Source organism: Balaenoptera musculus, chromosome 2, assembly GCF_009873245.2.
Source record: "Balaenoptera musculus isolate JJ_BM4_2016_0621 chromosome 2, mBalMus1.pri.v3, whole genome shotgun sequence".
Classification (NCBI taxonomy): Eukaryota; Metazoa; Chordata; class Mammalia; order Artiodactyla; family Balaenopteridae; genus Balaenoptera; species Balaenoptera musculus.
In genome coordinates, this window is record NC_045786.1 from 66,830,643 (window position 1) to 67,407,358 (window position 576,716).

Here is a 576,716-nt window from a genome sequence, read left to right on the forward strand (position 1 = left end):
AGTGGTAAGAGACAAACCCTTGAAAGTGTGATGGGAAAGTCTGCTCTTTTGTGTTGTGGCAGGAATGGAAAAGAACAGTGGGAGCGATTCCAGTACTCATGCAGAAGCAGAAACAATAGTTCAACAGATATTCATAGAGTGCCAAGTATGTACTATGGATTTTAGATGCTGTAACATGAATTAATTTATTAATTTATGATGTCATTGGATTTAATTTCTACGTAATACATTTTCCCTCAGGTAGAGTAGGCTGGTGTTCCTACAAATCACTTAAGCTTTATTTCCCTTTTTTGATGGTTTAAACATATCTATATTCTTTTCTTTATATTAACCAACAAACTATATCTCACATTTTTGTGGGGCTTTAGAGCTTGCAAAGCACGTCTCCCTTCGTTATCCTGTGCATCGTAGGGAAGTATAGAGTAATGGTTAAGAATTTGGACTCTGTAGACAGGTTACAGGGACTGGAATAACACTCACCATGTGTGACATTGAGCAAGACTTCTTGGTTTCCACAGCTTAAAAAATGGGAATAAAAATAGGATTAAGGGAGCTAATATGTGTAAAGTGCTTAGTCTAGGACCTGACACAAAGAAACAATATGTAAGTGTTAGATAAACTCCTTATTGTATATATGGAGACACTAAGAAGGCTCTAATTTTTCTCAATTATTTTCAACCAGTAATGGTATAGCAAGACTTAAACCATATTTTTCATCTCCAAAACAAGGTTCTTTGTATTACACACATAGTGGAACAGCAATAAACATCAAGCTAAATCAGACACAGCCATGAAAGAATGATAATAAAATTTCAGAGTTAAAGGAAACTTACAAAATCACCAATCTAATCTTCTGCCCAATTCAAGATGTGACATTCAAGACATTTACCTAAGGAATTGTCATACAGCCTCTCTGAACATCTGCAATAACAGGACTCACTTCCTCAAGAGGCACCCCATTCCATTTTTTGCCAAATCAATTAAAATATTCTTCTTGTCTCCTTGTTACCAACACACTATTTCTAGTTCTGTTTAAAAAGAGTAAGTCTAACTCATCCTAGTAGTTTCTGATTAATGTTTCATTTCACATACTTCTACACATCATTCTGTTTGACTTTAAAATAGTAAAATTCCTGTATGAGAAAATAGATGGCACCTTTTGAGATGCCTCAAAAGGATAATGCAACAAGATTCCAATATTTTATTTTTCAGAAGGCATGGAACAGTGTAAGTTTGTTCATTACACCTGAGATAGTATTTCAAAATTTGTTGCTGTTCTTGTAAAGAATCCATATGATTTCCAATTAAAGTATCCGTATCTTAAAGCTCTTAAAAATGAAGGCAAGTATTCTTTTTAATTTTGAATCATCACATGTTCATTTGACATAGAGCCTTCATTATATGACAAATACTGGAAACACAAAAATTAGTAACACATTGTTCTCTTCCAGCTGTGTACAGAAGTAGTCTTTCAGTATGGCTTGAATGGACCCTGTATATAGATTCAGAACTACTAGATTTTGTTGACAGGTAAAATTAGTATTGAATAAAATTTGCCTTCAACATGGTCAATGCAAAAGATTTGTATGATGGATGTATGTAGGATGAATGAATGACTGTTGATTTTTAATGCAATCTAAAAGTAAGTGACACTATTTAGATTTTAATTCAAACCTTGAAATTCTTGGTCCCTTCATTTTATAAAATTTGGATATTTGAAAGCATAAGAAACTAAAATTTTGACTTTATCTCACAGTCAGAGCCTTAATACTATGTGTAAAGAAAGGTTGCAAGATAATCTACTTTTTTTTTTTTTTCGTTTTTGTTTTTGGCTGTGTTGGGTCTTCCTTGCTGCACATGGGCTTTCTCTAGATGAGGCAAGCGGGGGCTACTCTTTGTTGTGGCGCGCGGGCCTCTCATTGTCGTGGCTTCTCCTGTTGCAGAGCACGGGCTCTAGAGCGCAGGCTCAGTAGTTGTGGCGCACAGGCTTAGTTGCTCCGCGGCATGTGGGATCTTCCCGGGCCAGGGATCAAACCCATGTCTCCTGCATTGGCAGGCGGATTCTTAACCACTGTGCCACCAGGGAAGCCCTAATCTCCTACTTTTATGAATTATTTTAATCCAATTCATAAACATATACATTTTTTGAAATAAAAATATCCATTTTCCTTAAATGGAGTTTTAAGTTCACATCTATTTATTAGAGTACGGATTTTTATTTTGTACATTTTTATTTTTCCTTTAGGGTTAGGGTAGACAACTTTTTAGATCTGATTTTAAGTTATGCACTTATATGAAAATAGAGTAAAATGAATCACTTTGTGGTTAATAAATTCAATATTCTGCTTACAGACAGCTTGTTATAAAATTACTGATATATTCTAGCAGAAGCAGTAAAGGTTATGTCAAATAACTACCAAAAACATCATACTATGTAGCGTTAATGATGTTACCTTAACATACCAGCTTCAGGGGCTGCATAATTGTTTCTGCCAACCCATAAATTTTTGAGTAACAACAAAATTATTGTGATTTTTCTTACTAAATAATTCATACATTACAAAGAATGTATGTAACAAGGTCCATGAATCACTAAAGCATATAATGATCATATATCTAATGACATATCTCTTTTCATAAGATGAATTCGAATAGATTTATGTATTTAGGTTAACTAAAAAATACCAAGTTTATAAGGTTCATAATTCTATCAACAACAACAAAAAACTTCAAATCTTCCTTAAGAAGTACATGATTTGCTTTTAAAAACTGAAAGCTTTTGTTTATCAAAATCCTTGTTTAAGCTACTTTTCATGAAGTTTTACAGCGTTTAAATTGATACTATAAATATTACTGAAGATAAATTTATAATATAATGGAGTAGTACAATGTTCATAAACTGTATTTAAAATGATATAAGTGCAACTAAAATAGCTATAGCAATACTATATAAAACCTCATTCTAGTAGTAGCTGATATTCTTTATCTAGCAACTAGGATCTAAAAGAGGATATTTTCATTTACTAACATTTTACATACTTTTCTTTGGTCTTATCTTTTTAAAAATTTTTAAAATTAAAAAAAATTTTTGGCCATGCCTCGCGGCATGCAGGATCTTGGTTCCCCGACCAGGGATGAGCCCATGCCCCCTGCAGTGGAAGCACGGAATCTTAACCACTGGACTGCCAGGGCAGTCCCTGGTCTTAAAGTATCTCAAACCAAGTATACCCTTTTCTTAATGCTACTAAAAGTGATCCCAAATGAGATTTCATCTATTTAATTCAAACTAGGTTTCACGAAGTTGAGTTATTAGTAGTGAGGTGGATGGACCTAGAGACTGTCATACAAAGCGAAGTAAGTCAGAAAGAGAAAAACAAATACCGTATGCTAACACATATATATGGAACCTAAAAAAAAAAAAAAAAAAAAAAAAAAAAAAGGGGGGGGCTTCCCTGGTGGCGCAGTGGTTGAGAATCTGCCTGCCAATGCAGGGGACACGGGTTCGAGCCCTGGTCTGGGAAGATCCCACATGCCGCGGAGCAACTAGGCCCGTGAACCACAACTACTGAGCCTGCGCGTCTGGAGCCTGTGCTCCGCAACAAGAGAGGCCGCGATAGTGAGAGGCCCGCGCACCATGATGAAGAGTGGCCCCCGCTTGCCGCAACTAGAGAAAGCCCTCGCACAGAAACGAAGACCCAACACAGCCAAAAATAAATAATAAATAAATAATAATAAATAAATTAAAAAAAAAAAAAAAAAGAAGAAAGGTTCTGAAGAACCTAGGGCCAGGACAGGAATAAAGACGCAGACGTAGAGAATGGACATGAGGACATGGGGGAGGGGGAAGTGTAAGCTGGGACAAAGTGAGAGAGTGGCATGGACATACATACACTACCAAATGTAAACTAGATAGCTAGTGGGAAGCAGCCTCATAGCGCAGGGAGATCAGCTCGGTGCTTTGTGACCACCTAGAGGGGTGGGATAGGGAGGATGGGAGGGAGCCACAAGAGGGAGGAGATATGGGGATATATGTATATGTATAGCTGATTCACTTCGTTACAAAGCAGAAACTAACACACCATTGTAAAGCAATTATACTCCAATAAAGTTGTTAAAAAAATAAAAACTAGGTTTCATACTAAAATTTTTAAAATTCCAAGAATACAACATATAAAATGATGTTAATGTTTTACCTCTTTTAATTTCTAACATTTTTCTAAACACAGTTATTTTCTATAGAAATTATGCAGTTATATTTTATCATAGTAATAACGAATCCTTTACTAATTTTTAAAATTTATTTTTATTTATGGTGAAATACACATCACACAGAAATTATCATGTTAACCATTTTTAAGTGTTCAGTTTAGTGTTATTAAGTACATTCACATTACTGTGCAACCATCAATACCATTTATCTCCAGAACTCTTTTTATCTTACGCAATTGAGACTCTATACCTATTAAACACTAACTGCCCATTTCCCCTCCCCCCTTTACTAGTTTTTTAACAGCTTTATTGAAAGATAATTCACATGCCATACAGTTCTTCCATTTAAAGTGTACAATTCAATGTTTTGAGTATAGTCACAGAATTGTGCAACCATCACCACAATCAATTTTGGAACAGTTTCATCACCCCCAAAAGAATCCCCGTGCTGGGCTTCCCTGGTGGCACAGTGGTTGAGAATCTGCCTGCCAATGCAGGGGACACGGGTTCGAGCCCTGGTCTGGGAAGATCCCACATGCCGCGGAGCGACTGGGCCCGTGAGCCACAATTACTGAGCCTGCGCGTCTGGAGCCTGTGCTCCGCAACAAGAGAGGCCGCGATAGTGAGAGGCCCGCGCACCGCGATGAAGAGTGGCCCCCACTTGCCGCAACTGGAGAAAGCCCTCGCACAGAAACGAAGACCCAACACAGCCAAAAATAAATAAATAAATAAATAAAATATTAAAAAAAAAAAAAAAAAAAAAAAAACTTTAAAAGAATCCCCGTGCCCATTAACAGTCACTCCCCATTTCCTACCAACCTCCCCAGTCCTAGGCAATCACTAATCCACTTTCTGTCTCTATAGATTTGCCTATTCTGGACATTTCATATAAATGGAATCACACAATGTATGGGCTTTTATGATGGGCTTTTTTCACTTAGTGTAATGTTTTCAAGAAAGCTTTGTCAATGCTGTAGCATGGATCAATAATTCTTTCCTTTTTTTGGTTGAATAATATTCTGTTGTGTGAATATGCCACATTTTATTTTTTATTTTTTTAAATTTTTTGTAAGTGAAATAGGGAGCATTTTCTTTTTTTCTTTTCCTTTTTTTTTTTAAATTTTATTTATTTTATTTATGGCTGTGTTGGGTCTTCGTTTCTGTGCGAGGGCTTTCTCTAGTTGTGGCAAGTGGGGGCCACTCTTCATCGTGGTGCGCAGGCCTCTCACCATCGCGGCCTCTCTTGTTGCAGAGCACAGGCTCCAGACGCGCAGGCTCAGTAATTGTGGCTCACGGGCCCAGTTGCTCCGCGGCATGTGGGATCTTCCCAGACCAGGGCTCGAACCCGTGTCCCCTGCATTGGCAGGCAGATTCTCAACCACTGCGCCACCAGGGAAGCCCCACATTTTATTTTTTTCCATTCATCAGTTGATATTTGAGTGGTTTCCACTTCTTTGCTAGAATGAATAATGCTATGCACACTTGTGTACAAGTTTTTGTGTGAACATATTTTCAATTCTCTAGGGTATGTATCCCAGGAACAGAATTGCTGGGTAATATGGTAACTCCATGTTTGATATTTTGTGGAACGGCCAAACTTTTCCCAAGTGGCTGCACTATTTTACATTCCCACTAGCAATGTATGAGGGTTCCAACTTCTCCATATTTCATGCGAACACTTGTTATTATGTCTTTTTGATTATAGCCATCCTATTGGGTATGAAGTGGTATCTCGTTGTGGTTTGATTTGCATTTCCCTAATAGTTAATGTTAAACGCCTTTCATGTGTTTAGTAGCTATTTGTATAATTTCTTTGGAGAAATGTCTGTCCAAATCTATTTTTCAATTGGGCTGAGTTAGAAGAGTTCTTTATATATTCTGGCTGTAAGTCCCTTTATCATACATATGATTTGCAAATATTTTCTCCCATTCTGTCAGTTGTCTTTTATTTTCTTGATAGTGTCCTTTAAAACACAAAAGTTTTTAATTTTGATGATGTCCAACTTATTATTTTTTTTGTCATTTGCCTTTTCTAACATTTATCCTTTCCCCAAATAGGAGATTTTTACAGTAGGCAGTATGTGAAATCACAGTTTCTTTACTAGAAAGCTAGCTGAACTTAGAAATACACTTACTAGGGACTTTCCTGGTGGCGCAGTGGTTAAGAATCCGCCTGCCAATGCAGGGGACATGGGTGCGATCCCTGGTCCGGGAAGATCCTACGTGCTGCGGAGCAACTAAGCCTGTGCACCACAACTACTGAGCCTGTGCGCCACACCTACTGAAGCCCGCGCACCTAGAGTTGTATTAAACGTAGTCTCAATTAGCAAAACAGGTCTGAGAAGTTGCTGGATGGCCAAGCTTGTGTCATTGGAAACTATTTTATCCACATCTTCATTTAAAGAATTTTTTTTCTCAACATCTGATCTCCAATTTATATTAGAAAAATACTCTGTGGACTGTGGTCACTACTAATAACACTTCTTATTGTTGGGAAAGCTCTTGTGAAACATTTGTTAAGCACATAAAATGGTATAAAAGTGAAATATAGTAATTAAGATGTGTGTTCTATCGATTGTGTAAGCTAAAGTAATTTTTCATTACTAACGTAAGATTTAATAAGTATAAGTAGTTAAAGATTCTGACTTGGCACTAGTCATTAGCATGTAATTGAACTAGTAAAAAAGATCAGTTAAAGCTGTGTTGATTACCACCTTATCTTTGAAAGGCAATTAAAGACCTCAATCATTGCAACAAGATTTGATTGTGCAGCCTTTATTGGACATTGATCTTTCAGCAAAGTGCAGTTACATTTTCCATTAATTTACAGTAACACAGTTTAACTCTGATACCCTAGACTGTTGACCCAGGTGAGATGTAATGCTAAGTACTTGTTTAGGTTAAGATGCCCCCAAACGTCATTACTGTCTGAATGGTAAGTGCTGAAAAAAATTAGACACCCGATCCACTAGCTTTAGGATAAGGTTTCTGTTATCTGCATTAGCTTTTAAATGAAATGAAACCCAGATCCTTGTCTTTAGGTCACTCCACTCATTCAAACAACATTCATTCTTTAATAGAATTAAGAGATATTTTGTGAAGAATTATAGATGATCTGTGATTATAATTTTGAGTGAATATAAATATAATGACACAAAATAAAATGTACATTTTAAAAGAAATACATATGGCTTTTAAAATTAAAAGTGTTTCCATTTTTACTGGTCAACAATAAGCAAAATATTAGTGACCAAATATGTATGATGAACGAACTTATAACTATTTGTACAATTTGGTATGTTAAGACATTAGCACTGAGAAACTAGGGATTTTTTTTTTTTTTAATTAGCAACCTCTTTCTTGCTCCCAACTCTGTTACTGCATCTTTATGGTGGTTCACAACTTATACAGGAACTACGAATTTTGACTAGAAACTTCTTCCAACACTTGATAATTGATTTGTATAGAAATAACAATAGAAGAGATCCAAGATTTTAAACTAAAATAAAACTTCATCTTCATTCAAAAAATAGTTTTGCCTGGATTATTTTAAAGACTAAAAATCCCATTAAAGAAGTATAGGCAGAAAAGCTGTCTGTTTCATCAACTAAGAAAACTCCTGCTATCCAGAAGGGCAGGGTCCACTAGGAACCCGGCTTGCCATCTCAGGCATAACCTGCAGGCGCACAGACACACTCGCACAAACTGCCTTCAATGTGTCTCCTCCTTCCTTCCTCTCACTTATTTAAAAAATCCTTTTATTGATGAAGTATTTTAAACTTAAATATATATGGAACACAAGAATAAGGATTACAAAACCAGCTTTTCTGAAATTAATGTAAAACTGACATTTGCTTACAAGCACATTCATGATACATTTTAAGGCAGAAAGGTTTCTTGTTTTGTCCTTCTTAGATTACAGGTGGAAAAAACTAAGATACAAAGGAGTAGTTATTAGCCTGAGGTCAAAAAGTAAGATAGCACTGTTGCTAAAAATAGAATCAATCTCCTGCCTCCAGCATTTATATTTTATCCTTTTTAGGCCACAATACTTTGATGTAGTATCCAACTTTAAAGAAAAAACTTAAACCATTGCTGTTCAATGAGAATAATTTTTTCAGACTAAACGGTTCACTACAAGACTTCATAAATCCAAGGAACGATATTTTAAATATTTGAACCATGCCCTTAGCCATTGTTGAGTTCTTCCTTTACCATGATCAACTTCATGAGAGCAAGAGGTCTATTGATTTTCATGTAATACAAGAAAATATTACATTTGCTTAATTGTTACACAGTGAGCACATCAGACAAGAAATCAAGGCTCTATTTAATGCTGCAAGCAGCAGAGAATTACAGAGATCAATAGGGTAGTTTGTCAAAGATGTTCTCCAAGGAGACTTACCTATCACCATATGGACAAGAAGTCACTCCGATTGTAGCTATTGAAAAACAGGTAAGCACAGTCAGCAGTACAAATTATCAGAAATCAAACAGGCCAGTGTGAAAAGAAGTGCAACTCTACTGAAAAGCTGTATTTATGGTCTGATAAAAGCCATTTTATCAGCCTTGTGTTGGGACCAAACCTTTACAGCAAGTATTGACAAGATCAGGAGCAATGAATGAGCAGTATTTGACTTAAAACTTATGAGCTATAGTTATTTAACTTTGCCCATTACAGAGGAAATCAGTTCTAGCCTTCCTTGCAAAATGCTAATAGTCAGTTTTATTATTAATGAAGCTTAATGTAACACTATCTCCTTTGTGTAAGCCATTCATTTAACTAGTGTCAAGTATATTCTTCTGGACTAAATATATTGGCATAAGTACTTCTTTGATTAAAAGGTTATTTAGAATTGCTGTTAGACAAGTGAACACTACAAATGTTTGAAGAACAGTTCACTCTCTGTAGCTCACTTAAAATGACTACCTTTAACGAAGCCAGTTTGTGTCACTTCATTATTCCAGTGCTTTCACCTCAATCACTTCCACTCACTTTCCCTACTGATTTGCCAGAAGTAGGCACCCAAATGTTGGTTAGATTGAATTCTATAAAATATTTTGCTACAAAACTGTGTAAACGTTGCAGAGCATCAGCAACACATTAACATAAAATGATATATAATGCATGTTTGTAATTATGGGAGAGATCATAAATCTTAAAACACCCATTGGTTTAGAAATTAAAGAGTTCTACTTAGCTCTCCCTGAATTACTCCAAATTTCTGAAATTTACCATTCGTCTGGGTATTCTGTAACTACCCCCAAGGATAAATTTTTTTTAACGACTTTGCTTTCAAAAATGCAATTAACCTAATAAAATTCTAATGCAAAACCGCCATCAGGTCTTTAAAATTTCAGCCCACTTCCCATTGCCAATAAGTCTATGGATACGTACCATTTCAGCTAGTTGCTTTTTTAAACAGTTACCAAATTTATTTTTTCTGGGTCTTTCTAGATTTTAATTGTTCTTACAGCTTTATCGGCATGCTATTTTAACTTTTAATAAGTCTTAATTGCATTCTTCTTGCTGCATTTACATTACCTGGAGTTGTTATTACATTTTTAAAAAAGTAGTATGGTATTGGATTCTTTAGGTAATAAGAAGTTTCAACATTACACCCACACCTCTCATACAGGTAAATGGCACAAGGGCTGTAATACATTTCCATTTAAAATCCTGACAGTTGAATGGTTTAAATTTCAGATTGCAGTTAGAATTCTCATCAACTTTGGATTTGCCAATGATATTATATTATTTTTATCATATATCCTAAAATTCTCTACTTCTTTTCCCAATGTTAAAGATTTTTTTCCCCTTCCTTCTTTGTGGGGTATCTATATTTTCAAAGAGTTGATTTAAATTGTTAATACATAACTACAGAATCTATAAGTTACAATCATTTTTTATCTCTTGTTTAACCTAGTTATAGGAAAAAATTGGTATAAGCATTATGCGTTTGTAGCTCCCATTGGCTAAACAGAGTATGCAATATATAACAATGTATTAATATGAAAAGCTTTGCCTCTTGAGGGCAATGATTCATCTTAAAGAACCAGACACCGTAGAAAGAAAAAGGTGTTTGCAAAGTTTTATTTTAAGGAATCAAAAATAAATATTGCACATACACATGAGAAAATCGACTGGTATTTTCGTCCTCCAATGCACACTTTCAGTACATGGCACCTTCATCTTCTTTATTTAGAAAATAAACTGTTATTGGTCCATAACTGGTGTGCACAGTCTCTGTGACTCTAGCAAAAAACCAGGAGCCAAGTCCATATAATAAAGTTGGAATACCTAGAAAACAAATGAATATGTTACTTGTGAAATCAATACCTATTAATCATGTATGTACTCATATATTTGTCATGGTATAAATCACATAGCACTCTTCAGCAACATCAAGAAATTATAAAGTTACAAAAATATGAGTAAACACTGACTCAGCCTAAGAGGTCAATTTCATCTATGTTTGTGGAACATAGTAATAATTGTGTAAGCCTAGAGATTTTAAAAACTATAGATAAGGCTGATGTAAACTGTAATTCAAAGTACCTGGGCTTCCCTGGTGGCGCAGTGGTTGAGAATCTGCCTGCCAATGCAGTGGACACGGGTTCGAGCCCTGGTCTGGGAAGATCCCACATGCCGTGGAGCGACTAGGCTTGTGAGCCACAACTACTGAGCCTGCGCATCTGGAGCCTGTGCTCCGCAACAAGAGAGGCCGCGACAGTGAGAGGCCCGTGCACCGCGATGAAGAGTGGCCCCCGCTTGCCGCAACTAGAGAAAGTCCTCGCACAGAAACGAAGACCCAACACAGCCAAAAATAAATAAATAAATAAATTTAAAAACCCAAAGTACTTTACAAACATTAATTCATTACCTCCAAATAATTATGAAGTAATTCTATATTCTTTTCACAAATAATCAAACAAAGAAGTGTCATTAATTTAGTTGTAGATGCTCCTGATTATTGGCCTTGAGCTTAAATTACTAGGTCATCTTTATTGTGCTTTAAGTTGGACAGTAATACCGATGGCTAAAATAATTTCTTGTACAACTTAAAAGAAACTGGGTCAAAAAGCTGTCTTCAAAATCTAAGGCAAAACCTAACTCTAAGGAAGATTTTAGTATAATAACAAACATGAGAAAGAAACAATCCCATTAATATTTTTACAACTGATTTGAAAATCTTGCTTCAACCTATTTGAAATAGGTATATAGTAGACTGCAATAACATATTTCTTCTTTGGAATATTTCCATTTGTGATTAGTTGCCATTTGTGATACATGAAACTAAATATATACTAGCCAGAGATATGGATTAAGCACTCATATGCACATGACACTAAGCTGGACACAAAGCAAACTTTCACAATTCCTATTTTTTGTAAGGCACTTATTTAAAATCCATGACTATTATTAACATATTAAAAACATGTATAAAACCACAGGCACATGAATCAATAACAAATATTGTATAGTGTGCACAAATATTAATTTTATTGTTCCTGGGTATGAGTTGGACAGAAAATAACAATTTAAAAGAAGAGCTGTACATTTGGAAAATCACTTTTTTTCTAGATAATAGGGAAATCAACACATGCTCAGGACTAATCATATTGTTAAATTTTTTTCTTACTTTTCTGCAAGAGTGTATTTGCTGTGTTATGTTCTTTTTGAGTGTATAAGTTCATTGGACTACTTTGTGCTTATTCCCTGAAGCTGCATTCCAGCCACTGTGATGCCAAAGATTAATCAGGAGAAGCATCACTAGTTGGCAATGAGAGAGGCAAAAATGCCCATTCAGACCGGCACCTCTCTATCTTTAGGAATATACTGGGTCACAGCTTGTTACTATCACAGGGTTCCCTGGAATCCCTATGAAACTTTTCATAGTATATTGCCTTCTTTGCCTTGGTAATACCTCCCCCAAAATCTCTAAATGCCTCAAGGGAACGTCACAGAAAATTCACAAAAACTAGCATCATAAAGCTATTTATAAATCATTCAACCAAAAAGAAAAAAAAAAGGCAAGTAGTGGTGTGGAGTGGGGGAGTGGACAAGAGAACAAGAACAGGGCAGGCAGAAGCGAGTGGAGTAGAGGGAGCAGCTGAAGTAAAAAATAAATTTAAAATATGGTATCACAACTTCAAAAGCTGAAAATGGAGTGAGAAAGAAAAACAGGCTTTAGAAATAATTATTAATTTTCCAAATATACTGATAGTAAAACACATAAAATATGACTTTTAAACCAATGCTAAGGACTTACAGTTAAGAAATGGCTGATGACACTGAAAGTTTTGTTTTACAGTACTTATCACAGTTTTCGGTTAAAATACTGATACTTTAAAAAAAAAATCACACAAATGGTCAATATTTTTTCAGCTAAAATGGAGGACTGATCAAGGATTACTAATTTAATAACTACATTATCTCTTATTAAGAAACAACTAGGAACCACTATCATTCATGCTATTTGATAGGGGGTAGAGATGTAATGTAGGAGTCAGAAATTCTCTAATTTTTTTTTTTTATCCTGCAGTCTACTTATTTAATGCAGTCAGGCTAATACACTAAATGGGAAGATTAGCCACATACATAATTTACACACTAAAGAACCCCATAATTTTCTCTACAGCACAAATGCTGTAAAGTCTGTAAGGTTTGGTGAAAAATTAAATTTTTTCCAGACTGTCTGAAACATATCATAACATCAAAATGAATGTAAAAGTCAGTTCTTTGCACAATAATTCATTTTGAGTCAGCTGAACAGTAGGTAAACCACTGTCAAATTAAGCACTTTAAAAAAATTAGAACTTTGTAGCAAGTCTCCAATTACCCATTCATTCCAATGGTAAACTGCTTTTCTTAAATCTCAATCTACTTCCCAGCAGGATACCCAGACTGGTAAACCATCAGTAAAATGTCAGCTTCCATTGAAAGGAAGGCAGAGGAGAAAGGGAACAAATGGGTAAAAGAGAAAGGGAACAAATGGGTAAAAGAGAAATCTTTATTATTTACAAAATGGAAAAATGAATGACTTTGATAATTACTATTTGAAAGGGAAGAAGAGGAATAAAATTCTAAGTATTTTTAAATAGAATATGTACTTGATGATCCAGAGGGGCAACTGCACAACACAGAATAGGAAAAAAATCCTATTATCTAATTCCCTACCCTAAGACAAAAATACAAAATTAACATTATCAAATTGGTGAATACTCTTAAAATAAAAAGTCCAGAAAAAAAAATTCCCTTTATTAGTATAAGCCAATTTGTATTCAAGCATGCTTGAGCATAAAGTTTTCCTTTTTGTTTAACTTAAAACTCTTATTCTCTTTTAAACAGAATTTTTAGAATTTTTAGAATTTTCCAAAGACCATAAACACCATTAAATCACTATTCATCTTTCTCTTCCACATTAAAAAAAAACTACAGCTGTTGTTTCTTTCTTCAAAAGGTTTTACTACTTTTCTGTGTGAGAATGTTCTGGGCATCCTATTTTTCTTTGGATTTCTTTCTACCTAAAAAGAGAAGCCCCTAATCATTAAGCTGTTCTTAAAGTGTTAGGTTTTAAATGGTGAAAACTTTTTAAAAAAAGGCGTTGGGCTCATGGTTTACCTATAACCCTCCAGTTATGCTTTTCCTAACCTATTACTACATTTGGGAAGAATGATTTTTTTTGATTCTGAAAATGCTAAAATAAACATATTCTTCTTGAATCTAGTCATCACTCCAGTCTCTCCAAATAATTTTGAATTGAATTTTCTGAGTCACTACACTCAACTTCTTTGCATCAACCTCAAAATTAGTAGGCATGCTCTATATAGTTTATCAGTCAAATAATAAGACATATTTTTAAAGGATTACACATTGTTGAATAATCTTCTCCTTAATGGACTGAACCCAAGACAGTCCCAGTGGAGCAATGGCTCCAAAATCCCATGACTGACATATGGGAGTTATTATAAGCAAAAATACACCTACCATATTTAAATTTAAGAAACTATCAGACTATATAGGAATAGTGCAGCTGCATAGGCGTTTAGCTTTAATTCTGGTTCAAAAAACTGATTGGGTAACGTGGGTCAGCTTGCACATCTAGATTCTGAATTACTGAAATATGGATTAATTTGATATCAGCTATATTAATAGGTTCCAAACATCCTGAGGCCTATTTTTCACTGACCTAGAAAATATAAAAGATGCACTCATGTCAACGTTCACGCCCCTTCCGTCATTAACCAAAAGATAATAAACATCCAGCAAGAGTTAACACTCTCAGAGTTAGAATATTCCATGAAAACATACCAATATTAAAGAGATAGTCTTTTAAATATCTTTTAGGCCTAGCATCTGAAGAAGCTAACATCACTGGTGAAAACCTTTAGTGCTTTTAGTAAAACAAACTTGCTGGGGTTTCATATAAAGAGAACAAAGAAACTTTAAAAAAGTAGTTCCAGTTTTTATAATATGAACGCACCCACAAAGTGGTGTTCATGGGAACGAATCCTGCCATGCAATTAGGCATTTTTTTAAAACTTAAGAGCCACTTTCCAGCGGCCTACACCCTCCTTCTCACTGCCCAATATAGGGGTCCTTCTAGTTAAGAGCTGCAGGGTAGTGAGGATGGAATGCTCTCTCCCCGGGGTGATGCAGCGTGGTCCCTAAGTACAGGCCTGTCGATAAGCCCCACTTTCCGGGGGACGATTCAGGAGCAACAACTTAGCCCTGACAAGCACCTGCCGGGCAGAGGAACACAGAAGCCCAGGGCCAGGGCCGGATCTGGAAGGCTGCAGAGTGGGTGGGACGCAGAGGCAGCGTCTGGGTAACGCCCCAGCACTGGGCGAAGCGTGGCGAGCGCGTGCGCCCGGGCGAACCTGCGCGGGGCCGAGGTAGGGCTCCCAGGGCTGGCGCGGTTTGACCTAGGGCCGGGGGCTCGGCCTCGGAGCCAGAGCGTTTGTCAGCGTGCTTTGCAAACAGTGGGGCCATCGTCGACGGGACGTGCTTCACCGGCCCGGGCCACTCACCGAGGTTGATGACCTTGAGCGCCGTGAAGAACTGGTCCTGCCGGGCCAGGTCGTGCCAGGGGGCCTTGGAGCAGTGGTACTTGATGAAGGGGAAGCAGCCGGTGCGCAGGACGTGGTAGTTGGCGCCCTGCACGGGCCAGTTGAAGTGCGAGAGGCCGAACTGGTCGTTGCGGACGGCGCTGTAGGGCACGCAGAAAGAGGTCCAGTGCGGCAGGCGCCGCTGCACCAGGTGGCGCGTCAGCACCTCCGAGGCGCGGGGCTTCGGGCGGGAGGCGGCGCCCGAGGCCCAGGGCCGGCACAGCAGCAACCAGAGCACGGCCTCATGGGCCCTCCGCACGGCCTCCATGACCAGCTTTGCCCGCGTCCCCCACCCACTGGCCGCCGTAGGGGCGCGCGCCGCTGGGGGCGGGGCCGAAGGAGCGCGCGCGCTCGCTCGCTCCCCGGGCGTGCGGCGGGGACGCCCAACGGGCGCCGCGCGAGTCTGCGAGACCCCCCGGGCGCGGCGGCGCGTGCGCACAGAAGTCCCGCGGCTTCCTAGGGAGAGTAGAGCGGGGCGCGGGCGGGCGGTGAGGGTCACCCTCGCTGAGGAGGTAGTGAAAACGTGACCGAGGATCTCGTGTACGCATTAATAACCCTGAGGAGGGTTGAGGGCGGGCTTCGCGAGTATTATCAGTTTAGGTATGAGGAAAATTAAGCTTTAAAACAAATAACTTAACCACCCTACTGAGTGGCAAAACTTACACCCGTATCTCCCTTCCAAGCCCCAGGCTCAAGTGCAATCCTTGGTTGGTGGTGTTGAGGAAACCCTTGAGAAGGTGTCCTCAGGGAAGCGAGTTAAAAGTCAAGTCCCCAGATTTGCAGTGGCTGGTAAAGTCGGGGAGCACTTTTGTATTCAGATCCCCGCTGTTGTGTTGTTTAGAATAAGTCCCAGATATTTCAACAGAAAAAGTTTATTTCTTAGAAAGTCCCACGTCTCTCTGTGCAGTGTGCACCACCACCTCCCTCCTAAGAGCCTGGTGAACGCCAGACCAGGAGTCTTTTAGTTTTAAACCGTAATAATCCTGTCATTCATTATCAAATCTCGTACTTTAGGAAAACCTTTTCTCAAATATTGCAGCCTCTTGAGGTAGTAACTTACATACATCTGCTTTCTAAAGAAGCATTTCCTCTTACAATTCCTAAATTCATGTTTGGAGAAACCATACATAAATAAGATGTGTCTGGAAAGTACTGTATGTAAATGAGATACTTACGTGTAAACACTGTATAACAGTTACTATTATTGTTGAAGACTCATGTAGGATATGAGTAGGATAGCGCAGGATAATGTAGGATAGTGTAGCTAGCTCTTACATTCTCTAATTTTTATTGATTCCTACAACAAGCAATGATTGAGCACCCATAACCATGTGCCAAATCTTGTAGGGTTAAGTCATTTCAGGGGCCTTGTAGTCATGTAAATAATTTAAACTTTATAGGATTCCCTATTAAATTTTGAAAGATTTTAGGGGGAAGCACGATGTAGTTAGATTTGCACAGAAATGGCTGAAGGGAGGCTAAGACAAGAGTCAGGGAGGTGATTCAATACTGTGATTTCAAATTAAATTTTAAAAAGCACTGGAGTCCTTTTTCAAACAAAATCTGTCATAGAACCCCAACCTATGAAAACTTGTGTTTTATTACTAAAATAATAAAATAAAAAAAATAATTAATTAAAAATAATAAAATGTTTATTACTAAACATTTATAAGTGCAAAATTTTAACATTAAAGGTAAGTTTAATTAACATTAAAGGTAAGTTTTTAAAATGAGGCTAATTTGTTGTTGTCTTGGGTTTTTATTTTGCTTGTTTTGTTTTTAGCAGAAAAGGAATTTATTGGAAGGAAATTGGATAGCTAAAATAATAAATAGGACGTCTGCAGAACCAAGCTTAGAAATGGGAAGGAATCAAGAGAGACTGGCCGGCGAAGACATAGGTAAGACCAACAGGAATTAGTATGGTTGGGATGCCGTGGCTGGCCCCATGCCACTGGACTTTTGACCCTGCTGGCTTTTTTTGTTTGCTTGGTTTGGTTTTTCTTTAATCTTTTTTTAAGTTGATTTTTGTTTTCTTAATTTTTTGGCTGCGTCAGGTCTTAGTTGCGGCCTGCGGGATCTTTGTTGAGGCATGCGGGATCTTGTTGTTGCGGCACGTGGGCTTCTCTCTAGTTATGACCATGTGGGTTTTCTCTCTCTAGTTGTGGCGCATGGGCTCCAGAGCACATGGGCTCTGTAGTTTGTGGCCCACGGGCTGTCTCATTGAGGCATGCGAGCTCAGTAGTTGTGGTGTGCGGTATTAGTTGCCCCTGCGGCATGTGGGATCTTAGTTCCCCGACCAGAGATCAAACCCGTGTCCCCTGCATTGGAAGACAGATTCTTTACCACTGGACCACCAGGGAAGTCCCAATCCTGCTGTTTCATGCTCAAAAATTTTTGAAGTTGGGGGCTATTGATGACAGTTGCTGCTATAGCAGCCTCAGGACAGTTTATTTCTTATTCCTTTGTTTTGGTTGCATACTATCAAGAAAATCCTGATCCCTTGGGAGAAGTGGATACAGATAAGAGTGGTTTTTTTTGTTTGTTTGTTTTGTTTTTTTTTATGGCTGTGTTGGGTCTTCGTTTCTGTGCGAGGGCTTTCTCTAGTTGTGGCAAGCGGGGGCCACTCTTCATCGCGGTGCGCGGGCCTCTCACTATCGCAGCCTCTCTTGTTGCGGAGCACAGGCTCCAGACGCGCAGGCTCAGTAATTGTGGCTCACGGGCTTAGTTGCTCCGCGGCATGTGGGATCTTCCCAGACCAGGGCTCGAACCCGTGTCCCCTGCATTGGCAGGCAGACTCTCAACCACTGCGCCACCAGGGAAGCCCCAAGGGTGGTTTTTAAATGATTCATCTTGAAATCTTGGGCATGTGCTTCAGTTAGAGATGGCAGGAGGAGATTAATTCTGAGATCTACACTGAAATGACTTAACCTCAAATTAATGCATGGGCAGTTTGCAATATGTTAAAAAAAAATGGACATTATCTCTCTTTTGGCAATATAAAAATCTATTTTTAAAAAAATGAAATTTGAATCAAACATGTGGGGAACCTCTGAATTCTGTCTGAGAAGCCCTAGGTTCTGTAGCATGTAATGTAAAAACTACTGATAAAGAGAGCCAGATATTTACATAGGTTTCACTGCGTTGTCTCCTGAAGGCTTGGGAAAAGGCTGAAGGATTTCTGTTGGAAGACGCTGTCTTGGAAAAACCTCAGCAGTGATGAGGGTTTCTCTAATCCAAGGCTCTTTGATTATCTCTCTTTTCTGCTCTAAGGTAGGAAGTTCTTCCAAAGATTTCTGATAGATGTTGGACCACACCCAGGTTTTCAAGAGTGTTTGAATGAAATATTACCCTAACCTAAAGATACAGAGCTGGAGAACATGACATCTAGATATCTCTTCTAACTTTAAGATTATATGATACTCCTTCCATAGTTGAAATAAGATAATTTCTCAAAAAACCTACAACTCAGATCAGATGCTTGATTTTCTTTTCAGTTCTAATTCTTCATGGTCATGAAACGAAGGGGCTTAGAAGTTGGCATTCAAAAGCCTGAGTCAGTGTTCAAAAATATTGTGTCCAGTAATTAAGAATTAAATGCATTAAATACACGAATACTTAGTTTTCCACAAAGCATGGAGAAATGGCATATCCCTTAGAAGGAATCCCTTAAAAATAACTATCAATAGTGCTACCGTGTACAGCTTTTAACATTTGCATGGGTGTATCATGCTGCTCCTAGAAAGAAGGGAATTTGTTTTGGTTTTGTTTAAAGGCACCTAGGACCTTGTAGATGTTCAGAACATGTTAAAGATGAGTTCTACAAAGTTGATAGTTTGGAATATATTAAAATTAAAATTTTCTGTTCATTAAAAGGCACTATTAAGAGAGTGAAAATGTAATCCAAAGAGTGGGAGAAGTATCTGTAATACATATATCTGACAAAGCATTTGGTATCTAGAACAAATCGTTAAAGAAAGACAATCCAATAGAAAGGTGGACAAAATATTTGAATGGACTCTTCACAAAGGAGAACATCCAGATGTTTAATAATGTGAAAAAGTGCTTCGTTTCACTAATCGTATGAGAAATGGGAATTAAAATATATATTACCTTATATATTACACACCCACTAGAGTGGCTAAAGTAGAAAAGAAAGTACTAAGCGTTAGCGAGGATATGCAGCAGTTAGAACTTTTATGCATGGCTGGCAACCAGTTTGGAAAATTTTTTGGCAGTTTAAATTAAAGCTGAATACATGCATACCTTATGACCCAGCCATACCACTCCTAGGAATATATTTATATTAGTGTGCTCAGGCTGCCATAACAAAATACCACAGACTGGGTTTAGCCAACCACAGAAATTTCTTACAGTCCTGGGGACTAGGGTGTCCAAGATCAGGTGCCAGCCAGTTGGGTTCCTGGTGAGAGTTCTCTTCTTGGCTTGTATTTTCTTCTTGCTGTATCCTCCCATGGTAGACAGAGCTAGCTCTGTGTCTGACTCTTTCTTTTCTAATGAGGGCACTAGCCCTATTATGAGTCCCACCTTTAGGACTTCATTTAACCCCTATCACCTCCTCCTGCATGAGGCCCTATCTCCAAATACAGTCACTTTGGGTATTAGGGCTTCAGCATATTCAGCATATTTTGAGGGGACACAAACATTCAGTCCTTAGCAATTCCCAACAGAAATTGTGTGCATATGTTTTTCAAAAGACACGCACTAGAATATTCATAGCAGCACTACTCATATTTGTAATACTTAACCAGGAAATTACTCAAATGCCTAGCAGTAGTAGAGCAGATACACAAATTGTGGCGTATTCACACAATGGAATACTACACAGCAACAAGAAAGAATGCTCTACAGTCACACACAACATGCATGGATCTCACAAACATGAGGAAGAGTGGACGAATGCAGACACTAAAGAACGTACTGTACGATTTCATTTACATAAAGTATAGAAACTGGCCTAAACTCATCTATGCTGTTAGAAGGGGGATAGTGATCACTCTTGGAGCGGAGAGGCAGTTACTAGGAGGAGTATGAGGTGACTTCTGGGGGACTGGGATTATTCTCTCTTTTTAAAAACATTCTTTTATTTCTGTAGTTCTTTTTTTTAAAGCAATTTTTTAAGAGTGGTTTTAGACTCACAGCAAAATTAAGAGGAAGGTACAGATATTTCTCATAAATCCCCTGCCCCACACATGCATAGCCTCCCCCATTATCAGCATCCCCCACCAGAGTGGTGCATTTGTTATAATTGATGAACCTATGGATTATTCTCTTTCTTGATCTAGATTCTAGTTAAATGGGTGTATTCAGTTTGTAAAGTACTGAATACATATGATATGTGCCCTTTTCTGCATGTATATTATACTTCAATAAAAAGTTTGAAAAAAACAATGAGTTCTGCAGGTAGTATTACATAATAACACATCCTATTATTCACATTTATTAAGAAATTGTATAGAGAACATATATAGTGGACATGACTGAAACATGACCTTGTACATATATAGCATCTTTTTTCTCATGTTGTTTTTACAACCTTACTGTGAGATCCTGATTTGCTCAAATATTTCTAATAGTATGATTTAAAATAAAATAGGGTAGGCATGTAGATTTTAATTCACTGCTGTTCTCAGAAGGAGAATTAAGGGCAAGATACTAGGTGCATATGTCAGCATGTTGGTAAAAGATAAAGGAATTATTTAAAAGGGATAGAAATATTTACAATTAGGATTTCATTTACAATTTCCAGTTTGAAGCTTTAGGATTTTTGGTTCAAGAAAAGGAGGACCATGGAGTTGCTGCTGCCCCAATTCATATTCCAGCATGTTTTGGAACTTAAAAACAGATACTTCGGGCTTCCCTGGTGGCGCAGTGGTTGAGAATCTGCCTGCCAATGCAGGGGACACAGGTTCGAGCCCTGGTCTGGGAGGATCCCACATGCCGCGGAGCAACTAGCTCCGTGAGCCACAATTACTGAGCCTGTGCGTCTGGAGCCTGTGCTCCGCAACAAGAGAGGCCGAGATAGTGAGAGGCCCACGCACCGCGATGAAGAGTGGCCCCCACTCGCCACAACTAAAGAAAGCCCTCGCACAGAAACGAAGACCCAACACAGCCAAAAATAAATAAATAAATAAATAATAAAATTAAAAAAAACAAAACAAAACAAACAAAAAAAACCAGATACTTCAAAGAACCACCATCCTGAGTCTCCTAGGAACCCAAATCTGCTTAATGGCTCAGTGCCCTCTAAGCCCAGCTCAGCACCAGAGGAAGTGGCATGAGTTCTCCCTGTAGCTGGGAGAATGCTCCTTCATTTTCCCTATTCCCATCAGTGGCAAACAGTGCTTGCTGCTCCATTCCTGTATCCTTGTGTGTGCCCTGGCAAGGACAATATACATTGGCTTTATGCAAAATTATCCTCATAGAAGTACTGAGTTATATGGCAGAAGTCATTAGGAAAGGAAGGAACTGCTGTATTCTTATCTAGATCTTTTTGAGTCCTTCTGTGGAACTGATTGATGTTCTGAAAGCCCCCAAGCAGTCGGCTGGCAGCTGGGGCTGCTGTTACAAAGAGTGGCAAGAAGAATTACTCTGGTAAAACATTTTATTGTGAACAAAGTGGGTGCAGAAATCTCATCCAGAAGCATCTTGTGTCTAAACTACTCTCAAGTTCTCCCTGCCACTGGAATGTAAATTTTCTAAGGCCAGAGGTTTATGTCTGTTTTATTAACCTTTGTGATCCCAGCACCTAGTAACTTGGCATATGGTAGGTACTCTATTTGTTGAGTAAGTGGGGAAAAAAGTGGGTAAAGTGAGTACAATTAGTGTGTTTGAGGGATGTTGGAGAAAGGAAATCATAATACTCAGGGTCAGTGGTTTTAATTTTAATTTCGATAGTTGGAGAAATTAAACTACAGAATAGGAAAGAAACTTATCCAAGATCATATACCAGAAACAAGAATCAAAATTCTGGCCTCCCAGCTTTCAGTGAGCTTTTCATTAGGAAACATTTCTATGCTATTCTGACATGGATGCTAGAATCCAGTAGCAAGGAGACATATTTGTGACTTTTTGAAACCAGCTAATGATTTATGCTGGTAGATAACACAATCCATTTCCTGGGCATGTTTTCAATGTTACAATCTTAATAATATGTAGTCAGTGTTTGGGGAAGCATTTGAAAACATGGCCAAGTAAATTCACCTTGTCATATGGGTCATAATTATGGTCTCAGCTTCATAAAGTGAGCCTTGTTTTACTAACAGATTCATTCATGAATAGCATACAACATTTTTGTAGCAGAAATCATATTTTCATATCAAATTCCTAAGATATTTTGGCTTTGCTGCTGATCTTCAACCGACAGTGACTCTTAGCACTTTAGCTGTGAGTCTTTATGCCCCCTCCCCAGTCTCACTGTCAAGTAGTTAATGATCTATAAACAAATACTGAGATGCCCTAAGGGGGCTCTCCATTTAAAGGGGCCTTGAATCATTTTATAATAGAAATACAGTAGTCCACCCACTGATTTATGATTTGTCAGTTTAGGTTTTTGAAGTGGCATTCCACTGGTATTTTCAGATGGGAAAAGTTTTTTAGTTTACTGTACAAAAGCATTAAATTTTATCCAGTTTTTCCCTTCAGGAGAAAACTTCAAAAATGTGTATCTACATTTGCAGTTTCCATTGTATGAAATACTTTTTTATTTGTGTATGCATACTTGTGCACATTTCAGTTTCTTAAGCTAAAAGTGGCCACAGAGGGCAATAATGTCAACGTAATAGTACTCACCAGTTACTGAGTATTAATTTCATGCTAGGTAGTTTCCACCTATTGTTTCATTGAAACAACACTCCAGAGCAGGGTTTCATTCTTCTCATCTTCAGGCTGAGGAAACTGAGTGTCAGAAGTCAGAGGTTAAAATAAGCTGCCCCCAGTTGCAGGGCAGGCAGGTGGTAGAGCTGGGATTCAAACCTATTGGGCTGGCCAAAAAGTGCCTTCGGTTTTTAAGTAAAAATAGACACATTTTTTGTTTTCACCAAGAACTTTATTGAACAACGTAATCAACCTTTTGTTCCACTACCTTCTGCATTTTTCAGGCAACTTCATAATTCCATCTTCCCCAAAATTTTTATCTTTTTGAGCAAAGAACTGTTCCAGGTGCCTTTTACAGTCTTCCAGGGAATTGAAAATTTTTCCATTAAGAGAATTTTGTAAAGACTGAAATAAATGGAAATCCGAAGGTGCAGTGTCTGGTGAATATGGCAGATGAATCAGAACTTCCCAGCCAAGCTGTAACAGTTTTTGTCTGGTCATCAAAGAAACATGCGGTCTTGCGTTATCCTGATGGCAGATTATGCATTTTCTGTTGACTATTCTGGATGCTTTTCATTGAGTGCTGATTTCAGTTGGTCTAATTGGGAGCAGTACTTGTTGGAATGAATGGTTTGGTTTTCCGGAAGGAGCTCATAATAGAGGACTCCCTTCCAATCCCACCATACATACATATAACATCACCTTCCTTGGATGAAGACCCGCGTTTGGTGTGTTTGGTGGTGGTTCATCTCGCTTGCCCCACAATCTCTTCCTTTCCACATTATTGTACAGTATCCACTTTTCATCATCCATCACAATTTGTTTTAAAAATGGAACGTTTTCATTACGTTTAAGTAGATAATCACATGCAGAAATACAGTCAAGAAGGTTTTTTTTTGCTTAACTTACGTGGAACCCAAACATCAAAGCAATGAACATAACCAAGCTGGTGCAAATGATTTTCAGCGCTTGATCTGGATATTTTGAGTATGTCCGCTATCTCCCGCATGGTATAACGTTGATTGTTCTCAATTAATGTCTCAATTTGATCGCTATCAACTTCAACTGGTCTACCGCCCGACCGTGGAGCATTGTCCAGTGAGAAATCTCCAGCACAAAACTTGGCAAACTACTTTTGACATGTTCGATCAGTCACAGCACCTTCTCCTTCTCCATACACTGCACAAATCTTTTTTTGCGTTTCAGTTGCAATTTTACCTTTCTTGAAATAGTAAAGCATAATATGCTGAAAATGTTGCTTTCTTTCTTCTATCTTCAATATTTAAATGGCTACACAAAAATTCATGAATTTTTAAAAAACTAATTAATTTATTTATTTGGTTGCACCAGGCGGGCTCCTTAGTTGTGGCTCACGGGCTCCTTAGTTGCGGCAGGCGGGCTCCTTAGTTGTGGCATGCATGTGGGATCTAGTTCCCTGACCAGGGATCAAACCCAGGCCCCCTGCATTGGGAGCATGGAGTCTTAACCACTGTGCCACCAGGGAAGTCCCCCAAATTCACCAATTTTGATAAGTTGTTTTTTTTTTTTTTTTTTTTTTTTTTTGTTTTTCTTTTTTTTTTTTTTTTTTTTTTAAATTTATTTATTTATGGCTGTGTTGGGTCTTCGTTTCTGTGCGAGGGCTTTCTCTAGTTGCGGCAAGTGGGGGCCACTCTTCATCGCGGTGCGCGGGCCTCTCACTATCGCGGCCTCTCTTGTTGCGGAGCACAGGCTCCAGACGCGCAGGCTCAGCAATTGTGGCTCACGGGCCTAGTCGCTCCGCGGCATGTGGGATCTTCCCAGACCAGGGCTCGAACCCGTGTCCCCTGCATTGGCAGGCAGATTCTCAACCACTGCGCCACCAGGGAAGCCCCTGATAAGTTGTTTTTAAATGCATGCTGATATGACAGCTGTCACAATACAGTCTAACAAAATGGCTTCAAATGAAGTTAAAGACAACAAGGTGCTACTAGAGCCATCTTATGAAAAAAACCCAAACGAACATGTTGGCCAACCCAGTGCATTGATAGGACTCAAAACCCCATGTTTGACCATAGTTAAAAAGAGCCATCTGATGCTAGACTCAAATGTAAAAGTTGCTGACACAATTTAACATCCTTTAGATGTTACACAATTAGTAAGGAAACAGGAAATAGCATTCTAGATCCAAACTGTGGCCCATCTAGCCCAGGAGTCTGTCTGGCTCAAGGGAAATTTGGGGGCATACATGATGACTCTCAAAAAAAAAAATGATTTTTCACAACGGAATCACTTGCAAAATTTGTTGTAAAACAACTGTTTCTATGCATATTGAAAGTACTTTTATCTTTAAAACGGAAAGGCATGCAATAAGGAGTAATAAGGAGTTTGGGTACCACCAACAAAGATCCCAACTCTAAGCAAGTTATCAAGCTCTAAAACTTGGATTTTATTCGGGGAACCTGAATGAAGAGTATGTAGGAATTCTTTGGACTGCTTTTATAGGTCTAAAATTTTATTCACATTAAAAAGTTTAGTTTTGAAAACTGGGTTTTTAATGGAGAGTGAATCTGGCCATAGTTTGGACAGGTATGAGAAATGCTGCTGCTGTGGGTAATAGGCACATTTAGTCCAAGCCAGCACTTCAGTGAACCACATCTGTGGTTCAGCTCTTTCTTTTTATTCCTTCTTGCTATTTCGAATAAAGCAAGATGTTAAAGCTAACTACATGCTCTATTAATTATATGAAGGTGAACTTGAGTCATATTTGTTACTGAAGATGATTAATAATTACCAGTTCTGCACATGTTTCTAGTGCATTTCAGTAAATAAACAGGGTACATTGTTGGGTAGTAATTGATTAATTAGCACATTCATCCTACACAGCTCGATGGTCTAAGGATGCTGAGTTTGAGATATTGCTCATAATTATTGCAAGAAACAAATCTGTTCCATTTCTCAGTTTATTCTTCTGTATGCTGAGATTTTTTTTTTCTAAATCGAATGTTTAATGGTTCAAAACCTTATAGGTTTTATTCAGATAAATCAAATCATGAAAAATTGCTAGTCATAATCTCAGAATCTTGTTTTTGTGTGAACTAGGGTGAAAACTTTTACAAGGCTAATTTTAACATTAGATCTTGCTGTTAAACTGGATCAAGTACTGTAAATATAGGGCACTTTCCCACCATGCAGGAAATGCTCATTGAGCACCTATGCGCAACAGGGGCACTGGAATCTCATTTGCTTCCCAACCACATCAAATAAGCTCAGGATTGCAAATGTCATCGGGTTGGCACTTCGCAGCACCAAGCAAATATACTGTGTAATCTTAAGAGAAGTGCAACAGCGTGTATTGGTCACCATTTTAACTATGCAGCAATTCAGGATTTTTTTTTTCTAATTTATTGACCCAGCATGTGGTTGAGAGAGAATGTAGTTGAGAGAGCGTTGGACAGGGAGTCAGGAGTCCTGGGTTCTACTCTATCTGTATTTTTTCTTGAAGAAGCTTTGTGACTCTGGGCATATCATTACTCCCTTCTCTAAGCATGGATCACTCATCTGTAAAATGAAGGCTTCTACTAGGGATGATGAGGTACAGTGAGGAGCCCAGACTGCAGATATAGATAGACCTACGTTTGAATCTGGGCTCCCTATTACTGTTTTTTATGATTTTAGGGAAATTATGTAACCTCTCTGAGTTTCTGCTCTGTTCGCTTGAGTTTATTGTAAGGACCAAATGATATATGAAAATAGTTTGTGAACTATAAATTACCATGGGAATATAAGGCATTGTTACTATTATTAACTGTCTTAACTGGTTGTCATTAACATGATATGTGGAAGGATGCATCGAAATGCCCATGTGCTGGTCTAACAATAGAGGATTAGTAACATCCTTACGCCGTTACTAAAATGGCATTGGGTAAGAATTTCTGATGTGTCTTCATAATTTATTGCTAAGTGAAAAACACAGTCTGCAAAACAGTATGTCTGATATAATCCTATTTAAAAAATTATGTACACAAAGATATAATAGGAACTCAATATATATGTGATAAAAGAACAAATTATATATATATATTAATTGAGTGACTCTTTCTACTGATAGGTACTGTTCTAGGAGCTGGGCTATATCTTTATACTTACAGTCCTTTGGGTGAGACAGGTAATTAAAAAATAGGCAAATCTGTTATGTAATACCACATATTGTTAAGTGCTTTGGAGAAAAATAAAGGAGGGTAAGGTGTTAGAGAATAAGGGAGTGCTAATTAGGAAGGGTGGTCAGGAAGGGCCCCTCTGGTCTACTGACAGTTGAGCAGAGACTGAATGCAGTGAGTGAGCCCCAGAAATTTCTGGGAGAAGAGTGTGCCAGGCAGAAGTTAGAAATGTAGAGGCCCTAGGCAGGAGTAATAGCAGATACACCCCAAATCCTTAACAGTAGTTAATCTCCAGGTGGTGAAATAATTTTTGATTTTTTAGTTTCTTCCCTGTGCTTTTCTGTTTTTCAAAAGGTTTTTGTTTTGTTTTGTTTTGTTTCACTTATTTGTTTTTTTGAAGAAGCTATGTGATCCTATTTGGTTTTTCTTTTATCATGAGTATGTGTTTTTGTAATTAGAAAAATTAAAATCCAGATATACTGAAAGACAAAGTCATCTTAAGAAAAATGCTCATAAGTACTTTTAAAAGCTTACATCATCTATAATTTTCTGTTTTCATGGTTTTAGTGCCAAGAATCTATGAGTTGGTAGTGAGAATGAAGGAAGCAAAGGGATTTCTGCCCTGGCAATGAAATTTAAAGAAGTGTTTTAGCTATAACAATTAGTGTGGGCTTTATGGTGGGATATAGAATCATCCTACTTTCAGCTCCCTGTTCAGGCCTTGCTGCAGGGATGTCAGAATACTTCGGAGAAAGGCAGTGCCTGCCCACTTTTAGATGTGGCCTAGGAAACAGTGCATTTTGGGAGGTGTTTAAAAATATAGGATTAAAGCTGCCCATTTATGCAGCCTGAGGGAGGACATCTGCTACATAGCAAACTGGAATGTTACAAAATACATCTTCCATCTCTTTTTGAGTCCAGGTACAAATTAAAGTTCAGAGATAGAACTCTAGCTATTCATCCTGCACTGCAAAGCAGATATGAAAAGAAGACATGCTCTGGTTTATACAGGGACATTTAAAGCTTTTATTCACATTTCAGTCCCATCTATTTGCACCACGATCTTCTAGTACAGGAGGTACTCACTATATCAGTTTAGATAAAAATGTTTTCAAAATAAAATGTTTCCATTACTTTAGGTGATTTGCAATACCTAAGAGTTCAGTGCAAGAAAGTGAAAACCCCCCAAAATGAAAGACATGATTCCAGTCTAAAGAGCATGTTTGGCTTGCTACTATTTTGTCAAAAAAATTTCCTCCAAGAGAAAACCATTGGCATTGCAAAGAACTATTTTAAATTATAAAATACTTTGTAACCATTTCAAATCACATCCCTTTTTTAAACTTCTTTTTAAAAATTTATTATTATTTATTTTCTTTTATTATTTTTTATTATTTTTTTCTTAGTTGTGGCATGCGGAATCTTCTTTGAGGCATGCGGGATCCTTCCTTGCGGCCCACAGTCTCTTTGTTGCGGTGCTCGGGCTTCTCTCTAGTTGTGGCGCGCAGGCTCCAGAGGGCGTGGGCTCTGTAGTTTGTGGCACGTGGGCTCTCTCATTGAGGCGTGAGAGCTCAGTAGTTGTGGCTTGCAGGCTTAGTTGCCCCGAGGCATGTGGGATCTTAGTTCCCCGACCAGGGATCGAACCCAAGTCCCCTGCGTTGGAAAGCGGATTCCTTACCACTGGACCACCAGGGAAGACCCAAAATCACATCCCTTTTCGATGGTAGATGGGGAAACTTAAGAGGCTGAACTAAGTTGCAAAATATTTTCATCCATTATTTCCAGTAGATGGAAGAGAAAGCTAGAAGAAAAAAAATCACCTTCTTGTGTGATACATCAAATGTTGCCCTTTTAATACTTTGATGATGGTGGCATAGAATCATAGAACATTAGAGCTAGGATTAAGCTTAAATATCAGTTCCACTTTCTTATTTTACATGCCAGAAAACCGAGAACTAGAGAGGAGAAATTATTGTCCATTAAAGAAAGAACTGGAACTGAAACTCATTAAGACATTTAAATCTAAAGCAGATGTTATATATATATTCCATACGCATTTAGAATAACTACAAATGCCACCTAATCACTATCTGTCCCTCCATTTAGAATAACTACAAATGCCACCTAATCACTATCTGTCCCTCCAAACCATTGCAGATGGCAGAAGCATTCACCCTTCTATGCATCTCTGTTTACATTAGTAGGTATCACACTAAAGTCATGGTCTGAATTCTAGAATACTAAGGGTATTAAGCTTAGAATACCCTACCATGGTGCTAGGGAACAGGCCATTACTGTCCGGTGACAACTTTGGGAACTTGGAGCAGGGAGGTGGTTATGATATTCCCAGGTCATGTCCCTAAGTTCATTATCACTTTGGATAGCAGAACTTACAATGAAGAAATTCATATTTTGCTTTCCCAACCTCCCCAAAATTAGGTTTTTGTTTCACTTGCTCCAGTAATTAAAAACAGGTTCACTACAAGACAGAAAATACAGAAAGAAAAAAATCCCACCATTAAGAAGTAAGCACTGTTAACATTTGGGGGGTTATCCTTATAGTCTTGTGTGTGTGCTTGTGTGTGTGTGTGTACATATATGTACACATTTTTAAAAAGTCATAATTTGGAGTCATAGTTTTCATGCTGTTTTAAAGATTTATTTATTTTTATTGATTAATTGATTGATTGCTACGCTGGGTCTTCGTTTCTGTGCCAGGGCCCTCTCCAGTTGCGGCAAGCGGGGGCCACTCCCCATCACGGTGCGCGGGCCTCTCACCATCGCGGCCTCTCTTGTTGCGGAGCACAGGCTCCAGACGCGCAGGCTCAGTAGTTGTGGCTCACGGGCCCAGCTGCTCCGCGGCACGTGGGATCCTCCCAGACCAGGGCCCGAACCCGTGTCCCCTGCATCAGCAGGCAGACTCTCAACCACTGCGCCAGCAGGGAAGCCCCTCATGCTGTTTTAAAATATGCTTCTTTAATTCATAATAATTAAATATCATTTCATTTACTTCTAATGTAACATATTCTCCTAATACATGATTTTTTAAAAACAGTTTTTTGCGGTATAATTGACATTCAAACACTGCCCTTACTTAAGGTGTACAACTTGATAAGTTTTGACATCCAAGAGACCATTTTCACAGTCAATATAGTGAAGCCCCAGAATTTCCTTCTGCCCCTTTGTAATCCTCCTGCTCTTCCCTTCCCTACTATTCCACTTCCCACCCCTAAGCACTGTTGATCTGCTTTTTGTCACCGTAGTTGGTATTTTCTAGAATGCTATGTAAATGGATAGGTACTTTTTTAATCTAAATATTTTCATTCAGCATAATTATATTGATTCATCCATGACTTTGAGTTTATCAACAGTTCACTCCTTCTCATTGCTAAGTAGTATTCCATTGTAGGATATCCCACAATTTGTTTATCCATCCACCTGTTGATGGATGTTTGGATTTTTTCCAGTTTTGGGCTGTTACAAATAAAGATGCTGTGAACATTCGTGTACAAGTCTTTGTATATGCTTTCTTTTCTCTTGGGTATATAAGTAGGAGTGGAGTGGCTGGATCATATATTAAGTGTAGGAATGATTTTTTTAATGGTTGTACAGAGGTCCTTTATATAGCTATTCATAATTTTTAAGCAATACTCTATTGTTGAACATTTAGACCTTTCTGATTTTTCACTATTGTTGCAAATGATATATAATTTTTTGCTTAGGAAGGTGGCTACAGATATTCAACTTGAGGAAAAAAAAAAAAAAAAACAACACCCGAGATAATGAGTAGAAAGGCATTGTGAAGGAAACCTAGATAAAGAGAATGTTGTTAGATAATTTTGAGTTTTTCAGTGATTGCAAAGTAAGTATTTTGTGTCCTTTTCTGGGAAGCAAAGTGGCATGAGTCTGTAAATGAACCAAAATTCGAATTTAAATTTGAAGTTTATTTTGCTGTTTTGTTGTCAGGTTTATGGAACCATGATTTCATCATAACATTCCTTATGAGGCAACTGCAATAAACTTAGGTGTGGCCTTTTGTTTCTGGGAGCTATAATTAGCCATCTGGTATATTTTTTAACATTTTGTTAAATAAAAAAATCTTAAAATGTTGCATTTTACTCACTTCTCTTTCTCTCCATACATACATACACTCACACATATATATAATATATATGGTGACAAATGTGGAAGTGAACCGAAATGTTTACAGAACGGAAAAGAAATGCTTGGGGGGAAACCACCGTCATAAAACCCCCCCCAAGCCAAAAAACACTTACACATAGATGCCAAAGCTGTATTTTTCTGTGCTACGTTTAGGGTCTTCTTATAACAAAACAAAAGTTGTTTTTACCAACAGATTTTTTTTTTTTTTAAATAAATTTATTTATTTATTTATTTATTTTTGGCTGTGTTGGGTCTTCGTTTCTGTGCGCAGGCTTTCTCCAGTTGCGGCAAGCGGGGGCCACTCTTCATCATGGTGCGCGGGGCTTCTCATTGTCGTGGCCTCTCTCGTTGTGGAGCACAGGCTCTAGACGCGCAGGCTCAGTAGTTGTGGCTCACGGGCTTAGTTGCTCCGCGGCATGTGGGATCCTCCCAGACCAGGGCTCGAACCCGTGTCCCCTGCATTGGCAGGCAGATTCTCAACCACTGCACCACCAGGGAAGCCCTACCAACAGATTTTTAAACAGCAGGGACATGCTTATTATCTACTGTTTTGGTATCTTTCCCTCACTTACATAAATACCCCAGAAACCAGCAGTTTAAAACTAATAGAGCCAGGCCCCTCCATCAAGTGCAATAAAGTTTCACAACCATGAGTTAGACTGTTTGTTAGAGTGAAAAATAAACCTATACATGTGGTTATGAAAGGGCTTTCTTAGAAAGTGTATAATCACATTTCAAAGTTAGAACTTCCACTTGAAGTTGCAATGTCATAATACTACTTAAACATTTATGCAGAGTGCTTCATCTTTGAAAGACTTTCCCAACATTGCCAATTAATCTCTACTGCTTCCCTAAGGAGCAGGTATTAACTATCTGCCATTTTTCTAGTTAGAAAATTGAGGAAGGTATGGCCATCTCAGAGAGAGGGAGGGCTGGGGAGACAAGTTTCTAGCCCTTACTATTCTGTGACTCTTTGGAATGTAACTCCTAATAGAATGCATCAGTTTTCTGTTCCACATTGATGAAATCATTAATAAAACAAAGATGGAAATAGCAGCTGTCTGCCTCAGGCTTTTAGATACAGTCCTTACCCTCCTGAGGCACACCTTTGGAAAGAATGGAATACAGAAAAGATACAGAAGAGCCACAGCACAGTCATTACATCCGCACTTGCAATGGATTAGACCAAACTTCTTCCAAGGAGAAAGGCAAAGTCAGATGCTTCCTCCCTCCCTGTAACCTCTACCCTCACATTATCCTGGCAACATAATTTCTAGTTTTCCAAATAAGATTTACTGTGATTAGCACATTTAAAGAGTTGAACAAATTTGCTATGCACATTAAAGCCAGAGGAACAGTAAAATAAAACTAATGAACATTTATACTTTTGGAAATATAATTAATGTGTGCTTGAGAAATTCTGAAAGATAAACATTTAAATGTTAAAATACTTATCACCTTCCCCACAGGGACAGTGTTGGGAATTAATGAGATAACAAATGTAAAGTGCTTTGAGCTCTTTAGAAGAAAGGTTCCAGATGCATACAAATGATTAATTGTTAAAGCTATCAGATGATTACTAATATATTACTTAGGATAAAATACCTATTTTTATACTTGAAAAATAGGATGCTTGCAATTCTTAGGATGATATAGCTGAAGTAATGCTCCCCAAACTCCTCCCAGGTTACTCTACATCCTGTTGGAAGTCCTTTCTTAACCTTACCCAGTTTCTTGACCTAATACCCATCTTTGGAGTGAAACTATGGGGCATGATTTCCCAGCTTTCAAACTCTTCTGCACGTTCCCATCATCAGTCCTCCACCAAAGTCTTACAGATCCGTCACCACAGGAGAATTCCACTGATGCCACTTTCTCTTCTGATTTCTTTGATCATGCAGTTGTGATGCCTCACAATGCAGTCAGCTGCCCAAGTTTATGTTATTAGCAGGAAGCATGTGTAAGTTAAACCGTCCTTCTGTACTTTAAGCAACACACTAGAATTTGTTATAAAAGAGTAGGTCCCTTGCCTGATCTGGGACAAGTGACACTGAACTGTCTACTTTATACAATATGCTAGAGTTTGTGTTAAACTAGTTTAAATCCCAAGTAGATACTGAACTGTCTACTTTATACAATATGCTAGAATTTGTGTTAAACTAGTTTAAATCCCAAATTTCATTTAGCTTGAGACATGGGGTGAGATACCCTCACTAAATCTCAGTTTTCTCGTATGTAAAGTGAGGACACTAGTAGTATTTTCCCACATGGTGTTGTTGGAAAGATGCAATTAAAAAAATGTATATAAAGCTTCTAGTACAGTACACACCTAGCCAGTAATAAGTGTTCAATAAAAGGTAAATGTAAGTAGATAGTGGAAGGTAGTTAAGTAGAAAGCACAGTTTGCCACTGAATATCATTTATTTGCTTTCTTTAAACTCAATATAAAATAGGTAATATATAAAGGAAGATAATTATCATCATCCAATAATGTGCTCCTAAATGGTTAGTAGAGTTTGCTTCTCAAACCATCACAAACATTCAATATTAAACAATGGGTCATTTCTCATACAAAGATAGCTCTACTGTTAAACGTATGCTTCTCCCCAAAACTTCCCGAAAAATGGCACATCATTTTCAAAAATCCTCTTATCAACAAAGATTTCAGTTTCCCATTTAGAATAGTAAAAGCTCAGTCATTTATATTGATTAATTTATGTTTAGGATACATTGTACACATATACATGATTTGTTTTTCAAACTTACCTTAGTTTACCAATAGCACAGTATCTTTGCTATTCATATGTGCTAAAAGATAATGGACTATGCTTCTTTTCAAATGTTCTGTAATTAAAACATTTCACTAATTTAATCTGGTCCTCTGGCTTCTTTCACTTAATTACTTGAAGTGATTGTTCTATTATACCAATTTTTCTCCTTTGATTTTGAAGCCGTAGGTTCTTAGGTAGAGAACCTGACTCCCAATCACTTTCCAGTGAGACCTGAATCTGAATATAAGGCCTGAATTTGGAAACAGGCACTCTGTGGTGCATGTTAATGATAGAGGCAAAGAAGGAAAGTGCATTGTTTGAGAAGGCAATCATGTGGGTTAAAAAAAAAAAAGTACCAGAGAGTGAACTCATTTTACTATTGCCAGCAGCTTGGGGCTCAAGAGTGCTAATCAAAATTCACATATAAAAACTTCCTTGATAGATTTAACAGTTTTGTACTATTAAGATGGGGATCTCACCATGTGAAAGATCCACTGCTGTGCTGAACAAAACAGAGACAGTTTTCTTTTAAAGTCCAGAGCAGATGAGAGCCATAAGGAGACAGAGGGTTTCATTTACTCTCAGGACACCATTGTGCCAGTGAACTAATGAGTCTCTTGGACCTTATGTTGCTCTGGCTTCAATTGAGGCGAGACTCTAATGGGCATGTAGTACTTCCTATCCGTCAAGTGTCTGGACAATGGGCCCCTCATATGGATTAGAGCGATCTGGCAAGAAAAAGAGGTCATCGTTTTACCTAGCACAGGCAGGAAACCTGGCTAATTAATGTATTTCCAACTATAGCAAAACAAAAGCTGACACATACACACACTAATGTTAATTTTATTGCAGAAACTCAGCCTATGGCTGAGGCATAGTTAACACATTATTGGAATTCCATAGGTTATAAATACCCCTCTTTTCCCCAACACACTCAAATATTTTTAAAGATATAAAGGTCATTCTTTAAAACATCTCTGTGATTTTGGTGTTGTGACTTGCATATTTCCCCCTTCAGTAAAGCTGGATGATGTAGAAATACTTTGAACAATTACAAATGCTGAGAGTTAGTGTCAACATTGCATAATTTTAGCAATTTGCCCTTTGAAAGGTACTGTTGAATTATACTTGTAAAAATCCTACTGCTGTATTAAATGGAGAACTAGAGAATGTTTATTCAAGCTAGAGGGCTGAGTTTATTCAAGCTAAAGGGCTGAGTTACACTGTATCTTAAACTAAGAGCAGATACTGCCACCTAGATACATTCTGTTGCTTTATTTAACTAGATGTTGGCTTACCTTACTTTTTGAAAAATGGCAACAACAGACAATAGTGGCTTGATACAATAAAAATACAATGAATGATAAAGGGTCACTTTAAAAATCCATATAAATGTAATTTTCTTGGGAAAAAAAGACATTTGCGTTTTGCCAAATAGTGATGATTAAACCTTTATTCAATTTTTTAAATGCAGAAGACAAATTACTATCAGAAACAGGAGGAGAAAACTTTATAAAACATTTATAATCCTGAAGTTCATAAAGAGGTAGATGCAGAAGTGATATTAGTAAGACTTGTAACTTTCCTGATTATTTCTTCCTGAGTTTGGGAAGAGGAAGAGATTGTTTAATGCTCTGAAATGATAACACAAACAGGTTTTGTTTAATAAGTAAAATAAGATCACTTAATAAACAATTTTTTAAAAAGAGCATTACATTACAATCTGTTCTGATACACCTCCTAGCAAACAAAGCAAACTAACTTTCCCTTCCTTTTATTCCTAATAGCAAAATGAATGTTGCCCCTTTTTTGGCTCTAGATTGGAATCCAAAATCAGTAATGTATTCCAGGACCATCCATTTATCAGGTTCAGAGAGGTTTTTTATCATCTTTGGACTCTAGGTTTTCTTCAAATCTCAATTTGTTTTCCTCTGTTACTCCTAGAATGGCTTCAATGTCATCAATGGCGGTCTGTAAATGAACAGTAAAAATAATACTTGTTACTTAAAGACCTCTTTCAAGTCTTGCACCCAGCCCCTCAAACATTAGCTCGTTTTTGGAGTTCAATGTGGTTTAGACCAGTTCTGCTTAAAGTGTGTTCCACTAACCAATACCCATCTACAGATTGTTGATTATCAGTCTTAATGAAAGGGTAAAAAAAATTGAGGGTAAGAACTTGGAAAGCTTTATAGAAATTTTTATGTCTATTAAATCTAATAATGAAAAAATGGACTTCTATTTTATGTCTTCAATTTTTTCATTTCATTTTTCTAGTAATTCATTTTTTATTGTATTTTACAAAAGTATTGATGCATGATAAGTCAGAAAAAACAAAACAAACAGGTCCTTCACTGCAGATAATTTGAGATGCACTGGTCTAGTCACTCTAGAATGAGGGCTAGTTGGCTGATGGGAGCATTTATTTCCATTGGTTTTTGGGAGAAAAATTGGCACCTTTCCATTTTATTCTAGTTAGTTATTTTTTATTGAGGTAGAATTCACATACCATAAAAGTTACCCTTTTAGAGTATATAATTCAGTGGTTTTTAGTATATTCATAAGCAGCCATCACTACTATGTTGTTCCAGAACATTTTCATCACTCCAAGTAGAAACTCTATACCCATTAGCTGCCACTTCCCATTTTCCACCTCTCCTAGCTCCTGGCAACCTCTAATCTATTTTCTGTGTCTATGGTTTTGCCTACTCTGGACATTTCATGTAAATGGAATCATACAATCTGTGGCCTTTGTGTTTTAGCATAATGTTTTCAAGGTTCATCCATGTTGTAGCATGGATCAGAACTTAATTTCCTTTTTATGGCTGAATAATATTTCATTGTATCTATTATCTATTTTTACTTTGGTTGCTTGCACTTTAGGTATTATATCTAAGAAACCATTGCTAACCACAAGGTCATGAAGATTTACACCTATGTATTCCAATGTATGAAATATTATTCATTTAATATAATGGAATTCACCCATTTATTAGTTGATGGGAATTTGAGCTGTTTCTACTTTTTGGCTGTTATGAGTAATGCTTCTATGAACATTAATATACAAGTTTTTATATGAACATATATTTTCAGTACTCTTGGGTATATAACTAGGTGTGGAATTGCTGAGTCTTTTTTTTTTTTTTTTTTTTTTGGTGACGCTGCGTGGTGGCTTGTGGAATCTTAGTTCCCCAACCAGGGATTGAACCAGGGCCCTCGGCAGTGAAAGCATGGAGTCCTAACCACTGGACCACCAGGGAATTCCCTATGTGGTAATTTTATGTTTAACTTAAAAAAAGTTTTATTTTATTTATTTATTTTCCTTATTTTTTTTGGCTGCATCAGGTCTTAGTTGTGGCACACAGGATCTTTGTTGAGGCATGAGGGATCTTTTCGTTAAGGTGCGTGGTCTGCTCGGGTTTCTCTCTAGTTGCGGTGTGCGGGCTTCTCTCTAGTTGTGGTGTGCAGGTTTTCTCGCTCTAGTTGTGGCGTGTGGGCTCTAGTTTGCGGCACGTGGCCTCTCTCATTGAGGCATGAGAGCTCAGTAGTTGTGGCACGCGGGCTTAGTTGCCCCACGGGCATGTGGGATCTTAGTTCCCTGACCAGGGATCGAACCCACGTACCCTGTATTGGAAGACGGATTCTTTACCATTGGACCACCAGGGAAATCCCTATTGTTTAACTTTTTGAGGAAATATGAAATTATACATGGCCGTGACACCATTTTACATTCCTGTCAGCAATATATGAGGGCTCCAGTTTCACCATATCCTTGTCAAGCTTGTTATTGTCTGCCTTTTCGATTCTAGCCATCTTAAGCGTGAAATGGTATCTTGCTGTTTTGATTTGCATTTCCCTAATAACTAATGATGTTGAGCATTTCTTCATGTGATTATTGTGTATTTGCATATCTTTGAAAACTGTCTGTTCAAGTCCTTTGTTCACTTTTTAATTGGGTTATTTGTCTTTCTATTGTTGAATTGTAAGTGTACTTTATATACCGTGGACACTAGAGACTTATCAGATTTATGATTTACAAATGTTTTCTCCCATTCTGTAAGTTGTCTTTTCACTTTCTTGAGTGTCCTTTGGTTCACACAGAAGTATTCAATTTTGATGGAATCCAACTTACTATTTTTACATTGGTTGATTACACTTAACGTATCATATCTAAGAAACCATTGCTAACCACAAGGTTATGAAGATTTATACCTGTTTTCTTCTAAGAGTTTAATAGTTTTAGCTCTTACATTTAAGTCTTTGATCCAGTTTTACTTAATTTTTGTATATGCTGTGGAGTAGAGAGGTACAACTTCATTCATTTGTATGTGGATATCCATTTGTCCCAGCACCATTTGTCAAAAAGTCTATTCTTTTCTCATTGAATGGGCTTGGCACTTGTTGAAAATCAATTGACTGTAAAAGTGAAGTTTTGTTTCTGGACTCTCAATTCTATTCCACTGATCTATATAATCTATATATCTATTCTTATGACAGTACCACACAGTCTTTTTTTTTTAATTAATTTTTATTTTTTTGGCTGCATTGGGTCTTCGTTGCTGTGCACTGGCTTTTCTGTAGTTGCGGTGAGTGGGGGCTTCTCTTGTTGCAGAGCACGGGCTCTAGGCATGTGGGCTTCAGCAGTTGTAGCACACGGGCTCAATAGTTGTGGCTCGCAGGCTCTAGAGCACAGGCTCAGTAGTTGTGGCGCACAGGCTTAGTTGCTCCGCGGCATGTGGGATCTTCCCGGACCAGGGATTGAACCCATGTCCCCTGCATTGGCAGGCGGATTCTTAACCACTGCACCACCAGGGAAGTCCCCATACAGTCTTGATTACTGTAGCTTTGTAGTAAGTTTTTAAAATTGAGAGGCCCTCTAACTTTGTTCTTCTTTTTCAAAATTATTTTGACTATTCTGGATCTCTCGCATTTCCACATGAATTCTAGGATTATCTTGTCAATTTCTGCAAGAAAGCCAGCTGGGATTTTGATAGGAATTGCAATGAATCTGTGGATCAATTTGGAGAGAACTATCATTTTAGCAATGCTAAGTCTTCTATTCCATAAATCATAGAATGTCTTTCCACTTATTTAGGTCTCCTTTTTTTTATGCTGTTTTGTAGTTTTCAGTGGACAGGTCTTGTACTTCTTCTGCTAAACTTATTTCTAAGTATTTTATTTTTTTGATTTTTAAAAAAATTGATTTAAAATTATTTTTGGATTGTTCATTGCTAAAGTATAGAGATACAATTGATTTTTGTATATTGATGTTGGTTCTTACAACCTTGCTGAATTTGTTTATTAGCTCTAATAGATTGTTTCTGGGTTCTTTAGGATTTCTATATATAAGATCATGTCATCTGTGAATAGAGATAATTTTATTTCTTTCCAGTCTGGGCACCTTTTATTTCTTTTTCTTGCCTAACTGCCCTAGCTAGAACCTCCAGTACAATGATGAATAGAAGTGGTGAGAGCAAACATCCTTGTCTTGCTCCTGATCTTAGGGGGAAAGTTTTCAGTCTTGCACCATTAACTATGATGTTAGCTGTGGGTTTTTCCTAGATGCCCTTATCAGGTTGAGGAAGTTACCTTTATTCCTAGTTTGTTTGAGTGTTTTTATCAAGAAAAGGTGTTAGATTTTGTTAAATGCTTTTTCTGCATCACCTTCCATTTTTATTTGGCCTTTACTTTGCTGGTAAATCCTTGTTTACAAACTGAAAATTCTTATTTTACTGTCGTTAGGAGGGTAGACAGAAAATACTACCCAAAATGAATCTAGTCCACTTTTCACGTTTTTAAAAAAATTATTCCTATTTTGTTGAGATTTAAAGTTTTTACCTTTAGACCTTCTAACAAGAGTAAAAAATGTCAAGATAGCAATTTTATTTATATGACATGAGAAGGCTAGAAACCATGAGATATTTAAAAGCTACTAAGAACATCTGACTTTTGATGATTTTTAAAGTCAGACAAAGGGCAGAGAAATAGCCTTTATTTTGTCAACAGTACTTGGCTCTGCCAACCTCAAGTCCAAGGTCAGAGTCTACTAAGTATGCATGGTTTGGGGGATAAACCATCTGCTTTAGTCTGCCCAGGCTGCTATAACAAAATGTCGTAGACAGAGTGGCTTAAACAACAAAAAATTATATCCCACATTTCTGGAGGCTGGGAAGTTCGAGGTCAAGGCTAGCTGATTCAGTTCCTTGTGGGAGCTGTCTTCCTGGCTTGTGGACAGCCATCTTTTTGCTGTATCCTCATATGGTCAGGAGAGAGAGACAGAGAGAGGGGGACAGAGAGAGAGAGAAACAGACAGAGAGAGAGAGAGAGACAGAGACAGAGAGAATGAGCGCAAGCTCTCTGGTCTCTTTTGAGGGCATTAATCCCATCATGAGGATTCCACCATTATGACCTCATTTAGACATATAACTTCCCAGTGTCTCCATCTTCATATATCATCACATTGGGGATGAAGGGTTCAATGTGTGAACTTTTGGGAGGACACAATTCAGTCCACAGCACCATCTGATTCTGACTATTAGCTGTATTTGGACAGATAACTGATCACGTGCATATAGGCTCAGAATTTTGCACATCACAGTAACAGATGAAATGATGCTAGCTGGCAGGAACTTAGAATATAAATGATGAGCATAGATCCTTTAGGACCAGTGAAAGTTGATGCAACACATAAAATCACATTGAAGAGCAAAGCATTATTATCATTATTACTGTTACTAGAGGGACCAGGCCCTAGCTCAAGGAAAAAAAGTATTCAAAATTTTTATTTTTATCAAGCTTTTATTGGGCTTTCCATTTAAGAGAAAAATCACATGTGGTTTTCTTTCTTTCTATCTTTCTTTCTTTCTTTCTTCCTTTCTTCCTTCCTTCCTTCCTTCCTTCCTTCCTTCCTTCCTTCCTTCCTTTCTTCCTTCCTTCCTTCCCTGCTTCTTTCCTTCTTTTTTTTTTTTTGGCCACTCGGGATAGATCCCCAACCAGGGATCAAACCCCGATCAGGGATCAAACCCTCGCCGCCTGCAGTGGAAGCGTGGGGTCATAACCACTGGACCGCCACGGAAGTCCCCGCACATGGTTTCTGATGAGTCCCTTGACTTACTTGACCCGTTCAGACACGATGAAGGCTCAGACTGGGAACCAGATGCAGACTCTGGTGAGCAATACCAAGTGTTCATCTCTGTTCAGCTGGTATTTTTAAAACTTTCAGTGTAGATCTTGCTCCTGTTTTCTAGAGTTTCGAGACTTCTGGTCAATTACACATGACTGGATTTCCTGAACCAACATCTTTAAGGGACGTTTGGAAGCTTCGAAAGGTTAGCGATGAAAAACACCTGTCCCACTTTGGCAAAATGGGGTGGAGCAGATGGCTTACGTATATGGTGAGGTTTTCCTCTTCTCTCTACACACATGGTCCTTCCTGGCATCTCAGAACTTCTCTGGCCCTAGAAATTTGGGCTTCCCAGGAATCCTTAGCCAGACATTGTATTATCTGAAATATAGGTAGATTATATTCAGGGTTTTTGGTTGTGACAGTCTCTGTTTTGGCTCCATTGTGACACTTCACCTTTAACATCAAAAAGCCCTGTTGTCTTGTAAGCTTACGTTTGGAAATTGCAGTAAGTTAAAACAAGTGTACTATATTTCAAAGAAAAAGTTTCAAACTATTAAATTTAACTAATGGGTTCAGTGGGAACCTTACAATATTGACCCTGCACGTTGTAAAATATGTACTGCTTACAATGAAAAAAAAATGGTTTAGCACTTGTTTACAATGCAGCATGAGGTATTTTCAGCCCTTGTATAGAAATTAACCAGGATCGTTAGTTAATTAACACCTCACCTTAAAATTGGTCTCGCCTTGCATATTAGGTGCTGATATTTCTTGATGGATGATGAAGAGATTGCGAGCAAAGGTCATGAGGACCCCCTGGAGATCCTCACCGATTGTTCTGTTAATGATATCCAAACAAATGAGTTTACCAATGATTCCCCTCACATGCTTAAAAACAATCACCCTCTCATTTGTGCCTGTCTGGTGATGGAATTTAATGAGTATTTTCAATCTCACAAGGTGGCAATCTTCAGGGAGATATGAAAGATGAGGCTCCATTTTAACTTGTCAACAAAAAGGATTTGTGTAATAAATATTTTTTATTAATCAACTTAGCAGAATGTAGGAATAGGTTCAGTCATTCCTAGCAAAAGGCTACCACTGAGCTAGGACACTAGTATTAGCTCATTTTAAAAGCTGTTAGTTTAAGAGAATTGTTGCTGAGTAAAATTCATGCCTAACAATTTACTTGCCTACAGAGACATTTGCACCTCAGTATTCTGGAGACTTTCATCTAGAGTTTGTTTTCTATTTCATGTATACAAGTGATTCCTGCTACTTATGAATGCACCCCATTTATGTGCAGAGGAGAATGTGCCCCATTCATGAACAGCTGTCTTTATAAAGCTGAACATACATTTAAAGAAGATTTCAGAGACAACTTGCAAACCATCCTGTAGAATTAAACTATGGTCAGTGAACATTTCCAAACAACTAGGTCACTGTTAAGTTTTAACTTGGAAACAAAACTCCAGGGTATTTTTCTAGCTATTTTTCAAACTTTTTTAAAAATCAAAGTTAAAAACAGATTAAATGAATGGATTAGTTTTTTAAAATCATTCTATCCTGAGGGGGTGAACCTAAAGAGCAAGCTGCCTCTTAAGGCAGCTGCAAAGAACTTTGGGATTACTTCTTTTCCCAGTTGTTAACTGTAAAATAAGTCACCTTAGAGTCTAAGGCTTAGACACTTGTGGAATGACTTCCTTCCAGCCTGATTGGGCTTTCCCTTGGGTCAGGGTGGGAGTAGATAGCTTCCCAGGCTCCAAGACAGAAGACCAGAGCTCTATGTCCTGCCACTGACTATGTGACTTTGGGGAAGTTACTTAAACTCTCTGGGTCTTCATTTCTTTTTCTCTGAAATGAAGGAATTGGACTAGATAAGTACTTCCAAACTTTTTGAGTTAGATTCCCAAAATCCAAGGACCACCTACCCCTACCCCTTATAGCTACTGAACATTAGTATCTCTTCTTTTAATAGAAAAAACAATAGCCAAAGGCAACTTTAGAGTCATTAATTTTTAACAGTGGTTTTTATTTTATTGCCACAGGGTCAGTATGTATTAGACCCTGGGTGCTTCTCCAAACAAATTCCTGGGCCCCGTCCAGATCAAGAAAATCAGAATCTTTGACTGTGCAGTTTCACCAAGTATAGTTTCATCAAGTTCCCCAAGGTGATTCTTACATACACTAAAGATTGAGACCCATACTTTAAAAAAATTGTGTGTGTGTGTGTGTGTGTGATGCTGGGTCCACACATGGATTTAAGCCCCTTGCGCCACCCCTCCTCAGCCTCCTCAGGTCCATGGTTCCCAGGCTGGGAATCAAGAAACTAGATGGACTCTAATTCCCGTTCCCTATTAATAATTCATTTCTAGAATTTCCTTCATTTTTCCCTTGAAATTTCTACTCAAATGCCACTATTTCCAGAAATATGCCAGTATAAATGGAGTCAGTATGAAGTTATCCCAGTAAAGCCAAACCACAAAATTCTGGTTTGTAGGGTCATCCCCTCTTGGAGCCCTCACCTGATGTGACCTGACTGCAATAAAGCCAAACAAAGCCCAGCCAACTCATGAAAAGCCTCTCCTTGATTCTCCAGAGAAAATCAAGCAACACAAAGAAAAGTTTATAGTTGCTCATCTTTTCTTCTTCAATATTCTGTAGATATTAAAAGGAAGAAAAATATAAGACAGAAACAGTTTCCCAATAAGTCAGGATGACTGAAAGGTACCAAATAACCATATTCCAAGATATGAATAAGACACAATTCAAGGTTGTGGCTCTAAAGTTCTGAGTCCTAAATGAGGAGACAACTTTGGTTGTTCTCCAGAATAACCTGGAGAGAAATCTACAGGAAACAGGGAAGCATAGAGAAGCCTCCTGAGTGGTGCAATAGGACTCTTGTCAGCATAAATGTATCTTGAGGAGACTGCATCAGGGCCGGAACTGGATCTGAAGAGGGACGACAGACCCTGCCTTTTTGGGGAGCATCTTGCCAAGTCACCAGAGCATTTTTCTAAGCATGCCAGAATGAAAACTGCCCTTCTGCAATCGGGACATCTGAGCTGGTTCCTCATCAGTCATATTTGCTGTGCCTTGTAGGTGTATGTGTTTGAGTGTAATATGTTGTTAAAACTAGCCCCTTACCCATCAATTTTGGATAATTAATCAATTATACTTATGAACTCCTGCTGACACATCTAAAGTCATTTTATGAAATACTTAAAGATCTAAATAAAACAAGATAGACAACCAATAAATCAGCATGCTGATTAAAATGCATGAGAAGCATCATTCTTGTTAGTTGTTATAGTCTATTTTCTTAGCTTATTACATCTCATAGACACACTTCATACTCACAACATTCCCAACTTGTCTCTCTTCAGGTGTTCATATAATATAAAGATAGTTCCTTGTCTGTCCTATAAAATTTGAATGGGAAGAAAAGAAATAGCATATTATGTTGGAAACAAAGTAAAGAAAACATACTACACTAAGACCAATAAGGCTGATTTGAACTGAAATCTAGAGCTAATTGCAAATACTGTGAGAAGCACATTTGGAAAGGATGTCTCCAGAATATGGAATAGATATGTTCTAGGACAGTGTTTTTTGTAAAATTGAGATTATAATTTATTTATAACATTGTGTAAGTTTAAGGTGTACATGTTATTTTATATATTTATTTATTGCGATATGATTACCACTGTAGCTTTAGCTAAGACCTCTATCTCATCACATACTTATCATTTTATTTTTGTGGTGAGAACATTTAAGATCTAGTCTCGGGGCTTCCCTGGTGGTGCAGTGGTTGAGAGTCTGCCTGCCAATGCAGGGGACACGGGTTCGAGCCCTGGTCTGGGAAGATCCCACATGCCGCGGAGCAACTGGGCCCGTGAGCCACAACTACTGAGCCTGCGCATCTGGAGCCTGTGCTCTGCAACAAGAGAGGCCGCGATAGTGAGAGATAGTGAGTGCTCTGCAACAAGAGAGGCCCGCGCACCGCGATGAAGAAGTGGCCCCCACTCGCTGCAACTGGAGAAAGCCCTCACACAGAAACAAAGACCCAACACAGCCAAAAATAAAAATAATAAATAAATAATAAATAAATAAAAATTAAAAAAAAAAAAAGATCTAGTCTCATATTAATTTTGAAGTATATAATGTAATATTGTTGATTATAGTCACTATGCTGTTCATTAGATCCCCAGAAACTATTCATCTTCTAACTGCAAGTTTGTACCCTTTGACCAACATCTTCCCACACCCACCCCGGGCCCTGGTAACCACCGTTCTACTCTCTGTTTCTATGAGTTTGACTTTTTTAGATTCCACATATAAGTGATATTGTACAATTTTTGTCTTTGTCTGGCTTATCTCACTTAGCATAATGCAGTCAAGTTCCATCTATGTTGTCACAAATGGCAGGATTTCCTTCTTTCTCATGGCTGAGTAATATTCCATTCTGCATATATACACTGCATCTTTTTTATTGATATATAGTTGATGTACAATATTATATGTTTCAGGTGTACAACATAGTGATTCACAATTTTTAAAGGTTATACTCCATTTATAGTTATTATAAAATATTGGCTATATTCCCTATACTGTACAATACATCCTTGTAGCTTATTTATTTTATATATAGTAGTTTGTACTTCTTAATCCCCGACTCCTGTCTTGTCACTCCTGCCTTCCCTCTTCCCACTGGTAACCACTAGTTTGTTCTCTGTATCTGTGAGTCTGTTTCTTTCTTCTTGTATTAACTAGTTTGTTGTATTTTTTAGATTCCACATATAAGTAATAACAAACAGTATTTGTCTTTCTCTGTCTGACTTATTTCACTAAGCATAATACCTCTACGTGCATCCATGTTGTTGTAAATGGCAAAATTTCATTCTTTTTTATGGCCGAGTTATATTCCATTATACATACATACCGCATCTTCTTTATCCATTCACCTGTTGATGAACACTTAGGTTGCTTCCATATCTTGGCAATTATAAATAATGCTGCTGTGAACATTGGGGTGCATGTATCTTTTTGAATTAGTGTTTTTGTTTTCTTTGGATATATACCCAGGAGTGGGATTGCTGGATCATATGGTAGTTCTATTTTTAGTTTTTTGAGAAACCTCCATACTGTTTTCCACAGTGGCTGCACCAATTTATATTCCTACCAACAGTGTACGAGGGTTCTCTTTTCTCCATATCCTCACCAACTTTTGTTATTTGTGCTCTTTTTGATGATAGCCATTCTGATAGTTGTGAGGTAATATCTCATTGTTGTTTTGATTTGCATTTCTCTGATGACTAATGATGTTGAACATCTTGTCATGAGCTTGTTGGCCGTCTATATGTCTTCTTTGGAAAAATGTCTCTTTGGGTCTTCTGCCCAATTTTTAATCAGGTTTCTTTTTTTTTTTTTTTTTTTAATATTTCCAAATCTTTGCCAACACTTGTCATTTTTCTTTCTTTCTTTCTTTCTTTATTTTTGGCTGTGTTGGGTCTTCGGTTCGTGCGAGGGCTTTCTCTAGTTGCGGCAAGCGGGGGCCACTCTTCATCGCGGTGCGGGGACCGCTCTTCATCGCCGTGCGCGGGCCTTTCACTATCACGGCCCCTCCCGTTGCGGGGCACAGGCTCCAGACGCGCAGGCTCAGTAGTTGTGGCTCACGGGCCCAGCTGCTCCGTGGCATGTGGGATCTTCCCAGACCAGGGCTCGAACCCGTGTCCCCTGCATTAGCAGGCAGATTCTCAACCACTGCGCCACCAGGGAAGCCCCGGGTTTCTTTTTTTTTAATGATGAATTGTATGAGCTGTTTATATATTTTGGATGTTAACCCGTTATTGGTCATATCATTTGCAAATATTTTCTCCCACTCAGTAGGTGGTCTTTTTGTTTTGTCAATGGTTTCCTTTGCTGTGTAAAAGCTTTTAAGTTTAAATAAGTCCCATTCATTTGTTTTTGCTTTTGTTTTCTTTGGGAATCTGCCTTTTAGCTCACTTCCTGGGTGATTGTCAGACACATCAAAATTTGAAAACCACTGTTCTAAGAGCAATGGGTAAAAAAATATAGGGAAGCAGTTTATTGTGTGGAAAATAATTTGTACTTCAAAGGAAAACTACGTTCTGTCTGTATCACACCTTGATTCTATGGGAGATATTTTACAACTCTGTAAGTTGTAGGTGACTGAGAGACAAGCAAATTCTGTCCGGTCTGGTAGAGGTTCAACTGATTTTCCTCTCCTGCTCTCCTTGTGGAAAAACCAGTTTTGCTTCCATTTGCATATTCATTTCAGTAGTGATGATCTATAAAGTTGTCTGGTTTTTTGGATTCTTTTTTGTCCTGGTTATAACATCTGCTTAATTCTTCTCTCTTAAATAAATCTTTATCATGTGTTTAGTTTTATATCTGTATGAGAGGCATGATTTTATCCTTTTTTGAAAACTATCTTTTAACAGTTCTTCTCCAAATAAATAAAAGTTAACACTGGAGTTGTCCAATAGTGGAAATGGTGAAGCTGTGAACTCCTCATCACTGGAAGTACAGAAAAGGAAACTACATTTTGGAGATTTGGTAAAAGATACCACATGCCAGAATTACAACTGCCCGTTGACTCCCCATTTTATCAGGAAATCTGGGCATTAGGACAGAAATTGGGCTAGAACTGTGGTCAATGCTGGCTGCACATTAGAATCATCTGAGTGCTTTAAAAATTTAATGCCTGGGCCCTACCTCCAGAAATACTGATTTAATTGGTCTGGAGTGGGTCCTGGGTACAGTGCCAGGCTAAGCCATATTGGAGCCTAAGGCAAAGGGAAAACATCAGTATATGTTTATTTAAAATATTGATATTTTGTTCATCATGGATTTCTTGCATTAATTTTTATTTTTAACATATTGAATTACAATATTATTTATCTTTATTACTGAGGTGCTTTGGGTAAGTGCCTCACTTGCCTCACACTAATCCCAGCCCTGCCTGAGCATCTGTACTTTTTAAATCTCCTCACTCACGCCATTCTAATGGGCTGCTAGGGCTGAGAGCTATTGACTAGTTGATCTTGTCTTGCATCCTTTACTGAGCTGTCCAATATGGTAGGCACTAGCTACATGGGGCTACTGAGAACTTGAAATATTAATAATCGAAACTGAGTTGTGCTGTAGCTTTTAAAGACTTAGTACATAAATGTAAAGTATCTTATTAATTTTTATACTGATTACATGTTGAAGTGATAATATTTGTTTTCTTTTTGGGGAGCATCCTTTTCTTGACACTAATTTCTGAGTCAATCAGGTTATGCTGCAGTCATTAAAAAAACAAACAATTCTTAGTTTGTGTTAACAAAAAAGTTGGTTCTTGCTCATACTCCATTTCCCACATGGGTCGGCGTGGATCTCTGGTCCCTGTAGGTACACTCAGGGCTGAAGGAGGCTCCAGCTCAGTGTTCTTCCAGGATTTCCAAGGCAGGAAAAAGGCTATGGCGACTCATAGAGTGGCTCTTAAAGGTATAAAAAGGACATATATCATTCTGTTCATATTTCACTGGCCAAAACAAGTTACATGGCCACGCCTGACTTCAGGGAGAGGGTGGAGGAAGTACAATTCTGTTATGTGCCTGGAAGGAGGAGAATCAGAACATTTTGAACAGCCTTAATGATTGCCACCACGGCAATCCCTTGGCCCGAGGAAGTGATTGCTGGTGGTTGTGGAGCTATTTAGGATCATGGCACACTGCCTATGTATGTGCGAGACCAGCCCTGCCGCACTGTCGCAGGCAGTAAACATGACACTTTTCTCCATATGGCTTTCATTACAAGTTCATTTCATTAGGAAATCAGTGGGGGTATTTTGTAGCATTACAGAAATACCAGGAATGAGACCCACCGAGTTGGTTACAAACTCAGCAATGCGTCCTTCCAATATTCAGCAAGGAAAAATAAACTCAAAGGGTGATCTCATTTCCCTCTTTTACCCCTAAGATTTTGGACAAGAAATATCATGTGACATTCTATGATGATAATGGGAAGAAAAACATAATGTTGAGAATAAGGACTTTGAGGATTCTTCTTTTGGTAGCAATGACACTGATGTATTGTTAATGTTGCTTCTTTTTCTGGAAAGAGCCACCCACATTAAATTTGACCGAGAGTGGAAGCAGGTGGCATAGGTAACACTGGAATTAGGGTAAGTGATCTTCTTTTTAGACTCAGAATAACCCAAGGAGGCAATAAAATTTTAGGGAAGTTAATTGTTAGACATAACTCTTTTTTCTTTTGTAAGGTGGAGATAGTCATGGGGGTTATGGAGAAGTTTGCGCTTCTTCAGCTGAAGAATACACAAGAATTACCTAGGTGGAATATTTTATTTGAAATGGATCCCAGAATTCTTGGACTGGATTGGTAATAATATTTTAGAAACATACATAGTTAGTGGGAAACAGTCCTTAGGGGGAAAAAAGTGCATAGGGAATATGCTGGTGTAAGAAAAAGAATCATATTTGACTTTACAGACAATTATGGATTAAGGCATTTCATAAAATGCCTGGCTGTGTGACCTGGGGAAAGTGCTTAAACTCTTTAAACATAAATTCCTCACTGCGATATGGTAGAAATAACAACTTCTTACAGGAGAGATATGAAGATGAAAGAGATAATAAAGTAATAGTGCTTAGCTCAGTGCCAGCACATAGTAGGTGCTTGGTAAATGCCTCTCCAAGAAGAGGCATCGGAGAGAACAAGTGGAGAGTTCTGACAAGGGAGGGACCCCAGTGTCTGAAAAGATGAGAATACATCTTAGGAAAAATAGAGCAAGGACATTGTTAGAGAATTTCCAAATTTTCCAAGTAGTCACATGTCTCCTCCTTCTTACCTCAGATTTTTATGATTCCATTTCTCCTCTCTTCTTGTACTTTTGTTTATTATTTGCTCTTTTTCTTTCTATTTATCCCCTCCTACCTTATTTTTATAGATTGTTCCAGTCTCTGGATTTTATCCTCTCTATTTTCTTCTGTTATCTTTTTCTTCTTCATATTGTTCTGTCACTCCGTCACCCCCAATCTATATTTCTCTTTCTCTTCCAGTTCATCTTTCATCCTTTATACGTTGTTTAGCACAGTTGACCTGGAGGCAGAGTCTACGAAATATGCCTGTCAGTTCTTCTGTGCCCCTCTGCCCTTTCTTCATTCTCCTTACCCTCAGTGGAACCCCTTCCTCTGCACCATCCACTGTTTCCCCTGGGCCTTAGTACCCTGTTTCCTGTACTAAAATTTCTTCTTAGAAATGAATCTGATCAACTCAGAGCCACAAAGGTGTAAATAACTTGTAAAGTTTGGTGCTTTACTTTTCCCAGGAGTACTAGAACTTCAATCAAGTACAAAGCCTTCAGCCAAAGAAATAAATCTCTAATAATAATCTCAGGCAATAGAAAGTTATGGAGCCCGTTTTCTTTTCAGCAGGAGACTTTCCCTGCCAAATATGCCCACTCACAGAGCTTGTTCTGCTTTGATATTTTAGAAGAAAATAAAATAAGTTGATTCAGATAAAGCTAGAGTTAGATTTAGCCACCTTCTGGCACATGTAAGTCTAATTAATTTAGGGTTAAAAACTACAGTTGACCCTTGAACAACATGGGTTTGAATTGCATGGGTCTACTTATATGCAAATTTTTTTCAACAGTAAATACTACACTACTACACATCCGTTGTTAGTTGAATCCTTGGATGCCGAACTGTGGATACAGAGGGCCAACTATAGCGTTACACTTGAATTTTCAATTATGTGGAGGGTCAGCGCCCCTAACTCCGGCATTGTTCAAGGATCAACTGTATTTAATTCCAAAGAGATTGTGTTGAGCAGATGTAATAATTAATTTCAGATAAATCAGTTCAATCTGTCCTTTTCATTCTTTCTATATTTTATCAATTTTAATGTAATTTGCAAGGGAATATGAGCTTCATTTTATGTGTTTGCAGTCAGCATGAATCAGTCTAATCAAAAGGCGTTATGCACCCTGACAGTGCCCTACAGTGTGCTGGGGATTGCCAAGTGTCAGCCAGTCATCCTATTCACTGTTGGCCCTGTGCCTAAGGTCCATATGCTTTTCAAGGGCCTATAACAATATGTGAACCCTGAAAAATTCTATTTGTTTTCAAATATGAAAAACAAAAATTAATAAATATGGAACTGAGTATCTACAAATCAAAACATTTGATCAATTGGTTATTGCTCAATTCTTTGTCATTATCTATACATTATATTTAATGTGAGAGGTGAATATATTTTAATATGTTTGATGTGATGTAGGAAGGGTGTTCCACAAGAGCACATAAGGTCACTCAGGTCTTAGAATAGCCCTCTAAGAATTTCAGATGTGAAGATCTGAATCAAAGTGCAAAATCATGAAACTATTTCTCAGAGTAGTATGAATCTCTAGGCACAAAATGGAGGTTCTAGTTTAAGTAGGAGATATTACATCCCACTTTGCCCCATCCAGCTACACTAAGGATGAAGAAGCTGGGTAGGGGCCATCAATGTCACTGGAAATAGACCAAAAATGGGGGAAAGTGTTTTTGTTTTTTTTAAAATCAGAACTCCTCCTAGAAAGAAACTATGGTATGTAGGTAGAAGGATGCTATGGATTGAATTGTGTATCACCCGCCCCCCCCCCCGCCCCATTCATATGTTTAAGCCCTAATCCCCCATGTGAATGTATTGGAAACAGGGACTTTAAGGGAATGGTTATGGTTAATGAGGTCATAAGGGTGGAGCCCTGTTCAGTTAGAACTTGTGTCCTTCTAGAAGAGGTTACAGAGACATCAGAGATTGCTCTTTTCCCGCCGTGTTAGGACACAGCAAAAAGGCAGTTATCGTGCAAGTCAGGAAGAGTCCTCACCGGGAACTGAATTGATCGGCAACTTCACCTTGGATTACCCAGCCCCCAGAACTGTGAGAAATACATTTCTGTTGTTTAAACCATCTTGTATATGGTGCTTTGTTACAGCAGCCCAAACAGACTAAGAGGATATTTATTAGTAAGCAGCTTTGGGTGGGGTCAGAAAGCTCAGGATATGCTTCAAGATGAAAAGATGGTTCCCCAAATTACTCCTAAGTCTGGTGAGCTACAGGGTTTTTGCTTTACTAAGTTGGGTGTACAAGTTTGGGGTCAGAGATCAACTTCCCAAGACCAAGTGCCACCTCCTGCCCTTCCCCAAGCAGCACTCAACCTTCCTCTAAATACATGTCAAACCAATGTTTAAAGAATATCTGTTTGAAGGTGCATCAAATTATTAGCTGCCTAGATCACCCACAGGCCTGTATTTGGTCCAGCCTTGGCCAATTGTCACCCTTCATACCTCAATATCATAGCCGATGCCATGGGCCTTACACATCTGGAGAAAAACATAGTGGAAAATCAGAGAGAGATTGTTGTGCCTGAGCTGGGTGCTCATCACCGCATAGCGACTGGTTGCCGGTGACTGGAAAAGAATCACAACTGAATGTCAGACTCTTTACTAAATATTTAAATAAACTTTTAATTTTAGAATAATTGTGGATTAAGAGAAAGGTTGCAAAGATAATACAGAGAGTTCCTGTATAGCCCACACCCAGTTCCCCTACTGTTAACATTGTACATTGATGTGGTACCTTTGTCACAACTAAGGAACCAAATTGCCACATTACTATTAAGTCCATACTTTATTTGGATTTCATTAGTTTTTCCCTAATTTTCATTTTCTGTTCCAGGATCCCCTCCAGGACAGCACATTATATTTAGTTGTCATGTCTCCTTAGGTTCTTCTGGGCTGTGACAGTTTCTCAGTCTTGCCTGACAGTTTTGAGGAATACTGATCAAGTATTTTGTAGAATGTCCCTCAATCTGTGTTTGTCCGATGTTTTTCTCATGATTAGATGGGGGTTGTTGGTTTTGGAGAGAAGGACTACATAGGTAAACTGCCGCTTTCATCACCTCATATCAAGAATACATATATCAACATGATTTATCACTGTTGATGCCGACCTTGGTCACCTGGCTAAGGTAGTCTTCATCAGGTTTCTTGCTGTAAAGATACCCTCCCCCTTTTTGCTCTTCGGCAGCAAATCACTAAGTGCACTCCACCTCCTTGAAGGGACCAATGTTAGAATTTTAATTCCAACTGCTTTCTTTGTTTGGGAAATAGCTATTCTATATCTTTCTTGCCTATCAATGAGAGCTATCCCAAAGAGACTGGTTACAGTAGGTCCAAAGTATTTCAACTATAATATCTCCTAAAATATTTAAAATTTAATATGTGCAAAAGAAAGTATTGAATCCCGATAGTTTTGTAGCATGTCCTTTGTGAAATATGATGTTTGCCTTTGACAATTATCTCTGTTTGTCCTTGGGTAAATGGAAATTTGGAGAACTGCACATAGAGCCATGGCCAACCTTAGGGCATAGAAAATGGCGATGCCTGGACCAGATTTTGAACTTTGGAGACTCTCAGGTGCTGGGCAACCAGGTGCCTGATCGCATGCAGTGACTTGAAATAGGAGAAGGAAAAGGAGGTGCAGCTGGTTCACAGCTGGCTGCAAGGATCCTAATGACCTGACACACTGTCTTTTGTGAAACCCCAGGCTCTCTCTCTGTCTCTGAGCTAATGCAAGGAAACTGGGGCCAACTGAGTGAGTGCCCAGCGGAGAATGAACATTTCCCCACCTGCATCTCTCTCTCTCTCTCTCTCACACACACACACACACACACACTCAGATTTCACGTTCACCTTTTGTGACATATGTCCCCCACATATTGTGTCTTTTCCTTCCACATTGACGTAAAGTAGTGTATCTGATGGTTGCGTTATCAATAGTAGTAATTAAGCCGATTCTTCCCACACATAAGCAGGATCCACATCTACAAAAATGTTAGGCTCCCCCAGGCTAATGCATCGAGTTGTGCACCTCCATTGGTATTGTCCCACTGGGAGCCATTGGGGATTCTATTTTTACAAAAGAAAATCTATTTGACCCTCTATGCCTCACAACTGTACTTTGTTATCACCCTGACCTATCATGAGTTGTTCCCCTGTCTGGCTCCCTTACACGACTGGGAGTTTTCTGAGGGCAGGAACTGTTTGGTTTCTGAATCCCCAGGCTGGACATGATGCTAGCATTCAGTGTTTCTTGAATGAAAGAAAGAATGAATACATGAAATAGGGTAAGTGGATTGCACTTCTCTCTGACTTAAGAGACACTTCAAAGGATGTAATTCAGGGGACTTGCAGTCACTGAGCACTTTGGGGCAGAAGAAGAGATTGATTCACAAAACAGAGGACAGTCACACCATCCCTAGAGAATGACAGCTCAGGACAGTCATCCCAGGCCTTGCCCCTAGAGGACATCCTTTGGAGGACAACTCTGGTGGACCTGACAGGGATTATTGGTGGGGTAACAAGAACTGGTTAAGTGAAATTCTGGCTCAGCTATGTAGTCAGTCTGGAGGAACGTGACCACCAGGCCTGCTTGCCCTGCCGTGTCAGGCTGTGCCATGCTCCTGCCTTCACAATGGAGGCCCAGAAGCCCGAGCTTTTGTGTATGGAAGTGAACTGTAAATACTCTGGAATTCCATTGTAGTTACTGAGCATGTAATTGCGTGGTAATTACCATGAATTCACAAGATAATTCCAAGGTTATTTTTGTCTTCTAAACTTGTCTTATGCTGCTATAGTATATAAACTAGCAAACCCAAGATCAGGACCCAGTCAGCGAGGGAGAGAGGTAGGCAGGCATCTGGTAGCAGGATCCAGCTCAGTGCTGTGTATCTTGGCTCCAAAGCAAGGCAGAAGAGCTCACTGTCCAGTATTACTGGACAGCAAGTAAGGACAGGCTGTCCTGAGGTTTCTTTTGCTCTATGGAGACAGACTGCAATTCCCCCTCCTCCCAGTCCTGGGCTTGTGATTCATAAGGAATCGGAAAGAAAAGCCAGGATATTTGGTGTATGTCTCCAAGCGACATCTTCTTTTCCATGACCATCACCGTCCTAGTCCAGACCATTATGGCCTGGAGGGCAGCTTCTTCTTTCTACTAGGGAGGTGGGGATGCAAGCAGAATTCTATAGTGGAAAGGTTATACAGAGTCAGAATCACTGAAGTTCAAAACCTGACTAGGCCACTTACTATATGTGTGATCTTGAATATGTCATTTAACTTCCCTGACTTTTGATGATTCAATAAGCACCTAGCACCTGATACACAGTAGCTACTATTGTTGTTGCTGTTTTTTTGAAAACATCTGCAGGGCCTGGAGCATTGTAGACCTACATCAAATGTAATTTTCCAGGCTATTCCTGCCCCCACTGGTACCTGGGATTCTGAGCATTACTACCAGATTGAGCATTTCCCAAACTCAGGTTGGTCAATGCTCAGAAATCTTCAGTGTCTCCTCTTTGCCTTCAAAATGAAATCCAGGCACCTGGCTTGGCTGGAAGACTCTCCCAAACTTTCTCAGTGGACTGCTCCAACCACTTCTCCCACTTCCCTCTTCCCAGATTCTCTGCCCCAGCCCAACTGGTTCATAACAGACCACGGGCTGTCTTTGGCTGCTGTCCTTTCTGCAGGGGGAGGTCTCCCTCTCGTTGCCATGGTGACTGCCTTAGTCTTTAAGGCCAGACCAAGTTCTACGTTCTTAGTAAAGCATCCTCTGTCCCCGCCTGTCCACAGTTGTTTCTCCTAAGAACTCCAGCAGCAAGTTAAGGGACTGTCACCTAAATGGCACTTAAATGAGACCTTGTGGTTTTTCCTTGTGTATGTGCTATCTATTTTGTATTTCTTTTCAACTCCTGGAGGACAGGGACTTTGTCAAATGTCTCTGTATCCTGGATGCTTGGTGAAATTCCTGGCTTATCTTAAGTGCTTAATAAATGTGTTATAATAATGCAAATAAAGATGAACATATACAATACACCTACTTTTTTTTTTTAAAGACTTAACCAACTCTGCAGTTCCTACAGGAAAAAACTGTCAATGATCTAGTGTTGTCTTTTATCCAGCCTGATAGCACAGGTGACAGTATTGTCTCGAGGATTAGATGAGTTTGTAAAGACCTTGGAACAGTGTCTGGCACAAAATAAGCACTCAAAAACAAGTTAGCTCTTATTAGCATTTGTTAAACTAAATAGTTTCACAAATAAGATAAATTATTTGAAAAACAAAACAAAACAACAACCAACCAGTAAATCTTTTCATCAGAAAGGGACTTGAATCAGAAAACCTGGACTTTGCTACTTACTTAACTTTAACTTACTTAGGCAGTTCACTTACCTTTGAATAGCCTTACTTTCCTAATCTGTAAAATGGGTATGATAATCCATGTCTTATCTACTTCTTGGGGTTATCTTGGGGATCAAATAAGCTCATGTCTGTTTAAAGTATAAAGCATTATACAAACGGAAAACATCATTTTTAAAAGGCTGACTGGTGTAATTGACTCTCTTCTGATGCTGTAAAATCCATTTAGGTTTACCAAGGAAGTCATAACCTAAAGAATTTTATAGCATCAGAAGACTCCTCCACAACCATCTGGCCCATTCAGTGCTCACTGAGTCCTGGCCTAGTTTGGAGCAGATTAGGAGCCAGTGGATAATAGTAATATGCCTGCAGATAACCTCATTGCACCGGGAGATGAAGCCTCCTTTGGAAGAAGAGCTTTTTCCATGGCCTCAACTAGAGACTTCTTCAGGGATGAGCTGAAGCTGTACTCTGGGGTTGGGTCATTGACTCTCAGCCAACACAAGGCAGGTTGGGTAGCACAATGCTCAGACACAAGCTGTAAAGTCTGACAGGCCTGGGCTTAATTCTGGCTTCCATACTTGCTTGTTGAGTGACCTTCCACAAGTTGCTGAACATTTCTTAACCTCAGTCTTCTTATCTAAAAATGAGCATAATAACAGCACCTGCCCCATATATTAGGTTGTATAAAGATTCATGTAAAGCACTTAGTTAAAGAACCTGGTGAGGAGTAAAGGCTCAGTACATTTTGGATGTTATTATCATGTTATTATATGCATTATAGTTATATGCTGGCCTATCTGGGTCCTTTGAAAAACTTGGAGCGCTTTGCTACTCATGCTTATATCCTCTGCGCTTAGTAGAGTGCCTGGCACAAAGAGGTGAACTTACTTCTAGTTGATTCTGGCTGAAAGTATTAACTGATAACTAAGGTGATGGCTGATGAGGACTTAGCATGTGACCTGTCACAACAATATTACTCCTTTCTAAAAGATTCTGCAAGAAAAAGACCATTCAATGGAAGGCTGTGGAACAGAGGGATGGGCCCTTCCTATGTCCCCTTACAGGAAAAATTCCCTGTCCCCAGTACCCCACTGTGCATGACACTGCCTGGGCCAGGCTTGATACAGAGCCCTACTCTACAGGCCCCATAAAATCAAATGCCTTAGGAGACCCCGGGGGTCATTTAGGTTTACCTTATTTTATAAACAAGGAAACTGAGGCCAGAGAGAGGATCAGAATTCATGACCCCTGACTTAGAGCAGTGTTGTCCTCTCCAAATTCCCACTGGCCACATTTGGAATGTGTGGGAATTTCAGAGGTTAGCCTTTTCTAATAAAACAAGGGGGAAGAAATAGAAGGCAAAATATTATTGGTAGAAGTCTAGTTTTATTAAACTACCTTTCTAAATCACAATCTAACAAGAATGCTTCAAGCCAAATAAAGAAAGCTCGAAATACTCCTTTTCACTGGAGAATATAATTTTGCTTCAGCCACAATTTAAATTGATTTAGTTCTGAGCACCAGCACTTGAAGTGTGGAGCATATTCTATTTTCGCCATGATACTTGTTTTGACAGTGATGCATTTCAGTTGACATAGTTGAAATCCTTATGTAATAAATCTCTGCCTGAAAATTAATCATGTTTATAATATTCTGAGAATTAATAACACCCATTGCTCAAATCATTAACTTAAAAAAGGAGCTTCCAAAATCTGTTCTCGGCAGTAAGGGACCACAAATAAATGAATGTTTGATAAAATAATCCAAGTAGCAGTTTAACAAGCGTAAACTTGAATGTGGTTGCAATAACATAGAACTATTGTTTAAGGGTTGGCAGAGGCTGATGAGTTTCTTATTTCAGTTACGAAGCAGGCATCCACATGCATAATGAACTGCTCTCTGAATTATTAATGTGTTGCTTATTTAGCCTCATCTGTCTAGAAGATAACGTATCCTAACTCTAATGAGTGAGTGGTTTTGTACATAATTACAGCAGCAGCAGTAGTGGGGAAATGCGTGCCTTCAAAGAAGGAGTTCTAAAAATAAAGTCATCACATAAACTCTGTTGTTGCATTCTATCAAAATCAAACCCGAAGCATTTGAGAATTCATAATAAATTACAGGAGACAGAATCATTATTAACATCATAATTTAACACAAAAGGTTTTACTTAATCATTCATTACAGATCATGTGCTGTTAAAATGCTTATAAATGACTGGGGTTGTTTTAAGATGTTTGCAGAGATGGTCCCTTTTGGCCACTCACCAACTGTGGTATCGAGGGTCCACCAAGAGAGAGGAAGAGTAAAACACGGACAGAAAAGGGTAGCAATTTATGTCCAGTCTGACAGAACGTTAATTAAAAGTTAAAAAGCCGTTAGGTGACTCCTTTTCATTTTCAAAACATGTACATCTGGGACTCATCTGATCTTGTTTCCACCTTCAAGGGGTTATTTGTGGAGGACACTGGATCAGAAGCCCACGCACCTGGTCTAACCGGGTCTAAATGAGAGTGGTTTGCCACCTGTTTCTAATAAGGGGACAATGGCTCTTCTTAGAGTTCAGAAAAGTTTTTGCTTTTCCCCTGCACAGCGTATTATCTAAAGGAATAGGCCCAAACTGGACTCCTTTTATAGGCATTTGTTCTGAATGTGCCCTCATTATCACTGTAGTCATATCTGTGTATTTCCTTTTTCTTGTCTTCAAAGGGGGCTGTCAACTGACTGTAAACCTGATGGCATCACAGTCTGTTTACACTTGTTCAGGAGCTTCAGTTTGGTTGTAAATTGTACTGTGTGTGCATGCGTGCGTGCGTGATTCTTTTAAAACTTACCTGTCACACGTGCACATATGCATAGGAGCACGTGTGTGCACACATGCACAGTGGCACCAGGGTTAGAACCTCCATGTATCTTTCTAAAACCAAAAGCAGTTTCAATTTATCCCTAAATCAGAAAACCTGAATAGCTCTTCTTCAGTGATTGTAGAGACATTTGAATTATCGAAGATCATAATGTGTCCCTCTTGTGTGTGGGCAATTCCTAAAAGTGTTTAAGACTCTTGATCACAGGAGAATTCCTGTACGTCACCTGTAGCTAGGATTGAAATCTATAGGCAAGATGGGGAAGATGGGAGAGTGCTTCTGATTCAAAGTACAACTTCTGCTTACAGCCTTCTGAAGCAACATACTTAAATGCAGCAAATTGTCTTTGGAAGTCTTGCATTGAATATTAACTCAGCTTCCAGCTTCCTTTTGGAAATGGCATGGAGATAGGTTCACTAAGCCAGAAGGTGTCAAGTTCTACTGCTGTCCCTCCCTCTGGCACTGAATTTAGGGTCTTGTAGGTCCCTTTGGTGAGGACAGAGGCCACAGGTGGGACCGAACCTGGGAAATTCCTAGCAAGGTCCTGGGACCTAATTAAAAGAGGCCTGTTTCTCATTCCTAGTCCAACTCTGCTTCTCTTCTTAATAAGCAAAGAGATCTAAGGGATTCTCATGAGCAATGGTACCTCATAGGACAAGTGGATTAAGCAGGAGAAGGAGGCTGTCGCCTGAGCCCCCCAAGACATCTGGCACCCTCTCCAGGCTACCCTTCCAAGTGTACACTGCGTTCCTGCCAAGAAAGGTGATGTGGGGATCCTGGGCAGAGTCAAACAAGTGTTCTTTAAATCCAGAGGTGTCTCTTGGACCCAAAGAGACTCAACAGAGAGGCAGGAGATACTGCTCTGAAAAGATATCTCTAGGGCACTGGAGTGGGGGTCCTATTAACCACTGGCATTCCTCTTTTATCTGCTTGACATATTTGGACCTCAAGTAGAGCTTCATTTGCAAAAAGGGCACGAAGCCCACTATTGTAAGAGAAGGCAGAAGAAAGCCTCTGGCATTGTCAGAGCAGCTGTGGCTTGAGCCCCAATCTGCTCTCATATCCCACCTATAGGAAGGGCCATCTGGTCCTCTTGAACTTTGCTCTCCTTCCCCAGGACCAACCTAGCCCACTGTCCCCACAGAGGTTTGCCCTTTGTTATCCAGGGTCCTGAAGTTGGTAAACCTGAAACAGTCCCAGGACTACTGCCTCTAGCCCCCTAGAGATGGCCTAGTGATGAGAATGGGGGATTGGGCTACAGATCACAAGGGGCCTCATTAACCAAGCTGAGAAGCTGGGATTTTCCTGAAGATGACAGGAGTCATTTCAAAATCATAAGTAGGGGAGCAGCATGCTCAGAGTCACTTTTCGCTTTAACCACCTTGTCAGGAGGCAGGGAGTCAATGAGAAGCTGTTGTAACACTAGAGTGAGACCATGAAAGCTGAAATGAAGGCAGTATCTTTGACGGGGGAAGGAGGGGTCAGAGTTGAGGCATTTTAGCAGCTAGCATCAACATGAGCTGGTTGCTGACTGGATGTGGTGATACAGGGTGAGTGATCAGCTTCTGGCCCAACCCACCAAGAGGAAGTATAGGGGAGGAGAGACGGTGAGTGCAGTTTTGGGTAGTTTGAGCCTTGCGGACTCTGAGACATTCTGTTGAATATTGAATCTAGGAGTCTGAGGCTCAAAAAAGAGACTGGGGCTAGAAAAATACCGGTTTTGTTGGAAGCTTCTGGTAATTGAAGCAGTGGGTATCGATGTACTTGCCCCGGGAAGCGAGCTGAGAAGAGAATGGAGGGGAACACACAAACATCCAGCCCTGGAAAGCCCCATGTTCTTTCGTCCTTCCACATAGTGCTTGCCCTTTCTGGATGCCACCTCCCCTTTCCTCCATTCATGTACCAGAAGCCCATTTTGGTAGGTTCAAAGACTTGCCTGAGATTCTTTCTTCTCTCTGGACCCATAGAGCCTGGCACACAACCAGAGCTCAGTAAATGGCAGGTGAGTATTGCTGACACTGAGGAGAATCAGGAAGCATCGGTAGCTTACCGGCATTGCTGCAGTGTTTAGGTGGCTCATTTTCTTGTCTTTCTTGGGAACAAAGTGGGGCACTTCAAGGGTGCTCAAACTGCAATCCAGGTGGCCGTTGGTCAAGTATAAGGTGAGCTGAGTCAGGGCCAACTGGTCACTGTATGAGAGGTTGAGGCCTGTTGCCCACACCTGAGTAGAACAGGAGCCAAAGAAGTGAGGGTGTGATGAACCACCAGGAGAGAAGGCCCCCACCACCTCTGACCACCCCAAACCACACCAGACCCAACTACAACAGTGAACATGTGACTTAACGGAGTAGATGTTTTTGCTTCTGTTTCTCCTTCGTTCAACTGAGGGAGAGAGTCTCCAGTCTGATTCTCGTCAGAAGATTTAAGGTTCTTGTGGGAGGTTACACAATTGGAAATACCTGTCCAAGCTAATCTGATGGAGAGGCCCGGTTCCGAAAGGCTCATGTGCACTTTTATTTTTCTGCCTGTGGTTTGTCACTTCTAAAGTAGCCAGTGCAATGCTTGCTACTGAGAAATGAAGCTGGATGGGAACTCCAGAGGATGGGGAGTTCAAGCAGAGCAGACAGAGGGGGAAAGAGTGAGTACATATTAGAAAAAGGCAGTTTGCCCTGAGTGCGTAAATAATAGAAAAGGGCAGTTTGCCCTGGCTTCAGAAAAAGCAGTGCTGGCTTCTCTGGGAAACTCAACATGATTCTTAAGGGAAACTTAGGTTTGGCCTACAAGCCTTAGCTCTACCACTATTTTTACCTTAAGGGTGCAGGAAAGTCACTTCACCCACCCTACAATGTCACAGTATCCTCAACAGGGAAAGGAAGATAGCATCCACCCTAGCTGAATCCCAGGGTCATTAGAAGGATACTATGATGCAATAGAAATTAAAATGCTTTGATAAACAGATATATATAAGCAATAAGTTACTCTAAGCTACTAGATAATTGAGTAATGTCCATTAACACCTTTGACAGATACTTAACTGAGCATCCACTATGTGCTAAACTGCTGATGGCAAAGTGGGTCATATGGTACCCTCTCTCCTCTCCTGTGGCAGACCGTCCTTAATTTCTCTTGTCACCCCTCACCCCTACACTGAATCCAGAAGCACCCCCAGAATCCTCCGGAGTTCAATGCTCAAGGCATATTATTGTGCTAGTTATCCGAGTGTAAAAGGTAAAGAGACACATCAAGAATGGGAAGACAGATAGAATCATACTCAATTGATTACAACACAATGAATACTTGATATGATAAAGGGGTGGAACAAAGTAGTACCAAAGCAGAGAAAGAACAGACAGGCTGAGTTTGTCTAGTTTGAACTCAGGGCTGCATCATGGAGAAGGTAACATCTGAGCTTTGACAAGCAACACAAACATGACCAATTCCCATGTATCAAGTACCTACAGTGTGCCAGGTGCTTCACAAACATCTCAGATCTTTATAATAACCTTAAAAATAACAGCTCCATGTCATGGATAAAGAAACAGAGGTTCAGAGAGGTACCCATGTCCACACAGCTAGGAAGTGGTGGTGCTGGGATCTGAATCCAGTTCTGCCTGGCTCCAAGTCCACCCTCTGCCCTTTCCCTGCTGGTGGAGATGGCATTAATCCTGGCCCAGCCAATCCTTACCCAGGACTAGTTTCCCACTCACACTAAAAGCTAAAGCTGCAGAGGATCAAAACATGTTCTTGTTTAATATATCCATGCCATGGAAATGTCTTGTGGAGAAAACATGAAGTATTGTGTTTCTGGAGTATGCTGTAATTAGCAGTAATGCCTTTTCACTGTAGGAAGTTGGAAACGAACACATTTTCATGAAGACTTGATTAAACAGTTTTTCCCCTTAGAAGGCCTACATGTGCCCCCCACATCAACTTGGTGTGTTAAAATACAGAATACATCTGCCCTAGAGTGGACTCCTCTCAAACAAATCTAGCAGTGAGTGACTTGAGTAAGCATGGAATGTAAATGGCATCATTATAAGGATATTAAGAGGTCAGGCTGTCAAGGCCCCTTGCTAAACTGATGCTAATTTCAGGAGTCATATTCGCACAGTAATGCCCTTTTATAATAGCAAATAAATCACATTTGCAACAATTGTTAAAAACTAACTGCCAAGGATCTGTTGCAGTTGTAAATATCCTATTTGTCAACTTAAATATTTCCTGCTGTATTGCATAAAATGCAAATCAGATGGAGACAGCTACTTTTCCTTAATACAAGAAAGTGAACTTGCTGTTCTTACATGTCTGGCATTTTTTTCCAGAGCTTCTGTTTTGATGTTTCAGTGTCCTTGATCAAAGAGAAATGCATATAACAAACATTATTAATATTATGATAATAATATTAATGTCTTGGTGATGAGGATTTTAGTGGGAAGGCAACCAAGGAGTCAGAGAGCCTGAATCTGGCCCTCACAAAGAGTGCAAACTTTAACGGTTATTTAAGCTCTCTCAATCTCAGTATCCTTAAGTGTAAAAGGCACAAATGATAATACTACCACAATGGGTTTTGAAAACAAACTAGAATAAATGCACATAAAATTCCCTTGCATGTTATAAAGTTCAATACAGATGTTATTGATGATTACTAAACATTTCCTTTAAGAGGAGTAGAATCTTAGGAGACTCATTTTCAGTTGCCTATGTAGTTATTAGATTGCTTCATTTAATAGCTGTTTTCCTCATTCATAATCATTGTGTTCAACCTAACAACTCAATCCAGTAGGTGGTTAGGTTTGAACGAAGTTGGTATTACTGTATCTCAATTTGACCGATGAGGATACTGAGATCAAAAAGTGGTTTCGTGGTTTGCCTAAAATCATAGAGCGTAGGCCAGAAATCTGGTCTTTCTGTAGACACAAAGTGTTTTTGCTACCCCCGGCTTCCCTAACTCCTTGTCACAAAGGAAATAGAACAAATTTCTTCACGCCTTTTCCTCAACAGCAGGCTTGCCTGAATTGCTCAGATAATTGTGCTGTTCTCCATCTGGTTTTTCCATTGAAGACACCGCCTGAGGCATCTTTGTTTTGCGGACAGGGGTTCCCATTTCCCCCTCTAGACTGTCAGCCCTTTAGGGGAAGCTGCTGAGTCTTTGTCTTCTGACAGCTCGCAGTGTCTGGGGCAGGCTGGCTCCCAGCAGGGCACAGCAGCGCCTCTGATGTTTCACTGTGAACTCCTTCACAACCTTTCAGGGACAGGGTTTCTTGAAGCTGGTTTCAGATTCAAATGCAGCAAATATTCATTGAACATCTCCTCTGTGCCAGCCCCAGGCTTTCACACATATCTCATTTAATCCTATTCTTGATTTTGGATTTCGCTCTTAATGTTTAGAACCTAATTTCACTCTGCATCCCAATTTAGATGAGCGATGATGTACATAGAAAGGCACTATGACTGGGGATGGAGAGAAGTGGATATATTTTTCAATGTTTAGGAGGTGGCTTTGACATGACTTGTAGGACTTGAAACGCCTAGTTTGACAGGTTAATTAGTTAGATGTGAGGTTGAGGGAAAAACATCACTGAAGGTTAGCGCTGGAAAGACCCTTAAAAATCATCAAGTACAGTTGGTTTATTTTATAAGTGGAGCAACTCTAGTGTGAGAAGCAAAGTGGTTTGCCCTGGGCTTCAGAGCCACATATCAAAGGTGTGGGACAAGAAACCAAGGTGTCTCAGCTCCCAGTCATAAAGCCCTTGTTGATAGTTGTTTGACTGATATTCAAAATCCATTTTTTAAAAAATGGCTAGAACACTAGAGGGATTTACATCAAGGCCTTAAGAAGCATGAGCAACATAAAAATCTTCATCTCAGCACTATTTGTAAAACTGAAAAATTGCAGCTGTCCAACATTTGGGCATTGGATAAGGAGATTATGACACACCCAAGTGATGGGATAGTCTATGATATTATCATTAAAGACAATGATTGTGACTCACTTTTGATGATGTAGGAAGATACACAAAACAGCAAGAGAAGGATATAGTCATATGGGCAATATGACTTCAACTCTGTAAAAATAATACTGTATCTAGAAAAGACTAGATGAGACTATAACAAAATGTTAACATGAGTAGATTTATGGTAAGCAAAATTATATATAGACTCTCATGTATATTCTAGATCTGCACTATCTAATATGGCAGCCACTGGCCACATGTACCTATTGAGCACTTGAAATGAGGTTGGTTCAAACTGAGATGTGCTATAAATGTAAAATACACACCAGATTTTGAAGAATGTGAAATATCTCATTAATAATATTTTATACAGATTACATGTCGAAATGATACTATTCTTGGTTATGCTGGGTTAAATAAAACACATTATGTATTAAAATTATTTTCATCTTTTTTTGATTACATTTTAAAATGAGGCTACTAGAAAATTAAAAATTACACATGTGGCTCACATTCTATTTCTAATTTGATTGGTTGCAAAAAAAGTCCATTGCAACTTCAGCCAGGGGCAGGGCCAGTAGGCGTGGGATGGGGTGGGGAGAGGTGCTGCAGAGGCTCAGCTCTCTACTCCCCGACCGGCGCTGGCCTGGATGCAGTCCTCACTGCCGCTGTGTTGGGAGACTTGAGGCGGGGTGGGCGGAGCACAGGGCAGAAGGCAAACCAAGAAACTGCAACGACCTCATTGCCTTTAAACAAGCATGTGAGAACTGAAGACAGGGTCAGGCAGAGGTGAGCTTGCCCAGAATTGTTCGTTCCAAGGTTCTGGGTCCTTCTTGGGCTTCAAGCTTTGGGATGAAATGGTAATAACACGCTTCTGTGTCGGGAGGTGTGGGAGAGAGGGTCCCGGTATTGAGCTCTTTTTGCCTTAGGTGCTCCAGGCAGATGGAGGCCGCCTGATCACCCCTGCTGCTTCTGCCTCTTTCCTGTGACAGGCAGGATGGATGGGTGGCAGAGGATATAGATGTGGGCAGATGTGCTAAGGCCCTACATTCTGTAACTATCTCCAAGGGCAAATGAAGTAGCAAAGAGTTTGGTCTTGCCAACCTTCTCTTATGGACATTGGTAGGTATGGGACTGAGAGACTAATTTATAGATTAAATAACATTTGTTGAAGAATCATAGAGTTTCAGAGCTGTCAGAGTCCATGGATGTTTTGCAGACCCATCTCTAGGTTTTCTTTCCTTTTTCATCTTTATTTGTAAGGAGAAGAAGCTGACGCTCCAGACAGGGTAAGTGACTTGCTAAAGGCCCTACTCTTGGTACCAGGGTCTAAGACAAATATTCATGACTCTCAGCAAAGTCACCTCTCTGGGCCACTTTCCTCGACTCATCACTGGGGATAATAGTCCTGGTGGACCCTCCCTCAGTTGCCTCTAGATGCAGCTATGAGGCTAACTGGGAAGATTCCTAAGCATGTGTAGAATTTTTTTTGATTTGAAAATTTTATTTAGAACCTTTCATTCTGATAATAAATTTGGAAAAATAATCAGTAGGTTGTTCAGGATATTCATAGTGGTTTTTTTCATTCAAATTTTTAAATTGAAGTATAATTTACAATATGTTAGTTTAAGGTGTACAACATAGTGATTCAGTATTTTTACAGATTATACTCCATTTAAAGTTATTATAAAATATTGGCTATCTTCCCTGTGCTGTACAATATATCCTTGTAGCTTATTTATTTTATACATAATAGTCTGTACCTCTTAATCCTTTACCCCTATCTTGCTCCTCTCCCTGTCCCTTTCCCCACTGGTAACCACTAGTTTGTTCTCTATATCTATGAGTCTGTTTCCTTTTTGTTATATTCACTAGTTTGTTTTATTTTTTTAGATTCTACATAGAAGTGATAACAAACAGTATTTGTCTTCTCTGACTTATTTCACTAAGCATAATAACCCCCAGGTCCATCTATGTTGTTGCTTGTGTGGAATTTTTTTAAAAGGTAGACCTCCAACTAAGGCTACTGAGAGATGCAGCACTGAGCATTCACCCACCATAGAGATGGCATCAGGCCTTTAGAACAGAGTGCAATACACAGCCCACCCTCCTCAGCAGCCTGTCGAGGCTGAGGGATGTGTATACCACCTCCCTGCCCATGTTCATGTCTTCATTCATAGTCCCAACGTTATAGGAAACCCACCATTTGATCACTTGATTCTTTCTAGAGCAAGACCAAACCCTCAGTCAGACCCACAGCTATGCCTAAGCTATGGAGACCAGGCCACCTGCCCAGCTCTCTGCTGGCTGGGTGATACAGCCATGGGTAGCCAAGGTTCCCTCTGTCCTTACTGGTTTGGCTAAATACAGAGCTGGGGGCTTATTTCCTACTTATTAACTGTGGAGCCTGGGAATCCATTGGAGGGTGCTGAGCAGAGGAGTGACATGATAGCTCATATTTTTAAAGGGTTACCCTGGTTGCGGTGGGGAGAAGAGACCATAAGGGGACAAGGATGGAAACAGGAAGGTCAGCAAGGAGGCTGTTTGCAGTAATCTGAGTGAGAGGTGATGGGGGTTGGTCCAGCACAGTAATAGTAGAGGGTGGGAGAAGCGGTCATATTATAGATACATTTCAAAACTAGAACCTAAAGGACTTATTGATGGGTTGGATGCAGGTGTGAGAGAAAGAAAGGAGCCAAGGATGTCTCCAAGACTTTTGCCCTGAAAAAATGGAAGGGTGGAATTACCGTGTACTGAGTGGGAAAGATTGCTAGAGGAATAGTTTAAAGGATAAAATTAAGATTTCAGGTTTTGGTGTGTTAAGTGTGAGATGCCTTTGTTGAATGGTGTTCTAGAGGATGGGATGAGATCTCAGGCACCTTTTCTCCTTTCTCAGCTGTAAAATCAGGAGGATGTGCTTGGCTGGGTTGGAAGGGATAAAGCAGAATCAGTCCCTGTAGGGAGGCATCTTTTTCTCTGCTGTTACTTTTGGGCCTCGGGCTCAAGGGCCTCCTTGGTTGGGGAGAGGCAAGGTCTGTAGGACATGGGGCCTTCCCTAGGGGACATGCTTCTCAGCAGGTTTAGGTCTAGATGAAATAAGGCTGAGAAGGGTAGGGGCAGCTTGGTAGGGAAAAGAAGTGATGGCAGCTTGAGGGCGATAGGGACTAGAGAGGCCAGTGCCTGGAGGGAAGCAAATGTCTTCACTGGATGGAAAGAGCACTGGACCAGAATTATAGGACCTCACTGGAAGGGAGTGTTGGCCTCGCCACTTACTGTCTGTGTGATCTTAACTTCCTTCCCCTCTCTGGGCCTCAGTTTCCTTGTCTGTTAACACAGACCAGTGGTCGCTATCTCTGAGGGTTGTTGAGAAGATCCAGTGACTACGTGAGATATTGCATGAGACTATTATTGTGGGGTCTGGCAGAAACAAACCTGTTTGGATTTGTTCCCTGTGTGACTGCCAGGAGCAGAGTCTGGGGCAGGAGTAGGAACTCACTTGCTTGGCTCTTGACTTCGGTATTCTTGCCTGATTCTCAGAGATAGTGTACACACTTAACTCTTCTCAGATGCTGTTTAAAAACAGGCTCCAGAATCCCGACTGTCACACAGAGAGCATACTTTCTTAAGCAGCTACTAAATGAGATCTCTTCCCATCACTAAATCACCAAACAGCATCAGATTCTCCATTGTGGTAAACAACACACCTGATACTTAATTTTAAGGCAGGTGGTACACTGCACTGTAAGAATTTTTACGTAGGAAAATGTTAATGTGATTATAATATTTGGTAAGAATTGTTTGTATTACATAAAAATATCTATAGATAGACAGAGGGGACTGCAGCCTCTTGGCATGTTGCCACCTAGTGGTGGCTTCTGGGATGGCCCAGTCTCTCGGAGAGGTGAAGAACTGCAGTTACTGCTGGATGGGGCAGTCACCCAGGGCCCCCAATCAACAGCTGAGACTCCTAGTATTCGTCTTGGAGGCCTTCCCCTCTGTCTCTATTAATCCTATGTATCCTTTTGGGCACGATTTAAATCACAGCTCCATAAGGCTGTCTCTGAGCAACTAGAGTATCCATTCTCTCCCACCCACCCTGGATACTACCTTATATTGGGCCTTTGGAGTTCATGGGGCCGAAGGCAGCAAAAAATCTGGGCCCTGCCACTTAGCACTCAGGGCCCAGTATTCCACCATGCCTAGGGCCTCCGTGATTTTCAAAGGCCTTAAAAATATTTGGATTCTGAAAAAAAGGTTACTGGCCCCCAAATATGAAAAGAAAACTATCACATAACAAAAATATCAACAAAGTTGACATCTCAGTTAAACACAACACAACTCTTCTACACAGTTATGTCTACGTCACATTCCATGAGAGTGTGTTTGTACATTTGATGTGATGTAGGGTAATGGAATCTCTAAAACTGAAAATATTCAGGGCCCAAAGAGGTCTATTTAAACAGCTCTGTCCTGGCAGACCTAAAATGACATTCATCATGCCCACCTCCTCATTTTATGGCCGAGGACTCTGAGAGGTGAACTGACTCACTCAGGTCCCACAGTTAGGGGAAGAGCTGGAATCAAGTTTCCTGATTCCTGCTCCAGCTCTTTCCATGACACCTAATTACCAGCATTCATAGTCCAATTTCTATATAGTGCCAGAAGCTTCTCTGTGACCTTGGAAATTCTTTCAGGATGTGTAGGAACTATATTCAAAATTAATTTTGGGATCCAAAATGGAAAATATTGAAATTTAAACCTGCACCATCAGCAGTTGTACTTATGTTTTCCACTTTTGTAAAAAAATAAAAATAAAAAATCACAAAATTTTTAACATACTCTTGCCTTCTCTGCTTCCTTTTTCCAAGCTTCTTCCACTACCTCTATAAATTTATGATTCTCTATTACTTTTGAGATTGATGGCCTAACTGATATTATTTGTATTCTTTTTTTTATAATATATTTTTAAAATTTTTATTTATTTATATTTATCTTTGGCTGTGTTGGGTCTTCGTTTCTGTGCTAGGGCTTTCTCTAGTTGTGGCAAGCGGGGGCCACTCTTCATCGCGGTGCACGGGCCTCTCACTGTTGCGGCCTCTCTTGTTGCAGAGCACAGGCTCCAGAGGCGCAGTCTCAGTAGTTGTGGCTCACAGGCCTAGTTGCTCCGCAGCATGTGGGATCTTCCCAGACCAGTGCTCGAACCCGTGTCCCCTGCATTGGCAGGCAGATTCTCAACCGCTGCGCCACCAGGGAAGCCCTATTTGCATTCTTAAGGTACAGAATTACATACTCATTTCTTTTTTCCTTTTAAGTATTTCCTCACTTTTTGTATTATGAAATTTTGGAAGGCCATTTTCTTATTTTGACATTAAGCAGTAAGCTATAATAAACATGAAAACCCAATTTTTATAACCTGTTATAGGTTTCTGGGACTAGTAATTATATATGCTTCTTCCATGCCAATTCAATATAATAATCCCATGCTGAATATAGTTATTCTTCTTCAATTTTCACACTATAAATGTCAGGACTTGTGAATGATTTGCTTAGTTGAGAAGTGCTCTTTTAAAGTTACTGCAAATGATCTCTAAAAGGCTTTTGTGTGGATTTTCAAGGCAGAAGGCTCTTGTTCTGGAGCTCCCATGGGGGAGGATTCCTGTGCCCAGTCCTTGTGGACATGGAAGGCTGTCTTGCAAAGTGAGGTGGGGATGTGCATGAAGCAATGGTCCCATCAGTGCAATGAGTTGGCAGCAGAGTTCGGCATTCCCTCCCAGTTTCCTTGACAGCTCCAGTAAACCAGAATGTTTTATAAAGAACAACCTTGGTTGCAGACTTTGTGGGCAAGAAACACAGGCTGTGGCCTTGGAGGTGATCTTGTCCAGCCTCCTCAAACCCCAGGCACAAGACTCCAAGAGGGGTAGAGACAAGATCTCAGAGCTCTTGATTTCAAGTCCAAGGCAAGTTTGTTTACATTTGGGAAATTCCTGGAGAGGAGAATCAGACCTACAGCAGGGTCCTCTGATTCATATCTGAATCCTGCATAAAACCTAGCACAGCACTCCTGATAAATATGTGCAAAAAATCTTTGTTGGATGATTCCATTAAATAACCCAAGGAAATAAATCTTCCCTTTAAAACACAGACAGGAGAGATAACACTTCAAACCTACACAGGTGGCTGAAATAAAAAAGACAATAACAAGTGTGGGCAAAGATATGAAGAAATAGGAACCTTCATGCATTGCTAGTAAGATTGTAAAATGGTGCAGCCACTTTGAAAAACAGTTTGGCGGTTCCTCAAAGAGTTGATGTAGAGTTACCATATGACCCATCAATTCTACTCCTAGGTATGCAACCAAGAGAAATGAAAATATTTTTACACAAAAACTTGTGCATGAATGTTCATAGCAACATGATTCATAACCATCAAAGAGGAGAAGCAACCCGAATGTCCATCAACTGATGAATGGATAAACGAAATGTGGTACATCCATACGATGGAATATTATTCAGCCATTAAAAGGAATGAATTACTGATAAATGCTTAAACATGGATGAACCTTGAAAATATTCTGTTAAGTGAAAGAAGCCAGTCACAAAAGACCACCTAGTGTATGATCCCATTTATATGAAATGTCAAGAATAGGGAAATCCATAGAGGCAGAAAATGGTTTTCAGTGGCTGGAAGGAAGAGGGTATGGGAAGTGATTTGTAATGGTACAGTTTCTTTTTAGAGTAAAGGAAATGGTCTAAAATTAGATAATTATGATGGCTGTATAACTCAGTGAATATACCAAAAGTCACTGAACTGTATACTTTAAAATAGTGAGTTTTATGTATATGATATCTCAATAAAGCTGCTACACACACACACACACACACACACACACATCCCAATCTCCAGGAAACCCATTCTAGGGCGGACGCCTCCACAATTTGTACGGCCACTTGTTTGAATCTAGTGGCATGTGGAAATCATGACTGAATGAGGGAGACTGTGAGAAACCACCTCCCAGACTGCCCTCTGAATTTATTCTAGGTATTCTTCAAGTCTGCACTTTAAAAAGCTTTTCCATGTGTGGGTAAAAAATACCTGCTTTATACACTAAAGCAAACTAGCACTCAGCAAGGGTTAGCACCTGGATCTCAATAAGCAGTCATGGGCTGGAAGGGATAATATATTAGCATCTGTCAGAAAGACTCAGTTAGGTCTGGGGATGCGGTGTCACTTTTCTGTAACAGGAAGTATACTTCCTCTGACTGCCCACTGCAGGCTTCCACTTTGTATCAGCTCCTGTACCGAGTGGGGCTGAGTGTGGTCAAATCCAGAAGGGAGGCAGGGCTGGTCAGGCAAGTGGGCACAAAGGAAGCTTTGCCTTAAACACATCTGCTTCCCTTCTTCCATCCTGTTGCTCATTCGAGGGCCCCCCAATGCCTCAGCCTGCCTTCTGTGGTTTGGGGTGCCCCCCAAGCCCTATGCCCTCCATAGTGACATCGAGTTAATCCAATCATACAATGAGTCATGACTAATTTGGTGATGGTAGAGGGCTGTTTACCGTAATGGAACCTTCTGGATTTGGTTATCTGAGAGATGAATCGATTGCACGACTTTGCCTTTGTTGTCTACAGACTCTGGTGGTTGAAAGATTTGGCACCCTATCAAGCCAATATGCTGTCTTTGTTGATGGCAGCAATATTTAGAAAGCTGCCTACTTGACCACATGGAGGACAGACTCTAGGAGGGAGACTTGGGGAAGGAAAGAGGAAGGGGAATTAATGTATATTAAGGGTCTATTATGTACATGGCACTCTGGTATTTTCTCATGTCATCCTCACAACAACCTTGAGAAGTAGATATTAACACCCCCATTTTATAGAAGTGGAAGTGGAGGCTCAAGGAACCCAGAAACCTGCCCCAGTTCCACAGCTAAGTGGCAGGGCTAGGATTAAGGTCCAAGTTTGCCTGGCTCTGAAGGCCAGGTTTTCTTCCCATGCTTGATCTTGGAGATTACCCTCCACCTGGCAGGGAAACAAATGCTTGGTAGAAGTGAGAGAGCACCGTGCTGCTGGCAGTCACATCCAGAATCTCCACCAATTACTCGGTGGTTCTGAAGCCAGAGAAAGGCCTGTGGTTTACCGTGGAACTTTGGGCAAGCCACTTAACACCTTTCTGCCTCGCCTTCCCCATTATTTGTCTGTAAAGCACTTTGAGAGCCTATAATGAAAGAGCTTTATAAAGACAAAGAAATAGGGGAACTTCCCTGGTGGCACAGTGGTTAATAATCTTCCTGCCAATGTAGGGGACACGGGTTCAATTCCTGGTCTGGGAACTAGACATGCCGTGGAGCAACTAAGCCCGTGCGCCACAACTACTGAAGCCTGTGTGCCTAGAGCCCGTGCTCTGCAACAAGAGAAGCCACCGCAGTGAGAAGCCTGTGCACCGCAATGAAGAGTTGCCCCCACTCGCCGCAACTAGAGAAAGCCCGCGCGCAGCAACAAAGACCCAACGCAGCCAAAAATAAATAAATAAATTTATATTTTAAAAAAAAGACAAAGAAATATTGTCCTTCAGTGTAAGCAAAAAGCCGAGGTTCCTACCTGTGATCAATAGAAGTCCTGTGGCACTTTCCAGAAACATATGGGTGGAGCTTTAGGGCTCCACAATCACAAGTGATTGTGAAATCACTTTCTTCATATCTCCTTCATCAACAAGTGAATAAAAAATACAAAATACATATATTGATATTTTCGCCCCAAATCTGAGACAGCATATTCTTTGGTATACCATAAGTCTTTAATATGAGTAGAGAAGTCTTACAGTTATTTCTTTGAAAAGTGTCTCTTTTATATTGAGCCTCGTTAGAGCTGTCCTCTTATACACACTTCTACTTATGGAGGGAAGGGCTCTTAGTAGCTGACACAAGGGGTTCAAAACCCGCTCCTTTCAGTTCAGGGAAGACCTGCAGAAAAACCCAGTTGTCCTCCTTGGTGGTAGCTGCCAATTCCATGCTCTTCTTGGAGCCACATGTGACTCTTTTCTCTATAATTCCTTTGTATTTCCTGACAATGTACTCCCCATGGGAGGGGAATTCTGTTATTTTACTTGGACTTTTATTTTGTGTTGGTTCCTGACTTATCCTGTTCAAGTTTCAGTGGGTTGGTTTGATATTATTTACATATTAAGACTTTTGTGAAGAAATTGCATAAGGTTTAAAAAACAGACATAAATAAGTAGTACTCTAGAGTGGGCTAGGAATGTGGCATGATAGGGGAAGACCGACTCCCTCAAAAAGTGAAGCCATTTCATTTATTTATTTATAAGGGCTTGGAATGCTAGGCAACACAATGAATCTTATGTTTAAGAAAGCAAAATATATGTATAAAGGAATATACATATTGTTAAAACAGTTCTATTTATGCAAAAGATTCATGTAACTTTATAAAGGTTTTCAGGGATTTTAAAGGATTTTAAGTGCTGTGTTAGACTCTACTAGTAACAGATGTTCAACAGCATGTTTAAGTTTTTGTTTTACTGAAAAAGCAACGGATTACTCGATATTTTCTTTTAAAAAAATCATACCAAAGCCACCACATTTTAAGTATAGCTCAAATTCATTATTTCTAAAAAGTATAAATGATTTAAAATAACATAAGGGCTCCTAAAAATAGATATTACTGTAGTGGAGCTCGAATAATTTGTTTGCTAAAGATTCCCTTCAGAGTCCCAGTCTTTTGTGTCACTTCTTGTTCTTTTTCTATGAAGACAGATGGTGTCAGTAATTGCCTATATATTTAATTAAGTTAAAAAGCTACAAAGTAAGGTTTTGGCAAAAAGTAGGATTTTGTGCTATGAGCAAAGGAAGCAGAAATTGATAACATAATATACTATTCCTCACCAAATACACATTTTGATATCCATATGTATTGGAATGTGAGATTGGATTTCATAAATCTAATGATTAAAAAAAAAAGGGCATTTATTCTGAAAGATAAAGCCCATAATAGAAATCTAGATGGCAGTTCTCTTATATTTCTGACCAGCTAGATGGGAATGAGTCTACCTCTATCCACATCACCTCCAACATTAGCCTGATACTCAGTGGTTATTCTAAACTCCTCTGACACTCAGGTTTTTGCCTGGGATTTTTCACCTAGCAGGTTAATCACTGTGAAATTATTATGGAGGGAAAAGCAGTAGCTACTTGTAGAAAGTGGTTTGGAGAGCTGACTTAACCATTCTTGTGGTGTCTGTTTTCAATGTTCCCATCCCGTGAATCCACCTTCTGGCTTAATGGCAATATGGCGCTCCCAGCTGTGGTGCTATGTACGGGCTTGCTCATTTAAACTCTTAAAGCTTAAAAATGGCTACCACGATACTGATTTTATTCCATTTCGCTTAGTCATTAACATTTAATGATTACCTTATGTGCTGAGCACAAGGATGGAATATATTAAAAAAAATAGGAGATGTGTTTTCTGGCTTTAAGCTGTTCGACTCAATTCAACAAGCATATTGAGGATATACAAGAGGAACATACATTTTCTTTGGTGATGGTGGTTGAGGAGGGGGGAGAGACTTACAAAGGAAGTCACCATCAATTCAGTGCAGTACCGTGGGGAATATCTGCTGTGAGAGAAGGAGCATGGGCTCAGCAGGCAGCTAAATCATGGTTTGAACCCTGGATTTGCCACTTAGTTGCCCTGTGACCTTGAACATGTCACTCTAGCCTCAGTTTCCTCATTTGTAAATTAGAGATAATAGTACTCACTTTTCAGGCGTGAGGATTAGGAACACTACATGTAAAATACATAACAGAATGTCTGGCACATGACAAAACTTCAATAAATAGTTGATATTATCATTAATAATTACTCTGGCTGTCAGTACTCTACCTCAGCTCTGAGAAGCTAGAGAATGAAGTGGCACTGAAGGGGGATTAATTAAGGGAGGTTTCCATGAGGAGTTGGATTTTGAAACATGTTTCGAAAGACGGAAGTTGTATATCGATAGAAAAGAAAGGAAAGGCCAATTGTAGGAATGAAGGTGACATGTGGCAGGCAGGATGAGAATGCCTTTATTGAATATGGGAGTCACTAAGCAGGTCAGTTTGCTTGTTCTAGAGAGTACTTTGGACATGATCAGTGAGAAAAGCAATTAGTACCACATGGTGGGAGAGGGATGGTTCAGGGTTGTTTTAAGAAATAGGTGAAGCCTAGAGCAAATTACCCTGTACTTTGTCACCTCAGCCATATGGTTCAGATAAAATTAAATTAAAATGAATGCTAAGGACAGTTTCAAAATGGAAAATTTATCACACAAAAAGTCTTGACCACAAGTGACAGTTGGAAGTAGGAAAGGGCCACTCAGCTTTGTTTTTGTGATGCTGGTGGACAAGTTGTAACCACATGTATGTGGAGAATGTTTTGGTCTGTCTTAGCATCAGCAGGGAGACTTTTCCTTTCTCCCTACCTGCGGACCTCCTGAGTCCTACAGAACCGTGGCACCTCCTGAAAAGTTCAGGATGCAGTGTGAATGCCCACATTTGCCCTTCCTTGGCAATGTTTCTGGTGATTAAATTTAGTTAAAGACCTCCAAGTCCAGAGAGAAGTGCCTGGGTTTCATTCAAAAGGAAGCAAGGATCTCCACGATGAGAGCAGTCATCTAAAGAAGTCTGGGGTGGGGCGACTAGACATAAACAGAGGAACTGGGTCTATTCTTTGTAGACCAACCAAAGTCCTACCCAAGAGCTGATGTTAAGGCTTGGGTTCAATCTTTCTGAAGGTTAAGGTTTACAATGTAAGGGGGTTAACCCAACATTTAAGGACAGTCACATACGGTAAGATTGTATATAGCAAAGCTGGTCACTAGTTTACCTGCACTATTAGTGTTAAGAAACAGAATTGTAATTTTCACTATAAAAATTATTATCATCATTGCCTTTGTGCTCATTGCAGAAGTCATCATCCTCACCATCATCATTATTATTACTTGTATATTACAGGTCTCTTTCATTGACACAAGGATGCAGACCTTTTAAAGGGACAGGTCTTTTACTTTAACACTTCAAAACCCTTGGGATCTATTTTCCCTTCACTAGGTATTAACTTGTGATTTACAATGTGTCTATTATGGCATTTAAAAAACACTGAATAACAGGCATTTCTGTTTATACTAAAGGCCTATAAATTTTAATTTAGATATACCCTGTTAACCTTCTTACATATAAATAAAATACCTTCCCTAAAGAGAAAAACTAAATCTCATTGAGGTCCCTTGGTGAATACCTTATATATCTTGAAGACAGAGATAGGGAGATTTTGCAAATGAGAGTACTAGGGGGGAGCTCAGAGAGAAGTATGCATTCATTCATTTAATAAATATTTATTGTGGATCTACTATATGCTAGACATAGTGCTAGGTGCTGGGTATATAGCAATGAATAGGAAGGAATTACGATATCCTGTAGACCTTGGTTTTTCTACTCTCTGAAATAAATATATTCACTTTTGATGCTTATATATCACTTTGAGATGATAATGTTCACTGACTTTTAAAAACAATGCTAATTCAATTCAGATTCCACTCACAGTTTGAGAACCTGCTGAGGCCTCAGGTGACAGTTTTACATGTGATTATGCTGTTTGATTTAATAAGAACAGCACCTTATATCTGCTCAGCCTCTCAGAACACCCTGTGGTAAGGAGGGGAGGGATTCACCATTTGTGAATGAAAAAACAAGGCTCAGAGATGTCCAGTGAGTTGCCTAAAGTATCACAACTGCTAAGTGTAAAGACTGGGGCCAGAACCCCCTATCCATCATAATGAAATATTTTCAGCTATCTCTCTTTTTTTCTATTCTAGGCTGATACATTTGTATTTAGAAACTCTTAGAAACAGTTTTCAGAATATATGAGACATTCTCTTATATAGATCAGGGCTTTCCATTTTTGTCTTTCTTCATAAGTTGTACTTTGTAACAAGTCTCATTTCCTTCTGTAGCTACCTTATGTATCCAGGAAGGGCCATTGCTAGGAGCCTGCAGCTGTTTTTCATCTAAACTCTTTTTTCAAAATTGGATTTCCTTTCCTTTAAAAAGTTAATAACTATCAATGCTCGTAACAGAGATAGCTATTTCAAAAGTTTACAATTATCTAACAACAAAGAAGTTTTTAACCTGGGGATTTCAACAGAAAGCATCTTTGCCCATCTATTTGTTTAGTGACTTTACATAAAAGGAACTGGAGAGTGATATATAGGGGAGTTCCTTGGTGGTCCATGGAGAGTGATACATAAATGCATATTTACATGAGGCAAGTCAGTCATGATGTTTGTAAGACTTAGATCATCATTTTTTTCCCATATGTGTTTTGTGAATTTCTACCACCACCCTTCAGAGCATCTTTCCCATTTGGAATACACTCTTTTTAACCCTCTTTCAAATCCTAATTATCTTTCAGATCAAATCCCACCTACTCTGTAAAAACCTTTCTTGATTGCTCCAAACAGAAGGCAGTTAAACTGGCATTGCCTTTTTGATGTCTCTTTCATTGTTCTATGTAGTTGTCACCAAGCTTTTCCTTGTAATTCATTTTTCAAGTGTTTCTCCCCAGCTAGATTTTGAACTCCCTAAGGGCAGGCACTTCCACTTCTTTTGCATCTTTGCAGCCTCTCTTGTAACTACCATAATGTCTTGTACATACTAGATGCTCAATAAACATTTGTTCTTTCCTTTAGAATTTCCCAAAAGGAATATAAATAAGCTCAACAGATCTGGATGTTCTAGAAGTTCCCAAAGTCCATTCATCAATTGGCTATCATGTAACTATCATTGTGTTAGACGTTAAGACGAGGTAAAAAATGCAAGGACCAGTGCATTTTCTAGAGGATTTACAAATCTCATGGAGGCAATGTTTATGCCTAAGAACCAGTAAGAGTAAAAAACAATTGTGTGCTTGTGTATCAAATGGAATTGGGTGATGGATATGAAATGAGCTTCCTCGTGATAGGGAACATGTCTTGTTTATCTCTGTTCCCTCAGCATGCAGCATAGGGACTGAGTAGACCCTGGGGAGGTATTTGTTCAATGAACATGTCAGTGTCTTTTCAATCTGAAGCCTTTGGCAGGTGCTTCACGTCCCTCCTGGAACCGAGTAGGTTTTGCCCATCAAGTGCTCTTGCTCCAGGACCCATTGGGGTATGGAAATAGCTTTTGCTGCTCTTTGTGTAAGGGTTGGATCCCTCCCCTCATCCTCATGTGGGAAGGCCAGATCTCCAAAATGACTACGTTATAGCTCCATGTATTCTGCACAGTCTCTGAAAGCTTGGCATTTCCCCATTCCTAGGGTACTGGAATCTTGGACATAAGTCCACTATCGGGAGTGGTTTTGTACTATGCTCTTACCAGCTCCATTTCCCAGGGACTGGCTCTTTTCCTTTTATTCCCAGTGACCCTGACGTTCCCAATATTTAAACCCTACATTTCCAAAACTCTTCCTCCATTCTGCTACCCTAGAACCTCACTCTCATCTCAAGTCTGGACAAGATTTTCCATATTCTTATCTGGACTGATTCACAATAGTGGGCCTGTCCTTGTTGCACCACTGTCATTTTATCCATCTTTCTTTGTCTCCCAGTCCCCTCTGCTCTTATTATGACAACATGGTAAGTTATGGGGGCCCAGTTGGGGCCAGACAGCAAGATTTTGAGATGTACTCAGTCACCTCAGCTTTCTGCCTCCCACCTCTATTGCAAGACACGTGTGGACGTAAGGTCATGTATGTGAAAGTGCTTTATAATGATCATTATTTGTGATTATCATTATTTATATATATTTTTCTGACTACAGATACATGCTTACTTTTGAGAATGCAAATGGAGAAAGCATAAACAACAAAACAGAAATAACTCTCTGTATTAGTTTCCTATTGCTGCTGTAACAAACTGCTGTACATTTAGTAGCTTAAAGGGTCAAAGATGAGAAGTCTCACTAGGCTAAAGTCATGGTGTCAGGGGGGCTTCATTCCCCCTGGAGACTCTAGAGGAGAATTTGTTTCCTTGCCCTTTTCAGCTTCTAGAGGTCACCTGCATTCCTTGGCTCATGGTCACTTCCTCCATTTTCAAAGCCAGCAGAACCCTTGTGATTACATTGTCCACCTGCGTAATCCAAGAGTATCTTCGCATCTGAAGATTACTAAGTTAATTACATACACATGTTACCATGTGTGGTAACCTTCACCAGCTTCAGAAATTAGGACATGAACATCTTTGCAGGGCCATTACTCTATCATACCCTCAATCCTTTAACCCAGAAATAATGACTTGTAACATCTTAGTGTGTTTCTTTAGGTTCTTTTTGCTCTGCATATATGTTCTTTCTTTTTATAAAATTGTTATCATATTACATATATTGTTTTAGAATATGTATTTTACCATTCCACTGTTCTATGTAGAGTTTCTTGTTAAATATTATTCGAAACTTTAGTTTTACTGTTTTCATAGCACTTGATTCTATTCATCTATCATAATTTGCTTAACAAATTCTCTATTAGAATTTAGTCTATTTGAAGTTTTTTACTTCCCTTAATAATGTGATTAATGTATGTGTACATAAATATTTATGATTATTTCCTTGTGATATTTCTTTTTTTTAAAATAAATTTTATTTATTTATTTATTTATTAATTATTATTATTATTATTTTTTGGTTGTGTTGGGTCTTCGTTTCTGTGTGAGGGCTTTCTCTAGTTGTGGCAAGCGGGGGCCACTCTTCATCGCGGTGCGCGGGCCTCTCACTGTCACGGCCTCTCTGGTTGCGGAGCACAGGCTCCAGACGCGCAGGCTCAGTAGTTGTGGCTCACGGGTCCAGTTGCTCCACGGCATGTGGGATCTTCCCAGACCAGGGCTCGAACCCGTGTCCCCTGCATTGGCAGGCAGATTCTCAACCACTGCGCCACCAGGGAAGCCCCCTCCTTGTGATATTTCTAAAAAGTGGATTCTTACTATTATTATTAAGTTTTAATACAAAAATACTATGAAAATATTATTGAAATAAATAATTTTTGAACTCAGAAGTCAAATAAGCTAACTGACTCATTTTATAGCTGATAAAACTGAAGATGATAGAAAGAAAGTGAAAAGCTCAAGGTAACATAGTAATTTAGAAAAGGAGCTAGATTTGACTATTTGAAACTTTAGTATGATGAAGAGCATTACAAATAAACTTAAAACACAAATGACAGGATTCAGTACCAACTGCAACTGTGGTAGGTGAAGAAGACAGCAAGACTGGTTGGGAGATTGGTTACATTGAAGAAATAAATAAATTGATTGAGTAAATAAGTAAATATATTGAAGATAAAGAGACTCAGGTTTCTCACTGTTGGAGAAAGTATTTATTTGTAAGTGTGGAATATGGGAAGTCTAGAAAGAATCTTGAAGTGTTAAATTAGAATTAGAGATATTGGTAGGAACGCATGGTTTTAAAATATATACACTGATAGATATAGAAATGGTTATAGGTGCATGCATGTGTATATATATGTATGTATATATGCTTGTGTGTATGTGTATCGTACATATATAAAACATATATTTTCTAGCTCTGTCCACTGAGAGAGGCCAGAAGCAATGACACTCCAGTAGCAATGAGAGCACTAAGAGCCCAGACCTTAATACCATCCTCCACTAAAAGGACCCAAAGCTCTTGGGCTGATCCTAGGTCTGTCAGAGAAAATGCAAAATGAACCTGGAACATCTCATCGTGCTAGGAAGTAAGACAACGCTCAAAGAATGATGGGGGCACAACAAAAGGACACAAGAGCCACACTGAAGGGTCTCCCACTAGCCAAATCTGGGACAACTTGAGCATCAGAATGATGAAAGTGTCAAAATACAACTGACTTAAGAGACTAGAACCTCACAGGTTTAAACTGGTATAAATACATACATGCCTACGTACATAAATGAAAGATGGAGAAGGAAAAACTCTTCCTTGCAGTAGATTTCCAACTAATCTATGTAGAAAGAATGATGGAAATAGAAAATTACCACTGTCATCATGGTGGCTGACTCAGGAGAAAGTTGGCAATGGATACTAAGTTTTGTGTGGAAATTTGATGAGGAATAAGACATTATTCCTTGGAACACCTTTCCACAAAATATTACTAATTAATTACAAAGGAAAAAGCAGTGATTTTATGGTGGAGAAACATGGCTGGAAAAAAGAAAGAAAAGCCACAAGTGACAATCTGGAGAAGATGTTTGTAACATGTATAACAGTTAAAGAATAAGAGTTTCTTATGTACAAAGAACTACAAATCAGCATTTGTATTATAGTCTAATTTAAAAGGGGCAAAAGATACGATAGGGCAATTAAGTCAAGATATATAAATAGCCAACAGATGTAGTACAGATGTTCATCCTCACTAATAATCAAAGAAATACTGAGGAAAACAAGATGCCATTTTTCCCCCTGTTAGACTGGCAAAAATGACAGGTTGATAATATGCCAATCTCTTCATTGGCACCAAAATGCATGTTAGTTAGAAGAGAAAATACAGTGTTTTCTGAAGTGATGTCACTTGCAAAATGGCAAGAATATATACCAGTGATTTTGCAAATAATCTATTACATACAGAGAGTTAATGTACTTCCCTTGCCAACGTAGAAACTCCTTTTGGTGTGCTCACTGAGAACTTCTTCTAATGTTCTACTGAAAATTGAAACACGAATGGCCATACACTCAAATATTAACAGGAAGAGACAAGGTGAAGTATTAGTATGATAAAATCAGAGAATCTTGGGTTAATATTCATTTATCCCACCCATCAACTAATCTCTGAACTCTTCTCTAAAAGCCTTAACACCACCATCCAACAGCTGCTAGAATACCTCTATTGTCCATTCATTCATTCTTTCAACAAATAATTTACTGAACACCTACTTTGTGCTGGGGCAGAGATAGTGCTGAGAATTGAATGGGGAGCAAAAAGAGACATAATATATCTCCACAGGGAGCTTATACTGTACAGGGGGAGACAGCTTTAATCAGGTAATCATGTAAATAAGTCTTAAATTGTAACAAAAGCAAGTGGTATAAAGGAGAGGTACATGATGATAGGAGGACCTAAAACAGGGGAATTTGACTTTGTCAGGAAGTTCAGGGGAGAAAGTGTGGCTGGAGCTGAAATATGATGGATGCGAAGGGGGTTAACTAGTTAAAGAGAAGAGGCAAGAGCATTTTAGGCAGAGGGGCAGCATGTGTAAAAGCCCTGTGGCAGGAGGTAATATGATGAGTAAAGGGTTGGAAAAGAGAGAAAAAAGAGGGGGAGTTAGGGTGAGCAAAGCCTGTCAAGGCACATGGGATCAGCCAAGTGAAATGTGAGACCTTTGTCCCAGAAGCTGGGAACAGTAGTAAGCTCTGGGACAGGACCAGCTCTGTGTCTGGAGAAGATACCTCTCACTGCCTCGTGCAATTCTCCCTATACCAAACTTGAATAAATAAAAACCATAAGTCAACTGTCCCCATAGTTCCATCCTCCCTACTGCCCCAGGGATCACAGATTTAATCCTTGTTTCTCATGACAAGCATTTGGAGAGGGCAGCCTCTCCTGCATCTCCTCCCCTTGCTTCCTTGCCACCCAGCCCTTTTGCCAGAGGGCATTGTTCCTGTCCTCCCTCCACCCCAGGTTGATTCCTGAATGCCCTTCAGTTTGTCCTTTTCTCTTTCCATGTGTGGGCCTGAGAAAGGAATGTAAAACCAATGGAGGGCTCAGGAATGCAAATGGAAAATGATTATTGAACAAGCTGAAAACTGCTCAAAACATAAACTCTCACTTTGAAACTATTATCTGACTGAAATGGAGAATTGCAAAACTGAGAATAAGGAATACAAAACAACTAAAGTCTATTTACAATGTTGGATGGCCAGAGGGTATCAGGAGAGGGCAGGCAGGAGGTTATTCCATCCTTTAGACAGAGTTGTGGTCACCCAACACTAATACAAGAGGAACTGAACATTTTGAAAAATAAGTCTCATGAAGTAGTAGTGAATTTAAACATTGTAATTTCTGGGGCAAAAGAGGTTAAAAATTATTTATCTATAAATATTATACATCAGAGGCACACATGTACACATGAAGAATCTCGTGGATGAAATATTGAATAAGTAGAAGCATGTTGTAGAATAATAATACATAGGATGTTATGATCTATAAAAAGTTTTAAAAGAAACACAATTAAACCACATATTAAATATATAAATCCATTACACCTGTAATCTGCCTTCACCGATCAAAGTCATTTTAATTGTTGCTATAAAAAAAGTGCATGTCCTCCAAGCTGCACTTAGCCTCAACGATAAGATGTTTGCCTGAGATGTTTCCCAGAAACTTGGAGTCAGCTGTGTCTAGTTCCAGCTGAGCTGGTTAAGACTGGATAGGACCACTGACCCTCCAACTGGGCATGTGCGAGTGTCAGCTCAGTGACATTTTGACATCAGAAGGGCGAAAACTCCACCCTCAGATCATGCCAAATGCCTCAATTTTTTAACATGCCTCCCATGAAGAAGCCCGTAGCTTAGTAGTAACTCCTGTGCAGAATGACAATTCCCTCACCTTTCTCTTATTTCCAATCACCTGTCCCGTCGCTCCCCAAGCCTACGACCACCTTGCTCCTTTATCCCATAAATCTCTCATGCCCCTTGAGGCAGATTTGAGACTTGTTCTCCTTTCTCCTTGCTTGGCTGCCTTGTGAATAAACCCTTTCTTTGCTGCAAACGTCAGCATTTCAGTGTTTTGGCTTGCTGCATGTCAGGCAAATGAACCTGGTTGAGTAACACATTCACATGCAGTAAAAGCATAAAGATATGAAAAGGAATAAAAGTTCCAATTGCAAGATGGTGGATGCCTCTGGGAGGAGAAAGGGCCATGCAAGGGGGATTGGCAAGGAGTACACAGGACTGGAGGTGGTCTTGGTTCATTACATTAGCATTTAGACCTTTTTGTATTTATGAAATATTTCCCAATACATTTTTTTTAAGAAGAAAAAATTGACCACCTAAGTTGCTGGTGAACTACTGACAAGAAAAGGAACAGAAACAGAACTCTTACCTCCTTTCTCATGATTAACTTTCTATTTAAGAACAGATTCTAGAAAGGTTCACTCCCTGGATGGCATAAAGCAGCCTCACAATAAGATACAGGCAGAGCATTAATGGGCAAACTGAGGCCCCATCGGAATGAGTTGCAGTCATTTAAACTCCAACTGTACCGAATGAGAAGACCCTGGTGTATCGGCAGAACCAGCCCAAAACTAGCCCTTTACTGTTTCTGACAAGAAACTGAGTTGTTTTTCACAGACAACAGAACAAAACCACAAGTCATACAGCCAAAGTATGCACCGAGGAGAAAATTTTGACCTCAGACAACACCCGAAAACAAAATCTCTCTTCCCGTGAAACCAAAGGACCTGGACATGACCGGAACCTGAATGCCAGAGCCCTTTCAGAGGCGAGGGGTCCGCTGTCCCCGAAGAGCCAGTGATAAAGCCCCCTTTATCACACCTCACCATAAATGGCCAAATTCCAGCGCCCTTCAGTGAAGGCCTGCCCTGCATACCAGCCATCTTCCCCTAACTCATAAAAGCTTGACCAAACCCCAGATCAGGGAGCCACAGCTTTGAGCCTTGCCTCCTGTCTCCTTGCCAGCTGACCTCGCAATAAAGCCTTTTCTTTTCTCAAAAGCTGGTGCCATAGTACTGTATTGGCTACTGCACCCATCGGGCAGCAAGCCCTTTGCTTGGTAACACTGGTCCTATATTTACAGACATAAAGCATGGCCTCACCCGAATTGGCATGGACCATGTAAATGCTGAATTTACAGTCAGCTCATCAGAAGAGCAGTGAATCTTAGAAGCTCCCTCACAGTCCCTGTTGCATAGGCATGGACGTTGTGGAGTCTTTACATATTTCAGTATTTCATATGGCATCAAGTCGACTTACCTGCTGCTCCATGGTCCTTGGATCGATAAAAGTCACCAGGTTGGTGGAAAAGTAACCAATCACATTTTTCATTTTACAAGCATTTCCAATTTGAAGGCACAAGGCACTGAGAACTTGGGGATCCAATGAGGTCTGAGGCATGGTGGTCCCAGAGGAGATGAAGGGACCTTCGGCATGAAACTGGTCCCCTGTTGACAGCATCCTGATTTCTCCATTGGGTTCTATCAGCATGTCCACTGTCAGGTTAGTGACACTCTCTGAAGGTGGGTATGCTTCGATCACGCCTCCTGGGGGGAAAAGCATGGGGTGGGTGAAAGGACGAGCTCACATGGACAGTGCCCATTAGAGCGAGGGGAAAGAGCCCAGGCTTTGGCAGAGGGACTCAGGCTCAGAGCCTGCATCTGCCATGTCTTGTGAGACTTTGAGCAAGTAGTTTCAATTCTCTGAACTTCCTTTCCCTCATTTTTAAAATGGGCATAATAAGACCTACCTCACCAGACTGTTGTGAATCTTCGTGATACTGTGTCTATAGTATTTAGCCCAATGCTTGGGGTGTAGTAGGACTCAGTGAATGGTAGTTTTGATCGTAACTAGGAAGACACTGTAAAGATCATCAGGCCTATGCCCATTCAGTACATAAACAATGAACCTGAGGACTATAGCAAATCCCTCAGGGGGAATTAACCATCCACAGTCCATAGTTTGTACCTTGATGAACACTGCACTTTCTGTTCAACTTCACTGCTTTTTGAAATTTTGACAGGTTAGGGCTTTTATCAGGCATAAGAGAACACTGACTATTATGTCAGCCAAAGGACTACTATATATAGCTGGTTGTTTTAAAATATAGAGCCAGGAGATGCTGCCATTCTTGAAGAACAGATAAGCTTGCTCCGTGCTGATAATGGGAGCTTCATAATTTATCTTATTTTACCTTTTGCTCTGAATAACAAAAATCATAGAGGCAAATTTGATGTTCATAGCAACAAATTAGCCCTGGATAAATTTGTGGCTCAGCTCATTGGTGTCCACAAAATTCACATGGCCCTATTTTCTATTTTTAGGCCAAACTTGTAAATCCTACTGTATATATCCCTTTTATAGAAAAAAATTTAAATATTATTTGTGAAGAATTAGATAACATAATTTAAAAGTAAAAACAACTAAGTGTTCCTAGACAAGGCAGCCTCTGAAGCCTGACAATATTAAGATAAACTTGCCCTGTATTTCAGGAATTTGCTGGGAGGTGACCTCTGCCCACAAGCTTTGAACAGCATATATGGTTAAATCCTGAAATTTTAACAATTCTCAAGTGCAGCCATCTGTTACTTTATACAAAAGGCACTTTCTTTAAATGTCTATAAATGTGGTTGGAGCTGGTCCTAAAGAAAACTGAGTTTCAGAAGGAAAACTGATTTATCTTTTCGGTTGGTTTGAGATGTGCTTTTCTTTAAATGAGGTTTCCTAGTGGGTGCTGTACCCAAATACCGGTTGCCGGGGATTTAGCAAGGTAAAGGTAACAAAACAACAATGACACAATGCACAAGAAAAAGCAAAAAAACCTACTGAGTCTCTCTGATTCAGAAAACTTTGTGGCTTTAGCTATCACCTACATTTTGAAAGATGGTGCTTCAGTGAAAACACATTGTCCTTTATAGTTACAAGATTATTTTACTTCAAAGTAGCTTATTTGTATTGTCTTCTCAGCAATAGAACCACGGTGTTTTCACTGTTAATTTTTTTCCTTTCGAAGCAATTAATTCCTCTTTTAAAAATGTATTGCCTTTGATATAATCCTATGACAATGTAGAAATCAAATCTATAGCACACTTTGTGACCATAAGCACACTTCAGAGAGTAGAAATGAAATGAAATAGGCAATAGGGGAAGATGGCAGGAGATGGTGGCCTAAGGGTCAGGAAACCTGGGGGAAGGCCTCTTTCAGTCAGTGAGCATTTTATGCAGGGCCTGCTGTATGCACTGGGCTCAGAGCCTGGCAGAGGTTTGAAAACACATGACTTACCAGAACTGGATTTTTGAGACATGCTAAAATTGTAGGATCTAACTGTGTTCACATTCACCACAAATTTGTTGTGTGATTTTGTAGTCATTTCCTAGCTTTAAGCCTCTTTCTTTGTCTGTAAAATTGGCTCAATAAAGCTTGTTCTGCCTCCCGTAAATAAACACTGTGATTACAACATGGCTGAGAGAGAGGAAGAAAGGATAGAGATGAAGGAGGTTGAGGCAAAGCCTAAGCTTGTGGTTATACAGCTCAGGTGAGACAGTGGCTGGGAAAACCCTTTCTAATCTACAAAGCTCACATGAAAATAATAGATTAGAGGAGGGTTTGCAGACTGACCTTAGAAGATCTGGAAACTTCCTAACATCCTGTCCTGTATGGACCTAAGATCTTCATGGTCTTCCCCTCCTAACTTAAAAAAATCCTTTATTCTTAGCCATTTTTTATTATATGTACCTTATTTTCTTCCATTTACGCACGGGGTTGACTCTTTCAGCTTTACTTTTCTGGCAGTGGGTGCATGTGGAGATTTGTAGAATCACAGAAATTTAGATTTGAGAGGACACTAGAGACCGTGAAGTATAACTGCCCCCCGCTTCTCCCTGCACCAGTGAAGAATCCTTTTTCAGCATTCTTGTTAGATGGTGGGCCATCCGACGCCTTGCTTAAATAATTCATTAACAGAGTGTTTACTATGCCCTTCCACCCCACTCTGCCTTGCAGTATATTCCAACGCCCAACAGATCTGTCCTTTCCCATGCGATCTCATACCCTGAGCTAAGAAGTATTCCTTGGTAAATATACCCATTGGCTCTGGCCAAGACTCCTGGAGCAGCACAGGGGTAGCCTTTTATTCGCTCTGCTACGTAATCACAGAGGGATTCGGGGTGAGTTACTTAATCTTTTGTACCTCAGTTTCCTCCTCTATTAAAGCAAGGGTGATAATGGTACCCACCTCATAGGCCTGTTGGGAGGATCAAAGAAATTAATATAGGTGTACTTAGAATAGAGTCTAGCACATAGTAAGCACAGACTCTGGTTGTTATGTTATCTTCACTGTGCTATTCTCACCACTGGCTTGTTGCTGCTGCTGTTGTTAGCATCTGATATAATATTATTATAATACTATTATATATTCATGTTAATATATTATCATCGTTTGACAGTGGTGAAGAGTGGAAAGATATCTTCTGTGGTCTGTATCCTAGCTTTCCCTTATAATTCACGTGGGTAAGCATATAGGAATATCTGCCTTACACTGTAACCTTCTAGAGAGTGAGGGTCAATGTGTGGCCGTGCCTCTGTGTAGCACTCCCACAGGACCTCTACAACTGGGGATAAGCAGCATTTGCTCCATTCATTCCCTCATCCACTGACCTCCTAATGTCATTGGAAAATTGAGGAGAAGTCAAGAGGAGGATGATGAAAGAAACAGAGGCTGACTTTGCTCCAGGACTGTAGAGGATCTTATTTACAAAGTCTACCTTCAGAACTGGAAGTGAGACCATTTCTGCTCTCCTAGAAAATGGAAGGAGAAACTAACATTTCTTAAAGACTTATTTTGAGTCAGGCTCCATGGTAGAAACTTTCATATCTGTATTTCATTGAATCCTCCCAACAACCCTGTGAAGTAGGTGAGGAAACTGGGCCTCTGAGGGTTTAAGAACCTACATCAGGTCAAGGATGAGATCCAAGCCCAGGTCATCTGATTCCAAAGCCTACTTCTCAGGAGAAGTCTGTGGTGCAAAAATATGGTCAGAATCTTGAGCTATGCATGGCACGCTTGGTATGCTCAGTTCCTGCTTACTTAAGAGGCTGAGTGCAAGATAAATATTTAGGCAAAGTTTAAAAGAGAAAGAAAATCTGCTTGTAGGAGCACTTTTCTAAACCAACACAAGAGTTGCAAGGTATTCAAATTGGCCCCAGGTTGACCCAAAACTAGAATTCAAGGTTGTGCAGACTAATCCTCAGTAGAAGCTTTACAGTCTTATTTACCTTGACTGAGAAATGTTTGGAGGAATTTCCTCCATGTCGGGAACCGTTTCTCATTGACTGGCTGTGCGTGCTGTGCTAAAACGCCCGCCAGCTCCTCGGAGATCTTCACCAAAGCTGGCTCCTGCAGAAACAAATTAAATAGAACCACAAGCAATTTTACTACAGAAATGAAAACTGCTTGTGGAGTGATTAAAAACCAGGCCTCCAACAGGCAAAAAAAATGTGGTTACTGTTTACCCAGAGTCAGAAAGCCATTTTGAAAATATTCTCTATTTTTCCAGCCATTTCAATTTTCATATTTCAAAGTGACTTGGCCCCTAAATATTGCTGCTAATCGTGCCTGTTGTCTCCAAAAGGCAGCCTTCTGTCTGGGCAACAGGTAACCCCAGTTTCAGACCCACAGCAGCCTGACCAATGGCACGTCCTCGGGCACCGTGCCTCCCTACTCTGGGCCTCAGTCTCCCATTGTGTAAAAGGTGGGGTTCACTACCTTCTCCCTAAGGTCCTTCAGACTGGAATTTTTTTTTTCATTAAAAAAGATTTTATTGATGTATAGTTGATTTACAATGTGTTAATTTCTTCTGTAGAGCAAAGTGACTCAGTTATACATGTATTTATATTCTTTTCCATTATGGTTTGTCACAGGATATTGAATATAGTTCCCTGTGCTCTACAGTAGGACCTTGTTGTTTATTCATCCTACATATAATAGTTTGCCTCTGCTCCTCCTAAATTCCCATTCCTTCCCTTCCCTACCCACCCTCCCCCTTGGCAACCCAGATGGGAATGTTTTTTATCTTATGACCCTAACAGAGCTGATCTTGGGAGAGATCATGGAGTTGGCAGGGTCTTTCTTGGGCACCTTCATCTCTTTAAGCCGTGCCCATTCCCCCTGGTTGGGGGGCCTCCATGTAACTCTGGTATCAAAGCCTTAAACCGCGGCTGACCCTGTAGAGGTGGGATTTTAGGAGGGGGCAGGTTGGAAGAGGGAGGTGGGGAGGGGAGCTGGCCTCAGTCACCTGATATACCCCACTAGGTCATAGCCTCATCTGCCTAGATGTGAGGCTGGCCCCACGTCATTGTACAACAACCCCAAACTACAGAGCATCCTGTCAAAATGAAAACAGTAGGAAACCCTCTGATGAATAAGAAACCTGGCTTTTTGACATGAAAAGACTCGGTTTGTCGGGACATTTTGTTTTTGTTTTTTTTTTGGAAAGTCTTAGACTATCTAAAATTTTTTAGATAGAAGCCACCTCTTCAGATATTTTTTCTCTCAGAAGAAGAGCAGGGCACTAGACACAAAACATTTGATGGGCAGGATTCATATTCAAAATATGGGACATTGACAAGAAAAACTCAGGCTTGCTTTGCGTTGCTGGGGAACTTTCTAATCTGTGAGTGAACATCAGTATTTGGAAGAATCAGAAAAGAATCAGCTTTGGCGAATGGGGCAGGAAGGAATCTTAGAAATCATCTGTACAGCCTTTTTTTTTTTTTTAATTAAGGTATGTACAGTTTTTTGTTTTTGTTTTTTAATTTATTTATTTATGGCTGTGTTAGGTCTTCGTTTCTGTGCGAGGGCTTTCTCTAGTTGTGGCAAGCGGGGGCCACTCTTCATCGCAGTGCGCGGGCCTCTCACTATCGCGGCCTCTCTTGTTGTGGAGCACAGGCTCCAGACGCGCAGGCTCAGCAGCTGTGGCTCACAGGCCCAGTTGCTCCGCGGCATGTGGGATCTTCCCAGACCAGGGCTCGAACCCGTGTCCCCTGCATTGGCAGGCAGATTCTCAACCACTGCGCCATCAGGGAAGCCCTGCACGGCCATTTATTTTCAATTTCCCTGCCTTTAAAAAGTGATTGTCCTCCCCCCTCCCCCAGCTCCTTGGAACATCTGATTCATTCTGGGTCCCGTGCCCTCTGAAAATCTACAGAAGAAGACAAATAAATATCTGAGAGTACACTCTAGGCAGGTCCCAGTAACCTGAATAATTTCTGAAATATCCAGAAAATCCTGGTGGGAGAGTCTCATTAGTTACCTTAGTAAGTGCTTGACGTACAAAACAAAAATGCCATGAGGAAGGGAGAGTGCCGGCCGCTGCCCACCCTTGTTCAGGATGGCTCTCTGCACAGTTGGGGGTCGTGAAGAAGGGCAGGGGAAGCCAGCTTACACAAGGAGCCTCTGCCTTGGGAGTTAGAGGCAGGGAAGTTGCTGTCAAAGCCCGAGCACTTCGTATGCTGCACAGTTTACATCTTCTCTGCTCTTTACTGTACATTACTTCATCTCCCCGAAGCCCTGCATCTAAACCATAAACAAGCACACAAAACACGCAGTTCCAACAACCTGGACCCCCCTCTTGGTTCCTTCTTTGAGCACTGTCCTCCACACCCATCTTTCTTTTTGTTTTACACTTGTTTCAGTTAAAACCATCCTACTCTATCGAAAAAGACCAATTGTCTGTGATTCATGCAGTGCCCCAAAGCTGGGACGATGGAGCACGTCTGTAGGTTCCCACCCTGCTTGGGAAACTAAATGTCAAGGAAGGAACCCATGCAGGGCAGGCCCTCTACCAGGACAGTGGAGACTTCCTTTTTGTTCTGCCCTGATTAAAGGGCCCTTTCTGCCCTGTGTCTGAAAGGTGTTGAACCATCTATCCAGTGATCTGCTATCTGCTATCACATCAAGTCAGTTCAAGAGAAGTAATTCATTTATTCATTCATTCATGCAAAAAATGACAGGTACTTAGAGGAGTCAGAATCACTGAGATAGACAGTGGAATGGTAGTTGTCAGGGGGAGGGGGAATGGGGAGTTAGTGTTTAATGGGTACAGAGTTTCAGTTTTATAAGATGAAAAGAGTTATGGAGATGGATGGTGGTGATGGTTGCACAACATTATGAGTGTATTTAATACCTTTGAACTGTAGACTTAAAAATGGTTAAGATGGTAAATTTTATGTTATGGGTATTTTACCACAATAAAAAAAATTGAGGAAAAAAATTACAGAATGTCAGGCCTAACTGAACTAAGGAAAAAGAGTGTTTATGTGTTGGGGTGTGGGGAGACTAGAGATGGAGGTGAGATAATGAAGGAGTATGTGAAAGCTTTGCCACCTAAGTCTTGAAACTAGATCTCTATCTGTTTAAGGATTAAGGCAAAACTCCTCAGTACGACACACAAAGGCCCTCTGTGACCTGGCCTCTGATTCCTAATGTAGCCTCACTTCTCTCCTTTCTGGCTTTCAGTCTCACCCCAAACTGCCCTGGCTCAATGTCTTTCCTCCGCCTTCCTTCCTCCCCTTCCTCACCTAGCTGACTGCTCCTCACCCTCTCTGAGTTAGTTCCAGTCATACCTCCCCCAGGAAGCCTCCTCTGCCATCCCTGTGGGGTATCCTTTCCCCATGCTCTCCAGCTCCCCGGGGGCTCCTTAATGGCGTGGTCAGTGGCTTTGAGGTCAGGCTCCCCAGCGCTCGGTACAGGGAACACTCAATATTTGTGGACTGAGTCGTGGCGGTGATAAACACAGGGACCCAGCCCCGAAGAGCTGAAGTTACAGAAAAAGGGAAAATGTGAAACCTCGCAACAGGTTCCCTCCTTGCTGCCCAGGGACCACCTGGGGGGATGACGACTTAAGAAGCACCAATTCTTCCTGGGTGGATTTTATGAGATTCCCGGCCTCTGAGGGGCACTGGAAAGACAAATGAGGTGACATTTATGAAGTGTCACCTCCGATGCAACATGCTATGTGAGGGCCAATAATTAACTTGTGAGGCTGTAGCCTGCAAGAGGCATCTGGACACTGTGTCAGGCTGCCCTCACTGCCTCTGCTTACAAAGCCAGCCATTCTGCCTTGATCTACAGCGTTTGCGCTGTGTACAAAGCCATAGCAAGGGGGTAAATTTCCTAGAGGAAAGTCTGCTGTGGAAATTGTGTCCCATCATGAGAAGTACAGGGCCGAAGGCACTGGCAGGGTGACATTCGATAGGGGATGCTGGGGCACACAGAGGCAGCTTGGGGCCACGAGGAACTCTCTAAGAAAAAGATATGCAGAGGAATAATGGGGTGGGAGGTATTAACTGTTCAATTTATTTATTTTGAAAGCATCTGATAGGAAATAGAAGGATTATACTAAGAATGGCCTTAGTTCCAATGAAGAGACATCAGATGCAAGTTCTCAGCTTGGGGGGAGTTTCTGTTCTCTAGTGTTTATCATTTTGCATAGTTCAAACACAATTACCAGAACTTGAAGGGCAGATGCTGATAAGGGAAGATCTGTAGCTATTTGGGCTTATTCTGTTCAGAGTAAACTTAAATACACACTGATGCACACAGACACAGATGTACAAAACTGTGACACACAAACCCCCAAATTCATGTGAGTCATCAGAACAGTATTCATAAAATACTTTCTCTTGTCACAGCAGGCTCACATTCATTATCTCCTTTGGTCCTGACACCAACACTCTGAGGTGGGCCAGCACAGGATTATTTCCCCTGCTCTACAAATGGGAAGTAGAGGCCCCTGGAGTGAGGAGGCTTGTGTAAGGTCACTGGCTGAGTTGTCAGATTCTGTTATTGGGTGATTTTCAACACGTGACTGAAGACAGAAAACAACAGAGTTGGGGAAACCATTGCTAGTTTGCCTTCTTCCCCACTGCTTTTCACCCTTGCAAAGTGTGTGTGTGTGTGTGTGTGTGTGTGTAGAATATCTGTTACAAGCCAGCAACTGGGGCACACATTCTCTGTCTTAAATACTTATGAAATGAGTAGTTCAATGAGGCACATCAAGGTGATAGACTACTGGTTAGTGTTTCAGAGAGTTTATCATTCACATGGAGCAGATCGTTTAGAGCTAACAACTCTGGAGGTGTGGAAAGGAAAGCTTAGACCTCATGGGTGATAAACAAATGTTAGAAAAATACCCTTCACTTCTTGAAAAAAATCAATTCCAGATCTTCATTCCATTATGATTGCACTGGCTCTGGCAATGCACATTAGCTGCTGGCCTTTGTGGAGCTAATAGCTCTGGAGCAATTCCCATCCAGGAGGAACCTGAGCCGCATCTGTGCCACTGCATAGCCTTGTCACCCTGTATCCATATTTACCCCTCAGAGTGCATCAGTGATAGTCATGACCTTGGAGTGTTCCAAGATAACTGCAGGGCCTCCATCAGCCTGACCAATGCATCCTAGAGATTCTTGTCTATCAAGCATGGACCTTGCCTCTCAGCTCTCTCTCTTTTTTCTATCAAGAAAGTATAAATTTGAAGGAAGAGGTATTTGACTGAAAGAAATTCAGGATATCTCAGGAGAAGCTGCTAGCATATCCAATTTAATATTGCCCCCAATGACTAAAGCTACTTCAAGCTCCAGAGAGTTAACTTTCCCAAGTAAATTCTAAGTGTGTGTGTGTGTGTGTGTGTGTGTGAGTATGAGTGTGTGTGTGTGTGTGTGTGTGTTGGGGAGGATGAGCAAGGAGGAAGAAAGAAGACAAATTAGAATGCTCTAAATGTCAATCTCACCAATACTCCTTTTACTTCAGAAGCTTCTTTGCTGGATTGGCAGTGGTGAATTAAGTAAAATAACTTCTCGGCTAATCACCTCCCATCTCTCACATCAGACATTGGTGTTGTTCAAAAGAGAAACCAAGGGACCTACCTAGATGATTCTGCTTTATAGAGCCTTCTGATATCCCTAAATGGAGGAATAGGGCCAAAAGGGCAAGACAATCACTTGAAAAACTAAGCAAGAATGTTAGTGTTGAAAGAGGCCATCTGGAACATCTAAGACAAATGCCTCGTGTAACAGAAGAGGGGATGGCGCTTCTACACTCATAGAGCGAGACCACAGGAGCTCTCTGGCTGCCTCTGGCTCTGGGGTGAGTGGTTTCCACCACCCCTGCTGCCTCTTTCAAAGGGAAAGTGTGGGTTCCATGAAAGGTGCTCAGGCTTTGAAAGGCTAGCGGCACAGAGGTGGAGAGAAGGGAGGGGTTCCTACTTTGAGTGTGAATTTAGGAAGGTTACTTCGCTTGCACAGGACACTTTTTACCACTATAGTTATTTTGTAGGTAAAACAATAGCTCTCTCTTATTGAAAGCTTACCATGTGGTAGGTCTGTGCCAGGGATTTTATATTTATTATCTCAAAGCCAGTCTCTGAAGTAGTCATTATCATCTCCATTTCATGTCACACACCCACGAAGTAGCAAACTGGGATTCAAATCTAGTTGCTACCAGTATGCCATAGTGTGATGAGATCTGGGTCTGTAACTGCCATCAGTGGGCATTGATGGTCCAGCTGGGTCAGATTTAGATCATCCACATGTGATGCTAAGTCTGTGCTGTCAAATTTATGACAAATGGTAGAATGGACATCTGTTGTTGGCTGCCTAGCATCTTTGTCCCCTCGTTCCAGGTAATGATATCCCCAACTTCCTTTCAGGAACTGTCCCTACCCCATTCTTAGCTATGCAAGAATTGAGAGTGACTCCACGCTCAGCTCCAGGGATGGGCCCCTGGTTAGCAAAGCCATACCCTGGCCACAGTGGTTCGTTCAGGAGGGGCACATGACCCAGTTAGGCCAATCAAGTGTTAGGAAACACTTGCTGGGGTCTTCTGAGAAAGAAGCTTTTATGCTCTTCTGAGAATGCTGCCTGGTGAGATGTTCTCTCTTCCTATTACCTTGACCGGGGACAAGCTCTAGGAGCTACTTGACTAAGGACAAGCTCCAGGAGCCACTGGCAGCCATCTAGCGACCCTGGGGACAGCCCGCCTTAGGATGGAGCAGACATTATGCACAGTACGGAGGAGTGATGGAAAGTAACTGGGTCCTTAGTGATACTGAGCCACTGGATTAAGCCTTGTCTGATGCCAGAGCCAATCTCTGGATTTTCACTTAGTTGAGATAATAAATTCTCTTTATTTTTTATTTTTATTTTTAAAAATTCTCTTTATTTTTAAAGTCATTTGGAGTTGGATTTTCTGTTATTGAATATTAAACATTTTAAACTGATACAAAGGGGTGGGCCAAACCGTGTATCCACAATCCATGCTGGATGCTTAAGCCAGCAAATGCTCTGATCACTCTATGCATTGGTTACTCTCATTCTGCAGTCAGTAGTGAGGTTTTCACTCATTCCTTTCCATTAAAATCATTAGCAATCGTCCCTCTTTAGAGTGCAAAAATAGGCTGAGAGGATGAAGAAAAAATGAAAATGTCTTCAGCAAGTCATAAACTACTTCCCACACCTACTTAAAGTTTAAGGACTACCTTAATACTCCATGTTTAATTGTTAATTGAGGGTTTAAAAATCAAAAATGCCAACTTTGCCTTCGATGAGATGGAAAATTATGCTGCTGTAGAAGGTAACGTAATGTAAAACAGCCAACATTACCAAGGCACACAAATGCTTTTGGTATGTAAAATTGCTTTGTAAAATATTTGCTCCATCTGCTGAAAGCGGCAAAGACAATTTTCCCTTGATAGCTAACGGCCCATCTTGGCTGTGTGGCAAGTGATTCGCTGCGGTGGCGGCTCTCATTAAACAGAATGGTGAAAATGTGGTATATAATTCCATACTTATGTAGCATTATCCACTCGCTGCTTCTCGAGAAGTCTGTCCCTCATTATCCAGGCCTCCACCTTGCACCAACATGCAGGCCTAGCAGTTGATTTGACTCGAGAAGCGTTTTGTCCAACTGAGGCACATATGTTGCGCCTCCATTCCAAAGCTCAGCACAACTGCTTCGCCCCGACCAGAAACGCTAGAGAGGTTCATTCCCTTTCAGCTTTCCAGCTCTTCAACTGCTGTTTCTTTTTTCCCCTCTCCACAGGGGGCCATGATTTTCTTTCTAGGCTCACCCTGTCGCACTGCATGCTGGGGGTTTCAATAGATAAAGATTAAGCATTTCTTGAAATTCTTACTTGAACTTTGCACATACACAAAAGCAGGAAAAATTTTTCCCATGGGCCAGAGTGGCCACCATAAAAGCCCGACAGGCACTGCCCTTGGTTCATGGTGTATGTGGTCGTCTGTGATCGCTCTCTTTAAAGGAGTTGTTTACACTGTACTCTGAATTACTTCAACATCTGCTAAAGGAACAATTAAAAATAAATAATCCAGGGTGGTTTAAAAAAAGAAGAATATGTTCATGTTTTGGGAATAAAAAGTAGTTACAGCAGCAAGTGGTAGATTTTTTTAAAGATATTTTTAATGTTGGACAATGGGTTTAAAGGCAATTATATTAAATATGAGTGACATCAAGTAAAAACATATGACTGTTTTAGAGATTACACAATATTTTAAAGCAGAAACCACGCAGTTTAAAAATCAACCGTAAATGGTAGTGGCCATAATTATTATTATTGACAATAGGTTTCTTTCTTTCCAGTTAGAGAAATATCGCTGGTTGAGAAAACTGCATATGCTGAAAAAGCTCTTTAGTTGAAAATTAAAAACAAAAGAAAACACATGTGCCCTTTGGACTTGATTTTTCATTCAAGTAGTGGGGAGCGGGGTGAATTTGTCGACTGAAATGGGAGACTATCAGGAGGATTTATATTTTAATTTTATACAAAATAAATGGGCAAGCATCTGCCTTTCTTAATCGGAGTCTGTACCTTCTTTGATATTTCCACGTGTACAGAGGTATATACTTGAGGTGGATGTGATAGCATTATATATTTAGTATTGTTTTTTCTACAGACCATGCTTATTAAAATACCAGGGTAATAAATCAGTGAATTCCAAAAGTGAGGATTTTTTGTTTGCTCTGGCACAATTACACGAAAGTCTGGGTCTTCTCAAGGGCATCCCTCTCTCACCGAGGGGCTTGGAGGACAGACGACCAGAAGCAAATGGCGCAGTGGCCGGCAGAGGAGAGTAAAACCCACTCTGAATCTGTTCCAAATATCCGTGCCTGCTCTGTGGCTTGAAGCAGATATTTCCAAAAGAACTCCAATGGGGACTTCCTGTATGTGAAAACATAACCAATTCTTGTTCCTCTCATCTTTTGCTTTATTCCTTCCTTCCACGCTGTTATCGCGAAAACTGGTAGTTAAATTCAATTGATTCAAAATATTCCGGATCCATATGGCCGCCAACCCTGGAGCTGAGGCGATAGCGCCTCACTGCTGTTCTCAAGCATTTGCCTCTCCCCTAGTCCCCAGATGGTGGGAGTAACATTTAAACCTCCTTTTCTCTGCCTTGTACAATAGACCTTGGCACCATTTCAACTGTTTACTCCGGTAATTAACAGCTCTGATACCACAACAATTACAACTCCTATACTCTCACCACAATAATGCTATGAATTAGTGAGAGCTAATGGCTGGAAGGTAGAGCGTTTCCAGACTGTGAGATCTGTGCATTTTTAGAATAAAATAAAAGGTACAAACAGCATGCTTGCAGTAGACAATGATTACCTAGTAATTAGTTTACACAAAGCTTCCTATTTAATGGCAAAACGCTGTAATTAACGTGTGACAGAAAATCAAAGGGTACTTTGTAAGCATATGAAAAATTAACACTGCAGGCCCATAGCTTTATGTACTGATTAGAAGCATATTAAATCAATAGGACACACAAACCAACAGCTTGTATAGCTGATTATTATAGGTCCTCAGAAGGGGGACCCAGCTTTCATTTAACTTGGGGAGGCAATTTTCCTTCTCCTGTCATCTTCCTCAGGCACAGAGAAGCACCTCACACCCAACCCTGGCAGCTTCATGAAAACAGCCATTGAACTGGAAGAAAACATTCTAAGTCATTTTCAGAGATAAGGAAAAATATGTAAATGACTAAGACTTTCCAATGATTGCGGTGACGTGCTGCTACACTAATTAGAAAAGACACCAACTGGAACCAGAAAATGAAGCAACCGGGTCTCAATCTTGTGGTCAGAAAAATCTCTACTTTATCAGGTCAATGCCTCTTTAAACGACATGTAGGAAGTTTAAATAACTGGAATTATTTTCTGTTTTCAAATTATAAGAAAGCAGGCTGCTGTCAAGGTTTATTCTTTTAAAGGCATTATCTGGGTAAATCATTGGGTAGGCAAAACTTGGTCAACATTCTGTATCCGCAACAGCCACAATCCTACGTAATGATAATTGATGCATAGAACAATGTTCTGGAAGCCTACAAGATGCTACAGGACCTTCTGAATCACCATAAAAAGATTAAATTGTATGTACTTGTTCAATATTACCTATAATTTAATTGTAATGCAATTTTATGGTAATATTAATAACAAGTAGCATTTCTTGAAGTCTTATGTGCTAAGTACATTGGTAGCTAATCCACAAAGGTTATCTCAATTAATTCTCACTACCTCCCCAGGAGACAGGTACTAATATTATTTCTCTTTACAGTTGAAGCGATAGAGACCTGGAGAGCTGAAGTGATTTGCCCATGGTTCCCCCCGAGTAACCTCCATGTGCCTAGGCTGTGGAACCCACGAAGCCAGGCCACCTCCTACTTATCCTGAATGTTCAATTATTCATACTAGCCTATTCCAAACCTCATTTTGCTTCAAAGGAAGTTTACAAGTCAATCTGGAACAGGAGACTAAAAACAAACAAACAAAATATGTGGTTGCTTATCCAAAAAACAGGGTTTTAAAAACTCACTGTATTTTTAATGCTATGTCTGATTGTGAAGATAGGCTACTTACTCTAAGCTCTGTGAGAGTTTACAGGTTCACTAAAATGATCTTGTTCGTGTACTAAGTTGAGAAAGGCATTGAAAATTTGTCACCCCCATGAACGATCAAAGGGTGATATCTAAAACTCACTCTCCTCACCCATGCATAAGTAGGTACGTGAGGCAGTTAGGTTGCAAAGCCGAATCCTACAGACCCCCCAACAGGGCCTCTTCTCTGAAACTATGAGGTGTGTGTACTGATGGCCCTCTTACATCTCAGCCTGCTGGCAGCAGGACAGCAGCTCTCCTGTCAGACAGGAAAGGGAAGAAATTTGAGAGCAATAGCTGTGGGACGTTTGTGTTTCCCACAAGTCTCTGTAGAAAGCAGACAATCTGCCACAAGGGCAGCAGGCCACAATGGCAGGGACCTGAGGGAGAACACTAAGGCTTTCAAACAACAGGTCTTTTCTAGATGGATTCAGCTCTGTGGCAAGGGCCCGGGGCCTGGAGGAGTGGATGTGTGTTCCAAACTAGGTGCGGATCATTTACTAGCTGTGTGAACTTGGGCAAGTCACTGCACTTCCCAAGCATCAATTTCTCCATCTGTAAACAGAGTGACAATACCTTCTGTATCAAAGTGGTGTGGAAGTAAATGAGTAAAAACTTCCATTTTTTTCTGAGATTGAATGAGTCAATTCACATAAAGTGCTGAAATGCCAGGACTCCCATGGATACCAAAATCCAAGAATCCTCAAGTCCCATGTATAAAATGGCATTGCACAGTTGCCCTCCGTATCTGCGGGTTCCACATCAACCAACCGTGGATCAAATATGCAATGGTACAATTCTATTATTATTATTACTAAGAAATATGGGGAAATGTCAAGACCTTATAGTGTATTCATGGGTCTACGAAATGCTAAATCTCATGTCTAGGCCAGTATTCTGGCGACTACTCTTCTAAAGCAGTGTCACCAGGCCTCACTACCGCCAAGCCAATCATCTAGGAGTGAGGGAGGGAAATTTTACCCTTTAAAAAAGAAAGAAAGAAAAAGGCACAAGAAGGACTAGTACCACAACAAATGTCTACCTGGGTCTCCCTACACTGTCTTAGGTGAGAGTATCCAGGAAGGTTTTTCCCCTACAGCTGTGTCTTTGCGTAAGCCTTTATTCCTACTAAATGAAATCCCCCCGACTGGGGAGTGGGGACTTTGGAGCATGCACACGTGTGTAGATTCATTGAACCTTAACAAGCATTGAGTACTTAAGTGAGTGAGTTTACTGGAACCTGTTGGCGGAAGTAGGTTTTGTTAGCTGGTAGGATGAAGAGAGTAAGGTTGGTACCAAGCCACCATGAAAAAAATGAGAGTTGTGCTGTTTTCATTGTGGCCATCATGTAACATTCTGCTTTTGCTAAAATCACCTACATGTCAACACTGATTTTTAAAATGTGACTTCAGTGTTTTAGCATTTGTTGATTCCATGACTTTGTTTCAAGTCTCAACTGCAACCAAATAACTCTCGTTCTCAATTAGATAGGTAGAAAAAAAGATGATCTTTATATTAGATCCTTGAGTCTATACTGAATCATGCCTACATCTAAAACCAATATTTGCATAAGATGCAAGAGCCTCTCAAAACAGTTCAAACTCCCATAAACAGCACTGTTTTTAATCTGTTGCCTACAACATACCAATGAGAAAAATCATGGTATCATGTCATAAACTGCTATGCAAATGATGCTATTTGTAAGTATTAACATAGTTTAGTGCTTACAGTCATATTCTCATTTCTAATAATTCTCCCAGAATGGAGTCTTTCTCTGGACTGTTAGCCTGCAGGATAGTCTTTCATCAAGAAGCTGAAATTTTTAATAACCTGCCAGCGTATGTTTTGTATGTGCCAGGCTAGGCTTGATGACACAACATCTTCATTATCAAAAGAAACAGGTCTACAAACTGTAATAGGACATTAAAACATGCCTGTGCTCATAAAGTCATGTTTTGATGTCTAAATGTGCACCATTATGATGGTCTTCTGGAACAAAGGATAATTCTAATCCTAAATTTTCAATAGTTACACTCAGTGGAGATTGTGTTTCACTTCTACTCTGAATGTGATTTCACTTTGAAGGCAAAAGAATGTCAAAAGTCTCCTACAAAAAAAAAAAAAAAAAAAGCTCTTCAGAACTACTTTATTTTTTATTTTTATTTTTGGCTTCTAACCACACCCTGGCCAAGCACAGGTCTCAGAGTGTAAAAAGATTTCATAATCATGATTTTTCCCTTGTTAAGTTTAAAAAAAAGATTTAGACAGATTATTAATTATTCAAAAGTGTCACATTTGACAACATTAACAATAATGCCAAATGTATTTGGTGACCATTTAAAACGGTATTGTTTAAAATAATTGAAATTAAATAATATAGATTCAGGTTTCTAAATGCAATTCAGCCAAATGCTAATATTTTAAATATTTTTAAAACTTAAAGTCAAACATTTCAAATTTATCATAGTCTAGTGTCAGGAGAATTTTATGAAAATTGGTTTGAAATATTGAGACCAGCAAGTACTTTGTACACTAACATTTCAGTCTTTTAGATTAAAAAAGTCATACTTTTCATGGTTTAATCTCAACAGTTTTGCTTAAACATTTTTTTTATATAAGATGAAACAAAATCTAGTCCAAGGAGAACACAAGAGAAACCTCTATGGGCCTCAAAATTAAATACATTTTCCCTGTTTTATTTTTTTCTAGAAGAGTAATTCACTTTGGTATCCTTTAAATAATACGTAAAAAGCTGGCCATGACAGGTACTGCATTTAGTCCATTCACTGATGGAGGGGGAAGAAAAGCCCAGAATAGATCATGAGGAGAACAGTAACATTTATCAAAGGGAACTCTCTCTTCTGACTATTCTCTAGATTTATTCATCATTTCACTTTCACAAGAATAATGGGGTTCTCTCTTGTGTGCCCCTCCCTTTCTATCACTTGTGTCTTGATTCATATACTCGTATAGTGGGATGCTCAAAGCACATGCAAATCACTGCAGAGCCCACTACTACAGACATCGGTGGGGAAGGAATCAGTTAAGGGAATTTGCGTCTGAATTTTCCTCATCAGTTATGCTTTCACCAGTAGCTCAGCCAAAACAGAGATTGGGATTAAGAGAAGCCAGGCAAGTCGAGGTCTCTGGATGCAAAATGACACAACTTTTAGAATGGTGGGGATAATTCATATATGAGGCCATATAAAATTAATTATTAAGCAAGTTTGAAACAGACTAAGAAGTTGTACAATTCATCCTTCTATCAATATGTGTGGAAAAATCTATACACGTCACTCATATGCTAAGAGTTTTTACCTATTCAGTTCTTGCCGGGAGATTTTCTTGCTGGAATGTATTATTTTCTCAACATCTCACAGGCACCAGCAGTTACATAAATTTCCTTGAATTGTCTTCAAAAACATATGACTGCTGACAGAATGCTATTATACATTAGCTTCCAGGTGACAAGCATTCACTAATAGAATTTCTCTCTCATAATAAAATACAACTAGCTTAATAACAACACTTGTTAGAAGCATATGATCAAGACCCACTTACAGCAAATGATTAGATTTGTAATGTTATTTGAATATGGTAAAAAGATTACTTCCTAATTATCATAATCAATTTGAGGACTTTTAGGGCTCCAAGAAGGAACATTTAAAATAACCTAATCAACCACATTCACTTTGTATATAAGAACTAAGGCCAAAGAAAGCAAAAAACTTGCCTAAGGTCTCACTGCTGGTAGGTAACGTAGCTGAGTCTAGAAGAAAGTGCCTTATCTTCTAGCTGAGCCTTTTGCTTTATCTCCTATCTGTTCACAGACACTTCGGGTTTAAGTCACCATCGAACACTCACTTGTGCCCATTTCTTGCTCCAGTCTTCACGGCTGTATCTCTGACTCTCCTTTAGGACCCACTTGTAGCACTTTAGGTGGGAAGGAATGTCACAAAATGCAGTCCCATTTCCTCCAAACTCATAGTCCATTTTAAAGAGCCAGCGTTGGATTTCCAGGTGATCAATGACCAGCTGACTCACCTGTTCTATGATCTGTGGGGCCAAAAACACAGCAACATTTAGTTTCCTGGATTCCTTCTTATCATGTTAACTTAGTTGTGGTACTTCTCATGTGTCTTTATTTCAAACAGTCTGTTCATTCGGTTTTCTTCTAGTAAGACAGATTAGAAGAAGTTTTACGTGATACGTGTATGTGTGTATATATACATGTATATGGTGTGAAGCAACCACTCACCAGTGGGACTAAAGACATGTTTAAAAGTATAATCTTATTTATGAGAAATTATGAAATTATCATTTGCTGGCTTTTAAAGGCAAAAGGAAAAAACCTGTGAATATCTGTAATTGAATCTTGATACTGTTTTCTTCCTTTTTCAGAGAATTATGTGTTTACTTATTCTTCAATTTTTTTTTATAGTTTCAAGATTGTAAAAAGTTATAGTTTTGAAAACTTTAACTGTTTGGAGCTTTGCTGAGCTTTTAAATGTTCTAGTCTATAAAGCATTTAATTTTCTCCTCATTAGTGTACGTGAAATACATTCATTTGGCCGGTCAGTTGACAAAGTGTATTATGTGTATTGTAGGTACAAGACTGATAAAGGAGATGAAACACTCATGAAAGCAACTTTCTTGGAATACACACCTATCCTACATCTTATTTGAAACTATTCCCTCAAGAACTGGGCTCAGTCACATGAATGTTTCAGGGATAGAAGTTTAAGCTCTAATATCACAGTAATAATAATGATGATAATATCTAACATCATTGAACTCTCAGTAGGATCTAGGCCTTTGGCTAAGCTCTTTACATGAGTTTTCTTTTCTTTCTCTCTCTCTTTTTTTTTTTTTTTTTTTTTTGGCCACACCACGTGTCTTGTAGGATGTGGGATCTTAGTTCCCTGATCAGGGATTGAACCTGGACTCTTGGCAGTGAGAGCATGGAGTCCTAACCAGTGGACCGCCAGGGAATTCCCGAGTTTTTTCACATAAAACTCATAAAAACCTATGAGGTAGGCATCATTATTAATTCCGCTTTATGTATAAATAACTGAGACTCAGCTAATTTAAATAACTTGCCCATGATCACACAGCACTGAGTGGCAGAGCAGAGACTCCACCTAGGCTGCTCTGAGTCCAATACCTAAGCCCATTTCTTCTCCCCTGTGCTGCCCATCTCAACCTGCAGAGAGGTGGAGGAGAAGGGTGAGGTGGAGAAGGAAGTGAAGAGCAAGAGAAGCAACTTTCCAAACAGTCAACAAGCCATTTGGGATAAGTTTGAATCAGACAAAAGTCTATAGCAAGATTACTTAATTATAAGTAATACTGCTCTAGTAGAGCCTTGGTGAAAAATAACTCATTAGATCACAAAATGATTTTTTTGTTTGGTCTTCTCATCCGACTTTCCAGTCTATACTTCACAGAAAAAACAATACTAAGCGTTCTCTCTCCTGAGCCTACCCCATGTTGTTCTTGGCCATGGTCTGTGCTTAAGGAGGCCTCTGGAGCACTATTCTCTTCACCTTTGATAAGTTTTTGTTCACCAAATGGATTTTTTTTAAAACTAAAGAGTGTGAAAGAACTCGAGGTTATAGTTCTGTTGAAATCTGGAGCTGGAAGATTAAAATTATTTTGATTAAAGGCACAGTCTGTTCTCTTGAGTTGTGTCTTTCCAGCAAATCTTTCTGGGAATCTTACACTATGCAGCAGTGTAGAAGTGATACCAAAACAGGCATACTTGGGATCCCTGGAAGCTCCATGCAACCATGGGGTATTCAATTAGGGTGAAAATGAAATTGTCTTAGCTCCCTAATTATCAAGTAGTGTCTGTGGATAATTTGGGTGTTTAAATGACAAGTACTCTGGTCTACACACCATATGGCTATGAGCAGAGCCTAGGAAGGTTTTTTAAATGTGCCTTCCAAGGTTACATCCCTTCCTTCTCTAATGTTGTGTTGAGAAGATAGATTCTATTTGTTGTATTATGGTCATACATTGCAGAAGTAGAAATGGTCTTTGGACTGTTAATATCCAATAAAATTCTTTTGCCAATGTAAGGAAAGTTGTTCTGGCACAGCCTTTTTCATTGTATGTTTGGATGTATTGTATATTTGGAAGTTTCAACTACTAACAGAATTATTATCTGTTTCTTCTAAATCCTATTATTTGTTGCTTCTGAGAATCCTATAAATGGGTGCCTGTTGATGAATCCCGTACAGTAATGAAAAGGATCAATAGTATTGTAAAGACTGCACCACTGGAAAGAATTATGTGCTATCTTTAAGTGAAAATTGAACAGTGCTTTAAAATAGCATCACCATTTTTGATTATTTAACCAAAAATGTCAATATTTCATATGGAACACATGCCACAAAGAGAACTTGCATGGTTACTTTATGGAACAAAACAGGAAATGCTCACTGTGCTCAAGTTGGATTTTTTAAATAAATAAATAAATTACTTAATCATAAACCAATGACTTTATGCTATTGCCAAACATTTATCATTTTCTATTTGAATCTCTCTGTTCAAAAGATGTAATATATTTTTTAATTGCCATACATTTTATACTGGTGTAGGGCAGAAGTAGAAAAATGTCTACTGCTAAAATCCAACTGATAGCCAGGAATATTTATTAACCTAAATTAAGATAATCACAGCTTTCTTTCACCAGCTTTAAGTTTATGATGGACATCGGTAAAAAGTCAGTGTTATTGATTCATTACCATCTGCAAATTCAAAACGCTGACATGTTCAGATAGGCACTATGTGGAAAAATCTCAGTGGAGTACTTCAATTCTTGTTGACCTTAGACATACATTTTCCAAACAGATAGCATGGACCTCAGTTATAACTTAGTTTATTGTGATACAATTTGCACATGCCATAGGTGAAATGACACCCTTCAAATCCAATTTGTCTATGAGGAGAGGTTTTTATCCTACTTCTGAATATCAGTATTAGGGGGAGGCTTTACTGCATTAAATGTTCCTGCATCTTTAACCACAATTAACATATAAAGTTCTAAAATATTTCATAGCAAAGACTGCCTGAGTTCTCATCAATGGGGACAAAAGCAAGACTCACTCAGTATAAAGATTGCACATACAGTTTAAGGCTTTGAAGATTGTTTAATATACATGTATGAAATTGTATCATTTAAAAATGCATTTCACTTGTATTAAGTCTATCAGCCTAGTATTCTACAGGGAAGCAGAGTTAAGCAATCCACTCTGTTACCTTCAAATTCCAGTGGCGGTTAATGACAATGCAAGGGACATGCCAGGTTAGGAGGAGCCCCTCTCTTTTAATCCTATTAAGATTGCCTGTGCCTTTTCTAGACACTGCCATCTTTAAGAGGAACTTCCTTCATGAGCCCATGTATTGCCCAAGAACACTCTATCTAGCAAGATTGAAACACTTTTGGGGCAATTTAACAAGCTAAATTTTCAAATTAGTCTCTGAAAAGTATGATTTGTTGAAAAGCTTGATTTGGGGGCTCAGCGGCTATGAGGTGCAGAGCATCAGGATCAGGCAACTGAGAGAAGAAGCGTGATCCCTAAATATTGTCCCTTACAAACATCCTCACTGTGTACAGTTCTTTAGTTTCCCTAGAAGTGGGTGCCCAGAATCACTTGTGATTGGCTCAGAGTAATGGTTAAGAGATGTATTGAAACAGAGGTTAGGAAATGTTAACAGCCCTTTGTCTTTTATTTTCTTTATTGTGAAAAAAAATAGCAGTTAAATGGGAGAACACCTGCCAGAGCTAACTCAAAGTGGCTAATTTCTAGTTCTCTAGTGGCTACTTTTGTAGTGACTAATATTATATAACAGTTCTCCAAATAGTTAGGGCCCTAACTATCTGCTGGAAGAATGCATAGCCATAGACTCGGACCAAGGCAAAACCCAGAAGCAGATAGTTTTCCTCCTAGAGCCATTTTACTTCCCCTTTCTGGGATTTCCCCCCTTCCTTCCTATATGGCCACTTCCTGAGGAGCTAGGATTTTTTTTTTTACAGAGCCACAGATAACTGCAGCCCTCTGCCACGTGCCCTTTGCAACATGACTCGGCAGAAAGGGCTCACTCCCTGGAGCTTTCCAAACCTGCTCCTTTTCGCCAGAATTGACTCTCACATTTCTTAGGGTCCTGCTAACTAATATGATGATGAACTAATCCATGTTAAGGCAATAAATATTGATAGCAGATTAATATATGAATAGGGCCTTCAGTTCCTTAATCCAAATGAATAAATACTTTGGGAATTACAACAATTTCTGTAAGGCCCCTAGGAAGCCACTTTGAAACATGAAGGCCTAAAGTAGATCCCATCAACTCAACAGGTATTCCACAATATTCTTCATTGGGTAGGGCTGACACCAGAAGACCTAAAGTTCCCACAAGGTCAAGAGAATGTGAAATATTTAAACAGAGCCTCACCTGTCCACCCTGCATACCTGCTGGTGACTATAGACGTCATATATTCCAGGAGGGACTGGCACATTGGCACTTTCAAACACCCGTTTATTTCCAGACTTGGTACTATAGAAATGAGCTAGTTCAGGCTCTGGGCCCAGGATGGGTATGTCTAACATATCCGCCACAGCTAAATCATCTCTGTGGAGGAGCCCGCTGACAATGTAGGCTTCTTTTCCTTGGATGAGATTTTTTATTCTTTTGATTGCCTTGGGACTGTACATCAGGTGAGTGGCCAGGCACATATGCTGCTTCTGGGGGGAGATCATATTATTCCTGTTAAAAGGTATTCTTTTTCTGGTCTACACACCTAATTTATAATGTTACACACAATAAATGCATTATTAATAACAGGCTGGGTTATGAACTATCCCGTTGTTCAGCAGTTTAAATTGATAAAAGCTGTTGGGGTGAGGTTCCATAATCGCTCACATCTTTAGTGTGTTGGAAATAGGCTCACTGGGAATAGAACTAATTACTATGCATCTGTATTTATTTGATCCACGTGGAATTATCCTTCTGTCAGAAGGAAAAGAGGCTGGTGGCCTTTGGATAATAGTGATTCATCTCTGCAACACTTCTGGCATGGTTTAACACTAAAGCGTCTGGAAAATCAATACAAAAAAATGAAGGAAAAAACCCCATAGTATTCTTCACTGTGCAGGACTCCTATTCTGGCAACCCTTTAAATGATTCAGTAGGAAAAAGGCACTTGACTTGATACTCTCTTCCCAAAGTTCTACCACAAATTCCATTTCAGAGACTATGTATTGTTATGATGATTATCATGGTTCTTAGCCAACACTCCAGAAAGGATTCACGAATGGAAAATATTTGAGAATTTCAGCAAGACTCAAATTTCTTTTCCAATGGAAAACTTTTTATTTTTGACTACTTAGACGCAGCTCAGCAATACATGTGACTGTCTCATTCAATTAAATAAATAATTCCAGCATGTCTAATAAGGGGCAGAGGATGGAGCCAGATGGTCAACACACACCAAAACTAATACAAGCATGTCTCTGCGCTCAAGGAGTAGGGACACAGATGAGTACCATTAATGCATAACTAATACAAGGCAGAGAAGGGCCATAAAGAGCTACAGAGGGCCTTGGAGGCAGGGAGGAGGGAGGCAGAGGCCACATGCTAGTGGGGAAAGCTGAAAAGGCAAATTACTCATTCTTCTTGGGCCTCAGTTTCTTCATCTGTAAAATGCATATAACAGTAGTACCCATCTCATAAGGATGCTATGAGTATTAGATGAGATAATGCATGTAAAGCACTTATAATAGCACCTTGGATATAAGCACTTAATGAATGTGAGCTTGTATTATTGTTATGAAAGAGGTCGGGGTTGAGGTAAGTTTTGAAGGATGGGTAGGATTTTAGCAGGTGAGGATGGCCATAGCCTAGGCTGGAATATGGGAATCCAAGATTGTGCTCATTTCCTCTAGAGAAGAGGGCATCATGGCACATGAGAAAGTGCCGGGGCTTAGGAGTCAAATGGTTCTGTCTTTGAATCCAGCTCTATCCGTTATAAACAACCTGAACTTGGGCAAATGACTTAGACTCCTTGAGACTAAGTTTCTCCATCTTCTGACAGGGAATAAAAATACCCATTTGATGGGTTCCTCTAAGGATAAAATAAGATCATAAATGTTTAACACCTATTATAATGCATGGCATTGAGTGGATATTCGATCAATGGTAGTAATTATCAATATTATTATGGAGAAAACTTTTTAAAAATAAAGTCATTAAAATGTCATGCAAATAATATAATGCAAGACGTGAGAGTCTTAATGGAGTTCAAGGGATTTTGTAGACTAGCACCTTCTCTCCTGGTTCTAGTCAAAATTATCTACTCAACATGGCATTGAAGTGTGGAGAAATTCCGAGCCACTATTTTGGGGAGTTTCTGCTGCACCAGTTTGCAGACTGTTGGAGGGTATGACTGCTGAGTATAAGAGAAAGCAACTGAGGAGAGCCCCTGGATTTTAGTCCTGTCTGAATTTGTAACTTGCAAGCTGATTTAGAAAACTCTATCTTTCTGAGCCTTGGTTCCCCACATTCAAATGAGGGGTTGAACTAGAAATCTCCAGGGTCCTTCCAGCTGTGATACAACGTTCCCTTTAAAACCAAAGCTCTTCTGGACATACTGTTTAATGAGTACAGAGTTTCTGCTTGGGATGTTGAAAAAGTTTTGAAAATGGATGATATGATGATTGCACAACAATGTGAATGTACTTAATTTCATTGAACTCTACACTTAAAATGATTTAAATGGTAAATTTTATGTTATGTATATTCTGCCTCCCCCCCACCAAAAGACAAAATAAAAACCTCCTCTGAGAAGAGGATTTTATGATTTACCCTGTTGAACCCTTCCTTCAGAGCAAGTGTTATATTCTAAGCTCTTTAGGTCTATGTAGTATGCCTTTTCTACATAATTTAAATCCATTTTCAAAAACCTGCTTCTGAGAATGCAGCTCTAGGAAATCCGGTGTTCCATTAGACAATGGCTGGTGACAGCAACTCGTCAGTTTGTGTTTCCCATCTAATTGATCACTGTTTATCCTCCTTGTTTATTTCACTCCTTTCCTTTCCCTACAAATTATTCCAATGAGGAAATGTGCAAAAATGAAGTGTCTTGTAGAACTGGTGACTTGAGTCACAAAGTATGTGGTAGGCTTTTCAGGGTACCTAGAAGAATGTTTCAAAGGGGGCAGTCCTCTCATGTTAAGTACTCTTTCATTTGATCCATACAACACTGTACCAATTAACAGTCCCTGTTTTGGAGACGAGGAAACTGAGACTCAGGTGATTTGCCCATAGTCACACAGCTGGTAAATAGCAGAGGCAGGATTCAAATTTAGTATTAGCACAGTTCTCATGCCATAGCTGCCATGATTTCTCCCATTTTGCAGATTGAGTAGTGAGGTCTGGTAGTTTTATGAAGTGTGATGAGGGGCTGGTAGATGCAGCAATAGAACCTAACGTTAAAGTTGCACATTTCCGGCCAGAATGGATTTCTGTCTGCTCTAGGGTTGTTTATCTCTCTTGGCAAGTATTCTACCCAATTCTATTATGTCATCTCTGGGCATGCCTTATTCTTCAGGCAAGATGGTACCACAGTATTGTGTTCAACGTGTGTTTAATAAAGATTTGAATGTAAGTGATGGCAGAGGACACATTACTGACCGCAGGTCTTGTGTGACCATTTAGAGAAAATCAGTATCATCAGATCCAGGCTGTGGATTAACACAGATGACAAAAATCTAAAATGTTCCTAATTCCATAACATTATAGCTACATTTAATTTATCACCACTAATTTTTTTTTCACCTGAGACAAAAGGTAGTTGCTTAGGATGTCTTCATAAACATTAAAATTTTCAAAAATAGACATGATGACTTTATAACAGCATTTTCACCATTACAAATTCAAACATTGTAGAGTAACTTGGAGAGATGTACAAACAGATTTTTGGCACACTTTAAAAAAAATCTCCTCAAAGCCATGCATCTGAATGAAAGTCAGCACTGATGCAATCTCTCAAACCCATTAAAAAGAAATAAAGCCATAACTAAACACGAGCAGGAAATGATTTGAAAGGAAGAGTTTAATTTTTGTATTTTAGAGAGGTGATTGCCTATGAGTGATTAATTACTCAAATAATTTAAACTTAAACTATGAGAAGTATTAAGTACTTAAAAATATTTCCTAATTGTTTCTATTCACAGAGATGCAAACCTACACTATGAATGTAACCCGGTGCATCTGTTAGTACCAACTGCCTATCTCCTCTTAGAAGGTGAAGAGTGGACAGTGAGGATTCATTTCTCAGGTAATAGGACTGCAGAGCTGGAAAGGACTTTGAAATGATCTAATCCATCACCTCATTTTACAGATGAATAACAGAGGACCAGAGAGGTAAAGGGGCTTGCCCAAGGCCACAAGGTCATCAGGAGCAAGGCTGTCATTCCAAATCAGGATAGGGTTCTGGGGTCAGACAGATTTGGGTTCATACTCTGGCCCCACTAGTAACTTGGGATTAGAAGATGAGTCTTGGTTTCCTTAGCCAGAGAAGGAAATTGATAATTTCCGTCTTGCTGCTGTGTTCTAAGTATCAAATGAGAAAATGTATGCTAAGCATTTGATAAATGTTGGCTGTTTACTCACTTTCCTTTTCCCAAATCTAGTGCCCCTTCCCCATTCCATGCCTCTTCAATGTATATTGGCATTTCAGATATGCAGAAACTGCTTATTAGCAGCTACCAGGCATTAGCTCCAGTTTCTGGCTGGAGAAAATCAGGAAATTAACCACACGCTAATGATAGTTCCTTGCTTCCCAATATCCACAGTAACTCTGACACTGAGGCCAGGGAATAGCTAGGAAGCACCAAAGCAAGCCTTGCATTGGTGGAGGATATTGGGGAGTTTCTAAGATTATAAGTAAGTGGTGATGATTTGTCTCCTTTCTTTTTTTTTTTAAGATTTAATTAATTAAGTAATTTATGGCTATGTTGGGTCTTCGTAGCTGCGTGCGGTCTTTCTCTAGTTGCATCTAGCGGGGGCTACTCTTCGTTGTGGTGCGCGGGCTTCTCATTGCGATGGCTTCTCTTGTTGCGGAGCATGGGCTCTAGGCGCGCGGGCTTCAGTAGTAGTGGCACGTGGGCTTCAGTAGTTGTGGCTCTCAGGCTCTAGAGTGCAGGCTCAGTAGTTGTGGCGCAGGGCTTAGTTGCTCCATGGCATGTGGATCTTCCTGGACCAGGGCTCGAACCCATGTCCCCTGCATTGGCAGGTGGATTCTTAACCACTGTGACACTAGGGAAGCCCTGTCTCCTGTCTTTTCTTTTGCTTGCCCTGATCCGGCACTTGTTTCCTCTTCCATAGCCAAGTGGTGCCAGTGAAACAGAACTAGGCGGAGAGATTTTATGGGAACATCGAGGTACCTAGTTATGAAAAAATAAAATCTTCATTTTGGTAGAAGAGAGCAAAATTCACTGAGTGTACCAGCAAAGTAGAAATGCTGTAGCATCCCTCCCCAGCCCTGGCAGGATTTTTTTTCCTTTGGTCAAATCATGGTGCATCTGAAGTGTTAATGGGTAGTAACTCAACACATAGATACTTCCTACATGAACCATGCAATCAGTTTCTTTGACAATAGATAGAGAGTTGACTTTGGTGCATCCCACTTATGAATGAAGAGAGCTATCTTCACCGGCAAAGTCAAACCTTTAGATTATATTAAAAAGTCTCCTCAAAAGTGCATAGTCCATTAGGTTATTTATTTATTTATTTATTTATTTATTTATTTATTTATTTTTGGCTGCTTCGGGTCTTCATTGTTGCATGCAGGCTTTCTCTAGCTGCATCAAGCAGGGGCTACTCTTCGTTGCGGTGCGCGGGCTTCTCATTGTGGTGGCTTCTCTTGTTGTGGAGCACGGGCTCTAGGCACATGGGCTTCAGTAGTTGTGGCACGTGGGCTCAGTAGTTGTGGCTTGCGGGCTCTAGAGTGCAGGCTCAGTAGTTGTGGTGCATGGGCTTACTTGCTCCGCGGCATGTGGGATCTTCCCAGACCAGGGATTGAACCCGTGCCCTCTGCATTGGCAGGTGGATTCTTAACCACTGCACCACCAGGGAAGTCCTCCATTAGGTATGAAAATGTTGATTGTTTACCATGGAAAGTTTAAATTCTTGTTAAAATATAGAGAAATTCATTTCAAGCCATCTCTTGCACTACCTTATTCTAGAACGTGCCCCATGGTTCTATGAATTTCCCAGAAGTTCTTCTCTAGGGATGAGATTCAACTCAGAATTCATTCCATTCATTAAAAATCAGTTCTGAAAAGTTAAAAAAAAATCTGAACCTTGTTCATTATGAACCATGTGATATGGTAAATAAGACCAAATTCCCCTGAGGGAAAAAATCCCCATGGAATAACAAGGAATACCAGTGTGGAAATCAGAAAACAGGGGCCCTGGTCTAGATTCTGTCCCTAACTAGCTTTGTGACCACAGGCAGGCCCAGCCTTTCTCTGCCTCGGTGTTCTCCACACAAAATTAAGAAAAAGCAACCGTAGATGTTATAAATTCACCTACTTGATGGTACAACCCAATAACTACAATTAGGCTTCAGCTACAGAGAAACTGGGCAGCAGTAGCTCAGCTAAGTCTGCAAGTTAAACTGGGATATTTATTTCCTATCGTCCGATCTGTAGTCTAATCAGTAAAGCTGTTAAACTTGCAATAATATTTCACTGATGTGTACCAGAGCGTTACAAGTTATAAAATTTCCAATTTAATTTTACTGCATCCCTGAAGCCGTAGTAATTAGAAGACAAACTCACAGTGAAGATGTTTATAGCTTCAGGGGTGATAATTTTGAACCTGTCCTGCAGGTCACTTCTGTCCTCAAGTTTCCCTGATTTGACAGCTGCCTGTAGACTCAGGATTTTATTGTAATACAGCAGCAACTCGTCATTCATTCGATGGGAGCAGATGTAGATGACGCTCACGTTGGCATCTAAAAATAACAGGCACAATGTTAATTACTGGTATAAAGGTAAAAGACATTACGAACTCTGGCATTAGGTTGATGTTGCACAGTTTAAAATAAAAAGCGTACCCAAAAGCCACATTCAAGTTAATTTAGATTGGTTTTGTACAGATCTTAGCAATTTAAGTGGTATTTTTGTACTTTAGCATTTCTCTAAAGAAAAGATAAATAACACCACCACCAAAAAAATGGACACAATGATTCCTTCAGAAGGAGGGCTGTGAGGTACCATGGAAGTGTACTTTCAAATAATATGTAGGGATTTAGCCCCAGAACTCCTATTAATATCAATGGGATTTGCATACTGATTTAAAAATTTATCCCATTAACTTTAGTAAATTATAAAACAGAACTGTTAACTTTCGAAAGCTGATGAAATTGCAATTTCTTATGCTGCCTGGACTTGGCAAGGCCAATTCAGGGACTGTTCTGTCCAAATAAATGGTCTGATTATGACCATAGCAATGATTATTTCAGGAAAGCAACCTTTTCCTTTCTCCATTCCCAAAGAGGAGTATATTACTTAAATAGGACATCTAGTGATTCTTGGTTTAAAGGAAACACTATCTTAATTTAACTGTTCTCCTTCTTAAGATGTGCTTCTTATTATGTGCATAGAAAGAAATCCTAATTAAATATCCCATCCGAATGGAATAGTGAGAAGAGATTACCCACTCCAGGCTGCAAAATATTTTAAGGAGTATATACAGGAAATCAGCAGCCAGTGGAGTCACCCATTCATTTGTAAAATAACTGACTGATCAGCAGGGACAAAGCACTTGGCTAGACATGAAAGGAGATACCAGAATCAAAGCAACTGAGAAGCTGCCTGTGAGGAACAACCATTTCACATGTATAAGCAGCTGTAAAACATGGTGGAGGGTGGTGGACACAAGACACATGCAGACCAGGTGCCCAGGGAAGGTTGGAGGAGGGAGCACTGTAAAATGTTTCCTTGGTCAAGTAGGGCTGAGAAGAGATTCTAAGACTCCTCTGTTCAGTTTGGTAGAGTATACAGAGCATAGGCTGATTAAATGCTTGCTCAGCTGTCTAGGAGCCTGGGCATATTATTTAACCTTTCTAAGCATTGCTTTCTTCATCTGTAAAATGGGGAATAAAGTCACCTGGGGCACAGAGTTTTGGAGAGTATGAAATGAAAGAATATATATAAAGCACCTGGTGCAGTATCTGGCACATAGTAGGTGCTCAGCAGACAGTACAGATGCACCAATCTGCTCCACAGCCCACCCTGACTAGGCCAGCTAACAGTGGTTCCACACCCCGCCCTCCACACTTGTGCTCCTTTTAACTAGTGCCTCAAGATTTTACACGATGAAGTAGTGTCCCCTGCTGTTCCATCCTGTTGTTCCAAATCTTTCAATCTTGTCTGTCCAAACTCTTTAAAGGCAAGGTGTATACTTTTCATATAATCCCCCATGCCCTGGTACAATGTCGAGTATGCAGGAGCCACTCAATAAATACTTGTGAGCTGACCAAAGGGATCTGGGAGAATGGAGAGGTTCGGGAACTGGAAAGTCTTACACAATTAGTGAGATCCAAGGCATGCAGGAGAAATCTGTTCTGGAGAAGAGCATCTTGTGGCTAGAAGCAATGTCTTCTGAACTGGCCCAGAGCTGGGCCCAGAGTAGGTGCTCCATAAATGTAAATATTTAAGTGGCTCCTATTTAATGTTGAAACCACATTGTCACATGAACCTCAAAATAAATTAACTGAGCAGAGAGTAGTTAAATAACTTGTATCCAACTGCTGAATGATCAAATTAGTTGTCTGAAATCTTGTGTTTTCAAGAAGAGACTAGTGTCTTACTAAACTAGTGGTCTTTAAAACCAAACTAGTATTTTTTTTTAAGTATAAAAAAAGGACACAAAAAGCAAACAACAAAAATAACTTAATAAAGTCTCCATAGCAGAAGAAAACTATATTTTTCTTGGGAAGAAATTTCTGGGTTATAAATGATAACAAATCATGTTGCTAATTTTACCTTTCCCGTTCATTTCTGGCAAAGGAATACTATAATCACTAACAGTAATATCCAGTATTAGGGTGGTTTGATTGTGAATCAACAAATGTTCAAAATTAATTGACAGGTGATTTTGGAAAGGAATTAAGAAGAAGATGAATATTGTTTTGACTGTTAGTCAGTAGTCAATATCAGTCACCCTCTTGCTTAACTCATCTAGGAATTGAAGATACAAGCTGTTGAGGTCTCTCCACCTGATACCCTGACTTCACAGCCAATATCCAAACAACAAGTCTTAATGTGGTCAGATTACCTCTGTTTCCCCTGAATAAGCAGAAAAATCAACACCCTTTACTAGGAATTAACAGAATTTAAAGAAAGATAATCATTTATTCTTCCATAAAATTATCACTGATTTTCCTAGTTTCTTCATATTTTTACTTCACAAGCAAGTACTTTTTCTATTTTCTCACTTACTTCTACACTTTTATTACTTCTCTTGAAGAGGTTTTAGGATTGCATTGTTATCATGAAGATAGTTACCAAGAAAAGGCATTTGGTTCATAATCTCTCAGAAATGTTCATCTTAGCAAAATTTTCCATTGCAGATAGACATAGACTGAATTATTGAATTATTTAAAATAGAAGCCTAATACTCTTAAGTCTTCTCATTATTAATAAGAATCCTTTGTAAGGAAATTCTTTGGTGATGGTTTGGACTATATATATAGAAAGGTATATAAAAAGCTAAAGAAAAAAATTAATCAAATAAATTAGAGCAAAGTCTGCCCTCTGCTGCACTTCATTGGTTTCCACCCAGTCAGGTTTTTAGTTGAAATAGCTCAGCACTAACAAATCAATCTTAAGTCATTAAATTTTTTTTTTGGTAAGGTCGAAAAACAACATTAGTGCCTAGATAATAGATTAAAGCAATTACCCTATTATTATTTTAGGACACTGTAAATTTCTAGTACTGATGTATTTTTGTTACCAAATGGCATTTATAAAATAATAATGATGCTGAAATATATATGAATCACGTAAAGTATGTCATTCCAGGGAGCCAGCTAAATTAATCATTGATCATTTAAAATTCTTCCTTGTTTTGCTTAAATAAGGGCCAAAGCAATTATATTTTAACAAAACAAAGAAGTTCTTATTTGGTAACTAAAAAATGCTAGTTTTCGTTTAACCCTGAATTTCTGGCCGGGACTTCCCACACTGATTCAATATTATTACTTAGGCGTTGAAACATTTATTCTTTAAATCTCACCTCAAACAGTGTCAACCAAAGCCTAGAGTTCTTGTATCCTTCCTTCCTGGCCCCTGGTTGGTGTCTGATTTAGAACTGACCAAACCAGTATTAGAACTTGACTTTTACAAAGATGTGTCTATCACTCAAGGTCTGAATTTCTAATAATTCCTTCCACTAGGCACTTCCTATTTTCTCATAACTAGATTATATATATTTAAATAAAACCTTCTTTTAAAAATCTACCTTCATTTCCCTCTTATTCTTATAATGAAAACACAATGCTTTTCATTTCTGATACCTTCCACTCATTCCTCAGATAATATAATAGACAATATTGACACAAATATATAATGTTGACTTCATTCACTGCCAGATTCAGTAAATGAAGAAGAGTTGGGGCTATAGGAGATAAATCCTTATTCAAACCTGCAGCAAAGAGAATTAGAAAACTACCCAAGTAAATTGGTTAAAATGTCATTTGTTTATTCAATTGACTTCACTATAAATCTGTTCTTTGAAACAAAACATTCAGTTGCCCTGCAAGAAGATTAGAAGTCCAAGCCTTTTCCTTGTACAGACAGAAAAGCAAAAAATGAACATTTAATCAACATCCACTGATAAACATTCCGAAGAGCCATTTGTGTAAAAGTATTTACTGTACCTAAGATGTCACACAGCCTCCCCAGCTGCATGTTCTGCTGCGTGTTGAAGTCGTCAATATTTTGTCGCACAGGCTGGGAATATCCTAAAAGGCAAACCAGATGTCAAAACCCAGAAAGAGCAAGTCAACATGGCAAAATGGCACACTAGGATTTCATAGTGTCATGGTCCACATTTCCAGGAAAGAATTGTCTCCGAAGCATCTCGCAGAAACAATCCAACTCCTAAGAATGAGGTCCTTGCTTTTCAGGGGATTAAGCATTAATTCTGGAAGATATGCTGAGCAGCATATTCTGCAACAGAGAGGTTCATAGTTTTCAATATCAGCAAAGCTTCTGGGAATCAGGATTATAGAAACACGGGAAAAGTTTCAGAAATTTTAACATGAATGTTCAAAAGAGCACGTAAGAAAGTTATGCTCAGGTTTAAAAACTATATTGGCTTTTTTTTTTGCCTTTTATTTTTTATTTTTTTATTTTTTTAACATCTTTATTGGAGTATAATTGCTTTACATTGTGGTGTTAGTTGCTGCTATATAACCAAGTGAATCAGCTATACGTATACATATATCCCCATATCCCCTCCCTCTTGCATCTCCCTCCCACCCTCCCTATCCCACCCCTCTAGGTGGTCACAAAGCAGAGCTGGTCTCCCTGTGCTATGTGGCTGCTTCCCACTAGCTATCTGTTTTACATTTGGTAGTGTATATATGTCCATGCCACTCTCTCACTTCGTCCCAGCTTACCCTTCCCCCTCCCTGTGTCCTCAAGTCCATTCTCTACGTCTGCGTCTTTATTCCTGTCCTGCCCCTAGGTTCTTCAGAACCTTTTTTTTTTTTTAGATTCCATATATATGTGTTAGCATACAGTATTTGTTTTTCTCTTTCTGACTTACTTCACTCTGTATGCCAGACTCTAGGTTCATCCACCTCACTACAAATAACTCAATTTTGTTTCTTTTTATGGCTGAGTAATATTCCATTGTATATATGTGCCACATCTTCTTTATCCATTCATCTGTCGATGGACACTTAGGTTGCTTCCATGTCCTGGCTATTGTAAATAGTGCTGCAATGAACACTGTGGTACATGACTCCTTTTGAATTATGGTTTTCTCAGGGTATATGCCCAGTAGTGGGATTGCTGGATCATATGGTAGTTCTATTTTTAGTTTTTTAAGGAACCTCCATACTGTTCTCCATAGTGGCTGTATCAATTTACATTCCCACCAAGAATGTGCAGGAGGGTTCCCTTTTCTCCACACCCTCTCCAGCATTTATTGTTTATAGATTTTTTGATGATGGCCATTCTGACTGGTGTGAGGTGATACCTCATTGTAGTTTTTTTTTTTTTTTTTTTTTTATAAATTTATTTATTTATTTATGGCTGTGTTGGGTCTTCGTTTCTGCACGAGGGCTTTCTCCAGTTGTGGCAAGCGGGGGGCCACTCTTCATCGCAGTGCGCGGGCCTCTCACTATCGCGGCCTCTGTTGTTGCGGAGCACAGGCTCCAGACGCGCAGGCTCAGTAGTTGTGGCTCACGGGCCCAGTTGCTCCACGGCATGTGGGATCTTCCCAGACCAGGGCTCGAACCCGTGTCTCCTGCATTAGCAGGCAGATTCTCAACCACTGCGCCACCAGGGAAGCCCCATTGTAGTTTTGATTTGCATTTTTCTAATGATTAGTGATATTGCGCATCCTTTCATGTGTTTGTTGGCAATCTGTATATGTTCTTTCAAGAAATGTCTGTTTAGGTCTTCTGCCCATTTTTGGATTGGGTTGTTTATTTTTCTGATATTGAGCTACATGAGCTGCTTGTATATTGGGATTAATCCTTTGTCAGTTGCTTCGTTTGCGAATATTTTCTCCCATTCTGAGGGTTGTCCTATGCTTCTTATGTGGCATTTTGAAGATGTGTCCTGGAATCACTCTCAACTGACACACAGATTTCAGATAAAACTCTTGCTGTTGCGAATATGTATTTAAGTAATTCTAAATACTAAAGAAATATGCTTCTGTTCACACAGTCAAAAGATCTTTTAACCTTAAAGGACAATAAAGGTTAATGCAGTTACCTTGTCAGTACTAATGAAAGCTCCACCGTTTTCCTTCATGTCCATTGGAACAGCAGAAGGAAAACACACATGGATTTACTACTGTCCCCAAATCTTCCACAATGGCAACAGCAGCGGCAACACTTTCTGCTATTGCAGGGGTTAAAATAAAAAATGAACGTGGACCAAAACATGAACTTAAAAGGCATGCATACTCACAAGCAGTATAACTGCTTATATGAAATTCAGCAACTGTAGGTGTAACTTTAAAAAAAATAAAATTGCTTTTCACATTTTGAATAGATGCTTCAATGCCTCCTTGTGGTTAGTGAGCCCAAACACATGTTTCAAGTTAAACTGCTATAGATAAAGTGATTTTAAATACTACATCTTCGAGATGTGACACAGATTTCCTTGTCAGCATAAGGAAAACTATAGCAATTCAGGCAACAGGGCTTCAGATCAAATGACCTCTGATAATTGGCTCTTTGCTTTGATGTTAGTGTTTAAACACTAGACAATGTCTGGAAATTAAATGAGTTTACAATTCATCTAAAAGTCTCCCTCTTGCTTTATGCAGATGAACTTAAGAACTAAAAAGGCAGAAGGATACGTGGGCTGTTTGAATTATTTTTGAAAAATTATTAATTTCTAAAATAATTTTGGGACCTCGTCCACATATGAAAGTTAATAGAGATAGCTATAAAGAATGCCATCTTGATGTGTGGTTGCAATATTGTAACTCTTGGGATTTCGCCTATGTATAATTCTATCTATACTCAGATAAGTGTTTAGGAAGATGTATTGTGAATAACTTATATATCAAGACTCTAAGAAGGCAGGAAAATGCCTAGAGAATAAAGTATGATTAAGAAAAGTGCATTAATCATTCTGTGAACGCATTCTATGAACGCATTTCCTTTCAGAAGTAAAGATAAAAGGCAGTGTGAGATGGCTCATTAAAATGATGTCCAATTTAAAATATAAAGGATGTCTGATCACTCTGTTGCCACATATGCAGCATGTGAGTGAGTAAGTCCGTGTTTCAATCAATTACTCGAGGTCAGTTTTCCAACAAATTACTTAGTACCTCTATTACCCTGATCAAGGATGCATATAAATCCACCTGCCAATGCAGGGGACATGGGTTTGAGCCCTGGTCCAGGAAGATCCCACATGCTGCGGAGCAACTAAGCCCGTGTGCCACAACTACTGAGCCTGCACTCTAGAGCCCATGAGCCACAACTACTGCGCCCACATGCCACACCTACTGAAGCCCGCGAGCCTAGAGCCCGTGCTCCGCAACAAGAGAAGCCACCGCGATGAAGCCCGCGCACCACAATGAAGAGGAGCCCCCACTCACCGCAACTAGAGAAAGCCCACGCGCAGCAACGAAGACCCAATTATGATTATGCAGGATTATGATAAAACTGGTTACTCAGTTAACCCTACAAGTACACCCATTTTAAAGAACTGTATGTTAATCTCAGGACATTGTTATAGAGGATCATATGAAGCAACAAATAGAAAAACATTTTGTAAACTGTAAGGTGCTGTGTAAACAGAAGATATTTTAATGTCACAAGCTATGTGCACTTCCAAAGCTTGGAACAGCAACAACAAATTCTGTCACAAGCAACAGATCATTCCACATGAGCAAGATACAATGCAAGGCACATTACTATCAGCAGAGCAGAAGTTAGGAGTCAATTTTTTTAAAAGTCAGATTCATTCTTATGTTTTGTACATCCACAAAATACATGTGTTGATTCCTGGGTGAAAGATCTCATTGATGCTGGCAGCATATATTAAATACAACAGTGACTTAACCAGGAAACTGTCAAGAAGGATGTTGTGGCCTTGGGGAGTTCAGCAGACATGCCCAGTGGAATATAATACACTTTGGAATATAATTTGGAATATAATCTACAAAGACATGGATATATCAAAGGTGAGACTAAAAACACCAGAGGAGTTTTGAGAAACCATCTACTTCAACCTTGTCCCATTATAGATAAGGAAATTCAGGGCAAGTGCCTTCTTTCTTGCCCAAGATAACATAAACCTACAAATTATTATGTAGTTCAACTACAACATCTTTAGCTCTTGTGACAAATATGGTTACGTCAAGCAAGAGAGAAGACGACTGTCCAAGAGTGAGCAGAGAACTCCAGAAGGGACAGAGGCCCTTTGCCTCTTTTCCCACTTCTATTGTTTTAAATTAATTTTTATTGGAATATAGTTGATTTCTTTTCCCACTTTCATTTTCAACTGTTGTGTCAGACATAATAGTGGCCATCCAAAGATGTCCACGTTCTAATCCCCAGAAACTGTGAATATGCTAAGTTACATGGCAAAGGGGAAATAAAGTTGCAGATGGAATTAAGGTTGCTAATCAGCTGACCTTAAAATAAGGAGGTTCTCATGGATTATTGGGCTGGACCCAGTGTCCTCACAAAAGTCCTTAAAAGTGGGAGAGGGAGGCAGAAGAGTAGAGAGTTACAGCAGATGTGACTACAGAAGACAGGCACAGAGATGCCACATTGCTGCCTTTAAAGATGGAGGAAGGGGGCCCCGGGCTTTCCCTGTTCATTCCTTTGTGGGTGGCTTCTAGAAGCTGGAAAGAGTGAGAAAACAGATTCTCCCCTAGAGCCTCCAGGAAGGAATGCAGCCCTGCGCACACCTTGATTTTAGCCCCTTTCGTACTTCTGAACTACAAAATTATTGCTGTAAGGTAACAAATGTGTATTGTTTTAAGCCACTAAGCTTGTGGTATCTGGTCAGAGGGCAATAGAAAACTATTATGACTGTCTACCTTCCCTTACTCCCAGTAAGTACCACCTCCCAGACATTCTACTCCTCTTTCACCTGTAATTGAAAGATGGGGGATGGGGGACTGAGATCCATAATCAGAGTCCAGAATAAGCACTCAATAAATATTGTTGTTTTACTATTTCTTTCCTAACCTCAGCTGAGCGTGACTTAAATTCTCAAAAGGAACCTCACTGAAATGTAGAGAAATTATTATTATTACGTGCACAAATTATTTGAGCTATCAAAGTACTGTTCTTCTAGCTTATGGAGTTGATTGGCCCTAACCACCATCAGGTGTGCCTGACCACCCTTTTCTAAGAAGGTTCTCAGTCTCCCCTCACTGTCATTCTCTGGCACCCTCTCTTCACCACACTTTTCTCATTTTGTCATTACAGGTTTCTTTGCTGGCTTGTTTACTTGTTTGTTGTACATTTCTCCTCCCTACTGCATCACTCTGGCTCCTGTAGCCAGACTGTAAGCTCCACTGGATCAGGAATGCTGTGATATCGCCAGTCAAATGAGTCAATGAAATGTTCCTGAAGAGCCTACTCAAAGAATCTATCTGTCTTTTAAATTCTTAGCCCTTTCTCTCTTGTGTTTACATCGTTCCCTCCTCTCCTTTCAACACTCATGAAATTGGGTTCTCTGATCTGGAGAACTTCTGGGGAATTCAAAGAATGGTAAGTGGGATTTGTAGCTTTTTCTAGGTCCTCATCAGCATAGAATAAAACAGCACTGGCATAAAGGGGCACTTTCTCTTATCACTATAGAGAGGAACGCAGCTTCTTTCCTTATGCCACCTTCATCACCTGCAAAATATTCATAGTTTGATAGAGTGTTCCATTTTTCCTCAAAATATTATTGCCTGGGACTTCCATGGTGGCACACTGGTTAAGAATCTGGCTGCCAATGCAGGGGACACGGGTTCCAGCCCTGGTCAGGGAAGATCCCACATGCCACAGAGCAACTAAGCCTGTGCGCCACAACTACTGAGCCTGCGCTCTAGAGCCTGCAAGCCGCAACTACTGAGCCCCCGTGCCACAACTACTGAAGCCTGTGCGCCTAGAGCCCGTGCTCCGCAACAAGAGAAGCCACCACAACGAGAAGCCCGCTCACTGCAACAAAGAGTAGCCCCCGCTCGCCACAACTAGAAAAAGCCTGTGCGCAGCAATGAAGACCCAACGCAGCCAAAAATAAATAAATAAATAAATAAATTTAAAAAATATTATTGCCTCTGCTTCACACTGAAGAAGGGTACCTGGTGCTGTCTCTCTGAAGTTATCCAACTACCATACTTTTGGTCTTCTATTGAACCAAGGATGCTCATTAATGGTTACTGGCTACCATTTCTCCATCCTCATTTCTGCCTTCATCTCCTTTCCCATCCCTATCCCCACTCCCACACAAACTCTTATCAGATGATGCTAATTGCCTCTTTGCAACCCAGTAAACTAGTCCTGCTAGGATTGGCTTTTCCTTCACAGCAACTGCAGAAACCTAAGAACATGAGCAAGGCCATGCTCAGTGACCATGCCTCCTTGGGACTGTGGGTGCTTCTGAGACAGGCCCCTGCCGTTGCAGTAAAATCAAGTGTTCTTGAACCCTGCTTGTTACTCTGTGGTTGACTCCTAGTTTATTTTGTCTCCAAGTCTTATTCCTTACAATGGTACCTAAGGCAGAGAAGGGGTTAATAACAGATTTCCAGTTACCACATAGTTGTCATTCATCCGATCACCCTGGCCTGAGATGGTAGTCATCCATGCCTCAGTCTGATGGACTGGAGCAGTGGTTCTTAACCTTTTCCCCATTTGGAAATGTGTGATGGTTAATGTTCAAACTGATCACACACTCCTAGGGGCGTACGCAGGGTTACAATAGCAGTAGCTGTAACTCCATCCCTTTCTCTTCCACTCAAGAAAGCACACTGGTTGCAAGCTGAGCAAGAGTGACATTATTATAGAAACAATCTTGAATTGCTCCAATTCATAAAAAGTTAACCATTATCTAACCTTTGGACTCTAATAGTAAAAATTTAGGGAACATGTGAACATACTTCACAAACGATTGCACATCAGCATACTGCAGTCATCTAGAGAAATGTGATCTAGACATTATGGTTTTAATTACTTGTGCAAGTGTGAAAGCACAAGATACTGAAATAGGAAGTAAGATACAGCAAGAGAGAGGCCTATCTGGGTTATTTATATAGTCCATCCAGTGCCAATTTGATGAAAATAAAACTGAGAGTTGTTTTTTGGGGGCTTCTGAGAAAAATTAGAGAAATTTGTGATGAGGACATAGAAAACACAGGACTTACTCAAATCTTTGTTGAGTTTTGAAAACATTCTCAAACTAAACTGTCCAAATGGATTCTGTGTCGTTCTGAAAGCCTTTCCTTCAGAAGAGTGAAGACTTTCTCTTGTTCAAACTTTTTGTCTGCGACTGGCACAGCATTGCATGCAACTAAAGCCAATGATTCTCAAAGAGTGGTTGGGGGATCCTCTGGGGGACTGGGGGCCTGGAAGGTCAAAACTCTTTTCAGAATAATACTAAGATGACATTTCCCCTTTTCAGTATTATCTTCCCACAAAATACAAAAAGTTTATTGATTTCAGATTCCATATTGCAACTAACTCCTAAAAATTATCCTTGTTGAGTTTTGGTATAAAATCAAAGAAGAATATACACAGTTATCTGAAAAGGCTGTAAAATATATAAAGTATACCTCCCTTTTCCAAATACTTATCTGTATGAGGCCAGGTTTTCTTCATATGCTTCAACCAAAACAACATATTGCAACAGATTGGATGCAGAAATAGATAGGAGAACCCAACTAACTTCTATTAAGAGATTTGTAAACTTGTCAACCAGTGCCAATCTTCTCACCAATTTTTTTTGTTTTGGAAAAGAAATGGTTTTTTAAAAATAAAAATATGTTTTTTAGATTAACATTGGTAATGTGCTTACTATTGTTATTTTAAAATAAATTCAATATTTTTAAAGTTTCTCAGTTTTAGTTTCTAATGTGGTAAATATAGACAGATACAACCCATGTAAACCAATGCTCTTTAGGGTCTTCAATTGTTGTTACAATTTGAGGACCACTGAACACAAATTTTAATATATTTTATGAGAATGAAGGAGATGAAAAAGATTATATTTTATCTTAGTATAAGCAATACTTTTTTGGATCATATCCTAATATTAATCATTTCATCAAAAGCCCAGGAACTGGTGTCATTTGACACCCAGTTCAGTGCTGTTTCCATATTTCATGGTACAACATCAGATAGCTCAAGCTCAACTGGGTAATTTAATATTACAGGGTCTTGGGGCCAACCCTGATCTAACCAGTGAATGAGTGTTGATTTGGATTACTTGGATGAATGCAACATGGATGAATAGAAGTATGTTTTCATTTTAATTTGAGCTATAAATAAATTTGAAAGTTTTAAATGTACTTTGTTCCTGATCCCCAAAGATCTGGATTTTCTGGAACTGCTGTCTGGGAGATCTTGGCAGTACATCTGTTTCAGAGATCTAATGTGGCAATATCATAACTAAACTGAGGATTCCATCCTACTTGCCAAAATACATGTTGAAGACTGCAAAGATTTGACTGAAAGTCCTGATTTCCCAGCCCTGAGGTGGAAGCAAGAGAATCTATCACGTCTTTGAGTTGTCAACTCAAAATGGGAAAGCAGAAAGGGGTCAATGTGCTTGGAGGGACAGTAAAAATATGATTCCAGATAGAACCCTCTGGACTCTGGTCCTCCACCCTGCCCCTGTTCACAAATGGAGGCGAGCACAGTTCTTACCCTTTGGTGAAAGGGAGTGGGGTTACGAAGGAATTGTCTCATGAGCATTTGGGGTACGGCAGTTGTGCATAAAAGTTAGTTTTTCTATCTTTTAGGCTTTTGTGACAATACAGAGCAACAGAAAAACATTTTCATGAACCTTGTAATAACAGGATCCACAATTTTATGGAATGGAGTATCTTGGAGACCACGAACTGTGTTAACCCCAAGGATGATTTGCTGAAATAATGCACAGCTGGAAAAAAAAAGAGGCTGAACTATATACATTCCTTTTTGCTATTAAATCAGTTGGCAATGAAATAAAAGATCACATAGAGAAAAGAGGAAATTCCACCTCAATACATTCTCTATTTGTATTTTAAAGGAGGAAGAGAAGTGAGAGAGGAAAGTCATCACTGGGAGTTTAATTGGCTGGCAGCAGCCCCATATACCTGCTCACGACACCAGAGCCCCATACTCGGAACATCTCATTTAATGTCAATATATTTTAAAATGCCACTGAGTTTAAGTGTAGTAGCAAATGATGCATTGAAATAGAGAAACACAGGGGTTAAATTAAAAGTGGAGGAAGTAACTTGGCCAAAGAAACTGGAAGCAGAATTAGTTTGTAGGTTTTATTTAGACCTCTGATTTTTCTAGGGGAATTGGGATTCTTTGTTGCAGTTCTTTCTTAATTTGTATGATAGATTTTGCTTAAAATAGACCCTACTATTCTATTCCTGCTATGAACCATGGTAGATTTTTTTTGGTTATAATTACATTTCATTAATAAAAATGATAAAAATATGCAATTATACAATTAAGAGATCAGCCTATATAACCTGGAAAGGATGACTTTCTTTTTATCATCTTATAAAATTACAAGGCCAATCTGTTTCTTTGGACAATTAATCAACAACATCCTACCTCTCCTGTCGGTTAAAAATAGCTAAAACTTTTTGTTACATCTGAGAATACTTCTCAAAATATGTAACAGCCAATCATGTTTCGTAATTCCTCCTTTCAAAGAGGTGGTTACTCTGCAATGTATAATTGTCTTCATGTTCGTATCATCAAGCCATAGATTTATTTATTTATTTATTTATTTATTTATTTATTTATTTATTTATTTATGGCTGTGTTGGGTCTTTGTTTCTGTGCGAGGGCTTTCTCTAGTTGTGGCAAGTGGGGGCCACTCTTCATCGCGGTGCGTGGGCCTCTCAGTATTGCGGCCTCTCTTGTTGTGGAGCACAGGCTCCAGATGCTCAGGCTCAGTAGTTGTGGCTCACGGGCCCAGTAGCTCCGCAGCATGTGGGATCTTCCCAGACCAGGGCTCGAACCCGTGTCCCCTGCATTGGCAGGCAGATTCTCAACCACTGTGCCACCAGGGAAGCCCCAAGCCATAGATTTTTAAATACATGATAAATATTTTGTGGTCAAAAACATTGCTGAAAGGCCATGTTTCCTGTGATTGTGGGTTTGGATAATGCAGTTACTCCTGTGTGTGCAACACTGCATAAACAAATAACCAAATGCCTACAACTGTAATATATTATGTAGTTATCAGCTACTAAGCTTTCATTTTTAGGGTTCGAATAACTTAGTGCAGCCCCAATTGGCTAGTGCACGGTGTCATTATTTCTGGGGCCAATTCCACACCAGATTTGATCACAAATTTCCTACGGAAATAGAAAGAGAGGACAAGGCTGCAACTTGTATTAAATGCGTACCTGAGTCTTACATTCCTACCAACTGATTTCGATTAGTGAATCCCTCTCAACTTTGGGAACAAAATTACTATATTGAATAGATTTGGGGGGGGCCATGTATTTAGAGAAAAAAATTGCTTCACTTTCATCCACTTCTATTTTCATGAATTGTGTAGGTAAGTCTCCAGTGCAGGTGACAAAGTAGCCATGTTATGGCTAGCTGAAATCTTCTTCAAGTATTCCCAGGGGAAGTGGTACATAAGAAAAAAGTGTGCCATAATCATTTTTTTTTTAAAGGTATGGTTTGACAATTATGCCTGTGGAATAGGTACCAGATGACAGTTTAATGCTAGTTAAATGCAATTTAATGTCCACAAGTCATTTCATAACCTAAAGCGTAACTTTTAGAAACAAATACAATTTGATCAAAGCCCAAGTATTATTCTCTTGTGAAAATGTGAACTTGGGCTTTTTAAATACTCAGTTGAGAAAAATATCTGAGCTTGTTCTTATCTCTTGGAAAATACATGATTAGCAATTTTTCTTGCTTACCTAAAATGGGTTATTATGTTGTTAACAAACAAAAATGACTGCAATAGGGAAGACTTTCAGATTTATTATGTATTTATTTAAACTGAGTATGAGTAATCTAGAAGAAAACTAGTTTTACTATCAGATTTAAAATAATGCTTTCTAATTCTAGTTTCTGTCCAGGTTATTTTACTACTTAATTTATATTCAGCAAGCTCTTTTGGAATTTTAAGACAGCTTCATTTAAAATTATATTTTATTAACCAATTTATATCACTAACCGTTACTTTCATTATCTGACCTCTTTGGAGGCCTGTTTCTATCAGGCTTCCCTGCAGGGCTGACTGCTTGGGGATTTAGAGTCAGAAGTGGGGGTATAGGAGGGAAGAAGTGTGTGGAAATTGGATCTATAATACCTTTGTGCTTGTCAACATTAAAAAGTGGGGGTCTTGTTTCTATTTCTGAATACAACAGAGAATGCAAAACAAAATTTCCCACACAATATCAGGTCAGGTCCACAATTAGTTGCAGAAGCAAAAGGCTTTTGCACCTTATTCTAAGGACTCAAGTCAGTTAATTGGGTTTGCAATTAGCCTCTCTGGTTGCAATCAATTACAAGTGCAATTTCTGTGTGTGAACTAATTTTGTGTGCAAAATAGTCCCACCAAAACAAAAGCCTAAGTTAGAATGAAATTCAGATCTGTCTTACCTCACTTACATACTAAGGAGGAACTAATTTCTTCTGTGAGCCTTAAAAAAGACCAAACCTAAAAGGCTCTATGTGACTGAAGTATTTTCTTAACTTTTCTATAAGTACTTAGATGTAAGTACTTTAAAATCTAAGAAAGTTTGCATTACTTTGTTACTACTAATATTTTATTTATTTAACCTATCATCTTAATTATATTTACATAATTTTTTTTCACTTTGTCTTAACTTTATTTCAATTTTCATCTGTCTTTGTATGACATATAATATACATGCCTCATGGAGAGTGCACTTTGAAAATCCATTGAGAATTCTTAAAATAAGAAATGACATTTCTTCAGTGTAAGACTAAGTGTTCATAGATTTTAGCATGATTTTGAGTCTATCTCTTTGTAGGGAATATATTTACATAATTATTAAAAAAAATTTTTTTGCTCTTCATATTACTGTTAGATGTGTTAGTTTCTATACTATGTGTAAGTACCCAAACATGTATGCACAAATAATTTGCAATCCAGAATTCTATTACAATAGATCACTTAATGAGTTGCTCTACTTAAAAGGCCTTAATATGTAATATGAAGATTCAATGAGTTTTACTGTTTGTGAAAACTCTACTAAGTCAGCTTGGGAAATTTGGCCTCACCAAGGAAATTTAACACACTAGGTAGATAAAAAGCAAAACAACACAAAACAAATATGCAAACAAATCCCAAACATTTTGACAGCAGCTCATGGTTTAAAAGAACTTCCAGTGCACATTTCTGAAATTCCCAATGTCATTTTGGCATACCTATTTTACTACTGTGTTGCAGACAACAGCTTTTAGGTTCCCCAATTCATAAATGTAATTAAATAATTACATTAGTGCTAATTAACATGAAACTGCAGATTATTTAAGCGCAAAAAACACTATTCAACTTCTTAATTATTCTTGTTCACACAGCATTTCCTTTTGCTCAGGCGCCCTAGGTGCAAATAAAGCATCCCATCTGCTCGTAATTAGAACTAAATAATTTCAGAGAATGTAGCTTATCATTTTGACTGCACATTTGATTAAAAACAGTGTACAAGCAATATCCTGGCTTATTGGTGTAACAGCAACAACACGCACAAGCCTGTGCTCTTCTGCCATTAAAGAAGATCGAAAACATTATCTGTTATTTCAGGGGAAAAAATTACAACTTTTTAGTTCATTTCATACAGATGAAAGCGAATTACAGCAAATCACCTCTCCACTGAATAGCAGCCCCCACATAATGACTTTATTTGCTTAATCCCCAAATTAAACGCCGTCTCGAGCGAGGGCCCTGTGTTATTACTCTCATCATGTCGAGAACGTTTTCCTGCCGAGACCAATTTGAATAAAACAAGGGGCCTTCCTTGAACTCAATCAAGGAGCCATAATGTGGTGGGTAATAGAGGTTGCTGAAAGATTTGCAGGCAAAAGTGTTATACCTAATGATGGGATATGGATAATAGTCCTCCTGGAGGTCCTGATGCGATTCCAGTTGGCTGCCAGATGCTAAAAATCAAGAAGAGCATTGATCAGTGACAGGAAGCTGTAGTGGATTCATCTAGTCAAACTTCAGCTGTTTTTCCACTGTACAGTTAAGCCAGGCATAAATTATATTAATTGATTTAATTACATACTTAAAACATCTTCCCCAATTAATTTAATTAGGTGGCTACATGATGCTACTGGCAGGGGAAGATTAGAGGCAGCTCACTTAATTAACAGAATATGAATGAAAAAAAGAGAAAGCAAACATAAATGAAATTGTGAGCACTAATTAAAAGGCTGTCTGCAAACTTAAATACTTTCTGACAAAGTGGTGACAGCAACGCAGACAAGAGAGGATTTTTTTTTTTCCTAACAAATTAAAGCGCCAGAAGGTATATATAGGGAGAAAAGGTAATGCAGTTAAAACATTGATTTTCTGACAGAACTACCATAGTCAAAGTGAAGGGACTTTTTTCTATAGAAAAATTGCAACAGATTTTGCAGGCACAAAAGCCAGATTCCTGATTAGGGCTAAAATATGATGTAGAGACAAGTGTAGGGTTTGTGCTTTGTACATTAAAGGGAGTGGAGGTGAGGGAGGCTGTGGGGGAGGGGAGTTGGAGAGAGAGAGGGAAGATAAAGAGACAACTTATTGCAATCGTTCAAGCAAGAAATGTTTAGAAAAAGAGGTCTGCCTTAACAGCTGGCAGCCTTGTATACCTTGGCTCGAACGCGGAAATTCTCCAGGTGTCTTTCACGTGATTCCTTCAGGAGCTTCCTCAGCCGGGTCTTATGGCAATGTAAGAGCCACGCAACGGCGATCACACCTGACGCCCACTTCTGCCGGCGATAAACAAGAAAGAATCTTCTTGCTTTGTAGCATTTCCATGTGGCTTGGATCTTCATGGCAGCCTCTGTCTTTCCATCTCGGCCCTTGTATCTTTGCCCGGGGAGATTTAACATCATTTGGATGTGAACTGGGTTCTCTAACACTGAGAGAAGGTCGTATCTGGTAAGTTTATTCTTCAGCTCAAACTCTGGAAGGAGCGCTACTAAACTGTTCCCTTTTATTTTGACTTCTGGTATCGCATAGTCCCTGAGAAACTTCTCGATGTGTTCCAAGAGAGAAAAAATACTTCCCCAAGACAAACTGAAATGTTCCTTGAACGCTAAGAAGTCTGGGGCTGTCTTGTCTACAACACCATTATAAATAAAAAAGTCATAATCCCATGGTGATTTCAGAGCCTTAGAAGGTGTTGTCACTTTCATGGCCTGTGGAAGGAAAGTGTCAGCAGAGATGAAATATAATTACAATCTACTATAAATGAACGGTCAAGACACACACTATCACATTATCATTTATTGCTTGATGGTGGGAGGATATGGATCCTAGTTCTGATTTAATACATACATGTTGTAATAGGAAAGTCAGGCTGTTATATAATCATAAAACTCATTGCCAGAAGATATTTTAGAGGTTGCTCAAAGCTATTATCATTCTTATAAAAATGTTGTAAGAAACTCATATAAAAATTATGCATTTAGTTCACTTTGATATGGTCAGCTGACCCCATAATCTCTGTGATTTACTTTTTACACATGCATGGATGGAAGCATGTCACTGCTTTCTTGTTTGTAAGTTATCCACCAATCCTGAAAAATAGGATGAAGCCTTTCTTTGCAATCTCTGTGACAACTTCAGATAAGCCCATCAAAGCTGTCCTGTCTTTTCTGACTTTCTAACAGGTAATCATTTCTAGCATTTTGGAGTTCTTCTGCCGCCTTCTTTGAATACCCAGGAGTGAGTTTTACAAAGAGCATTATGTTGTGTGTTATCACCCTTGCCACTTTTGAGGTTTCTCTTGACATATGTTCTTTTATTCTTAAATCTGGACCCTTCTTAGGGACATATCTGGAACTGTCCCCAGGCAGATAGAATCTGAAATCTCACAATTAAAACCAAGAAACATTTGCTTTTCATTTTGTTCCTATCTGTACTGATTGAGTTTTTTAAGTCATGAAAACATACTACTTTTATTTTTAAATGTCAAGAGGGGTTCTCTAAGAATGGGACGATTGGGCAGTTTTTTTCTTCTTTATACTTTTCTGTATGAAAAAAACTGAATAAATGCTACTTAAAAAATAAAATCAGAAGAGATTTGGATGACAACAGCAATATATGTCACACATACCCCTTTAAAAAAAAAAGGAAAAGGAAATTTTGTTGTGTCACTGTCCTCTGTGAAACTACTACATTTCATTATTGAAACCTGTGGCACTAGAAAAATAGACATTCTTCCCCATGGTCTAAATGATTCTAATGGCCTGAGGGGTGAGGGGCATAGATGTTTCAGGTCCTGCCTTCTCCTCAGTCAACCAGGTATCAGTGCTGATAGTTTCTTGCTTAGGGATTTAAGGAACAGATTGTCTTCAATATGTCAACATTTTCAGGTGTATAAGCCCATCTTTACCAGATTATAGGATTATATTGCTCTTTGCATTTTGAAGAGTTTTCACAGAGCTCAAAGAAAAAAAAAAGACCCAGTTAATTTATCAATGACTATCGTTCCACAGCACTGTGTTGAGTATTACTATGTTAGATTGTTCATGCTTTGTCTTTACTAAACAGATGTTAACTGATATTAATGAACAAATTCAAGGTAGAAAGCTATCTAAGAGAAAAACAAGCCAAGAGATATATTTACAATAAAAGCACAATAAGCAAACACAAGGGAAAAAAAAAAACACCTTCCTATTCTTTTTCTTTTCTTAGGTTCCAGGCAGTGGAATAATTAATTAGACTGTCATCTCAAGTAAAAATGCTGAAAAGCAAGTGTTAAGTTTGAAAAGGGTAATTTTCTTGAACTTTAGAAGCAGACTTTTATAGCAGCGAGCTCTTGTATACTTTTAAGAGTCATTATAGGCATAAGAACAATGGAGAAAGCCTTCTCTCCAAGACTCTAGCCCTTTCTAAGCTAATCAAGGCTCCAAGAGAGAATGCAAACTGTTTGGTAGATGGAAACAAATTTCTTCTTGGACAGGCAAGAGGGAGTTAGAGAAGCAATGCCTCCTTCTGCAGACATCAACCCTGGCAGGAGGAGCTGGAGCTCCTGGTAGAAGACAAGGAGCACATGTTCCAACAGCAATGGCCCTGTGGCTTCGTTTCTGCCTTCCTTCAAGAAGAAGATGGTGGGAAGGTTAGAATTCAGAGAAGAATGGCAGTGCTTCCTCAGTGAGAAACAGATGTGCAAAATAATCACAGATGGACATGTATGGAGCTGGCTGGTCCTGCCAGTCACATGATCGATCCTGACAACAAGACCCTGAGATTCCTATAAGAAGTGCAGCTATGGACAGGAGATTCGCCAGAGAATCTGCTCTCCTTGGTAACGTTAAACTAGTTTTGAAATTTCTTTTCTTTACGGAGAGTCATGTGGAATTGGAGCAATCTTGGGGAGAAGTTTAGAAAGGAGAGGACTCTTAAGTCTCTCTTGGGCAGTGCCCTTCCAGGGGCTAGGTCTAGGGCATTGACATACAACAGCAAATGCATTTAAGACCTTTTGAAAGAATAGCCGTGCAGTGGAAATGGGGTTACTGAATTGAACGGTGGCTGTCTTAGAACAAAGGGATTACACCTCCCTACCTTCTTGGATGATATTCCAGTAAAGACCTGCTCTCAAAGGAAAAATACTCTTGGACATCAAATAGACCACTCAGGCACGGGGAAACTATGGGTTTGGAGTCAGCTAAAGCATAACTGTAGTACATTTGTCACAGAGAATGCCACACTTGGGAGCACTTTAGACTTAGAGCAAGAAAAGACATGTCTCTCAAGAGAAAGCCTTCCCAAATTAAAGCAGTGCATCAGCATTGTGAGATCCATTGAGCAGGTAAAGACAAAGCTGCTTCACAGCCTGCTAGGAATAAGAGCCCTGATTAAAGGTCACGCCATGCTTCAGGTTCTGGTTCCTTCTGCTATTCTTCCTTTACTATTTATCTCCATGAACTTGTCTACAATTATTTGTTGCCTTCCTCCCTTCCCTTCCCTTCCATTCCCTTTCCTTCCTCCCTGCCTCTCTCACCTACTCCCTCCCTCCCTCCTTCCTTTCTTTCTTCATTTCCTTCTCTCTCTTTTTCTCTCCTTTCTCCCTTCCTCCCATCCTCTTTCCCCCACTTCTCTTTTAAGATGTGCTGTACTCCTAATGCAGTGTTACTGACTCAGTAGCCACACTGTTTCCTTCTAGTGGGGATGGCTGTCTGTTGTGCCATCCGCATTCTCACCTGGTCCTTTTTGGGACACCTGCCACACCTTTGTGAGATGCGTGCACTTACTAATTGGCCCACACAGAGCCCAAACCTGTGGTCATGGCCTAATTATTAGCATCCTGTTCTAACTAACTGAGTCAACTAGCTGGGAAATGCTCTTCTTCATTTGCAAAGTGTAATCACTAATTAGGTAACTTTGAGAGTTTCTGGAGCAGTTATTTAGGAAAAATTCTAAGTCTAAGACAAAAAACAGAAAGGCAGGATGATGATTACATATGTAAGTCACAGATGTGAAGCAAAAACAGACAGGCCCAGTATTAGCTTCTAAAATTCAGACATAGGGCTTCCCTGGTGGCAGAGTGGTTAAGAATCCGCCTGCCAATGCAGGGGACACGGGTTCGAGCCCTGGTCCAGGAAGATCCCACATGTCGTGGAGCAACTAAGCCCATGTGCCACAACTACTGAGCCTGCACTCTAGAGCCCGCGAGCCACAACTACTGAGCCCGTGTGCCACAGCTACTGAAGCCCATGTGCCTAGAGCCCGTGCGCCACAGCTACTGAAGCCCATGTGCCTAGAGCCCGTGCTCCGCAACAAGAGAAGCCACCACAATGAGAAGCCCGTGCACCGCAAGAAAGAGTAGCCCCCGCTCCCCGCAACTAGAGAAAGCCCGCGCGCGGCAACGAAGACCCAATGCAGCCAAACATAATAAAAATAAAATAAAATAAAATTCAGACATAACTGCTGCAAAGAAAAAATCCAGAAAAAAAGCATGTATTTAAATCTAAGCTGAATGTATTTATGAAAAATGTTATTTTCAAATACGTGGATAGCATGTGGATGTGGGATTAAATTGTAGCCGAGGATCTCTAAATTGGACATAAACGAGATCTCCTGGTGGTAAATGGTCAAGTATTTGGGATAATCCAACAAGGATATCATCTTTAGAGAATGATTTGCCTAGAAGGATAGACTAAATCGCTTCTGAATCTATAAGCTGATGTTCAGTTTCTCAAACACCCAAACATATCCACTGCTAATTAACCTAAGCAATTCCATTGTGTGAAAAAGAATGTTTCTTCCTGCCATTATGGCTCTAAGAGAGAGCTTAGTTCAGAGTATGAGTGGAGTGACTCTCAAAGATGGAGAATTCATTACTCCCTGAAGACCAGGGATGCCATTTGTTTGTCCTGTTCTTTAATATTTGCTGAGGGTCCACAATGTGTTAAGCTTTGTACAGAACAGACATCAAGACCTCAGCTTGGGGCTTCCCTGGTGGCGCAGTGGTTGAGAATCTGCCTGCTAATGCAGGGGACATGGGTTTGAGCCCTGGTCTGGGAAGATCCCACATGCCGCGGAGCAACTAGGCCCGTGAGCCACAACTACTGAGCCTGCGTGTCTGGAGCCTGTGCTCAGCAACAAGAGAGGCCGCAATAGTGAGAGGCCCGCGCACCGCGATGAAGAGTGGCCCCCGCTTGCCACAACTAGAGAAAGCCCTCGCACAGAAACGAAGATCCAGCACAGCCAAAAATAAATAAATAAATTAATTTAAAAAAAACAACAAAGTTATAAAAAAAAAAAAAAAGACCTCAGCTTGTTAGATTTGTTTGAAAGATATATACAATATTCAGGGACAATAGCTGACCTAATCAGGGTTCAGGGATTCAGCATAATCATAGTGCTGAATTTTAGGGCATGAAGGATCTTGAAGGTCACTGACCTCACTTTTAACTCAAATAGGATATTATGGGTCCAGGGAAATGAGCCTTGGCCTTGAAGTCTGACTAACCTGGGATCAAGTCCAAGCTCTGCCACGATGTGCTATGTATTCTTGGGCAGCTTACCATCTGCTATAGACTGAATGTTTGTGTCCCCACAAGATTCATATGTTGAAGCCTTAGTCCCCAGAGATGGGGCCTTTGAGAGGAAATTAGGACATGAGGGTGGAGCCTTCATGATGAGACTAGTGCCCTTATAAGAACAGACAAAAGAGGGATGATCTCTTTCTCTACCATGTGAAGATACAGCAAGAAGGCGGCCATTTGCAAACCAGAAAGAGGGCTCTACCAGGACCCAACCATACGGGCATCCTGACCTTGGACTACCAGCCTCCAGAACTGTGGGAATTAAATGTTTGTTTAAGCCACACAGTCTATAGTATTTCATTACGGCAGCCTGAGCAGACTAAGACAACATCCTTTCTGAAACTAAATGTTTCTCATCTGTAAAAATGAGAGGTCCCTATAAAGTTGTGAAGATCGGAATATGTGTAAAGAATTTTGCACTGCCTTACTTCCAGTCAATGTGGTTATTACCATAGATGAGGAAGCTGAGGCTCAGAGAGGTTAAGTGACTTACCAAAGATCAAACAGCTAGTTGCTATTCCCTGCCCCCATCCCACCAATGCCCACAGCCCTAACTGTCCAAAACATCCTATATGGCCCGTTACCAAGCTGTGCTCTCCTTCTCAGCCTTCCGTTTGCCATCTCCTTCATCAAAGTCAACCTGGCCTTGACTTGCTGTTCCTTTCTTATTTGAAAAGCAGTCTGTTAAACTAACCCCTGTGAACATGCCAGAGAACCATGGTGTGGTGGAAAAGTGATGGATTTGAAGAACACCTGGGATCTAGGTTGTCATCACCTTCCTCTGTGGCCTTGGGAAGTCACTTCTCCCATGGGGTTTCAGTTTACATCAGGGCACTTCTAATTTTGACACCCTATGTCTCTCTGACTTAAAGTGTTACCTCTGCAGTAGTATCTGTGTTTAATAAACTCCTGGAGCTAGTCAGGCCATCACATCAAAGGCAAACATCTCCAATAGCTTCACTTCATGTACCATGAAAGAGACCCAGGGATTTTTTTCCCTTTTCTATTTTTTATATAGGAAACTCTTTCTTGCAACTTACAAACTACAATAGAGGAATAGCTGCCTGCACCAACTGTGTGTAAAGATGGTCATGGGGAGAGAACCCTAAAGAGGGATAGTCCAGTATTTTAGGGTCTGCAAATCAGCAGAACAGCTCTCAGTCTGTACGACATACAAACTGCATAACCCTTAAGGGTCAGTTAAAAGTGAGAGTCAGAACCCTTAACCTTTATAAAGAGAAATAAAAACAAAAATAGAGAACTCATTGCGTTGACTGTAAAGGCAACTCATATCAGCAGCAATCTTCTAGGGATAATTTCTGCAGTTGTTTTGAAAGGTATCTTTATTTAAATGAGTTTTCCTGAACTCTGAAACACTTCCTGAGGAGAAAAAAATCCCCATCCCTGTTTGCATTCTTTTGGAACAAAAACACTCAACGGATCCAATTCTGGTTGAAGATCAAACAGAACAAAATCAGGAAGATTTTTTAAAGAGAGGGAGTATATTTTCAGTCAAATGTAAAACTTCCTTTTCTAGACACATTTCATTTCACTGCTGCATTGATTTCCTCTTTTCTGCTGCCCTTCTATTATTCTCTGTGAGAATGTGACATAGTTAAGGGCCAATTGGGACAATTATGATTGATGGGTAGCACCTGCTGGGGATATATGTACCTGATAAGGATGGGAATCAAAAGCAGCCTGGATTCCTAGTTTCCTGAGAAAAGACACATTATCATTTTCTCTACAGGTAAAGGAAAAAGAGCAAGCCTTGAGAAGGACCTCTATCATCACCAAAGTAAAGCTTGACATGACAATTTTCTTTAGGAAAAATGTGTGTACAGCAAGTTCGTTGGTCACATATCACTGAACACTTGCAGAATTCTTATAATACCCCACCTTGTCACACTCTCTATACCTACATATATAGTCTGCTTTATTTTAACTCATAGCACTTATCACTTCCTCACATAATATTAAAATAAACAACTTTCTGCCTCCCTTACTAGAATATAAATCCCAAGAAGGCAAAAACTTGATTTGTTTTGTTCACTGCTGTATCCCCAGTGCCTGGTACACTGCCTGGCCCACCGTCAGAGGTCAATAAAGATTAGTTGAATGAATGAATGAATGAGTGAATAGTAAAATTTAGGCTCATAGCCACTTGGGCTGCATTTACAGCTCAATGCTGTTCTATGATCATACAAATTATTCATAAACTCATAGCTTCAGTTTTGGAGCACTAATAGAAAGTTTGGTTACTTGGATCTGAAAATGTCCATACCCTTTGACCAAAGAGTTCTATTGCTAAGATTTAGCCTAAATACAAAGATTTATGTACAAAGTTGAAAGACATTCATGGCAGTTTTATTTATAATAGAGAAAAACTGGAAATTATTTACTTATTTACTAATAATTATAATACTTATTAATAATTTGACATTTATAATTTAATGTCAACAGGATAATGGCTAAGAAAATTGTGGTATATTGTCAAGACAGAATATTACATAGGCATTAAAAATGTTTTATAAAGAGTTTCAAACCATATATGTAAAGGCTTATGATAAGCTGTTAGGTGAAAAGAGTAAAATGACAGTTGAATATACAGTATGATATCAACAAAGGGACATGCCAAAGTTTAAATAATGCCAAAGGGTGTTATGGAAAAAATTCTTCTTGCATATCTAGGCATTTTTTTCTCCTTTCTGAAATTTTCTTCTCCTTCTGAACTTTCTAGTTCATCTATGGATGATCAGGTCATAATTTGATAAATGAAAGGGACACAGCAAAAAATAAAAATTATCTTGTGGCTTATTGATAATCTTTTTTCTGGTGTATATAAATATTGGGTTGGCCAAAAAGTGCCTTCAGTTTTTAAGTAAAAATAGACACATTTTTCGTTTTCACCAAGAACTTTATTGAGCAACATAATCACCCTTTAGTTCCACCACCTTCTGCATTTTTCAGGCATCTTCATAATTCCATCTTCCCCCAAATTTTTATCTTTTTGAGCAAAGAACTGTTCCAGGTGCCTTTTACAGTCTTCCAGGGAATTGAAAATTTTTCCATTAAGAGAATTTTGTAAAGACCGAAATAAATGGAAATCTGAAGGTGCAATGTCTGGTGAATATGGCAGATGAATCAGAACTTCCCAGCCAAGCTGTAACAGTTTTTGCCTGGTCATCAAAGAAACATGCGGTCTTGCGTTATCCTGATGTAGATTATGCATTTTCTGTTGACTATTCCAGACGCTTTTCATTGAGTGCTGCTTTCAGTTGGTCTAATTGGGAGCAGTACTTGTTGGAATGAATGGTTTGGTTTTCCGGAAGGAGCTCATAATAGAGGACTCCCTTCCAATCCTACCATATACACAACATCACCTTCCTTGGATGAAGACCGGCCTTTGGTGTGGTTGGTGATGGTTCATCTCGCTTGCCCCACAATCTCTTCCATTCCACATTATTGTACAGTATCCACTTTTCATCATCCATCACAATTTGTTTTAAAAATGGAACGTTTTCATTAAGTTTAAGTAGATAATCACATGCGGAAATATGGTCAAGGTTTTTTTTGCTTAACTTATGTGAAATCCAAGCATCAAAGTGATGAACATAACCAAGCTGATGCAAATGATTTTCAACGCTTGATTTGGATACTTTGAGTATGTCGGCTATCTCCTGCGTGGTATAACGTTGATTGTTCTCAATTAATGTCTCGATTTGATCGCTATCAACTTCAACTGGTCTACCCCCCAACCGTGGAGCATCGTCCAGCGAGAAATCTCCAGCATGAAACTTCACAAACCACTTTTGACACGTTCGATCAGTCACAGCACCTTCTCCATACACTGCACAAATCTTTTTTTGCGTTTCAGTTGCGTTTTTACCTTTCTTGAAATAATAAAGCATAATATGCTGAAAATGTTACTTTTTTTCTTCCATCTTCAATATTAAAATGGCTACACAAAAATTCACCAATTTTGATAAGTTTTCTTTTAAATGCATGCTGATATGACAGCTGCCACAATACAATCTAACAAAATTGTTTCAAATGAAGTTAAAGACAACTGAGTGCTACTAGAGCCACCTTACAGAAAAAACAAAATGAACTTTTTGATCAACCCAATAAAATTATTAATCACATGCAATGAAAATGTACAATTAGGGATTTCCTCGGTGGCGCAGTGGTTAAAAATCCGCCTGCCAATGCAGGGGACGCGGGTTCGAGCCCTGGTCTGGGAAGACGCCACATGCCATGGAGCAGTTAAGCCCGTGTGCCACAACTACTGAGCCCCCGAGCCACAACTACTGAAGTCTGCATGCCTAGAGCCTGTGCTCCGCAACAAGAGAAGCCACCACAATGAGAAGCCTGTGCACAGCAACGAAGAGTAGCCCCTGCTCACCGCAACTAGAGAAAGCCCACGCGCAGCAATGAAGACCCAACATAATCAAAAATAAATAAATAAATTTCAAAATATTTTTTAAAATGTAGTTAGATGATGCTATGAAGTAAAAATAATTTTATAAAAATTTTTCTTGTCAATGATATCTTGCAAGAAAAATTGTTTTGCAAATAAAACTGTTTAGTTTTAATTCACTTTGAAAGTTTCACGCCAAAAATGCATAGGTAAGGCTGACAATTTCTAATGAATTAGAGAAAACAGAAAATGGCTTTAAAAGATGCCACAGTTTTTTTTCTGTTTTCAGATTTTTTTTCCTCTTCTTCTTTTAAGTTGATAAATTAAATGAGGTCTCATGATGGAAAGTGAGTCTAAAAGACAAAATTAGCCTTGGACTTCCTTTTGAATCTCAGATTGTACCTCCAGGTTTTGAGTGCTGATGCTTGTCAAAGTACATACCTCACTCTCTTTAACCCTTTAGGCCAAGACAAGAAAGGAGACCAGCTTGCGATGAAAGCACAAAGCCAACCAGGAAGGCACTGTATACTCTTCAAGAAGTAGGCTTCTTCCCCCAATAGACGTGACAAGTCAAAGTCGAAACTGCTGCTAGAGATCACTTAGTGGTTTTCAAAGTATGTATTTTTAAGCCTGGAACACTTTGTTCAAAAACAACATAATTTGATGTTAAAGAGGTAAAACAGTTAACACAGCTGCTGTGGGTGAGAGGCCTAAAACCCCACCTACTGGGAGCTTCTGCTTTTCTCCTTTTCCTGGGGGCGTCAGGGTGAGTGTCATAGGGGATGTGGAAGCTCCTTAAAAACAATGACCTGGTCTAATCTCCTCTTTATACAGATAGGGGGAAAGGAGACTGGATGGGGCACTGATATGTTCACTGTCACACTTGTTACCTGATTAAAATAGTTCAGCTGACTTACCTGTAAAATAATCACAGTTTTCTAAAAGAAAATTAAGAATATATTGATATGTTGGGAAAATACTAAAGAAAGTAACAATATAACAAAATGACTAAGAGAAGCAAGACCCCACATTTGACATTAAAATGTTATCACCCAAACCTAATCTTTCTACACCAAAGGAAACTTTACAACAGAGGTATGACTTGAGAAATAGGATTTTCTTTTATTTTTTTTCTTTAATTTGGAAAAAGTCTCAGAATACAGAAAAGTATAGAGAATAATTTAAAAATCTACCATGGACACATGTTAATCTTTTGTCTTCTTTGAGATATATATGTATCTGTGGCTCATAAACTCAAGAGAGTGAACTACAAAAGTCCAGTAGCTTTAAATCAGGAGGATCTCCATGAGGATGAATTATGTTGTACTGTGAGGTCCTAATGTTAGATAACACAGAATATATATAATAGAGATATATGATATATATATATATGTATATATATATGATGCAAAGAAGACAAAAATACATATATTTAAATTTTTAATAGTTTAAAACTATAGTACATTTTATATATTTATAATTATTATTTATAACATACATTTAAAATATATTTATTCATATATTTATGTATGTGTTTAAATGAAAGAAACAAAACATTAGGTACAATTGAAGTCCTCTCTATATTTCTTTTTAGCTCATTCCTCTCCCTCCATCATTCCCAGAAGCAAACACACTCATGAATTTAACCTGGACTCTCACGTCCCATAGACATAGTTGTTAAAATAATAAGATTTATTTGTTAAGAGAGGCAGTTTTAGCAACTTCAAACCTTTGAACTAGATTCCAAAAAATAAAGGCCTAGGATTCTTTTTGGATTTCTTGAAATAACTACTACAAACTCTACTATGGTTTATTATTTTATTCCTTGGATCCTTATGCAGAACCTGATTGACTCAAACTTATTCAACAAGATGTACTTGGTTAAATGATCTAGAAGACACAGAAAAGGCTGCTAAATTCAGAGCCAATAAAAGTAGACATGAGAGCAAAGGTGACAACTACTGTCCTGATACTGAAGGAAACAAACAAAAAAAACCACCGGAAACTGGATATATGCATATATAATACTGAATAGAGAAAATGTTAAAATTATATTAGGGAGGCAGAGATACATCTTTTAGAAAGATTTCCATCAAAAATTATTGAGATTTAAAAAAAATGTCTAATGCTTTGGGGCTCTGACAGTCATGCAGTTCATTCTGGCTCTGTCACTTACTAGTTGGATGACCTTCACCTCCCTGTATGCAGGTCCTCCCAGTATAATGGGAATAATAATAGTACCTACTACATAGAGATGTTGTAAAAATGAAGTGAGATGTTCCCTGTAAAGTGTTAGGAACATGCATGTTAGCTGCTGATAGTAATAGTAGTAGTAGTAATAATATCTGGAAAACCAGCCCATGAGGAAGAGTTCATAACCTGATATGTGGAGGGGGGCACAAATTCTGGAGCCTCTGCACCTCTTTACCAGCTGTGTGGGCCTGGGGACAATGACAGTACAAAGGTTCTAGGGCTGCTGTGAGCATTCAGTGGGTGTGGAAGATGCTTAGTGCCATGTTCTAAGAACATACTCAATCAACATTAGCTGTTAGAAATATTCCAGATAGATAATGCCTTAGTATTCTTAAAGCGCATCCTAATTTTAAGGTGCAGGAGCAAGCTCACAATTATCTCACAGCAAGAAGTCAAGGAAAGCTAGGGGATCGAATTGCATTGATTTGTTTATCCAGGAGCACCCTTCTGTCTAGTTTCAGAACGACTATATGCAGTTATTGCTATAAATACAGCCCTGTCTGCTCTCAGCTCTGCAGGAGTATAAGGAGACCCAAAAGGTGGTCTCTTTTTCCTTGAAAAGGGGTGACTAAGCTCCCTATGAAATTCTTACTGAGAAGATCACCAAGAGAGGGAGGCCTAGAAGATGCTCTTAAAAATAGACTAGTGAATTATGAAACAAGTTCTTTATTGTTCCAAAGCACTTTCACACACGTTAAAGCCTCTAACCCTCACAGCCACCCTAGAGAAAGGAGGTATCATCCCCATTTCTCAGAGGAGGCAAGTGGGGCACAGAGAATTTAAGTGACTTGCTCAAAGTTCCCTTATTAGTAAGAGGAAAATCCAGCTCTTTCTTGCTCTGGTACTTACTAGTTGGATGTTCAGAACTTTTATTACACATGCATGGCCTTACGGAATGCTCCTCACTGGCATGTACTTGGCATTGTGGGAACTATTTTATTTTTCCAACTTTTTGGTCACCTTATTTCTTTTAGTCAGCTTAACTCTAAATCCCACACCCCTACCTATTACATCATGGATGTAGTATGCATGTGTGCATGTGTATAAACACACACGCACACGCCACGCACACATGTAAGTACATGCTGGAGGACAACTGAGTTTTGTTTTCATGTTTTATTCTTTCTAAGTGTACTTTTAAAAGATGAAGATCTTAGATAGAGGTTGAAGACTGATGTGATTCAGAAAAATTTTGAGTATGCTAAATCACTTTTTTGGACTGCAGTCTGAGAAATAATTCAGTCCCAACAAAGGGGGGATAAAAGGGTTTTCCACTTTAAATGAACCATGTTTTCTTTGCTGAAAACATGATTTAATTTCTTTTATAAAAGAAGAGCGAAAGAACTTTTGTTGTCGTCTCCAGCTGTCAAACCTGCCTCCCATACTTTTGCCCTGAAGCAAACAGAAGGGACATCAGGTGACAAACCCCAAATTTCAACTAGTCACACAAATTACAGACCTTCCTATCATGATATTCTCTTGACTTTCTGCCTTTCCCCTATAATGAAGAACAGACACAGTTTAAATCAAAATGACTCTCATGGGCAATTTTACAAAACAAATAGAAGGCCCAGAGTCTCCCCTCCCCCTCCCCCCACTTCCCCAGCTTCCGCCTCTGGGCCAACCTGTTCCCTCTTTCCAGGCAGGCAGGAGCTAATAATCAGAAAGACCTTTCCCACCCCAGACAGTGATGCTCTGCTTGCCAAGGGCCCTGTTTGCTTTGAAGAAAGAGTTTGACAAAGTAAACATTTTCAAAAACAACTATAATCAGATGCCAAGTCCCACTTCTAGGGGACAGGCAGAGAAGTATTTGCAGGAAAGGGTTTCTCCATGTGGCACCACACTGCCCGGTGGTGGGGACTGATCCAAGCTCTGTTCTGGGTTTATCGTGAGTCCAGGCATATCACAGTCTTTCTCTTAGCCTTTTAACTTCCATGCTAGGACACTTTCCACAGAGTCTATGAATAATTTCATTTACCGTTGAAGAGTCAATTCAGAAATGTACTAATTCGGGACCACGGGGAAGTCTTCAAATATTACTGCTTTTAGCAGTAGGGGAAAGCTTCATGAAGTCAATAGGGAGGAGGTTAAAGGCAGGGTTAATTAGCACTCAGGAAATGTCATTATTTAAAGTAAATTTTTTTTGAGATAGACCACTTACTGGCTAAAACACAGTCATATTTATATTACCTGTAGATCTGTTACCTATAAACTGTGGAACCTGAGAGCTCGAACACGGTGAGAATCAAAACAGGTGCGCCTGCCTGTTCCCATTATGCACATTAGCCCATGGCCTTCGCACAGCCTGTTAAACAGCTGAATCTGAAACAATCATGGTGCAGGCCAAACACTAGCCTGAAGGCCTGTCTGTCTTGGGATTTGGCCATTTACATTGATTTTTTTTAACCCATGTTTTTCATGAAACACAAATATTTGCCATGACAACTGGGGTGTCACATGACATACTGCTACATAAAGAGCTTGGAAATCTCTTAAGGGGAAACAGCCCACCAGTGCTGCAAACACAGTGAAAACATCTTGAGGAAGATGTGGGCATTAAAAGATGAAGGTCTGGAAAGAACAGGTAACCGTTTACTATGCAGACATAGTAGGATTAATTTCTTCTGTGCCACTCTTCAATTTCTCTTTCTTTCTTCCTTTCTTTTTTTTTAAAAAAATGGGAGCAGCTGTAAACATACCCACATAGGGTAAGCCCAGAAAAAAAAAACACTGCCAGCTGTCTCCTTCTGCGGTGAAAAGTCTCAGTTATTACTCGTCTGTCTGTGGCTCGTAAACATCAGAAAGCAAGCTACAAAAGTCCAGCACCTTTAAACCAGGAGAATCTCCGTAAGGTTGAGCATGTTGTACTGTGAGATCCTAATGTTAGAGAATACAGATTTCCTTTCCCTTCCGCATTAAGGTATCTGTACAAAATTGGGGAACTTGCTTTATTATCCTATGCTTAAAGATAAATGAAACCTCACAATAGCATACCCTATGCAACACAAATTTCAAATTTTGTAATTTGAAATACAAAACTATTCCGGACTCCTGGGCCCTTGACCAGCTAGCAGTAGAGATTGACTCAGTCATTTAGTTAATCTCGAAATAATGCAACATGATGGAATTTTTTAGATCCTACTGATATTGTCATGGTAGAGTTTACCTGCATAACAATCTTCCCTTTTAAAATCAAATGCATTCCAGCAGCAGCTGAAATAGTATTTATTTCTATGTGAAAGGTACAACTCGATAACGTGTGCGTATTACCAAAAATCTCACTGAGAATATTGTAAATCAGAACAATTTTCTTTCGTTAGTTAGGAATATGAATACCTTTGATCTTTGTTTCCTGAGAGAGGGATTCTTCACTTCCGCTGGAATCGATTGTGTTCTCTGGGGTGTAGCGAAAGGGGCTGTGGATGGAAGTGGTGCAATGTTACCTCTTCCAGAAAGAGAGACTGATTCATTGGGTTGATGCTACTGGGTTTGCACCTTGAAAGTCAGATGGCTCTGTCACCCATTCACTGTTCACTACCAGTCGTTCTTGTATCAATTCAATGAAACATTTGTGATAATTGACTTCAAAAGGAAAGCAAAGAGCTTGGAAGGGCAACAGTTCCATCAGAACATAAGGTCAGCTCCCCTTATGCAAATTTCCTAGAGGAAAAGGCAGATTTTAAAAGCAAGCAATTTAGAGAGTTATCTTTGTCTTATAAAATGTTTCGCTATAAGATTTCTTTAAATAGCCGTATTCCCAAGTTCCCTTAAAAGGTAAATAAATATAACTATATAAGATGGACTATTCTAATGTATAGTCATTTAAAAAGAAAATTCTAAAGAATTAAAATGGCTTTGGGTAAATAAAACAAGTGAAAAACACAAGTAAATATTATTTTTGAAATTAATTAAATCTATAAGCAACAACTTTTGGAGAACACATCTAGTCCGTGGGGGGTAAGCCTACGTGCTAGACAATGCTTGGAAGAGAAATGGAATCTCTCCTGTTGCCTGGCAGCAAACCCAACTGCCCTTTACAGAAAAGCTCAAATCTGACATTCTCAGGAGAGAAAAATCCTTACCCTACTCTTTCTAAGAAAGAGAACAAATAATTTATTTAAATAGTTAATTCAGTCAAAGAAGTGAGGCTTCTTTCAACTCACTTCCTTAGTCCACCCCTTTTCTGTCAGTTTTCTAACAACAATGTTAGAAAGAACTGACAGATATTCATTAAATACAACACATCAGTTTATGATTTAGAATTCCACTTTGAGGACTCAGTTCTCTCACATTGCCTCAAGTGGGCTGCAAGGAGTATCTTCAGCCATCTCTTTAAAGGTAGCGGGAAGTCCAGAGTCTTAGCACAAAAAAATCACCTCCACAAAAGACCTTTGTTGCATTGAACCAACCCCGTTTTACCACCTTCCTGGTTTCCCTGTCTTCCAGCGATCCTCCAGGACTGCGAGACTGCCCACCAACTTCCCTAAGGCTGGGCAATTGGCTATACAGTCGGTCCTCTGTATCCATGGATTCTGCACCCGCAGATTCAACCAATTTCCATCCGTGGTTGGTTGAATCCACAGATGCAGAACCCGGGAATACAGAGGGCCAACTGTGCAATGCCATACTATAGGAGGGACTCGAGCATCCGCAGATATGAGTATCCACTGGGGGTCCTGGAACCAATCCACTGAGGATACCGAGGGACAGCTGTAGTGTGTGAAGACTCCATTTTCATCCTACAAGTTTTTGCCTTGACTTCTGTGATGTCCTACCCCACTGTCCACTTGAACCTGGCTCTCCTACTTTGGAGGTCAGTTCACACTGTATACCCAGGCTACTGTGAGTCCACAAATTCACCCATAAAACCTGTTATTCCTATTATCTGCAAGCTCAGTATCCTTTTGGTTAACTTTCAGGTTCCTGCAGACAAATGAGATTTATGGTTAAATTCCCATGATGAAACAAAATAGCAGCTGAGAAGTGGGCATGATTTTTAAAGGAATTTATTAAAATTTCAGTGAAATTTGGTAGAATGAAGATCTAAAAGATTTGTAATTTCACATGGATAATCCAGTTAATGGTATCTCTAAAAAAATTTCTTTGAGGTTTTTCTTAGTTACCTGCAGAAATTCTATCATTAAATTTATAACTTCATGTAGCCTAGGATTTTATGGGACACATGCATTTGAAGAATGTGTCTACATCCTAAGGCACTGCCTGTTTTGCTACTCAGTTAACCTTCTGGAAAAATCTATTGGATAAATTTTGCCAGTGTCAATGTCAGGGAAAAAAATCTTGTCTTTCTAGAGAAATTTGTATGTTTCTGTGGTAGTTATTGGCATGTGCCTCCCAAGAAGCCATCCCCCCTTCTTCCTTGCTGATTTTAGAACCTCAATTTTTTCAGGGTAATAACATCCCCAGCTTCTAGGGTTTCCAGATTTAGCAAAAAAAAAAATTTTTTTAAAGGGCACACAGTGAAATTTAAACTTTAGACAAACAACAAGTAACGGTGTAGTATAAGTATGCCCCAGATATTAAATATATTTAATATCCATGAATGGATTAGACCAGAATTTCATGAATGGATTAAACCAAGCATAATTTATCATCCTAAGTATTTAGTATAAGTGTGTCCCAAATCCTAATCCTAATCCTACTCTTATCCCTGGACATTCACTTTCTCAGCCTTTCTTGTACCTAACAGTGGCCATGTGATCAGTGAGAAGTGAAGTCCATCCCGGGGCTTCTAGGAAGAGATTGGTGCCGCTATTTTTCCCTCTTTCTGCCTGGAGTGTGTATGTTAAGGCCCACATCTGCAGGAGTCATCTTAGAGCTGTGAGTTAGCAAGCATGAGGATGAAATGAAACATGCTAAAGAAGGTAAAAGCAGAGACTCGTTCTAACCCAGTGTATCAGCATCATCAGCACTAGACTTCCTACTTCCTGATTCCTTATGAGATAAATGAACTCCTCATTGTTTAAGCCATGAGGTAGTTAGGGTTTCTGATATTTGCAGTCACATACACTCCTGACTTGTACCCCTCTCTCCCCCTCCTTATTCTCTCTATACTGTGCTCTGTCTTACTGCATGTGCAAGGGCCTCAGGAACAATGTTCAATAGTGATGGCAGTAGTAATGATGGCAGTAGTGGTCATCCCTCAACTGTCTCTGCTTTTAATGAGGAAATAGAATATTTCTAAAGTTGCCCTACTAAGAACATTGTTTGCTGTGGGGTTTTGGTTGAAGACAATAATCAGGTTCAGAAAATTCTCTTCTACTTCTACTCTGCCCAGAAGTTTTTTCTTATTATTAATGTTGAATTGCATTGTATGATTTTTAAATTTTAGTATGTATTGAGATGATCACAGGGTTTTTTCTTTTTTAATCTGTTAATGTGGCGAATTATATTGTTAGATGGTTCTAATGTTGAATCTTCCTCACATTCTTCCTTGATCATGATAAATGTAAAAAACATACTGCTAACTTTTATTTAGAATGTTTACCTTTATGTTCCTGAGATTGATTTATGTATTTTTTTTCTTGCACTCTCCTCATCCAGTTTTGGTACCCCAGTAGCATCATAAAATCAGTTGGTAAGCGTTCCTTCTTTTCTTTTACTATGGAACAGTTTAATAGAAGAATTACCTGATCCTTTAAAGTTGGTAAAAGTTCCCTATAAAAGACCTGAGGCCCTTTTTGTTTGGTATATTTGTGTGTGTGTGCATGTGTGCACATGTCCCTGTGTAAGACAGATATTTTTGACTACCAAATCAAATTATCTAATGGTATTGTTTTCTTTAAGTTTTCTATTTTTTCTTTAGTTAACTTTGGTAATTTAGATTTTTCTAGGAAATTTTTCATTTTGTTTTTAAAAATGTATTGACATTAAGTTACCACATTATGTTTTCTAAAAATTCTACCTGTCTGTAGTTTCTGCCTTTTTGCATTTTCATATTATTTATTTGTTCCTTCCCTTTTTTAAAATTACAGCTTTATTGAAGTATAATTGACAAATGAAATTGTAAGATATTTAAAGTGTACATTGTGATGATATATTTGATATATACATATATTTGAAAGGATTCCCCCATCTAGTTAATTAACACATCCGTCATCTCATGGTTTTATTTTTTTTATTAGTGAGAACATTTTTCTACTCTCTTAGCAAATTTCAATTATACAATACAGTGTTATCAACTATAGTCATCATGTTATGCATTAGCTCCTCAGACATTATTCATCCTGTAGCTGAAAGTTTGTACCCTTTTACCAACCTCTCCCTATTTCCCCCACCCCTCAAACCCTGGCAACCATTTTTCTACTCAGTGTTTCTATGAGTTTGACTTTTTTTTTTTTTTTTTTTAGATTCCACATATAAGCTATACCATGTGGTATTTGTCTTTCTCTGTCGGGCTTATTTCAGTTAACATTAATACCCTCCAGATTCACCCATGTTGTCCAAATGGCAGAATTTCCTTCTTTTTTAAGACTGAATAATATCCCACTATAAATATATGACACTTAATTTGTGTCTATACCTTGGCTACTGTGAATAATGCTGCAGTGAACATGGGCGTACAGATATCTCTGGAGATAATGACTTCGTTTCCTTTGGATATATACCCAGAAGCGAAATTGCTGAATCATGTGGTGGTTCTATTCTTAAGTTATTGAGAAACCTCCATATTGTTTTCCATAGTGGCTTTACCAGTTTATATTCCTACCAACAGTGTACACTGATTCCCTTTTCTCCATATCCTCATTGGCATTTGTTATCTCTTGTCTTTCTGATAAAAACCATTCAAACAGGTGTGAGGTGATATTTCATTGTTGTTTTCATTTGCATTTCCCTGATGATTATGACATTGATCACCTTTTCATGTCCCTGTTGGATTTGTTTGTCTTTTTTGAAAAATGTCTATTCAGGTCCTTTGCCCATTGAAAACTTTGGGTTATTTGTTTTTTTGCTATTGAGTTGTATGAGTTTCTTGTATATTTTGTGTATTAGCCCTTTATTGGATATGTGGTTTGCATATATTTTATCCCATTCCACAGGTTGCTTTTTCATTTTGTTGATGATTTCCTTTGCTGTGCAAAAGCTTTTTAATTTGATGTAGCCTAACTTGTTTATTTTTGCATTGGTTGCCTTTGCTTTTGGTGTCAAATCCACAGGGAAAAAAAAAATCATTTCCAAGAGCTTATCCTCTATGCTTTTTCCTTAGGAGTTTTATGGTTTCAGGTCTAATGTTCAAGTCTTTAATCCATTTTGAGTCGATTTTTGTGTATGGTATGACATAAGGGCCCACTTTTATTCTTTTTAACGTAGCTGTCTAGTTTTCCCAACACTATTTATTGAAGAGATTAACCTTTCCCCATTGTATATTATTGAATTCTTTGCAAAAATTAATTGGCCATAAAAGCATGAGTTTATTTCTGGGCTCTCTGTTTGGTTCCATAGATCTATGTGTCTGTTTTTATGCCAATACCATGCTGTTTTGGTTACTATAGCTTTGTAATATCGTTTGGAATCAGGAAATGTGATGCCTCCAGTTTTGTTCTTCTTTCTTAAGATTATTTTCACTATTTGGTGTCTCTTATGGTTCTATATGAATATTAGGATTATTTTTTCTATTTCTGTGAAAAATGCTATTGGGTTTTTAATAGGGATTGCATTGAATCTGCAGATTGCTTTGGGCAGTATGACCATTTTAACAATACTAATTCTTCCAGTCCATGAACACAGAATAGCTTTCCATTTATTTGTGTCTTCAACTTCTTTCATCAGTGTTTTACAGTTTTCAGTGCACAGATCTTTCACCTCCTTGGTTAAACTTATTCTTAAGTACATTATTGTTTTTGGTGCTATTGTTAATGGGCCTGTTTTCTTAATTTCTCTTTCTGATAGTTGTTAGTGTATAAAAATGCAACTGATTTTTGTATAGTGATTTTTGTATACTGCAACTTTACTGAATTCATTGATTAGTTTTAACCATTTTTTGGTAGTGACTTTAGGGTTTTCTGTATATATTATGTTATCTGCAGAGACAGTTTTACTTCTTCCTTTCTGATTTCGATGCCTTTTACTTCTTTTTCTTGCCTAATTTCTCTGGCTAGGACTTCCACAACTATGTTGAATAAAAGTGGCAAGACTGGGCATCCTTGTCTTATTCCTGATCTTAGAAGAAAAGCTTTTAGCTTTTAACTTTTGAGTATAAAAAAGTGGTCTGTGGTCTGTCATATATGGCGTTTATTATGTTGAAGTATGTTTCTTCTATACCAGTTTTTTGAGAGTTTTTATCATGAAAGGATGTTGAATTTTGTCAGATACTTTTTCTGCAGCTACTGAGATGATCATATGATTTTTATCCTTTGTTTTGTTAATGTGGTGTATTACATTTATTGATTTGCGTATGTTGAACCATCCTTGCATCTCAGGGATAAATCCTACTTGATTATGGTGTGTGATCCTTTTAATGTGCTGTTGAATTCAGTTTGCTCATATTTTCTTGAGGATTTTTGCATCTGTGTTCACCAGGAATATTGGCCTGTTATGTTCTTTTCTTGTAGTGTCATGGTCTGGCTTTGGTATGAGGGTAAATGAGTTTGGAAGTTTTCCCTCTTACTTTACTTTTTGGAATAATTTGAGAAGAATTGCTATTAATTTTTCTTTCAATGCTTGGTGGAATTCACCAGTAAACTCATCTGGTCCTGGACTTTTCTTTGTTGAGAGGTTTTTGATTACTGGTTCAATCTCCTTGCTAGTAATTGGTCTGTTCAGATTTTCTGTTTTTTCATGATTCAGACTTGGTAGATTTATGTTTCCAGGAATTTATCCATTTCTTCTAGGTTGTCTAATTTTTTGGCATATAATTATTCATAGTTGTTTCTTATGATCCGTAGTATTTCTGTGTTGTAACGTCTCCTTTCATTTCTGCTTTTATTTATTTGAGTCTTCTCTCTTTTTTCAGTCTAGCTAGAGGTTTGTATATTTGTTTATCTTTCCAAAAACAACTCTTATTTTTCATTGTTAGTCTCCCTTGTCTTTCTAGTCTCTATTTCATTTCTTTCCACTCTGGTCTTTGTTATTTCCTTCCTGTATCTTTTGGCTTAGTTTGTTCTTAGTGTAAAGTTGGGTTGTTTATTTCAGATTTTTCTTTTTTCTTAATGTTGATATTTATTGCTATAAACTTCTGTCTTAGAACTCCTTTTTTTGCATCCCATAAGATTTGGTATGGTGTATTTCCATTTGTCTCATGATCATTTTAAATTTCCCTTTTGATTTCTTCTTTCACCCATTGGTTGTTCTGGAGCCTGTTGTTTAATCTGCACATATTTATGAATTTTCCAGTTTTTCTCTTGTAATTGATTTCTACTTTCATACCATTGTGTTTGGAAAAGAACCTTGGTGTGATTTCAGTTCTCTTAAATTTATTAAGACCTGCTTTAATTTCTATTTCCCTAGTGATTAATGATGTTAAGCATACTTTCATGTAACTATTTACCATTCATTTATGTTCTTTGGTAAAATGTCTGTTCAAATCTTTTGTCCATTATGTTATTGGGTTGCTTGTTTTTTGTTTTCTTTTTTCTCTTTTTAAAAAAATTTTATTGAAGTATAGTTGATTTACAATGTTGTGTTTAATTTCGGCTGTACAACAAAGTGACTCAGTTATACATATATATATTCTTTTTCATGTTCTTTTCCATCATGGTTTATCATAGGTATTTCATGTTTTCTTAATAGCTTTTACAATCTACTTTTTTTCCCCCAGTGGATAGAGAAGGTATTTGGCTTTTATTTTATTTATTTTTTTATACAGCAACTTATTAGTTATCCATTTTATACATATTAGTGTATATATGTCAATCCCAATCTCCCAATTCATCCCACCACTTTCCCCCCTTGGTGTCCATACATTTGTTCTCTACATCTGTGTCTCAATTTCTGCCCTGCAAACCAGTTCATCTGTATCATTTTTCTAGGTTCCACATATATGCATTAATATACAATATTTGTTTTTCTCTTTCTTTTTTTATTGAACTCAAATATTTTTCTTTGAATTTTATTTTATTTATTTTTTTATACAGCAGGTTCTTATTAGTCATTTATTTTATACACATCAGTGTATACATGTCAATCCCAATCTCCCAATTCATCACACCACCACCCCCACCCACCACTGCTTTCCCCCCTTGGTGTCCATACGTTTGTTCTCTACATCTGTGTCTCAATTTCTGCCCTGTAAACTGGTTCATCTATACCATTTTTCTAGGTTCCACATATATGCGTTAATATGTGATATTTGTTTTTCTCTTTCTGACTTACTTCACTCCGTATGACAGTCTCTAGGTCCATCCACATGTCTACAAATGACCCAATTTCGTTCCTTTTTATGGCTGAGTAACGTTCCATTGTATATATGTACCACATCTTCTTTGTCCATTCGTCTGTCGATGGGCATTTAGGTTGCTTCCATGACCTGGCTATTGTAAGTAGTGCTGCAATGAACATTGGGGTGCATGTGTCTTTTTGAATTATGGTTTTCTCTGGGTATATGCCCAGTAGTGGGATTGCTGGGTCATATGGTAATTCTATTTTTAGTTTTTTAAGGAAACTCCATACTGTTCTCCATAGTGGTTGTATTACTTTACATCCCACCAACAATGCAAGAGGGTTCCCTTTTCTCCACACCCTCTCCAGTATTTGTTGTTTGTAGATTTTCGGATGATGTCCATTCTAACTGGTGTGAGGTGATACCTCATTATAGTTTTGATTTGCATTTCTCTAATAATTAGTGATGAGCAACTTTTCATGTGCTTCTTGGCCATCTGTATATCTTCTTTGGAGAAATGTCTATTTAAGTCTTCTGCCCATTTTTGGATTGGGTTGTTTGTTTTTTTAATATTGAGCTGCAGGGGCTTCCCTGGTGGCGCAGTGGTTGAGAGTCTGCCTGCTAATGCAGGGGACACGGGTTCGAGCCCTGGTCTGGGAAGATCCCACATGCCACGGAGCAGCTGGGCCCGTGAGCCACAACTACTGAGCATGCGCATCTGGAGCCTGTGCCCCGCAACGGGAGGGGCCGCGATGGTGAGAGGCCAGCGCACCGCGATGAAGAGCGGTCCCCGCACCGCGATGAACAGTGGTCCCCACTTGCCGCAACTAGAGAAAGCCCTCGCACGAACCGAAGACCCAACACAGCCAAAAATAAATAAATAAATAAATAAAGTAGCTATAAAAATAAAAAAAAAAAAAAAAAGAAGGGCAACAAAAAATTTACGTTGCTATCCTCAATATTGAGCTGCATGAGCTGTTTATATATTTTGGAGATTACTCCTTTGTCCGTTGATTTGTTTGCAAATATTTTCTCCCATTCTGAGGATTGTCTTTTTGTCTTGTTTGTAGTTTCCTTTGCTTTACAAAAGTTATTAAGTTTCATTAGGTCCCATTTGTTTATTTTTGTTTTTATTTCTATTACTCTAGGAGGTGGATCAAAAAAGATCTTGCTGTGATTTATGTCAAAGAGTGTTCTTCCTGTGTTTTCCTCTAAGAGTTTTATAGTGTCTGACCTTACATTTAGGTCTTTAATCCATTTTGAGTTTATTTTTGTGTATGGTGTTAGGGAATGTTCTAATTTCATTTTTTTACATGTAGCTGTCCAGTTTTCCCAGCACCACTTATTGAAGAGATGGTCTTTTCTCCATTGTATATGCTTGCCTCCTTTGTCATAGATTAGTTGACCATAGGTGCGTGGGTTTATCTCTGGGCTTTCTATCCTGTTCCATTGATCTATATTTCTGTTTTTGTGCCAGTACCATACTGTCTTTTTTAAAAATTTATTTATATTTATTTTTGGCTGTGTTGGGTCTTTGTTTCTGTGCAAGGGCTTTCTCCAGTTGTGGCGAGCGGGGGCCACTCTTCATCGCGGTGCGTGGGCCTCTCCCAGTCGCGGCCTCTCCCGTTGCGGAGCACAGGCTCCAGATGCGCAGGCTCAGTATTTGTGGCTCATGGGCCCATGCTCTGCGGCATGTGGGATCTTCCCAGACCAGGGCTCAAACCCGTGTCCCCTGCATTGGCGGGCAGATTCTTAACCACTGCGCCACCAGGGAAGCCCCCATACTGTCTTGATTACTGTAGCTTTGTAGTATAGTCTGAAGTCAGGGAGTCTGATTCCTCCAGCTCCCTTTTTTTCCCTCAAGACTGCTTTGGCTATTTTGGGTCTTTTGTGTCTCCATACAAATTTTAAGATTTTTTGTTCTAGTTCTGTGAAAAATGCCATTGGTAATTTGATAGGGATTGCACTGAATCTGTAGATTGCTTTGGGTAGTATAGTCATTTTCACAATATTGATTCTTCTGATCCAAGAACATGGTATATCTCTCCATCTGTTGGTATCATCTTTAATTTCTTTCATCAGTGTCTTATAGTTTTCTGCATACAGGTCTTTTGTCTCCCTAGGTAGGTTTATTCCTAGGTATTTTATTCTTTTTGTTTTGTTTTTGTTTTGTTTCATTTGGTAAATGGGAGTGTTTCCTTAATTTCTCTTTCAGATTTTTCATCATTGGTGTATAGGAATGCAAGAGATTTCTGTGCATGAATTTTGTATCCTGCAACTTTACCAAATTCATTGATTAGCGCTAGTAGTTTTCTGGTGGCATCTTTAGGATTCTCTATGTATAGTATCATGTCATCTGCAAACAGTGACAGTTTTACTTCTTTTCCAATTTGTATTCCTTTTATTTCTTTTTCTTCTCTGATTGCCGTGGCTAGGACTTCCAAAACTATGTTGAATAATAGTGGTGAGAGTGGACATCGTTGTCTTGTTCCTGATCTTAGAGGAAATGCTTTCAGTTTTTCACCATTGAGAATGATGTTTGCTGTGGGTTTGTCGTATATGGCCTTTATTATGTTGAAGTAGGTTCCCTCTATGCCCCCTTTCTGGAGAGTTTTTATCATAAATGGGTGTTGAATTTTGTGAAAAGCTTTTTCTGCATCTCTTGAGATGATCATATGGTTTTTATTCTTTAGCTTGTTAATATGGTGTATCACATTGATTGATTTGCACATATTGAAGAATCCTTGCATCGCTGGGATAAATCCCACTTGATCATGGTGTATGATCCTTTTAATGTGCTGTTGGATTCTGTTTCCTAGTATTTTACTGAGGATTTTTGGATCTATATTCATCAGTGATATTCGTCTGTAATTTTCTTTTTTTGTAGTATCTTTGTCTGGTTTTGGTATCTGGGTGATGGTGGCCTCATAGAATGAGTTTCGCAGTGTTCCTCTGCATTTTTTTGGAAGAGTTTGAGAAGGATGGGTGTTAGTTCTTCTCTAAATGTTTGATAGAATTCACCTGTGAAGCCATCTGGTCCTGGACTTCTGTTTGTTGGAAGATTTTTAATCACAGTTTCAATTTCATTACTTGTGATTGATTTGTTCATATTTTCTATTTCTTCCTGGTTCAGTCTTGAACGGTTATACCTTTCTAAGAAATTGTCCATTTCTCCAGGTTGTCCATTTTATTGGCATAGAGTTGCTTGTAGTAGTCTCTTAGGATGCTTTGTATTTCTGTGGTGTCTGTTGTAACTTCTCCTTTTTCATTTCTAATTTTATTGATTTGAGTCCTCTCCCTCTTTTTCTTGATGAGTCTGGCTAAAGGTTTATAAATTTTGTTTATCTTCTCAAAGAACCAACTTTTAGTTTTATTGATCTTTGCTATTGTTTTCTTTCATTCTATTTCATTTATTTCTGCTCTGATCTTTATGATTTCTTTCCTTCTGCTAACTTTGGGTTTTGTTTGTTCTTCTTTCTCTAGTTCCTTTAGGTGTAAGGTTAGATTGTTTATTTGAGATTTTTCTTGTTTCTTGAGGTAGGCTTCTATTGCTATAAACTTCCCTCTTAGAGCTGCTTTTGCTGCATTCCATAGGTTTTGGATCATCGTGTTTTCATTGTCATTTGTCTCTAGGTAGTTTTTGATTTCCTCTTTGATTTCTTCAGTGATCTCTTGGTTATTTAGTAATGTATTGTTTAGCCTCCATGTGTTTGTGTTTTTTACAGCTTTTTCCCTGTAATTCATTTCTAATCTCATAGCATTGTGGTCAGGAAAGATGCTTGATATGATTTCAGTTTTCTTAAATTTAATGAGGCTTGATTTGTAACCCAAGATGTGATCTATCCTGGAGAATGTTCCATGTGCACTTGAGAAGAAAGTGTAATCTGCTGTTTTTGGATGGAATGTCCTATAAATATCAACTAAATCTATCTGGTCTATTGTGTCATTTAAAGCTTGTGTTTCCTTATTAATTTTCTGTTTGGATGATCTGTCCATTGGTGTGAATGAGGTGTTAAAGTCCCCCACTATTATTGTGTTACTGTCGATTTCCTCTTTTATAGCTGTTAGCAGTTGCCTTATGTATTGAGGTGCTTCTATGTTGGGTGTATATATATTTATAATTGTTATATCTTCTTCTTGGATTGATCCCTTGATCATTATGTAGTGTCCTTCCTTGTCTCTTGTAACATTCTTTATTTTAAAGTCTATTTTATCTGATATGAGTATTGCGACTCCAGCTTTCTTTTGATTTCCATTTGCATGGAATATCTTTTTCCATCCCCTCACTTTCAGTCTGTATGTGTCCTTAGGTCTGAAGTGGGTCTCTTGTAGACAGCATATATATGGGTCTTGTTTTTGTATCCATTCAGCGAACCTGTGTCTTTTGGTTGGAGCATTTAATCCATTCACGTTTAAGGTAATTATCGATATGTATGTTCCTATTACCATTTTCTTAATTGTTATGGTTTGTTTTTGTAGGTCCTTTTCTTCTCTTGTGTTTCCCACTTAGAGAAGTTCCTTTAGCATTTGTTGTAGAGCTGGTTTGGTGGTGCCGAATTCTGTTAGCTTTTGCCTGTCTGTAAAGCTTTCCATTTCTCTGTCAAATCTGAATGAGATCCTTGCCGGGTAGAGTAATCTTGGTTGTAGGTTCTTCCCTTTCATCACTTTAAATATGTCATACCACTCCCTTCTGGCTTGTAGAGTTTCTGCTGAGAAATCAGCTGTTAACCTTATGGGAGTTCCCTTGTATGTTATTTGTCATTTTTCCCTTGCTGCTTTCAATAATTTTTCTTTGTCTTTAATTTTTGTCAATTTGATTACTATGTGTCTCGGCATATTTCTCCTTGGGTTTATCCTGTATGGGCCTCTCTGTGCTTCCTGGACTTGGGTGACTATTTCCTTTCCCATGTTAGGGAAATTTTCTACTATAATCGCTTCAAATATTTTCTCAGGTCCTTTCTCTCTCTCTTCTCCTTCTGTGACCCCTCTGATGCAAATGTTGTTGTGTTTAATGTTTTCCCAGAGGTCTCTTAGGCTGTCTTCATTTCTTTTCCTTCTTTTTTCTTTATTCTCTTCTGCGGCAGTGAATTCCACCATTCTGTCTTCCAGGTCACTTATCCGTTCTTCTGCCTCAGTTATTCTGCTATTGATTCCATCTAGTGTAGTTTTCATTTCAGTTATTGTACTGTTCATCTCTGTTTGTTTGTTCTTTAATTCTTCTGGGTGTTTGTTCTTTAATTCTTCTAGGTCTTTGTTAAACATTTCTTGCATATTCTCGATCTTTGCCTCCATTCGTTTTCCGAGGTCCTGGATCATCTTCAGTATCATTATTCTGAATTCTTTTTCTGGAAGGCTGCCTATCTCCACTTCATTTAGTTGTTTTTATGTAGTTTTATATTGTTCTTTCATCTGGTACATAGCCCTCTGTCTTTTCATCTTGTCTATCTTTCTGTGAATGTGGTTTTTGTTCCACAGGCTGCAGGATTGTAGTTCTTCTTGCTTCTGTTGTCTGGTATTCGGCTTTTGGGAAGTCTGAGGTCTTCTGCCAGCGTTCAGTAGGTGTTCTGTAGGAGTTGTTCCACATGTAGATGTATTTTTGATGTATTTGTGGGGAGGAAGGTGATCTCCACATCTTACTCCTCCGCCATTTTGAAGCTCTGTCGGGTTGCTTGTTTTCTTATTATTGAATTATGAGAGTTCTTTATGTATTTTGGAGAAAAAATTCTTTATCAAGGATGTGTTTTGAAATATTAGCTCCCAATTTGTAGTTTTTCTTTTCACTATCTTAACACTGCCTTTCAAAGAATAGAAGTTTTAAGTTTTGATTAAGGCTAAGATATTAGTTTTTTTACTCTTGTGGATTATGCTTTTGGTGTGGCATCTAAGAAATCTGCTTAACCCAAGAAAACAAAGATTTCCCTCCTTTGTTTTCTTCTAAAAGTTTTATAGTTTTAGGCTTTACACTGACTTCTATGACACATTTTGAATAAATCTTTGTATATGGTGCAAGGTATGGGTCAAGGTTCTATATATAGCTGTCTTCAATTATTCAAGCATCATTTATTGAAAAGACTGTCCTTTCTCCTTGAATTGCCTTTGCACTTTTGTCAAAAATCAGTGTATATGTGTGAACTCTCTATCCTGTTCCACTGACCTCTGTCTTTATCCTTTTCCGATACCACATTGTCCTGATAATCTAGCTTTATACTAACTCAGGTAACATGAATCCTCTGATGTTCTTCTTTTTCAGAATTGTTTTGGTATTGTACCATCTTTACCTTTCCATACAAATTTTAAAGTTGACTTGTTAATTTCTACCAAGAAAAGTCTACTGATCTTGATTTGGATTTCTTTGAATTTGTAGACAATTTTGGGAGAATTAACATCATAACAATATCAAGTCTTCTAACCGGTAAACATGGCTTACCTTTCCATTTATTTAGGTGTTCTTTGAATTTTTTTCGTTAGCATTTTGGAGTTTTCAGCATACAGATCTTGTACATATTTTTTAGTTTCATACCTAAGTATTTCATTTTTTGGTGTTATTTTAATGGCATTGTTTTTAAAATTCAATTTCCAATTGTTCCTTTCTAGTATATAGAAATTCAACTAATTTTGCATGTTAACCTTGTATCCTGAAACCATGCTAACCTCCCTTATTCAGTTTAGTGGCTTTGTGTGTGTGTGTGTGTGTGTGTGTGTGTGTGTGTGTGTGTATTAGATTCTTTCAGATTTTCCATGTAGTAATCATGATGTTTACAAAGAGATTATTTTATTTCTTCTCTTTCCATCTGCATGCCTTTGTTTTTCTTACCTCATTGCATTGGCTAGGACATTCAGTACAATGTTGAATAGATGTGGTGAGAGTGGTTAGTCTTATATTTTTCCTGATCTTAGGGAGAAAGCAGTTGGTCTTTCACCATTAAGTAAGATTTTAGCTGTAGATATCCTATATCAGGCTGAGGAAGTTACTTACATTCCTAATTTGCTTAAGGCTTTGAATTCAAATGGATGTTGAATTTTATTTTATTTTTATTTATTGTGGTGGTCATATGATTTTTCTTCTTCAGTCTATTGATATGATGACTTACATTGACTTTTTAAAATTATATACCATCTGTTTTGTTTATTTCTTTTTTTTCTTTTATTTAAACATCTTTATTGGAGTCTAATTGCTTTATAGTGTTATGTTAGTTTCTGCTGTATAATAAAGTGAATCAGCTATATGTATACATATATCCCTATATCCCCTCCCTCTTTTGTCTCCCTCCCACCCTCCCTATTTCACCCCTCTAGGTGGTCACAAAGCACAGAGCTGATCTCCCTGTGCTATGCAGCTGCTTCCCACTAACTATCTATTTTACATTTGTTAGTGTATATATGTCCATGTCACTCTCTCACTTCGTCCCACCTTACCCTTCCCCCTCCCTGTGTCCTCAAGTCCATTCTCTATGTCTGTGTCTTTATTCCTGTCCTGCCCCTATGTTCTTCAGAACCTTTTTTTTTCTTTAGATTCCATATATATGTGTTAGCATACAGTATTTGTTTTTCTCTTTCTGAGTTACTTACATTGACTTTTAAGTGTTGAGAAAGTCCTGCATTCCTGGGATAAACCCTACATGGTCATGATGTATTATCCTTGGTTAAGGTAGGGTTTGCCAGTCTTCTCCTCTGTAAATTTTTTATTTTTCCCCTTTCCATACCCTATTATTTGGATATGAGTCATTAAGTCCAGCCCACATTCAAAGGAGGGAGAATTAAACTCCACCTCCTGGAGGGAGGAATAACTACTTATATTATTTGGAATTCTTCTGTAGGTAAGATTTATCACTTCTCCCCTCCCCTCCCTTCTATTTTTTTTTTTTTTTTATTCACACACACACACACTGTATTTTATTTTTACAAGACATAAATAGACTGACACCAAGCATTGTACATGGATGACCACAACAAAAGCAACAATGATTGCAATTACCAAACATGAAACACACTCATACTATGTCATAATATTGACATTCAGTCCAGTAATCCTCCACTGTAACAGCTCCTTTACTTTGCAGTGAAAATTGATTTGTATATTCTTTGCCTCTGAGTCCTTGTGGGATTTTTTTTTTTTTTTAAATTCAGACAGAAAGTCACAAAAATTATACTCATCCTCATCAGTTCACTCAGTCCCATGTAATTAATTTTTTTTTCATCTTGATCTTTTGTTAGCACTTTTATGAGTTCATCAGTTTTTCATTAGAGTTCTGAAAATGCTTATTCATTCAGTTCAGCAGTACAGTCAGTTACCAGAAACCTGTACTTGTCAGAGTCTTTTCCATGAATTTCTTGAAGATGAAACCCTTTTATAGGAACATATTTGCAAAATCATCAGAGTACACCCAGAACTGTCTGTAAATGACAAAAGACTTAAAAATGACCACGGTTAAAGATTTGATGAAAGTTCATAATAATGCAGTTGACAAGAAAATTAGTTATTTCTGAGATATACATTTTAAAGTAATAACTAGGATTATTACTTATAACATTATACCAGAACATATAAGATTTTTAGAAATTTCATGTAATGTCTGAAACATTTATATTAACATATTTCCATACATATTTCCATACAAATACAAATATAAGATTTTTAAAAATTTCATGTAATGTCTGAAACATTTATATTAACATATTTCCATACAAATAACCCAATGAAAGTTTAGTATTAGTTGTTTTGTTTGTTTTTTTATACTGCAGGTTCTTATTAGGCATCAGTTTCATACACATCAGTGTATACATGTCAATCCCAATTGCCCAATCCAGCACACCACCATCCCCACCTCACCGCAGTTTTCCCCCCTTGGTGTCCATATGACCATTCTCTACATTTGTGTCTCAACTTCTGCCCTGCAAACTGGCTCATCTGTACCATTTTTCTAGGTTCTGCATACATGCATTAATATACGATATTTGTTTTTCTCTTTCTGACTTACTTCACTCTGTATGACAGTCTCTAGATCCATCCATGTCTCAACAAATGACTCAATTTCGTTCCTTTTTATGGCTGAGTAATATTCCATTGTATATATGTACCACAACTTCTTTATCCATTCGTCTGTTGATGGGCATTTAGGTTGCTTCCATGACCTGGCTATTGTAAATAGTGCTGCAATGAACATTCGGGTGCATGTGTCTTTTTGAATTACGGTTTTCTCTGGGTATATGCCCAGTAGTGGGATTGCTGGGTCATATGGTAATTCTATTTTTAGTTTTTTAAGGAACCTCCATACTGTTCTCCATAGTGGCTGTATCAATTTACATTCCCACCAACAGTGCAAGAGGGTTCCCTTTTCTCCACACCCTCTCCAGCATTTGTTGTTTGTAGATTTTCTGATGATGCCAATTCTAACAGGAGTGAGGTGATACCTCATTGTAGTTTTGATTTGCATTTCTCTAATAATTAGTGATGTTGAGCATCTTTTCATGTGCTTCGTGGCCATCTGTATGTCTTCTTTGGAGAAATGTCTATTTAGGTCTTCTGCCCATTTTTGGATTGGGGTGTTTGTTTCTTTGATATTGAGCTGAATGAGCTGTTTATATATTTTGGAGATTAATCCTTTGTCCGTTGATTCATTTGCAAATATTTTCTCCCATTCTGAGGGTTGTCTTTTCGTCTTGTTTATGGTTTCCTTTGCTGTGCAAAAGCTTTGAAGTTTCATTAGGTCCCATTTGTTTATTTTTGTTTTTATTTCCATTACTCTAGGAGGTGGATCAAAAAAGATCTTGCTGTGATTTATGTCAAAGAGTGTTCTTCCTATGTTTTCCTCTAAGAGTTTTATAGTGTCCAGTCTTATATTTAGGTCTCTAATCCATTTTGAGTTTATTTTTGTGTATGGTGTTAGGGAGTATTCTAATTTCATTCTTTTACATGTAGCTGTCCAGTTTTCCCAGCACCACTTATTGAAGAGACTGTCTTTTCTCCATTGTATATCTTTGCCTCCTTTGTCATAGATTAGTTGACCATAGGTGCGTGGGTTAATCTCTGGGCTTTCTATCTTGTTCCATTGATCTATGTTTCTGTTTTTGTGCCAGTACCATACTGTCTTGATTACTGTAGCTTTGTAGTATAGTCTGAAGTCTGGGAGTCTGATTCCTCCAGCTCCATTTTTTTCCCTCAAGACTGCTTTGGCTATTCGGGGTCTTTTGTGTCTCCATACAAATTTTAAGATGATTTGTTCTAGCTCCGTAAAAAATGCCATTGGTAATTTGATAGGGATTGCATTGAATCTGTAGATTGCTTTGGGTAGTATACTCATTTTCACAATGTTGATTCTTCCAATCCAAGAACATGGTATATCTCTCCATCTGTTGGTATCATCTTTAATTTCTTTCATCAGTGTCTTATAGTTTTCTGCATACAGGTCTTTCGTCTCCCTAGGTAGGTTTATTCCTAGGTATTTTATTCTTTTTGTTGCAATGGTAAATGGGAGTGTTTCCATAATTTCTCTTTCAGATTTTTCATCATTAGTGTATAGGAATGCAAGAGATTTCTGTGCATTAATTTTGTATCCTGCAACTTTACCATATTCATTAATCAGCTCTAGCAGTTTTCTGGTGGAAGTTTTAGGATTCTCTATGTATAGTATCATGTCATCCGCAAACAGTGACAGTTTTACTTCTTCTTTTCCAATTTGTATTCCTTTTATTTCTTTTTCTTCTCTGATTGCCGTGGCTAGGACTTCCAGAACTATGTTGAATAATAGTGGTGAGAGTGGACATCCTTGTCTCGTTCCTGATCTTAGAGGAAATGCTTTCAGTTTTTCACCATTGAGAATGATGTTTGCTGTGGGTTTGTCATATATGGCCTTTATTATGTTGAGGTAGGTTCCCTCTATGCCCACTTTCTGGAGAGTTTTTATCAGAAATGGGTGTTGAATTTTGTCAAAAGCTTTTTCTGCATCTATTGAGATGATCATATGGTTTTTATTCTTCAATTTGTTAATATGGTGTATCACATTGATTGATTTGCGTATATTGAAGAATCCTTGCATCCCTGGGATAAATCCCACTTGATCGTGGTGTATGATCCTTTTAATGTGTTGCTGGATTCTGTTTGCTAGTATTTTGTTGAGGATTTTTGCATCTATATTCATCAGTGATATTGGTCTGTAATTTTCTTTTTTTGTAGTGTCTTTGTCTGGTTTTGGTATCAGGGTGATGGTGGCCTCATAGAATGAGTTTGGGAGTGTTCCTTCCTCTGCAATTTTTTGGAAGAGTTTGAGAAGGATGGGTGTTAGCTCTTCTCTAAATGTTTGATAGAATTCACCTGTGAAGCCATCTGGTCCTGGACTTTTGTTTGTTGGAAGATTTTTAATCACAGTTTCAATTTCATTACTTGTGATTGGTCTGTTCATATTTTCTGTTTCTTCCTGATTCAGTCTGGGAAGGTTATACCTTTCTAAGAATTTGTCCATTTCTTCCAGGTTGTCCATTTTATTGGCATAGAGTTGCTTGTAGTAGTCTCTTAGGATGCTTTGTATTTCTGTGGTGTCTGTTGTAACTTCTCCTTTTTCATTTCTAATTTTATTGATTTGAGTCCTCTCCCTCTTTTTCTTGATGAGTCTGGCTAAAGGTTTATAAATTTTGTTTATCTTCTCAAAGAACCAACTTTTAGTTTTATTGATCTTTGCTATTGTTTTCTTTCATTCTATTTCATTTATTTCTGCTCTGATCTTTATGATTTCTTTCCTTCTGCTAACTTTGGGTTTTGTTTGTTCTTCTTTCTCTAGTTTCTTTAGGTGTAAGGTTAGATTGTTTACTTGAGATTTTTCTTGTTTCTTTAGGTAGGCTTGTATAGCTATAAACTTCCCTCTTAGAACCGCTTTTGCTGCATCCCATAGGTTTTGGGTCGTCGTGTTTTCATTGTCATTTGTCTCTAGGTATTTTTTGATTTCCTCTTTGATTTCTTCAGTGATCTCTTGGTTATTTAGTAACGTATTGTTTAGCCTCCATGTGTTTGTCCTTTTTACGTTTTTTTCCCTGTAATTCATTTCTAATCTCATAGCGTTGTGGTCAGAAAAGATGCTTGATATGATTTCAATTTTCTTAAATTTACTGAGGCTTGATTTGTGACCCAAGATGTGATCTATCCTGGAGAATGTTCCGTGCGCACTTGAGAAGAACGTGTAATCTGCTGTTTTTGGATGGAATGTCCTATATATATCAATTAAATCTATCTGGTCTATTGTGTCATTTAAAGCTTCTGTTTCCTTATTTATTTTCATTTTGGATGATCTGTCCATTGGTGTAAGTGAGGTGTTAAAGTCCCCCACTATTATTGTGTTACTGTCGATTTCCTCTTTTATAGCTGTTAGCAGTTGCCTTATGTATTGAGGTGCTCCTATGTTGGGTGCATATATATTTATAATTGTTATATCTTCTTCTTGGATTGATCCCTGGATCATTATGTAGTGTCCTTCCTTGTCTCTTGTAACATTCTTTATTTTAAAGTCTATTTTATCTGATATGAGTATAGCTACTCCAGCTTTCTTTTGATTTCCATTTGCATGGAATATCTTTTTCCATCCCCTCACTTTCAGTCTGTATGTGTCCCTAGGTCTAAAGTGGGTCTCTTGTAGACAGCATATATATGGGTCTTGTTTTTGTATCCATTCAGCCAGTCTATGTCTTTTGGTTGGGGCATTTAATCCATTCACGTTTAAGGTAATTACCGATATGTATGTTCCTATGACCATTTTCTTAATTGTTTTGGGTTTGTCTTTGTAGGTCCTTTTCTTCTCTTGTGTTTCCCACTTAGAGAAGTTCCTTTAGCATTTGTTGTAGAGCTGGTTTGGTGGTGCTGAATTCTCTTAGCTTTTGCTTGTCTGCAAAGCTTTTGATTTCTCCATCAAATCTAAATGAGATCCTTGCCGGGTAGAGTAATCTTGGTTGTAGGTTCTTCCCTTTCATCACTTTAAGTATATCATGCCACTCCCTTCTGGCTTGCAGAGTTTCTGCTGAGAAATCAGCTGTTAACCTTATGGGAGTTCCCTTGTATGTTATTTGTCGTTTTTCCCTTGCTGCTTTCAATAATTTTTCTTTGTCTTTAATTTTTGCCACTTTGATTACTATGTGTCTCGGCGTGTTTCTCCTTGGGTTTATTCTGTATGGAACTCTCTGCGCTTCCTGGACTTGGGTGGCTATTTCCTTTCCCATGTTAGGGAAGTTTTCGACTATAATCTCTTCAAATATTTTCTCTGGTCCTTTCTCTCTCTCTTCTCCTTCTGGGACCCCTATAATGCGAATGTTGTTGCGTTTAATGTTGTCCCAGAGGTCTCTTAGGCTGTCTTCATTTCTTTTCATTCTTTTTTCTTTAGTCTGTTCTGCAGCAGTGAATTCCACCATTCTGTCTTCCAGGTCACTTATCCGTTCTTCTGCCTCAGTTATTCTGCTATTGATTCCTTCTAGTGTAGTTTTCATTTCAGTTATTGTATTGGTGATCTCTGTTTGTTTGTTCTTTAATTCTTCTAGGTCTTTGTTAATCATTTCTTGCATCTTCTCAATCTTTGCCTCCATTCTTATTCCGAGGTCCTGGATCATCTTCACTATCATTATTCTGAATTCTTTTTCTGGAAGGTTGCCTATCTCCACTTCATTTAGTTGTTTTTCTGGGGTTTTTCTTGTTCCTTCATCTGGTGCATAGCCCTCTGCCTTTTCATCTTCTCTATCTTTCTGTAACTGTGGTTTTTGGTCCACAGGCTGCAGGATCGTAGTTTTTCTTGCTTCTGTTGTCTGCCCTCTGGTGGTTGAGGCTATCTAAGAGGCTTGATGGGAGGCTCTGGTGGTGGGTAGAGCTGACTGTTGCTGTGGCGGTCAGAGCTCAGTAAAACCTTAATCCACTTGACTGTTGATGGGTGGGGCTGGGTTCCCTCCCTGTTGCTGTGGCGGTCAGAGCTCAGTAAAACCTTAATCCACTTGACTGTTGATGGGTGGGGCTGGGTTCCCTCCCTGTTGGTTGTTTTGCCTGAGGCAACCCAACACTGGAGCCTACCGGTGCTCTTTGGTGGGGTCAATGGCAGACTCTGGGAGGGCTCACGCCAAGGAGAACTTCCCAGAGCCTCTGCTGCCAGTGTCCTTATCCCCACGGTGAAACAGAGCCACCACTCGCCTGTGCAGGAGACCCCCCAACACCAGCAGGTAGGTCCGGTTCAGTCTCCCCCAGGGTCACTGCTCCTTCCCCTGGGTCCCGATGCACACATTACTTTGTGTGTGCCCTCCAAGAGTGGGGTCTCTGTTTCCCCCAGTCCTGTCAAAGTCCTGCAATCAATTCCCTCTAGGCTTCAAAGTCTGATTCTCTAGGAATTCCTCCTCCCGTTGCCGGACCCCCAGGTTGGGAAGCCTGACGTGGGGCTCAGAACCTTCACTCCAGTGGGTGGAATTCTGTGGTATAAGTGTTCGCCAGTCTGTGAGTCACCCACCCAGCAGTTATGGGATTTGATTTTACTCTGATTGCGCCCCTCCTACCGTCTCACTGTGGCTTCTCCTCTGTCCTTGGACGTGGGGTATCCTCCTTGGTGAAGTCCAGGGTCTTCCTGTCAATGATTGTCCAGCAGCCAGTGGTGATTCTGGTGCTCTCGCAAGAGGGAGTGAGAGCACGTCCTTCTACTCCGCCATCTTGGTTAATCCCCCCCCCCCTTCTATTTTAACTTCTCTATGTCTCTGTATTTAAAGTGAGTTTCTTGTAGACCACATATAGTTGAGTCTTGCTTATTTATCCAATCTGACAATCTGTGTCTTTCAACTGGTGTGTTTAGAGCATTCACATTTAATATACAAAGAGTCTTCACTTTGTACCATTCCAATAGGCACAAATTTGGTACCACAGTTTCGTTAAATAATACCAGTCCCCCAACAGCAGGGTTCAAATTTCAGTTACCATGGTATAGTAACTGTCAGTAATGGCATAAAGCACAAAGTTTGCTGCTAGATCTTTGTTCCACAAATCATTATGTAAGTGAAAGGTGCATATCATGATCAGTGATTGGCCACTGTGTATCTGCTTTTGGGTTCACACACAGACTGCAAAGAATGTAGTGGTATTGCCTTCTTTTCTCTCAGTGACAAATCCACATGATTTTTTACAAAAATTGATAATTGAAAGATAGAATCGGTTAACCTAGCTGAAAGTGCAGCAGAAAAACTGAAAACTGATAGTGCTGAAAGTGAAATAAAACTTGATTATAAGTAGAATTCTAGAAGAAATAGCTGACTATTGGAATGTTGGTATTGCCACCATTCACAAGACTCTGGTAATGCAGCTAGAGGAACTTCAAGGTTAACTTACTGACAAAAATGAGAAAAGTGGTTGTGATGAAAGGGTGAACATGTTCCAGAGGATGTGATGCCAGAAAAAAAAATTCACATTAAAGAAACCCAGAAGTATTTCATAATATTGAAAGTACAAAGGATAAAATGTTGGAAACTGGGCATATAGTCAGTGTACAAATATACCTATTGATTTAAATTTTATTTGGCTCTCAACATAATTACTGGAATACATTAAACTTTAATACTTAAAGTCAAGTATTCCATAGTCCAAATCTGGCCTGTAGCCTGTTTTTCTATGGTCCTCAAGCTAAGAAAGGATTTTACAATTTTTAAGGGTTGCAAAAACAAAACAAAACAAAATAAAAAGAATATGTACAGAGATTATATGTGGCATGCAGTGCTTATAATATTTTCTATCTGACCCATTACATAAAAAGTTTGTTCACCCCTGCTTAAAACTGATTCTTACTTTTTAGTGCACTTCTTACTTTTGGTGAAAAATACATTTCCTTCTGTAAAGAGTAAATTAAAAATATGTGTGATATTAAGAAAAAACTGACAAAAAATAAAAGGAAATAGACAAATTTACAATCATAGTTTGAGACTTTAACATACCTCTCTTAGCAATGGATGGAATAAATGGGCAAAAAAAATTAATAGAGACATAAATTTGAATAACATGATTAAGTTGACTTAATTGAATATATTCAAAACACTGCACTTAATAAATGCAGAATATGTGCTCATCTAAGTTGATCATATGCAAAGACCAAGAAGCAAGTCAGATTTCAAATAATTGAAAGCATACATAGTGTGTCCTCTAAACAGTGGAGTTAGGCTGGAAATCAATAACAAAAAGAATACGTAGAAAATACTCAAATTTATATACTTCTAAATATCCCATGGGTTGAAGAAGAAATCGCAATGGAAAATAGAAAATGTTTTCAATTAAATGATAATGAAAATATGACATAACAAACTTAGGGAATTTGGCTGAAGTAGTGCTTTGTGTGAAATTTATAACCTTCTGTTTATATATCAGAAAAAAAACAGTTGAAATTAATGAGCTAAGGGTGTGTACCAATAAGTTAAGAAAATAGGAAAATTAAACCTCAAAAAAGTAAAAAGAAGGAAGAAATAATAAAGGTAAGAGCAGATACCAATAAAATAGAAAACAAATATCTAGTAGAAAGAATCAGTAAGGTCAAAATTTGGTCTTTGAAAATAATAATAAAATGGATAAACTCCTAGAGAGACTGATCAAGGAAAAAACAGAAAGGTGTAAATAACCAACATCAGGAATGAAAATGTACATCACCACAGATTTTACAGATGTTACAAAAATAATTAGAGGATATTGTAAACAACCTTATTCCAATAAATCTGAAGGTTTAAATAAAATGGACAAATTTCTTAGACAAAGTTAATTTACTGAACTGTAACAGACAAAAGAGATAATCAAAATAGTCCTATAACTGTTAAAGAAATTAAACCTACAATTATAAACCTACTCCCAAAGAAAACTACAAATTCAAATGGCTTCACTGTCAAATTCTTCCAAACTTATTTCTTTAAGAAAGAAATATTACCAATTTTATCCAGACTCTTCCAGAGAATATAAAAAGAGATAGTACTCACTCACTGAAGGCAAAACTAACCTGGATACTAAAACCTAAGGAAAACATAGGAAAGGGAAAATTTAGGACTGCCTCACACATGAACAACAATGGTAAATAAAATATTAGCAAATGAAATCTAGCAATACATAAACAAGATGATATATCATAGCTAATTTGGCTTATTCCTCAGATGCATAGGGAATTAATAGGGGTGTCAGAGGAACCAGATAAAACAGATTAAATAAGAACCAGAGTCTTACAACATAATACCCACAATGTCAAAGTTTCTATTGAAAATCACTCACCATACCAAGAACCAGGAAGATCTTAAACTGAGTAAAAAAACAAGGAATAGATACCAGCACTGAGATGACAGAGATCTTAGAATTTACCTGACCAAAGTTTTAAAGCAGCCATCATAAAAATGTTCCACAAGCAATTGCAGAAGCACTTGAAACAAATGAAAAAATATAAAAACTCAGCAAAGAAATAGAAAGATTCCACAAAGAAATAGAATATATAAAGAGGAACCAAGTTGAATTTTTTAATTGTATTAAAATACACATAACAGGGACTTCCCTAGTGGTGCAGTGGTTAAATTCATGCTCCCAATGCAGGGGGCCTGGGTTCCACCCCTGATCAGGGAACCAGATCCCACATGCATGCCGCAACTAAGAGTTTGCATGCCACAACTAAGGAGCCCACCTGCCGCAACTGAGCCCATGTGCCACAACTAAGGAGCCAGCAAGCTGCAACTAAGGAGCATGCCTGCTGCAACTAAGACCCGGCACAACTAAATAAATAAATAAATAAATAAATAAATAAATAAATAAATAAAATATTTAAAAAAATACACGTAACAGGGAATTCTCTGGTGGTGCAGTGGTTAGGACTCAGCACTTTCATTGCTGTGGCCTGGGTTCAATCCCTGGTTGGGGAACTAAGATCCCACAAGCTGCGTGGTGTGGCAAAAAACAAACAAAGAAACAACAAAAAAAACCCCCACAATACATTTACCATCTTAACCATTTTTAAGTGTATATTTTTTAACAAATTGAAATTTTGGAACAGAAAACTGTGGTCATCTAAATACAAATTCAGTGGATGGCTCAAAAACAGAATGTAGGGGGCAGGGGAATCAGTGAGCTAGAACAGTGGACCCCAACATTTCTGGCACCAGGGACCAGTTTTGTGGAAGACAATTTTTCCACAGATGGGGTGGGGGGATGCTTCAGGTGGTAATGCGAGTGATGGGGAGCAGCAGACGGAGCTTTGCTTGCTCACTCGCCCGCCGCTCTCCTCCTGCTGTGCGGCCTGGTTCCTAACTGGCCACGGACCGGAAATGGACTCGTACCGGTCCACGGTCCAGGGGTTGGGGACCCCTGAACTAGAAGACAGAAAAATAGAAATTACCAGTCTGATCAATGGAGAGAAAATAGACTGGGGGAAAAAGAGTAACAGAGCCTCAAGGACCTGTGGGATTGTAGCAAGAGATCTAACATTTGTATCATTGTAGCCCAGAAGGAGAAACAATAGAGGGCAAAGCTGAAAAAAGTACTCAAAGAAATACTGGGTGAAAACTCCCAAAATTTGGCAAAATATATAAACCTACAGCTTCAAGATGAGCCAAACCCAAACAGGATCAAACCAAAGAAATCCACACTAAGACACAGTCAGACTTCTAAAAACTAAAGACAGAGAAAAATCTTGAAAGCAGGAAGAGAAAAACAACACCTTACCTACATGAGGAAAAAATTCAAAAGACAGTGGATTTCTCATCAGAAACCATGGAGAAGAAAAGAAAGTGGCACAGTTTTTTTAAGTGCTGAAAGAAAAGCACTGTCAACCCAGAATCTTATATCTAGTGAAGATATCCTTTAGGAATAAAGGAGAAATCAAGACATTGTAAGATGAAGAAAAATGAAGATAATTTAGGGTCACTAGTATAATGGCTAAGCAATGGCTAAAGAAAATTCTCTAAATTGAAGGGAAATGATAAAAGAAGGAATCTTGGCAGCTCGGAAAAGAAGAAAGAACATGGTAAAACAAAAATATGGGTAAAAACAATAGACTTCCTTTTTCCTCTTCAGTTTTCTAAATTATATATGATGTTTGAAACAAAAATTATAACACTGTCTGATGTGGCTCTAAGTGTATGTAGAGGAAATAAGCATGCAACTACCATGAGATCCAGCAATTATGCTCCGGGCATTTATCTTAAAGAAATGAAAACATATGTTCATAAAAAAACCTGTACACAAATGTTTATAGCAACTTTATTCATAGTAGCCCAAAACTGGAAACAACACATACATCCTTCAGCTGGTGAATGGTTTAACAACTGTGGTACACTCATACTGTGGATTATTAGTCAGCAGTAAAAAGGTATAAACTACTGATATAAGCAACAACCTGGATAAAATCTCCAGAGAATTATGCTGAGTGAAAAAAAACAATCCCAAAATGTTACACATCATATAAGTCCATTTATTTAACATATTTGAAATGATAAAATTATAGAAATGGAGAACAGATTAGTGGTTGCCAGGGTTTAAAGGTGTGTGGGGTGAGAGGGGAGCAGCTGTGGCTATAAAAAGACAACATGAGGAATCCTTGTGGTGAAAATGTTCAGTATCTTGGCTGAATCAATATTTCAGTGGTCATATTGTACTATAGTTTGGCAATATATTATTATTGGGAAAAATTGAGTTAAGAGTACAAAGGAGCTCGTTGTATTATTTCTTACAACTGCATGTGAATCTACAATTATCTCAAAATCAGAAGTTTAGTTAAAAACAAAGTCACCAGTAGGAGAATGAAATACCAAGCCATAGAATAAAAAAATTATTTGTAATACATATAACTGATAAAAAATTAGTACCCAGAATACATACATAATTCCTATAAATAACTAAGAAAAAGAAAGACAACCCATTAAAAAAAAATGTTAAAGTTCTAAATCACTTTACAAAAGAAGATATTCAAATGACCAATACACATATCAAAACAACTGCTCAACTTTATGGGTGATCAGGGAAATAGAAATTAAACCCACAAAAAACTACCACAACAGAGTCTTCAGGATGGCAAAACAAACAAAAGGAAATATCAAGTGTTGACAAAGATATATATGATCTGGAATGCTCATATATTGCTAGTAGGAAAATAAATCAGTATAAACACCTTGGAAAACTGTTTGGCATTATCTACTAAAACTGAGCATATATTTACCCTGTGACTCAGCAATTCTTCTTTTTGATATGTATCCAACAGCGATGCATATATATTTACATTAAAAGACATGTACAAGAATGTTCATAATGGTATTACTCATAATAGCTCTATGGTATAAACCACTGAAATTCCCATCAGCAGTAGAATGGATACAAAATTGGGGTATGTTCATACATACATTCATATATATTTATCCCTGATGCCTCTCTTTCCCTCATTCCTATCCATCAGCGAGTCCTCATGGCTCCACCTCCAAAACATAACCTGAATTTGTTCACTTCTCCTCATATCCATTGATACCATCCTCCTCAAATCCACCGTCATTTCTCACCTGGTTTACCAATATAGCCTTTTAACTAGTCTTCTTGGTTCTACTCATGCTCCCCTATGATTCATTATCTGTAAAGCAGTCAGAATGGTCTTATTAAAATATAAATCAGATCACCTCATCCTCCTGTTTAAACTTTTCAGTGAGTTCTCATTGTAATTAGGATTAAATCCACTCCTCATCATGGTTTGAAAGGCTGCCATACTGGTTCTGCTATAGTCTAAGGCATTTAAAAAGAAAGATCCTAAGATATACTGAGTGGCTTAAACAAATTAAGAGTTTATTTCTCTCTCACACAAGGGTTGAAAGGAAGATAGTCCCAGGTTGTCAGGGCATCTCTGCCAGACTCAACCTGGAGTTCCATCTTTGGCTCCAAAGTGCTTGCTCATCACATCTGCATCCCAGCTAGCCAGAGATGAAAAATGAAAAGGGGAAGCCATGCCCAGAAGTTTCCCTTTCCACTTCTGCTTACATCCTCATTGTCTAGAACCTGGGTACATGGCACACCTAACTGAAAGGAAGACTAGAAAATGTTGTCTTTGGCCAAGCTGACATGTGCCCACCCATGACTCTATTACTGTGGAAGTAGGGGAGAATGAACATTGAGGACAACTCATAGTCCTGCTCTACCCTACATCATTTCAGTCTTCTCTACCTCTCCAGCCTTATCTCTTCCCTCTCTCTTGGCCCTCTAGCCACACTAGCCTTCTTGCTCATTCCCTCCTTAGTCCCCCAGGCCATTGTGCCTGTGCTGTCCTACATCTGAAATACTGTTCCCTAGATCTTTACATGACTGGCTCCTTCTCATCATCTGGATCTCAACGTCTTCCAAGACACATTCCCTGACCCCTCCCTCCCAAGCAAAGCAATCACTTCCTTTTATCACTCTGTAGTCCATGTTGTTTTATTTTATTTCTAGCACTTATCCCTAGCTTAAATTCTCATTTACTTACCTGCTAGACTATAAGCACCATGAGAGTAGAAATGTTGTCTGACTTATTCTCTGTCAGCTACCTTGGATAGCTTCTCCCCAGCTACCTTGGATAAAGCAAGCTACCTTCTCCCCAACTACCTTGGATAAAGCAAGCATTCAACAAATATTTGTTGAACAGAAGGATTAATTTAGCCAAAACCCCTCATTTTATAACTGGTAAAGCTGAGGCCCAGAGAAAGTAAATGGCTTGCGTGAGGTTCTGCAACTAGTTAATAGAGTCCCAGGTCAGTGCTTTTCTCCTATTTCATCCAGCCTCCTCTTTGAAGTTTTCTATTATCTCAACTCTCAGCAATCATTCCTCTGAACACCTATAGTACTAGACTTTAACATCCATTTGGTTTTCAGTCTATAATAGTTTGTATTGTTTTTTGTTTTTATTATATTTGTCTTATTTTCCCAACCAAGCTGCAAATCCCTTGAAAATACCAACTTTCTAACACATAGAGAACATAGGCCCTGAGTAGGTATTTCACAAAGAGACTAAAGTTACTTTATTCAGTAAAGTGAAACTCAGATTCATTACAAGTTTCCTCCTGTCCTATTATTGAAGATAAAAGATTTTGGTAATTTCTGTGTATCACCAACTAACATACAGGCAAGACTGTCTTACCGGTAGTCAAAATCTTACGTGCTTCATCAAAACTATGCAGAGGAGCCGCTCTGGGTGTAATGGGTGGATTCTGAAAGGTAATTCTTGCTGTTGGTGGAATCAATCCTTGTTCTATCATACTTAAAATACCTAAAAAGGAAGGTTAGAAGAATATGAGTTTAACTTCAAGCATTTCCACAAAGTCTGAACTCTATAAATTTCACAAGTGTAACTTACTCTATTCATTAGTTTATTTGTGAGACTACATTTAGTGCCTTAATCTTTTGCAAGAAAAAATAGCCATAGTACTGTTTATTTAAGCCTAATCTAACCCAAGAAAAAATGGCATTTCTAATAATGGTATTATGAAATAAACTTGTACTATGATAATTTCATTTTAAGGTAGAAATATAATTCCAATGCAAACAGAAACTTCTTTACACTTAATGGCATTTTCAATTATTGATAATATTGGTATTCTTTTTAAATTTCAGAGAAATCAGGTACACAGTCAATAACTAAGGAGATCTTTGGTTCTGAAAGAAAGAAAATCTGTGTGCTTGAAATCATGCTCCTGTTGTTACAATGAGTCATATTTTATTTTTAAAAAAGAGTTATTTTTAGACATTTCTCATATTACTAGATGATGTGAATGCCCAAGTAGGTTGTTTTAGTGTTACTGGGCAACATGGTTAGTATTAATGTGACTAATTTACAATTCCTAGAACTCATACTGTGTCAATATGACTGGTGCCAAGGTTTTTTAAGGACAGGAGATATTGTTTTAAAAAAATGAATAAATCAATGAGTAAATGAATAATTGAGCAAAACCTGCTGTGAGGGGCAAAACTCACATTAAGGTGGATCTATGGTATTGAAGCCAGAAACCCAGAAACTCAGGGAGTACTTGACATAGACCTGTGATAGGGCTTCAGCTTCTTGTTGTTCTCAGCTAATAGGAAGAAAAATAAAGAACCCTGGCTCTCAATGAAATCCAAGTAAAAAACTGTGTCCTAAGCTGGACTAGGTTGAAGAAGTTGGCACACATCCTACGAGGGATAAATATTGTTTTCATTTGCTTTATTATTTCTAAGGAGTATATTATGTCACATTCAGGAAATTAAAGTCTAGGGTTATAGGAATTCAGAAGAATGATCGCTGAGGGATGGGAGAGCTGAAGAAGACTTCACTAAGAACAATGATTCCAAAACAATGATGGTAAATGATTCTAAAACAATGATTCCAAAGAGAAGTCTTCAGTTTACTTACTGCAGGATTATCTGGGGCAAGAATTCATTATTAAAAATGGAGATTCCCAGGCCCCATCCCAGACCTGTCCAAATTTCTGAGGCCTCTGGGAATCTGCATTATGGAAGCCTCCAGGAGATATTTATGTGCATTGAAGTTTGAGAATCACTAGAATTGGGGCCAGTAATCTACATTTTAAATAAGCACTCCAGGTCGATCTTTGGACTGTTAAAACTTAAGAACTACTGATCCCAAGTACAACTCTTCAAGCCCTTTTCAAAATTAGTACTCCAGGTTTTAACTGTTATAACACCAGAATTTAACTACTTTAAAATATAAAGACTAATTCTTTGTCCTCACAAATATTTTCCATCTATAAATATCATATCCCATGTCCAAGAACTGTGCCTACTTTGCAGATGTGAAAAACAGAGCTGCTTCTAATTCAGTGTATTTTCATTACTAGAATGAGTTTCATTCTCTGAGAATCCCAAAGAATATGAGCATGATTTTAACCCTTGCTTTAGTACTAGTTGAAGCAATTCACTTAATTTTAGACAAACACACGTGTGCATTTACCATTAAAAGGAAAAAGTTATGATTTTGGAATAAGCAAAAGAGATTACTGGTTATCTTTTCATCGAAATGCTGGAAACTGGAGATTATCTGACCCTATAATCACCTTTGTTTTTGATTAATCTCTTTTACAATTCTGTAGAGATTAAGGTTAGTTTATAGAAAACCGAAAGCAGTGCAAATAATTCTTGTTTATACATATGCAAATAAATTTTGTCACATGGAGGGACAGTACTTTTCCTACCCCCCAAAATTCAGTTCTGCATGCATTTGAAACTTTATTTCCAAATTTTTGATTTGTAAATTTGTCTGCTGTTTGAATTCTTCTTTGAATCAATTGTAACATTTTACTGGTTCCCTCATTTAATTAATGAGTTAAACAGAATCTTTGATGTGTTCATCTTATAGTTGTATAAGAGTCATGGTTTTACTTTAAAAAATATATATCCTTTAACAATTTTGGAGATCCCACCAAGATGAGCAAAAGATTCACCTGAAATTGCCAGAAATGGTACATATCAAAGGGAACCAAGCCAGGCACTTATTTTCTTGGCACCCATAGGTGAATTCAAAGTGACAACAGAACTTTGCTGACTCTTGTTTTTCTAACTTTGATATTACTCCATATTAATGGCTGATAAGTTAGTCCTTGTTGGTGGCTATGACTGAGAATTTGGTGAGTTTTGTAAATGGGTCTCACAGAGATCTATTCCCTATCGAGTGAGAGACAGTAGAGAATATGGTTTGTAGAATTCTGTTTGTCTATGTGTGTATTTTGAGCTCAATTCAACCAGGAATTTCATACCCACAAGGAAGGAGACTAACTTTTTGCTATCTGGACCATTACATTTTTGTGTTTCTGTGTTTATTTTTCGTTTGTGGCTGAAATTGTAGGATTGAAGCTATAAACTCTCTCTGTATCTGTATGTCTATGTATCTGTAATTCAGAAAGGCCTTTATTTCTCATTGTGAATGTAGAATGTTTTCCTGTCTCCAGATGGTATTAATAAATTAGGTTGTAAAATCTCAAATTAAAGGAGCTGTGTTCTGATTGACTTATAGAGAGAAATGAGCACTTACAGGAATTGAATATTCCTAAAATTCCCAGAAAATAAGGAAATTGAACTTCTACTACTTTAGATGAGCTCCCTCTCACCTCCCGAATTCAGAAACTCTGACTGAGCCCCGTTACTTTTCATGGCAATATGGGTTATTTGCATAGTTTCAATAAGAATCTTTTCTTCTTTTATTAGGATATAATTGAAAAAACTGCTTATGCAACCAAGAACTTGCCTGGAATTTCATATTTAAGAATGATGTTATTAGTCAGGTATAATAAGTTACATTTAAAGAACTAAGCTTGACTTATGGAACCAAATGCTTACAAAGCCCTCCCAGAAAAACTGGCCTGATACATGGCTTACAGGATTTCCATCCTTACAGGTGGAAAGAAATGTCATTTCCCAACAGGTCCAAGAACCTTAGGATATTTGGAGCATCTCTAGAGGAGAGGAATGTACCCAAATTTATAGGTTCTGTAGTTGAAATATGGTGGACAGAGTTTCTTGGGCTTGATTTTCTAGCCTCAGTTTAGCAAGTAATAGGGGGTTTAAAAACTTCAATCTGAGATTCCTTATGAAAACTTCCAACAGAGCAAACTTAAGATGGCCTATGTGGTGATTAACATTCTTGCTGCATCTATGTAAATTATCAGGCCAAACCTAATGAGACCAGCCTTATTTTGTGAATAATTTTTTTAGATCATTTTGTATCAAAAATGGGGGAAGATTATAGGAAATTTTTTTTTAATGTTTTAGAATAAGCAAAAGAGATTACTGGATACCTTTTCAATGGAATGCATTCAGGAATTATCTGAACCTAGTCTTTGACTAGGCTATTTTACAACTCTGTAGAGATTAAGGTTAACTTGTGGGGAAAAAACTGATAATAATGCAAATAATTCATATCTATAGACATGAAAAAAAATTCTGTCTGGTGAAGGGACATTCCTTCTTTCCATAGAAATGTCAATTTTCCATCTATTTGCAAATTTATTTCAATATTCCTGATCTACAAAGATATGTTCTTTGGACTCTCCTTTGGACCAGTTGTGACAGCTTACAAATTCTCTCCTTTAACTGATGAATTAAGTAAATAAAATCTTTGACATGTGTTCATTTGTAAGAGAGTCAGGATTTTACCTGTTTTTGAAAATCATCCCTTAACACCTTTGTCTCATTTAAATTTCAAAACTCTCACTTTCCTGTTGACTAGATTAGGAATTAGAAATTCATTCATTGTGTCAGTCATTCAACCAATATTTAAGTGCCTGTTATAATATCCCCACTGAGGAACTATTCTGGAGAGTGGGGATTCAATGGTGAACCAGACAGACCTCATGGAGCATTTAGTGGTGGAGAAGACATTAAATAAATCCACAAATAAATATATAATTACAAATTGTGATCATCTATAAAGGAAAAAGACAGATGCTTGAGGAAATGACTTTTACAGGCAGAGGTAAAAGCACTTGTGAAGGCCTGATGTGAAAAAGTGCTTGGCCTGATAAGGAAGAGAGAGAAGTCCCATGTGACTGGAGCACAGAGAAAGCGGAATGAGATGAGAATGGAAGGGAGGCCACGTCAGGCATGCCTTGTTTACAGAGTTTAGAGTTTATTCTAAGATCAGAGAGCAACTTGCCCACTGTCACACAGAGCCTAAACGGAAAATTTTTATTATGAGACTTATATTCTTAACCATTGTGGAGGGGTTGGGGGAGCTTTCTTCTTTGGATTTAGCAAGATAATTCAAGAAGAAGTAGAGAAGTTTGCCCTGCATTTTCCAAAACTATTCTCTCTTCTGGATGTTGTTCATCTTTCACCACATGCTGGACTTGTGTAGATCTGGGGTGACTTAAATGACAGTTCAGAGCATCAGGACATGTTAAAATCTGGACACTCTATCTACATTTGTGTGGCTTGTGCTTTCCTGGCGCTCATATTACCTTGCACAGTACCAGACATATGGCAAGTACTCAGTAAATATGTGTTGATTAATTGGTTAATTAATTACAAATATTATGGTAGGCCATGTGTTCTCTGACAGATAATTGAGGGATGAAAATATGATGTTTTTCTGGACCAAGCTGCCATGGCTCTAGATTTACCTTTGTTTTGCAGCAATTTTTTATTGTGTCTATCCCTAAAACAAGTATAGATAGATTGATTGATTGATTGATTGATTCATTCATTATTTTATTCATCTTAATTTGACCCAGGAAGAATGTGTTTCTAAAGCAAGAAGTAGAAACTCTGCTGAAGTTTTCCCAGGGAGTAAATATTATGTAAACCAACTAAAAGCATGTGTCACAAAGATTTCTAAACAGCAATGATTTGTAACTAGGAAAGTAATTGTTACAGTTGCAGGAAGTTTAATCAATTAAGAGACTTATAATGATGCGGGGCTGTCTTGAGTTTTGCTGTACCCCACCACTGACTGGGTCAGCAGACAGAGGATACAGGAGCTACAAGATGGGGGACTTTAAATCTTCAGGTATCAGAAGAACCCTGGGGAACCAACTTTAGATCCAAAATACTCCAGACAACAGTTAGAAAGTGAGATAGAAATAATTAAAGATCATCTCACTTGCTCATATTTGAGATACAAAAGGTGATCCACTTAATTCTTTAGGGGGACTTCCCTGGTGGTGCAGTGGATAAGACTCCACCCTCCCAATGCAGGGGGCCTGGGTTCGATCCCTGGTCAGGGAACTAGATCCATGTGCATGCTGCAACGAAGAGTTCACATGCCACAACTAAGGAGCCCTGGAGCCGCAACTAAGGAGCCCACCTGCCATAACTAAGACCTGGTGCAACCAAAAAAAAAAAAAAAAAAGAATTCTTTAACATGTCAGCCAATTAAGTAGCAGGGAGAAGTAAAGAGGGTTACACTTGAGACACTCAGTCCTTAGTCATTTGCTTACTCTTTCATTTGCTTATTCATTCAACCAACAATTTAGTATCTACAAAATGCTAGATATGGTTCTAAGCACTGGGGATACTGAGATAAAGATGACATGACCTTTTGCTTAAAAAACAAGAAATCCACTGGTTTCACAAACTCTGGTATTTCGACTAAGACATGTATAGTTTAAATGCTAATTGCATTAATTCTGGCTTCATATTTTTGCATAATAGTATATTGAAATAAGTTTTCAAATGCTATCAGAAAAGTATCAGAAACTATCTGCTCAGAAGCTTGAAAAATTATAATAATATCACTTAAACACAATAATAATTTTAATGTGTAATAACATCAACATCTAAATCAATAGTAAATCTATAGAATCATGGATTTTAGGGGTGGGAAGGGACTCTAGTCCAACCGTCTGATTTACAGAGAAGGAAACTCAGGCCACAGTGAGGACTTGACTTGTCTGAAGTCATCTTGGAGAATTAGTGGCTGAATCCAAATTCAAACTCAGGCCCCCAGTCCCACCTCAGTGCTCTTTCCCTATGTTCCTAAACATATAAAATGGTTATTGAATCACTAACCTTTATTGGCATCCACTTGTAAGACTGGCACAGGGGTGAAATAGGGATTCGTGCGATGAGGAGCTGGCAGAACCGTGAGGTTGGATATGGTGGACCCTTTTATTAACTTCTGAGCCTTCACCTAAATGATCAAAAATTTGTTTTCAGCAGACATTTTTGCCTTCAAAATGAACACAGTTTTCTTCTTGTAAACAATAAATAAGATTATGAATAGTTTCATTAAGTTTTAATAAAGTAGCAGTATCAGCTCCAATTTTATTGCTAATGAGTACCCTGTGCTATTGTCTACTGTAAGGAGTTTGTGTAATTTAAAATAGTTAATTAAATCCAATTAACATGTTGTGATTTCCACTATGCAAAGTCAGTATAGTAGTTAATAAAGGAACTATTAAGATTTTGTTCAGTTTTAATGACTACAATATAAAAGTGCTAAATCTTGACAGGAGGCTTTGAATACAGCAAAGTTTTGTACAGGCAAATTTTCTAGGAAATACATATTAGAGTTTTGAGGATAAAGAAAAACTGGGAGAATGTAAAAAATATATCAGTCAACATTAACAGGTTAAGGATAAACTCTGAGCATACTCTTGCAGATCTTAGAAATGGTTAAAGACGTGATGTCTAGATCACTTACAGTAGATATTACTTTTCCTAAAGTCATTACATGCTTTTATTATAGTTATGAAATATGAATTGTTTCTATTAAATGGTTTCTAGATTTCAAAGGTTATATGTATTGCAAATAAATCACATTTAATTGTAGAGCCCAAGCACATTATTTTACCTTTATTATAGGAGGTTATGAATTACCTGGGCCCTCTCAGCAAGGAAGATGCAACTGTTTGGTATTTATAGACTGTTTTAAATTTTCCAGTCGTTTTCCAAACATTAATTAATTTGCACAACTTCCAAGGGAACTAGGTAACGGTTTGCTATTTAACTAATAAAGAACCAAGTCAGAAAGCTTAGTAGATTTGTCTCAGGTCACGTGGAGTACTAGATATGCAAAGATTATTCAATTTGAAGATTAATCTGATTCTGCATTAGTGAAACTTGCCATTGGACTCAGTTGTAGTACATCTTATTGTTCATCAAGGTCATGATGACCTTAAGGAAAAAGAAAGGGAAAGTTTCATCAAGACTCTGGGGAGAAAATCACTTTGCACAATAAATATCTATTGGCTGAGAAATGTCTGTGAACAAAGTTACTTTAGGGCCACACTGCCACGATGCGGTACTTAAGGGAAACTATAAGCAACTACCATCCTATGGACACCAAACCCTTCGGCGATGTTTGGTGAGGACAGTTTAAAATGACTACAAATAGGATTTTTAACAGGAAAGAGCAGACTGTTAATGCAATCGGTTTCCTTCCAGGCGAGTGGGAAGAGGAAAGGTCAGTGCTCTGGGTCGTGCCTTGATGAGGGTGTGTATGCGCATTGTGTGATTGTGGAACTTCTGTCTTGCTGATGCACCTTGGTCTCCTTTCGTCATCCTCCACTCTCCTTTCCCCACCTCACCTCCAGAGAGAAGTAGTTTCCAGGAGCTCCTCCTAACCAGGGAGGCTGAGATAATCACCCAGTGTACTGTGCTCCAGACATGGCATAGGCATAGCCGAGGATACTCAGTATCAAAAATGGAAGGGTCTCCAGTTATCTGATTGATCTCAGGGTCAGGGAGGCAAAGGTAAATTGAAGGAAGAAAGATTCCACTTAAATAAAATTGTCAAGTACTGTGAAGGTGTAAAATATAGTTTTGGCAGTTTCGGGGCTTACAGCATCATTTATCTGGATTTTCTGAAAGCCTTTGACAAAGTACACCTGACAACCTGCTCTTGAAAGCTAAAGTAGCAGGATCTGACATCAAACACAATGTAAAGTGTGACACAAAGATGAGGGTGGAAGGCAGATGATGTTCGGATTCTCTCAGGCAGTCAGCACATTCATAACACTGGTTTCTTTAATTCTTTACATTGCATAAATCTCAACAGTGTAAAAGCCAGACCCAAGGTCTAGGGCTGTGCTGAAAAGGCAGTGAGGGGTGTGTGTGTGTGTGTGTGTGTGTGTGTGTGTGTGTGTGTGTGTGTGTGTGTGTAGGGGGCATGGAGGGGTGACATCCCAGCGAGTTTACACTGCTGCATATGCTTGGTTGGAAGAAGGACGGTAACAACCTTCAGCGTTTACTGAGCATTTACTATATAACACTAACTTTAATACAATAAGCATTAAATTTCATGAGCAATGGAAAATCTAAGAGCTATGAGAGTGCAGAAGAGGTAGTAATTAACTCTGCCTGCTGGTATCGCAGAAGGCTTTGCAATGACTCTCATCCCTGGCTGTATATTAGCATCACTCAGGGAGCTTTTTAAAAATACTGCTGCCTGGGCCCCAACCCTGGGCAATTAAATCAGAATAGCTGTGCTGGGGCCTGGGCCTCGGTATTTTTATAAAGCTCCCTAGGTGATTCTGATGTGCAGCCAAGGTTGAGATGTACTGCAGTCAGTGATACTTAAATTGTGTCTTAAAAGAAACACTGAATTATATCACATAGAGAAGAGGATGCAATTGTAGGTAGAAAGAATGGTGACGACAAAGCAAAATAGCATACCAATGCATGAAGATCTCATTGAAGATGAAGGGCTCTGTGTGGCTGGAGTATGCTGTGTGTATCAGGAGGATAAGGTGGGGGATGAGACTGGAAAGGTAGGTTTAGATTAATGCAAATGAAAGAAACCAGCTTTATGAATGTGCTGATTGCCTAACAGAAGTCGAGTATCATCTGCTTCTGGCTTCTCTCTCTCTTTTTTTCATTAATTCATTAATTAATTTTTGGCTGCGTTGGGTCTTCATTGCTGCGCAAGGGCTTTCTCGAGTTGTGGCAAGCAGGGGCTACTCTTGGTTGCGGTGCACAGGCTTCTCATTGCAGTGGCTTCTCTTGTTGCGGAGCACAGGCTCTAGGCACGTGGGCTTCAGTAGTTGTGGCATGTGGGCTCAGTAGTTGTGGCTCACAGGCTCAGAGCGTAGGCTCAGTAGTTGTGGTGCATGGGCTTAGTTGCTCCGCGGCATGTGGGATCTTCCCGGACCAGGGCTCGAACCCGTGTCCCCTGCACTGACAGGCGGATTCTTAACCACTGCACCACCAGGGAAGTCCCCTGGATTCTCTTTTATGTCATGCTTTATATTTTATGCTGAATCATGCTTTTTGGTTTGTATACTACTAATGAAAGAATCATATTCTAAACAGAGCAATGTCCCTCATATCTGGTACTTATTACTGTTTCCAAAACTATAATTCAGAACTCTATCACTTTATGCCAAAATCCTCTATAATAGCTTAAATTTTTTTCAATATTTAAAAAATATAGAAAAGCTTAAAGAAGAAAACAGCAATCATATTCCTGTCAGCCAGAATTAATCATTGTGAATATCTTAGTATATTTGCTTCCAGTGTTTTCAAATAGAAAAATCATTCTATTTTATTATTCTGGTAATAATGATGTATGCTCATTATAAAGATTCCAAATAATGCAGAAAAACACAGAGATGAAAGTTTAAGAAACCATACCAAATATCATTAGGTGATTCACTATCCCTGACATCTTTGGAGTGATTGATCTATTGTTTTATAAAAGTAGGACTTATATTATATTATTAAACTTAATTTGACATGAATTTAATAGGAAGGGAAAAGGCTGAATTAAATCCAACAAATTGGAACTTCCCTGGCGGTCCAGTGGTTAAGACTTCGCCTTCCAATACAGGGGGTGCAGGTCTGATCCCTGGTCGGGAGCTAAGATCCCACATGCCTTGTGGCCAGAAAACCAAAACAGAAGCAATATTGTAACAAATTCAATAAAGACCTTAAAACCACATCAAAAAAAATCTTTAAAAAATAAAATAAACCCAACAAATTATTAAGCCTCAAATAAATATTTCTTTACCACAAGATTCCTGTGAATTAAAAAAGATTCCTCTGCATGGGTGGGCAAATGTTTTCTTAAAAGGCCAGAGAGTAAAAATTTTAGGCTATCTCAGTCTATTTTTATAGCTGGAAAGTAGCATAAACAATATGGAAACAAATGGGTGAAGCTGTGTTCCAATGAAACTTGACTTACAAAAACAGGTGGTTCACCCTCAGGCAGCGATTTGTGGACCCCTGCTCCATTGTTAAATAAAGGCAATTATGAAAAACATTTAGGTTTTTTTTCACCACATGTTTTTATTTTGGATAACATAACCCAGCTTCAAAAGATGCGAACATTAGAACTTTCTTGCTACTCCCATCTGCTCTCCCTCACCTCCCAATTTTGTATTATATTATTTTTACATTGTCCAGATTTATAATATTCACATTCTGTTTTGAAACCATCATTGCTATGATTGTTTAGTATTAGTTCTACATGTGAATGGATCCAGTGCTCATCAACAGTCCTTCTGTCAGGGCTTTTTTATGCTTGAGTTCTTTATTTTGGTGGATTATTAAATTTCCTGGCTTTGGTTATCAAGCAGTTCTTTCCAACAAGTGTTCATGGGTATTTTACTTCCCTGAGCCTTTATACTTGAATTACACGTGGGGCCATCCTTTCTTAAAACTCTGTAGACTACACCATTGTCTTCCACAATGAATATAATGAAATTGGATGCCAGCCTGATTTTTTACCCCTTGTTGGTGATTTTTCTTTCTGCCTGGATGTCTGAAGCATTCTCTGTCTTTCAAGTTCAAGTGTTTAACTAGGAAATACCTTTATGTTAAATATTCTAAATCAAAATTTCCTGGGATTCAATGTTTTCTTTCCACCTGCAGATTCAGTTCTTTCTTCACTTTCGGAATGTGCTCTTAAATTACAGCATTAGATACATCTTCTCTTTCATTTGCTGAGTTCTCTCTGTGAGGGACATCAAGTGTCCTTAAATGTTGGCTCACCTTTATCTTTCATAGTGTGGTTCCTAACTATTCGTTCTCTTCTGGTTCCTTTTAGAATAGAGCACTGAGTTTTAGCTGAGCACATGGCTATCCAGTTAAAGACCACATTTCCCAGTGTCCCCTGTGGCTAAATGGGGACATGAAGCCAATAAGATGTGGCAGAAGTGATACGTGTAACCTCTGTGGCATCTCCTTAGAGCTCTTGCCCTGGACTATTTTTATCCTTCCTACAGACTGAAACATGGGTGTGTAAAGGAGCCAGCTTCAACCATTGAAATGAGAATGTCCTATAACCACAGGAATGAGGAGGCGATGGAGCATCAAGATAGAAGGAACCGTATTTTGGATGACCTCCTGGAGGAGATCCTGCCAGACTTGGACTTCTTACCTGTGGACTCTTTTGTGAGTGAGAAGAAACTAATTTATTTAAGGCATTAGATTTTTGGATTTCTTTGTTACAGCAGCTTAGCTGGTAACAAACTAATATGCATATCTGTTTACTTCTAATTAATTTCCTTTATTTTTTCCTCTGCATTTACTGTGCTTACAGTCTTTTCTCCATGTCAATATTTCAGTATTCAGCAGTATCTGTTCTGTTCTTTCTATTTATAGTTTACTTATTAGTGCCATAAAGTATTTTGGTGTTCAATTTATTTCCTTATGTCTGCAACCTCCCTTTTTATCTCATTCTGCTATTTTATCATCTCATGGTTGAGCTCTAGTTTTACTTAATTTATGCTCCTATCAAGCTGTGCTATAATGTGAAGAAATTGTGAGAAAATTCCTTCTGTTCCTTGAGTTATGTTTTTTCCTAGATTAGGCTTTGTCTTTTGCAGCCCATGATTCTTCCGCCCTCCTCAGCTCTTTTTCTTTTGTTAGCTGTGGGTGAAATACTGACATGTATGTAATAGATCATTAGTGACTGTGTCATTTCTTTTCCCCTTGTACATACTTGGGCAGCTATGTACAGACATTCTACTTGCTCTGATATAGTATCTCCTCCCCCATTGTCTGGTATCAATGTGTTTTCTCTCCCAACATCTGAAAACTGGGTATTCTGGATTTTCTCCACCTTTCTGTGACCTGAGGGCTTAGGTGGGGGAAGCCTCTGTTTTAGAACATACGCGGTTTTTGTTAAAATATGTAGACGCTCCTCCCTCTCCTGAGATTTTGATGAACATATTGTATCGGGGTTTGCTCTACCCAATTGAGGATGAAACCATCCCTCCCTACCCCCACCCCCAGGGCTTTGGAACATTTTGGTGGAATCCTGAAGTAGTCACTTCTTTCAGGAAGAATCAGACACATTATTTACTTTAATTTCACTGTTTCTTCCAAGTTCCCTTGTCAGAAGAGAAAAAAGATAAGAATGCCTGCTTGATTGTCTTCTCTCCAAATTTTGTAGTATTTCTGAGAATCCCAGTATTTTGAGAATTTACCAGTAGTATTTCTAAGGACTGGGGAGGGGTTAGGCTTAGAGCTGTGCTGCACCTTCTACTCTGCTCCAGAATCTCCTGCTTGGTGAATTTAAGAAATTGTGCACAACCTTCACGGCCATATTCAGCAACCCTGTCCCAGCACTCCTCCTCATCTGTTGGATGGGGAAACTAGAAATCAGAAAGGGAAAATGGCTGGAGCACATGTCTAGTCTGCCTTTTAGTTCAGAAGCACAATTAAAATGCATGTCACTGTTTCATGGCCCAGTGCTTTTTACTATATTTTCTTGCTTCCTGAGTTCTTGAAACTTTAGAGCAAAACACAGCTCAGGTCATCAGCTTTACTACATCCTCACAGTAAAGTTCTACCACTCCGTGTCCTATCTCACTCCTTTCCAAGTGCCATTTAACTTAGATACAGTAGGAGTCTCACTTTCTCTCAGACTAAGGATTACCAGTATTCTTGGAGCCTGGAGAGGCTTCTGTAGAAGAAAAGCAAGAACCCTGAGCTTGGAGCACTGGATTTGAGTCCCAGCTCTGCCATTTAATTAGCAATGTACGGGCGGGGGTGGGAGGGGGGTAAGTCATTTATCTTCTCTGAGTCTCAGTTCTATCTTCTGTAAAATAGGGATATTCTTATCTACAGGGCAGCTGAATTTTATGTAAAGGATTTGTTCCTGGAGGCATTTCATAATTGTAAACCACATAATTCAAGACAGCTAGACAAAGAATGGCAGATATGGCAAAGACTGCTGGTGGACCTTCAGTGTGCTACTTAGCCAGAAACTACATTTCCCAGGCCCTCTGGTAGCTTCCTGTGTCTTTGTGACAAGTTCTGGCCAGCAGTATAGGAATTGTAGTGATTCTGCCAGTTGGAATACAGACAAGATGGTGGGAGTGTAGCAGCCATCTTAGACCACAAGATAGAAAATGGCCTGTTCAGGAGGACAGAGCAGTAAAATGGTAAGTGTGTGGGTACCTGGCATTGTAGAGCTGCCGTGTCAGCCATAAACTGCTCTGCTCAAACTGTGACATGAGAAAACATTCATTATTGTCGCATTTAATCTACTGGGGTTTTTTAATATAAATTTATTTATTTATTTTTGGCTGCGTTGGGTCTTTGTTGCTGCACGCAGTCTTTCTCTAGTTGCAGCGAGCGGGGGCTACTCTTCGTTGCGGTGCGCGGGCTTCTCATTGCAGTGGCTTCTCTTGTTGTGGAGCACGGGCTCTAGGCATGCGGGCTTCAGTAGTTGTGGCATGCGGGCTCAGTAGTTGTGGAGCACAGGCTTAGTTGCTCCAGGGCATGTGGGATGTTCCCAGACCAGGGCTCAAACCCATGTCCCCTACACTGGCAGGCAGACTCCCAACCACTGCGCCATCAGGGAAGTCCCTAATCTACTGTTATGTGTTACACTTGCTAAACTCATATTCTAAATTACACAGGATATTTTTATTTACTCAAGTGGTGCCTTCCTGTGGAAACTTAAGCTTAAATATATCTTAAATTCACTCAGATTGATCCAGCTTTGAAAGAAAATGAAATTTTATTTTTTTTTAAATTTAGGGGCATTTGAATTATTTCAAACTTTGTGTATAAAGCAAGAATTATTTTACATCATGGTATTTCAAGTTTATGTAGTTCAATTTAACCTAAAATTCATCATCACTGACCTTCCATAAGGCCATTGTGAGGAATTAATGTGTTAATATATGGAGATACACACCATAAACTTTTTTTCATACCAGAAACTGGGTTTTATTTTTGTTTCACATAAACATTTTATTGTAGTATAACTTTTTTTTAAAGGCACAAATCATAAAGTCATCAACTGATAAATTTTTACAAAGTCGACGCTGTGGGTCACCAGCCTCCAGGACATGAAGTACAGCATTACAAGCACCCCAGGGGCCCCTCTCTTGCTCCTCCCAGTCACTACCATAACCCAAAGGTAACCACTATTCTGAATTCTATTATCAGCTATTATTTTTCTGTTTGTGAACTTTACATGAATGGATTATTACAATATGTATTCTTTTGTGTCTGGCTTTTTTCCTTTAAAATTGGTGTGAGGTTTACCCATATTTTTTTTAAATTTATTTTTATTTATTTATTTATTTTTAGCTGTGTTGGGTCTTCGTTTCATGCGAGGGCTTTGTCTAGTTGCGGCAAGCGGGGGCCACTCTTCATCACGGTGCGCGGGCCTCTCACTATCGCGGCCCCTCCCGTTGGGGGCACAGGCTCCAGACGCGCAGGCTCAGTAGTTGTGGCTCACGGGCCCAGTCGCTCCGCGGCATGTGGGATCTTCCCAGACCAGGGCTCGAACCCGTGTCCCCTGCATTAGCAGGCAGACTCTCAACCACTGCGCCACCAGGGAAGCCCCCATATTTTTATATATAGCAGTATGTTCACACTATGGACTTTTAAGTGTTGATTTTGAGTTATAAATTATATTTATAGCTATAACCATTAAGACTTGAGCCCCCAACCTCCCACTTTTTTTGCATTGCTTATGATGTTCCTTCTGGAATATTCTCTCTCTTTTTCTCAACCCTGGCTACTAAATTCCTGTCACCTTTTAACAACTGGCTTAAAGGTAACATCCTCTAGGAAATTACATCTGATCTCTTCCTCCTCTGAGTTCCTATAGCTTTTCTTTGTACTTTGCTTATTACATTTACAACATATATTTTAAGTATTTGTATTGTACCCTGGTGGCATTACATAATCCAGAACTCATTTAATTCTGTCTTATTTTCTCATCTGAAGAAGAAATAGAGCCAGAAAAGTTTTTAAAAATATAACCACTTAAGACTTATTGGGAAGAAACAATTAACATAACCATATTAATAGCAAATATTTTTCATTTTGATAAAGATACAATGGCAAGACTAAAAAATGACCTAGTTACAACTGTGATAATGATAGAGTAGCTTATTACAGACTAATCCTCCTGAAGATAACAATTATAAATTCTGGATAAAATATTTTTAAAAAACCCAACTATTTGAAGGTACTGAGATAAATTGAAAACAGGCAGAAGCTAGAAGGGAGTTGATGTTGAAAGAAGGGAACTGTAACAGTTGAGATTTATGTGTGTGTGACTTTGGTCCGAAAGTACTTCTTAGTCCATGAGATGCAAAGTGGCTATAATTTAAGAAGAAAGGCACAGTCTTACTGGCTAAGGAAGTAAGAGGATGAAGTTTAGGGCTGTCATAAAGGCTGAAAATGAAGGGGAATCCCAGAAAGGAGGAAGTTGCAAGGCAGGGATCCATAATTTGCAAATAAATGGCATGCAAATCCTTGGCTGACCTTTGAGCTACACATATATGGAAGAGATTCTGAGAAGCCCAGCAAAGATGCAACAGTTAACAATTTGAAAAAAACTGAGCAGAGATTCCAGCTGCTACCCACCAAGGGCAGAGTTTGGAATTTAGGTCTTGCCAAATTAATCGCCTGCTTGAACAAGAATTAACACATTCTAGAGCATGGTGACAGAATTCAGAGTCTATGCAACACATTATTTATAATGTCCTCAATGGTAAAAAGTTACTATATATGCTAAGAAATAGGAAAATATTATCCACACAAGAGAAATAGTCATCAATAGAAACAGACCCTGGAGGTGATGAACCAGTTTACTGCATAGACTGTGGTGATGGTTTCACCACACTCATCAAGTTGTATACACTAAATATGTACAGATTTTGTATGTCAATCATGCCTTAATAAATTAGTTTTTAAAAAAAGAAAGATATCAAGATAATCCAGAGACTAGAATTAGCAGATAAGGACTTTAAAGCTGTTATTACACATATTTTAAAAACCTTAAAGAAAAATATTATCATAATGAATTAACAGATGGAAAATCTTGGTTGAAAAATGAAAACTATAAAAAAAGAACTAAATGGAAATTTTAGAACTGAAAAGTAAAATGTCTGAAATGAAAAGCTCGTTGGATAGGCTTGACAGCAGATTGGAGTGAGCAAAAGAAAGGGTAGTGAACTTGAAGAGAGCTCAATAGATGTTATCTAATCTAAAGAACAAAAAGAAAAAAATATTTAAAAAAAGAATAGATCCTCAGTGACCTGTGAACAATATCATGTTGTATATTTTGTATGTAATTGAAGTCCCAGAAAGAGAGGAGAAAGAGAAATGTGGAGAAAAATATTAAAGAAATAATGGCCAAAATGTTCCCCAATTTTCTGGAAAACATAAACTTATAGATCCTAGAAGCTCAATGAATCTCAAGGAGGATAAAGACAAAGAAAACCACACATGGACACATCATGATCAAACCCCTGGAGAACAAAGACAGAGAAAAACTTGAAAGTAGCCAGAAAAGAAAGAAAGAAAAAAAGACGCATTATATACAGGGAATCAATGATCTGAATGATTACTAACTTCTCATCAGAAACAATGGAACTTTAAAGCATTAATTAAAAAAACCCAAAACCTGGCAACTCAAAATTCTCTATAAAGACAATATAAAGACTTTTTTTTTTTGATAAAAGAAGACACATAAGCAGTATGTGTTACAAGAAATGCTTAAAAGAAGTTTTTTAGGCTGACAGAAAATGATGCAAAATGGAAACTCAGAACTCTATAGTAAATATAAAAGACTATATATTTTTCTCCTCTTAATTTCTCTTAAAGACAACTGACTGTTTAAGGCAAAAAATTATAACATATTGTGCAGTTTACAATACATGTAAATTACATGACAACAAAAGCACAAAGAATTGAGAGGTAAATAGAATTCTATAGTTTGCAAGTTCCTTACATTGTATGTGAACTGGTGCAATATTAACTCCAAGGAAACTCTAATAAAGTTAAGGATGCATATTGTAATCCCTAGGGCAACCACTAAAAATAATACAAAGAGGTATAGCCTAAAAGCCAATAAAACAGAATATTAAAATTTTTTTTATAAAAAAATCACATAATCCTAAGTCAGGCAGGAAACAAAGGGACAAAAAAGAGTTGGAAAAAATAGAAAACAAGTAGAAAAATGGTCGTTCTAGATCAAATCATGTCAATACTTACGTTAAATGGAAATGGACTAACCACTAATTAAAAAGCAGAGGTTAGCAGGCTGGATTTTCAAAACAAGATACAACTATAAGCTATCTATAAGAGATGGATTTTAGTTTTAAAGACACAGATTGAAGTAATAACAACAAAAAAGAGATTTATATATCATGTAAACAGTAAGCAAAAGAAGGAGTGGCTATATTAATATCAAAGTAGACTTTAAGACAAGGAGTATTATCAAAAAGAAAGAGGGGTAAAAAGCTCAATTAGTTGAGAAAACATAAAAATCATAAACATGTATGCCTCTAATAACATTAACACAAAAAAATGGAATAAAAATGATTAAAACTAAAGAAAGAAATAGACAAATCTTTGCTTAGAGTTGAAGATTTTTAAATTCCTCCCTCAGTACTTTGTAGAACAAATAGATTTTAAGAATCATTAAGAATATAGAAGATCTTGGGAATCCCCTGGTGGTCCAGTGGTAGGACTCCACGCTCTCACTGCTGAGGGCCTGGGTTCAGTCCCTGGTTGGGGAACTAAGATCCCACAAGCCACGTGGCACAACCAAAAAAAAAAAAAAAAGTTCTTATCAACATGGGTTTGATTACAGAAACTAAGTATTCTCTAAATAATGAAAAAAATATATAGAAAATCTGAGTATCACCAATAGCCACCCTGACCTAACTGATATTTATAGACCACTACAACCAACAATGGTGAGATATACATTCTTTTCAAGTGTACATGAAACATTCACCAAAATAAATTATATCCTGAGCCCCAAAATAAGTCTCAATCAATTTCAAAATATTTGAATCTTATAGAGTATATTCTTTGTCACCAGCGGAATTAAATTAGAATTCAGTAAGAATGAGAAAACTGGGGCTTCCCTGGTGGCACAGTGGTTAAGAATCCACCTGCCAATGCAGGGGTCACGGGTTCGAGTCGGGGAAGATCCCACATGCCATGGAGCAACTAAGCCCGTATGCCACAACTACTGAACCTGTGCTCTAGAGCCTGCGAGCCACAACTACTGAAGCCCGCGCACCTAGAGCCCATGCTCCACAACAAGAGAAGCCACCGCAATGAGAAGCCTGTGCACTGCAAGGAAGAGTAGCCCCCACTCGCCATGACTAGAGAAAGCCCATGTGCAGCAATGAAGACCCAACACAGCCAAAAATAAAATAAATTAATTAATTTTTTTAAAAAATGAGAAAACTAAAAAAAAAAAAATCCCCAAATATGTGGAAATTTAACAACACACTCACAAGTCAAAGAAAAAAATCATTAGAGAAATTTTGAACTGAATGATCATGAAAATGCAACATATCAAAATTTGTGAGATGCAGCTAAAAAAAACTGCTTAGAGGGAAACTTATCAGTCTAAATGCTTATTTTAGAAAATAAGAAAGGTCTAAAATCAATGATCTAAGAGTCTACCTTAAAAAGTTTAAAAAAAGAGTAAAATAAACTCAAAATAAGTAAAAGGAAGAGAATAAAAAAGATAAGAGGAGAAATACATGAAATAGAAAACAAATAACAGAGAAAATCAACAAAGCCTAAAGTGATTCTTAGAAAAGATTAATAAAATTGATAAACCCCAGCAAGAATGATCAAGAAAAAGAGAAAGCATCAATTACCAATATCAGAAATAAGGAAGAAAGAGAGAAAAGAGAATAAGAGAGAAAGGAAGAGAAAAAGAAAGAAAGAAGAAGGGAGGGAGGGAGGGAGGAAGAGAAAAGGCACACACAGGGTCACCGTTCTCAGAACTGGAAAGGGTCTTAGGATGATAAAAGGGTAGTTAGTGGCAGATGTGACCCTGGGATTGTGAACAGACTCAAAGAATGTGGTGAGTAGAGATGACCATGGAGGAGATCCAAAAGAAATATTATTTGGAACACACAGAAGTCTGAGGTACAAACATCTGCACACCTCACAGGCCCTGAACAGTACATCACATTAAAAAAAAAAGTGAAGTTTGTTATGATGCCCCAAAGCCCCCAAGAAAATATTAAATCCCAGTAAAATGTGAATAAAGAAGGAAAAATATGTAATGTTGTCTAAAAATTTTTCCATTAAAAATAGTTAAAATAAAATCCAGCCCTTAAGCAAAATTTCTCAAAGTTTGTTCCTTTGAATATGGTTCTATAGCTATTCTGCAAAGAGGGTTCTGAGGAAATTTTGCTCACATTGCTAATGGCATTGGCCACTCTCCTCCTAAAGATTCTTAATGTACATCAGCATGTTAGTGACTGCAGCTGGCCTAGCTGTATGAAAGTCAGCCTGTCTCTTTTTAACCTCATGGTCACCACTTTTACAGGACCACAAAACCCTCCTTTCATGGAATACCTATTAACATTCCAAGGAACCAGTATTCTTTGGAATACATATTGGAAAAAACTGATCAAAGGATTAAAACATAGCTAACAACAGTACTTGCTGTAATTTGTTACTATTAGACCATTCTGCAAAGTTAAAACATAAGTGATAACTTGATTTTACATGAAACTTTTCTTTGAAGCAACTTGAAACATAATGGACTCAGGATTTTCTGATAGATTCAGACTGACAAAAATCTAACTATTTTTGGTTCTATTTTGTCTCTCTATATTCAGTAGCATTAAGTGTAGCATTCCAATAGAAATTTTTAAAAACGGGAAGAGTAATCACTCCAGATTGAAAAAAATCTAGAAAAGTGAAAGAATAATAAAGTACTGGCATTTCACCTGCATGTTTATTACATCTCATACAAGAAAAAAAAAAGTTTGGGTTACTTATGCTTGTGATCTTTGCATATTGGTGAATATTAATACCACACCATCACTCAAACATTGTCACAAGACATGGAGAGGAAAGCAACAGGAATACCTCTGCCTTCTATATAATTTTTCTTATGTAAACCTAGGGCTATGTATTACAAATTGATGCTTACAGTCTACCGTCTCACCCTTTACTAGCGACTACATGAGAGGAAATGAGTTTAAATGGTAGTCCTTTCAGTTAAGATCTAAGAAAGTCTTTGTGAGTAGTTTATCGTTTTTTATAATTATTTTTGCTATTGATATTTATTCCCTTATTATATAGAACAGTGTGTCAGTCTCTAGGCATTTTTGTTTAAATACTGGCTAGGGTCACAAGTGAAATGAAGTTTGGTCCTCATTTACCTCATACCAGCAGTTGGGTTGGCACGCAACTGCAGAACTGCTGGGGCTCTTTTTATTTAATTTGGCATCCCTTCCTGAGCAGTACTGAGACTTTTACTTCAATGACTCCACTGGGCTTTGACATAATTTCTATGTTGTATCAGTAAAGTCTGCAGAAGAGATGCCTAAGCAAACCTGAAAACAGGCTAGGAATGCTTCTAGTTCAGGTGTTTTTAAGTCAATGAAGGAATTGACTCCCAAATGCAAATTAAGTCCATTAAAAATTACAACATTATTCATTTAGTAAAAAATCTGATTTTTAAAGTATATTAGATCAACTTAATACCATGTGTGTGTGTTAAAAGTTTGTCCTTTTTGCACAGATTCTCTTGGAATAATTTTCCTAGACTCCGAATCAGACTGTCAAGAAAATACATGTCTAAATTTTGAGTTAGCCACATGTTAATTACATGACTTGGTCATATATCTTAACCTGTACAATCCTGAGAGTATTATGGGAATAATGATCTCTCTGACATGCTCTGAGTACGCAGTGATAACACATAGAATTCACTAGGACAGGGTCAGGTATATAATAGGTCGTCAATAAATGCTTCGTTAAATGTATTAATGGAAGATGAAGACATCAGTGCCTTCTGTGAATTTTACTTCCACAGTCAGAAGAGAAAACAGCTTCACCTGGTCTGCTTTCCTGTTTTACATGTCCTATGTTAATGGGCATAAATGGAAAGGAAGGGAGCCAAAGTAAAGAGATTTTGAGCGGAATCAGAATTATGGATTATCAGAACTGGATGATATCTTAGAGATGATTTGATCCAGTGCCCTAAGTTTACAAATGATCAAACTAAGTCCTAAAGAGTATAAGTGATTTGCCCAAAAATCACAGAGAAGTTAGTGACAAATCCAGAACTGGAGCCCAATGTAAACAGGGACTTTTCTTGTAATGAGGATTGTTAATACTGTATGAGGCTAATAGTGTTTTTAAAAATCTTCCTTTTCATCAAAAAGTCTACAAATAAAAAATGCTGGAGAGGGTATGGAGAAAAGGGAACCCTCCTACACTGTTGGGGGGAATGTAAATTGGTGCAGCCACTATGGAGAACAGTATGGAGGTTCCTTAAAAAACTAAAAACAGAGTTACCATATGATCCAGCAATCCCACTCCTGGGCGTATATCCAGAGAAAACCCTAATTTGTTAAGATACATGTACCCCAATGTTCATAGCAGCACTAGTTACAATAGCCAAGACATGGAAGCAACCTAAGTGTCCATCGAAAGATGAATGTATGAAGAAGATGTGGTATACGCGTGCGCACACACACACACACACACACACACACACACATATACAATGGAATATTACTCAGCCATAATAAAGAATGAAATAATGCCATTTGCAACAACATGGATGGACCTAGAGATTATCATACTAAATGATAAGTTAGACAGAGAAAGACAAATATCATATGATATCACTTGTATGTGGAATCTAAAAAACTGGTACAAATGAATTTATTTACAAAACAGAAACAGAATAGACATAAAAAACAAACTGGTTACCAAAGGGGGAAGGTGTGGGGAAAGATAGATTAGGAGCTTGTGATTAACAGATACATACTACTTTATATAAAATAGATAACTAACAAGGACCTGTATAGTACAGGTCTAACAGGTCCTGTATAGTATAGTATACTGTATAGTACAGGGAAGTATACTCAATATTTTGTAATAACCTATAAGGGAAAAGAATCTGAAAAAGAATATATATATATATATACAACTGAATCACTTTTCTGTACACCAGAAACTAACACAACATTATAAATCAACTATACTTCAATTAAAAAAAAAAAATCTTCCAGGACTTCCCTGGCGCTCCAGTGGTTAGGACTCTGAGCTTCCATTGCAGGGGGCATGGATTCGAGCCCTAGTCGGGGAGCTAAGATCCCACATGCCGCATGACAATCTTCCTTCAACTAACTTGAAAAATAGTTCTCTTTTATGGTTTTCTTTTTTAACATTTTATTTAATCCATCTGGAGTTTTCTTTTGTATAGAATGTAAGGTTAGAATTAACTTAATGCTTTTTCCCCAAATATTTAGCCAAATGACTCAGCACTATTCATCTAACAGGTCCTCCCTTTCCTACTGACTTAGTGTCACCTTTATTACACTTTCAGTTATTTTTTATACTAAAGTCAATATCTATGCTCATTTCTTTTATTCCATTAATTAATCTTTCTGTTAATTTTTGTCCCCAGAGGATGCTATTATAATTGTTGTAAGTTTTTTAATTATTATTTTTTCTTAATTTTAATTTTATATTGGCCTATAGTTGTTCAACAATGTTGTGTTAGTTTCAGGTGTACAGCAAAGTTATTCAGTTATACATATACATATATCTATTCTTTTTCAAGTTCTTTTCCCATTTAGGTTATTACGGAATACTGAGCAGAGTTCCCTGTGCTATACAGTAGGTCCTTGTTGGTTATCTATTTTAAATATAGCAGTGTGTATATGTCAATTCCAAACTCCCAATCTATAATTGTTGTAATTATATCATATGTTTTAATAAGAAGTATGGAAAGTTCACCTTCATTAATCTTCTTTAGGGGAAAAAAATGAAGCCTTTGGCCATTTATTTTTTAAGATGATGAACACTGGCAAGTTGAAAAGAATTATATTCATGCAACCAAATAAAACCCTAAGAATTTGAATGGAATCACATTAGATATAACGACTAATTTGTAAAGAACTGGCATTTTTATTATAATCGTTTTTCCTTTTCAGGAGTATGATATATCTTTTTATTTATTCAACTGTTCTTTGACATCGCTCAGTAATTCATGTAAAGACTTAAAGCATGCAATGATAATCTAGGAATGAGAAAATTAATTCTACCTGAAGAGATCTGGGAAGACATTTTTATGGCCCGAAAGAGGAGAGCTCTACAAATGTAGTCAAATGAGGTACATGGTATTTCATTACTTAACTTGACATAGCCTAACTCAATTATACAGTTCCTTAAGAACTTGTCACTCAAAGTCATTAACCACATACACACATCAAGAGTAAATTTTCATTGGATTCTGACCAGATCGGGCACTATGCTTGATGTTGGAAATATGGTCCCTGCCCTCAAAGGGGTTTACAATCTAGTTGGGGGGAGTTTCCATGCTAAAAGTCCCAGCTCTAGAGAGTAGATCTTAAATGTTCTTACCACACACACACTCACACAAAAGGTAATTATATGAGGTGATAGAAGTGTTAACTAACCTTATTGTCATAATCATTAAATACATAATCATGTATCTAATCATCACATTGTACACCTTAAATTTACACAATATTATATGTCAATTATATTTCAATACAGCTAGGGAAAAAAAGTACCAGCTCCTCTTGTTGTTCTAATCCTTGTGTTAATGTAGCTTCTCACTAAGTGGTTTGATCTTTTATTCCTGTTCCCAGATCAAGGTAGAGAAATTTCTCCACAAATTTCTTGGTCATCAAGGAAGTAATTATTGGCAGGGTCCCAGCTCTACCCCTGGGATGCAGGTTAAAATCACCATCCTCAAAGCTACCTGGAGGTGGTATAGAATAAGGATTAAGAATGCCAACTTGGAAGTCAGACTGGCTGAGTTTGAATTATGACCCTTTGACCTTCAGTTGTGTGACTTTGGGTAAGTTATTTAACCACCTTTGCCTCAGTTTCCCCAAATATAAAATGAAAGTAGTAATAGTACTTAACTTGTAGAGTTATTGCGAGGATTACATGAGACAATCCATGTATATTGTGCTTAACACCATGCCCAACACAGAGAAGGACTCAGAAGTGCATTATTTAATGTGCAGTTTCCTGAGCAGGTTATACATTTCAGCTTAGAGTGCAGCTCTGCTTGGCAGCAGAGCTCTCCAGGCTAGAACATGGAGGTTCTAGTGGGGGAATTATCCTCCCCTGTAGTAAAATCTAGGTCCTACTCTTGAAACTACTGGTAAATGGAATAATAAACCCAAGACTGTGGAAAGATGGTGACAGGTACTTTCCCTGGAATTTCAGTGTTTTCAATTAAATGATAATTCCATAATGAGAAGGTTACACTTTTGAAAATCCTTCACTGAAAGAGTCAATCCTCTTTTCCCCTAAATTGTGGTTATATTGAATGAATCCAGTATTAGGTATCAAGTACATCTTTACATGGATGAAGAGGATGTTGGGACAATAGTTTCTTGGTGGTCAGCTACCTCTCTGGGGTGATTGCCTGTTCTCATTTTACAACTTCTCCTGATAACCTTCCGTAAGGATTGGCCCCTTTAAGTTAGAGATGGAAGAGGGTATTTTGAAACTCAGAGAAGAGTTTTCTTAGAAACATCTTAAACAAGCTGGTTAAGATCCCCCGGCAAACTCACGTGAGATATTAGTACAACTGAACCTAATGACTGGACATTTCTGGGTCTCTCACCAGCAAGGCATGGGGAAAGGAGAATTCTTTTCCTCTCATGGCTCTGGTGGCTTGGGAAACATGGGGAGATAAGGGAAGCGCAGGGTTTCTCGTCAAGAAATCCCCCAAGAATACTTCTCTTTATGGGCTGGTTCCTTCTCACCTCCTTTCTTATTTTTCTCTTTTTCTTCCATATGCATCCTGTTTCTTCCAGCCAGGGATTCTTTCCTCCTCTGGGTAGTACAATTACTTGGGTAGGAAGTTTAGAGTAGTGACAAGAAGATATGTTCCCCCACCCCTGTCCCCAGCTCTGAGTGTGAAACCAGAAAAATAAATAAATGATCAATGTGGCCAGCTCCATGTAGAAGTTGATTTAAAAGACCCAGGCCCCGAATAGGAACATAGTCTATTTAGTGTCATCAAAGAAACAAGACGTCAGCTGAAGGTGAGTGGTCTTTTATACTAGGAAATTAGTAAAGAGGAAGGCATTGGTTAGGAACACAGGCTCTAATATCAGACAGGCCTGGTTTTGAATCTGGGCCCTACCACTTACTAATTATAAGACTGGAGCAAGTAACTTAATTTCTCTTAGCCGTAGTTTTTTTTAATCAGTAAGATGGGGTAATATCACTCATTCCACAGGGATAAATGTGGCTGTGGATATAAGCAGCTCAGCACGGTGCAACATAATTCATAGTCAAGTCCAAGCAGATAGTAGCTATTTATTATAAAAAGTTGAATCAGAGAGTCAGAATTTCTCAGTGCCCCTAAAGCACTCGCTTCACAAGGATGTATTCATATCCCTTTGGCAGAAGTAGCTTCACAGATGGATGCATCAGACTATAAATGTGTGATGCTGCTCACCATGAAGATCATCCAACTAATTACCCTTAGTCAGTTTCCCTGTTCACTAAGCAGGCTTCTAACTGGGCTTTCTGTGTAGCTTTGTAATAAGGATACAATATGCTCATCAGATCAGGCTGACTTGAACATTCAGGTCTGTTTGGCCATTATAGCTCTCCTTAGAATAAATAAAGTGGCGTTCCAGTTTGTACATCAGCCTCTTGTGAGTCCAGCTGCACCCAAGAGATTGATCAACTCTGACAAAATCAATCTCTAATCCTACAAAGTCGAGCGTTATACCCTGAGCTGTACCAAAGTAATAGCACTTCAGGGGGGCTCTGAGATGCAAATTGCTGACTTGCAAGACAGGTATAGCCTGGAGACTACTTTCTTTGACTACATAGGGTTTTTATTTATTTATTTATTTATTATAAATTTATTTATTTATTTTTGGCTGCGTTGGGTTTTCGTTGCTGCACGCGGGCTTTCTCTAGTTGCTGCGAGCGGGGGGCTACTCTTCGTTGCGGTGCGCGGACTTCTCATTGCGGTGGCTTCTCTTGTTGTGGAGCACAGGCTCTAGGCACACGGCTTCAGTAGTTGTGGCACATGAGCTCAGTAGTTGTGTGGCTCTTGGGCTCTAGAGCGCAGGCTCAGTAGTTGTGGCGCACGGCCTTAGTTGCTCTGCGGCATGTGGGATCTTCCTGGACCAGGGATTGAACCCGTGTCCCCTGCATTGGCAGGTGGATTCTTAACCACTGCACCACCAGGGAAGTCCCAGCATAGGGTTTTTAAACTCATCTGAGCGAATATTTTAAAATCGGGAGATTTCACCAAAAATGTGAATACGAGTTTCCAGCTTCTTACGAAACTGCAGCCAAAAGATTAGAGCTGAGGCATCTGTTTCCTGTAGGGAGGAATTGACAGAGGTAATTGACAGAGAGGAAGTGGGTGGTGTGGGGGCAGGAGGGGAAGAGAAGGGCAGCAAGTGTTTGCGAGAAATCGACCACTCCTATTCTTTATCCTTCTCTCTCCACAACTCTTGTCCCAAAGAAAACCTGCTTTTGACCAACGTTGGAGGAAGAGGTAAAACAGGGCAGGGATTAGGGATGGAGTAACCGGTAGAAACCTACGTAGCAGTGGGGTATTCAGCATTAGAAAGAGAGCTTAAGAGGAAATAGCCATCCAGCTAGACTGGCCAGCTCTGAGTGGCCATTCATATGAAAGGGACAGAGAGTTGTATGTATAGGGTGAGGTGCTGCCTGTAGAACTCTAATTAGGCAGTTTCATGAACTTCTAACAAGTTCAGCAGATAGCGCTATTCAAGAAATGTTTGTACCCAAAGGGAGAGGAAATAAAGTTTAATAACCAGTGAGGAGGGGCTTCCCTGGTGGCACAGTGGTTAAGAATCCGCCTGCTAATGCAGGGGACATGGGTTCGAGCCCTGGTCTGGGAAGATCCCACATGCTGCAGAGCAACTAAGCCCATGCGCCACAACTACTGAGCCTGCGCTCTAGAGCCCATGAGCCACAACTACTGAAGCCCGTGAGCCACAACTACTGAAGCCCATGAGCCACAGCTACTGAAGCCCGCACACCTAGAGCCTGTGCGTCACAACAAGAGAAGCCCGCGCACCATAACGACGAGTAGCCCCTGCTCGCCACAACTAGAGAAAGCCCGTGCGCAGCAACGAAGACCCAACACAGCCAAAAATAAATAAATAATACCTTAAAAAAAAAAAAAAAACCAATGAGGACATCAAGGGAGAGAGATTGTTCAGGAGAATTCTCAAGCTGCCCTTCAGTTAAAGCATCTGGAGAAGTGATCTAATCTCAGAAACTGTCTGCCTTAAGCCCTTCTCTTTATGATCTAGACTGAGGTCACACAATTAGATATCAGTGGCCCATTCAAGGGCACCCATCAATTGGCTCTACACATCGAACCACATCTTTTCGTTTCTTTCTTTATAAAAATTCAACATGATTAGGCAAAGCTCTAACCATCCTCCATTACTTTCATTATTCTCCGTCTCTGCCTTTGCTTCTGTTGCTTCCAATGCTTAAAATACACGCCACCTCTGCTTTCAGCCATGTCCATCAGTTCCACTAAGGCCTATCTTAAAGCTTGCCTCCATCCATCAGTTATACTGACCACTACTTTGCCTCCCCTGAGAGACTGGCGGTCCCATAAGGCAGCAAAGGAGGCACTTTAATCTGGGAGTCACACCATTGGGACTGTGGCTGTAATGATGACTCTGAATAAGCCAATTTGTCTTCTCAGCATACAGACGAGGAATCTCAGTCTTTAGAGGCTAAGTGATGTACCTGTGATAATTTGACTTATAGCAGCAGAGGCAGAATTAGCACCCAAGTGCTCTGACTCTTCTCTCAGTCTAGTTCTTTCCACTAACAGTGTGCATGGTTGCTTTCAGACCTCTTAGTTACCAACCATAAACAGATGTATTCAGACTATCATTGAAGATAGAGATAGACATTACAAGACTATATAAATGGAGCATTTTGGTGGCATATCATCCCAACTTTACAGTCTTTACAGATCTCCTCCAAATAAATATCTCCTGGGCTCACATTACACATTCTGATCCAGAAGCTGTGCTTTTAAAGAAAGTATAGGGTGGATCACTCTAGACTGTGGGCACTTACTTCTATTCTACCAAAGAAGTTTTAAAAGGCTAGGAACGTATATTTGAATTCAAGTACAGTTCAAGGTACAATGGGTTAGAATATTGGAGAACACAGCAATAGCATTTATTCATCTCAACTACCTCTCAGTAGATAATTAAACTGGGCCATGATAAAAACAATTCTATTAGGCCTGTTTCTCTTGTGGCTAATGCTGTTGTGCTACTTGCTGTAGTATTTTTCCTTCGCTTCATTTTAAACAGAGCACTTACTGTAATATTGCAAGCATTACCACTTTCCTCCTTGCAATAAAAAAAAGCAACAGTAGACAAAAACATGAAGTTTTATATTTTCACTCATGAAGATACAACTCATGAAAATCTGAATGGCAGTCTAGATATAGCCACTTTTTTGGTGGGTTTCCTGCACCATCAACTAAGAAGTGGCTCTTTCATCCATAAAGAATATAGTTTTTAGGATTCTTCTCTGTTCTGATGCACACTTTGCCCCACGCTTGGTGTTTGTGTGTAAGAAAAGATCTATCGCAGAGAGTTCTAACTTTTGCGGGGGGTGCGGTGTCATGAACCTCTTTGGCAGTCTGGTGAAAGCTATGGATCCTTTCTGAGAATAATGTTATTATAAATGCATAAAATAATATACACTGGAAACCAATTATATTGAAATACATTTCTATCCGTGGACCCCTTGTGTCTTGAACCTATCATAGCACTGACTCAGGCTCCTCCATCTACCTAATTTTTAGCTTTTCAAAGTGAAATTATAAGGTTAGAAACACAGCCTCTCAGTACGGAGTCAAACAAATATCAGAACTCAAGTCCAAAGCCCAAGCCACAAAGTGCAAAGACATTGGATCACATCAGGGAGCAGGGCTAGCTAGTTAGCAGGTGGTTGCTGACCTGGGATGAGTCCAGGGCAATGCAAAGGCTCTCTTCCTGCATCCCCCAAATCCCTCTTCTCCCTGTTCACTCATGCTTGAAATCCCTTAATAGAGTCTAACTCCTTTGGTTTAATTAAATAGAGGATTTACTCTTGTTAAAAAGCAAAAACCCGTGGGAGAGGTAATTCTCTATGCCAAAGATTTTCAAATTTATTTTTAGCAGTAGAATCTATTTTTCAGATGCCTTCTTAAATAGAATGCTGATATGTAAATAGATGCAAGTTTTATACAAATTTAGTATAATGTTATATGTTGTATTATATATAAATAAGAATTCATATATATTTATATGTATTCATATATAAATCAACATTGGAAACAGGCTACTTTGATAAAGGCAAATTATGACATCAAGAGCTATAGATAATAGCTGCAATCTTACATCCATCAGAGCATACACCTTATTTCTGTATTATATTTTACCTGCACAAGATGGAGAAAATCCTGACCTAAATAGATAAGTAATTTCTAGCTAACAATTTGTTATGGCACTTATAATCTCAGGATTTTCTTCAATTAAAATGATCCAGAAGTTTGAAGACTAGTAGGAATTTTTTGTTTCAAAGTAGAATCACTAATAATATTTAACAACTGTTCATATTACTTAGTAATTAGGGATTAGTTGATGAGTACTTAATTTGGGGAAATTTGACAAGATTAGTAAACCATTTGAATCCTGAATTCCTTACTTAGTTCATAACCTTAGGCAAGTAGCTTAATCTTAGTCTCAGTTTCCTCATGTGTAAAATGATTATGAAAATAGCATCTATTTTATAGGTGTAAAGGTTAAGTAAGATAGTGTACATAAAGCACTTAACACAGTGTCTGGCATACTTGATGAGGGCTATTACTACTGAAGAGTTGAATGACCAAAAGTACTTTTCAACTGTCCCATGTACCATTTTAAGATGTTCATCATGTCCCATTTAAATTTATTTTCAGATATCTCAGCACCTTTCTTTTTCAGATATTCACTCAGTTTCAAAACAGTCTAATTCTGTTTTGCACAATGAGTCCAAAATTTTAAGATGATGTTTCATTGCTGACCTTTTATCTGCAGATGTAAACCAAGTAACATTGCAACCCTGCAATGCCAAATGAAGATCGTATAGCACATTTTGAATCAGATAAGACCCAACCCAAAATTAAAATGAGTGATGAAACAATTTATAATGCTATATTATCATGATGCAACATGCATTATTGTAATTGTACAGTTGACTATTATGCCGTGCCAAACATGTGTACCAGAGAGCTTGCCTGGCTTTTAATGGCTGGGAGCACACAGGTGGTGTATGTAATACTAATACCAGCTAATGTTAACGACATGCTTACCCGGGGCTAGGCACTGCTTTAAGACCTTGACGTGTATTAGCTCATTTGATCTTCACTTATTTGTCCTGTGTGATTATTATAGGAGTGTATATGAGCAGATGTGCATTTCAAAATATGACTAGTACACAGATAAACCCTATCTAATTAAAAAACACCCTTATAAGAAATTCAAATGCACACGTGCACACACACACACATACACACACATACATGCGTGTGCGTCCATGTGCTCGTGGAGTTAACCAAATAGCACAAATTAATGCATTGATGGTATCTAATGCGTTAAAATTTGGTATCAAACTTAGGTATGTATGTATTGTACTTTATTACACTTCAAATCGCTTAAATATTTATCATAAAAATGAAATATGAAATAAATGCTTGCAGGCTCCCTGAAGCTTATTGGAGCTCTTCATAACAATTTGAAAACCAGAGCATCAAACCTTATTACTCATTTACACTGGAGTGTGAAAGGAGCCAAATCAGATCCTTTTCTGCACACAAAGGTGTGAAAAAGGGAGAAGTATGAGATTTTTAATATTCATTAATTTTTCAGAAAGACGGGAACCTTATTAGGCACCTATTATGTTCCAGCAATGTCAATATATTATCTATAATCCCCATAACACCCTTGCCTAGTAGACACCATTATTCTGATGTTACAAAAGAGGAAACGGAGGACCTGAGATGTTAATTTGCTTACCTCAGGGTACACAACTGGAAAAATGGCAGGTAGGACCCAAACTCTGATCCATTCAATTCCAAACCCTTCCTACCACCCCAGACTGCCTCCCATCTAGCCTCCCCATTTTATAAACCAGGAAAATGAGAACGAGGGAGCTAGAGTAACTGGCCCCTAGAAACAGCTAGTTGGTGGCCAGGCTGTTACAAGAATACAGGAGCAAGGATGTTTCCTTAGGTAAACTCCATCAGCTGGCCCAGTGGGAGGGTGCCCTGTGCCTGCTGGGAGCCAGCAAAACCACTACTTCACTTCTAGACTTGGCATCAGGTAACATAGCTTCAGTGCAGGGATTGGATGGATGAGACCAATTAGTCCTCTTCTATTATGTGCAAAACACTGCTTGGTGCAGTGGAGGATGTGAAAAACAGACAAACGGTCCAGACAACAAGGTCCCTGTCCTCATATCAGTATGGGAAAGAGGGCATCATCACGTGAAATATTAAATAGAATCCCTGGAAGGGACCTCAGTAATACTTTGGTTTTCCCCCTCGACCCCTACAATAATGTAAGTTCTAAATGGCTGTATAAAACATGGCATAATACAATATGTGAAGATTGCCAGTAGTCATAACTAATATTTTCAGAGTCCTTATTTGTACCAGGACCTTTGCTAAGTGCTTTGAATTATCTCATTTAAATCTCAATATAATCCTATTAGATACTCTTATTACGGACGTTGTCCACATGAGGAAATGGAGGCCGTTTTGGGGGAGGTTCCCTTTCTAGTTGAAGTCCACACCAGGCAGTCTGACCCAGAATCATGATTCTGCCAGCTAAAAAGTGGTTGCAGTTTGGCCTGGAGTTGGTTTGGGAACGCAGACAGGATCTCAGCACAGAAACTCGAGAAATACAGCATTCTGAAGAAGTTAGAGAACGTATCTGATGAAGACATGGCCTCTGATTGCCTCTCCCCACTCCCAGATGGGCTTCTGTGAGAGAACCGGACATGAGCCAATGACATTTGCCATATCATTTTCTTCAGCTTTCCCAGCACTCCAAACCAAAGCAGAACTAAAATTCTCAGTAGTGACAACATCCAAAGGCAGTACACCGCTTCTACCGCCACCACGTTGGCGGAGTAGGCTGTAGTCAAGAAGGACATGAAAAGTCATTGTTTTCTTGAAAACTCTTTCCAGACAACCTGAAGAGAAAGCTCCCTTTAATGACAGAAACGGGGATGTGGTACATGCCATCACAGTCCTTGGGTAATGACTATGTGTCATAAATAGGATATGGCATTTCTGAATGACTTTAAAGCTATTTCCTTTTGTTCAACTAATTTAATTTACCAAATGCTCCTGGGGAGAGGGAGGGGGACCAAGATGCTGACTCTGCATTTCCTGAAAAATCAACATTTTCTTTTTAAACTGTTCTCAGAGAAATTCTGTCTGATTGTTGTCTGCTGGCTCCCTCAAACCCTACCTCTGTCAAAATTCTGCCCTGGCAGGTGTGAGAAAGAATAGATGCAGAACTTGAGTGAATACCCACATCTGTTTTTGGAAAAAAGGAACAGAAGCAGCACAGAAGGAAGTAGAAGAGATAATTGCTGGCTTGAACTGCAATACATTTTACTTGTGGGCAGAGGGCCAGCTTACAGCAGGCGGAATATGCAGGCCCATCTTATTGGAATTCAGGGGTGGGCCTCCATTCTTGTCCGGAGACAGCTGTAAACCAGCAGCCCATAGCATCACAATCAGGCACCGAGTTTTGTCAAGGAATGCTGATATGTACAGAAGCAGCTTTGTCTGCTTCAACTGCACCCCTGCCTAGTGAAATGACAGTCAGTCTCTGATTCCAGATGACAAGAACTGGATAAAAACTTAAAACAAATGGCGACCTTTCAAAAGATTAATTTGTTTACCAACAAAATGTTCCCTCTTTGTCATCCAAGATGGGGGTGACCTTCACTTTCCCGTATCTAGGCTGAAAGGATGCTGACTAAGTCATCTGTTAAGTTAACTCCATCTCAGCAATTATTCCCTTTTTTATTTTTAGTGACAAGAAGCGCTTATTAATTCACTCTGCTTCTTGTTATGGTTTATAAATGCAACAAGCTCGTTCTGAATTACTGCAGTGTAACATCAATTTGTTTAAATCTAATTCTGCTACTGTTGCCAAATTATGTTGTGACTGTAATTGTGGCCATATGCATGGGCTTAAAACACAATCCGGTTGTGAAATCGTCCTTCTTTCTCCCCCCCTTGCTACTTACCCCCACCTCTTACTTCTGGTGCTTCTTCTAAGCATTTGACACTAACACAATTGCCTCACTTTCCATTACTTTATCACTTCAGAAATGAATGTGCTTTCAGTGAGAGAGATTACTACGTACACCCCAAGTGAAACAGTAAAGACTGAAACTATGATTTGTGAAGTATGGTTGCTACCCAACTAAGTTAGTGAAAAACGCTGCATAACATATGACTCATAAAATCTAGAAATCATAAAAGTATTAAATTCAACCTCATGAATAAATAAAAGATTCTAAGTTTACATTGCATTATATATTTATTTATTTGGAAAGTGGGACCAAAGAACTGGTATAATTCTACAGTAACTCATATGTTGCCAAAAAGAAGAATGTTTTTATGATTCTTTTCTAGGTCATAACAGTTATAATCAGAGTTATTTGTGCAGCAATTCAGAGCAATGTTTTGTTTGGCTTTTTTATTATGCATTCATAATCGTTCTTTTAAAATTCATGGTAACAGATACATGTTTCAAGCCTTTTAAGAAACCCTTCTTATTTAAAAAAAATAAATCAAAGTCAAATTTTCTGTAGCTCTTTTAACGTGTTGCATTAGAAAGTCTAACTGGAACTAAATGTCAGTGAGTAAGTATGAATGTATCAGAGATTTCTTCTTGTCTATCCAAACCTATAAGGCTCTACTCAAGAACATGTTAGAGGGTTTTTGTTTTTGTTTCTAATTTGGCAGATTTAAGATATTGAAAAAATCAGTGACTTTCACTTTTAATACTTTTTTTTGTAAATTGCTTTTACACAAGCGAGTTACAGGATATACAATTCTGAAGGCAGTTTTGTGGTGTGTGTGTGTGTGTGTGTGTGTGTGTGTAGTATCTGTGTTTTCAACGCACTAAAATCTTTGCATAAGCCCATATTATCAGAAAGGATACACCTCTTCATAAAATGGAGAAAATACCAGTTTCTGAGAACTAGTAATGTAAATTAGCAACAAATTCAAATTTTCTCTGTCAAAAATGTCTAAGGTTATTTACAGGCTTTTGACAAGCTGTTCAAGTTTCATAAGAAGTAAGGAAACACATGGCCCTCAGCAGCCAAATAATAATCCCCTTTGAGTGTTTAGAGTAGTTATAAAAAGCAATTAGCCCTGATGCTGCTTTTCTAATTAACTGTACATCACAACACTAGACACATTGCTTCAGTTTGGGCAAGTGCTTTCAAAAACATTTTTATAAGTGGTAAATCACAACTGTATTTATTCCCAAATATTCCACATGATTGTTTAAAGCCAAACACTGGAATATTTCTTTCACAGGATTTTTTGCACAATGCTTGTTTTACAAATCTAAAATGAAAACATGTTTTTCACTTAGTACCATCACATGTACATATATCAACATAAAATGATAGGGTCAACTATTTTGATTGAAATGCCAGTATTTCGGGCAAGATGTACATAATGTACATACATTTTAAAGTGCTCTGGTGTAGATTTTTATGGAGTCAAGTTTCATGGGGAAAATCTTAAATACAATAAATGAGTATACATTATCTATGTCATACAAGGCCAAGTGCTTTCCCAAATCCTCTGTGTTCAAAGGACAGGGGTACAATATCCAAGGCACTCATCCTATTTGGGAATTTGAAAAAATATATAATAAATAACTAAGATTCTGCTCCAAATTTCAGATATAATTTTGAATTCCCTATTTATGTCAGAATCTTTACTCAGATTCATTAAAGCAAAGCTTAATCCCCCTAAATCTAGAGGTATGCCTTTTCAAACTTCAATACTCATCGGAAAAAGTTTGCATGAAATGCTGCAGTTGCCTTGGGCTACAAAGCCTCAGCGCTCCACCAGCTAAGCCAATATTAATTCTAGATTGAAGGGGAAAACCAACAACAACAAAAGAGAAATCTGCTTCTGTCTGTACGGCCAGAGAAATAATATTTTTATTTCAAGGGCTTTGGGCTCACGGGAAGCAGATAAAAACCCTTTCACATTATTCACAGTGACATTTTAAATAAAGTTTCAGCAGGAATAAAAATATCTAACTTTCTGGTTATTTCTTAGACTATAAAGTGCTCTTAAACCAACCCTGTTAAAATAACATAAAGCACATATAAAGAAACTGAAAATATATTTCAGGGTTACATGAATGAAGTAGGCAGTCGAAAATGTCTCCATAGGAAATTTGGAAGATTAATCTAACAGACTGTTACGCTGGTTAGAAATGGTTTTGCAATTTAATTCTAAAATTAATCTTGTTTTTAGTTTTGATTTCACTGAAGGATACATTTAAGAGCTTTTGAGAGAAGCCAAAGGTTAAAAAATGTATTTAAAAATGTATAAATATCACTTTAGTAATTGTTTTCAATATTAGAAATGATCTCAAATAAAATAATTTTCCAAATAAAATGAAGCACTACTCTTGATTCTCCTAAGAAAACCCTGCAACACAGAAAGAGTACAGTCCTTGCTTTGGGACACTCAGCAGCAAGTCAATGGCAAAAATAGGCACAGACTCTGAGATCCCTTAATGTCAGTCTCCGTGTCATTATTTTTCCTTCTCATCATTTTGCTGACATAAAGGATTAATCCCTACTTTCTTCAGATTTAGAATAATATTCTTAAAATTTTGCATATTGTGTGAGTATACACCATTGAAGCTCATGCTTTGCTGTTGTTTTCTTTTGCTTTTTCTAGGAGAAGCCTGTACAAGAAATAAAATATTTAACATCTCTGTATTCTTTTTGTTGTTAAATTACTTTCTCTTGTTAAAATTATGGTACTAGCTTATTTAGGGATATCAGATAAAACAGAAAAATTTGAATGAGCTATAAATAGATCTCTTAAAAAGAGGTTTACATTTTCTTCATCATTTCTAATTACAAACAGAATGAAAGCCACTCCATTTCATCTCCAAAAAATTCTAAGGACAAAAGGATCCAAATTTTCACTTAAAAATCTACATTGTATCTTATACTACTAATAAATGACTTTTAACTCTAAAAAAAAAAAAGAGCTCATTAAAACAACTCATTACTTACACATGCTTTTCTCTGATTAATATATGGCAAACTGATTCCATAGGTCGCATTTACAGCAGCTCTGTGGTGGATGTTTTCAGGATCCTGCATGATTTTTATATTCAACCCTGTCTTTCGCTGAAACAAAGAAACAATGAAACTTGCATGCCAGAAGAACAAGACTGCCTACTAACATTTTATATCCACAAAGGAGTCTAAAGTTCTTTGAGAATAATTATTCTAATGTAATTCTCACTGGAAAAAAAAGTATATCTTTGGGTCTTTTATTTAGGTGACTAATTAGTCTTTTATTAACAGAAAAGGAATTTTCTGCAGATTTTCCTCTGTGTATCCTGTTACTCATAAAAATCCATCTGCAGACGCCATTCATTTTCTCAAAAATACTGCTAGAAGCCAACCAAGGTGGACAAAGGATAGAATACCTGGTCTCGATTTATTTTTAGCTTTCCAGGTCAAGAATTTTGCCAATGAAATCTATACTACGACTATGCAGGTAGAGGGCTCCCTTGGTCTGTTAATGTGTCCCCTTTCCTCGAGGGACATTTACAGGTAAATCTCAGTTTGGACTTGGTAAATTTACCACAACAAACTTATCCACTCCTTCGCAGAGCTTTTGCTATCTATAGGAAAAATACATGCTCTCCTTAGAAAAAAGAAACAAACATCTCATTTGAACCACGTGTTCCTCATTTAAAATAATTCAAATGAGTTACTGCTGAGATGCTTAAATTTGAACCACCAGAATAGGCAGCACAGTGGTAGGGGGGAAGGGGCACTGGATAGGTGACCAGAAACCTAGGTTCCAGTCTTGCTGTACCCTGGACTGCCTGCGTGTGACCTTGGGTAAGTTACTTCCCCTCTTTGGAAGCCAGTTTCTTTATTTGCAAAATGCGACGTTAGACTTGAGTCTGTCTCTTGAAGGACTATCAACCCCCTAATCTCCCCCTCCCATGTTTTGCTTTCTATTATTTGACGCTAAGAGGTAAATTGACACTTAAGAAATATGGTAGTACCAACAGTTTCTGAAGTCTTTTGTGACTTTTAAATTTAGTGGGTTTTAGCATATTCACAATGTTATACAACCATCTCCCCTACCTCAAATCCAGAACGTTTTCATTACCCAAAAAGAAACCTCATACCCATTAACAATCAGTGCTCATCCCCTCGTCTTCCCAGAGCCTGGCAACTGCTAATCGACTTTCTTTCTCTTGGATGTGCCCATTCTGGATATTTCTTATAAGTGAAATCATACAATATGTGGTCTTTGTGACTTTTTTAAAAGGAGGTGTGAGCAATTAAAAACACTGATTTCCTTTCAATGGAGTGTCTTAGTTCTGAGGGCGATCTGATGCAATTGTTAAAATGGTTATAGGAACCAGACAGATTAGCTCATGCTGTAGTAATTTCTTTGATCTTAAGCATTCATACATGGCCTGTGCCTGAGGTCAAAGCGAAGGGGAAGACTACAAAAACACCTATGGAATGCATGCTGTCTAGATAAGTTATTTCTTAACACAGCCTCCAAACCTTCTTTTTATTTTTTTAATAGTTTTTAGACCAAATCTCCAAATAACTGCACTCAGTTGTGCACATTATTTTAACCCATGCAGGGACACAGGTTACAAATAAGGCACAGCTCTTCCCTCTCCTTAAAGTCTGTGTAGTGACAAAAATAATGTAGTGCCTAATTATAAGTGGCTTTCCTTCTGTGGGTAACCCACACTTAGAGCACTACTCCAGGGTTTTTGCATGGAAGCTGAGTGCCTCTTTTATTGAAATTAATACCTGAACATAATTTTTTCCTTCTTAATTAAACTTTCAGAATAATTTCCATTCTATCAAGGATTGGGAAATTGCTAATATGTATTATATTGGCTGGATGTGGTTTCTGTAATTAGGGTGTTTTTTAAATGTGTATTCTGTATACAACTGATGGCAATAACTTCATCTATCATGTCTAAGCTTTGTTAGAACTTTTGAATTCTGGGATCATTGGCCCAGTGGACCATAGCCATTTTCTTAGTTTTATTATGCTCCGTCAACTTTATGTGGCTTTGGGACTGGTATAGAAAGGAAATGATCAAATACAGAATCATTGTTAAAACTGGCATTAAAAACTAGTTGTTTCCTTCCATTTTTACATTTCTGTGGCACTGGACACAGATATTTCTGGAAAGAAATCAAAATGTAAACAGAAATCCAACAGAAATGATAGGTTGTAATAGCAATTCTTTATTAGTCAGCTTCTAAAGCAATGGAAAAAATCCTTTAAAATTATTAATATTCTAATATTTTCTCTTTTGACACCAAAGCATGTGTATGCCAAAACAATATGTAGCACATGTGATTTAATTCCCCTTTTAAAAAATATTAAGAGCTTACATTTAAATAATATAAAAATATCAAATGGTCTCACTGAAAATCACTGTCATATACATTCATAACCTAAATTTATCTTACAAGCCATCTATAGAGACGTATAGGGAAATATTTATGAGCATAAGCTACATTGTCAGACCCAGTAATAAGATTTTTCAAGAAAAATAATTATAGATTTTAAAAAACAAAAACAAAATTAATCATTCCATTAAGCATAAAAGCAATGCTCTGGAAGATGATCATTTTTTACCAACAATAAGATAAATATCAGAAATAATTCCAGAAAATTTTCTTAAATTGTTCAAGAAAAGACAGCAATTTATTTAATCTATCTTGAGTGACTAAACAATCTAAACTTTGTATTCTCTCCTTTTGATAGTAATTACAAGCAGATATATCAAATGTGACTCTCATTTAGACTTTGGTTTGTAAGAACAAAAGTTATTATCAGAGCCAATTACTGTTTTACCTACATGGCTGCACAGAAGCAGGGAGCTCAATTTTCATCTCATCAGTGATTTTGTGGTATTTATTTTATTACTATGCCCACAAAGCGATATAAGAAGGAAATAGCTTATGCTATTAAAACTAGGGCTTGAACATAAGAGGCTAAGGTTTCTTTCAGAAGAAGTTCTGAATTAAAAACACTAGGCAGCGTGTAATGCCGGCTCCCCAGACATGGGCAGACCATAAAATGACATACATCTGAGCAGTAGATCCCACACAGAGTAATCAAAATTGAAATGCTTCACAAACAAAGTTGAGACAAGCTATTTACTAAGTTACAGTATTATCAGCATAACATTATTCTCAACAGTGTTTGCTACAAGTAATGCCTTCTTTTTTTAAATTCAATTTTATTAATTATTTATTTATTAATTATTATTATTTTTTAATTAAAAAATTTTTTTGGCTGTGTTGGGTCTTCGTTGCCGCACGTGGGCTTTCTCCAGTTGCAGTAAGCGGGGGCTACTCTTTGTTGTGGTGTGCAGGCTTCTCATTGTGGTGGCTTCTCTTGTGGCAGAGAACGGGCTCTAGGCACACGGGCTTCAGTAGTTGTGGCACGCAGGCTCAGTAGTTGTGGCTCACGGGCTCTAGAGCGCAGGCTCAGTAGTTGTGGCACACGGGCCCAATTGCTCCGCGGCATGTGGGATCTTACCGGACCAGGGATGGAGCCCGTGTCCCCCGCACTGGCAGGTGGATTCTTAACCACTGCGCCTCTAGGGAAGTCCCACTACAAGTAATGCCTTCTAAAGTGTATGTTGGTTAATATCATATTCCCACTGGTTAAAGATATCTGCTGTTTAATCTCAAAACCGAAAAAAAGAAAAAGAATCCAGTCACCTTTAATGCTCTGATTCTTTCAACCATTATTATATTTATTTGAAAGAACAGTAGATACCAAGTCCTAGTTCAAGCTATATGATCTAGATTTTTCATTTGTTAAACTGGGTAGTAATACCCACCTACATGGGGTTGTTCGTGAGGTTTAAGTGACTAATGTGTGTTAAGTATCTCAAATGATAAAGTACTACTCAGGATCCTACAGGCCCCCAAATAATAATGCAATGCATTGAAACACTTCAAATATATAAAAATCCATAGTTCTTAATAATATTTCCCCCTTCCCCAAAAAAACTTAACTGATAAATTAATCTGAAAGTAGATAGATCAAAGAAAGAATCATACATTTATCCCGCTTTTCCTGAAAATCTGTTTTTCAGATTCACCAAAGAGTTGCTAAGGGAAAGTTCTTCAGAGAAGCTAATAAATGTGGAAGGAATGATAGAATTATAAAATTACCAATAAATAAATAAATAAAATTATGACTTTGTAATCCCTAATGAAATAATTAGGTAAATATCAGTTTTTGCTAATATCATTAGGTGAAAGGTTGTGGGGAATTTTATTATTATTATTATTATTTTAATTAATTTATTTATTTGTTTATTTTTGGCTACACTGGGTCTTTGCTGCTGTGTGCGGGCTTTCTCTAGTTGCAGAGAGTAGGGGCCACTCTTTGTTGCAGTGTGCAGGCTTTTCATTGTGGTGACCTCTCCTGCTGTGGAGCATGGGCTCTAGGCACATGGGCCTCAGTAGTTGTGGCACGCAGGCTCAGTAGTTGTGGCTTGTGGGCTCTAGAGCGCAGACTCAGTAGTTGTGGTGCATGGGACCAGCTGCTCCACGGCATGTGGGATCTTCCCGGACCAGGGCTTGAACCCGCGTCTCCTGCACTGGCAGGCGGATTCTTAACCACAGCGCCACCAGGGAAGCCCGGTTGCGGGGAACTTATATAGGATAGATCAAACTGGTAATACTCAGACTCACTGTTCAATCTTAATAACATCATTAAAAGAGAGAAAAGAAATTGCCTCCTGATATGCTATAAAAGGAAGGACACCGCACCACCTGTGAAGTATACCCACCAAAAAGATGTCACCTGAATCTGATCAAGCTTCTAGATAAAACTACTAGTTTACAAGAAATACTAGGGACAGAGGAATGTGTAAAATGATACCATGAGATTGCAATCAGCCAATCCAGACTAAGGGGGTGGAGAACCTGTATGACAAATGACCTGGGTTCTTTAATAAGTGACATTTAAAAAAATTGAAGTACAGTTGATTTACAATGTTGTGTATAAGTGACATTTTTTTAAATGAGGGAAACTGCTATAGATAAAATGAGATACAAATGTAATGTGTGATATTGTACAACATGGGAACTATAACCTTTAAAAATTGAGAATCACTATATTGTACACCTGTAACTTACATTGTACATCAACTATACTTCAACTTTAAAAAATAAACAACAACAAAAAAACACAAATGCAATGTGTGGACATTGTTTACATCCTGATTCAAACAAACAAGAGAAGAACAATTTTAAAACAATTGGGGAAAACTGAACATGGACTGAGAATTATACAGTATTAATGCATTGTTAAATTTGTTAGATGTGATAATAGTTCTGTTTTTTTTTAAGTCATTATCTGAGGTGTGTAAAGGTAAAATGACATGATGTCTGGGATTTGCTTTAAAAGACTTCACCGAGAAAAGTGGAGGGAACAGATGAAATAAGAATGGTAAAATTAAGGCAACTGTTAAAGTTGGGTGATGGTTACATGGATTTCATTTTGTTTTTGTGTCCATTCAAAGGTAAATTTTCGTAATAACAAGTTATATTTAAAATTAAAGTGGAGTTACAATTTAATTATTCATTAATTTATTATTTGAATTCTAACATTCTCTGCTTCATGATATTCCCTCTTACCTCCCTGCTCGGCGAGGGGATCAACAATCACAGCATCACTTAACCCCAAGCTGCTTCTAAAAAGCCCAGCTGCCTCCGGTTCACAAAACCTTAAGACTTTAATTCCATTCCGATGTGCCTGTCCTATGTTCTGATCCCTGTAGTTGAATTGTAGAACAAGAGGAAGGTTGGGGGAGAGAGCTAACATTTATTCAGCCCCTATTTTGTGCTCGGCACCACAATATGCGGGGGTTGTCATAATCCAAGTGCCGTCCTATAGCCCTTAAAATGGCAAGAGGGAGCATATGATATTATCGCTACTTTACTAATGAGGACAAACGGCTAAGGGACTTCTCAAGGTCATATTATCCAAAAGCAGGATTGTACTGATGTCTCTGACTTCAAAAGCCTCTTTCCATCATAACATGCTGCCCCATTACAACGAAATGTTTGTTGATACACTCTTGATTTAACTTCCTATATATCAGGATCTATCTATCCTTTACTTCCTCTCTAATCCCCACAGGCACTGCTTTGATCTGTGCCCTCATTGATTATTACATGGACCTCTGTAATGGCCCATACAATGGGTCTCCTTACCTCCAATCCATTCTCTGCATGACCTTCAGAATGACTGAACTTCTGATCACTAATTGAAATACGTATCTCACCTCCAGTTAAAGAAAAAAAAAAAAACCCCATAAATCCAGACATAGAAAAATTAAATTTGGTAATGAGAAGGATAACGGTAATGAGAATAAGACTGTTTGCTGTATGTGACTGAAAATTGGAAGACTATTACTTCAGTAAGACAGAATTTATTGTTCTCATGTATGTGAAGTCCAGAGATAGGTTGGTCAGGGTTGGTTTGGAAATCCAGGAAGTTACTAGGGATCAGGCTCCTTCCAGCTTAATATTCTGCTATCCCTAATATGGGCCTCTTCCTCCTGGTCTAAGATGGCTGCTAGAGTTCCAGCCAACACAGCCCCATTCCAGGCAACAGAATAGAGAAAGGGGAAGTAAAAGATCAAAGAGCACAAGTCAGCTATCTTTTAAGGCAGTTTCCAGAAAACTTCCCATAATACCCACCCCTAACGTTTCATTAGCCAGTACTACTTGGTCATATAGCTATGTCCAACTGCAAGGGATGCTGGGAAATGTAGTCTTTATGTTGAGCACCCATATATCTAGCTAAAAATCAGCTGCTCAGGAAAGCCATTGGGGTCCAGTCCCTTTCCCCCTTTCTGTCCTAACCATCCTCAGAGTATTGCCCTTTGTCCCTACGCTTGTCACCTTGTGGTTGCAAGATGCTTGCTGCAACTCCAGTTGTCATGTCTGTGTTCAGGGGAGAAAGAAAGGAGAAAGGGGAGAAGGGACATGCCAGTTGTTACTATATCCTTTCATCTGGAAAGCAAAATATCCCCTAGAACCAACCCCCGGAGACTGCTGCTCAGTACTCACTGGACAGAATTGGGACACATGGTCATACTTAGCTGCAAGGAAGGCTCAGAAATGAGGACCCTTATTCCGCCTGGCATGATGCCATCTTGAACAAAATCACAGTTTATAGTAATGTGGATGAGGGAATGGATACTGGGTAGGGAACTAACAATTTCTGCCACAATCATGCAGTCTACCCTAGCTAAGGAAGCAAGTACAATAAGATGAAAGTGATAAATAGTGAAATAATGAGAGGTCAGTGGATTGAAGGTCCTTACTGAAGTGAAGAATTGTTGGAAGAACATGCTATGTGAGCTGGCAGACTAGGACATAGAGGTCAGAGATTGCTGTGCTTGAAACAGATTTTAGAGATGAGGTACTTACTGGTTACAACAAAGCCCAGGCATTCGGCATATCCCCCTGGCCCTACCAGAGTACTTTTGCCAAACCTCTAATATTGCACTCACCACTCTGTCTGTAGAATGCCTGCCTACAGACTGTGAGCTCCTACAGCACTGAAATTTGCATTCCAGCACCTAGCACATAGTAGCATTAAAATCAAAATATTTGAAGACATGAAACAGCACACCAGTGAGGAAAGACATTTTTTAGTTTTACTGTGTTTGTGTTATTCTTACAATATGCCATGGAGACACTGTCATCAGCTTATAGCAGTAGTGTGTGCCAAAGGTGACATTCTGTCCTGTTTTTATGGCACACGGGCCAATTGCTAATTCCGTGACCTCCCTTCTTTTGCTACAAGCTACTGTCATGAGTTGGTGGCCAGGGAATGAGGGCTCCCTGAATGCCCAGAAGTTAGCATCCCCTGGTAAGCCAGGGAGAGAGGCAGGAGAAATTTGGGATGCCATCTTTGAAATGTTATCGAACCATGAAATACCGTATAATAAATTTTGAGTATGCTTTGCAGTTGTAGTAAATAGCTTATGTTTCTGGAAAAGATGCTGCAAGTCATAAATATGTAGCTAATTGAATCTTCTCATAGAAACAATGTTATTAGAAGATATAGTCCTAAGGGCCTATTTTTTTTTAAACATCTTTATTGGAGTATAATTGCTTTACAATGGTGTGTCAGTTTCTGCTTTATAACAAAGTGAATCAGCTGCAAGGAAGCTGATTATATGCATATACATATATCCCCATATCTCCTCCCTCTTGCGTCTCCCTCCCACCCTCCCTATCCCACCCCTCTAGGTGGTCACAAAGCACCGAGCTGATCTCCCTCTGTCCTCAAGTCCATTCTCTACGTTTGCATCTTTATTCCTGTCCTGCTAAGGGCCTATTTTTGATGCCCATTTTTTATAGACATAAGCCCAAATACCATGTTTAATCACCTGTTCCACTAGCCATAAGTTATACTGTAAAGTATAAACCTCTTTATATATATAAACGAATTGAATGGTAACCAATTACAGTAAAACAGCATTGCATATGATAGAATATAATAATAGTGTATTATAAATAATTCTAATGTGGCTTCACAATTGCCATATTAGTATCACTGCAACAAATCAGAAATGGAAAAGGTCACTTTTATCAGGAGCATTGCATTGAGAAGTTTCTTTGGGACGTTTAGAGGGACATATCTGAGGATAATTCTGGGGATGGTTAGGACCTTTTGTGGAAAAAATCAGGAATTTATTCAGCTGCTTTCTTTTTTTTTCCCCAGTTGTAAATTTCCCTGTGGCAAACACAGGGAGGGAGCTCAAGGTTTCGTATTTTTAACAGTGGTGAGGAAAAGCCAGGACTCTGAAGTTAAACAGAGCTGAGTTTGAATCCCAGTTCAAATAATAAAATGAACTGGGATTAAGCAAATAATAAAATGCTTACAGCAAAGATGTGTACAGCAAAGATGCTTATGATGAGAATGCCTTGTGTTTTCCTTTATTACATTTGCCAAAATTTGTAACTAGATATTGAGTTATATGATTTTTTAAAAAATGCCTGACTTCCCACTAGATTATAAGCTTAATGAGGGCAGGATCCATGTCAGTTTGTCCATTGCAGTGTAATGCCAGCTTACTCTCAACAAATGTTTGTTGAATGAATAAATAAACTATTTCTTAGTTTTAAATTACTATCATCTCTAATCCTCGATATGCTCGTCTGTCAGATGGGGATAACAATAATTCCTTCCTTCAGAAATGTTGTGAGGATGAGATATGATTTCATCATCATGGCTAACACAGGCTCCTGAATGGTCTTCCTGCTTCCACCCTTGCCCTTCTACATCATATTCTCCACATGGCAGCCAGAGTGACCCTTGTCAATTGCAAATCATATCCGATTGGTCCCCTGGTAAAAAGCCTCCCATCTCACTCATATCTCCGCAGTCCTTACAATGGTCTGCAAGATCTGGTCCCTATCCCTGTTCCTACTTCTCTCCCCCTTGCACATTCCTCTCTAGCTTCCTTGCTGTTCACACTCCTAATTCAGGGTCTTTTCAGGTTCTGTCTTCTCTGCCTGGAACACTCTTTCCCCACTTATTTGCCAAATGACTTGCTTCCTCATGTCCATCAGATTTCTGTTCAAGTGTCACCTTCCAAGTGAGATCATCCCAACACTCCCTATGTTCCTAACCTAACTTTTCTCTCATCAACTAACATACTATATGTTTACTTTTCAAACTGTTTTCTGTTTTCCTAACGACTACCTTACCCCAACTAGAATGTAAGCCCCATGAGAGTAGAGAAATTTGGCTGATGCCTAAAATACTGCCTGGTACATATCAGGTACATAATTGAGGTTGACTAGTATTCATCAACAAATAAGAAGAAGAATGAACACTTACATAGCACTCACCATGCATGGGGCACTGTTATAAACATGCACGTATGTTAACTCATTTATCCTCACAACAGGGTGTCATAGAGCCCATTTTGCAGATGAGGAACTGAGGCACAGAGAGGTTAAGTGACTTGCCAAAGTACAGATAGTAAGTGGTAGAGAACCGGGATGTGAACTCATACTTCTGACCATCATGTTGCCATCTGTTGAGAGCCTCCTCCAGGCTGGGCACTGTCTAGGCACTGGTTACAGTAATGAACTAAACAGAGTCTCTCTGCTTTAGATTAATAGAGACTTAAGAAATAAAATAATCAAACACAATGTATAAATCTTAGCAGATCCAAGTTTGGATAAAAGACCAGTAAAAGCCATTTGGAGGATAATGGGGGAAATCTGAATATGACCTGAGTATTTATTACATTCAGGAAGTATTGTTATAATGGTAATGTTATAATGGTGTGATAACGGTATTGTGGCTAAGTAGGAATGTGTTCATTTTTAAAGACACATGTTAAAGCATTAAGGGGTGAAATGTCTATATGTCTGTATTTTAAAACATTTCAATAAAAAATAGATGAAGCAAAACTGGTAAAGGTTAACAATTGTTAAATCTAGGTGAAGGAGAAATAGTTATTCATATACTATTTTTGGTTTATTTGAATATTTTCATACTAAGAAGGTTTTAAGAAGCCACAGGAAGGGAAAAATAGTTTTTAAAAGTTTCTGCTCTCATGGAGCTTATATTCTAATGAGAAGACAGAGATCACAGTGCTTGTTGGTTACTTGTAGGCATTCTCTTCTCCCCACTTTATTCTGTAAAATCCATCCACTATTTCACCAGCAAAACTTTCCCACCCAATATTAAGTGAGATATAACTCACAGTGAAAATCTGTAAAGCAACCCTACTTGCCCTGACATTTTCTGTCTTTTATCTCTCATCACATTATTCCTCATAATGGCAAAAGTCCTCAAAACTTTAGTTTTCATCAAATTTTGAAAATCACTTTCTCAGTGAGATCCATATTCACAAAATTAAAGATTCTTCCCATCTTAGACACAGATCTTGCACATTGCTGTATCGTATTAGATCACAATATATATTTTTATATTTGTTTTGATTGACAAAGCATCCATTTTATGGAATTCATTTGGAAAATAACTCTCAAGCAATGAGATGTGTTTTTTTTCCCTGCTCCACAAACATACAAATTGTATCATGCTTCTAAGTAGGTCCTTGCGTTTAAACAGTTTAGGAACTTCTATTTGAAATTGCCTTCAGACTTAGCTTGCCGAACACAACAAGAAAATCAAACACTCTCTTGGCCTATAAAGGTTTTCTCCTCTTCCTCCCTCCTTCTTATCTATTTCGTTTGTTATTTCAAACCCTTTCCTTGACTGTTATGAGTACATGTGCGCCTATAGTCCAAGGTGCCTAAAAGAAGGGTTGGGCTGGTGTTGATTTGGAGCCTTAGCTCCAGTCTTTTCTTTATATTATAAAGAAAAGCCATCAGAATATGGCTTTTTCAAATGTAAAAGAAATTGATAAACAATTCTTTATTGTGATTCTTAATTACAACTGAGAAACTCCAGATGATTTGTCATTTTAGTTTTTTGGTGTGAAATGGAATTCCAAAAACAATTTCTTCACTTTGGAGAAAGAGCTTAAAGTAGCAACTGGGGTTTACCTAGTTTAAAAGGTTGGCAGTGGGCAATTAAAGGTGGTAATATCCCAGCTGGATTTCATAGCTACTCAATAATACAAGCTTTGAAGTTGGTGTAGTAGGCTTATAGAACAGCTGGCAAAACAGCACTGTTTGTCATTGACTTTACAGCGCAAAATTAGGGCTATCTTTGTGTCAGCAGTTATGCATTTTTAAGCAGATGTCACTGATATTAGATATAAAACAACAATAGGGATCCAGGCCCTGAAGGTAAAGTCAGGGTGGGAAACAGTCCATGCCCCTTTCTAAATGAAGCTCACCCCTGCTCTCAGTATTTAAAAGAACACGGGGCACATAAGATCCCTTATCTTTATAATCATTTGCCAGGATTCAGAACTCTTTTGGGAAAATAAATTTCTGGCCATAGTTTTTTTTTTTTTTTTTCCTGGAATAATAATAGCAACTATGTGTTCTAAAATAATCCTAATTTCATATATTTTATTTCATTGTCTTTATAACCTGGAGATCTCTAATCTTCCGCTTATGGACCAACTCTGGCCCTCCTGAGATTCTTGGCAAAGTAAACATTTAATGAAAGCAGAGGCTTAATAGTAAGGAAGATGAGAAGTTTAAGCTCCCTTTATGACAGCACTCTGTTTTTGTTTTTCGTGAGAGCCTTTATTATTACCTGGTATTTTCTTATTGATGGTCTATCTCCACCCCCCTAGAATGTAAGCTCTGTGAGAGTGGGAGGACCTGGTCTGAATTGTTCATCCCAGTGTGCCTCTAACAGTCCTTGGCACACAGGAAGTACTCCACAGATAGTGGCTGAAGGAACCCAATGTGACAAGTGCAGTGACAAAGGTAGGAGTGGGCTGCTTTGAGAGTGTAGAGGATCCTGGATTAATATTTTATACGGGGATGAGCACACCATTAGAAGTCACTGTGGCGGTTTCATTTATTCATTCAACAAACATTTGTTGAGAGTAACCTGGCATTACATTGCAATGGACAAACTGACATGGATCCTGCCCTCATTAAGCTTATAATCTAGTGGGGAGTCAGGCATTTTTTAAAGAATCGTATAACTCAATATCTAGTTACAAATTTTGGCAAATTTAATAAAGGAAAATACAAGGTATTCTCATCATAAGTATCTTTGCTGTACACATCTTTGCTGTAAGCATTTTTGCTGCAAACATATTTGCTGCATAACTAATTGGCCATAAGGCAATTCTGCCATGAAAGATAAAATAACTGGTTGACAGTTTTTGATTTGACAGTTTCGTTTCCACTGGTTGAAATGCATTAGTCATTATTGATAGCTTTATCAAGCTGATCGATGATGATTTGCCCCAAGAGCTGGTTTCTTATTTTGAAGCACACTACCTGGAAAGAGAAAGAGACTGAAGGCCTTGAAGGTGCAGAGTTGAAGCCATGTTTCGCATAGAACTTTGGAACATCTATCAGCGGACATGTAACAAATACGCCAAGCATAGAACACAGCTTAGCGGCTTTCACAGGGCAACGCAAAGCTCAGGTACAAACACACACCCTAGTATTTGGAAACTGATACCTCTCTTAATGACAGACGAAATGTCAGTGAAAAAGAAAAAGCACAATGCCAAACAAGGAGACAAGTCAACAAACAAACAAAAATATGTATACAATACTATGAACGAAAGACTTGAAAGACAAGTGCTTAGGTAAAACCCACAAAATAAAATTGGTCATTTGCACAGTAGTGCCATGATCTACCCACATTTTAAATGTATTCAAATATTTTGTATTTTGCAAAAAAGTCATTTAAATTTTGTTATTCATTTCTCATGCTTCTTTATGTCCTTGTTAATGTCCCTCTTTTATTTTTTGTTATTTTATCTCTTATAGCAAAATTGCCTTATGGCCAATTAGTTATGCGGCAAAAATGCTTGTGGTAGAAATGCTTGCAACAAAGATGTCCACGGCAAAGATGCTTCCTACCAAAGTACCTAGAACTAATACAAACAATTGTAAAAAGGGTACCATGTGATGGTGGCACAACTCTGTGAATATACTAAAAACCTCTTAAAAGGGTGAATTTTATGGGATATAAATTGTATCTCAATAAAGCTATTACTTGAAAAAGGGTATCACGGTGGTTAAGAGCACAGCCCTGGATCCCTACATTTCTGGGTTCATGATCCTGGCTCTGACACTAGCTGTGTTCTCTTGGGCAACTTATTTAACATTTCGGAATCTTGGCTTCTTCATCAATAAAATGAAGATAATAATAACATCTCCTTCTAGAATTATTCTGAAGGTTAAACAAGTTAATGTTCCCAAAGCACTGAAAATAGCACCTGGTACCCAGAAGAAGTGAGCTGTTATCACTTTGGGGGAGTCAGGGAGGAAACAGGAATCAAACTGAAAGCATAACCAAAAGCCAGAAACCTCTTGAGCTCTATTCCTTGCCACCTGGAAACTTAACTTCAAAGAAAGCTCTTTTGTCATAAAAATTGACCATGCCATGAACATATCTGAAACAACAATGGCATGTTTTCTCATTTAGAACACAATTTCCCACCTTTGCTCTTGAAAAAAAAATTCTTTTCTAACAGCTTTATGGAGATATAATTCATAAACTTTAATTTTGCCCTTTCAAAGTGTATAATTCAGTGGTGTTTAGTAGATTCACATAGTTGTGCAGCCATCACCACTATTTAATTCCAGAACATTTCATCCTCCCCCAAAGACACTTGCCAACCATTAGACGTCATTCCCCACTCTCACCCCCTCCTCCTTCCAGCCGCTGGCAACCACCAATCCACTTTCTGTCTCTATGGATTTCTCTCTTCCTACCTTTACTCTTGGAAAGCCATGTGGAAATGAACTGTGCTGTCTTGGGGGTTGCCAAAGTTTCCCCTCAGATTCCAGAGGGAAAATAAATGATTTCTGATCAATTACAGCTGGAAGCAACCTAAGTTTAAAAAAAAAAATTAAAGTCAAATTTGCTATCATAAAAGCTTCACAAATTGTAACTTAAAAACAATGCTTCCTAGTTAAATTACATTTTATGGGAAATATTCTATTGGTAGTTACAATAAATTTGACCAACTTTAGCATTTTTACCACTATAAAACTGCAGTTGTTTATTAAGCATAAGAACTTCCTAGTCTGATAATGACCATTATAGCATGAATAAAAAGCTCTATCTCTGGCTGAGTTTATATGACGCACAATTGACAGAATTACTACTCTATAAAATATTTCTCAATTAAAAAAATACAATATGCTGTATTTTGTTAAATAAAATTAAGTCACAATATAGCCAATGTTAAATATATTCAAAATGCTGATCCCTAAGCAGTTCATCCTTATATTCTTTTTTTTTTTTTAAGGTTTAAGCATTTACCCTGTCTTTTTTTTTTTCAATTAATTAATTAATTAATTTTTAAAAAATTTATGGCTGTGTTGGGTCTTCGTTTCTGTGCGAGGGCTTTCTCTAGTTGCGGCAAGCGGGGGCCACTCTTCATCGCGGTGCACGGGCCTCTCACTATCGCGGCCTCTCTTGTTGCGGAGCACAAGCTCCAGACGCGCAGGCTCAGCAGTTGTGGCTCACGGGCCCAGTTGCTCCGCGGCATGTGGGATCTTCCCAGACCAGGGCTCGAACCCGTGTCCCCTGCATTGGCAGGCAGATTCTCAACCACTGCGCCACCAGGGAAGCCCCATCCTTATATTCTTCATTTATTTTTTTTAGTATTATTTTTTTTCATAAATTTATTTATTTATTTATTTTGGGCTGCATTGGGTCTTCGTTGCCGCGTGAGGGCTTTCTCTAGTTGGGGCGAGCGGGGGCTACTCTTCCTTGCGGTGTGTGGGCTTCTCATTGCGGTGGCTTCTCTTGTTGCAGAGCACGGGCTCTAGGCATGCGGGCTTCAGTAGTTGTGACACGCGGGCTCAGTAGTTGTGGCTCCTGGGCTCTAGAGCGCAGGCTCAGTAGTTGTGGTGCATGGGCTTAGTTGCTCCGTGGCATGTGGGATCTTCCCGGACCAGGGCTCGAACCCATGTCGAACCCATTGGCAGGCAGAATCTTAACCACTGTACCACCAGGGAAGTCCCCATCATTATACTCTTTAAACTTCTATTTTATATAATTGCAGAGACTTAAGGATCAAAGGTGGTTAAAGGTCTTCCTTGTTAAGCAGTGAGGAGTTCCATGGGATAGCAATGTGCAAACAAAATAAAGTTGTTAGAATGTGTATATGTCTGTAATGTAGGTCTTAATTTTAACTTTAAAGCAGGTTCCAGTTCTTTAAGATGGTCAACATAATTAAGGTCAATTAAACTCAACAACCAATGACTCACTTTCTTGATTCTATTGTGATGCCCACTTTTCTAAAATTACAATTAAAAAGCAATTTATGGACTCTGGTTTCATTCCAACATGTAAAGAGCTTGGAAGTTATCGCTCCAATCCTCAGCAAGAAAGCTGAAGAATCAGAAAAACAACTCTTCTTAGATACATCAAAGAATTGAGATCACAGGGCAAACTGCTGCCTTCAAAACTGGAGAAAGAGGTGGATAAAGCCCAAGAGCAGAAACCCGCTGCTGGAGCCAGTACTGGGAAGAGCACTTAAATTCTAGTCCACAAATTTCTGGAGGCTCAGTGTGGATTCCCTTGAGAGCTAAAAACTCTGAGGGGCCAAGTCTTAGGATGGCGGACGACCCATACTTCCATGAGTTTTACCTCTAGGAGCCCCACCTTGTATTCTCTGTGAAGATCAGAGAAAAAGCCCCTCCTGCTTCCAGCAGGGAAAAAGGAAGAGAATACTCCAAGTTCTGTTCTTTGTTCTGTTCTCTATAATGAAAGCTAGGTCTCAGGGAAAACTGTTTTATCAAAGCCTTATCTGACCTGAAGAAGGGCAATTAGCTAACTCCAGCTCCCTCTAGTCTTCCTGTCTCACCTAAGGGGGGGAAAATGCTGAGAAAAACTTGTGATGGTAACAGGGGCACAGACCCTCCAAAAGAATGAGACCTAATCACAGGATTATTGCATGTTTCTCCCCAGCACATACTACATCCACAGAGCCTCTACATACAGAGGATTACAGGTGAAAGAACCGCAAGTCTCAGATTCTATTTAGGAATGAGTTTCTAGGGAAACCCAAAAACAATAGGGGGGACAAAAACAAAGATAGCTGGGGAAATTGAAGCCTCAGACATCTACAGTTACAGAAGACAGTAAATATGGCATAACTCCTGGCCAGATAAAGGCCTACTTACTTCACATTAAATGCCTACTTACCTCAGTTCCTGTTACCTAATACATCATGTCCAGCTTCTGACAAAAAATGACAAGCCATGCTAAAAGGCAAGAAAAAAAAAAAACCAGTCTGAGGAGACAAAGCAAGCATTAGAATCAGATTTAGATATGACAGAGATTTTGGAATTATCAGACCAGGAATTAAAAATAACTATGATTAATATGCTAAAGACACTAATGGCAAAAAGTGGACAATATACAAGAACAGATGGGTAATGTAAGCAGAGAGGTTGAAGCTCCAAAAAGAATCAAAAGGAAATGTTAGAAATAAAAAATATTGTCAGAAATGAAGGATGCCTTTGATGGTCTTATTAACAGACTGGGCATGGCCAAGGAAAGAATCAGTGAGCTTAAAGAAATGTCAATATAAACTCCAAAAATGTAATGCAAGGAGAAAAAAAATTAACAAAGCAGAACAGAATGTTCAGGAACTGTGGGACAACTATAAACGGTGTAACATACACATGTTGAGAATATCAGAAAAAGAAGAAAGAAAGGAGCAGAAGAAATATTTGAGTAATAATGGCTAAGAATTTTCCAAAATTAATGACAGATGCTAAACCATACACCCAGGAAGCTCAGAGAATACCAGGGAGGATAAATACCAAAAAAACTACACCTAGACAAATCATATTCAAACTATGGAAAACCAAGGACAAAGAGAAAATCTTGAAGACTGGGGAAAAAACTTACCTGTAGAAGAACAAGGATAAGAATTATATCAAACTTCTCTTCATAAACCACGCAAGCAAGAAGAGAGTGAGGTAAAATATTTGAAGAGTGGAAAGAAAAAACCCGCCAACCTGTAATTCTGTATCCAGTGAAATTATCTTCAAAAGTGAAGAAGAAATAAAGATGTTCTCAAACAAAAACTAAGAGAATTGGTCACCAGCGACTTGTCTTGCAAGAAATGTTGAGAACTTCTTCAGAGGAAATGAAAATAAAATAGGTCAGATATGGGAGAGATGAGGCAAGCGGAAAATCCAGGGACCTCACAATCATGTCCTCCCCTTCTCTCCACCTTTCAGAGTCTTCTTAAGTTTGTTTTATATATAACATCCAGGGGTTTTAATTGTATTTATCAGAAGGAATAGGGGAAAGTATGTCTATACCATCTTCCTAGAAGTGAAACTCTCTTAGTGTATTTCTTACAAATCCTTTTTCCTCTGTAGATTATGTATTTAGAAGTGAATTTGGGGACTTCCCTGGTGGCGTAGTGGTTAAGAATACGCCTGCCAGTGCAGGGGACACTGGTTCGAGCCCTGGTCCAGGAAGATTCCACATGCCGTGGAACAACTAACAAATCAACCTGCCCTGTGTATGCCACAACTACTGAGCCTGCGCTCTAGAGCCCAAGAGCCACAACTACTGAGCCCGCATGCCACAACTACTGAAGCCCAAGTGCCTAGAGTCCGTGCTCCACAACAAGAGAAGCCACTGCAATGTGAAGCCCATGCACACAACGAAGAGTAGCCCCTGCTGGCCGCAACTAGAGAAAAGCCCGTGTGCAGCAACGAAGACCCAATGCAGCCAAAAATAAATAAATAAATTTATTTTTTTAAAAAGTGAATTTGAATTGAGATACAATTTTGCATCCCCCTTTTTTCCCCTCAACATAGCTGTGAGAATTTTTCCATGTCATGAAAATATCTTGGACAATATCGGTTTTAATAGCTACATAATACACAGATGTGTTGCAGATTTAATCATTGTTACTGTTAACATTTAAGGTATTTCCAAGTTTATTGCTACTAAATGTAACACTGAAATGAACAAACTTATACAGAGATCCATGTGTATCTCTCTTTATATCCTAGGATAAATTCCTAGATACAAACTACTAAACTAAAAAATAACAATTTAAAAAATCTTCTCACATACGTTGAAAAACCTCCTTTAAGAACTTTGTGACAACTTATACCTCCCACCAGTAGTATAAAAGTATGCCCATCTTTCAGCCCCCTCATCAGCACTGAGTATTAGGGTGTTTTAAATGACATGTTTTGCTAATTTGTTAAGAAAAACAGTAATATATAATTTAATCCTTGTTTACCAGTGAGATTAAATATTTTTCACCTATTTACTGGTTATTTGCATTTCTAGCTCTGTGAGTATTCTATTGATGTCCTTTTGTCTATGTCAAGGGTTTTTATTATTATTATTATCAGCGAGAGCACTTTGTATTTAAGAATATTAGCAATTTTTGTATCATGTGTGTTGGAAATGTTTTCCAATTTATTGTTATTTTTAAATTTTATGATGCTTTTAAAAATTTTATTTTTTGTTTCAAAAAATTTCAAACCCATAGAAAAATTGAAAGAATAGTGAGCATCCAAATACCCTTCACCTAGATGACCAAGTGTTAACAACCTGTGCTTTGTCTCTCTCTGTAACTAGGATGTAGTCATATTCTGTATAAGTGGGATTTGTGTACTGCTTTGTAACAACCCAGAAGAGATTGGCTCCAAGGGGGCTTCAATAACTGAGTGAAAATGTACCTTCTAATCTATACTCATCATTTAACAGAAACTTCTTCTTTCCTTCTCACTGTTTCTCACGATTATCTGCTTTGTTCTTGTTTTTTTTTCCCCCCTCAAACACTAGCATCATAGAATATAAATGAAGATTTCTGTGCAGTTCTGATGGTGTTGGTACAGATGGTAGTCACCCTCCTAGTGTCAATAAGCAAAGCGTGGTCATTAAGAACAGTGTGAGCAGATATCTCAAGCAATAAAATCTGTGCAAGCCAGCAATGATAAGAGGAAGAACCACACTTTGACATAGAAGAAGACTCATTGCCAAAGTAGGGATAATAATGAAACCTATTTTGAAAAATACAAAAGCACTTTGAGCTCTTTGGAGAAAATATACCACTTTTGATAATGTCCTTATCATTGTTTTCTGAATGACTGCTAGGAAAATCTTGCATGTGCTGCATCCATTATCATCACTTTTTGTATCTATTGAGTTTTGTCTCTATTAGACAAAACTACCAGATTTTTTCTTGAGCAATCCCTGGGAAAAAGGAAAACCATCCCCTGTGAAAATTAGGCCTCCTGGTTTTCAGGTAGCTATGGTGTAGGAGAGGATACTTGCAGACACTTGACTGGACTTCAATCTGGGCCTTGCTGTTTTGTTTTGTTTTTTAATTTTTTTATTGAAGTATAGTTGATTTACAATGTTGTGTTAATTACTGCTATATAGCAAAGTGATTCAGTTATACATATATATACATTCTTTTTTTAAAATATCCTTTTCCATTATGGTTTATCATAGGGTATTGAATATAGTTCTCTGTGCTATACAGTAGAACCTTGTTGTTTATCCATTCCATATATAAAAGGTTACATCTGCTAACCCCAACCTCCCACTCCATCCCTCCCCCAACCCCCTTCCCCTTGGCAAACACCAGTCTTTTCTCTATGTCCGTGATTCTGTTTCTGTTTCATAGATATGTTCATTTGTGTCATATTTTAGATTCCACATATGAGTGATGATATATGGTGTTTGTCTTTCTCTTTCTGGCTTACTTAGTATGATAATCTCTAGGTCCATCCATTTTGCTGCAAATGGCATTATTTTGTTCTTTTTTATGGCTCAGTAGTATTCCATTGTATATATGTACCGCATCTTCTTTATCCATTCATCTGTCAATGGACATTTAGGTTGTTTCCGTGTCTTGGCTATTGTGAATAGTGCTGCTATGAACATAGGGGTGCATGTATCTTTTTGAATTATAGTTTTGTCCAGATATACACCCAGAAGTGAGATTGCTGCATCATGTGGTAATTCTATTTTTAGTTTTCCGAGGAACCTCCATACTGTTTTACACAGTGGCTGCACCAACAGTGTAGGAGTGTTCCCTTTTCTCCACATCCTCTCCAGCATTTGTTATTTGTAGACTTTTTAATGATGGCCATTCTGACTGGTGTGATGTGGTACCTCATTGTAGTTTTGATTTGCATTTCTCTGATAATTAGTGATGTCGAGCATCTTTTCATGTGCCTATTGGCCATCTTTATGTCTTCTTTGGAGAAATGTCTATTTAGGTCTTCTGCCCATTTTTGGATAGGGTTGTTTGTTTTTTTGTTGTTTAGTTGTATGAGCTATTTGTATATTTTGGAAATTAAGCCCCTGTTGGTCACATCATTTGCAAATATTTTCTCCTATTCTGTAGGTTGTCTTTTCATTTTGTGTATGGTTTTCTTTGCTGTGCAAAAGCTTGTAAGTTTGATTAGGTCCCATTTATTTATTTTTTGTTTTTATTTCTATTGCCTTGGGAGACTGACCTAAGAGAACATTGGTATGATTTATGTCAGAGAATGTTTTGCCCATGTTCTCTTCTAGGAGTTTTATGGTGTCATGTCTTATGTTTAAGTCTTTAAGCCATTTTAAGATGAATTTTGTGTATGGTGTGAGGGTGAGCTCTAACTTCATTGATTTACATGCAGCTGTCCAGCTTTCCCAGCACCACTTGCTGAAGAGACTTTTTCCCAAGAGACTGTCTTGCCTCCTTTGTCGAAGATTAATTGACTGTAGGTGTGTGGGTTTATTTCTGGACTCTCTATTCTGTTCCATTGATCCATATGTCTGTTTTTGTGCCAATACCACGCTGATTTTGATTACTGTAGCTTTGCAGTATTGTCTGAAGTTTGGGAGGGTTATGCCTCCTGCTTTGTTCTTTTTCTTCAGGATTGCTTTGGCGACTCTGGGTCTTTTATGGTTCCATATGAATCTTAGGATTATTTGTTCTATTTCTGTGAAAAATATCATGGGTAATTTGGTAGGAATCACATTAAATCTGTAGATTGCTTTGGGTAGTATGTGGGCCTCACTATTGATGACCTGTGTGACCTGGAACACTGGTGTGAGCCTCAGTTTGCACAGCTTTAAAAGGAAAGGGTAAATATCTACCTCATAGATTTAAAAAAAAGTCCTTTGTAAACTGTCAAGTGTTAAAATTATTGATGATAATGATGATGATGATCATTATTGTTTATCTTTTCTAAATAATTTTTAAAGGTGGATTCAGGGATAGTACTCATTTTGAATGAACTCTCCCAATTTCCTGGGCTTCCATAATAGAATGAAGCCCCATATATCTGAAAAACATTGAATCTCAGTTACTCATAGGAACTGTGCTGTACTGTCAAAGGAGCAACAGGAATTTGTAGTCCTTATTATACGCCACTCCTCTCAGAAGGAGTTGCTGCCATGGTTGTTTGGCCCCTGACACTCCACCAGACTCACAGTGTAAGCAGACATTGGCCAGCCTACCAGCCTGATTGCCAGGTCCCACTCTTGGCTCAGTCCTAGTGCAAGAGGCTTACTCTAGCCCTTCATAGCAATGGGGTAGCAGAATTTCCAGGACTAAGCTCTTGATTGCACAGAGGCAGGCCCTCTATTTGGCCAAAAGAATACTGATTCCAGGGAGTCATGCATGTCCCAAGGATCCCAAGCACAAATGATCTGCATGAGATTTACCCAGAGTGTTTGTTACAATGCAGATTCCAGGACCCCATCTGGGAGCCAGTGAAAGAGGACTGCAAACCAAAGTTTAAGAACCATCACTCTAGACCTGTAGTCTCTCAAATAGGGTACCCACGTCTCAGGTGATACATAAGACAAGGCCATTCGTCGTGTGAAGAGAGTGTAAGAACTTCTATTTATCTATAATAAGAAATGCATAAAATAAAAAATAAAAATAAGAAATTACTTTGTACTACTATTTAATACTCAGTTTGTCACTGGCTCCCTCACGTGGTCATGTCACCTGCACTTCTGGATACCTCCTGAGAGTGGAAGCTCCAAACCACAAAAGAACGAACAGGCGGGCCAGCATTGTATGTGTTTTTCCAGAGCATTAGAGTGAACTGCAGTTTATTCATGAAGTGGGTTTGTGGATTATATTATTTAGTTTTAACTAAACTAAGCCTGGAAAAATGGATGGGTGTCCTAAAAAAAAATCCTGTGAAAAGCCACACTGTATTTAAGATAATGATGACATGCATTGGGAATTCCCTGGCGAACCAGTGGTTAGGACTCTGACCTTTCACTGCCAGAGGGCGTGGGTTCAATCCCTGGTTGGGGAACTAAGACCCCACAAGCCATGCAGCAAAAAAACAAAAACAAAAACAAGACAAAACAAAATGATAACAAGCATTGGTGAAAAACAAGAAAATGGCAGAACTTACACTTTTACTTCTAGCTTTTTCTTCAGCCATATTAAAATGTAAAAATGATGATTAACCAATCAAACTTATGAAGAGGCAGCCTCCCCAAGCCCCCTAAACTTAAAAATTATCCAGAAGACTAACTAAAATATGGGCTTACATCCAACCAGCATCAATGCTGAATCTCAGCTAAGTGTAGAGTATTTTGGGGATATTAGCCACAACCAGTATAAAGCTGTCATGATTAACAAGATTAAGAAAGCAAAACATTATAATTAATAACCTGTTTTACAAGAGAAAGAAGTTTTGTGCTGTTAATAAAGTAAAAGAAATTTTTTAACTGTTTAGTTCATCTTTATCTCATTATTGAAACATTTCTATGTTGGTGTTAGTTGATAATTCACTCTATGATAATAAGTATATAATTTATAAATAAATAAGCAAGCACATTTTATGGGTGCACACCCAAATTCTTTGACTGATATCCTTGGGGGATCCAAGGCCAGGTCCAGTTTCTGCCCCAGCTTGAAACTTTTATGAAACTATGTCTCCCCCTTTGGCCTCCTGATCAGTTGTGAGCAACCTGTTTCTCAGTGAGTCATTCCATCAGTCATGAAAAAACTCCTTGTTTACTTGGGTATCCTAAGGACTTTGTCATGGAACCTCAGAAGAAAAATGCAATGAATTGGCCAGTCCTGCTCCTCCCAGACATGTGAACCTGAAGAAATTCTGGGTTCTGCAACCTGCTTTGCATATAATCTCCCGGGAGGCCACAGCAGACTCTGAAGCCAAGTCTATTCATGACAGTCTCTGGACAACCCCTCCCCCAACACCCCACCGCCCCAAGTGCAGAGCCAGGTGTGAGTATCTACCTGGGAATATGACAGTCACAGACAACCGGCCCTGAGCTCCTGGGTCTCATGTTTTCCATTTCCATCTGCCGCTGCTCCTCTTCTGCCCTGAGCCATGCCCTGTGACTCACACTTCCACTCCCAGGGCCTGCCTTGGGTCCGCTTACTTTGAAAACCCAGTTTGGACTCTTCTCCAGTTTTGACCTTGGCTCCCCTCATTTCATTTTCAAATTGTGTGCCACTTTAGCATCCCAAATCCACAGCTATGACTGAGATGCTTCCCCAGGCTCGTAGGGCTCCTACAAACTTGCCAGGCTCCCATCTCCCTGATAAGAGGGCCGGTGACTGTATTATTGTATTGAACAGGAAAGAAAGGATCCAAGGACCACTTCTGGGAGCCAGCTGAATGCCCCCGCTAACATCTTCCTTTACTCTTCCAGACCCTAAAAAGGGGCAAGGGTACACCTTGGCCAGAGGGAAGAACTGTACAAGCAAAGGTCTCTGCCAGAATCTTTCTGTTTGGTTCTCTGCTACCTAGTGTGCTCTTTTCAGTTATCATAGCTTGCAAATCTACAGCCCAGACTCTCTGTTCTTTGTCAAGATGAGAGTACAAAGAGAAAGCTGGAGACAGAACAGGAGAACTTTGATTAGAGTTGGTGGCAGACGTCTCTTCTCCTGTTTACTTTCCCCACCCCCTCCATTCTGGAGCTTTCTTATTGCTGTTTGTACCTTCTGTCCTTTGGCTACACACTCCCCACCTACTACAGATCACCTGGCTGCCATCTGAATAGGACTCCCACTTTGCCCTGTGTGGCTCTCTTGATTTAGAACTGAGTCAATATAAGTTGGTAGAGTAACCTCCAATATTTTCTTCTCCAAGAATCCCTTTTATGATTTTCCCTACAGATTGTTTCTTTCAAAAGATGATGTGTATTAACCTATTTGCAGGTCATATTGTTATTCCCAAATTTAAAAATCTAAGATGTAAATGACTAAAAACTGGACAGACTAGGGAAGGTTTGCCTCTGCCAAGGGATGATGGATGCCTGTGGTACTACCTTCATGTGGGAGAAAGGGAGACAGGCAGAGTGTACACCCAAGCCTCTGCTCCCCACTCCTGAGGCTTGGGATGTGGCTGTGTCTCTAGGTTTCCATGTTTCCATGTGTGCTCTCTGAAACTTGACCTCACTCTCTGATATGATTCACTTATGCTTGGTATACATGTATGATGCAAATAGGGCCACAGGGGTTTTAAGTTGAGTACAAAACCTTAATCTATATACTCTCAAATTCAGGAAGCCTGGATGTAAGAAGGTCCAAAGTAAGGAAAGGTCATTTCTCTTTTTTATTTTTATTTTTTTTTAATTGGAGTATAGTTGATTTACAATGTTGTGTTAGTTTCTGCTGTACAGCACAGTGAATCAGTTATACATACATCCACTCTTCCTTAGATTCTTTTCCCATAAAGGTCATTACAGAGTATTGAGTAGATCTCCCTGTGCTATACAGTAGGTCCTTATTAGTTATCTATTTTACATATAGTAGTGTGTGGAAAGGTCATTTCTCTTTAACTCAATTCTAATTTTAATAAACCATCTCTTAGGATGTATTATATAATGAATATTTCAAGCAAGTTTTATTATTTTTGTTTTGTTTACCCTGGATACCAAAATCATCTTTACAGTAAAGCACATATGACAGGCTAAAAACTGTAAAGAAAGTCCCACATAATCTGAATAGCGTAAAAATTGATTTGCTTTAAAGTATTTCCTTTAGGAGCTGAATTTTGGATATGCTTTACTAAAAATAAAAATATATATATAACACCAAAACTAGGACCGTGAAACAGTTGTCATGGTGTCAAGCATTAGAATGCAGTACAAGTAATGGAGAATAAATTTTATTGAAGTCCAAATTCTGCCATTAACTTCTTTTTTTTTAATGAATTTCTATTGGAGTATGGTTGCCTTACAATGTTGTGTTAGCCTCCACTGCACAACAAAATGAATCAGCCATACACACACAGATATCCCCTCCCTTTTGGACTTCCCTCCCATTTAGGTTACCACAGTGCACTAGGTGAGTTCCTTGTGGTATACAACATGTTCCCATCCGTTGTCCATTTTATACATAGTATCAATAATGTATATGTGTCAATCCCAGTCTCCCAATTCCTCCCACCCCACCCCTTTCCCCCTTGGTATCCATATATTTGTTCTCTACGTCTGTGTCTCTATTTCTGCTTTGCAACTGAGATCTTCTATACCGTTTTTCTAGATTCCACGTATATGCATTATTATACGATATTTGTTTTTCTCTTTCTGACTTACTTCACTCTGTATGACACTCTCTAGGTCCATCCACGTCTCTACAAATGACCCAATTTCATTCCTTTTTATGACTGAGTAATATTCCATTGTATATATGTACCACATCTTCTTTATCCATTTGTCTGTCGATGGATGTTTAGGTTGCTTCCATGTCCTGGCTATTGTAAATAGTGCCGCTATGAACATTGGGGTGCATGTGTTTTTTTGAATTATGGTTTTCTCTGGGTATATGCCCAGTAGTGGGATTGCTGGGTCATATGGTAGTTCTATTTTGCCATTAACTTCTTATGCAAAACTTCTACTGAAATTAGTAGAATGGATAAGAACAAAGCCAAGGAGTTTTGTCTTTACAGTCATCTCACCTGTGTGAGAAAAGTTTTTTTTTTTAATCGTACTTATTTTGGACCTTAAAATGGCTATTTTACTTACCATTTGGAAGCACGAGAAGAATATAAGTTATCATCAATAGGAGTTGTTAAAACACGTTGGTGTACAACATTTAAATACTTCTCGATGTGAATCTGTTACAGAAAAGTTAAAGTTTAGGCCATTAGAGTGGACTTGAGATCCTCAGCTAATTTACTCCATTTCATTAGGTTAACTCTTGGAATGGTGTAATTAAGCCAAAAGACACAACATGCTATGTGTTTATTTCAAGGCTAAGGTATCATTAGGCATCTCAAGACCAAATTACTTTATCCCAAAAAGCAGCATAAACAATTGAGACTCAAAGCTTAAGTGACCTGTAGCATTCTTCACAAATGAACCTGCACAATAGTCAGTTTGCTACCTAGCTGGGGAAACTTGCTAGGCAACCCTGACATTGAGTAATGTCTTTCCCTTATGGGGACTTCAGGCAAGCATCAGAGGAAAGAGTTTGGCCTCTAGGTAACAGATTATTTTAAATGGCCAACCCAAAGACTCCAGCTGGGTCCAGCCTTCTCACCATCATGTAATATAGGACAATGGCATGCTAGTCTGATGAGGCAACAAAATATACCACATCTCTCAGCCTCAGGAGCTGAGCTGGGATGCTAATAACATGGTAGAGTGAAAGTCAGAAGTGAGAGCAGAGACACTGATCGTCAGAGGTCTGGAAGATGGAGATGGCCTTTATTTGGACCCATGTGCTAATAGGTCCTTGTTTTATATATGAATGTTATCCTGGTCTGAAGATTGGATTCTCCCATGCCCTTATGTTCATCTAATAATGATGAAGTCCCTATCTACTTTATTTCTCTGTTCCAAAATTGGTGTATTTCTTTTCTATTTCCATTGTTATGTACTAGGTTACAATATTACAAAAATGACTAATCTCAAAATACTTAAGCTATTAGGGAAAAGTAAACTATTTTTTAGAATCCTGGTGAATCTGATAGAAACTCTCTGCAATGTATTGGTATGAATCCTTTTTTTTGTCAGGCATATTGTTGGACTGAGTAGTTATTTTTAAAACTCTAAATGATTTTTATTAAACCACATTTTAGGGGTTATCACTTCATAATCATATATTATCAATGCCTCACATTCTTATGGCACGTAAATCAATCAGTTAATAATCATCCTTTTAAAAAAGGAACAGCATGGGAAAGGTGATGACCAACTGAGGCCCACCTCTGTTACAGAATTACATGGGGCCTGTGAAAAGCACAGTTCTTTTCTTCTTGAGGAATCCTTGTCTCCTTCTGGAATTTTATTTAATATCTAAAACTCTACTTACTTTTAACCCCATTTCAGTCCTTTTGATTGCTGTTTCAAGATTCTGAATGTCAAGAGTTTCGCCTTTTTCCTCAAGTGGGAATTTTGTTAATTTCTCCTTTAATTGATAAAGTTCTTCATGGACCTGGAGGTAGAAGAATATAAAATATAAAAGAATACAGGGCTTCCCTGGTGGCGCAGTGGTTAAGAACTCGCCTGCCAATGCAGGGGACACGGGTTCGAGCCCTGGTCCGGGAAGATCCCACATGCTGCGGAGCAACTAAGCCCGTGCACCACAACTACTGAGCCTGCGCTCTAGAGCCCACGAGCCACAACTACTGAGCCCGCGTGTCACAACTACTGAACCCCGCGCGCTTAGAGCCTGTGCTCTGCAACAAGAGAAGGCACAGCAATGAGTAGCCCACGCACTGCAACGAAGAGTAGCCCTCACTCACCGCAACTAGAGAAAGCCTGCGCACAGCAATGAAGACCCAACGCAGCCAAAAATAAAATAAATAAAATAAATAAATTAAAAAAAAAAAGAATACATACATAGTCCACCTAAAACAGTTATTTATCTTAAAGGTTTGCAATTTGCTTGAATTGCTAGAGACAAGAAAGTTGATTTTAAAGATGGTGATCATTGAAAAGGACTGTCCTTATGGTTCTGAGACGTGCTTTATTAGACGTCTCCAGTTACTGTCTTTCAGATTTTGGAAAACTAAGCTTTCATACAATTTTCTATTTGTCCTTCCCCCATTAGAAACAGATCCAAGATAAAACTCCAACTCAAATGGCTTCTGCTTTCTCAGGTGGTAAAGCAGTTGTGTCAGATACAATAAGAAGTTTGTGCCAAATTCTGATTTCTACTAATTGGTTGAGAGGTAAGAAGACAGAACACTTCCGGCAAAGAGAGGTTCTAGTGAAAGCAGTGCCTTTCAAAAGAGAATTATAAATATGTGGACAGGGCCTGCTGGTTTTCCATTCTAGCTGGATCTTCCCCACTTACTGCTCTGAAGAAGCAGTTCTGTAGATGTGGCCTTAATATTGTTTTATGTAGTCAGAAATGAAAACAATCCTTGAAGAAAAAGCAACATAATGTCATTACTTTAACATTTTCCTTCAATTTGTATTTTCCTTAGAAATGATGAACATCTCTCCAAAGTCAAGCACCCTCAGAATAAAATAGGCATTATGAAATTAGCACACAATTCTCTGCATTCATATTAGAAACCAAACTTCCACAGATAAATACAGATGGCACCAATTATTGTATGGGCTGCTGCCACAAGAGAAACATTTTCTTATGCAAATTTATGAACCCAACACCTGTTTCAGCAATAGTCACACCAATAATAATCTGCAGATTGGGTTTGCTAAAGGCATTTTGAAACAGTTACCTTTTCTCTGTTAGTATTACTGGACCTACACGTTGATCCAGCCTATGTTATCGATTATTCTCAAGTATTCCCAAGGAGTCAAGTATTCAAGAGATCAAAAGATTTGCATCTTTTCACTGATGGGCATTACAGTCTGGCAGACACATCTGGTCATTTGTACTCTGTACAAATTATCATGTAGAGCCTTCAGGGCTCACAGATTGAAATTTGAACACACCTACTGTTTGCTGGTACACACTAAGGATGAAGATGTACTTCTTTCGACTGTTTTGTCCAAATTAGTGCTACAAGCTGATTGATTATCTATTGTCTAAAGACATTTGAAAGTACAAAAAAGCAGTTCAAGGGCAAGCCCACTTCCAGGCCCACATTTTTTTTTTTTTGGTTCAACTTTTGAATGCACTGAATTTCCTTCTTGTAGCTCTAGTATTTGTAATACTTGTAGCTTCAAGTATCATTGTGTAATTATGCCTGTCAACTGCTGGAGGGAGCGAAAACCACACTGGATTATTTATCAGGGAACCGAAGGTCTGATTTCTTCATTGCTTTGTGTGGACAATTATATGTCTTCATAGAGTTGTGAGATAATATGTAATAGGTCTGGTACATAGTAATAACTTGGTAAAAGGCAAATGAACATAATTCCTTGTTCTATTACTATTCACACAATGTCCACGCACACCATGCACATTTTCTCTAGTGTTCTTACCAAGAAAAAAAAAAAAAAAAGAATTACTCTACTTGTAGAATGAAAATGAGACAATGGGTGTGAAAATGAATGAATATAGGCTTTGGAACCAGACAGATATGAACTAGAATTCTATTTCCTCCTTTACTAAACTGAGATGGGCAAATTTACTTAGCTTTTTAGAGCCTTAGTGTTCTTACCTGTAAAATGGGGATACATAGCTACCTTTTAGAATAGTGGCAAGAATAAAATGAGTTAAAGTATATAAAGTGCTTTGTATAAGGCCAGCCACATAGGAGGGCACTGAACCAATGTTAATTCTCTTCTCCTGAATGGTAAAACCTAGTGAAACGCCTTGCATATAACTGGCACTTAGTAAATGTTCATTGATTTGAATTGTTCTCTTAATCTTTCTCAAGAGCTTTTTACTTTCCTTGTCAGATATTTCTTCTCCCCTCTTAGTAACCGCACATCTGTTTGTATAATTGCAATAGAGACAAGTACTGTAGGAAATGTTTCACCAGACCTGGGTAGAAAAAGAGATTAAGTTCTAAATCTCCGTTCTTCAAATAGATCCAATCTACCATACTGAAATTTTACGTGTCACCCATCATCTCTGTGATCATCAAATGCATTGCTTTCCATACATTTCCCACTTGGAGGAAGATTATTACTTTGACAGTCTGGGGACAGGGCTACTTAATAAGAAGCCCTTGAAAGATTCAATGCAGACAAAAGTTGCTCTAGAATTTAAAAGCGCCATGCAACCAGACTCCGTTTTGTCAAAAGCAGCCTCATGACTCCATTTTATTCATCTCTGCTAAAGATAAGAGTTTGGCTGAGTCATTCTCATTGCTTCCCCATTCATTTTTATGTTGTATGCTCCTGGCAAACCAGACAGAGGGGTTGATAAGAGAGACAGTGATAATATCAAGCTGTCAATCAGCTCAAATATTTCCAAGGTTGGTGTAAACATACAACTGTTGGGTTTTTGAAATACGATTTCCAAAACTAATTAAAAAGCTAATTTGATTGCAAGACTTGGTAATCCTGGTTGCACAAACATATGTTTAATAGTTGGGTCAAACAAGTATTTATAAACATATAAAGACACCACATTATTATTAATAAAGTATAAACACAAAGCTTCTAATACTTAATAATAAAAGAAACCATCTAGGAAACCTCCCAGAATAACCACCACACTTCTTAAAGATTGTTTCACAAATGTGCCATAACCTGTTTAAGGACCAGCACACACCAGATTTATTACTTTGGGTGAGTTACTTTACCTTTTTGTATCTTAGTTTCTTCTTCTGTAAACTGCAACTAAAAATAAAACCTGCCTACTATAGTAGTTGGTCGGAGATTATCTAAGCCCTCAGCACAGGGTCTGGTTCTCAATAAATACTGGCTACTATTTTAATTATAGTGATTATTATTACTATAGTAAAACCTCAGTATTCTAATCAGTTGAGGAAAGAGCCAGAAAAAATTATAAAAGGTCTGAATTATACACTTGAAGGTGAAAGAAATTAAGTAGCTAACAAAATGCTGCCTAGTAGAGCTCTATGTGGGCATGGTACTCATAGTTCCTGAACCAAAAATGAAAACATGGACTTTGATATATGATCTGATTGGGACAGAATATTCACAATCAGAATTTCTTACATAGAAAATGAAAGAAGATTGCTTGAATTTTCTATGTATGTGAGTACCCACAATGCTCATCTTTGATCAGTTTCCTTTCCATAACATGAAAGAATAATAGTACTTATCGGATAGACTTGTAAGGGTTAAATGAGTTAAATATATTATAGCACTTAGAACCATGCATGATACCTGATAACTACTATGCTATTGTGATTTTTCTTCAAAATCATGCAACAGTTTATATTTTACAGTACCATCTAAAGTAGTAGCTCTCATACTTGAGGGTGCATCAGAGTTATCTGAAAGGCTTGTAAAAGCAGATTGCTGGGCCCCGCCCTCAGAAATTCTGATTTATTAGGCCTGGAGTGGGGTCTGAGAATTTGCAGTTCTTACAAGCTCCCAGCTGGTTCTAATGATGCTGGTCCTAGGACTACACTTTGAGAATCATTGGTTTAAAGAGTTGCTTAATGTATCTCACTGAGACATAGACCTAATATACTGTATTAGGGTGAAGCAAGTGGAGATTTGAATGAAGTACCTCTGCTAACAGTAAGGAAGTCCACTTTACAGTAAAGACCAATTATGTAGTTTTGGGGAAATTGGGTCAATTTAGAATCAGCGGTAGTTCTAATCTAAGCTATGTGTCCTACAGAAGAGAAAACTGAGGCCCGGAGAGATGAAGTGACTAGCCCAAAGGTACCCACCTGGCAATGTCATTGCCAGGGTCAGACCTCAGTATTCTGACTCCCAACCAAATATCCTTTTCACTAGATGTACTGCTCTTTGGTAGCCTGTTGGAAGGAAATAAATCACAGCCCCAGGTAGAAATGGAACCCATGTTGGCATGTCTGAGGGTGCTACTGTATGCTCACAAATACTCAGAATGCAGTGAAAAAGTAGGGAAGGTCTTCCACATTTCCTCATTATACATATTCTACATTGTACCAGGAAGAATTTTACATTGTATCTAGAAATCAGCCTCAGTAATCAGTTTAACTGTAGCCTCTCTTTCTCTGCATAGCCCTCCACTTAGTGTATACGAAGTAACCCTTTTAAGCAAGTGGGGGGGCTGATCAACATGGATATGACTCTCTTAGCTCTTCCCAAAGAGAGGTCTGGCCTTTGCCCTTGGATACTGGGAGGTGATCTCTAGGCCCCTGGAGTGTCCTGCTTGACAGGAATGTCTTTATGATGGGGGCTTTGAGCTATGCTGTATCAGTTCCAATCTCTAGAGGAATTAGACTGAAATCATTAGTCTACTCTCTGGGAAGGGCTGAAGACTAAAAGTCAGCCAAATGGGCAGTTTGATTGAGCTCCAATAAAAACTCTGGACACTAAAGTCTTGGGAAAACTTTCCTAGTTGGCAATAATGTGTATATATTGTCACATATCATGGCTGGAAGGAGGTAATGCCCTCCATGACTCCATGGGAAGAAAATGGCTGGAAGCTCCATTTGGACCCCTCCTGGACTCTGCCCTAAGCATCTCTTCCCATGGCTGATTTTAATTTGTATCCTTTTGCTATAAAAACACTGTAATTGTAAGCATAGTGCTTTCCTGAGTTTTGTGAGTTGCTCTAGCTAATTAGCCACTGTGAGGTGGCTAGGGCTTCCAGATGTGTAAATAGCTGGTCTGAAGTGAGGATGGTTCTAGGGACCCATGAACTTGTGCCTTGTGTCTAAGTGAGGACAGTCTTGTGGAGACTGTTCCCTCAGACTTGGCAGTTTGGCTAAACTCATTCTAGGGTGGTGGTGAAAGCAAGGATAATAAAAGGTGAGGAAGGAAAATTTGGGTATGATTCATATTGGGGAAGTCTATGAAATTGGTGAGTTTAGGGGTTTGTATTTTGGAAAAGGTGAATTGAAAGAAGTCTCCCAGATGGGAGGTAAGAGACCAAATCATGGCAGGAAGAAAAATTAGACCCTTTAGATCTGAGTAGAGTCCTGATAGAGTGACCTTAGGCAAATTACTTCAAGCCTTAGTCAAGTAGAGGTAAATATAACAGTTAAAAGTGATGATATATGTGGAAATGTTTTAAAACGATAATATGCAAATGTGGAAAAACAAAGTACTTTTAACATTCTGGAAAAATCTGAGTGTAACTGTCATAAACTGAGTTATGTGGGAGAAGTTAATACTTTCTTGATATTTCCCCCCTCAGATTAGAAAAAACTACTTCCCTGTGTTTTTTAATTTGTCACATTTCCACATTCAAAAACTTTAACTTGATTAGCCATCTTTTATCTTTAATATGTTTCCCTATCTGTATGTTCCCAAGCAAGGTATTTCTATTTTATTATTTTTTATTGCGATATAATTGACATATAACATTAGTTTCACATATACAACATAATGATTCGATATTTGTACATATTGCTAAATGATCACCACAGTAAGTCTAGTTAACATCCATCACCACACATGTCAATCGTTACAATTTTTTTTCTTGTGATGAGAACTTTTAAGATTTACTCTTAGCAACTTTCAAATACATAGTAGAGCATTATTAACTATAATTCCCATGGTGTACATTACATCCCCAGAACTCATTTATTTGCAAGGGACTTCTAGATCCAAAAAAACTTAAGAAAAGCAGTTCACATATTTCAACTTCTCCCCAGATTTATCACCTCTCCAATGTGTCTGATTCATATCTCCTCCAGTTCCCTACATCATGGGATCAAAATTTTCAGAACATAACACTTAAAAATGGTGCCTCACTGTAAGATGCATTTTTCCAAAGTAAAGATCCCGGTGGTGTGTATGGTCCTGGAGTTTTACCAGAGGCAAAATGGTTGTGCTTCGGAAGCGCAACCTCCAGGCTCAGGCTCCGGAGGTGTGTGAGCTTGGCGGGAGAGGTCTGGTTGGCATATCTGGTAGTTCTCTAAGCGGTGCTGCCGCTCGTGTGTTGGAGGCAGTGTGGGAGCGGCGCTCCAAGAGGGTGGGCGTGAGTGGATGGGCGGGCGTGAGTGGTTGGGCGCTGCTGGGCCTCGCTCGAAGGGTCTTAGCTGGGAAGGGAGAGTGAGGCCCATTTCCCACCTGGATTAATATGGATCCGATGGGGTCGTGGTTTTCCGTCTCCTGGGCCATGCCTACAGCCGGGCGGGGCTACCTCCCGGGGGAGGCGAGGTCTCCAGGCGCCGGAACCTACTGCGGAGGGAGCTCGTCCCCATGGCAACGCCACGCGCAGCCCGGCCTGGTCCACGCCGGGAGCGGAAGAGGGGCTGGGGGAGGAGGCAGGGCCGGCCGTGCCTTCTGAGAACGCGCCTTCCTTTGCGCGTCTCCCCCGCGCGCCGGCGGCCGTGGTATCGCCCAAGGCGGAAGGGGCTCCTGGACAGAACCTGTTCGCTGGCGCAGAGATGGCTGCGGGCGTACCCTGCGCGCTAGTCACCAGCTGCTCATCCACCTTTTCCGCAGACCGGCTAGTCCAACGTGAGTAGTGAGGCACCTGGGCTGATCTCCAAGCCCCGCGCCGAGCCTCGGCTGGCGACAGTCCCAGCACCGCGGCCTCCCTCGGGGCCTCTGTCGCCGCCGCGGGCCCTGGACTCTTGCTCCCCTCGGTGGTGACCCGAGACTCCTCTGGTGCCCTTCATACGTGGTCGAGGTGCCCAGTCCGCCAGGTGTCCACCGTTAGCTCCTGCACTCGTTGTTTCTCTGCTTGCCGGGCCTACCATGTCGTTTCTTCCAGCTTTTTCTGTAAAGTAGGACCCCAGCCCAGGGGTTGTTGCGGTCAACCTTTGAGGTGAACCGGAAAGGCGCTCTGGGAGTGGTACCGAGGAACGCGAGTGTCAGGTGCAGGAATCGTGATTTATGTTGCCATCCCTGCTCCTGAGGTAGAGAGTGTTTCCTCTGGCTACCCCTTGATGTGTATTTTAAGACTTGTTCGACTTGCTCCCTGCACTCTGCAGTTATTCACTGCCTTGCCTTCCTTCTGAGGCTAGGCCCTCCGCCAACATTAGTTTTTGGTTATTACTGGGCCTAGTCCTTTTGCCTCTGGACCTTCATAGTGGTTGTCAAACTAAGTCACTCTTGAAAGAACCGTAGGCGAGGAGGGGAGACCAGTGTAGTAGAGAAACCATAGGACTGGGGGCATAGGCTCAACTCTTCCACTAACTAACTCCGCGAAGTTGATTATAACTCAAGACTCCTGTTTTAAATGCGTGGCTTCGAGTCAGAACAGTGACTCTCAGCTGTAACCTATGCCATTCAGTTTTCTTTGTAAAGTGGTGATAATTTTCACAGGATTTTGTGCTTAACCCAGAGTAATCATTCGGTAAATGGTAGATATTATTATTAAAGCACATTCTCTCTCTAGCCCTCAGTTTCCTGATCCTGAAAATGGGGCATATGAATCTATCTCACAGGATTCTTTGAAGGACCGGTGATGTGACATTTTGAAAGCATTTTGTAAAGTGTAAAGCATCATATAAGCTGTAACTTCTTCCTGTAGTACCTGTCAAATGACAGAATTAGGCAGTTTGTCACTCCAGCACAAATGTTCTGTAACTTAGGTATCATTTGTGATCACATAAAAAGTTCCTTAATTATAACACTAAATGGTAACTAACTGCTCTAATTATGCCATTTCCTTACCTCTCATCAGTGCTCCTTCCCATTTTTTCCTTTCTTTTTTTTTTGAAAATTGTTTTATTCTAAAAGTAGTGCATAGTCCATTAAGTAAGATTTAGCACATGTAGAAAAGAAAATGTCAGCCAAGGTCTCATCACCCAAACACAAATACTGTGTTAACATTTCTGTGCATTTCCTTCCAGTTTTTTTCCCAATGCACAGGTTTTAAAAAAATTGATAATTACATTTCATATATAATTTTTATATTTTATGTATAACATGTAATATTTTTAACATTTTATATATAAAAATTCAAAATATTGTATCTGAAATATTGAATATATAAATGTATACAATTATATATTTATAACACATTAAGGTGTATGATTTGTATAAATACATATATTTATATAAGATATACTTTTATATTTTACATATATTTCATAGATTATTTTTATCCTGATATTTTCATCTACCATTACACTGTAAATTAGTTTCCATCATATATTACATCTAGAGAACATATCAGAATTTGCTCAGAATTCTTAAGATCCTTGGTGTATTTAACTTTCCAAAGGAATTATATGCATTTGGATTTCCATTACTGATATATAAAAGTCCTTTCAAAGCCAGTCTCAGAAATATTTGTTAAGTTTTCTTTTGGTTATCACGTGCTTTAAGGATCAGAATTGGCAGACACGGTCACTTCCTTGAAGGAGCTGATTACCTATAGTTGGGGAATAGTTAACACTGTACTTCTTTAAAATATATTAGCATCATTGGGAATAAAATTAATTCTGTAAAATAAAATAATCCACTTTATTTCTATATGTAAAATGCTTCTTGGATAACTTTTGTGTTGCTTAAAATTAGATGACCTTTCCTTTGTGATTCCATTAATGTTATGTAGTGAAAAATAAAATAGAAAGAGTTAGTGAAGAGATTACTTGAGTAAGGAAAAGTGAACTATGAGAGAGGGCTTTTACCATTTCTTCCCAGGTTAATGATTTGGGTAACCACGGATAGTATTAGAATGTAGTACAGTATTTGCTGAGCATTGATTCTGTTTTATCATAATTAAAGATTGAATTAAATTAATCACAAATTGAGTCTAATTTTGGCATAAAAGATGGAGACTGCCATAATGAATGACTTTTAAGTGTTCAGTGACATTAAGCAATAGTATGATTTTGGATTGAATCTAATTTACCTTTTGGGGAAGGTTTGGTTTCTTCCCATGCATCAGGAAGAAGAACATTTAGGGTTTCTCCAGTTTCTTTCCTTCGACATCTGATCTATTTTACTGCTTTTGGGGACTTCCCTCGTGGTCCAGTGGTTAAGATTCCACGCTTCCAATGCAGGGGGCACGGGTTCGATCCCGGGTCGGGGAACTAAGATCCCATATGCTGCGTGGTGCAGCCAAAAAAAAAAAAAAAGTACTGCTTTTAACAATAATGGGAAATATTTCATAACCAAGTAACCAAGTTTATTATAAGTATACATGAAATAAAAATCAGTAGGCCTCTACTATGGATAAAGTGTGGACTTTGTGAGAAGCTTTTTTCATTTTGTCACTCAAAGGCTTTATGTGCAGTATTCTGGGTGGATGTCTGACATCAGATAAAAGGGGCATTACCAGTGTAGACTTTTAAAGGGAAATGAAGGCTCAGAATGCTTATGCAAGGCTGTGTGTGGTGTGAGAGCAAGTGTCGGTACCCCCAGGCCGGACCTCCTTCCACCCCACATATGTTTATATGAACATTTTACTTTTATTCTGGAAAAGTGTATTCTGATATTAAGAACAGAGCTAGTCTCTGTGCCAGTTACTGCAGCTGAAAGGACTACTAAGAGACTATTCCTGCCTTCAGGAGGGATGTGGTGAAAGTATGTGCTCCACCTGTGGAAATATTAAAATGTTGATACCTAAGTTTTAACATCTTACTCTGTTTTCCTAGAAGGAACTTTAGATAGAAAAATCCCATTTGGTTTTAATGTATGTAATGCTAACTTAGCAACTGTAAGCCATTTAGGTCCTACACCTGAACGTTTGGAGCAATTTTTTTCTTCTAGTGAAATGTGGGAATTTGGAGATCTTATAATAAGCATTTATATGTATATCAATATTCTTCCCAAACATGTTTTCACATAATTTAGTTTGGTTCTTGTATCCTTGTGAATTCATGGAGTCAGGGTTTCTCCATTTTATAAATGAAGAAACCGGGGCTTGGTGAGTTGCCTAGAGTGCTCAAGTACCAAGTGCTGGAGCATATGTTCTCATTCGGGATTTGTGTGCATGGACTGTCTCATTGAAAAGTGTTGGAATTCCTTAGCAATCAGAAGTATTTAAGGTGGTGGCATTGGTGTAAGAACTGAGAGAGAAGATTAACTCTAAAAGAAGGTTTTCAAATATGCTCACATTTCCATTTAGAATGGTTGAAGTCTTTTTTTTTTTAATTTTTAAAAACATTTTATTATAGAAAACAATAAAAAAAATAAAATATAAACAAAAATAGTATAATTAACTCTTCTGTATCCATCATCCAGGTTCAATTCATAGTTAATCTTTTTTTTTCTCTGAGATATACATTTTAAAGTAATAACTAGAATTATGACTTATAACATTATACCAGAACATATAAGATTTTTAGAAATTTCATGTAATGTCTGAAACATTTATATTAACATATTTCCATACAAATAACCCAATGAAAGTTTAGTATTAGTTGTTTTGTTTGTTTCTTTTTTTTAAAACTGCAGGTTCTTGTTAGTCATCAATTTTATACACATCAGTGTATACATGTCAATCCCAATCGCCCACTTCAGCACACCACCATCCCCACCCCACTGCAGTTTTCCCCCCTTGGTGTCCATATGTCTGTTCTCTACATCTGTGTCTCAACTTCTGCCCTGCAAACCGGCTCATCTGTACCTTTTTTCTAGGTTCCACGTACATGCATTAATATACGGTATTTGTCTTTCTCTTTCTGACTTACTTCACTCTCTATGACAGTCTCTAGATCTATCCACATCTCAGCAAATGCCTCAATTTCATTCCTTTTTATGGCTGAGTAATATTCCATTGTATATATGTACCACAACTTCTTTAACCATTCGTCTGTCGATGGGCATTTAGGTTGGTTCCATGACCTGGCTATTGTAAATAGTGCTGCAGTGAACATTGGGGTGCATGTGTCTTTTAGAATTATGGTCTTATCTGGGTATATGCCCAGTAGTGGGATTGCTGGATCATATGGTAAATCTATTTTTAGTTTTTTAAGGAACCTCCATACTGTTCTCCATAGTGGCTGTATCAATTTACATTTCCACCAACAGTGCAAGAGGGTTCCCTTTTCTCCACACCCTCTCCAGCATTTGTTGTTTGTAGATTTTCTGATGATGCCCATTCTAACTGGTGTGAGGTGATAACCTCATTGTAGTTTTGATTTGCATTTCTCTAATAATTAGTGATGTTGAGCATCTTATCATGTGCTTCTTGGCCATCTGTATGTCTTCTTTGGAGAAATGTCTATTTAGGTCTTCTGCCCATTTTTGGATTGGGTTGTTTGTTTTCTTAATATTGAGCTGCATGAGCTCTTTATATATTTTGGAGATTAATCCTTTGTCCGTTGATTCGTTTGCAAATATTTTCTCCCATTCTGAGGGTTGTCTTTTCGTCTTGTTTATGGTTTCCTTTGCTGTGCAAAAGCTTTGAAGTTTCATTAGGTCCCATTTGTTTATTTTTGTTTTTATTTCCATTACTCTAGGAGGTGGATCAAAAAAGATCTTGCTGTGATTGATGTCAAAGAGTGTTCTTCCTATGTTTTCCTCTAAGGGTTTTATAGTGTCCGGTCTTACATTTAAGTCTCGAATCCATTTTGAGTTTATTTTTGTGTATGGTGTTAGGGAGTGCTCTAGTTTCATTCTTTTACATGTAGCTGTCCAGTTTTCCCAGCACCACTTATTGAAGAGACTGTCTTTTCTCCATTGTATATCTTCACCTCCTTTTTCATAGATTAGTTGACCATAGGTGTGTGGGTTTATCTCTGGGCTTTCTATCCTGTTCCACTGATCTATGTTTCTGTTTTTGTGCCAGTACCATATTGTCTTGATGACTGTAGCTTTGTAGTATAGTCTGAAGTCAGGGAGTCTGATTCCTCTAGCTCCGTTTTTTTCCCTCAAGACTGCTTTGGCTATTCAGGGTCTTTTGTGTCTCCATACAAATTTTAAGATGATTTGTTCTAGCTCCGTAAAAAATGCCATTGGTAATTTGATAGGGATTGCATTGAATCTGTAGATTGCTTTCGGTAGTATAGTCATTTTCACAATATTGATTCTTCCAATCCAAGAACATGGTATATCTCTCCACCTGTTGGTATCATCTTTAATTTCTTTCATCAGTGTCTTATAGTTTTCTGCATACAGGTCTTTTGTCTCCCTAGGTAGGTTTATTCCTAGATATTTTATTCTTTTTGTTGCAATGGTAAATGGGAGTGTTTCCGTAATTTCTCTTTCAGATTTTTCATCATTGGTGTATAGGAATGCAAGAGATTTCTGTGCATGAATTTTGTATCCTGCAACTTTACCAAATTCATTGATTAGTTCTATTAGTTTTCTGGTGGCATTTTTAGGATTCTCTACGTATAGTATCATGTCATCTGCAAACAGTGACAGTTTTACTTCTTCTTTTCCGATTTGTATTCCTTTTATTTCTTTTTCTTCTCTGATTGCCGTGGCTAGGACTTCCAAAACTATGTTGAATAATAGTGGTGAGAGTGGACATCCTTGTCTCATTCCTGATCTTAGAGGAAATGCTTCCAGTTTTTCACCATTGAGAATGATGTTTGCTGTGGGTTTGTCGTATATGGCCTTTATTATGTTGAGGAAAGTTCCCTCTGTGCCTACTTTCTGGAGAGTTTTTATCATAAATGGGTGTTGAATTTTGTCAAAAGCTTTTTCTGCATCTATTGAGATGATCATATGGTTTTTCTTCTTCAATTTGTTAATATGGTGTATCACATTGATTGATTTGCGTATATTGAAGAATCCTTGCATCCCTGGGATAAATCCCACTTGATTGTGGCGTATGATCCTTTTAATGTGTTGTTGGATTCTGTTTGCCAGTATTTTGTTGAGGATTTTTGCATCTATATTCATCAGTGATATTGGTCTGTAATTTTCTTTTTTTGTAGTATCTTTGTCTGGTATGGGTATCAGGGTGATGGTGGCCTCATAGAATGAGTTTGGGAGTGTTCCTTCCTCTGCAGTTTTTTGGAAGAGTTTGAGAAGGATGGGTGTTAGCTCTTCTCTAAATGTTTGATAGAATTCACCTGTGAAGCCATCTGGTCCTGGACTTTTGTTTGTTGGAAGATTTTTAATCACAGTTTCAATTTCATTACTTGTGATTGGTCTGTTCATATTTTCTGTTTCTTCCTGGTTCAGTCTTGGAAGGTTATACCTTTCTAAGAATTTGTCCATTTCTTCCAGGTTGTCCATTTCATTGGCATAGAGTTGCTTGTAGTAGTCTCTTAGGATGTTTTGTATTTCTGCGGTGTCTGTTGTAACTTCTCCTTTTTCATTTCTGATTTTATTGATTTGAGTCCTCTCCCTCTTTTTCATGTTGAGTCTGGCTAATGGCTTATCAATTTTGTTTATCTTCTTAAAGAACCAGCTTTTAGTTTTATTGATATTTGCTATTGTTTTCTTTGTTTCTTTGTCATTTATTTCTGCTCTGATCTTTATGATTTCTTTCCTTCTGCTAACTTTGGGTTTTGTTTGTTCTTCTTTCTCTAGTTCCTTTAGGTGTAAGGTTAGATTGTTTACTTGAGATTTTTCTTGTTTCTTTAGGTAGGCTTGTATAGCTATAAACCTCCCTCTTAGAACTGCTTTTGCTGCATCCCATAGGTTTTGGATCATCGTGTTTTCATTGTCATTTGTCTCTAGGTATTTTTCGATTTCCTGTTTGATTTCTTCAGTGATCTCTTGGTTATTTAGTAATGTATTGTTTAGCCTCCATGTGTTTGTGTTTTTTACAGCTTTTTCCCTGTAATTCATTTCTAATCTCATAGCATTGTGGTCAGAAAAGATGGTTGATATGATTTCGATTTTCTTAAATTTACTGAAGCTTGATTTGTGACCCAAGATGTGATCTATCCTGGAGAATGTTCCATGTGCACTTGAGAAGAAAGTGTAATCTGCTGTTTTTGGATGGAATGTCCTATAAATATCAATTAAATCTATCTGGTCTACTGTGTCATTTAAAGCTTCTGTTTCCTTATTTATTTTCATTTTGGATGATCTGTCCATTGGTGTAAGTGAGGTGTTAAAGTCCCCCACTATTATTGTGTTACTGTCGATTTCCTCTTTTATAGCTGTTAGCAGTTGCCTTATGTATTGAGGTGCTCCTATGTTGGGTGCATATATATTTATAATTGTTATATCTTCTTCTTGGATTGATCCCTTGATCATTATGTAGTGTCCTTCCTTGTCTCTTGTAACATTCTTTATTTTAAAGTCTATTTTATCTGATATGAGTATAGCTACTCCAGCTTTCTTTTGATTTCCATTTGCATGGAATATCTTTTTCCATCCCCTCACTTTCAGTCTGTATGTGTCCCTAGGTCTGAAGTGGGTCTCTGTAGACAGCATATATATGGGTCCTGTCTTTGTATCCATTCAGCAAGCCTGTGTCTTTTGGTTGGAGCATTTAGTCCATTCACGTTTAAGGTAATTATCGATATGTATGTTCCTATGACCATTTTCTTAATTGTTTTGGGTTTGTTTTGTAGGTCCTTTTCTTCTCTTGTGTTTCCCACTTAGAGAAGTTCCTTTAGCATTTGTTGTAGAGCTGGTTTGGTGGTGTTGAATTCTCTTAGCTTTTGCTTGTCCCTAAAACTTTTGATTTCTCCATCAAATCTGAATGAGATCCTTGCCTGGTAGAGTAATCTTGGTTGTAGGTTCTTCCCTTTCATCACTTTAAGTATATCATGCCACTCCCTTCTGGCTTGTAGAGTTTCTGCTGAGAAATCAGCTGTTTACCTTATGGGAGTTCCCTTGTATGTTGTTTGTCGTTTTTCCCTTGCTGCTTTCAATAATTTTTCTTTGTCTTTAATTTTTGCCAATTTGCTTACTATGTGTCTTGGCGTGTTTCTCCTTGGGTTTATCCTATATGGGACTCGCTGTGCTTCCTGGACTTGGGTGGCTATTTCCTTTCCCGTGTTAGGAAAGTTTTCGATTATAATCTCTTCAAATATTTTCTCTGGTCCTTTCTCTCTCTCTTCTTCTTCTGGGACCCCTATAATGCGAATATTGTTGCGTGTAATGTTGTCCCAGAGGTCTCTTGGGCTGTCTTCATTTCTTTTCATTCTTTTTTCTTTAGTCTGTTCCGCAGCAGTGAATTCCACCATTCTGTCTTCCATTCCAGGTCACTTATCCGTTCTTCTGCCTCAGTTATTCTGCTATTGATTCCTTCTAGTGTAGTTTTCATTTCAGTTATTGTATTGTTCATCTCTGTTTGTTTGTTCTTTAATTCTTCTAGGTCTTTGTTAAACATTTCTTGCATCTTCTCCATCTTTGCCTCCATTCTTATTCCGAGGTCCTGGATCATCTTCACTATCATTCTTCTGAATTCTTTTTCTGGAAGGTTGCCTATCTCCACTTCATTTAGTTGTTTTTCTGGGGTTTTATCTTGTTCCTTCATCTGGTATGTAGCCCTCTGCCTTTTCATCTTGTCTATCTTTCTGTGAATGTGGTTTTTGTTCCACAGGCTGCAGGATTATCTAGAATGGTTGAAGTCTTAATTCTAAGTGAAGAAAAATAAATCCTTGCCCAAAGGACCTGTATTTTAAAAAGGGCATGTGCATACCTGATGGTCTTTAACAGTGTCTGGATTTTTATTTTCTCAATTGAGAGAACCCAAAGTAGAAACACTGTATATATTAGTCACTCCTGCTCTGTAGAATTAACATTAAAATTAAAAGGCTGTTGCAGATCATCTCTAACAGCCCTTCTAGATGTAAAATTCTACGGTATCGGTTATTTTTATGTTAGATTATATAATGCTTCACGTTTATCTTTTGAAAACTGAAGAATCAAGCCCGATTTTAAAGTTGGAGTAGACACTCCACTTGTAGTAGAGAGTTTGACATTTTGTGTTTGGAATTCAGATGCATTTACCCATAGAAACAATCTGCTGGTCCTCAGGTTTCTAAAACTGTGGAACCAGGTAGTTCAATTATATGATGGGTAGACTAGGCTTTGGGGAATTATGCAGGCAGAGCTGGCCATCAGGTATGAAATTGCTGCTTCGGGAAACATTCATTCTTCTGTAAGACTGGGGGTTTGTTTCTAGGTCTGTCAGACTCTTGTATTTACAAAAGGATCTTAAAGTAATTTACTAAAGAGAACATTCTTATTTCACAGTAGGGGCTGTTGTACAGCTTAGCCAATGTTATCTAGCAACAGAATAGAGATAAGAACTTGGGTCTTCTAATTTGAGTTTTTCCGTAGCTGCTTGAGGTATTCTGAGTGGAGCCTTTTAGTTTACTCTGAGAATAAGTAATAATTTTTGCTTAAGCAAAGTTGCTTATTTTGTTGTGGTAGGAGGACTCTGCCTTTGATTGGATTGTATATTTCCAAGTCTTTATCTTCTTCAAAGGAAGAAAGATTGGGCCAGCAAGATTTACCACGAGGGCCTAGAGTTGTCATCACAGAGTGATATATTAAGTGGTCAGACTAAAGCAGTGATTTCACATGGTAATGGGGGTGGGGGAACTTTGATTTTTTTGACTTTGATACTTAATATATTTAAAAATTTTCAAATAACATTAAAAGAAGGCTCAAGATTGTTATCTTTATTTAAAAAGGGATGTTAAGTCATCAACCTTAAGATTAAATACAAGTCACATTCTTTCCAGACCCAAAGGGACTTATAAAACACATCCATGTTATCTTCCTGTGAGTGTGTGTGTGTGTTTGTGTATGTATGTGTAATTAAAGGTCAAAGAGGTTGTGATTTTCTCAGGTTGTTCAGCTCGTAAAAGTTGGAGATTCAATTCTAGTTCTTTTATATATGTGAAATATGATGAACTTCCTGGTGGCCAGAGCTGTATGTATTCAAGGTGAATTTAGGGATAGGAGAAATTACAATAGAAGATTTCACTACTACAGTGAGAACTTTTATGGTTCAAAATAAGTTTACACCTTCTCTTTCATGGTAGTTGGAACCTTAGTAGATGAACTACCGTAAGCTAATAAAAAATGAAAATGCCTCTATTGGTGCCCAATTTGTTGTTTTTTTTTTTTATCGGTCAAGTAGAGAATTTGTGTGAAGTGTTAGACTAATCTTTTAGCTGTTGTTGAAGAGTTAAGTGATTATAAGGTATTTGTCTTCCCAGTAAATGGCATTCCAGTAACGGGGTAGAGAGCAGTGGGGAAGTATTACACATCAGCCGACGTTGCACAAAACCGTTTATGATACTGAGAGTATTGTATCATCCTGGAGGATTCTGAGTGTATCTAGACTCAGGCCTTTATTTCTGGGCCACCTAACTGCTTATTTTTCTGTAGCAGAAGATAAAAAACATCCAGAAAATATGCAGTGGTCATTTGGTTTAAACAACTTGCTGCCTTTTGCTCTGTATAATTCCTCAGCAAATAATGACACTCAATAAATAATGAAATCTGATATAAAACCATTTTTAAAAAAAGGTTAAAGTATGAAAACTGTTTTAAATATGTCTGGCAAGGATGAGGATCTGGACACGACGTTGTATTTGTGTTGGAGCCAGTGCACACAGATACCACAAATACCTCTCTGAGAATTACTTATCCAGGAAGCAAGACGGAGGTACGTTAAGACAGAGAGGACAGTTGGGAAACTCTTAAAGAGCCTTTGTGATGTTTTAGATTCAGTAACAAATAACCTTTTTAGTGTTTAATTTTCCACACAGACCTGAAGGCCGGTTCTACACAGAGGGGGGGTAAAGTAGTACCTGGATCAAAATCAGTATGCTCAGAGCAGGAAAATGTGTGATCATTTGGTAATAAAGAGCACTATTATGCTGACATAAGAGAATTGCCATTCTGTCTGAATTCTGCTGGGGTTGTTCAGGACTTTTGTGAGGAAAAAAATTTGTGAATTGAGTGCTGAGTTCTACCTTCTTCCTAGGTATCTGATTTTAAGCATGTTAACTTTTCATTGCACAAATACTTACTGACTGTGTTTACATGTGCCATCATTGTTCTCAGTATCTAAAACCTGTGCCTCAGTCTCCTACCTTGTCAATAAAGTGATTTTTTTAAAGCAGCTTTGGGGTGTAATTTAAATACCATAAAATCCACCTGTTTTAAGTGTAGAAAATTTCTGTCATTCTAGAAGGAGACCTTCTACCTATTAGCAGTCATTCCTCATTCCCACCCCAGCTCTGGGAAACCACTAATGTACTTTCTGTCTCTATAGAGTTGCCTTTTCTGGACATTTTATATAAAAGAAATCATATGAAATGTGGTCTGTTGTGTCTGGCTTCTTTTACTTAGCTTGATGTTTTTGAGATTCACCCCTGCTGTGAGCATGTACTTGGTATTCCATTGTATGGAGAGGCCGCATTTTGTTTATCCATTCATCTGTTGATAGACATTTGGTTGTTTCCACTTTTTGGCTATTATGAATAATGCTGTTATGGGCACGCTAAGAAACTATTGTATACTATTTTACGAAACTGCTGGACTTTTTCAGAGTGGCTGTACCATTTTACCTTTCCTGTCAGCAATGTATGAGGGTTTCAATTTCTCCACATTTTTGACAACACTTGTTATTATCTGTATTTTCATTTATATAGTGGGGGTGAGGTAGTGTCTCGTGGTTTTTATTTGCATTTTCTTAGTAACTAATGATGTTGAGAATCTTTTCATGTGTATATAGTCCATTCATATATCTTTGGTGAAAAGTCTATTCAAATCTTTTGCTCATTTAAAAAGAAATTGAAGTATAGTTGAATTACAATATTGTGTTAGTTTCAGATGTACAGCAAAGTGATTCAGATATATATATGTGTGTGTATATATATATTTCAGATTATTTTCCATTATAGGTTATTATAAGATATTGAATATAATTCCCTGTGCTATCTTGTTGCTTATCTATTTTATGTATAGTAGTTTGTATCTGTTAATCCCATACTCCTAATTTGTCCCTCTCCCCTTTGGTAACCATAAGTTTGTTTTCTATGTCTGTGAGTCTGTTTCTGTTTTGTACATAGATTCATTCGTATTATTTTTTAGATTCCCCGTATAAGTGGTATTATGTAAAGTTTGTCTTTGTCTGACTTACTTCACTAAGTATAATATTCTCTAGGTCCATCCATGTTGCTGCAAATGTCAGTATTTCATTCCTTTTTATGGCTGAGTTATAGTCCACTGTTTATATATATTACATCTTCTTAAGCCAATCATCTGTTGATGGGCACTTGGGTTGTTTCCATGTCTTGCTTTTTCCCATTAAAAAAATTTTTTTTTGTCTTCTTATTAATGAGTTGTAAGAGTATTTTATATATTCTAGACACAAGTTCCTTATCACGTATGTAATTTACAAATATTTTCTCCCATTCTGTGGCTTATCTTTTGGTTTTCTTGATGGTATCTTTTGAAATGCAAAAGTTTTAAATTTTGTTGAAGTCCAATTTATCAGTGTTTTCTTTTTCCATTATCCTTTGACTGTGTGTTCTCCAATCATGATTTTAACCCATCTGGAAGGACCTTTTGGATACTGGGATGTTGGGTCTGTTAGTTTTGTAACGTTTTCCATCGGACCAAGCTTATTTTCAGTATTTACATACAGGAGCTACAAAATAAATGTTCTTCATTAAATTTACTCTGTTTTGGAAAATTCATCTTAGACATGTTTACCTTCTTTCAGAATAAGTTAGCATCTGCTGCAGATTCTATTGTCAACCTGAGCAGACATTGACATTTTTTGTGAAGTTTTACTACTTGCTGCTGATTTGTTTATGAAACATTACCAGTTGAATATGAAAATTATTTTCATCTCATAATTGCCTTGTTTAGACTTATGTGTTCTTGGGAAAATCACCATTTATAAATTATTTTCAAAGCATCTAAGATTAATTGCCAGATAATTTTTACGGTTAAAATAATTAAAGAATACATTTGAGATAGATTTTTATCAGATGCAAATGAAAGTCATTTATGTCTGTGGTGGGAGGTTATGGTGCCTGGCTGTAAAAGGCTAGTTTCAGTTCTATGAGAAAGAATGAAACCAACTTTGCATTCCACAACTTTTATTTTGTTTCATGAATAGTCAAGTCAGTTCCACAAGTTCGTTTGCTTTAGATCAGCGTTTCTGTTGACATTTTGGGCTGAGTAATTCTCTGTTGCGTGGGGCTGTCCTGTGCATTGTATTCTTGGCCTCTGCCCACTAGGGGCCAGTAGCATCTCCTCGCTTGTGACAACCAAAAATGTCTCTAGATGTTGACATGTGCCCTGGGAGACAAAATCACCTCGCCATAAAGAACCACTGCTTTAGATGATATCTGGTCCTATGATTCCAATAAATAAGTGATAGTAATGGAATCCAAAGAAGTCCCCCCCTTTCCCCCAAATATGAGTGGGAATTGTCCATCAGCTGTGCCGCTGGGATTGATAAAGTGGTCTTTGCATGCAGCCCGTGAAGTTTAGAGGCTGATGGTTCTTCCTTGGCCCTCGTAAAGCACTTCTCCACATTCTTTCTCCCCTGGCTGCCAGCTTCTTTCTTTATGTCTTTTGTGCATGTTGGTCTCTCACGTTGGTCTTCTAAGGGCAAAGCAGAGACCGTGTACCCTCCCCCACCACACCCCCACCCTCAGTTATTTTAACATGAAAATGTGGTGACTAAGTCCACACAGCTATTGGGAGAAAGCGAACTTGACGAAAAGCAGGAGGGCTGAGTTGGATTTCCTCTGCTTAAACTTTTAAAACTTTTCCACTGTGATACAAAAAGCCCCAAAGCATGTGGCAATGTGAATTTACAGAGTGACCAGAGAGGAGTGTGTGAGGAACAGGTAATTAAGTGTTGTAAGCAAACCAGAATTGCTGTCCTCCTGTTAAAGCAGGGGTATGTTGCTCTAACTCAATCCAGTTCCTCTTCTCAGCCACTTAATACTGCTCCACCGATGGATCTGTCATGTACACGGAGACAGATATTGCATATACATGCACCAGGAGGCTGCAGGCTGATTACTCAGAGAATCACAAATAAGAATTTCCTGACATTTGTCTCTAAAGTCCCAGCCCTAACCTTGCAGTTTTAACCTTTAAATGGCACACAGGCTCCAAAGGCCCTTTACGCTGCAGCAGTATGATCTACTCCTAGTACTTGGAAAATCATCTGGTAGTTAATAACTGCTATAGAGTCTTGGACAGAGTAGCACCCACCTTGTATGGCGTTCTCTTGAAATTGTGGCTATGAAATGGTCACTGGTTGCAACAATATGGAACCATTATGATTTTTTTTTTCTCTTATAAATTTATTTATTTATTTATTTATTTTTGGCTGCGTTGGGTCTTTGTTGCTGCGCACAGGCTTTCTCTATTTGTGGTGAGCAGGGGCTACTCTTTGTTGCAGTGCGCAGGCTTCTCATCGCAGTGGCTTCTCTTGTTGCGGGGCACGGGCTCTAGGCGCATGGGCTTCAGTAGTTGTGACTCGAGGGCTGTAGAGCTCAGGCTCAGTAGTTGTGGTGCACGGGCTTAGCTGCTCTGCGGCATGTGGGATCTTCTGGACCAGCGCTCGAACCCATGTCCCCTGCATTGGCAGGCGGATTCTTGACCGCTGTGCCACCAGGGAAGTCCTGGAACCATTATGATTTTTAAAGGTCCCTCTTTGTCTTTCCTCCTTGCTGTTTAATGCAAACTCTGGCTGTCATATTTTTTACCAAATCACATTTTGCTCAATTCTTTTCTTTCATAATAGCTACTTTCCCCTTCAACTGACGTCAGACTCTGCTGCCTCCTATACTTTTCCTAATTGCTTTCTCTTCTGTCTCAGTCTGAGCCTTAACAATGGAAAAGAAAAATTCGAGAAGGCATACTTTGGAAAGGGAGGGGCCAGAGCAGCTTAGTTATTTCCTAATTGTAATGTTTCTTACTAACTCTCCTCAACACGTGTGTAACCTGTCCTCTTAGAGTCAGGAGTGCTGTCACATGTGCAGGAAACTGAGCTGGGGAGGAGGACGTGAACTTTACTGAGGGCCTGCTCTGTGCCCGGCGCCCACCTGTGCTTCTTGTGCATTGTTTTATTTAATCTTCAAGGAGCCATTTGAGGAGTGTTTTTGTCCCCTGTTGCAGGTGAGGAGATGACTCACAGAGATATTAGTTTGTCATTCTCACTGAGGGCCAGCATTCAAATGCAGGTCCCTCTGACCCCAGGTCTGTGCTGTCTCTCTTTTCCGGCCTTTTCTGGTTAGTAGTGCTGCCATCACAAAGGGAAGGGGAAGGAACTGTGGGTCCCCCAGAGGAGTGGGTACCATGAAAGACACTGGTATCAGGGGTGGGAGGTTATGATGCCTGGCTGCAAAGGCAGTTTCAGGTCTATGAGAAAGAATAAAACCAACTGTATTCTCAGAAGAGTACTGCTTTCTGGAAGGATCATCTTGATTTGAGGTGGCAGCTGTCACTTCCCTCAGGGCATAGAAAATATGATTTAGCCACTGGACAACTCTTCACAAATCAATGTCACAAATCAATTAATCAGTGTCATGATTAATTAAGTGCACATTAATTCTACTGGTATTAAAGTGTCTTTAGGGCTTCCCTGGTGGCGCAGTGGTTAAGAATCCACCTGCCAATGCTGGGGACATGGGTTCAAGCCCTGGTCCGGGAAGATCCCACATGCCGCGGAGTAACTAAGCCTGTGCACCACAACTACTGAGCCTGCGCTCTAGAGCCTGTGAGCCACAACTACTGAGCCTGCGTGCCACAACTACTGAAGCCTGCGCGCCTAGAGCCCATGCTCCGCAGCAAGAGAAGCCACTGCAATGAGAAGCCCGCGCACCGCAACAAAGAGTAGCTCCCGCTCGCTGCAACTAGAGAAAGCCCGCACGCAGCAACAAAGACCCAACACAGCCAAAAAATAAATAAATAAAATAAATATGTTAAAAAAAAAAGAATGTTTAAAAAAAAAAGAAAAGAAAATCTAGCTGGTGTGCCAAGCCACGACTTCACAACTGTTATTGCTCAGAAGTATGCCAAGCCACGACTTCACAACTGTTATTGCTCAGAAGTATTTTAAAAAAAAAAAGTGTCTTTAATTCTCCTACTGAAGGAGATATGAATAATCTAAAACAGTATCAGTTCCTTGAGTTTAGAATGCACTGATTTGGTCTTTTTTGGCTGGGGTAGATAGGTGAGGGGGTAAGGTAAGGATTGTATTTATATATGTGCATGTATGAAATTGGGTATTTGTGCTGTTTTGTGAATTTGCCTTGGAACTTCAGAAAGCTTCTTGCCTCTTTCTTTAATGATTGCTTTCCAAATTAACCTTTTTCTGAGGGAAGGAACATCAGGAGAGACGGAGTAGTACAAAGAAGGGCAAGAAGAAGAGGGAGTTGCTGGGTCACTGACCTGAAATGCTTCCTTGGCTTACAGCTTTCTTCAGCTTTGGAATCTCTTCACTAACTTGCCGAGTGGGAGGGACTTTAGGGGAAATAAGATCACCAAGGCAGTGAGAAGTAAGTAGGAGTTGCTGGAGAATTGATGGCTATGTAACAGTTTCTCAAACAGAAAAGGAGATTTATACTTGTACTTAAAGCTAGGGGAAAGGTTTACACTTACTACTGGAACTGAGTTGACATTTAACTTCTCATCTGAAAACACTATGAATTAACTATTTTAAGCTGTGAAACCATTCGTAATAACATAGCTGGCAATTAATCATCTAGTATTTGTTCTTTAAAAATGACGTATTACAGCTCCACAAGGTGGCTGCCAGCAGAGTGAATGGCAGGAGGAGGGAGAAGCTGCTCTTGATTGTATTTGTGCATCATTTTGACTACATCAAAATTCAGTTTAGTGCAGGGCAAAGAAGTGAGGCCGTGACAGGTTTTTCTAGGAAGTCTGTCTGGCAAAAAACTCCCACAAGATCACTGTGACTCACTTTTGACATAAAAATACCCAAAACCCATCAACAGTTTTCTGATGGGTTAGTTGTACTGTGGGCTCATATCTTTTGGTACCCTCATTCCAGCTATTATTTTTGGTTTTCATGAAAGGGAAGAGGATGCTTAGGCCCATAGGTTAGTTTTGGCTGTGACCGTTAGACACTTGAGTGTGATCTAGCTCAAACACTAAATATTGTAACATGTAACGCACCACAGTAGAGTAGGAAAGAATGCTGGTGACCTGAATTCTGTTTTAGGCTCTGCTCCTATTAGGCAAGTGGCTTCTTTTTTCTGGCCCTCAGTTTTCTTATCTGTGAAATGAGTGAATTATACTGACTGATCTTCGGAAACTCTTAGCCATGTGCACCAGCATTTGAGTGATTTTTGCTTTAATTTGGAAAAGAATAAACTTGTTAAATGTTTGAAACCAAATATAAAGGATGAGGAAGAAAAGCTATATTTAGTGTAGACATTTACATTTTTAAAATTAAACTCTACATTATGATGTTGATGATAAGAACTAGATGAGCCAATCTTCACTTTTCTCTCTCTAGTTCTAATATGGCACAGGTGTGATAATAAAGCCCACATGCAGCCTCACTGAAAGTATCTGATTAGACATAAAATGTTAAAAAAATCTGATAAGTAAATTGACCTATCAAATTGTTTTAGGCAGCACAAAGAATGAAAACAAAACAAAACAAAAAACCACCGAGCTGCTAAAACTTTGAAAGGTAAAATTTATTTTCCCAATTTATTGGTTCTATTCTCATTTGGATTTAGAGAAAAAAGAAAGAAATAGCTTCTTTGTATGTGTTAAGTAGATATCTTCTCACTTGAAAACCAAGGACAGTATGTAATTGAAATTTTAGGAGCTCTGAGTAACACATTGGTTTATCCTCTTGTATTCTAGACATTGATTAATAAAATGAACCATCCTTAATGGATCCAAATATTCTGAATTGCAGTTTGTAAGTAAATATATGACATCTTCATTGATTTAAGTTAGTTAAAGACATTGATTTGAAAAAAGCGTAACCCACATTTTATTCCAGTTTCTAACAATACAACCAACCTAGGAAATATCAAGAACTGGCTGTGGTGCTGGTAGGAGTACTGGTTCCGTGCTCCTTCTGCTTTCCCCTTAAAAGCAGTGAGTTCATTGTTGTACTCTTTGTGCTCCTCCCTTAAAAAAAAAGTCAATTCATTATTTTAAAAAATTACCCGTGAATGAAGACTGATTCCATGTGGTGGCTCCTCCTACCCTTAAAAAAGAAATCAGTTTATACATTTTTTGCTACTCTCCTTGGTTCAGTTTTCCTTCTTCCATATGTGCTTTTATCAGCATATTGCTATGCCACCTGCTTGAAGTTTGAAACGTTAGCTTTGGATGCAACATAGACTTTAATCTGAGTTTTTTTTTTTTTTCCTATGAGACATTTACATGAAAGCAGAATCTTTGATTTTAATAACTTATGTGTTCTTCCTGGTTATTTCTTACCTGAGCTCCATTATGAGGGACACTGCAGCTGGCTGCTATGGGATTGATTGATAATTAATAAAAGACTATAACTTAAGGTAGAAATTAAGCAGAAAGAACTACTGATTTCTTAAAGAGACAAGGTAAACTCAGATTTTCAAATATTGGCACAGACCTGTTAATTTAAGAGTAACAATTCTGGTTTTGGTGAAAAATTTTAGGAAGTTAGTTTCAAAATGGGCCTTATGTCAAAGGTAAAGTCTTAAATTTATTTGAAATTTAATTTTTTGGTTAAAAAAGAGGTTTTAGGGAGTTCCCTGGTGGTGCAGTGGTTAAGAATCCGCCTGCCAATGCAGGGGACACGGGTTTGAGCGCCAGTCTGGGAAGATCCCGCATGCCACGGAGCAATTGGGCCCGTGCGCCACAACTACTGAGCCTGTGCTCTAGAGCCCGCGAGCCACAACTACTGAGCCCACGTGCCACAACTACTGAAGCCCGCGTGCGTAGAGCCCGTTCTCTGCAACAAGAGAAGCCACTGCAATGAGAAGCCTGCGTACCACAGCGAAGAGTAACCCCTGCTCGCCGCAACTATAGAAAGCCCACGCACAACAACGAGGACCCAACACAGCCCAAAAATATATATATAAATAAATAAAATTAAAAAAAAAAAAGGTTTTATTTTCAGCAGACCAGTTTTTTTTTTTTTAACGTCTTTATTGGAGTATAATTGCTTTACAATGGTGTGTTAGTTTCTGCTTTATAACAAAGTGAATCAGCTATACATATACATATATCCCCATATCTCCTCCCTTTTGCGTCTCCCTCCCACCCTCCCTATCCCACCCCTCTAGGTGGTCACAAAGCACCGAGCTGATCTCCCTGTGCTCTGCGGCTGCTTCCCACTAGCTATCTATTTTACAGTTGGTAGTATATATAAGTCCATGACACTCTCTCACTTCGTCCCAGCTTACCCTTCCCCCTCCTCATGTCCTCAGGTCCATTCTCTACATTATTCCTATCCTGTCCCTAGGTTCTTCAGAACCTTTTTTTTTTTTTTTGGATTCCATATATATGTATTAGCATACGGTGTTTGTTTTTCTCTTTCTGACTTCACTCTGTATGACAGACTGTAGGTCCATCCACCTCACTACAAATAACTCAATTTCATTTCTTTTTATGGCTGAGTAATATTCCATTGTATATATGTGCCACATCTTCTTTATCCATTCATCTGTCACTGGACACTTAGGTTGCTTCCATATCCTGGCTATTGTAAATAGAGCTGCAGTGAACATTGTGGTACATGACTCTTTTTGAATTATGGTTTTCTCAGGGTATATGCCCAGTAGTGGGATTGCTGGGTCGTATAGTAGTTCTATTTTTAGTTTTTTAAGGAACCTCCATACTGTTCTGCATAGTGGCTGTATCAATTTACATTCCCACCAACAGTGCAAGAGGGTTCCCTTTTCTCCACACCCACTCCAGCATTTATTGTTTGTAGATTTTTTGATGATGGCCATTCTGACTGGTGTGAGGTGATACCTCATTGTAGTTTGTTCTTTTAATTTTTGAATTTTATTTATTTTTTTATACAGCAGGTCCTTATTAGTCATCAGTTTTATACACATCAGTGTATACATATCAATCCCAATCTCCCAATTCAGCACACCAGCATCCCCACCTCACCGCAGCTTTCCCCCCTTGGTGTCCATACGTTTGTTCTCTACATCTGTGTCTCAACTTCTGCCCTGCAAACCAGTTCATCTGTACCATTTTTCTAGGTTGCACATACATGCGTTAATATACGGTATTTGTTTATCTCTTTCTGAATTACTTCCCTCTGTATGGCAGCCTCTAGATCCATCCACGTCTCAACAAATGACCCAATTTTGTTCCTTTTTATGGCTGAGGAATATTCCATTTTATATATGTACCACATCTTCTTTATCCATTCGTCTGTTGATGGGCATTTAGGTTGCTTCCATGACCTGGCTGTTGTAAATAGTGCTGCAGTGAACATTGAGGTGCATGTGTCTTTTTGAATTATGGTTTTCTCTGGGTATATGCCCAGTAGTGGGATTGCTGGATCATATGATAATTCTATTTTTAGTTTTTTAAGGAACCTCCATACTGTTCTCCATAGTGGCTGTATCACTTTACATTCCCACCAACAGTGCAAGAGGGTTCCCTTTTCTCTGCACCCTCTCCAGCATTTGTTGTTTGTAGATTTTCTGATGATGCCCATTCTAACTGGTGTGAGGTAATACCCCATTGTAGTTTTGATTTGCATTTCTCTAATAATTAGTGATGTTGAGCAGCTTTTCATGTGCTTCTTGGCCATCTGTATGTCTTCTTTGGAGAAATGTCTATTTAGGTCTTCTGCCCATTTTTGGATTGGGTGGTTTGTGATATTGAGTACCATGAGCTGTTTATATATTTTGGAGATTAATCCTTTGTCAGTTGCTTCATTTGCAAATATTTTCTCCCATTCTGAGGGTTGTCTTTTCGTCTTGTTTATGGTTTCCTTTGCTGTGCAAAAGCTTTTAAGTTTCATTAGGTCCCATTTGTTTATTTTTGTTTTTATTTCCATTACTCTAGGAGGTGGATCAAAAAAGAACTTGCTGTGATTTATGTCAAAGAGTGTTCTCCCTATGTTTTCCTCTAAGAGTTTTATAGTGCCCAGTCTTACATTTAGGTCTCTAATCATTTAGGTCTCTAATTTTGAGTTTATTTTTGTGTATGGTGTTAGGGAGTGTTCTAAGTTCATTCTTTTACATGTAGCTGTCCAGTTTTCCCAATACCACTTATTGAAGAGACTGTCTTTTCTCCATTGTATATGCTTGCCTCCTTTGCCATAGATTAGTTGACCATAGGTGCGTGGGTTTATCTCTGGGCTTTCTATCTTGTTCCATTGATCTGTGTTTCTGTTTTTGTGCCAGTACCATATTGTCTTGATGACTGTAGCTTTGTAGTATAGTCTGAAGTCAGGGAGTCTGATTCCTCCAGGTCCGTTTTTTTCCCTCAAGACTGCTTTGGCTATTCGGGGTCTTTTGTGTCTCCATACAAATTTTAAGATTTTTTGTTCTAGTTCTGTAAAAAATGCCATTGGTAATTTGATAGGGATTACATTGAATCTGTAGATTGCTTTCGGTAGTATAGTCATTTTCACAGTATTGATTCTTCCAATCCAAGAACATGGTATATCTCTCCACCTGTTGGTATCATCTTTAATTTCTTTCAGCATTGTCTTATAGTTTTCTGCATACAGGTCTTTTGTCTCCCTAGGTAGGTTTTTTCCTAGGTATTTTATTCTTTTTGTTGCAGTGGTAAATGGGAGTGTTTCCTTAATTTCTCTTTCAGATTTTTCATCATTAGTGTATAGGAATACAAGAGATTTCTGTGCATGAATTTTGTATCCTGCAACTTTACCAAATTCATTGATTAGCTCTAGTAGTTTTCTGGTGGCATTTTTAGGATCCTCAATGTATAGTATCATGTCATCTGCAAACAGTGACAGTGTTACTTCTTTTCCAATTTGTATTCCTTTTATTTCTTTTTCTTCTCTGATTGCCGTGGCTAGGACTTCCAAAACTATGTTGAATAATAGTGGTGAGAGTGGACATCCTTGTCTTGTTCCTGACCTTAGAGGAAATGCTTTCAGTTTTTCACCATTGAGAATGATGTTAGCTGTGAGTTTGTCGTATATGGCCTTTATTATGTTGAGGTAGGTTCCCTCTATGCCCACTTTCTGGAGAGTTTTTATCATAAATGAGTGTTGAATTTTGTCAAAAGCTTTTTCTGCATCTATTGAGATGATCATATGGTTTTTATTCTTCAATTTGTTAATATGGTGTATCACATTGATTGATTTGCATATATTGAAGAATCCTTGCATCCCTGGGATAAATCCCACTTAATCATGGTGTATGATCCTTTTAATGTGTTGTCGGATTCTGTTTGCTAGTATTTTGTTGAGGATTTTTGCATCTATATTCATCAGTGATATTGTTCTGTAATTTTCTTTTTTTGTAGTTTTTTTGTCTGGTTTGGCTATCAGGGTGATGGTGGCCTCATAGAATGAGTTTGGGAGTGTGCCTTCCTCTGCAATTTTTTGGAAGAGTTTGAGAAGGATGGGTGTTAACTTTTCTCTAAATGTTTGATAGAATTCACCTGTGAAGCCGTCTGGTCCTGGACTTTTGTTTGTTGGAAGATTTTTAATCACAGTTTCAATTTCATTACTTGTGATTGGTCTGTTCATATTTTCTGTTTCTTCCTGGTTCAGTCTTGGTAGGTTATACCTTTCTAAGAAATTGTCCATTTCTCCAGGTTGTCCATTTTATTGTCATAGAGTTGCTTCTAGTAGTCTCTTTGGATGCTTTGTATTTCTACGGTGTCTGTTGTAACTTCTCCTTTTTCATTTCTAATTTCATTGATTTGAGTCCTCTCCCTCTTTTTCTTGATGAGTCTGGCTAAAGGTTTATCAATTTTGTTTATCTTCTCAAAGAACCAGCTTTTAGTTTTATTGATTTTTGCTGTTGTTTTCTTTGTTTCTATTTCATTTATTTCTGCTCTGATCTTTATGATTTCTTTCCTTCTGCTAACTTTGGGTTTTGTTTGTTCTTCTTTCTCTAGTTCCTTTAGGTGTAAGGTTAAATTGTTTATTTGAGATTTTTCTTCTTTGTTGACTTAGGCTTGTATAGCTATAAACTTCCTTCTTAGAACTGCTTTTGCTGCATCCCGTAGGTTTTGGATCGTCGTGTTTTCATTGTCATTTGTCTCTAGGTATTTTTCGATTTCCTCTTTGATTTCTTCAGTGATCTCTTGGTTATTTAGTAACGTATTGTTTAGCCTCCATGTGTTTGTGTTTTTTACGTTTTTTTCCCTGTAATTGATTTCTAATCTCATAGCGTTGTGGTCAGAAAAGATGCTTGATATGATTTCAATTTTCTTAAATTTACTGAGGCTTGATTTGTTACCCAAGATGTAATCTATCCTGGAGAATGTTCCGTGCACACTTGAGAAGAAAGTGTAATCTGCTGTTTTGGATGGAGTGTCCTATAAATATTAATTAAATCTATCTAGTCTATTGTGTTATTTAAAGCTTCCATTTCCTTATTTTCATTTTGGATGATCTGTTCATTGGTGCAAGTGAGGTGTTAAAGTCCCCCACTTTTATTGTGTTACCGTCAATTTCCTCTTTTATAGCTGTTAGCAGTTGCCTTATGTGTTGAGGTGCTCTTATGTTGTGTGCACATATATTTATAATTGTTATATCTTCTTGGATCGATCCCTTGATCATTGTGTAGTGTCCTTCCTTGTCTCTTGTAACATTCTTTATTTTAAAGTCTATTTTATCTGATATGAGTATTGCAACTCCAGCTTTCTTTTGATTTCCATTTGCATGGAATACCTTTTTCCATCCCCTCACTTTCAGTCTGTATGTGTCCCTAGGTCTGAAGTGGGTCTCTTGTAGACAGCATATATGTGGGTCTTGTTTTTGTATCCATTCAGCGATCCTGTGTCTTTTGGTTGGAGCATTTAATCCATTCACGTTTAACCTAATTATCAATATGTATGTTGGTATGACCATTTTCTTAATTGTTTTGGGTTCGTTTTTGTAAGTCCTTTTCTTCTCTTGTGTTTCCCACTTAGAGAAGTTCCTTTAGCATTTGTTGTAGAGCTGGTTTGGTGATGCTGAATTCTCTTAGCTTTTGTTTGTCTGTAAAGCTTTTGATTTCTCCATCAAATCTGAATGAGATCCTTGCCGGGTAGAGTAATCTTGGTTGTAGGTTCTTCCCTTTCATCACTTTAAGTATATCATGCCACTCCCTTCTGGCTTGTAGAGTTTCTGCTGAGAAATCAGCTGTTAACCTTATGGGAGTTCCCTTGTATGTTGTTTGTTGTTTTTCCCTTGCTGCTTTCAATAATTTTTCTTTGTGTTTAATTTTTGCCATTTGATTACTATGTGTCTCAGCATGTTTCTCCTTGGGTTTATCCTGTATGGGACTCTCTGCACTTCCTGGAGTTGACTGACTATTTCCTTTCCTATATTAGGGAAATTTTCAACTCTAAGCTCTTAAAATATTTTCTCAGTCCCTTTCTTTTTCTCTTCTTCTTCTGGGACCCCTATAAATTGAATGTTGGTGCGTTTAATGTTGTCCCAGAGGTCTCTAAGACTGTCCTCAATTCTTTTCATTCTTTTATCTTTATTCTGCTCTGCAGTAGTTATTTCCACTATTTTATCTTCCAGGTCACTTATGCATCTTCTGCCTCAGTTATTCTGGTATTGATTCCTTCTACAGAATTTTTATTTCATTGATTGTGATGTTCATCATTGTTTGTTTGCTCTTTAGTTCTTCTACGTCCTTGTTAAACGTTTCTTGTATTTTCTCCATTCTATTTCCAAGATTTTGGATCATCTTTACTATCATTACTCTGAATTCTTTTTCAGGTAGACTGCCTATTTCCTCTTCATTTGTTTGGTCTGATGGGTTTTTACCTTACTCCTTCATCTGCTGTGTGCTTCTCTGTCTTCTCATTTTGCTTCATTTACTGTGTTTGGGGTCTCCTTTTTGCAGGCCACAGGTTCGTGGTTCCTGTTGTTTTTGGTGTCTACCCCCAGTGACTAAGGTTGGTTCAGTGGGTTGTGTAGGCTTCCTGGTGGAGGGGACTAGTGCCTGTGTTCTGGTGGATGAGGTTGGATCTTGTCTTTCTGGTGGGCAGGACTGTGTCCGGTGGCATGTTTTGGGGTGTCTGTGACCTTATGAATTTAGGCAGCCTCTCTGCTAATGAATGGGGTTGTGTTCCTGTCTTGCTAGTTGTTTGGCATAGGGTGTCCAGCACTGTAGCTTGCTGGTTGTTGAGTGGAGCTGGGTCTTAGCATTGAGATGGAGATCTCTGGGAGAGCTTTCGCCGTTTGATATTACGTGGATCCGGGAGGTCTCTGGTGGACCAATGTCCTAAACGTGGCTCTCCCACCTCAGAGAGACAGGCCTGACACCCAGCCGGAGCACCAAGACCCTGTCAGCCACATGGTTCAGAAAAAAAGGGAGAAAAAAAGAAAGAAAGAAAGAAAAAAATAAAATAAAATAAAGCTATTTAAAAAAATAAAAAATAGTTATTAAAACTTAAAAAATTCAAAAGTAATTTAAAAAAAGAAAGAAAGAAAGAAGAGAGCAACCAAACAAAAAAACAATCCACCAATGGTAACAAGTGCTAAAAACTATATTTAAAAAAAAAACAAAAACGGACAGACAGAATCCTAGGACAAATGGTAAAAGCAAAGCTATACCATCAAAATCACACAAAGAAGCGTACACATACACACTCACAGAAAGAGAAAAAGGAAAAATATATATATATCGAGATACGTGGGGAGTTTCTTGCCTTTCGGGATGTCTGAGGTCTTCTGCCAGCATTCAGTAGGTGTTCTGTAGGAGTTGTTCCCCATGTAGTTGTATTTCTGATATATTTGTGGGGAGGAAGGTGATCTCCATGTCTTACTCCTCCGACATCTTGAAAGTCTCCTCCAGACCAGTTCTTCTTAATAACCACATGATGAAAGTTTACCAATGAAAAAAATGCACATGTGCACATACACATTTTATATATTATATGTCATTCCTAGTAATTTTTAAAAATTTTTAATATTTATTTACTTATTTTTGGCTGCATTGGGTCTCAGCAATGGCACAGGGGATCCTTTGCTCTGGCATGCAGGCTTCTGTCTAGTTGTGGCACGTGGGTTCCAGAGGGCATGGGCTTACCGTTGCAGCTTGCAGGCTCAGTAGCTGTGGCATGCAGGCCTAGCTGCTCCCTGGCGTGTGGGACCCTAGTTCTCCAACTAGGGATCGAACCTGCATCCCCTGCATTGGAAGGCGGACTCCTAACCACTGGACCACCAGGGAAGTCCCTTCCTAGCAGTTTGAGATTAAATAATTCCTGCATATATTTTTGTTGAGCAGAAACTATGGCAACATTCCAAATATATAATCCTAGCTCTGGAATTTAAAATTTAACTTCTAGTTTTCTGTGTTTTGCTAATTGTGAGTTTGAGGAATATTAAAAAAATTTTTTAAACTATTGGTGTATAGTTGATTTATAATGTGTTAATTTCTGCTGTACAGCAATGTCATTCAGTTATACATATATATACATTCTTTATCATATTCTTTCCCATTATGGTTTATCACAGAATATTGAATATAGTTCCTTGTGCTATACAGTAGGACCTTGTTGTTTATTCATCCTGTATAGTATAATAGTTTGCACCTGCTAACCCCAAACTCCCAATCCTTCCTTCCCCCACTCCCCTCCCCCTTGGCAACCGCAAGTCTGTTCTCTGTCTGAGTCTGTTTTTGTTTCATAGGTTTGTTCATTTGTGTTGTATTTTAGATTCCACATATAAGTGGTATCATATGGTATTTGTCTTTCCTTTTCTGACTTACTTCACTTAGTATGATAATCTCTAGTTGCATCCATGTTGCTGCAAATGGCATTATTTCATTTTTTAAAAATGGTTGAATAGTATTCCATTGTATATATATATGTACCACATCTTCTTTATCCATTCATCTGTCGATGGACATTTAGGTTGTTTCCATGTCTTGGCTATTGTGAATACTGCTGCTATGAACATAGGGATGCATGTATCTTTTCAAATTATAGTTTTGTCCAGATATATGCCTAGGAGTGGAATTGCTGGATTATATAGTAATTCTATTTTTAGTTTTCTGAGGAACCTCCATACTGTTTTCCACAGTGGCTGCACCAACTCACATTCCCACCAACAGTGTAAGAATGTTCCCTTTTCTCCACACCCTCTCACTATTTGTAATTTGTGGACTTTTTAATGATGGCCATTCTGACTGGTGTGAGGTGGTACCTCATTACAGTTTTGATTTGCATTTCTCTTATAATTGGCGATGTTGAGCATCTTTTCATGTGCCTACTGGCCATCTGTATGTCTTCTTTGGAGAAATGTCTGTTTAGGTCTTCTGCCCATTTTATGATTGGGTTGTTTGTTGTTTTGTTATTGAGTTGTATGAGCTGTTTGTGTATTTGGGAAATTAAGCCCTTGTCAGTCACGTGATTTGCAAATATTTTCTCCCAGTCCACAGGCTGTCTTCTTGTTTTGTTTATGGTTTTCTTTGCTGTGCAAAAGCTTGTAAGTTTGATTAGCTCCATTTGTTTATTTTTGCTTTTATATCTGTTCCCTTGAGAGACTGACCTAAGAAAACATTGGTACGATTTATGTCAGAATGTTTTGCCTATGTTCTCTTCTAGGAATTTTATGGTGTCATGTCTTACTTTAAGTCTTTAAGCCATTTTGAGTTTATTTTTGTGTATGGTGTGAGGGTGTGTTCTAACTTCATTGATTTGCATGCAGCTGTCCCACTTTCCCAGTACTAGTTGCTGAAGTGAATGTCTTTTCTCCATTGTATATTCTTGCCTTCTTTGTCAAAGATTAATTGACCGTAGTTGTGTGGGTTTATTTCTGTGCTCTCTATTCTGTTTCATTAATCCATGTCTGTTTTTGTGCCAGTACCATGCTGTTTTGATTACTGTAGTTTTGTAGTATTGTCTGAAGTCTAGGAGGGTTATGCCTCCTGCTGTGTTCTTTTTCGTGAGGAATATTTTATATGTTCATCTTAGTATGCGTTAAAAAGGAGTTTGTGGCCGTTTGGCTGTATGTTCTTATTATAACCCCAGTTAGTGGCATGTCATTTTACTTCTCTAAGCTAATTTTCCACATCTGTGTAAAATGGAGGTTATGGTTATGGATGTGAGAGATGGGAGTTCGGGTTAGAACAATTTCTGATGTCTCTTCAAGTTCTAAATATTGTATGACATTATGGAAGCAAAATGCTCCAGTGGTTCCATGACCACATCTATGTTTATTCATCATTGACTTGGTTATTTACTGTTAAGAATTTCACCCAGTTATACCCATGTTGCACATGGATTTCTGAAACATTTGGTTCTTTCCTAAACCATTCTTTCCTAAATCATTTAATTTGCTTGGCTTTCTATATTAAAATTTGCCAGAAGTGTCTTTGTCAACAAGAATTTGAGTTGGCTTTCACAGAATCTGAAGAAGGCTGAATATATATAAATGGAATGGGGTCATTTATCAGTATCCATTCTTTTATTTCATTAGTTGAATTAATGTGTCAACATTTGGCCCAGGGACTGTGTGTAACCGTTTTGTTACTGGTTTAGCTTTGCTGCTATCTTCTTTTAGCTTGCAGTAAGTACAAAATAGTTACAAATTCTTGACTATTCTCACAGTCTTCCAGCTTCCATGAAATATGTAAGCAATAAAATAAATGTAGCTGGTTTTCTTTCTCTTCTGTTTGCTCTTTACTGGGTATTTGGTTAGATGACTGTTTTGTTCTCTATTACTATCTAATCTAGTCACAATAGTTTTTATGTTCTTAAAGAAAAAAGCCAATTAATTGAATTAAATTATGTCACCATTACTTTTATAATCAAATGATCAGAGAAGGAAAATATCCTAATTAATCAGAGGCCCTTTGAAATCCTTGCATAAAAAGAATTATTAATCTGGTATCTTACTGAGAAAATTGACCATTGTATATTGGTTTTGTACTTTCCATGGTAATATTGTGTCATTTATTTAGATATCCTTGGAACAGAAGATCTTATTGTGGAAGTGACTGCCAACGATGCCGTGAGGTTTTATCCCTGGACCATTGATAATAAATACTATTCAGCAGATATCAATCTGTGTGTGGTGCCAAACAAATTTCTCGTCACTGCAGAGATTGCAGAGTCTGTCCAAGCATTTGTGGTTTACTTTGACAGCACACAAGTAAGATTCTGTTTTCCATGGACCTTGAATAAGAAATTATTTTGTGCTTTGTTTTTTTTAACCTTGCATTTTCTGTGAGTTCTCTTAATGTCTCTTTTTCTGTTTTTGTTTCTATGTTTCTTTCTCCTCCCTCTAGAAATCTGGTCTCGATAGTGTTTCCTCCTGGCTTCCACTGGCAGAAGCATGGTTACCTGAGGTGATGATCTTGGTTTGCGATAGAGTGTCTGAAAATGGTAAGGAACTCCAGTGGGATTGTAGGTGGTACGTACGTTACATTTGCCATTCCTTGGTAAACAATACATTGGTTTCCTTAACTTAGAACAGTATATCTTGTGTGATTTTATTACCTTACAAAAATATTTTCAGCTATTTCTCTTTGGAATCTTGCAATATTTACATTTTACTTTTTAAGAACGGACACTTGGGGTTTGAGAAATCATTTTCCTTATATTAATTTATTTTGTATGCCTTTAGAATAACATTGACATTAAAGGTATCACTTTGAGATTGTGGAGAGTATTGCAGCAATATTCATGTTTTATTTTATTTTTGCTTATAAAGAATCTTTTGTGTGTTATTTTAGGTGTAAACCGACAGAAGGCTCAAGAGTGGTGTATCAAACATGGCTTTGAATTAGTAGAACTTAGTCCAGAAGAGTTGCCTGAGGAGGATGGTAAGTATTTATGTGTCAGGAGAAAGCATGGCATTTGGATTCAGATATGAGCGATTATTTTAATTCAGGGAAGAAGAATCAAAATGATATTCAAAACACATTTTTCACTAGCTCTTTGAAAAGATTTGTGCAGAATCCATTGATGCGGTCTGTTAATTGAATAATCCATTTATTTGGTTTTACCACCCATTTTAGGACTTTTGAAATGTTTGTTTTTCTTATGGATAAAGGTAGAGATTTCTACCTTAAATCTTAGTCATTTCCTCAGTCTCTTATCCTTTCTCTGCTGCCAAAAAAGGAGGGTTTGATCTATATTCATAAACAGTTAAAGTTTATGTTTCTTATTTTGAATTCCTAGTAACCTGAGGTTGAATTCCCAGGAACCCTAGGGAACATGTCAATACTATTTGTATGTCTTTTGGATATTTGAAACCACAAATAGGCCCAGAATGCGCACCCCCGGGGTAACTTTGCACTTACCTGTCTTTACTATACTTTGGACCTTCTATTTATTCCCCCTCTTTTTCCCCCTTCCCACATTCCTCTTCTCATCTTTTCTTCCAAGTACAAGTATGCTAGCTGCTGTGGAATCTACCAAGATAAGATGGGTTTTGGCCCACCAAAACCTTATAATCTGGTATAAGAGATGAAACAGGTATACAAATAATTGAATTACCAAGTGGAACATCGTAAGTATTATAAAAAATATGTATATTGGTGTTATGGTGTTTCAGAGACGGAAGAGGTTATTTATCTTCAGAAGTTCAGAGAACGCATTGGTACATGAAATCTCACATGTCAGCCGCTCCATGGGGAAGAAATGGAGAAGGTACTGGACTTATAGGACTGGTAGCAAGATGCCAGTTGTTGTAAAAGACGTTCTAAGTAGGGCAGCCAACATGAATTAAAGTGCATAGAGAGGCTAAAAGTAATCATTACGTGAAACCTATATTTTTTTAAAAAAGAAATTAAGAAACACTTTTCTATATCCTGGCTTATTTAGAAGTTTTGCAAATGTTGTTACCTTCAGGAATAAAGCACTGCCTGAGAAGAAGAGGACAAAAATGAAAGAAAAAGGCTGATTTTTCTCCCTGTACATTTTTAAGAATATTGAAAATTAATAAGTATAATTTCTCTTCCATGTTTTTCTAGGACTCCTTAAACTTGTTCCTGTTTTGTGTATGTGAGCATGTGTGTGATTCCTTACTTCTGGCACTAGAATGTTCTCTTCTTCCTGTTGTCCTTGAGGGTCAACATTTGAGTCATTTATTTTATCTGTTTTTATTTTGGAATCTCTGCTCCTTTATACCACTGTGCTTCTCCTTGCCCCTGTCTGAATAGTGTTCTTGTATTAATTCAGCTTAATCTTTTATTTTAAATTATTCAATCTTGTTCCTTTATTATGATTTTGTGTCTTGTATATAAGACTCTTTTTTCTTTTTTGGCCATGCCACACAGCTTGTGGGATCTTAGTTTCCCAACCAGGGATCAAACCGGGGCCCATGGCAGTGAGAATGTGGAGTCCTTACCACTGGAGTGCCAGGGAATTCCCTAATTCAGCTTAACCTTAAAATAGATTTCAACATATCATCTTTATGTAAGTTAACTAAAACCTTCCTAGAATGTTTTAACGCAAACTGTTCCCAAGCCATATACCCTCGTCCTTTATTGGCATGTGTTATTCAAACATCAATATGAGACTTTATGCTTCTTTGTATTAAATTCAACTTATTGATTCTAGCTCTTTATTTCAGATCATATTTTTGGTTCCTGGTTATATCATCTGAAGTATTAGTTATTCTTTCAAGAATTGAATCATTCATAGTTAAGATAAACATAGCTTTTATTTCTTCATTTAAACACTGATGGTGATAAACTCATCTTTGTAGAGTATTTTCAGTTTAACCCTTCGCATATTTCTGTTAGGTTGGTAGGATGGTATTCTTTAAATGATTCATCAGTTCATGAGTTGCTGTGTCTTTCAGGCACCATGTTAGTTTAGGTAGTGAGAATAGGTAGTGAGTGAGAACTCAGTGAGACATGACTCCTGCCTTCAAAGAGTTTTCAGTCTAGAGGGGAAGGTTACACCAGTAAATTATTAGTTCCAGTGCATCTTTTCTATGGGAGAGGTGTACATAGTGGTGTCATCCCCACTTTTGTTTGAGACTAGCATGAGTGATTTGCCCTTAATCGAATAGCTAATAAGTTGTAGAGCCTGGGTTCACATTAAGATCTTCTGACTTCTAATTCTGTGCTCTTCCTTTTAAACCACCCAGGACTGGGCCAGGCCACTAGAGACAGGATCTGTATGGACTGTGCTCCGTAAACTCTTAGGAGACTTTTCTCTTTAAACCACATGAAAACTATTTCTGCTGTTATTTTCCATATGCAGTCTTACAATACTCATTAGCTGAAGGATTTCCATTTCCTTTGCACACCCTCATATCTATTGATACATTGTAGCTAAGAATACCACGTTATTATTGGTATACTAACTGGGATTACTGCCCTGTTATTTTGAGTAGTATCAATTAAAGTCCAGAAGCAAAATAGTACCCATACTAAACTAATTAAGTTGTGTAATTGATGGAAACCTAACATTTTCAGGAGAATATGAGTGGATTCCATTCATGAGGTAATGGGGTTGACTTTACTGTATAAACCTTTTATACTGTGTATTTATTTAATTGTTTTAGTTTCTAGAATATTCTTTTTTCAAATTGAAGTATAGTTGATTTACAATGTTGTGTTAATTTCTGCTGTACAGCAAAGTGATTCAGTTATACATGTATGTATACATATATATATACATTCTTTTTTATATTCTTTTCCATTATGGAAAATATCTCAGGATATTGAATATAGTTCCCTGTGCTATACAGTAGGACCTTGTTGTTTGTTCATTCTGTAGTAATGGTTTGCATCTACTAACCCAAACTCCCAGTCCATCCCTCCCCTACCCCTGTGCCCCTTTGTCAACCACAAGTCTGTTCTGTATGTCTATGAGTCAGTTTCTGTTTTGTAGATAGGTTCATTTGTGCCATATTTTATTTTTAAATTTTTTTTATTTTTATAAATTATTTATTTTTTTTGGCTGTGTTTGGTCTTCATTGCTGTGCGTGGGCTTTCTCTAGTTGTGGCGAGTGGGGGCTACTCTTCATTGTGGTGCGCGGGCTTCTCATTGTGGTGGCTTCTCTTGTTGCAGAGTACGGGCTCTAGGCGTGTGGGCTTCAGTAGTTGTGGAGCGCAGGCTTCAGTAGTTGTGGCTTGCGGGCTCTAGAGCGCAGGCTCAGTAGTTGGGGTGCACGGGCTTAGTTGCTCTGTGGCATGTGGGATCTTCCCGGACCAGGGCTCGAACCCATGTCGCCTGCATTGGCAGGCAGATTCTTAACCGTTGCACCACCAGGGAAATCTCTGCCATATTTTAGATTCCGCATGTAAATGATATCATGTAGTATTTGTCTTTCTCTTTCTGATTTACTTCATTTAGTATGATAATCTGTAGTTGCATCCATGTTGCTGCAAATGGCATTATTTCGTTCTTTTTTATGTCTGAGTGGTATTCCATTGTATACATGTACCACATCCTCTTTATCCATTCATCTGTTGATGGACATTTAAGTTGTTTTCATGTTTTGGCTATTGTGAACAGTGCTGCTGTGAACATAGGGGTGCATGTATCTTTTTGAATTATAGTTTTGTCCAGGTATATTCCCAGGAGTGGGATTGCTGGATCATATAGTAATTCTATTTTTAGTTTTCTGAGGGACCTACATACTGTTTTCCATAGTAGCTGTACCAACTTACATTCCCACCAGCAGTGTAGGAGGGTTCCCTTTTCTCCACATCCTCTCCAGCATTTGTTATTTGTAGAGTTTTTAATGATGGCCATTCTGACTGGTGTAAGGTGATACCTCATTGTAGTTTTGATTTGCATTTCTCTAATAATTGGTGATGTTGAGCATCTTTTCATGTGCCTACTGGCTATCTGTATGTCTTCTTTGGAGAAATGTCTGTTTAGGTCTTCTGCTCATTTTCGATTGGGTTGTTTGTTTTTTTGTTGTTGAGTTGTACGAACTGTTTATATATTTTGGAGATTAAGCCCTTGTCTCTTGCATCATTTGCAAATATTTTCTCCCATTCCGTAGGTTGTCTTTTCATTTTTTCTATGGTTTCCTTTGCTGTGCAAAAGCTTGTAAGTTTGATTAGGTCCCATTTATTTAATTTTGTTTTTATTTCTATTGCCTTGGAGACTGACCTAAGAAAACATTGGTACAATTTATGTCAGAGAATGTTTTGCCTATGTTCTCTTCTAGGATTTTTATGGTGTCATGTCTTATATTTAAGTCTTTAAGCCATTTTGAGTTTATTTTTGTGTATGGTGTGAGGGTGTGTTCTAACTTCATTGATTTGTATGCAGCTGTCCAACTTTCCCTGTACTATTTGCTGAAGTGAATGTCTTTTCTCCATTGTATATTCTTGCCTTGTTTGTCAAACATTAATTGACCATAGTTGTGTGGGTTCATTTCTATGCTCTCTGTTCTGTTTCATTGATCTGTATGCCTGTTTTTGTACCAATACCACACTGTTTTGATTACTGTAGCTTTTTAGTATTTTCTGAAGTCTGGGAGAGTTATGCCTCCTGCTTTGTTGCCTTTCCTCAGGATTGCTCTAGCAATCCTGGGTCTTTTATGGTTCCATAATAAGATTTTGGATTATTTGTTCTAGTTCTGTGAAAAATGTCATGGGTAATTTGATAGGGATCACATTAAATCTGTAAATTGCTTTGGGTAGTATTGCCATGTTAACAATATTAATTTATCCAAGAGCATGGGATATCTTTCCCATCGCTTTGAATCCTCTTTTATTTCCTTTATTAATGTTTTATAGTTCTCAGCGTATAAGTCTTTCACCTCCTTGGTAAGGTTTATTCCTAGGTTTTTTTTTTTTTTTTTGGTGCAATTTTAAAAGGAATTTTTTTTTACATTCCCTTTCTGATATTTCATTGTTAGTGTAAAGGAATGCAACTGATTTCTGAATGTTAATCTTGTATCCTGCTACTTTGCTGAATTCATTTATTATATCTAGTAGTTTTTGTGTGGAGTTCTTAGGTTTTGCTATATATAGTATCATGTCATCTGCATATAGTGACAATTTTATCTCTTCCCTTCCAATTTGGATACATTTTCTTTTTCGTATCTGATTGCTGTGGCTAGGACTTCCAATATTATGTTGAATAGAAGTGGTGAGACTGGGCATCCTTGTTCCAGATTTTAGAGGGAAGGATTTCAGCTTTTCATCATTGAGTATATTGGCTGTGGGTTTGTCATAAGTAACTTTTATTGTGTTGAGATATGTTCCCTTTATGCCCACTTTGGTAGGAGTTTTTATCATTAATGGATGTTGATTTTGTCACGTGGTTTTTCTGCATCTGTTGAGATGATCATGTGGTTTTTGTCTTTTCTTTTGTTGATGTGGTGTATCACATTGATTTGCATATGTTGAACCATCCTTATGAACTTAGGATGAATCCCACTTGGTCATGGTGTATGATCTTTTAAATATTTTGTTGCATTCAGTTTGCTAATACTTTGTTGAGAATTTTTGCTTCTGTATTCCTCAAAGATACTGGCCTGTAATTTTCTTTTTTGGTGGTATCTTTGTCTGGTTTTGGTATCAGGGTGATAGTGGCTTCATAGAATGTCTTCGGGAGTGTTCCCTCCTCTTCAGTCCTTTGGAAGAGTTTGAGGATTGGTAAAAGTTCTTTGTATGTTTGGTAAAATTCACCTGTGAAGCCCATCTGGTCCTGGATTTTTGTTTGTAGGGAGTTTTTTTTTTTCTTTCTTTCTTTTAATTACAGATTCGATTTCACTTCTAATGATAGGTCTTTTCAAATTATCTGTTATATTTCTTCTTGATTAAATTTTGATGGGCTGTATGTTTCTAGAAACTTGTTCATTTCTTCTAGGTTGTTGAATTTGTTGGCATATAATTGTTCATAGTATTCTCTTATGGTTGTTCTGTATTTCTGCAGTCTTGGTTGATATTTCTCCTTTTTCATTTCTTATTTTGTTTATTTGGGTTCTCTCTCTTTTCTTTGTGGTGAGTCTGGCTACTCACCACAAAGAAAAGTTTGTCAATTTTGTTTACCCTTTCAAAGAACCAGCTCTTCATTTTATTGATTTTTTTTCTTTTTTTTTTTTTTATATTGATAGTTTTTTTCTATTTTGGGTTCTCTCTCTTTTCTTTGTGGTGAATCTGGCTCTATTGTTTGGTGCCCCAGTATGTCATCAGTCCTAGAGAATATTACATGTGCACTTGAAAAGAATGTGTATTCTGGGTTTTTTGAATATGATGTCCTGAAAATATCAATTAAGTCTAACTGTTCTATTGTATAATTTAGGATATCTGTTGCCTTATTGATTTTGTCTAGAAGATCTGTCCATTGATGTGGGTGGGGTGTTAAAGTTGCCTACTATTATTGTATTCCCATCAATTTCTCCTTTTATGTCTGTTAGTATTTGTTTCATGTATTTGGGTTTTCCTGTATTAGGTGCATATATGTTGACGAGTGAAAATCCTCTCCTTTTATTGATCCTTTTGTCATTATATAGTGTCCTTCTTTATCTTTCTTTATGGCCTTTGTTTTAAAGTCTATTTTGTCTGACATGAGTATTGCGACCCTCACTCTCTTGTCATTTCCGTTTGCATGATATGTCTTTTTTTCCATCCCCTCACTTTCAATCTGTGTGTGTCCTTTGCCCTAAAGTGGGTGCCTTGTAGGCAGCATATTGTACTTTCTTGTTTTTTATCCAGTCTGCCACTCTGTCTTTTGATTGGCGCACTTAGTCCGTTGACGTTTAAGGTAATTATTGATAAATATGTATTTATTGGCATTTTAAACCTTGTTTTCCAGTTGATGCTGTGTTTCTTGTTTGTCCCTTTCTTTTTCTTTTTTGTTTTTCATTTTGGGGTTTGATGATTTTCTTTTATTTTATGCTTGTGTTCTCTTCTTTTTGGTTTTTGTGAATCTATTGTATGTTTTTGATTTGTGGTTACCCTGTTTTTCAAGTATGTTAACTCCTTACTATATCTGCTTGCTTTAGACTGACAGTCATATAGGCTCAAATGCATTCTAAAAAAAAGAATCTACATTTTCTTACTCTCCTCCCCCACATTTTATGATTTTGATGTCCTCTTTTATATCTTTATGTTTATCCGTTTGCTGTTCCTTGTGTTTATCATCTCTTTCACAATCTGATTAAAAAAAATTTTTTTTTTCCATCTGTATTTACTGGCTTATTTAAGTGATTTACTTTCCAGTTGTGATTTCCTCTTTCCTATATCTTCTTGCTTCTTTTCAAATTAGAGAAGACCTTTGAATATTTCTTTTAGGTTAAGTTTAGTATCGCTGTATTCTTTTAATTTTTGCTTGTCTGACAAATTCTTTATCTCTCCTTCTATTCTAAATGATAATCTTGCTGGGTAGAGCATTGTAGATTGCAGATTTTTCCCTTTCAAGATTTTGAATATGTTTTTCTACTCCCTTCTGGCCTGTGGTGCTTCTGTAGAGAAATCATCTGATAGCCTTATGGGGGTTCCCTTGTAATTAACTCTTTGTTTTTCTCTTGCTGCCTTTAGAATCCTCTCTTTATGTTTAACTTCTGCCATTTCGATTGTAATATGTCTTGGTGTAGGTCTGTTTGGGTTCATTTTGTTCGTGACCTTCTGTGCTTTCTGTATCTGGATAACTGTTTCCTTTTTTAGGTTTGGGAAATTTTCAGGCATAATTTCTTCAAATACCTTTTCAATCTCCTTTTCTCTTTCTTCTCCTTCTGGAATCCCTGTTATGCATAGAGTGGCATGCTTTATATTATCCCGTGGGTCTTTTTATATTGTTTTCATTTTTTTTTCATTTGGCTTTCTGTCTGCTGTTCTGATTGGGTGATTTTCATTATTTTATCTTCCAGGTCACTTATTCGTTCTTCTGCATTATTCATTCTTCTAGTCATTGCCTTTAGCTCAGCTTTAATCTCGGGAAATGAATTTTCTAATTTTTCTTGGCTCCTTCTTATAGTTTCTAGTTTCTTTTTACAGTACTCTGCATTTCTTTTGATAGCCTTTCTTAATTCCTTTGGTATTTTCATTACCTCCTTTTTGAACTCAGTGTGTATTACACTGAAGAGGTCTGTTTCGTTGTTTATTCTTTTAGGGGGATTCTCTTGGTCTTTTAACTGGGAGTGGTTTCTCTGCTTTTTCATTTCATGTATATTTCTCTTACTCTGTGAGTTTAGGAAAAACAGTTACCTACTGTGATCTTGGAAGGCTATGTATATGCAGGAGCATCCCTGTGTAGCTTGTGTGGGTTTAATGTTTTTGGTGCAAGGGCTGCTTTTCATATGGATGCCTTCTGCATCTTTTCTCAGCATGTGCTGGCTGTTAGCCCCTTGATAGGGGGTGTGCAGATGCTGCAGCTCTTGTGCGCTCCCTATCAAGGGGATAACAGCCAGCAATGGCAGCTGTGGCTGGTGCCCACTCCCAGGGCCCATGGCGGCGGCTCATGTGTGCTTCTGGATCCCACAATGGTGGGGGCAGCAATTGGCGCCTGCTCCTGGATCTCTCAGTGGCTGTGGCGGCTCATGCCTGCCCTCAGAGCTCGTGTAGGCTGTGTCCTGTCACGTGATACCATGCGCGTGGGGAAAGAGGCTCCTAAAGTGGTCCTGCCCCTCCCCTTGCATGCCTCCCAACAGTGGCACCTTACCTCTATGGCGGGCCCAGGCTTCTTCCATGTACACCCTTGGTTGTGGCCATACCACACTCCAGCTCCTTCAGGCTATCTCCATGCAGCCAACCCCATTCCTCTCCCTGGGTTTGACCTCCAAAGCTCCAGCACCCAGCCCCCGCCTGCACCGACGGATGCACGTCTCAGGCTGGGGAGTGCAGGGCGGCCATACTGACTGTCTGTGTAGGTCTCCCTCCATTTTGCCTTCTGCAGCTAGTTGCTGCACTTTCCTCCAAGGCTCCGAAGCTCCCCCTCTATCCTGGCTGATCTCCCTGCCAATGAGGGGACTTCCTAGGGTGTGGGAACCTTTCCTCTTTCACAGCTCCCTCCCAGGGGTTCAGGTCCTGTCCTGATTCCTTTCTCTCTTTCTCTTTTTTTTCTTCTTCTTTTGTCCTACGCAGTAACATGGAGATTTTCTTGTCCTTTCAGAAGTCTGAGGTCTTCTGCCAGTGTTCAGTAGTTGTTCTGTGAGAATCGTTCCACCTGTAGATATATATATATATATATATATATTTTTAAATTATTTATTTATTTATTTATTTTTGGCTGTGTTGGGTCTTCGTTTCTGTGCAAGGGCTTTCTCTAGTTGCGGCGAGCGGGGGCCACTCTTCATCACGGTGCGCGGGCCTCTCACTGTCGCGGCCTCTCTTGTTGCGGGGCACAGGTTCCAGACGCGCAGGCTCAGTAGTTGTGGCTCATGGGCCTAATTGCTCTGCAGCATGTGGGATCTTCCCAGACCAGGGCGTGAACCCGTGTCCCCTGCATTGGCAGGCAGATTCTCAACCACTGTGCCACCAGGGAAGCCCCTGTAGATATATTTTTGATGTATTTGTTGAAGGAGGTGAGCTCCACGTCTTACTCCTCTGCCATCTTGATTGCTCTGCAGTTTCTAGAATATTCTTATCAGGAGCTCTAAGCTTTGTATTTCCTTAATTTTTTCCCTTTTTTACTTAAGTTACAATGTGAAGTAACAACTAAATGAGCAAGATAATTAAGCCACAGTTGTTTAAAAATGTGGCTTGTGGGCTGTATATACATATACGGTCAGCCCTCTGTATCCAAGGGTTCTGCCTCCATGGATTCAACCAACAGCAGACTGAAATATTTGGAAGAAAAATTCCAGAAAATTGCAAAAAATTTAAATAGTATTTGGTATTTTAAGTATTTAAGAGATGATTTAAAGTATATGGGAGGAAAAAAAAATGGGATGATGTGGGTAGATTATATACGAATACTATGCCATTTTATATAAGGAGCTTGAGCATCTGCAGATTTTGGTATCCACAGTGGGGAGGGGGGTCCTAGAGCTATTCCCTCGTGAATATTTAGGGATGAGTGTGTATATATATATGTGTATGTATAAGTGAGTGTAGAAATATATATATTTTTCCTCCCTGATTAGATGACTTCCCAGAATCTACAGGAGTAAAGCGAATTGTTCAAGCCTTGAATGCCAATGTCTGGTCCAATGTAGTGATGAAGAATGGTAAGTAACTTGGGACTAAAAGTCCTGAGGAGCTTTTTCCTCCTGTTCCTTGTAAGTTTGAAATTATTTGATTATATGTGGAAGCATTAGGATTATATGAAATCTGTGGATTTGTTCAAGTTTAAGTCCCCAGTTGAAGAGAGAGCCAAAAGAAACATTTCTAAGAATTTAAGATATATGTTTAATAGTTAACAAGAATTTAGAACTTGCCTATAACATGCCTGGCATTGTCTTTGGCTTTGAGAAATACCCCCAAAATTGTAAAACATAAATCCTAGCCTTAAGGAGCTCATAATCCAGCTGAGGAATCAAAGTGTACACTTTTAAAATGCTATGTAACTGTGCAAGGCAGTCTTTGATGAGCACAGAATGACTGATGCAAGTAGCAAAGGCAGAGAGGCCAGAGATGTGGCCTTTACTATGGGCTTGAGTACAGAGAGAGAGTTTCAAGGCAAAAGCGGGTCTTGGCAGTCGTCTTCACAGGATGGTCTAGATTTGGGTTGGTGAAGTGGGAGAGTGGCAAACAGTAGAGGAAGCATGGCATCAAGAATAATGGTTGTATGTTCTAGGGTCACTAGGAGTCTCTCACCTAGCAGTTGGAGATAGCTTAGGAGACAGGCCTGTATTCGAGGCAGGAGAATCTGGGCTTTTTCTGATAGGAAGTGGTGAGTCATTAGAGATTTCTTTTCTTTTGAATTTTCTTTTATGTTTTATATAGCAGGTTCTTACTAGTTATCTATTTTATACATATTAGTGTATATAGATCAATCCCAATCTCCCAATTCATCCCCCACCCCCCGCTTTCCCCCTTGGTGTCCGTCCATACGTGTGTCCTCTACATCTGTGTCTCTATTTCTGCCTTGTAAACCGGTTCATCTGTACCATTTTTCTAGATTCCACATATATGCGTTAATATACGATATTTTTTTTTCTCTTTCTGACTTACTTCACTCTGTATGACAGTCTCTAGGTCCATCCACATCTCTACAAATGACTCGATTTTGTTCCTTTCTATGGCTGAGTAATATTCCATTGTATATATGTACCACATCTTCTTTATCCATTCTTCTGTCGATGGGCATTTACGTTGCTTTCATGACCTGGTTATTGTAAATAGTGCTGCAGTGAACATTGGGGTGCATGTGTCTTTTTTTTAATATATATAAATTTATTTATTTATTTATTTATTTATGGCTGTGTTGGGTCTTCGTTTCTGTGCGAGGGCTTTCTCTAGTTGTGGCAAGCGGGGACCACTCTTCATCGTGGTGCACGGGCCTCTCACTGTCGCGGCCTCTTGTTGCGGAGCACAGGCTCCAGACGCGCAGACTCAGTAGTTGTGGCACACGGGCCTAGTTGCTCTGCGGCATGTGGGATCTTCCCAGACCAGGGCTCGAACCCGTGTACCCTGCATTGGCAGGCAGACTCTCAACCACTGTGCCACCAGGGAAGCCCGCATGTGTCTTTTTGAATTATGGTTTTCCCAGTGTATATGCCCAGTAGTGGGATTGCTGGGTCATACCTCCATACTGATCTCCATAGTGGCTGTATCACTTTACATTTCCACCAACAGTGCAAGAGGGTTCCCTTTTCTCCACACCCTCTCCAGCATTTGTTGTTTGTAGATTTTCTCGTGAAGCCCATTCTAACAGGTGTGAGGTGATACCTCATTGTAGTTTTGTTTTGTTTTGTTTTGTTTTGTTTTGTTTTTAATTTTTAAATTTATTTATTTATTTTTATGGCTGTGTTGGGTCTTTGTTTCTGTGCGAGGGCCCTCTCCAGTTGTGGCAAGCGGGGGCCACTCTTACATCGCGGTGCGCGTGCCTCTCACTATCGCGGCCTCTCTTGTTGTGGAGCACAGGCTCCAGACGCGCAGGCCCAGTAATTGTGGCTCACGGGCCCAGTTGCTCTGCGGCATGTGGGATCCTCCCAGACCAGGGCTCGAACCCGTGTCCCCTGCATTGGCAGGCAGATTCTCAACCACTGCGCCACCAGGGAAGCCCCTCATTGTAGTTTTGATATGCATTTCTCTAATAATTAGTGATGTTGAGCAGCTTTTCATGTGCCTCTTGGCCATCTGTATGTCTTCTTTGGAGAAATGTCTATTTAGGTCTTCTACCCATTTTTGGATTGGGTGGTTTGTGATATTGAGTACCATGAGCTGTTTATATATTTTGGAGATTAATCCTTTGTCAGTTGCTTCATTTGCAAATATTTTCTCCCATCCTGAGGGTTGTCTTTTCATCTTGTTTATACTTTCCTTTGCTGTGCAAAAGCTTTTAAGTTTCATTAGGTCCCATTTGTTTATTTCTGTTTTTATTTCCATTACTCTAGGAGGTGGATTAAAAAGATCTTGCTGTGATTTATATCAAAGAGTGTTCTTCCTATGTTATCCTCTAAGAGTTTTATAGTGTCCGGTGCTCTAATCCATTTTGAGTTTATTTTTGTGTATGGTGTTAGGGAGTGTTCTAATTTCATTCTTTTACATGTAGCTGTCCAGTTTTCCCAGCACCACTTATTGAACAGGCTGTCTTTTCTCCGTTGTATATCCTTGCCTCCTTTGTCATAGATTAGTTGATCATAGGTGCGTGAGTTTATCTCTGGGCTTTCTATCCTGTTCCATTGATCTATATTTCTGTTTTTGTGTTGATACCATATTGTCTTGATTACTGTAACTTCGTAGTATAGTTTGAAGTCAGGGAGTCTGATTCCTCCAGCTCCGTTCTTTTCTCTCAAGATTGCTTTGGCTATTCGGGGTCTTTTGTGTCTCCATACAAATTTTAAGATTTTTTGTTCTAGTTCTGTAAAAAATGCCATTGGTAAATTGATAGGGATTGCACTGAGTCTGTAGATTGCGTTGGGTAGTATAGTCATTTTCACAGTAATGATTCTTCCAATCCGAGAACATGGTATATCTCTCCATCTGTTGGTGTCATCTTTGATTTCTTTCATCATTGTCTTATAGTTTTCTGAGTACAGGTCGTTTACCTCCTTAGGTAGGTTTATTCCTAGGTATTTTATTCTTTTTGTTGCAGTGGTGAATGGGATTGTTTCCTTAATTTCTCTTTCTGTTCTTTCGTTGTTAGTATATAGGAATGCAAGAGATTTCTGTGCATGAATTTTGTATCCTGCAACTTTACCAAATTCATTGATTAGCTCTAGTAGTTTTCTGGTGGCATCTTTAGGATACTCTATAATAGTATCATGTCATCTGCAAACAGTGACAGTTTTACTTCTTCTTTTCCAATTTGTATTCCTTTTATTTCTTTTTCTTCTCTGATTGCCAAGGCTAGGACTTCCAAAACTATGTTGAATAATAGTGGTGAGAGTGGACATCGTTGTCTTGTTCCTGATCTTAGAGGAAATGCTTTCAGTTTTTCACCATTGAGAATGATGTTTGCTGTGGGTTTGTCGTATATGATTTTTATTATGTTGAGGTAGGTTCCCTCTATGCCCACTTTCTGGAGAGTTTTTATCATAAATGGGTGTTGATTTTTGTCAAAAGCTTTTTCTGCATCTATTGAGATGACCATATGGTTTTTATTCTTTAATTTGTTAATATGGTGTATCACATTGATTGATATGTGTGTACTGAAGAATCCTTGCATCCCTGGGATAAATCCCACTTGATCATGGTGTATGATCCTTTTAATGTATTGTTGGATTCTGTGTGCTAGTATTTTGTTGAGGATTTTTGCATCTATATTCATCAGTGATATTGGTCTGTAATTTTCTTTTTTTGTAGTATCTTTGTCTGGTTTGGGTATCAGGGTGATGGTGGCCTCATAGAATGAGTTTGGGAGTGTTCCTTCCTCTGCAATTTTTGGGAAGAGTTTGAGAAGGATGGGTGTTAGCTTTTCTCTAAATGTTTGATAGAATTCACCTGTGAAGCCATCTGGTCCTGGACTTTTGTTTGTTGGAAGATTTTTAATCACAGCTTCAATTTCATTACTTGTGATTGGTCTGTTCATATTTTCTATTTCTTCCTGGTTCAGTTTTGAAAGATTATACCTTTCTAAGAGTTTGTCCATTTCTTCCAGGTTGTCCATTTTATTGGCGTAGAGTTGCTTGTAGTAGTCTCTTAGGATGCTTTGTATTTCTGCGGTGCCCGTTGAAACTTCTTCTTTTTCATTTCTAGTTTTATTGATTTGAGTCCTCTCCCTCTCTTTCTTGATGAGTCTGGCTAAAGGTCTATAAATTTTGTTTATCTTCTCAAAGAACCAGCTTTTAGGTTACTGATCTTTGCTATTGTTTTCTTTGTTTCTATTTCATTTATTTCTGCTCTGATCTTTATGATTTCTTTCCTTCTAGTAACTTTGGGTTTTGTTTGTTCTTCTCTCTCTGGTCCCTTTAGGTGTAAGGTTAGATTGTTTGTTTGAGATTTTTCTTGTTTCTTGAGGTAGGATTGTATTGCCATAAACATCCGTCTTTGATCTGCTGTTGCTGCATCCCATAGATTTTGGATCATCGTGTTTTCATTGTCATTTGTCTCTAGGTATTTTTTGATTTCCTCTTTGATTTCTTCAGTGATCTCTTGGTTATTTAGTAATGTATTGTTTAGCCTCCATGTGTTTGTGTTTTTTATGGTTTTTTTCTCTGTAATTTATTTCTAATCTCCTAGCGTTGTGGTTGAAAAAGATGATATGATTTCACCTTTCTTAAATTTACCAAGGCTTGATTTGTGACCCAGGATGTGATCTGTCCTGGAGAATGTTCCGTGTGCACTTGAGAAGAAAGTGTAATCTGCTGTTTTTGGATGGGATGTCCTATAAATATTAATTAAATCTATCTGGTCTATTGTGTCATTTAAAGCTTATGTTTCCTTATTAATTTTCTGTTTGGATGATATGTCCATTGGTGTAAGTGAGGTGTTAAAGTCGCCCACTATTATTGTGTTACCGTCAATTTCCTCTTTTATAGCTGTTAGCATTTGCCTTATGTATTGAGGTGCTCCTATGTTGGGTGCATATATATATATATAATTGTTATATCTTCTTCTAGGATTGATCCTTTTATCATTATGTAGCATCCTTCCTTGTTTCTTGTTACAGTTTTTTTTAACATCTTTATTGGAGTATAATTGCTTTACAATGGTGTGTTAGTTTCTGCTTTATAACAAAGTGAATCAGTTATACATATACATATGTTCCCATATCTCTTCCCTCTTACATCTCCCTCCCTCCCACCCTTCCTATCCCACCCCTCTAGGTGGTCACAAAGCACCAAGCTAATCTCCCTGTGGTATGCGATTGCTTCCCACTAGCTATCTATTTTATGTTTGGTAGTGTATATATGTCCATGCCACTCTCTCACTTTGTCACAGCTTACCCTTCCCCCTCCCCATATCGTCAAGTCCATTCTCTAGTAGGTCTGTGTCTTTATTCACGTCTTGCCACTAGGTTCTTCATGACCTTTTTTTTTTTTCCTTAGATTCCATATATATGTGTTAGCATACTATATTTGTTTTTCTCTTTCTGACTTACTTCACTCTGTATGACAGACTCTAACTCCATCCACCTCACTACAAATAACTCCATTTCATTTCTTTTTATGGATGGGTAATATTCCATTGTGTATATGTGCCACATCTTCTTTATCCATTCATCTGATGATGAACACTTAGGTTGTTTCCACGTCCTGGCTATTGTAAATAGAGCTGCAATGAACATTTTGGTACATGACTCTCTTTGCATTATGGTTTTCTCAGGGTATATCCAGTAGTGGGATCACGGGGTCGTATGGTAGTTCTATTTTTAGTTTTTTAAGGAACCTCCATACTGTTCTCCATAGTGGCTGTATCAATTTACATTCCCACCAACAGTGCAAGAGGGTTCCCTTTTCTCCACACCCTCTCCAGCATTTTATGTTTCTAGATTTTTTGATGACGGCCATTCTGACCGGTGTGAGATGATATCTCAGTGTTGCTTTGATTTGCATTTCTCTAATGATTAATGATATTGAGCATTCTTTCATGTGTTTGTTGACAATCTGTATATCTTCTTTGGAGAAATGTCTATTTAGGTCTTCTGCCCATTTTTGGATTGGGTTGTTTGCTTTTTGTTGTTGAGCTGCATGAGCTGCTTGTAAATTTTGGAGAGTAATCCTTTGTCAGTTACTTCATTTGCAAATATTTTCTCCCATTCTGAGGGTTGTCTTTTGATCGTGTTTATGGTTTCCTTTGCTGTGCAAAAGCTTTTAAGTTTCATTAGGTCCCATTTGTTTATTTTTGTTTTTATTTCCATTTCTGTAGGAGCTGGGTCAAAAAGGATCTTGCTGTGATTTATGTCATAGAGTGTTCTGCCTGTTTTCCTCTAAGAGTTTGATAGTGTCTGGCCTTACATTTAGGTCTTTAATCCATTTTGAGTTTATTTTTGTGTATGGTGTTACGGAGTGTTCTAATTTCATACTTTTACATGTAGCTGTCCAGTTTTCCCAGCACCACTTATGGAAGAGGCTGTCTTTTCTCCACTGTATATGCTTGCCTCCTTTATCAAAGATAAGGTGACCATATGTGCATGGGTTTATCTCTGGGCTTTCTATCCTGTTCCATTGATCTATATTTCTGTTTTTGTGCCAGTACCATACTGTCTTGATTACTGTGGCTTTGTAGTATAGTCTGAAGTCAGGGAGCCTGATTCCTCCAGCTCCATTTTTCGTTCTCAAGATTGTTTTGGCTATTCGGGGTCTTTTGTGTTTCCATACAAATTGTGAAATTTTTTGTTCTAGTTCTGTGAAAAATGCCAGTGGTAGTTTGATCAGGATTGCGTTGAATCTGTAGATTGCTTTGGGTAGTAGAGTCATTTTCACAATGTTGATTCTTCCAACCCAAGAACATGGTATATCTCTCCATCTATTTGTATCATCTTTAATTTCTTTCATCAGTGTCTTATAATTTTCTGCATACAGGTCTTTTGTCTCCTTAGGTAGGTTTATTCCTAGATATTTTATTCTTTTTGTTGCAATGGTAAATGGGAGTGTTTTCTTAATTTCACTTTCATATTTTTCATCATTAGTGTATAAGAATGCAAGAGATTTCTGTGCATTAATTTTGTATCCTGCTACTTTACCAAATTCATTGATTAGCTCTAGTAGTTTTCTGGTAGCATCTTTAGGATTCTCTATGTATAGTATCATGTCATCTGCAAACAGTGACAGCTTTACTTCTTCTTTTCCGATTTGTATTCCTTTTATTTCTTTCTCTTCTCTGATTGCCGTGGCTAGGCCTTCCAAAACTATGTTGAATAATAGTGGTGAGAGTGGGCAACCTTGTCTTGTTCCTGATCTTAGTGGAAATGGTTTCAGTTTTTCACCATTGAGGACAATGTTGGCTGTGGGTTTGTCATATATGGCCTTTATTATGTTGAGGAAAGTTCCCTCTATGCCTTCTTTCTGCAGGGCTTTTATCATAAATGGGTGTTGAATTTTGTCAAAAGCTTTCTCTGCATCTATTGAGATGATCATGTGGTTTTTCTCCTTCAGTTTGTTAATATGGTGTATCACGTTGATTGATTTGCGTATATTGCAGAATCCTTGCATTCCTGGAATAAACCCCACTTGATCATGGTGTATGACCCTTTTAATGTGCTGTTGGATTCTGTTTGCTAGTATTTTGTTGAGGATTTTTGCATCTATGTTCATCAGTGATATTGGCCTGTAGTTTTCTTTCTTTGTAACATATTTGTCTGGTTTTGGTATCAGGGTGATGGTGGCCTCGTAGAATGAGTTTGAGAGTGTTCCTCCCTCTGCAATATTTTGGAAGAGTTTGAGAAGGATAGGTGTTAGCTCTTCTCTAAATGCGTGATAGAATTCGCCTGTGAAGCCATCTGGTCCTGGGCTTTTGTTTGTTGGAAGATTTTTAATCACAGTTTCAATTTCAGTGCTTGTGATTGGTCTGTTTGCTCTTTAGTTCTTCTAGGTCCTTGTTAAATGTTTCTTTTATTTTCTCCATTCTATTTCCAAGATTTTGGATCATCTTTACTATAATTACTCTGAATTCTTTTTCAGGTAGACTGCCTGTTTCCTCTTCATTTGTTTGGTCTGGTGGGTTTTTACCTTACTCCTTCATCTGCTGTGTGCTTCTCTGTCTTCTCATTTTGCTTAACTTACTGTGTTTGGAGTCTCCTTTTTGCAGGCCACAGGTTTGTGGTTCCTGTTGTTTTTGGTGTCTACCCCCAGTGGCTAAGGTTGGTTCAGTGGGTTGTGTAGGCTTCCTGGTGGAGGGGACTAGTGCCTGTGTTCTGGTGGATGAGGCTGGACCTTGTCTTTCTGGTTGGCAGGTCCATGTCTGGTGGTGTGTTTTGGGGTGTCTGTGGCCTTATTATGATTTTAGGCAGCCTCTCTGCTAATGGATGGGGCTGTGTTCCTGTCTTGCTAGTTGTGTGGCATAGGGTGTTCAGCACTGTAGCTTGCTGGTCGTTGAGTGAAGCTGGGTCTTGGTGTTGAGATGGAGATCTCTGGGAGATTTTTGCCGTTTGGTATTATGTGGAGCTGGGAGGTCTCTTGTGGACCAGTGTCCTGAAGGTGGCTCTCCCACCTCAGAGGCACAGCCCTGATGCCTGGCTGGAGCACCAAGAGTCTTTCATCCACACGGCTCAGAATAAAAGGGAGAAAAAAATAGAAAGAAAGAAAGAGGATAAAATAAAATAAAATAAAATGAAGTAAGATAAAAAAATTTTTTTTCTTAATAACTTTATTTTAAGTTAAAAAAACAATGGACGGACAGAACCCTAGGACAAATGGTGAAAGCAAAGCTATACAGAGAAAATCTCACACAGAAGCCTACACATACACACTCACAAAAAGAGGAAAAGGGGAAAAAATAATATATCTTGCTCCCAAAGTCCACCTCCTCAATTTGGGATGATTCGTTGTCTATTCAGGTATTCCACAGATGCAGGGTACATCATGTTGATTGTGGAGATTTAATCCTCTGCTCCTGAGGCTGCTGGGAGAAATTTCCCTTTCTCTTCTTTGTTCACACAGTTCCCGGGGTTCAGCTTTGGATTTGGACCTGCCTCTGTGTGTAGGTCGCCTGAGGGCATCTGTTCTTTGCTCAGACAGGTCGGGGTTAAAGGAGCAGCTGATTAGGGGGCTCTGGCTCACTCAGGCCGGGGGGAGGGAGGGGTACGGATGTGGAGCAAGCCGGCAGAGGCCGGCGTGACATTGCACCAGCCTGATGCGTGCCCTGCGTTCTCCCGGGGATGTTGTCCCTGGATCGCGGGACCCTGGCAGTGGCGGTCGGCACAGGCTCCCAGGAGGGGCAGTGTGGATAGTGACCTGTGGTTGCACACAGGCTTCTTGGTGGCGGCAGCAGCAGCCTTAGCGTCTCATGCCCGTCTCTGGGGTCCACACTGATAGCTGCGGCTCGCGCCCGTCTGTGGAGCTCCTTAAAGCGGCGCTCTGAATTCCCTCTCCTCGCGCACCAGGAAACAAAGAGGCAAGAAAAAGTCTCTTGCCTCTTCGGCAGGTCCAGACCTTTTCCTGGACTCCCTCCTGGCTAGCCGTGGTGCACTAACCCCTTCAGGCTGTGCTCACGCCGCCAACCCTAGTTCTCTCCCTGCAATCCGACTGAAGCCCGAGCCTCAGCTCCCAGCCCCCGCCCGCCCCGGCGGGTGAGCACACAAGCCTCTCGGGCTGGTGAGTGCTGGTCGGCACCGATCCTCCGTTCTGGAATCTCTCCGCTTTGCCCTCTGCACCCCTGTTGCTGTGCTCTCCTCCGTGGCTCCGAAGCTTCCCCCCTCCGCCACCTGCAGTCTCCGTCTGCGAAGGACCTTCCTAGTGTGTGGAAACCTTTCTTCCTTCACAGCTCCCTCCCACTGGTGCAGGTCCCGTCCCTATTCTTTTGTCTCCGTTATTTCTTTTTTTTTTTGCCCTACCCAGGTACATGGGGAGTTTCTTGCCTTTGGGGAGGTCTGAGGTCTTCTGCCAGCGTTCAGTGGGTGTTCTGTAGGAGCAGTTCCACGTGTAGATGTATTTCTGATGTATCTGTGGGGAGGAAGGTGATCTTCGCATCTTACTCTTCCACTGTCTTCTCCTTCTCCTTCACTTGTTACATTCTTTATTTTAAAGTCTGTTTTGTGTGATATGAGTATTGGTACTCCAGCTTTCTTTTGATTTTCATTTGCATGGAACATCTTTTTCCATCCCCTCACTTTCAGTCTGTATGTGTCCCTAGGTCTGAAGTAGGTCTCTTGTAGACAGCATATATATGGGTCTTGTTTTTGTATCCATTCAGCAAGCCTGTGTGTTTTGGTTGGAGCATTTAATCCATCCACATTAAAGGTAATTATCAATATGTATGTTCCTGTTACTATTTTCTTAATTGTTTTCTGTTTGTTTTTGTAGGTCTTTTTCTTCTCTTGTGTTTCTCACTTAGAGAAGTTCCTTTAGCATTTGTTGTAGAGCTGGTTTGGTGGTGCTGAATTCTCTTAGCTTTGGCTTGTGTGTAAAGCTTTTGATTTCTCCATCAAATCTGAATGAGATCCTTGCTGAGTAATCTTGGTTATAGGTTCTTCCCTTTCATCACTTTAAATATATTGTGCCACTCCCTTTTGGCTCGCAGAGTTTCTGCTGAGAAATCAGCTGTTAACCTTATGGGAGTTGGGAGTTCCCTTGTATGTTATTTGTCGTTTTTCCCTTGTTGCTTTTAATAATTTTTCTTTGTCTTTAATTTTTGTCAATTTGATTACTGTGTGTCTCAGCGTGTTTCTCCTTGGATTTATCCTGCCTGGGACTCTCTGCGCTTCCTGGACATGGGTGGCTATTTCCTTTCCCATGTTAGGTAAGTTTTCAACTATAATCTCTTCAAATATTTTCTCGGCTCCTTTCTCTTTCTCTTCTCCTTCTGGGACCCCTATAATGTGAATGTTGGTACATTTAATGTTGTTCTAGAGGTCTTTTAGGCTGTCTTCATTTCTTTTCATTATATTTTCTTTATTCTGTTCTGTGGCAGTGGATTCCACCATTATGTCTTCCAGGTCACTTGTCTGTTCTTCTGCCTCAGTTATTCTGCTATTGATTCCTTCTAGTGTATTTTTCATTTCAGTGATTGTATTGTTCATCTCTGTTTGTTTGTTCTTTAATTCTCCTAGGTCTTTGTTAAACATTTCTTGCATCTTCTCAATCTTTGCCTCCATTCTTTTTCTGAGGTTCTGGATCATCTTCACTATCATTATTCTGAATTCTTTTTCTGGTAGGTTGCCTATCTCCACTTCATTCAGTTGTTTTTCTGGGGTTTTATCTTGTTCCTTCATCTGGTACATAACCCTCTGCCTTTTCATCTTGTCTGTATTTCTGTGAATGTGGTTTTTGTTCCACAGGCTCCAGGATTGTAGTTCTTCTTGCTTCTGCTGTCTGCCCTCTGGTGGATGAGGGTATCTAAGAGGCTTGTGCAAACTTCCTGATGGGTGGGTAGAGCTGGGTGTTGCTCTGGTAGGCAGAGCTCAGTAAAACTTTAATCTGCTTGTCTGCTGATGGGTGGGGCTGAGTTCCCTCCCTGTTGGTTGTTTGGCCTGAGAGGACCCAGCACTGGAACCTGCATGCTCTTTGGTGGGGCTAATGGCAGGCTCCAGGAGGGCTCATACCAAGGAGTACTTCCCAGAACTTCTGCTGCCAGTGTCCTTGTCCCTGCAGTGAGCCACAGCTGACCCCCACCTCTGCAGGAGACCTTCCAGTGTTAGCAGGTAGGTCTGGTTCAGTCTTCTGTGGGGTCACTGCTCCTTCCCCCTGGGTTCTGATGAACACACTACTTTGTGTGTGCCCTTCAAGAGTGGAGTCTCTGTTTCCCCCAGTCTTGTCGAAGTCTTTCAGTCAAATCCTGCTGTCCTCCAAAGTTTGATTCTCTGGGAATTCCTCCTCCCATTGCTGGACCCCCAGGTTGGGAAGCCTGACGTGGGGCTCAGAACCTTTACTCCAGTGGGTGGACTTCTGTGGTTTAATTGTTCTCCAGTTTGTGAGTCACCCACGCAGCAGTTATGGGATTTGATTTGATTGTGATTGAGCCCTTCCTACCATCTCATTGCTCTCCTACCGTCTCATTGCGGCTTCTCCTTTGTCTTTGGACGTGGGGTATCTTTCTTGGTGAGTTCCAGTGTCTTCCTTTCAATGATTGTTCAGCAGTTAGTTGTGATTCCGGTGTTCTCGCAAGAGGGAGTGAGCGCACCTCCTTCTATTCTGCCATCTTGAACCAATCCGAGATTTCTTAACAAGAGAGTGATGCAAAGAAGTTGGCATTTTTGAAAGGTTATTGTCGTGGTGGGTTTGGCAATTGAAGCAGGTGCAGGTAGAGCCTGAAGTCAGGAGACCAGGCAACTGTGGCTGCAGCTCAAAACTGGGGCCTGGGCTAATGTGGTGGCAGTAGCCATGGGGTGGGAAGCTGGATCTGAAGTGCAGTCTGAAGGGGGTCAGTTTAGTTGGTGCACATTAGCCTCTTATTGTCTGTATTAGTTTCCTCAAGTCTGCAGTAACAAAGTACAACCAACTGGAGGCTTAGAACAACAGGTATTTATTGTCTCACAATACTAGATGCCAGGGGTCCAAAATCAAGGTGTCAGCAGGGCTGTGCTCCCTGTGAAGGTGTTAGGGAAGTATCTGTCCCAGGTCTCCTAGTTTCTGGTAGTTCTTTGGTTTATAGTAGCATAACTCCAATCTTCACATGGCATTCTCCCTGTGTGCCTGTCTCTGTTCATGTCTTCTTTATGTAAGGGTAATAGTCATAATGAATTAAGGGCCTACCCTACCCCAGCATGACTTCATCTTAACTAATTATATCTGCATATAAGGTAACATTCTGAGGTATGAGAGGTCAGAACTTGAACATATGAATTTGTGGGGGCAGGACATAATTCAACCCATAACATATTTCTTTAGGAATTGCTGCCTGTGTGGTGTTTTTCTCTTTTGTAGCACTTGGCTGCCTCAACAAGTATGTTATGCTAGGTGAAGCACTGCAGAAAGGAATAAGAAAAATCATGTTTAAGTGAGCTTACCCCATCTTCCCTGAGATAAAGGGCCAAGTGGAAGATCAGTTTTATATAAGTAGAATATTTCATCTCAATTTTCCATTGATGCTTGAGTGTAAAGTGAGATGGGGCCCTTAAGCTTGCCTGAGATCTGATCTAACCCATATCATCATTGGAGAATTTCCTTCTGGCTTAGAAAGGTATTACTTCCTCCCCTTTCCCTCTCTCTTTCCTCCTTCTCACTTTATTCTTTCTAGGGGGAATCTAATGTGTCTGTTATGGTGAATTGCAAGGATATTAGATTTTATTCTGTTGCAGTAGCAGTCAGGTTAAGGCCATGATGGGTCTAGAAAAAATAGATTTTAGCCTACGTTGTCATCTCCCTGTTACCAAAAGAAACTCCATTTGAGGCTTGGTTCTTCCCATTCATTCATTCATTCAGCAAATCCTTGTTGAGAATTTATCATGATGAGGCATTGCTGTAGACTGTCTTCACTATAAAAATACATTTAAGGTATGATACATAAACTGGATTAATTTGGAATAAAATTATATTCAGTGGTGCTTATTATATTTATGAGAAATATTTTCAGGAGAGCTTACTTGGCTTCAATCACTTTTTGAAAAATCTGTCACCCAAGTTTATACATTAAAGTACCGTCTTGTAATTTACATTTATAGCTATAAATTTAGAAGCTGGACTGAACATACTTTATTACTTTGGAATTATGGTCAAAGGTATTTTCTGAAAAAAATGCTCTTAGACACTAAACAATATTCTTTAAGAGAACTGCAAAGCAAAGAGGCACACTGGATTTTTCATGGTTCTCTGCCTTGAAGCATCTTTGCTTTATCTTTTTTTCTCTACAGTGGTGGTACATTGGTTTGCTGTTAACCAAATCCCAAAATATTGCCATTAGCTTAATTCCATGTTTAAGAGGATCTTGACCTACATGGTATGAAGGAAAATTAACTATCTGCTCTCTAGAAGGAGTCCTAGATATGGAAATACAGTGACATTTGGCTGCAACCCAAGTATTAGGAAGTGTGGAGGACATCCTTGTGTAGCCCCACATCTTAGATTAGAGACAGAGCTTTGTATGAATATATGTTGGGGGTCATATTACTGTTCCAGGATTGCCCTACCTCCTGTGCTCTCTGCAGAGCCTTGCTTTGCTGGTGGTTTAAGTGAACTGTGCCTGCCTCTCAGCAGGCTGTTCTTGAATGTTGTCTGCCAGCAGGTGCTCAGACTGGTTTATTTATTTTTGGGTATCCATCTTTTCTACTTCCTTTTTCTCTTTCATTTCCCCCCTTTTCCTCTTTCTCTCCTTTTACTTTTCTCTTACTTTTTAAAAATTGTGGTTAAATATACATAGCATAAGATTTACCATTTTAACCATTTTTAAGTATACAGTTCCGAGGCATTAAATACATTCACATTATTGTACAGCTATCACCACTCAAAGCTTTTTAAACCAAAAAAATTTTAAAACAGAAAGTTGGTTGACAAAGTAAAGAAAGATATTAGAAGTGTTCTTTTTTGTTTGTTTTTCTACTGGAAATTCAATTATTTAATGAAAGATTTTTACATAAGATTTTAGAGAATAGTAGGAGAGGTAGCATACCTAATTCATTCTAAGGCTAGGTTAAAATCCAAATTTCTAAAGATAGTACCAGTAAAGAAAATTATTAGAGGCCATCTCATTTATGAGCATAGAAGCCATGATTTTAATCAAAATATTAGCAACCTTAACCCAGAAATACATAAAAAGAATATAATATGACCTAGTTGAGTTATTCCAAGGACTTAACATTCTTTAATATAAGAAAAATCTATTTAAATTCTCACATGAACAGGTTACAGGGGGAAAAAAATCATATGATTATGGCAATCAATGAAAAAAGCATTTAAAAATTTCAAAATATGTACAGAGGGAGGAAATAAATTAGAAATGGACTCCTGTGGCAGAAATTGATAATACATAATATAGTAAATACCATACTGAATGTGAAACAGGGAAATGTGGACAGTGGTGTCACCTCTCAGTTTTAGGACACAAATGACTAGTTTTTCTGTTGTTGTTTTTATTAGAAAAATTACTATAATTGCAGTTGATTCTTTGAGATTATTACATTGCCAGTTATATAATCTCAGTTAATTATTTTTGAATATGTATTATGTATTTAGTATTTATCAAGCAGTAATGGAACATTGAGGTTATGCCATACTGGTCTTTAATTTTGGATTCAGAAAAATATTAGTTTGAAACTGTTTAAAAAAATCCATTTAAAAAGTGCTCAGTTTGAGAAAGCAGTTCCAAATCTAGTAAGGACTATGAAAATTTATTTGTTACAGCAAATATCTCTGAAAACATGCAGATTTGACTAGGGTTTTATTTCTTTGCAGTTTATTGGCCACTTGGCCTTCAAAAGTCAAATACTTAATCTGAAATTCTAGTAATTAAAAACTTAGAAATGAGTAGCTTCCTTCCTGCCTTCCGTGAAGATAAAGTGGACGTGTTTCCTAAATGGGACTTACTGATTTAAATGAATGGCCAGCTCAATTCTTTGCTTATTACAAGTCTGAACAACTTACCTGGCAATAGGATACCCTAATAATTTTTTGCCTCTAGTATTTCCCTTAAAAGTTAATGATACAGAATATGGTTCTTTGGGACAGTAGTCCACCATCTTCTAGGTCAGCTGGCTTTCTGAAAAAGTTGTTATTCTTTGCCCCAACAACTTATCTCTCGATTTATTGATCTGTCATGCAGTATGAGCTTGAACTTGGTAACAAATTTTGGCAAGCCAGCCAGGAGCCTTGCTGCTCGTGGTCAGCAAGCATGGGTTGGGAAATTCTCAGGTAAGGGCCTAGCAGCTTCTAGGATCACTTGTCCGGAGGATCTTTCCATCAAAATTCCCCGAACCAGCACCAGCTGCCCCAGGGCTTGGCAGTTGGAGCAAGAAATTGACATCTGGGAGTCAATGGGCTCCATACAGTAGGATAAGTCAAAAAAAAAGTTAATGATACACCGGGTGGGAGGGATAAATTAGAAGTATGGGATTAACAGACACAAACTACATAAAATAGATAAGCAATAATGATTTACTGTATAGCACGGGAACTATATTCGATATCTTGTAATAGCCTATAATAGAAAATAATCTGAAAGAATATACATATATATATATATGCATAAATATATAAAATTGAATCACTTGGCTGTACACCTGAAACTAACACAATATTGTAAATCAACTACACTTCAACTGTAAAAAAAAAAAAAAAAAAGAAAAAAAGAAATGAGGGATATACTGTGGAGCTGAAAACACACGCACACACATATACACACAAGTTAATGATACAGAAACAACCAAAGAAAAGATAAATTGGACTTCATCAAAATTTAAAAACTTTTGTACTTCAGAGGACACTTAGGAAAGTGAAGTGATTACCCTCAGAATGGTAGAAAGTATTTGTAAACCATATGCTTATCTGATAAAGATCTAGTACCTAGAATGTGTAAAGAACTCTTATAGCTTAATAATAAAAAGACAACCCAATTTTTTAAATAGTGAAGGAGTTGAATAGACATTTTTCCAAAGAAGATACACAAATGGCCAATAAGCACATGAAAAGATGCTTAACATTGTTAGTCATCAGGGAAATCATAACCACAGTAAGATACCACTTCATACCCACCAGGTTAGCTATAATCTAAAGAGACAGTAACAAGCATTGGTGAGGATATGGAGAAATTAGAACCCTCATACACTGGTGGTAGGAATGTAAAATGGTGCTGCAGCTACTTTGGAACAGTAGTAGTTGCTGAAAAAATTAAACCATATGACCCAGCAATTCCACTCACAGGTATTATACCCAAGAGAATTGAAAACATATGTCCACACAAAAACTTGTGCACAGATGTTCCTAGCAGCTTTATTCATAATAGCCAAGAAAAGTGGAAACAACTGCTGAAAACAGTATCCATATGATAGAATATTATTCAACCATAAAAAGAAATGAAGCATGGATGCATGCTACAACATGGATGAACCTCCAGAAACATTATGCTAAGTGAAAAAATCCAGATACAAAGGCCACATATTTTAATGATTCCACTTAAATGAAGTGTCCAGAATAGTTAAATTCATAGAGACAGAAAGTAGATTAGTGGTTCCCAGGGACTGGGAGGGGGCTTTGGGGGTTTGGGGTATGAGGTTTCTTTTTTAGGGTGATGAAAGTGTTTTGGAATTATATAGTGATGATGGTTACACAACTTTGTGAATATACTAAAACCCACCAAATTTCATACCTTAAAGAAGGTGAAAGTTATGATATGTAAATAATACCTCAGTAAGAAGGAAAGAGGAAAGAAAGGGAAGGATGGAGGGAGGCAGGAAAAAAGGAAGGCAGGAAGGAAGGAAATAGTACCACTAATGATGTTAGAAGGGGTGGTGGTGGTGGAAGGAAATGAGGTGGTAACCATACTAATGCGCTGCTTATGTACATACATTATCTTAATCACAATATCCATAAGAGTTAGGCTTAAAGAGGTCAAGTAATTTCCCGAAAGTCGTATAAGTCATCAGTTCTCAAACTTGTTTGCACACTGGAATCACCTGGGGAACTTTAAAAAGTACTGATGCCTGAATCTCACTCCTGGAGATTCTGCATTAACCGGTATGGTGTGAGGCCTGGGCATAGAGATTTAAAAAATCTTCTCCAGGTAATTATAATATGCAGCAAAGTTTGAGAACCACTAATATTAGCTGTTAAATATCAAAGCCTTTGATTTGAACTTAGATCTTTATAATTTTGAAGTCTCATGCATTTATTTATTTTTTTAATTAATTTATTTGTTAATTTATTTTATGGTCTTCATTGCTGCACACAAGCTTTCTCTAGTTGCGGTGAGTGGGGGCTACTCTTTGTTGCGGTGCACGGGCTTCTCATTGCAGTGGCTTCTCTTGTTGCAGAGCATGGGCTCTAGGCGCACGGGCTCAGTAGTTGTGGCTTGTGAGCTCTAGAGTGCAGGCTCAGTAGTTGTGGCACACGGGCTTAGTTGCTCCGCGGCATGTGAGCTCTTCCCGGACCAGGGCTCAAACCCATGTCCTCTGCATTGGCAGGCGGATTCTTAACCACTGTGCCACCAGGGAAGCCCCTGAAGTCTCATGCATTTAACTACTATAACATGGAGGCTTATAAATTATTATGTTGTAATGAAATTTCTCCTTTACTGCTTTCTCTAAAGAATCAAGTAACAGTTTCCCATCCCAACACTGCTACTTAGCTTTGTGACCTTAGGCAGATCTGATTCTCTCTAGGCTTTATTTTTAATCTGGAAAATGAGCTTGGTCTCCATCCACGGCTCTAGCTGCACAGTGAAATCACCTGTGAAGCTTTTATGATCTCTACTGACTGGGTCTCACCCAGACTACTTATCTTAGAAGGGAGGGGTGGCTATAGTATTTTTTAAGTGCCTCAGGAATACATATATGCGGCCCTGGTTGAGAACCACTGATATAAATGATAGTCATCTAGTTCTAACTTGTAAGAGTCTGTGCTTAATCCATGGGAGTAAACTAGGCATTTTGAAAGCTGCGTTAGCCCTCTGACTGACTTGCTTTCTCCCATTCCTAAATCACGTAATATTCGCAAGTCACTCCTCTGACTTACAAAGCCAGAGGAAAAAGACAGGACTGTGCCCAGTGTAGAGTCACCTAGAGGCAAAAGTGAGAATAGTGGGCCCTGTTCTCTGTACTTCCTTGGTACCTATTTCTAGCATGGGCTAGTATGATAAGATCACCAGTGCTTGTATTAAATAACCCTCCTTGAGATCAGAAAGAAATAATACAGCCTTTATAAGTACCTACCTGTCTGGGGTGCACTTGAGACTCTATGTGTAGCTGGATCATTTAAGTTTTTTTTCTGTTGACCTCAAATTTCTCACTGGTTCATAATTTAAGATCATTTTTCAAGTGTTTACTCATTCAGAAGAATACTTATTGAGTACTTACTATGTGCCAGGCATTGGTCTGTGTGCTTGGGATACATCAGTGAACAAAACAGACACAAATTTCTGTCCTTATGGAGTTTTCATTCTGGTGGGAGACATTAGTCAATAGATAATACAAGTAATTAGTAAGTTGTCCAATATATTAGAAGGCGATAAGTGATATGAAAAAAAATAAAGCGGGGTTAGGGGTATTGAGATTGCTGAGTAGATTGCAATATTAAATAGGGTGGTCAAGGTAGATCTTAAGAGCTTGAGATTTCAGGAAGGAGATGAGGCATTTGCCATGTGATACTGGGAGAAGAGTTTAGCAGGCAGAGGGGATAGCTACAGCAAAGGTTGTAAGGAGAAAACATGCCTGATGTGTCTGAAGAATATCAAGGAATGCACTGTGGCTGAGGAGGGGAGCAGGTCAGAGAGATAATGGAGGACCAGATTATTTAGGGTCTTATAGGCCATCGTAGTAACTTTCACATTTTATCAGTGTCAACTGGGGAGCTTTTGCAGGGCTTTTGCTGAGTCGAAGAGTAACATGATATGACTTCGGGTCTGAAAAGAGCACTCTGGCTGCTTTGTGGAGAATAGATGGTGGAGGTGAGGAGGAACCAAGGTGATCTCTTAGGAGGTGATTGCAGTATTCCAGGTGAAAGATAGTGATGGCTTAGACCAGAATTGTAGCAATGGAAGGAGTGAGGAAAGGTCAAATTCTGGATCTAGTTTTAGGTGATGCCAGCATGATTTCCTGATGTTGAATGTGAAGAATGAGAGATAGAGGGCAGTCAAGGAGGACTCCAGGGTTTGGGCCTGAGCATTTTGAAGGATAGGATGCCATCAACTACAGTGAAGAAGCTGCAGTGAAGCAGACTTTGAGGAGCAGGGTGACATATCAGTAATTTAGTTTTGGTCATGTTAACTTTGAGATGGGCACTAGACTTCCAAGTGGAGATATCAAGTAGCCATTTGGCTAGATGTGTGGAGTTTGGGAAGAGAGGCATATGCACAACATTTAAAACCTTGAGCCTGGATGAGATCACCAAGGGAGTAAGTGAAGTAAATAAAGAGGACCAAGGACTTAGCAGAGGGACATTCCAACAAGAGGAAGATAGGGAGAAGAGAAGGAACCAGCCAGGGACACTGAGAAAGGGTGGTCAGTGAGGTAGGAAAACCAAGAGTGCAGGGTCCCAGAAGCACAAGTGGAATGTTGTCAAAGTGGAAGGAGTGGTCAGCTGTGCCAGATGGCGCTCATAGGTCAAGTAAGATGAGAACTGAGAATTGACCTTTGGATTTAGCAATGTAGAGGTCATCAGTGGCCTTAAGGAGAGCGGTTTTGGTGAAGTAGGTTTTTTTTTTTTTTAATTCTATTTTTGGCTGCATTGGGTCTTCGTTGCTGCACGTGGGCTTTCTCTAGTTGCAGAGAGCAGGGACTACTCTCGTTGTGGTGCACGGGCTTCTCATCACGGTGGCTTCTTTTGTTGTAGAGCACGGGCTCTAGGCATGCGGGCTTAAGTAGTTGTGGCGCATGGGCTTAGTTGCTCCACGACATGTGGGATCTTCCTGGACCAGGGCTCAAATCTCTGTCCCCTGCATTGGCATGTGGATTCTTAACCACTGCGCCACCAGGGAAGCCCTGAAGTAGGTTTAAGAGAGATTGGGAAGAGAGGAGTGGGAGATGGTGACTATAAACCACTCTTGAAAATTTTTGCAGGAAAAAGGAGCAAAGAAATAGGTGGATGCTAGTGAGAAGAGTGTGCTTGAGTTTTGTTATTTTTTTAAGATGAAAACAAGAGCAGCATGTTCATAGGCTGAAGGGAAAGATCCTGTAAAAAGTGGAAAAAACTGATGGAGAAGAGAGAAGGGAGAAGTGCTGGAGGGATATCCTTGAGTAGGTGAGAGAGGGCGGGCTCTAGTGGAGGGGTGGGCGGTGGATGGGAGGGGGAAAGTGGATCTGTGGAAAGAGGCAAGAAGGGAGTATGTGGGTGCAGATGTTGCTGGGTGGAGAGATGTGGCATGGAAATCTGTGGAATTTTCATCTGATTGCCTCAGTTTTCTCAGTGAAGTAGGAAGCCAGGTTATCAACTGAGGGCAGAAGGAGGTTGCGTTAGGATTTGAGGAGAGAGGAGAAAATATGAAAGTCATCTAGGAGAGTAAGAGAGTAGACGAACCTAGGGATGTAAAATAAAGTTAGAATGATAAAAATAAATGACTGCCAGACAGCACGAAGGGGCCCACTTGAAATTTGGTGTGATACGTTTAAAGTGAAGCCAGGCAGCATGAGTGTGGGGGGTAGGGGGTCTTTTCCTCAGCTACCTTAAGCTACATGGGTACAGCCATGGAATCACCAGTTGTGCTTTTACCAAGCAAGGGTATCATGGCAAGAGAGGCAGGGGATTAGGTTGTGTACATAAGGGAATGATTGTAATGATTGACCATGGAATTTAAGCTGGGTGAGAAAGGGAGAGAGAAAATCAGTGGGGAGAGGCTCAGTGAAAAGGTGATAGTTTTGAGGTCCCAGTGGCTGAAGGATAATTGGGTTGAGCTACTATAAGGGAGGGAGTGAGCTGGAAAGATAGGTGGTGGTCAGAGAGTAGGATGCACGAAATTGAGATCATGGAGGGGTTGTAGTTGGTAATAATATGGGAATGTAAGGCTGAAGTTGGTAGAGGACAACATCCATAAAATGGAACTTTAATGAACCAAGAGTCAGGTTCTTAGAAGGAACATTAATATGTATATTTAATTTGCTAAGTATCCAGACAGAAGTAGTATTGGAGAAAATAACATTGAGCCAGTAATTAAAATTGTGAAGAGGGACTTCCCTGGTGGTCCAGTGGTTAAGACTCCGTGCTCCCACTGCAGGGGGCATGGGTTCCATCCCTGGTCAGGGAACTAAGATCCCGCATCCCGCATCCTGCATGCCGAGGGTGCAGCTGGAAAAAAATTGTGAAGAAATGAGGGGGAGTGGTTGGGTGATCTGTTGGATGATGGTAGCAAAGTGTCTTAGGCACTTGCCTTCAAATACAGTCTGTGTGAGAATATCAGTAGGCTTTTATATTCAGAGGAGGTTTTAGAAGTAATTTAATCCAGTGATTCTCAACTGAGACTCACTGGGAGTAGGGTAGTGTATATCAGATACTACACACATCCTCTAGAGGTATTTGCCCGGCTCCCATTGATGATCACTTTAACTAGTAAGCCAGTATTACCAGTTGATTGATAGGATGTCTTATCTCTCGAATGCATTTAGATAGAAAACTCATAGGAACTTTTGAGCTAGTCTGTTCTATCCAGTACAGGAATGGTTTCTATAGCATCCTTGCTAGATGATTGTCCATCATTTTTGGTTGAATGCTTCTAATAATAGATACCTCAGTACTTTATGAAGCAGTCCTAGAAGCAGTTAATTGCATAGGGAAGTCAGAGAAGTGTCCTGTTCATTCTCAGCAGATAGAATATCTTAGGCTGGTAGTTTGGGGAAAGGATATTTTACTTTGTGTCATAGAGCTGAGAGCAGTGGTGAAAATTTTCTCTACGATGTATTTTCCCTGTGTCTCCCTATTACTGGCTTTCATTGTAATCACTCACTCTTCTTTCTAGTCCTCCTAGGAGGTGAAGAAATTTCCAGTGCACATGATTTAGCTCAGAGCTATTGAAGTGATCAAGGGGATGGGAAGAATGGAGATTGTCTAAAGTAATGATCTTGGAAAAACCAAAACTGAGAAGAGATTTAATTGGAATATGTAGTGTAGGGTATGTATAGGGTAAATATGGACTTGATTTCCCAAATCCCAGGAGGTAATTTGTGGAGTACATTACACTAAGAGATGATCCAGGCAGAAAGTAGAAATGGTTCATAAGGGACTGCAATGAATTCTCATGAATGACAGTTGTGCCTGATTCAAGTTAGGAAGGCACTTGGCCTAAACTTTTAAGACTTTTTTTTTGGAGAGCAATCATGTTTTACTCCCCAGTATTTTTCTATGCAATATTTTTTCTACCAAGCCTCATACCGGCTGTACAGATTACATGTTGTTGAATTTTATAGAATTTAATAAGTGGCATTGTTTTGTTTGCTATGCTAGTGTGTGTGAATTAGCCAGAAAAAGCATTTAAATAGAACATAGAATCTCCATGCATGCTTCGGGCATGACGTCTTCCTTTCACAGATGGGGAAAATGAGGCCTCAGGGAAGCTCTAGAGGTGACTTGCCCATATGCAAACAGTGAGTCAGTAGCTAAGGTGAGACCAGAGGGTAGGTCTCCTGACCCAGGAGTGTTGTGTGTTTTTCCATTACAGTGTGTGGATTTACGTTATTGGCTGGTTAGAGAAATGAACACAGAGTAGTTAAATAATTTACCCAGGCTGCATGGGAAATTATTGGCAGAGCCAGATGAGTTCATTCCCTATAGAACTCCCTCAGCCAAGGTGTTCTGCTGGCATGAGTAGGGTTTTAATGAGACAGGTAGGAAGTAATGATCATATCTGAGTTTTTGGACTTTTTTACTTATTGCATTTTAAATAAATACTTTCAAAAAGGCTGTCTGAAACAGTGTTGATACTAACTTTATCCCATTGTTCTGCACTTAATCCAAAGTACAGATAAGGCTCCTGGATAGTTAATGTAATAACTATCCAGTTATACATAGTGAAAGATAGTTTATTTTAAATTATTTCACTTAGAGTCACAACAGATTATTCTCTTTAGTTTGAGTTAAGACTAATTTGTGCCTAGTATGTACTCAGTTAATGTCTTTCTGTTACTTAATTTCACATTGTAAAAACAAACAAGTTAAATTATAGTACTACAGTTGTAGGCAAATTATTATTCTAGAAAGAGATTTATAAATCTTCTTGATATAGAAATATAATTTCTGGGTTAACTTATAATAACCTAGTTTCATATTCTTGGCTCTACCAATGTCTTGTTTCACAAGTGAAGCATTCATTCTTAACAGGGCATTATCCACCCCCAAAGGGGTGAAAATTGATTCTTGGGGGGGCAAAAAAATGTAATCTTTTTATGTATAAAGCACAGATATGCATATAATGTGTAAACATAGATATAGTATATCTGTGACATTAATATTTCAATGGGGAGGGTATATCATAATTAGTAAACAAATGTCTAGAGAGGCCCTGAGGGGGCATGTCTTTGTCCCCAGTTCCTGGCACAGAGCTCCTAATTTAATACAATAAATTAGTATTTGGTTTTTGTCCTGGCTCCTAAAACAACTCGAGAACAGTAAAGGTGAAAATAGCATCTTTTGTTAATTCATTAACAGGCCCCTTTAAACCACACTGGAGTTTATGTTAATGGAATGACTTTTGGAAAGACCCTGAGGATGGGAGGCTGGTTGCCAGGGGAACCAACCAGTGATTAGATGGTTGGAACTTTCAGCCACCCCACCCCACCACTGACCTCTGAGGAGGGGAGTAGGCCTAGAGGTTGAGTTAATCACCAATGGTCAATGATTTAATCAATCATTTACTTCCAATAAAAACCCTAAGCAGTGGGATTTGGAGTTTCCAGATTCCTTGAGGTGCTGGGAGGGTGGCATACCTGGATACCTTGCTCTGTGCATCTCCCCCATCTGGCTGTTCCTGTTATATTCTTCTATAATAAGTTGGTAATCTAGTAGGTAAACGATTTTCCTGAGTTCTGTGAGGCATTCTAGCAAATTGTCAAACCTGAGGAGGGGTTCATGAGGAACCCCAGTTTATAGCCAGTTGGTCAGAAGTATAGGTGACAACCTGAGCCTTGCAGTTGGTGTCTGAATTTGGGGGTGGGGTGGGGAGTAGGGGGACAGCCTTGTGGGACTGAGCCCTTGACCTGGGGCAGGGGTGGGGGTGGGTTCTGTGCTAACAACAGGTAGTTAGTGTCAGAATTGCGTTAAATAGTAGGACACCTAGTTGGTGTCCTCCAAGAATTGGAGAATTGCTTGGTGTGGAAAAAACCACACATCTGGTGTCAGAAGTGTTGGTTATGAGTAGAGAAGGAAACAAGTTTTTCTTTTAGGGGCTATGATGAAAGCAGTTGAGAAACACTGAGGGGAAGGATCTGGTTGTACATACTAAGCTCTACCTTAGAGGAAATCTCCAGATGTCATTGTATTCACTGTAAAGGTCAGACTTCTAAAGAGGTCAGCATTACCACCATATGCATTAGAGGCCTCAAATGGTCCAGGAATTGAAGTGGTTAGAGATGCCTTTACAGCTTGGCAGGGTTTTTTAGATGTCTCCATCCACATCAATTTGCTCACTGTATAACCTTCCCTATACTGTCTTTCCTCAAATTTCCTCTACCTGAAAATCTGGCTGTGACGCAAGAAGAGGGATGTTGGTAAAATCTCAGTTCCTGTTAGAGCTGGGCTTATGGCTGTGGAGACCTATCATTTGGGTCTTTTATAATTTGATAATGTCCTCTTACTATCATGAAAGAGAAACTGAGGGGGCAGTGCTTTATGCTATGCCAAATGTGACAAATTTTAAAAGTTGATTCCCCCACTCCCACCTCCCTTTTTGGTCTCCAGTGTGGTTGTCTTCTCTTTCCGTTTGTCTGGTATATCAGAACGCCTAGTTGCAAAGTACTTTGTTATCATTAGATGACAGAGGCATCATGCTCAGTACTGTGCCTTGAACTTGGGAGGCACTCGATAAATGAGATTTGGTTTTAAGATCAAGGAAAAGAAGTTGGTTAGTAGAAGTCTGATGACATGTTTTCTTTTGTTTCAGATGAAGTTGTCACTCATTGTTTCACATAGGAAAGTAGCATTATGCACAGTGTCCTTGTTTAGAGTGTCAGTTTAACATTACCCCCAAGCTCCCCACCCCCTACCCCAGGCTTTGTCACCTGAGCACTGGTGAGTACCACGGGGGGTTTAGTTGGCTCTTGGGTGTTCGGTGGGTTTTTGTTTGTTTGGTTTTGGTTTTATTTTTTACAAATACCACCACTGAGAGAAGAGCCAGGAAGGGAAATTCTGTGATCTTTTAGTGTTTCTAATCAGTGAAGGAGTGATTAGACTAAACATATATTACAGGGTTGTGACATTGATCCCCAAGTGGTAAGCAGTAATTGTGGAGATTGGATTTCAAAAGCTCTGACAATTTACTTTCAGTTTATCTATTATAATATTTAATATCCAGTGATGCAGGTGGGTAAGGATTAAGTGGAATTAATAGTAGAAACAGTTCTTTCTTATGGTACTTTTCTATGCCTTCCCATTATAAACGAAAAGAATTGATCATCTGTTAATGTATGTTCCTCTGTATGTACTTGGTTACAAAGAACCGTGGCAGAAATCCCAGATTTCATTTTAAGGAATCCTTTGCAACTGATGTACAGAGCATTGTCAAGAATTGAGTACCAAAACACAAGATCTGTCTGGCTACCTGATACCTGGGCTACTCGCCTGAGAACGTAGATGGCTACTACCTTTAATATAATTTTTTTTTAAGAGAGAGTAAAAAAAAAAAAGTGATGGTTAAATAAAAACTTGAATTTAATGTCACAGAAAATAAAACAACATCAAATTAGTGAACGGAAGAATGGTTAATGAAGAAGGTTCTAGTGGGGTCTGTCTCTGCCTGGGTGATTTTTTTTTTTTTAATAAATTTATTGGCTGCATTGGGTCTTCGTTGCTGCGTGCGAACTTTCTCTAGTTGTGGCGAGCAGGGGCTACTCTTCATTGCGGTATGCGGGCTTCTCATTACCGTGGCTTCTGTTGTCACGGAGCACAGGACTCTAGGTGCACGGGCTTCAGTAGATGCAGCATGCAGGCTCTAGTTGTGGCGCACGGGCTTAGTTGCTCCGCGACATGTGGGATCTTCCCGGACCAGGGCTCGAACCCATGTCCCCTGCGTTGGCAGGCGGATTCTTAACCACTGCACCACCAAGGAAGTCCCCTGCCTGGGTGATTTTGGGAAAATGGCATCATGTCTCTGGACTCCAGTTGCCTAACCTCTAGGATAGAGTAGAATTATATCAACATTACATTCTACAGAACTGAGTTCCTTGAGACAGAGTGAGTTGTTCTCATTTTTTTATCCCAGCACCTAATATTGTGGAACTGAAAAAATGATTTGAATAATCTGTCAGTTGTCTCACTGTGAATGTTGTGGTCAAAAATTAAGTAAGATACATATTGATTTTTAGGTAGAGTGCATAATTTGGAGGAGTGTGTGTTGTAAGAGCAGAAGGGGAAGGAGGAATTGTGAAAAATTAGAGAAGATGGAAGGCAATAAATGTATGGGTAAAATAATGAGACTTTGTTTTTTAAAAAATCACCCCCAAAATTGTCCATAGGCAAACAAATGGTGGGAAATCACTTCAAATTAGTCACCACGAAGGCACTGCAGGCCTCCTTCTGTGGCCACCTTGCAAAACATTTTTGGTAGTCATTCTTTGGAATTATTTTTAGAGCTGGTTATGAACCACATAAGAAGAGTCATCTTTTTCTTCATGGTAAAGTTTTGTTTCGTTCACTCTCATTATTCCCCACGCTTGGTTCTGAATGGTTTTTGACTTGATTGTAAACATTCCCTTGAGGATTTTCAAGGGGGTGCTTCAGGCTCTGGAGATAGGACTTACAGTGGAACCATTATTAGAATTAGTGTAAAGCTTTCCTTTACAACTTTGGTAAAAAACAGTACTCATTCTGATGTTTAATTCAGTTTATTAAGAATTTGTGTGTATGCATGCACAGAAAAAAAGAATAGGAGGACATTTACCAAAGTATTAATTGACATCTTTGGTGATTTAGTTTTCTTCTTTATACTTTTCTCTATTTTCCAAATTTTATACAATGAACATATCATTTACAGTCAGGAAAAAGGGCAAAAAAACATAGTCTGGTTACTTTCTGGTCACCAGAAAGTTCATTATATGTTCAAGTATTGTCAGAGACAGTTCTTGACTTGTGAGCACGTGTCCCAGGTGTCAGAGGGAGAGCAGAGATTCACTTTTCTGAATCCAAAGCTGATGATGGAGCCAGATTTATTGCTTAAGCCTATTTTCCTAAAGAAGCAGTGTTTTTAATAATATACTTTAAAGTTTTACCTTTTTCAAGCAGTAGTTTAGTAAAAGAGAATAGATTGTTTCTAATTCTTTTGTGATTTTAAAAACATTTCATTTCCATTTGTCAAACAAGTGGAATGTGAGATAAAGTATACGCTTATTTTCCAACCTTCTCTAACGCTTGCAGTCTCTGTCTGACAGTCATGTCAGGCTGTCAGCGGATATCTCAGCATCCCCCCTGTACACTTAGCACTGTGCTGGGCACTGTGGAAGGTGGAAGAACCCTTAGCTCCTGTCTCTGTCTGCAAGGAGTTTATAATATAGTTTAGGATGGCAGATAGACTCAAGATAAGTATTTATACTAGCACAGTAAGGACAACAAGGCAAATGGCACTGAGGGAGCTGGAATCATCCAGAGAAGTTTCCCAGAGTAAGGGGAGGATATTTGTAATGCTGACAGGAGGTAAAGGTAGAATCTTAAATGCTTTTATTATTTTTCCATTGAAAAATCCTTCCAAGAAATGACTTAAAACCTGAGCGTTACAGCCCCAAATTTCCTGTCCTAATTAGATCTATATCAGTGGTTCTCAACTGGAGGCAGTTTTGCCCCCCTCTCCCCGGGGGACATTGGCAGTGCTATAGGCATTTGGTAGTATAGGCGGGGATGTACAGGACGCCCCCTTGCCCCTCGTCCCCATACACACTCAAATGTCTATAGTGCTGAATTTGAGAAACCCTTGTCTACATATACTTGAGGGACAGTGAAGGGACACTGGGGCCTAACCACCTGTCTGCCACTAGTTTTATGTGACCAGTGCCTCCAGGAGTTATGGGGGCTGGGCTGGGATAAATTAATGAGAGGCATTGAAGTGGCATATGATTAATTTTTCAGTCCTCAGCTGTTCATCTTAGTTCAGTTGAAATCAGTCTAAACCAGGGAAGTAATGAAGGATTACTGACAAAAGAGAACTATATGTGAATAAAAAGATATCTTTTTGCACTTAATCCAAGTTTGTGTTGTCATATTCAGTATTTGTATATCAAGCATTGACTGTCTCTTTGCTCTTTGTATGATACCTGTGAGCTTAATGGAAATTAATTAGAATCAGAGAGTTCTGGATTTCACGTTCAGGTTCTAGCTATGTGACTTTGAACAAGTTACCTAATCTCTTCAAGTTATACTTTACTCTGTAAAAAATATAATAAATCCTCTGTAGAAGAAGATAAATAAGTGTGCCTTTAGATTTGTAAAGAGATATCCGAATATTTCATATATTTCAAGTTTTCTTGAAACTTCCCATTGAAAAATAAAATAAAAGCTCCTCCACAAGGCTTGAGAATTTCCCATTGCTAACCTTTATTCTAGAGGCTATGGTTTTGTTTCTGACACTTCCTGGAAGAATTTTATGCAAATGACCAGTACTGAATTAGTGTTTTTAGGACCAGAGTTTAGTATACTTACTATTCCTTCTAGAATAACTTATTTTACATCACTTAACAACTTCCCCTTTCTGCGGCTCTGAAGTTCCAGAAGAATCAGCTGAGTAGGTAGATTAATTTATTCCTTCCTAGTGTAGTATTTTGAGGTGTCAATAAAACCAGAGATGCTAAAGCCAATTTCAACAACTATCTGCTAAAAGAATAAATCCTTCTTAGTGGGGATGACATTTCCGTGCCCTGAATCCTGGGGAGAAAAATCTGGCAAACAAGAAAAGATTCAGGTAATTCTTTTCTGTGAGAACAATAGTTTTACAGTGGGTGCACACGGGCAGGATTTTGCTAAACATTGAACTAGGGAAAATGGAGAGTGTCTTTAAAACCATAGGTGTATAAAAACATCCAGGTTTTTTTAGCAACATTAATGTGCGAGCAGTCTGCTTTGGATAAACAAAAATGAATTGCTTTTCTAATTGTGAAAATTTATATGTCTCTAACTTCCCTAAAATATAAGCAGTGGTCAAAAAGAGTCATGTACCACAATGTTCATTGCAGCTCTATTTACAATAGCCAGGACATGGAAGCAACCTAAGTGTCCATCGACACATGAACGGATAAAGAAGATGTGGCACATATATACAATGGAATATTACTCAGCGATAAAAAGAAATGAAACTGAGTTATTTGTAGTGAGGTGAATGGACCTAGAGTCTGTCATACAGAGTGAAGTAAGTTAGAAAGAGAAAAATAAATACTGTATGCTAACACATATATATGGAATCTAAAAAAAAAAAAAAAAAGGTTATGAAGAACCTAGGGGTAAGATAGGAATAAAGATGCAGACTGCAGACGTAGAGAATGGACTTGAGGACATGGGGAGGGAGAGGGGTAAGCTGGGACGAAGTGAGAGAGTGGCATGGACTAATATACACTACCAAATGTAAAATAGCTAGTGGGAAGCAGCCGCATAGCACAGGGAGATCAGCTTGGTGCTTTGTGACCACCTAGAGGGGTGGGATAGGGAGGGTGGGAGGGAGATGCAAGAGGGAGGAGCTATGGGGACATATGTATATGTATAGTTGATTCACTTTGTTACAAAGCAGAAACTAACACACCATTGTAAAGCAATTATACTCCAATAAAGATGTTTAAAAAAAATTTAGAGAAAAAGGAAATATATATAAGCAGTGGAACAGAGTGAACTCACATTAGTTGACTAAATTCTCCATTGTTTATAAGAAAACACTGAGCAAAAGTTCTTCCAGCTTTTATTAGCCTGAAACCTGATTATAAACTCATAGTCATCTGTGGACCTTTAAAGGATTCTGGCATTTAAGGTTCTTTTTTTTTCTATTAAGTAATTTAAAATACCTAATTCAGAGCTAACTATCAAGAGTAGCTAAAGAATGCCATTTTACTTTATAAAATCACAAATATCTAGAGCAGAAAGGACCTTAACAACCATGTCTAGCAACCCTCTTTTTTTACAGATCAGAGGATTGAGGCACAGAAAGATTGATTGACTTGTCCAGGGTCATAAAGGTGGGCAGAGCCAGGAGTGGAATCCAGGTTTTCTGACCACTAGCCCAGTCTTCTTCCCACTATTTGGACTTTTCCATAATTTTATTCACTGTTAGAATTGGGACATTCAGTTTTTTTTTTAATTGTGGTAAAATACACAGAGCATTTAATCATTAAACATTTAAAAATCTCTTTAAATAGGCAAACACATGAATATGGAACAAAAGTCAAAAGGTGCACAAAGGTTTATGGTACACAGTTACTAGTTCAGCTCCCTCTCACTCCTGTGCATCCCAGATCCCCTTCTTGGAGGCAGCCACTGTAAATAATGAGGCATTTTAAGTAGACCATTTTGGTCTAATAACGTGTCTAAACTGACATTGTATTGTATTATTCTTCAGGGATTGCAGTTTGGCCTGCCAAGTTTAGGTAATGCCCAACAAAGGAAAAACATAAGCCGTGGAATTGGAATATGGAGAGAGATTTGTGAACTGATTTGAAAATTACCCACAGTCCAAGTTATTTCCAGTAATAGAAGTGAGGGCTCTCTTGCATCAGTACTCTCTTACTCAGATAATGCCTTTTGTACAAAGAGCCTAAAGTATTTTATAAGAGCTCTCATGTATCCTCATGACATGTAAAATCCCTGAGTACTGCATAACTGCGTACAACTGCTTTAGAGTCTATAGCACATTGGCCACAAGAAAGAATTATGTTGATGTTTGAATAAACACCCCCAGGCTCTGTGAAACCATCAATGTGGGACATCACATGGATCTGCTTCTCCCAGCTTCTGAGCCTCCACGGCCTACCTGATAAAACAGCCCCTGGTTCTTGGATGGGGTGCATCCAGGCATTGGGGCTGGAGAGTTCCTCACAGACTGGACAGGTTGGCTGAAGGAGTGAGAGGGGGCTCCAGGAGTACATGTGCACCTTTGGTTGTGGAGCAGGAAAAGCAGCAGGACAGCAGCAGGCTCTTGGTACCGCCCAGCGCCTTTGTAGCCTTAAAGCACAGGCGCTGACTCTGGTAGATAGCCGCGTGCAGTAAGTAGGCGACTGCCCACGTGGTGAGAGGTCAGCCTGGGAAAAGCTGCAGGCCCAGACCCCACATGCCACAGTCGGGCTTCCTCCCAGTTTAAAAGGCAAATCTCCCCAAGTGAAAGGGAAGAAGAGGAGACTGCAAGTGGTTATCTTTCTGTGATACTTTGTGTGACTATCTGACAACAGGTGTCACCTGGCAAGGGAGAGGACCTAGGAGGTCTGTAGGTTGTTTTGAAGACAGATGAGAATGGGTCCAGGGAAGCTATAGGGAGAGAAGAGGCGAGGTGGGAAGAAGTTGCCTTTCTGAGAGAGCAGTTCTTTGACTTCTGTACCACTAGACTCTTGAATTGTGGGTTTCACATTCTACTCTCAGGCAGTGTTTTTTTGTTGTTGTTTGTTTTTTGTTTTTTGGGTTTTTTCCAATTTTCCTGATCCTAAGGACTCTCCTGGAGTACTTGCTAAAAGTTCAAATTCCTTGGCCTCTGTTCCATAGATGCTGCCTCAGTCTGAGGTTGGGTCCTTGAATACTGGGTAATTTTAATAAGCGTCCAGGTGATTCTGGGGGACGCTGTCAGATCAGGACTGGGTTCTGATATTTCGCTCTAGATTTGTCCTCCATTATAAATATAAACATCGAAAGTGTTGGGAACATTAACTGCATAAACAGAGCTTTATTTCAAGAAAGCATGGATGTTCATTTCACCTGATAATAATGCCTTGGCATTGATTCTTTTTAATGTTTTTTAATTGTTTAAAACACTGAAGTATTAATTCATAGTAACTATTAAAACACCAGTTCTGTTAATCTTTGCAAACAGAACTACTGAACGGTCTTTTGTTTGTTGTAATGGCCCTGCGGTATATTTGACCTGGACTAATACTATGTGATTTAAAGTTATCCAGAATTTAGAGTTTTGTAATTGATAGTAACTGTTTTTTATAGTTAGAACTTTTATAATGAGGAAATAGCTATCATTTCATCATCACAGTCATTTTAACAGTTTTAAATGTACATTAAAAATTTCAGTGATTGTATTTTTTCTTTTCAGATAGGAGCCAAGGCTTTAACCTTCTCAGCTCATTGGCTGGAGCAAACCATAGCACTGGATCAGCAGAGACCTGCCACTCAGAGGTAAAGATTTTTCCTGGATCTTTTCTCTTCTTTGGCTTTAATTTCTACTCGTCATTATGAATCTTTACACCATTCATCATTTTCTCCTTTCCATTTAAGAAGTGGCAGAGAATATTAGCAATAGATAAAAGGAGAACCTAAAACAGCCCTCTTCATGCCTGCTGCCTGTTAAGAGCAGGCTAGTTCGGCATTAAAGCAGTAAGCCCTTTCGAGATGTTTGCAATTTGGGCTGTTCCATGTGTTTTTGCTAGAGTGCTTTTTAAAATGTGCTAGGATTTCCTTAAGGCATAAAGTTGCCCCCAAATCTTTAAATAAAATAAAATTAATGGTTCTTTTTAAGTACTTCCTGTGTCCTGTACAATCTGAGGCAAGGTCCTTGCCCTTAATGAGCTTAAATAGGCTGATTTCAACCCTCTGTCCTCAAGGACTTTGGTCCAGGTCTGCCTTGGTTGGCAGGTTGGAACCACGAGCACATTATGTAGTGCCACATTGTCTTTCTGGGACCTTCTTCCTCAGTCTCCGAGCTGTTTGTGATAGGATCTTATACATTTTCAGATTTTGAATAAAACATGATCTTAAAGCAAACAATGTGTTTTAATAGTCAATAGCAAAATCATAATACTTTTTAATTTTTCCTTGAGGAGAAACACTGCTGAGTTAGTGAATTTTTAGCCTTTTGTTTAATGTGACCTTGATCCTTCTTCCATCTCTCTTTGTGTCTGGCTCCTATTACTGCTTCTCCAAAGCTAACCAGTGGGTGGAAGTGCGAGCCTTTTTGGATTTAGTTCGGAAGCAACCTCCTGTTAAATTGTTGCTTGTGTGTATTTTCCTCACCAGCAGCCCCAGTTGCCAGCAGCAGAGAGGACTGAACCCCTCTTGGATAATCGAGGTGGTGCATCTAATACAACAGACACTCAGGTCGATAGCATCGTGGGTAAGCGCCTCTCTGGCTGCTAAGTGACAGCTCTGTGGAACTTGCAGTAGCCCATGTATCGGGGCATAAATCATCCAAGGGGAAACTGACTTTAAATGAGGACGAGGGAAGGAAATTGATAGTGCACCCCAAATGAATGTTAGCCTTGTGGACGGCTGTCAGAAAAAGGAGGGAGAGTAAATACATTACAAATCTGTGGGCGCCATTGTCCTGCTGATTCTCTCAGCAGGATCATGATTACGATCATCTTAGCTAGAGCAGACAGAACCAGGTGGTGAGACAGCTTTATATCTCCATGTTACACAGTTTTTTCATAGTATTTCACAGTAGTCAGAATTGATGGTAACAAGAATAATACAGCTTTATAAGCCCTCCCATATCTTTTTGAAATTCTTTTATGTCCACATTCTCATTTGGTAATGAAGTTTGGTAGAGAAGTTATTTTACAGAGATGAAGATGAGGCCCAGAGCAGTTTAATAACTTGTCCAAGGGCACCTAACAAGAAGGTCCTAGAGCTGAAAGTGGAATCCAGTTTGCTGCCCAAAAGCCAGAAAGCCAAGGAGCTTAGTTAACAATAACTATAAACGTTCTTTTGTCGGGGAGCTACTGACGTCACTACTTCTTTTTATGCCACAGAAGGCCCATGTGCAGTAATAAGTTTTAAAAACTTTTTTTTTTTCTGTTTGTAAGATAATCCATGTAGAAAACTCAAATGATTGGTTATAGAAACATATTAAGAAGGAAAAATTGGTATATAATCTCTTCCTCTCTAGTTTATTCAACCTCATCCTCTCAGTTGAACCCTTCATATTAGCTTCTAAACCTGCTAAAATCTCTGCCATGAAAACAAACCATTGACCACACTGAAGGAGGTGGGGAAAATAACTAACTTAAAGAATTTGGGAAAATGGTATTCTGACTGGATACCATGAGGCCAAAACCAAAAAGAAATGAACAGAAATCCTGCACTCTGTTTAATAAATTTGATTCTTACAGGGGTATGGGTTCGAAATTCTGAATATTTATATGTAATATATTTTATATATATTACAGTTGAAAGAATACGAAAATATAGCATAGATAATGAGAGCTAGGTTTCTCACTGTCAGAGAAAGAAGTTACAAATAAGGAAAGGGGAAGGCTGGGATGAACCCTTTGGTACTGAACTAGAATTGAAGGTATCAGTATGAACTCTTGGGGTTTAAAATATAGTTAGAGCAGTAGAGAAATAAATATAGATATGTGTATGAATGTGTAAATACATATATATATTTCCTAGCTCTGTCCACTGGGAGGACCTAGAAGCAACAATAATAGCAGTGGACATACTTAGCACTTAGATCTTGGTTTCTAAATACCATTCTCCAAGAAAAGGTACCAGGGCTACTTGGAGAAGTGGTTGATTCAGGGCTGGGGCAGGAAAAATGCAGGATGAACGTGGAGCATCATGGCGCCAGAAAGTAAGGAAGTGCTCAAAAAAAGAATGGGGGCATGTTGAAAGGGCACAGGGACCAACCTGAAAGAGCTTCCAATGGCTAAAGCTGGAACAATTTGACCAGCAAAGTAAATTAACATAGTATTGGGCTGTAACCCATAGAATAAAATACATATCCATGAATCCATACTAATTTAAATAAATAATTGAATAAATGCATAACTGGAAAGGAAAAGGCTGCTCCTCCTTACAGAAGAATTCCAATTAATACATGTAGACATTATGAGGGAAATAGAAAATTACCCTTAGCCACACACCACAGTAATAGTTGTCGCAGGCAAGATCCACTGATGGATGGTGAAATTAGTAGATGAAAGTTTAAGAAGAAACACGACATTTCCATAGTCAAAATATCTTTCCCAAGTTATTTATTACAAAGGGGAAAATAGTAACTTTATACTGGAAAAACCTGGCAGATACCACTTTAAGTGATGAAGGTTACATCACCAGTAACAGGACATATTGACATCACCCTCCAATATGATGCACTGAAAGGGCACTCACTTCTGTGGTGTTCCTGCCAAAGGTCCATAACCTCAATCTAATAATAAGAAAACATCAGACAAACCCAAATTGAGGGATATTATACAAAATAACTGGCCAGTACTCTTCAGAAGTGTCAAAATCATGAAAGACAAGGCAGGACTTAGGAACTGTCACAAATTGGAGAAGACTAAGGAGATTTGACAACTAAATTCTGTGTAAATCCTGAATTGGATCCTGGAACAGAAAAAAGGATATTAGTGGAAAAAGTGATGAAGGTTGAAAGAAGTCTGTAGTTTAGTCAGTAGCATTGTTCCATTATTAACTTCGTGATGTTTATAATTGTACCATGGTTATATAAGAAGTTAACACTGAGGGAGGGTGGGGGAAGGGCATATCGGAAGGCTCTGTACTATTTTTGCAACTTTTCTGTAAGACTACAGTTATTTCGAAATTCTTTAAAAAGATGAAACCAAACAAACAAAAGTAAAACACTTCCTCAACCCCACATCTCCCTCCTCTTTACTTATTTCCATTCCTCAACTCATTCCTCAGTTCATTCCCATCTATAGCTCTTGCTCCCATTTTCCATGAAAACAGCTCACCAGCGACTTCCATGCCACTCAGTCTAATAGACGTCCTCCAGTCCCCATCTTGACCTCTTGGCGGCATTCAATATTATGAATCGGTCCCTTTCTGAAACATTATCTTCTCTTGACTCACCCAACACATCTCCTGATGTTCTTCCTACCTCTCTGATGATTCCTTCTCTTGCTTTGGAAGATTACACTCCTTTACCCAGCCTTTAAATATCTCCATTCCTCAGTGTTCCATCTAAACTCCTCTTCCAAACCTGTATTTAAGCATGAAGTGATTCTGTCCACATCCACAGTTCAGTTATCATGTAAACAGATTAATCACAAATTTTTTATCTCTAGCCCTATACACCAACTGCCACCATGGCATGCCCATTGAACTAAAGCAAATTTATTAACCAAGTGCATCTTTAACATCAAATTATCTGTATGACATTGTAGTAGATGTAAAGAATTATGTTATCATCCTTGTCTTCAAGGAGCTTATAGTCTAAAAATGCAGAGACAGGCCTTGTAATGTAATGTAATGGGTAAAGCCATGGGCTTGGAATCCTGGACAACTGGGTTCAAATCATGGCTCTACCACTAGTAGTGAGATGACCTTGAGTAAGTTATTTAGCATCCGTGGGCCTTAGTTTCCCCTTCTATAAAATAAGGGTGACAAATCTTTCCTCACATCGCTGTTGCAAAAATGAAATGGAATCGTATAAGTTAAAGCACTCAGTGGTGGGGACAAAGCAAACTCTCTCTCTTACTGTAGTATTTATTATAATAACAGTAGACAGATGCTAGCATACAGAGTAGTGTATGCCAGTGCCAAGACAGCTCTATAAACACTAAGTGTGGGACAAATCCTAAGGAAGGAGACCTGTGAGCTGGGACGGTCAGGGAAGACATCCTAGAGGTGGCTGGCCTGGAGTGGAGGCTGAGTGAAAATTCTGATTAAAAACAAACTTTGATAAAGAAGCCACATGCCGAGGTAGAAATAGTAAAGGATTTGTGGTAAGAAAATAGGAATTTAAATTGGCTCTAGGGGCTTCCCTGGTGGCGCAGTGGTTGGGAGTCTGCCTGCCAATGCAGGGGACACGGGTTCGAGCCCTGGTCTGGGAAGATCCCACATGCCACGGAGCAACTGGGCCCGTGAGCCACAATTACTGAGCCTGCGCGTCTGGAGGTTGTGCTCCGCAACAGGAGAGGCCGTGATAGTGAGAGGCCCGCGCACCGCGATGAAGAGTGGCCCCCACTTGCCGTAACTAGAGAAAGTCCTCGCACAGAAACAAAGACCTAACACAGCCATAAATAAATAAATAAATAAATGGATCATCACGTTAAAAAAATAAAATAAAATAAATTGGCTCTACCTCTGAATGGCTGTAATTTTAGATGAGTTCATTTTTAAGCTCAGCTTGCTTCATATGTAAATTGTGGACAGTGGTATCTGTCCTCACCACCTTATATGGTTGTCAATAACATATGTGAAAATATTTGTTGACCAGTAAAATATGGTATAAATTTCAGGCATTTATTGAATCCGTGGACCTTAGTACAGGGCGTGACCTTTAGAATTGGAAACATGTAAGTCTGAATCCAGGGTCACAACTTATTAGCTGTGACCTTGAGGAAGGTCACTTGATCTCTGAGCTTTAGTTTTCTCTAGAAAAGTGGAAACAGAATTCCTTGCCTCGTTACAGTGTTTTACGGATAAAGTGAGTTACTGTTCATTTGTGAGGGCCCACTACCAGCCAAGCAGGATGCAGCACCATGAGCTGTACAGCTGGTCCCCAGTGGGCACTCATTCAGTGGTAACTTTCATCAAAGCCAGATGGATTGCTTTTGGATTCTGTGTATTTAGCACATACATAAATAATGTGTGGCGAATCCTTATTTCAGATCCCACGTTAGACCTGGATATTCAAGAACTAGCCAGTCTTACTACAGGCGGAGGAGATTTGGAGAATTTTGAAAGACTATTTTCAAAGTTAAAAGAAATGAAAGGTAATCGGATCCATTGTGTCTAACAGATTCCCATATTGATGCGCCTCTATTTTATATAGTAGGATTTTACTTTGTAACTGCTGATTGCATTCCATGCTCTGGCCTCATCTGAGAAACTTCGGTACTGGGGGACTGTGCCATCCTCTGTCGGTAAAAATTTCCTTGGGAAAATTTTCCTCTTTCTTCATTCTTTTTCCTCTTACTTTCCCTTCTTCTCTTGCCTGTCTCTGTTCCTTTCAGTGTGTCTCATTAACATGGAATCAGTAAGATCCCTACCAGTTTACTCACACCATTCCCATCTGGAAAATTTGGAAGACTTAAACTTCCTAACAGCTATAATGACTACACCATAAACGTGTCTGTGAAACCCATTTCCCATCTTCTAGTGTTACAACATCCATGCATTCCAGATTGTCCTGCGCTATTAGATGAATTTCTTAAGATATATTTTCCCCCTAGACAAGGCTGCGACGCTTCCTCACGAGCAAAGAAAGTTGCATGCAGAAAAGGTGAGAAAATCAGTCAGGTATTTATTGAGTACCTACAGCAGGTCCAATGCTATAAGAATGGTATATCACACTTGTTTACTTCTAAAGTATCTTACTGTGAACTTTTTGTTGGTTATTAACTTATAACTAATTGAATATTTACCCAGTAGTAATATAGTTGCTGCAGTCAAACCAAGATTTTCCAGTGTATGTTGAGTGACGTTGGAACACTGAGACTCAGGATGTTTGCCTTCTTAGCTGTTAGGCTGGAAAACGCTTAGTTATTTTGTTTGTTTTGGTTTGGTTATTACCAACACAACACGTTCTTGGCAGGAAATGTATATGGTTTATGGTATTCCATTGTATGAATGTGTCATAATTTATTTATCCAGTTCCCTTTTGGACATTTAGATCATGTGCCTTTTTCTTCTTCTGTAGTGAAGCTGTGTGTATCCTTATACATCACCTGTGTAAACAGCTCTGATTATATCCTCAGTATAAAGTCTAGGAGTAGAAGTCGTGGGTCAGGGTGTTCAGGGGGTTTTGATAGATGTTGCCAGAGCGCTGGAGGGCAGGGTGTAGAATTTTAAGTCTTAATCAGTTCTGTGTATAACATATGAAACGAGCTGAAATTCAGTTGTTGCCTACAGTTTGTTGCTTGCTTCTCTCCACAGGTGGCCAAAGCTTTCTGGATGGCAATTGGGGGAGACAGAGATGAAATTGAAGGCCTTTCATCTGATGAAGAACACTAAATTATTCATGCTAGGGCTTGACTAACAAAGACCCTAGCTCTCTCTACCTGAGATACTTCCCTACTCAACCCAGTCATCTTTTGCTGAACTCCCCATCATCATGTTGGCCGCCTGACTTGTTTATAGGCTCCCGTGAATTTTAGTTTTTCGTAGGGGGTAAAGCAGAAATCTCTTCTCCCTCAGAATATCGTAAGGGAGTGAGAATGACAGTAAGGAGTGAGAAATTCTCAAATACACTTTTCTGCTCTAGGAACAGGAGTGGGATGAGGCTCAAAGGCCTGTGTGATATGCCCAAGTTAAAGAAGAAGAACCACCAAGCCACTCCTAGTCAGTCTTTTAAGCAGCATTCCCTGCGTTCACACTTAATCACTACAGATCGGAAGCTTGTGCCACCTTTCCTGGGTTGTGGATTTTTTCTGTCAAGGAACTTGCTGCTCTGAGGTTTGATGCTTTTGATGGGAGGAAAGATTTAATTTGTGCTGTAGTATAGACTATGTGCCAAAGCCACTGGCCCTCAGGTTAGTCTCTAGCTAAAAAAAAAAAAAAAAAAAATGCATCTGGGCATTTCATTTGAAATATAGTATCTGAGCTCATGCTAGAAAGTATTGAGAAACCATTGTGAATTTTTAGACTGTAATAAATGATGCAAGAGTTTCCCACTCTGGTAGGGATAAAATAAACCCTTCTCTACCAAGTTGTGGGTCTGTCGGTACGCGTGTGTAAGAGAGAGAAGCTTAAGGAATTCCCTCTATAGGCCACTGAAACGGTATGATCATATCTTGAGATTTTTTGCATTAGTGTTACCATGGAGAAAGTCTTCTTTCTTAGAGTTCGCTACTTGAGATGGCAGAGCTGTGTTGTCACAACTCATACCCTCAAAACAAGGCAAGTTTCCTTTTCTCTTTCTGAAAGCCAGAGATCACTGCCAAAATAGTAACACTAAGGAGTGGGCGTGGTGGGAAAGGATATGAAATGTTAGGCAGTGAACCCCTGAGTACCTTGTGTTACTTCCAGGGCTGGGTGGGTCAGCTCCAGGGGAACTGATCACCAAGGGGAACGTTTCCTGAGGAAGAGTGGGAAATACAGCAAAATGTAATCCTTATTTCTGTTTTCGTAGGCACTTCGTAATGCATGTCATGAGCCTTCACTGTGGTAGTCACTGCCATGGCTCTAAACTGGCTCAGGGCACATGGCCTGAGAACTGCTGCTGGCCTAGTGTGGGTAGGAACCTCTTAGGTCACCAGCAGAAACAAGTTTCAGACACCTTTGTGCAACTCCTTCTAAGCATTGCAGGACCTGACAGATGGCAGAATGACTGCAATGCTCCAGGTTCCGGGCCAGGGCGACTGCGGGAGGGAAGGTTTCAGTGATTGGAGCCATTCCAGGGAACATTGGAGGCTATCTTGCTTGATACTTTTTTCTTTTCTTTTCTCTTTTCTTTTCACTATTCTGAAGGTCTTAGAGACTGTAGTTTACCATCATTCCTCCAGTGTTTCTTTGAGGTGACTGTATCAGCCATTGACTGGGAATATAAGGGAAGCTGGCTCTGGGGTTGCAAGATGAAAGGTGGAACATATTTTTCTTAAAACATGAAAGGTTTCAGAAAATACATTAGGTCACGTGGTTAGGGAAAACAAACTAGAAAAGGCTGTGAACTTGATTTTGTGGATTAAAACAAAGCTAGGTGATTAAAATGTGATTTATTTATAAAGTCTGCTTATGTGTATTTTTATGATTTTGTTGTTTTTTTGGGGGGGGTGGGGTGGGGAAGCCTTCCTTTATTGGATTAGGCATAAATAGCAGATAATCTAAGAGTTTGTCAAACTCACTCTTTTAGAATCCACCATTTATATGTATAATATCAAGTCATGTTTTCAAGATCTCAGCTATCTGGGGGTATTGGCCCCTTCTAGGGGAGATGTGAGATTAAAGTGTCCGGTGGTATCTACTAAAGGCCCATTTTAAGAAGAGTGATCATGAGCTAATAGTGTAATAAAAATTGCATTCTATCTAAAGTGACCTATGTACATGCCACCATAAATTATGGACTGTCCATCTGGGATTTAAAACAAGAACCTCGGCTTTTTTTTTCCTTAACCATTTTTCTGTTTGTGTAACACGGTGTCTGGCACATAGTGGGCACTTAAAGCTGGTTTGGACTTGCATTCAATAGTTTTGATGAACATGATCCTAAAGTTTTAAGGTCCATGAGTGTTGGGAGGTAGGGAGAGACAAGAATAAACTTTTTATTTCCCTGAGAAAATCATACGTTATGTAATAATTTTAGAGTGATGAAGACATAGATATTTTTATAATTTTAAGATACGTTATCCTGCCAGAATATGAGAAGATTGACAGAACCAGTTTGCTTGCTCTCTATTTATAGAACTTGGCCACATCTAATTCAGAGAAGCTGGAGATTCAGGGACGCTAGACTCAGATGGCTGAGTAATATGGGATGTGGTTCAAGGACCATAGAGCGTGTCAAGCCATTACTGCAAACTACTTATAACAAAGGAAATGTGACCTATTGCTAACTTCGTGTTCCCACCATGGAGAGGTGAGGATAAACATTTTTGCCGTGGCCTGTCAGATTCCCTTAACCTTGGGTCAGTCTCTTGACAATGGCCATCAAGAGAGCACGTGGAGTGCCCCTTGCCCTGCCCTGCCTTGGCCTGCCGTGGAAAAACAGTCTTTGAAGAATCACTGTCTAAGGGTAAGATGAGAGCTCCCTGAACTATTCTGAGCTGGAGTGTTTGCCGATACAAAGCTAAATTTAGCCAACATGTGTCCAGTGTGGTCAGAGGTTTGATTCATTGAACGTTCTGACTGATGGAGACCAAGAATGCTGGATGAGTTAAGAGGTGCCTTTCACCCCCGACCCAAAAAACTTTAAAATAGGCAAGACAGTTTAGCTTACAGCATTCTGTCGTTAAATACCCATCTCATAGAGGACTGTAGGCGGAGAAAGTGTGAAAAATCAGGTCAAGTGTACCCCCTTAGTACAAGATTTTAAAACAACACCCTAACAATTATTACTTGCCCATAATTTGTATGTTCCTAAAAGCATCATGCTGACAGTACAGGGTGAAGTTCTAGTTTTGATTTAGATTCCACTTGGGGTTTAGTTTAGTGATCCATCCTTGCCCCTTTGGCATGTAAGCTCTTGCAGAAAAGGGTCTTAGACGTTTTCTAAGTTTTATATTTTGGGCATTACCTATGCCTGTTATTAACATCACCAGCCTTGCTCTTAATGTAGGTGTCTTTATTCAGAGTTAAGTGTGTGTTACAGTTCCTCTAGTATAGGAAGTATCTTTCTCGATCCTGAGGTGTTTCTTTGATTTGCAGAATGAAGAATTGAGAAGAGGTAACAGCAACGGCGTGATCTTTTGTTGGAACACCACTGAGCCCTGGTCCAGAGCTAAATGATGTGCTGTTCAACTTTGTTCCCCGTCAGAAACGTATTGATTCAAAACCTGGACCTAATGGTTGTAACTAACTGCATCTTTAGAACACAGGTTTGGGAAGAAAAAATTCTTTTTCCTCTAAAATCCTTTTTTATCTGTGTGTATGTTGATAGGCTCAAATACTTGATCCTCACAGCCATAAATCTGTGAGGCATAAATGGGTCACAGAAAGCCTCCCGGGTTCTCTCCTGTGAAGCATGTGACCAACCACTGCCTCTCCCTTTTCTGTTACCGACCAGGTGGCTTTAATGCTACAAAATGTAGGCTGAGGGAGGCCTGGGGTAGGAACTTTATGGAAACAGCAGTGTAATTTAGGAGAGAAGAGTCTGTTCCTTTGAAGCCCAAGGACATGGTCTGCATCAATCCTGTTGTTCCAGGAAATCTTAGGAAGTCATTAATGGTGTTAGAAGGCCTCAGACTTGAAGCTAAAGACGAGCACCTGCAACCTGTTCCTTTATGCTGGTGAGAGCTGAAACGAGGACTCAGTGCAGCCAGCACTGGCTGGGACCCTCCTCGGTGACACACTGTGCTGGCCGTGGCCGAGCCTGCAGACTTGGGTAAGGATGCGGGTTCTCTTCCCTAGCAGCTCATTGTCCAACTCAGGCGGGAGAAGGGGGCGAGCAAAGTGAGGCTACAAAAGGTCGAATGCTGGGCAGGATGCTGTGTCCAGCCTTAATTGCTGTGGAGGGAGAGAGCCGAGTGGGTTGGGAAGAGCATGATGTGCATCTTGGAGCAGTGGTTCTCAATCGTGAGCCCATGTCAGAATCACCTGGAGGGCCCCACCCCAGGATTTCTGATTCGGGAGGTCTGGGGTGGGGCCTAGGAATGTGGGTTTCTAACTTTCCAGGTGATACGGATGCTGCTGACCAGAGACCACACTTTGAGACCCACTGACTTTGAGGAAGTGATGCTTGAATTGAGCGTTTTGGGCTAAGAATTTGGGCAGATACGTGGGTGAAGGCTGCAAAATTCTTAGTGGAAGCTATGGCATGAACAAAGGTATGGAGATAAGAAAGCAAGGGGTTATGTTGGGGAAACCCCAGTAGTCCAGCTAGAGAAATGGTGGTAGATAAGGATGGAGTGATGCTGAGAACCTTGGAATTCCGCTTTGTGCCTACTCGGGAGGTAATCAAGGAGCCAGTGGGTTTCGAGCAGAAGACATGTAACTGTAATTAATTCCAGGAAAATCTGGCAGCAGGACTAGCCAACACCAATTGATTACCAGTCTGCCTGGAGAGCTGTGTTGAGAAGGATCCTGAAGCTGAGAATGGACCCAGCACTGTGGTGAGTGGTTTTTGCATGGATAGAGAACTAGTGAAAGGTGGTAATTTTGCCCTGTACTTGCCATCCCTGGACTAGAGGGAGACAAATTAGGAGAATATTGGAATAGCTGTGATAAAAGGTAATCAGGGACTTTATTTTGGTGGTATTCCTTCAACCATACATAAGGACTTGTATAGGACAGCACAATGAAAATGGATGGAAAAGACATTGCTAAGGTAGAATCTACTAGATACAGGCACCAATTCATTCACTGAATTCAGCAAAAGTATGTGGTGGCCAAAAGCAGCTGAGGATACAAGAATAAGATATAGACCCTGCTCTCAAGGAAGTCTCAAGGAAGATTCACAAAAGGCTTCCTTTCTGAAGTGAGTCTCAGAGCATTAGGGAAGGTTAGCCCGGAGAACTGGTGGTGTCAGGCGGGGCGGGGGAAGCAGGATGTAGACTGGTGTGATACAGGAGGAACTGTGCTTAACACGACGCTGGGTGGCAGGGGCGAGGCAGCGAGCTGTGAGAGCTGGACAGGGGCCAGGTGGTAAGGGTCACGTGGCCCATGTTGAAGGCCTTAGAATTTGTGCTGTGGACTCTGGGGCTGTCTAAGGTCAGGGAGGCCACTGGGGGCAGTGTGGATGGTGCATTTATGGGAAAGCAGGCTGGAGGCTCGGAGAGTGGTTAGGAGGCCATGCAGTTGTCCAGGTGACAGAGGGCCTGGAGCACAGGGCCGAGAGTGGAGGGACAGGGCTGGTCGGATGTGGGGCGTGAGGGAGTGGTGAACGACTGTGACTTCGTGGCCATGGGCTGGGGAAAGGATTGTGATAAAGCGGGGCTGAAGGCCAGGAGAGGGCGATGGTTCAGTAAGGGTAAGGATGACTTCCGGTTTTTCAACTGAGTTTTGAGGTACCTGTGGCACCTCCACGTACCAGTAGCCAGCAGGCTGTTGGATATGAGTCTGAAGCTGGGGATTGATGTCTGGGCTAGAAATACTGATTTGGGAGTCCTTAGCATTTATGTGGCTTGAAATCACACAGGTAGATGAGCTCTCTCAGGGAGGAACGTCAAGAGTCCATACACTGGTCTGGGGATACCCCCATGGAAGGGGCAGGTGCAGGCCTGAGAAAAAGAGGAGAGCGGACATTCAGGGCCTTTCCAAAAGGGAGGCTGGATCAACAGGGACAGCTGCAGAGGTGGGAGGTGGGGGGGAGCAAGGAAAAGAAAAGCATGGAGCTGCTCAGGACTTGGAGAAGGTGGGGCGGCGGGGGGGCTCCTGATAAACAGAGAGTCAGGAAAGGGAGCTCGCTTGGGCAAGGCGGAAGATGATTCAGTTTGGGGGTGTTGTTTTGGATCACGTTTCACAGGCAGCTGGAATTTAAAGTTGTGGCGCTCAAGGAACAGGTTCGTTTAGAGGTAGGGATGTGAGAGTCATTTGCCGAGGGATGGACTAGATAAAGCCTTGGGGAAAGTCGTTTAGAGGCGGGAGGCTAGAACTGGCCAAATAACAACGAAGGTAGGGATTTGATGTAGTTCATGGAGGCCAAACCTATAGGCACGTGGGTGCCATTCCTGGGAAATCTGCCTCCCTCCTGGTACAGCATTGTGTGGACTCCGGTGAGGTCCTGGGAGGGAAGGCTGCTGTAGAAGTGGCCCAGCTAGAGAATTACTCCAGCCCTCTTCCACCTCCCCCAAATTGTTTATTCATTTTAATCATTCTGTTTCTTAATCCACATCAGCTGGGGTCAGTGTAAGAGTCAGCCATGGAAAACAATTTTGAAGTCTCTCTCTCCTTGGGCGTTTGGAATTTAAAATGGATTTTCACAGGAGCTAAGTCATGTGAGCTGGAGTGTGTGGAAACCTACTTCTTTCGGAACCTGAAACCTACCTCCATTGCTTGTGGCAAGATTAATCCGGTGGCGTCCACTCACTTGCCAAAGGCTCTCAAATACAAGGGAAACGAACGGGAAGTAACAACACAGAGACAGCGTCGCTGGGACTTGTGCGGCGCTGGGAGACGTGCCAACTGGGAGACTTGACACCTTCACGTGCCTGACCCGGAGCCTCCCGCTATCCCTGCAGGACTGGCTGGCACCGCGTGTTGCCCTCGGTGAGTGAATGAGGGCAGCGGGGCTGTGGCAGAATGGGACCTGGCACATCCTTGGTCAGAGTGCACTTGGGCTTGGAGACACTTTTCTCTGAAGCCCCCGGGGCCCTTTAACCTCTCCTCTGCACCCAGACGTGGCAGCGAGAATGAGAGCGAGCTTCTGGCCCAGCAGCTTTTCAATGAAAAGTTTATTAGAAGGGCACTTACAGGGGAGAGAGAAGGAGAGAGAGGGCACAGTTCTTTAACAATAGGGGTACAATGCTTAAACAGGTGCTCTGCTCTTAAGATAAAAGTTAGAAAAATCTAAAACACTATAAATACATACATGCTTTTTACAAAGGTATTAAAAAGGTCAGGCTGGCTGAGAAGGGAAGGTAATCAACATCCTCCGCGTTCTTCTTCCCCACCCAAACAGGAGTCCAGCCTAGTTGCAACAGCAGCACTGAGGGTGAATGAGGGATGGCTCCATCCCTCTGTACAGTTCTCACCCCTAGAAAGGGAGAGGGGCTTGGTTCAGAGGCCCCCACGTAAGGGCCTGTATTCGACTCCGAGCTGCCTGTGTCCCATGCTGCCACGTGGGGAGCCAGCCTGGGTCGGTCATTCCAGGTGCTGAGCCCAAAAGCCACTGCACCCTCTACCAGCGTTTGGAACTGGCTGTGCCCCCTCTCTTCCCAGCCACTGTCCTTGGGAGGAGAGCCTTTTCCAACTTTCTTCAAAAAATTAAATAGTTATCTGTCTTGAATGGTTTTAAGAAATTATTACATAAATATAAAAACACCAGAATGCTCGAGTGTACATTACTTTAGCATAAAAAAAAAAATTACAGGATCACTTGAGAGAATTTCTCAATCCAGTTTACACAATACACGAGTTTTTGCATGTGATAGCTGTGTTTCTGAAAGGTTGCCTGTAGAGCAAGTCATTTCCCCACCCTTCCATCAGAGATGCCTCATCTTCATTTTTGATCCATACATTTTTCTAATTTCCCACTCACTTGTGGAGTGGCTGATACTCCTGAAAGACTGTTACTTGAAGGGGTTCTAGAAGGGAACGTCTATGCCACACAAAGAAAAATGGTACAACTTAGCTGTGTTGAGGTTTCCTTCTAGCAAAGATGTAGATTTGGGAAAAACTCCCAACTCTGCCACTTAGTCACACAGTAAGACACAGGGCCCAGAACCAAATTCATGCCCTCTCTTGCTACTGGTAACCCCCTTGGTAAACAGTCCCCTGAGCAGTCTGCAGATTCCTGTCCCTCCCTTCTCCTTTTAAGGACTACAGAGAGTGGCCTAATGTGAGCTCTCGCCCCGCAGAGACCCTCACGGAGCCTCAGAAATGGCAGCTTGGGGCTGAGAATGAAATCAGATATCTGCCGTCTCCCCAAGCTACTCACATACATGCATGACATGCACACGTTACTTAAAGAAAGCCTTTTTCTGCGGTGTGAGTAAAAGCATTTAGCCCTGGAATACGTCCAAACTCTAGGAAGCCAGAGGGAGATGGAGAAAAACAAACTAAGCACAAGATACGTGCTACAGCTCATTCCAATACATTAACAATGATTTAAAAAAATAATCACCATGGTAAATAAAAAAATACAGCACAGACAACATAAGGACAATGGAAAAGTCTGCCAGCAGCCTTGCCCTCATGTCTGTTCTTCCTAAGAGTCCAAGTCCCCGCTCCTGACTCTGGGCTTGTCTCAGAATGTCAGATCTGCAGCCTGCCAGGAAGGTGGCCAGCAGAGAAGACTGGCCAGCACAGGCCTGTAACCCGAACCGCTGGGGCGGCTACCTACTTGTGCTGGAAGGCTCCAAGTACTAAATAAAGTTAGGAGGGGGGAGGGAGTGGGAGGAGAGGAAAGGGAATACAAGTTGGCTCCTGAGGGAGGTGCTGAGGCCAGGATCTAGGGCCCCGCGCTATAGCTACTCTCAGGTTAGCGTCAGCACAAGCCGCAAGGTGAAGGTGGCCTGGCGGGGAGCCCGCGGCAGGGGAACAAGGCACGTTGTGCAGCCTGGACAACGGCACTGAAAAGGGTCTCCAGCAGCTACCGTCACCCCCCCAGAACTGCCCTGATTTCCTGCTGCCCCTTTCAGCTGTCCTTTAAGTTGTTCAATGTATAAATGCCTTCAGGCAATAGGATTTTAAAACTATTTTTATGACTTGAAGGACACTACTAATACACGTGCCTCAAAGCCACCTACGCAGCCTCTATGGTGGGAATGAAACCAGATCCTAACTTCTGGGTACAACCAAATTTCTTTTCAATGGTGCTGAAGGTGGGCTTCCCCACTTTTTCCTCACTCATCCTCCTCCAGCAGTCTAGTCTATAAAGAAAAAGGGCCAAGTAAGTAGCTTTCGGAAAAACACAAAATTAAAACTTCATGCCTCCTAGAAGTAGCCTTTAGCTTTGAGCACTGAGGGTTCTAAGACACCATCCAAATGCAGCCAGATGTGACCAACAAGATCACCCAAATTGGGCTGTACCTGAAGCCAGTTCCCAAGTACCTGGGGGACAGCTGTGCGCCGTAGGAAGCCCTCATAGGAGGTCACGTTAGCAGGTGGAGAACGCGGGCCCTCAGAGACTGCTCCCCGTGGCTTTTAGAGGGGGCACCACGATGGCTTCAGCCGAGGCCAAAATGGAATAAGAAGTCATACCATGAGTCTCAGACCTGACCGGGAGCAGGAACACACATCCAGGAGGTTCAGATGATTTCCTGTATCTAAAAGAAGCAGTCCACCATCATTTCATACCAGGCACGAACGTCAGACTTGCAGTATCTGGCCCCCTCAGGTGGAGTGAGGGACGACACACTGTCTCCGGCTCTGTGTCAACAGTCCTGCGCGAAAACCAGTCCAGGTCTGGCAAGGTACTCTTGTCTCTCCCTGTGTCCTCTGTAGGCTTGGCAAGCAGCTCTCCTACCTGGAAACTTCAGGGCTGGAGCTTCAGAGGCCTAGGATCCTGCAAGTGAGGCACCCAGGAAGCCCCCAACATCTCCACATAGCATCAGAAATGTCATCACATTTGAGGTTTATACCTGCCAAAAGTGTACACTTTCTTCCCTTCACCTGCAATTAAGACAGGACTTCCATAGGAAATCCCTTTATTTTTCCTGGTAGAAATCCATGCAAAAATATGGGATAAGTCATTTCATACAAAAACAGCAGCAAAGTATAAAGTACCAATTGCAAGTGGCAATTCCGTCTGCTGTATTCTGCAAAAGGCCAGTAGAAGAGGGCTCTTTTTTTTTTTTCCAGTTGAAATAACTTATAGTAGTTTTCTCACTAATTGCCACTGGGAGCAGTACTTACTACACATTATAACTGCTAGAGTTGTCGCTGATGATCCTCTACTGTGAGCTAGATAATCTCATATCCCAGGGGAAAGATGACAGACCTCTTTGCACCAAACCTGCAATTTTCAAAGGTGTAAAAAAAATTTTTAATAGCCCTTTCATTTGCTTTTGTGTTGGCCTGAGAGATCTTTCCCTCCTGGTGAATTTGCTTCTGTTAATTTTAGCTTCCAAAAGTGCTGGCAGGTGTCTTCTCAACAAAACCTGGAAAAGCTTAACTTCGGGGGAGAAGTTGCTGGGTCCCCCTCTGGTTTCCCAATCAACGTGCCAACCCAGGGTTTGTTTTTTTTTTAAATATAAAACAAAGGTTTAAAAGAGCATACGATAAAGTTCATTTAATTAACGCAACTGACTACATCAGCCAATATAGCCGAACGCGTGAGAAAGCGGAGCGAGCTCTTACAGGTGACCGGAGACCCACGCACCGTGGTGGTGCTGCCTCGGCCTGAACACCATCACGGACAACTGCCTCCTGCTTCCCAGGAACACGTCACATAATTCAAATCTCTTTGAGATTAACGTGATGCTACAAACTATACATTTCCTACGTGCTGAGCCTCAACAGATCCTTCCAACTGCTGAAAATGCAGACAACTTTAAGAGTGTTTTTAAAGAAGAGGTGTCACCACCTTTTCCCACCGGTCCCTGTGTGCTCGGTTCTGGACACACTCGCTCACACCAATCAGTATGCTCCCCGGGGGGTGGAGACAGACAAGACCCCTCCCCACCCCAAGTCAGTTCAGCCCCCAAGGGTGCAAGGTCTGCCGCTGCTGGGGTTCAGGAATGCTCACTGGAAGAGGAGGGCTGGGCCCGAGGTGCGCTCATACCCCTGCCTGCCGGCTTCTCCCTGCCTCTAGAGCGCCCACGGCGAATTCCGCACTCAGTCCTGACCACAGGGCCGTTTCCTGTTGGGCAGTGACATCTCAGTTTGCTGTCATTAAAAGAAAAGGGGGCTGGGGGAGGGGGCAGGTGGTAAAATACTACCTGTTTGCTCAAGCCACCAGAGCAGAAGCCATTTCTTGCCCTTCACACCAGGGCCAAAGGGCAAATGTGTTCAGCAGACACGGCTGTTCATAAAAATCCATCTCTGGGTTTGCTTTCATGTTCTGTAAAACAGGCTGGTGCCACTTTGGTTGAGGGAGAAAAATTTCTTCTTCTTTGACAACAGTGATTTGAGTTCTGATTTCTCCACCTCCTACATGGCCATTTTCCCCAAGCCCACCCTCCCCGCCCTCCCCCTTCACACCCAATGTCTCTAAGACACACTGGAGCAGCGGATGCTTGGGGAGCCCATCTGGGTGAGGACCTTGTCAAGCCACTGCAAAGGCCCATTCAGGTGCAGCTCGATCCAGCAGGGGGTGCTGGTCACGGTCTGTCTCCTGCAAGACATTGGGAAAGGGGTGGGTTGGGGGATGTTAAGAATGTCCAGAAGCACACACTGACATGTCAGAATGCCTTTTCCTGCTTTGGTGACAGGCTTCTTCCCAGAGCCAGAGATACGGACTGCCTTGCTAGACCCTGTCCTGGAGGAGGTGCCACTAAACTTGCTGAAACTGCCGGGCCAAACTCCAAGCAGGAAGGGCTTTGAGTAAATCAGGTTCTCCTGCACCAGGGAAGGAGGTGGCCCCCTTAAGAGAAACATGTAAGGCAAATTCCAGGGTACCCCAGAGGCCCCCCCGGTTGCCTTGATGGGCTCCTGATGGAGAACCTCAGCCAGAGCAGAGGTCTCTCTGGCCCCCCTGTCCTGGGAGGGCACCTACAGGTCTCCTGCCCTCAGCCCCCACCCACCCCCAGCAGGCCGCGATGACGTGCGTCTGCCTGATTGAGGGGTGTTTCTTACAAAGCGCCGACAGAGTCCACATGCTGTCGGTCCCCAATGTGCTGATACAATTCCCATCTATGGCCTTATTTTGGAAAATCTTACGAGCAGAGTGAGCCATGGAACAATTACTGGAAAAAACCAAGGCGCACCACACGTTTCTTTTCCCCAAAGCACTTTGTCTAAATTCGGGCTGGTTGATGACGCAGCTTGCAGGCAAGCTCCCAAAGGCCTCCACTGAGCAAAGGCTATCTGCTGAGGCCGGAGGCGCTGGTGCCAGCTGGAGGTGAGAGGCCTGGGCCCTGCTTTCAGCCACCTCACAGGAAGGGGTGAAACCTTACTCTCCTTGGCCCAGGAGGCAGGAGGAGGGCGAGACTGTTCTGGGAAGGGGCCGCACCACCAGTTCGGTTGCTCTGTGGTGCTGCCGGGTGGCAGTGACGTGGTGGGCTGCACAGGGCTGGGTGTGCCGGCAGCATGTCCTGCACGGTGACACAGTGCCCCCAGGGAAAGGCTTCTGCCAGCAGGGGCCTCTTCCCAAACACTTGAAGCTGGAGGACTGCAGTGCCGCGCCAGGTCAAGAGCCGCTGGCCCGAGGTCACCACCCTCCTTGCTTGGCCTGCGCTTCTCCCGAGTGGAGGGTTAGAAATGGGCTTGCAGACTCCGCCCTGGCGTGCCTGCCTGACCTGGGTGCCTGAGTGTAGCCCTCTGGACTGCAGTCTGAGTGCTAACAGGAACACATGGACCTCCCTCTGGCTCTTTTCCACTGGGTCCATCTTTAAATATTTCCCTTTCCCCAACTAAAAACAAGATTAATTTTCTAACCTTTCAACTCTTGCTCCCTAAATGATTCAGCCAAGGCCAAAAGGTGAGCTGAAATGTCCCTTGGGCTGGGCCTTTGGGCCTGGGCTAATCTCAGGCCATTATAACTGGGTTGTAAGTTCCCCGACGGCTGACCACTCAAATAGCTCAACTGGTCATTCATCCCAGATTTGAGAGAGACCCCAGAGACCAAGGTGCTGTGTTCCCTGGCACTGTGGGGCAGACACGGAGAACAGCAGCTAGAGTACGGTAAATGAAAGAGGAGGATTTTATGGACCGAAATCCTCTAATGAGAATCTGACTTTCCATAAGTCATGCTCATCTGGATTTCATTATAAATGGTGGCCCAGAGCCAATACTGAAATGGGTTTGGCCTGGGTGCAGAATGACTGCAAAACAAAATGGATTCCAAACATCTGGAAAAATGGAGAGAAGGGGAGAGTAACTTGCAAGGCGCTGGGTCCAGCTGACGTGTGGGCACCTCTGTGTCTGCCGCAGAGTCGGGGCTGGGCACACAGACCTGCCTCTAGGGGAAACTCCTGTCCAGGTGTGGAAGGAAAGAGCTTCTCTAAGCCCACAGCAGAGTGGCCCGAGAGATTCGACAGAGCAAACCAGGGACACCCCTGACCAGTGCCATGTTTAAACCAGTATGTGAAATTCTGAAAAAATCATTTCTGAGCAAGTAAATTTTGTTCCTTTGACTACCCAAATCTCCTCCTCTCCCTTCCCTGCTTCTCAGTTTTAATATCCTAGATCCTCAGGGTCCCCAGGTCAGAGGTGGAGCCACAGAGGAGAGAAGGAACAGTGAGATGAAGACTTAACTCCCCGGAGAGGGTCGTCCTAAAACCATCTGCCCAAAACGAACGAGGAAGACGCCAAGAGGACACAGTCCTAGGCTCAGCTTTTCCACAAATGATGCAACTCCAGGCAAGTCGCTTTCCCTCCCTGGGCCTTCGTTCCCTCATCCGTACAACGGGGACAATGCCGGCGTCCCCACCCAGGGTTGTGGTGAGGATGGAATGCTCCCAGGTCCTGAGAAACTGAAGCACTGGGCGAGCACTGCTCAGCTCTTGTCTAATGGGACTTGGCCCCGCTCGTATCCCTGGTCCCTCTGCTCTATGGGGAAAGGGCCAGCCTAGCTCATCTCTGGGGAGCCCTTGCTCTGTGTTCTGAGCCACCTGCAGTCCCCGCATCCCAGGGACAGGCACCCCAACCCCGACCTGTACTCGGCTCCCCAGCCCTTGACGAAGCTCATGCGGATGGTGCACATCCGGGTCAGCTGGTACACGGCCTCGAAGCCCTGGTTGACAGACTGAGCCAGGAGGGCGGCAAACTCCTGGTTGTTGAAGATCTTCAGGTTGCATCCTGCCAACAGAACAAAAACAGTGCTCGTGGGGACAAAGAGTGCACTTGTCCGGAGCTCCTCTCCTGGCTAAAGCCCCCGCCCCCCCCCCCCCCCGGGTCACCAGGACCGGTGTTCCCATATTAGCTACAGATTCCACGCTCTGCACCACACTGGGGGTGGGCCCATGTGGTCCCTGCCCCTGAAGCCATCACCGCCTTGATGGGGAGATGCAGCTGACACAGGTGAGGGGGGAGAGTTAAACAGTGGCCCATAAGCTCCAGTTCCCAGAGCTGTGGGAAGGCTGAGGAAGACAGTAAAGTGAGCCCAGGAACAAGGGAAACGGTTGGGAGAGGTGGGCCCTGCCCTGGGCGAAGGGGCCAAGGCAGGACTCCAGGGAACAGAGGCAGGGTCACGAGCCTGAAGGCCCACGTGGTGTGCAGGTATGGCCGACCTCCTGGGGAACAGGAGTCCTTGCCCTTTGATGGAGGGAGCATCAGAGAGACGGGCCAGCTGAGAGGCTACCCGGCCTGCCGTGCCAACAGGAGCTCGGCAGAGGGTCCTGGGCACCTTCCACCTGGGCTCCTCCAACAAATCCACCTCTGCCCGGGCCAGGAGGGAGCGAGAGATCTGGGCCACACCTTGGCCTCTGGGCACGAGGCTGGGGTGGGGTGACATTCTCGGCAAAGTGAAGGTGTGTACCTACTCCAGGCATAAAACCAGAGACAGGCACACATAAAGTTTACAGTAAATCTCTTGTTCGAAGTCCTACCGCCTGAGTGCCAGGAATGTGTCAATCAGAAAAATAAAAGACAAAAAAAAGCACATGCCGAAAATGCCCAAAAGGTGAGCTGAGATGACACTAACGGGCCACCACTGTGCCCCTTGGCTTGCTGCGTGACTCTGGGCTGGTCACTTTCTCTTCTAAGCCTGTGTCTCCCTTGTGAAAGGAGAGGCTGGCCTCAGAGGCCTCCCCAGCTCTGACATTCCATGAGATAACATCCAGCACCGCAGCCAGCTCTGCCCGAACCAGAGAGAGGGAGAGGGCGGGGCCGGGGCATGGGCAGAAAGCCAAGTGTGCATCTGGACTTCCTCTTCTCATTTTCTCTGAGGGGAAGAGGGGTGAAGCAGGGCCCAAGGTGGGTTCCGGTCCCCCGCCCAGCAAGCAGCAGAGGAGCACACAGCCCTAGGCTCATCCTGGCTCGGCCACTTACTAGCTGTGTGTCCTTTGCAGGTAGCCTGACCTCTCTGAACTTGTCTCCTCAGCATGCCTCCTCGCCCGAAGAGCTAGAATAACTGGTGAGGACTAAGTGAGCCCCAAGACAGCCGTGTGCTCTGTAAACGCAACCACACGACGTTCCAGAAATGGAGAGCACCGCGAGCATCTCAAACGCTTTGCATTCTTAAGTGGATCCAGCCCATGACCCACCGCTCCACCATCACCTGCTACTTAGTGAGCAGGAAGACATGCCACACACATGCCGCAGGCAATGGACTGAGCCACACACTCTACCCACCGGGCATAGTCCACACTCTGCGGCTGCGTGCCCTGGGAGAAGTGGGCTTCAGCGGGGGCTTCCTGCCTCAGCTTTCTAAATAAAGAGGCCTTGGATGAGATCAGCCACCTGCCTGGTCATCTACCCAGGCCTGGCCCTGTCCAAGCCACCCTCTGGGGTGAGCCTGCCACCCCTTGGAGTACAGGTGGGATTCGTAGCCCTACTCAGAAAACCCTCAACAGTCCCCCTGAATAAAAGCAAAACTTTCTCATGTCCTTCCATGGCCTGGTCCCATCATGTTTTCTAAACATGTCTCCCGACTGTCGTTTAAACGGCTTCCACTGCAGGCAGAGTGCAGCCTACGTGTGCCCTGCCCTCCATCACCTCTGGGCCTTCGCCCGTATCGTTCCCTCTGCCTGGAATGCCCTCACGGTCCCCGCCCCACCATCACCCTATGCCTAATGCTTACCTATCGCTCCAAGCCCAAATGCCTTCTCCTCCATGAAGCCTTTCCTGATCGATCCTAACAGTTAAATGTGTTTTTCCCCTTGGATCCAAGAGCACGTTACCTGTGCTGCTTGCATGGTGCGTAGCACCCTCCCTTGTATTAAACGCATTTGTGTCTTTGCCTTGTACACTCAGCTGATGGGTAAGGTCTGTGGGGACAGCAGGAGGGCTTCCTGCACCCCTCCATCCCCCTACAGCATCTGGCATGGCTTTAGGAAGGAAGGGAGGGAGGAAGACAAGGAAGGAAGGAAGGAAGCAGGCATACTATCTTAGCATCTATGCACACAGGCAATAAGCAGGTACCCACAGATCAAAGGCGGATCTGTCAGATGCTGCGTCTGCTCCCCGAAGGTTCGGGGAGGTCACAGTAAGACAGCAAGGCAGAGAGAAAACCCAAGGGAAGCATCTCCAGATTGTCAATGCAAACACCAATGAGGAGAAAAGGTAAGAGAGAAGAAACCTTTCCAGCATCCCAGGCATGTGCCGCAGAGGAGAGGACCTCAGGGAAAGGGTGGGTATGTCGGTGGTGTTACCTGGTGGGATCTTGCAGACGGTGGCTGGGTGCCAGCCGTAGCGCTGGTTACAGTTGGGAGACTGGACAAAGATGGCACTGTCGCTGAGGCACTCTGCGAAGACCTCGCCTCCAATGTAGTACAGCCGCACGCCTCGCCCTAGAGAGATTCGGGTCAGAGTGGTCCTGGCACCAGCTGAGGCTACCAAAGGAGGCAGAACTGCAGCCGATGTTCCAAGTGACTGGTTCCCTGCCAGGGTCACCAGGCAAACAGGGCCCAGAGCTCAAGTCTAAACCACACAGGGAAGTGGTGGGTGATACTAGGTTGCCAAAGCTGGGGAGGCAGACGACAAGAGGAAAGAGCATGGGTAAGTCTTAACAGCAGCCTCTGCCAATGACCCGCCATGGGCCTCGGCCAAGTTACTCAGCCGCTGAGCCTCAGTTTCTTCATCTGTAAGATGGGGGCAACAATAATACCTACCTCATGGAGCTGCTGTAAGACACACAGCAAGTGCCTGGTGAGCAGTAGTTGCTGCTGCTACTACTACTAGGTCCCTTCCCCCTCCAAGATTCAGAAACTCATTTAGTCAGCCTGCAGAGCTCCTCCTGAGGCAGCAGATACCCCAGGAGCCCTTCACTGCAAGGATGGCTTAATTAGTGCCGCTCCCTGTACCTTTCTCCCCTCGACGCATTTTTCTAAAACATTCCATAGCTTTATATCATTTACTTTTCCTTCATCTCTTAAATCCACTCCAGATGGACAGAAATTATTTTTAAATTGGCTCTGCAATTCAAGCAGTTACATAAACCCTCTGACAACGAGTCTCTGCTCAGCCAGGGGATGTTCTCTTCTTCTGCCTGGAAGGTCTTTGTTCCCACTCCTGGGGGCCGAGGCCCAGAGGGCCGGGGAATGGAGCCAGCTTTCACAGGCGCAACGTGGAGTGGGATGGAAACCAGGTGACCGGCTGCAGGCCTGCCTCCTCGTCCCACCACTGTCCCCGGCCCTGCCACTCCCCAGTTCTTCCTGGCTCAGTGCTACAGGACTTGGCGGCTCACAGACACCAGGGTGCTGACAGATTCAGGGGCCACTAGGAGGCGCCCTGGAGTTATGTCAGTCAAGAGCGGGAGGTGGAGGTGGGAAGACCCAGACCCAAAGAACAAAAATGTCTGGGTAATTTTTGAAATGTTATATTTAAATGTAGAAAAGTATAAAGTGAGTAAGTAAACACCCGTGTATACCACCGAGGATCTTTTTAAAAGAAAACAAGTAGGAGGCTGTCTGGGAAGGACGCAGGCTCAGGGGCAGCAGGGGGCTCTTTGTCACTGTGTTACACACTTGCTGTGTGGCCTCTGCAGGGCTCTGCCCCTCCCTGGGCATCAGGTTATTATTCCCTGGGAAATGAGCACACTGGCGCAGGCCCATGGCTTCCAAACTTTTCTTGACTGTAAAACCCTCTCTCCAAATGAAATCTTCTGTGAAGGCGCAAGATATAATACAAACAAGAGCAGAGGTGCTCTGGTTCACATGGGCCCAGACCCCTGCTGCCCTGCCCAGCTCCTGAGTTTACTCTGGAACCCCTCGGCCACCCTGCGTGCACTGAACAGTGTCTGAGGATACCCACCATCTCTACACCATCTCTATGGCCCTTCTAGGACTCTGGATCGCAAAGCTGTGAACATCTTCAGCATGATAATTTTATGAGCAAACCAAGTGACACACAGCATGGCTTCACCCTCCCTAAACTAAGTGATCTTTCACCACGTGCTGGGTGTCAGGAGAGAGTGTTAGCAGCAGTGGTGTCCCGGCAGCGGGCAATGCTGGTCTCTCCACCTCTTCTAAGTTCCTAGAACCATCATATATGAAGTGAACAAACAGAATATCATTCCTCCAAAATAGACTATATACTTGTCCACCTATCAGTACTTCAAGGGTATTTTTATTAAGAGAATTGCACAGTTGCCTTTCTCAAGAAAGTCAAGTGTCTTCCTCTGTGGCTTTCAAATTTTCAGAAATGGTCTCTGAGTGGGAACGATCAAGCAACCGGAACTCTACCTGTCTGGCCCCTAAACAAGGCAAGACAGAGCTTGGGGGACGGGCACGGGGGAGGCGCACAGTGGTGGCTGGTGGGTTCTGGCAGGGGCTGTGCTGGGCTGGGGCACGGGGTGGTGTCACGGGGGGAACGCGGCCGCCCCTTACCGATATGCCTCCGCGTCAGCTCCACGGCCGCGTTCCTGTTGACATTGGAGAGCAACCCCAGGCAGAAGCGCTCTGAGTTGGAGGGATCGGTGAAGCCATCCACTGTCATGGACGGCTGCGAGGCGTGGAACGTCTCCCCGACACGCTGGTTGAGCTCGTAGTAGGAGATGGAACACCAGAAGGCCGGCTCGCAGTAGGTGACGGGCTGCAGGTCTGGGGAGACAGGCCGGGCCGCTGGGTCAGGGGGCTCCCCAGCCCCTGTGCTCCTGGATGGGGTCCCCTAGATGCTCTGGAAGCCTGTTTCCCCACCTCTCAGGGCATTATAATCCCCCCCACCCTTTTACTGTGTGAAACTCGCAGGATCCAGTGGGACAAAATCCTCAGGTGTTGGGAGAAGCATTCCACTGGCCTTGGCACTTTTTATTTAGTTTGAGCTCACAAAGGCCCTGCCCCGCCTGGCCTGGCCTTGGGTTGAAGCAGTATTCAAGGAGGTGCTGGGTCAAACCCAAAAGGCCCTGAGACCAACAAGCACCTGCCTAAACGCACCGGACAGGCCAGGAGTGCCCACTGCGGTCTGGCCACACCATCTACCTCTCTCCCAAGGTCCCCAAAGTAACCCATGCTGATCTCTGCCCCCCAGAAGGGCGTGCAGCTTCTGGCTCTGCCTGGTCGTGGGCAAACTCCTAGCCTGTCGGGCGGCAGCGTCCAAGCCTGTGAAATGACAAGGCTGGTGCGGCCCAGGGGGTCGCGTCTACAACCGCACAGGCACCAGGCACTAGGCACCGTCTACAGAGTGAACTGGGTCCCTGCCTCTTATTACGGAAACTGTCTTCCAAATGTATCCAGATGCCATCTGTCGGGGTGACTAAGACACAAACTCACCTAAAAGAAGCTCTGAATTTATCCTAGTTGTCAGTCTGTGTCTCGGTCAAGGGCTCCTCAGAGCAAACTGCCATCCTGTGAGGGGGCGGTTCTCAGAAGAGGTGGGAACCCCTGAAATAGAGGTTTCCCCTCACGTGCCTCCACATCACCTTTCCCGTGATTCCCTACGCCTCCTGTCACCTCCAGCTGTCCCAGGCTCCACACCTGCCCTCCTCCTGCCTGTCTGTGTGTCATCTCCCACCTTAGGGTCCATCCTCTTGGCCCTGGGCCGGGCCCTCGTCATTCCTCACTTGCAGCAGTGCCACGCCTCTGACAGGACTCCCCAGCACTCCAGCCAGCCCTTCCAGCTGCTTCTCTGCTCTGCACTGCTCCCTGGGCCACATCCTGCTCTCTGCCGACTTGAATCCCACCATCTGCTGGCGAATCAGGGATTCTGCTGCTCTCATTCCTCCGTCTCAGACCTCCAGCCTGAGTCACTTGCTCTGGCTCTTACATATACGTGGAGCCGCCTGGTCACTCAGGGCGTGTCTTTGTGGGAGCCAGTGAGAGTGATGGGAAGGGCTCGCCCTGCCAGGTCTCAGCCCTGGCCCGAGACCCCTGCTCACCGCCCGCCGGGCAACCTCCCAGAGCGAGAACCCACGAGAACCTCTGCTCAGCTCACCAGACCTCTGAAAGTGCGTAAAGCCCAGGAGAGAAAATATCAGAAGCTGTTCCAGGAGGGGCCTGGGGGCCCCCTGCAGGGCAAAGTGGCCCTGATCTCCTTCTGGGGTCTACGCCCATGATCCCGTCTAAGGGTAAAAAGAAGGTCAGCACACACGGGAGGAGCTGCAGCCCGGTGACATCCCTGCACTCCACACACCCAGGAAGAGTCAGCTAGAGGGTCAGGACACCTAGATCAGGTTTCTCAACCTCGGCACTATTGAGATTTGGGGCCAGATAATTCTGTCTTTGCGGGGAGAGGGTTCTGTGCACTCTAGGATGTGCACAGCATCCCTGGCCTCTACCCACTAGATGCCGGCGGCACACATCCATCTCGCCCTCCCAGCTGTGACAGTAAGAAATGCCTCCAGACATGGCAAGAAGTCTTCCACGGGGCAAAATAGGCCCCGGTTGAAAACCACTGCCCTAGATGTTTGACCAGGTCATCGAGCACAAGCTTCAAGGCCAGATGGACCATCGTCCACCCTCCGCTCACACACAGACCAGCTGTGTGCTGCCGAGCAAACCAGTTAAACTCTGAGTTTCAGTGTCCGCATCTCCCCCGGGTCACCAGAGTGGAGAATCTCCTTTATCACCAGGCGCTGTCTGTGGATGGACTGAGATAATTCCAGTGGAGAGCGGGACACACGTCAAGCACTCAGTAAATGGTGTTAACAGAAATTATAATAATTTTGGTTATATGAACTGAAAAGATCCTGTTCTTGTCCTGACCTCCATCCCAAAGGGGCAAAGTGTCCTTGCCCCTCCTTCTCTTGCCAGGGTCCACACTACTTAATGGTGAAAGTGGTGTGATGGGGCAGGAGCGACCATGGCCTGCGGCCAGTGCCCCTGAGGCTGGCTTCAGCCACGTCAGCCACATCCGGCTCTGGCTTTGCTCGATGCTTGACATTCCAGTGAGATAAGCTATATTCTAAACAATGTGGTCACTAAAATGTGAGCTATGTTGCTTTGGAAACCTTAAAAAAAAAAAACAACCACCACCACCTAAGAAATCCAAGTGCACTCCAAGCCTGCAAAGTGGTCTGGCAACGTGTCAGGGCCGAAAGGTACTGGGGAATTCCCAGAGGCAAGCTCTGCTGACCCTGCTGTGCAACCTTAGGGACGTGACGTCCCTCTCTGGCCTCAGTGGCCCAGTCTGAACAGTGACTGCAGTGTACTGGAAGCCACTGAAAGCAGACCATGTAGGTCACGGCGTTTCTGGCATGGGTCCCCCCGAGGAGGCAGCTATGGCTGATCCGGGCTGGCCTTGGCTTCTCTAGCCAAGTAAAGAACAGAGCAGTCTTCATCTCCAAATTATAAAGCCTTTTCCAGCACCCCCTGGGCTGAGTCCAGGCAGAAGTGAGCGAGCTAGGCTCCCAGGAACACTGACCCAGCCCACCCGTCAAAAGAAGAGAAGCCAGCAGGCCACCCGCTGGGTAACATGGGGCCAGAACCATGTTCTGGGGATGTGTGGGCTTTAAGGTGTCTCAGAATCAGAGAGAGGCTTGGGGTCCTAGCCCAAGAGACCCTCCCAAGCAGATCTGAGCCCTTATCTAAACATCCCTGCAACTCACAGACACTCACTGAACAGTGTTGTGGAAAACACAGGATGCAGGAGCCTGACACATAATTAAGAAGATGCTAGTTGGGGGAACAGAGCAGTCAGGCCAAGGCAAAGTCTGAAGGCTGCCATTTCAGGGAGTGCTGTTTGGACGAGCTGACCTACATTCAGAAGCAGCACCGCAGTCATGCACTTACTGTTGTCTGCAAACAACTGACAGTCAGCCCTGCCTTTCACCTCTCTCCCTCCCATCATCCCTCAGTGCTTCCTCAAGGCATTTCTGTACGAGGAGCTGCAGACCCAAGTATGATCACCACCTCTGGGTTATGCCTTGAATGGCACTTTATTTTAAACTGCATGTATGCCCTCATTTCTTTCCTACCAAAGGACTTATCCACACCATGGTTCCGAACAAGACAAAGTCAGGACCCTGGAAAAGAGAAGATTATAAACAGGCTAACCATGAAGTTATAGCTACTGAAAGAGCACTCAGCTTGGCTCTAAGCTTCCTAGCAGACAAGGCAAAAAGGGGAAATACGCTACATGGCTCTGGTTGGTGGACAGACAATTCTTACTAGTTCTGCAGGGGAAACAAAACTTGTCCTGGGCACTAAATCTTAAATGACATCTTCAGGTGGCTACTCCTCCCCCATATCAATCGATCCAGCCAGCCAACCCACCCTAGTTTCCAGAGTTTCCCAACAAACGTAGAAGCAATTTTATGTAAGGTTGCTTCTAAAAACCCTGAACATATGCCACTCACAGGCTCCTCTGGGAGGACAACTCCACAGGGTAAGGTGACCTGCCCCAATGGAAAGTGGTTTCGCTTCTCTAGGCCAAGGACTCAGCACACCTGGAGTGGCAGCTGATGGCGTGTGCCCAAGGCCTTCCCTTCAAACGCTTCTGCTCTCGGCCAGACTGCTGAGTCTGTGCCAGTCTCTCTTCCCGCAGCAGAGGTGCTGCAGACGCAGGAGCCTCCCGCTGCAGCCGTTCTCGGCCCCCTGTCCCCACCGGTGCGGTGTCGGCCAGACCACTCGAGGAGCACGGGGCACTTAATTCTCGACTGGCCCCCTGCCAGCCTAACGCATTGGCTGGCTTCAGCTCTGAGCCCGATTCCAAGCTGGCATTGACTTTCTGTTTTGTTTAAGGAAAAGAAAACAGAATAAAACCCAGAAGGCAAAGGGATGCCTATTAAAAACATGTGCGAGAGATCCAAATCCGGTAAACGAGAGGCGGGGGAGGTCGGAGCGGGGAAATTAACTTTCTACTATACATTGAAAGCAGGGACTGGGCAAGGGCCGGGAGCAGCGACGCTGTAAAGCTAAAGGTCAGAACACAAACGGCTGCCTTAGTCCGCGCCCTGCTCACCTGCGGAAGGCGGCTCTGCCTCCGGCCAGGAGACTTCCACGCCCCACTCCCCGTGTGCATTTCCCCTGCCTGGACTGCTTGTCCCCCTCATCTGCCAGAACGCAACCTTCAAGGCCCAGCGTGGGTGGCTGTGAAAACATCCTCTACCCCTGTGCCTGAGCCACCTGTGTACCTGAGGGTTAGGTCCCTGCAGGCCCAGGCCAGCTGTGTCCCAGCAGCCGGGCACCGATTCCAACTTGTCTCACCAAGGATTAGGCAACAAACCCAGTTTTACGCAGAAAAGACCTCATGCTCTTTCAACCTAGGACCAGTTTACTGAAACCAAGAACAGTGGAAACGTCTAAGAGCTGGATGGACCCTCGGGAGCGTGACGGTCCAGCCGGCAGCCGACTTCCTGCCGTGAAGATGCCTGCCTGTGGTGTCCCAAGCTTATGGAAGATTAAAGCCCAACGAGGCCTCGGAAAAGAACTTGTGCAGCAGCCCAAGACACCTGGGATTGGGTAGGGCCTGTAACGTGGGCCCCTGCCCTCTCTCTGGGCCCAGGGGTCTTCCTGCTACTCTGCCACCAGGGCCCCCTTCTCCTGGCAGGAGAGGAAGGCAGCCTCAGCCCAAGGTCCTCGGGGAAACCATCACCTCCTTAAACTCCAGCTCAGCCACTGCCCCAGGACATTCCCTGGTACCTCGTTTCCCCCAGTCAAGGCCCCTCCCGAGATGTCTCACTTTAAAGCAGAGAACAACTTTACTCACCGGCAGGATCCAGCTCGTTATCTTTCTTCTCTGTCTCCGCCTCCCTCCTCCTTCCCCTCCATTTGCTCCAATCCTTGACCTAAATCCTTAGGAAATTCCAGGTGACTCATCCGGCATGATGTGTAATAACAGGAGCATCACCTGCTCACATCCCTTCCCTGCAAAACAAAGCCCTGGGACCTCCCCAGAGCCTGCCCCTGGCCAGAAGCTGAGCTGCCTTTCAGTCACTCATGGGGCTCCTCCACGAGGCACCCCAAGTGGCTTTACTGTGGCAGGAGATGCAATCTTTTGCCTGGAGGAGGGAGGAAATGAAGAAGCAGCCAGATGTCCTATGCTTGCTTTCTTTTTGTATAATAACTCCTTTACTAGAAATAATAGGTGTCCTGAGATGCCCCGTCTCTCTCTGGGGAGAACTCTCCGCGTGCCTGTCAGCATCCTACTGTTTGGGACATGCCAGCCACAAAGGAGAAACGCAGGGGCAGCTGCTGCGTGCTGCCCACCCCACCACCCTTTTATCCCCAGAGGATGCCCTTGAACTCACGAGGAGTTCTCTTCTCACTTTACATCTCTGCAGAACCCGCCCACTGTGTCCTTCAGCACCTCCTCCCCTCCCTGAGGCCCCATCCTCCACCGTCTGACCCTCAGCCTCTTCCCGAGGGGGTCCCGTGAGTCTGTCTTCAGCCCTCTTTCCTTCTTGAGCTGGGTCTCCCTCTCCACTGAATCCATCCACTCCCAGGACTTCAGCCGAACCTTCATCAGTGTTTCCAAAGTGAGATCTACGGGAGGGTCAATGGGATCGTAAGAGAAAAGTGTTCCAACAGCGGTCGGACCCGTGGGAGAAACGCTGGACCAAACAGGCCTCCTTTCTGCAGGACTCTGAGAGGCTTTACACTGCGGGTGCCCTGGGGGCCCCAGGAGGGGGCACAGTATAGGCTTTCCAAACTCATTTGATGACAAAATCATGTCTCTGACTCCACTCTGGGCAAGGCTGTCAAACACGCTAATGGCTTCCAAAGCTGCACCTCCAGCCGCAGCCTCTCTCCTGACTGTCCTGCTGCTTCCTGGATACAGGCAAGCACCGGCATCTCCCTGTCGCCCTTCGCCCCAAACCCCGTCCCATCTCCTGGGGCTCTGCCTCAGTTAAACTGAAGCGTCATCATTTTCCCAGTTAAAGCTGATCAATAAATGCCACTGATTCATGACACTCTTAAACGCCCTCTCCTCTCCCGCCGCCATTTCTCTAAAGCATTCATCTCAGCCTCCTTCAGTGCTACTGCTTCCTAAGTGGGTATTTTTTGGGGGGGTGGGGTAGCCCCAGCAATTTCCCCTAGATTTTAAATTCCACACAGTGGCCAGATTAATCATTATGAAGCTGCTGTCAGATAACCACCACCCCCCAACTCAGAACCCACCATCTCGCCTTATCCTATAGGCAAGACAGGGCTACATGGGGTGGCCCTCAGGGCTCTCTTCTCAGCCCGCCAACGCCCTCAGCCTCATCTTCTCCACGGTGCCTCCCAACAAGCCAACCAACCACACCGCCAGCTGTCCTCCGAGCTCACCCCACCCTTTCACGCCATTGCTTCCATCGGCAGTGTCCTTCCCTCCTTCTCTGCCTCACCGTGTCCCACCTGTCCTTCAAGGTCCAGCTCATACAGGTCATCACAACTCCAAGGTCCCCCCACCCTACTCGGCACTGTCCTCCTGGGCACGTACAGTTCCTCCCTCCTCTGTGCTGCTCCCTTGGCACCGGGCACAGTGCATCACCGGTGGACAGACACCTCCAGCCACTCCACCAGACTGTGAACGCCTAAAGGTCCTCCCCGGCTCTGGACCACCAGCATCAGTACCTACTAGGAACTCAGCGAATGGTGACTGAATGAGTTAATACAAAGGAGACGCCACCCTGGATGATGTCCCCACTGGAATGCCACCGTTTGCTCCTTTGAACCCTCAGGGTACTTCATCTGCACCTACCTCTTGTAGGTAATTACTTTACTGTGGCAGAAGGTGAAATCTTAATTAATTAATCTTATTTATTTATTTATTTATTATAGTTGCAGCACATGGGATCTTTCGTTGTGGCACATGGGCTCTTCGTTGCAGCTTCTCTCTAGTTGTAGTGCATGAGCTCAGTAGTTGCGGTGCGAGGGATTAGTTGCCCCACAGCACGTGGGATCTTAGGTCCCCGACCAGGGATTGAACCCACATCCCCTGCACTGGAAGGCGGACTTAAACACTGGACCACCAGGGAAGTCTCACCTCTTGTTTTATATAAAAAGTATTTATCGTCCTGCCTTATTTATCCCAACAAGGCCAAAAGCACCTTCATGTCAGGGTCTGTGACACCTTTTTGAATTCCCCCACTTGGACTGGCATACAGTGACCAAGCAGGAAGTGCCCAGAGAATGAATGAGTGAGGAAGAGACAGGCAAGCAGGCAGGGCTCCCAGCCAGGGACAACATGGGACACCAGGGCCCTCATACCTGACATTTGTTCCCAACTGTAAGTCAATAGGTGTCTCCTTGAGCCTAGTTCTTCTGAGTGAAAAAGGGGAGAGCTAGTCTAAGTAAGTGACCGAGCAAGGCAGGGTCCTGCTGCACATGGGGGCACAAGTTCTGGATTCCCAAGGCCTGAGTTCAAAGCCAGCTTCTCCATTTTCTAGCTGTGTGAAGGGGACAAGTTCATTAACCAGTCCGTTCCTTGGTTTCCTATTCCATAAAATGAAAAATCACAGCACCACCACCTTAGATAGTTGTTACAAAGATTCAGTTAACATGCATGAGCCACTCTGAACAACACTCGGTAAATATCAAGTTCTCGAGAAATGTTTGCCATCTTCATCACCATCCTTTCATCCCCTTGCAGCTACGATGCCAGAGGCTGTGAGATGGTAGGGGCCCTACCAATAGTATTGAATGGGTGAAGGCAGGGGTTCGAGGGCTTGGTAAGCAGAGAGGAAGCCAGGCCTGTCGGCGCCCGTGTCTCGCCGTGAGTCCTACCGTGGCTTGTTGGCTGACTTGTCCCCCACATTCACATCTTCCCAGCCAAGGGGCACCCCCTCTCTGCCCACCAGGCTTGGAGGCTGTCCCTTCCTTTGGAAGAAATGGCCTAAGAATTCCTGACCCTCAGACGAAAGGCTGAGGAACAGGGCAGCAGGCAGGGAGAACTGTGCCAGCAGGGCACTCTGCTTTGGGGCCAAGTTCAAGAACATGCTGTCATCCTGGTCCACACAATCTCGAGGGGAATTCACAGTGAGTACCCACCCAGGACAACTTGCGGTCTGAACCACCAAGTCAGGCAGTGGGGTTGCCAAGGCAAGCACCAGTTCTGATGTCTGTCGACTTCAGGGCGCCCACGGCCATGGTGGGGTAAGAGGGCTCAGCCTCCAAAGCTGAAAGCCCAGAGTCAAGTTCACAGTCATGGCCTTTAAGTTCTCAAGGGTTAACATAGCTTCCAGCCTTCAGAGTTTGTGTTTAATAACTCCATCAGTCCTTTCACCGGGAATGTGACCTTCCCGCTGTAAAGCCCAACACTCACAGTGGTATTATTTTACAAGATGATAAAACAGATCCCCCAAAGTTACATTTCACACTGCCCACTTGTCAGCCTGTATCAAAAGGTTTTCAAGCAGCTCCCCAAGTTCCAAATGATGACTTTCTTCATCTGATGCTATCAGTCAAGGACTGGGAACAACTGGGAACAAAAGCCAGGCCAATCCACTCTGATTCACCAAGCTTGGATATTAACTCCTTCTTTTCCTGAGCCACAAATCAAACCCCAGCAATACAGGCTGGAACAAAATCAAACTCACATTTTTCTAAAGCTACCAGACCAACACAGAAAAAAAATTCCCCTCAATAAAAACTGAACAAATATTTAATTTGTTTTGAGCCCTCCGGCAGGCCCCACGCTGAAGCCAAAGGATGCTCCTGGATTAGAAAAGTGAATCTCAGAAAAATGACCCAGAAATCAAACATCTAAGGGAAGGTTGTGGAAATGATGGCCCAGCTGCTCCAAAACATCATGAGATAATGCAAGATGATCAACGAGTCATCCAAGTATGGAAATGTGTTTACAAAATAACAATGAGAAGACAGAAGGAAAAGATGGATATGAACTATCATCTCAAAGGCAAAGCACAAATATATGTGCCTGTCCACAAACATCAGAGGGACCAAGATGAAACAAAAATATTTGTGTCAGGGCAGGGGGATTATGGGTAACTTGGCTTCCCCCCCCCAAATTCCTTATATGGTACTGTTTTAAATTAAAATGACATCATTGTCAGATGAGGTGCTCAGATAAAATCCAAGTAAGTGTATCTGAAACAAGTCCCCGAAAGCCGGAGGGCTGCAGTTTGCACCGCTGCCCGTGGCTTTGCATCAAACCACACACGGACGCTCACTGACCAGAGACCCTCGTGTCTCTTAAGCACAAGGTTTGGGGGTTTTTCATTCACTCGTGTCTAACCGCCTCCCTGGGGAAATACGAACCCGGCACACGGCTGCCTTTCCTGCCACCACTGTTCTCAGGTTTCCCGTTCTGTGGGTGACCCCAGAAACAATGTAACCAGAAACCTGATGGGCTGCACTGGGCAGATGGTGGGGGTTGGAGCAGGGAAGCCTCAACTTCAGGGCCCCCTCCACACACGGGCCACTAGGCAGGGCTACAGCTAGAGGGGGATTGAGTCATCCAGACAAAGAGCTACTTACCCAAGTTATTGTGTGCTGGGGACATCGGATTCGGGGATAGGTTTGGAGAACCTAGGAGGTGAGACACAGCTGTGAGACTTCGGAAAAGACTGTTGGCCTGGGGAGCCAGATGACAGAACATCTGCATCAAGGTGGGGCAGGAAGAAAACCTTGGACTGAGACTCCACGGCCCAGGAGAAGACCAAACCCACATCCTTGCCTGTGCTTTCCCTTCCCCGGGCCCCAGCTTCCTCATCTGTGGAACCAATGGATGAGCGGATGACCTTGGAGTCTCTTCCACAACTTGATGGTCTGATGCTTCTAACCAAGCCCCCGGGCACAGGGCTGCTGCATTCCCAGCCTGGGTGCACAGACCTCACACTGACCCTCCCTGTTAACTGAGCCCCCAGAGGGACAGAAGGAGCAGGGAAGACCCTCTCCACAGCTGCTCGAGGCCCCAGGCAGCGAAGGTAAGGCTTGCAGCTGCCCAGACCTCACCAGTCCTGTTCTCACGGCTCAGGACCTGCAAATACCAACGCGGCCTTTTCCCCAGGTTTCAGGAAACTCACTGAGCTGCCTCGGACACCCCACAACTCAGCAACCAGACTGACATTTTACGTAATACATGATGCTACATGTGGGAAAAAGTCCTAACTACCCAATTCTTCCTACTCTAATGTCGTTACTCTGTTTTTTCCCCCGAAAAAAGAAAAAAAACCCACACGGAGTCAGCCTTCCGAAAACCAAGTGACTGCTTTTCCAGAAAGCAACACTGGGCTGGTCCCTCCTTTGTCCCTGCACCCATGGGGCTCCAGCTCTGGCGAGTTGTTTATTGACTGACAGCCCTGTGATTTCAGCCCTGGCTCCACCCCCTGAAGTCTACAGTCCTCACAGCTGGGCCTTAAGCTTACGCTGCCTTGAGCTGTTAACGGGGGTCTGCCCCTGCTCCTTAACTCAGCTGTAACCTCCTTGAGGACCAGGGAGGAACCATGGGTTTCTTTTTCACCCCTAGCACCCAATCTTCGGGGGGATGTGGAAGAGTCACAGAAAGAGCAGAGCTTCCGAATCTGCCACGGGGTCTGGACATGGCACCACTTATCAGCCATGGGACTTTGGCAAAGTGGTTCGACCTCTTTGAGCCTTGATTTTTTTTCCCCTCAGGTATAAAATGGGGAGAATACCACCTATCGTGTGATTTGTGGAAACGAAGTGAGATCGTGCCTATGAAAATGCCTATACCATAGCTGGTACATAGTATGTGCTCAGTTAAGTGTTGGTCTCCTGATTTGTGCTGGCCCGAATGACAGAGACCCAGGAAGGCAGTGGGACCTTCTCACTGGTCTGAACAGACATGTGTGCATGTCAGGGGAGAAGCAGGGCTGGACAAGGTGATCCTCGGGCCCCAAATGAGGCGCTACCACATTCTCAACTGTCCGGGAAGCCAAGTCCATGAGCAACTGGACTGGTTTGAGTGAAGAGCAGAGAATAAATAGGAGACCCCACCCACGGGCTGGCTGGGGTCCACAAAGCCCAGGCACACATTCAATAAATCATTAACGTTCACAACAGGTACATTAAGGGAGGAGAGGAGGGAGGGAGAGACAGAGAAGATGGAGCAGAAAGGAAGGAGAGGAAGGGGAAGGAACAAGAGCTGAGAGGGTGAAAAGGTGGCTGCTCGTCCCATAGAAGACCCTCTCCTTTGGTCTGTTCACTTTTATAACAGTAAAAGCAGACCTCGTGTTACTGCACTTTCCTTTACTGTGCTCTGCAGATGCTGCATCTTTTACATAATGAAGGTTTGTGGCAACCCTGCGTCGAGCAAGTATTATCAGCACGGTTTTTCCAACAGTATCTGCTCACTTTGCACCTCTCTGTCCCATTTTGATAATTCTCACAATATTTCTAACTTTTTCACCATTATTATATTGGTAATGGTGATCTGCGATCCGTGATCTCTGACGTTACTATTGCAAAAAAGATTATGACTCGTTGAAGGCTCAGGTGATGGTTAACATTTTTTAGCAATCAAGTATTTTTTAAGTAAGGTGTGTATACTGCTTTTTTAGACATAATGCTATTACACACTTAATAGACTATAGTGTAAACATAACTTTTACATGTACTGGGAAACGAAAAATTTGTGGGACTTGCTTTACTGTGGTTGTCTGGAAGTGAACCCACAGTATCTCGGAGGTTTGCCTGTAATCATTCCACAAACATGAAGAGCAGCCAGGAAGGAAGGGGGAAAGGAGAGGGAGAAGAAATACAGCATCTGCAGAAATGCTGCTTAGCTGGCTTGCTTCCCATGCCAGCGTTTAATAGCTGTACCCTTACAGCGGTCACTTGGCATCGAATACAGGAAGGTCTTCGACGCATTCCGGCTGGGTTCACACTGTCAGCCATCTATCAGGGGTGTGTCGGGGTATGTGTGCTAAACCCCAAGGGCCATGATGCCCAGGCTACGTATCAAGTGACCACGTTTACAGTAAACATGGAAGTCTCCCGCATCCGTCTTTTGGGAATTACGCTCTCTTCTGGGCTGCGTGCAGGGCAGGTGGCCCCACCGCGCCAGGCGGCTCTGTGTGTACAAGGCATGCCCGGCGTCATGGGGAGGGAACATCTGCTCGGCCCCCTCCTCCTCACCCAACCACACGCAACACAGTGCACATGCGATGTGGCAGCTGGGGTTCGATTCAAGAAACTGCTGGTCTGGAGCCAATTTGGTCCCTTAACAAATGAGGCGGGAACATCTGGAGATGTGGCTGGAGATGACTGGGCTGGGTCGCTCACAGCAGGAACACACAGATCACATTTGGTCATCACATAAAAATCGATGCTTCGGGGCCTCGACTGCCACTAGCAAAGACCCTGCCTCTGTTTCGGCTCTCCTGAGCTACTTCAGGTGATGGAGCCCACCCTCCTGAGATGCCAGCAGCATCTCATCTGCTTAAAGCCTGTAGGGGCTCCTCCTCAGTCCCCGGCCACACACGAAGCCTTGAGTGACGGGCCCTCCTGTCTCTGGAGGAGTACACTCCAGCCATCCCAGAACTCACCAGCTCTCCTGCCCACGCCCCCGACTCTGCCTGGCACACCCTCTGCCTGCCCTGATGGCCTGGCCAAACCCTACACATCTCCGACACTCAACTCGAGAGAAACCTACACTGCAAGGTAATGCTCGGCACCCCCAACACCCCGTCCCCAGGCTGGGTTATGTGGCCCTGCTCTGTGCCCTGATGCCACTGGCGCCTTCCATCAGGGCATATATGAGATGGCACGGTGACTGCGGGCTGTCTTGTTGGTCTCCCCCACGAACTGTGAGCAGCTTGGCTCCTCCTCTGTCGCAGACCCGAGCCCAGTGATTGCTCTGTACATACTGGATGGAGGGACAGAGGCAGGGACGGGGGAGGGCGGGCACTCAGGCTTAGGAGCAGAGCCCCACGAGACCCTGACCTGCGTCCATGCTGTGGTTCATCTGGTGGTCACTGGTCTCTCCATCTTCACTCAAGTAGCCCGGGGGTGGGGTTTCTGGGAATTGAAAGGAAGGTGGTTCATTAAATGGCCTCTCTGGTTTGGCTCTTGAGATGCCCTTTGCAAACTCACACATTCACACCATTATGCCAGGGGGCGGGAGCCGAGGAGCTCTGGGCCTTGCATCCCTGGCTCTCGTCTTCCTCATGCCCTTCTTCCTTCCTGCTCCCCACCTGGATCATGACCACCTTTGTTCACACCATCCCTGACTCCCAAGTCTGAAATGCCTATTCCTACAGCCTCTGCCGGGCTAAACTTCTCCCCATCCCTCAAGGTTAGGTTTAAGCTCCGCCTCCCTTCCAGGGGGGGCAGTGGACTCACTCAGCCTCACTCATCTCTGTCCCCTGAAGGGCAACAGCCTCAAACCGCCCTTTGGCTCTACTATCTACCCGTGTGCAGATCCATGGTTATTTGCTGTCTCTTGAGAGGATGTCTTAGCTCCCGAAGTGGGATGCAAGTTCCATGACAGCAGAGATTGCGATCTATTTCTCTGAATGACCCCCAGACCCCGACTCAGCTCTCTGTTTTGCTGAATGAACAGAGTGGGCAACCCACTCCTAGGGACCAGCGCCACCTGTGAAGGATCTGCAAGCCTGGATTTGTAAAGCGGGTCCCTCCTTAACACTGTGACCCACGCGCAAAGGCCTGCGGTCAACCTCAGCACGTTGAGCTCACTCAGGGTGAAAGGCGCATCCAAACTAGCCAGCTCTGAAAGTAAGGCGGCACATCACTGCCCAGCCACCTGCGCTGGGACTGGCTAAGCTCCGCCAAGCAGTTTTCCTGGACGCCCAGAGTGCTGGTGATTCACACATTATTTGCATGTAAATGAGGGGCTTCTAAAAACATTTGCACTCTGACGGCACAGCCCACTTCTCCCAGTGGAATAAAACCTCCCACCCAGCTTGTAACCCTCCCCGGGCTTACTTACAGGGCCAGTTCTCCGCACACTGCCCGGCCCTCGGCCCTCTGTTCTCCCGCTGCCTCTGCAGCCCCCAGACTGTCGGGGATCCTGCCTGAACTCCAGCCCCGGCCGCGAGGGCGGTGAGAGAAACACAGCGTTGCTATTTCCGCTTCCAAAATAAATGACTGCACCGAGGCAGGGCGGGAGGGTCACGCCGCCGCTCCTCCGTGCCAAGAAAAGCATCATTAGTGAGCGAGGAGCCAAGGCCACGGGTCCTCTCCCCACAGGGATGCAGTTCTGAGTCAGGGGCCTCGGGCCAGCGTGTGTGCAGAGACCGGGTGATGGGTTTATCTGGCCCCCACCTCCTGGGCCGGCCTCACTGCCCACGTGTGCATACCTGGAATATTGCTCTGGGGCTCAATGCCGGCGGGGAAGTTAGTGTTTTCGGGGATGGAATGGCTGTAGTCGTCCAGCGGGGGGAACTCGGCCGGGATCTCTGTGTGGCGTGGCACCAACACAGGAGGTAGAACTGTTCAGAGGAAACAGAGCAGAGGTGGATCAGCATCGACGCCAGGCTGGCACCAAAGCCCCTGCACCCCCAAATGCACCACAGGCCCTCCCTCACAAAGAGAACAGGGAGAGAGGGGAAAGGGGGAGAGGAGGGGGAGAGGGAGGGGGAGAGGAGGGGGAGAGGGAGGGGGAGAGGGAGGGGAGGGGGGAAGGGGAGAGGGAGGGGGAGAGGGAGGGGAGGGAGGGGGAAGGGGAAGAGGGAGGGGGAGAGGGAGGGGAGAAGGAGGGGAGGGGGGAGAGGGAGGGGAGAGGGAGGGGAAAGGGGGAGAGGGATGGGAGGGGGGAAGGGGACAAGGATGGGAGGGGGAAAGGGGGAGAGGGAGGGGAGGGAGAAAGGGGGAGAGGGAGGGGAGGGGAAAGGGGGAGGGGAAAGGGGGAGAGGAGGGGGAGAGGGAGGGGGAGAGGGGAGAGGGAGGGGGAGAGGGATGGGAGGGGGAGGGAGGGGGAGAGAGGGGAAAGAAGGGGAGGTGGAAGTAGGGAGGGACGGAGGGGGAAGTGGGGAGGGAAAGAGGAGGAGGAGAATGCCACGTAGGTAGCTGCAGACCCTACAGAGGCGGCGTACCTGGGGTCTCCACCCTCTGATAGTGGTAGGGATTCACGCAGACCTCATCCTTCTTCATGTTGAAGGCGAACTCACACAGCTCCATGGCCCGCAGCTCATGGTGGCTGTGTAGGTCAGGCCATCGCCACAGGCGGCAGTAGATGACATGGGGGAGCCCCTTCCGGTGGGACACCTGCAGCCGGCCATCCAGGGACCTGCCGGGAACGGGAGGGGCAGAAACAGACAGTGAAATGGGTCTGGCTTGCCTCCTCCCAAGTCCGGCCTGCCGAGCTCCATGAGAGCTTGCTGGCAGAGACTCAGGAAGCTCCCCTCCGCTGGTCTGTCTCACACGCAGAGGGCCAGGAGATCAGAGAAGCTGTGTGTGTGCTGGAAGGGGTCCAGGAGAAGAACACAGAGGCCCACCCAGCAAGGCCGAGGGCTCCCAGGCTGGCAGAGCTGACCTCAGACCCGCCCCGTGAGGGGAACGACACCGAATCATGCTCTGGAAAGGTCGGGGCCAGGTGCAGGTGTGCAGAGGGGACAGGGCTGAAGCAGGAGACGGGAGCTCTTCAGGAGCCGCTGTGAGGACCACAGTGAAGCTGAGGAGGAGGGTGACAGCACACAGGCCCTCCCTCTCTAATCGCTTTCCACACTCACCCAGTTCCTCTCTCACACGAGAAACCAGGGAAAAAAAAAAAAAACTCTTTTTTCAGTTGGTGTTTGTGATGAGGCAGGGAGGGAGAGAAGGCCATGAAGGGGAATTTTAACTGGTCAGAGGCTACACTGCAGATCTCTCGGGAGTCCCTCTCAGTGTGAGGGCTGCCGGCAGGCTGGCCCAGGTGTCCCAGTTCAGAGCTAAGGCCTGAGCGGTCGTGCGTGAGCAGAGCGGGAGCCGAGCCTGTGACTTGCTTCTGCCACGGTCCCCAGCCTGGCTGGGCCGAACCCACCCCCCACAGCAGTGTCCCGTCCCTGTGCAAACCACGGCTTCCGTGGTGAGTTAGCCTCTGAGCAGCTGACCTGGCGCCCGGGCCCCCAGCCCAGGCCAGAGTGTGGTCGCTGGTGAACCAGCAGCACGGGTCCACGGAAGCTTGTGAACAAGGCAAAATCCCAGAGGCTACCCCAACCCACTACATCAGATTCCTCCTCTTTCCAAAAGCCCCAGGTCACCTGCAGGACAAGAAAGTTGCAGCAGTGCCACAGGCCACGACAGCTGGGAGCTTGAGTGGCGGGAGCCCGTCAGCCAAGAGTAAGGCAGGAGGCAGGAGGCATCCGAAGGGAGAGACGGGAGACTTCAAGCAATGCCAGGTACTAGACAGGTGCGGAGATTCCGTTCACACCGAGTCCTTTATCTAACAAGTCCTTCGTGAGCTCCTACTCTGTGGGGCACTAGGGATACAGCGGTGAGGGAAAGAGAGTGGAAGAGACCACAGAGTGAGAGAGTGTCATGGACATATATACACTACCAAATGTAAAATAGATAGCTAGTGGGAAGCAGCCGCATAGCACAGGGAGATCAGCTCGGTGCTTTGTGACCACCCAGAGGAGTGGGATAGGGAGGGTGGGAGGGAGGGAGACGCAAGAGGGAAGAGATATGGGAACATATGTATATGTATAACTGATTCACTTTGTTTTAAAGCAGAAACTAACACACCATTGTAAAGCAATTATACTTCAATAAAGATGTTAAAAAAAAAAAAAAAAAAGAAGAGACCACAGAGCGGTCCCTGCTTCCACAGAACTTCCATGGGCAAGACCGACATTAATCACATAATCGGGACAGCTACAATGACAAACTAAGTGCAGAGAACCACAAGAGCCTATGACCCTGGGGACCCTGCTGCACTGAAGGGTGTGACAGGGCATCTCTGAGGAGCTGGTGGTTGACCGGAAAGTCTAAAGGATAAGTAAGAACTAAGTAGTCAAAGGGGTACGGGAGGAGGGCATTCCAAGTAGAGAGAAGAGCATGTGCAAAGGCCCTGGGAAGGTGGAAAACACGGTGAGGAGGAAGACCAGAACGAAGGCCAGAGTGACCGGAGAGGAGGGAGGCTGGGGTAGCAGACAGGGGTGCTTCTGCAGGGTCTCAGATGCCATGCTGAGAGGTTCTGCCTTTTTTCTAAAAGCCACAGGAAGCCTCTGAGATGCGTAAGTGGGCTGAGAGTGTGCTTGTGTGTGCGCCCGTGTGCACACACGCAAGAGACAGGCCCCGTGATAACGCTGGCTGCAGGGACAAGCAGACTGGGGGTAGTGGAGAGTCAGAGCAGATGAGATGGATGTTCATCAATAAGGAGGCACCCAGAGGCAGTACTGCTCTTTCTACAAGGCGGCCCATCCGAGGACCCCACTGGCCAGCGGGCAGGACTTTTCTAATAGCTGGGCAGGCCTGGTGGAGAGGCATTTGAAGCTCTCCCTCCCTGCCCCCATACGACTGAGGGCACCCATTTTCCTGAATATATGGAATTTATGGACACTCTGTGAGGGAGGGGCTTGCCAGATGCAACCAGAAGCACCAACCAAAGAGAGAGAAACAGGAATCCAATCAAACTCTCCGAGCCACTGGCCTGGGCAGGGGGGAGGACAGACAGAGGTCAGAACTGGGCTTGGGCACAGGGACTGACAGGGATCTGCTGACTAAGAGCAGCTCAAAGGATGTAATTACCTCCCTCCTGTGGGGTCCCAGACCAAGGAACCCTGACAGCCCAAAAACAGTAATTAGGAGGCAGAATGAGAGAACACAGCCTGGGACTCGCCCTTGAGATACAGAAGGCAGATGGCCAGATGTGGAGTCATGAGACCTGGGGTCAAGACGAGGTTCTCCTCTTCCGGCTGTGAGACCCTGGGCAAGTCCTGAAGTCTCCAGGACCCTCAGTTACCTCATCTGTAAAATGGAACATTCTCCCCCCACTGCTGCCCCTGACCTCACGCAGCTCAGTATCCACTCAAAAGCGCTTTGTGAAGCACCAATCAAGGACCGTTATTCTTCCCCATCACAACGGCCACTCTCCAAATCCAGCCCCGGAGAAGTGAGGTGAGCTGTGGGGCTGAGGAGGAAAGAAATGGAGAGTGGGAGGTGATGAGTGGGGACAGAGAGGGACTCAGCTGTTCCCATTTTCTTGCAAAGCCACCGTGTGCCCACAGATAGGGAAGTGGTCACATCTGCTCTTCAGTGTTGGACAAAAGCCCCAACAAAGAGCCAGCTGGACATCTGGAGTGGCCTCTGCAGGGGGAGGCCTTGGAGAGAGGCTCAGACCAGCAGCGAGGAAAGAGTGGGCTGTGGAGGGAGCCCCCAACCCCCACCTGGTTGATGGAAGGGTTAGCCCTCTTCCTTTTTAAAAAAATAAATAAATAATAATGCAGCGCTATTCACAATAGCAAGGACGTGGAAGCAACCTAAATGTCCACTGACAGAGGAATGGATAAAGAAGATGCGGAACGTATGTATGATGTAATACTACTCAACCATAAAAAGAATGAAATAATGCCATTTGCAGCAACACAGATGGACCTAAAGACTGTCATACAGAGTGAAGTCAGACAAAAAGAAAAACATCATATGATATCACTTATATGTGGAATCTAAAAAAATGGTACAAATGAACCTATTTACAAAACAGAAATAGAATCACAGATGTAAAAAAAATAGTAATACAGGGCAGGAGGAGGGGTGATGGTGGACAACGCAAGAGAAGGGTCCCTGCTTCCACGGGGCAGACGGCCTGAGAGAGGGCACGAAAGGCCAAGTTCCCGTCAGCCCTGCACTGGGCCTGCGCCTTAGGCAGGGAAGGTGCAGGGACAGGACGCTCTGGGCACTCCTGACGTGGAGGGACGCTCACACGCCGCCCTAACATCCTAACCCCCAGGACTGGCACAGCCAAGCCAGAGACCCAGAGTGACCCGGGGCCCAACACCTGCTCACGGGCCTGCAAGGGGGAAAAGGGCGTGGAGTGGGCAGAAATGGGACACCTCGGGACACACGAGGCTCAGACACGTTATGTGACGGAGGCCAAGGTCTGGGCGTGACGTGGCCCTTACAGGCTTCGGGAGTTGAGGGATGGGAAGGAGAGTCAAGGAGGTGGTGAAGGAGCGCAGAAGGCTCATCACATCTGTAGGCAGAGACTTCAGTGTCCTGGATTCCTCATCCAATCCTTTCTGCGTTACATGGGCTCTTTCCTCTCAGGGCCTGAAGAGCCTGGCTGTCTACCTGAAGAAGTATGGCAGAGAGAGCTCCAGGCACAGAGGAAGGAGCAGGGAGAAAGGGGGTGGGGGAGTAAAAAGGAGGGGGTGGTGGGGAGGAGGGAGAGGGGACGCAGGACGGGGTGATGGGAGGGAGGTGGAGGGAAGGTGGAGGCAAGTGATGGAGAGTGGGAGGGAGATGGAGGGGAGGGGGGAAGAGAAAGGGGGAGGGGACCAGGAGAGGGAGGGAGGAGGGAGGGAGGGGGGAGGAGGAGGGAGAAAGGGTGGGAGAGAGGGGCGGGAGGGGCTAAGAAAGTCCTTCGGTCAAATACAACAAACTGAATGGATGCATTTATCTCTGTCCTGCCCAAGACAATGGGTAGGAGAGGAGAGCAGACAAAAGTGGAAAACAGATGGCCTAATGGGAACAGACTTAGCAGAGTGAACCTGGGAAAGAGTCTGGACTTGGAGGCACCACACACTTGTCAAGACTTGGCTGAGAACAGGAGGATGGGTTGACTGTCTACAGAAGAGGCAGGCAGATCCCAGCTCCTTCCCCCCCAAGCCTCCCCATAAACATGACCTCCCCAATCCTGCCAGAGACAGGTTTGCTCTCTGCCGAAAATGAACGGGAGAGCGGGGCTCTAGACGGGGCCACCAGGGCACAGCTGCGGGTGAAGGTCAGACAGGGGCTAGGAAACAGGATTTCATGAACACTCCCTTGCTTACCCCACCCCTGCCCGTGGAGGAATTAAACAGCTCAGTCCACAAGACCCGAAATACTGACATTTGGGGATCCCCCAACTAAATGGCCCTGTTTCTGCCAGTTCTCCCTACGGGGAAGCCCACCTGCCAACAGGCCCCTCCCATCACCATACACAGAACAGGCAATCGGCTTTTTACTGCCACACTCTCAAATGTGAACGCAAGGCCAGAATCCCCAGCCATTTAAAGAAAGCCTCTAACAGGAGGCACAGAGATAGAAATAAGTGGGGGAGAAAAAAAACAAGTCTGAGACAATGCAGGGAGCAGAAGAAAACTTCCAAATAAAATAAAACAAAAACTACTCTCGGGGAGATAAGCTATTGCAATCCTAAAACAGGGACATTTACAGACTACTGAAAAACACTCCTGGAAATAAAAAATAAGAATATAAATTAAAAATTCAAGAGAGATTTCTTGAGTTTTTCAAGGACTTCTTGAGTTTTTAAACTACATACATGAATCATTTTGATAGTATAATTTAAATTTTTTTAAATTAAGGAAGGTACAGATCAATGGAAGCTCAGAGAGTCCAGAAATAGTCACATATATATGGACAACTGATTTTCGACAAAGGCCCAAAGACAATTTTGTACAGAAAGAAAGGTCTTTTCAACAAATGGTGCCAGAACAACTGGATGGCCACATGCAGGGAAAATGAAATCCAATCTGTACCTTGCACCCTATACAAAAATTAACTCAAGTGGGTCGTAATAAAAAGCCTAAAACTATATGACTTCTAACAGAAAACATGGGAGAGAATCTTTGTGACCTTGGGATGGGCAAAGATACCACATCAGAAACACATTCCATTTTTTTTTAAAGTTGATAAATTGGACTTCATCAAAGCTTAAGCTTCTGGTCTTTGAAAGACCCTGTTAAGAGAATAAAAAAAGACAAACCACAAATTGGGAGACAATATTTGCAAAAAGCATATTATCTGGTAAAAGACCTATTTCCAGAATATATAAAGAACTCTGAAAACTCACTATTAAGAAAACAAACCACCCACCTATTACAAAACAAAACAGGTAAATGATTTGAACAGATGCTACACAAAAAGATAAAAAGATGGCAAAACAAGCTCATGAAAAGATGCTCAACATCACTAGTCATTAGAGAAGTGCAAACTAAAACGACAATGAGATGCCACTCCATCATTACTAGAATGGCTGCTACTTTAAAGACTGTGCCACAGGCAAGGATGTGGAGCAACTAAAACTTCATACGTTGCTGGTGGGAATGTAAAATGGCACAACTACTTTGGAAAACAGTTTGCAAGTTTCTTAAAATTTCAGAACATAAACCCACCATATGATCCACTCAGCCCACTCCTAAGTGCTTACCCAAGAGCAGTGAAGGCATCTGTCCACACGAAGACATGTGCGTGAATGTTCGTCCCAGCTGTATTTATAATGGCCCCAAACTGGAGATGACCCAGTGTTTCTCAACAAGTGAATGAATAAACTGTGAAACAGCCATACAAAGACTACCACTCATCAACAAAAAAGGATGAACTATTGATACAAACAACATGGATGAATCAAAAAAATCATCATTCTGAGTGAAAAAAGCCAGATGTGATTCTGTTTGCGTAACATTATACAGAGTAATTTAAAGTAAAGGAACAATGCAAACTTACATTTGCATGACAGCAATCAGATTAGCGGTTGCCTAGGGATGGGGTGATGGGGGGGGCATGGGAGAGGGGGCTTATCAAGGAGTAAAGGCTATGTCTGCTACCTTGATTGTAGTGGTGGTTTCACAGGTGTATACATATGTCAAAATTTATCAAGTTGTACACTTTAAATATGTGCAGTTTGTTATATGTCAACTATATACCACATTTCCAAAAAAAAAGTAAGAAAAAGGCAAGAGCTTTGAACTGGATAAACATGGATTCAAATACTGACTCTGGTCAATAACTATGTAAACTTGATCAGATTGCTTAATGTCTTGGTCTTAATTATCTTTCATCTGAAATAAGTCCCTTCACTAGATTGTTGGGAGGACTAAATGACATTCTAGGGAAAGCCTTTGGCATATCGTTAGGACACAATAAACGGCACCAATCCATTGTCATTATTGTTGTATAACTACTACTACTCCTATTACTATGACAGCGCCTGGTAAAGAAGGTTCCCAGTAGGAGCTCCAAAACACCAGACCCCTCCCCTGCCTTGGCCATCTGTGTGCACAGCCCAGGGGGCCACAGTGAGGCCTCGGGCGGCCTGATGCTTCTAGTTTTCACAAGGCTTCCGGGCTCCTTATCTCAGAGCAGCCTCACCACGATGCAGTCGGGTTGTAAGTCAAGTCTTGTAACAGTCCCGCCTCACTATACACCCGCTCCATCTGAGAGGCAAGGCTCGCCTCCTAGGATCACACAGCTGTCTGCACCCAGGCTGCAGCTACAGGGCAGCTCTCCTGGCTGCCAGGCTGGGCCCGATGGTGGGGAGACAGGCACACTCTCCAGCTCGCGAGCACATGACCACCAGTCTGGCTCGGCAGTATCTTCCAGAAGTCATCTGGTCCATGCCCCTGCTTCTGGGCCCTACAATTCCCAAACTCATGACAAGGAGGGCATCTCATTCACGTCCTTTTATGCATCGGTGACCACTCCTTTTGGTTCCAAGTCTGGGCTGCCCAGAGCCAGCCCTGGTAGGGCTCCTTTTCTCCCTCTGTCCCACTCAAAATACACAGCAATGCTTACCAAAGGATTAATGGTGAATTGGGAGTTTCAGCTGCTGCATTTAAGTTAGCTGATGTGTCCGGTACACACACTCCCCAGCCTTACAGGGTACCAAGCCCATTTTAAGTAAAACCAATAAATAAGTCTTAATTCTGAGCTGACGTTACCATAAACATGCTCTGCTGCAGAAAAGGGTCTATGTATGACCCACCCCTCTCCCTGACCCAGCCCTTCCTGGTCGTAACCCAAGACCAGCTGCTGGGGCTAAGAGCACAGTCCCAGGCATCCGCCTCTGGGCTGAGGTCTCGCCCCACACCCAGTGGCTTCCTGATGAGAGACCCCCAAAAGCCTTTCTCCAGCAACCCTCTCAAGTGCCTCTGACAGAGGTTTTATTCCTTAAATATATTCTTCACCAGCCGAACCATTTCCTGCGGCAGGAACTTAGGTTTCCTCCCATTGGCTCCAAGTGGGACCTGTAAAGCATCCCAAAATGGTGGTGGGAGCCACAGCCAAGGACATGGACATGTCAGGGTCCAGAGCTGATGGTGAGGTGGCGCCCGCCAGCACACTCGGGGCGGAGAGGCAGGGCCAGGACCCACGTGCCACTCACATCCCTGTGACCAGTGATCTCTGACCCACAGCCATCTGGGGGCTGACATGAAATACCAGTGGACTTGGACATGGGAGTTGGGGAGAAGATTAGGAGCAGGGCACAGAAGCTCCAGAAACACACCGGGATATATTCACAGCACAAACTGTGCGCCGGGCACACTGCTACGATGTGAGAGTACAAAAATGGCTCAACCTCAGTGTATCCTACCTTCACTGAGCTCAGAGAACCTAAGGGGCTTGCCCAAAGTCATACAACTTGTACAAAAGCAGGGCCAGAATTCAAGCCCAGACCAGTGCTGAGAAAAGGAGGGTGAGAGGGAGAGGTACACAGTGCTTTTTCTGCTGTTTTATGCTGTATCCCTACCAGGGAAACTGACTTCTTATCCATCACCAAAGGGTTACCGAACACCTACCAAATCCCAGGCACTGTTCTGGTCACCTGAGCCGAAGAAGTGAACAGAAAGTAAATTTGTTAATACAATCGTATTTCTGTTGAAACCCATTTTACTTAAAACACACACACTACTAAACTTTCTAGCTTCTTCCAGAGACCAGCTTTCTTTTTCGACCTGCTCATTGAGTAGTAATAGTTCCATTGGTTCCATCTGGCCTTTAAGCGCCAGTGTCTGCTCTCAGATCTCCCACTCTGCCTCTCCTTCATACGCAAGTATCAGAATGTGCCTTTCTCTTTTCCATGCCAAGGACAGCCCAGTACAACCGTTTGACAGAGTATCAAATACGAAAGCCCTGAAAACACTCCTGCCGAGAGGGCCACTGGGTTTGGGAGTTCACCCAGGATCCTCTTCCTTTGGTCAACACAGTGAAAACCAAAGCATCCTTTGTTCCAGGCAGAAGTACCACACGGGGGTCACGTGTCAAGTCACAAGGTTGCAGGTGACAAACCACAGAGGTCTAACATTCAGGGAACAAAATGTCCTGGTCAGCTAAACTCTGGCTAAGTGTCTGCCTGAAAACCTCCTCTGGAGAACTACAGACAGCTGGGACATGAGGACCTTGAGAGCATCTTGACCAATCCCTTCCTTCTGTGGTTGAGGCAACAGACTGATAGATTAAGCACCTCAAGGTCACCCGGCAAATGAACACAGAGCGAGAAGGCCGCCTCCCAGCTGCTATCTCACTGTAGCCAGGCCTCACCACCGATGAACTCTGAGAAACGTGTGTGAGTCTGCACTGTCCCCGCGGTAAGCTGAGGGCAACAAAACGTAATTTTGTCTTTGTCGTACTGAATCTTAAGTTGCCCGAAGTTCTGACTCTTCAGGATGGAAAAAAAAAATTGACTCTCGGTGGGGATGTGTACCCTGATTCCTGTCCCATCCCTGCAACTTTCTGAGGTTTGAAGTTATGTTAAAATAAACCATTACAAACAAGAAGAAACTGAGCTGTACACTGAATATACGATTCCCCAGACCCTTTCAAAGTTTTCTTTGGTTGTTAGAGTTTAAATAAAAAGCGACATTTCCAACATCGGCCCCTTCTTGTCATCTGGCGCCACAAAGGAGGAATCAGACCCGGGGGGGGATCCGGATAACTGAGGTTCGGTTGTTAAGCCCTGCTACAGTGACCACATGCCCCAGCCCAGTTTCCTAAGTGTCCTCAGCAAGTTCTGTTAAGTACGCTAAGCACGTTTTTTTAAGGTTCCAGTTTAGATTGGCCTGCAAGGAGCTGAAAACAGTATTTCACAACCCCTGATACCAGTCACTGAACCACTTCACCAAGAACAACCCAATTCCCATCTGAACTTGCCGATGGATAATATCCGGTGCTTCAGGCTGCCAAACTGGGGGACACCCCATAAAATGCCAGACTCAAGCCCCCCGTGCTGTGCTCCAGACCAGCAGCTGGCCCTCACTCCTCCCCACTGGATTGAGCCTCCCCTCCCCTCGAGAGCTTTCCAGAGCAGTTGGCTCAGGTCCGTGACAAGTGCTCCAAGCAGATGGGGCCCGAGTGTGAGCCCCAGAGGTGGCAGGAGCCCCCTGGGCAGACCCTGGAAGGAAGAAGCCCTGGGACACCTCACCCTGCCCTCTGCAGGGGGGCTGGACCCCACAGCAAACCCATCATCTGGACCTCGGAGCTTCTTTCCTCCCAAGGGGCCAGGGATGTGCAGAGTGTGTACGTCCTAGAAAAGAAGGAGGCTGATTTGGAGAAAGTCTGGCTTAATCATAATCATCTGTAAAGCACACGTACACCAAGAAACTTTCAACAGTGAGTAAGGCGAGCCCCCCCGCCCCCCGGCCATTGCTCAACCTCAGCTCTCCTGACATTTGGGAACAGATAATTCTATGTTGGGGGTAGGGGAGTAGCAGCTGTCCTGTGCATCGTAGGATATATAGCATCTCTGGCCTGTACCCACTAGATGCCAGTAGCACCCCCTGCCAGCTGTGATAACCAAAACTGTCTCCAGAGATTGCCAAAGCTCCCCTAGGGGGCCAAGTCACTCCCCTAGGCCCCTTGAGAACCCGAGGGTTAAGGAAGTGCTCTGGACGTGGGCACAGGTTGGGGAAAACAGAAGGAATCTGTACCTCAGAGCAGGTGTTTACCGGCACTTCTCACTCATTATCTCACTGGATACAGGGATCCCGGAGGGTGGGTCTCCTCACTCCCATTTTACAGGTGAAGGATTCATGTGACGTTGAGTGACTTGCCTAATGTTGCCCAGATCAGCAAGAAGCAGTGCCCTATTTTGTAACCTGGGTATGATACCCCAAACCCAGCTGCCCATGCCTACAAAGCACAGTGATCATTTTGTTTGAACCAGAGATTCTCCTTGGGCTCTGGTGAAACCACGGTCATGGTACCCCCTTCCCTTCCCCCCTCACCCATGCAAAGAAAGTAGTTAAATCTTGAAGGAGGAAGTGGGGGAGAAGGAAGACAAGGAGGAGGAAAGGGAGTGTTTCATTTGAGATCTTTCTATTTCGCGGCTTTGGTGTTCATGAACTTTTTCTTCTCCAAGAACCAACTTGATGGGGATTGGTTCTTCTCGAGTGTTGGCAGGAACACAGAGGTTTCAAGTTGAAAAGGGAAGATGCTACAGAAGTCTGGGTTGGTCTCTGGTTACCAAAACAAGGAGAAAGAATCGTTGCCGGGCTAGACAGAACTTTCTGCATGGCCATTTCACTCTGCCAGTTAACATTCATCAGGAATGGAATTAAGCCTGAAGATCATCTATTTGTTTATTTAAAGAGACCACTCATGGAACTTTCAGAATACTCACAAGTCCTTGGCAATGTTCTGATGGGCTGAAGGCAAAAGAGCACACTTCAGCCCAGCTTTTATTACAACCCTCACTCCTAAAGCTCACCTCATAAAATACGGGGAGTTTGAAATGGAAATCGTGAATCTAGGTGTGTTTAGATATCTCTGCTCATTCTACTGGGTGATTCTGGCCTCCTGTGGTCCTGGCTCTGCAGCAGGGCTGTTCACACGGCCAGCACTTAGAGGTTCCCTGTTTCCAAACTGCTTTGGGGAAACGGATTAATTTGTATTTTCAATTTGGGGGAAAAGAAAATAAAATGGCAGGCTGAAGCCCACAGGACAGAAGCATGCAGGAAGAAAGGATTCCTTCTCTCTCTGACAACGTGACACTCCGTGAGCAGTCAGGGAAAGATATTTACTAGCCTCAAAAGTCTAACTTTGGAGGGAAAAGTAAAAAGAGAAAAGAAGAGCTTCTGGAGAGTATTAGATCATTATCTCGGCTTAGACCCTTTTTTTCTGAAGAAGAGAAAACTGGGGCTTGAACTACAGATCTCAACCTTCCACTAATAAATGCCTTAAGACTGAGAAATGTCTTTGATCTCTTAAAAAATAAAAAGGCAGGGCTCCAAAAAGTCACCTCCCCTGACAACTGCTATTTCTCTTGTCTTATCTGCCAGTGAACTTCAGTATTAGCTCACTTCACTAAACAAACAATTCTTTTTACAGGACTCTTAGTCATTCTGTTTTTCACTTTCTTCCAGCAGAAACCATTAAGGTCTGAGTATCCTCTCCGGGGCTGTCTTTTCCCAGACCCAGTTCCCAGCCTCCCACCTCCTGCCCCATCAGGTTTGCATGAACCGAGCCCGTGAATCACTTCCTGTGGGCAGACTGCACGTTTGGGGCTGGAATTTTCTTTCCTCTTTTTTTTTTGGAGAAGATTCTCACAGACAGTTGGGCTTAAACGAGTGGAACCAGGCGACGTGATGATCATTGGCTGCCTCATCCTATCAAAACAAATCAAAGTTTCCAAAGGCTTATAGAAAATGTCAGGCGGGTGTTCGTGACTAGGGGAGTTGGGGGGGGGGGGAGGTGAAGAGGGCAAATGAGAAGGTTTTGTGTTAATTGCTCAGTTTTAACTTCCTTAATTATGAGTCACTGGCCAGAGAGATAAAACAATGTCACAAGTGCTACAGAGCATGCAAGCAAAGGGTAAACCTGGCAACTTTCCGTGACATTCCAACTGAGAGGTAAGGCTTCTGGAAGCGCTCACTCAAGCTCCAAGTTTACAACCATTCCTAGTGAAATGCCATACTATATGGGTTAGGAAAGGAACATTCCCGCATTTCAGCCTTAACCACATTTCCCTATTTTTAAAAGGGGCCCCAAAGCCTTTAGAATCCTCAAACCTTTCAGGGCAGCCACGGCGGGGGAGCTGGAAGCAAGGGAGGGGTGGGAAATGACCACATTTCTAGAAAAAGTGAGTTGAAGGACCATGAAGTTACATAGCTACCTTTGTAAGCGGAAAAGACAGCGTTTGCAGGACACCGAACTCTTAACATGCCACAGACACTCTGCTTCTCTCTGGACCAAAGCTTTACAAGCTTACATAAGCAGTTTCCATCTAACCGGTAACAAAGAACGGGTGTCCTGTATATTCTGGGCATCACTATGCTGAGGACACTGAAGCAGCCAATCAGCATTCCTTTCAGTCTAAGGGGACAGACTTCCTACTGTCCTTAAGCAAAAGGTTCTGGTTCACTGGGGGCAACTGCACCTAAGACAGCAAAGAACCCCCATGGGCAGGAAGATGGGGATTCCAAATAAACAAGGGAGGACTTAGAACTTGCAAGTCAGGGTGGCAATTGCCTGCTGCTTAAGCTGGCCTCATCGACTAAATGGCTCTGGGCTAAAAGCTGCAGCCCCCCCAAGCAGCTCCACTCACAACACTCACAACTCCCTCCCATACCCAGCGCACCCAAGTCCCAGCCAAGTACCCACAGGGTACCCACCCACCCACCGCCCATCAGACCCCCACTTCCCAAACAGCGCACAGATATCTGGAGGCCTGGTTTACAGGTAGGGAAATTCACAATGCTTAACTGGCTCAAGTAGCAGAGGTAACACATTGCAGCCACAGCACCTGAGCATGGGGCTTCCGCATCCCCAAAGCCAGAGATCTTCAGCCAGCGGCGGCATGCTGAGATCGTCTGGGGGCCCAGAGGCTCCCTTCAGCCCTATGACAGGCCCAATGATGCCTCTAGCTCAAAAATTATCCCACTGTGTGGCTCTTTCTGCAGAATGACCTCTCTCTGTTCTCCCCTCTTCAAAGACTTACAGACAGTACCGTCCAACACTCACCGAATTCAACATCACTAGCATCAAAGGCCTGGGATGATTAAGTATTAATAACTTCCATGTGTGTCTGGTTTCCCTTCTTAACTAAGACAGGAGCTCCTTGAGGGCAAGGAGATCCAACTTAACTTCCCCTGCATGGAGCACGGGGCTTGCATATTACATTTGTTCACAAGTAGGTCATGACAACCGAATTAATCCTCTGTGCAGCAACAATCAGAAGATGGAGGCAACAAATAAAAACCTCAGGCTGCACCCCAGCCTTATGAACCCAACCAAGACATGAAGCCTTATAGTAAAGGGACCCACAGACGCACATTACTGCCAGAAACCCAATACCAGGAATGTTCTCAAAGCAATCAGCTGGTATTGAGAGGTGCCATTAAAAACAGCAGGGGAATGACAGCCACAGGTGCCAGTTAGTTCTGCTAAAGCAGCCAGTGGCGGGGTGCAGGGAGCTGAAATGCTTGTGAATGAGGAGGTCCTGCCTACTTCACTCGGCACACCAGAGAGAGACAAAGTCATCTGTGGCTAAGGCTGTAGGCAGACACTGGACAGGAGGCTTTCCGATAAATTTACTCAACAAATATTTGTTGAATGGAGATTTTATCAGTGTTGGATTTACCAGAAGAGAAAGCATGCAGACACCTGGGGCTACCCTGGGAAGTGGGCTACCCTGGAGCGTTTGTGGTCCTTACGTTGGCTGTGCTGCCGAAAAGTGAGGGGTCTCTAGTTATGGGGCATCCCATCTATAAAATGATGGGTTCAACCAATCTCTAGTGTCTCCCTGCCTTCTAGCACTGACATTCCACATACCTGAGAAATACACTTAACTTGCAGCGAAAAGGAGCTTAAAAAGGGCTGTGTTTACACCTTCCTGCTCCTGGACTGCCTTTAGGCACGTAGGGCCTTGGAGGAAACAAACCTGAATCATCAATAGCAGCAGAGCAAATACATGATCAAGAAGAGGGACTACCCACTTATAAACGAAACAACACACAGCAAGGGTAGAAGAGAAAACTTCAGGACTCTCACTCTTTCTGCAGGTTAGAAGAAAACAAACCCCCAAAGCCCAAACCTAACAGCCGTTTCAGCAAAACAGTGGCAGTCACAGCTGTGATGCGATAGGAACGAATTAAATTGATATCACACAACTTCCTGAGAGAGAAGGAGGCTTCAAACCAGAAAGGTGAAGGAGGCTGCAGAGTTGCTGACCTGCGAGGTCAGAGGTCGGGAAGCGGGTGCCGTGGCTCACAAACGTGGTCACATCCGTGGCTGGCTTTGGTGGGATTCGCCCCAGACGCGGGAGTGAACACAGATAACCTGGTGCGGTTTGTTCCAGCCTCAGGAATCAGAGGACTTTGGAGCTGGGAGCGGGGGTGTGGCTCTAAAAATCAGCCATTTCATCGCCTCCCCCTTTTTCTCCCCACACAGGAGACTGAGGCCAGGCAGAGACAGTGTCTCCCCAAGGACCCTTCTGTTCCTTTTTTCTACTCCAGGAATCCACGATCCCAAAACTATGTGTGACCCAAAATGGAAAACTCAGCTGTTGGGGAATAAAGAAGCTAACCCCACAGCAAAGGGCAGGGGTCCCCTCCAGGGCAGGAGGACCGCCTTCTGGCGCTTCCTACCCCCCGCACAGCCAGCTGTCAGGGCCCCAGCGCCACCCCAGCCTGTCTTCCAAGGAGGCCAGGCCCATCTCCCAGGCTCTGTAAACAGCTCTGCCCTCCCCTCCCTCCTCGCACAGAGTGCAGGACACCCCCTGCCACCGGGGCCTGGACTGTTTGGTAACAATGGAGGGAACATTAAACAAGGGTGGAAGACGGGAAGTGAATCACTGAATTCTCAAACAGGCTCCTTGGAAGGAGCAGGGCGGCGGGAGGGGCCGCAGGGGGCTGGGGCCGCTTGGGGGGCCTGGTGGAGGGCGCAGGGGAAAGTTTCCCGGATGTTCTCTTCTTGCCCCACAATGCGGTGCCCTCCGGCTCTGCCTGGCTTCCTGTACCAGGCAAGATCAAGTTCCTGAGTCATCCTGGCTGCTTCTAGAAGTACCCGGGTGTTCTCTGCTCCCTGCACCAGGTGGAGATGCAGAAGGAGAGTCACTTCTCCACAATTCTGTCCCCACGCCCCTTAAACAGTCTGACCCTGACACTAGGCGGATCCTAGTCTCCCAGCAGAGGGAATGGGCTTCATCTCCTCTTTCCCCGGCTCACAGCATCAGTTACTTACATGGAGATGTTCACACACACACACACACACACACACACACACACACACACACACACACACACACACACACACACACACACACACACACACACACACACACACACACACACACACACACACACACACACACACACACACACACACACACACACACACACACACGGATGATGGCAGGGCATGACTTGAGATTGTATCCAAGTGAGAGAAACGTCCTCCCCTGCACCCCTCCTAGTCTGTACTGATTCCCACTCAGCCCTGGTGCCACGGCACGGCCACCTCCAGCACCATCACTCACCTCCACTGGCCGGCCGACCACCTGCCCTGGGCCTGCACAGCACCTTCAAAGTCTGGTCTCTGCCAGAATTTTGTCCTGTTTCATTCAACCAGTGTGTGGAGTGCTGCGGGCGCACGCACACCGCTGCTGCACACCTCTGCAGGGTGAGGCTCCAGCAGCCAATCTGTATTTACCGAGGGCCTACTATGTGCCAGGCACTCAGTGAGGACCTCAGTTTTCTTAACTTTCCAAAGGATCAAGGACTAACAGAAACAAGGAAGCACTGAAGAGTCTGTATGCAAGAAGAGCAGGGCCAAGGGCACCCCACAGTTAGTGCACATCTGTCCTTATTTTTGCTTTCCAGGCTCTCTTTTCATAACTAACTTTTCCCATACCTGCCTCACCTTCATTCCAGAGGTAACATTGATCAGTTGCTTCCTATAAGCAAGTTCTTTGCTAAGCATTTTATGTTTATATACTTTAATCCTGCTGGGCAGGGCCCCATTTTCCAAAAGAAGACAATGGAGTTCAGAGAGGTTAAGATTCTTCCACAAGGTCACACAGCGAGCAGGAGAGCAGAGTTAACCTCTGAACTCCAAACACAAAGGCCTAGGGTCTTTCCATTGTGTCAGGCTGTTGTCCTGCACACTCACTTGCCTTGAAGGAGACATGGTGGGAACAAGATGAGACTGGGAACCAGGAACCAGATTCCAGCTCTGGCTCCTCTTTGCCACCTGGGTGACCTTAAGCAAAGTGTCCCATCTCCAAGGGCCAGTTTCCTCACCAGGAAAAAAGGGGCCACCTGAGAAGACTGTCAAGGGGTTCAGTGAGAGACTGCACACCAAGGTCCTCCATACACTGAGATGCGCTACACAACCGTAAGGTATCACCTAGCACCTTTCATTCATGTGCCAGAAAATACCACCCAACAAGGCTACTGATCATCCACCCCTGAATTTTTAAGTTTCTCCTCGAACAAGTTGGTGACAAGGTCAGGAAACTGTGAGATAAGAGAACATTATAGAGCTTCCTGGTAGCACAGTGGTTAAGAATCCGCCTGCCAAGGCAGGGGACACGGGTTCGAGCCCTGGTCCGGGAAGATCCCACATGCTGCAGAGCAACTAAGCCCGTGAGCCACAACTACCGAGCCTGCGCTCTAAAGCCCGCGAGCCACAACCGCTGAAGCCCGCGCGCCTAGAGCCCGTGCTCCGCAACAAGAGAAGCCACCGCAGTGAGAAGCCTGCGCACCGCAAGGAAGAGTAGCCCCTGCTCGCTGCAACTAGAGAAAGCCCGTGTGCAGCAAGGAAGACCCAACGCAGCCATAAATAAATAAATTAAATAAATAAATAAATAAATAAATAAATAAAAGAGAACATTATAGAAACTTCATCTGAGGACAATTTATGTTGGTGGTGGTGGTGGTGTTTTAAATGGTACCAGCAGCTCTGAGCAGGGGCTGAGAGATTAACAATTTCTTCCCTAAGCCCACCAAAGTTCACCAAGTTTTCTTGAAACTCCCACCCTCGCAGATCATGGAAGTGAAGGTCTAAAGCAGTTGCCTGGGTTTCCCAAGTCCCAGTTCTGCTGTTAGTGACTATGTGTGAGTTACTCCTGCTCCCTGAGCCTCAGTCCTCATCTGTAAAATGGGCAGGTTAGACCAGGTATATCCAAGGTCCCTTCTCTGACAATCTGTGACTATTAATAAGAGGCTCACTGGTTTTTCTCACACGCAGAAGACTTCCTTCAGGAGAATTTCTCTGAACAATGAAGAAAGGAACACATTTCCAACTACCCAGCAATGCCATTCAGTTCCGGCTCCCGCTGGGGACTGCCCAGATGCCGGGAACTCAACTCCCATGGTCAACTCCGGCCCCACCCTGGTGTGCGTGGCTTTGTGAGGATGAGGGAATCTACAAGGTTAACTTCCTGCCTGGGCTCCACCCCCTATCACGCAATGCTCTGAGCAGGAATCACAGAACTGCGGAAACGGCAGCTCCAAGATTCCGTCCCCATGCCTGGCCACAGAAGAATCACGGGCAGGGAAGGCATACCTGCTGTAACATTCAGCATCGGCCCCCGAGATGCTGATGGTAGGCAAGAGGGCACAGTCCTGTGTCTAAAAGCACCGCAGTTCTACCCCACGTAGGATATTAGAACCTCACAAGCAAATCAGCTGCTGGCTATGACGTGAAGTCCTTCTGTGCTCCCAAGCACCAACAGGAAACGCTAAATAATTACTGATTTAATTAAGTGAAAATTCAGGGCCAAATGCATTCTACACAAATATTTGCTCTTTCAAAGCACATTTTCAAAAGAAAAAGAAAAAAGCTACTCCTCCATAAGAAACTTTTAAAACAGGGACTTCCCTGGTGGCGCAGTGGTTAAGAATCCGCCTGCCAATGCAGGGGACACGGGTTTGATCCCTGGTCCGGGAAGATCCCACATGGGGCGGAGCAACTAAGCCCGTGCACCACAACTACTGAGCCTGCGCTCTAGAGCCCACATGCCACAACTACTGAGCCCACGTGCTGCAACTACTGAAGCCTGTGCTCTAGAGCCCGTGCTCCGCAACAAGAGAAGCCACCACAATGAGAAGACGGCACACCGCAACAAAGAGTAGCCCCCGCTCACCACAACTAGAGAAAGCCCGCGCGCAGCAACGAAGACCCAACGCAGCCAAAAATAAAATAAAATAAATAAATTTATAAAAGAAAAAAAGAAACTTTTAAAACAAAAAGAAAACACAAGTGTACAAATTCCCCTTTGACATAATATTTTACATGGATCACTTACTTCTTTTAAAAAGAAACTTTTAAAACAAAAAGAAAACACAAGTGTACAAATTCCCCTCTGACATAATATTTTACATGGATCACTTACTTCTGACAGCCTTAGCTAAAATTCTTCGCTTATTAAAACATGAAGATCAAAACTCCTCTGTTTATATCCATACAATGAAATATTACCCAGCCGTAAAAAGGAATTCATGATTGCAACATGCAAAAACATAGAAGAATGTGAAAATAATTATGCTGTGTGAAAGAAAGTACCCCCCCCCCGCAAAAGAGGACATCCTGAACAATTTCATTAGTATAAAATTTTATGCAATTTAAACTAACATACAGTGACAGAAAGCAGATCAGTGGTTGCCTGGGGACTGAGAGGCAGCAGGCAAACAGGAGGGCAAAAGTACAAAGGGGCAGAAGGAAACTTTGATGGACATGTTCGCTATCTTGATCGTGCTGATAGTTTCATGGGTGTGTACGTATGTCAAACTCATCAAATTGTACACTTTCCAGATGTGCCATTTATTGTATGTCAATTCTATCTCAATGCAAACGTTTCTTAAAAAAACCCTCCCTAGATCAGCTCGGTGCTTTGTGACCACCTAGAGGGGTGGGATAGGGAGGGTGGGAGGGAGGAAGATGCAAGAGGGAAGAGATATGGGAACATATGTATATGTATAACTGATTCACTTTGTTTTAAAGCAGAAACTAACACACCATTGTAAAGCAATTATACTTCAATAAAGATGTTAAAAAAAAAAAAAAAAACCTCCCTAAACTCTGTGTTGGGAAAGTTATCAGCAGCCTGATTTTAAAATGTAGTAAAGCAGGCAAAGGGCCCAGACATCTATTGCTCCAACAGACTTGTGTCAGAGATGTCTCCTCTGTTCATTGCATGACAAACTAAAAAGAGCCAATGTTGACAAATGAAAGCATAATGAATGCATTATGAAATTCTAAAAAGGTGTGACATACACATACACACTAAAGAGTCTGTTGAAAAAGTAGTTATGGTCTAGCCACTACATTAATGTCATAGCCATCTAGTTATTCACATAAAAATGTGTGCAGATCCATGACTGGACCACGCGAAGAGTACCACTTTGGGCTGACACTGCTCGTAACAATTGTTCATCAATGAAAAGCCTTCAAAGTATCCTAAAGCCGGTCACCAAACTTCAAGGTGGCATTGGAAAATAAATCGTACGCAGAGACCCCCACCCCTTCTGCAGTGGTGCAGGGACTGGGGCGCAGGGTGTGGTCTGGCCAGGAATGATCCCTTGAGCAAAGGGACGTGCCAGGGAAATGAGGTGGTGTTCAAACGCAGGCGCAAACTGCTGGGTATGCCGCGAGCCGAGCTCCCTCCTGCACACGGATTCACATCCCTGTGTTCGTGATCAACGTGGCGGGCCCACCTGGTGAACTTCGGGGGTCCTTTCACCAGCATCACAAGACTATCGTGTATGCTTTTTTTTTTTTTTTTTTAAGTCTCCTTTAAATTTTGAGGTCACTACAGCTTCGCTGTAATCAAGCACAGTGGTTTTCAAATGTCTTAAGACGCCGGCAACCCTACAGGCACTCAGGCCTCCAGACTCCCCATTCCAGCCTCCGATTCCAAAACAAACCAGAGGTGAACTCTCTGTCCATCAAGAAGCCTGAGATTTGGGGGTGGGAGGGCTGCGTATCAGGGCACATCATTTGGAAACCTCTTATCTAGGATACGCTGAGCAGAAAAAGCACTTAGCACACTTAAGATTGACACTGGGGGGAAGCAAAGCTGGGGGGGCAACATTAACAAGGTGAAAAATAGAGTGTCGCCATTCCTGAAGGAAATTCTTTCCAACCCGTTGGTGATTTGTCCTCAAAAGTTCTGCAGAAAGACCTCGTTCATTGCCAACCCAGCCCCGGGGTCTAGTGTTTCTAGTATAATTCCACACAAACCATGGAGGCTCCATAAACGTTCACAGATGGTGATGAATTCCTACTTCTGGCCAAGTGCACAGGGGAAAAAAAAACCTAGCTATTAAACATCTGAATGCTGATAGTCCTGAAACAATAGGGGGAAAAAAGACACGTGGAAGAATGAACACAAAAAAAGGCAATTAAAAACTGAACAGTTCAGCACAGTGGATAAGAAAACAGTGGAAGCCAACACCTGGTCTAGGACCGGGTTCCTCCCAGCCCAGCTGTGTGGCCTTGATCAAGTTACTTAACCTCTCTGTGCCTTAGTTGCCTCAAACCATCCTGCGGGTAGGTATTATCGCCCCCAATTTAAAATTCATGGTGCAGGAGACCAAAAAATGCGAGTGACATGTCATAGCCTCAAGAACTGGATTCTCCAAGAGCGCTATCCCCCCACCTGCGCCTCACCCCAGCCCCAGGTGAACTGCATCTGTTTTCATCAGAGTTGTACTGGCTTTTCTGGGGTGCCTGGCCCAACGTCCAGCTGCCAGAGGGTACAAATAAGCCAGTACCCATCAGAAATAGGAACCATGAACCAGAAAAAAAAGAGTTTAAGGCCCAGGAGTCTAGTGGGTGTGCAGGAGGCAGCCTCAAGCTATCAGATTTTCTGGATAATGAAAGACCAGCTTAGAGATCATCTAACCCAACAACCTCAGTATACAGTGCTCTATTAGAAAGTTCTGAATGTACAGGGCTGAATGCAGTCTGTCCCTCAGTGCTTTCTGCTTCCTGGTCCTAGTACAATACAACCTTCAGGGACCTTGCAGAACAAGTGTCCCTGGCTGGGCTCTCTCTGCTCCAGGTCCTCATTCCCAGGTCTCTCTGCAGATGAAGACCACCTCCTGCGGACTTCTGTGTTAAGCTGACATCCAATGAACTTTCCAGGGCCTGAGAACTGGACCCCAGGTTCTCCTTCCCACATTCTCTCTGGAGATTTCCCTCATTGTATCCATCCTGGTTTGAGTCCCAGCGGAGAGGCATGGACCCATAACAGCGCACGATATAAAGAATTTATCAGCATGAGTAAGACACGGCTGTCTCAAAACATTAAACAGAAAACATGGCAGAACAGAGAAAGTGCTTTGAACATAGCAGGCGCTCGATAAACATTTTTTGTGCAAATGAATGCTCCACTGAAGTCAAGATGAGCTCCTCTCTCCTCTTCCCCACTTCACTCGTGGTCAATCTGGGCAACTTCCTAAGAAACTTCCCATTGCTGGAATTTGGAGACACAGAAGACAGCCACCAATTAATTGGTCTGGGCTGGAGGTCGAAAACAGGCAGCGGTCCGCAGATGCTGTGCTTGGCCTACACAGTGTTTTTGTTTACATTTTTTAATTAGTTGCCAAATTTAAAAGCTGGGAGATTTCATATGTAAATCTAAGATTTTTGGCTTCTCTTGAAAAAAAAAAAACAACCCAGAAGATCTGGCAACACTTGGCTGGTGCTGTGTCACCAATGCCCCTTTAGATGGGAAATGAGTCCTCAAGTCCCGCTCTGTCTTTACACCAGGTCCCAGCCTCCCCACCCTCTCTCTGCCTCTGTCTCTGGGAGCATCTGAGCTTGCAACTCTAGCCTGCGTTTCCAATGAGGGAAGCATCACTCCTTATAAAACAAAATGGAACCTGAAGGGCCAGGGGACTGGCCTTTGTAAGGCAATCACACAATGACTGCCCGTTTGTTTGGGATAGTTTGATTCACACCTATTGTCCTGATGTCATTATTAATGGCATCCTCTTTCACTCTCAGAGTCCCGGTTTGGGTAACAAACTGTATGGCTGCCCGGAGCCTCTGCCAGCTCTAGACCTGCCTGGCTCACCCCAAGGATTCTGTATCCAAAGCCCGAGAAGGAAGGCCCCTTGCTCTCTATATAGCTTCCCAACCTAAAGATGTCAAACTTCCAGTTGGGTTCACGCCACAAAGAAGGCCTTCAAACACCCTGCAGAGCAGACTCAAAGCCTCATGGTGGCTTTCTCGAGGCTACGGCACTGGCCAGGGCCAGCTCCAGAAGGTCTGCAACACTGAGTGCCAGGGAGGGCTGAGGAGGGATGGCCAGGACTACACTTGGGGCAGGCAGAGGTCGAGAGAAAGGAGAACAAAGAAAGAAAGGGGTTTAATAACAATCCCACCTCTGGGTACCATTTCTCTTGCTTGAAGTCAAACGGAGAACGAAGGCTACCTTATCCTTCGCCACCACTTTCAGTGGGGTTTAGGGAAGAAGAGAAAATGGCAGCTTTTATGGTGAGAAAAGTCATCAAGTTGTACTTATTGTGTCTTCCAGAACCTTCTACCCTCTTGGATCAAACACACTGACTTGTCAGGGCCAGCAGCATGGCTTCCACCCATGCCGACAGAAAGACAGACTTACTTAACTTTTAACTGAGTGAAGTTGGGTCAGGGTTTAAAAAAAAAATCTAGTTACCCAACATTTGTGGGGTCTTTTAGTGTAGGCAGCGGAGGTACCTCGCTTTAGAGGGGATGCTTGGTGAAGATACAGCCACAGGAAAGGAAGCAGGTAATGTGAGCTGCTTTTCATACCAAATAGCAACACCCAGCCAGCTCCACGCCCCAGGCTGCAACATTCTTAAGGATTTCCTAATACACCTCAATTAAAGCCTAAGCCAATAGGGAAGCTTTGTATTTAACCCAGAAATCAAAGTATTCCCTTCCCAATCTTTAAAGGGTTAAAGGCCAGGGAGGGAATGATTTCCCTGAGGGAGGAGACTAGCAGAACGGCTCCCTCCTCGTAATAAAAATTCTGGCAAGAGCAGACAGTGTGCAAGAGGGGAAAGGCAAGGCAGGAAATCAAGTATTGCTGTCTTGACATTTTATACGAAAACCTGACGTAACTGGATATCACAAGGCATCTGAGGCTTATTTTTTTTTCCCCTAATGTGAGCAAACGGAAGAAAATCTGGTTCTTAAAACCCTTAAGGTCCATGTGAACTTAAATCCCTAATCCTCTTCTTTTCCAAAGTGGGCACATCACATAAGAATCGCTGCAGCCGAAATCTGTTTTTAAGTTTCCTTTGGTAGCTGCCTCAGATACACCCAAGCCCATTTTATTGGGCAACACAGAGCTAACATAAGGCACAAGCTGCGTCTAAATGGGTTCCCAACACTTCAGCCTCTCAAAGGTAATTTTGTAAATAGACACAGAGAAGGGCTTTTGCTTTGAAGTGGGCAGGGAATCAGCTACATTTGCTTAAACACTGATCAAATTCTACAAAAAGGATAAAGAGAAAACACATCACAAGAAATGGTATTTTACATTTTCCCTGATCAAGTCAGCCAACAGCTTTGGTTTGGAGGGTTAATAGGATGGAGTTTTAACGTCTTGTAGGGAGGGGAAAGAGTTGAAGGGTATTTATGAATTCTCTGCTGGCCTTTGGCCAGAGCTGCTTTTATTGATCTAGACAAACACAAATTATGATGCCTGACATGACTTGTATATACAAATGGCCATTTGAAAACAGTCACAGACCTAATTGAAGGAGACAGCAAGAAATCAAAGGAAGGCCCGAAGGAGGGACAGAAATACCCAGATCCCCAGAGCAGCATTCCAGCTGCCTGAAGAAGCTGAGCAGGGGCTTTTCCTTTGAGGGGAGGTGGATGTTTACCCATCCAGAGGAGTTCAGCTCCCCTGGGTGCAACTGTCCCGGGGAACACTCAGAGCAGCCATGACTGGAAAGAACGCATAGCAACCCTCTCCAGCAGGCTCCCCGCAAGTTCTGCCGCAGTGGCTGCTCAGCCCTGATGTCAGGCGGGGCGGCCGGGGCCCAGGGACCGGAACCCAGCAGAGGGCCATGAGCAATGCCTCTGCTTCAACCATGCAGGGGGTCTGCTGCAGGAACAGTGGCTTCCTGACACCCTGAGCATCCACATCCCCACCCAGAGAAGGATAAAGCTGAAGGACTTCTAACAGCTCTCCAGCCAGCAACCCCGCAGACCGATGGGGAGACCAGCCCATAGAGGAGATTCAGAGGGGACCTGTCCCGGTGTGGAGCTCCTGACCCCCATCCACTGTGCTACCTGGCGTAGCAGGCTGGAGCTGCCCCTTCTGAGCAAGCAATAGGTGTTGGTGAACTTGGGAGGTCACAGGGCGGAAAGCAGGGAATCTGGTGATGGAGAAAACACAGCCCTTCCTAGGAGAGGTCTGACCCCTAATAGCTCCCATTTTCTCTGTCGCTAAGAGGAAAGCTCTGCCAACACCCAGAAAGGAGAAATCCAGAGGGAGAATCATCCTTTACAAGTTTGTTTCGAACTCTTTAAGAAAGAAGACATTTTAACCTGTCATTCTCATCCCCACAGGCATTCTGACCAGATGACCACGAGAAATTAGACTTGAGAGAAATAATCAATCCCAAACAAAACTGGTAATGGCTATCATCACACACCATAAACATTTGTTGAAGGTAAAAAGTGAATTGGCAACATTGAAACACTGCAAAAATCAACCCAGGAGAAAAAATAGACCCCAGAGAAAAAAGTTCAGCACAAAATAAAACTGGAAGCAGCTAAAACTCCAGACAATGAAAGTCACTGACGAGGGACTTCCCTGGTGGCGCACTGGTTAAGAGTCCACCTGGCAATGCAGGGGACACGGCTTTGAGCCCTGGTCCGGGAAGATCCCACATGCTACAAAGCAACTAAGCCCATGTACCACAACTACTGAGCCTGCGCTCTAGAGCCCACATGCCACAACTACTGAGCCCGTGCACCACAACTACTGAAGCCTGCGTGCCTAGAGCCCGTGCTCCGCAACGAGAAGCCACTGCAATGAGAAGCCACGCACCGCAACAAAGAGTAGCCCCTGATCGCCACAACTAGAGAAAGCCTGCTCGCAGCAACGAAAACCCAATGCAGGGCTTCCCTGGTGGCGCAGTGGTTGAGAGTCTGCCTGCCAATGCAGGGGACACGGGTTCGGGCCCTGGTTTGGGAGGATCCCACATGCCGCGGAGCAACTGGGCCCGTGAGCCACAACTACTGAGCCTGCGCGTCTGGAGCCTGTGCTCCGCAACAACAGAGGCCGCGATAGTGAGAGGCCCGCGCACCACGATGAGGAGTGGCCCCCGCTCGCCGCAACTAGAGAAAGCCCTCGCACAGAAATGAAGACCCAACACAGCAAAAATAAATAAATTAAAAAAAAAAAACCCCAATGCAGCCAAAAAAATAAATAATAAAAATAAAAAATCCCTTAAAAAAAAAAAGTCACTGACTAAAAACTGATGGACAAAAATCCAGTAACTCAGATATGCAAAATTTTACCCAGGAAAACTGGACTTGGTGGCAATAATGGCACAAAAGAAAATTCTTCTGGTCCCAACCAGGCCACTGACCTGACCTTAGGCAGGTGACTGCTTCTCTCACCTTGGGGACACACACCCTATTATAAAATGGAGCATGGACCATTGCTTGCTAGGAAACCCTGAGGCCATGGTGCTGGCCCTACTTGGGGGACCCGGTGACCTCCAATTTTCTACCCTGTCTGAGGAGGGTAAAGAATGGAGAAGAAAACACTTCTGTGGGGTGGAGGTCAGGGGAGGAGAGCAGTGAGCGTTTTCCTCTTTACTTCTGTGTTCCAGATTCTCTACAATAAGCATACCTTACAGCTGTGATGGGGCAGGAGGGTGGGCGAGCATTAAAGAAAAAATGCCAAAACACCTGCTCTAAGAATAACCGACTCCGGAATGTATTTACTCGCATGAAAGGTCCAGATGACCCTGGGAGCTCCAGATGGCACAAGCTCGATTTTATTTGCAATTAAGCATGGGGGCAGGGTCAAGTTTTAAATCCAAGGCAATGGATTTATAATTTTGGAATTTTATATAAATATCAATTGGGGAGCGGGTGGATTTGCTCTATCAAGTTGCTGCCCTGGCCTTGGGTATTCAGGCTTCTTCCCCCAAATGCTGATCATTTTGTGGTTCAAACACATTCCAATGGAGTTACTTGGCTTTACAAACAATACACTACAAAATCCTGGCTGGGAAGGACACACACCAAGTTCAAGAGAGTAAATACCTGTGAGAAGGGAGGGAGAAGAATGGGAAGGGGGTGGGATAACAGGAGGCCTTCAACAGAGTAGTTTAAGGGATTTTTTTTTTTTTTAGTAAAGAAATAAGACATTACACATATCTGAAGTAAATATGGAAAAATAGTAACACTTGTTATATCCGGTGGAAGGTCCATGGGCAAGTTGTAATTTACCTGTAACCTGTTTGTTTCCATTTTTTATAATACAGTGAAAACACACTCACAAAACACCAACAATAGACCAAGGCAAGGAACTGCTTCTGGCGGCTTGGAGAGGGTGTCTGAATCAGCACACAGCCAGCTGAAAAAATCAAAGTTCAAAGTCCTCTGGTATGTAAACACTCAGGAAATTCTTGGCCTGAGAGTATATACACAACATATTAATTTGTCTCTGCCTTCTAAAATTTTTGTTATCATAGGAAAAAAAAAAGTTTTGTTTTCTTTTTTAAACAAATGAGTGGAAGGGAAAATGAAAACTTATTATTTAGAGACGTCCTATTTGGTACCAGGTACTTTACAAGAAGTTTGGGGTATCAGCTCTTCTAATCTTAACAACAAAGAAGGGTGTTGCGACCCCTTCCTTTCCCAGAGAAGGAAACTGAACTTCTTTTTTTTGGTTTTTAAAGGAGTTGATTTCTTTTTATTTATTTATTTATTTTTGGCTGCGTTGGGTCTTCGTTGCTGTGCGCGGGCTTTCTCTAATTGCGGTGAGCAGGGGCTACTCTTCGTTGCAGTGAGCGGGCTTCCCACTGCGGTGGCTTCTCTTGTTGCAGAGCACGGGCTCTAGGCACGTGGGCTTCAGTAGTTGTGGCACGTGGGCTCAGTAGTTGTGGCACGTGGGCTCAGTAGTTGTGGCTCGTGGGCTCTAGAGCGCAGGCTCAGTAGTTGTGACGCACGGGCTTAGTTGCTCTGTGGCATGTGGGATCTTCCCGGACCAGGGCTTGAACCCACGTCCCCTGCATTGGCAGGCGGATTCTTAACCACTGCGCCACCAGGGAAGCCCGAAACTGAACTTCTAAGGAGGCACCCACTGGCCCAAGGTCAGGCCTTCAGCAAGGAGGGCTGAGAAAGGCAGGCTGGGCCCAGGGGTAAGAAAGACTCACTGGGGCCCATCTTTCTTACCCTCAGTTGGGGTTACCCGCAGTGAGGTCCCCCTCTCTCCCCTACCAACCCACCCCACCTGTCACCCTCACAGGGTCAGAGCCCAGATTGCCAAGCCATGGGACAAGGAACCTTCCCCAAACACAGCCCTTCCCTGCCATCTTGTCTCTGCAGTTCCAAAGCCAGGCCAGCTCCATCCCCAGCACCTCTCCATACCATGCTCCTAGGTCAGTGCCACCTGTGACACATCTGCCCCATCAGGACACTGGGAGGTTCTGAAGGGCAGATGGCTTGGGCTCCCATCCCCTCCCCATGCCTCACAGGCTCATTAAACGTCACCTCTTTAGGGACTTGCGTGGTGGTGCAGTGGTTAAGAATCCGCATGCCAGTGCCGGGGACACGGGTTCGAGCACTGGTCAGGGAAGATCCCACATGCTGTGGAGCAACTAAGCCCGCGCACCACAACTACTGAGCCTGCGCTCCACAACTACTGAAGCCCGCGCACCTAGAGCCCATGCTCCACAGCAAGAGAAGCCACTGCAATGAGAAGCCCACGCGCAGCAACGAAGACCCAACGCGGCCAAAAGTAAATAAATAAACTAAAAAAACCAGAACAAACAAAAAACATCACCTCTTTAAACCTCAGTTTCCTCATGTGTAAAATAAAGTATCACGGCTCCACCTCTCACGGTGGCTGTGAAGGCTGGGTGTGATGACACACGTACAGCTCTCAGAACGGGACCCGGCACAGTCACGGGCAGAGGGTTATCACTAGCATGATGGACCTTAACAACTCCAGGTAAGTACAGTTTCTCTCAGTACCTGGGCTTCAGCTTCTTTGGGAGCAGGAGTCATACCTTTAGTGACGGCACATGCCCCACAGCACCTGGCGTCGGGGGAGGAGAGGAAGCCCGAGACGCTGGGGCGGGGTTGAGTGTCCGCCCAGGAAAGAGCCGGGCACCTTGAAGGAAGGGTCCCTTCCACCCTTTACGACATCCCGTTAGCAAGGAAAACAACAAAGCAGGGACAGGGAACTCTCAGAAGTGGCTTTTCTTAGAGTTGCTCTGTCAATTCAGAGTCTGTGTGCGTAATTAACACACACGCACACGTGCGTGGGACTGGGAGCGATGTCATCACAGGGCTTTACCTCGAAAGGGTCAGGGGGACAGCATTCAGAAAGCCTCTGGTGGCTCAATGACATCTCAAAGCCGCAGTTCATCTGAGCTTAGGGAGGCGCAGGAAGAGGTCCTGCTACAAACGTTGAAACCCTGACAACACACTCCCTGCTCATTAACCACGGGCCAACTTCGCTCACAGAGCAGCAGATCCTAAAGTGCAGGGCTGGGGCTTGGCTTGGGGTGAGCTCGGGGAATAACCAGGCTTCTTCAAAGGAGGGAGAAACCACCGTGTTCTCCCTTTAACCAGTATGACATGCAGTATGCAGCAGTACATCTGACCCAAGTGTACAGAAGAGGGTGGCTCTGACACGATGATTCCGTTCCCCCAACTCTAACAAGGAGCGCCGCTTAGACATGAGCCCAGCTAGGGTGCGGAACACGAAAGGCTCAAGCAGACGAGCTTCCGGGAGGCAGAGGCAGCGGTGGCTGGAGCACTGGAGCAGGGACTCTGGCCCCAGCTCTGGCCTTCCTGGCTGTGTGACTTCGGGCAAGTCGCTTACCCTCCCTGAATCTCTCAGTTGTCTCATTCAGAAAATGAGAAGGTTAGAAGAGATCATTCCAAGGATCCCTGCCAGTTTTTAAGTTGTTGGAAAGGGCTCTCTTCTGGGGAATATCTGAGTCTGTTTTGCTCTCCCAAACTCAGATTTGACTGAAAACCAGAGCAAGTCCTGGGTGTCACACCCCTCTCCCAACACACACACCCACCTGCTTCTGCCAGTTTTGTGTGTTGGTCCCTGAAAGTCCTCCTAACTCTTTTCTAATTTGTACTTAATTACAAGGAACTGCACTTACATTCGGTTTGGGGTTCGCAAATGGAAAATACTAATGACTTTGTAAATTAATTTCAGATTTGGCTCCATAATTTCTGGCAATGAGATTATACTTTGTTTTCCTTCTCACTGTTTTTAGAGGCAAATGGAAACGCAGCCCACCCCTCCAAAAATACATTAAAATTTCCAATTAAGTTTTTTTTGAAAAAATGGCAATATACTATTGGCATCTGGGGCAAACTCATGTTAGAGGGTGGAAGATGACAGCTATAAGCCTGGAAGTGTTCAAATGGGCTGAATGGGACATAGTTTTTCTCTGGCAAGAAGATAAGAGGTCCCGGAGGGCTTTCCCCAATCCCACCGGCAGCTCAACAAATGCCACTGCGTTCACCCTTCCATAAAGTCAGACTGTCACAGCGGCCTGCCTGGAGGGAGGCACAGACCATGCCAGGGAGGCCACGGTCTCCGCTACTTTGGCTGGGCTACTGCATCCTGTCCTGGGTGTGACACTGACTGTCCCTGCCCCCATTTTACAGTTGGTAAAACTGAAGACCAGACAAGGTGGCACAAAAAGGAACTGGGGGAAGCTGGGCTTCACTTTGGGATCAGTACTGGACCCCGGTCACAGAGAGGCAGTAAGGTGCAGTGGCTGAAACGGGGCTCTGGAGAGACAGGCCAGGATTGAAATCCCAGCTCCACCAGGTGTGTGACCTCAGAAAGCACCGTGTCTCTGAGCCGCAGTTGCCTCCTCTTTATGAAAGCTCTGGGAGGAATCCCTGAAGTCGACGGCAACCAGCACCGTGCGCAGTGCCTGGCACGCAGCAGACGTCGGCCACTATTCAACATCCGGTAGCTTTGTGATTGCTCTCAAAGAGAAAACAAAACAAACACGCTGCAAACAAAACCCAAGAAATCTGGGAACGTAGCTCAATGCCTGGCAAATAGGAGCTCAATGACTGCCTGCTGGCTAGACAGACAGAAAGATGGACAAATGAGTCAAAACCCCTTGGTTCTGAGGTCCGGTATCTCCATTCAATAGCCATCTGACCTCTTGCACGAGATCTCCCCTCTTGGAGCCTCAGCTGACTGCACTGTGAAATGGGGATAACGCCAGTACTTCAGAGGGTTGCCGTGTGGTCTAACCATGCCGATGGGCAGGATCCTCAGAGGTAAAAGGCATACCACACAGGACAAGGTAACACCTAATGATTCTTGCCCAGAGCGCGTACTCAATAAATATTTGGTGAGTGAGCGACGGCGTGAATGCGTGCATGCATTCAAGAACCTGCCCAATCCCAGCCTCCCCAAATTCTTGGGGTTTCTCCAAGCAGAAAGTCTCAGCTGCTTGGAGCCTCTTGAAGTGGCTGGCATTCCCAGGCGGCAGCAGGAGCAGGGCCCCGCGCTCTGGCCTCCACAGTTACTGCACATCACGGGTCCCCCCACCACCACCCCGCCTCCGGCTTAAGAACCTGTGATTAGAAGGAATGCTGCTTATACACACACATCACCTCAACCAAAGCAGACCCAGGCCTTCTGAACTGATGTCCCAAAGCCCTTGTTGAACAGGCTAGCCACGTGCCCCCCTTGTGCCCTGGAGCTTTCCTTGAGTACTTGGCCTGAATGCTATGCTGTGTGCAAATTTTCTTTCTCTGTATAGGGTAAAACAGGTGAATGGAAGCCTCTGGAGTCAGCAGGCCCTGGTCCAAATTCCAACTCCACTTCTGACTGTGCAGCCTTGGGTAAGCTGCTTGGCCTCTCTGGGCCTCTGCTACCTCCTTTGTAAAAATGCACATGCTATCCATCTACCACCCAAGGCTGCTGTGAGAATTCAACGGAATAACAAGGGTAGAGTGTCTAGCACAGTGCCTGGGACACAACAGACACTCAGCAAATTCGAGTGTCTCCGGCTCCCATTGGAGAGGAGACCCGAGCTCTAGCCCTACTCTGCTCCTCATTGGCTGTCACAGTGAATCACAGCCCCTGTGAGCACAATGATTCCCCTCCAAAAGGCAGATGCTGTTAGCTGACCTAACAAATAAGTCCTAGAGCTGTGCTGTCTGGTACAGCGGCCACCAGCAATACATACCTACTGAGCACTGGAAATGTGGCCAGACCAGAGTGAGATGTGCTGGGAGTGGAGAGAACATGCTGACTTCAAACATTTAGTATGATTTTTTTAAAGGCCGTAAAATGTCTCAGTAACAACCTTTATATTGAGTACATGCTGAAATGATAATGCCTTTGGATATACTGTATTAAATAAAATATATTATTTGAATTAACTTCACCTTTTCTCTTTTTACACTTTAACATGGCTAGTAGATTCCAAAATACATGTGTAGCAGCGCACTCTATTTCTATCAGACGGCACTGCTCCAGGATACTGAGCAATCAGGAGTTAGTGCTGTGGGCGTTATTCTCTCCCTACATAGACTGCAATTCCTTCTGGAGAGACGACCCCTGTTAGCGCTTTCTTTTTTTTCCCCATAGCGCTTAACACGCAGTGTTCAAGGTGCATACTGAAATGCTCTTAAGGATCTGATGAATAAAATCTTAAGATTTTAGAAATGATCAAGCACTCACTGTGTACCAGGAACCATGTCGGTGGGTAAAAAATATACACCAGCTCATTTAATCCTTACGGGAACCGCATTTTACAGATAACAGAACTGAAGCTCAGAAAGATTGAGCAACTTGCCCAGGGCTACTAGATGGTCAGGGACAACAGATGGGACCCAAGGCACAGAGACCCCACTCCTTGTTCAAGTGGGGCCTCGCCATCTCACCCATCCTGGAAGAGCTCCAGTCCCAGCCTCGCTCTGCCTCCCATCCCCAACCAAGGACACACCGCCAAAGGGAGTCCATGCATAACCCTATCAGCATCTGGCCTGGGCTGGGTTAGCTCAGAATGAGTCACATTTTAAAAGGGGTGAGTGATAGGGAAGGTGATTCTATCTTGTTGCCTATGAACTTCCTGGCCGGGGTGCAGGTGGGAGCCTCGGAATAAACAACCAGTGAACAGCAAAGGGCCTGATGAGTAATTTTTCCAGAGGAACTCATTAGCAAGGCTGAGCAGCCCCAAGTTTCAGAAGCTCAATCCCATTAAAAATCGCCTCCCTGCCACTCCCAGGCCATGCTGTCCTCTGGGCTCCGGCCATCCACTCTGGCCTTACGCAAGATGCTTCTTCAGCATCAGGGCTTAGGGGAAAGGCCCTGAGCTGGACACAGAACGGGCTGGCCATAAGTGTTGTTGGATGGGTGGGTGAGAAGATGCAGGTAGAAATGAACCAAAGGAATAGTTTTAAAGGTCCAGAAGATACAGCCCTGCATCTTAAGGAACTCACAAAACAGAGTACAAAGGAACTGAAAAATAAAGGACAACACAGGAGCTCCCCAGCAAGCGAGCACTGTCTGCGAATGCGAGGACACAGATGGAGGATGAGGAACGGGCCTCTCCTTGTCTAACCCATCCGAGCTCACCAGGAGAAACGGCCTGCAGGGTGTGCTCCGTGCAGGGAAAGATCAGGGTGGGCCTGGCAGTTTGGGAGGGCTTCATGGAGGAGGATGCGCCTGCAGGAGGAGCAGGGCTCAGACATGCGGATGGTTGGCTGTGTCAAGCCCCTCACTTAACATCTCAACCTCTCGGTTTTCTTTTTTTCGGGGGGGGAGGGGCAGCAGGCAGAGAGGGAGGAGGCAGAGTAAAAACAAAACGCCTGGCAGACGGTTCACATCCAACCTCAGACAGGGTAAATGTTTACTCATCCATTCATGAACCTGGCTCTGGCGAGCGCCCTCGAATGGGGACACCTGGGTTTACGCTGGTGTCTGGTCTTGATCTGAGGCCTGAGGTGGCCAGTGTTTAGCCGGTGGCACAGAGTCCAGCCCTACACCTTGTCTGTCTGCGAGCAACGGATGGCATTTGATGGCAGTGGAAAAAGTGACTGTCACAATGACCCCGCTGCTCACACGGAGACACCAGGGAGTCAGAGAGCGAGCTGTCCTTTGCCGAGCGCCCACCTCCAGCGGGAACGCTCTGTGTGTGTGAGCCTATGTGGAGAGCTGGAAGGGAGAGGCTGACGGGGGCGTGCATCCCTCCAGGACCCCAAGACTCAGCAAGGCCACGCGGTTCACACACAGTCACGCTGCAGGCAAACATGAACCTGCCCAGACAGACCATCACCTGAGCTCTCTGACACTAGCCACACAGCTGAGAAAAACAGTCAAATATTTACTGAGGGCCTACTGTGTGCCAGGCACTGTCCACGGTCCTGGGGACACAGCCATGGACAGGACAGGGAAGGAGCCTGTCCTTGGGAGCTGGCGTACCATGCGAGGAGACTGGCCCCAAACACGGAATACAAGCTTAAGATGATGTCAGTGGTGATACAGGCTGAGGTGGGAGGTTTAAGTGGGCTGAGCCACTGGATCACCTTGTGTGAAGGTTCATAAGAATCACCAGGGGACTTCCCTGGTGACGCAGTGGTTAAGAATCCGCCTGCCAATGCAGGGGACATGGGTTCAAGCCCTGGTCTGGGAAGATCCCACGTGCTGTGGAGCAACTAAGCCCGTGCGCCACAACTACTGAGCCTGTGCTCTAGAGCCCATGAGCCACAACTACTGAGCCCACATGCCACAACTACTGAAGCCCATGCGCCTAGAGCCCGCGCTCCGTCACAAGAAACGCCGCCGCAGTGAGAAGTCCACGCACCACAACGAAGAGTAGCCCCCACTCGCCACAACTAGAGAAAGCCCATGCGCACCAACAAAGACCCAGCGCAGCCATCAATCAATCAATCAATCAATCAATCAATAAAGAATCGCCAGGAAGCATGTTTAAATGCAGATTCCCAGAGTGCATTAGAAGCAGGGATTCCATTTCAAGTCTAGGGAGTGGCCAGGAAATCCACATCTTTAGGAACTGGCTAGGAGCCTGGAGGCGGGAGCTCCTGGACCCCTAGCAGCCTGGGGTCTGGGCACAGCGCTCTGGCCTTGCTCTACTACCCATGAAGGATCACAATTCCCCCCTCAATCCGTCATCTATAAAATGAGCATCATTCTTTTCCATTATGGTTTATCACAGGATATTGACTCTAGTTCCCTGTGCTACATAGTAGGGCCCTGTTGTTTAACCGTTCTGTAGACAATAGTTTGCATTTGATAACCCCAAACCATAATGGAAAAGAGTATGAAAAAGGATATATATATATACGCATAACTGAATGACTTTGCTGTACAGCAGAAACTAAGACAACATTGTAAATCAACTGTACTTCAATAAAATAAATTTTTTAAAAAATGAGCATCATAACAGCTGGCCTGGCCTCCCTCCCAGGGTAGCACTGAGATGCAAAGCAGGCTGTGAAGGTCAAATATAAAGGGCTGGATAAATAGGAGTTATGTACATTCTTAAACCACACTTCTGGTGAGAGCGGACCCACCGAAAGAAAAAAACCAAGCAAGCCCCCCTAGAAATACCGGGACTGCTCGTCCAATGCATAGCTGCTCAGTGACAAATCCCCCTACACATAACCCACCCTGCCACATATGATCACTCTTACGCAAGCACGGTTGCTCAACAGGGCCCGTGTGTGGGTTTCCATGCAGTCGTCCCATCCTGTGGGAACCCAGCATGCATGGGGTTCCTGGTTAGGTAAGTGGCTGCAATAAATTACCCCACCACCAGTGGCTCTAGCCCACATGTTGCTCTTATGGTCAGCGCACTTCATCCCCGCAGTGACCTAAGCCCAGCGCCCGTCAAATCAGTGGTAGCCTCTCCTGTTATCCCCCTCCAGCAAGCACCAGCTCACATTTCAGGCCGTTTGCTCCCCTGGGCATGACTCAGAGAGTCAGTTGCCTTTAAAAAAATGCTTTTCGTATTTCAAATCAAAAATAACTACCACGCACTCTGGATGCAAAGCCACTGCAGATGTGTCTGTTGGATTATTCAAGTAAGAAGACTTGAGGAAGTGGAGCAAGTAGAAAGAGTGGTTAATTCATATCATCCTGTCCCTACTGCCTTAACCTACGGTGGGCTGCAAGAGTGGGCCTGAGGCCAGGTCGCAGGACTGATTTCTGGCTTGGGCAGGAACAGTGAGGTCAGAGCTTCATGCGTTCACTGGGACCGGGAAAGAGGAAAAACAAGTACCCTGAAGGCTAATCCCACTAAGAGACATCGTGGATCCAGACAGAGATGGGCAACGCCACCTCAAAGGGGCTCTCTATACACAGACTGGAGTGGGTCTTAATCCCTAAAGAAGGAAAGTGGGTGGTGCGCAAAAGCAGCTGCAAGGCTGCGAGGCTGCCCGTGTAAGCACCGTCCAGCAGGGAGGGGCCTGCCCAGCACACAGGGATGCAGCAGGCCACTGGGGTCCCAAGCCATTCAACCAATCCGCTTCCCATGATTCCCTCCTCCCCTTATCCTGATCCACCCACACCTCTGACCATTTGGCTTCCTGGGTGGGGTGCCCACAAGGAGAGAACGTCCTGCCTAGAGCCTCACAGTGGCTACACTTTTCATCAAATAAACTAGTGGCTTGATTTGTGCTTCAGCTTCTTGCTAGTTAGTGGGAGGCCGCAGTCCTGACTTGGGGCCCCACAAGATGAGGTTTCTGAATTGGTCAGGCCAGGCCCAGCTGCCAGGTCAATTCACCAAGGTCAGGGCCATCTTCTGGCCACCAGCCCTCCCCTGGCTGTCACATCTTTCCTTCCTATCCCTCCAGATGCACCCTCATTTGGGCACAGCGCTGTGAGGATTTTTCAAGGTGCTCCTAGGTCACACCTGGAAGCATACCTTTGAAAGCTGAAATTAAAAGCTGGAAGTTTCCCCTTTAGCCATGTTTAATTTCCAGTCAAACATCGTTACAGGTGAGGCCCTGATCAGCTGTGATACTGGGTAATGAGACATTCTGATTTACAAATACTCTCATTAACCAAGGATAACCAGAAACCTTTTCTTCCTTCTCCAGTTCCCTGTGAAAACAATTCCAGAAAGTATCTGTCCATTCTTCTTCTGCAATGAAATCTGTTTTCTCTAAAGATAAGACATTCTTTTCTAAGACTCAGGATCCCTCCAGCCACTCAGGCCCAGATCATGAAGGGAATTCTCACTGCAGAGATCAACAAGCTTGGTAACCTGCAGAGGTGGCCGGTCAGCCAGGTCACCTAGCCACCCCAGGACAGCCGCCGGCAATGTTTTCTTTCCGAGGAACAAAAGCCTGAAGACAAAATTGACGACAACCTATTTTCCAGTGATTTGTTTTAGTCTTATTCCATAGGGTATCCTAAAAGTTGGAAAACAGGATACACTATTTTCCCTCTTTTTTCTAGACTTTCTGGGCTCTCTGGGATGTTGATATTAAACCTTTCCAGGTGAGCAGTTGGCCTTATCACTTTCAATTTAGAGGTCTTTGACCTGAAAAGAAGTCCGAGGGCTGCAGAAAAACACTGAGTATATTATTCGGACATGTAACTAAAAGACTGTTTCAAAATAAGTCTATCCCCTTCCCCAGCTTTGTGGCATATATCTGAGCACCTTACAGTACTAGACACAATGCTCTAAAATTAAAATGCTGGAAGGAGGTGATGACATCATCATGATATTAATGGCTACCATTTAATGAGCATTTACAAACATGCCAGGAATTGTAAATCTTACACGTTACAATTTCATCTTTAAAAGTTCCAGTGAGCTATTTTATCCCAAATTTACAGATGAGGAAGCTGAGGCTCAGAATGTTGAAGTTCTTGCCTAGAGTTCCATAGCTTCTGAGTGGCAGGGCCAGGATTTGAACCCTGGTCTGTTCACCCCGAAAGCCCTGTTCTTCTCCAGCCCACTGTGCTGTCTCAGACCACAGGGAAAGTCACTGCAGTGTTCTTCTCTCCATGAAAAAACTATCCTTGTCCATGGAGTAATTACTTTAAGATTATCAGATAAAATCCTGGCTTGAAAACAAAAGTTTAAGAACCAGTTCTGCTCAAAGTGCCCTCACCGCTACAGAGCTCAGGATTTTGGGCCATGAAACGAGTCTGTATTTCCTGAGACCTCTTTTGGCTCTAACAAAAGGCAAAAATCCCCAAGAGATCACCAACATCCATAAACCCTCCACTAGGAAACAGGCCAGAGGATTTTCTGTGGGGAAAGCAAACCTAGCTTGCTTACTCCCGAACTCTGGTGAGGAAACCAACAGAAGCCTGCCCCCCACGGCTGGATGGGGTTCAGGGGAAGGGCGGAAGAACGGGGCCTCACAGCACCCCAGGGCTACCTGAAGAGTCCCTGAAGCTACAGGTCAATTTCTCTTCTCTAAGAAGGAAAAAAATAAGTATAACCTTCAGTTTCCTGATTTGTAAAATGAAAATGTCTCGTATGCTCATTCAACAAAAGGACTGGCATGTGAATGCACTGAAATATTAATCATAAACATGCTTTCTAAAAAAAAAAAAAAGTGTAGAGACTCTGGGATAGGCAGATTTGGATTCAAACTCCAGCTCTGCCATTTACTGGCTACAAGTAAACAAGTCGACTTAACCCCTATGGGACTCAGTTTTCTCATCTATAAATCAGACCCTGGATCAGTGCTAGAATCTTCTGTAATGATGAAAATGTCCTCCTCTGGGCTGTCTAATGCGGTAGCCTCTGGCCACCCGGGGCTACTGAGGCCCTGAAATGTGGCCACTGTGACTGAGGACTAAATCACTATGACTGATTCCAAATTTTACTTAATTACCTGATATTTAAATAGCCATCTGTGGGTAGTGGTTACCATATTACATAACATAGCCTTTGACTGCAGTGATAAGAATGAAATCAGATAACATCTGTAAACTGCCTAGCAGAGTACATAGGAAGCAGTAAGTTCAGGAGGAAAAATGCATGAATATACAGAGGTCCCATTGATGGAGTTTTTTTTTTTTTAAGCAGAATATTCTTACATCGAGAAATGGAGGCACCGGAAGCTGACAAAGAGATACATGGATAGCTTAGAAAATCCTAAAGCAATCAGATATACAATAGGAATCATTTCCGCAAGTGTGTAAACGGCATGGCTTAAAAGTTTTGTTTTCTTCCCAAATGTTCTTGTCAGCAGATAAAGAGAGAGGGCGTTTTAGGCCAAGCTGGGCTTGTATAACCCTCAACGCCCAGTACAACTGCCCCCTGAGCAAGCTCTCACACTCAGCAAAACCTTCCATCCTGACGGGCAGCCATCCCCGGCCCATGTACAGCCTCCGGGGGGGCCCTCGAGGGAGCTGCCCACCCAGCCCCGGGGCACACCCTGCAGGGGCCGCGGGCTGGGGAGCTGCCCACAGGGCCTGGCGGGGTGGGGGTGGGGGTCACAGGGCGGGTGGGCGTGCCCCCCCCCCCAGGCGCCCACTGGCAGGCAGCCTGCGTCAGAGCCCGACAGGAAACAGGAGAAGACAACACGGGCCGCGTGGAAATCCCCGCCGGGCCCCACGCCAGAGTGTGACTCAGTGGGGCTGGCCGGCCAGCTGCCCTCCCGCCCCTCGGCCGGGACCCAGGGGGCCGGGCCGCAGGAAGCAGCGCAGCCTCTGCCCAGACACGGACACGGGAGTCCTTCAGGGTTATTCACTACGTTACAGATGCCATCTCAAAGCAGGCGAGACAGGGTAGTCCCAACCTAGCAGGTGAGAGCTCAAGGCCGTCTAGAGACCACAGCAAAATGCAGTTTCCATAAAAGGAGGTTGCAGTTCAAGTCCCGAAGCTGCCACTAAGCCTAAGAAAGCCTCTGAACCTTCCCAGGCCTGACTCCTCACCTATAGGATCCAGGGGCATGCCCAGGACCACGTTCCCATCTTCCCCACGGAGCATTCCCCGGGCAACTCCATTCCACCTCCGGCCTCCTCCCAGCCCACCTGTCTGCCCCCTCCATCCCATCCTGCGGCAGGACCTAGTCTTAGCCCCGTGATGTCAATCATCCTAACCGTGGACATTCTGCCAGGCCTCCCCTTCAGACACTAATGTCACCCAGACAGAGGCCATGCTTTATACCTTCAAGGTGAGCTGGCTATATAGAGGGGTCTCCAAAATCGCTCATGTATCCAAAGAAAGAGCACGGAACACTTCTAAGACTGTTATCCTTGACACCCCGTGTCCAACTCCAAGTCACCGCAGGTCCGCCTGGGCTGCCAGGGGCTCTGGCCACCTCCATGCCTCACTCGGGGCAAGGTCTACCCCACACTCTTTTTCTTTCCCCCATAAAGCACCCCATCTACTCCAGGGTGTGTGGCTGGTACTGACAAAAGGAAGCAACAACAAAAAACTCCTAGTGAGATAGATACAAGAGGCTTACTAACCCGAAGTCTTTACCCTTTGAGATTACTAGAAAAATCCAACCTATGTTATTTCACTTTAATAATACCAACTTGCTTTGAGTTTTTACTCTCAGAAGCTATCTTAGGCAATTTTGCCTTTATACTGTAAACTTCTTACAAAATAACCCATTTGCCCCAGTCCCCCGAGTGTGCATTGGTCTGAAGTTTATGGGTGCCTTTGGTAAGTCTGAGTACAACTCGGCCTGGGTTCTATGCACCCCTTAACCAGTGATCCCATTCAGTTGGCCCGTGAAAGCACTCAAGGCTCTCCCCTCCCATGGGTCACCCCTGACCCAGGTCCCTGTCCAGCTCCCGCCCGGTGGCTGTCCTCCCTGCCCTGGTGAGTGGCAGCAGGAGTAACCCACGCCATCCGTTTCCCCTTCCTCGCCTCCTATTCACTCTGGGACTCACTGCGTGGGCCTCCGCCCCAGCTGCCACTGTGACCTCCTTTACCAAAGCCACTAGTGACCTCCAAGTCACAAAATCCAAAACGTGTGCTTTGCACACCTCAGCATCCTGGCTCCTCTGCTACATTTAACAGTGCTGTTCCCTTCTCTCACTAGTGGGCCTCGTCACCCACACCTTCAGTGTCCCTGGGCGCTGTCTTGCTTTGCCTCGCTCTCCCTGTCCCCTGAAGGTGGCCGTCCCTCGGGTGCTGGCCTCCTTCTCGTCCCACCCTCGCACCTTCCCCAACCTGGCCTCATCCATACAATAACGACTCACAAACATGCATCTCAGCTCAGACCCCTGCCCACAACTCCACACTCATCCACCCAGCTGCCCGGTTTACGCAGCCCGTGCCAGGAGCTCCGTAAACACTCACTGTTGTGCACTGGCAGTCAGCGCCTCTTTGGTGCATGGCACGACGGGAGATGCACGGCCCTGGGTTCAAGGGGGACCCAATGAAAAAATGCTACGAATCTCAGAGTAAGGGCAGATCTCACGGGGCCAGGGCTCCCGAGGAAGGCACCACTGAGAAGGCAGCATGCAGGGTGACGTCTTGAAAAACAGTTCAGGAAACCAGCCTTTTTATCCCATGAGGTAATCAGCACTCAGCATCCCCATATTACATTGAGAGAGCACAAAGCCTTACCTGGATGTTTGAAACTGGTATTTTGCATCCTAGGTTGGATGAAAACCTCCTAGAAAAAGGCATTGTCTAAGCAGAGCTCTTTTTTTTTTTTTGCAGGGGCTGGGGGAGTTCTTTGTGACAAATCAATCTCCTCCCTGCAAAAGATTCTAGTCTGGTATAAAAGTGAGACACCTTTGGACCAGAGTTTGCTGGCCCCAGTCCCTCCCTCCCTCAACAATGGGGTATTATCTTTTTGGCGAATATCAAAGGCCATGAGGAATCAAACAAAATAATTGCCATTTATTAGCAAAAAACACATTAGACTTGCTTTACTCTAATCCTGGTAAGGGACGCTCTCTTAAGAGGGGAGCTCTTTTCTCCACACCCTCTCCAACATTTATTGTTTGTAGACTTTTTGATGATGCCCATTCTAACTGGTGTGAGGTGATACCTCATTGTAGTTTTGATTTGCATTTCTTTAATGATTAGTGATGTTGAGCATCCTTTCATGGGTTTGTTGGCAATCTGTATTATCTTCTTTAGAGAAATATCTACTTAGGTCTTCTGCCCATCTCTGGATTGGGTTGTTTTTTGATATTGAGCTGCATGAGCTGCTTGTAAATTTTGGAGATTAATCCTTTGTCAGTTGCAAATATTTTCTCCCATGCTGAGGGTTGTCTTTTCGTTTTGTTTATGCTTTCCTTTGCTGTGCAAAAGCTTTTGAGTTTCATTAGGTCCCATTCGTTTATTTTTGTTTTTACTTCCATTTCTCTAGGAGATGGGTCAAAAAGGATCTTGCTGTGATTTATGTCATAGAGTGTTCTGCCTATGTAACCCGCTTGCACTGTTGGTGGGAATGTAAATTGATACAGCCACTATGGAGAACAGTATGGAGGTTCCTTAAAAAACTAAAAATAGGGCTTCCCTGGTGGTGCAGTGGTTGAGAATCTGCCTGCCAATGCAGAGGACACGGGTTCGAGCCCTGGTCTGGGAAGATCCCACATGCCGTGGAGCAACTAGGCCCGTGAGCCACAATTGCTGAGCCTGCGCGTCTGGAGCCTGTGCTCCGCAACAAGAGAGGCGGCGATAGTGAGAGGCCCGCGCACCGCGATGAAGAGTGGCCCCCACTTGCCGCAACTAGAGAAAGCCCTCGCACAGAAACGAAGACCCAACACAGCCAAAAATAAATTAATTAATTAATTAAATTAAATTTAAAAAAAATACAAGGTGCTATAGAAGCAAAAAAAAAAAAAAAAACTAAAAATAGAACTACCATGCGACCCAGCAATCCCACTACTGGGCATATATACCCTGAGAAAACCATAATTCAGAAAGAGCCATGTTGGGCTTCCCTGGTGGTGCAGCGGTTGAGAATCCACCTGCCAATGCAGGGTACACGGGTTCGAGCCCTGGTCTGGGAAGATCCCACATGCCACAGAGCAACTGAGCCTGCGCGTCTGGAGCCTGTGCTCCGCAACAAGAAAGGCCGCGATAGTAAGAGGCCCATGCACTGCGATGAAGAGTGGCCCCCGCTTGCTGCAACTAGAGAAAGCCCTCGCACAGAAACAAAGACCCAACACAGAATAAATAAATAAATAAATTAAAAAAAAAAAAAAAAAAAAGTCATGTACCACAATGTTCACTGCAGCTCTATTTACAATACCCAGGACACGGAAGCAACCTTAGTGTCCATCGACAGATGAATGGATAAAGAAGATGTGGCACATACATACAATGGACTATTACTCAGCCATAAAAAGAAACAAAACTGAGTTATTTGTAGTGAGGTGGATGGACATTTAGTCTGTCATACAGAGAGAAGTAAGTCAGAAAGAGAAAAACAAATACCGTATGCTAACACATACATATGTAATCTAAAAAAAAAAAAAAAAAAGGGTCTGAAGAACCTAGGGGCAGGACAGGAATAAAGAGTCAGATGTAGAGAACGGACTTGAGGACATGGGGAGGGGGAAGGGTAAGCTGGGACGAAGTGAGAGAGTGGCATGGACATATATACACTAAAAAATGTAAAATTGATAGCTAGTGGGAAGCAGCCACACAGCACAGGGAGATCAGCTCGGTGCTTTGTGACCACCTAGAGGGGTGGGGTAGGGAGGAGATATGGGGATATATGTATACATATAGCTGATTCGCTTTGTTATAAAGCAGAAACTAACACACCATTGTAAAGCAATTACACTCCAATAAAGGTGTTAAAAAAAAAAAAGAGGGGAGCTCCATCCCTATTTTCACTCTTGCTTGCCTTCTCAAGATTCCCCTCTCAGCGGAGCTGAACAGCCCCTCCCTGGGTTCCCACTGCAGTCCCCACACTGGAGGGTGTGTTATGTGCTCCTCTCCCCCTGCTGCGAGTTAGAGGGCACCCCGCACTGTGCCAGGCACGGGGTCAGCACCCACCACAAGCGTGGTGAAAGGGTGCATTTCAGACTCTTAATAAGGAGTTCTTGCTATAAACGATCTCTGTGCTGTGCTCAGCATTATATGCCTTCTGTACTGTCACTAAAACATCACTACTTGATCATGTCTCCAGGCATTTTTAAAGCAAACAGAGCTCTCTAAAAGTTTGCAAATCTGTGCTCAATAAACCACATCTCTTTCACATGCACTTGGAGGGCTTCCCAGCAGGAAGGGAAACATCCTCACACCCACCAGAGTCTCACGCCCGGCACCACCTGCTCTAACCCCACTTCGGGACCTGGTGACTTCCTAATAATCAGAAGGGGACGGCCACTCCGTGCAGTGAGGGCTGCACGGGGCTGGGGCTCGGGGGACTGGGAGCTGAACCTGAGGGTGGCCCCACTACCACTTCTGCTTTGGGGCACATGGCTTCCTCCTCTGTGAAACGAAGGAGTTGAGCTGATGAGCTCTGAGGCCCCTGCTGGTTCTGACAGTGACTCTTTCCTACCTTCCAGGTCTGACAGAACAAAACCCTGCCAACTAGTTCCTTCTGGGGCAGAGCCCAGGGTCACCACCTGAGTGAGGCCGGTGTGGCAGGAAAGTGCCTGGATTTGAGGTCAAAAGACCTGAGTGTGTGTCCTATCAGCATTTTCAGCCCGTGAGGCCTCCACGAACTTTATGCATCCAAAATGGATTACTACTCTCCCCAATTACTCTACAAGACAGGCCAGCCATGGCCTCAGACCTCAAGGAGCCAAAAAGGAGAGGCAAAGACACATTCACACAGTGTGTGTTTGGGTGCTGGGGAGATGGAGGGCCCAGGAGAACTGGGTGGGGGAGTCCAGAACGGCTTCCTGGAGGAAGTGAGCATGGGGATTTCCAAGCAGTTTACAACTTTTTTCAAGATAAACATTGCATTTATCTGCTTTCTTACCGCCTGACCTTCGCCCTCCAAATCAGACATGCCATCGTCTCTAGTCATAAGATTCTTCTACAACCATGAAGCAGAAAGCTAGCTGGCTGGGCCATTTCCCCAGGGGTGAGAAGCCATCTGCTCAGCTCACTGAACCCCTATTCACCCTTTGGACTACAGCGCAAATGTCACTTCCTCCAGGAAGGCTTCCCTGACCACGACTCCTTCCCCAAACGGAATCAGGTCTCCCTGCCTGCAGCTATCAGGCTCCCTCCCTGTCTTCCTCTCTCACGGCCACCAGTGAGTTCATGTCATTAAACCTTATTTCAGCCTCAACATCACTCCAGGATAGAGGCTACCAGACATCCTCATCCCCACTTCACTGATGAGAAAATCGTGGCTCAGAGGACACGTGTCTCTCACCTGGGATCAGGTGCACGGTCGAGACTAGGACAAAAGTGCCCCCAAAAGGGTGATGGAGTTTTCCTGTTGGATTCTTTGGCAACTAGCACAGCTCTGAGCACACAGGAAACTTGGAGACCCAAGTAGACGGACGTGGGAACCCAATGACCTCCAGGATGGACCAAAACAACCTGGTTTGGTGGTGGTTGTCCAGCATCATGTTTCCACCCTAATAAGATACTCAAGGGAGGCCACGCTCTGCCTGCAATTTGATTCTACTTTGCCTGCTCTGTTCTGAGAACACAGTGACGTGCTGGAAGGCTACAAAGAAATCCATGAGTGTGGGTGAGACTTCACTTTCGGGGGAGAAGAGACTTTCCTTTTGTCTCATCAGGCAGGTAACGAAGCGCCAAGGTGCTCCCGGAGGTGCTCACGGCAGCAAGAGTTCCAGGAATTCTCAGCTCGCTGGTGTGACGTGACACATATTTGTTCCAGCCCAGGGGCAGAGCACTGGGCCCGGAGTCAGGCACTGGTTTCTAAGCCCACCTCTGACCCTGACCACCTGGTGACCTCAAGCAACTCAGCATCCCTACGGGCACAGCACCCATCCTGCCTCCTTCACCGTGGCCAGGCTTAAAGAAGACTGCAGGCGAGAAACGGTCTTTGTAAGCCACAGGTGGTAATCAGATGTCTACATTCTTACATGATTACAAGGCTGCTCCCAGCACAAGGCCAACAGAGCAGAGGGTGATCCCTGGGGGGCTGCTTGTTGACACCTGCCCCCACAGAGGCAAATGTAACTGTAAAGGGAACTGCACTTAACTGTCCAAAGGCAGAAAGAGTGCTGGCCTCTCACACCCGTAAATTACATCAAGACTGGGGACCAGCCGTTAGAAAAGGAGGGAGAGAATGAAATCAGTCAGGATTCCCTGGGCTGGAGTCATCCCTTGGCATGTCACCAGCTGTGTGACCTAGAACAAGTGGCTAACACACTCTGAGCCTCCATTTCCCCATCTGTAAACTGTAAAATAATAACCTCCCCTAGAGGCTGGTGTTCAAATCTATTAAATTAAAAAAAAAAAAAAAAGGATGCTACCAAAAAATAGTAAAGCCCTTTACTGGGGATGGGATGGAGAGGGCCACCCAACATGACACGTGTAGTCAGTTAAAGGCGGCTTGTTGCCATCCCCTGTGAGGGAGCCTGTCTGGGTGGGCCTCTTTGTAGAGCGACCACACCTGTGCCAAAGCACAACCATAGGTGGCAGTGGCCCCAATTCTACCAGAAGCTGTCCAGTTTGGGCCAGGACCTCCCTCACACATGCTGGATTTTTCCATCAGGCAGGGAAGCTGGAAGGCAAGTCAGAAAGAGTGAACAGAAAGGAGGCTCCAGCACTGGGGAGTTGGAAAGGTGGGTGGACTCCAAGATGGGTGAAGCAAGGCTGCTTCCCTTCTAGGTCACTGCCAGCTCTCAGAGCAAAGCCGCCCAGCGCTTACCACTGCTTAGCCTTCTAAAACGCAGCCAGAAGGGCAAGTACGTCATTTCTCTACCTCCAAATGAGCCTCAACAAATCCTAACCCGATTGTAGAAATGTCACCAAAGGATGTAATAAACATTCTGAATTTTACAAAGAATTCAATCGAGATTTTTTTTAAGCACCTCTATGTCCTGTCCTCAGCACGATGGGGGGATGTGAGGGAAATAAGACCCAGTTCCTGCCTCCAAAGAGCTATCAGTCTAAAGGGACAGAACTAACGCAACTGAAACAATTATGTGCTCCAGAATCTCTGGTTCCTAAGACCTATAGGAGAAATGCTCTCATGTTGAAGTCCCTGAAAATACTGGATTTCTCCCTCAGGAAAAAAAAAAAAATTTTTTTTTTTTAAATCTCATGGACACTTATGTTACTCTTGTCAGGTCACATTTCCATTTTACCTTCGACTGCCAGGAAGCTCAGAGCCAAATATGCAGGCCATATCTAACAATCTCACAAAACTTTATAACATACAATACTGTGTACTGACATTACCTTTGATCTCATCTTATTTTCCAGTCCTTTTCTCCTCTTCCCCTAATTTCCTTGTCTATCTCTATCCCTTTTTATTCACTGTATTTGAGTGTTACCTCAAATTCTTTTTGGAACAAAGTACATTATAAAAAAATACATTAAAAAAGTTGATTAATACTACAAAACTATAGTAATCATGACTGGCACGAGGATGAACGCATAGATCAATGGAATAGAATTAAGAGCCCAGAAATAAACCCTTACATTTACGGTCATTAATTTTTGACAAGGATGCCAAGACCCTCCAGTGAGGAAATAATAGTCTTTTCAAATAGTGCTTGAACAACTGGATACCCATATACAAAAGAAGGAGCCGGACCCCTACTTCATATCATGTACAAAAATTAAATAAAAATGAATCAAAGACCTAAATATATGAGCTAATATTACAAAACTCTTAGAAGAAAACGAGGGAGTAAATCTTTATGACCTTGGGTTAGATAATGGTTTCTTAGCTATGACACCAAAAGCAAGAGCAACAAAAGTAAAGAATAAATAAATTCAGCTTCATTAAAACTTTTGCTTCAAAGCAAAATAAAAATAAAAACTTTTTGCTTCAAAGGGCACCATCAGGAAAGTGAAAAGACAATGAGCGGAATGGGAGAAAATATTTGCTAACCATCTATCTGAAAAGGGAACTTGTATCCAGAATATATAAATAACTCTTACAACTCAGCAAAAGAAAGACAACCTAATTAAAAAATGGGCAAAGGATCTGTATAGACATTTCTCTAACGGAGACAAACGGCCAATAAGCACATGAAATGATGCTCAATATCATTAGTCATTAGGGAAATGCAAATCAAAACCACAATGAGACACCATTTCACACCCAGTAGGAGAGCTAAAATAGACAATAACAAGTGTTGGAGAAATTTGAACCCTCAAACACTGCTGGTGGGATTTGTAATATGGTACCACCATTTGGAATAGAATCTGGCAGTTCCTCAAAAAGTTAAACATAAAGTAATAAATGACCCAGTAATTCTACACCTAGAGATGTAGGTGCAGAATTACTAGAGATGTACCCAAGAGAAATGAAAACATGACCACACAAAAACTTTTACACCAATGTTCATAGCAGTATTATTCATAATAGCCAAAAAGTAGAAAAAACCCAAATGTCTATCAACTGACAAATGGATAAACACAATGTGATATAGCCATGCAATGGAATTTTATTTGACCATCAAAAGGAATGAAGTACTGATACATGCCACAACATGAACCTTGACAACACTATGTTAAGTGAAAGAAGCCAGTTGCAAAGGACTACATACTGTATGATTCCATTTATATGAAATGTTCAAAAGAGGCAAATCCATAGAGACAAAGTAGATTAGGTTTCCAGGGCTGGGGGGGTGGGAGGTGGATGAGGAGTGGCTTCTGATGGGTATGAGGTTTCTTTTTGGGTGATAAATATGTTCTAAAGTTAGATAGTAGTAATGGTTATAGAATTGTTAATATACTAAAAATCAATGAATTATATACCTTAAGAGTAAATTTCATGGTATATGAATTATATGCAAATAAAACTTTTTAAAGTTTTTTTTTTAAGGTTGGTCGAATAAAATCTGGAGTTGTATTAACAGTAACACACTGATGCTGGTTTCTTAATTTTGACAAAGGTACCGCGGTAACGTAAGATGTTAACACCAGGGAAATCTGGGTGAGGGGTACATGGGGACTCCCCATGTTATCTTTGCAATGTTTCTGTAAATCTACAATTATTCCAAAATAAAAAGTATACCTCACAAAAAGGTGGATCGTATAGAGCTAACTATTATGTAGTTGTTTAATGAGGCTGCAGGACTGTAGGGTACCTCCCCTCTGGACTGCAGCTGGTCAAGGGCAGGGTCTAGACCCCACAGATGCGCAGTGCACCAGCGGCAGAGGGGCTGTACATATACCAACAAACTCAGTCCTTTTCCCTTTCGCTCTTTCCTCAAAGCCTTACAACAATACCGGGAGGTAAACCCTGTCACCCAGGAAGGGGACAGCCCGAGGTGCTGTTAGCTTTCCATCACTGTTTATATACACGCACTTCTGTTTGGCCAAACCCACTGTCCTCTTAAGCCAAACCTTCTGACATAGCCTGCTGTGGGCTGGGGTCCAGGGAAACCTAGCTGGGCATTCCTCACCCTCCCTCCTCCAGCAGAGGTGGTAATTCTCTTGATGTTCCGTTGTATGTACCTTAATTGGAGCCCAGTAGACCTCTGCATGTTTGAGTCTCATCCCCCAACCAAATTGAAGTCCCAGGGCAGAGACAATACTTTATTTACTCCTACTCCCCCAACGTCTCACAGATATACACCCAAGCAATAAATGAGTTCATTCATTCATTCATTCATTAACGGGTGACCTAGGAGAGTTCAGAAAGCATGGGGTAACACCATCCCCAAAGGAAATCTGCTGATCTCAGCAGAGAACGCCTAAAAAGCAGAAATCCTTCTTGGTCCTCTCTTTCTTGCATGGACATCCCTAGTGGGTTGAGGTTTTGTTTTTTGAGAGCACTGGGTGGGTGTCCCACTCCAACTAGCCTGGGAGCTGTGGCTGCTTGTTACCCAGAGACACGGGTGGGTGGCAACTGGGCCGCGGGGGCGGAGGGCGCGGCTTCACACGCTCCGCCAGGCTGATGGCAGCGCTGCTTCCTGTGGGGCCGCTGACATCAGAGGCCGGCCGTGCGCAGGGGGCACGCGGGTGTCCCAACAGCAGGCAGCACGCGGGGTCATGTGAAGTTCAGCGCTGAGGCTTTCTCAGTCCATTGGGTTTTACTCATCCCCTGTCCATGAGGCATGTTCCTCCCCCTCCCGCTCTTCTTTGTGTGCCTGTGTGTTTTAATTATTCGAGGGCTCTTGGCTTGCTTTCCTGACCCCACACTAACATTTCTCTCTGCTACTGAGAAACGAGGCATTCCACCCGCTGGAACACAGTCAAAGAGGCCGGGGGAGAATTCCAACTCTGTGCATGAACCCTTGGGGATACGATCCGTGTCCAATCGCCAAAAAGGAGGATGTGAGAATTACACGGCGGCAGGAGGCTCTCGGAAGCCACGTGGTCCACTGCCGCCTCCCACCCATTTTACAGATGAGGGTCACAGTCCCAGAGGGTTCCAGAGACTTAACACTGGGTCACCCAGCTTCAATCAGAGCAAAACGACTCAATTTTTTCAAAACTGCTACCACAAAGCATTTTTCAGTCCAGGCAAGCATTCTGCACAAAAAGCATTCCCACACACAAAGAATTTACAATGGAAATTGTGTCTTAACAAATCAACAACCCATGAGAATTTTCTAATCACCAAGCATTTAAAACTCCAAAGTGCATATTCATCCCATGCATTCATTCAACGAGTATTTATTAAGTGACCACTCTCTTATCTGGCACGGTGTTAGGTTCAGAGGACACGAGGGTGAATTTGAACTGGTCCCTCTACCTTCAAGGAGAACCTAACTGTGAGACAAAGACCAACCAATGGAGAATAAGCCTGGGACCATTAGCTCAAGATGGCGGAGTTGAAGGACGTGAGCTCACTCCCCCTTACGAAAACACCAAAATCACAACTAACTGCTGAAAAATCATCGACAAAAAAATGCTGGAACCTACCAAAAAAGATGCCTTACATTCAAACAAGCCTGGAGTTATGTTAATATTCATAATAATAGCTTCTTTGATCTTCATAACTTTATCTTAACCTCCAGATGAGTGAAATCTCTAGATTTCCACTATTTTCCCTTCTTCCCAAATGAAAAGGAAGCACAACTGTCTATTTCAATGTATTAAGTCATAAGCCACAAGGCATACACAAGGGCCAAAAGCTCAGTTTAGAACCAGTGCAGTCCAGAGAACAGAGCTCACACAAGGCAAGACCGCCCTGCAGTCCAGAGCAGTGATGTGTAATGAGTGATCCAGATGCCAGCGCCCTGCCAGCCTCCGACCCAGAGATCAGCACCACGAAGCCCCTGCCCTCAAGGGCCTCACTGTCCGGGACTGAAAAGAAAGACCCAGAAACAGATGATTTTGTGCTAAGACTTAGGTGTGCTCAGCAGGGACGGGGGGAGGGCACTGAGCAGTGGCTGGGAGGAGGGGGTGTCTGAAGGCTGTTTCCTGGAGGAGATCAAGATGGAATTACATTTTGGAGGAAGCCAGTTGAATAGGCTTGGGACATTCCATGGGCATGAGGCAAAGCAAGGAGGCAAGAAATAGCCTGGGGAAGGGTGGGGAAGGCATGCAGAACTCAAGTCAGGGTGAGGATTCTCAACCTTGATGGGCAAAGAGTGATCACTGTGAATTCCAACGATTTTCACACATCTCTCCCAGGATGGCAGTTGTACTTGAAATCAGTCACCCCACAGATGATATCAGGGTCCACGTGAATCCCTGACATTTGCAGCAAATGTGGAACCTCAGAGCGTCTTCAGCTGCCAGGTTGGAAAGCTCCTTACCAGAGGCACCAAGCGCAAGGCTGAGTGAGAGGAGATGAGAGGCATCATGCAGACCCCGAGGGACAAGCTGAAGTGTCCCCGAGGCGCTGGGCGCTAGGATGGCTTCTAAGGAGGGAGTGCCAGGGCAAGACTTGTGCCTTAGAAAGATTACCCTGGGCGAGTGGGGAGAGCAGATCCAAGGGAGTGGGAGGGGAGGCTACAGGGGGGAGTGCCCGAGCCCGGGAGGTTCATCATCCAGGTGAGGGAGGTTGACTGCACCCCAGATCTCAGTGTCATAGAAGCCTCAGGCCAGATAATCCTCCCTTCCAAAAACTAAACTAAGCCAAAACTACCCACGCATTTTAAACAACAGTTGCCACTCTCTTTGCACCCAGCGCTAAAACAAATCAAAAAGGAGGGTTTTCTTAAAACAAAGCCGAAGGGCTCCTCCTTTCTTCCTGCTTTCTCAGGCCACATCCACATGACGGGAAAAGATGATGATGGGGCGGGGTTGGAGTGGAGGGAAGGAGGCCCTGTCTTGCAGTAACCTCAGCCAGATGGTCAGTGCTTGGGCTATGCAAACCAACGTGACCTTGGCAGGGCTCACAGGGGCAGGAGGGGCCGGGGAAGCCGCTCTCCCATCAGGGATTATTTCTAGCCCTTTGCTGCCGCATTGGCCTCAACCTGCAGTTGACCACAAACTGCATCAGACGAGTAGGAGGATGTGGTCACAAGACTTTCACCTCCTCTGGCACCTTGGAAAGCAAAGAGTTGATAAACCTCATCCTGGGCAGAAGGACACGTTGCTTAAGTGAAGTGACTGGTACGGTAGGAGTAGAGATCTGGATTTAGGGGCTCTGAAAGGCCAACCCCCCTGTACCCAGATAAAGTTACCTCTCTCCTGGCACTATCATGGTCACTGTGCCTGGAATTCCCATCATTTGTCATTCCTCTCACATCCAAGGCCTAAACACTGACTAATGACACCAAAAGCCTTGGTTAAAGCATGAGTCATTAAAATCAACTTCTTTTAAATTCACGTAGTAAACATTTATTGAGGGCCTGCCCATGGCAGGTACTGTGCTGGGTACTGGGGTGGAAGGGAGCAAGATGACTAAGGCTTGGGGACCTGCAGAAGTAAATGGAAGCCACATGTGCACATGGGGCCTTGTCACCCTGGCTAAGGAGACTAGACTCTACTCAGACTCCCTGGGAAGTTAACCGGAGAGTTTCTAAACCACTGGGGAATGATATGCTTTGATACCATCATTTTGCATCCCCTGGGGTAATAAGCACTATGTCATTAGCACCATTAACACCTTAGTGTGAATTAGGTAATCAGATGAAGTGTCACCTTGCAAAAGACTAAGATGTGGGACTGATAAGTTTTGATGCCAGAGGAGCGAAGCCAGGAAGAGCCCGGTGCTCAGTGGCCACTCAGTGGGGACTGAAGAGCAGGGGAGAGAGCAGGGGTCAGATCCCAAGGGAATCGAGGTGCTGGGGCAATGGCAGCACAAGCAGACATGTCCTCCACATACCATTCATGCCTGCAAATATTTACTGGGCTCTTGGGTCCTGGGCCCTGGGCACAGTGGAGAATAAAAGAAATGGGCCCTGCCCTTGAGGGGAAGACAGACAGTAAACAAATAAGCACATAGAATTAAAACTACAAACTGGGGAAGGTCTCTGAATGAAAAGAACAGCATGCCACGAGAGAGTGTAGCAGGAGGTACAATGAAATGGAGGGGGCATCAAGGAGGTCCCTCTTAGGAGATGATAGTTAAGCTGAGACCTGATTCACATTTGCCAGCTGGAAACCGTGGGGAAAGAGTATTCCAGGCACAAGGCACAGCATGTGCAAAGGCCCTGAGGAAGGAAATTTAAGAAGGCCAGAGGGGGCATGGGAGCCCACTGGAAGTAGAGGTCGGACAGGCAGGCTAGGACCAGACCCCACAGCCTCGTTAGGGATTCGGACCCTCACCCTCAAGGCAACAGGAAGCCCCTGAGTGATTCTCAGCAGACGTGCCAGGTGATAAGATGTATGTTTTTTAGAGATCACTCTGGCTGCTGGTGGAGAATGGGCCTGGGGGAGAGGTGGATACAGGCAGCGGGACCAGTTGGGAGGCAGGCTAGGCCAGAGAGACCCTGATTTGGATGAGGAAGCCACAGTTGAGACGGGAGCACACGGACGTTGACATTTTGGATGCAGGACTGGGCAGGGCTTGGTGATGGACTGGAGAGTGGGGGCGAGGGGGGCGGGGGGCAAGAGGATGACTCCTCCTGAAGTCTGGCTCAGGCATCTCAGGGGATGGTGGTCCTTCTACCGAGAAAGGGAAAACTGCAGGAGGCTGAGCAGACAGCAGGGAGGGTGCAGGGGAGGAGGGCAGATCAAGGCTCAGATTTGGGATGTGCTCAAACAAGGCCCCAAAAAGTGGCCCAGGAGAGATTTCAAGGGACATTCACAGGCCCTGTGCAGCTTCAGGCAGAGACGGGTCACTGGTGGTAGAAAATCCCATGGGATCTCCGGCCAGGGCATCAGAACAAGAGCATTTCTTGGCACCTGAGCCCAGAGACACATTTGTTTCTCCCTCCCGTGCCCTGTCAGGGAGGAAGGCTTTCCCTTTTTGTCAAAAATGCAGCGCGGGAAACTGCTTCAGCTGCCAGGGTGACTAATATTTATCACTGGTATATACAGTAGCCATTCTTCAAGGCCATGAAATTCTGCCCATGGTTACAGCCACAAGGCTCTCAGCAGCCCTGCCCGAGCTCAGCCATGCCCCGGCATTCCTCAGGGCTGAGTAACACCGCTCGCTTCCCGGAGGGGCTCTGCTTACCCTACATCCCCCAGCTTCTCAGCATCCTGGACTCACTGCCTACAGGTCAAGGTCCAGAGTCTCTGCTGTGGCCACGGATGTAAACCATGACCTCACCCAACCTGCCCCTGCAGCCTCAGTTCCCACTGCAGGACAGAGGTAGCACTTCCCTGCCCAGAGGAAGGACAGGGATGGCAGGACTTCGGAGAGCACCTTGGCCAACCTCTTTCTTTTCACAGGAGCAAGTTGAGGATCAGAGAAATCAAGTAGCTTGCCCAAGGTCACACAGCAGAGCTGAGACAAAAACTCCAGGCCGAGGCTTGCTCTTTGGGGTCCTGGCCATAGGATCAAGGCAGCAGGGCTTGGGTAGGTGAGAGAGAGCTGCAGGTAGCTCGATACTGAGACCCCTGGGAGAAAACAGGAAGCAGGGGGCTTCCCTGGTGGCGCAGTGGTTGAGAATCTGCCTGCCAATGCAGGGGACACGGGTTCGAGCCCTGGTCTGGGAAGATCCCACATGCCGCGGAGCAACTAGGCCCGTGAGCCACAATTACTGAGCCTGCGCGTCTGGAGCCTGTGCTCCGCAACAAGAGAGGCGGCGATAGTGAGAGGCCCACGCACCGCGATGAAGAGTGGCCCCCACTTGCAGCAACTAGAGAAAGCCCTCGCACAGAAACGAAGACCCAACACAGCCAAAAATAAATAAATAAATAAATAAATAAATAAATAAATAAATAAAATTTAAAACAAACAAACAAAAAAACTCCCTCACCCAGTCATACCAATAGCCTACCTACCTATCCCTGGAACTTAAAAAAAAAAAAAAAAAAAAAACAGGAAGCACATCAGGAAAAGCGGCCACTGGGACATCCCAAAAGATCAAACTCTCAAAGAAGTCTGCACATGGGATGCCACACCCTCTGTCCTCCCCTGACAACTCTCAAATGAGAAGCGGGTAGCCAAGCCAAAAGTGGGGGAAGAACTGGGCCTTGGGAGCCGGATGAAATGCTCCTGGCGAAAGGGGAGCTTCTCTGAGGAGGCTTTCAGCAAGACCCCCAGCTCTTAACAGAAATAGTTTCACTCGTGCAATGCAGTTTACGAATTTATCTATGCCCACAGGTCTCTGTGAAGGGAAGCCCACAGAGGAAGTACTTTCTTGTGTGACAATGACCATCGAGGAAATGAGATAACAAGATAGCATGGAATACAGCGATCCGGTGTAAACTCTGCCATCGTGCCAAGCCCCCTGCCAAGGTTATCTGCCTACAGCACCTGCCAGAACAGAGCGGGGCTAATGTGAAATCAACTGGAAAAAGGGCACTGCTCACAACTGGTATGAATTTTTATCACTGAGCGTGTGCAGGACACATTAAAGTCCCTCCTGGGAACCGAGGAAAACAGGGCCTTCACTCCTTTCTAGTCCGAGATGTTCCTGAATTCAGGAATACGGAAGGGTGACCACAAAATGCACAAGAATGGGGACACAGAGGATAGCTTCAAAGGGCCCTCCTTTCTTCCTAGAAGCTCCATCTTCTTCTATAATCAGAAATGTTGGTTAGTATTTCTTAACCCATCAGATCTGCTACTAACCATGGCTTTATATATTCACTGACACTACTGCTGTGATAAGAAGTGGTCATTCATTCATTCATTCAAACATTCACTGAGTATGCTGAAATACCAAGTATTGTGCCAGGCTCAGGGAATAGAAAAGTTGAAAAATACCCAGTCCCTGCCCTGGAAGAGTTCTCAGCTGTCAAAAATGGGGGCGGGGCAGGTGAAAATCCTGAAATCTGATCTTATCTATCTTCCTGCCTTTGACTGCCACCACTACAAAACCAGCCGAGGCAGGCACTTCTGAAAGTCGAAACCTGTTATACACACTTTCTCAGCAACCGGCCCCTTTCCTTCCTCCAGGTTTCCTGCCTCTCCTTCTGTACCATCACCCCCAACCATCCTTAAATGTCAACACCTCTAGAAAAGGTGAAATAATTCTGCCACCTCAAATAGTGCAAACAGCCTCTCTTAACAGTCAAAGCGAGTGCTTATGGAGATCTAGCCGTAAGCTTGGCACAAAGAAAGAGGTCCAGGGTGGTCCCTCAAGGTGACATCAAAGCTGCCATGGCCAACTCACAAGCACTAATGGTTGGAGGAAACCTTCCTGGTTGTCTCAGCTGAGTTCCTGCCACGCAGGAGTGGGGAGTCCACACCTGCCGCCCCCTCCCCCATACAGCACCATGACCACCAGTGTCAGAGCAGAAAGGGTAGTGGAGCTGAGAAAACTGGGGCCCAGGGATGGTGAGTGGAACTCAGGGGTCCTAGACTCTGGGTCAGTGGCGTATAGCAGCTCTCCCTGAGGCCCCTTGCTCAAGCCAGCATTAATGTCAGGTCACAGCTATTGACAGAATACCCACCAGGCCATTAACAAACTCATGTCTGCGCAGTGCTCTGCAGTTTTGCAAAACTCTCTCCCATCCCTCGCTCTCTCCCGATCATCACGCCTTCGGTGTAGGCAGGGTGGCTCTTACTGTCCACACGGTGTGTGGTATAAAGTGAGTCCCATGGAGGCTGTGACAGGTCTGAAGCCACATCGAACAGGAAGAAGTGGCCAGGCCTGTCTACCCCTCTTCCACAGGGTGGCGGGAAGTGGGGCAGGAGCGAAAAAACGAGCCTGAGACACAGCTCCTGTACGAGGTATGGTGGTGATCACATTTGGGAGGATGAAGGACACACAGACAAGCTATCTCCCACGGAGAAGGGCCAAGCTCATGCATTCAAAAATATTATGTACTATGTGCCAGACCCAGGAGTGATTCAGGAGACCATTTAGAGAAAGGGGAGGTGGTCACAGTGAGCTGGAACAGTCAAGGAAAATGTGACAGAGGAAGTGGGACTCACTTCTAAGTTTTAAAGGCAGAAAGGGACAGAGGAGTCGGGGAACGCACCCCAGGAAATGTAAGGGTGAGCCCCAGCCAGGCGGTGGGCGTGGGGACGGCAGGCTGGTTTGGGGTGGGGGGGTGTTATGAGGGGCCTCAGCTGGTGGGAGCAGAGGGCCAGACACAAGGTCAACCCACAAAACGGTCAGCCCTAGAGGATTTTAAATACCAAGCACGATGGGCCCTGAGTACCTTGTCTACAGAAATACAGGGTGTCCTGTCCGGTTCTGCCCAGCCCGTCCTAAGCCATCGCCTGCTACAGACCAACCAGGACCACCAAGAGGGTCAGAACTCACCTAACAGAATTCCCCGGGGCCTTGCTCACATCTGTACCTCACCCACACAAGTCAGCCTGGGCTGGTCCTGAGCCAGCACCTGGGGCAAACACTAAGTTCCTGCAGATGAGAAAAGATCGGAACCTTCACAAATCCATCCCGGCTCCAGGGAAGGTGGATGTCAGACATACTTTCAAAAGGGCCACATTTTGCACATTTTATGTGGTTTTCACACACTTCTGAGCAAGTGCATGACTGCTGTGTGTGTGTGTGAGCATAACGAGTTTCAAAAGGGAAAAAACAGTGGGTAAATCTGACTCATCCTACACACACACACACACACACACACACACACACACACACACACGCATTTCCCCAAGGACTCTGATTTGAATAGCAGAGCAGTGGGTGGTAGGCCTGGGGGCTGCATTGGGTCACCTGCACTCCCTTCTCAAGTGCTCGCCTTCCAGGTGACCCACGAAAACACAATTACACTGTGAACTCCTGGAGGGCAGGAACTGGGTTTTACTCACACTGCCTTCGACAGAGCGGGGGCCTCAGAACCCTGCTGATCTGATGGCAGAAATAAATAACCATGCATGCCAAGTGCTGCTTCCCACGATAAGGCTCCCCGAAAAGTGAAGGCCAATTCTGCTCCACCGCTCCCAACACAAACCAGTTCGCATTAGTTCTTCACTCTTTCTTTCGGTCCCTCGGCCCCATGGCTTCATAAACCACCTCGGTAAGCGCCTCGACAGCTAACGAAGCACTTTCACATCCATCACCTCACTCAGATGCTCACACCAAATCCAGGACGTGGGAGAAGCTGGGATATTATTCACAGGCCAAGAGGAGGAAGCTCCAGCTTAGAAACTTTAGACCATCTTGCTAAGGTCATGTCACTAATAAAACTCGGGTCCTGTCATTCCTTGCCCATGGATCTTCCCAAGAGTCTAACTAACTTCCAAGATTCTGGAACTTGATTTGCCTTCTCCTAAGGATTAAATATACATTGAATTCCATTTCAGCTCAGTGTCTTTAAATGGCACCATCATCATCATCATCGCTGTCTTGCCACCAACTGGGACAGGAGGCTAGAGCCTGCCTTAAGAGAGTAGGCAGGCCTATCTACTGCATAACCAGAGGGTGGGAGAGCCTGGGGGCTTGCTAAATTTGAAACCTTTTCTGACATTCAAGCATTTAAACAGCTCATTGACTCCCATACATAAATATTACTATAAGCTACAGTTTCATTTACCCTGTGCTGGGGCCAAGAGGGTTTGAAAGTAGAGTGAGCACAAATTAGGTACTGGAAAGTTTCTTATTTCCTGTAGTGTCAGATGTTCACAGTCAACAAGAAAAGAAAAGAAGAAGCAGGGTCACGTGGTAGGTAAGTCTCCCATCAAACACCAAACGTATGTGTTCACACATAATTGGTTCCTTTTGCTCAATGCCGAAATTAAGCAGCACAACTGGCATTGTTCTAGACACACGCCCAGGGACACAACCCAGGTCTTTGGCTGAGGGCCTCCTGACGGCTGAGTCAGTCCAGGGGCTGTTCCACCGGCGAGGGACAGACAGTTTCTCCAGGAACCCAAGGAAGGTACAAAACACCAGGTGGAACAGAGCTGAACTTCTGCAGCCCAGAATTTACCCAGCGGCACAAAAAGCACTTTCCCATTGTGATTTTCCTGATGAAAAGTGAGAAAGGCTAGAATCTATATCCCAACTCCAGGTATTTTGCTCTGTGCCCTTGGGTGAGTCACTCGCCCTCTCTGGGTCTCTGGTTCCTCCTAAAGGTGGAGCCTGAATTGGAAAGCCCTAAGCTTGCTTCAGCCTCACTGCACACATGAACGACCCCCTCCCTTTCTCTCCCACTCAACACAGCATATCTGAACCCAAGTCGGTGAGAGAGCCACCATGAGGAAAATACACTGATTAAAATATACGTTGTGATAAACCGCACATAACGTAAAAAGTTACCACTTTAACCATTTTAATGTGTACAACCCAATGGCATTTAGTTCGTGCACAATGTTGTGCAACCATCATATTTATTCACTTCTAGAATATTTTCATCACCCCTAAAGAAAACACTGTACCCATGAGGCAGTCACTACGCCCCATTCCACCTCATCTCAACCCCCTAGCAACCATTAATCTGCTTTCTATCTCTATGAATTGGCCTATTCTGAATAGTTCACGTAAATGGAATCATACAACACATGGCCTTGTGCGCCTGGCTTCTTGCACTCAGCATAACGTTTTCAAGGTTCATCCATGGTGCAGCACGTACTTCATTTCTTAGTTGAAAAATATTCCATTGTATAGAGGAATATGCCTTTGAATTAACTGCTAAGGAAATCATTCACGAACTTCAGTATTATTAGTAGTAATAATTAAATGAGATAATCTATGTAAGGTCCCAGGCAGATACTAAGTGCTTAATTAACAACAGCTTCATTCTCATCGTCATTACCATCACTAAAAAAATTCCTCATAGCACTCCTCACTCGAGAATCACTGCCCTGGATGCCTCCTGAGGCCCTACACAGGCCCCAGCTTCTTTGAATAAGTGAATCAAAACATTCTGCCCGTGTACTACATCTTCCCCCAGTTCTCCAGGATGTGTGAACCCTTCGGAGCACCTGAGAAGTAAACCATCCTGTTGTAGGCGACAACAACACAAGCTAGCAAAACAGTGGGACCCCTCTTGTAAGCCATCTTGCTCCTTGAATGTACCAAAATAGAACATTGCTGGGGAGAGAGTGTAATTCTTCATTTTTCAAAATGACTCACAACAGGATTCCCTGAAATGGTTTTCCTCGTACACTTAAAACATAATTCAATTTACACCATCACTGTTTTAGCAATAGACCTTCTCCATAAAACAGTGCGCGGCTGTTGAGAGTCAGGCTCTAATCCTGGACGACAGCGTTTGTTCCAAGTCAGTGGGACTGATGTTTGCTTTCCCCTCCTTGTAATCAGCAGGCTCCATCTGGAGACAGAAGTCCTGAGTCCTTACCCCACTTTCCAGCCCTGAGACTTTGAAGAGCCACCTCTGAGTGTCACTCTACTCTTGGGGAATAAAGAAGTCACAGCCACTTTCCCTAATAAGGCTGGTACCAGAATCAAAAGTGCCACAGAGAAGTGAATTACTGTTACAGAACTAACGTAGGCTCTGTCCACAATTTGGGGCAAAAGTCAACATTTGTGAAGCATTTCAAAACACTGTCCCACTTTGACGGGTAGCTTGAACTTCTTCCAGCTGGTCCCCTCACAGACCAAGATCACTCTCCCATCCCATGCGGGCCCCCCTACTGTCGGCATCCAGGTCTCCCAGTGGGCTCTCGGGGCTCCACTGGGGATGCACGGGGGCCCGGATGCCCGCTTCCACCTGTTTTCCGGGGGCTGTGGAGGCCTCTACAACCAAAGCAATCCTCCCCAAGTGCTCTGTGGCCAGTCCTCTCCCAACTCCCATAGCTTGTTTTCTTTAATTAGCTCTCTGTGGCAGGAGAAAAACGCGGCCCCACCCTCGAAATGAGCAGATCTGGGCCTCACATGTACTCTGTGGTTTGCCTCTGTGCTGCCAAGCTGTTAGCCAGGGAGTGACAAGCTACCGGGGCTTAATAGGCAGGGGCCGGTGAGAAACCCTGCTACAGTAAGAGAGGCCTTTCTCTTCCCAACATCTGACGTTTCTCGCCCACAAGGCTGGGCTGCACCCCTTTCCGAGTCCCTGAAACCTGCGATTGTGGTTTGAGGAACAATTCCAAATTCTGCTGGTTTGCTTTCTCTTTTTTTCTCCCTCCTTCCTTCTTTTTTAACCTGCTCCTGGGACAGTTTATGGTACATCGCTGGTCTCAGAGATCGAGGACTAAGGCCCAAGCAAAGTAGCTGCTGCTTACCTCCTGACACTAGTGAGCAAGATTTAAATGAATACTGAGGATCCACCAGAGAGTTCTTCCCAACACAGTACCTTGAAGTGAAGCTAAAGAAAGATTGCTACCTACGTCATCTCAAATGGGCCCCAACCTGTAAGGCAGGCAGACCCATTTCACAGGTGAAGAAAGTGAGGCTTGGTGGGGAAGGGACTGTCAGAAGTCACGTGACTCGGGGTGACAGAGGATGGAAGGACAAGGACCCAGATCTTCAAATTCCAAACACAACAATTTTTCTCTCATTCTGGTAACTTCTAAAAACACAGTCTAGGGACTTCCCTGATGGTCCAGTGGCTAAGACTCCACGCTCCCAATGCAGGGGGCCCGGGTTCAATCCCTGGTCAGAGAACTAGATCTCACATGTTGCAACTAAAGATCCCGCATGCCTTAACTAAGACCCAGTGCAGTCAAATAAATAAATATTTAAAACAAAAAAACAAAAAGCCACACAGTCTAAAGAGCTGCTTAGAAGTCTGAGGCAGAGGCTCCCCAGGCTCTCATACAGAATCTCTCAAATTAGACCCTGAAGATGCTAATCCTTTGGTCCTAGAACATCTAAGGATTATTTCTGACCTTTTCACCATCATGACCATTGCTATCATATATTCAACACCACGTACCAGAACACAGTGATCGCTCCTTTCCCTGCACTCATTTCATACCATTTTACAGACAGGGAGACTGAGGGTCCAGGGGGCTTGAACAACCTACCTAAGGTCCAATAACTAGTTAAGAGGTGGAGATGCGATTTGACCCAAGAATTCGGCCTCCAAGTAGCTCACACTCTTAACAGCTACACTACAACTGAGAGACTGAGGACTGCCCGATGAGAAAACCGATCCAGGAAGAAACGACTTGCCCCAGGACACCAAGCCAGAGCTGGGATTCCAAGTGGGGGTCTTCTCAGCCCACTACTGGCTTGCGCCCCTACACTTGGCTGCTCAACAATTTGCAAGAGTGAATGCACAGCAGGCCCCCATAACATCTCCAACAAGGGTATGTTTGTAGCCTCTGAAATTCCTCAAGTGTGATCTCTATCAACAACAGACCCACCATCACCTGGAACAGCCTGGAATCTTCAGAGTAAGTGCCAGTGCTCACTTATCCATATGTTGTTTCTTGGCTCTGCAACCCGGAATAGAGTAGATCTAGCAAAGGACCTGTGTGTACAAGACCAGCCTGAGACCCCCGGTCCCAGGATGCTAGCCAGCGTCAGCTACGTAATTCGTGGGGTGCAGTGCAAAGTGACAGTGTAGAGCCCTCTGAGCAAAAAGCAGGAAAACAGTATCATTAATGGTATTAAAATCTAACGCTTTTCCCCTTTCTTCCAGAGTCTCTCTCTTGACTTGTGACAGTGGGTTTTTGTTTTGGTTTGTTTGGGGTTTTTTTCCTATTTAATATCATTCTAAGTCAAGAAATATTAAAATTTTAAATTATTGGCATGAATCTTGCCATTCATGTTTATCTCGTGCAATGCCAAGTTTTGAATGCAAACAAAAGAGCATTTAACTAGTATGTGAAATCATCAAAATTGCACCATTTGTATTTCACAGCTTAGATACACATATACATCGTATGACTTACTAGAACAAAAGCAACACTGCCTAAAACGAACTCCACTGTTTCCACTTCACTTCTTGATAGGTGCACATTCTACCAACACTCCCCCCTTGCTGCTTACTCATGAGCAGGGAAAAGCTGAAGGGAAAAGGCACTCTGGGCTGCCTGATCTTTCCTTTCCATTGTATGTCATCATTTTCGGGGTAAGGGATTAGCTAACACCGGGAAGCGACACGAGTAAGAAAGCATATGATGGGATTCCTTGGTGGTTGATGTTTCTTAGAATGACATCACCTTCTTTCTGTATCCCAAACAAGCTCTGGTTCAAGCTCAGGACTGTCAGGGTGGATTGCTCCTACCTCACATGCATGTCCACTGTCTATTGGGCTTCGCTTACAAAACACCAGCTCAAAGAAAATTAAGAATCTCAAGATGTCAACAACAGGCATTAAACCAAGCACAGGGCCCTCCTGAGCGTGGGGCTCTGTGACATCACATACCGTGTGCCTGTGAAGCTGGCCTTGATGCCAGGCATACCTGTGTCAAGGGCAGCCTCAAGACCACCACCAAGTCTGTCCTTTCCTGTGCTGGCAGGTCGGTCTAAAGCCAGATTAGCTTAAATCCCCACCCCCAGAGTCTGTGGGTCCGAGAAACGTTAGCAACAGGCTCCAATACTGAAACACAAAAAGGATCTGCATTACAAAGCTTACCCACCTCAGCACCTGATGGGCTGAAACACTTCCCTGGCATTTTTTACCCTTTCTGAGGCTGCCATATTGTGTGACAGTTCCTTTGTCAACACAGTAACGCAGGTTAGGTGGGCAACCAGCATCTTTCAATCTGGTAAACACCAAGGGAAAGGAAGAAGGGACCAACCATGTACCGACTCTTAGCAAGGTGACAAACTGCGCTAAGCTTTGTATATGCATTAACTCAATCTCACAACAACCCTAAGAGACAGCAATCATTATTCCCATTTTACTGCTGGAGAAACTGAGGCACGAGAAGTGATGTGACTTGCCCAAGACCCGCCCAGCCAACTCAGGCTGTCTTCTCTGGGCTTATCATCAGCCCCCGCTGAGGCTGCTTGTAATATTGTGATTTACAGTAAGAAATATATATTTGGAACGTAGCTCCTAAAATCCTTGTAATTTCCTATATAAGAGCCATAGGGGTATCTTTTGTTGTAATAGTTTTATTCCCAGTTCCTGAAATAGCTCCAGAGCCATAAAGGTGAAATGGGCATCTTTTAGTTATTCATAACACGCCCCTTTCGACCACACCTGAGTTTATGCAAAGCCTCCATGGATAAGGGGCTGGTTGCCAGGGAAACCAACCTTGTGCTTAGAAGGTAGGAACTTTCAGCCTTAGCCCCCCCAACTCTGCCCCCACCTCCAGAGAAGGGAGACAGGTTAGAGGCTGAATCAATCACCAATCAATCACCAATGGTCAATAATTTAATCAATCATGCCTACGTAATGAAGCCTCCATAAAAACCCAAAAGGACAGGGTTCAGAGAGCTTCTGGGTTGGTGAACACGTGGAGATGAGGGGAAAACTGAGTGTCCAGAGACAGCATGGATGCTTCGAGCTCCTTCCCACATACCTCGCCCTGTGCATCTCTGCCACGCGGCTATTCCCGAGTTATATCCTTCATAATAAACCAGTAGAATGTTTTCCTGAGTCCTGCGAGCCATTCTAGCAAATTAACTGAACCCTAGGAGGGGGCAGTGGGAACCTCTGATCAATAGCTGGTGGGTCAGAAGCACAGGTGTCAACCTGGACTTGTGATTGGCATCTGAAGTTAGGCGGGGGGGTGGGGAGGGCAGCAGGCTTGTGGGACTGAGCTCTGATCTGTGGGATCTGATGCTATCTGCAGGTAGAGAGTGCCAGAATTGACTTAAACTGTTAATATCCAGCTGGTGTTCTGAGAATACGAGCATTGCTGGGTGTGGGGAAATCACCGTACCCCCCAGCCCAACACACACACACACACACACACACACACACACAACCTAGTGATCGGAAGCACCAGGAGTGAAGGTTTCTGTGAGTAGTGTGGAGGGTAGAGGAGACACATGGAAGAGTTTTCTAGACACCCCTCCATGCAGCCCAGACGTCCGCCCACAGGCCGGTAGCAGAGCTGGGTTAAAACTCAAGTGCACTGAAGTCCAGGAAAGGAAAGAAAAAAAAGAGCGACCGACTCCAAAAGTTCTGGAACATTAAGTCAGTTGCAGCCTGCCAGGATTTAAATAAAGAATTACCGCGAAGGCCTCACTGAGATACCTCAGTGTAAGGTGTGGGGCAGGATCCTTACCTAGGTTAGCGCAGCCCCCGTTTGTTTCCCTAAATGCCTGTAAAGCAGATCTCAGGTAATTGTGATCCTCAGATCATCCGGGCTATATTCGAAATACTGTGTATTTACTGAGTTAAAAGCTCAGGTCCTGCCTCCAACACAGTTATTTAGAGTCCTTAGGACCTGCCTGAGCAGGCCCAGTTCCATGTTAACACACCCTGCCCCGCCCTGCCCTGCCCCAGCTTTCTCCTCAGGGCAGCGATTCTGAGCAGAGCTTGCACAATAAGATTGTTTAGTGCTGAGTCTACCTTAGGAGATGGCTACGTAGACGCCCTCAGCCCTGCCTGGGAGGAGCTAACCGGTGGGAAGACGGCTCCCCTGACCCCCAAGGGTGGGATGAATGGAAGCAGCGTGTCCTCCCGTCCCAGAGGCTTCACATCCCATCCTGGTCACTTCTAGTTGCAACCCAAACAGCAGGATAATGTTTGCTGGCTGGAGGATGACGCATCTTCTGACCTCCCCCGGATTTAGGCTGATTCACTGGACTTGTCACACCTCAGACCACCCAACGCCAGCCGCCTCAGGCAGACCTACTGCCTACCCTGAGGACCCCCAGAGGATGGCTGGGAAAGCTTATGGAAAACTGCCAAGTGCTGGTCAAGCCCGGATCTAGGAAACACCTGGGGTCATGCAAAGAGCCCTGGACCAGAAAGGATGCGATCTGGACTCAGATTCCTGGCCTGGGTGACCTCAGGTAAACCATTTGACTCCTCTAAGCCTCAGCTTCCTCAGCCATTAAATATGGAAGGCATCCAGGTCTGCAGGAGGATGCCGGCTGGTCCTCCCACTGGTCCAACAGGTTTCTCTCAGGTGCTGCCAGAGGCAATAGGATGGGAACACTGTCTGCTTGGGTCTCTGTCGGGGAGCCAGCCTCCCAGCCAGCTCCACCTGGCTTGTCAACTGCATCCACAATACTTGCAGGCCTGATATATCACCGTAAGTCAGCAGGAGACTTTACCCAGTTCCTCTTTCCCTTCTTAGTAACAGCAACTCTGTGGATGGCTCTGAGGCCAACTGGGCCTCTGTCTGTCCCCTCAGGACTGGGTTTGTTTACATCCTTCCTCTTCAGCTATCTGGGCCTTGGCTACTTCTTGTAAGACTCCCTCCTCGGTAAGGTTGCTGGGAGGATTGAAAGAGAAAAGATGTGTGGAAGATCCCTGGCCTGGTGCCTTCCTACAGGTCACTGTTAGAACAAGGATGCACCCAGATGCCTGCCTTCGCTGGATGAAGCACCTCCTGCTTTGGGAGTAGAATAAGAGGTTTATGGAGATGGCAAGGCTGGCAAAGGGCCCCGGTGGAGGTGTGGACCCTAAAGCTTTATATTCAAGGGGTCCACTAAGGTTCAAGGCCGATTTCACATCCATCATCCCACCTGATCTGCACCATGGTCAGTGAGGGGGGACATTTTACAAATATGAAAAGTGCAGCTCAGAGAAGTGACACGCCCAAGAAGACACAGCCAGCACGGGAAACCAGGGGTCCTGGCCTGAGACCAGGGTCCTTTCCACGGCACCAAATGGCCAGACAAGAAAGAGTGACAAGATAGTGGTGATCACAGAGTCAGGTCAGCACCACTAATAAAAACGGGGTGGGGAGGGGAAGCTTGACTACAGATATGGAACTCTCAGTCCAAGATTCCTGTTGCCTTAAAGCTCACTTTCAACCTCCTAAGTGTTCATCATTGACTTTTAGACTACACCCCTCAGGTACTGGCACCAGGGCCAATTTCCTATGGCCCAGAAGTGGGCTGCTATTGCCACATTTCCTTCCCCAAAGCTCCAGAAGACCCAACATATAGGGAACATCATGCCCATTATTTCATTTAATCCTCATAATACCACCACTGGCATGATCTGATATTTTTAGCTGTTGAACAAAATAGAAAAGAATCACCCAGGGAAGTTAAGGGGCAGGAAGAAGGCTTGACCCTAGAGGTGTACAGCCCTGGAGTCTTGGGCCTTTTCTTCCACACCACACCTCTCTCTATAAAGACCCCTGACCAACAGTACCCTCAGTATCCTGTCCCCACCTTTAGTGACGTGCAGGATCACCTGTAACAGTGGTTCTCAAATTTTAATGTGTGTCAGCATCCTCCAGAGGAAACACAGACTTCTTCTGGGCCATGCCCCCAGGGCTTCTGAGTAGGAAGGTCTGGGGTAAGGCCTGATACTCTAACAAGTTCCTGGGTGATGTTGATACTTTTTGGTTGGGGACCACAATTTGAGAACTGCTGATTTATCATCAATGTAAGCACTCTCCCAATGGTTAGGTTAACTCTGGTACACCTACTTGAAATAATGTCTAATTAAGAAGACCATGTGGAGACACAAGGAAATGCTTATGACAATGTCAAATTAGAACAGGAGGCTGGCACCCTAGGCTGGTCCAGGTGCTGTGTGTCCTCTAATCCCTTCCTCATCTTCCTGTCTTCTGCTCTGTATCCCCAGGGCTGACTCCTGACTTTCTAGGCCTCCTGTCAGGGGGCTACTGGGGGGTTTGGACAACAGCAGGAACTTGTGGGAGAGTGGAAGGTGGGGGGGAAGGGAGCGGCCAGGACATTTCTCCCCTCTCCCCCTTTCTGCCTTGGGTGGGCATTTCTAACAGAAGCAGCTGCATCTGCTCTACATAGGCCCACCGCTGACCCTGACCCTGGGCTCTGGTCACACCACCTCTTCCCTTGGTCCCTCCAGCCTATAGGCAGCAGTGATCTCCTGCCACTAAGCTCTGGGTCACCTCGCCTTTCCATGTTTGGCTTCTCAGCTTCTTTATCACCTGTGTAACAAAGGCCTGTATTAAATTCCCTTTGTGGTAAATACTTGATGGTGTTCCTGCTTTCCTGTTTAGACTTACTAACATACTCTGATTACAGCTACACAAAAATGCTTATGCCAACGGACAACTCTAGAAGGTGACATGGAAAAATTAAAAGAGGTAACAATATGAAGGTTGTCTTCCAAGAATGTGAGAAGAGTGTCAGTTATTTATTATCAGTTACTAATATTAAAACTGGTACCAAGCACATGGTTTAAGAGAAAACAAGGTGAGTCTTGATAAGGAAAAGGTTGGGGAGCCAGGAGCCCATGACAACAAATCTAAGGAGACCAATCGCTGTACCTTCATTTCTAAAAACACCTTCTTTTGCAGAAACCATGGCCACAGCCACAATGATACTAGCAGTTCCCCCTGAAAGTACCGGTGGCTATCTGGGGGCAAGTGACTCACTTGTTAATGAGGTCACATAATGTATCACCGCAATGTCGGTCTCCGGGACAGGGCGGGTCACACTGGGCAACACCCCAAACCACCTTCAGCCCTCACTACCATGGAGGCAGCTCCATCTCAGGTCAGGCTCTGAGCTGGGACCCATCTGAGCAATCCCTCTGGAGGAGCCAAGGGCCCGGGGACTGCTGGGAGAGCAGGAATAATGAAAAAGGATGTTCAGAAATTCAGAGGATTCTGTTCAACCACATCCACCAAGCACCAGGGCAGCAACGCGTGTGTGCCTGGGGTGCCAGGGTGAGGAAGGGGGATCTTATTTTCCCACCACTTGTAGGGCTTCTCTCTCCCAAAGGGCACAATTAAAATCAAAAGCAAGACTCCACAAAACCAGATGGTAACAATATAAGAAATTATGCTGGATTCCTGCACTGAACTCAAAGCTGAACACTGCAGCAGATAATCAAACGCTCAAGTGGAGAAGGAGGTTCTTGGCCTTGGACCAAACACAGTTTGGTGGTCTGTTTATAATATTTTAGCCTGACAACACTGCACAAAATGGACCACGAGGCTCACCACTGTAATGGGTTACTTTCAACCCCAAGCCAAAGATGATTTAAAGCCCTAGGGAAATGGGGGTGGGGAACGCAGCAGAGAGAAGCATCAAGGGCTTTACGAGAAATGTACGTCTACTCTCCAAAACTCTGAGTGGAACATTTCAGCGTCAGCACCATGCTTACCATCGAGCATTCTTGGAAAACCAGGATGGTTCACATCAGGCAAGCATCAAAAAGTGTTTACCGCTCTGCCCCGTCCTCCCACCCGTTCTCCTCTCCCTAAGAACCTGACATCAGAGGCCTTACACTTTCATCCCTGGGTGCTGGCTGACTCCACTTCATAAGAAAACTAACTACTCGGGGGACAGGGCTATCAGCCAGGATGTGAACTAACAAGAAAAGCTACCCCGGGTTCAGGCAAAGCACAATCAAACAAACAAAACACCCTGGCAGGGGGATCAAGAGACCTGCTCGAACTCTAGCTTTGCCGCACATTCACTGTGACCGTGGGCAAGTCCCTGTTCCTCTCAGGGCCTCAGTTTCCATCTGTTGAAGGGGTTGGACTAGATAACCTATCAAGTCACTTCTGACCCGGGGAGTTATCTACTGTGTATGACCCAGACTGTGGCAGGGACCCCACGCTTCTGAAGGACAGAGTGAGTACCCTCAAGCTGAGGTTCAAAGTGTTGCAAGTGTCCCCAGAGCCCACAGCTACTAAGTCGCAGAGTTGGGATTTTCAGCAAAATCTGTCAGACTCCAGGTCTTCCTACTACCCCAGGAGAGGCGCCCTGCTCTGAAGTGCCGTCTTCCTTGCACACGCCCTGCCAAGTCGGCCTCGCGGTAGTGTGAGCCGAGCAGGGTGAACCCCGATTCCAGCCACTCCCAAGCAGCCTGTCCCCACTCCCTCGGGGTAGCCCTTCGCTCGGGCCTGGTTGTGCCTCCGCCTCACACTTGGGGGTCCAGGCTTCCACTCAGGGCAGGGCATCCACAGTCAGGCCCTCCAGGGGAGGGTCAGGTCAGGAACCATGTCCCTGTGCGGCTTCGGAGGCAACAACAGCAAAACTCAACGCCTCCAACTGCTGGTTTCACCACCCCCTGCTCCGCTGGACTCTCACTTCCCCATCCAGCTGGTGCTACCCGCTTCCCACTGGGCCGCTGACCAGCTGGGGGCCTCGGGCTGAGTCACTCAGCATCTCCAGGGCTCCCTTTGCTCGTCTGGACTAGCATCTACCTCCAGAGATTGTCACAGAGATGAAATAAAATCAGGTAGGTGACAGCACTTTGTAAACTGTAAAATACAGTACATGAAAGGTCATGGTGGTGTCTCCCCTTCCCAGTGACAGCGGTTGCAAAAGAGTCTGTTATCGTCGGAGGGATATACCGAGAACCCTGGCGAGCACACACACCTCGTGCATTTATTTGTGAGGCCACTCAGTGCGGTAAAAGAACGACCCCGTCGCAGAACTGGAGGAAGGGCCTCTGTCCTTGCTTCTCCACTAACACAGAGACTGTCCCCGTCACCTACGAGACAGGGGTGAGACCACTTCCCTGCCTCCCCCAGGGCTGCTGTGAAGACAGGACCATGGGAAAGCGCCCTGCAAACCCTCAAGTATGCTCCACGTCCCCTCCCCACCCCGCCCGCAGGAGGGGGCAGACGAAGGTCACAGACAGGAGGACACTTGGCTGCTTTTCCTGCTATTCAGAATCACCAAGAGGCTCACAGGGAGAAGAAAGCGGGGGAAAGGACAGTGCCTTGAAAAAGCAGCCAGGGAGCAATGGTGGTCAGGCAGGCAGAGCTGACCGGGAAGGGGTGTGTGGTTTTCAGGGTCTCTGTCTCATCTCTCTGGGGGCTCCTAATCTGATGTCTTCAGAAGTACAAAAACAAAACAAAAGCAGCCATTTCCCCCAGCCAAAAAAAAAAAGCCTACCTTGCAAGAGAAAGTTGTTGGCTGTGCTCACAACTCAAGACTGTTTGCTGTGTGTCAAATGCTCTCCTGGGGTCTCCTGGGAGCTCTGCGCGGCCAGGTGCTGAGGGTCCCTGAGGAAGGGCCTGCCCTTCTCGGTTGGTTCACTGGGCTCTCTCTGTCCGGAGAAAGGTCACCCCGACAGAGGTCTGAGCAGCCCTGTCCACACGGCGTGCTCCCAGGTGCTGACGGACGCCAGGTGTGAACCGCTGCGGGAGCTGCTCCCCTCCTCCCCTCAGAACAGTTGCTCCCTCAGTTCATTAAGGGGGATTCTGAAACAGCCTTCCTAGCTGCGCCCAACTAGAAGGTGTGAAAAAGCAGCAGAACACCGCCTGTGTTCCCTTCATTCGAGCCTGCCCCCGCGATGCAGCCCGACAGCTCTGCTGCTCTTGTGAGTTTTCTCCCCACTCCACTCCCCCACGGATGTTCACCCTCACTGATGCATTTCACCTGGCCTCCACCCCCGTGTTTCCGCAGTGGGCTTCCCCAGCTCCTGCCCGCCCCTCCGCCTTCCACCCCCGCCGACAGGTAAAGCCAAGAACAGGGGGATCCAGCTAGCCTACCGGGCGAGGCTGTTCTCACTTAGCAACAGCTGAGCCTCGTGTGTGCCCAGTCTCCAAGCCACAGTCTCAGAGAATTAGTTCCAGGTTTGGGGCTCTGGGCACTTCTGATTTCCAGAGCAGAAGCATCAACATGAGCAAATGGGGAACAGAGAAAACAAACGCCAGACCAGAATTACATATAGGTGATGCCTCCCGCGATAAAGGCGGTAACAGGGGAGAAACTAATAAATGCATATCCCCTCCCACCTCGAACTCCAGGTCTCTTGTTTTTATTCTTCTAGATGAGCTCCAGCAATCACCGCTGAGCCGTCAATCAGCTGGGCCAGAGGAACTCTAAGAACTCTGATCGAAACCATGGCTTCCCAAGGGCCTGGCTTTCTCCCCGCCCCACCCCCCCTTTTCAGGCAGAGCTGGCATCACAGCAAAACAATTTCAAAGCACAGAGACCATAAACACCAAATTAAAAGGTAAAGTAAAAAGGGAAGAGATGTTTACTGGAAACTTAAGTTCTACTGCCCGGAAAATATAGGTCTTTTTTTAAACACACATACACCAACACACACATATATATAAGGCCTCTGCCGCCCACCTCGAGAAATATGTACTTTGCACTATATATGGCTTTCTTATCTGCCCCGATTATGCTCAGCTTGTGACCGTGAAGCCTGAAATAATTACCCACAGAGAAATAATAGCCTTGGCCACAGTCAGGGCCTAACAAAGCCAGTCCTGCATTTACCGATGATCACACAACTCGCTCACAGGACAAACTTGAGTTCGCTGATGCACAGATAATCATTCCCATCCATACCTGAAATGCAGCCACTGCTGAGAGGGTGCCAGGTGGCTACTGGAACCAAGAACAATCATCTTACATGATATTTCTGGGTCCAGAAAGAAAAGGCTTTCAAGCTGAAACTACGCAGGAAATTAAGGTGGGCAGATGGTAATCATCAAAGCAGAGGGCTGGCAAAGACCACCCCTCACAGGAGAAGGAAAAAGCTAGAGGAAAATTGACTCCTGAAAGCAGAGAATTTTGATGGGAGCAAGAACATAAAGTCATCCCTACTAGCAATGGGGTGCCCCTCGGGGCTGCTCCCCGAAGATAATCAACATCGTGTTAGAAGTGAGGAGACAGGCACAATTCACTAGTGGGGCCCATGTGTCTCCCTTTCACTAGCTCAGGTCCACATCCCTTGATGCGTCTGTCCCATCCCACCCATTCCACGGCCCCTCCTTCTGAACCCCTGGGTACTCACCATGTGCCCATAGCACGGAAGACCTTCATACTATCCCACACTTGTGTATTCAAACCCCAAGTCAGACTGTAAGCTCTCTGAGGGCAGAGGCCGTATCTGCCATTTCTCTGAGTGCCTTGCTTCATAAACATTTAGTGACTGACGGATTCCCCATTTGCCTGAGAAATAACAACCTCCATCTGGCATCTTTGTCTACACCCACATCTCAAACCTTGTCACTGTAAAAGCTCCTCGACCCTGCTCCCCATCTGTGAGGCCCTTCGGGGCTAATCAATACTGACAAGTTCTCCTCCCTCCTGAAGCTCATTTCACACCCATTAAGTAGTCAGCTTCACAATCCCACCACCATCACAATATGCCCTCCCCTCTGCCTGAAAAGATATTAGAATTGAGCTGTCCTTTCCCATTAATGTTTAATCTGGACAGCTGTGTCGCCTCAGATTGCTTTGGCTGTAGGGATGGAGCCCCTGCAGGGAACCATGAACAACTAACTGGGCATAAATGGAAGTGTTTCGATGCTATGGTTGATGAGGGTGGTACCATCCTCTCAACCAAGGGCAGGGACACTCACCAAGGCACAGAAAACAGCATAGCACGTACTTTCACAGCCCCTCGCATCCACCAGGGCATCGCCAAGGATCTGACACTAAGGTATGCCAGCGTTGGCTGAGGCCTCTGACTTAGCTTCATGAAAAAAGCGCGGCTGCGTGTTATGGTCTGTTTAATCCACTCCTGCTCCACCCCTGCCCTCGCTCCACCCCCCCCCCACTTAGTACTCTGAGTTTCCCAAGCAGAAATAATCAACTACAGATGGTTCTACTCCTTCAGAGATGTTTGAGAAACCGCTGACCCAGAGACAGGAGAAAACTGGGGATCCAAACCTCAGGGCAACTACTCACCATCAACAGCTGTGATTACCAAATCAACATGCTTCTAGAATCTAGAACTTTTTTTCTGTGTACCTGTGCTTTTTTTTTTTTTTTTAAACCAACCACTACCACTTTTCCCCTAAAAGAGATACCCGGAACACTGAACCACAGCTTTACTTAAGATCTAGGGCTGTTGATTCTCAATGCTGGCCACACCCCAGAATCACCTGGATAACTTTAAAAATACTGATTCTCAGGCCCCACCTGTAGACATTCTGAATTGGTCTGAGGTGTGGTATGGGTATCAGAATTTTTATAAGTAACCAAGGTTGAGAACATTCCATGGTGAGCCCGACCACCAAATGTGGTCATTAGGAAGCAGGAGTCCCAGCTGCCGCAGCTTACCCCGCACCGCAAAGCTCTTTCCATCCTGTCTTCAACGGCGGGCCCCAATCTCCAGCCCCCAGAGTGATTGTACAGTGATCCTGAAACTATCCGAATGAGTAACGGAGTCAGTCATTTCTTGGAATGCAAGCTCCAGAATTAGAATGTTTAAGGTGAAGAAACTTTAAAATCCTGCTAAGCCAACGCCTTTGGTTTGTCAAGGAGGAGACCAGGGGCCGGGGTAGCAAAGTGACTCACCCAAGGTCACGAAGCTGGTTCACAATGGGGCAGGCCTAGAACCGGGGTCTTTCACCTCTAGTTCTCTCTCCTGCACACCACCCAGGAGCCCCTGGGGTGACAGGCTCTCGAAAAAAGCAGGGTCACAGGAATGGCCACTGTTTACTTCTTGTGTGCTTTCAGTGGCCAGCCTCTCATTACTTCATCTCTAGAAGGCTCTGTCTCCTGACTGGACTGAAAACAGCTGAGGACAAAGATGGTTCTTCTCTTTAAAGATTCCTGAGCGTGCTGGTCAAATCATAATCCTCAAAGAATATACTTGCTGGCTGGCTGGGGTTCATGGAAAAAGCCATTAGCAAGAAGAGTCTACCCCAGTTTTGAAACAGCACTCTGTTGAGCTGCGGGTGTGAGAGCCCGAAAGCCAGCAGTGGATTCTGGTTTCTTGTGGATAAGAGAGAGTTGATTGTTGGTTTCAAAATCTCTAACCAACCTGTGAACATGTTTCCCTTCCTTCCTGTATTTTTACAGCACCACGGCTGCAACGCAGCTGGTCCCAGAAGCACAGGAAGCCTGTGCTTTGGGCTAAATGAGAATTCCTCTTTGCCTGAAGGCTGATTTCCCCTAGCCCGGGAACAGAAGCCTAGCAGCTCCAGGCAGCAGAAGTATGTATGACCGTCCAAATCCACAGGCCATTTACACCTCCTGGACCACAGTGTCTGGCGGTACTGCCGCCACCACCACCAACTGAAGATGTTCAGTAAGTATCTGGTGAGTTAAACTATGACTATAATAGGATTAAATAAGGAATGGGCTGCCTCTGAAGGTAGAGCATCAGATGAAAAATTACATTTGCCTCCCAGGAAAATATGTGCATCGAGAAAAGAGTGAAAAGCCAGAAGTCAAGGGAGGGCAGAAAGGTGTCATGAAATATTAGAGCTGATACAGACCTCTGAGGTTCTCTCTTGGAGCTTGTCATTTTCAAGATGCAAAGACCAATACCCAGAGAAGCCAAGCTGACCTTCCTGAAGTGAGAAAGCCAAGCTCCACCAAAGAGTGGCCAAGGGCCCTCAGCCTCATCAGAGAAACGGGATGCCAAGGTTCCTTCGTGTTCACGCGTCTGTTCTCTGGCTGATTCAACACTTCACTGACCCTGGGGGCTGCGATAATGATGAAGATGAATACTAGTGTCGGTCGTGGAAGGATAGAAAGAAACGGCCCATGTTCAATTCCAGGCGTTGCTGGGATGTTCAGATGTGGACGCCCAGAGAACAGCTGAAGCTGAGGGTCTCTGACTGTGCAGAACTACAGATCTGGAAGTCAACCCCCCAGTGAAACCCAGAGAGAGGAGAAGCACTTTGAGCTGCAATTCTGAACTGTGATACCCAGCTGGGTTGAACGAGGTCCAGCATGTGGTTTGATTTTCTCATCACTGAAGTTAAGGCTGATAGGCAAAAAATAAAAATAAAAAACACAGTGGTCAAAAGGCAACATTCAAAAAGATTGCTCGATCAAAGTCCCTTTGTGAGTACTGTTCTTTCACTCTCCTCTGAATGGTAACCACTTCCCACATGAGCCCCAGTAAGGCAACCGTGCAGCCCACAAAAGAGATAGAAATATGACCACACTTCCCTCTTATAAACAGGTGACGGTAAACATCTGAGACCACTGGTCCACAGCCGCGGTTAAACAAAGGGTCGGGGGACCCCCTGGAATGGCTGTCAGGGCCTCCATCTCCCCACATACTAACTCTCTGAGTGGGGACCTTGGACCATTAACTTCAGAACTCAAGCTGGTCAAACAGAACCAGCCTCACCCTGGAACCACTTCATTGGGTTTCACGCCCAGGCTCACCTGGCCACTCTCCTCCTGGAGACTCAAGAATTTTCAAGGAAAGTAGCTGCTTTGGTGCCCGGCCCTGTGCTCAGAGATGCCACTCTGTGTGGGACTCAGGCAGAGAGCAGGAGGGCAACGCATCACGTGTGCGCTGAAGTGTGCAATCCCCCCACTCCCACCTCCTGGATCAGCTGTAGCGATAGAGTCTCTTTTTTTTTTTAACAAGAAAAGCCAAAACTGCAACTTTTTCAATCAAGCAAGAAAAACAGGCAAACCTGAAACAAACATCTTTAATTAGCTTTGAGATGTTTCCCTGGGGGTCCTGAGTTAGCCTAGATCAATAGGAAAATAAGGGCCCATGAGGCCCTGGGACAGGCTCTGTTTTCTCTGAATTGGAATGAAAAAGCATTTGCAGACCTAAAGTCAGTTATTAGCTGACTGCGACAGGAAGACTCCAGGGTATTCCGTGTCTGCAGAATGTTCCATCAGAAAATGACCCCAAAATTCTATAAACTGGCCAGCAGTTTGTTTTTAACCACCAAACATTTATAGAATTCTTATTTCTTCGTCTATATGCTTTCAGAGAAAGTTTCCAGCAGCTTCAAAGCCAGTGAGACACACAAAGACGCTAAACATGCAATTAAATTGCACAGGGTTTCGAAGCTAAAATACCGCAAGAACCTTTAGAAAATTTCCCCTGGGGGCAGGAGGCGCTTAGCTCTGTACCCTGCCCCCACTCCATACTCAAGGGCAAATTTTTAATCTTCATTTTGTCAACAGGAAAACAAGACTGGTAGTGGGGCAGAGACAGAAATCCGAACTTCTTGAAAGACCTGGCTTAGGTCAGAAAATGTTCAGGCACAGCGTTCAGAGGCCCTGAGGGTCCCCTCGGTGAGTCTCACTTCCATTTGTCCCCCTGAGCCCCAATTTCACACCTGTTCCTAAGGTGCCCCACAGCAGACTGCTACAACCCACATGGTTGGATATTCTGAACACAAATAATGGTCTCTCCATCTTGACTGTAAGCTCCCTGAGGGCAAGATCTGGTCCCTGATTGGTTTACCAACATAACCTCTGAAATCAGCAAGACATCAGATAAGTATTCAGGAGTCTACTCAGAGAAGAAGGAAAACAGTAATCAACAAGTATTAATTGACATTTACTAAGTGCCTAGCAGGTACTGGTGAGCCAAAGAAATAGCCTGGATCTTTGACATCAAAAGGCTTATTACAATCCATTATTTCTGCCATGACTGAATGTGACAAAATACTGGCCAGTGAGATAGCAGGAGGCTTCTGGGAAAGATTTCCTTCCTGGATTAAGAGACCCCCAAGGAGAAGCAGGCTTTTCTGCCGCTAGAGGCAACCGTGTAGAGACGGTAACTCTTGGAGCAGCTGTGGCCGTCACAGGATCATGAGGGCTGGAGATGGCAGGGCAGAAAGATGGAAGGCTCCCAAGTCCTTGCTGGTGCCCGAAACCTCCCTGCCTCCAGACTTCTTAGGGGAGATAATAAGCCCTCACTCACACTGGTGAAGATGTTAGTTGGGTTTCAGGTTACTTGTAGCCCAAAGCATCCTAATACAGTGAGTCTGGCCCCTGGTCCAGAGTATGGGATGGATCAGAGAGGGAAGGAGCCCACTGGCTTACTGCAGTATCCAGGCATGAGAAACCAAGGGCCTCCACTAAGGAGGAGAGGGTGGCAATGGTGAGGAGAGCCGGAACTCAAAAGATACAAAAGCACAGTCCAGCCTTACCCACAAGATGGCCTAGTCATCTCCGTGAAGCCCAGGGCCCAGTTCCCACGCTGACTCTCCGACGAACTGGAACATAAATAATTAATATTCCCTGCCCATACTCACCCACACACATGCCTCCTTGTGTCTCTGGGGTTAAAAAAAAAAAAAAGGAAATGCATCTTGTTCTATTTATAAGACACAGCACAGCCACAAAGGATGACGACCAGAGTCGTATCAGCTGAAGTTCTCCAAGCAAGTGCCAAGTTTGGTTTGAATTTACACTTCACTTTTCTCAGCCTGTAACCAGTCCTCTTTGTCACTCCAGCTGCTCTCCTTGGAGTTCATCAGACAGGGCCTCGCTCACGGCAAACAGTTTGGTTGCAGAGTATAGAGAACTCAAATCCCTCTCCAGACTTCCAACAGATTATTTGGGGCAAGAGAGGAAGCATGAGGCTTGGACGATCGCAGAAACCTGTCCCGTGAACATGGGGCAGGAGTGAAGCTGTGCAAAGCCTTTCCATGTTCTCTACGGAGTTCCATTGACAGAGGGGGTTATTTAGGGCCACATGCCCTGGCACATTCCATGCATTTACCACCATCAAAGAGAGAAAAAAAGGCATGCTTGCTGTTATTTTTAATTCCTTCCTCAGTGCCTTCCAAAACTCTTCAGCAGAAGGTTTATCCACTACACCCCCACCAGCTCCCAGCCAGTAATATCTTTGAGGCCTCAGCGAAAATGGAGCAGGGGAGCAGGAGAGGTCAGCTCACAGAAGAAGACTCTGCTCCTGGACATTAAATCCCATCTCAGCTGCACTGCACCTAGGGGCACCTCCTGGGCTCCGAAGGGACATGGCCTGATGAGGATGCAGATGTTCTAGAGCCAGGTGAACACCCTACCACCCCCTCACTGCCATCCTCACGTCCCCCGCCTCCACCTCCCACTTCTCCCCCTTCCCTTCAGAGTGGCCATCAGCAGAGCCAAAGGTTCCCCAACTCCTACTGCAGCTAAGTAAGCTCTGGTGCTAACTTGACTATTTTAGATTACCTCTAAGGTCTCATCCAGTTTTAAATTATGTTGCCAACCTGCTGAATGATCTTAGGCAAGTCCCCTCACTCGGAATAGCAGTAAATAATCCAGACAGTCCCTGACACTTTAGCAGTGGCAGAGAAAGCTGCTGATGTAATCCTCCCAGTTTCCTTGGTCAGGTATCGTGATCACTGGCACAGAGGCAGGGTGACTTAGAATGACTATTTTATCCAGGTTTGCCTGGACAGTCCAGGTTGATGCCCATTTTCTGGCCATCACTAATGACAGCACTGCCCTTTTACACTCTTTCTAGAAGTGTCCTGGTTTAATAAATTACATAGTCACCCCTGATTCTAGAAGGGGCAGAGCTTCAGAGGCAAATCCAGCTCCATCTCTTACCATGAGACCTACAGCAACTTTCCTAAGCAAGTTCATGGATTTTGTTGTGAGAATGAGAACAGCAGCCCATTCTTGGGGAGCCTTGGGGCAGGCAACTGGGTGTCAGGAACCAGACCTGAATTCAGATTCCTGTTCTGACACTGACCCCTCAAAGCCTCAGCCTCCTCTTTTTTTTTTTTTTAAACTTCAAACCGTTTTTATTTATTTATTTATAGCTGCGTTGAGTCTTTGTTGCTGTACGCAGGCTTTCTCTAGTTGCGGCGAGTGGGGACTACTCTTCGTTGCAGTCCGTGGGCTTCTCGTTGCGGTGGCTTCTCTCGTTGCAGAGCACGGGATCTAGGCGTGTGGGCTTCAGTAGTTGTGGCACGTGGGCTCAGTAGTTGTGGCTCGTGGGCTCTAGAGCGCAGGTTCAGTAGTTGGGCGCACAGGCTTAGTTGCTCCGCGGCACGTGGGATCTTCCCGGGCCAGGGCTCAAACCCGTGTCCCCTGCATTGGCAGGCGGATTCTTAACCACTGCACCACCAGGGAAGCCCCTGCTTCCTCTTCTATAAACATGGATTACTCACCCTTCGCAGAAGATGGGTAAAGAAGACCAACCAGTTGATCAATGGCCCACCTTGGTGTCTGGCATATAGTCAGCAGCCAGTCCACACTGCATGTGCCAGGATCACTCCCAGGTGAGAGGGCTCAGGTGATCAGCCACAGGTCAGCACAGCTGACCCAAATCCTCAGACAAGGCCACGAGCACCAACTCACCTAAGCTTCTGGAACCAGACCCTGCAGCACACACACCCTGAGTTCATATTCCTATTGAATCTGTGCATCATGAATGATTTTCTCTAAGGTGGCGGTGAAAATCTGGGTGTGAACTGGAAGCCTTAACTCCATCTCTGTCAGGAAGGGCTTTTAGCAATACTATAGAGTTGTGCTTCATAAAGAAATAATGAGTGACACTGCATAATATTTTACAGTCTGCAAAGAGCTTTTAATGCATAGCTCATCTAAATAAACAACTGAAATCATCCTACCGAGGGAGGCAAGGTTTTTCCCATTTTACTGATGAGGAAAGGGAGGCTCAAAGAAATCAGGTGATTGGTCTATGGTCACCAAAGCAGGAAAGGGGAGAGCAGGGATTTGAACTTGGGTCTTCTGAATGTAAGCCCAGAATGCTCCACCACTGCAGTAGGCTGCCCTTCAGCAGCAGGCCTCTATCAGGGTTCTCAAAAATGGTCCATGAACTAGAATGAGTCTGTGGACACAAAACTTTTATCTTCTAAAAACCTATAAACTTCCATTAACAACAAAAAAAAGCTGACTCTAAACAGATGAAGTAAATTGTATGCACTCTCTCAGTGGTCACCAAAATTTCTGCTTGCTCTCAGTGATAGAATATATGAACTTAAACTATTTTACTTTCCTATTAAGGAATATAATCTGTTTTTAATACATGATAGCACTCGATGAGTCTGCAGTAGAGAATTTAGGTATTTTTGCTGATTGCAGTGTGGTCTGGAATTGGAAAGCTTGGCCTAGGCGATCATCAGTGAAGACATTTAGAACACTGACCAGAGATATTCCACACAAAGACACCGTACCAGGCACAGAGAAGACCCGGGGAGAGGCCAGGATCTGATGTTGAGGCCTCTGCATGGAGCCCAGCGACACCCTGCTTAATTTCCCAAGGAATCCATGTCAAGAGGCTGGCATGACTCACTGGCTAATTACCTGAACACTTGGGCTCCCCCAGCCCTCCTGGCTGTACAACTTGTCTTCTCTCCTGACGGCCAACAAAACACTATTTTCACCCTGGTCCAGACATAGCCTAAAGCTGTCCACATGGTGGTGTAAGGGATTATGACTCTGACCCGGATAACTCAGGCAGAAAACCTGCTCTTACCAGCCTCGGGGTGGGGGAGGAACGCGAATAGAATGGTGGCTTCAGCCATGCCGCTCCCCTACTTAAAAATCTCCTGGGCACTTATGGAGCAAGGTCCAAACGCCAAGTTTGGCCAACTGAAGCCCTTGGCAACATCCTTCTCCCGACTCCTCTCTGGCCACTCCCTCTTCCACGTTCTGGCCACCCTGCCCCAGACACCAGGCCCTTCCATGCTCTGTCTGGCCAATGCTCCATGCAGCCTGTCCCTCACTCCCACACTCCTATCCACCCTTCAAAGTCCCGCTGGAGCATCACCTCTTCTGTGAAGTCTTCTGGGTCCCCCAGAAAAGAGCTGCTCTTCCTCTGGGCTCCCAAATACCTCTTTGTTCAGCCTTTGCTAGATTGTCTTTCCCATAAGCCCACCGTAACTGTGGTCACCGTGTCCCTTTTTGCCTCTGCACAGTTCAGTGACAGGACTTTATCTCTGCATCTCTGTATCTCCTGAGGCCCAGCACAAAGTCAGTGCCCAATAAATGGATCCAAAAACCAAATGCACTACAGTGGTTGGGCTCTTTGCTCCACCTTTCAGGTGGGCAGCTGCCATATGTATCACCTTCTCCCCGATCTGCATTTAATTCACTCTGATCTGGGTTCAAGGTGAGGGAAATCAATCCCTATAGAAGCACCCACAATCCTGTCCATATAATGGTGCCACCTGAGAGGGGCCTCAGTCATGGCTACATAACTGAGAGGATGGTGTTAAGAACAGGCCTGCCTCACCATCAGTGGGTCCCAGAGCAAGAAGACCTGTGAAGGCCCACATAGGCTATGTCATATTTAAAAGACAGAAATCAAGATAGCAGACTGATAAATAGAATATGTTCTATCATATTGACAAATACCTTGATACAACCTGGGAGGCCAGGTTTGAATTTAGAGTTCTCTGACCCCTCGGTTTTACAATGGGATGCGGACACTCAGGGAGAGCTGGCCATGCCCAGCATCACCCCACACTTAGAGGGGCTCATGTACACCCATGCAGACACCCCCAGTCTGAATTCCATCCAATCCCTCCATCTCCCGGCCCTGCCCACCTTGTCAGCCTGGGGCCCACGGGTGCACACACGGTCCATGGTCGACGCAGTCTGCCCTTCCTCAGGCAGATGGACCTGGAAGCAGGCTTGAGACCATGTGGGCAGGGAACTGAAGGGTCGGGACCCAGCATACAGTCTGTAAGGAGGAAGTGCAGACTCCACGTGGGCCATCCCTGGGCCCTACAGCTCTGCCCCATGGAAAGGACCACATCCAGAAGGATGTCCAAAGCATGGCCCACTAAGTGTGAGTGCCCTCTGGCACACCTCAAGGCGCAGCCAACGGTACCGCCATCCACATCTGGGTTATTTTGGAGCCGTGAGCTTCTGGCACCGAACATTCTCACCTGACAACCAAGCCAACTGGTGAGGTGGTACTTGGAGCTGGAACTGCTTTCCAACCAGGCCTCAAACACACACCAGCAACAATAAACATGCACTTCCACACACGGAAGGGCAGGCTATCGGTGACAAGCCTGTGAGTCACGGTGTTTCTTCTTCAGGATCTTATACCCCCCACCCCAGGAGCACTGATTCATCAAAGTTTATTTTCAATACTATTATTTTTAGTCAGCCAAACAATTTTTAGAATGATGATGGAGGAGGGGAGAACCACCAAAGAATATGAATTCTCTTTCGATAGCCTTCCAAGCCATAAACCAACAAGTGGTGTGACTGTGGCCACTTGGTGCGCACCTGCTAGAGGAAGGTCCTCTCACCAATGTTCTCCAAACAGCGAGCCCTGAGAACAAGTGTGTCGGGGTCGGGGGGGGAGGCGGGGGGGGACCCTTACTGGAATCTACTGACACCATCAGTCAGATTTCCCCCTTGAAAGGGAAAAATGAGTGTTTACTAAGCACCTACTGTGTGCTGTGAGCCACACGTATCAGTCAAGTACTTGCTCTCTCTTATCTCATTTTGCGTTGACTTACAGGAGGTAGGTGGGCCCATGCCCATTATACAGATGAGGCAAATGGAGCTTAATCAATGGAAGCAGATGTCCCCAAGGCTGTCACATAGCCAGTAACTGGCCGACTCAAACTCGGGTCTGTCAGACTCCAGGGCCCTTTGTTCTCGCTTGATGACTCTGCTCTTCCAGCCCACCCACGCCCCCAACTCCTGCTCCCCAGGCAATATTTTAAGACTATCTTTGGGTAGAGATAAATGGCTACACAAAGCGTTTAAAGAGGTAGCAAAACAAGCTCACTCACCCTGCCCTTCCAGGCACACAGAGAAATAAGACTCACCTCGAGTCTGAATTCAATGAGGATGCAAGAAAGTTTACAATGGGGCACATTTGAAGCAAAAGGAAAAAACCCAACTTCCATCACCAGTGCCTGCTTTCAGCCACTTGTAACTACTCAAAAAGTCCTTTCTGGGTCCATTACTCCATATTTGGGCTTAGCCCAGAGGTGATTTTTTAAGGAAAAAATGCCTTTTGGCATTTTTGAGCTGTGACAGCGTAAAAACAGACCTTTAAAAAACACACACCCAAAAAGCATTACTATTTTCAAAAGTCCTGTCTCAAAGGAAAAAACAAAACAAAACGGTGACACCTCAGAACTACAACTTGGCCTGGCGGTCTGTGATGCAAGAGTTAGCAGGGAAAGCCACCAGACTGATAACGCTGTAGGTTTCAAAGGCAAACCTTGACCCAGGGTTTCTTAAACAACCCCCTAGTCCTAACTCCCAGCAAAGCTGTCAGGAGAAAAACTTGCCAGATGTAATCAGGGAGAGCCATGTGATACAGAAAAAATACTATTTCGGGGGAAACTCACTTTTCATTTCCTAGCTGGGGTTTCAACTTGTAACCTCCACGCCGCCCCACAAGAGGTGCACGCTTACACAATCGAGTACAGCCTTTCTTTATATAGATGCTTGAAAATAAATAAAGGAAGCTTCCTGGGTAAACCCTGACATATGAGCAAACATTTTCCACAGGTATCCTCTATAATGCCTACCTCTCACATTTAACCATTTTTAGGCAATTGTGGTCATTAGTTTAAGTAAACTTCCTGCTCTGAGAATAGCCAAAAATAGCAACAAAAGAAGAAAAATTGCTCACTGCATCTGAAGGCACACAGCCTTCACTTCGTTACCCTCATATTCAGTTATTTTTATATTCCTTTGTAGTTATATTTCACTGATTTAGACTGACAGGGCGAGGGAGAGGCAAGGAGGGCAGAGGGGGAAAATAACCAAAATTAAAGGCTGAATTATAGTTTTATTACTTTCAACTACAGAAATTCATAGGGCCTTAGGATATTAATCATTAAGAAAGATCTGTGATTCAATGATCAACCGGATGCATGCAAAGGGGAGCTTCTAAAATGCTTGCATGAAAACCACTTTAGAGTTAGAAAGATCCTCTGATAGAGCTTATTTAGCCCATTTTCCAGTTGAGAACATCTGAGGCCCAGAGATGTTAAGCGACTTGGCCCAGGTGACACAGCTAGTTAGAAACAGAGCTTAAGTCTAGAACCTACTCAGGTCTGTTGACTCCTGCCTCCAAAATGACTCCCAAAAGTTTGTTTATGACTAATTTTTCTCTGACCACATTTATGGGGAGAAAAGGCCTGCTACACAAACTTCAGCCTAGTCCAGCATTAGCCAAACTTCTTAATTAATAGGCTTCTACCGTGTTTTCGTTTTAAACCAAGTCTCTCTGTCAAAACATTCTGTAGCAGTGTGCCACGGTGGCAGGCTGCTGTTTCCAGCAGAGGCCTCAGATAATCACTGCAGACAGTGTGACTTGTGCTCTAGATTTGTTATTTCTCAAACTGTTAATTAAGTCAAAACAAAGAATAATGTTACACACACACACACACACACACACACACACACACACACACCCTCATCAGGACTCAATAAACTGCAGAGCTTGGGGGATTTGGTTCTCTGGCATTAAGGAAACAGTATTTACAAGTTAACCAGAGTGAACACATACATGATTATTACAATTCCAAAGGACTCATGTTCAGCAGCCAGTGGACCAGAGGCTACAGGAGGGCAGAATCAGGCGTCTGCCTTGTTCACTGGTGGGGCCCTGCTACCTGGAGCAGGTTTTGGCACCCAGTAGGTGCACTGAAGGAAAGTGTAAACATGAATTGGACAAGTTCTCTCGGATCTTTGTTCTAAAACCTGGAATACAGTAAAATTAGAAACCAGACTTCTGCAGGGCGGGTTTAATATGGCAATTTCCAACCGTTTCCAGGAACCACGGCACTTGAAGATGAGGAGACTGAAGTGGTCAGCAGATGATGCCCAGCCCTCCTGGGGAAGAGCTAGTCCCATCTAGCACTGCACAGGACACTCGTGTCTGCAAAAGGCTGGTAAATCTCCCAGGCCCCTTCACCGGCAGCCTTTCTAGGCAGTTCCCTTCCCAGCAGACTGGTACTACCAGACATGGATTTGGGGAAGGGGGCACGGTGGATTTTGGTTTTTTTAAATATGTCAATACATCAGAGGAGACAAGGACAAAGTTAATTAGGACTATTCATGAGCCTTGTTGATTGAGAAAGCTGCATTCCACTTTAGAGAGCTTAACTGCACTTAAAGGAGGCTGGGGGAGGGGTGAATAAAGAAGGTGGGAGAATAGGTAAAGGAATAAAGTTGGACTTCAAGTTTTAAAGCAAGCGCTGCTTGCAACATAGATGGACCTAGAGATTATCAGACTAAGTGAAGTAAAGCCAGACAGAGAAAGACAAATGTCATATGATATCGCTTATATCTAAAAAAAAAAAAAAAAAAAAAAGATACAAATGAACTTATATACAAAACAGAAATAGACCCACAGACATAGAAAACAAACTTATGGTTACCAAAGGGGAAAGGGGGTTGGGGGGAAGAGACAAATTAGGAGTTTGGGATTAACATACACACTACTGTATATAAAATAGATAACCAACAAGAACCTACAGTATAGCACAGAGAACTATAGTCAATATTTTGTAATAATCTATAAGGGAAGAGAATCTGAAAAAGAATATATATGTTATATATAATTGAATCACTGTGCTGTACACCTGAAACTAACACAACATTGTAAATCAACTATACTTCAATAAAAATAAATGAATAAATGAAGCAAGCGCTACTTGGTCCTATTCATAAAAGAGCTCATGCAGAGACACGGCTGTATTGTGCATCCAATGGCATTTAGAAACCTCCCAATAAGTTAACAAGTGAAAATTAATGGTTGCTCAGTCCATTAAATCGTGTTAATTTTATTTCCATTATAATAATACAGCAATTACAAATTTACATTATTGAACCAATATTTATTTTTCAAAAACTCATTTTAATTGGATTCCTGATGTGATAAGCTCGAGCCACATTCTCTCAATGCCATCAGCTGCTTGCATTTCTCATCAGAACGAAATGACTACTGTATTCATTGACTTTTTCTATTATTAGAATTGTCATTTGACACTTTACATCCTTGCAAAGACTTCTTGAAATACATTATTAAAAGCTCTTATGTCCATATAGAAACTCAGGTTTATAGGATTTATTTTCAGCAAGTGTTAACCAGAGAAATGAAAAGCTAGGTCACACCAAAAGTCTGCAATTCTGAGGATCCACCATCACCTCCAAGTTGTCTACTGCTTATCGACATGGTCCGTTACATTCTGCGCTAATATATCTAAAGTCACTGTTTCCACCAAGGAAACCTGAATTTCAGGTTTGCAATACTAATTACTCTTTACTTCAAAGCGAGGACACTTTACAGTGGCATAAAATACTGAACACAAGTCACTAGTCACTAGTTCAGTGCGAGCTAGGAGGTAACAAATCCATAGCAGTGCTCCGTTTAGAGAGAGAAGGAAGATAAAGAAGATAAAGACATCCTCATTCTTGTAGGCAACGATCACCATGAACCCAAAAGTTCGTATGATCGTACTACAGTCCAGAAACGTCCTTTGGATAATAACTCCCGTCCTCTTGGTTTTCCACCTCACACGGACTCTTCCCTCCTCTCCCCACCTCCTCCCACAGAATTAACGGTCTGTCCCCCACATCCCTGGGCATTTTGTACATCCCTTGGCTGCAGCTCATGGCCTGTATTTTGGGCAAGTCTGTCTCCCACTCTAGATAGGGAGCCCCTTGAGAATAGGCACCCTGCCCTGCTCATCATAGTAGGTATTTAATAAATGACTGAATAATTTAGTCAATGAATGAATGATACACATAGAGGTCGAAACATAACACATCTGTCAAACTCTCTGGTTTACAAAACACTTCCACAGGCTTTACCTCCTCCTGATTTTACAGGTGCTGGCACGAAGCCTCTGAGACATTAAGTGAACTGCTAAATCCATCCAGGTATTAAAACGGCAAGATACAGGACCTGAATTCTGTGCTTTTTCTGGAGAAAACAGATGGCTGTCATTATTTTGTTTTCTAACACAATGACCTCTACAATATTTAAAAAACACATCATAATCCCCCCTGCCCGCCAAAAATATCACTCCATTCTAGAGTTCATATTTCTTCTGATGGCTGGGAATAAGAAAGAAATAGACACTCAATGCCCTATTGCTGTTTCCCTTACTGAAGTGTAAGCTCCTCACAGGCAGGGACCACCTCCAATTTATCTCTGCATCCTCCCCCACTTCCTGGAATACTGACTCAGACGCGGGAGGGGCCAACACCTATCAATGAATCCACAAAATCCAATCCTGTAATATTCGATGCGGAAGTGTGAGCAACGGGCTGCCTGCAACATGCACTGGCCCACACGTTCAACTCTTGGGTGCAAGCAGCAAGTTCCAAGGTTCCAAATGTCAAGGGAACGTCGAGTGGCTCCTAGGTTCGGCCATAGCTCTGAGCCAGCCCCATGGTCTGCTACCCGGTGTCCTGCAGACCCCTCCTCATCCCAGCCCTTGTGCGGAGCTCCCCTAATCAAGGTTAACAAGAGAAAGGAGAGGACGGGTGCAAGCAAGTGAGCTTGCTTCCAACGGGCCACATAAGAATGGTGCTCTGAGCAGCAGCTGAGAGAGGACGGAGGACAGGAGACGCTGAGATGGAGACGGTATTAAAGACGCCCCTCCTGCACCCTCGCTCTGTCCCCAGAAGCCTGAGAAAGGAGTGTTAGAGACGGGGATCATTTCCCTTTCTCCCCAGGGTGAGAGCAGCCTGGCAAAGTCCAGGTAGATAACAGGAGGAGGCTGCACCAAAAGAACAGATGCACAGAAAGGGAGGAGAGGGTGTGTGTCAGACCTGGGGTCTGGTTTAATTCTCCCACTTTCCTCTGGACCTGGTGCTCCGACACAAGAAAGCCCAAATTTCCCTCCAAACAAACCAGGCCTTAAGCTTGGTCCAGCTCTCAACAAGTGGGCCAAGTCATGGGTCCCATTTGGTGGAAACACAAGTTATCAGTGTCCATCAGAACAGTCATTTTTAAGTGCACCTGGCTCCTTATCACTGACATAACCTACACACACCTTCTCTATGCTATAACTCCATTCTTATACACTGGCCAGGAAGATACCTGCAGCTGTACTCAGGTACTCAACTAGGTGACAGGTAAGATGCTGTTATACAACTTGCCAAAGTTCTGCCCATCCTGCCAGACCTCAGAGTACCCTGATAGCCCCTCTGTTGGTGTATCTAAATCAGGCTCTTACCACTGCCTTGGCACCGGTCTCTTTGACATTCTTGACACCAGTAAGCCTGTACCACTCCAGCTCTCCAGATCACTGAGACAGGTTAGAACCGGGGTAACAGAAGCAAGCGTGCAGTCTGGGGGGCCCTAGTATCCAGCTCTAATTGCCACATGGCGCTGTTGCTGCTCAAGATTTCGTATTAGCCAAAACAGGCTTGTTAAAAATCTCCTTAGACTGAGGGCTCCTTACACCCCAAGGTCCAGACCTCGCAGAGTATTTTTAAGTACCCAGTGCCCCACCCCACACACCCTGTGGGATAACTAGGTTCAACATTTCCTTTTGTCGACTTTCCAAAGCCCTAGTTATAAAAGGCAGTGAGGACAGAACAATTTGACAAGCAACCCCACAGCCTACGGGGCTCAGAGACACACCGATATCACCAGTGTGAGGCCAGCTAGCTACCTCCCCAAGACGTGGCCTTTAGTTCTCTGCCCACGACCAAAAACAGCAGTAGCTGTTGCCAAGGGAGACAAGGTGACCCAGAGGCGTGGGCACAAAATCCAGGGATGGAAATCCACTTTGTCTGGATCCACCCAAGCAACTGGGTTTCCCTAACTGAAAAAGATGGAAAAAAATCTGCCTTAGCATTAGGTCCTTGCCAGGCAGGTAGAAGATGGCCCAGTCCTAACAGAGTCATGAGAAGGCCAAGTTAACTTGAACTCTCAGAGACACCCAAAGTGTTCATATGCCTCAGGCTGAGCAGGACTTTGGAAAAGGAAAAGGCAGGCCATAGCTATGCTTCCCCAGAGTGCAAACTCCTACCTTGCCAGGCCTCTCCTCCAGGCTGTCACCAGCCCAAAGACTGAACACTGGCAACCTTACCAACAAAGATCCATGGGGCCCAATCCCCCTAGTTAACACTGCTCTAGCCATTAGCAAAGAATGTATTCAGAACCTTCAAAGGGAAGAGCAGCCTGGGCCAGCAGAAGGAGCACATTTGGTCAGAACTGCATGTCTACTATGCCAAGCCTTTTTCACCTCTCTCCTCCAAAGGTTTCTCAACATTAAACGTGGGATAAATCTTAGGCCTAATTACCTGATCTATTTTCCAGGAGTTTCTTTTTCTTGATCTCATAAAAGCATGTGAAAGTCCTCTGTAAGCTGTGAAACACTTTACACAGATGCTCATTTTATAATTAATAGCTTTTTTTTTTTCCTGTTTCACAACATAAAGCACTTGTCCTCAATGCACTCAGGCAGGTAAGAAGGCAGGTTTTGCAAAGCCTTCCCCAGGCTGGAGAAGTATGACATTTATTCACCCTACTCCCCACCCTCCGCGGAAAGGAATAATGAAGAATGAAGAACTAGGGCTGGGACCAGGACCTAGGGCTCACTGACCATCACATCACACCACCTTCTCTTAAGTCAATTCTGGCTCCCGATCACACACCCAAAACACACTTCCCAGACAGCACACTGCCTTCCCTCCCGCTTTATTGACTGGATCCACCCAGTTTTGAAAAAAATTATTATTTTTCAAGTCAGCACTCCCACCATATGTGGCATTTATTTCCAGAGGAGGCCTGGGTTCCCATGGACAGATGTTGCTTTGTGCCTGCCTGACACGGATGGCAGCCCTTGTACAGCTGCCCCAAGCAGGTGGCCAAGGATGGAGTCTACTCCTGGCCCAGCAGCAAGGATGACAATTTCTGTGGGGCTCTGGCCTTGGGGACCCTCTACTCATTGCTCTGCAGCCTGGAACCCCAAGAACGTCCCCTACTCACACAGACACACAAACTCTCCCTTGGTTCAGAATAAGAGTTTTAAAGGGGGCTGAGAGGGAGAGACAGGAGGCTAAGGCGCCCCCTCAAGACACCCCAATCCCCAGCCTGGCACATCTCAGCTAAGAGAAGGCCGTGGGGAGTGGAGAGAAGTCACTGACCCCTTCTACCAGCCATCTGTGAGCTCCCGCCTGACCTAGCTGGCGCGAAGTGGAGGATAAAGGAGGTCCAGACAGATGGCAAAGCGCTTTGGGAAGGAGGGCTCTGTAGGAATGCGAGGGCCGATGCGAGGCCCACTTTGGGGTGCGTTTTGTTATCTCAGCTCTGAGCCCCGTCCTTTCGGCATCCACCCGCAATCTCAGACTGAAAGCTGGGCAAAAAACAGTCGGGGGAGGCGGAGGAGAGGACCCCACTCTCTGCCACTTATCTCTCTCATCTGAAAGTCAGAGCCCTGCACTGCAACTAAAAGTGCGTGTGTGCGGAGGGGGCGGGAGACTGGCACAACCGAATCTAAAAATACTCGATAAAAATGCTAATCCCGAAGGCAAAGAGAGAATGAAGAAGGAATCTGTCAATCACGAGGCTCCCGCTCCTCACCCACAGCCCCAGCTGTACGGACTGCATTCCTGCCGAGGAGGAAAAAAGTGGGGGGACAGGAATGAAGAAAAGAAAAGGAGAGACACCACCACCTCCACGAGCGCGGGCCGCGGGGGCGGGAGGCGGCGGCGGAGGAGGGGCTCCGGCCAGCAGAGCTGAACAAAGCGGGCCTCAAGTTCTAGTCCGCAGCTCCCCGGGGTGGGGGCGGCCGATTCCTGCAGCACCCCCTTTCCCGTAGGTGAAAACCGAATGCGAGGTCTAGGAGCGCGAGTGCCGCGTGGAAGCCCCAGGCTCTGAATCTTTGCAAATCTAGAGAAGGTTTTGTTTGGGGTCCCCCCACCCCCTTCCTGCCCGCGTTCCCACCCCCCTTACGCGCGCGCGCGCGCGCACACACACACACACACGCTATCCCTCCCGCTCCTATCCCACCAGGCCGGCCTCGCCACGCCAGGGGGCTGGGCGGGCGCGCCCCAGCGTCCCTCGGGCCCCCACCTGGGGATGGTGATGCACTTGGTGTTGACGTTCTGCGTGGTGATGGCCTTCTCCAGTTCGTCCAGCTGCCCCGTCTTCTTGAGCTTCTTGACCAAACTCTTGACCGCCTTCTCGCACCACTTCTCCTCCTGCCCGTTCTGCTCGCCCTTCTTCCAGCCCAACAGGCGCTTCACGATCGGGGGGGTGAAGGGCAGGATGGACGACATGGCTGGGGAGGGCGCGCGGGCGGCGAGGAGCGCCCCCGGCGGGGCTGGGCGCGGCAGGACGCCGGGGGCGCAGCGGGGTGCTCGGCCGGGGAAGGCAGCGGCCGCCCAAACTTCGCCTCAACTCTCAGCGAACTTGCCGGTGCTCCCGGCCGGGCCGCGGCGCTGCAGCCGGCGGGGCTCGGCGCGCGGCCCTGCGCCCCGGGCGGCTCCCACGGCGGGGAGAAGGGCGGAGGGGCGGCTGGGCGGGCGGGCAGGCAGCAGAGGCGCGGGATCGGGAAGGCCCCGGACGCGGGGCGGAGACGGCGGCCGCGGGGCTCGGAGTGGCAGAAGAAAGTTTGGGTTTCCGCACGGGGTGGCTGTTTGGGTGCCGCCTCCAGGAAGGAAAGTCCAACTCCCAGCCAAACTTTGCTCGCCTCGCTCGCTTTGATGCGCAGATCCCTCCGCCTCGGTAGCCTCGCCTCCCCGCTGCCCTCCTCCTTCCCGGCTCGCTCGCTTGCTCGCTGGGCCGTCCCCGGGTTTGCGCCGCGCTCCCGCTCCCGCCCGCTGCCAGTCTGTGTTTCATGCAAATCCGCGTGCAGCCTCCTTTCCAAGCGCTGTCACCGCCCCCTTGCCGCCGGGGCTCCCCGCCTTCTCCCCCGCGCCCTGCTGCCTCCTCCCGCGGGCGCCCTGCCCGCCCCCCGCCTCCGGGAGGGCGCCCGGCCTTCCCCCGCCCGGAGCGGAGCACGCCCACGTGGGCGTCCGGGGACAGCGGCGGCCCGGGCTGGAGCGCGCAGGACCCCGCGCGGCCCCGACCTGAAGTCCGGCGGGCGCCAGGAGGAAGTCGTGGGAAAGGAGCGGCGAGGGGCCCCAGGCTGGAGGGCCGGGCTCGGGCCGTGGCGTCTGCTCTCGGAACCCACACTCAGGAAGCTCAGTTGGAGTGGCGGGCCCGAGAGGGTTAGACTCGCACGAACGAGCGCCGTCCGGCCGCAGGCTGGCGGTGCACCCCCGGGAGGACCCCGGTCCGAGAGAGGGCGCGCGGAAGGCTTAGGCCCAGGAAGTTGGGGCGCGCACCGAGACGCGGGAGCGCCGATCCCGGTCAGGGGCCTTGGCGGCGCCGGTGACTCTAGGACTGTTTTAATTCTCGCACCGGTGAGATCATACCGGCTTAGAGCCCCGAGACCGTGCGAAAGAGGGATTAGGGAGAGGCTCTCAGAAGTGGAGATTTGGGGACCCCAGTGACTCCCTGGATAATAGCTGGAGCCAGGGGTCCCCTGGGCCTTGGAAACCAAGTGCCCGGCAGAAAATGGGCCTCAGAGACATTTGTTGAGTTCAGGAAGAAATGAATGGGGGCGCTTTAGAACTTATCTTTGGAGGAAAGGTTTCATTACAGGGTGTTGGAATCTTATGATAAAGAAAGATCCGAAATTCGACACCCAATAAATAGGAGAGAGAGCTTTGTTTTCAAAGCTGTAAACTCGCAAAAAGTGGGGCAAAAGGGCAGTATTGGGGAACCTTATGCATTCCAAATTAGTTTTGCTGGGAAGCAAAGGAACACGGGAATATTGGGGGAGCTCTGGGGTTTTTCTCCCTACCAGCACAGTTCAGGGGCATCTGCCCGCAGACCCTTCACTCAGCTGCTTTCAGGAGTCACCCCAGGCCCCCAGGGCCTTTCTCCTGCTGCCCCTCCCCCTACCAGGCCTCTAGGCTTTGTTTGTTTTTAACAGCAGGAAACTCCCGTGGTGAGAAAGAAGTTATCTGCAAACCCTCTAGCGGGTGGGGAGTTACAAAGCCCTGTGAGGTATGGCCTAATCCACAAAGTCAGCCCAGAAGCTGCAGGGGTCCCTGCCTGGTAGGAGAGAATGGCCTCCCACAAGCCTGTCAGCTGCTGGGGCTGAGCGCTGGGTTTCTCGCCTTCCCCTCCTTCTAACTCCCCGCCTGCTTGGACCTTAAAGGAGAATCCCTGAACCCCAACTGGGGCTTAATGACCTGGTTCCCGTTCCTGGCTGGTCCTCGGGCTAACCAGCAGCCACTGTAATCTGGTTTCACTCCCTTCCTGCCAGCCCTCATCAAAAAAGAGAAGGGAGGAAGGCAATCAACATTTATTGATGGCTTTCTTCATTCCAGGTAGCCTGAGTGCTGTCCTCTGATTTCACCTTCACAATGGCTCTTGGGGTAGATGTCCCTATGTCTCCCATTTACAGATAAAGCACCTGAGGCACAGAGATTATAATAAGTACTCGAGAGCCCTAGCAGCAGAGCTGGGATCTGATCCCCATGCTTTGTGAGGCCTCAGTCCACATTCTTGCCACTGCACCCAGCTAGCTGCCTTATAGAGTCATGGAGGGCGAAGGTGACACCACAGATGGAGCTCTTTGCAAAACAAAAGTTCTTTACACAGGTGCACTATTGTGATACTAGAAGAAATGTTTGCTCACCTGTAAAATGGAGCTAGAGATAGCTTTCCTCTCAGTCTCCTACAGTGGTTGTGGGAATACAACGTGGAAAGCTTTGCAAACAGTCGAATGCTGTAAAGGAATAGAACCACACCTTGGGGCCACCATTAGTGCCATGGAGAGCCGTGCAGGGGGGGAGCAGGTTTCGGTTAGACGTGCACATCTACGGAGTACCTCCGTGTTGCCGTCCTACTCATTTCTGGGATGCTGAAATGAAAGATGAAGGTCCCTAACCTCAGGAGCGCACGGCCTAGAGAAGCACCAAGGGGTAGGAGGTGTGTGCCCACATGAAAGGGGCCCTTGCCGTCATCCCAGTAAAACATTCATTTTAACCTGAACATCGAATGAGGCAGGTCCCACTGTTGAGAGGCAGTCAGATCGAGCTAAAGGACCTCAAGCTTCATCAGTGACTGACCTGGCTTTCGATCCTGGCTCTCTTCATCCCTTCACCCCACTGAGCGTCTATTCTCTCAGCTGTAAGAATGAAGCACACAACTACGAATGTAGAAAGAGCATTAAAATTGTTCCCCTTCAGTGCAAGGCCCTCATTTTACACAGGAAGAAAGCCATGTATGGTGAAGTGCAATGTGTGCTATGGAGGTGAGGAGCCCAAGAGAGATCTGAGGATTGCATGTAGTGGAAGGACCTAGCATGTCCCTAAGCCTCTGAATTGTGACATGGAAAGGGCCCCCGGTTCAGCCCTCTCATTTTCCTGAGGGGGGGGGGCAGTAACTTGTCAGCAGCTAGTGTGGCTGAAACATGCTTTCCTGCGCTTCCTTCATATGCCGTCATGCATGGGACAGGGACAGCTGTACATGCAGAAAACAGCGCTGGACCCATGTTATGAAGCCAGCAAGTACCATTTCTGGGCTGGTTCTTTCTTCTCTGGCCTCCGTTTCTCCACAAGAAGAGTTGGGGAAATCAGCCCAGTTTCACAAAGCAGTGAGGAGGGCTAAGGATTAGATTCCTCCGGGTGCCAGGAGGACCCCCACATGCTCCCTTGACTTTGGGCAGTGAGTGGGTGGGGTGGCTCCAGATGGATAGGAACTCTGTTCTGGTGCCTGGTCTCCTGGGGCCCAGCCAGGCTGGCTTCTGCAGAGGTTGTCCTTGGAAGGGAAACATTAGCCCGGTTAATTTTTCATCACGGTAAGTGCAAAGTTCAAGAGAGGTGGGATAGGGCCAGAGGCAGAGCCTCTGTTTTCCTGAAAATAGTTAGTCCTATGGGGGAGGAGCCTTACAAGCGGATTTGCCAAAAGGTTTTCATGTATTTGGAGTGGCTCCCAGGTGGAACACTGGAAAGAAACAAACGCCTGCCTCCAATTCTGATGATTTTTCCAGTAGCTAAAGGGTGTTTAATCAATAAGTGAGTGAAGCAATTATACTCCAATAAAGATCTATTAAAATAAATAAATAATCAATAAGTGGTGAATCTAGAAAGAGCAAGAAAATTGTTCTGTCTTCATTTTACACAAACATAAAGGGACATCTGGTGAAGGGAGGGCATTCACAATCTGCAGATAAGTCAGGATCTAGTCAGGACTAGAACTTTCATCCAAGTGCCCTCACCTGAGAGAGAGCATCTGTCTGCAGTCAGCCCCCATTTTTTAGCTCTTTCTAGCACCTTACACACGTGAGCTCTCCTGTGGCACCAGACGGACTTGAGTTAAAATGTCTAGTCTCCCGTTTCCAGCTGTGTGACTTCAGGCAAGTCCCTTAACTCTGTGCGTCAGTTTCCTCATCCATATAATGGGAGTAATAACAACATCTGCCTCTTAGGATTGCTGTAAGGACTCAAATAACCATGTAGAGAGCTTTCTAAAAGCACATAGAACATTTTCAATACACATGGCTGGTGCTCAGCGTACAGTACTATGCACAAGTTAGAAGCAATGTGTTCTGCTTACATGAGACAAATGGTTGGACCTTAAAAACAGTTCTAGGTGAAGACAGTAACAAACAGAATGAAACAAATAACACAATGCTACTTATGTAAAAAATTACATAGACACAAAACAACTGTATACATTTTGAAAGAAGTCATACAAACAAAAAGATAAATATTGAATCACCTCACACCCATTAGGATGGCTATTATCAAAAAAAAGAGAAAAGAGCAAGTGTTGGTGAAGATGTGGAGAAATTGGGACCCTTGGGCATTGCTGGTGGGAATGCAAAACGGTGCAGTCCTGTGAAAATGGTATGGTGGTTCCTCAAAAAATTAAACATGGAATTAACACTTGATCTAATAATTCCATATCTGGGCATATATCCTAAAGAAGTGAAAGCAGGGACTCAGGTATTTATACAGCAGTGTTCACACCAGCGTTATTCTTGATAGCCAAGAGGTGGAAGTAACTCTAGTGTCTACTGATGGATGAATGCATAAGCAAAATACAGTATATACGTACTGTAGAATATTATTCAGCCTTAACAAGGAAGGACATCCTGTCATATGCTACAACATGGATGAAACTTGAAGACCTTGTGCTAAGTGAAATAAGCTAGTCACAAAAGGACAAATACCATATGATTCCATTTACGTGAGGTACCTACAACTGTCAGATTCATTGAGACAAAAAGAATGGTGGTTGCCATGGACTCGGGGGAGGGAAGGAGGGGAAGTTAGTGTTTAATGGGTATGGAGTTTGAGATGGGGAAGATGAAAAAATTCTGGAGATGGATGGTGGTGATGAATGTACAACCACGTGAATGTACTTAATGCCACAGAACTGTATACTTAAAAATGGTTAAAATGATAAATTTTATGTTATCTATATTTTATCACAATAAAATATAAACAGAGAGAGATAGAAAATATATATACATTGAACAGAACAAAATAGGTGTTTGAGGGTGGGCATATGGGAATTGGAGAGGAGGCTAAAGGGGGAAAATAAGTAAGTGGATCTGTGAACCTGTAATGATGAAGTACTGCGTGGTATTGCGGAGTGTGTTAATCTCACCCTCTGCTGCAGAGCTGCAATGGTACCACGTGCTCAGCACATGGTAGTCAATATAATAACTATTCTCTAGTTTGCTCAAAAGACAGAGCCTTTTTCTAGCACCTTCCAACCCAGTGATGGTGATATCTCATATTTGGAGAAAACCAGTCAAAATTATTTAAAACGCCTGCCTCAGGGCCACCCCTAGGACCATGCAGGCTCAGACACTGCCCCCACCTGACAGTTTAGGGAACTGAGGGCTGGGGGACCAATACCCTTTGCAGGTCTGCTCTGGGCCAGGCTCTGGGCCAGGACTTCAAGGATAGGGTCTTGTTTGAAGTTCTCATTCCCCAAAAGATGGTTGCTATTGTTGCTGCTTCGCAGAGGAGGGACCAGAGACTCAGGAATTTAAGTTGCTGTTGTCCAAACTGGACGGCTGACCCCTGACTGCCAGCCCAGCAGGTTCCTGGGGTTGATTACAGACTGTCCCTGGGAGAAGGGGGCTGGGACAGAAGGAGCTGGGTGCAGATACTGTCCAAGGAAGGTAAGGCGAGAGACCAGTTCTGACTCGAGGAGATTTGGGGCAGGGGATTGGACTTGGGTGTAGGCATAGCCAACCGCCGCTGTGTGCAGACCAAGGCACGGGGCCAGGGCTGCGGGGGAGGACAGGATGGGCCTGTGGGCAGGCGGTTGGAGCCCAGGGCAGGGTTCACAGAACTATTTTGAGTTCTCCTGCAGGAGCTCCTTCCCAGCGTTCAGAAATTGCAGGCCTGGGAGTCAGGGGCCAGGAGAGGATCCCGGTAGGTGTAGAGTTGTGTGTGTGAGTGCGTGTATGCTTGATTATACCATCTGTGTGTGTCCTGGTGTGTTGGTCACTCTCTCTGTGTACACAGGTGTTGTTGAGATTCAGGGGTGTGTGTGTGTGTGTGTTAGATGTCTCTGTCTGCCCATGCCTCTGAGATCTGTCTTGTTCAGATCACATTATTTCAGAGTCCAGCCCCATATGTTTAAGAGAAATGGATACACGTTGTGTGAATTTTCTCCCTCGGTTCGTTTTTGTGTCTTCGTCTTTGCATCTTGTACATATGTACGTTTGTAGAGGTCACTTTATTTGCTCTTTCCTATTTTCTGGGATAATAAGAGTCACAAATGTGGCCTTGGCTCAGACCCAGGATCTCCCTCGGCCCAGTGTTCAATTTACAATGTGGCCCTAAAAAAAACAGTTGTTGGCAAATTGTTGGTTCATTATAATTGCATTTATTTTTAAAAGCACATGTGCATATGGACAAACACCAAGGAGTGGTGTGTTGAAATAAAAATATAGTTCTAGAAAGGCAGTGAGATTGTATTACTTTTAATATATTGCAAGCTATTTTTACGCTAGAAGTGAATGGAATATACTATATCAAAGTTGTACCTCAATTTAAACAAAGATTTTAAAGAAAGACAGCAATGTGTAGGGTGAAAGTAGAGTTAGGTCTCTCTGGGGTAAGGAATGTGGATTCTGGAGGGTGGAGGGGAATGAGGCAGGGGTGGTTTGGACTATCTGGTCAGGTCTGAGAGGGGTTCTGATGCTCAGGACGGCGGGCAGGGTGTGGGGTGGGAGAGCTGTTAGGGCCTCTGTGTAGTCAAACACCGGGCATGTGAAAAGAGAAGAAAAGTCCTCACCGCTCAAAACAACACACATGTCTAGAGTACTCTGTCCCTTAGACACAACCCAGCATCTGGAAACAAACCTCCTGGGGTTGACTCAGACTTTGAAGGAATGAAATGAAAGTCAGAGGAATGGGGAAAGCTGTCCCTCTCCCAAGCGATTCAATCTGACCAAAGGGAGGGACACCAGCTTAAAGAGAGATGAGTTGGATTGTTGTTGTTTAAAAGAACCACGTTACAGGATTCTATTTCTATGAAATGCCCAGAATAGGCCAATCTATACAGGCAGAAAGTATATTACTGGTTGCTGGGGTGTCTGGTGGAGGGGTGGGGTGGGAGTGACTTCCAGTGGGTACAGAGTTTCTTTCTGGGGGAATGAAAATGTTCTAAAGTTGACTGGGGTGATGGTTGCACAGCTCTTTGAACATACTAAACCCCATTGACTTGTACATTTTTAAGCGGGTGAATTGTATGGTATGTGAATTATAGCTCAATAAAGATGTCTTTAAAAATAATAATAAAGGGCTTCCCTGGTGGCGCAGTGGTTAAGAATCCGCTTGCCAATGCAGGGGACACGGGTTTGAGCCCTGGTCCGGGAAGATCCCACATGCCGCGGAGCAACTAAGCCCGTGCGCCACAACTACTGGGCCTGCGCTCCAGAGCCCATGAGCCACAACTACTGAAGCCCACGTGCCACAACTACTGAAGCCCGCGTGCCTAGAGCCCGTGCTCCACAACAAGAGAAGCCACCGCAATGAGAAGCCTGTGCACCGCAACGAAGACCCAACACAGCCAAAAATAAATTTAATTTAATTTAATTTAATTTAAAAAAAATAAATAAATAATAAAGGCTAACACATATTGAACGTCTCACAAGTGCTAGGCCCTGTTCTCAGTGCTTTACGTTGATGAGATTAACTCATTTAGTTTCTACAACTGGCCATGGTTGGTGTTATTATCGTCCCCTTTCCAAAAGAGGACACTGAGGCATGGCGAGGTGACATCAGTGAGTAACCTTGCTCAGACAAGCCAGGCAGCCTGCTGGACAGTCCTTGCTCTTAACCATGATGAAGACAAACAACCACTCACTAGAGATAATCACACTGCAGTCCCCTGATTTTTTCATGAAACATATCATGAACATCTTTCTATGTCAAGAAATATACATTTACTCCATTATTTTGAATGTGGAGCATTCTGCCACATGGATCTATCATAATTTGTGAAGCCAGTTTCCCACAACTGGACCTTTAGGTGGCTCTCCATTTTATTTGGCATTGTGATAAGTGCTGCTTTAAACACTTTTGTACATATGCATCTGTGTACATCTCTGATTATTTTCTTAGAATAAGTCCCTGCAAGGAGAATGGCTACTTCTGATGCTGTTACCAAATGGTCCCTGAAAAGCCATTGTACCAGCTTATCCTCACCACACCAGCTTTATACAGTGAGAATGCACCTGGGGCAGAATTTTTCTTATCATCTTACTTAGTCATCAATAGCTCCATTCAGCTTTAGCTATGACTTTGTTTGTTTCCTTCTGAAATCAACACATGAAAAAGGGTCTCTGCTGAAAGACCTCTCATTATGGAGCAGAGGAGTCATAGGTGAGGAATCACAGGGTGGTGTTGTTGGCAGGCAGTATAAGGATGCATTTTTCGGTCTTCTTCCCCTGCCCTCCCACAGGTGTTGGTGTTCCCCAGGGCCAGGTACTTGCTTCTTTCCTTTTACATCCTCTCCCTGGGTGATCTTATTCACCCTGAGTCTCACCTAACCTTTATAAACTGACTCCCAAATCTGAGTATCTGGCCCAAACCCCTCTCCTGAGCTCTGGTCTCAAACTGTCCCCTGGAATTAGAGGCCCACAGTCACCTCAAGTTCACGTTCAGAACTGAGCACATCAGCTTCCTCCATGAACCTCCTTCTCAGTCCTCCATCCTCAGGGGGCATCACCATTGTCTCCAGTCACCCAACTAGTAACCTGGAAACTCCTCCCTTCTTTCTCCCGTACATCCAATCTGCCACGAAACCCTATAGAATCTGCCTCCCATCTGCCAGCCTTCACCTTACTTCAGGCCCCTATCACTGCTCACCACCAATTATTACAATAATTTTCTAATTGTCTTCCTTCTCTACTTGCAGCCAGAGTGAGCATTGTAAAAGCACAAATCGCATCTACATCTCCCTGCTTTGTAAAAAATACTTTCAATGATTTGTAAAAAGTGCTTTCAATTGTCTACAGCAGTGCTGTCCCATAGAAATATATGAGAGTGACCTATGTAATCTTAAATGTTCTTGAGGCTATGTTTAAAAAAGGAAAAAGGAACAGGTGAAGTTAATATATTTGATTTAACCCAACCTATCCAGTATATTATCATTTTAACATGTAATCAATATAAAAACTATCTCTACTTTTTTGTGTGTGCAAAGTCTTTGAAATCTGTTGTGTGCTTTACGCTTACATCTCAATTTGGACTGGCCACATTTCAAGTGCTCAATAGCCACATGTGGCCAGTGGCTACGCTGTTGGACAGCACAGGCCTAGAGAATAGAGTCCATAGTCCTTCACACAGAGTGAAGGCTCTGAGTGATGGGACCCAGCCTATCTCTGGCCCCATCTCTCTTGCTCTGCCCATATCACATCCTCTCTCCAGGCACATCACAAATATCCCTGGTTCTTTTCATACCACTGTGTCTTTGCTCATACCACTCCTTCTGGCCTTTGGTGTCCTCTCCATCCCTTCAATCTCCACATCCCACCCCTTCAACTAGATGAACACTCCTCCCATCCAAGACTAGGTTCAAGCATCACCCACTTCGTGAAGTCCTCCCTTCTCTGACTATCCTGTTCAGACCTCTATGCTGATACGTAGGGACACGTTAGGGCATTTATCTGTTTAATTAACTGATTCATTACAGTAGATTTTAAGCCCTTGAAAGTCCAAGACCTTGTCATATTTTTTCTCCCCAACACCTGTGCCTGAGCCCATTGAAGGTACTTAATAAATGTCTGGTGATGAACTGAATTAATAATTAGGAAGCCGAGGCCCATAAAGATTAAGTGATGTTCCCACAGTCTCATAACTAAAACATGGCATCCTGACTTACACTGCAGGCTCTCAGCCCCGTGCTTATTTGGCCACCGGGTTAGGGGATGTCAGAAATCCAATCTGTAGGGTATGCATGGAAGGATTTACATGAAGATCGGTTTGAGGTGCCAACTGCTAAAATCCAGGCAACCTGGACCACAATCTTGCTACTTCTGGTGTGGACTCAGCTTCTGTTGCACTATATTTTACTGCCCTCAAACAATTACGAGGAAACGACGGGGACCAAAAGAAACATAGGAGCAGGGTGCGTGATGATACACAGCCCTTGATCTGGACTGACCTCACCCACAGATGAAGAGAATGGCTGTGACTTGGGGAGGGATTTTCTCGGAAGTGCTTGAAGCCTGGTTAAGTGGCAGGAGAACTGATTGACTAGACTGCCAGTGGGGAGGGGTTGGGGAGGGTGAAGGGTCTGGTTCTATCAATGGATCTGCTCTAACTTGCACATTATTTACACCCCCAGTCTCAGTTTCCTCATCTGTAAAATGAAGGGATTGGATTGGCCTTGGGTATTATAAATACAAGACTCAAATACCCTCCTTTGCCTGACCCATGGCAGACGTTACGAATGGCTTTCTGAGTTCTCTCCTGCGTTGGAATTCTTTAAACTCTGCCACGGAGCTGTCACTCCTCTAGCTGGAGCCTGCCTACCTTTGTGCCTCTTCTAGCTCCAACCTTCGAATTCACTGATAGAGACACATCCCCTGATCTCTGGGAATCCCCTAACTAGATGCAAATGACTGTGGGAGGAAAACACCTCGAGTTCTTATTAGCTTCAATCAACAGCTAAATTCTCAGGGCCCCATCCTGCCATGGCCACCCCAGGAGGCCCAGGAGAGAATTCTAGGAGAGGGGGTGGTAGAAGGAAAGGGTGTGCATTTGTGAGCCTGCTGGGCCCGGTGCCTGAGCTTCCACTGTAGGCACCCTTGTTCAGGGTGATGGGTAGAAGAAATGCCCAGGGAGAGCCTGGCCTCCTGCCCTTGGGTAGCATGTAGCTTAATTCGGGAGCCAGAAAATACGAGTGCTGTTCCCACTGACTTCAATATGCAGAGCAGCACTCATCTGTCTAATTAACGGACGTGTCACAAAGTGTCCAGGACAGCACATGGCACAAAGCAGCCTCGCAATAAATATCTGATTGAATGAATGAAAAAAATGAACGTACGTAGGCACTAACAATGCTTAAGCTTAGCTGGCGAGGGTGGAGTTGAACTCCCAGCCAGCACGGACTCGTATTTTCACAGTTCTCTCCCTCCTCCCCTCAGATTTTTCCAAGTGAGGCCATGTTACCTTAACTTAATGTCTAAAACACACACAATTATACACTTCCCCTCAAACTCAAACCCCACTGGCCATGGTTTTGTGGTGTGTTACACCTTCATTAAGTGTATTTTTGCCTCCGATTTTATTTTTTAAGCAGATCCAGGGCAGTTTTAAGTAGGAAAGCATTACCCCTATGATGCATCTACCTGGGGTTGCGTCAGGAAATTCTAAAATCCCCTTGTGGAATTGCATCTTCTGTGAAGCTGTGGCTTCCAGGCCCAGTATTCTATCCATTCAGTTCAGGGCTAGGAGTTAATCCTTCTGTGGGAGATGTGTCCACAAGAGACAGTCAGCATCGGGGGGTCGGTCCACACCTGGGCAGGTGTGGAAGTCCCAAACTTGGATGTTAATTAGGAGAGGGAATAACACGTTTTTATTTTGCTGTCCCTTTAAGCTGGAAGTAAGGAAGGGTGCTGAGGCCACACATATTCTCCCCCCACGCCCCCTCCGTGTGTGCACATGCACACACACCCATGCTGGGCTGGCACGGACTCCCTGCCCACACCTCACACAGCACTGCTTAGACACAATCCTCTTCTGGGAAGGGGGCACACCTCACCCAATTTAGAAGATGGGGGCTGAGCAAGGCCCACTATGTGCAAGGCCCCCTTGGTAGACCGGGGGACACAAGAGGCACAGCAAGAAGGCACTTAGGCCAACCGCAAAGCCCCCTCCCCCTCCTGCCCCTCTCCCAGCCACGGAGAAAAGTTCAACTTCCTTGCATTCATATAGGATTTTTGCAATCAGAATCTCTAGAAAGAAGCTATTTGAGTCCAGCACATATGGATGGGAGGCACATTATCAGGTTTAGACACATTATCAGGTATTTGTTTGAATTTTGTGTGAGGAGGCTGAATCTCTCAGGGCATCTCAGGGTCTTGTCCCAGGCCAGTCCTTCTGCAAGATGATCAGAAGAGGCGCCCAGGACAAGGCCCGCACGATGCAATAAACCCAGCCTCTCCAAGCTCCATCCCATTGTCCTAAAGCTGGTGAAGAGAAGCAAGGGTTCCCTGTGACCACACAGCCTGGGCACCACAGTTCCAGAGTCCTGGACAGAAGCCACATGTAGTTCCCATGTTACTTGGGACCAACATAATCACGTCCGGGACTACAGGCGGCATCCGAGAAACATTCTGCTGAAACCAGGATCTGCTGAACTAGGAGTCAGGGACCAAGGTTCCTTTCCCAGCTCTGCCAGGAATTCTGTTAAGATCTTACGTCCAAGAGTCCTTTGCAAATGCAAACCCCATTGTCCGTGGTTTATGATCCATTCCCCATTGCTACCTCGAGCACATCACAGAGCTTCTCTGACAGTCAGGCCCTCACCTGTAAGATGAGGTCATAAACACACCTGAGAGTGTAGATGTGAACACCTTTGAAAAGCTCCGTGGTGGCAGGCCAAGATACACCACTTTTAGCATCTTCTCTCTTTCCCACACCTTAGTACCTGGGACAGTCATAACAAGGATGCTCTGCCAGGCACTGTATCCTCATTTACATAACTCCTATTTACATAGCTCCTAAGCCCCTCCCTCCCCTGATCCCAGGGCTTTCCTGTGAAAGAGCCAACTCCAGAAGCCGAAGGAATTTAGTTAAACCAGGTGTTGATTCCAGCACCCATTTTACAAAAGGCCTGAGGATAAAGCAGAGCTTCCCTCCCCCGTGGGTGTTTCTTCCTCTTCCCTTAAGAAGCTGGTGGGAAGAGGTGGAGGCCATGGGAGACAGGGTCCTGGGCCCTTGGAGCTCACTCGCCCTCTGCCCCGGGCACAGATGGGTTCTGTCTATCCTCCATGGGGCCCACTGGGAGTAGGACCAGGGGCAATAGTGTTCCCCAGACTTGAGGTGGAGGGTAGAGTGAGTGCTCTGAAGAGTAGGTTTTAGATTTCACTGACCTGGGTCTAAAACTCCTCTTCCCCATTCATTTCGCCAGGTTAAGACATGGTTCCAGCGTGAACTAATTTCCCCGTCTCTGGGCTATGCTATCGCAAATAACTTTCTCATGAGTAATGTGACCATGTTTGTGCAGAGTTTATTTAGATAAGAAAAACAACCCCAGGCCTCATGGGAGGGGATTCTCAGCAGCTCAGAGCCAACCCTGTTTCCTGGGCCTGCCAGGGAGGGTGAGGCCTTAGGCTGCAGGAGGCTGGACTTGGAGGGCTGCTGAGAAGCAGGACTGTCCCCAGATGCCCCCAGGCCCTGCATCAGGGAGTAAAGGTGAGGGAAGGAGTAGCGTGGGCTGGGGAAATGGAGCTGGACATTGAATGCAGCTCGGTCACTTCACAGTGTGTGGCCTTGGGTGAGACACCTCCACCCTCTGAGCGCTAGTTTCCCCCTCTTTGAAAAGAGAGAGGTTGCATCCCCCCCACAGAAGGGTGTGGAGAGCGCTTGTAAACTGCAGAGGGTAACACACAGGTTACTTATTAATCGATGCCTGGATTAAGGCCGTGTTTTCAGGCCACACACACCAGTGGAATGGGCCCAGTGCCAGGATTCAAAGGCCTGGGTCCAAGGCCTGAATCTGCCACCTACCAATCACGTGACCTCAAGTCTCTTCACCTCCCTGAGCCTCAATATTCACCTCTGTGAAGTGGGAATAGTCATTCCTCCACTGTGTAAGCCTCAAAGCTCCGACTAGGCTGATCTAAAGGGAAAGATAGATATAAAAGTGGTTTGTCCTATACGAGAAAAGAATCTGAAAAAGAATGGATATATGTATGTGTATAACCGAATCACTTTGCTGTACACCTGAAACTAACACAACATTGTAAATCAACTATACTCCAATATAAAATAAAAATTTTTTGTAAAAATAAAAAAATAAAAGTGGTTTGTTTATGAACTGCAAAACGTACAGATATGAGATGACAACGGTGCCAGCTTATTCAAAAGTTTATCCATCAGTTAATCTGTCAACAAATGTTTACTGAATTGGACACTGAGGATACAGAAATAGAGTCTAGCTGGAGAGAAGAAAAGGGAGGCCTGCACGTGAAGAGTCAATGAACAGCGCAGGGCAAAGTAGCAGAGCAGCAGCCTGGCTTGGGCTGAAGGGGGAACAAATCACCGCCTCGCAGTTGACACAGTCCAATGGTACCTGTAACACTTAGTGAACAATGCCTTCACTCAGTTACTTGTTTTCATGCTATTTTTGTTTTTTAAAGCAGAATCCATTTTTCAAACCAAGCGTTAAACAGAACCCCGGGTCCTAATGCATGAAAGCAAATCTGTTCTAGCTGAAACGGGTGGGGGCCCAGAGCCAGGACTACCCAGCACCCGCCACCGCCATCCACCCACCCATCTCTCTCCCCAGTCCTGCTCTGCAGCAGCCCTGAGGCCTCTCCTCAGAGTGCTGAGTTTCTACAGCTCTAAAACCACAGTCTCATCTGTGAGGTATGCACCCCACAGACGCTCTCACACAAGGAGGCACCTGCCTGCGGATTCATGGGAGCATTGTTTGTGCTGCTGAGCATTGGAGGCGAGCAAACGTTCATCAGCAGGAGAAAGGGTTTTAAACAGATGGCGTTATATGTATACAGTGTAATTAACTTTGCTCCCGCGAAAGGGAATGAGTGAAAGCTACACATGTCAACAAAGATTAATCTCATAAATGTACCATCCAGTACAAAAAGTTGCAGGATGTTATCATATATATTACTGTGTTATAATATGTTATTATATATTATTTGTATAAAACAAAAAAAACCCTAAAAATATACAAAACAATACCATATTTGTTTATGATACATATATACATGGAGTTAGAATATAAAGATGTGCATGGGAAATAATAAAGCTTCTAGAGGAAAACCTAGGAGAATATCTTCATGACCTGGGGGCAGGCAAAGACTTCTTAGGGCACAAAAAGCACTAGCTATAAACAAATTGATAAATTGGACTGCAGTAAAGTTAAGAAGTGCACGAAAAGAGACAATGACAAGAAACAAAAAAGTAACACAGTTTAAAAAGCAGTTCAAAAGCAACACAGAGGAAAAGATATTTGCAACACATATACCTAAGGACCACATCCAAAATTCATAATGAGCTGCTACAAATCAATAAGAAAAAGACAATTCAATTATTAAAAATCTAACTTGCGCAGGCACTTTAGAAAAGAGGCCATCCAAAGGCCACTAGGCATATAAAAAGATATTCAACATCATTAGGAAAGTGCAAATTAAAACGGTATGCCATACCTCTACACACCCATTAGGATGGCTACAATTTTAAAGACTGACGACACGACACCAACCAAGTACTACCAAGGATGTGGATCAACCCAAGCTCCCATACATTGCTGGTGGGAATGTAAATTGGTAAAACTACTTTGGAAAACTGCTTGACAATATTTACTACTGAATGAGGGTAAACATCCCCCAGAAATTCTATCCCTGATCATATACCAAGCAGAAATGAATGATTGGGTCCATCAAAAGTCATGTACTGGGTTGGCCAAAAAGTTCGTTCGGGATTTTCCAGAACATCTTACAGAAAAACCCGAACGAACTTTTTGGCCAACCCAATACAAGCATGTTATGTCTTCATAGTTTCCTCAAACTGAAGTAACCCAAATGTCCATCATCGGTAGAATGGACAAATTATGGCATATCTACACAATGAAATACTACACAATAGTAAAAGACAGAAGCACTGCTACACACAACAATCTTTTTCTTTTTTTTTTTTTAACATCTTTATTGGAGTATAATTGCTTTACAATGGTGTGTTAGTTTCTGCTTTATAACAAAGTGAATCAGTTATACATATACATATGTCCCCATATCTCTTCCCCCTTGCATCTCCCTCCCTCCCACCCTCCCTATCCCACCCCTCTAGGTGGTCACAAAGCACCGAGCTGACCTCCCTGTGCTATGCGGCTGCTTCCCACTAGCTATCTATTTTACATTTGGTAGTGTATATATGTCCATGCCACTCTCTCACTTTGTCCCAGCTTACCCTTCCCCCTCCCCATATCCTCAAGTCCATTCTCTAGTAGGTCTGTGTCTTTATTCCCATCTTGCCCTTAGGTTCTTCATGACCTTTTTTTTTTTTTTTTTTTCCACATATGTGTTAGCATACGGTATTTTTCTCTTTCTGACTTACTTCACTCTGTATGACAGACTCTACGTCCACCCACCTCACTACAAATAACTCAATTTCATTTCTTTTTATGGCTGAGTAATATTCCATTGTATATATGTGCCACATCTTCTTTATCCATTCATCTGTCGATGGACACTTAGGTTGCTTCCATGTCCTGGTTATTGTAAATAGAGCTGAAATGAACATTGTGGTACATGACTCTTTGAATTATGGTTTTCTCAGGGTATATGCCCAGTAGTGGGATTGCTGGGTCGTATGGTAGCTCTATTTTTAGTTTTTAAAGGAACCTCCATACTGTTCTCCATAGTGGCTGTATCAATTTACATTTCCACCAACAGGGCAAGAGGGTTCCCTTTTTCTCCACACTCTCTCCAGCATTTATTGTTTGTAGATTTTTTGATGATGGCCATTCTGACCGGTACACACAACAATCTTATAAGTGAATCTTACAGGTGAAATAAACCAGTTATAAGAGAGGAAATACTGTATATCATTCATATGAAGATCAAAGGCCAGCAAAATGAACCTATGTGATAAAGGTCAGACTAGTGGTACTTTGGGGAGGTGCTGCCGGTGAAGGGGTTTGAGGGGACTTCTTGAGTTCCTTGATCTCAGTGGTGGTGACACAGGCATCACCTGTGTAAAATTCATCAGCTGTATGCTTAAGACTTGTGCACTTAATGCAAGCAATTACATTACAAACTTACAGAATTCCCTGGCGGTCCAGTGGTTAGGATTCTGCGCCTCCACTGCAGTGGGCAGGGGTTCAATCCCTGGTTGGGGAACTAAGATCCCACATGCTGCACGGTGCAGCCAAAAATAATAACTAAGTAAAAATAAAAATAAAAAACTTACAAAACATAAAGATGTGTATGGGAATGAAAATTACTCAGTTCAGGATAAGTACTACATTCAGAAGTATTTCTTATGCAGGGAGGGAGAAATTACCTTGAACAGCTTCATGGAGAAGGTAGGGCTTTAACTGGACCTTAAAGAATACGACTGGGGCAGGGGTCGTTCCAGGAGTGCAGATTGGACAGTGAGAAAGCACAAGATGTGCTTAGACGACAGGGAGAAAGAGGATGTGGCTAGAGCAGAGGACTCAGGGCAGGGCAGCGGGGAGAGGAACCGCACTGTGAACTTGGGTTGGGGAGTCCAGGTTCAAATCCTAACTCCATAACTGACCAGCTCTGTGACCTTGGGGATAGTCACTTAACCTCTCTGAGTCTCAGTTCCTCCCTTTGTAAAATGGGAATTGCTATGAAATAATGCATCTAAGCTGCTTAATATAGTGGCTGGCACACAGTACTCAAGAAACAGGTGTGCCCCCATCTCGACCATTACACTAGGGAGCTCTCCTAACAAGGTGCTACAATGGGGCGCTTGCTGTCTCTACCTCAGCCATCACCCCAAAGCCCTGAAATAACACAATAGGTGCCAAGAACCTCCACATCATAAAGCAAGGGCCTGGGCCATCTGTGTGGGACAAGCTAAGAGATTGTAGAACATTCTGCCAGCACCTCCAGGGTAACAAAGAGTAGAATGGAAAGAGGACAGTTGTGAGAAATTCTTTGAAGAGAGTTGCAAGTGTGTCCTGTCTTCCCCAGACATGCAGGCAAAGGGAGGTAGTGCTTCAAGAGGGCACTTGGAAAATTTGATATGTGACCCCAGAGTTTGGGGGACACAGGGATGGTGTCACACACCTGTCTAGGAAATCGAAAGGTGAGACGCTGGCTGAACAGGCTGGAGCAGGGAGAGAGGGGGCTGCCCTGGGAGGGAGCATCCCACTGCTATCGGGTCAAGGACAGCCCAGCTGGGGTGTCCCCAACTGGGTTTCACTGCAGATGACACCGGGAAGGGGGAAGGGGTCTAATAGGGCACTGATCAGTTGAAAGCCCAGGGCTGAGGGGGGTCGTAAGTAGCAGAGGAGAGAGAGGCACGGGCCACAGCAGGATACCACATGAAAGGATGTGATGCCAGGGTGCCAGTTGTGGGTGACCTTTCCTGCCCCTCACCTCTCCTCCACCCCAGTGCCTGCCCTGCAGGGGCCAAAGCAGTGGCCAGTGGGACAGAGGTGGAATGAAGAAAGCCTAGTGGCCATGGCTTCCACTGCCATGTCTGAACCTTAGAGTAGGGCTGAGCTACAGGAGCGGAAAAGCCTTAATTAGACCAGAGCTTGGAGTTATTTTGTTTGTCTGTTTTTTATTGACGTACAATCAATGTACAATACTATATTAGTTTCATGTATATAACATAGTGATTCAATATTTTTATAGACTATACTCCATTTAAAGTTATTACAAAATAACGGCTATATTCCCTGTGCTGTACAATATATCCTTGTAGCTTATTTATTTTATACATAGTTGTTTGTACCTCTTAATCCCCTACTCCTGTCTTGCCCCTCCCGACTTCCTTCTCCCCACTGGTAACCACTAGTTTGTTCTCTATATCTGTGAGTCTATTTCTGTTTTGTTATACACATTTATTTGTTTTATTTTTTATATTCTACATAGAGTGGTAACATATCTAAGTGATAACATATCTAAGTGATAACAGAGTATCTGTCTTTCACTGTCTGACTTTTTTCACTAAGCATAAGAGTCTTATTATGATCCACCCACATGGTTGCAAATGGCAGAATTTCATTCTTTTTTATGGCTGAGTAGTATTCTATTGTATATATACCACCTCTTCTTTATCCATTGATCCTTTGATGGACAATTAGGTTGCTTCCATATCTTGGATATTGTAAATAATGCTACTATTAACATTGGGGTGCATGTAATTTTTCAAATTAGTGTTTTCGTTTTCTTTGGATATATACCCAGCAGTGGGATTGCTGGATCATATGGTACTTCTATTTTTAGGTTTTTTTTTTTTTTTTAATTTATTTATTTTATTTTTTTATTTTTGGCCGCATTGGGTCTTTGTTGCTGCATCCAGGCTTTCTCTAGTTGCGGCGAGCGGGGGCTACTCTTCCTTGCGGTGCGCGTGCTTCTCATTGCAGTGGCTTCTCTTGTTGCGGAGCACCAGCTCTAGGCGTGCAGGCTTCAGTAGTTGTGGCACGTGGGCTCAGTAGTTGTGGCTCGCAGGCTCTAGAGCACAGGCTCAGTAGTTGTGGCACACGGGCTTAGTTGCTCCGTGGCATGTGGGATCTTCCCGGACCAGGGGTTGAACCTGTGTCCCCTGCATTGGCAGGCGGATTCTCAACCACTGTGCCACCAGGGAAGCCCTATTTTTAGTTTTTTGAGGAACCAGAGCTTAGAGTTTTGATATTAAACTAGACTAGATTTTCTATTTAACAAAATAAAATTCTTAGAGAACAAAAAGGCCCAGAAAAGCTACAAGACCTGAAATTTTATTTAGGGATGGGAAGAAAGAGAACAGTCTAAAAAGGACAGGGGAAAAAAAAGTGAAGTTGATTTCTGTTTGCATATTGAATCCAGCTGGAACCATAAAGTGGCCACATCTGTGTAAATTGCCTGGCACACGAGGTGCACCTACTCTTTCCCCTGGACCCTGGGAGAAGCTGCTTCCCAGGCCCCCTTGGCCCTGTTCCAACCCGAGAGGTGCCTCCCACTCCCAGAAAGGCCTTGCTCGAGGCTGGAAGCTGACAGGGGAAAACTCCTCTGCAAAGTGTAGCCTCAGCCTCCAGAATTTACACTTGCCCCACCGCCGTCTGCTAAACACTCCTGCCTGAAATTCCAGCCGAACCAAGGAACAACTGCTCTGGGAAGGCCCCGCGACGGGCAGGGGCTGGCAGGACTCTCCCAACTTCCGAATTGCTGTCCGAGGCTGTGACCTCACTTCCTCAGCCCAGTTCAGCGTGGGCCTCCTCCCCGCCGGCCTGGATGCTGTGTGGATGCAAGGATCTGACGTGGCTCAGACCCCCTCGGGCTGCTGAGCGGGCTTGGTGAGGCCAGTGCCATCCCTCAGTCCCTGCTCTAGAGCACGCAACGCCACGCCCTTGTTCAAAGTTACATGCACAGAGGAGATGCCCCGTTCCAGGGGAGTTGGGACCAGGAGGGGTTCTCTTGGCTCAGCTTTTGAGTTAAGGAGAAGGGAGGAAAGGAGCTGCCATTTATTGGGTGCTTACTGTATACCAGGCCCCGTGCTAGGTGCCTTCCATGGGCCGTCCTACACTCCTGAGAGCAGCCAGGTGATATGGATATTGCTATTCCCATTTTACAGAAGAGATGGAGAGATGCCCCAGGAGTTAGAAAACTAGCAAATGGTGGGGCTGCGTTTTCCACATGTTCTTGCCACACCATTATGCTATTCTGGATATGGTAACATTCTCATGTTAATAAGCCCCTCGGCCATTGAAAATTCAGATTACTTTTTCTGGCATAGAATACTGAATGGAGTACTACAGTGTTAAAAGACAAGGGCTGGGGACGTCCCTGGTGGCGCAGTGGATAAGACTCTGTGCTCCCAATGCAGGGGGCCTGGGCTCAATCCCTGGTCAGGGAACTAGATCCCACATGCATGCCGTAGCTAAGAGTTCGCATGCCACAACTAAGGAGCCCACGTGCCGCAACTAAGACCCGGCGCAACCAGATAAATAAATAAATACTTAAAAAAAAAAAAGACAAGGGCTGGAGTCAGCCTGCTTGAGTTCCATTGCTTATGAGCTGTGTGCCCGTAAAAGAGTTACTTAACTTCTCTGAACCTCGGTTTCCCTATCTATAAGGAAGAATAATAATAATAGTACCTTCTCCATCGCATTGTGAAGATGACATGCAATGGTGCCTGGGAAGCACTAGTCCAGATCTCAGCGTGTTGCATGTGCTCCGTAATTAATGATCACTTGTGATTACTCTTATCACAGACTAGTGAGGGGATGGGACAGACTAAGGTTACTCTGTGTTGAGAGATGATTAGGACTCTGAGGTTCAAAACTTAGATGATATCCAAGGTCACACGTGGTCATTGAAATGGCCCTAATCCACGGCCTGTGTCTCCACAGGGTGCCAGCTCCCTCAAGGGTCCCATCTCACCCTGGAGACCTCCCATGGGTTTCTGAGCACTTGCCAACACACCCTCCCCTCCCAGCCTGCACACAGGGGGAGGCACTGAGCCATGTGCAAAGATGGAGAAGACTGTGTAGGTGGCCAGTGCCGCAGGCTACCAGGGAATGCTGGGTCTCTGTACTCTGTACTCTGGGGAGCAGTTTGCAGGGGTGGGAGGGGCTGGCTGCTTGGGATAGACAAAAAGTACAGAAGGTTCCATAGGCAAAAAGTTGTCCCCCACTCTTCTGCCCCAGTCCCTGCAAGACCCCTCTGTCCTCACGATTAAGTCCTTAACATCGTTGCACGTCACGTTCAGTTTTTTCCTAGATCCCTCCATTTGATCCCTTGAAGCATTACACTGAGCTTCTCTTCCCATTTCTTCCCCGGGCACCCCCTAAACACTCTCACACTCATACACTGTGAGCTCAGTTCCCCCCAGGTTAAGCTGGAGATCCCCCCCAACCCATCCTCAAGTGGAAACCAGCCCAAATCTGCATATCTGGGCATCTGGACCATTGCCATCCTGGACTTTGAGAACAATAGCAAATCTACGAGCCAGCAGAGGAACCCAGCTCATTCTGAGTAAAAATAACCTGTCAAATCAATTACAGTGGCAGAGCCAATTAGGGTGACCGCAGGGGAATAAACATGCAGTGTTCAACTTAATCATCTTTCTGTTCCAACGGCACTCTGGCAGGGCTGCATGAGTAAGGCAAATGACTATTATATAACTGATATTTTTATTCTTTGCCCCTTCTCTTCAGAAAGAGAAGCCGTTAAATTTCATTTTCTTTCAAAGTGGGGGAAAAAAGACAAAGGAAAAAAAAGATTGTCTCTGAACTTGCACAAATAATAAAAAAAGAAAGTCTAGGACCTTCCACTGTGAATAAATACATGTAAAACTACTCATTAGCTATGTGACCTTAGGCAAGTCACTTTTCTTCTGTGATTCCCCACTTGTGAAGGAAGGCGTTTGGACTTGTTGATCTCCAAGGGCCATCCTTACACATTCTGGCTTTCTATTACTTCGGGCAACTTTGACTCTGAAATTCTGCACAGTCTTGATGGCGTCTTATTTATCTTTGAGTTACCCTACCGCGCCTTGGACAGCGTCTGTATACCGAGATGCCTAACCAATACTTGCTGAATTGAATTAATTGGCTCACTCTTTATTTCAGTTATTTCTGGTCTCTCGGACACTAGCCAGGCACTGGAAGACAGACAGCCAAATGGTGGAAAGACGAGTGTTCTCCATTTGAGGAAGGTTAGGCGCGTCGCTGTGAAATGCCAGAGTCTTGTGCGATCAGGTTAGATGATGTCAGAGGCAATAGATGTTCAGAGAAGAGGAAGCTTTCCAACCCTGGGATGGTGAGGAGGAGGTACTTCCTGGAGGAGGTGAGGTTTGGGTTGGGCCCTGAATTCTGACAGATCAATTCAATGAAAGGTGCTCTCAGGGTACCTGCAGGAATGGCCTATGCAGAAGTGGGGAGGGAGAAAGCCTGACAGCATTGAGGGTTTGTGTTGGAAAATAAGGTATTTTGGAAGCAGACCAAGCTTTGGAAGCTGGGGCGGGGGAGGGGGGGGGTGTTAATATCCTGAATGCAATGGAGAGGAAAGTGGCATAGAGTCTGTAAGAACATTACCTCCCCCTCTGGCCAGCGGATGAGCTCACCATTCTGACTAGTTAGAGGTGAACTTGGTATCAGCCCCTGGGAACAGTCTAGAGGTTCTAGAATCATGGGGAAAGAGATAGGGGCGTCACTGACTGCAGAAGATGCAGTCCTTACACTCTGTTCATCATACCAAGGCCCTAAATTCACCTACTTTGCCCAAGTATATGCCTATAGCTTTTCAGGGCTGGGGGAGATTTGAAGGTCAATGATTATAGAGATGTTGTCAGGGCCTTCCCTCTGTCTTGTCCGCACTCACCCTGACACTGATGGTTGCTTGCTTCCTTCCAATACGTGCAAGCACGGTGGGCCATTGTGGAGCAAAGCCTGAAGTGGTTGAGAACGAATGCTTCTGGAAACAGCCCTCTATTAAGAGGGATGCAGATGTGGTGGGTTAATCCCCAGTTTGGGCAGGAGACCTCTGAGGTGTGCTCCAACTCAATCTCCCAGAACCCCCCAACTAGATGGAGCCCCAGTTGCCATGGTGATGACATGCTCAGCAGCACACCCTGTATTGGTTTCCTTCCCTCCGTCTCACTTCCACACCCCTTGACCCGAGTTTCCAGGAACTACTTACACTTGAATCCTTGACTCAAGTTCAGCTTCTGGGGCAAACTAAACCAAGACAGTTAATGAACCTCCCGCAGTTTACAGCTGGGAAACTGAGGCCCAGAGCGGAGAAGGGGATTTGTTCATGGTCACCAAACAGCTGGTTGAGTTGGGGTGTGAGCCTGGGCCTGCAGGCCCCCAGAGTCAAAGACCAGACATGTCTGATTAGCTTTTCCCCTGCCTCTGCTCCCCACTTAGACCCCCCAAAGTCAAAAGTGAGTAATAGAAGTTATTCTTTCTCCACTCCTATTTGAACAGAAAGCAAAAGGCCTCAGCAAGGGGGAAGGGGCGAGGGTCTGAGGCTCCCAGGTGTGGCCCTTGTTATCCTGGGAAGTGTGCTTTTGTCTCCATGGTAACCAGGGCAGCCTCCCCATTTATCTGTTTCAGCGAAGCAGCTGTATTCTTGGGTTCCAACTGCTGGGGCTTAAATGGCATGTTTGCAAAATGGAGTTATTAGCCTCAAAAAAAAAGGAGAGGTAGGGGACACGAAGCTTGGGGTCTTTTATATCAACATTAAAGTGTGATATCCAGAGAAACAACTTTAAAGGAGCTAGAGCAACTCCACGTAAAGATAGAGACCAGAAAAATGGAGTGGAGGTGGATAGAGCGGTTTCCTTTTAAAAGCCATCAGAGACATCTTACAATAGTGAAGCTGTTTACTGTCAGTGAAAAGAATTCAAGGGCAATATCACTGAGGAACAAAGACACTTTCTGTCTCTTTAAATAACTCAAGACAGCTTGACATCTTAGTCAACAGAAGGAACAAAGATATTATGTGTTCAGGGAAAGGAAACTATTTTTCTCCTGAAAAGAAAGCAGATGTTATCACCTAGCTCCGGAGAAGTTTGCAGAACCTCCGCACAATTTGACACTTTTCCAGGTTCAATAAACACTGCTTTGATGTGCTAACAACCCCTAATGAAGCTGTTCAGTTAAATGAGCTAACTTCTAGGCTACTAATAGATTGTTATGACAGTTTGCTTTTCAGTGTATGGAACATTAAACTGCAGAGGCCTTGAGCAAATCATTCTGTTCCTGCCTTGCCATGCAGTATTTGTGAGGCGTTAATTGCAGATTCATTCATTCATTCATTCATTCATTCACTCAGAAAATTCATTATTTATACAGAATGGTTGAAGAAATAAGATATATATACAATACAGATGGTGGATTAGATTGGTCACTCTTATTACTGCGTACGGTCAAAAAAGTGCCCCAGAGAATCATGTTGCAGGCATGGCAGGGAAGTATCACTATGTTCAGGGGAAGGAAAGGGATTTCATTGAGACCAATTATCTTTTTGACTGATTATCTCCCTCATATGTTTGGGGAGAATATGAATAAATAGGTGGGAAGGTAGCCAAGGCCAAAGCCGAGGTAGTTTGGCTGGGGCTGATGGTATAAGATGTGGAGTTGTTGGAGATGAAACTGGAGGGATAACTTGGGTCCCAGTTAGCTTTTTCTTAAAGGCAACAGGGAGCCACTGAATGCTCAGGGTCATACTGGGGAGGAAGACTGGGCAGAAGATGGTTGCCTACTTACTCCAAAGGACACTAGTTAATTTCCCTGGTACGGTACTGACATGATGAGTTGGTTATGAAGGCCACTCACACATATGGCTAATTTTGGGGGTGGTAGGCAGAGGAAGGAAGGGAGTGAATTATTAAAGATTTCAAATTACAAAGTGGAAGAGGAATTTCTCAACTGGGTTAGACAGCAAGGACACACTCTCCTTGCTGGGAACCAAGACCCAGCTGCTACCCAGATCTGGTACCCAGATCTGGTACACACCGTGGAATTAGAGCAGCCCCCGTTTGAGTTGCTGGTTAAAATTCTGCTGGGTTTTCCCTGATAAACTCGTAGACACTTAACATTTATTTATATGGCTCATCCACAAAACTTTTGCTTCAACCTGGACCTCAGCCTGTTACTTGCTTAATTAATTTGTTCCCCCCCCCCCGCCCCCGCATCCTTCCCAAATCTATCAGCGTGAGTAAAACTTTAGCAAGGTCTCTTGCATTTCTGATTATTTGGGGTTTTCCCCTTCTACTCCTCTTAGGCCAGACTTCGGAAATGTAGTATGTTTCAGTCAATACGCTCTTAGGCAGAAAGCTCAGGGAGTGAGGGCACGTGGGTGTATGGGGTAATGAAATTTTCTGGGTAATGGACAGATCTGTTGATAAAACTCAATTTGTTTCAGTCTTCTTTCTGGCTGCTAGTTATTAAAAAAATGTCTGAGACACTTTTTCTGCCCTGCGATTGTGATTAAGTGGATTCTTGCTGAAGGGGGTTCTTGCGGCCACAGAGGAGTGGTGTGGTCATCAATAACCACAGGCTGGGGCTAGAGGAGGGCGTGAAAAAGGAGAAGGACACGGGTCAGTCGCACCCCTGACCATGTGGCCACAGGGCACCTCGGGAACTGAAGGCCAGCTGCTGCCGCATCCCTCACGGCCCCCTCCATCTTCCTCCTCCCCTCACATAACCCAGCAGAGGAAGCAGGGTCAGAATCATGGCACAATCTTGTTTCTTGCCTAATCTTCCCCCGACTTTCACAAGGGAAAAGACAGATATTGGGGGAAACACTGTGAAGGAGATTTGTTTTAAATGGCAACTTCCAGGGGAAGTCCTAGGGGTCTGGACACCCTGGGTCAAATCATGTGTTAGGGAGAACACCACCCATGAGCCGGAAGAGTTCATTTCTTGCCCTGCTGTGCTGTTCATCACCTGTGTGGCCTTGGGCAAGCGGCTCCTCCTTTCTGGGCCTCATTTTCTGCCTCTATAAAGGGAGGGGTCTGGGCTGCGATCTGCAGGATCCCTTCCATGTGGCTGTAAAGTTGGGATAATAATGCCTTTCCTGCTCACCTCAGGGAGGTGTGGCAAGATCAAAATAAAAAGTGATGGGAAATACTTGGTAAGCTATAAAGCCCTACGTCACTGGGAGAGGTAAGTCTCCATGAGAGGCTCCCCTCAGCAGTCAGGGACTTCTTGATGCAAAGCAGGTGTCAGTGTGATCAGATTTGAGGGAACGGGGCCTGGGGAAACCCGTGGCCTGGGGGAGGGGGGAGGGAAGTCAGGTGGGCAGCCTGGCCCCCCAGAGTCTCCCGTCAGGCAGGGCTCCCCATCCCACCCTCAGTCTCTGTACCCAGTACGACCCCCACCCCCTCCCCCTGCTCATGCCTTGTGATGCTGTGAGAGCACCTCCCTTGCCCCTGTGATTCTGCACCCTGGGTCCTCACCACATCCCTGGTGAGGAAGCAGGCAGATATCTTCATCATGCTTCTGCCCAGAGGAGAAACTAAACCACCTCCAGAGAGAGGTTAGGTGATGGGCCCCAAGCCCCCTGGCACGTCAGAGCCCTAACTAGCCTCTGCAAAGTATTATGGGAAAAGCACTGGCTCTGAAAGCAGAGGGTTTTAATCCCTGCTGGGCAAGACTCCCTTACTAGCTGTGTGCCCTTGGGCAACGTATTTTACTTCTCTGAACTTTACTTTCAGACAAATCTGGGAGGCCTTCCGTATGCTTCTCTGGAGGTTGCAACTGAGTTGAGCCCCCCTTTGCCCACAGCAGTGAGCTCAACAGTACCCCACTATACTGGACAATGCCTGGCAATGGAGAGGCACTTAAAAATGCCAGATGCAGCTGAAGCTGTAAAGTGCACTGTTTTTCAGATGGCTTCCATCAAAAGCTCTGAAAACCTATCCCCTCCCACTGCCCCTGCCACCACGCAGACCCTGTCTTTAGACCCAGACCACACTCTAGTCCACTATGACTCCCAAACAGCTTCTCTTCACTCCCTCCAGCTTTGACCTTGAGGCTCAGCCGTTCTCATGAGGGTGTTGGGACAAATCCATAATTCTGGGACATCACTCCTCAAAGGTTCAGGGAAGTTTTCGGGAAATAGAACTTGTGGGGAGCTTGACTTTGGCCAAGAGGGTTGTGCTTTGGTCCCTTGAGCCTGGAGTATAACAGAACCTTAAGACATTTGGCATCTGTGTAAAATCTCTGCTCTGTGTCCCCAGCTACAGGACAATGGGGGCCATTTATAACTTTGCACATGGAATGAGAACATCTGGTTCAAATAACACACATACATACACCCCAACAGGAACACATTACAATAGAGACAATCACTCTTAAACTGAATGTACTCTCCTGCCTCTCAATTCAGGGACCACAGGAAACAACAAAGAAGACACAAGCCCTGTCCTGGAGGAACTGGTAGGGATCATTTTATCTAACACTGATTGCTTTAAAGTTAGGATATCTGAGATGGTGAGTAACTGGTCTGAGGTCACACAGTGGGACCGGAATCTAGGTGGCTCAGCTTCCTTCCAGGCTGCAGTCTCCCCCAGCTCCACACACATGTACTTCACCCAGGGGAGAAGCAAGCAGGCCCTCTGCCCTTTTGAGTCTCGAGGACAGAGAGAGGTACCCTCTTCCACCAAGAAGTCAGAGGTTCTCAGGGTCCCCAGCCAGCAGATGGCCTTTTATCACATGCAGCAAGGCCATCTGTGACGCCAGTCCTGCAACTGCAGAGGGAGACCCCAGAGGCGTGGAATCTGCAGGAAGGTGGGGTGCTCCGCAAACAGCCAGGCCGGGGTCACAAGCCCCAGGGTGTGCAGGGCCCCTCCTCCAAGGGCAGCGCAAGTGGGTGCAGGTGTACCCAGCGGGGTGGGCCGAGGCGCACATGCCTGGTGGAGAGTAGATGGGTGTGCCCACCGGCCCGCCGAGCGTGCACTCCCTTCATGGAAAACATCTGCAGAGCTGGGCTCTTTTCTTGCCCTATTTTGTTATAATTTCTTGATTTCTCTGGTTCTCCCTCTTTCCAGGGTCCCTCCGTTAGGTTTCTGCTGCCCCAGGTTCCCGCAAGGAACTTTGCCTTTCTTCTTCGTTGGGAATCACTGATTTCTGAGGCCCTCAGGGGGGAGAAACATCCCTTCATAGTTACCCCTTCCCTGTCTTCCCAGAAGACTGTCGCCCCACCCCCTGTGACCTCATAGACGGCTCCATTAAAACCAAGTACACCCCACAGGGAGCAGAGGGAAGCTGATAGCATATGGGGCCTGAGAGCTCCCGAGGAATCAAGGATGATGCTTACGTTTTATTTATTTATTTACCTAAACAGCTAGAAGGATGGAGTTGCCATCAACTGAGATGGGGAAGATGTGGGTGACACGGGTTGGGGCAGTGAAGATCCGGAGTTCCACTTTGGACCATATTTTATGGGACTTCTCAGAAGACAGTTGAGTGTATGAACCTGGAGTTCAGAAGAGAGGTCTGATTGGAGAGAGAAATTTGGAAGCCCTCAGTATAGATGATATACAAAGCCATGGGCTGGATGGGATAACCTAGGGAGTGAGTGTCGGCACTTTACCCCTCTTCTCTGAAGTGGGGTAACAAGAGAACCTTTCCCACAAGAGATATTGTGGGGATGAAAAGGGATGATGAATGTGAGATGCTTAGCCTGACAGCTTGAGGTGCCTGGCGCCTGATACTTAGTTATTACAGACGGATACAGGGAGGATCAGGGAGGGAGGGTCACTGTGGGCAGCAGGGACCTTGGGAAGGGTAGACTACACATAGATTATTAATGGTAGACCCTAAACTCCCCACCCCTGGTAGAAGGGGTCACTGTCTCTGCAGAGATCGGATTCCCAGGAGCCCTCTGGACCCTGATCCTTTAATCCACGCTGTCTTACCAACAAGTCCTCCACGCAGGCAGCACCCAGCTAGAGGGAGGTCTGGACATCCCAGCCCCATCAAGACAAAACCCAGGCCCTGCTTGCCTCATGTTCACTTTACACCCGCTACCGTCTGGTGGGTCTCTTGCTTCTGACTGCTGGGGGCTTACCGTTTCCCTGCCTGGCGTGCTTACAGATCGGATGTTTCCCACCCCTGCATCATCCCATTCTATCCCCACAACAAGTGATAAGGAAGATTCGCTTGTTACCCCACTTCGGAAGGATGGGTAAAGTGACAGCCTTCATTCCCTAGGTCATCTCACCAGTCCCATGGCCTCAAACTTCTTCTATGCCAAGGGCTCCCAAATTCTCCTCTTCAGTCAGACCTCTCTCCTGAACTCCAAACTCTTAATCTCTGCCTAAATCCATTTTGTCTTTCTCTACTTGGTTAACTGTTACTCATCCTTCGTTTCAGCTTAGATGTTCCATCCTTCAAGACACCTCTAAAAGCCTCCCCTCAATTTGGACTAGGTACCTTCTCAGAGTTCCCATAACACCCTGTCAACACATGCCATTGAATTCATCTATTTTTTGGCTTCTCTATATCTCTAGATTTGGTAAAGTTCATTGCTTAAAATACAAAGTATAAAATAGGTAAATGACAAAAGCCCTACTGTATAGCACAGGGAACTATACTCAATATCTTGTAATAACCTATAATGGAAAAGAATCTGAAAGAGAATATATATATGTATTGGCCTTGGCCTTCAGCCTCCTCTCCTGGGCAGTAGACCCAGGCCCAGACCCCATTTTGGCCTCACTAGTCTTAACTGGGAGCTGACTGCTTACAGGGACCACAGCCTCACCACTGGCCCAAGGTAGGACAGGCCCTCCACCACCAGCCTTTAGGGCTCAGTATGGCCTCACCTCTTCTGTGAAGGCTTCTTCATACTCTTGAGTCCTCGCTGAACCCCCTTCTTTGAACTCTTAAAGCCTTAGTATCAAAAAAATTTGCACCCCTCATTCTAGTCCTTAGTTATATACTTTAGAAATCAATCGTTTTTGCATAGTGTGGTGAAAAAGAAGGCATTCTTTATAGTCACTAAATCCTGGCTCTGCTGAGGGATTTAGGCAAACAACTCCACCTTTCTGGGCCTCAGTTTCTGCATCTGTAAAATGGGACAACGGTAACCTTTCTCACGGGGCTAGTTGTAAGGATTCAGTGGGTTATCACATCAAGTGCCTAGCACAGAGCCTGCCACATAATAAGTGATCAATAAATGGTGGTGTTATTACCTATATGGAGGCAGAGACTCAGTGTGTGTGTACTCTACGGCTTTAACTGTGCTCCACCGCTTACCAGCTTTGGGATCTTGGGTAAACTTCTTAACCTTTATAAGCTTTGATTTCCTCATCTGTGAAATGGGACTAATAATGTCTATTTTTATTTTTATTTATTTTTTTAAAGATTTATTTATTATTTATTTAGTTTTGGCTGTGTCGGGTCTTAGTTGCCGCACGCGGGATCTTCATTGAGGCATGAGGGATCTTTCGTTGTGGTGCGCGGGCTTCTCTCTAGTTGTAGCGTGCGGGTTTTCTCTTCTCTAGTTGTGGTGTGGAGGCTCCATGGTGCGTGGGCTCTGTAGTTGTGGCGCGTGGGTTCCAGAGCACGTGGGCTCTGTAGTTTGCGGCACGCGGGCTCTTTAGTTGAGGCGCGCGAGCTCAGTAGTTGTGGCACGTGGGCTTAGTTGCCCCGCGGCATGTGGGATCTTAGTTCCCTGACCAAGGATCGAACCCGTGTCCCCTGCATTGGAAGGTGGATTCTTTACCACTGAACTGAATGAATTCTTTACCACTGAAGTCCCAATACTGTCTATTTTTAAAGATGAGGAAACCGAGGCACAGATAGGTTAAGTGACTTGCCCCAGATTATGCAGCTGGCAGGTGTCAAATACAGGATATGAAGACTCTAGAGCCTGTTCGCTTGACCACTGCTGCAGAATGACATGAGGAACACACAGAGGTCCCTGCAACAAGGAAGTAGAGAGGAAGGAGCCATCATTTCTGCAGGCGGAGTCGGGGGAGATGGGGAAAGCTTTAAACGGAAGGTGAACATTGCTCTAGTCCTGGAGAGATAGTGCGTGTGGCTGAGAATGAGGTTAGAAAGTCATCCCAGATGGGAACCCTCTTACACTTCTGGTGGGAATATAAATTGGTGCAGCCACTATGGAAAACAGTATGGAGGTTCTTAAAAAAACTAAAAATAGAGTTGCCATATGATCCAGCAATCCCACTCCTGGGCATATACCCAGACAAAATTATAATTTGAAAAGATACATGCACTCCTATGTTCAAAGCAGCACTATTTACAATAGCCAAGACATAGAAACAACCTAAATGTCCATCAACAGGTGAATGGATAAAGAATATGTGGTATATATATACAATGGAATATTAGCCATAAAAAAGAATGAAATAATGCCATTTGCAGCAACATGGATGGGCCTAGAGATTATCATACTAAGCAAAGTAAGTCAGAAAGAGAAAGACAAATACCATATGCTATCACTTATATATGGAATCTAAAATAGGACATAAATGAACATATCTATGAAACAAAAACAGACTCACAGATATAGAGAACAGACTTGCGGATGCCAAGGGGGAGGGGAGAGGAAGGATTGGGAGTTTGGGATTAGCAGATGCAAACTATTATATATAGGATGGATAAACAACAGTGTCCTACTGTATAGCACAGGGAACTATATTCAATATCTTGTAATAACCATAATAGAAAAGAATATGAAAAAGAATATGTATATATAACTGAGTCACTTTGCTGTACAGCAGAAACTAAACACAACATTGTAAATTAAAAAAAAATCCACTTGCGAGCTTTAAATGCTTTTAGTATATATGTTTAAAAGCTAAAACAAACAAACAAAAAGTCATCCCAGACGGCTGCACAACAATGTGAATGTGCTTAATGCCACAGAACTGTACACTGAAAAATTGCTGAAATGCTAATTAAGATTTTTTAAAATTAAAAATAAAAACTTAATGTACAATCTTCTTTAAAATCACAACTTACTCTAGTGATACCTATTTTCTGTGAACATTCAGAAGATAGAGATAATCAATCAAAAAATAAATAAAATAGGGACTTCCCAGGTGGTCCAGTGGGTAAGACCCCACGCTCCCAGTGCAGGGGGCCCAGGTTTGATCCCTTGTCATGGAACTAGATCCCGCATGCATGCCGCAACTAAGAGTCCGTATGCCACAACTAAAGATCGTGCATGCCGCAACTGAGACCTGGTGCAGCCAAAATATATAAATAAATAAAGTAATTTGTTATTCTACCATTCAGATATAAATAGTGTAATTTTAATGCATAACTCTCTGGGGTTGTTTTCATACATATGTTTTGATGGTTATTTACTAAAGATGGGAGCTTATTGTATTTCTCTACATACACTTTTGTAACTTACTCTTTCCACTCACTAAATTAAAAAATTTCCAAGTCATTAAAGTAAAAATAAAAAGAGAAAGAAAGTCTCCAATAAAGATGTTAAAAAAATAATAATAAAATAAAATACCACATTTAAAAAAAAAAAGAAAGCCATCCCAGGTAGGAGGACTGGCCTGAACAAAGGCATGGAGGGATGACAATGCAAAGCAAGTCTGGAAAAAGTGAGGAGTCCAGAGTAGCAGGAGCACAAGTTACAAAGAGGAATACAGTGGGAAGAAAACCTGGATAGGTCGCTTGGATCTGGAGATTAGAGGGCCTTAAAGGCTAAAAAAAAAATTATGCCAGAAAATCTAGGCTAAAGGAAGACACTACACTTTATCACAAAACTTAGCTGAGGCTCCTGGTAGCCAAGGCGAAAAGAGAAACACGAAAAGGAAAAGAGGTTTCCATGTTACAAAGGAATGAGAGCACATGCTCTGGAGACTGGCTCCCAGGACTTAAGTCCTGGCTCTGCCATTTAGTAGTTGTGTTGCTTTGGCAAATTAGTTAATTTCTTTGTGATTCATCCCTCTACTTATACAACAGGACAGATAGCAGTGCCTACTTCATATGGTTGTCGTGAGGATTAAATGAGCTAATACATGTGAAGCACTCAGAGCCTGCCATATTGTAAACTCCCAATAAAAGTTAGAAATTATTTTTATCAATACCTTTTCCTGGCTGAATTCTAAGATGAATGTATCTTGAGGCTTCCTTATACAAAGAGCTCTAAGCAACGTCAGGGACAGTACTTTCAATAAAAATGGGACGGTAACCATGCCTGTCTTCTCAGTGAGCGTGTGTCTGACACCTCCTGGAAAGAAGCTAAAGGGCTCTAAGAGAGAGTCGGTGCTCACATCCAGGCCCCGAGCTTCCTGACTGCCTGACCTGTGCCAGGAAAGGAAGGATTTTCACTCCCTTCCCGCCTGCCCTCTCTCACCCTGTTCAGGTCATCCTCTCAGCCTGGCTTTCTGCCCAAGTTGTTTCCTGTTTCCTGAACATTTATCTCCTGCACATTCATGCTTTTTTCTATCATCCCCCTGCCTGGAATACTTCTTCCTTCCAGAATCCTCCTGGCAAACGCCTACATGTCCTTCAAAACTCACTTCCTGTCTCTGTCATTCCCTGACTCTCCAAGTTCTTCTCTGCTCCCCCTCTCTTCTGGGTTGTGTGATGGTGATAAAGATGGCAATGAAAATGGCAGTGATGAAGATGGCGGTAGCTTACGTTTTTCAGCCTCTTCTTATACACTGGGTACTATGTTAAGTACTTTCCAAGCATTGTTTCAATTTACTTTTTACAACCCTATAAGGGAGTTGCTATTTGCACCCCCATTTTATAGAAAAGGAAACTGAGGCAGAGAATGGTGAAATAACTTGCTGGAGCCACACAACTAGAAGCAAAAGAGCTGAGATTTGTACACAGGGCATCTGTTTTCAGAACCAGCGCCCACAACTATTATGCCAAACTGCTTCCTCGTATTATTATTTCTATTTTTATTGTTATGATTATTAAAAATTGATGATAGATTTGTTTCCTTTGTCTTTGCATCCTCAGGGCCTGGCACCAGGCTGGACACCCAGTGAGCAGTGAAGGAAAAAAACTGCCACTGCTTAGTTGAAATGAGTCAAAGCTCGTTTCAAAGGCCTCTTCCTCCCTGCTGGACCCCCTGAACCACCCCAACCAGATTTGAGAGCTCCTTTCATTGAGCCCCTTTATGGCTTTACGCATCTCCAGTGGCACTTTTGGTCCTGCAGTGCGCACGTGTGTATACACACGCTGAGGATTCTTCCAGAGGGTGCAGGAGCAGCTGCCACATGGTGAAGCTCTACTACGTGCTCATCAGCATGATGGGGACTTCCATACCTTATCTCATTGAACCCTCACTCAATTTAATGAGGTGGGCATTGCTATCCCCACTTCACAGACAAGGAAAGCAAGGTTTGGAGCTGGTAAGGGACCATGCTGGGGTTTGACTCCATCATTCTCTGGCTCCAAAACCCATTCACTCTTCCTTCCACGTTTTCCTTATCGTGTCTCCAGCATCCCTGGATTTCCCACCCCTAAATCCTTTTACATGGGGCTTGGCACACAGTAGGCCTGCAATAAATATTTGCTGAATTGAAATGAACTAGATTAGGGTGTGAAATGAACTAGATTAGAGTGCCACGACTCAAGCATTTCAAGTGAAATGCATAGTTTCCAAACCCCAGCATGGAGGAGCCCGCTATTTTTGGATGGCTTTGCACAAATGTTGTATGGGCTTCCTTTCTGCTACTAAATGTCACTGCATTCGTTTCCTAGTTTCATTCTCCTGCCTGGGCTGGGGAGGATTATGCAACCAGAGTCTAGGAATGAGTCACTGCTGGCTCAGCTGCCAAACTGTCCACGATTGCCATGATATGATAGTCTTTTTTTTCTTTCCAGGTTATATGTGGGTGGTTTTGTTTAACTTTTACAGTCTTTCTTTCTTTTCTTCTAATTTTGCATCTCCCTGTCTTTGGCTTTGAGGGTATGAGCTAAGGGTACTGAAGGCCTTCAAAACTCTGGCCACTCTGTGTCTGCCAGTACAAGTCCATCTACTTTCTGTGAAATCTACACGGGGAAGAAAACCCTTCTGGTGACAATATTATGAGGAGCTGACCCACAAAGAAAGATGGACACTCTCTTCAGGGCGCACAGGGGTTTCCCTCCATTAGGCCAGCTGCTGCCACCACCTCCTCCCCTGCAAGCCTGATGGGAAACAAGCAATATTGGAGATGAGCACCCCCAAACTATGGCTGTGCCTTTCACACTCCTTCCGCAAGCCTGTTTCCTGGATGTGTTGAGGCTGGCTGTTTACTTACAGCAGGACCCAGTGGCCTTGAGCCAGGGCAGCCCTGGGGTCAGCCCCCGGCCCTCACTGGATGAGCAGGGCAGACCCAGCTGCAGAGGCCAGCGTCTGTGGGCCACACAGAGGGGCAAGGCCCAGTGCTCAAGACGACTAATGGGTATGTGGCACTTTCTGTGTGCCAGGCACAGCGCTGGGCCACCCGATAGGAAGGGTGACCTGATATCCAGCTGTGTAGGTGCTTCCTTATACAGGCTGAATGGTCTGCAAACCATGGCAGGGTTGGACCTGGAGCTGAAACCAGCAGATCCACACGTGAGGGGTGGGAGGGGGAAACAGGAGCTGGCACTGGAAACTTCCTAGATGAATACCAGCTACCAGCAGTGCTCAGCCCAACGCAGTGGGAGGACTGTCAGGTACTGGGGACCTAGGGTCAGGAAGAATCGTTAGGAGCTTCTTATTAAGCTACTGTAGTGCTCACCATATGTGCAATACTTGATCGTTTCCAGAGCACTTTCTGTACATGCTCTCAAATGATGCTGTAGAACAGGTCCAGATCCACCCAGCAATCCAGATGCAGGAAGAGCCAGCCCTGTCCTCCCCTTTCCCAGTCCTCTCAGGCAGGAGCAGAGGTTTACACATGAGAGAGGAAAGAGCCCTGGATTAGAAGGAAGAAGAGTCCAACTTAGAGTCCTGGCAGCTCATGCTGTGTGTGTGTAGGCAACTCTCTTAACCTTTCTGAATCTCAGTCTCCTCACCTTTAAGATGAGGCTAATAATACAATTGAGAAATGAGCTAACAGTGGTTTATAAAATGTGTGGTGTCATGCTTCTGCCTGATACTTTCCAATGGCTTCCCATCTCTCAGAGAAAAATCCAAAGGGCTCCCACTGGCCCCGGAGGTCCTGCATGATCTGCCCCATCCCCCCACGGACCTGATCTTCCACCCTGCCCTGCTCTATCCCTGGTTTTCCAAACACATCTGGCTTCACCGCTCCTCCACCCGCACCTCAGGGCCTTTGCACTGTCTGTTTGCTTTGCCTGGAGCACTCTTTGTCCAGGTATCTGTGAGCACCCTCTCACCTCTCAGGCGTTTGTTCAAACATCAGCATCTGAGTGAAGCCTTTAAAGAACTCCCTAAAAGGCATCATTTCTTCCCCACATGCTCTGCCTCTTCCCTCCACTAAACTATCAGTTCCATGAGGGCAGGACTTTTTCTATTTTGTTCTCCGCTGTAAGCCCAGTGTCTGTATAACGCCTGGGTGCACATAGTAGTGACTCCATAAATGTTCTCTGAATGAATGAAGCAGTAAATGAATAAAGAGGTCTTTAGTACTAATATCCTAGAGTCAAAGAGCCAGCCTCAGTTCTGGCATCCTGACCCCACTAAGGCCAAGGTCTTGGGATCTTCGAAGCCATGATCTCATGAGGGAAAATGTAGCCTCTTCTCTCTCACGGCTAGTCTGAAACTCCAGTTTGATAAAACAGAGCATCAATTTATCATGTAGCGGATGGCTGCATCTTGAACTGCATCGTGCTAATGGTTTGCTAGTGAGAAAATGGGCGCTTAGCCTGTCATCAGAATCAAGTGGGGTGAGAAAAGCTTCTTCGAATGCCCATTTTCCCAAAGAGAGGAACAGTCAGTTTGCAAGAAACAGGCCAGTCTTTCATGATCAGCAGAAGTGGCAAGCCCAGCACCCTCCTGCCTGCGTGTCCAACAGAGGAGCAGGTTTGGAGCACGACTATGTCTGCCTCGCTGAACTTGACTGGCAAGCACTTGAGAGCTGCAGCCTGCTGGGAGAATGCTGGCTGACCCTCCGACCGCAAGAGTCCCAGGAGTGGGTTCCTCTGGGGATCCTTTTTAAAGCTGATTGTTCCCCAAGTGATAGCGCATTTTAATCTCTTCCTTTTGAAGACAGATCTTTTCGCTTAAAAGTCTAGCTAATCTTTCCATGAAAGTGTTGGTTTTCCTTTTGTATAAATTCTAGATTTTTTAATATTCTCCTCTCTTCTTTCCTTCCTTACCAACACTTTCTTCCTGAATAATGAAAGCATGTTGGGGGTTGGCGGGGGGAGATGATTATATTTTGGTAACCAATACACTTCACCAAAATGACATATATATATATATATATATAATTAAGCTGGATATATTTATAATTCATAGATTTTGAAATCTCTTTTCATTCTCACAATCTTCCACCACTGCTACCTTTGTTGGTTGAATGTTTTGAAGATTCCAGGTATAGGTCAGGTATACCCGAAAACTAGTGAAATAGAAACGTACTATTCCCTAATGTTCACTAGTGTGCTCGCTGGACAGAAAGCCAGCTGAGGCCCCAGCAGCAATCCTGGGGTGAGCTGAGGCCGGAGTGCCAGCCAGAGAGCAGGCAGGGAGCCCATACCTGGTCCCCCAGCAAAAGCTGGGTTGGAGCAGCCTAGGACTCTGCCAGGAGGGCACCAGCAGCTTTGGGATCTGAGTCTGGAGAGGCTGACAAGGAAGCAAGCCCAGGAAGGTGAGCTGCTAAATCCATCCAGGTGGAAGGCCCGAGCTCCTTGCCCTTCCAAGTCTCAGAGACACATCTCAGCAACCCTAGAATAAGCAAGCTGATCCCAGGGAGGCACTGCGCCTCTGTCAGAGGCCAAGCCCCCATGGTGACATAGGACTTCCTGATTCCACCACCACATGTGACGACAAGATGCAAATATTACTATATGTGAATGGCTTGGCATCCACGCTGGTTTGAAAAGCTGCACAATTAATGCCTGTATCATCCCTCAAATAATAACAGTAACGATAAAACTTTCCTGAGTGTTTCACTGTGCAACAAGCATGGTTCCAAGTAAGTGCTTTACATAAGTTAGATCAGTTATTCTCTACAACAACCCTATTGGTAAATACGGATATTATACACATTTTATTTTTATTTATTTATTTTTTTGGCCGCACCTCAAGCCTTGCAGGATCTTAATTCCCTGACCAGGGATTGAACCCGGGCCACGGCAGTGAAAGCGCCGAGTCCTAATCACTGGACTGCCAGGGAGCTCCCTATTATACCCATTTTAAAGCTGAGGAAACTAAGGCAGCTGGAAGGTAGGTAAGTTGCTCCAGGTAGAGCTGGCGATGAAGCCAAGTGTCTGACTTTAAGATTTCTTAACCCTGGCATTACCGACATATTGGAACAGACACTTCTGATAATTCTCTGGTGACGGGGCTGTCCTGTGCATTGTAGGAGGTTTAGCAGCAACCCTGGCCCCTAGATGTCAGTGGCACCTCCACCCTCACCCAAGATATGACCACCCTAAGTGTCTTCAGACGTTGCAAGATTTTCCTCCCTACTGAGAACCTCTGGTCTATAGCCAGGGCTGTTCACTGCTAAGCCCCTCTACCGGAGCGAACTGGATGGCGCCGGATGTGGAATCTGAGATGCATCTCGGAGGGACGCTCCAGGTGGCTGCTCACACCAGGGCTCCCAGGGGGATCCTCACAAGGGTCCTCGGGTTTTCAGTTTTAAAAATCCCATTTATCAGGTCATCTAGGATCAGTTGGTCTCGGGGAAACAATCTCCCCCCAGGGCAGCTTGCAAGCCAGCTGGACAAACCAATTCTTGCTCATGTACCACTGGGGAGGGGTGCAGAGGGGTGATCTGGCTGGCTGACCACACGGGACATTCACCTGGGCAGATGACCGAATTCTGGAGCAGCAGGAGAGCGTGGACGAGGGGCTAGGTTTCTTCACTATGTTCTGGTCCGGAGTCCTGGGCTGTCTCCTAGTTTTCCTCTGGGTAATTGATCGTGGGGGGCTTGCCTGTTTCCTGCCTTGTGAGGTAGGTGAGTCTGGTGACTGGTTTGGCCCAACACAGAGCAAGGATTGTTTGTCCCTACTTCTGGCATGTTCCTCCCACCACACGCTGCCCTGTGAAGACCCTGAGACCCCTGTAGGCCTCCCCTCCCTGCGAAGGAATCCACTCCCCAACCTCCAGGTTACCGTTTGGAGACTGAGGCTGGGAGACCGGTGTGTCTCTCCCAGAGTCACACAGGTAATTAGTGATAGAACAAGGACAAAATTCCAGGTCTCTGGATCACCCCCTTCCATGCTCATTGGTGGGTCTTCTCAGAATGTTGAAGAAAGGAAGTGGTCTCCAGAACCTGGGCCTAACCTTCCTTCAGGATCAAATCACACATATTTATTGAGGTCTTACTGTGTACCCAACTGTGCCCGGCCCTGTGAAGGATGCTGAGAGGTGCAATTCACAAACCCTGACCTCAGGGAGATGAGTGTGATTATGACATGAGACAGAAGCCAAGCAATTAATCTATAGATAAAATGAGAGAAGGAAGGAGGGGAGAGAGGTACCATGGGTAGACCCCCAGGTGGTTTCGGAGATTTGGAACACAGGTGGAAAGACGGGGTCCAGGGGAAGGTGATGACTCCATTTCAGCCCTGTTGATGTGCAAGCCCCGTGGGATACCCAGGGGAAAGTCAGGTGGCCAGGCCAGCAGTTCCAGCAGAATTCTGCGCCTGAGATGAAGATTGGAGGGTTTAAAGATGGAGGTGGAGGACTGACCTGCGGCAGCAGGTGAGGAGGCATAGGGTGGGTGTGCACAAGGAGGAGGGCCCGAGAAAGGAAGAGCTACAGGGATGATGGAGAAGGAGCAGCTGGAGAGGAGGGGGAAAGCCCAGGGTGGGCAGTGGCCCCCAAACCAGAGTGTCCTGCCAGGAGGCCCATGACATGAGGACGGAAGAGGACTAACTATCATTAGCAACAAGGAGGCACTCACGGTCTTATCAAGAACAAGTGTACGTGGGCGCTGGGGGCAGAAGCCAGAATACAGCTGACGGAGGAGGGAGTGGGAGGTGAGTACTGACTCCCCCTTCAAGAAGCTTCACTGTGTGCATCTATTTTATATATAGTAGGATGTATCTGTTAATACCAAACTCCTAATTTATCCCTTCTCCCTACCTTTCCCCTTTGGTAACCTTAAGTTTGTTTTCTATATCTGTGAGTCAATTTCTGTTTTGTAAATAGGTTCATTGGTATCATTTTTTAGATTCCAAATATAAGTGATATCATATGATATTTGTCATTCTCCATCTGACTTATTTCACTTAGTATGATAATCTCTAGGTCCATCCATGTTGCTGCAAATGGCATTATTTCATTCTTTTTTATGGCTGCGTAATATTCCATTGTATATACACCATATCTTCTTTATCCACTCATCTGCTGATGGACATTTAAGTTGCTTCCATGTCTTGGCTATTGTAAATAGTGCTGCTATGAACATTGGGGTGCATGAATCTTTTTGAATTAGAGTTTTTGTCTTTTCCAGATATATGCCCAGGAGTGGGATTGCTGGGTCATATGGTAGCTCTGTTTTTAGGAGTTTGGGATTAACAGATACACACTACTGTATATGAAAGAGATAAACAACAAGGACCTAATACATAGCACAGGGAACTATATTCAATATCTTGTAATAACCTATAATGGAAAAGAATCTGAAAAAGAATATATATATGTATAACTGAATCACTTTGCTGTACACCAGATTCTAACACAACATTGTAAATCAACTATACTTCAATTTTAAAAAATAAAAAATTTTTTTTAAAAAAGAAGCTTCGCTGTAAAGGAGAGGAGAGAGGGCGAAGCTTGACGGAAAGGCGGACTCTCACTTTCAAATTCCTGCCTCTTGACTATCAGAGGAACTGGAAGATGGGGGAAGCCCCGACGAGATATTTCCCCGCACAGCTGCCAGAGGCTGCTTCCTCCAGGGGTTAATTCCACTTCCTCTGCTACCAAGCGCACTGCTGGTGCACCTCTTCTCCCAGCCACAGCTTTTCTGATTTCGCACAGACCTCTGACCCTGGCTTGGCTGTCAAGTGCACGGTGAAGAGGCGGCTCAAACTAGGTGATGAATGAAAGATGCCCTGGGGTTCTCAGTGCGCTCGAGGGAGTTCAGATCCAAAGCTCCATGGACTCTAAGCTGGAACGTTTTTGTCAACACCTAGTCCAAAGCATCTCAAATTTTTCCAGTGAAGGACCCTACTGGCACACGGGAAAGAGGTCCTACCCCAGGGATCAGGGGTCAAAATGGAGTACAGAACAGCAGCCACAAGCCTAGAATTTCTCTAGTTCTTCTAAAGCCTCATGCTTAAAAATCCATGCAATTTTGCATTCTCCTCCGTGATATACTTGTGTGTTTTGGAGTTTTAAAATCACATTCTATGTTAAACTGACACTCAAGGAAGATGTGCCAGCTTTGCCCCATGGTGCCCCCAGTTAGAGTAGCAGAGTCTGACCACTCTGCCTCTACCTCCCCACATCTGCATGCACAGACACACAATTTCACAATTGAGGAGATACTGAGGCTCAGAGAGGGGAGGTCACATGCCCAAGGTCACACAGCAAGTACCTAAACTAGAATCTAGGTCCATCGACTCCCTATTCAGTGTTCCTTCTACCCAACTCTGTTGCCAAGGGAAGCGAGGATGGCATAGCTTTCTTGGGGGATCCTGGATTTCACATTAGATTTTGGCAGATGAAATTAGGAATGGGTAGCAGGAAGTTTAGAGTACAAAATAAGTAATTTAATCATCTGGGCTCCACAACTAGGTTCTGATGCTTTTAAGACTTGACACTATTAGAATTGATAGCCATGTCCCAGGGAAGTTTTGACAGACCTCAAGAAGGCCTTTCTGCTCCAAATTATCTCATCTCTTCTGGTGTTGAAAGATATGAAGTCCACCTTTCAGCTAAGCATTACCTTCTCCCCCTAGGTCATTGTTTCGGGGTGAATTGTGTTCCCCCCAAAATTCATATGCTGAAGTCCTAACCCCCAGTACCTCAGAATGTGACCTTATTTGGAGAGAGGGTCTTTACAGAGGTAATCATTAAAATGAGGTCTTTGCGGTGGGCCACTGGTCTGATATGACTGGTATCCTGATGAAAAGGGATTTGGACACAGATACACATAGAGAGAAGACTAGGCGAAGAGACACAGGGAAAAGACAGCCACCCACACACGAAGCAGAGTGGCCCAGGACAGATCCTTCCCTCATAGTCCTCAGTAGGAACCAACTCTGCTGACACCTGGATTTCAGACTTCTAGCCTCCAGGACTGCGAGACGATACATTTCTGTTGTGAAATCTAACACAGTCACCTTTGTGGAGGCGTGTGATCCTGGGAAGGGACGCACAGCCAGATTCGTGCAGCAGAAAAGGATGATCTCTTAGCAAAGGGAGCTTCTGTTTTTTGATCTGAACCCTTTGCTAGGTGCCTCCATATGGCATCTCATTTCCTCTTCACTGGAGAGATAATAACAAAAATTGCTGTTCATCTTTACTGAGCATTTACTATGTACCAGGCAGTTTTTAATGCTTTATATTTAATACCCCCTGCCAGGAGGTCTGAGGCAGTATTATTCCCATTTTATAGATGAGGAAGTTGAGTGCCAGTGAGGTCAGGTGCCTAGTCCGAGGCACTCAGCTAGCAATAAGTAGTTGGGCCAGATTAGAATCCACTTTCCACCCACCTTTCTATCTACTTTCAGGGTGAATGAGCTTTCCCTGGGCTTTTCCCCCTGAGTGATGGATGGGGAGCTGACCCGAGGCACAGCCGGATGATGCAAAAGAAGAGGAAGGAGAGACGCCTCCTGATGCCTGAAACCCTGCACCTTCTGACCTGCCCACAGCCCTCCCTCAGGCCCCCTGCAGGTCTAATGGGCTTGGCCAGAGTCCGGGCTGAGGTCAGCCGCCTGGAAATTCCTCTGTCCAGCGATCAAGGCTTGCAGAACAAAAGCTCCCACTGCAGGAAAAAACTTCCTGCTCAGCCCATAGCGAGAGGGTTCAGGTTTCAGCCACAGCCGGTGAAGTCATCGGTCGTGGGCCAGCAGAAGAGGTGCTCCTGAGGGCACGAAGCAGCTGGGCGGAAGGCCTCACCGATCTTCCCCTCCAGGCAGCAGGGGCCCTGTGGGATGGTGGGGAAGAGCTGCAGCCTGGCCTTTCCCATCTCTGACCTCGGCCAGTCCTCGCATCCATAGCCATATCTTTTGCCATTGGGGAAACTGAGGCCCAGAGAGGTGAAGTCAGTGGCTCAATGTTATTCCGCAAATTAGAACTGGCTGGGAGGACTTGAACACAGTCCTTGATCCCTCCTAGAATTCTTAAGAGGAGCTGAGCTCCTGGTTCTTGGATACTAAGCAAAGGGAGAAAGAGAGGTCCTCCAACAAAGACCTGGGTGGAAAGAAGACAAATTCCAAAGACCACCCTCCCTTGCCCCAACCGTCCATCTGCCCCCAGTGGAGCACTGAGGGCTGGGTGGGAGAACATTCACTCATTCACTCTTTCATTCATTCATTAATTTAGCCTATCAGGTATCCAGCAGGTGTGGGGGCCAGGTGTTGAGCTCTGGGTGGGGTCAGCCTGGGTGCCTTGTGTGCCCAGCTAACTTACAAGTCAGCTCAGCCAGGTGGGGCCCACGATCAAAGCAAAGGGAGAAAGTCACTGAGAAAATGGACACAAAGCAGCCAGAGACATGAAAGACATTATCATTAACAAGTAATTCCTCATAGTCAAGCACCAGCTATGAACACAGCCTGGTGTCACAGTGCTGCATCTACACCTAGGCTATGCACCAGCCACTTTCCATGGAATTTCATTTAAGTTCACAACCAACCTATGAGGCTGTGGAGTGGACACCAGGATCCACAAGCCCTTCTTTCTTTGGAACTCAGACCCCTTATCCATCCAGATGAGCGATTCCCTGAGGCCATGTTTCTATTGAGCGGCCCTGCCCCACGGTCACAGATGATTAGACTGGGAGTGGACACACGACCCAAGCTGGGATGATCAGATTCTCCTTCCTGAGATTTGGAATTTGGATGTCCTATTGACTGAGGCTCACAGGAATCAGGTCTGGAAGGAGGATGAACAGTACAGCAGGTATGCTGGGGGCAATAGAATGGTTGGCGGTGCTTCCCACCCTGTGGCCCCCAGATTTGCCTACATCCTTATAATGCATTCTGGTTTTGTATGAGCTGGCTTGAGTCAGTTTCCGTCACTTGCATCCAAGGAGTCTTAAGTAGACAGTGAGTTCCATGATGGCAAAGACCAGGTCTTGTTCACTGGTGTGTTCTCACAATGTGGCACATAAAAAGTGCTCAGTAAATATTTGTTGAATTAATGAAAAGTGGAGGTTCAGAGAAGTTAACTGATTTGGACCCAGGTTACACAGTAACAGCTGGGGTTTGAACTGGTTTTCCAGCTTCAGAGCATGTGTTTTCTCTACTATACCACGGCCTTTTACAAATTGGTTTTGAAATCACAGGCCTTCAGAGCTGGAGTGGATCAGAAAGATTAGAAGGTCTGACTTCTTTGTTTTATAGATGGGAAATTGGAGCCTAGGGAGGGGGATGGCATAAGTCTCCTGGTTCCCATGCAACCTCCTAACTGGGCCTGGCATTCTGTCCTTGTGTGTGTGTGATACGGCCGTGCTGGTTGTTGGAATCCTGAAGTACTTTCATACCTGTTGGTGAATAACAGCTGCTGGGAGCCCCTAGACCCCCCTCTCTCACAGGCCCTTCCCTTTGGGACCCCTGGGCCTCCCATTACCCACAAGCAAAGAGATGATGCTTAGCCCAGCGGGGGGTCTCCAGGTGCCTGGTCAGTACTTACGCTGCTCCACCTGCTAAAGATTTTGAATATCAGCCCTCCACAAACCTAGGACAATCTGAGGAATTCTGGTCACTGTCTCTCCATTAAAGAAATCCTCCTCCTCTGTCTCCCATCACAGCTGAAATTCCACCATTCAGAGATTTCGTGTATCCATTCATTCATTCTTTTTTTTTTTTAACATCTTTATCGTATTATAATTGCTTTACAATGTTGTGTTAGTTTCCTCTGTATAACAAAGTGAATCAGCTATACATACACATATATTCCCATATCCCCTCCCTCTTGCATCTCCCTCCCTCCCACCCTCCCTATCCCACCCCTCTAGGTGGTCACAAAGCACCGAGCTGATCTCCCTGTGCTATGCAGCTGCTTCCCACTAGCTATCTATTTTACATTTGGTAGTGTATATATGTCCATGCCACTCTCTCACTTCTTCCCAGCTTACCCTTCCCCCTCCCCATGTCCTCAAATCCATTCTCTACATCTGCGTCTTTATTCCTGTCCTACCCCTATGTTCATCAGAACCATTTTTTTTTAGATTCCATGTATATGTGTTAGCATACGATATTTGTTTTTCTCTTTCCGACTTACTTCACTCTGTATGACAGACTCTAGGTCCGTCCACCTCACTACAAATAACTCAATTTCGTTTCTTGCATTCCACAAATATTTACTGAGTGCCCCTTCTGTGCCAGCTTTCAGCCCCCAAGAGCTCTTGCTTCCCCCTACCTAAAATGCAAATACCCCTGGGGAGGGAGAAATCTGAAGTCGTTATGGCCCCTACGTCATGGGGATGATTTGGCAATGGGCTGGGATTACCCACCAGGGAAAAAAGCCCAGTAGCAAACAGGGGAACCAAAAAATAAGCAAGAGTGAAAGAGAAAATACTGAAATAAGCAATTGTATTTGCAGCATACAAGTAAGTTTTGTGGCACATCAAAACACCAACTTTTATTTTACAGATTGACGTTGTTTTTTTTTTTTAATTTTTATTTATTTATTTTTTGGCTGCGTTGGGTCTTTGTTGCTGCACACGGGCTTTCTCTACGTGCGGCGGGCAGGGGCTACACTTCGTTGCGTTGCACAGGCTTCTCATTGCGGTGGCTTCTCTTGTTGCGGAGCACGGGCTCTAGGCGCACGGGCTTCAGTGGTTGTGGGGCATGGGCTCAGTAGTTGTGGCTCGTGGGCTCTAGAGCACAGGCTCAGTAGTTGTGGCGCACGGGCTTAGTTGCTCTGAGGCATGTGGGATCTTCCTGGATCAGGGATCAAACCCGTATCCCCTGCATTGGCAGGAGGATTCTTAACCCCTGTGCCACCAGGGAAGTCCCAGTACTGTTATTTTGATTCACATATTTTGGAGGTAGGTGGCATCGTGAGCTTCAGGGTTTGGGGCCATCTGAAGATCTTAATCTGGTCTAACTGGCAGACAGCTGAGAGCAAATTCCATGACCACAGATATGGGCTGGGCACTTGGGCTGGGCTGAAGTTCTAGGAGGAGAAGTGAGGAATCGAAGGTAGATTAAGGACTTCTACGCTCCAAGCCCCATTCTAGGTACTTTCTTGTGCAATCTCATTCCCCCTAAGCCAGACTAAGCAGTAGATTTTGTTACTCCATTTTACAGATGGAAGAAACTGAGATTCAATGTTGCTAAGAGATTTTCTCAAGGTGACATCACTAATAATTAATGGAACTGGGATTTGCACCTGGATCTGGCACTTGGTAAAAATCTGTTGAATGAATAATCTTTTTGGCCCCAAAGCCCATGCCCTTCCTACTACAATTGAGGGAAAATGATGGGGAAGGCACCCCCGTCTACAAATAACAGCTAACATGTATATAGTACTTACTATGTGCCAGGTACTATTCCAAGCACTATATATAAATTTACTGACTCATTTAAACCTCATTTGACAGACGAGGTGGTGCAGTGGTTGGGAATCCGCCTGCCAATGCAGGGGACATGGGTTCAGTCCCTGGTCGGGGAAGATCCCACATGCCACGGAGCAACTAAGCCCGTGCGCCACAACTACTGAGCCTGTGCTCTAGAGCCCGCAAGCCACAACTACTGAGCCCGCGTGCCACAACTACTGAAGCCTGCACTCTAGAGCCCGCGAGCCACAACTACTGAGCCCACGTGCCACAGCTACTGAAGCCCGCGCACCTAGAGCCTGTGCTCTAGTCAAATATATATATTTACTGACTCATTTAAACCTCATTTGACAGATGAGGAAACCAAGACACAGAGAGATTAAGTCACTCACAGAAGGTCTCAGAAGTGGCCCGTGGTGGAGCTGGTATTGCAGCAGACTGGCTCCACAGTCCCTGCCCCAAACGTCTCTGTACTATCTTGCCTGTTTCCCACAGCTCTACCAACACAGCGTTTTGCCATTTTATTTTATTTTGATTAGTTTGATAAGCATGTGCTGATACCTCATAGCTGATTTGTTTGCATTTCTCTCATTTCTGGTAGAGTTATGTACTTTTTCATGTTTTGATTTACCATCTGTACTTCCTGTGTAAACTGTTCATCTCTTTTGTTGCTTCCTGGGCACTGATTTTAGCTTTTTGTGAAAAAGCAAAAATTAAGATATTTTAGATGTATCGGTGTTTTTTTTTTCCCACACTGGTATTTTCCTCTTGCAATTAATTGTCCTATATTTTCTTTAACAAAACGTTCCTATTTTTTAATTTGAAAATCTTTTGTTGTCTCTGGTGATGGATTCTCTTCCAATATGATAAACGTGGAATTATACTTTCTTGCCTTTTTTACGGTTTGTTTTTCAGATATGCACAAAATCTCATCTGCAATTTATTGCAGGAAATGGTATAAGGTGTAACTTTTCTCTGTATTAATTACAGTTCTCTCCCAAACATTTATTATATGGTAATTACTTTCCTCATTGTTGGATTATTTATAGTTTTACTATATACTGAATTAATTTTGGATCATTTAATCTCTTCCACTGATCTTTTTCTCCCATTGTTACCATGTGGTTTAGATAATTGTCTCTTTGTAACATGTTATGGAATCTAGTAAGCTAAATTTACTATCATACCCTTTAAAAAGAAGCTTTAGTTTTTTTAACCATTTAATCTGGGTAACTGAACATCACTATTCATTTCTCAAGCTCTTGTAAAGTATCCCTTGGGAGCCTTAATAGGTAGTGCACTATATCTATATAGAAACTCATGGAAAATTGTTGCCTTCGCTATTTTTAATCTTCTAGCCTGGCGTGGGTGGGCTTTCCATTAATTCTGATCTTGCTTTATTTCTCCCACTAGGGTTCTATAACTTTCTTTGAAAAAATCTTATGACTTGAAGTAAACTGATGTCAAGCACTGGGTATTTGATGTTAAATGAAGGAAACACCTTTTCCTGTCTCTTTCCTATCTATGTAGGCCTGGTATATGGGCCAGAATGGGAGCTCTCGGCTTAAGGGAAGGTGTCAAAGACTTGGAAACTGGGCGTTCACGTTGGAGTGTGGCAGGGGCCTCGACAGCTGCAGGCAGTGGGAGGAAGTTTCCCTGGGGGGGGTGTGGGCAGATCCTGGGTGCCTGTGGGAGTCCTGCAAGTGGGAAGAACCCACTGGGAAGTGGGACCACGTGAACCGGCATGGCCTGTCACAGACGGCCCACGCAGGAGGTAGGAGTGGGGAGCAGGAGGGCTCTTTGGTCCAGGCCTCAGATGTACACTCTTGACATTAGCTCCAAATGAGATTATTTACATTATCAGTGGGTCCCTTTGAGACGTCTAAGGGTATGACCTCCTCAGAGTCTCTGTTAGGCTCTTACCCAAAATGCTCTTTGGTATTTCAAAGCTTGCTTCAGCAGGAAGCAGGAGTCTGTAACTGCTGTTGAGTGCCTACCATGTGTACCAAACCCTGTTCTTGAAGCTCTAGTCTTGCTCTCTTATTTAATCCTCATGACAGCCTCATGAGGTAAATATCATTACACTCATTTTGAGATGAGGAAACTAAGGCTGCAAGAGGTTAAGGATGAAGCCCAAAGGCACACAGCTAGTAAGTTTCAACCTGCCACTGAACTTGATGTTGGCTTCAAAGCCCACATTCTTTCCATGCACCATTCTGCTTTTTCATAGTGCAAGGTCTCAGTGAGTGACTTTCGCTTGGGAAGGAGTGAAACATGAGCAAATCCATGTTGACCAGGTCATTCATTCATTCATTCATTCACTCATTCACCCAACAAGAACCTGTCAAGCATCAGTTATGCCCTCCACCTCTCCCGGAGTGAAATCATCCTCTCCATGGTCTCAACCACCAACATGCTGAAGCTACTCACATCTATCCTCCCAACCCAGACTTCTTTCCTAAACTTTATACTTGAACAGCCAACTTCCCGTTGGTAAATCTAGCAGGATGTCTCATGTCTCAACATGTCAGAATGGAACTGGCCATTTCTCCTTCATCTCCCAAACTGTTCTATGTTCTTTCTCAGTGAACGATGCCACCATCTCTCCTCCTTCTAGTTCATTCCTTATATCCAATTTTTCACCAAGGCTTACTGATTTTCTTCCAAATTATGTCTAAATCTGTGTCTTCCTCTCTGCCTCTGCAACCACCCCCTTACTGAATACTGCCCATTTGGTGTGAGTTTTCCCCTTGGCTGCTTCCTCCAGAGCCTGACTGTGCTGGTATCCCTTGTATGGCTCAGATGGACCTTCCCACGCCAGGACTCCGAAACCTTCCTAAGCTGAGAACTGTAAATTTGATTTTGGTGTGAAATCTCCAAATTGGACTTTTATGCCAGCCATATCACTCACAGCCCCTGCCCTTTAAGCCCCTTTCAAGGGGCACTGGCCCACTGTTACCACCTGCTCAAAGAGCAACTGTGTTTTAGGCCATGCCAGCTGATTAAACCAGTGCCGGCCACCTGGCCCAAAGGCAGCTGGCGGATGGGCTGGCCAGCAACACGAGACATGGTCTGGTGTAAAAGAGACATGTTAGGTCAATCAGATTCTCTCTAGAAAACGTGAGCAAAGAAATATTGAGAGAAGGGACTTCCCTGGTGGTCCAGTGGGTGAGACTCCAAGCTCCCAATGCAGGAGGCACAGGTTCAATCCCTGCCGCAACTAAAAGATCCCGCATGCCACAACTAAACATGCTGCAACGAAGACCCTGTGCGCCGCAACGAAGACCCGGCGCAGCCAAAATAAATAAATAGTTTTTAAAAACAGAAATATTGAGAGGATGAGGCAGTGAGCAGTGGAAACTGGGACTGGTAAGTCATGAAGCCACCATTAGCACCTTGTGCAATGAGTGCAGAGCAGTGGATGGAGTAGTAGAAAGCATAGGAGCCATGGAAAGGATGCTGAGCATCAAAAATAGAGTTCTGTAAGTCGAATACTTTTAGCTTTAGGAAAAACTCTCCATATTGTCCTTATTTTCTTGTTTTGCTCTAGGTCAGTAAAGATCACAGTGGGATGTTGAGGGGTCCCTCGGCCTGGCTCACATCAAACAAACCCTCTTTCAGACCAGGGGCTAGAGAGAGGCGGCAGAAGTCTTGCAGAACAAGAGGAATGACTTCAGATCTTCCCCCTGGGGAATCTAGACAATAGCAACTGTCAACTTTTTCCACTAAAAGATCACCACACGTGGTGAGGCACGGATGCTCCACTTCAATATTTAGACTTCGGTGCCGTGGAAGTCAACGGTGTTTGTTATTCTGGGGGCTGGTGTTTGGAGAAGCACATTGTCTCCACGGTGATGCCTGGTGCTCACAAGTTGTTCCATTGTCTCAAAGCCCCGCCAGCATGAGATCACAGGGCTGGTCCAGCACGTGCTCTTTCTGATAAGGCCCCAGGAGGTTGGGCTGATCTAATTCTCCAGGGGAAGCAGGTTCACAGACTCTGGGGGTCAGTGTGGGACCCAGGTGCCAGGGCCAGCCTGCTGAGACTGTGGGCACTTTCATGTTGGTGTCTGGAGGAGGGGTTCACAAGCATGGGCTCTGAAATCAGACTTCCTGGATTTGTAAACTGGCTCTATCACTTACCAGCTGGGTGACCTTCGGTAAGGCACTTAATCTCTCTGTGCCTCTGTCTCCTCATCTGTAAAATCAGGCTAATGGTAGTATATACTTCACAGAGTTTTATTATGATTAAATAAAGTTATGTATTAGGTTGATCTATATGAAATTGTCAAAATTTTTATTGGTCAAGAAATGGTTTATCCTCATACAGTTGTGACTAGCACATACTAAGTGCTTAATAAATGCTAGCTCAAAGTGTAAAAAATAGAATTAACATTTATTATTATTTCAGCCCTTCTCTGACACTGAGTACCAGCCATTTTTGACCAGGCCCTGCCCAGACTGGTACAGAGAGGGCAGGTTGTACTGATGCCCACTCTGTGTTAGAGGCACCAGGAAACTATGGATTCCTTAGTGGTTTCCTCTCCAAGCTTCTTCCTCTGACAAAATTGATGATATTGGACAAGCTCGTAAAAATCCCTTCTAGCTCTGATTATCTAAGTGTTCTCAGACCATAGCACTCTCTCGCTCCTTTTCACTTCTCAGCTCTTTGTGTCACTGGTGTGCCACTTACAAATGAACAGCTCAAGGACCTAGTCTCACATTTGCCCCGGGTTACGGCCATGTCTAGATAGCTTGGGAGACCCTCTCAAGCCTGTGACAACAAATTAATGCTATAGTTCCTTTTGTTACCCAAATGATAGTTTAGACCACATTCAGCTTTGCTCTAAGAAATACTGGCTTTTTCACTTCCCCTTACCCAAATACAGTAACCATCACTTATTTATCACAGTCTATATATCAGGCATGGTTCTGGGTGCTCACATGTATGAAGCCATTTAACTCTCACAGCAACTCTATAAAGTATGCACTACAATCCCCATCTTACTGCTGAGGAAACTGAGGGACAAAGTATCTGTCCAAAGGTCACGTGGCCAATAAGTGGCAGAACTGGGGTTTATACCAGAGTCCATGTTGTTGGCCACAAACTCTACTCTCTTGGCAGTTCCTGTAAATTCTTAGTGTTCCATACATCCCTCTTGGTGTTCCATACATCCCTCCCTTGACACCTTTTCCAGCTGTCTGGCTCCAGAATCTTGTCCCACTTAGTGACTCGTTTCTAATGAGTCACACCCTTAAAATCTTTAGAGGTACACTATAACAAAATAGTACTCTCAGGTACCAACTCTGACCTTCCTGAAGTATTAACAAAGGGTTTCATGGTCATACCCTCCCTCAGCTTCATCGTTATACCATGATTTCCAGAGAGAACCCTGGGTTTGATCTTTGCTCAGAACTCATTTCTTAATTTTAACATTGTTTGCTATCTAGAGAGGTGGGGATCTTCATAAACAGCAAGTCCTATCTCCTTTTTTTTTTTTTTTTAAAGTCTTTCCTTTCGCATATTTCTCTCCTCTAGCATTTTGCTAAAAGCAGCAAGGAAACAGGCAGCACCTTCAACAGTCTTGATGGAAATCTCCTTAGCCCAGTTCATTATGATCATTTTCTACTTTCCATATAACTACAGGTGACAGTGTTGCTAAACTTTCTCCAAACAGATATCAAGAATCTCCCTTCCTCCAATTTCCAATAATATGCTCCTCATTTTCCCTTAAGTCCTCATCAGTAGTTCCTCAAAGTCCTTCCAAACCCTGCCCATTTCTCAGTTCCTAAAACACTCCCAAATTTAAAGTTTTGTTAATGGTAGCACCCCACTTCCAGATACCAACATCTGTATTACTTATCTACTGCTATGTAACAAATTACCCCCCAAAACTTATCAGCATTAACCAGGAACTTTTATTATCTCATGCAGTTTCTGAGGGTCAGGAATCTGGTGTTGGTTGGTACAGACTCAGGGCCTTCCATGAGGTTGCAATCAATTTGCTGTCTAGGGCTACAATCATGAAGATTTGACTGGGGATGGAGGATTCACTTCTAATATGGCATCTTTCACATGATAGTTAAAGGCTCAGTCCCTCATTGGCGAATGTCAGGAGGCCACAGTTCCTTGCCACATTGCTTGGTATGGGATCTGGCTTTCCCCCAAACAAGTGATTCTAAAGAGAGTGACCAAGATGGAAGCCACAGTGACTTTTTATGATCTAGTCTGTGAATTCACACAGTCACTTCCCTGTTATTAGATACACAGACCAATCCAGATACACATAAACTAGCAAAGACATGAATACCAGTAGGTTAGGGTCATTGGGGCCATTTTGAAGACTGGCTACCACAATGATAAAACACTGAATATGTTCCTCTAAGACCTGGAATAAGGCATGGTTGTGTACTTTTACCCTTGCTGTTCACATTGTAGTAGAAGTTCTAGCCAGTGTGATAAGGCAAGAAAAAGAAATACAATGCACACAGATTGGAAAGGAAGAAATAAAACTCTTAATTTGCAGATATCACAATCATCTCAGCAGAAAATTATAAGGAATTTACCCCAAAAAAGCTACTAGAATGAATAACTGAATTTAGGAAATTCACTGGAAAAAGATTAATTTTTTTAAAAGATTTTTTTGATGTGGACCATTTTTAAAGTCTTTACTGAGTTTGTTACAATATTGCTTCTGTTTTTTTTATGTTTTGGTTTTTTGGCCACGAGGCATGTGCGACCTTAGCTCCCTGACCAGGGATCGAACCCGCACCCCCTGCACTGGAAGGCAAAGTCTTAACCACTGGACCACCAGGGAAGTCCCAAAATTAATTTTTTTGATAATCAATTGTATTTTTATATACTAGCAACAAAAGAGTGGAAATTGAAACTCTAAAAAAAAAATTGTTTAATGAAAGGAAGCACATATTTGTAGTTGAGCAGTTTTCTCAGGCTGCTCCCTGCCAGTAGAATTTTAGGAGTCCAAAAAGCTTCTTTTCATTTTGTTTTGTCTCTTTCCCTTTCGGTCTAAATTGGAAGTATTTCTGCTGATATAATTCTTGTAAAACATTGTGTATCATCAAAAATAAGAAATACTAAGGGATAAATTTGATGAAAGATGTGCAAGACATTTATACTGAAAACTACATAACACTGATGAGAGAAATTAAAGATGACCAAAATAAATGGAGATATATACAGCTCCTCATGGATCAGAACACTCAATATAGCTAAGGTGTCAATTCTCCCAAAGCTAATCTACAGATTCAATGCCATTCGAATCAAAACCTCAGCTGGCTTTTTTGAAGGAAATGAAAAACTGATTCTTTAAAAAAGGATCTATAATAGCCTAAACAATTTTGTAAAAGAAGAAAGTTATTGAAATTATATTAGTTAATTTCCAAATCTCTAAAGTTACAGTAATCAAGACAGTGTGGTATTGGTGTCGATAGACAAATAGCTCAATGGAACAGAGTAGACAGTCCAGAAATAGACTTACACATATACGATAAATTGACTTTTCAAACAGTCTTACAGAGACATAATGCACATGTCATATAATTCACCCACTTAAAGTGTACAATTCAGTGGTTTTTAGTATATTCACAGTTGTGCAACTATCACCATAATATATTTATAGAATATTTTCATCCCCAATAAAAGAGTCTCATACCCATTAACTGTCATTCCCCATTCCCTTCCACCAGCACTCAATGCCAGCTCTAAGCAACAACTAATCTACTTTGTGTCTCCAAAGATTTGACTATTATGGCCATTTGATATAAATGAAATCATATAATATGTGATCTTTTGCAACTAACTTCTTTCACTTAGTGTTTTCAAGGTTCATCCACACTGTAGCATGTATCAGTACTTCATTCCTTTTTATTGCCAAATAATATTACATTGCACAGATATATCCATTTTATTTATCTCTTCATCACTGGTGGACATTTGGATTGTTTCCACTTTGAAGGATATTATTTAACATTCCTGTAGAAATTTTTGTGTGGACATAAATTTTCATTTCTCTTGGGTCTATACCTAGGTATAGAATTTCTGAGTCATATGATAACTCTATGTTTAATTTGTTGAGAAACTGCCAAACTGTATTCCAAAGCAGCTGCACCATTTTACATTTCCACCAGGAATACATGAGACTTCTACTTTCTCCTTTCACCAGCACTTGTTATTGTCCACCTTTTTTTTTTTTTACTGTAGCCCTCCTAGTGGGTGGGAAGTGGTATCTTATCTTGGTTTTGATTTACATTTCTTTAATGACTAATGATACTATTGCCTAGCCAAAGGTAATGAGGATTTATTGCTATGTTGTCTTCTAGGAGTTTTAAAGTTTTAGCTTTTCCATATAGGTGTATGGTCCATTTTGAGTTGTTGTATATGCATGAAGTAGGGTTCCAACTTCATTCTTTTGTACATGGATATTTAGTTGTCCCAGCACCATTTATTAAAAAAAACTATTCTTTCCCCAGTTCAATTGATTTTTGACAAAGCAGTTCAATGGGGAAAGGATATTCAAGGCAGTTCAATGGGGAAAGGATATTTCCAGCAAATAGTGTTGGAACAACTGAATATCCGTTTTTGTTTAAAAATGGAGCCTTGGGTAGTAGAGTCATTTTCACAATGTTGATTCTTCCAATCCAAGAACATGGTATATCTCTCCATCTACCTGTATCATCTTTAATTTCTTTCATCAGTGTCTAATAATTTTCTGCATACAGGTCTTTTGTCTCCTTAGGTAGGTTTATTCCTAGATATTTTATTCTTTTTGTTGCAGTGGTAAATGGGAGTGTTTTCTTAATTTCACTTTCAGATTTTTCATCATTAGTGCATAGGAATGCAAGAGATTTCTGTGCATTAGTTTCGTATCCAGCTACTTTACCAAATTCATTGATTAGCTCTAGTAGTTTTCTGGTAGCATCTTTATCTACAGATTCAATGCAATCCCTATCAAACTACCACTGGCATTCTTCACAGAACTAGAACAAAAAATTTCACAATTTGTATGGAAACACAAAAGACCCCAAATAGCCAAAGCAGTCTTGAGAACAAAAAATGGAGCTGGAGGAATCAGGCTCCCTGACTTCAGACTATATTACAAAGCTACAGTAATCAAGACAGTATGGTACTGGCACAAAAACAGAAATATAGATCAACGGAACAGGAGAGAAAACCCAGAGATAAACCCACACACATATGGTCACCTTACCTTTGATAAAGGAGGCAAGCATATACAGTGGAGAAAAGACAGCCTCTTCAATAAGTGGTGCTGGGAAAACTGGAGAGGTACATGTAAAAGTATGAAATTAGAACACTCCCTAACACCATACACAAAAATAAACTCAAAATGGATTAAAGACCTAAATGTAAGGCCAGACACTATCAAACTCTTAGAGGAAAACATAGGCAGAACACTCTATGACATAAATCACAGCAAGATCCTTTTTGACCCACCTCCTAGAGAAACGGAAATAGAAACAAACATAAACAAATGGGACCTAATGAAACTTAAAAGCTTTTGCACAGCAAAGGAAACCATAAACAAGACCAAAAGACAACCCTTAGAATGGGAGAAAATATTTGCAAATGAAGCAACTGACAAAGGATTAATCTCCAAAAATATAAGCAGCTCATGCAGCTCAATAACAAAAAAACAAACAACCCAATCCAAAAATGGGCAGAAGACCTAAATAGACATTTCTCCAAAGAAGATATACAGATTGCCAACAAACACATGAAAGAATGCTCAACATCATTAATCATTAGAGAAATGCAAATCAAAACTACAATGAGATATCATCTCACACCAGCCAGAATGGCCATCATCAAAAAATCTAGAAACAATAAATGCTGGAGAGGGAGTGGAGAAAAGGGAACCCTCTTGCACTGTTGGTGGGAATGTAAATTGATACAGCCACTATGGAGAACAGTATGGAGGTTCCTTAAAAAACTAAAAATAGAACTACCATACAACCCAGCAATCCCACTACTGGGCATATACGCTGAGAAAACCATAATTCAAAAAGAGTCATGTACCAAAATGTTCATTGCAGCTCTATTTACAATAGCCAGGACATGGAAGCAATCTAAGTGTCCATCAACAGATGAATGGATAAAGAAGATGTGGCACATATTTACAATGGAATATTACTCAGCCATAAAAAGAAACGAAATTGAGTTATTTGTAGTGAGGTGGGTGGACGTAGAGTCTGTCATACAGAGTGAAGTAAGTCAGAAAGAGAAAAACAAATACCGTATGCTAACACATATATGGAATCTAAAAAAAAAAAAAAGGTCATGAAGAACCTAGGGGCAAGATGGGAATAAAGACACAGACCTACTAGAGAATGGACTTGAGGATATGGGGAGGGGGAAGGGTAAGCTGGGACAAAGTGAGAGAGTGGCATGGACATATATACACTACCAAATGTAAAATAGATAGCTAGTGGGAAGCAGCTGCATAGCACAGGGAGATCAGCTCGGTGCTTTGTGACCACCTAGAGGGGTGGGATAGGGAGGGTGGGAGGGACGGAGATGCAAGAGGTAAGAGATATGGGAACATATGTATATGTATAACTGATTCACTTTGTTATAAAGCAGAAAGAAACACACCATTGTAAAGCAATTATACTCCAATAAAGATGTTAAAAAAAATAAATTAAAAAAAAAAAAATAAATAAATAAATAAAGGAGTCTTGACCCTTACCTCATACCAAATACAAAACTTGACTCTAAATGGGTCATAAACCTAAATGTAAGAACTAGAACTATAAAACTTCCATAAAACAGAGGAGAAAAATCTTGGTGACCTTGGGCTAAAAAAGCACAAATGATAACAGTAAAAATTGATGAATTGAACTTCATCAAAAAATTTAAAATTTCTCTCCATATGATCTTATGTTAAGAAAGTGAAAAGGAAAACTACAGACTGGGAGAAAATATTTGCAAAATATATCTGATAAGGGATTTTGTTTGGAATATATAAACATCTCTTATAACTCAATATTAAAATGAGTAACAACTCAATTTTAAAATTGGCAAAGGTTTGAACAGACACATCACCAAAGTTACACACAGATATCAAATAAGCATCATTAATCATTAGAGAAATGTATGTTCGAATCACAATGAGATACTACTACACACCCATTAGGTTGGCTAAAATTAAAAAGACTGATCACACCATGTGTTGGCAAGAAAGTGGAACATTCACATTCCACTAACATTCGTACACTGTTGGTAGGAATGTAATATGGTAAATCACTCTGGAAAACAGTTTGACAGTTATTCAAAGAGTAAACCCTACTATGAACATTTATACATCAACAATTTGGATAACTAGAAGAAATGGATAAATTCCTAGAAACATATAACCTACCAAGACTGAATCACGAAGAATAGAAAATTTGAACAGACTAATAATGAGTGATGAGATTGAATCAGTAGTCAAAAACATCCCAACAAAGAAAAGCCCAGGACTATATGGCTTCATTGGTGAATTCTACCAAACATTTAAAGAAGAATTAATGCCAATTCTCAAACTCTTCCAAAAAATTGAAAAGGTGGAAGAACTTCCTCCTTATGAGATCAGAATTACCATTATACCAAAACCAGACAAGGACGCTACAAGGAAAGAAAATTACAGGCCAATATCCCTGATGAACACAGATGCAAAAATCCTCAACAAAATACTAGCAAACCAAATTAAATATCACATTAAAAGGATAATACACCATGATCAAATGGGATTTATCCCTGGGATGCAAGGATGGTTCAACATATGCAAATCAATAGATGTGATATATCACATTAGCAGAATAAAGGATAAAAACCATCAGATCATCTCAAAAGATGCAGAAAAAGCATTTGACAAAATTCAACATTCTTTTATGAAAAAAAATCTCAAGAAATTAGGTATAGAAGGAATGTACCTTGACATAATAAATGCCATATATGACAAGCCCATGGCTAACATCATAGTCAATGGTGAAAAGCTAAAAGCTTTTCTTATAAGATCAGAAACAAGACAAGGAAGCTCACTCTTGCCACTTCTATTTAACATAATGTTGGAAGTCCTAGCCAGAGCAATTAGGCAAGAAAATGAATAAAAGTCATCCAAATTGGAAAGGAAGAACTAAATTTGTCTCTGTTTGCAGATGACATGATCTTATACATATAAAACCCTAAAGACTCCACCAAGAAAATTGTTAGAACTAATGAATGAATTCAGTAAAGTTTCAGGATATAAAATCAACATATAAAAATCAGTTGTGTTTCTATATGCTAATAAGGGACAATACAAAAAAGAAACTAAGAAAAAGATTCCATTTACAATAGCATCAAAAAAGATTTTAGAATAAGTTTAACCAAGGAGGTGAAAGATCTATACACTGAAAACTACGGAACACTGATTTAAAAAAAAATTGAAGACAGAAATAAATTTTAAGATATCCTACATTCATGGATTAGAAGAATTAATATAGTTAAAATGTTCATATTACCCAAAGCAATCTACGGAATCAATGTAATCCGATCATAATTCTCATGGCATTTTCCCACAGAAAGAGAAAAAACAATCTTAAAATTAATATGGAACCACAAAAGACTGTGAATAGCCAAAGCAATCTTGAGCAAAAAGAACAAAGTTGAAGGCATCACACTGCCTGATTTCAAAATATAATAAAACACTATAGTAATCAAAACACATAAAAAGAGATATATAGACCAATGAAACATACTAGAGAACCCAGAAATAAACCCATTCATTCATGGTCAATTGGCATTGACAAAGATGCCAAGAACACACAACGAGGAAAGAACAGTTCTTCAATAAATGGTGTTGGAAAAACTGGTTATCCATGTGCAAAAGAATGAAATTGGTCCCTATTTTACCCTATCTCACTCCATATACAAAAATCAACTCAAAATGGATTAAATACTTAAATGTAAGACCTGAAACTATAAAACTACTAGAAGGAAACAGAGAAAAGCTTTTTGATATTGGTCTGGGCAATGATTTTTTTGGATATGACCCCAAAAACATAGGCAACAAAAGCAAAAATAGACCAGTGGGATTGCTTCAAACTAAAAACCTCCAGCACAGAAAAGGAAACAACCAATAAGGTGAAGAGACAACCTACAGAATGGGAGAAAACATTTGCAAACCATACACCTGATAAGAGGTTAATATCCAAAATATGTAAGGAACTCAATAATTCAATAACAAGAAAATAAATATCCTGATTAAAAAATAGGCAAAGAACCTGAATAGACATTTCTCAAAAGAAGGCATACAGATGGCTGGAAGGTATATGAAAAGATGCTCAACATTGACAATCATCAGGGAAATGAAAATCAAAACCACAGTGAGGGGACTTCCCTGGTGGTCCAGTGGCTAAGACTCCTCCCTCCCAATGCAGAGGGCCCGGGTTCGATCCCAGGTCGGGGAACAGGATCCCACATGCATGCCGCAACTAAAGATCCCACATGCCACAACTAAAAAGCCCACATGCGGCAATGAAGATCCCGTACACAACAACAAAGATCTCACGTGCCGCAACTAAGACCCAGCGCAGCTTAAATAAATAAATAAATATCTTTAAAAAACCACAGTGAGAAATCACCTCACTACTATTAGGACAGCCATTATAAAAAAAAAAAGACAACAAATGGTGAGGCTGTGGAGAAAAGGGAACCCTTGTAATACACTGTTGGCGGGAATGTAAATCATGGAAACACAGTATGGAGGCTCCCCCCCCCAAAATTAAAAGTAGAACTACCATATGATCCAGCAATCCCACTTCTGGGTATATATCCAAAAGAAGTGAAATCAGTAACTTGAAGAGGTATCTGCACTCCCATGTTCATTGTAGCATTATTCACAATAGCCAAGATATGGAATCAACCTAAGTGTTCATCAACAGATGAATGGATAAAGATTACACACACAGACACACACACACACACACACACACAGAGGAATATTATTCTCCCTTTTCTGTCATTTGTGACAACATGGATGAACGTGGGGGACATTATGGTAAGTGAAACAAGCAAGGCATAGAAAGACAAATACTGCATGATCTCATTTATATATGGAATCTAAAAGAGTCAAACTTGGGACTTGCCTGGTGGTCCAGTGGCTAAGACTCTGTGCTCCCAATGCAGGGGGCCTGGGTTCAATCCCTGGTCAGGGAACTAGATCCCACATGCCACAACTAAGAGTTCGCATGCTGCAACTAAAAAGATCCCGCACACCACAACTAAAGATCCTGTGTGCTGCAACTAAGACCTGGCGTAGCCAAATAAATAAATAGTTTAAAAATAATAAATAAATAAATAAATAAATAAATAAACAAGTGGAGTTAAAAAAATAAATTAATTAAATAAAAGAGTCAAACTCGGGACTTCCCTGGTGGCACAGTGGTTAAGAATCCGCCTGCCAATGCAGGGGACACGGGTTCGAGCCTGAGTCCGGGAAGATCCCACATGCCACGGAGCAACTAAGCCCGTCCGCCACAACTACTGAGCCTGCGCTCTAGAGCCCATGAGCCACAACTACTGAGCCCGTGTGCCACAACTAATGAAGCCCACGCACCTAGAGCCTGTGCTCCACAACAAGAGAAGCCACCGCAATGAGAAGCCTGGGCACCACAATGAAGAGTAGCCCCCCACTCACCACAACTGGAGAGACCCCGAGTGCAGCAACAAAGACCCAATGCAGCCAAAAATAAATAAATTAAAAAAAAAAAAAGAGTCAAACTCACAGAAGCAGATACTAGAATAGTGGTTATCAGGGGCAGGGAGGTGGGGGAAATGGGGAGATGTTGGTCAAAGTATACAAAGTTGTAGTTATATAGGATGAATAATTCAAGAGATCTAATGTACAGCATGATGATGACTAGAGTTAATAATAATGTATTTAATACTGGAAATTTGCCAAAAAAGTAGATTTCAGGTGCTCTTGTCACACCAAAAAAAAAAAAAAAGGTACCTATGTGAGGAGATATGTTAACTAGCTTGACTGTAGTAATCATTTCAACATGTACATGTACACCATCCTATGTTCACAGCAGCACTATTCACAATAGCCAAGACATGGAAGCAACCTAAGTGTCCATCAAAAGACGAATGGATAAAGAAGATGTGGTACATATATACAATGGAATATTACTCAGCCATAAAAAAGAACAAAATAATGCCATTTGCAGCAACATGGATGGACCTAGAGGTTATCATACTAAGTGAAGTAAGTCAGAAAGAGAAAGACAAATACCATATGATATCACTTATATGTGGAAGCTAAAATATGACACAAATGAATTTATCTACCACAGAGAAACAGACTCACAGACATAGAGAACAGACTTGTGGTTGCCAAGGGGGAGGGGGGATGGGGGAGGGAAGGATTGGGAGTTTGGGATTAGCAGATGCAAACTATTATATACAGAATGAATAAACAACAAGGTCCTACTGTACAGACAGGGAACTATATTCAATATCCTGTGATAAACCATAATGGAAAAGAATATGAAAAGAATATATATGTATAACTGAATCCCTTTGCTGTATAGCAGAAATTAACACAACATATGTAAATCAACTATACTTCAATAAAATTTTAAAAATATGTATATGTATATCAAATCATCATGTTGTATACCTTAAATAGATACAACCATTATTTTTAAATAAAATAACAACTGGTTCACAAAAGTGGGGAAAATAAAAGTTTAACACACACCTACCATATAATACATCTCATTTACTCCTGTGTTTACAAAACACATGTCCACACATAAAATATTATAAATATAAGGTATAATTATCATGGGATCTATTTTAAAAGTGGTTAATAGGTTGTTCTAAAATAACACTATTTATTAGGCATTTGTGCTTTGATGGATCCTCGGCTTAACATGGACATTTCATTCAGCTTATGATTATAGATGAAACTCACAGAATACATTAAGGTATTATTTGAGCAAAACCAATATAACTACACTAAGAGGAATCAAAATGAAATGGAAAATTCAATCATGATCCACTTTTTCTGACAAATCAACTCATTTTTCCTTGTTCCCATCTGGTACTTGTCTGCATGCATAAAACATTTTTACATAGTTGTAAAACTCCAATTGTGCATTCAGCTTTTGAAAAACAATTGTAATATTGTAAACTGTTTTCCATATTGCTACTTAGTTTCACAATTGTTTTTAAATGACCATGTTGTTTACTTTGTGGATCTACTACTCTATAACATTTCCCATATTGCTGGACATCTATATGTCTTTTAAAAATGTTCTACTAAAAAAGAATGTGGTAATATCTTCATCTATAAAAAATGTTCTCTCTCTCCCTCTTTTTTTTTTTTTTTTTTGGATAACTTCCTTGGGATAAATTCCTAGAAGTGGGGTTATTGGATCAAAACATGAACATTTCTATAGTTCTCAACATATACTGTTAAATGCATGTCCATTCATTCATTCACCAAATATTTATTGAGCACTTTCTTCTGGCCAGACGCTGATTAAGCATTGGGGTTACAAGTGAGGAAGAACATACAATACAGTCTACACTCATGGGCCCTACCCTCTAGTTGGGGACATGAACCCGATCAGGTCATCACACAGATGGATAAAATTATAACCATGCTAAGCATTAGTAAGGAGAGAGACACGAAGTTATAAAAGCTTTTCATGGTGGAAACCTACTTTGCTTGGTGGTTAATGGAAGGATTTCCTAAGGAAAAAGTGATTGAGCTGGGGAATAAGGATGACTGGGAGCTAATTTGACCAAAAGGGAGGAAAGAACAGCATTCTAGACAGAGGGAGCAGCGCGTACAAATGCCTTTCGGCAGAGCTGAGGAGACCACAATAGATGGAGCTCAAATTGCTGGGAGAGCCTGAGGCAAGATCAGGCAGGGCCTGCAGACCATCAGAAGGGTGTTGGTCTTTATCCTGAGAGCAACGGGACCCTCCTGAACTGGGTGTGGGCTTTGAAACACTCAATCTGGCTGTAGTATGTAGGGGGAGGTAGTTTGAGAAGGGATGGGGGTACCAATGGGCAGCTGTTGCGGTGGTCAAGGTGAAAGGTGATAGTTGCTTAGATGATGTGAATAGGGATAGAAATGGAGATAAGTGGACATATTTAGGAAATATTGAGGAGGTAAGATTGACAAGACTTGGCAGCAGATTTCAGATGTGTGGGGAAGAGGAAGGAGAAGGATATATGAGGGGCAACTGCTAGATTTCTGGTGTAAGGAACAGGATGAACGGTGATGCCCTTCACAGATCCAGAGAACAATGGAAGAGGACCAGTATGGGGGTGATTTTGTACATAAGGAGTTCAAGGTGTTTTTGAGATAGGCAAGTGGAGCTGTCAAGTGAGCAGCTAGACTATGGGTCTGAAACTCAGACCAGAGTTTGGGTTACAGCCATGAATTTACGAGTCATCAATGGACAAATGGTGACTAAAGCCACAGGCATGGATGAGCTTGCCTAAGGAGAAAGGTTGAGGGTGAACAGTCTAGACCAGGTGAGCGAGGAACTTTCACTTCCAGATGGAGGGATACAGCTGGCCAAAAAGACTGAAGGACACATGGGAGGAAAGCCAGGAGGACATGATGTCACAGAAGCCAAGGGAAGAGTGGTAGAGGAAGGAGAGAGTGGTTACCAGTGTCAAATGCTGCCGAAAGGTCCCAGCAAATGAGTCGAGATCAATGGTGACCTTGGCAAGACATGTAATGATGGAGGGACAAGCAGCCTGGATAAATGAATGGGACATAAGGGCACAGAGATAGCATGTCTATACAGACCTTTCCAGAAGCATGGCTGAGATGGAGAACCGGGAGAGTAGCTGGAAGAGATGGGGTGAAACCTTGAGGGAGGGTTTTTTTTTTTTTTCATAAAGGAGGACTTGTGTGTATGGTGAACGCTGGTGGGAAAACTTGGTTGCGAGCAGGAGAGAAGTGACAATAGATAATACAGTCCCTGAGCAGGTGGGAGGGATGAAACACAGGTAAAGGGATGGACTTTGGGTCGGAGAAGGGACACCTCTTCTCCCATAACAGGGCTGTACTCATTTATACAACATCCAACAAGGACTTAGAAGAGTCCGGCATTTGGTTTAATGCTCTGCTGTTGCTGTCTTGAAATTATTAACAATTTTTGAACAAGAGATCCTGCATTTTCAGTTTGTACTGAGCCCTGAAGATCTTGTAGCTGTCCCCGCTTTCCACAACAGTTTAACCATCTAAAGGTTTAACCACCTAAACCTTTTTTGTCATGGCTGTTAATCTAATAGGTGGAAATGTGCACCTCCGTTGTTTCAATTTGCATTTCTTTGATTCCTGGCCAGGTCGACTGTGTTTCCTCACGTTGGGTTACTAACCATATTTCCTTTTGTGTGAACTGCCTGTGTCCTTGGCCCATTTATGATGTTTTCAAATGCCAAAACCCAGTTTCCTCTGTGGGAATAAATCTCCAATTTGTTGAAATGTATGGAGAGTGTTTTCTGCAGAAACAGTATGGGGTTTCAAGAAGGAAGGCCCGGGCCAGGAGTAAAAACTCTTCATGTTATTAGAATCCCAGTGGTACACGGACACAGTGGTCTTCCAACCAAGCACCTTCCCATCTAGGTTCTCCCTCAGTTCTCTGTGTGAAGGCAGGAACTCACCACTCTGTGCTTTGCCTAGGCTGTTCCTCCTGCCTCTAGGGCCCTTTTCCCCTTGACTTCTCATAACCAGACTCATAGCATTCTATCCATGCTGATATAGTCAAGTATGTATATATCACATTTTACTGTAACTGTTGATTTCACATCTGTTTCCCCTTCTGGGGCATGAGCTCCTTCCTGCTACAGACTGTATCTTCTCTCTTGCTTTCCCTCCTCATCCTCAGTGCCTCACAGGGTGTCTGCACATACCAGGCACTCAGCTTCTGCTGACAACTGAATGAAATCAACCGATGAGTGATTTGTATATAAAACTCTCTGGACTGCTTGCTTCTCCTCCTCCACAATTCTTTCACCCTTGACCACATCTGAGCAGCGTGTTCTGTCTGGGATACCAACTTTAAGGAGTGAAGGTCCCTGAGAGCAAGGTCCTAAGAGAACAAGGGAGCTGGGACACTGTCATCAAATATGTGAAAGTCTGTGGTTTCCTCATCAGGGTGGAGGGGCAGGTGGGTGGGACACCAGGGCTAATGTGTGCTCAAATCCAGCTCGGCCACTAGCTGTGTAATCAGGGCAAGGGGCTTAACTCCCAAGTTTCTGTATCCATTAGAAGGGACTAGCTTATTTCACAGGGCGTTGGGAGGATGAAATGAGATGAAATGTGAAAGCACATAGCCAAGTGCATGGTGCATACTATGTACTCATTCATCCCAAGTTGGTTTAGAAAACTGCCCTGCAGATACCTCTAGTTAGCACTGGAACCAATGAATGGAAGATACAAGAAAAGGAAAGTTTCAGCTAGAACTTTCCAACAGTCAAGGCTGCTGATGGAATGAGCTCCTTGGAGGAAAGTGAATTCCCTGTCACTAGAGATATGAACATAAAGACTGGGATAGTATGGGGGGGGATTCAGGCATCATATCACAGGTTGGACTAAGTGATCGTTAGGGTCCCATCCAACCTTGAGGACCTTGGATTCTGTGACTGATACTGGAAAGTCCAATGTAGTAGACATCTTTTGGGTGCCCCCCAAAACATCCATTATCCTCTTCTCCTTTCCCCAAAGGCCTCTGGCCTCCTTACTAAGCCAATCAATTCATCTTATTCCCTGGCCACAGAAACTGGTTCAGAAATGGGCATTTCAGGCCAAGAAGATACAGGGAGGTGTCTGCTTGAGGCTCTGGAAAAGAACTGTCCCCTCTTATCTATAGGAGCTACCAAACAAAGAGGGGTGAGGCTAGGCTTAGGATAGGGTTGTCTCATAAAATACGACACCCTGAGGAATTTGAATTTCAGATAAACAACAAATAATTTTTAGTATAAATAGGCCCCAAATGTTGCATGAGACATATTTATACTAAAAAAAAATATTCATTGTTAATCTGAAATTCAAATTTAAGTAGACAGCCTGTATTTCTTTCTTGCTAACTCAGACAACCCAGTGATTCCATGGAAGGCAGAAAAGAGAGACAGACAGAAACTGGATTCTTAGTGCCATACATATATTTTTTTAAAAAATAAATTTATTTATTTATTTTTTGCTGTGTTGGGTCTTTGTTGCTGCACGCGGGCTTTCTCTAGTTGTGGCGAGCGGGGGCTACTCTTCGTTGTGGTGCGTGGGCTTCTCACTGCGGTGGCTTCTCTTGTTGCGGAGCACGGGCTCTAGGCGTGCGGGCTCAGTAGTTGTGGCGCATGGGCTTAGTTGCTCCGCAGCATGTGGATCTTCCCGGACCAGGGCTCGAACCTGTCCCCCTGCATTGGCAGGTGGATTCTTAACCACTGCGCCACCAGGGAAGCCCTCTTAGTGCCATATTTGAACCACGGATCAAGCTTTGTCTGCTGCTCACACTTCTAACATTTTCAGGTACAAAAACCAATACATTCTTTTTATTGTTTAACTAGATTGAGTCTAGTCTTCAGTTCCTCAGAACCCCCCTTAAAATAAGATTGATCAGAAGCTGAAAGCTTTGATCTTCTTGGGATGCAGATCTTGTTAGGAGAAGGCTTGCTTTGCATTCTTTTCTTAGTCTGGTTGCCCTAGTCAGGAACCTCTGCCTGGCTGCATCCCTTCTTGTGATGTTAATTTTCTGTGTCAACTTGACTGGGTCCTGGGGTACCCAGATATTTGGTTAAACATTATTCTGTGAGGGCATTTCCAGATGTGATTAACATTTGAATCAGTACACCTAGTAAAGCAGATTGCCCTTCCTAATGTGTGTGGACCTCATCCAGTCCATGGGAGGCCTGAATAGAACAAAAAGGCAGGCTAAGGGAGAATTTGCTCTCTCTGCCTGTCTTTATTTGGGACATTGGTCTTCTCTTGCCTTTGGAGCCAGACTCAGACTGGAGCTTACACCACTGGCTCTCCCAGTTCTCAGGCCTTTGGCCTTGGACTAGAATTATACCATAGGCTCTCCAGGGTCTCCAGCTTGGTGACTGCAGACAATGGGACTTCTCAGCTTCCATACTGTGTGAACCAATTCCTTATTATACATATGTATCAGTGCGTATGTACCTGTATACATTATATATCTCTCTATATACATATATGTTATATATCTATATGTATGTTATATATCTACATGTATATGTTATATATATCCATATGTATAAGTTTATATATATATGTATATGTATATACATATTTATATATTCTATTAGTTCTGTTTAACTGGAGAATTCAGATTAATACACTTCTCTCAGACCAGCATCCCTGCAGACTCTCACTAGGTTAACTCTGCCTTTATTTTTAGAGACCTTTACGAGAAGCGCAGTTGTGTCTTCAACTTCTTCTCCCTCCACCCAAGTGGTCTGAGCTGAGGCCAGCACCCTCCGAGAAGTCAAGAAGCTGTTACGAGCCAAGGGGTGCTACAGCCTCAGACCTGCACACAGACTGCCTAGTGTCTGCTTGGCTCCAGGGCAGTGAAGAGCTGCCTTGGGACCGACAGAAAATTGACCAGCTTGTTTATCTTGGGGACCAGAAGAAACCAGCTTCTTTTCATTCTCAATGGCCAGGCTTGGAAATCTAGCTTTCCAGAAGCAGTCCTTTGGGAAGGCTCTGACCAGGGCATTAAAGAGGTAGGACTTTGCTGGAAATTGTGCTCTCTGGCAAAGACCAGGTAGAAAGATCAATTTGGGCTTTATGAATAAGTCTCTTCATTTTTCTGGGTCTGCTTTTCCTCATCTGTAAAACAGATGGGGCCATCAGGCTGCAGAGTGGCTACCAATCAGGGGGATCCCAGTTACCAAGCCTTGGGCTTGAGGCAGGGATTGGGTCGAGGGCAGGACGTAAAAGCCAGGTGTGAGGCAGGCTCCACTACAAGAGCAATGGCTGCAACCTTCAAATCAGCTCAGCTCACGAGAACAAGCTAGGCCTAACTGCACTGCTTTCAACAGCCCCCCGTGACCCATCCCCCTCTATCTCTGACCCTACTTGGCCCAGCTCCTAACCCTCAACTCCATTTTCACCCCACAGAGCTTTCATTTCATCTTTAGGCACCTTGGTCACAACATCTTGCCTCCTCCAAGGATGCCGACTGAGCACTGCTCCTTTGGCCCTTCCTGCTTCAGTCCCCCTCAGATGGGAGAGCCCCTTCTCTGGTGTATTAGTTAGGTATTGCTGCTGTAGAAAATAGACCCCAAAGGCTTCCCAGGTGGCCCAGTGGTTAAGAATCTGCCTGCCAATGCAGGGGACACAGGTTCGAGCCCTGGTCCGGGAAGATCCCATATGCCGCGGAGCAGCTAAGCCCGTGTGCCACAACTACTGAGCCTGCACTCTAGAGCCTGCGAGCCACAACTACTGAGCCCACATGCCACAACTACTGAAGTCTGCGCGCCTAGAGCCCGTGCTCCACAACGAGAAGCCACCGTAATGAGAAGCCCGCGCACCGCAACAAAGACCCAATGCAGCCAAAAATAAATAAAATAAAATAAATAAATTTATTTTAAAAAAAGAGAAAAAGAAAATAGACCCCAACATATAATAGATAAACATAAAGGAAGTTCACTTCATGTCTCATCTAACAGTCCAGGGCAGTCCTAGATTGGAGTTCAAGGGTGGTGAATGGGGAAGGGGGCCATCCTTCTCCATGTAGTCAGAGACTTTGGCTGATGGCAGCTATGCCATCTTTAAAACATCTTCCAAATTCAGGCTGGGGGATCACCATCAGATGACCAAGAGAAGGAGTATGGAAAGGTTTTATTGGTCAGGCCTGGAAAGAGGACACATCTCTCATTTTTCATTGATGAGAGCTATGCTGCATGGCCTTGCCCAACTACAAGGATGGAGTCTAGCTGTGAGCCCAGGAAGATGAGGAAGCGGGTTGGGTGAACAGCTGGCCAGTGTCTGCCATGCCCGACTTCAGCCCATTGGCATCTTTGGCAACCTGGGGTCGTGGCTCATGCTGGCTTGGATGCTGGGCCCAGCCCAGGGTTCCTGAAAGTCCTCTCACTGGGAATGGGAGTGAGTTGGGATTTCAGGAAGTGCTGTTTCTATCTCAGATGGTTTAGGTGGAAGGGTGTGGAGCAGCGAGCCAGGCAGGAGGTGGCACCACTGCCATCACCACTTTCTCCAAACACCATCATTAACCACATGCCCTCCAGGCCTAAGGAATCTAGCTTGCCCCTGCAGGGAGGACAGTAGTGAGGACGAGCTCACTGGTGAGCTCCCCAGAACCTCAGGAGGTGTTTCTCAGCCCCACGGCTCTGATCTTTCCCAGGAAAACTGTGCACGTATGTGCATGTGCGTGTGTGTGTGTAGATGACCACACAAAATAATCACAGTAATGCAGAGGTATTATCCCCACTTCACAGATGAGAAAACTGAGGCTCAGAGAAACCAACTTTTCAGGGTGCAAATTGTAAGCCAGGGTTTGCAAACAGGTCCTATTTCTCTCCCTGTTATCACACTCCTTCCTCCCTTCTCTCGCTCATGTGTCCTTAAGTTTATTCAGACACCACGTCCCCATGAAGTCTATTACTTCTGTCTCCACATCCCCATTGTCCTTCATCTGTGTCTCTTTAAAGTCTGCCTTGGGATAGGATTTTTTGTGTGTATCTTGTTCCCCTGTAAGCCTCTTGAGGACAGAGGATTTATGTCAAATTCGCCTCTGAACCTCTCCCTCCTGAATTTATATATATATATATATGTACATACACACACACACAAATATCCATTCAGTGAATGAATACTTTAGTCACAGAATTCTTGAACTCAGTTAAGTGGAAAATCTAAGTCAACTATGAAAGAAAGATCAAAGGACGATTTATAGTAAACCACACACTCGCTCCTGTATTTTTTCTTCACACCCTGTTCCCTTCTCTCATATCCTGGTTCTCCCAGGCGGGCTTTCATGGGGCTTGGCTCATTCACTCTGGCTAGAGAACTTCCTAACATTTTGTTTATTAGTAGTAGTAGCAGTAGGACTATTACTATGAATAGCTGAGATTTATAGAACCTCTAAATGGTATCTTCCCTGAGTAGTGCGGGGCCTGTGTAGCCCTTTGGCCCCAGCACGGGTCTGGCCCACTCTGTACTTTCTTTTTTTTTTTTATTGAAGTATAGTTGACTTACAATGTTTCAGGTGTACAGCAAAGTGATTCAGTTCCATATATATAGATGTGTGTGTGTAAATATATATATATATATATATATATATATATATATATATATATTCTTTTTCAGATTCTTGTCCATTATGGGTTATTAAAAGATATTGAATATAGTTCCCTGTGCTATACAGTAGGTCCTTGTTGTCTATCTATTTCATATACATGTACTTCCAATATGTGGGATTTTTTGGATAAACAGACCTGTTTAGTGCCAGGCATTTGGGTCAGACTCTAAATACATTACCTTTAACTTTCAAAACCACCCAGAAAGGAAATTATTATAATCATTATTTTACAGATGAGGAAACTAAGGCTCAATGAGGTTAAGTAATTTGCCCCACATCACACAGTTAGGATGCCATAGAGCCCAGTGCCAGTCAAGGACCATCCAACCCCAGGGTGCACCCTTTGTTATTAAATCACACGGCCTCCTGGCACCCTTTGCCGATTGCATCTTCCAAAACATCTCTCTCTTTCTTTTACCTATTCACTCACTTAGGAAATATTTCTGAGCATCTATTACATGGGAGATGCCAGACAGGGATGAATAGTGCAGAGGTAGTTTTTGCCCTAATGGAACTCATGGTCCAGTGGTCAAGGCAGACATTAAACAAGTGAAGGCACAATTAGAGACCCACCTTCAAGTACGGTAAGTGCCATGAGGAAAGGGGAGAATGCCATGAGGGACTTTCTTGGCTCGGATGGTCAGAGAAAGTCTCTCTAAAACTTGGACTTGATAGATAAAGAATTACAAAGAGCCAGCCTAGTGAGGAGAGGGTGTTCCAGGCAGTGGGAACATTACTGGGGTGACCCTGAGGCAGGAAGGTGGTGGGCACAGAGAGAAGCACAGAGAAGGCCAGTGTGGCACACCAGGGTACAGAGGACTCCAGGTGAAGATGAGCTATGAGCAAGGATAGATGTCGGGGTCATTGGCTGAGGAGCCTGGGTTGTTTTCTGCGTGTGATGGTGGACCAGGGAAAGGATTTCAGCAGAGGAACTTCTGTGTAGTGAGGGGGTTGGATGAGACCGGAGTGGAAAGAGGAAGGAGGCTATTGCAGTAATCCAGAAGAGAGAAAGGTGGTTTGAACCAGGGAGAGGTAGTGAAGGTGGAGAGGAAGTGACAGATTGGCAATGGAATCAAGAGGGCTCAGTATTGGAGCCTTTGCAGAGGAGTTGGGATTTCCATACAAGCCTGGGGGGCTGGGCTGAATCCAGTCTATACGAACAGGAAGGCCCTATACTAGATTTTTCAAAAAGATCCTGATGAAGAGGCTCAAGTTTATGCCACCAAGTCAAAGCAGTTGAGTCTTCATTTTGAGCATCTGTGACAGAAGGCTACTCGATGAGTACTGGTTCTGCCTGTAAAGGTATGATTATTACAGAGTAAAGGCCTGACACTGAGATGGGCAGGGTCACCATGTCCCATGAGAGGAAAAGACAGGTCAGTGGGTCTGCCCCACAGAGCTGTCCATTGGCTCAGGATGAGCTGGACCAGGATGAATGGTTGGAAGGAGGTATTTTTATCCTGGCCCAGGGGAGGGGTCCAGATATCCAGGCAGAGTGGCCATGTGTCAGGAAGCAGGCTATGCCTGCAAGGTGGAGATAAGCAGTGAGTTAGGGGACAGAAAGCCCAGCCTAGGGGTCACTGGCTGAATGGAGCTAAGATGTTGCTCAACGGAACCCAAGGAATTGGGGACATTTTCATGATTCATTTTCCAACTTGAGAAAGGTTTAGGTGTATTCTCCTCTCTACCCTCTTTCCCATCAATTCCCCTGTGGATACCCCAAGTGCCGGTCGTATTTGGGGGAAGACTTGCTAGGAATGCCTTCATTTAATTTCTGGGTTTAGCCAAATCCACTGGATTTGCCCAGCTGCTGGGTGAGATTGGCTTTCTGTGGCTTGGTCGTCCCTGGGTTCCAGTTCAGTAAAAATAATGGGAGTTCTTCAACTAATGTCTGCCCTCAACCTCCTTCTCTTCTCCTGACCCCTTCACAGCTCCCTGACTCTGGTTGTACCCACAGCCCAGCTCTGGGTGGGATATATTCCCTGCCAGACCCCTCCTCAGTCCTGCCCTGCCCCAGCCTCCTGCCAGGGCAGGGGCTTGGACACCCACCACACTCTCTGAGTCCTCTGTGTCAAGAAGACAGGTCCTGCTAGCCCACACCCCTTTCTCCTGAGTAAGCCAGGCCCTTTGAGCAAACCTGTGATGGGCCACACGTTTCCCTCTCCTTTAAAAATAAGCACTCCCTGTGGCTCAAGTTGGCCTTCACCCTGGTGAGGTGACTCCCTTCCAAAAACCTATGTCAGAGCATCCTTTGTAACACTTGGGGAAGAGCGAAGGTGGAAAAAAAGGCTTCTATTTATCCGGATGTTTGACATCCAGAGAAGGAATATTGTTTCTCCAGTCAAATACTGGGGCTCCATTGAAAAATATTTTCAATCTGCCAGCCTGAAGTCCAGCGTCTTTGTGAACCTCAGCCAATACACACAGTCCAGGTATTGGATCCAGGCCCATTTGTCCCAGGCAGCCATATTCCTGTCTGATGTCCTGAATATGGCATATCTGGTCTTGGTCCCAGAGGCGACTGCTGTGACATTCTCCCATCCTATCAGTGGATAGGGTTAAGGAATTCTCTCCCAGTCATTACAGGGAGGCTAGGGGCTGCCAGAGGAAGGATGGAGTCATGCCAAGGAAGGCTCATGCTCTGGAGGTTACAGAAATGAGGTGGCTGAAATCTCCTTCCAGCCAGCCAGTATCCTCCCAGATGTAGGATAAGCCTGCCTAGGATGTGGCTTTCAGACCTCACCTAGTCTCTGCCTCTGCCTGTCTACATTAAAAACACTGGGGTGGTTTTTTTGGGGGGGGGGGTACTTTTTCTTATACGACAAATGCAATTTAGAAACTATAGACAAGCAAAAGGAGAAAATGAAATTCACCCCATTTCCCATCTCCCAGAGATAATAGTAACTATGTCCATTATACTTTATATAATTCAAGCATTATTTTTATGCATGATATATAGCTTTTAAAAAACACTAAAAAACACTAAAATCATCCAGCATATACTATTTTATAACTTGCCTTTTCCACTTAGTAGTGTATCATGAATATCTAATAAATACTCTTCTAAAACATACATAGCTACAGAGTATTTAATTCAACTGATGCGGTGATAAATTGAGAATTAAACAATTCTCAGTTAATGGATACTTAGGTAGTTTCCAATTTTTTACTACTATAAACAACACTAAGATGAACATCCACACAGCTAAATCTTTGGGAGCACCTGTAATTATTGGTTAAGAATGACGATAATATACCACAAGCAAACCAAAAAGAAAAAAGAGTGATGATAATAGTTACCGTATTTTTAGTGTTCACTCTACTTTATCTGGAAACAGACATGTAGCTTACCCAATCTACCCAACTGTACATGTCAGAGGCAGAATGCATACCCAGGTTTGTCTGACTGCAAGTCCAGATCTCCAAATAGCGTTCCCCCTGTCCTACTAGGCTGAAGTTTTAGAATGATGGGGAACATGGTAAGACTAGCTAATTCTATGAGCACAGGCCTATGGATGCACTTCATTAGCTGTGAAATGAGTTCCCCAGTCAGAAGCAATGCTGTGTGAAATACCATGATAGTAAATAAGATATTCCGTAAGTCTATGGATGGTGATATGGGCAGAAACGTCGTGGGCAAGGAAGACAAACCCATATCCAGAATATTCATCTCCCCCAGTGGGAGAAAAAAAAAAAGTGCTTCCAAAATGGAAGTGTTCCAATGTAACTGACCTGCCATCAGGTGTTTGGCTGGTCTCTACAAATAGTGGTGCCATATTGGGAGCTCTGTGTTGGTTTCTGCTATGGTAGGTAGGTTGGGTATTCAGAAGTGATTGTAGCCAGATTGGTCTTGGTGAGTAAAAGTCCATGTTATTGGGCCCATGTAAAATCTCCATTCATGCTGTCATGGCTGCTTTGTTTATGAGCCCATTGACACACACAGAATGGGTCATCTTGTCGACCTGATGATTAGGATCATTCTGTGCCAAGACTGCTCTTCAATGAGTGTTCACTTGGCATGCAAATATCTTCACCTCTGAGCCTACTTTGAGAGACCCATCCAAATACCTCTTTCTCAGACCTCCTTGCCATCAAATTTCCAATTGTGCTCTTTCCAAGTCCCTGACCAAACCATTAGCCACGTCCGTGAATGAACATAGATCCAAACCCCTAGCCATATTTCCTTCCAGGCAAGATAAACATCTAGGTGTCCTGCTCGAAGTTCTGCCCACTGGGAGGATTTCCCTTCACTACTGTCCTTCAGGGAATCTCTGAGTGGACCTATAGTGCTGGAGAGCTGCCACCAGTGGCCTCAGCACAGCTCTTATGTCCCTTACCCGTGGACCTCTCTCCACATGCCCTCATGGTGGGATTCCTAATGAACTCCCTAATGGCAATTATAATAGAATTATAGAAAGTGCCCAAACCCCACAGATTTGTATCTGGGAACAGCCACTCGATGACCCAGACATTGGGCTGCTTTCTCAGCTTCATCTTGGTGGTCCTAAGGCAGAGACCATGTCTATTGATCCCTTTCATCTAAGAATGAGCCCTTTTTCCACCAGGGATGTTCCCCAAGGGTGGCAGGGACAAATCTACCTCCCTGTCCTGGTAGCATCCAGTTTCCAACACCCAGAGCACTCAGCAAAAAGCCCAGGCCCCTCTTCACGTATTTTTCTCCCCAGGATACAGAGGCCGTAGGCAAATCAAGTTTATCAGTAGGAAGGGTCACAACCAAGACATCCCTAACCTCCAGGGTAGAGAGCTGTTTTGTTTAGTGTAGCTTAGGAAGTTGTCAGAGTATTTCTAATTTTCTCAGTGCTAAGCACAAATCCCACCCACCCACCATTTTATCAATTCTGAAACTGATGTATGTCTTAGTGTTTGCATTTACTGTAGGTTCCCTGCCCTCCAAACAAAACAAAACAAAGCTATTATATCAATGGTGAATATCTTTCAGTTAAGTTAGTTCTTAGCATTGAGGTATTAGGGAAAATGATAGCCAAATTCATGGGAATGGGTGAAATTACCTAAGGCAAAGATGTGAGGTAGGAAGAGAAGAGAACTAGGAAATAAGATAAAATTAAAAATTAGTAGTATTGTAATATCAGTTAACAATTAATTGACTGCTTACTGTGTGCTAAGTACTGTTTTAAAGGCCCTGCAAATATTAAGTACTTTAATTCTGATTATAACCTTATGGGCTAGGCACTGCTATCATCAGCAGCATCCCCATTTTACAGATGAGAAAATTGAGGAAAATTGCCCAACGCATACAGCTAGTCAGTGGTAGAGGTGGGACCACAACTCCGGCAGTTCTGGTTCCAGAGTCCTCTCCCAACTTCCATGTTATGTCCACATCAGGGGTAGGCACTTAATCAGGCATTTTCCAGCACCAGACTGGGTACCCTGGATTTATCCATCAGAGTTTTCAGTTGCAAGCAATAGAAACTGACTTCTTTCTTTAAGAAGGAAACAGATTTATGAAGAGGCTATTTGTCTAGGCATCAATCAGCCACAAGTGCTAAGCCCATGGGAGAAATGTTAACAACATGTCAACACCTGACCAATTTCAGCTCCATGAAAAGTGGGACGTCTGGACATTTATGAATCCTGATCTGATGCACCACCTTACCAAAATAATGAACCCGAATCTGACCAAGCTTCTGAGGTAATTACCAGTTTCCAGGGAACGCAGAGGCCAGAAGACAAGTTAAACAAAACTATAAGATAGCAATCAGCCATGACCGGAACATAGAAGATTCCCTAGGAAAATTGACCATAATGCCTCAGGAAATAAGAGGCACAAAACCAAAAAAGAAGGAAAACTTTTAGAAATGGAAAGTCATTTAAGAGCATGTTAGCTAAATACAATGGGTGAATATTGCTTGGATCATGATTTGAATAAACCAACCATAGAAACACTTTTTCAGACAATTAGGGAAGACTGAATATGGCCTGGGTATTAAATGATATTAAAGAATCATTGTTGATGGTGTAGGTTGGCATAGTGGTAATGTAGCTCTTTGTGTGGTTGTTAAGTCCGTATCTGTTAGAGACATATACTGAAGTATTTATGAGTGAAATGATAGGATGTCTGGAAGTTGCTTTAAAATAAATTACATAGATCCTCCACTCTAAAGAAGGAGGCTCACAACTCCCCACTGTTTAAATGTGGGCTGCACGTAGTGACTTTCTTCCAAAGAGTACAGTGTGGAAGGGGTGAGTGGGGAGAATGAATAACTCTACAGTGGAGAAACCTAATGAGCACTACTTCAGCCAGATGAATAAGGCCAACATCAACTACAGTAAATCATGCTGGTGGTATGTACTCTTAATATGGAGTGATGAAAACAGCACTTTACCTAGGCCATCTTCCTCCCCAAAACCCATCACCTCAGTCTAATCATGAGAAAAACAGTAGACAAATTCCAGCAGAGGGGCCTCCTGCAACATACCTGACCAGTACTCCTCGAAAACTAGTCAAGGTCATCAAAAACAAGGGCAGTCTCTGAAAGAAAAACGGTTTCTCAACCAACAACACTTCTGACACCAGATGTGTGGATTTTCCACACCAAGAAATTCTCCAGTTTTCTGTAGACACCCACTGGGTGTACTACAATTTAATTCAATTCTGACATCAATGCAGGCCCTGCAGGTTAAGGGCTCAGTCCCACAAGACTGCCCCCACTTCCAAGGCCAACCACAAGTGGTGGGTGTCCAGGTAACCCACACTTCTGTCTGACTTGGCTACAAATTGAGGGTTCCCATGATCCTCTCCTCAGGTTCAATAATTTGCTATAACAACTCACAGAATTTAGGGAAACACTTAAATTTCCTGGTGGCATTTAAAGGAACAGCCAGTTGAAGAAGTACATAGGATGAGAAGGGTCCCAAGAGCAGGTGTCCAGAAGGTCCAGAAGGGTCCCAATAGCAGGTGTTTCTGCCTCTTCCATGTGGACATCCCAGCACATGCAGGTGTTCACCAACCTGGAAGCTCTTTGAACACCAAGCCTGGCTCCTGGGAGGCATTCATTCAAAACTGAATGGTTGAGAGGATGTGGTTGTAGAAATGATCTTGCCTCTTAGGGAGAAGGTGATGAAATCCTGGAGTTGTGAAGCCAGGGTTCTAGCCCTGACTCTGTATCCTACTGGCTGTGTGTCTTGCAGGGAATCACTCTCCCTCTCTGAACCTGCCTTCCCTCCCCCTGCAATAAAGGAGGTGGACCAGATGCTTTCTTAGCTTATCCATTCCTCAGCCTAGGTCAACATTACTGCTGGACAAAGAGTCCAGTCCAGAGGGCCCTGCTGTCAGGAAGGCCGGCTCACAGCTGACCCGGTGACTCCCCATGCCAACCCCCCCCTTTACTGCTAGAGGGGAGGCAGGTGTCTGCCACACGCTGGCAATGGGGCCTTCAGAAGGGTCTCAAGGGCCCTGGGGACTCTCTCCAACAGGGGGGAGATGAGGGTTGCTGACCAATCCCCAAGGACTCTCCCTGTTCTGGGATTCTCTGGTCATTACCAAGCCCACACGTGAAGGCCTCAGTCACAGACGTCCTGGCTCAGGAACACCTGGAGAGAAAGCCCAGGAGGAAGGGCCAGGTCACAGCGCTGTTTGCTCTGGGCCTAGGGTCTGTCCTATATTGCCCCTCCTGGCCCAGGCACTGGCTCTGTGGGAGTGCAGGAGAGCTGGGGTGGATGATACACGCTTCCCTCCAGGGGGAGGGAGCCTTAGAGAGGAGCGAATCCCAGAACATAAATCAAATGAGGTGTAAAATTGTTCCAAGCCACGCTTCGTAAAGCTGCTGCAACACGTCTTTAGCAGCGGCCCCAGAGCCGGGGAGACGCACAGGCAGGCACCTGGCGGGTGGGTAGGGGGGCAGTTAGTCCAGGAGTGATGATGTAGGGTCTCACAGCTCATCTGGGGGGCACTATTGACCCACCCTGGACCTCACTACCCCTCTAGCAGGGCGTGAGGAAGGGGATTGAGGGGCAGATCCTAAGGCTGGCTTGTCCTTACCAGCCCCTCCTCTTTGAGTTCTCTGAGAATCTCACTTTGGGCACCGCCCCTACAGCTCACTACAGAGGGTCCAAGGCCCCAAGAAGGGCTGTCAGCAAGCCATCAGCAGTTCCAGACGTGCAGGGCCCAAGGTGCCCAGCTTGCCTTCTAGACTGAAGTCAGCAGTCTGCTAATCCTCTCCTGTGATCAGGCCTCTTAGCCAAAGGCACAGGGAAGGGCCTACCTGGGGTGACTGGGGGACTGTCAGTGGTCCCCAGACCTAGATTTCCAGGGTACAGAGCTTCTTTTGCTTGCTCTTTTGCCAAGTAAAGGTATTTTTTTTAACCCTACAATCTATTATCAGCGCTACGTAGTCATGTTAGTAGCAAAAAATTACGATCAGCGGTCACGTCCCTAAATTCACTGTATCATCCCCACTTTTCTCATTTCATTGTGAACTGTGAAAATTCTACTGCCACCGGCAGAGGTCAGTGGTTTGACCATTGCCTTGGTGGCCCACCAAGAATCAGGTCACCGCTGTGCGTCAAACGCGTCTGAGGGTCCGTCAGGGGTCTTCTAGAAAGAGGTGTGAGTTAGGGCATGTAGCCCTTCTCACCTTCCAGCCTGCATCTTATCTTTCCTGCAACTCTAATAACTCTTATCAGGAGAGCCTCCATCCAAACTGAACTGTATTTCCAGACCTACAGGAATCTGAGCCAGGTGTTAAAGGCCCGATTTTTCAGGGATGGGTGCTTCAGGCCCTGGGGACTGTATTCTCTATGTAATAAGGGTAGTCGTGTTAGCAAGATAACCCTTTTTACTACATAGCTTTTGCAGGCCAGGTTCCCCTGAAGCAGTTGGAGGTGAAGTTTGGCGTGCAAGATGTTATAAAGACCATCCACGAAATGAAAAGACAACCTACTGACGGGAGAAAATATTTGCAAATGATATGGCCAATAAGGGGTTAATATCCAAATTATATAAACAGTTCATACAACTCGACATCAAAAAAGCAAACAACCCAACTGAAAAATGGGCAGAAGACCTGAATAGAGATTTTTCCGAAGAGGACATGCAGATGAAAAGATGCTCAATACCGCTAATCATTAGGGAAATGCAAATCAAAACCACAATGAGCTATCATCTCACCCCTGTCAGAATGCCTACCGTCAAAAAGAAAACAAATAACAAACGTTGGCAAAAATGTGGAGAAAAGGGAACCCTTGTCCACTGTAGGTGGGAATGTAAACTGTTGCAGCCACTGTGGAAAACAGCATGGAGGTTTCTCAAGAAACTAAAAAGAGAACTATCATATAACCCAGCAATTCCACTCCTGGGTATATATCCAAAAAAGCCCTGAAAACACTAATTCAAAAAGATACATGCACCCCAATTTTCATAGCAGCATTATTTACAATTGCCAAGATATGGAAGCAACCTAAGTGTCCATCAACAGGTGAATGGATGAAGAAGATGTGGTATATATATACAATGGAATATTACTCAGCCATAAAAAAAGAATGAAATTTTGCTATTTGCAACAACATGGTTGTGCTTGGAGGGCATTATGCTAAGTGAAACAAGTCGGACAGAGAAAGACAAATACTGTATCACTTATATGTGGAATCTAAAAAATACGACAAACTAGCAAGTTTAACAGAAAAGAAACAGACTCACAGATATAGAGAACAAATGAGGGGTTACCAGTGGGGAGAGGGAAGAGGAGAGGGGAAATATAAGGGTAGGGGACTAAGAGGTATAAAATATTATGTATAGAATAAGCTACAAGGATAGATTGTACAACATAGGGAATATAGCCAATATTTTATAATAAAAATTGTGAACCACTATGTCGTACACCTGTAACTTATACTGTACATCAACTACACCTCAATTAGAAAAAAAAAAAGATGTTATGAAGGATCAACACGTGTGAGAGGAAGAGGGAGGAAGGAGGAGTGGGCAGAGGGGAGGTGACCTCGATGCAGGTCTGATGATGAAGGCTTGGCCAGTGCCCATCAGAGTGTCCCACATGGACCCACATGGCTGGGTCTTTATGCCCCCAGCTTGCTCTGTCCCTGGCTGCAGCCTGCCCCCGGGGAGGGCATGATCTCGGGCAGGGCGGGTCTCTGCAGCTGAGACCAGCTGAAGGCGCTGACAGTTGGAGGCCATCTGACCACTGACCCCACTCCTGGCAACAGGGGAAGTGGGCGGTCATCTCTGTGTCCACCAGCATAGTTTTCAGCACTTACACATCTCGTGAATCTTGCAACCACCTTGGAGCGCAAGCAGAGCAGAGGTACTTACCCGACTTTACAGATGGGCAAACTGAGGCCGCACATCAAGCGAGATAGTGCTGAGCAGGTCCTCTAAGCCAGGTCTTCAGGGTCCTCCTCCAGTGCCTCTATGACCAAGAACAAGGACTCAATGAAAATAACAACTATTAGTACTGCAAATGCTAACAGTTAGTATTAATCACTAGGTGAACGGCCAGGCGCTGTGTCATAAACTTTGCATATTAGTTCATTTAAACTTCCTAACAATCCTATGAGCTGACTCCTAGAATTATCCCCATTTTGTGGACAAGTAAACTGAGACTCAGAGAGGTGATGACTCTTGCCCAAGGTCACTCAGCTAATAAAGCAGGGTCACAGACTCACACCCGGGTCTGTCAGGTTCCAGAGCCTGCAGGGGCTGTGCTCTTCAACACCGGGGTGATCTGAACCCCCCGCCCAGCAGGGGGGTGCTTTGAGGGCTGCAGGTTGGTGCTCCAGGTGTGGGAAGGCTGGATGGAAGAGCCCAAGAGACAGACATCACTTACCGAGGGAGGCTGTGCTGACTAGCTGGTCCTGGTGGTGGAGCCCGAAGCAAGTCCCTCCCACTCAGGGCCTCTGGGAAAAATGAGGGTCTAGCCCATGTGCATTCTGAAGGATCTTCCCTAGAACTCCTGACCATCCGGGTTTCTACTCTGGACTCATATCTGGAGCCACCCATGGCTTTGTAGGCCCCTTAGGAAACCCCTTGTATGGCCTGGCCCCTCTCTCCTCCCAGCTTCCTGTCCGTAGGTTGGCCTGGGCTGTGAGCATCATATCTGGTTCGGGGCGGCGATAAGTCAGTCTCTGTGCTCTGCCATCTCTCCCTTCTCCACCACACTTGTTATTTACGAAGCACGTTTGGCCCTGGGTCTGGTGAACCCTGCCTCCCCCAGCCCTCCTTTCTTGGGCTCTTATGAGCTCTTTGGTCTGGGAAGATACAAAGGTGGGTGGGGGGAAGAGGAAGCAGGGAGCGGGATGTGTGTGCGTGTACGGGGAATGGGGGGGGGGCACTGCAGGGGCTCCACGTTCCTCAGGGAACCTCCTCCAAGAAATTTCATGCTCCAGCGAGAACACATAAAATCAAAGATGTGCTTCCATATGCAATAATTTATCCTGAACAAGTGATGAAAGCTTCCCACCCATTAATCATTGGGCAAGAGGCTAATTGATTTACAGGCATGTGGTCTGTGCAGAGCTCTGGAGGGTTACATATGGCGTGAATATGGATGTGCCATCATCCGCTCTCAAGCTCAGCCTTCCAGGCCCTCCCCAGGCAGGGCCAGGCCTGGCTCTCCCCACCTCCACCTGCTTACCCACGTCCCCACCACTCATCACACTGCACCCCAACTTCTAATATGTTCTTAAAGCTGCTCTTGCTGTTGAAAAAACCAGAGCCAGGGGTTCTGACTGTGCCAGACAGGTTTTGGCTGCTTTAAACTGGTCACAACAGGCTCAAACCACTTCTAACCAGTCCAAGCAGGTTCTAGCTAATTCCAACTCTGACCAGATCAGGATGAAAACTGGTCCAATGTGAGATCTGATAGGATCACACCAATGGAGTCCTTTTAATGTAGATTCTGGCTAAATCTAACTAGATCAAACCAGCACCGTTCAGATCAAAGCAATGCTGACTGGTTTCATTGAGTCCAGATGGGGTCCAGCTCGGCCTGCTTCTTCTGCTCTAAAGCTGTTCTCACTGAAATGGCCTCTCCCTTGGCCTCCTCTGGGAAAGTGTGACCCTGCTGACTGTTCTTGAACAAAAAGAGGGTTGGTTATATGTTCTGAGATCATCTAGAGAGGGAGGCTGTTATTTTACTAATAACTCCGTTTACAGTTTGCTGGGTGCCTTTACACACACTGGTTCACATGACCCCACAAGAAGTGCCTGGGCCAGAGGTTCATATCCTGTGCCCACTGGGTCTTTAGAGGGACTGAGAGATAGACTCGAATCTCAACCTCCCCACTTAGCTTTGTGGCTTCAGTTTCCCTCCTCTGAGCCTCAGTTTCATCCTCTGTAAAATGGGATAATAATAGTGCCTACTATTGTCATGGTAAAGACTGAGAACGATAATCTAGGTCACAACACTTAGAAGAATGTTGTGACCCACAGCAAGTGCACATTAATTATTAGCTCTTTTTTAAAATTATTATGATTACTGTTGTTACTGTATGATTATTACTGTCATCGTGTAAACAGAAAACTACCTGGACTCATCCTGCCTTTCTCTCTCACTTGAACCCTAACCCTGCCTGGGCCATGGCCTCTGGCTTCCTCTCCCGGAAGGCTCACGGGAAGTTAGAGAATTGATTTCCACAGTGTTTTCCACTCTGCCCCGCCAGGTGAGACCCAGGGCTATCCTGGGATGCGTTTTCCAATACTGCTCCTGGGAATTCATCACTTCTAAATTGTCTTCTGACCACTGGCCGAGGTTTCCTCTTTACTGAGAGCTTCCTACGGTTGGGTGAACTCCCCTGGGACAGAGGAAATGGAGCGAGCTTGCGAGCCACACCTGGAGGGGTGGGCAGAGCCAAAGACCTTGTGTGGGGAGTGGGCTTTGAGGGGCCTCTCCTTGGGCTGAGGAGAGAGCCCTGAGCTGAAAACTCGGGTCCTGAGTGTCCCTGCCCCCCTCCAGGCCTCTGTATGGGGAGGGGGGGCACTGGCTGAGGGAGGAGGGTCCTTTGGAGGCCCTGGGGGTTCTGGGGAGCTGGGTCTTTGGGCCTCTGGCCCGTGCTCTGATGGGGGTCATGGCTGGGTGTGTAGGGGGTGAGGGAGACAGAGTGTGGCAGGCACCTCACCCCAGGAAGGATGCCAGCAGGACCCTCTGTCTCTCCCTCTCTCAGTCCCTCTGTCTCAAAAACAAATTATGCACACTCTACTCAACACTCAAAAACTAACAATTTAAATAAACTACCTTCGTGGAGGGTTCACTGTGTTCCAAGCACTTTCCTGCATCTGCCACTTTGCATCACGCGACCTCACGAAAGAGGTGCCGTCATCACATCCTCTCACACAGGAAGACGTGGGCTCAGAGAAGGGAGGTCTAACCCCCGGCTTTGGCCTTAACCCTCTACTGCCCTTCTTTCCCTCTCGCTCCTTCTCTCCCCACCGCCCCCCTTCCACGTGGCAGCTTCTCAGCTGGTTCCTCTGTTGCTCATCTGAACCCACCAGAAGCTCCTGCAGGGCCGGGGCCTTGCCTGGGGAGGCCCGTGGCCCGTGCTCAGGACCTGGTCTGAATGGGATGTAGGTGCGAGGGCAGAATGACCAGGACGTGAGCACAGCTGCTTAAGATGGTGGTGGGACAGGGCTCAGACACCAACCAAATCCCTGGTGGAGAAGGGAGCTCAGAGACCACTCCCACAGCAGCGCTGGGCCGCCAACCTCCGCTTGTACACCACCTCTGCCGAGAAGCTCACCACCTCCCACCGCAGCCCTGACCCCACAGGCATTTCCAGCAGCTACAGCTGCATCTAACACCCACTGCAGCTTCAGCTCCAGGGACCACTCCTCTTAGGAAAAGGGACACGAAGGAGGCGCAGGATTTTTTAAGTGTCCTTTTCACTTCACACATGGTACAGAGCGATGGAGGTGACCAGCTCATTTAACTCTCACAACAAACCCATGAAGTAAGATCTCTTGCTGGCCCCCTTTTTTTTTTTTTAGATTAAAAAAATTTTAACTGTGGTGAAGTACACATGAAGTACAATTTACCATCTCAACCATTTTTAACCGTACAGTTCAGTGGTGTCCAGAGTATTCACATTGTTGTGCACCCAATCTCTAGAACTCTTTTATCTTGCAAAACTGAAACTCTGTGCCCATTAAACACCCACTACCCATCTCCCCTCCCCCAGGCCCTGGCAACCACTGTTCTACGTTGTCTCTGAACGTGCCAACTCTAGGCACCTCGTGTAAGTGTAATCAAACGGTTTTTGTCTTTCTGTGATTACTAGCACCATTTTAAAGCAAAGAGATGGAAGCCAGAGAGACTAAGCCACTTACCTACTGTCACCAGCTACTACATGACACAGCCAGCACCGGAGCGCAGGCTGCCTTTGTCGGCACAGGCCCACGCTGCCCTTCTGACTCAGCCGGGCCTCACGAGCCGTCCCTGCTCTGGTGGAACAGCCGAGGCCCTTCAGTGTCACAGGTGCAGGGGCAGTTGTGGGGAAGCCCGGACACCTGGGTCCAGGCCTAGACATACCAAGGAGAGGTTGGTTCTTATTATCATGCCCTTGAATTTGGCATGAAGGTATTTAGGCCATCCGGGCACGGGGAGTGCCCTGATCTTCCTCAGCTGCTCCCTGAGGCCCAACCTGCTCTTCCAGGCCCTTTTCCTCAGGAGATGGTGCCAGGGTTAGACAGCCTCTCAGAAAGGGCATCGGGAGACTTATGTTTCCGAATCTCCACTTATAGCCAGACGCTTATTGTTCATTCTGAGGGACAGATCTTTGTGGGTCCCCATCAGTCAGGATGTCTAAGTTTGGGGCAGTCAGAGAGCCTCAGAAAGAGACCCTGGCCTCGAAGAGCTCCCTGAACTAGGAGGGGCGGTGTCACAAGCATAAGTGACTGCAGGCAAGTTGGGGCTAGAGGAACACTCCATGAGAAGCATGGTTAAAGGGCTAAGGGAGTCTGTGGGCAGAGGTCATTTCCAGGTGGGGCAATCAGGGAGGCCTTCCTGGAGGAGGTGAGCTGGGAGGATCCAGACAGGGTCAGCGGTGGGGGGGCAGGGGGAGTGGAAGTGTAGCCCAAATGGTGGAAACAGCCTGAGCACAAGTACAGAGGCCTGTGAGTGTCCTGTCCCCACAGTTAGGGCAGAGCCCAGGTCCTCACTGTGTGTCAGGAAGTACTCAGTAAGTATGCACAGAACATGAAGGTTCCTGGAAAGGGGGAAGAAGAGGGGAGGAGACTTATCCCCTGATTCGCCTGTCTTCCTTTTCTCCCTCCCTATCCCATCAGGGTGCAGACTTTGCAAAGGTGGTCCCCTTTCAGAACCGAAGCTACCCCTCTGATGTCTGCAGCTCTCTCTAGGGGAAAAGAACAACTGAGGGCACCAAGAGCCCTGGGTGGCCCCTTCAGCACCTTGCACATAGCGGGTCTCACAAAATGCCTTCCTTACGACTTCTGTTTGGATGGAAGGGAGACAGACCAGGTGCTGCTCCTGTTTGTTGCCCAGAGTGCCGGCTGTGAGTCACCTGGAATTTCCTAAGTGAGTCAGAAGGTAGAGGAAGGGGAAGGGGTAGGCATGTGGAAAGAGAATAAGAAAAAAACCCAATGCACTAAAATATAGAAGAGGCAGAGAGCACCCCCTATTGTGGGGAACTGTGAGGTCATCAAGGAGGTGGGAGTATTAACTAAGGTGGCCTTTGAAGAGAGAAAAGGTTTTGAGAAGTCAATATGGAGAGTGGAGGTGAGGGCAGGCACCCCACATGGAGGGAGGTGCATGGGCAAAGGCCCGGGTGGGACGGTGTGGGCCATACAGGGACAAACATATGTTCACCTTGGCTGAAACCTAACAGGAGTGAAGAGTAGTCTGGAAATTGAGTTTGGAGATGAGCAGAAGGGCCAGGTCACAGACACTCTGAAGTTGGACTCTCCTGGGAAGCCTGCGGAGGACTTTCAGAAGTTCCTGAGCTGAGAACTTTAGGAAGAGCATGCTGCCAAGTTGTCACAATGCACTGGAGCCCAGAGAGGAGACTTGCATGGGGTCCCTGCAGAGGTAACACAAGACGGAGCTACAATGGCATTGCAGGGAGCAGAGAAGGAAGAGAGACCATTCCACAGAAACACAGAACTTCTAATCTATCTTTCTGTTTTTCAGATGGGAAAAGTGACAAGAATTGCCCCAGGTCACCCAGCTGTGTAGGTAACTGACCTCCATCCGCTACATCAGGGATGGTGATCATCAATCGATTGGTAGTGGTTACTTGAAGGGCTGTGTAGAGAAAGATTCTGAACTGGAAAGAGTGGTGTGATTGATTAATGATGTCTACCATGAGCAAGGGAATAGAGGAGAGCAGCCTAAGAGCAGACTGTTTGCTATCTCTGCTCTCTTAAGCCCCAGGGTGAATAGTTCTGCTCTCCCTCGCTTACATAATAGCTGCAGGGATCAGCAAGATCACGTGTACAAAGATGTTTTGAAGACTATTGAGACTGCATAAGTAGGAGGGGTTGTTCCTATGGTTATGCATGTCGCTCTTAGTCACCCTGATCCTGGTGCCAGAAAAAACACACAGTCCCCCGATATCCTCGACAGCTTTCACCCACCAAATGTCCCCAGCATGTTCACTTGCTTGTTGACTAAGGCGGGCTTAGTCACAGGTGGCTGCACAGGGGCTGAGTTTGGGGAGCATATGGAGGGATGGCATATTTTATAACCACAGAACAAGGGCACCATGAGTCACCCAGCTCCCTGGCACATGGAATTGAGGGCAGAGTCCCTTTTGTGATCAGCAAGGGCCTGACCCTGGTAGGATGTGCAGCCATGTTAACCATTTCTGCCACATCCTGTCAGTTTCCAGCTTCAGCTCATCATGGGCTTCACTCTGTCCCTGAATTCCAGTGTCACGGTGGATAGAGGCTCATCCTCCTGTTTGTACATCTGGGTGATGTCACCTTACCTGCTCATGTGCTCCCAGAACAGTGGACCCCCAGGCCTGGAGAAGTCCGTTTCTGTAGGGTGGAATCCAGAGGGATTTTCTTTTCATGGGGGTTTTGTAGAGAAATGGCTTGGTGAAGCAGAGACTAGATTCAGACTCACAGGACTGTGACCCAGGCTCTGCCACTCACTGCTCGTGGGACCTTGGGTACATCACTTAATCTCTTTGTGCCTCAGTATCCTCATCTGTGAAATGGGAATAAAATTAGCTGCTCTGCCTAGCTCCCAAGGAAGGGTAAGATTTCACTCTGAAGTAAATTTATGTTCTTAAAGGACTGCCAAGTTTGGAAAGGCCTTTCATACCCATTTTCATATTTGAGCCTCACAGGGCTCCTGTGGGGTAGGCAGAGCGCCTGTTTATCACGCCCATTTTACAGATGAGGAAACCGAGGCCCAAAGTCACATGGCCAGTTAGTGATGGAGCCTGGACTTAATTCCAGGTCCTGTTCTCTGTTCACAGTGATGCCAGGAGGAGGAGAGATGTCAAGATGCCGTCACAGGTGGGAAGGGGCATTGCAGAGACAACGGGGCCACAAGAATGGGATGTGGAACCAAATGCAAGCACCTGGCCACGGCCCTGAGTGGGGAGGCCCTGCATGAGGGCTCCAGGTCAAATGCTGGGACTGCCACACAGCCCGGCCTCTGCAGCCACCACCCTCCTGCTGTGGGGCCCTGCCCAGCTTCCACTGCCCAGCGGTCCCTGCAATCTGTCTTGCGTCCTCACATGCCCTCTCTTGCCCACACTTGGCCCATCTCTGTGCTCTCGCTTCTGCTGGTCCTCCTTCCAGAAACACCTTCCCTCTGCCCATCTTTGACTCCATGAGAGCCTCCTTTCCTGCCAGAGGGACTACCCTGGTGGGTTCGGGGCTTGAACCCCATCACGCCTAGCTCCACGCTCATCCCTGTTGTCAATTTACCACTTACACGTCTGGACCCGGTGATGCTCAGTTCCCCAGCACCTGCCACAGGGCTGGGCTCGCCGGAGCCGGTCAGGAAGGGTCTGTCCAATTGAACCGAACTGAGGATACTGCTCCTCTCCCTGGGCCTCGGTTTCTACCCCCGTGGAGTGGGCTTCTCAGCAGCTGCTGTGCCCCCTCCCCATCCAGCATCAAACTGAGCATATGGAGACGCGGGGTCTTTACAGACTGACAAGTAGTGAGTGAATTCCAGGTGGTTGTTCCTCATACACTGTCCCCACTTAGCTCTCACCTTTGAAGTCCCCCCAAAACCCAAGCCAGCACCAGTGTTCCCAGAGGCCACTTCTCTTTAGCTGGGTGGTGGGTTTTCTCCCGCATGCCTAGACTGAGGGTTCCTGGGGACAGGGACCCGGGCTCTTAGCCTTGCTTGTTCCTGCATAAAGAGCCTTCCCTGAGGCCACAGGTGGCCAGGTGCCCATCAGCTGCACAGGCCTCTGGGCTTCCCCAGCACAGGCATTTTAACCTGGGCCTGGAACCCCCGGAAAGTGTATGCAAAATGCGGGGGTGTATGTACAGATGCTCATGTGTGACTTCCCAGAAAGGAGGCCCACAGCGCTCGCTGGAGTCTCCAAGGGGCCCAGCACCCCCAAAGTGTCAGAACTACTTCTGTGACCTCCTGTCACTGTCTCATCACATGAGCTGGCCCCCTGTGTCTGTGACCCCAACCAGACCATGACTCCCTGTTTTCATATTATGAGCACTGGCCTGCAGGCCTGCCAAACAGTACTGGCTCAATACCCTGAATTGGGAGCTGAATAACTGTACATTTACTGCCCCCGAAGGTGGCCATGTCGACCCCGTTAGGGACCTTTTCCTCTTGTGTCTGCGTGTGGAACAGGCTGCCCGAGTTACACGCTCCCTCTCAGCTCTCCTTGAGTCACCAAAGAGATCACATTTGTTGAGTACCTGCTGAGTTCCAGGCAAAGGCTGTGCACATTCACCTATGTTACCACACAATCCTCACAACTCTATGAGGTGCATCAGTCAGGGAAGTCAGATTATGCTGCAGTAACAAAAAGCCCCTCACAGTTCAAGGTCTACACCAGACTTGTCTCTCACTTATGATCTTGCAGGCTGGCTGGGACTACTGTTCCACTTCATCCTTGTTCTCACTCTGAGACCCAGAGTGACAGAGCAGCCACCATTGGAAATACTACTGACCATGGCAGCAGAGCGAAGAAGGTTCTGGAGGGCCTTGCATCAGTGATTACACAATCAGGCTCGGAAGTTACACGCATCATTTTAGCTGACAAATCATCAGCAAGAACTAGTCACATGGCCCCACCCAAACACACAGGTGCTGAGAAACACCTGGCAGCAGGAGGAAGATAGCACGCATCATCCCCATCTTACATCTGTGGGCATGGCAGTTAGAAGCCCACCCAAGAGCATGCAAGGGAGCAGCTGGGCTGGGAGGTGATGCACTTGACCACTGCAAAGCTGGGTGTGTTCTTTGGCACCATCCTGCCCCTGAGAGGGGCTGCTCAGGGTCCAGGAACTGCCTGGAGCTGGTTGAAGAATCTTCAGGGGATAGGATGTGGTCAACAGGCCCTTGGGGTCGAAGCCTTGGTGGGGGTGCTCTCATTTGTGGAGTGTTGAGTGAATGACAGGTGGTAAGATGTCACAGACATCTGTCTGTCCATCAGAGGGGTACTGAGTTTCTCCCACATGTCCAGCTAGAGTCTGACAGTCCAGCTGGGGAGGAGGGATGGACGCAGATGACAGCCCAAACGTCAGTCTGTTGTAGGGGTGAGGGAAGGGGAGTAGGTCAATATGGCAGATTAGACACCTACATCTTCTTTTGCTGCCCCCTCAGTCCTCACCACAAAAATCAGAAAGGGTGACTTTTTTTTTTTTTAAGTATAAAGATTGGGGGACAGGAGAAGAAACAATGGCAACAAAACATTGGGAGATAGAAACCCAAGACAACGAAACAGTAACACAGTAGTGTTACTTGAGGAAAGCCAAGCACCAACACAGCTTGCACTGCAGAATCTTTAGAAGGCTCAGGACCTGGAGGCTCCAGAAGCTCTGGAGGAGCAGAGGAGAGAGGGGCTGACAAAAGGAGAACTGAGCGAAAGTCTAAGAAAAAGACAGGCCCGGTTTCTCTCTCTCCACATCTCAACACTGGGTTATTTTCTTGGGAGGTAACATCGGAGGGTCTCTTGATGGGGCAGCACCAGCAGAAGTGGAGGGTAGGGTACATACCACCCGCTGGAGAACTGCGTGAGTGCATCATGTTACTGCCAACACCACCTCCACCCTAACCCTCTGCCCCATTCAGCCCCCGGAGCCCTGGCAGCTAGGCTTCCCCCTCCAGGCAGAGACTGGAAAAGTCTTTTCTGCAGAATCTAAGCTGCTCAAGAAGAGTGGTCTAAAGGTCCTGACATCAGGAGTTCCCCAACCAAATGACCCAGCGGCTGGCCCACAGGGACTCTCATAGCTGATGAGCTCTCAGAGCTTCCAGTGAGCTGGTTAATTCCTCACCATGACACGTGAGCCTGCGGCCAGGGGTCCCCCGACACTGAAGAGAGCCCCTGACCTGAAAGACCTCTATCTATCTATAAACAAACAAAAAAAGCAATGTGGAGAAATCAGACTCTGCAGTTAGAAGAAACTGCAAAACAAACAAGCAAAAGCTGTCATTAATACCCTCAGAAATATACAAGATGAGATTACAATCACGAAACAAAAACAGGATACTATAAAAAAATAACAGTTGATTAGATATAAAAGTAGCTCTTCCTCCTCACCCTTCTCCTCTGCCCCTCCTCAACAGTTCAAAGGTCATTAGGTGGAGCTGGATAACAGGTGTCTTCTTGGGGTCAGGGACTAGGGTAGCGGCTACACAAGAGTGTTGAAAACCATGTGAGGTGAGGCGGGTACCCCCACTGAGGGGCAGCCTGGTGAGAGGGGAGGACAGCATCCCTGTGGAGGAAGGTGGCTGCAGTGACCTACAGAGGGGTGGCAAAGCCTGGGTGGGGTGAGGGGGGGCATCGGTGGTGGGAGGTGGCAGAGGTGGGAGACTGGTTACATAAAGAAGGATTAATCAGGTAAGTAAATATATTAGAGATAATGGGAGGTAGGTTCCTCACCATCAGAAAAGGGAGTTACAAATATGAAAAGGGACAGAACTAGATGGAACTGGGGTGGTGACTGGAATGAGAAGTTTCAGGTTAAACTACTGGATGGATGGATGGATGGATGGATAGACAGACAGACAGATAGATAGATGGATATAAACACATTATGTATTGATATAACATGTAAACACATATAAATACACATATATCCCCTAGCCCCAACCACAGAGAGGGCCTGGGAGCACCAGCACCCCAATAGCAACAAGTACACCTAGCACCCAGATTCTGGCTTCTAAATACATTCTCCACTTTGGGACCCAGGGCTCCTTGGAGAAATGTCTGATTCCGGAACTGGGGCAGAGAAAGTACCAGATGAGCCTGAAACACCTTGTGGTGCCAGAAAGCAAGGTAATGCTCAAAGAATGAGGGGAACGTGCCAAAAAGGACACAGGTGCCACCTGGAAGGGACTCCCACGAGGCAAATCTGCGACAATTTGAGCACCAAATTATGTAATGTTGGTAACAGATTATATAACCCATTGAGCAGAATCAGAAACCTTGCGTCCATGCTCATACAAATAAATAAATTGAACAGGATAGTTACATGATGTCAAAGTACCGCCCACAAAATACTTATCAGTTACAGACGGCAGAAGAATAACGTTGCAGTGGAGGAATCTGGCAGGCACCACCCTCATCAAGTAATCAAAGTGAATGTCGTCAGGAATTGGACAAATTGAATCCTGTCCATTGGTAGGATGCCACGAGAAGACAGCGTCAGAGAAGAGCCCAGAATTCCTGCCAAGGACGCAGGACCTGCATCTAGTCATAAGAAACATCAGACAACCCCCAACTGAGGGACATCCTCCAGCAGCCTGGTACTTCGGAAAATCAAAGAAATACGAGGAGAGACTTGACAACTAAATGCAAGCATGTTTCTGTTCTGGGTATTTTGCTACAAAGAATATCATGGCAAAACATAAAAGGAGGCTGCAGATTAGGTGACAGAGATGTTTCAGTGTTAACTTGTTTCTGATTTTGAGGGCTACAGTGTGGTTAAGAGTATGTCCTTGTTTGTAGGAAATAACACACAAGAATTTGGTGTACTTGGGGAATCATTTCAGCAACTTATTCTTAATGGTTCAGGGAAAAAAACGACTTGTACTGTACTTGCAACTTTTCTTTATGTATGACATTGTTTCAAAAAGGAAAATATTAAAAACAATCGAACAAGTAACATAAAGTGAGGCCTTTCTTGGCTCAGCAGCCGTGGGAGAACTTTATACGGCATCTGTCTTTGTTGGTGCAAGGGCGCCCTCTTGTGGTTTTTATGGTACAATGCAGCACCCCCGCACTCGGTTGGGTCTGGGATTTTGCTACTCTTTCCCAGATTTTCTCGGCCTCAGAGGTCATCTCACCCAGTCCCCTGTCTCAGGCCATGGTTTCTCCTCACCTAGATCACCCTCAACGAATCACAGAAAACAAATCCTGGTCTGAGCTAAGCCCATCTTAAGTGGCTGGGCACTGGCTAGCAGGGAACTGGCTCCTTCTCCAGAAATCCAGGAGTCTGGGCAGGCAGGTGGGCCCCAGGGGCCTGGGAAGTTAGGTTACATGTGATTTGCTGAAAAAAAATTTAATATCATACTTTTGTGGTGGAGGAAAATGAAAGCATCTCTCACCATCTCCCCGGGAAGGGGAGTCCAGGACTTTGAGTTCCAGGGTCAGGGAGAGGTGGGCAGGGTGACAGCCTTTGATACGTTTCAGGGCCCGTCACCAGGTTTGGTCCATCCAGGGGGTGGGGGGAGAGCCTGGGGGCTAGAGAGCCTTGAGGGTCAGAGAGGCGGTAACTTGGCACCTAGAAGATGGTGGGTGCCTCTCCACACCCTGCTGGGAGGGGTGGGAGCTGTAAGTTCCGAGGTGGCATCCTGTGCCCTGCTCCCCACGTGGACGGGGGCTTGACGGGCTGGTGGTGGAGGTTAGGCGGGGGTGGACAGGGGTCTTCAGTGGCTGTAAGTGCAGCCAGCCCCATGCAGCAGGGGACAGAGGAGAAAGACCAGGCCCCACGCAGTCATGTGCAGAGGAAGGCGCAGAGGCCACGCCAACAGCCACAGCCCAGACGACAGGCCAGGCCCTGCCCGATGTCCCCAGACGCCATATAATCAGACTTGCTATAGGACCTAAGAAAGGGATGGAAAATAGGGTGCTACAGAAATACACAAAATTGGCCCTTATGACGGGTTCAGGAGGCGTGTGGATTCAGGTTGAGCTTGATCTAGGAAAGCAAAGAACAGTGAGGTTTCTGAGATCCAAGTGTAGAGGAGACCTCAGACCAGTCTCTAAACAAGCCCCTCAGAAAGGGACCAGGCTCTTGGGAAGCTGGGGGCGGGGGGCCGCAGATATCTGAAGTTAAAGCTTCATTTTTCTTTATCACTATTTTTAAAATTCATGTGAAAAGGGCATACGTTCCAGAAAATAATATGAATGTTCATGTAAGAGGTCACCGTACTATTGACCATTTAGGGGATACCTTCCACGGCCAGGGGATTGAGGACGTGATCTCAAATCCTCACAACCACTCTGTAGAGAACTGCTATTACCCCAATTTTCCAGATGGGGAAACGGAAGCTCCCTGGGGGACGGTGGCTCTGCCGAGCTCCCCCAGGTGGGTCAGTGATGGGCTGGGATTAGTGTGTCTGCCTTCTGACCACGACACCCCACGGCCTCTCTGGGAGGAGACATAGTCCAGCTCTGTCCCTCATTCCCTGTGCATCTCTGGGACTCGGGCCCTGATGTGGTAGGCAGGCCCGAGCCTGAAGGAAAATCAGCAAAATGGGGCCATGGAGAGACAGTTTGTGGAGAGGTCTGAGGAGGCCGCCCTGTGACAGTGCCTGGTGGTGGCCTGGGGACCACTCATGGTTGAAGCTGTCAGGATGACAGGCTGGATGTGGGACAGGAGGGGAGTAGTGACAAGCTGGGGCCCACCCGGCACCTCCATGTGTATGGCCTGACCCCAAACTCTGGACTTCACTTCCATCTTGCAAATCTCACCGACTCAAACCCTGCAGGGAAGGGGATTCTGGGAAAGGCAGTTCTGAGCTAACTGTGGAGGGGAGCGGAGGTGCCAGGTTGACAGCCCAGCCCAGAGCAGTGACCCGAGAGCCTCGCCTAGCCTCCAGGGGCGCCGAAATGGGGAAGTTGGTCTGGCAGCTGCGCATCTTTGGGAACCGTCCCTCCCTGCCGCCAGCCCCTCGCACGTTAGACACAGACACAAGCAGCCTGCGGACCCCTCCTGCCCAGGGTCTGGGGCCACAGCAGACGGCCTGGGGGCAAGCGCCAGGGCCTCTGGCTCTAACATCCAGAAGGGAAGAGAGGCCAGGGGGTGGGACTCTATGGAAGTGTCCTTCTCCCACTGGTTTCCTGTCTTCTCTCCTCTGCTTTCCACCTGTTGCTGAAGGGCCCTCCACGCCGCCCAGAGGGTCAGAGTCCTCCTTCCCTGCAGCCCCTACCCTGGGTGAAGGACAGAGAGGGGAGGCCCCACAGAGCTGGCCCTGCCGGGGGACAGGCTCCGGGGGCCTGGGCGTCTGCTTTCTCAGAGCTGGGTCTGCTCACTTGGCCTTGTGCGTTCTCTTCCTGGGGAGAAGCCGAAGTCCATCACCCCTCTCTCCCACCAATCCCTCCCTGCCCCAAACATGCCCCGCGACTTTCCCCATGAAATTAGCCAATTGGAAAAAGTACATTTTCCACATGGCCTGAGTGGGCAGCCCTGAGCAGAAAGTGCTGGGACAAGAGTCACAACCGCTGGGTGGCCGGGAAACTTCGGGTGCGTTTCCTCCCAAGCTCTGGACTTGGGTTTCCGCCTGGGATGGGCAAGAGGGTAGCTGCCTCATCCACCTGTCGGCAGGACTGGGGCACCAGGAAGAGCCCAGCCCCCAGCGCAGCGCTGAGCACGGAGTACACGCAGAATAGAGCACCAAGGATTGTTAAAGAAAGAAAATGCACTCAGGGCTGGCTGGGGGGCCTGCTGAAGACGGTGAGACTTGAAAGGCTTCCCGTGGAAAGAGTGGTGGTAGAAAGAGTGGTGGCTGGTCCCTGTGTGGGCCCTGCAGGAGTGAAGGCACAGGGAACCATGGAAAGATGCTCTGGGTCTGGGAGCCTTGCGGAGTGAGTAGGGGGAAAGCAGCTGTTAGCAGTTAGCACGCCACCAATGTTAAAGAAAAAGCGAAGTTCTGGGCTCTGGAGCAGGGAGAGGGCATCTAAGGACAATGAAAGCCCTCAAGGGACGTCCGGGGTGGCGCAGTGGTTAAGAATCCGCCTGCCAATGTAGGGGACACAGGTTTGAGCCCTGGTCTGGGAAGATCCCACATGCCGCGGAGCAACTAAGCCCGTGGGCCACAACTACTGAGCCTGTGCTCTAGAGCCCACGAGCCACAACTACTGAGCCCACATGCTGCAACTACTGAAGCCTGTGTGCCTAGATCCCGTGCTCTGCAACAAGAGAAGCCACTGCAACGAGAAGCCCGCACACCGCCACGAAGAGTAGCCCCCACTCGCCGCAACTAGAGAAAGCCTGTGCACTGCAAGAAAGACCCAACGCAGCCAAAAATAAATAAATAAATAAAAAAAAAAAGAAAGGCCTCAAGAGAGAAGCTGGGACGACACAGGAGAACGGTAGTGACCATGAGTATTGCACGGCGTCAATTACAAACACACAGATACAGTTTTTTCTCAGTCTTCCTCACCACCCTGTGAAGCAAGTCTTATCAGCTCCTCAATTTCATTTTCGAGACAATACATTGCACCCCCCTCTTTTTATAGAGGAGGAAACCGAGGCTCAGAGGGGGCAGTGATTTCCCCAAGGTCCCTGTTGCAGCATCAAGACTCCACCCCACGTCTGTTGTTTGGATCTTGTGATCCGGGGAAGCCGGCTGGGCGAAGGCTGGGAGCTGCAGTGAGCTCTGCGGGCTTGGGCTGGAGTGGAGGTCTGCCCTGGGGAGCCCCCGGGCGTCCAGTGGTGACCCTGAGAAAGATGGAGAGGTGGGCTGGGAGGCAAGGCGGACACCTGACAAAATGAAAATGCCAAAGCCATCCTGCCCGACTTCCTGCACCAAATTGCTCAGTGTGTACGCAGCCTTCTGTGGGGAGGCTGGGGGTAGAGCTGGCCCGAAGGGTCTGGCAGCAGGGTCTGATGGACAGAGCTCCGCTCAGACATCGCCTCTGACATTGGGTGAGACCTCTCTGTGTCAGACTTTTTCACACACCTCCATTCCCCCAAGAGGACGTCATAATCTCCACTCTACAGTTCAGAACACAGAGGCCCTGAGAAGTGAAGTCACTTGCCCAGGGTCTCAAGAAAGTGGTAGAACTATTCCTCAACCTAGGATCTTCTGTCTCTAATGCCATCTTCTTTCCAAAACATGATCCGTAGTTAATGAGAATTGCTGACGACTGAGTAGGAAGCAGGTACAGTGCCAGGTGCTTTATCTGGATTACCTTTAATCTATATGACCCTCCCTCATCTTATGGAGTAGGAATCTCTGGCTCAGAGAGGTCCAACCCAGATCTTCCTCGACTCCAAAGCCCATATTCTTTCCTCTATAGTTTGTTTCCCAAAGCGTGTTCCATGGGATGTCCACTGCTGTCTCGGAAAGGGCAGGGATGGGCAGATGTCGGTGGGCAAACGTTTTGGGAAGCATTGGGTTAGACAACCATCTTTGCGTTAAGACTTCTCGGAGGCTGTAATAATCTATTTTTTGAATCTCTGACAGTGGAAACTGGTGTGCTCACACTTACTTGGTCCCCCTTTTATCACAAAACATTGTATTAGCTAGGAATGTGCTGAGCTGCAGGTAGAGAAAGAGCTCCCCGGTAGTAGCCAGGAACCAGCACAGAGACCGGCAGTCCAGGGCCAATGCGGTGGCTCAGACATGGCACTGGGGACCCAGCCTCCTTCCAGCTTCCTGCTCTGCCATCCTTAACACGTAGCTTCCACCCCCCCACAACCGGTGGCAAAATGACTGCAGCCCTTTCAGGCACCACAATTACACTGCAGGCAGGAAGAGGCAAAGAGCAAAGGTGAATTGAACCTTTATATCCCAGAAGCTCCCCCCAGCAGACTTCTGTTACGTCTCATCAGCCAGAAGCATGTCACGTGAGCACCCTAGCTGCAAGGGAGCCTGGAAGGCTGAGTAATTTCAAGGGCCCATTACCAACCAGATGGAATTGGAGGTCTCTGGGTGAGGAAGAACAGGAAAGTGAATACCATAAAACTCCTGGAACTGGTGTTCCATGAAACTGTTTTGGAAAATGCTGCTCTTCCCTCATGCCATCTCCCCTTATTGTTCTGCCCAGTGACAGTCAACTCATTCTTTAAGTCCTACAAATGGCCCCTCTGCAGCCAAGGCCCTCATATTCCTCTGCCTCCTCCCCACCCCTCGCTCCCTGGCAGGTGATGTGGTCCTAACCAGTCCACTGCAAGTTGTGCCAGGGTGAGGAACAGGGATGTCCATCTCCCCTGTGGATAGGATACCTACCCTATCGGCTGCTGGAGGGCAAGGACATGACCCACTCATGTCTGTATCTACCGTACAGCAAGCCCTGGCACAAATGTCAAATAATTGCATGAATGGCCTGCAGAAGAAGAAAGTGGTTCAGGATGCTTTGCTTGGTTAGCTGAAGCAGGCACCAATCTAAGCTGCCGTAAACAGAAAAGCAGGCATTATAATAAGGATCCAGGGGGGGCTTCTGGGAACAGAGGGAGGAGATGTGGTCAGGGCTCAGAAAGGGATGCTGCAGAATCCGGAAGGGCATTGGGATCCCAGGCAGCCTCTCTGCACGTGGGCTGCTTCATCCACATGCTCTGAAGCCCGGCCTTTTCTGCTTCTCTGTCCAGGCGGCAGAAATAAGACGCCACACTTCAGGTCCCAGTGAGATCAGCTCCAGATGCAAGCTGACCCTCTTAGCCCAAATGCCAAGGCAGGGGGAAAGACTCTGATTGGCCCAGCTTGGGCCAGGTGTCACCCTGGTCCAATCAATTGTGCCCCTCAGCAGCTGGGGGGAGGGGAGGTGGGGCTCATGTTAAACAGTGGGTGGGAGGGATAGTAAAGGCAGACACCGCAAGGTGTGACTACCTGAATTTAGACTATAGCAGGGGGTCAGCAAATTATGACCCAGGCGCTAAATCCAGCCTGCCACCATTTTTATAAATAAAATGTTATTAGAACACAGCTATGCTCATTCATTGATGTACTGTCCACAGCTGCTTTTGCAATAAACTGCAGAGTAGAATAGTTGTGCCACAGACTGTGTGTCCTGCAAAGCCAGATATTTACTATCTGGCCCTTTGCAAAACAAGTTTGCCAACCCCCATATTACTTGTCCATCCTTAGGAGCTTGTCCATCTAGGATCTTGTGGGAAACTTGAGGGCAAGGATGTGTCATTTAGAGCTGCATCCCGGAAGGACACAGCACAGGTAGCTGGGTGAGCAAAGGAAGGAAGGAAGAGAGGGAGGAAGGGAGGAAGGGAGGAAGGAATAGAGGGAGGAAGGGAGGAAGGGAGGAAGGAATAGAGGGAGGAAGGGAGGAAGGAAGGAAGGAAGAGAGGGAGGGAGGGAGGAAGGGAGGAAGGAATAGAGGGAGGAAGGGAGGAAGGGAGGAAGGAAGGGCAAAGGCAGAAACGGGTGCCCTCGCTGGTTCCCAGACCTCTTCTCTGGCTTTTGAGCAGAGCGGAGGGATGTTGGGGAAGGGGGCTTCTCCCTCTTCGTTCGCTCAGCCCCCCACCTGCTCCTAATTGAGGTGCACTGGTACGAGCCTGATTGGGAATAGCAGGTGCTGGGACGTGGTGAACATTAGGGAATCGTCACTTGGCGGGCTCTGGAGCTGCCAAAACGAAAGTGTGCCGATGGGCCAGATGTGCATTCATTACCATCCGCTCTTCCTCAGAAACGTTTTAAGGGAACATTCGCTTGTGGAGGAAACACAGCTGTTCCCAGGGAAACGCGTTTCCCTCTTTTGGGCAGAGGAGTGGGGGAGGCGACCGTCAGGGGAGGGACACTGGAGACGCCTCAGGTGTGTGGCAGCTAAAGACTCTCTGGCCGGTCCAGGGCAGGGGTCCGTGAGGACAGCTCTTCAGAGGCTGGACCGTCCTAGTATGCCCACCGTGACTTTCTCCACACTCGTGTGCAAGAGAATGTCAGAAAAGGAAGCAGAGGCCATCTCTCCATATCTCAGAGAAGGAAGCAGAGGCCAAGGGAGGCCATGTGACCTCAGCCAAGGCCACACAGCCAATTAGTGACCGATCCCAGCCCCAAACCCAGCCTCTGTTCTCCAGGACCACTGCTCTCACACAGACCCGTCTCCATCCTCTCAGCTCCGTCTGCAACGCATCCCTGATCTCAGTCTTAGGATCTCTGTTTCCCAGCCTGTGTGTGTTTCTGTCCCTGCCTCTCATTGCTAATTTCCTGTCTCTCTGTCTCCAACTCCCCATCCCTGGGCCTCTGTGTTTTCCACTTGATTTCACCTGTCTCCTTCTCTGCCCTTCTCGGGGTGTCACATCGGCATCTGTGGGTGAGTGGCTCTATTTGGTCTTTCCCGCCCATCTCTCTCCCTGCTTCTCCCTCTCCATCTCTTTATGCCCGAGCCACCTCGGTGACGTCTGTAACATCTCAGGGTCTGAGGCCAGGTCTGTGTGACTTTGCCTCCTTGGAGTTGCTTGATTCCTCCCCTCTAATTCTCTCTCTCTCTGGCATCTCTTTCTGTATATTTTCAGAATAGTGTTTTTCAAGTTGTGTGTTATGACCGTTGGTAGGTCATGAAATCAATGTATTAGATTGTGACCAGCAATTAAACAAGCAAACAAAAATAAAATAGAAATTACCAGAATGTGTTGAACATACTATCCTGTGAATTGTTTGTTTCAATTTGCTATCAATACATGACTGCGTGTACTGGGTTCCAATATAAAATGTTTTCATGGGCTTCCTTGGTGGCGCAGTGGTTAAGAATCCGCCTGCCAATCAATGCAGCGGACACAGGTTCGAGCCCTGGTCCAGGAAGATCTCACATGCCACGGAGCAACTAAGCCCGTGCGCCACAACTACTGAGCCCACGTGCCACAACTACTGAAGTCCATGTGCCTAGAGCCCGTGATCCGCAACAAGAGAAGCCACTGCAGTGAGAAGCCCATGCACCGCAATGAAGAGTGGCCCCTGCTCGCCGCAACTACTGAAAGCCCACACGCAGCAACAAAGACCCAATGCAGCCAAAAATAAATAAACAAAAAATAGATTTAAAAAATAAAAATAAAATAAAATGTTTTCACTATGAGATTTGATAAAACATTTGAAAACCACTGACTGGAGATGCTTTGGCCGCAAGTGCAGAAATCTCCGACCCAAACAAGCTCAACAAGATTTATTATCACCACTATAAGAAGTCCAAGGGCAGGGCCCCTCCAGGGCTGGTTAATCAACTGCCAGACAACATCATAGGGAGTCAGGTACTTTCCTTTCTCCCTTTGCCTTCGGCCATCCTCAGTAAGCCAGCTCACTGTCCTCATGGTCACAAAGTGGCTACTGGGGCTCCATCTACCCCTGACAAGTCCATGAGAGAATGAGGGATTGCCTGGTCCCATACATCCCTTTTTAGAAGCCAGGAAACCTTTCACATCTCATTGGCTGGGACAGGGTCACATGCCCACCCCTTAACCAATCACTGGCAAAGGAGACAAGGCTCAGCATGATTGGCTTAGACTACTCAAGAGGGAGTCTCTTCCCTGCACAGAGGAAGGTGGACACCAGAGGCCTTGGGCCTTCTCCCGCCAGGATGAAGAGGGAAAAGTCTATGGGCTGGGCTGTCACCCACATCTGCCACAGCCTCTCACTGTCCCCTCTGCCTGGGTGCTGGCCTCAGTTTCCCTCCTAGTCCTGAAGGGAGGCCATGGTAAGTGTGGGGTAACATTTAGAGTCTCTGTATTTGTTTTCTAGGGCTGCTGTAACAAATCACCACAAACTTGGTGGCTTAACACAACAGAAATTGATTCTTCCACAGTTCTGGAGGTCAGAAGCCCAAAGCCGAGGTGTCTGCCAGGGCACACTCCCTCTGAAGGCTCTAGGGGAGAAGGCTTCCTTGCTCTCCCGGCTTCTGGGGGCTCCAGCTGTTCCTTGGCTTGTGGCAGCATCCCTCCTGTCTCTGCCTCTGTCTTCACATGGCCTTCTCCTCTCCTCCCAATATCTCTCCTCTATGTGTCTCTTATAAGGACACTTGTCTTTGTATTTAGGGCCCCCCTGGGTAATCCAAGATAACCTCAACTCGAGATCCTTAAGTTAATTACATCTGCAAAGACCATTTTTCTCAAAAAAGGTCACATTCACAGGTTCCTGGACGGGGACATATCTTTGGGGGCCACTCTTCAGGCCACTACAGGGCCTCTGCTCACCCCAGCCCAGCCCAGCCCAGGCTCTTGCAGGGGCAGGGCCTGGAGTCATAGACACTCTCCTACTGGCCCCCAAGAGGCTTGGCCTCTGAGCTGCAGCACCCTCATCTGCCAAACAGAGACCTGGATGAGTAAGTAACTGAGGCAAAAAGGCCTGGCAAATATCAGGAGGCAACCTGTTGTCCTAATGCTTCTTGCCCCTTAAGAGAAAAAGCAGGTTGACATTCCCACCCATTTTCCAGGGAACTAAGGCCTTTTTGGAAACTGAACTGAGGCAGTGGGGCCTGGTGAGCTGTTAGTAAAACACCCCCAGGTCCCCCGTGAAGGTCATAGGACCTTATTCAGCCTCTGGCTCCCAGTCACTCCCTTGAGTCAAAGCATGAGGTCTCTAGAAGGCTCCTCTGATAAGGCTGCACCTGTTACCTGGGAGGGGCTAACCTAGCCACAACCACAGCTATGGTAGGAGTGAGTTACTGCCCCTCAACCCTGCCCGACGCACCACAGCTCCCCAAGGGCCCCCATACATCGGACTCTAGCAACAATCCTAATGGTTCAGGTAAAGTGACTGAAGTATATTCATTCATTCAACAAGTATTGATTGAGCACCTATTTTGTGCCTATCGGGCACTGTTCCAGGCCTTGGGGATCATTTATCAGTGAACAAGACAAACATCTCTGCCCTCGTGGAACTGAGGTGTCACACAGAGAGGTTAAGTAATTCGCCCAGGGCCACATGGAGCTCAATGACCAGACCACGCCCAGAACTGGGGTCCCCAGGCTGTTCACCAGTGGATGAGTCAGTGGTCTTCTAGGAAAGCCTCTGGGAGGAATGGGATAATGGCAGCAATGTTGGGATGATATGTAATAAAGAATTTGGCTGGCCTTTGTCCCCTGTCCCTGGGAGGTGATTTCTAACCCCTTGGAGTTTCCCCAAGGGTAGGCGTGTCTCCATTATTCCCTGTGGGTCCCTCAGACCACACCTGCTAGTTTATGCTAACAGGGTGATGCACGGTGGGCCTCTCCATGGTTTATGCTACCGACATGGCTCAGGGTAGGGGGCTGGCTAGATCAGAAGGACCAGTCATGTGATTGGAGGGTTGGGGTTTTGAGTCAGTGATGTCAGCCTGACCTGGGATGGGGGCGGCGGGGGGGGGTGGTGCTGGAGATGGAGTTCAATCGCATGGCCAGTGATTTGACCAATCGTGCCTGCGTAATGAAGCATCAGTAAAAACTTTGGACACCAAGCTCAGTGAACTGCCCCGGTTGGCAATACGCTTTGAGTCTGTCACCCTTCCATGCGGAAAGTAACACATGTGACACACCCCTGAGGAGGACAGCAGCTTTGCATTTGGAACCCTCCCAGACCTCGCCCTATGTGTCTCTCCCTTTGGCTTGTCTGGATTTGTAACCTTTTGCTATAATGCAACTACAGTCATCGAAAAGAAAAATATTTATGATTCCGCGAAGGAAGTACCTAGGGTAGTCAAATTCATAGAGACAGAGAGTGAAGGGTGGTTGCCAGGGCCTGGGGTAAGGGAGGAATGGGAAATTGGTTTTTAATGGGTACAGAGTCTCGGTTTTGCAACATGAAAAGAGTTCTGGAGATGGGCTGCATAACAATGCGAATGTACTTTACGGAACTGTACACTACCCCGAGCCCCGCCCACACTCCCGTCTGTTCCACTCACCCGCCACTTGACTCCCTCCTTTCTGTGTCCTTTTCAGGGTGTGTGTGTGTGTGTGTGTGTGTGTGTGTGTGTGTGGTGTGTGTGTGTGTGTGTGTGTGTGTGTGTGTGTGTGTGTGTGTGTGTGTGTGTGTGTGTGTGTGTGTTCATTCCCCATCAAAGCTGTGAGCTCGGGCTTCCCTGGTGGTGCAGTGGTTGAGAGTCTGCCTGCCAATGCAGGGGACACGGGTTCGAGCCCTGGTCTGGGAAGATCCCACATGCCGCGGAGCAACTGGGCCCGTGAGCCACAACTACTGAGCCTGCGCATCTGGAGCCTGTGCTCCGCAACAAGAGAGGCCGCGGTAGTGAGAGGCCCGCACACTGTGATGAAGAGTGGCCCCCGCTCGCCGCAACTAGAGAAAGCCCTTGCACAGAAACGAAGACCCAACACAGCCAAAAAAACCCCAAACAAACAAACAAACAAACAAAACAAAGCTGTGAGCTCCTCTAGGCCTGGAACTACACTTTCTACTATTTTGCTGCTTCCACCACCAAAGGGTTTCTTTGTGGATGAACTGAACAGCCCTCCTTTTCCCAGTCCGAAGCACTGGCCTCCAGGGGGCCCCTATGGTGGAGCAAACTCCATCTTAAGAGTTTGCTTCCTTGACTTGGTGCAGGATTGTCCTTTGAAGGCACCTCTCATGGTCGGGCACAGGAAGGAGGAGGAGCGTTTTCAGCTGTAACATACTGCCATGGCTGCCCGCCAAGCTCACCACCCCTACCTCCGGTCCTGAGGCCACTGGAAGAGATCAGACCCTCCTTCCAGAGCGTGGCCTCGTCCCTCTGGGGATGTGGACTGTTTAATTAGAACACCTTCGGTCAGAAACGCTCATCCATTTACGGGGAATACAGACACAGGCTTTTAAGGACATGCCATAAGTTTTACAGTTATTGGATTTTTCAACTTGTTTACAAAAGCAATATTGTTAAATAGCCAACGGCCAGGCCCAGTTGTTTTTCCTCCTGTGCCTTCTGACGACAGGAAAGCATATTATCTCCCCCAGCCAGCTCCCAGGAGGTGTGTGGAACAGCATTCCATTTTGCTGTCTGTTTAATTATCCATTCAGCCGGGCTTACACTAAAGCTCTTCCTCGTTTGTTCACAGCCAGATCTGTTCTGGAATGCAGCAAAGAGCTCCTTCCCCATTCCATACCCCCTGCAGTAGCTCCTGCAAGCAGCTTCACTCAAAGAAAATGCCAACCTCCTAAGAACCTGTCCCTTTGGAACAATGGATCCAAAAGGGGATGCATGTAGTCTGGGTGACCTTGACACTTGACTTCACATCCCTGGGTCAAGGGCTCCTCCTTGTTCAGAGAAAGAAGATTGCTTTGGAAAAGCCTTTCCAAACCAGGCTACTGGACACCAGAAGCCACTGGGGAGGTTTCAAAAATAAAGCTTGGGCTTTCTTGCTGGCACAGTGGTTAAGAATCTGCCTGCCAATGCAGGGGACACGGGTTCGAGCCCTGGTCCGGGAAGATCCTACATGCCACAGAGCAACTAAGCCCGTGCGCCACAACTACTGAGTCTGCGCTCTAGAGCCCACGAGCCACAACTACTGAGCCCGCATGCCACAACTACTGGAACCGTGGGCCTAGAGCCCATGCTCCTCAACAAGAGAAGCCACCGCATTGAGAAGCCTGTGCACCATAGTGAAGAGTAGCCCCTGCTCATGCACAACTAGAGAAAGCCCGCGCACAGCAACGAAGACGCAACACAGCCAAAAATAAATAAAATAAAAAATAAAATTAATTAAATAAATAAATAAAAATAAAAATAAAGCTTGCCATGCCTGGCACTTTCAGATTCTGATTTAAAGGGCCTGGGTCCTCAAATCTGGATTGTTTTTCAAAGCCCCCCAGGTGATTCTGATAAACTAACAGCCAGATTTAGAGGCTTTTGGACTGGAAATCTCTGCCTGCCTCTGACCCTGAGGTTCTGTGACGCTCTATCCTGGTGGAGGGAAGGGTGGGAGACCTGCCTTTCCTTCTTCTCTTCATGCCAGAACAAAGAGGAGCTCCACAGCCGCTCAGCTGGCTGAGCTTGAAGAAGCTCACACCTGGTGAAAAGTCATCTCGGGGAAGCATCCAGGTGGTCAGGGCTCCAGAATCATCCAGTAGCTATAAATAAACTGGGAAGTGCCTATGAGCTGATGCGAGGGTTTTGTGAATGATCTTGTCGTGGAACACCTGCACTGGCTTAGCAGGCGTCTGAAGGGCCCGGGAAAATGTATCCCAGTCCAACTTTTGTTGGGAAAGCGCCTCTGGATAAAGGTGGACTCCACAACTGTGCCTGGCTTGGAGAGAGGAGACGGACGCAGAGAGGAGGGTGAGGGGTGGAGAGCTGGAGGTGGGAGCCTCTTCCCACTCCCCCAACTCCCCAGCCCAGCAGCACTGGTTTGTCCCCAGAGAAGTCGCGGATTCAGACTTCCCCACCCATCCTGTCTAGAGCAGTTGGCATGGGGACAACCACAAGGGCAGTCACACTCAACCTTAGGCTTAACCTCACTACGGCACTTAATCTGTAACACTCTTGCCATCCATCATGTCCCTCCGTCCTTACAACACCTCTGTAAAGGAGGCAGGGCAAGCCCATTTGACAATTGAGGGGATGGAAGGTCCAAGACAGGCCTGAGTGACTTGAAAAAGATCACAGGGCTGCCAAGTAGAGGAGCAAGAATTTGCCCTCAGATCTTCTAATTCCAGGTCCAGAGCCCACAGGCCTCCTCTAGTATAACACACCACTTGGCTGTCATCTTTCTCAGAGTGCTTCCACATACGTGACTCTGTCTGACTAACTGAGGTAAGCGGGGAAGGTTTCAGATCCTCAACCAACAACTGAGGAAACTGAAGGTCCAAGAAGTGAAAGGGACCACACAGCTGTACCCCTTGTAAACCAGGAGCTATGAGCTGCTAAAGCTGGCGATGGGGGTCGGTAGCAGAAAGAATGTAAGGTTTTGAAGTGTACTGTAGCTCTTATAAGCTGCGACCCTGGGCAAGATATTTACATTTTAAGTCTTGTCATCTATGTTAAAGGATAATTTTTTAAATGTAAAATTTTTAAAAATGTAAAATAACCACTTTAATACAAATGTAAAGATGAACAAATGTCAGAAAGATTTTATTTAGCTAATTAATGAAGGAACCAGTAAGGTGCTAAATACTGGTTCAAAGGAGAATTCAAAGACCTTACACACATAAGGCAATCTGAAATGAAGTTATAAACTTGTGCAAAACTGTCAATAACCTCAGGGCAATAGTCATTGGCATTCCAACAGGCGAAATTTATTTGCATCTCTGGACAAGAATCATTTGCATTATTATCAGTTTGCTACAATTTCTGGAGTTGCAAAAAAGCTCAAAAACAATAAAGAGATCACCCAGAAAGGAGCCAACCAAGATGTCAAGCAATCTTTTTTTTTTGCTCATTTCAAAGACTTCCACAATTTTTCCTAACATTGTAAAATGGGGATGATACAAAGGGCTGTTGGGAGGATTATGCGAGATGGCGTGTTTCCTGCTGGCGTGACACAGATGCCTGGTAGGGTTCCCTTCCCTACCCACGTCAAGGATCTTCCCTTCTAGGATGGCCTCCTGATTACTCAAGCCCAGAAGATTTCTCGCTCCACTGAGTCTGGTACAGGGGAAAGGGACTGGGCCTTGATGTCACCCAGACTCGGGGTCTGGTCCTGGCCCTGCCACATCCTCGGGCAAGTCATTTCTCTGTTCCTTCAGCCTCAGTTTACCAGCAGTAAAAACCAGGAGCTGGACCAGATAACCTCAAAATTTAGCGCGATAAATCTTGGCCGCACATTGACTTACACAGCACAGCCAAAACTGTGGATTTTCTGAGACCAATTCACGGCATAGTTGACAAACATGGACTTTGGAACCACACAGATGGATGTCTGAATCCCAGTTCAGCCCCTACTATCTGTGTGACCTTGAGTAAGTAGCTTAACATCTCTGAGCCTACACTGCTTATCTGTCAGATGGGGTTACAACAGAGGCTCCAAAGGTTGCTCTGAGTTATGTGCTACCACATTGTTAATGCTAGGTGTCAGTTTCCATTCTCCACTTCCCTACACCCACTGGGCCCTGCTTTGGGTCACAGGGTCAGATATCCCCTGCCTCTGCCCACGGTCACTCAGTAGTTCCAGAAACAAACCCTCACTGCGTTCACCTCTGACCATGCATTGCAAGAGCGACTACACTTCACTCCAGCACTCGGGCAGCTGCAGTCTTGCCATGGATCTAGGCTGAGGACACGGCTAATGCCAGAGGAGAGAACTCAGTCCTTAGAGGGGGCAGGCAATGGGCTGGGAGAGGTCCCAGGAGGTAGAGCTCACTTCGGCAGTGGTGCTAGGGTTGGTTTCCAGGACGAGGTGACCCTTGAGTGAGCACTACAGGACTTAGACTCAAGATGGTGCTTCACGGGCACAGGGGACACTCAGACAAAGACTCTTCGAGCATCACCACCGTGATGACCTGCCTCCCCTGCTGCACTGTGAACTGCATGAGGAGAAGCGCTGTAAAGAATGCACTTTGGGGCTTCCCTGGTGGCGCAGTGGTTAAGAATCTGCCTGCCAATGCAGGGGACACGGGTTCGAGCCCTGGTCTGGGAAGATCCCACATGCTGCGGAGCAACTAGGCCCGTGAGCCACAACTACTGAGCCTGCGCGTCTGGAGCCTGTGCTCCGCAACAAGAGAGGCCGCGATAATGAGAGGCCCGCGCACCGCGATGAAGAGTGGCCCCCACTTGCCGCAACTAGAGAAAGCCCTCGCACAGAAACGAAGACCCAACACAGCCATAAATAAATAAATAAATAAACCCAAAGTTAAAAAAAAAAAAAAAAAAAAAAAAAAGAATGCACTTTGCACCCCCAGCGCCGGCCACAGGGGAGCTGCCTCACAGCGTTTGAGAAATGAACGAGGGGCCGCACGCGGAGCCCACACCCACGTATAAATCAGTGGTTCCCAACGGGGCAATGTTGCCCCCAGGGAAACCAGGCAATGTCTGGAGACGTTTTCGGTTGTCACACCTGGGGTGGAGGGGTAAGAAGGGGCTGCTGGCCTCTGGAGGCCAAGGAGGCTGGTAAATATCCTCCAGTTCACAGGACAGCTCCCACACAAAGGTTTCTTCAGCCACAAATGTCGAGAGCGTCAAGGCTGAGAAACCTTGGTGTGTGGACACAGCGAACACATAGGGACACGGTGCTTCCAGGGGATGCTGGGTGGCGGGGCACTGACAGCATTTACTAGAGAAACCGAGACCCGAAGCGGGTGAAGGGACTCTCTCTGGGTCACCCCACAAGTTAGCAACAGCCTGAAAAGAGAGGCCCGTCTTTGGAGGCATCAGCTAGGGCCCTTTCTGTCACCACGCCCCTCACAGCCTCTTCACCCCTGTTGTCACGTCTCAGAATCATCCTTGCCCCACCTCCCTGACACAGTTTAATAAGAACGCTTCAGTAGCAGTGTCTTGAAAAACACCAGATGGCTCAGATCTTTGAGACTTTGAACATGTCACTGACTGCAGGATTCTGAGCCCTTTTCCCAGGCCTGCGTTTGTGGAAGTATTCCCAAACAAGAATTAACTTCAGAAAAAATGTAAATGTTACCAAATAAGTAAAGGCAAGCAACAGTGAGCTAGTAATAAGACACCTTGGGATGTTCATGATGCTGGATTTCCGGACAGTTAAATTGGTTAATGCATTTCCCTTCGGCCTGTGGATCAGTCTTGGCAACAGTCAGGGATACGGCGGCCACCCTGTTACACGTTACAGCTTACATGCCGCACTGACATCACTGAGGTCCCGCTCTCCAGGTAAGAGCCTGATTCATGGATGGCAGCGTGGAGGAGACAGATGACTCTGTGCCCACCATTCGAGCTGCCTGGCAGGCCTCACCCTCTCTTGCACCCTCTCATTTTCACGCAGAGCCCCCCAAACAAGCGGTTATATACATGCAAGTGAAAGTAATTTACTCAGTTAAATATCTCCTGTCACTCATTCATTGATTCCTGTAATCAATTATTTCCCGTAATTCGTGCGCATGGGGAAAATCCTCACGTCCTCTCTCCATGGGGAGTTTCATTTGAGAGGCTACAAGCGGTCGGCATGGCCCAAGGAGGAGTGCTCAGAGTGGGAAAGCGGGATGGTCACTGGGCAGAATGTGTGCAGCAGACATCGGAAGCGGGTGGTTTCCTCTCTCAGGGCCAGGGGTGAGGCTTGGAGCTCATGAGCATCATGGAAACCCGGCCTGGGCGGCACCTCTGTGAATGAGATCTAGCTCCCCTTTCAGTTTCCTTGTCTGTTCAATGGGGGCTGATAACCTTCCTTCCACCCATCGTCTCTTCCTTCCACCCATCGTCTCTTCCTTCCACCCATCGTCTCTTCCTTCCTGGTGTGTACAGACTCTGGGCTGGGCACAGGGAAGATAACTGCAGAAGAGGAAGAAAGAAGAGGGATGGAGAAGGGCCCCAGGACGGGGAGGCCCCAGAGAGAGGGTGCAAGCTGGGTGAGTCAGGTGGGAATACTATTCAGTTGGGACAAACCCTCAGGCCCAGGCCCCACCCGCGAATTCATGGCCTTCCCCTCTGGCTCTCAACACCCATGACCTGCCACTCCCCCAACCAGGCAGTAACAAGGCCAGGCTTTCCCCTGAGGTCCCTGCCTCCCGGGATGTCATGTCCTCCTGGATCTGCGGCAGGCTTCACACCTCACACGTTCCTCTTTCTACCATCTGCGTGTCCCCTGCCTTCTCCTCATGGTTGTTGATGCTTTCACTGTATTATCATTGGTTAATTTTCTGACGCGCTCACAAGCTAAGCTGTACCACTACACACTCATTAGGATGGCTATTATCGAAAACAAAAACTGAAAATAAATGTTGATGAGGACGCTGGAGAGACTGGAACCTTTACATTGCTGTTGGGAACGTAAAATGGTACAGCCACTGTGGAAAACAGTGTGGCAGTTCTTCACAAAATTAAACATAGAATTATCACTTGATCTGGCAATTCTACCTCTGGCTATATACACAAAAGAAGTGAAAGCAGGGACACAAACAGATATTTGTACACCCACGTTCACTGCAGCGTTACTCACATTAGCCAAAAGGTGGAAATAACCCAAATACCCACTGATGGATGAATGGAGAAACAAAATGTGGTATATACATACAATGGAATATTGTTCAGCCTTAAAAAGGAATGAAATTCTGATATATGCTACAACACGAATGAAACTTGAAGACGTAAGTGAAATAAGACAGACACAAAAAGACAAAGATTCCACTTATTTGAGGTACACAGAATAGTCAAATACATAGAGACAAAAGTATAATGTAGGATACCAGGGGCTGGGAGGAGAGGGGGATGGGGAGTTATTGCTTAGTGGGTACAGGGTTTCAGTCTGGGAAGATGAAAAGAGTTCTGGAGACGGGTGGCTGTTATGGCTGCACAGCAATGTGACTATATTTATGCCACTGAACTGTGTATTTAAAAGTGGTTAAAATGATAAATTTTATGTTATGCCTATTTTACCACAATTTAAAAAAAAACTGAAGAAAAAAAAATAAACCTAAGCTTTGAGCTCCTTGTGGGCAGGGCCTGTATTTTTTACTTCTTTGGACTCTGTTCAGTGATACCAACAAAGGCAATGCCTGTGTGGACAGAAGGGGAGGAGAAAGGGAAGGGCACCTCTGGGTCAGCGGCCCACCAGGTTCAGAGATGGGAGCTGCGGGGTCCATCCGCTTCTCTGCCACCACAGCACGCATCTCCCATGGGCCCTTCTTCCAGATCCGCGGTCCTGACTCCACCCTCTCCTGGCCTGAGGCAGGCACTGGAGCCACACATCCCAGGCCTCCATGTACCCTCCCAGACCTTCCCTGCTCCATTCCTGCTGACCTGGAAGGCCACATTACTCACCACTCCCCTGTATCCCCCTGTGCTCAGATCACACCCAAAAACGTTGTTCCCAGTTGTGCCATATTCTCCCCACCTCCACGTGCCTTTGCAAGGACCATAACTTGCAAAGTTAAGTCTGGAGAGTCCTGCCTTACCTGCTACCTGGTAACACCCACCTCATCCTTCACAGTTCACACCGCACCTGCTCTCTGAGGCCTCCCCTGAACTCGTGTGCCCTCTTCTGTGCTCCCACAGCGCCCTACTCAGCGTCTCAGCACCTAACACCCAGATCTGTAATTGGCTGGACGGCGGGATGGTGGAGCAGTCAGTGCCGATTGGATCCACCCCTCCTTTTTCTTCCTTTCTTAGAGCCCAGGTTTTGTTCAGCTGACCCCTTTCTGCCTGGCCACGTCAGTGACTGCAGCCAGAACCACAGGGCAGCTCCAAGAAGATGAAGCCTGATTTGTTTACGCCAATCACAGTAACCCATTCCCTCCCCAGGTGTTGGCTGGGGAAGGGGCATGTGATCTAATTCTGGCCAATGAAATGTGAGGGGAAATTTGCATGTTTCTCTGTGCTTAAAAAGACGTGGGACCGGGACAAGAGGAAAGAGGTCCTTTTCTGCCTCTGGGCCTGCTCGTCAGTATTTGTCAAGTGAAATTGCTGCAGCCACCCTGTAACCCTGAGGAGCGACATCACCCACACATTGGGGGTGGGAGGGCAGAAAGATGCGCTATCAGGCAGGGTTCAGGCAGGAGGTAGGAACCATACTAGTTATGTTAGGGAGACTTTATGGTGAACAAGTGTTTAACTAGAGAATGTTAACTAAGCAACAGAGAGGTTAAAAAGGGAGGTAGCAAGATACAACTTTTAGGGTTGGGAGAACAAAGGAAAGAGGCTGGAATCGTTAACACTTACTTAGAGGAGGGATGCGTGGAGCTGAAATGCAGACCTCTGGGAAGGAGCTGCTGCGTGCCTGGTGCTGGCATCTCTGAGCTCGAAGGACGAACCCACTGGGGCCTGGAACCCGGCTCTGAGGAAGGGATGCAATGACGCTGTATCTGTGAGAGTCAGAAGAACAGCAAATTCATTCAGCCTTCAGAGGAATGGCCTCTGCCGTGGTGAAGAGACCTTGCCGGAGCGATGCTGGCAGGAGTGGGAAGCCCTCGGGAAGGTAACAGGAAGTCCTTCCTCCAGCCTTGAGGGCTCCCTCCAGCGCCCACTATTGACCGACTCTGACAGGGAGCAGCTGGCAAAGCAAAAATGGGGTTGGTGGCGTTCCAGTCCCTGAGTCACAAAGCGGAGTGTAGGAGGGTGTGTCCAGAGCTGAGACAACAGCCTAAGAACCGATACAAACGGAGAGGGCCTGAATCCTGGAAGACAGCGCTAAGACACCAACGTAAAAAACCAGGGAGGGGCTTCCCTGGTGGCACAGTGGTTAAGAATCCACCTGCCAATGCAGGGGACACGGGTTCGAGCCCTGGTCCGGGAAGATCCCACATGCCGCGGAGCAACTAAGCCAGTGTGCCACAACTACTGAGCCTGTGCTCTAGAGCCCACGAGCCACAACTACTGAGACCGTGAGCCACAACTACTGAAGCCCACGCGCCTAGAGCCCGTGCTCCGCAACGAGAAGCCACCACAATGAGAAGCCCGCGCACCACAACCAAGAGTAGCCCCCGCTCGCCGCAACTAGAGAAAGCCCGTGCACAGCAACGAAGACCCAACGCAGCCAGAAATAAATTAATTAATTAAAAAAAAACAACAACCAGGGAGCTGCCCTACCTCAGATTTCCTGTCATGAGAGAAAATAACGTCCCTGGGCATAAGCTGCTCCTGTGACCGACCCAGCATGTGTACAGCCGCAGAGGTCTTAGCTCTGTTCCCCCACAGGGCCTAGTGCGGGCCCTGCCGACTGAAAACATTGATGAGGTTGAACTGAAGCCCCGCGCAGCCAGTGCGGTGCCCAGGGGCCGGGACTCTGACTCCTGGGTTCCATCTCTGCTCCCCATATGCCATTTCAGGCCCGCTTTCACCGCTGCCAGCCTCCATTTCCTCGTCTACACGATGAGGGCATTAAGAACAGGTGTCTCATTGGATCCCGGTGCAGACTTAGCCAGAGGGTCTGGGTTGGTGCTGATGCGCGCCCCCCTCACATACACTAAGCCCTCTGCTGGCTACCGTTATCAGTCATCAGCTCACACGCTGCTATTTTGACAAATGGGCTTCGAACTGGCTCCCGAAGAACCCAGTTCCACCCCGTGCCTCACAGGTAGAGCCGGCCTCCGTGCCGTACCTCCCTGGCCTCCCTCCGGTCACTGGCTCCATAACCCACCTAGTGCCTGCCCCCAGGCCGCCTCCCTGTGTCTCCGGGTCAGGGAGACACCTTCGTGTTGCCACGGCTCTGTCACGTGTGCTACATGACCTGCAGAGGTCTGCTGTCATGTCAGCAGACCATGTCTGCTGTCAGCCCGGACTTCCCTTCCTTGCAGCCGCATATGGTCCTGCTCTGCATTCTGCTGCCTTCCCAGCAGCTTGTCCTCTCCCCGTCCCTGGACCCTCCGTGGCCTCCATGAGATGGATCAAGGTGCTCACTTCCATGGAGTTGCTCTTCAGCAGTGTATTGATTTCCTAGGGCTCTGTGACAAATAACCACAAACCTGGTGGCTTAAAACACCAGACACGTATTCTCCCACAGTTCTGGAGGCCAGTCTGAGATCAAGGTGTCAGGAGGGCCACGCTCCCTCTGAAGGTCCTAGGGGAGAACCCTTGTCTCCTCTGGACCTGGTGGCCCCAGTCATTCCTTGGCTTGTGGCAGCACCCGTCCAATCTCCACTCTGTCTTCTCCTGGCCTTCGCCTCTGTGTCTCTGTGTGTCTGTTCTGTCTCTCATTGGATTTAGGGCCCACCTCAATCTCAGTCCTCACCTTAGTCACACTTCTACAAAGACCCTATTTCTGAACAGGTCACATTCTGAGGTCCCAGGTGGATACGAATTTGGGGAGGACACTATTCAACCCACTACAAGTGGCAAGGTCCACATCCAGAGAGGAAAGCTGAAGATAGAGCAGCAGCTGCCCCACCCGGACAAAAGGGCTCCTTCTGGAGACAACTGTCACCTGGGAGGCAACCCCAATATTTCAGCCCCTGTAACCACCCAGGCCCTGGCGGTCAGCGGCCACGGCTAGGCCCTCTCAGGAGGTTACATGATGCCCCCCTTGCACCTCACCTACAGGTTGCTGGTAAGGTCTGTCTGTCAAAGCACACACTGTAAATAAAGCCTTTCCCATTTGGGGCCTGGTGGCAGAGCAAAGGGAAAAGGCAAAGAATTAAACAAAGGCAAAATCTTCATCACCCACAAAACAATACGCAAAAACCAGGGCATTCCTCTGGACCATCGACAAATAATCCAGACCACAAAAATAATACATTAGACAGCTTGTGTAATGGTAGCATGTGAAAGACTGCGGAACCTACTAAAATGAATTTTCTTCATTTTAGTTTATTAAAATTGCACTCATCTATCTCCCCTGTTAAATATTTTATTTTTTCATATTAATGGCTGCAATTTCAGCTTGTGCCTGTTTCTGTCATTAACACTGTACAAACTTAATATCATTAGTAGTTTTTCCCTTAATTATGTGACTAGAGAAGAAAAACATCAAAGTTTCCGTGAAATTGGAATAGTATATCTAAATTGCCTCATGTTTATTTTAACATTAACAGTAAATGAAGCTAATGGGCTTTTATATTATTAAAAGCACTCATTTGTGTCCTGCCTGTTCTAATATATAACAAAGCTTTAAAAGATGTTAAATAATTAGTTATTTAATAGGGACGGGTGGAATAGATCAAGCAAAAGGAAAAGTTGAGGGTAACCAATGCCCACAGTTGAGGGGGTCTGTCCCTTTTAGGCCTTTCAGATGGGATTCTCCCTCTCCGCAGGTTCCGTGCCCCACTGTTAACGTGAGAGCTCTAATTTATATCGACACTGGAGGGTTGAAGCAACAAAATCTATTGCTGCAGCCTCGCAGAGGACACACGTGTGGGAAGCGATAATGTTTGCAATTATTTCTGGGCAACTTGCATCCATAATTCAATACCTGCAAAGGCCCATGTTAGGCTGGGGCCTGGGAGGTCCTCTGCAGGTGGGAGCCATGTAGCTGCTGTTGGGCCACCTCCTCCCTTACAGCCTCCTCACTGCTTCCTGGTAGCAGGGTTTCCTTGGCTTTAGAGGATGCTGATGGATGGAGGCACTGCCCTGCATCAGGAGCCCAGTGAGACTTAGGGAAGGACTCTGGCTGGTGGGTCTAAATGGGGTGCCAACCTGTGGTCATTCTCCTGCTCAAAAACCTGCAAGGACTCCCTGTGGCCTGCTCAGTCCAGGCCAAGCTCCTTGCTTGGCACTTCAGGCCCCCCTTATCCGACCCTAGCTCTTGCTCTTTCCAACATCTGTACTCTGTACCATCCAGCTGCTTTCCCCACTGGGCCCAGAACATGCCAAGTTGTCCCATCTCCTTGCCTTCGCTCATGCTGTTGCCCTTACCTGAAACCACGTTCATCCTTTCTTCCGTCTATCCAAATTCTAATCATTCCTAAGCATTCAAATTCCAGTTCCCCCATTAGTCCTCTCCTGGTCCCTCTGTCTCCTGAACTCCTAGAGCAAGGGTTCTCAAACTTGAGCATGCATCAGAATAACCGAGGGGGCTTGTTACAACTCAGATTGCTGGCCCCCACCCCTAGAGTTTTTGATTCCATAGGTCTGGGTGGGGTCTGAGAATCTGCATTTCTAACAAGTCCCCAGGTGATGCTGATGCTGATGATCTGGGGACCACACTTTGAGAACTACTAGAGCATAAGCAGCCAATTAGGCACTGTGCTTGCACTGGCTTGAAAGGTTCTCTGATAGTAGCATGTAGCCAGGATTTGTCTCCTCAAATAGACAGCAGGTTCTCTGAAGGCGGGGACTCTGGGCTACTTCTTTATATCCCTCGAGAAATCACTAGCTCAAGGATGGGCTCATGGTGTTTGAGCCAATGACTCCAGATGAACAGATTGGCTAGTTACCATGAGTTTCATTCAATCCTTGATGAAATCTCCATTTTACAGGTGAGGAAGTTGAGGCTTA

At 42.9% G+C, this 576,716-nt stretch overlaps 4 protein-coding genes across 16 annotated transcripts; 1 reads left to right on the top strand and 3 right to left on the bottom strand.

Annotated features, from left to right (window-relative positions):
* Positions 1 to 10,286: 10,286 nt before the first annotated feature.
* C2H15orf61 (chromosome 2 C15orf61 homolog) lies at positions 10,287 to 15,708 on the bottom strand. The gene is made up of 2 exons (XM_036843599.1): positions 15,244 to 15,708; positions 10,287 to 10,510 (listed from the first exon to the last, which is right to left on the bottom strand). The coding sequence occupies exons 1-2, from the start codon at positions 15,587 to 15,589 to the stop codon at positions 10,383 to 10,385; spliced, it is 474 nt and encodes a 157-aa protein (XP_036699494.1). The 5' UTR covers positions 15,590 to 15,708; the 3' UTR covers positions 10,287 to 10,382.
* A 20,386-nt stretch (positions 15,709 to 36,094) lies between these two features.
* IQCH (IQ motif containing H) lies at positions 36,095 to 251,292 on the bottom strand. 7 transcript variants are annotated; one of them, XM_036843582.1, is made up of 21 exons: positions 251,236 to 251,292; positions 244,478 to 244,600; positions 243,187 to 243,278; positions 230,940 to 231,057; positions 185,787 to 185,907; positions 179,431 to 179,559; positions 149,335 to 149,414; positions 147,458 to 147,496; positions 133,917 to 134,468; positions 133,151 to 133,217; positions 120,084 to 120,167; positions 115,978 to 116,153; positions 109,606 to 109,878; positions 104,996 to 105,187; positions 90,449 to 90,569; positions 86,434 to 86,720; positions 61,532 to 61,702; positions 52,706 to 52,828; positions 44,709 to 44,770; positions 42,078 to 42,186; positions 36,095 to 36,196 (listed from the first exon to the last, which is right to left on the bottom strand). In XM_036843582.1, the coding sequence occupies exons 1-21, from the start codon at positions 251,284 to 251,286 to the stop codon at positions 36,095 to 36,097; spliced, it is 3,072 nt and encodes a 1,023-aa protein (XP_036699477.1). In that variant the 5' UTR covers positions 251,287 to 251,292. The 7 variants fall into 7 exon arrangements, with proteins under 7 accessions (XP_036699477.1, XP_036699478.1, XP_036699479.1 ...); XM_036843583.1 differs by lacking the exons at positions 109,606 to 109,878; positions 185,787 to 185,907; positions 230,940 to 231,057; ... (1 more) ...; positions 244,478 to 244,600; positions 251,236 to 251,292 and having other exon boundaries at positions 179,431 to 179,548; XM_036843584.1 differs by lacking the exons at positions 52,706 to 52,828; positions 109,606 to 109,878; positions 185,787 to 185,907; ... (2 more) ...; positions 244,478 to 244,600; positions 251,236 to 251,292 and having other exon boundaries at positions 179,431 to 179,548.
* Positions 251,293 to 251,418: 126 nt separating this feature from the next.
* On the top strand, positions 251,419 to 339,411 carry AAGAB (alpha and gamma adaptin binding protein). 6 transcript variants are annotated; one of them, XM_036843593.1, is made up of 15 exons: positions 251,419 to 251,628; positions 281,034 to 281,224; positions 281,361 to 281,457; positions 281,808 to 281,897; positions 292,082 to 292,165; positions 325,197 to 325,279; positions 326,117 to 326,213; positions 330,679 to 330,783; positions 331,243 to 331,292; positions 331,946 to 333,589; positions 334,410 to 335,541; positions 335,868 to 336,047; positions 336,338 to 336,489; positions 336,673 to 336,774; positions 338,587 to 339,411. In XM_036843593.1, the coding sequence occupies exons 1-10, from the start codon at positions 251,556 to 251,558 to the stop codon at positions 332,021 to 332,023; spliced, it is 948 nt and encodes a 315-aa protein (XP_036699488.1). In that variant the 5' UTR covers positions 251,419 to 251,555; the 3' UTR covers positions 332,024 to 333,589; positions 334,410 to 335,541; positions 335,868 to 336,047; positions 336,338 to 336,489; positions 336,673 to 336,774; positions 338,587 to 339,411. The 6 variants fall into 6 exon arrangements, with proteins under 6 accessions (XP_036699488.1, XP_036699490.1, XP_036699491.1 ...); XM_036843595.1 differs by lacking the exon at positions 336,338 to 336,489 and having other exon boundaries at positions 334,410 to 334,583; positions 335,372 to 335,541; XM_036843596.1 differs by lacking the exon at positions 336,338 to 336,489 and having other exon boundaries at positions 331,946 to 333,352; positions 333,479 to 333,589.
* A 3,128-nt stretch (positions 339,412 to 342,539) lies between these two features.
* Positions 342,540 to 459,347, bottom strand: SMAD3 (SMAD family member 3). 2 transcript variants are annotated; one of them, XM_036843590.1, is made up of 9 exons: positions 458,514 to 459,347; positions 366,423 to 366,616; positions 365,688 to 365,819; positions 364,312 to 364,386; positions 360,883 to 360,933; positions 350,911 to 351,144; positions 348,736 to 348,873; positions 346,078 to 346,222; positions 342,540 to 343,598 (listed from the first exon to the last, which is right to left on the bottom strand). In XM_036843590.1, exons 1-9 carry the CDS (start codon positions 458,717 to 458,719, stop codon positions 343,475 to 343,477), a joined length of 1,299 nt encoding a protein of 432 aa, XP_036699485.1. In that variant the 5' UTR covers positions 458,720 to 459,347; the 3' UTR covers positions 342,540 to 343,474. The 2 variants fall into 2 exon arrangements, with proteins under 2 accessions (XP_036699485.1, XP_036699486.1); XM_036843591.1 differs by having other exon boundaries at positions 350,911 to 351,123; positions 458,514 to 459,344.
* Between the last annotated feature and the right edge of the window lie 117,369 nt (positions 459,348 to 576,716).

Coding starts and splice junctions, on each gene's coding strand:
- AAGAB (XM_036843593.1), top strand. CDS start 251,556: ATGGCTGCGGGCGTACCCTGCGCGCTAGTCACCAGCTGCTCATCCACC. Junction 281,225..281,360: donor TTTACTTTGACAGCACACAA/GTAAGATTCTGT, acceptor TCCTCCCTCTAG/AAATCTGGTCTCGATAGTGT. Junction 326,214..330,678: donor TCAGGTCGATAGCATCGTGG/GTAAGCGCCTCT, acceptor TCCTTATTTCAG/ATCCCACGTTAGACCTGGAT.
- IQCH (XM_036843582.1), bottom strand. CDS start 251,286: ATGGCCCAGGAGACGGAAAACCACGACCCCATCGGATCCATATTAATC. Junction 185,908..230,939: donor ATGGCTTTCCAAGAGTAAAG/GTAGGAAGAGAG, acceptor TTGATCATTTAG/GTGAAGGCTCAGAAGTTAAT. Junction 86,721..90,448: donor CCAAACATTTCTCAGTCAAG/GTAAATAAGACT, acceptor TTTTCCCCCCAG/GAGGCGTGATCGAAGCATAC.
- SMAD3 (XM_036843590.1), bottom strand. CDS start 458,719: ATGTCGTCCATCCTGCCCTTCACCCCCCCGATCGTGAAGCGCCTGTTG. Junction 366,617..458,513: donor AAGTGCATCACCATCCCCAG/GTGGGGGCCCGA, acceptor CGTTCCCGGCAG/GTCCCTGGATGGCCGGCTGC. Junction 360,934..364,311: donor GAACCACAGCATGGACGCAG/GTCAGGGTCTCG, acceptor CTCACCTCCTAG/GTTCTCCAAACCTATCCCCG.
- C2H15orf61 (XM_036843599.1), bottom strand. CDS start 15,589: ATGGAGGCCGTGCGGAGGGCCCATGAGGCCGTGCTCTGGTTGCTGCTG. Junction 10,511..15,243: donor GCTCAAGGTCATCAACCTCG/GTGAGTGGCCCG, acceptor TTTGTTTTCTAG/GTATTCCAACTTTATTATAT.